The sequence below is a fragment of the Hypanus sabinus genome, chromosome 3, assembly GCF_030144855.1.
Source record: "Hypanus sabinus isolate sHypSab1 chromosome 3, sHypSab1.hap1, whole genome shotgun sequence".
In the NCBI taxonomy this organism is placed as follows: Eukaryota; Metazoa; Chordata; class Chondrichthyes; order Myliobatiformes; family Dasyatidae; genus Hypanus; species Hypanus sabinus.
Window position 1 is genome coordinate 65323667 of NC_082708.1, and position 576716 is coordinate 65900382.

Sequence of the window (576716 nt, forward strand, 5' to 3'; positions counted from 1 at the left end):
TAGTTAAAAATTCCTGGGTGTCATTATCTCTGAGGATCTATCATGGGCCCAACATATTGCTGCAGTTACAAAGAAGGCATAACAACTGCTATATTTTATTAGAAGTTTAAGGAGACTTGGTATATAATCAAAGATGTGTGCAAAGTTCTACAGATATACTGTGGAGAGCAGTCTAACTGGTTACATCACTGTCTGGTATGGAGAGACCACAGGATCAGAAAAAAAGTGTATGAAGTCTGAAAGTCAGCCAGCTCCAGCATAGGCACTAGTCTCCCCAACATCGAGGGTATGTTCAAAAGGCAATGCCTCCAAAATGTGGCATCTCCCATTAAGGACCCCCATCACTCTAGACATGCCTTTTGATTAATAAAAACAATCTTTGATTCATGAGGTGTTTGTTTATAACCTTTGCATCCCTAGGAATCTGGGATGGAATATAGGGAGTGCAAGCTATACATATATTTGAATACTGATCATTACCCATTGACCTCGGCTGGAAACAGTGGAGAAGTTATTTGTCTTCAAGATCAGAAATTCAATTAACGACTCATGTTCCAGATTCTGCACTGATTTTAATTACTGCCATCAATTTTCTATGCATAACTGAACCTGACTGGCTCTGAAAAAAAAATCTCAATGTGTACTTCATCTGAGAGTGTAGTCTGGCATTGATGACAAGGTCCTCCAAAATCCTCTGGAACAAGTGTTTCTTGAATCTTATAATTTTCTTAAGATTCTCAAAGCCATAAACATAGCACAGCAGTGTTCTATTTGGATGGATGTGGAAACAGCAAATGCATTGTCTCCAGCACCCACAAGCAAACTGTTGGGATGACAAATCACTGCAAAAGAAACAATTAATGGGAGAAATCCAGCAGCTAAGTAGCACAGGATTTGTTTGCTATCATTTATGTATGATATTCAATTAGAATCATCCAAGTGGATATTGATCAAATGAAATATGATTCATGTTAGTCCTTAGTGAACAACATCTACCTCTGTATACATTATAAAAAGTTGGGTGATATCACAACAATTCATGATTATTAGTAGTCCTTACCCTCGTTTCACCTTCGTGAAGTCAAAAGCAACCTGCCTATACGAAACTGCCTTTTCGTTCAGGTATCTACTATAGCGCCGGATGAATGTAGACATATCATAACCTTAAACACAAGAACACAATGTTATGAAATAAATAGCACCTAATGCAAAATCTTTACATTCTTGACTATCTATAAATAATTGCCAAATACTGATGTGCAAGTTCCCCCCCCCCAGCCCCCCAGTGCATAAAATAAATAGATCTGCAGTTGGAAATCAGACTACAGCCAGCAACACAAAATAAAGCAATAGAGGTAATGAATGGAACACTCTTTCTGAAATTAGCTTCAAAGAGACAAAAAAATGGAACTGAGTCTTTCATGAAGTATTTTAGCAAGCTTACCTAAAACTGCAAACAATACAATGCCTTATCATTTCCTCTGCATCCTCAGAGCACAACTGACATCATTCTCTTCCGATTGTTATTTAGCATTTTGTAAATCCCTCTGCACAGTTCCATTCTAGATGTTTCACCGCAGCCTAAAACTTTGCTTGCGATAAATTATGTTCCCTCCATGAACCAATTGCCTGCCTGTAGAATCCTAAAGAATCTGTCCTTTTCTTTCTCAAATAGTGTATCCTCTTGTTACAGAGGTGCAGGTGATTCATAAATCACCACCAAATAATTTGACATAGAAAATGCATGATTAAAACAAAAACAGAGGTCATTAAAAGAACTACTTCAGAAAGTGACAATACAGTTTCTTCTATTGATGCTTCTACAACTGTACTGTAATCAAACTATGTAACATTCGCTTCTACTTAATTAAAACTCTTCTTTCTCTTCTGCCTACCAAATTTCACTTCTACAATCAGAATTCCCTTGCCTATACACTACACAACCACAGCAGCATTATAGTTGAGAGAAAAGCTTGTGTCAGGTTGCACCTCCACATTCAATACGAGATTCAGTTGGAAAAATTGGTTTATATTATGGAAAATCATAATAAGGATAGTTTTCTAGGAATGCAACACCTCTATAAATATACATTTTGACACCAGAATGTAATACAACAAGTAGTTAATATAAGTTTGTGGGTGAGGGAGCGAGATAATGGTTGTTTAATTTACAGAGGATTAAATCTGTTGCATAAATGTGCATAACAAATTACATATTGAATCCTAAAACTTTGTACCTCAATAATACCAAAAAAATTCTTGTAGGCTTGTACAATTTGACAAAATTAGACAACTAATGAAAAATCAAATGTAACACTCAGCTAGCCACTTTAACTCACATGTTTTGGTCTTGCATAAAGTTGAAGAATTTTTGGAAAGTTTTTAAAACCTTATCAGAAGTGCTGGATCTAGATTTACAACCAAATTTATTTACAGCTATTTTTGGGATTATTCCATTCGAAGCAGGATATATTCCTGCTTCCGCTCAGCGGATGATAGCCTTTTCAACCTTATTGGCTAAGAAAGCCATTTTACTTAAATGGAAGGATCCTAACACTCCTACCGCTTTTTATTGGCTTTCCTCTATCATGTCCTGTTTAAATCTAGAGAAAATAAGTCGGACATTGGATACATCCTTTAAATTTGAAGGAATCTGGTGACCTTTTATTCAATATTTTCATATGATCTGATTTTTGTACCGATTCTCTTCCAGCTATTTTTTCAGAACCTTGGATTTGATCAGGGAGTCTCTCTTCTCTTGGTTTTTCTCTCAGGATGGACTGCCCAGTCCTTTTTTCCCTATTCAGAACAGTGGTTTTTTTTCTTCTTTTTTTATATAAAAATTTCTAATAGTCCTTCCTTTCTTCATAAATTGATGAGAATTATACATTCTATATCAAATTTATACTTTGTAGATCAACACTGTGTTATTCTGATATTGTTTATTTTACCTTCTGTACGTACTGATATTGACATAAGTACCAGGGATATTCTCCTCTTTATATACATTTTTTTAAATCAATAAAAAGATTGAAAAAAGAAAAAGAAAGAAGAATCAAATGTTCTTGCATAATAGCTTACCAGTTTAATTAAAACTGGAAAATCATCTTTAGACAGTTATTTCTTCACCGTGTTTAAAACAAATTCACCATTACGTATTCAAAGAGATACAAGAGACTAAAGGAGCAGGAATCTGGAGTAACATACAATCAGCTGGAGGAAGTAAGTCCTCAGTCCTAATGCAGTACAGGCAGTCCCCGGGTTACATACGAGTTCCATTCCCGAGTCTGTCTTTAAGTCAGATTTGAATGTAAATCAGAATAAGTACATCCGGTATTATTTAGCGTCAGTTAGTCAAACGTTTCTCTTAGTATATAGTATATATTTTACCTTTCTATGCATATAAAACACTTAAGAAACGTATGTATTCCAATCATTAAACCACTGCGTTGCTTAGTAATAATTGTAGCTTTCATCGGGGCAGGGTCTTTCACATGCTCCATTATTCTCACTTTATTCGTTATCCTTTAAAATTGTTCTGATCATTGATCGACTGTAGCCTCACACTTTTCCAATGACTGACTGTGTTTCACCTCTTTCCAAATGCTTTATTATTTCCACTTTATTGTCAATCACGATTGCTTCCCATCAATGAAGCAGAAACACAGCGGGCGGTGGGTCCTGAACTGTGCCGGCTCCCGAGGTCTGCTAGGTCTTAAGGACCACGCACTGAGATAGGTTAAATGGGACAAGTGGGGGCTGTGCTGGGGTTGGGTATTTGATCCTCCACAATATTCCGCATGGGAATTTAAATTGGTGGTGGCAGTGGGTTTTTTTACGATGTGGAGTTGCGAGCTTGATATCAACCCGGTACGGATGGTACGGGAGTCACTGGATCGACATCAATCCAGCACGAGAGCGGTCCGTCACTGTATCAAACTCGGAAACCACCGTTCTCGAGTCTGGCGCTGATCTCACTGTGCCACCAGCCGACCAGAACTGGGGGGGCGGGGTCAGGGTGAATCTTACTAAGAAAAATATAAGCCAAATACAAAGTTAAACACTCAACACAGTGTCAATGGCAACAACTTAAAATGGCAGACGGTGTCGCAATCCGACTTAAAATGGCGGATGGCGTCCTCCTTCTTCAGTTCTTAAGTATGAGTTGTCCGTAAGTCAGATGTTCGTAACTTGGGGACTGCCTGTATTTCGACTTGAATTATCAACAATTCTTCACCGCCCCTCTTCCTTCTTCCCTATAAGGATGCTACTTAAACTCCTTGTGTTCCTCCAGTAGATTATTTGTTGCAGCCGATTACTCAAATTCAGATCACTGAGTGACGTTAGACATGCTTTCTTTTCAGGGCCCCATGATCTTTCTGAAGCATACCTTGTTCATTTGAAAAGTTATTAAATTTAAAAATCAATTAAAAGCATTGTGATATTGATAGAAATTATAGAAAATCTGCCAATTCAACATTAGAGTCCAGAGTGTTGACAGATTATCAGGATTTAATTGCACATTTCTGTTTACAAATACAAAGAAAACAGGAAAAAAAAGAGAATTCTAAAGTGAAATTCACTCACCTTGCAATCCACTTTTATCTAAAAAATTGTTCAAGTTGAACAAGGTGTTTCTTGAAGCTAGGTACTGGATAAAACGCTAAACAAATAAAAAAAATACTGCATTAATAACTTTCTATAAAGAGGGACATGCATAAAAACTCTTCATATTGTTGCAAGTTTACAAGTTATGAAATTATTACACAATTTCCCTTAATGATTTTACAAACATCTATACTCAGGATTGGAACCCTTAACTATTCACAATCTACTTTAAAATCAAACTAGTGAATATTTTACACAAATTTGATGAAATGAAGCTAAGTAAAAAAGGCAAGTTGAGAGAAGTTGAAAAAGGATACAAATAAGCAGACTAAAATCTGGACAGAGAACAGAGAATGAGGATAAACTAACATTTACTTTGGAGAGAAGAACAGAAAAGCAAAGTATTAGTTAAACAGAGAAACTGTTTTGCTGTACACAGATCCAGGCAATGTAGAGAAAAAGCATATTGGCATAGATATAGTGGGTAACTTCATTCACCCCAACGCTGAACTGATTCCACAACCTATGGACTCACATTCAAGGACTTTACAACTCGCTTTCGATAATTTTTACTTATTATTTTGTTTTATTTTGAAGTTTGGTATTTGGTATCTTTTGTATATTGGTTGTGTGCTCATCTTTGAGTGTAGTAATTCATTGATTCTATTGTGTTTCTTCGTATTTACTGTAAATGCCCACAAGAAAATTAACTTCAGTGTAGTATATGGTGACAAATGTACTTTAATAAATTTACTTCGAACTTCAGTTACAAGCAACCCCATATCATGGCTCGAGGAGGGAGGCAAGAAACATTTAATCACTCTACATCACAATTTTCTGTGTCACTTGTGTTTGCATCAAGAAACACATGTTGAAAAAAAAGAGTGAAGTTTATCCTGTATCCCAACTTTTATTCTGTAGTGATTTGTGAATTCTGTAATTGCAAATTTCCATCATTTTAATGGCCAAAATACAGGGCAGGGCATCTGTATTACTTAGAAGGCAAGGTGATTGGAATGTACAGTAGGGAAAACTTGCCCACAATTGTACAATCTGGGGTGACAACACTTCTGCATATAATTTCAAGAGACAATATATTCACTTTGGAGGCATTTCATAAAAGGTTTGAGGTTGAATAGCTTCAGCAAAAATAAATCTCCCTCATTTAGGGCTAATGTGATTTCCACAAAAAGCAAAATCTTCAAATAAAATTAATGAGTTTGTCTACGCTTTGTATTACCTCAGACATGAAAGGCAATATACTTGATAGGATGTGAAATGTGCAAGAAATAAACATTTCCAGAGTATAATGCTTCTGATGTTTAATGAGTCAAAAATAGACTGAATTTTAAATACACAACATATATCTATTTTGCTTAATAACCACAGCATTTTCTAAAAACCTTGCCTCGTTTCCATAAACCATCATTTGATGGGTTGTGATGAGAGACTTGAATACCACCACCCAGCTGCTATTAGTAGTTCTTTCAAAAAGGCTATCCGCCAGCTGAGGTATGTTTACATTCATTTCATTTGTACACTGAATCAGATCTGTAAAAGAACAGAGCAGTTATTGAAGAGCATCTCAAAGCAAAATAATGTCATAACATTAATGCCAAGCAGTGGACACCCAAATGCATTTTCAATAGGTTTAAGATTAGAACAGTACACGAACCGGCTCTTTGGCCCATATTGCAGTACTGAACTAATTAAACATCTAACTACAATGTCCCTTCTGCCTATACAAAGTCAATATCCCTCCATTCTCTGCATATTGATGTGCCTATCTACAAACCTTTTAATGCCTCTTTTGTATTTGCTTCCAGTGCATTCAAAATACTTAGCACTTTGTGTAATTACAGTTGCCCCACACATCTCCTTTAAACTTACCCTATCTCACCTTAAATGCATGCCCTCCAGTATTAATCACTATAACCTTGGGGGGAAAAAATATACCAGCCGTATATTGATGCCTCTGATAATCTTATGAATTTCTATCAGGTCTCCACCTGGCTTCCATCACTTCATTGAGAAAATAACCGAAGTTTGTCCAACATCTCCACATAGCACATGCCACTTAATCCAGGCAGAATCAAGGTCAACCTCTTCTGCATCCTTTCCGAAATCTCCACATCCTTCCTATATAGAGCAAGCAGAACTGAACGTCATACTCCAGATGTGGCCTAACCAAAGTTGTATAAAGTTCCAACAAAATTTCCTGACTCTTGAACTCAATGCATCGCCTAATAAAGTCAAGCATGCTATCTTTTAGAACTGTGCAGCCACTTGAAGGGAGCTGTGGCCTTAGCAATCATATCACAATGCCACACTGAAATCAAATTCACAATTAAAGACTTACACCAGTCATTTTCAAGTTTAAAATAGAACTTGTTAAAATTTTGGTTATGATCCCAATAAAACAAAACACAATGTTTTTACCTTTAAGGAAAAAGCCACTCACTGCAAAATTCAAGGAGAGCACAAAATTTCAAATAGTTGTAGCTAACAAAAATTTTCAACTGTTACTGAAATCTGTGCTTTTTAACAAATGCTTATGCATCTAACTACAAAGTAACAACTTAAAATTGAGAATTCTAACTTTAAAACACGTAAGCACCAATGCTTGTGCATCAATAACTGAACGATGTTTCGAATATAAGCAACAGAACATTGATCATGTTTTTCAGCCCCACCATGTCTGCACTGACTATGATGCCAATTTAAACCAATTCTATATGTCTACACATGGTCCATATCCTCTATTCCTTGCCTGTCCCTGTGTCTATGTAAATGCTTTAACTATCACCATAACAGCTTCTACATCCATCCTTCAGTGGCAGCATATCCCAGGCACCAGTTATTCTATAAATATATATATTTGTTAAAACACAAAAATCTTATTAAATTGTTTTCCCTTTCACCTTAAAGCTATACTCTCCAATATTTAATTTTTACTTCCTTTGAGAAAGATCCTGGCTATTCACCCCATGTCTCTCATAATTTATACACGTGTCCTCTTAGCCTCTGACACTCCAGCCAAAACAATCCATCTTTTTTCAACCTCTCCTCAGAATTAGAATCAGGCTTATTATCTCCAGCATGTGACTTGAAATTTGTTAACTTAACAGTTCAATGCAATACATAATCTAGAAGAGGAAAACAAAATAAATCAATTGCGTATATTGAATAGACTTATTAAATTAATAAATTGATTAATTAATAATTAATTGATTTATTAATGTGCAAAAACAGAAACATTGTAAACGGAAAGAAAAAGTGAGGTAGTGTCCAAAGATTCAATGTCCATTTAGGAATCGAATGGCAGAGAGGAAGAGCTATTCCTGAATCACTGAGTGTGTACCTTCAGGCTTCTGTACCTCCTGCCTGATAGTAACAGTGAGAAAAGGGCATGCCCTGGGTGCTGGAGGTCCTTAATAATGGACGCTGCCTTTTTGAGACACCACCCCCTAAAGATGCCCTTACAGCTAATTAGCTCCTTATAACTCCAGTCCATGCAACATCCTAGTAAACTACTTTTGCACCATTGCCAAAGCCTCCATATATTTACTACTGTGGCAACCAGATTGGTATTCAATACTTCAAATGTGTCCAAAAAGTAGCAACATCATGACTTCTCAATTTTTACATTCAGTACTACAACTGATCAATGCAATCATACCACATGCCATTTTTAAACCACCTTATCATGTGTTGCCTTGTTTAGGGAACTATGGATTGCACAAGAACCCTCTGTTCAACAATGTTCCTATGGGCCTTGGCATTTACTATGTACTTTGTTCTTGGTTTAACCTCCAAAATCAAAAAATAAATCTGCAAATGCAAAAGGACTGCAAGGGACAAAATTGGTCCTCTGAAAAATAAAAATTTATGGGGGGGGGGGGGGGGTGCAGGGTCAGGGTGAACCTTACTAAGAAAAATTTAAGCCAAATACAAAGTTACACACTCAACAGTGTCAACAGCAACAACTTAAAATGGCAGACAGCGTCGCAATCCGACTTAAAATGGTGGACAACGTCACGATCTGACTTGAAATGGCGGACAGCGTTCTCCTTCCTCGGTTCGTAAGTACGAGTTGTCCGTAAGTCAGACGTTCGTAACTCGGGGACTACCTGCATTAACATATACACTTCCTTATCTCATCATCTATGCCTTTAATAAATGCCTATGCAAACTACTCAAAAGGAGTTTACCCACTTTCTCTGGTTCCATGCACAAACTCCCATCTTTGTCCTTCAGAAGTCCTGCCCTTCTCTTAGGTATCCTCTTGCTCCCTTTTGGGATTTCCTTAATTCTAGCTGCAAGTATATTTCATGGTTCCTTTAAAGCCTCCCAGTACCATTCAATTTCTTTCCTGCTTCCTTTATTTTCCCTAATGAGCCTTGCCCGATTTCAGCATCCTAAACCTCACAGATGCTTCCTTTTCCTTTTTGTCTGAACTTAGAGCATCTATCATCGAGGGTTACCGAAGTTTGTCATCCTCATCTTTCATTCTCACAGAAACACACTGGTCTCAAATTTTAACCAGCTGGCCTTCCACATCAGACATGGACTTGTCTCTAAAGATGTAGTTTTAATCTTCCCAACTTCTGCTTAATATTGTTGTAATTAGCCTTCCTCCAGTCTATAACTACCCTAACCCAAGCAAGGTTTAATCTTATTTTCATCTGTGACTATCTGAAAACTTATGACAACTCTTCTAAACATGCCTTCCCACTGAAACTTCAATCACCCAGCCAGGCTCATTCTCCAGGCCTACTTCAGAGTGATGTACCTTTCTATTCCCAAGTGAACCCTCCAAGATGTCCTCTCCGAGTGCAGCCATGATGTATTTTAAAATAACATTACACCAGTGACGGAGGATGAGAGGTGACCTGACAGAGCTATATAAGATGATGACAGGCATTAATCATGCGGATAGTCAGAGTTTTTTCCCAGGGCTGAAATGGCTAGCATGAGAAGGCACAGTTTTAAGGTGCTTGAAAATAGGTACAAAAGAGATGTCAGGGGTTAAGTTTTTTTTAATGCAGAGAGTAGTGAATGCGTGGAATGGGCTGCCGGGCAACAGTTGTGCAGGTGGATACAATAGGGTCTTTTAAGAGACTATTGGATAGGTGCATGGAGCTTAGAAAAATAGAGGGCTATGGGTAACCCTAGACAATTTCTAAAGTAACTACATGTTTGGCACAGCATCTGGGCCAAAGGGCTTGTATTGTGCTGTAGGTTTTCTATGTTTTTATCTCCACTGGCTCTTTGGAACCTTTACCCATGACTCAACATGATAAACATTCAGTCTGAGAATATAGACCAAAGAAGCCCTGAATGTGCAGTGGAAGTATCTATGACCTCACAAACCACACAGATGTCTGTTCTGTTAGACATTACCAGACCACATCTGTGAGGCAGTCTAGTTTCATTGGAGACTCAGGCACTAGAGATACTGGAATCAGGAGCAAAAAATCAAAATAGCTGGAAGATTCAGCAGATCAAGCAGCATCTGTGGAAGCAACGGGCTGGCTAACATTTTGAATAGAGATCTTGTATCAGAACAGATCATATGGAGATAATAGTATAAAGTTGAAATGAGAAGGGGGGGGCGACACAGAGGCTGGTTGGCAATAGGTGGAATCAGACAAGGGATGAAGAGCAAATGCCATGGTTCCAGAGGACTGGAAAATTGCAAATGTCACTCCACTCTTCAAGGGAGAGAAGCAAAAGAAGGGAAGTTATACACCAGTTAGTCTGACCTCAGTGGTTGAGAAAACGTTGAAGTTAATTGTAAAGGACGTGGTTTCAGGGTGCCTGGAACCAAGTGCATGGAGGGGAGAGGAGGGGAAAGGTAGAGATGGAGGCTGACAGGTGATAAATGGAAGCAAATCAAAGAGCAAAGAACACTGGTGCTTCTCCAACCTTATTTCTAGCTTCCCATTCCCTTCCAGGCCCTATATCTTCCCATCTTCGCCGCCATTGTTTTCACTTGTTACTCACCAGCCTCCGTCAATAAACTCCATCCTCCCATCCTCCACCTAGCCCTTCTCCCTATCTCTTTACACTGGCCATCTTCTCCCTACATTCTTAGATACAGTGCTGGGTCTCGGCTGAAATGCTAACTATCCTTTTGCCTCCATAGATGCTAATTGATATGCAATTTGAGCTTCTCTGAAATGTACTTTTTTGTTTCATTGGTCTCATTACCCAGCTCACAAGGCACAAAATTGCAAATCATGCTCACCTGAGACTGCTTCAAGAGAATTCCTAGTTCAGTAGAGAATTAAAGCAAGCCATTGAAAAGTCAGAGCAGGAGTATGAAATGGTGAGGAAGCAAAATACAAAGTAGTAAATACTGTTTTTGATAAATATGTTCTGAAATTTTCAGCTTTCCCCAATGACTTTTCCAATGGAATTTTTTCAAAACAATAAAATCTGTCCAGATGAAAATTTGTATTCAGTCAGTGAAACTCCAAATTCTGCTGCTCCATTAACCAATAGCAGGTTGAAGGTTAAGTAAGTTGGCAATGTTGAATGTTGAAGTGGTGTTCCATGAGGGTCTGTGTTAGAACCACTTCTTTTACATTGTATGTCAGTGATTTTGATGACGGAATTGATGGCTTTAAGGCCAAATTTGCGGATGATACGAAGCTTGGTAGTGTTGAGGAAGCAGAGAGTGTTGAAGAAGCAGGGAGGCTACAGAAGGATTTGGACAGATTAGGAGAATGGGCAAAAGAGTGGCAGATGGAATACAGTGTCAGGTATCAACAGTTGTGGTATCTGAAAGAAATAAAAATCACCACATACAGGGTAATGGGTAAATGAAACTTGAAACATTGTATTTTGAGAGACCTTGTGCTTCTTAAGAATGGTGTTTAAGGACTGCCAAGATAATATTAAAATAGTTAAACCGAAGTGGCAAACACAGAAATTGGAGTTTTATTTTAATGACAAACTAGGGTACAGTTAGAATTTATAATAAATTGGTAACCTTTGAAATAAATAAAGGCCAAAGTAACTGACAGAATGTAAGTAGTGTCGATGTCAAGATGATAGACCAGATTATCAAGACCAGATGGACTACACCCAAGGGTTATCAAAGAGGAGGCTAAAGAGATTGTGAAGGTATTAGTAATGATCTTTCAAGAATCAATAGATTCTGTCATGGTTTCAGAGGACTGGACAATTGCAAATGTCACTCCACTCTTCAAGGGAGAGAGGCAGAAGAAAGGAAGTTATAGGCCAGTTGGTCTGACCTCAGTGGTTGAGAAGACATTGAAGTTGATTGTGAAGGATGTGGTCTCAGGGTGCTTGGAAGCAAATAATAAAATAGGCCAAAGTCAGCATGGTTTTCTTAAGGGAAAATCTGTTGGGATTCTTTGAAGAAATAACAAGCAGGATAGACAAATGAAAATCAGTGGATGTTGTGTACTTGGATTTTCAGAAGTCCTTTAAAAAGGTGCCATACATGAAGCTGCTTAACAAGAACCTATGGTATTTCAGGAAAGATACCAGCATGAATAGAATATTATTTGATTAGCAGGATGCAAAGAGTAGGAATAAAAGGAGCCTTTTCTAATTGACTGCCAGTGACAAGTGGTGTTCCATGAGGGTCTGTGTTAGAACCACTTCTTTTACATTGTATGTCAGTGATTTTGATGACGGAATTGATGGCTTTAAGGCCAAATTTGCGGATGATACGAAGCTTGGTAGTGTTGAGGAAGCAGAGAGTGTTGAAGAAGCAGGGAGGCTACAGAAGGATTTGGACAGATTAGGAGAATGGGCAAAAGAGTGGCAGATGGAATACAGTGTCAGGAAATGTATAGTAGAAGAAATAAAAGCATACACTATTTTCTAAAAGGAGAGAAAAATTAAAAATCTGAGTTGCAAAGAGACTTGGGAGCCCTCGTGCAGGATTCCTTAAAGGCTAACTCATAGGTTGAGTCATTAGCAGGGACATAAATGCAATGTTAGTATTCATTTCAAGAGGACTCGAATATAAAAGGATAATGTTGAGGTTCTATAAGGATCTTGTGAGGCACTATTTGGAGTATTGTGAGCAATTTTGGCTCCTTATCCAAGAAGGGATATTAAATTATTCCAGGATAAAAAGGTTTGTCATTTGAGGAGAGTTTAATGATTCTGGGTCTCTACTCACTGGAATTCAGAAGAATAAGGTAGGAACTCGTTGAAACCTATCGAATATTGTAAGGCCTCAATCGAGTGAATGTGGAGATGTTTCCTATGATAGGTGAGTCTAGGACCAGAGGGCACAGTCTCAGAATAGAGGGATGTCCATTTTCTTTAGGCAGTTTTGTGAATCTGTGAAATTCATTGCCAGAGGTGACTGTACACCAAATCATTGAGTTTATTTAGGAAGAGGTTGACAGATTCTTGATTAGTTATGACATAAAGGGTAATGGGGGAAAGGCAGGAGATTGGGGATAAGAGGGAAATGGATCAGCCATGATCAAGTGGCAGAGCAAACTTGATAGGTCGAAGAGCCAAATCCTGCTCCTATATTTTATAATCTAATAACAAAGGTATGCCAAAATAGATGCAAATGATGATTATCAACTTGTGATCTTGAGTGGAAGTTTCAATGCCATTTTTAGTCTGAAAGGAAGAGACTGATTTTGTTTTGAGGAAGATGGTAAACTTCTGAAAGATCAGAAAAGGGGTAATTACTTACAATGATAAAACTGAACTTTTAGCTTTCTGACAGTGACAAAGAAAATAGTGATTGGGACTCAATATTCAACATTTTTGTGACCATAGGAATACAGACTATCCACTGCAAGTGTAACAGTATTAATAAAAATCTTCAAAATTCCACCAAACCACTCTAATCTTCCACATTAGTACTTTTAAATCTTGTACCAATCTTGTAAATAGATATTTTTAAAAAGAGAACATTTGGAATCTATGGAATCTTAATTCTTCTTCCTAATAAATTGTCATGGGGAAATTTATTGAGATAAAGTCAAGACAAACATTGCCACTTTTGTTTTCTTTAAGCAGAAACAGCTCTTCCAACAATCATAATCATGAGGAGCAGAGACAGGGTGAAAACTTACCCTTTCTCCTAGAGCTGGGGGAAATCAAGAACCAGACAGCATAGATTTAAGGTGTAAAGGGAGAGAGATTTAATGGGAACCCAAGAGGCAAACTTTTCAAGAGGATCCAAGAGGATGGTCTGTAGTTGAAATGAACTGCCAAAAGTGATCAGAGTATATTAACAATATTTAAAAGACAAATAAACAAGTACATGGATGGTAAAGGTTTGGAGGGATATGGCCAAATGTAGACCATAAGATATAGGAGCATAAATAGGTCATTCCGCCCCATCGAGTCTGCTTTGCCATTCAATCATGGGCTGATCCAATTCTTCCAGTCAACCCCACTCCCCTGCTTTCACCCCATATGCTTTGATGCCCTAATCAAGAACCTTTCTATCTCTGCCTTAAATACACCCAATGTCTTGGCCTCCACAGCTCCTTGTGGCAACAAATTCCACAGATTTACCACCCTCTGACTCAAGTAATTTCTCCACATCTCAGTTCTAAAAGAACATCCTTCAATCCCGAAGTCGTGCCCTCTTGTCCTAGAATCCCCTACCATATGAAATAGCTTTGCCATACCTAATCTGTTCAGGCCTTTTAGCATTCAGAATGCTTCTATGAGATCCCCCCTCATTCTCCTGAACTCCAGGGAATACAGCCCAAGAGCTGCCAGACGCTCCTCATACGGTAACTTTTCATTCCTGGAATCATTCTCGTGAATCTTCTCTGAACCCCCTCCAATGTTAGTATATCCTTTCTAAAATAAGGAGCCCAAAACTGCATAGAATACTCCAAATGTGGTCTCACAAGCGCCTTATAGAGCCTCAACATCACATCTTATATTCTATACCTCTGGAAGTGAATGCCAACATTGCATTTGCCTTCTTCACAACCGACTCAACCTGGAGGTTAACCTTTAGGGTATCTTGCACAACTCAACACAACCCGCTCCTCCACCTACATTCATATTGTCGGCAAATTTAGCCACAAATCCATTAATACCGTAATCCAAATTATTGACATGCATCGTAAAAAGCAGCGGTCCCAACACTGACCCCTGTGGGACTCCACTGGTAACCGGCAGCCAGCCAGAATAGGATCCCTTTATTCCCACTGTTTTCTGCCAACCAGGCAAATAGGACCATCTTAAATGGGAACTTTGGTTGGAATGGACCAGTTGGCCAAAGGGGCTGGTTCTGTACTGTGTGACTCCATGACAAGCATAGAAAGAAGTTCCCCCCCCCACCAAAATTTACACCTTTTTAAGTTTAGATTTTATATGTTTACATAATGATTTATCAACTTGTTATTCAGACTCGCACACAAATGTAGAAAATCTGACAGTGACCAAAGTACAAGAATTTTCCCAGATTATAAGGAGAAAGGCAACCCTAGGTACCCCAAAAGAAAAATATTTTTCAAGGTTCTTCCCCCCCCCCCCCCCATCAAAAGTCTGGCAACCCAAAGAAAACCTACAAAATTTGTAAGATACTCAGGATTTAAAAACCTCAATTTGAAAGCCAATGATGTACAGAACAAAATTGAATGGTTTGTATAACCGTGTTTTTTTTAGAAACAGCTTAAAGTCGGTACATAAAGGCACACAGTGTGTAATTTGTAACTCTGACAATATAACTGGAAAACAATACAACCTGCTTCTAGAAAAGCTTCACATCAAATTAAACTTTGTACCAAAGAATTCTGGAATGTATAAAGACCACAAACACAGCAAGAACACTTTCAGAACAGTTAAATGCATAAGATTAAGAGGATAATGAAAACTAAACAATCTAATTATAGCTTGGCTCTTTAAAGGTACAGAACCCAAGCTGAAGATCTCTTCAATTGACTGGCAAGACCAGCAAAGTTACATTAGCTAGAAAGCACATTTGCAAGGGGAATGAACCAAATCAGAAATCCTCAGTAAATGTCAAACTGATCAACCTTAGTGTTACCTCTCTTCTATTTAACTCTGTGGTTCAAGCTCACATACAAATAATATTCATTTAGACAAGTTAACTGAAGTCTACATACAGATGCCAAATTTTACATTTGCACAGTTCAACTCTTGCAACCGCATAAGTGGTCAGGAAGGGGATGTAATGGTAAAGAGAGAATGAGAAGCAATGAGAATATAAACTGAATCCAACAAGACAGTTACAGAAAAAAAAATCATTCTAGAAGGCAATAAACTTCAAAAGGTGTTTTGCCTAACAAATTTCTGCACTTTAACCGTTAAAATACTGGAGGCTCTCAAGAATAGACACTACCTCAGGACTTGGGAGGAAAGGGGCTATAGCCATCATCAAGAAGCAAGGGGGAAGGGTGAGGCAGGAGCTAGCAGGTAATAGGAATCAGGTAAGCAGAGATTATGATGGGCAGATGAAGCCCAGCAGGGAAGGAGAAGTAAAAAGGACCCCGTTTCAATCCCTTATCTGGTTTAATTAACACACACACAAAAAAAACAGCTATATACTTTACACTTCCCATCTCACCTTGTTCCACCTGTCATGGCTTCAGATTACAGACTAAACCACAGAAGGTAAAGGTTACGAAAGGTAAGGAAAGTAAATTTTGAAAAACTAAGGTGAAAAACACAGCCTGGTAAAAGTTAAAATCAAGAATTCTCAAGCAGCCAAATGCAGGCACATCTATACGTTAAGGGCTGCAGAGACAGTACTACCAACAATTTTTTGTAAAATATAATCACTATTAACAGCACATGAAAACCTAACTCATGTTGACTAAGGAGCATAATTTGCTCTCTAAGCTTTTTTCTTCAGAATGTTTAACAGACTTTCACACCATTACTGAAGGGATGCAAGGTGGATATTATCATACAACTGTGAATATCACAGCCTTCACTTAGTTAGAAAATTATAAACTTTTATAAATTTGAATCTTTATCTCTGTCTGCAAGGAAGCACACCAAATTTAGGCAATTTACACTTTTAAATAGGAAAAGTACTTCTAAAGAAATAAATCAAAGTAAATTTATTATTGGATAGCATTTTAAGCAAATAGCATTAAATTATGCTACATCTCCGTTCAAGTTTCAAGTGTGCTTTTGAGTTACATGAGAATTCCTAGACATATTAGACTTATAACTTAAATCTGTTCCCTACCTTTAACAGTCTGCAAGTACTTCAGAGTCAAAAAAGAAACGGGCAACTAAAATACAAAATGGATGTTTAAGACAGGTCATGAAAAAGAGGAAGCTGTTGATGAATTTTGGAATGAACTTCCTAAGCCTGCGGCTTAAGTGAGTAATAGTAGAACTGCCAATGTAAAGTGAAAGACAGAGGTGTGCATTCAAAGCTTAATGAGCTCTGGGTGATGGTAGAAATGGAAAAGACCTGGAAAAGAAAATACCAAAGCAAGTCCATGAGAAAGGAGGACAAAATTTTAAGAACACTGCTAGGCTTGACGGATCAAGAGTCAACCAAGATCTGCAAGGCAAATGATAACAGGGTTTGTAGAAGAATTACTTTTTAAAGCAGAATTTTCAGCAAACTGTGAATTAAGAGTATTGAACAAGTAGTCATCTAAGAAAGTAGTCAAGCATTTAAAAACTGAGATGAAAGAAAATTGCGCTAAGATAAGCAAGAGCCTGAACTAAGTAGCAAGAGACAGCCCTTTTGGATTGAGAGCTTAATTTTGTAGGATCCCAAAGTCTCAAACTATAGCAAAAGTTTGCTAGTCCATCAAGCTGAGGACTCTGGTAATGACAAATTGACTGATTTTCTGGACTTTCAGGGTATTAACAGGAATAACCAACATATTTTCCACCGCTGAAGAACAAAGTTTCCTACAAGCCCATTAAGTTTCAAGGGAGTACTGAAATCAGCAAGCAATGAGCCAAAACATTAGGATTACTATATAGGGTAGAAGAAAAGCTGAGCTTTTTTTTTACTGTAGTTCAACCCGAGACTGTGGGCATGAAGGTCAGTGGAGCTCTGCAGCAAGCACATAGAATTTACATTAAATTTTGTCTTTGCTCTTCCCAGTGATTAGCCAAAGGAAACTATTGTTCATGCCATATCAGATGCAGTACTTGTAGAAGCAACACCGAACATTAACATTCTCTCACCACAAATGCTTCCAGATCTGCTTAGTACCTAGTTTTTATTTTTGCTGCTTTTATTCTGATGTTCAACATCTGCAATTTTATGCTGTTCAAAAGAGAGAGGTAGAAATGGGTGTCACTGGTAACATACAAAAACTGATCCATGATTCAAAATGAAATTCTTGCCCTTGGAAACACATTGACAGAGATCAAGATACGAGTATGGCTCCAAAGGAGTTGGGCCACAGCAAGCCACTAGATTTGCTTTATTTGTCACAAGTTTTGTATACATGTCCAATGTATTCTGGAGACTGTACCGGGGGACAGCCTGCAAGTGTCACCAAGCTTCTGGCATCAACAGAGCACAGCCACAACTCTAACTGGAGCTACACACATTGGAATGTGAGAGGAAACCCACACTGTCAAAGAAGAACATACAGATTTCTTACAGACAACTGAACCCTGATCAGTGATCACTGGCACTATGAAGAGATTGCTATCCTACACTATGCTACTGTACCACCCTCACTAGTGCAGATATGGAAATCATGATGGATAGTACCAGTGCGACTAATTCCATTAAGCTGGGTCAAAGAGGTGCAAAGGCATGAGAAGAAACTATCAATTGTGTAAGGACTGTAGAAGGTCGGGAAAAAAAGAGGATGTATGTCTCCATCAGTAATTTTTGTCATTGTGATGCTGTAGGGAGGTAGAAACCAGGTTGAATAGATTGAAATAGCAATAGATATTGATGGTAGTGAGCCTATAACATACAACTGCAGGAAAAAAGTTTGTAAACCCCTTGCCTTTACCTGGTATTCTACGTTAATTACTCACAAAATGTAGTCTGATCAAGTCACAATAATAGACGAACACAAACTGCCTAAACTAATGACACACAATTGTACTTTTCAGGTCTTTAATGAACATACTATTTAATCATTCACAGACCAGGCTGGAAAAAGTATGTGAACCCTTGTACTTAATAACTGGAAGAACTTCCTTTAGCAGCAATAACCTCCACAAAACATTTCCTATGGCTGCTAGTCAGACTTGCACAACAGCAAGGAGGAATTTTAGACCATGCTTCCATACAAAACTGTTTCAGTTCATCAATATTTTTGGGATACCTTGCACAAACAGCCTTCAAGGTCATGTCACAGCATCTCAATTCAGTTAAGGCCTGCACTCTTAACTTGGCCATTGCAAAATACAACTTTTCTGTTGTTGATTTATTCTTGTCTTTCAGATCATTGTCTTGTTGCATTATCCAACTTCTGTTAAGCTTCAGGTGACAGACCACTACCCTGACATTCTCCTGTAAAATGTCTTTTTACAATTTTGAATTCTTTGTTCCCTCAGCGATCGCAAGCTGTCCAAGCCCAGGCAGAAAAACAGCCCCAAACCACGATGCTCCTTCCACCATGCTTCACAGCTGGGATGAGGTTTTCATGTTGGTGTGCAGTGCCTTTTCCTTAAAAAAAAGTGGTGAAAAGTTCAACTTTTGTCTCATCTGTCCACAGAACATTGTCCCAGAAGTATTATGGAACATCCAAGGTGGTCTCTTGAAACTTGAGGTGTGCAGAGTAGTGGTTTCCTCTGTGGTGTCCTTCCATGAACACCATTCTTTTCATTGTTTTTCTTATAGTGCACCAATCAACAGAGACTTTAGCAAGTTCTGGAGATTTCTGCAGATCTTTTGCTGTTACCCTTGGGCTTTTTTTTCACCTCCTTCAGCATTACATGTTGTGCTCTTGGTGTGATCTTTACAGGATACCTAATCCTAGAGAGAGTAGCAACAGTACTGCATTTCCTCCATTTGTAGACAATTTCTCTTACTGTGGACTGATGAACACTCAGATCTTTAGAAAAGCTTTAGTAGCCTTTTCCAGCTTCGTGCATCTCTACAATTCTTCTAAGGTCCTCTGAACATGGTTTTGATCAAGGCATGGTGCACGTAAACAAATCTTTCTTGGGAAGAGCAGGCTCTGTCCATAACCTGGCACTGCGCGTCTTTTTTTTAAAATAAGGCGGGGCACCTCTTCAACTCACAGCTTCAATCTCATCTCATTGATCGGAATATCTGACTCTAAATAGCTTCTGTAGAAGACATTACCCCACAGGTTCACATACTTTTTTTAAACAAAAACTCTGATTTGTTTAAATTGTGTACTCAGTTTTAATGAAAAGTAGTACAATTGATAGTGTGTTATTAGTTTAGGCAAATTGTTTGTCTATTATTGTGACCCAGATAAAGATCAGACCACATTTTATGAGAAAATAATGCAGAAAACCAGGTAATTGTAGAGGGTTCACAAACTTTTTCTTTTAACAGTATGTTAGGTACAGCTTTTTCATGAGAGTAATAAACCCGTGGTGGCAAACTGTCATTGCCCCTGCCTCATCTGCTGCATGGACGGTGATGGGCAGAATATCCTTCTCTTTGAAAAGTTGCTCAACAACCTAAACTATTGACTCATCTTTCATATCTATTTCTAGTCCCCTTGCGAATATAACCAAGAAGCGAAGATTCATTGCCTGCAAAGTTGACCCGTCCACCAGCAGAGCAAACTCTATTGTTCTAAATATGTTGCACAATGTGCCTTCCATATTCTCAGACATTTCAACCATTTGCCTTTGATCAGAGTTGTTGCTGAGCAGATTGCTTTAATTATTTGATATGGTAACTTGCACAAAACCATACTCAGAACCTCCTTTACTGTGACAAAAACAGTTCTCCGCCAACTGTAGGGGGTCTTCCAGGTTTAACAATGAAATGCTGTATGAAGCAGGCAAACAACAATCACTGTCTTGTTATGAAGTGCTAGAAAACATGTCTTGAAGTGTTTTCTGGTTCTGAAAGAGATGAGGTGATTACATGATCATTGTAATCAATTTTCAGGCACTGCAGACCAAACACTTATAAGTAATTAATTTCTTAAATTAAGTCAGTAACACCTCAGCTGCCTCCTTGATACCAAGCACTCCCATCACCTTTATGTTTATCACCCTTTAGTAATTCCTACTGCCCCCCCCCGGGGGGGGGGGGGTTACGATATTTCACAGCTACTTCTCTAAATGTTTTGTCAACAACATGCCTAGCATATGTGAAATGATGGGCAAATTTCCCTCCAAACGACCCCATCAAGCACTACCAAGTACAAATGGTTCAATTCAGGGAAAAACTCAATTTTAGCTGTTTCACCCAACCCTGCAACATGTTTTAGATGCAAAACAAAGCTTATTCTATGCTATCCAATTACACAGTACATTCACAGGGAATGGACTGCACAGATTAAACCCTGACCATACTCTCCTCTAAATAGTGATGAGATGAAATGTAGGGTGGGTGATTGTATGAAGTGGGAGAAAGAAACTAGCATTGGTCACAATTGGCCAAAATATTTTATTTGTCATATGTACTTGAATACATTGACTGGGATTCGACTAACATTAAAGCAGAAGTCAAGTGCTTTACAGAAGTGGTTCATGCTGTCTGCATGCCACACAGGCACAACTGAAGATTACAAATGTCACTTCACATTTCCATGCAAGGCCAAGATCCAGAAGGAACATTGAAGACTGCAACCCAAACCCATGATTTTACATCACCATTAATTTTTAATGAAAAACTAATTAGTGCACAAAAGTATGGCACTACTTAACCCAATTTCTTGCAAATGTAGGAAAATCAATTGCTAATTATGCATACTTATCCCACTTGTGAAAGCAGGCTAACCCTTCTAGGAAAGAATCCAGTTCAACTCTATACATCGCTTACTCCCAGTACAACTCTATATACAGCTTCTACATGCCATAGACAATCATTCTGAAAGATCACCAAAAAATTTAGGTCGTTTGATGGAGGATAATAACTGCATTCTCAAGAAACATTGGCAACAGCTTAATTCTATTGCATGGCTAGTTCAACCGAAGTGTTAATGACACTTCCCGGATTAACAAGTATGAACACCGATTACTTCTGTGATATCATCTGGACATAATGTGTTATTTTATGGTCTGAGATTACACTCTAGTAGTACAATATAAGCCAAAATTACTCTAAAATGTAAGTTTCTTCATCACATTTACTCAGGTTATAGCTTCCACGTAAAATAGGATACAAAAACAGAAGAAATGGCTATTCACCCACTCACACATAGTGAGCCATTTGTTAAGATCGTGAAACTGATCTTCTGTCTGTTTCACTTTCTAGTAAAATCCACATACCGTGATTTTCTGATCCAAAAATCTGTGATTCCATTTTGAATGTAAACATCTTCCTGCAATTAAAATCACGTATATTTTATCTTCCTAGTATTCTTGCAGTACCTGCATGTTAGAATTCAATGATTTGTGCACAAGGACAACTCAACTCTTAAAATCCTTCAGCTATTAAAGTATTCTGCTTTTTGCCATTTCCAAACAGATAATATTTGGCAGCTATGCCTATAGTTCTAGCTTTTGCCAAGACAGCCTACATAAATATGGAGGCCCATCCAACACCAGCTCCTAGGCCCCCATACAATGGCTTCCTCATCGTCATACTCTGCTCCATTAACCAACTTTGCATCGGTTTTATGTCAGATACACAAGGTCTTCTTGGAAGATAGTTTTGCGCAACTTCCCCTTCTTACCAATATCTTGTAATACCCAAACTTTTAAGATTCCAACTTGTTAACTCCAAGCCCAAGTTCACTAAGCTACTCACACTGTAGGCAAGGAGCTCAGTAGTATAAAATGCAACTCCAATACCCTGTAACTGAGGCATAGTGGTTAGCACAACACATTATAGCACAAACAAACCCAGTTCAATTCCAGCTGCTGTCTAAAAGGGGTTTGTATGTTCTTCCCATGGCCATGTGGGTTTCCTCTTGGCGCTCTGGTCTTCTTCCACACTCCAAACACTTTCTGGCTGGTAGGTTAATTGGTCATTGTACATTGTCCCGTGATTAGGCTAGGATTAAATTGGGGGATTGCTAGGTGGCATGGTTTGAAGGGCCAGAAAGACATGTTCTGTGCTATCTCTCAATAAATAAAAAGATAAAATCTGCAATACATCACAGTCCCATTTTTTTAAAAATCACTGTCTATTATACTTGTGAATTATAATTGCTTAGTTTCTAATATGGCATTAAGATACAAATTATAGTTAAACATTTGCAGCAGTTTACAGTGTACAGCATAAATAGATTATTAGTTTCCCAAAGTGAAAATTATACATTATGAACCATAAACAAGCCTAAGATAAAAGAATATTTAAGATCTCCTTGTCTAAAATATTATCCAATATTTAAGGATTATTCTAAACTAAGTCAACAAACTTTCCCGCAATTCAATGGAACACCGACTGTAATCACTACTTGAACAGAAAATGCAATAGCTCATTTGTGCTTATATCGGAATGTCAATGTTACAGGTATACCATAGGAAAGGAACTACCAGTTTAGCCAAGTTTCATGTGTGTCACTTGATAGGTCTAAAAATTTTAAGAAATTGGGAAACAAAAGGCAGAAACACAACTTCCCAGATTTTATATCAGCTAGAGCAAATCTTACGACAGGCCTGACCCACTTTCTCAAGGTATTACCGCTTACTTGCATCAGCATAATTCGTGAAATGATACTAACAATGAATAACATAAAACAAAGACATCTTTACATAAATATACTGACTGCGGAAAATATTGACCACCTTACCAAATTGAAAGATCCCTTGGCAATACCCAAAGAGAAGCAACATTAATGTAAAAGGAAATCTAATTATTTGGCCATTTATTTAATTGCAACTTGAGAGTCATGGTAATGGATAAACTAGTTACCTCACTTCACATATTGCAACTGCGAATAAAACTACTGTATTATTATCATGAAAGACAAGCCATTAGTTTATAATATTTACACATTATAAAGTCCAAGCAAACACAAGAATACTAAAATGGCTCTAATCAAATTCCTTGTAACGGTGACATCTGGGTTTTTAAAAAACAGGGATCAACACCCCATATTCCTCCCGCACCAAATTCCTCCAAAGCTTCACAAAGAAGTTGCTTGGCTCCATTCTTTCTTAACTCATTGCATCAAATAATCTAAACTGTTCAAAATATAACTGCTGTACTACTAACATCCTGGGATTATTCCTTAGAATTTCTAGTTGCTCACTTATGCAACATCCTTAGCGACATATAAAAACCTCTATGCTGATGACACAGTTCTTCTCCCACCTCACATTCTCCACCTGACCACTCACCTGACATTCTTTCAAAGATGGCCCAATTCAATTTTGAAAACATCACATGCAACATTTTCAGCTCCTGCCACAATCTACAAACCCTTGCCACCAGCTTCATTATCTCTTCACCCACAATATTAATAGAACCAGATGGATAAAATTTTGCATCCAATTTCATAAATGTGAAACTCTTCAGCATCATCTATGGCAGTGGTCCCCAACCACCAGGCCGCAAAGCATGTGCTACTGGCCCGCAAGGAAATGATATGATTTGGCGATATGAAACGTTATGTGTCAGTTGCACCTTTCCTCATTCCCTGTCACACCCACTGTTGAACTTGAATGCACGCAAGGTCATCAATCCCCTAATCGCAGTGATACCCTCGCACCAGGGATCACTGGTTGGCGTCGCGCAGCCGGCGGAAGAGCCGTTGCTACTAGCCTGGAGTGCGGACAGATGGACACCACCTCTAAACCTGTTTAGCACACCAAATGTTCATGGGGAACCCGGTGCTAAAATATTCACAGACAACCTAAGTTGGGCTCAGGGTTTCGTAAGTAGCAGAGCAGATACCTCACTGCAATCTACTGAAAATCATCCCTCGAGCCAAACTTTTGTCCACCGATAGATCCTACCTACCTACGGGGGGGGGGGGGGGGGGGCACGCGCCCTGTTGCACTCCTCACTTGGTTGGTCACTCTCTCAGGATTGTGACTGCCGCGGCCCTGGCACAGGGACCTCCAACCCTGACATTGTCCTCTCACCCCACCCATGACCAGCCGCACCTGGCCAAGGCATCTGGCAGCAGGACAGCAGGAAGCTGGAGTTCAGGCCTAGAGGCTCTCTAATGAGGCAATGAAGCCCTCAAAACTGCTTCGGTACCTTGAGTCCAAGCATCCTGCACTTGAAGACAAACCCGTTGAGTTTTTTGAGCGGAAAAAAACGTGAACAAGCGGGACAGAAGCAAGTGCTGATAGCCACATAAACTAAATTGCGGAATAGACTGGATATAAGGAACCACCTTATCGCTGTATTCCAGTCATCCTCAACACCCCGCCGCCGGCCAGTCCGCAAGAATATTGTCAATATTAAACCGGACAGCGGTGCAAAAAAGGTTGGTGACCCCTGATCTATGGAAAGCACCATTAAAAGATCATCGGTTCACAGTTTTATCTGAACACAAAAAATTTTTTTAAAGTAGCAGCAAATACAGAATAACAGAAAGTAGAGAGTGACAAAAAAAGCACCAACGGTATAGAACTTAGAGCAACAATACAAGGCAAAGTCAAAACAAAGGGAAAGTAAGACGAATAAACAAGAAATACATCTTATGATGAAGAACGGTATCGCAGAATCATGATTTACAACCAGTTTAGACAAACTTGGCAACTCTGGCGAGATAGATCTGACGAGACGAACAACATCAGATCGGAGGCTGCAAGATGCTAAACTAAAAAAGGAAAAAAGGCACATCTTCATTACAACTACAAGTAGATTATAGGAAGGAGAGTATGCTTAAACCAAGATGACAACCTGCTTAAGGGAACAATTTAGTATCAGGGAATTTGACAAATATTGCAAAAATTCATTGCAGCACACAAAAACTCAACAATTTAAAATGTAGAAACAATCTATGAACCAATTGCACCCATTTATCAATAAATGCACATACATAGGAATGCAAAGTTGATTCAGAGCAGGTTCAGGCAGATGAAATCTCATCCCAGCCCTCTGTGTATGGTGATCTATTTCTGCAGTTGAAAAAAGCAATTGCAAAACAAGAACTATTTGATAAACCTAGCTAACCTCCTTGATGACTCTACTCCTCAGTAATTCATTGTATGTTAAGTGGTTTGCATGACCTTGCACTTACAATAAAGCACTCAAAATTTGCAAGCTTTTTCCTTGCTAAAGATAGACGCATCTCACAGACCAAGTCACTGCACAACAGTCAGACTATTAATAGTCAAAAAGCTAGCAACTAGTCAAAAAGCAGTGGCCACTTTATTAGGTACGTGTGCTAGTTACATGCAAACATCTTATTAGCCAATCATGTAGCAGCAACTCAATGCATAAAAGCATATAGACACGGTCAAGAATTATTGTTCAGTCCTGTGGGAGGATTCAGAGGCTATGCTATGCAGATCTAGCAGCTGAAGCTCAGCAACGGGACTGGAAAATCAATGTTTCCACTGTGGAAGTAGGTTGTAGGGGACTGAGAGCCACATGCACCATCAAATTGCTGAAGGACTAGGGATCCAAAGTCAGGCTCTACGGCAAACCATCAGAGGCTGTGGAAAGAAGCAGTCATCGGCTTTGGATCAAGCAAAGAGACCTCTCCTGGGCTCCAAGACAGCATTAAGAGAGTGAGAAAACACATCGGGAGGGGGATGACTCTGGGACACCAGAATCAGATGTACTGGGCTAATCGATGAAACTTCGAGGAAAGAGGGTGCCTGTTTGAAAACCCCTGCATGTTAACTTTGTGACACTCCCAACATCAAGGCAATCTCGAGTAAGTGCTCATGACCCATTAGCATAAAGGATATTAATATCTTATCCTATGTTTTTTGATTTTGATTTAGAATGGGGGAAGAAATGTGATCCAAGTGACTTTTACCATGGAGTAATTACTCGATAAAGAGTCAGTGGTGATCTTGAGGCTTCAATCAGAAAAGGCAGGAAAAAAATGCACAAGGTTAAATTTCTTTTTCTCCTTTCTTCCTTTATATCTGCTTAATTACAGCAGCAAAGATGCCAGGCAGAATAGTGGAATGCGGGAAGGAAAGCAGACCTCTAGTGTCCCAGATGACTGAAAATGCAAGAAGTGCATCCAGCTGCAACTTTCAACACTCTGTGGGGGTGATAGATGGGAGAAATTGAGAGGTAGTTGCAGGACCCAAGACTGGGTAACAGTCAAGAGAAGGAAAGGGGTTAAGGAGCCAGTTGGTCAGGTCTCTGGCACTGAGCCTGGCTCTGTGACTCAGAAGGAGTGGGGGGGGCAGGAAGAAAGAGGCATGACATGGTGTTAGGGGATCTGTTAATTAGAGGAACAGACAGAATGTTCTGTGGGCAAGAACGAGATTCCGATAGTATGTTGCCTCCTGGGTGCTGGGTCCAGGATACCTTGGATCAAGTCCTCAGCATTCTTAAGTGGTACCATGTAGGCACCAAAGACATGGGTATGACAGGTGATGAGGTTCTACAGAGAGAGCTCAGTGAGTTAGGTGCTAAGTTAAAGGGCAGGACCTCCAGGGTTGTATCTCAGGATTGCTACTTGATGCACGTACTAGTGAACCTAGAGCTAGAAAGGTTATTCAGTTTAATAGGTGGCTATGGAGTTGGTGTAGGAGAGAGGGCATATGACTTTTGGATCACTGGGGAATTAATATACTAATGGGAAGGGAATAATATCCTAGCATGAAGGTCTGCCAATGCTGCATGATGGGGTTTAAACTAGAGTTATAAGGGAATGGTAACCTGAGTGTCAGAGCAGTTAGTGGAGAGGTTGAGGAGGCAGATGTTGGTAAGACCTCAGATAAAGTCAGGAATCAAAAGGGACAGCATGGTGCGACGTGTCCTAAGCTGCATATTTTTCAATGTAAGAAGTATCGCAGGAAGGGCTGATGATTGTGCTGAAAATGAGGTGGTTGGTTTACAAACAGAGGCCATGGGTGGTGAGGAGGGGCTGATGATGGGGCATAATTGCAGTCAGTAGGATGAGTTTCAATGTAAATGGCAGACAAAATCAAAAACAGTGAATACAGAACTGAAGGTGTATTATTTGAATGTGCACAGTACATGAAATAAGGTAGATGGACTTGTAGTACAGTTGCAGTTTGGCATGTATGATGACGTAGGCATCACTGAATCATGACTGAAAGAAGATTGCAGCTGGGAGCTTAATGTCCAGAGATATACATTGTATTGAGAAGACAGGCAGAAATTCAAGAGGGGGTGGCGTTGCTCTGTTGGTAAAACATGAAATCAAATCATCTGAAAGAGTGACCTAGAGTTTGGAGATGAATCATTGCAGATGGAGCAAAAGAATTGCAAGGGCAAAAAGACCCTGATGGGAGTTGTAGACAGACCCAAAACAGGAGTAAGGATGTGATCTACAAATTACAATGGGAAATTTAAAAACACATCAAAAGAGCAATGTTGCAATAGTCATGGGACATTTCAATATGAAGGTAATTTGGGAAAATCAGATTAGTGCTGGATTCCAGGATGGGATGCCTATGACTTGGCTTTTTAGAGCAGCTTGCGTTTGAGCCTACTAGGAGATCAGCTATTCCGGATTGGATGTTGTGCAATGAACCAGAACTTATTAGAGAGCTTAAGGTAAAAGAACCCATAGGAGCAAGTAATCATATGATCAAATTCACTCCGAAGTCTGAGAAGCTAAAGTCAGATGTATCAGTATTACAGTGGAATAAAAGGGAATTACAGAGGCATGAGAGAGGAGTTGCCCAGAATTGATTGGAAAAGAACACTGGCAGGGATGACAGCAGAGCAACAATGACTGGAATTTCTGGAAGCAATTCAGAAGGCACAGGATATATACCTCCCAAAGAGGAAGTATTCGAAGGGTAAGATGACATAACAGAGGATAACAAGAGAAGTCAAGGCCAACGTAAAAGCCAAACAAGGCAAAAATTAGTGGGAAGTTAGAGGACTGGGAAGCTTTTAAAATCCAATGGAAGGCAACTAAAAAGTCATTAAGGTAAAGATGGAATAATAAAGTAAGCCAGACAGTAATCTTGGAGGATGTGAAAAGTTCCTTCAGAAACCTAGTGTAAAAGAGACGAGATTAGATATCAGCTGCTGGAAAAACAATGCTGGAGAGGTAGAAATAGGGGACAAGGAAATAGTAGACAAAATGAATGAGTATTTTGCATCAGTCTTCTATGTGGATGACACTAATGGTATGGTGGAAGTTTCAGTTGGCAGGGGACATGAAGTGTATAATTACCATAACTAGAATGAAGGGTCTTGGGAAACTGAATGGTCTGAAGGTAGGCAAGTCAACTGGACCAGATGGTGTACGAGTTCTGAAAGTGGTGGCTAAAGAGACCACAGAGGCACTAGTCATGTTGATTCAAGAATTACTACATTCTGGAATGATTCCAGAAGACTGGAAAATTGTAAACGTTACTCCACTCTTCAAGAAGGGAGAAAGGAAGAAAGGGAACTATAGACCAGTTAGCCTGACCTCAGTGGTTGGGAAGAATTGAGTCCATTATTAAGGATTAGCTCTCAGGATACTTGGAAGTACATAATAAAATAGGATATATCCAGCATGGTTTCCTCAAGGGAAAATCTTGCCTAATAAATCTGTTGGAATTCTTTGGATAGTATTTTTATATTTTATATTTTTATATTAAATATTTTATATTTATTTCAAGCATTACCAATTTTTATTCCCAAATCTTTTTTGATATTATTGACTTCAAAATAACCTTGTATGTGTGGCAGAATAAAAATCCGAGACTAAGTAAAAAATATTTACAGAAGCCTAAGAAGGAGGGTGGTTTGACTTTGCCAAACCTGAGATTTTACTATTGGGCAGTTAATATATTCGATATTTAATATTTTGGACACAAGAATCGATTATAGCATCTTGCCCACAATGGATAAATTTAGAATATAAATCTGTACAAAACTTTTCATTATTTTCTATTTTAGGATCTTTGCTTCCTTTTGCTTTATCTAAATTAAATAAACAAATAACTAATCCCATAGTTAAACATACATTACGAATATGGTTTCAATTTTGTAAATTCTTTGGCTTGAATAAGTTTATCTTATCAAGCTCTATTATATCTAACTTTTTTTTATAATGGCCTTCTTTTATGGATCAAGCCTTTGTATAATGGAAAATAAAAGGTACAACATGTTTTCGTGATCTATTTTTAGATAACAGTTTTATGTTCTTTGAACAGCTATCTAATAAATATAATTTGCCTAAAACTCATTTTTTTAGATACTCCATTTTTCATAACTACTATGAGTTTGGGAGGTTATTATATATGGATTATCATCTATTTGTATTTATACTTTAAACTATTAATTATGTACTCTCAAACTCTGTGTTCATGTTTCATTTATGTTTGTTTAAAAATTAATAAAAAGATTTAAAAAGAAAGGAATTCTTTGAAGTAGTAACAAGCAGGATAGACAAAGAAGAATTGGTTGATGTGTACTTGGATTTTCAGAAGGCCTTTGACAAGATGCCACATGAGGCTACTTAAGATGCTACCAAAGTAGATGGCATTACAGGAAAGATTCTAGCATGGATAAAGCAGTGGCTGATTAGCAGGAGGTAAAGTGTGGGAATAAAGGGAGCCTTTTCTGACTGGCTGCGGGCAACTAGTGGTCTTCTGTAGGGGTCAGTGTTGGGACCAATTCTTTTTACATTATATGTCAATGATTTGGATGATGGAATTGATGGAATTGATTTTGTTACAAAGTCTGCAGACAATATGAAGATAGGTGGAGGGGCAGGTAGTTTTGAGGAAGTAGAGAGGCTACGGAAGGACTTAGATTAGTAGAAGGAGCAAAGAAGTGGCTGATCGAACACTGTTGGAAAGTGCATGGTCATGCACTGTGGTAGAGGAAATGAAAGGGTTGACTATTTTCTAAATGTAGAGAAAATACAAAAACTGATGGGCAAAGGGACTTGGAAATCCTTGTGCAGGATTCCCTAAAGGTTAATTTGCTGAGTCTGTGGTGAGGAAGGCAAATGTAATATTAGCATTAATTTCAAGAGGACTAGAATATAAAAGCAAGGATGTAATATTGAAGCTTTCTAAAGCTGGTGAGGCCTCACTTAGAGTACTGAGAGCAGTTTTGGGACCCTTAGCTGAGAAAGGATGTGCTGAAACTAGAGAGGATTCAAAGGATGTTCATGAAAATAAATTCCATGACTGAATGCCTTGTCATCTGAAGAGTATTTGATGGCTCTAAGCATATATTCAACAGAATTCAGAAGGATGAGGGGTAACCTCATTGAAATCTATCAAATGGTGAAGGCCTTGATAGAGTGGATGTGGAGAGGAGGTTTCCTCTGATGGGAGAGTCCAAGACCAGAGGACACAGCCTCAGAATAGAAGGGTGTCATTTAAGAACAAAGGCGAGGAGGAATTTCTTTGGCCAGAGAGTGGTGAATCTGTGGAATTCTTTGCCACAGACAGCTGTGGAGTCAAAGTCTTTTAGTAAATATAAGGCAAAGGTTGATATATTCTTTATCGGTCATGGCATGAAGGGATACAGGGAGAACACAGAATATTGGGGCTGAGTAAAAAATTGGATCAAACATGTTAAAATGGCAGAACAAACTCAATGGGCCAAATGGCCTAATTCTGCTCCTGCATTTATTGTCTTATGATTAGGTTTTGATATCTCAAACTGATCTCCTGAGATTTTTGTGCACAAGTCTCCAGAGAATGGTGCAAAAAAACAATAAATCCAGTGAGAATCAGTGCTATAAATGAGTATCACTTTGTTAATGAGGTCAGAAGAGAATGGCCAGACTGGTTCAAGCCAACAAAAAGGCATCAGTAACTCATAACCATGTGTTACAACAGTGATGTACAGAAGAAAATCTCTGAACAGACATGTTGAACTGTGAAGTGGATGGCCTACAACAGCAGAAGACCATGTTGGGTTCCACTCCTGTACCTAATAAAATGGCCACGGATTGTTTATTATGGATTTCCATCCACAAGCAAAATATATTAATTTCCTTCTTTCAGGTCTCTTTAAAATTATAAAGGTAAACAGTGGTCAGATAATTAAAAATAAACTATACAGTCATCTGCTGGCAGTGCACAAGGTTTATTTTGTTACCTAGCCAATTAATTAATTAATTCACAATTCTTGGTCTGAGACACCAACTGCTAATGAACTAGAAAACAATTGCCATGAGCAACTTACAGCAGCAACTGCAGCACGTGTTGGGCTTCACACTTCATTCCTTGCAAGTTAATAGTCATACTCCAAATCAATGAAGTCTATTATCACTGTCTTATATGATGTGAAATTTGTTGTTTTGTAGTAGCAGCACATTTGGTTCCCTAAGGTTGCTTATAGCTGGGGTTGGTAGTGGGTATAAGCTCACACTTTGCCATTGCTTCCAATTGCATATGCCTCAAATAGCCTCTGACAACCAATCCAGCTCCTGGTCTTCACATGTGGCTTAGCTACTAAGCTCCATGGAAATGTTTCTACTGACAGAGCAAGGTGTAAAGGCAAGCTACTGACAGCTTAACCAGTCGTTTTAGGCAGAAGGCCGGGACTGGCAGCTCACCCGAAAGAAAAACTTTGATCTCAAACCTTTGCTGCCTTGCAGCTATACCTACTCATGGAGAAGGTTTCAGGAGTAAACCTTGAGGGAAAAATCCGGACCTGCAGTCCCTAAGGCAGTCCTACATTGAGTTCCACACTGACTGGCAATTCCTGTGATGCTGTTGGTACCAAACTGTATCGGACTCTGATGTTCCTTTGGGCTCATCAGATGCATGGAGAGGGGGAATTTGCAACATGGGCAACTGCTTTTTCTCCATATCATAGTGTCCTTGCTTGTGTATCTAAATAGCTCGGATGCAACATCCATGGTTGACCCTGACCAACAGGGACCTTATCAACATCACAATCCAAAGAAATAAGTAACTAGTGCAACAAAAAGGGATAATGAGGTAGTGTTCATAGATTCATGGCTCACTCAGAAACCTGACAGAGGTAGAAGCTGTTCCTGAATCACTGAATATTGCTCCTCAATGCTGCTTCCCTGACTGTAACAACGAGAAGAGGTTGGGTCTTGGATAGCAAGGGTTCTTAATGATGGATGTTGACTTTCTGAGGAGGAGAGTTGTGGCCATGATTCCCAGTCTACAGCCCTCTGCAGCCTCTCCCAATCGTAGGCATAGGAGCCTCCGTACAGGCTGTGATGCAACTAGCCTAAAAGCTCTCCACTGTACAATTGTAGAAATATGCAAGAGTCTTTGGTGATATGCCAGTTTTCCTCTGTGATTGCATCAACGTGTTAGGCTCAGGATAGATCACAAGAGATTTCGACATCCAAGAACTTGAAGCTGCTCATTCTTTCTACCACCGATCCCTCAACAAAGACTGGTGTGTGTTCTCCCAACTTCCCCTTTCTGAAGTCCACAATCATTTTCTTGCTCTTGATGACATTTAGTGCTAGGCTGTTGCAGCAATACCACTCAATTAGCTGTTCTATCTCAGTCCTGTATGCCTCGTGTCTTCTGTGAATTTATAAATAACTGACTATGGATGCTTTGTGACTGGTTATCAAATCTATCCACACTATCCTTTGGCTTTAACAGTCACATACTTACAAATACTGATTGCAACATTTCAACAGTAAAGACCAGTCCTCTGGAGACACCTCTTGAGTGATCAGGGCATGGGCAGGGATTAATGCTCAATCTTGATTGGCTGGATCTGAATTGCCCATTCCTGATTGGTTAATTTGAATTGGCCTTGTTCTGATTGGTCTTTTTTTAAGGGCCATACTCTCTTTTGGAATGTGTAGTCCCAGACTGGAGCTATCTCTCCAATCTTGTAACTTACATTTAGGTCCCCCACATGCTCCATTTCTTGTGGTTCCCTGATCTTTCTTTTGTAGGCATTCTCTTCCTTGCCAAGGATATCGGCCTCATCAAACCTTGGTTGACATGAGCACAATAGGTACTGTTCAGCAATTCTACTTACGTTCTGCTATCCTGGTCTTCAATGGCCTTCCAGTCTCACCATTATGTATTTCTTGGCATGGTGATAGAAATATGGAGTATAGTACATAATTCCCTGACAGTTTTTTTTTTAAAAAGGTCTTCCGGGTGGCACTTTGATTAGCCTTTTTCTAATTGTGTCCTCACTTTTTGCTATTAACTGGACACCATATTTTCAGCAAATTCGTCTCAGCTTTTCAGTTAAGCTGCCACTCTTTGGCACAATAACCATTTTTATCTGGAGGTTTTTTGTTGTGGTGTTGTGTTGCACCCCATTCCTTTTGCAGTATGTGCATTTGGGTAGCCATTTTTCTTGAATGCTTTTCTGATCTTCTTGTACGCTTCCTCCTTTGCAGCTCTAGTTGTGCACAAGGTTCTTAGTGCCATGCCTCACACAATGCCAAGCAATATCTTCTTTGGATGATTTAACTGGAAATTCAGGTACGGGTCTGTGCAAATCTTCCTGTAACATTTAACTCACGCTTGTCTACCATCTGTTTTATCATAACATCTGAAAATGGTGAAGTACCCTCACTTTCTACTTCCACGGTAAACTGTATGGGCTTGTTCTGATTGTTTAAATGTGTTAAAAATGCCTCTGATTTTTCCTGACCATGTTTGCACAGGATAAATGCCTACAAGAGATAGATTAGGAAATCACTTGTGATGGAGCACGTGGGGGACCTAACTGTAGTTCCTAAGAGCTGTGCTGTAATGTTCTATGATTCTATTGTAAAGATAGCTCCAGACTGGGACCACACATTCCCAAAGAGGGTTTGGCCTTAAAAATTAGCAATTCATTCAAACAAACCAATCAGGAACAGGCAATTCAGATCCAGCCAATCAGGACTGAGCATTAAGCTCTGCCCATTCCCTGCTCACTTGAGAGGGTATATAAAGAGATGTCAAGAGGGGACACGTCATTGACTAACTTGTGCCTGAGGAAGACGATCAGGTTTACAAACAGTACTTGTAAATATGTGACTATTAAGGCCAAGGGATAGTATGGATAAATTCATAAATGTTTGAGTTGTGCTTAGCCACAAAGACCAGAGGCATTATTGAAACATTTCTCAAGTAAATGTCAAACCTAATTACAAGATGGTATATAAATTTTGTTGCAAGTTAGTACATAAATAGTTACGATAACTTCAGATACACAAGAGGCAAAACACCGAGAAACAGTAATCCATTGAAATTGTCAAGCCTAGAAATAATAAGACAGATGAGGGCACCAGCAGCAGACAGAGGTCTTAAGGTCAGACAGTATACAGCATTACAAAGATTAAAATAATCTGATTTGACAAGGAGGAAACATGGTCTGAAGTTTGTTGTGGGGTCAAGAAATTACTGCAAGGTAAGAAAATGTCCCATTCAGTGCCTGGCAGAAGAACAGAATGGGTAGTCAAGGAAAGAAGCTTGAAGCCAATATTATGGCTTTGGCCTTTCTGACATTTTTGGAAAGTTATTCCCCTGTTCTTCCAGTATTGGATGTCAGATGCATTTCAGTAGCCAGAATGGAATGTGAAAAGAAAAGTGAAGAAATACTAGGTAGAATCAGCAGATACATTTGTTTCATGACATTCCTGATGGGCCAACTCATGGAAATTAGGACAGCCAAGCTTAGTTCTTTGCAGGACTCCAAACATAACATTAACATTGGATGTAGTCCCACCAGCCAGACATCAAGGAAGGGACATTGGCAGGGTTAACTATGTAAGGCCTAAGACAATTTAAGGGTGAATAAGGCAATTTCTATTTTTCATAATTACGTGGTAACAATGGTGGTTTTAATGAGAATTATTTTGGTATTATAGCTAAGGAAGGAACTGGAGAGAAGTGTCTGGGAGCTGGATTGGAAGGATTCTGAAGGGTTTTGTGATACATGAAACAAATTTAATATGCAACAAACATTCACAGTCAAGAGAAAAGCAAATCTGAAGTTTGGACAATAGTTAGAAAAGATGGCGTGGAGGAACAGAACAGTAATCAAAGTTAATCTCAGTTGACATCAGACCCTGGAAGAAAATCTGGGGGACAGTCAGTAGTTTAGTATGGTATTCTTTAATATACAAAAAACATTAATGAATTTTCACCACAGAATGATTCCATAGAATACATGCTTCAATTTAAGGAACTATTTTTCACTATGATGAATAGCACACAACTCTCTGCCCACAGGAACACTATGTTCAAAATCCATTTTGCCCAGTCTTTGCTATTTACAAGATTCAGCTTAAAACTGCATTTGGAAAAAAAATTAAATACTTTCATAAAATCAAGAAATTCCAGTGTACAGCCAAAAAAAAAGACAGTTTGGGCTGTGCAGACGTGCAGAGATGGGAGAAAAATTAGAGAAATATTCAACTTTAGAACAAGAATGCAAGTTGGTGGTCATGGTGAAGGAGTAGAACATGATCTTATTCTTATTGTCCATCATGGATTCTTCACAGTTGTTTCTAGAAAGTGGAAAGGGCACAGACAATGGGATTAAGATAGTATGTTGTGGAGAAAACTAGCTAGGATAACATTCATATTCCAGAAGAAACTGGAAAAATGGGACAGTCTGACACTTTGTGAAATAAGAGTAGGGCTGAATAGCTCCAAACAATTCTGGTAACAAATTGTATGTCTGCTTAAATGCCAAGAGATGAAGGGAATAATTAATGTAAAATTTTAGTGGGGATTTATTAATAGAGACAATTGCACAAATAAGAGAGGTCAGGGGCATATTTACTTTGATGAAAGTATGACAAGAGACTAACCAAATGAGACAAGCACCACAGATACAAGAGATTTGGAGCTGAGAGTATATGAAAGTGCTTCAGTTACGTTGCCATGACATTCACTTTGAAGATCAATGGCCAAGGAAGAAACTATCAATATTCAAGATAGATTTGTAATGTGGATCAATGAGGAAGTAATAAAGACAAATGAGAAAACGATTACAAATTTTCTCATGTGGAATGCAAATACTACATGGATTGTTTGGGCTGTCATGTGTTCATCCAATTAACCCCACCCAAATCATTACAACTTCCTTATCAAGTTAAACCTGACTTTTTTCACAATAATTGTCAAGGATACAAATAACATATGAGTGGAAAACATGTGTAACTATTAGTAAAATATGCTTCACAATCTGAAATTAACCCCCCCCCCCCACACCTTCTTTCTTACCAGAAGGAATCCACCATGGCCAAAGTTCAATCAGCATTTCTAAATATGAGTAGGATGGGTTTAGAGTGAAATCTTGAGTCTTCAGAAAATTTCCTTCATCTTTTATGAAATCAATCATCAAGGTACAAGCATTATTGTAGTTTGTGAAATTAGTTATCTGCCGGGGGTCACTTGCAGAAGACAGGAATATGTGCATGCAATTGCTAATGATTATAAAATCAACAGCAAATTAGACACTATACATTCTGAAAGCTGATTTTAAAATGTTTCAATGAATTAAATATTAATACATTAAGACATTTCACATAGCAACATCTTGTGCTCAAAGAAAATATTACATTTTATGAAATCACAATCACTTAATTGCAGCAACAAAAAAGGAGAAAGACGCATTCATTGAAGAACAAGCAAGCATTTATAAAACTAAAGACGGCAATCCTAGTCAAGAGGCTGTACAATCTTCAATTGCTTTCTTCCATACAAAAAAAACTTTTGACAGATGACAAAAAGAGGATACAGTGACTATTTAATCCTGATCCCGCAGTATTCTTCACAGCAGTATCTGCATTCAGTTTACATTGCGACTTAAACAACTTCTGCTGTGAAGGCACTGTTGGCAGATAAACAACTAGCAATTCTACTCTTTTGCACCTGTTCTATACATTGGAAGACCCATGAAATGGTGCATTGAAACTGTATACTTAAACCAATGTTAGATTTGGATCAACTCTATCCCCATCAAGAAAAAAGCCTGTCCTGTTAATGGGAAATGAATGATCTCTACAGAGTAAAAGTAAATAGCTGTCAGTGCTAACGACATGAATAACTGGCACATTTTCTCACATTAAAAAGCTGCTACGTCATTTTGTTAACTGGCACACTTTCCAGTTGAGATACTGTTGTTTGGGTTCACAAGGCCATTTTTAGATAAGTCAAACAATGTCTATCTGTACTGTTGCTGGCATTTGAGTTGGCAGCTGGGGCACTTGTATCAATTGGTTGATTGTTGATCTGGCATCATACCCTAAAAAAATACAGCCAACAAAATTTGCTTTCAAATTGAATTGAAGGAGTCACTGAATGTGACTAAAGGTTAACTCCAGAGGTCAACTTCACAGGTCCGATAATTTTATTACCAGTAAGATTAATCTTTGTATCTGCACATTAAAAAAATGTTTATCAAGTCTTAGTAACTGCAGGTCAAAGGTTCAATTATTTTAAGGACTATTTTAAGATGAAGCAGAAATCAATTAAATAGCATATTAAAAATTCTAGCCCTAATTTCCAACTCCAAAACAAAAAAAAAAATCACATTCCCACCCCAGCCCCCAAGCTGAAGCCCCTCCAAGATGGAACAAAAACTTTTCATTCTTTTTCCCCACATTTAATTTACTGTCTACTAAACTGCAAACAATTGGCATGGCATTATATAATTAAGAGAATTTTACAGGCCCTTTTATTTGGATGCATAAAGGCAAACATATACACATGCAAACGCACAACTGTCTCAAAGTTCAGGCATCAAGGTTAATGCCACAGTCAAATCTAATAGAATGAGAATTTATGCATTACCTCACTATTGTTAAAGCACTTCAATACCAAAATACATCATACATTACTTTAGTTATGCCATGTAGTTACAGCATTTCCTATAAATGCTTTCCAATCATTAGATTATTCTTAATTACTCAAATGAAATAGAAATGACAATTCAGCAATTTTACCAAATCCAACTATAATGGACTTTTTATCCTACAAATTTTATTGGACAGAGAACGTTGAGGTCCCACACTGACACATCAACTCAGTTAATTTATTTTTCTTGACAACAGCATTCAAAGAAAATTATTATGTTCCATCTCAAGATGAATAGCTAGCAATATTTTATTTTGTTAATCACAGGCTTTAAATAGTTCAATAACACAATGATTTCCATCATAGAGGGGGAAAGTTTCTGCCAATGGAAAGGAAAGAAAAATTCTTAATAACATCCCTAGGTCTGACCTTTTACGATGAAGATTGGTCTTCAGCAGCTGTAGTTTCAGTTTCTGGGTATCCCAAACTTCCTCTGAATCATTAAAGAGTTTTAGAATCTGAATTTTGTTTACTGAGGCAGACACCACAATTTGCTTTAAGTCTTATCCTTCAGGCTACTGTATCAATTGAGAATCATATGCCAATGTATTTGTTCCGAAAACTAAGATATTGATTTTGAAGAATGTTATGAATATAATAAATTGGAAAATAACAAGAATTTTTTTTTACCATTGGGGTGTTTAGAACAGGCACTTACTACAAGAACAAACATGAAAGGAAGTCACAGACATGAAGGAGAAAGTTGTATGGGGAGGGGGCTAGAAGAAAATATGATTGTGTAGTGCATACACAGTAGAAAGGACCAATGGTGCAATTACTTTGCACAACCACATGGTAATGTACAAATTGCAGATTTACTGTTGGCTCCAATACCTTTAAGTTTGTTTTATTTTTATTTGTCATCAATAGATCCTTGCCCATCTCTAGGGCCATTTTGTACACTTCAGAACCACCGTTCTAATATACTTCTTTTCAAATGTACAATGTACAACAAAGATTTATTGTAAAAGATTTGTGGCTACTTTCTAAAAAAAAGGTCTCAAACAAAGGATCAGGTCTCTCATGACATCTCTTTAGGACTTCACACATTTGGAGGGAAAGATGCCAATGCTGGTGTGTATATCAAGGTTTCAAACAGCAATGAGATAAATGAACAGATAACCTGAATTAAGCTATCAATCTTAGCCACGACATTATGCCAGTTATCTTTTTCTACTCTTCAAATATTGCCATAAGGTCTTTTGCATTCAGAAACAACAGGCAAGACCCCATTGGATCATTTCTTTAAGATGGGTATAGCATTACATTGCTATACCCATCCTAGATCATAGGTTCCAGTATACTTACCACTGAGCAAATTCTTAAACTGATATCTGTCGCTTTTCATATTGAACGTTCATGACATTTGGCTGGAACTTATGACTTCTTACACTCAAATGTGTGTAGTGCAAGAATAGATTGGATAAACATAGGAAAGAGAAACAGAAAATAAACGAAAAAAAGCACGTTCAACTGTATTCAATATTTCAGTTCCCATATCAGTCAATGGTGTATCTGTAGACAAAGCGCAAAATAGCGTTTATTGCAAGGAGAAATTAACAATAAATTAGGAAGGCAATTTTCAGTACATAGGACAATGATGAAATAACGTCTGGCAAAACACTACCAGACAGTACAATCGAAAACACTTCACACGTTCTACCAGACTAGTACCTGGAAGGAACACATTTTATGAAAACGTTAGATAACCTAGGCTGTATCCACTGGATTCGGAAGAGTTAGGAAGGTCTTAATTGATACATACCAACAGCCAGGGTTCTTTACAAGATGAATTATAAACAGAACTGTACAGCATGAGAAAAAGCTCCTCCGCCCACTATGTTGTTTTGAACTAATCAAGATAATGACATCTAATTAAACTAATCCCGCCTGCTCTACACGGTCCAAACCCTTCCGTTCTCTCCATGTGCATGCATCAAAGAGCCTATTAAATGTTATTTTATATCTGCTTCCACCATCACTCATGGCAGCACATTCCAGGTGCCACCATTCGGTGTTAAAAAAAATTGCTTTGCATATCTTCATTGAATGACTCCATTCCCCTAAAATGTCTAATCTCTGGGAAAAAGATTACACCTGTCTCTTCTTTCAATGCTTCACATAATTTTATGAAATTTATGTCAAATAACCAGTTGGCCTCTGCCATTGCAGAGAAAACAACCCAACTTTATTCACCCTCTCCTTTTAGCAAATGCTCTCTAATCCAGGCAGCAATCTGGTATACATATTCCGCACTCTCTCCAAAGCATCCACATCCCTTCTTATTGGCCAGAAGTAAATGCAATACTTCAAATATGGCCGATCTAGAATTTTATAAAACTGCAATGTAATTTCCTGGCTCATGAACAAAATGCATCAAATAATAAAGGGAAGCATGCCATATAATAATATTTAAAGAGCACTTTTCATAAGCTATGTAGTTCAAAGTGCTTCACAGCAGGATAAACTGAAAAAGTATAAATAAAAGACCAAAAGACGTTAGTTAAAAGCAAAGTTAAATAAATCGTTTTTGAGCTCATGTTCGAAAGTGTCAACTGAGTCTGTGTCCCATATAGGTATGCATTTCCCAAGTTTCAGAGCAAAGTTCAGAAAAAATGCTGACCTGCTATGATCTTATTGAATGGTAGGGCGGGCTCGATGGGCCGGATGGCCTACTGCTGCTCCTATTTCTTATGTTCTTATGCCAATGATCTTTTAAGAGATTGTTTAAATTTGAGAGACCAGGAGGAGTAGCAGCAGCTTAGGAGAGTCAATGGCACCTAATGGTGACTCTTTTACTGGCATCTTCGGAAATAGCTTTATTTCGATCTTTAATATCTCTATTTTTCCCTTTCAGGGTTCTTTTGAAGACCCTAACCTGGATTTAGAAGCTGACTTTGGTTCTTTGCGGGAATAGGACCCATACTCGGGGTTTCACAACTGGCCATTATTCGGTATGCCAGGCCAAGGAGATTAACTTGCCTCCAGAGTTCCAGGATCTCGTGGCTCTGGAGATAGGAGGACCGAAGGTCAGTGCCTCTGCAGGAATCTGGTGTTGTGGGAGACAGAAGATCAAAAGCAGTGAGCTGCCTGCTAGTTGTGGGCCCAGAAACTAGAGTTCATTGGGCACAGAGCTCGGAAAAAAGCAACGCAATGGACTTTTAACATCATGAATCAGCGTGCTGTTTCTTATGTCTCCCCTCTTGCTATGAAATGGAGACATCTTTCTCCCTTATTAGGGAGACAGAGAGCCTGTGGTTTGTTGAATATCAGGTGAACAAGTACTGTTCTTTGCTGTTGCTTTGCTGCACACTTGAGTGCTCGGTGGTATGTGATGATACTTTTTTTTTGCTGGTGGGGAGGGAGGGATCTTTGCTTTGCTGATGCTTACACGTAGGAGAGGGGAACTGGGGGGGGCTTTAGGATTCTAACATTTAACTGTCATTCCTTCTTTGAGAGCACTCCTCTGTTTTGTAGATGGTTGCAAAGAAAAAGTATTTCAGGATGTATATTGTATACATTTCTCTGACATTAAATGCACCTTTAGAAATCTTTGAAGACTACCTGAGTGTTCAAGCAGGATTGTAAAATGAACATGATTCTGCGTTGTACTCCACTTCCAGACTACTAAGAGCTTAAAAACAAGCCAGACAACTTTAAAATCAATTCTAAAAGATAAAGGAAGCCAAAGCAGAGTTATTTGATAGGAGTGATGTGCTTTAGTTAAAAGTCTATCAGTGGCATTCTGAATGAGTTGAAGTTGGTCAATAGGTCACTTTGGAAGGCCAGTAAAAAGAGCATTATAGTAATCTAGTCTATTCAATATGAAGATGTTGACTAGGTTTTCAGCATTATTTGACAGAAACAGACACATCTTTGCAATATTTGTGTGTCGAAAAGCTGCTTTGATCATTTTCTGTATGTGGCAATTAAAATTCAAATCTGAATCAAGGATAACATCCAGGCTTGATACTTTTGATTTTACAACAGGAGCCAAGTTCCCAAGTTTATAAAGAAGTTTATTTTCTTGACTTGGGGACCAACCAGAAGTATTAGTTTTATTTTTATTTAGTTTTAGGAAATTATTGCTCATCTATTTGTTTATTGCAGCCATACTAGAAGTCAAAGATGGGGTGTTTTCATCAGCAGGCTCAACCGAGATGAAACAATTGTGTATCATATACATTAGCAAGGAAATCAAGTTTATGTCTCCCTAGGGGAGCATGCATAAAGAGTAGGGATCCAAGACAGCTTCCCTAAGCAACATCAAATGGTACATCATATCTCTTAGAAAATTGGTCTCCAAAACAGACAAAAGATTTTCTTTCCAAGATATATGAAAGAAACCAATTAAAGACACTACCAGAGAAGCCAACCCAGGTCCCAAGGCAATCTAGGAGAGTGTTGTGGTCAATTGTGTCAAAGGCAGCACTTAGATCATGGAGAATTAGAAATGAATCCTGTTGGCATCAGTGTTGAGCCCAAAGTCGCTGACAATTTTAGTAAAGGTAGTCTCCGTGCTGTGGTTTGCTCTAAAACCTCACTGAAGCCTTTCTTGAATATTGGGGAGTTGGTTGAAAATGATGTTCTCAAGAGTTCTGCCTAGGAAGGGAAGATTTGATATAGGCCTATAGTTAGTACCCCAATATCAAAGTTTGGCTTTTTAAATAGGGATGTGACAACTGTAATCTTGAAGGCATCTGGAAAAACTCAATTTTCAAAGTATATGTTAACAACTTTTTCTAACAGAATTGAAAAGACTATTAAAGAGTTCTTCAAGTATGGTAGGGACTGGGTCAAGACCAGTAAACGGTTTACTTTCTGTTACCATCTAAGACTTCTGAATCAGAAATATGAATAAATTTTGATGTTTGCTGTCTTTTTCGGAGATTGCTAAAGAGGTTACCAGTAACTAGCTATACTATTCCCAATTGAAGTAATTTTGTTCATTAAAAAAACTGAATTCCTCACATTTTGTGGCAGGTGCTTGGCTGAGGACATTCATTATAGGTTAGGGCAGGGTTCAACAAATGGTTTATTGTTGAGAGCAATATTCTTCAATTGCCACTATTCTCTGTAATAACTGGGGGGGGGGGTGAGAAATCAGCTCTTCTTGCAGAAGTTTTAGCAGCATTAAAGGAGACTTATGGCAGACTTCTAGTCCTGTCTTCCTCTATTTTCTCTCAACACTCTGCAAGATCACTCGATCACACAGATGGAATTGTTTAACTATGTGATTTCTTTTTAACCTTGAGTGTTTAATAAATGTCTAGTTATTGTTGAAAAAATTCAACCAATTCCATTCACTGAGCAGTTTAAGTCACATTGATTTGATAAACTAGCCAACTCAGAATTTAAGCTGCATTGCGGTATCAAAAAAAAATTTTTTTTAGCTGTAATTCATTTTGTGGTTACAGGCAGGAAGGCATCAAGAAGTACACAAAAATTATGAGGGGTAGTGGTATCAGACAGAGGTATTAATAATAAATAACATAATTTCTCAAACTTCCACTCCCCCTTCACCATTTCCAATCCCTTTGTCCCTCTCTCATGTTATCTCCTTGCCCATCCACTCGCTTCCCTCTAGTGCTCCCTCCCCCTTTCTTTCTTTCTTCCATGGCCTTCTGTCTCTTTCACCAATCAACTTCCTAGCTCTTTGCTTCAACCCTCCCCACTCCAAGTTTCACGTTTCACTTAGCATTTCTCTCTCCCATTCCCCCCCCCCCACCTTTCAAATCTACTCCTCAGCTTTTTTTCTCCAGTCCTGCCAAAGGGTGTCCATCCGAAACGTCGACTGTACTCTTTTCCATAGGTGCTGCCTGGCCTGCTGAGTTCCTCCAGCATTTAGTGTATGTTGCTTGGATTTCCAGCAACTGCAGATTTTCTCTTGGTTATACTAATAATATTTAATGTTTTTGTCATTACTAAGTCAAGTGTAGTTCCAAGTCAATGGGTGGGCTCAGGACATGCTGAACAAGATCTAGGCTGTCTGGCAAGTGCATGAATTCAGCTACATTACAGTTCACATACGAGAGGTCATTAATAAGAATAATGAAATCAGCAAAGATGACAATCCTGTCATAGTTCAATATAATAGAAGATAGAATGAAAAGTAGAAACTTGGGTAGAAAGCTAAAAAGCAGGATCTACAAGGTAGTAACCTTGCAATGGCCAGTGATGATCAAGAACAGGACGATTTTACAGATGAATGTATGGCTGAGGAATTAGTACAGGGGGCAGGATTTCAGATTACCGGATGACTGCAATCTCTTTTGGGAAAGGTATGACCTATACAAAAAGGACAGGTTATAGCTGAACCTGAGGGGGATCAATGTCCTTGCTATCAGGCTTGCTAGAGCTGTTGAAGGGGAGGGGTTAAAACTAATTTGGCTGGGGATGGGAACGGGAGTGATAGTGTTGAGGATGGGGCAATTGGTATACAAATAAATGCAGTGTGTAGTGAGATTGTGAAGGAAGACAGGCAGATGACATCAAAATTGCAGTCTGTGTGATTTAAAATGGGGGTAGCCAGCTTAAGCACAACTGATTTTTGAGCATGCGTTATTCATTAATTTGAAGCAAAACATAACTAGATGAACTTAAATGGATAATTCCCATATTTCAAGTTTTTTTATGGCATTTATCTGGCCCACCGTCCACTCAATAATATGCAATCCGGCCCACAGAGGCAAAAAAGTTGCCGACCCTTGATTTAAAGTGTTACATGGGGGAGAAAATCAAAGGGTGATGAATACAGGACTGAAGGTATTATGTTTGTACGCACACGGTATACAGAACAAGGTAGATGATCTTGTAGCACAGTTGGAGATTGACAAGTATGATGTTGTGGGCATTCACTAAGTCATGGCTGAAAGATCATAGTTGGGAGCTTAACATCCAAGGATACACCTTGTATCAAAAGGACATACAAGTGGACAGAGGGGATGGGGTGGCTCTGTCGGTTTAAAAAAAAAGGAAATAAAATCCTTAGAAAAAGGTGACATAGGTTTGGAAGATGTATAACTCTTGTGAGTAGAATTAAACTGCAATGGTAAAAGACGCTGATGGGAGTTATACACAGGCCCCTGAACGGTCAGAATATGGGATACAAATTATTACAGGAGATAGAAAAGGCATGTCACAAGGGCAATGCTACAGTAGTGATGAGCAATTTCAAAATGCAGGTAGATTGGGAAATTAGGTTGGTGCTGAAGAGGGAATGACTACGAGATAACTTTTTAAGAGCAGCTTGTGGGTTGAGCCCACTATTTTATGCATTTATGTAAAAATGGACTCTCATCCTAATGGTACATAAGAATGCAGATTTGAAGTTTTAATTGGGCAGCTTTGATTGTATTAAGTGTTGGAACAGACTTGCGGTGCTAAATTCATTATTAATTGAATGGAACTCTTCAGTCTCAAATTTCTGAAGAGATAAATTTACACTTTTGTCCACTGTAAAATGAAAACTTATTACGTTCTCTCAGAAAACATAAAAGCTAAGAAAACAGCACACATGCCTCTTACAGCTAAATACACACATTAAAAGTATTAAAGTATAAAATGATTGTACAGGAAAGCCAATTCATTTACATTACACACAATATCCTATAAATTAAGTCATCGACTGTGGAGAATTTAACCTGGTCAAAAGTCGCTGCAAGACCATGCTGAAAATAAGTTTAGTGGGAAAAAATGTTTCAACACTGAAAATATCTACTTCAGTCCTTGAAGCTCAGTACAGTTAGCCTGCATAGAGCATGTTCTAATTACGAAGACCAGTACCTATCATCAGTTCCTGTACCATCATTGTAAACAGAATGTGCTTTTCAGAGGTTGGATAGATCACAACTCTGAGCAAAGTCCAAAAGATAAATGACAAAACAAATTCCACATTTAGATCTTGCATTTTTGCACTAATAACCTACAAAATGGAAAAAGTATAAATACTGATAATACACAGCAGGTTTATCAGGATCTGAAGAGAAAGGACAAGCATCACTTTCTACTGGGAATGTACACAATATTTTTGTTTAAAATAAAAACTGCTTTGTTTTCAGAATACATAAAGTGGTGTTTGTGTATGTGGGTCTTTCTGATTATTGGCCTTCCAATGGCAGTTATGGTTAGTCCAAGTCCAGTTCAACTGGGACCAAACAGTACTCCAGGTTCAGACACCACATTGATAATAGACCGGGTTCCCTCAATTTTCTGGTTGTCATAATTTTCTGATTTAAGGTTGATTAAAATAGTTTTGCTTTCTGATTTTTATACCAAGATGACAAGCGGGACTTTGAGCCAATTGCTTGGCTAGAATATGAACAGGTTGGTCTCGAGATCACTCTCTACTATTTGGGCAAGAAGATTTAGTTAGATAAATTTTTAATTTACATATCAATTTAAGTAATTTACAGAACAATAGTAAATCTTATGCACAAAATCAAATTGCTTTTAAATAAATTTTCTAATTTGCAGTAATCATCCTACAAATTCAAGAATTTCAAACATTTTAAAACATGCAAAATAAACAATTTCCAGATTAAGATATCCAAACTCCTAGAAGTCATGTACAATGATTGACAACTATGTTTTAATCTGCCTTCCATAATTACTAGTGCAGTAACCTAAAGATTCCAAGCCTTGCTAGAAGGTAAAGGTAACAATTTAATAGCAACATCACATTCCATATTTGCGATAGATAAATCAATTCTATTGTGACAGAATGAGATTCACACAATGAAATTTTCAATTAAGGAACAGATAAAATCCAGCAAAAGTGGAAAAATCAATATTCCTTGCAAAAAAAAAGAATGAGCTTGAACAGGATTTTTAATGTTGGTTAAATGATCCAATGCCTTCAAGGGAGAGTTGTTAAGGAAAAAAAAATCACCAAAGCAAAGGAGATGTGAAGGTTACTTAAAAACCAGGTCAATGCTGATCATTTCAGGTACAAAAGGTCGAAGTATAACTGAGAAAAAGAGGTAAACGTCAAGCAAGTGATTTGGATTAGTTTACAGAATGCAGATGGCAAAAGAAAGTAGTTAATTTCATAGTTTGTAGGGCCTGGTGCCAGACTTCTGTATACCAAAGATATTGGAGCAGTATTTTCTAAAAAAAAGTTAGATGCCACCAAGAGTAAAAGCCATGTAGTTTACATTGCAGAACTCAGATGACGATGACAAAAAGTCCAAGTACTATTTTAGCAGCAGTTGGCATGTGATGCAAGATATGTTGGCAACACTGTACTAACATTAGTGATCATTCTACGTGCAAGACAATGAAATTTACAGTTCTTTTAAGGAAGATGAGACTGCACACTCAGGTTTAGCCTGAAAGAGTGGTAAGCGTGCAAGGGAATAGGCAACTCCCAGATCTCATGTCACAAACATCAGACATCATAATGAGGAACATTCAGTCAACACCAGTTAATGAAATGTGTCTCCTGTGCTCCATATGGTGAAATGGATAAACACCAGATCAAAAACAGAGTTTAAGTCCTACAAGTAGCTTATTTACCAAAGAACAATTTCCATTTATAAACATAAGAGAGCATTCCTGGAGCTCGCTAACTAGCTGCTATTAAAGAACTTCAGATAGGAAGGGTGGGGACAGCTTAAAAGCAAACAAGCAACTAGATACAGATTGCTCTTCCCTCCACTTAAAACAAAACAGGCAGCTTGCTTTCTGTTTTAAGGATATGGTCATAAGGAAGGCATTTCCTGTAAATTCTAGAGATCAACTCACCCTGGCTGAGGATTTCAAAGTATAATTAGTAAATACTGAAGGACTGAGAGAAAAAGGATTTTTTTCTGACCCAGCTGTGATTATCTATGACTTGCACGAAGATCTTGCTTATTAATGATATTGCCAATCAGAGACTTCAATCAAGAGTCATGCTTCTTCACACTATTACAATATACAAGCCAGGAAACAGTTAATCAAAGCAAAATCTGACCATAGGAATAAAAAATACACATGCCAACAGTAAAACAAGTAAAACCAAATCCTAAAATACATATTGAATCCTTGATTCAGTTGAACACAAAAGCAAGTCAGAGAAGAATAGACAAAAGAACACATGGACACCAATAGTCAAATAAAAAGCAGAAGCCTTTTTGAATCTCAATTCCAATTCATGTTCTAAGATAAATCATTCACCCACTCTCTTTCAGAATTATTAACACTTACTTAGGTTGTTACTCCTTTCTGCGCCCTGTGGCACAATGGGGGCACCTTGCTATTTCTTTAGTATTTTGTCTGGTGTGTGTTTTTTTTTTACAAGGCCAAGTTGCTTGCTCAATACTCAACCCAGCACAGATGGAAAGCATGCAAAGAGCCAGCCGGTTATGAACCCAGGACCACTCGCCTTTAAATCTGTTGTTGATGCCACAATACCATTGGCTAGTTTAAGGATTTACCCGTATCCCATGAAATTTGTGGTTTTGCAGGAGCAACACGAAGTTATATTAAGCATGTTTATAAATAGCAAAAACTTTAACAATCATACCTAGAAACCATCCTGCAGTTTCCGAGACATACTTCTCGTATAATGTTGTTTCTGTATCAAGGTGGGAAATTTAGAACAACCTGCCAAATTCCCATCTTGAAAGTTTTAATGACATCAGAAGTATTGTCATTTCGGTTAACCTGATTGCTCATCTCTGGTAGCACTAAATACACAGACAAGAAATCAAAAGGGAGACCAATGCTTAATCTTGCTAAACTGGTACCTGCATGTTAAATAGTAACTGAAATGGTTAAAAAAAAATACTGTAAAGGCAAATTGCAGCTTGCTATCTCATCACATGCAAATTATGAGAGACATCTCAACACAAGACCAGTTAAGGAGCTCTTGCAAAGGGGCATCAAATTGCTGAAAGTGACACTTCTCCAAATATAACATTGTATCTAAAAGACAAAAGTGTACTGGATGAAGAAGAGGATTTAGTGCTTTCCCAGCATATATGATAAATAAACTCTTATAAGGCTTTCAGCCAGGTACAGGTATCAACTTTAACCAACATTTCGATGACGAACTCTTGCCATCTTCATCCCTGATATGTGTACCCAACTGTAAGCCCAGTAAGAATTTATTTGCATTGGATGAAGTCTGATCAATGTTCTGCACAAAATTTAACCTTGGATATCAGCACTCATGTTCAGAGCAAAGGCAGCTACCAGAAGTTACATTGCAATGATTTTAATTTCTTATATACAGTATACAAATTAATTCCTATTGATTCTGATGCTCTATTAATGCAGTAGTTTCCAATATGACTTTTACTGCAAATCACATTGTCATTTATATACTCAATTGGGTGAATACATAACGTTTGAAAGAACTGGCAAAAAACTAGTAAAAATTGGTGAGAAAAATTGAAGCACTTAAACAGAGGAGTGGCAGAATAGGAATGAAGACAACTACTGGAACCATTACGGTGACTGCAGTAGTCCACTGTGAAGGAAGAGAACATGTGGATGAAAGGAATGGGATAAAGTGGAAAACATCCTCAGTTTTTTTCCAATGAGGACGCTTTCCAATTTGGAAGAATGCATTTGCAAAAGTTAAATAATATTTTAGCTTTATACACAATGATACTTGTAAAAACAAAAATACTGATTTTGAGGTAGGAATTAGAAGACTTGCCATTGGTTCTCTGTACTTCCCTCTGCAATTAGATGTTATACATCCTAACCGGAAGACTGCAATCTGCATGTATTGGTAATAATACCTCCTTCTCATTGACAATCAACACGAGCGCACCTCAGGAATGCGTGCTTAGCCCACTGCTCTACCCATGACTGTGTCTCTAGGTATAAGTCAAATGCCATCTATAAACTTGCTGATGATACAACCATTGTTGGCAGAATCACAGAGAAAATAGGGTGTACAGGAACGAGATTTACCAGCTAGTTGAGTGGTTTTGCAGCAACAACCATGCACTCATCATCAACAATAGGCTGATTGTGGACTTCAAGAAGGATAAGACATGAGAACATGAACCAATCCTCAGAGAGATCAGAAGTGGAATGAGTCAGCAGCAAGTTCAAGTTCCTGGGTGTTCAAAATCTTTGAAGATCTGACCTCATCCCAACATATTGATGCAGCAATAAAGGAGGAAAAATCAGTGGCTATATTTCAGAGATTTAGTCTGTCACCTAAAACACTCAAACTTCTACAGATCTACCATGGAGGGCATTCTGAAAGGTTGCATTACTGTCTGGTAAGGGGTGAGGGGAGCCACTGCACAGAATTGAAAGAAACTTCAGCAAGTTGTAAAATTAATCAACTCTATCTTGGGTACTAGCCTCCATATTATCCAAGACATCCTTAGGGAGCAGTGCTTCAGAAAGGCAGCATTCATTATTAAGGACCCCTGTCACCCAAGACATGCCCTTTTCTCATTATTACCATTAGGAAGGATGTACAGAAGCCTGAAGGCACACACTCAGAGATCCAGGAAGAGCTTCTTCCCCTCTGTCATCCAATTCCTAAATAGACATTGAACCCATGAACACTACCTCACTTTTTTTTAAAAAATACACTTATTTGTTTTTGCACTATTTTCCAATTTAACTGTTTAATTTATACGTATAGAGTAATTTATTTACTTATTTTTTTAATATTATCATGTATTGCATTGTACTGTTGCCACTAAGTTAACAAATTTCATGACATCTGCCGGTAATATTAAGCTCAATTCTGAAAGAACTTCACAATTCACGTCTTCAACATCTCCAGAAGTGTCAAAATCTTATGCTAACATATCAGATTTGCACAAAGCAAATTCAATCAATGATCAGTAAAACAATTTTGTTGTTGTTGGCTGAAGAAATACTCCACAGTCCATCCAGAATTATTAAAGTTTTTGACTGTAAGGATTGAGGACATTGGTTTTATATGTAATTTGAAAAAGAAATTGATAATTGCAGTGAGACAGTCTTCTCTTAGTTCTGCAACAGCGTCACCCTGAAATGTGCACTTGAGGAATGGAGAAAGAATTTAGATCTCAATCTCTAAAGTCACAAGTACACCACTAGAAGATCCAAGATATGATTTATATCTCAAACCTATTTAAAAATGTCAAGTTTCACACCATTTTTTCTATTTTCTCTTCTATACACACTACTTCACTTTTTTTTTGCTCTTTGTGCACTCCTGATTTAATTTGTAGTTTAGGTATTGGAATGTACTGCTGCCAACAAATGTCATGATGTATGCCAGTGACATTGAACCTGACTCTAATTCTGATTCTACAATGGTCAAAGAATCGTTGCTTGATTTAATACAATTTAAATTCACTTTTACAAAACTAGTTATTATTTCATATTGTGCTTTCATATGAAAGCATGAGCCCATTCAACCAGCTCTCAGGAGTACCATGGTTTAAAAGATCTCTATTGACACATTAATATTTATAAAATAGTAACATTCAGTTTCCCCATGGTAAAAAGTACCACATAACCACGTTTATTTGGTTGTGGCACAGTGGTGTATTTTCCCATAAAAAAGAAAATAAGCAATTTTTTACTGTACTGTGTAAATAATCAAAGCTCATTAAACATTTAATAATTACAACTTTGTGAATTAGAATATATTACTCCCTTAATCATAAATACTACATCCAGCGCTGCGCGTGAACCCATCACAAATTCCAGAACCGTGAATTGGTACAGGGTCCAGAAGACTGAACACTGACTCAGAACACGGGAGTCAGATTTTCTAAATCGGAAGGAATTAATCTGAGAAACTTTTGTTCTCCGTTCCACTCATTAAACGATAACAAATTACATATAATTAAAAATATTTAAGCAGTTATCGGTTTAGTCCTCGAGATCCCACGCCTTTAATCAAAAATAATTCATTGTCTCTGACAATAGAAAAAAATCAGTGTCATGCAAGAGTATAGAATATTGCTGATTCACTATAACGTGTCTTTGAGGTGAGTTACAAGTTCCATTCTCAATGGTAGCTTTCAGAAATGTAACCACAACTACCACATCACATGAAACCACAGAAATGTATTGAGTCTTAAACATCTCCCCCACCCCTGAAATACACACCAACTCCCCACACAAGTTCGCAGCGAATCTTACTGCACTACACACACAAAAACGAGTTACTATACAACAAAGACAAAAGACTATCAAACTCTACATCAAAATGCCGTGCATCCACGGAACAAAATCAAGGCCAAGGGCGTTATCAGGGGCCTGTTGCCGCAAAAAAACACGGAAACATTCCCCCGACAACGCACAGGCCCCGGCAGGCGGCTGGTGTTAACATCAAACCGAATTTTTTAAAAAGCAGCCGCGGCTTCATGCTGCATAGTGCCAAAGTGAAAGGAAGCGCTTACAGTCCAGATGTTTCTTCTTAGGGCCCATGATCTCGTGTGTTGTGGCTTTGCAGACGGTTTTGGAAACAGCAGAGCCGGTGACACTGTGCTGAGCGGCGGCGATACGGTCCGTGATACTCTGGCCCGACATCTTATCGTCAGCAGTACCCCAACAGCAGATTCCCTGTCCCTTTTTTCCTTTCTTTCTGTCTTTCCCCTCCCTCTCTCTCACACACACACACTCTCTCTCTCTCCCTCTCAGCCTCTCACACAAACACACTCACAGAGGAAGGGCTTTAAATCCCTCTCACTGATCAATCCGGCCAGGCAGATGAAGAAAAACAAACACCACCCTCCCTAACCCTCCCCCCCCCACCCACCCCCCGACCAACAAAAAGTAAACTGAAAACCCCGGAAGGAGGAACGAGAAGAGACGCCTGCCTCAGGCTTTTCTAAAACAACATGCAAGGCAGCGTTTGGGCAGCTGTCGCTACCCAGGGTTCAAATCCTCTTCCTTTCTTTCCCTCCGCTGAAAGGGAACAGGAGTTGCAGGAAAATGGCGGGTTTGAACCAGGCTCCTGCCCACTGGATTGTTATCATGTGATCATCCACCAACCCTCGTACCAGCTGGAGCCCATCAGCCAGCCCAGACTTCCCCTCTGCAATCGAGACTGGCTGCTGCTTCTACTTTCCCGAACAGGTTCTTTTATTTTACCTGCTGATACAACTGCGTGTTTGCAATATCTACATATAATACACCGAGTCAGGAAGCTTTGTTGAACAAGTGCAACTGCCGGCGTGTTGAGACGAGACTAAAAGATATTTTATATCAAGATTGGTCATTGCGGACAAAGTTTGTCATTCACCCTGCAGATTAATTCCTTACCTATGGAGATTTTGTTGGAGGTAAGATTAAATATTGAGAATGTTGATGCAGGGATACAGCCTTACTTGATCTCAGACAACACTGGCACTGGGTCTTTTGTAGATGGGTTGGTTAGGACCATCATGTCACACATGTTGGATGGTAATTACTTTGAAGACAACCAAATTGAAGAAGGATTCTCCATAATCTGTCTTGGTTGAATGAGTTAAAGGTGCTTGTGAATTCACTAAAGACCTGTATTCGCTTGGTTTTATTGTGCTGTGAAGATCAGCTCAGTTCAGCCTCTTGATCAATGGAAGAACCTTCAACCCCAGCCCTTTACCTTTCCCCCTCACCTGGCTTCTCCCATCACCTTCTAGCTTGACCTCCTTCCCCTCTCCCCACTTTTTTATTCTGGCATCTTCCCCTTTCCTTTCCAGTCCTGATGAAGGGTCTCGGCTCGAGAATTCAACTGTTTATTTATTTCTGTAGATGCTGCTAGATGTCCTGAGTTCCTCCCAACATTTAGTGTGTGTTTCAATGGAAGAACCTCGTTGGCTCATAATAGAAAGCAGATGAGGAGGATTCATGCTACAACTGTTCCTGTAACAGACAAGAAGAAAACTCCCTCTACAATCATCATCACAGTCAGATGCCGTCTTTCTTCAAAATGAGCATGATTAAAGCATCTAAGTTCCCCTGCAAGATATTCTCTTTCCAAATGATGGAATTGAAATCATGAATTCAGATCAGAAGTATTTCTCTGCTCCAGAAGTAAGATCACCCCAACTTCAAATTACAGCACATGGATTAGCATGTACATGCTTACATTAGGAGACCAAGCTCCACATCACAACTAATTCCACCATTGAATCTTATGAAAATGCTAGTTCTAACAGTAAAGATCCGAAAAGGACACATTGTCTATCATTTTGTCTCTACCACACTGTGTCTCCTACCAATTAACATCAAAAGCAGGAGCTAGTTATTTTTCTGAAGCAAGAACTCAACCTGAAACCTCTATAGACGCTGCCTGACCCACTAAGTTCCTCTAGCAGTTTCTTTTTACTCCAAATTGCAGTATCTGCAGTCTCTCTGGTCAAGATTTATCAGATTCAAAATTGGAATCAAGATAATATTTAATATTACTAGCATATGTGTTGTTTTATGGTAGCAGTACATTGAAATACATAACAAAAAAGATAAATTACAATAAGAATATACCCATTATCAAAAAAATAAGCAATGCAAAAAGAGAACTAAAATACTGAGTTCATGTTCATAAGTTTTTCGTCCATTCAGAAATCTGACAGCAGTGGGGGAGAAAGCTGTTCATGAAATGCTGGGCATGTGCCTTCAAGCTCCTGTACCACCTCCTTGATGGTAGCAATGAGAAAAAGGCATATCCTGGGCGATGGGAGCCCTTAATAATAGATGCCACCTTTTTGAGGTGTCGCCTTTTGATGGTGTCCTAAATGCTGGGGAGGCATGATTGAGCTGGTTGAGTTTACAATTTCTAAAGCTTTTTCCAATCATGCGCCGCAGCCTTTCCATACCAGACAGTAAAGCAGCCAGATAGAATGCTCTCCATGGTACATCTGTAGAAATTTGCAAGTCTTTGATGACATACCAAGTCTCCTCAAACCTCTAATGAAATATAGGCACTGTCATGCCTTCGTTGTAATTGCATTAATATGTTATCCGCAGGATAGATCTTCAGAGATGTTGATACCCAGGAACATTGAACTGCTTACCCTTTCCACTGCTGATCCCTTGATGAAAACTGCTGTGTGTTCCCTCAACTTCCCCATTATTTCTTAACGCTAAAGGGATCAAATTATGGGGAGAATAAGAAAATAAATCAGATGAACAGCCATAACAATATTGAATGATAGGACGAGCCCACAGGTACAGATTGCCTGCTCCTGCTTCTGCTTCTATTTTCTATGGCTTTGTTTCTAGCTGTAGCCACAGTAACACTCATAAAACATATACATCTACCTTCTTTTTAAATATATTTAACAACATCATCCCAGTGTCATCACACTCCTGCCTTGATTTTATAATTAAGAAATATTCAAATTTATCCATTAAATCCTATCCTTTCATATCTCATAACCTCTACAAGCTGAACAATCCTCCAAAATAACAGTGTTCATCCAATTACGCCTCCTCTGCATTCAGAATTTTAATAGCTCTGTCATTCACCTGTTTAGGCTCTAAGTTCTATAATTACATCCTAAACTTCTTAGTGTCTAACTATATTATTTGATGACATTCCATCTGAGTACATGAGCAAAGTGTGGCAAGATTTATCGTCCACCCCTCCCACTATTTTTGCAACATATTAGTTTTATAGGATTCAGGTTACTTTGACAAGCAAACCCTGTCTACACCCCTTCCAGTAAAATAGAACAATATCTTCGTTGACACTTTAAAATTCTCCTCCAAGTATTAGATAATTTTAATGCAGAATGTATGTTGGCATTCCTTCAAATTCATTTGATCAATAGCTTGGCTGTCCCTGCTAAACAGCAATGGGAGTGACATCACTACAAAGGTCTAAGTGGTTCCATCACGACATCTTCTCTGAGCAAATTGAAATCGGCAATAAGTTATGTCCTGACATATTTACTGTAATCTGAGGATAAGAAGAAATTTAATTTTGTTCAATGATTAATTTTAAGGATTTTTACATCCTTTATTTGAAATTTCAAATGCTTCTTCTAATTAAGTTCCAAGATATTTAGGTAAAAATATAACAAGAAATTCTGCAGATGCTGGAAATCTTGAGCAACACACACAGAATGCTGGAGGAATTCATCAAGTCAGGCAGCATCTATGGAGGGGAATAAACAGTCAATATTTCAGGCCAAGATCCTTCATCAGGAGTGCCAGGCACCACTATTGTATCCAATGCTTCTGGTACAGCCTTCTCTATATTGTTGAGAACCGATGCAGTTTTGCAGACCTCTACATCAAGAACCTTTATGTTGTCTGCTGCAAAAAGCAGACTTCCCAGTGGCTACCCATTTCAATTTGCCTTCCCATTCCCATTCTGACATGTCTGACCATGGTCTCCTCTATTGCCATGATGAGGCCATATTCAAGTTGGAAGAACAATACCTCATATTCCGTATAGGTAGCCTACAAACTGATAGCATGAACATCAATTTCTTTACCTTCTGGTAAGTATGCATCCCCTCCTTTCTTCTCTCTTTTTCCATTCCCATTCTGATTACCTTCTCTGTCCATTTCTTCTCTCTTGTCCCTTTGGTTACAGAGTTATATAAAAGTACAGCACAGAAATAGGCCCTTCAGCCAATCTAGTCCATGCCAAAACCATTTAAACTGCCTGCATCCGTCAACCTGCACCGGGACCATAGCCCTCCATACTCCTACTATCCATGTACGTACCTATCTAAACTTCTCTTAAACATTTGAATTATGCTGGTAGCTCATTCCACACTCTCACGTCCCTCTGATTGAAGAAGTTTCCCTTCAAGTTCCCCTTAACCTTCTCACTTTTCACCCTTAACCCATGATCACTGGTTGTGGTCCCAGCCAAACTCAGTGGAAAAAGCATGCTTGCATTTACCCTATCTCTACCCCTCATAATTTTGAATACCTCTATCAAATCTCCTTTCATTCTTCTACTTTCTAAAGAATACAGTCCTACTCTATTCAATCTTCCCTTATAAGTCAAGTCCTCCAGACCCGGCAACATCTTCTGTACTCTTTCAACCTTGTTTACATCTCTTCCGTAGATAGGTGACCAAAGCTGCATATGGTAATCCAAATTAGGTCTCAGCAAGATCTTATGTATTCAACATAACATCCCATCTCCTGTACTCAATACATTGATTTATGAAAGACAATGCTCTAAAAGCTTTCTTTATGACACGATCTACCTGTGACACCACTTTCAATGAACTTTGGAATCAGAATCAGGTTTATTATCACTGGCATGTGTCATGAAATTTATTAACTTTGGGATCTATATTCCCAAATCCCTTGGTTCTACCACAGAACTCAGTGCCCTACCATTCACTGTGTAAGATCTACCCTGGTTAGTTCTACCAAAATGCAAAACCTCATACTTGTCTGCATTAAATTCCATCTGCTATTTTTCAGCCTCTTTTTCCAGCTGATGCCAAAAGCAGCACCTCACTGACATCCACAAATTTGCTAATCCAGTTAACCACATTATCATCCAGATCATTGAACAACAATGGACCCAGCACCAGTCCCTGTGGCACACCACTAGTCACAGGCCTCCAGTCAGAGAGGCAACCCTCTACTACCACTCTCTGGCTTCGCCCACAAAGCCAATGTCTAGTCCAATTTTCTACCTCATCCTGAATGCCGAGCGAATGAACCTTCTTGACAAGCCTCCCATGTAGGACCTGGTCAAATGCCTCGCTAAAGTCCATGTGGATAACATCAACTGATTTGCCTTCAACCACTTCCCTAGTAACTTCCTTGAAAAGCTGTACAAGATTGGTTAAACATGACCTACCACAAATGAAGCCATGCTGACTATCCTTAATCAGTCCATGTTTATCCAAAAAATTATATATTTGGTCCCTTAGAATACTTCCAATCACTTTCCCACAACTGATATGACTCACTGGCCTATAATTTCCTGGTTTATGTTTAGAGCCCTTTTTTAAACAGCAGAACAACATTGGCTATCCTGCAGTTCTCAGCACCTCTCCTGTCACCAAGGATGATTTCAATATCTCTTTTAGGACCCCAGCAGTTTCAGCATTTGTCTCCCTTCAAGTCCGAGGGAACTGCTTGTCATGCCCTGGGGATTTATCTACTCTGATTTGCCTCAGAGTAGCATACACCTCCTCCTCTGTAATCTGTACAGGGTCATGAAGTTGATGCAACTTTGCCTCACTTCTATAGACTCTGTATCCTTCTCCTGAGTAAATACAGATACAAAGAATTCATTTAAGATCTCCCCTATCTGCTTTGGCTTCACACATGGATTACCATTCTGGTCTTCCAGAGGACCAATTTTGTCGCTTACAATCCTTTTGCTCTTAACAAATCTGTAGAATCCTTTAGGATTCTCCTTTACCTTGTCTGCTAGAACAACTTCATGCCTTCTTTTAGCCTTCCTGATTTCTTTCTTAAGTGTTCTCTTGTATTTCATGTACTCTATAAGCACCTCATTTGTTCCTACTTTCCTACATGTGCTATGTGCCTCCTTTTTTCTCTTAACCAGTGTCTCAATATCTCATGAAAATCAAGGCTCCTACACTTGTTAACTCTACCTTTTATTCTGACAGGCACATAAAAGCATATATTTTGAAAATTAAATTCTCAAAATTCTATTTTTGAAGGTCTCCCATTGGCCAAGCACACATTTTCCAGAAAACAGCCTATCCCTTTCCACAACTGCCAGATCCTTTCTGATACCATCAAAATTGTCCTTTCCCCAATTTAGAATAACCACCCGCGGACCAGACCTATCTTCTTTGCATATTTACTTTATAATAAATGGCATTGTGTTCACTGGGTGCAAGTATTCCCCTACACAGACTTAAGTTGTCTGCCCTGTCTCATTCTCCAATAGCAGATCCAATATCACAAGCTCTCTCATTGGGACTTTGCACACACTGATGAAAGTTCCTGTCCTCCTTCCTTTTCTTCCATGGTCCACTGTCCTCTCCTAAGAGAGTTCTTCTTTTTCAGCTTTTTACCTCTTCCTATTATCACCTCCCAGCTTCTAACTTCATAACCCCTCACCCATCCACCCACCTTCCTGGTCTCACCTATTACCTGCCAGCTGTACTCGAACCCTCCCGCACTTCTTATTCTGGCTTCTGCCCCCTAGCTTTTCAGCTCTGATGAAGGGTCTTGGCCGGAAACATCAAATATTTATTCCCCTCCACAGATGCTGCCCGATTTGTTGAGTTCTTTGAGAATTCTTTGTAATAAAATTTAAATGGCCTCCTCTCCTGCCATGATGTGTTAAGTAAAACATTGAAAACTAACAAAAAATAATTTTTGATGTATGAACACAAGAAAATAGGAGTAAAATTTAAACCACCTGACCCTTCAGGCAAGCTGAACCATGCAATATCATTCATGGCTGTGTGCTAAAGATATCTTCTGTTCCATAGCACTGAATTCCCCAGTCTTTCAGAAGGAAAATATCTACCTCCTCTTTAAATGTCGTCAATGACCATGTCTCCATAACCATACAGGTTTGGGAATTGTAGCTATTCAGCATTCTCTGTGAGAAGAAATTCCTGTGCATCTCACTTTTAGATAACTACCCCTTTGTCTTGTAACAATGTCACCATGCTTGAGAAAATCCCACTCATGGAAACATCTCAATATCTACCTCGTCATGCCTCTTAGGATCTTACATGTTTCAATAAATCATTCACTCATTGTTCTTGTTGTGAATTAAATAATTTAGTAATATTTGAGTAATATTGTAAATATATTGTTTGATTAAACATTCTTTGTTATTTATATAATGCATTGCCGGTTATCTGTAAAAGTACGTAAATGGCATACATAATCACACCAATATGTGATACATGCCTGCATTGCTCAAAGTAAAAATGAAACAAAGATCCATTCTCTCAGACTCATGGTTTTTTTTGCAATTATGTTAATGTTTTGGAGTTTCAAATCGTAACAATGGTGATGCAACGTTTTTAAAATGAACCGAGATGACTGCTAACCTGTTGAAACACAGCGAGTCATTCGAGTTTTTAAAAAGTGCAGCAAAATGGATGAGTAAATCAAAGCAGCATGCATCTTTTCAGAAAAGAAGATAGGGATGACTGGGTTAAAAAAAAGTGGAAGAAAACAGAAAAATTCACAGGTTCATAAACGAGCACTGGGTGATAATACGTAATCATAAAAAAGAGCAGAAATAATTGGCTACACCAGAATGGTTGATATGTTTGATTGCATGTGAGATAACTGGATTTTGTGTACGGAGTGGATTGAGTAGTGCTTTAAAGTAAATGGAATATCCAATTCTACAAGAGGACCACGACCTTGTCGTGGTTTGGAAGCTTGTGTGGCTCAATGATCCAAAGAGCCATATTGGCTGGAGTCAGGGCTCTTGGTAGGTTTACCCATGCCAAACAGGTCAAAGGGTAGAGGCCAAACTTAGGATGGTCCACTGGTCCTCCAGGTTTGTGGGTTTAGCTCAGGGCCAACAATCCTGGCTGGTAAATCAAAATTGTTATGGAAACAGCAATGAAGAATTCTTCTACATCCGAGTGCAACAGTACTCCTGAGTCTACCCCCACCCCCCCAGGACTTGCATGACTGACAGTAGTGAAAACCGAGTGGAAGCTACTGACATGATGAAGGAAGCCCTGAACACCACCAGAGATGGAGGACCTTCATTGCTGCCCTACCAGCATAACAGGTAGTATGTAAGTAGGGATATACAATGAGAAACAAGTGCCAATTTTGCTGAATGCTTTGGATTTAAAGACATACAATTTGCTTATAAGTTTGACAAACCAGATGAAATGAGCTCCACTGATATTGTGAAAGTGATGCAGGAACATTTAGAACTGAAACCATTGCTGACTGCAGAACACTTTAGGTTTCATAAGTAGAGAGAAAAGGAAGGGGAGTCCATTTCAGTGGACATGGCTGAATTGAATTGATTGTGTGTTGTCAGCTCAGTGATGGGCTTAATAATGCATTGGGAGATCATTTAGTTTGTGTAATCTTACAAGAAAGAATTCAAAATGCCGCCTAACTGAAGCACAGCCTACATTTAAAAGAGCAGTTGAAATACCTGTCTCAATGGAAACAGCAGACAGAGAGCCAATAGATGATGCAGTCAGTAATGACAGTGATCATCAACAAAATTGCCAACATCTGAACAGAAACCGGCCTGGCCAAACAGATTGTGTTATCATTATGGCAGTTGTGACACCACACAAATGCAGATTTAAAGTTGAAAATTGCAAAATATGCAAAAAAAATAGGACATATACAAAGAGCATGTTGGGCAGACAGAAATAAATGGCCTGCACGGGGTAGAGTAAAAGATAAAATGTCAAAAAGAGCACTAATCTGCAGGCTGTTGATGAAAAGGACTGGGTAGCCTTGAGATTTTACAATATGAAAAGTAACAATGGACAAGCAATATGGGTAAATGAGAAGTGAATTGCAAATTAATTAAAATGCAATTGAACACCAGCTCAGTTGGTTCAGTCCTTCCCCAAAATGAGTTTGAACATCATTTCAAAGATACTAAACTGAAGCCTGCAGAAATTCAACTAAGAATTTATACTGGAGAAAAGATAACTCCTATGGGAATGACATTTGTAACAGTGAAATATGACAAACAACAAGCCATATTGGATTTGTATGTAGTAAAAGCAGGATGGTCAGCATTTCCGGGTCATGATTGACTGAGACAATTACAACTTGTTTAGAGATCAAGCCATCATTTACATGCCACATCCCCTGTGATAGCATCAACTGAAAGAAAATTAACAAAGGTATTGGATGATGCCACAGCAGAGTTCAAGGATGGCACTGGAAAACTCAAACATATCAAGGGTCAAATATTGTCAAATGAAAATGCCGCACCCAAGTTTTGCAAAGTCCACCTGGTTCCTTATACCATCCTTGATAATGTAGCCAGTGAACTGGATCATATGGAGGCTGAAGGAATTCTTTCCAAGATTGAAGCCCATGGGCAATACCAGTGGTCCCAACTGCTAAGAAGAAAGGGTCTGTCAAGATCGGTAGTGATTTTAAGGTCACCATCAACCCAGAACCTATAGTAGATCAATACCCCCTGCCCAGGATACACAATACCTTTGCAACCTTTCTATTGGGAAATGCTTCAGCAAAATGGATTTAGCTATGGCCTACTGACAGACGCCAATGGAAGAGGAGTCCTAAATGCATCTTAACGTAAACATGCACAAAAAGCTTTATCACTTTAATAGGCTTATTTTTGGAGTAGCATCTGCGACTGCACTCTGGCAGGAAGCCATAGCCCAGGTGCTGCAAGGCTGCCCAGGCACTCAGTGTTATCTGGATGACATCATTGTCACTGGTAAGGATGACAAGGAACATCTCCAAAATCTCAAGACTGTGTTAAAAAGATTAGAAGATTATGGGCTGAGAACAAAATGCATCCAGTGTGAATGTTTTACATCAAGTTTTACTGACTGTGGTCACATCATTCATGTCCAGGCACTACAAAAGCATGCTGAGAAAATTCAAACAGTGGTGGATGCCCTCAGGTCAAAGAATGTATCACAGTCATAATCCTTGTTAGGATTTGTCAATTATCATAACAGGTTCCAACCAAACCTGGCTACTGTGCTCCACCCCTTGAACTCATTACTGCAGATCGGGAAGAAATGGCAATGGAAAAAGCAGTGTGAAGTTTCTTTCAAAAAGGTAAAGTTAGTGATGGCGTTAGGTACTGCACCCACACATTATGATCCACATCTACCAGTGAAGCTTGCCTGTGACACTTTGCCTTATGGTAGAGGTGCAGTCATTTCACATGTTATGAGTGATGGAAGTGAAAGCCCCATAGCCTTCACATCATGTTCTCTTATAGCTGCAAAGAAAAAATGTGCACGGATTGACAGAGAGGACTTAATAAGGTGTAAAGTGTTTCAGCCAGAACTTGTATGGGAGACCGTTTTCATTCGTCATTAGTGTCCATTTTCAATCCACAGTAGTATGTTCCACTAACAGCAGCTGCACAAGTGCTGTGATGGGCTCTGTTTCTTGGAGGACACAATTACAAGTTTGAATTCAAGAGGACAACTAATCATGGAAATACTGATGGATTGTCCCATTTACCCTTGGAAGAGAAAATACATGAAAATTATACAAAAGAGGACACTCCTTTTGATGCACTCACCCTAATGCAAATTGGAAGTCTCCCTATAATAGAGATGATCCAGAGGTAAACTTGAAAAAGAAACACACTGTCTCAGGTCTATATAGCAACCCAAAATGGCTGGAACTAGCAGTAGAAATCCCAATTCCCCCATTGATGCCAGCGCCATGATTAACGTCCTTGACAGAGGTTGCCTTATGTGGGGATTGACAGTTGTTGCACCATCCAAGCTGAGAGTTAAAGTGTTGGGGAGTTATATGCCAGTCATCAGGGAATGGTCATAAAGAAAACATTAGTTAGAAGTTTTGTCTGGTGGCCTGGGATAAATCAACACATTGAACAGCTTGCCATGCACTGTTCAGAATGCCAGCACATCCAGAAGATGTCAAAAGCAGCACCTCTTCATTCCAAGGAATGGCCTGCATTGCCCTGACAGAGGACTCATGTTGATTTTGCTGAATCAGTCATGGGCACAAATTTCTTGGTAGCAGTGGATGCAGTTACAAAATAGCCAGAAGTGTTCCCAATGGTCTCTTCTGCAACCATTGATCTACACTGTTGATGTGTTGAGAAGCCTCTTCAAGGTCTGGTATTCCAGAACACTTGGTCAGTGACAATGGAGCACCGTTATGGAACCATTTCAATCATTCCTGAAATGGCATATGACATATTACATCTGCACTGTACCACACACCCACAATCACTCGGCAGAAATGTTTGGCCAGAGTCTAAAGAACGCACTGAGAGTAATGTCAGCAGAACACACTACACTGACACTGAATCAGAAGCTCACCAATTTACACCTTGCATATTGCAATACAATGCACTTCCACAACCAACAACAAGCCAGTCATGCTGTTCCTGGCTCATCCCTTGCATTTATGATTGGATTTCTTCAAACCCTATCTCAAAAAGAGTGTGCAGGACAAACAGCTGAGACAAATTGAGGGGTCCTTAAACAAGGAGGTTCAATGTTACAATCCTGGACAAGCAGTCCTGGTAAGGGACTGCAAAGGTTATCAAAAGTGGGCACTTGGAAAGATTAAGGACACTCACACACAGTGGAGATTGCTTCTGATACCATCTGGAGATGAGAAAGGTGGTCAGCGGTGGACAGTAGAGTCAACTTTCTTTTGGTCTACTGATGAATTGACACTTAATTGGGAATGGATAGAAAAGTGGGACCGAGGATCAATCACTGAGTGGAAGTCGGGGCTTGAGGGGTCAAGACGTTCTATTCCTTTTTATATTTCTGTATATTAAGTAATCTTAACATGATGCTTTCAATTGAAACTAGCAAATTACTGTATGTTCCTAAACAATCTTATACACCAGCTAATATCATCAAGTATATAAATATGAGGTGGACCAACATTTTTAGTATTTATTAGCTATTTTGTTTTTTACTGAGTGTGCTCCAACAAATTTGTGATACTTTGTTCAAAGCAGAGGTGAAAGTAAGTTGGTACAGGCCAGTATTGTGCATCAGTAAGAAAGTGGGTAACATAGTTGATGCAGTGGGTTAAGTTGCCTCTTACAGTGGCAAGAAATTCAGCTAATTTCATTCCTGGACAAGACAATTAATGCCGGCATGCATTACTAGCAGCATGATTTCTAAAATGAAGGGTAGGCTCAATATTAGCAAGAAACTGAGTTGAGTTTCTTATGATAAATATGTATGATAGGACCTTGTTAACCTTGAACTACATACTATTTGTTAAATACTCCTTAGTCATGTTTAAAGAAATTTACCCAACTACTTATTGACTTCAAGTATGGAGGCAAGGATCAATCTTTCATACAGTGAACGAAAAGAAACACCTGCTGACAGTTACATGTGGTGAGATAGCAGATAAAACAATCATGTTTCTATTCCCAGAATTACTGAAGAGAGTCTTTCTGAGGTCTTTCTGGAAAGGTGAAGTAATGTTGGGCTTCAACCAAAATTTCCTTTTGATGAATGTTCTCCTGTGCTTGGAAATTGGCAGGACAATAAAGGAAAATTTATTTGCAAAAGCTCCATTTGGAAGAATTTGGTTGTCATGTGAATGCAATTTATAAATAAAAATATGGAAAATATTTTGGGAATATCTTCTGCACCTCTGAGATTGCTAGTTACCTGTGCGTTGGGTCTTCTCCAACACATTGAAGGGTGCAATCATCATCTGAAATGCTGACTAACACCTCACTGCTGCAGCCCATGGTAGTTCTGCACTTCACACAGTGCAAGTGATTGGCTGGATAATGGCTTGGAAGCTGGTAAGGATCAACCCTAAACTTGGATGTTCATTCAAAAATCATTTAGGACCTGGATTTTAAAAAGTTAAAAAAACATGCTTTAAAGAGTTCTTAACATTTCAAAAAGTGCACACTTAAAATCATTTAAACCAACTTAATAGGTGAAAATAAAAGCATTAGTTATCTTTACTTCAGCAATCATTTTCTCCATTCATTTCAATGGGTGCTTTGTTCTTGCAGTGGCTTAACATGACATGAGATTCCACAAACACATTTTTCAAGCTGAGAATGGGAAATATGTGGACATTCATGCTGCTCATGAACTCTCTAACAAGTCCACCTGGACAAACACAAGTACGCTATGCCTGGCTTTTTGTGAAAGAATAACTCAATTACAGGTATAAATCACTAACAGGAGAAAATCTGCAGATGCAACTCACAAAATGCTAGAAGAACTCAGCAGGGCAGACAGCACCTATGAAAAAAAAGGATTGCTGAAGGGTCTCGACATGAAATGTCAACTATAATTTTTTCCATAGATTCTGCCTGGCCAGCTGAGTTCCTCCACCATTTTGTGTGTTGCCTGTAGTTACAGGTATGGTCTGTTTGTAGATTCATGTCGCCCTCAATGGACAGTGGTCGTTGATTTGGAAGCTTAATAAGAAACTTATGAATGTGTGTACTTCCTGACTTTCTGTGCATAGAAAATATGGTGAAAGGCATTTCCTATATACTACTGCTTCAAGGTCTGTCTTGGAGTTAGAGCACTGTGTGTGGGTAGGAGGGCGAAATGGGGCTTGTTTTACTATTGTTGTTTTGTTGCTTGTTATGCTGTGTTTTGTTATGTTTTGTGTTGTTCTGCCGGGCATTGTTCGCATGTCACGTTGGTGCCAGAATGCGTGGCAACACTTGCAAGCTGCACCCAGCATATGCCTGGGTGTTTTGTCTGTTAATGCAAATGATGCATTTCCCTGTATGTTTCCATGTAAATATGATAAACAAACTTGAATCTTGAATTTTAAGTTATGTTATTAAAATCTAGCAATGTTTTGATATGGTGAAATTCTTTGATGCCTCTATGTATAACAAAATATTTTAACTTATGCACATAAATAGGTTTTCATATTTTAGCTTTAATTATTTCACAAACACTATGAATAATATAATCTGAGTTTTAAAATGTTTTCCAATATTGCACTCAGTATCTGGAATTGCATTTGCACAAATTTGTTATCTCAATTTCTTTAATGTGATGCTTATTAGTACAAAATTAGCAAGACTGGACTAGAAACTAGCTTTTAAATTTCTGAAAGCTTAGATATGAACAGTTCATAATTGGCCCTGTTTTTGTGATTAATTTGTCATTTTAACAGAAAACCTTATAACAATATTCATCTTGAAGTGATTTCTAATGAACTTAATCTAGTTTTAATAGAGGGAAACAATTACAGAATCAAAATCAGAATCAGGTTTAATGTCACTGGCATATGTTGTGAAATTTGTTGTTTTGTGGCAGCAGTGCAGTGAAATACATAATAAAAAACTATAAATTACAGTAAGAAATATATATAATTAAGTAGTGCAAAAGGAAAGAGGGAACAGAGATCTCCACTGTATATACTGTTCATCCCAACAATCTAAATCAGATCATGCTTTCTGTCCATGAACTAGTTCTTCTCAATAAACCAAACATCCTCTCTGAAACAAGTCATGCAATACTAATTCAGAGAGATTTTAGTTTAGACTAATACTTCTGGAGTGCAGTAGCTGTATCTGAGCAGGAAGTGTGGAGAAAAAAAATTCAAGGTTGATTTATTTCTGACATCTGTAATGCTGCTTTATCTAACTGACCTCAGACTGATGCAAATAAAATGAGACTGTGTGACAGTGTTGAGGGTTTGTTCTAAAGTTGCAATACCCAGAGTAACAGGACATATATTCAGGTTCACAACTCAATGTAATTTACACAGTCATATTGTATGCGTGTGCCTATGTCAAAAGTAACTAAAATTAAAAGAAATCATTTCAAAAGAATCTTGTTCAGTGCAGTGAACTTTATGGCTTGTTAAAGACACAATATGTTTAAAGTTCCTTATTCTTTCTTTCTTGCCAATCTCTAACACAAATTTGTGCAGCCATTTCCTTCGTGTGATGCTCAGGTCACCTGTATACAGAAAAAGAAATTAAAATAACAAAAAAGTGATTAAAACCATGATATTAACATGCAAAGCAAAATACTGGAAAAATCTGGCCAATTCTGTTTTTTAGATTTTTTTTCACAGATAAAATGTGCATCATGAAAAGGTCCAGTTAAAAAGAACTTTATATGTCAAAGCTCTGGGAAATATATTAGTATAGAAAGCTAAGTAATTCTAGGCTTTTATATACATTAGCAATATAAAATGTTCCAGCGTATAGTTTATGTCAATCCCACATCATTATTGTACATATTCTGCCAACAGCACAATAGGAAGATAACACTGGACAACAAAGATTTTGCTTCCCGAATACTTTTGGGTATATCTTATAGATTATGGGTTACTGATTATGAAAATCACCAAAACATTTCCCTATCCTGCACCACTGTCTTTTAAAAAAAATATTTATATTTGTTATGTTACGTACCCCGTAACTGGGTGTCTGACCAGCAGAGAAAGAAGAATCCGTTGGGAGTCTGGTGGTACCAGACTAAAGGTGTTTATTAGTAAACTACGCAATACAATATCAAAAATGCAAATATACATATCAAACAAGTTAGCAGTAATAAACCTAAAAGTGTAGGAATAATAATAATCAATAATAAACAAGCTCTATCAATGTCTAGGGGTAAATGAATTGTCATAGGAAAGTATAGAGTTCAGTTCATAAATGCTGAGGTGGTTATGGTTGTTCTGTTGAAATCGTTGGAGAGAGAGAGAGATCGAGTGAGATATAACAGCAAGAGCTGCGGCAGGCAAACCTTTTGTGGCTTTCTTAATCCGTCGTGTCGTTGTGGTCTTTCAGTTATGACCCCTCTGGTCTTCAGCTAGACCTTCTGTGGTGGACTCATCACTCTGGCATGAGTGGACACACACACACACAAGTCCCCACCGGCCCTGCTGTAACACTGTGAGCTTTATTGCCCGATCTCCTGATTCGGTCTCCAAAGCCCCCACCTTTCTGTGGGTTCCCAACACTCAGTCAGTGTCCACTGGTGTGTCTGAAGGGTGTCTCTCCAGACCTGTCTTTTATCCCCACTCACGGGGTCTCAGCTATCCATCCACTCTGAATGACCGTGTCCATCAAATCAGGCCACTCCTGCTATCTCCTGAGGAATGTTAACGAGCAAAGTAAAGTCCTTGTAGTGGAAGGTAAATAATCCAGGAAGAGTCAAAATCTCTCCCCCTCTTATCTGTAGCAGATGTTCTTGCCTGTGTTGTATCTTTCTCTCTCATGAGCAGCATAGCAACAGCAATAGTTCGTAGTTCTCAGGAGGGGGGTTGGGAATGGTTAACTCTGCACCCCATTTCCATCAGGTCTGTCCATCACTCATAAGTTATTTCAATTTATAATTCAAGACAATTAAATTTTTGCCCACATGTAAGCTGAAAAGTTTTCTATCCTGTCCCGCATAACTAGGCATGCTTTGACAGGCAGATGCGACATGGCAGGACAGGTTTTAGAAAGGCTATAAATCTCCGTGAAGTGTTGCAATATTTGAGACAGATTTTTTCCAGAATAACTGATGCCAAGATTAAGGAAGGCGTTTTTTTATTGGTCCACAAATCAAACAATTCATAGAACTTCTAGTGGGATCAGAGAAAATCACATGGAAGGCATTCAAGGACGTTGTTGAAAATTTTCTTGGGAACGAAAGAGAACCAAGCTACATGCAGCTGGTTGACAACAGGCTTCTAGTAAATGAAACCATGAAATGCAACATGTCACTAAAGAATAAGTTTCCACATTCCCATTTAGACTTCTTCCCTGCAGTGTTGTCAGTGACGAGCATGATGAAAGGTTTCACCAGGACATTGCAATTATGGAGAAACAGTATCAGGACAACTGGAATTCATCAATGCTGGCTGATTATTTTTGGACACTTAAGTGAGAAGCCTCAGACTTTGAGTACAAACTAAAATCATCAAAACTACATTTTTAGCTTAGTTGAACTATTGCAAAGCATCACCACCATTACACAATTAAATGCATTATATGGAATAAAAGTTAATTACTTGTATCTACAAATTCCTATATGATACAAGTAGTCTGAAATTATACTTGTGTTCAACTTAAAGAAGTCTATCATAAAGAAAGTAATTTTTGAGGAAGCAACACTTCCGAAAAAATTTGTTGTAATCAGTCAATTTCACTTTATTCATCTAGATAGGAGATCTCGGAATGCTGGCCTTTTTCTACTTGTTTCTGGCTCTCAGAGGCAATGATAATGTTTATCATCAGACATACTTGTTCGTAAAGGATGATGGAAGAAACAGCAATTATTCTGATAAGACTTGGCCAACAGTGTATCTACTTTGAAGAGGTAGTAAATAATAATTGCAGTTTTCATGAAGTATACATATCTGATACATTGTAACTCTTTACAAATAATGCCTGACTACAGTGTATTTCCAGTATTTTCTGTTTTCTTGCCAAAATAATTTGAAATGGGATAAAAGCTCTGAGTACGTATAGCAAACAAAGGGATATCACATGAACGTGTTATGCAGAGACACAGTTTAATCAGGTAAATATCCTAATGAATAAAGATTGTTGACCCTTGTTCTAGTGATAAAATGTGCCTCTGGATGATGGTTTCCAGCATACTTTACCAATAAGGAGAAATAAAAACAGAAATGTTGGGTCAGGTAGGATTATTGGAGATTAGTTAAAAGAATGATGATGTGAATGATGGTGATAATGACAGCAGGAATGGAGAGAGGAAATACAACTTCTATAGTCATATTGAGACAATTTCTAATAATGGGAGAGCCAAAAAGCAGGTTATATATGGTCAACATTGAGGGTAACAAGTAATTAAAAATGTTATTGGTGACCTTTCTGCCAGAGATTTTATGAATCAGATTCGTTGGTTCCCTGCATGTAATGCATATGTCGTCTTCAAGGATCATGGTAAGATTTAATCCTGTGTGAAATGTATGTTGTATACATTTCAGTGACATTAAATGTACCTATTGAAACCTATTGAAATGCCTCTGGCAATTTTAGACATCAAAATTTGATCTGCACACCTCTCAATGTCATTGCATACTGTATGTCCAGCAGCTTCTATGTATATATAGCATGTGCTAGGGAAATTTGGAACACATTTAGCAAATTACGCTATCTATGAATAAAGGACCGAATCATGTTCAGTGATTGGGATTTTGACTAAATTCTTTCACTAACACACAAAAATCTGCTGAAGGAAGGTATGTTTCTTTTACACCAAAATCCTTAAATAATTTAAATAACAATTAAATTTCCTCTGTCTCCATCTATGGAGACAAAAAGTCTACCGATATCTTTTATAAACCTACCAACTCCCACAGCTATCTTGACTATACCTCCTCCCACTCTTTCTCCTGTAAAAATTAATTCTCTTTTCTTCATTCATTTGGCTCTGCTGCATCTATTCCCAGGATAAAGCTTTTCTTTTCAGGACATCAGAGATGCCCTCCTTCAAAGCATGGAGTTTCCCTTCCTTCACCATTGATACCTTCCTCATCTACATCTCCTCCATTTCCTGCACATCTGCCCTCACCCCATCTTTCCACAACCTTAACAGGAATAGAGTTCCTCTTGTCTTCACCTACTACCCCATGAGCCTCTGCATCCAGCACATCATTCTTCACAACTTCTGCCACCTTCAATGATACCCTACCACAAAACACATCTTTACCTTCCCCCTCCCACCTTTTCACTTACCGCAGGAATTTCCCACATCTGCAATTCCCTTATCTGTTTGTCCCTCCTCACTCATCTCCCTCTAGGCACTTATCCCTGCAAGCAGAAGAAGTGCTACACCTGGCCATTCATATCTTCCCTCACCTCCATTCAGGGCCCAAAACAGTCCTTCTGGATGAGGCAAAACTTCACCTGAAAATCTGTTGGGGTTGTCTCCTGTATCAGGTACTCAAGATGCAGCCTCCTCCACATTGGTGAAATCCAACGTAGATTGGGGCACTGCTGTGTTGAGCACCTTCATTCCATATGCAAAAACCAGGATTTCCTGTTGTCTATCCGTTTTAACTCTAATCCCTATTCCCATTCCAACATGTCGGTCGATGGCCTCCTCTACTGCCATGATGAGGCCACCCTCAGCAATACCTCATTTTCCATCTGTGTAGCTTCGACCCTGGTGGTTTGAACAGCAATGCATACAACCCAGTAATTTTCCCCCTTCCCTTTCTATCTTCTTCAATTCCACACACTCCCCCCTTACTTCTTCTCTTCTCCTCACCTACCTCTCACCTCAGCCCTGGTAAACTTCTTCCTTCCCTTTCACCCATGATCCACTCTCCTCTCCTATCAAATTTCTTCCTCTTCAGCTCCTTGCCCTGTCAATTCCCAGCTTATTACTTCATCGCCATCCACCCACCTGGCTTCAGCTATCACCTTCTAGCTTGTACTCCTTCCCTTCCCCCCACTTCCTTTTTCTGGATCTTCTACCTTCCCTTTAGGTTCTTTTTTTTTTGTAGTTTATTTTTATATTGAAGTTCATCATCAAACAAACAAACACCCCCACAAGATGTATTCCAGACACTGCACACATACATCACACAATCATACAATCACAAATCTCCACAAAGCATCCATCTGAGGCATACACCCACAGAAAAGAGCGGAAAGAAAAAACAAGCAAATGGAAAAAACCATGTAGAAGTAGGGAGCGATCCCCTTCCACAACATATTCATCGATCTGCGAGAACAAAATCAGGCCCACGAGGCACCACGCAGTCAAACCACCCCTCCCAGCATGAATCAAACCGTTCCAGCCCACGACCAACAGATGCCACCATCTTCTCCTTCCTTTCCAGTTCTGATGAAGAATCTCTGCCTAAAGCATCAATTGTTTATTAATTCTCATAGATACTGCCTGACCTGCTGAGTTATCCAGCATTTTGTGTGTATTGCCCTAAATTTCCTGCCTTTTTCTCCTCTAGGCTACCAATGTAATTGTAACTCTGAAATCATTCTCATAAATTTATTTTCTATCCTCTCCAAAGCCACAATATCTAAATGTTGTGGAGTTTATTATTCATTATGCAGCGTAAACACAGCCACACTCATGCCACATGATTGTTTTCTTGTATTTCAGTCTGATTTAATTTTAAGTAGTGGAATCTTACTAAAATCATTGAAATCTTGTATGTGTAAACAGTCAATGTGATTCAGAACTCATTTATAGCACCATAGGATAACTACCAATGATCTATGTAACAATGTATGAAATACTGTGGCTGCTGGAAATCTTAAAATAAAGCAGAAAAATTTGCAAATACTCAGTGGCTTAGCCAGCAGAATTAAAATAAGTAAAATGAATCCTCCAGAACAGAAAAGTTGGGGTGTAAACTTGTGATCTTCAGAAAGGTAACACAAACAGCCACTAGGCTGGAGGGTTTACAAATGTTCCAGGCTGTTTATGCATATTAAAAACATATATAGTATATATAGAGGCTGTTGACAAGCACATTAATGTGTTCAATAGCTTATTCACTTTTGTGCCTAACAGACAAATGTGCACAGAAGGGAGGTGTCTGCAGAGGGATGAGAGGAAGCTGAACAAGAGGGAGATGCACCAGAGTAAAGAAGACTCAGTCACAAGAGCCACTAGTGACATCATGGGGCTTGGACAGGTCTACTGATCTTCATCTCTTTTGTGAAGAGTGATATCATTCCAAATTTGGGGGTCAGGTTAGGCAATGACAAATTTTCACACTCCAACAGAGTCTTGTTCTGGCAGCCACCCAAATCCCTCATTATTTTAGTCTGCAATCTTTTGAGGTTGTTACTAGTCTCTTGCAATTAAATGCCTAATACACATACTCTTGCACCTTGTAATGTGCCAGTGTATAGCGTGTGCTTATGGACATCTCCTCACATCGAAAGATCAACAAACTTTGGGCAGACAAAGGTGCATCATTCACCAGTAGCTAATGTTTGACTCAGTATGTGTTCCTTGAATCACAGAGTGTTTTTTTGGAAAGCTATTTGGTGCGAATCTTGATAAGGACCATTGTATCCCTTTTCCAGACTTTCTTGGCAAATGTACAATTCTAGAGGAGGTGGGTGGTTGTCTCAATCACACTTCAGCCACCTTAAGGGCAGCTTTAGGTGAGAGTGATATCCAGCTATGTAGGAGCTAGAGACTCACTCCCCTTTCACTGCCAGCCAAGCAAGGTTTCAATGATTGCTTGTGCGTTTTGCTAAGGCATTCTGACAAAAATCTCTGACAAGTAGGCGTGGGAAACTATCCCATATTATTCATTATCTCCAACCATAGGGTCTCCAGAATGCTGTGTTTAGAATGTTTAAGCATTGAGTGCCAGTTATAGGTCATTAAAACAATATATATTATGCCCAGATATACAACACAATAAGTACATGTCTTTCATTCATTGTGTTATGAAATCAAAACATTCATTGTGCTATCAAACCAATACATTCTATTTACAATGCTACAATGCCGCTCATGTTTCCTCTTTAAACAACACACCCATGAAGTGTTTGAGAGGATAACAGCCCTAATCCAGCCCCTTTGTGTCCAGTAGTGGAAGGACAATAGACTGTGTCGGTCCCCACTAATTCTCTTTAGTGCCTTCAGAAAGCTTCAATGTGTCCCTTTATTATTAGACCTAATCCCTAGGATGAGCTAATTAGTTGCATTGGACCAGCAAGTTTTGGACAGACCAAAGATTGTCTTTCACCAACTTCCTTGGGGACAACCCTTAGATCAGACATTGCCCTGCTCAAAACAAACCTCAACAAGTACAATGCATGCTTTTCCCTTCCTTAATACCAATTCTACCTACAAGACTAAAATTGGAACTACTGTCTTTTGGATGAAGTGTTAACCAAATTTCACCTGATTATCTATTTATAATGTCATTGACATTTGTGGTTGCTACCTTTATGTATATTGGAGAATGTTTATTTTCCCAAAGCCATAACTACAATTATATAAAGAAGTGCTTCCTGGTTATAAAATATTTTTAGATTTCCCGAGCATTGAAAAGTACTTTTAAAAATGATTACATTTTGGCAGTGCAAACAGAATATGCAACAAATATTGACTGATGGAACAGCATCATAAAGGAAAATATCTTCTCCCGACTTTTAATGGCAGTTGGCAGTCCAACTTAAAGGTGCATTACTGCCACCAACTGGATTGGAGTGTGGTGTAGAGAATTGGGAAATAAACCCCTACTACGAGTTCTTTATCAAATGAAAAATTACCCCAAAAAGCCTATAGATTGTGAATAATGAAAGACAATATTGTGAATTAAAGCCACTTCTATAACTATAACTTTTTAAATGAAAACCATCAAATCCCAAAGATAGTAGTGCAGCCTGCATTTGCTTTCTTTCAACTTTATATGCTTCACATTGTGCAAGAATGTGTTCAACTTTTTCATGATGACAAAACCTATACAGCCCAGAGTGATATTTTCTAAACAAGATATAATGAATAATGTATGCCCAAGTTGAGTCAATATAATTTCTTCCCTTCTTGTTTTACTCCCTTCTCCCCCACTAACCTCTAAGCTTCTGATTAGCTAAGTGGAAGGTCTATACCCACAGCTAAACTTTTAACAGCTTTTTTGGCAAACAATCAACCCCGCTCATTCCCCTCAGCAACTCTACATGCAGAATCCCATAAAAAGCAGACACGTAAAAAGAAAAATATAGATGGAAGAACATAAATGGAAGGAAATACTCTGGATCTGGGGATATGTCAAATTGTCCAGAGGCTCTAACCATGTAATCACATCCCCGACTTCCTTAATGTTACGTATACAATATATATAAAATTTGCAATAATAAATCCCTGCTATGCTTATGGGATTGTCAAATTGAATGATGAGAGACTAATTTAAGATTACCCCTTCCACAACTGTGAGGGACTTCACGAATAAGAAGCAGGTATAATGAAGCCAGAGCTTCATTATCAGGTGTGTCAAAAGTGAAGAAAACACTTTTTAGCAACCAAGATGAGTCTAGAGTTGTCCTTTAGTTCATGTGAAGGAGAGTCTCCAAATCACAGTGTGCTTCATCATGCACAACATTGTTCAGCATAGAGATTTTCATTTGGAAGAACCTTATTCACCTTCATTTTAAAAAATGGAGGAAAGAAGAAAATTGAGCATCATTGATCAAATCAGCTCCTTACACTGTTAGTCAGAATATACGAAGTTTCCCCTCGCTAGTAGAAATATGCCTTCTACAAAACAGAACGATGAAATCCTGCTGTTTGTTTCAATCACCTCCCCTGAAAACCTCTTCACCTTTTTGCACTGAAAGCTACTTATTCCCCCAATGTATCATGATATGGCAATAGACAACAGGTGCAGGAGTAGGCCATTCAGCCCTTCTAGCCAGCACCACCATTCACTGTGATCATGGCTGATCACACAAAATCGGTACCCCGTTCCTGCCCACTCCCCATATCCCCTGACCCCGCTATCTATAAGAGCTCTATCTAACTCTCTCTTGAATGCATCCAGAGACTTGGGCCTCCACAGCCTTCTGGGACAGAGCATTCCACATATCCACCACTCTCTGGATGAAAAAGTTTTTCCGCATCTCTGTTCTAAATAGCCTACCCCTTATTCTTAATCTGTGGCCTCTAGTTCTGGACTCACCCATCAGCGGGGACATGCTTCCTGCCTCCAGCATGTCCAATCCCTTAATAATCTTATGTGTTTCAATCAGATCCCCTCTCATCTTTCTAAATTCCAGTGTATACAAGCCCAGTCACTCCAATCTTTCAACATAGTTCCACCATTCCGGGAATTAACCTTGTGAACCTACGCTGCACTCCCTCAATAGCAAGAATGTCCTTCCTCAAATTTGGAGACCAAAACGCACACAGTACTCCAGGTGGGGTCTCACCAGGGCCCTGTACAGCTGCAAAAGGACCTCTTTACTCCTATACTCAATTCCTCTTGTTATAAAGGCCAGCATGCCATTAGCTTTCTTCACTGCCTGCTGTACCTGCATGCTTGCTTTCATCGACTGATGTACACCTAGATCTTGTTGTACTTCCCCTTTTCCTAACTTGACTCCATTTAGTTAGTAATCTGCCTTCCTGTTCTTGCCACCAAAGTGGATAACCTCATATTTATCCACATTAAACTGCATCTGCCATACATTTGCCCACTCACCCAACCTGTCCAAGTCACCCTGCATTCTCATAACATCCTCCTGACATTTCACACTGCCACCCAGCTTTGTGTCATCAGCAAATTTGCTCATGTTACTTTTAATCCCTTCATCTAAATCATTAATGTATATTGTAAATAGCTGCGGTCCCAGCACCGAGCCTTGCGGTACCCCATTGGTCACAGCCTGCCATTCTAAAAGGGACCCGTTAATCGCTACTCTTTGTTTCCTGTCAGCCAGCCAATTTTCAATCCATGTCAGTACTCTGCCCCCAATACCATGTGCCCTAATTTTGCCCACTAATCTCCTATGTGGGACTTTATCAAAAGCTTTCTGGAAGTCCAGGTACATGACATCCAGTGGCTCTCCCTTGTCCATTTTCATAGTTACATCCTCAAAAAACTCCAGAAGATTAGTCGAGCATGATTTTCCCTTCATAATTCCATGCTGACTCGGACTGATCCTTCTAATGCTATCCAAATGTGTCGTAATTTCCTCTTTTATAACTGACTCCAACATCTTTCCCACCACTGACGTCAGGCTAACTGGTCCATAATTCCCTGTTTTCTCTCTCCCTCCGTTCTTGAAACAACATTAGCCACTCTCCAATCAGCAGGAACTGTTCCTGAATCTACAGAACATTGGAAAATGATTACCAATGCATCCACGATTTCTAGAGCCACCTCTTTAAGTACCCTGGGATGGAGACCATCAGGTCCCGGGGACTTATCAGCCTTCAGACTCAACAGTCTATCCAACACCATTTCTCGCCTAATTTAAATTTCCTTCAGTTTAATAATCCTAAAGGAAGAGGAAAAGTTCATAAGTGGGCAAAGTGGTGTGAAACACCCTGACTTCCTTGGCTGTGTAAGTCAATGGAAAACAACCTCCGGCCCACGAAACCCATGAGACTGAGGTGCACTCGATCTTACCCCAAACCCCAATTTGTGTGGATGTTGTGTAATTTGCTACCCTGTTACAAATTAATGCCACAAAATATCATACAGTACACTGCATACGATTAAAGGAACTATATTTATGAATCTTAACTAAAGGGTTAGTAAGAAATAAAAAAAAGAAAAGGGTCCATTCTAATTAAACAGTCAAATGTGCACAAGCTGAAGCTCATCTTGAACTTTTCTGTCAATCAAGCACTGGGCCCTCGGTCAACATGAAAGCACACAGCACCTTCCAAACGTTGTTCGCAATCTATCTCGAACAAACGGGTCTCCGACTGGATCGTACACTATGACTGGTTCTCCCCAGCATCTTCTCTCTTCATCTCCTCCTGAACAAAAGCCTAAGACAAACTTTATTGTCCCTCACTGTGGTAAGCTATGTATACCTGTCTGGACACGCCCCTCTGCTGACTGCTCCTGTGGCTCCTCCCACAGACCCCTGTATAAAGGCGATTGGGGCACCTCTCCTCCCTCAGTCTCCGAGATGTCGTGGTCCCTTTTGCTGCTAATAAAAGCCTATCATTCACTTCCCATCTCCGAGAGTTATTGATGGTGCATCAATTTTATTAGCAGCAATTTTAAAACATGGAGAGCATTTTACGACCTGACAGATTGGATCTCGACCCTCAATCCCAGGAAGCCGGCGACACCTTCGAACTCAGGCTAGCACGCTTCAATTTGTACCTGGAGGAGATTCATGTGACCGACCCTGCCACAATGCACAGGGTTCTCCTCTCCAGAGTCAGTGCAAAGATCTACTCCGTGATCAGGGACCAAATGGACTACCAGTGTGCGATGGATGCCCTCAAAAGACAATACCCGCAGCCGGTGAACACCACCTATGCAAGACATCGCTTAGCGACACAGCGGCAGCAGGCCAGAGAGTCGGGCGCTGAGTTTGTCCATGCCCTACAGACACCCTACAGCATGCGGAGCTGCTAGTACGAGACGCCTTCGTTACGGGGATCAGGTCAGTGTACGTGCGCCAGCGGCTGCTGGAACTCGCTGATCTTACCTTACATTTGGCGATCAAGCTGGCCGACATGCTGGAGGCCACTCTGCACAATGCTGATGCTGTCCAGGCGTGCTATCTCCTGCCGGCCTCATGGATGCTGCAGACCCTGCAACCCGCCAGTGAATCGACCTCGGCTGCTGCCAGTTGCAAGTCTGCGCAGTGTTACTTCTGCGGAGCTGAAAAGCACCCCCCAAAAACGCTGCCCGGTCCAAGGAGCTACCTGCTCCAGCTGCAGCAAGAAGGGCCATTTCACCAAGGCCTGTAAGTCCAAACCATGAGCAGGGTTGAGCAGTGCCACGTGCGAGGCATGGGGGTCGCCATCTTGGTCACCGCCATCTTTCCTGCATGCGAGGCATGGGGACAGCCATCTTTGTCGGCACCAACTCACTACACCTCTGACCCACGGATACTTAACTGGCACCAAGACGGCGATTCAACTCTGGCCTCCGTAACCCTCGACTAAAGCGCTCCACGCCAGCTCGCAAGGTCAATGATGGACATCCTGGTGGAGGAGCACAGGACTAGCTGCTTGTTTGACACGGGCAGCACTGAGAGTTTTATTCACCCGGACACGGTGCAACGCTGCAGACTCGTGACCCGGTCGGTAAGCCAGAGGGTCACCTTGGCTTCTGGATTGCATTCCACAGACATCTGGAGGGGTTGTGTAGTGACACTGGTGGTGCAGGGCATAGAATATCGGGACTTTGCGTTACTGATCATGCCTCAACTGTGTGCCTCTGTGCTATTGGGGCTCAACTTCCAGAGCCACCTGAAAAGTGTGACAATGGAGTATGACGGGACCCTCCCACCACTCACTGTTGGAAATCCTCAGTTCTGTGGGACTTCGTCATAAACCCCGCTACTGACCACACACACACACACACACACACACACACACACAACAACCCGCACAACCCACCCAACACCATGCCAACAGCAGCGCTACTGACACCACTTGCAGCCTCTCCACCCTCAAGATCCCTCCCCCACCGCTGTTCGCCAACCTGACCCCCGACTGTAAACCTGTGGCAACTAAAAGCAGGAGGTACAGCACGGGGGACAGGGCCTTCATTAAGTCGGAGGTGCAGCGGCTGCTCAGGGAGGGGATCATTGAGCCAAGCACAAGTCCTTGGAGGGCCCAGGTGGTCGTTGTTTGGACCGGGCAGAAAAATAGGATGGTCGTGGACTATAGCCAGACCATCAATAGGTTCACGCAGCTTGATGCGTAACCCCTAACCCACATCGTGGATATGGTCAACCAGATAGCTCAGTACAAGGTGTACTCAACCATAGACCTGAAATCCGCTTACCGTTAGCTCCCCATCCGTCCGGAGGACCGCCCCTACATTGCCTTCGAGGCGGGCTGCAGGTTCTATCACTTCCTGCACGTCCCCTTCGGTGTCACGAATGGTGTCTCTGTCTTCCAGAGAGAAATGGACCGGATGGTGGACCAGTGCCAACTGAAGGCCACGTTCCCATATTTGGATAACATCACCATCTGTGGTCACGACTGGCAGGATCATGACACTAACCTCCAACAATTTTGCCAAGCAGCCAAAGCTCTTAACCTTACCTATAACTGGGACAAGTGTGTGTTCGGAACCACCCGACTTACTATCCTTGGGTATGTCGTGGAGAACGGGGTCATTGGCTTGACCCCGACCGTATGTGCCCCCTGTTGGAACTCTCTCTTCCCACCACCCTCAGATCCCTCAAACGGTGCCTGGGCTTCTTTTCCTATTATGCCCAATGGGTCCCTCACTACGCAGACAAGGCCCGCCCCCTGGTCAAGTCCACCACATTTCCCCTCTCAGCCGAGGCCTGCACAGCCTTCATCCACATTAAAGGGGACATTGCCAAAGCAATGATGCATGCGGTGGATGAGACCATTCCCTTCCAAGTAGAGAGTGACGCCTCCGACTTCGCGCTGGCTGCTACCCTCAATCAGGCAGGAAGGCCGGTAGCATTCTTCTCTCGTGCCCTTCAAGGCCCTGAAATTTGGCACTCCGCAGTGGAGAAAGAAGCCCAGGCCATAGTGGAAGCTATTAAGCACTGGAGGCACTATCTCGCCGACAAAAGGTTCACCTTGCTGACCAACCAGCACTCAGTTGCATTCACGTTTAGCAACCAACAGTGGGGTAAAATCAAAAATGATAAAATTTTGAGGTGGAGAATAGAAATCTCCACCTACAACTATGACATCCTGTACTGGCCTGGACGGCTCAATGAGCCCCCTGATGCCTTATCCCGGGGAATATGTGCCAGCGTGCAGCTCGACCGGCTATATGCCCTCCATGCAGATCTTTGCCACCCAGGTTTACCATTTCGTGAAAGCCCGGAACCTGTCGTACTCCCTTGAGGAAATCAGGACGATGACCAGGGACTGCCAAGTCCGTGCTGAGTGCACACCGCACTTCTACAGACCTGAAAAGGCACAACTTATCAAGGCCACCCGCCCCTTTGAGCGACTGAGTGTCGACTTTAAGGGCCCCCTTCCCTCCACCGACCGCAATGTGTACTTTCTCAACATAATCGACGAGTACTCGTGGTTCCCCTTTGCCATCCCCTGCCCCAAACCACTGCCACATCCGTCATAAAAGCCCTGCGCTAGCTCTTCACTGTTCGGATATCCCTGCTATATCCACAGTGATAGAGGGTCCTCCTTTCTGAGTGACGAGCTGCGCCAGTACCTGCTGGCTAGGGGTATTGCTACTAGTAGGACCATGAGCTATAATCCCCGGGGGAATGGACAGGTGGAGAGGGAGAATGCCACGATGTGGAAGGCCACACTCTTAGCCCTTGGGTCAAAGGGATTGCCGGTCTCTCACTGGCAGGAGGTCCTCCCCGAGGCACTCCACTCCACCCGCTCCCTGTTATGCATGTCCACTAATGCCACCCCTCATGAGCGACTCTTTTCTTTTCCCAGGAAGTCTGCCACTGGGACCACCCTACCGGCTTGGCTGACGTCCCCAGGGCCAGTGCTGCTCCGGAAACATGCGAGGAACAGTAAGTACTCCCCGATGGTCGAGAGGGTTCACCTACTTCATGCGAACCCCCAGTATGCCTACGTGGTCTTACCTGATGGGCAGGAGGACACAGACTCCGTCCGCGACCTGGCGCCTGCAAGAGCACCAGACCCCTAGTCCAAACACTCCACGGTGACTATGAACGCCATACCCACAGATGTCTATACACGAGACACTGTGCACTCCAAGCCCTACACAGACTCCTCACGACACTCCCATACCGGGCACCGGGCATACCGGGCATGAGGGATTACTGATGCCTAAAGGGGTGGCACCTCAAGTCAGGCCGGAGCCAGCACAACCACTGTCACCGGTGCTATGTAGATCGCAGTGACAGACTCGACCGCCTGATAGACTTGACCTGTAAATATACTTGTAAGAAACTTCGCCCCGTGGGGACTCTCTTTTAAAACAAAGTGGGGGGGGGGGTGAATGTGGTAAACTATGTATACCTGTCTGGACACGCCCCCCCCACTGACTGCTCCTGTGGCTCCTCCCACAGACCCCTGTATAAAGGCGATTGGAGGCACTGCTCATCCCTCAGTCTCCGAGATGTCCTGCTCCCTTTTGCTGCTAATAAAAGCCTATCGTTCACTTCCCACCTCAGAGAGTTATTGATTGTGCATCACTCAGCAGGAAAACCTCCCACTAATTGGATGGCACACATTCCACATCATCCCTTATCTTCAACAATAACCTAAGCAGGCTGGAAGCAGAACAGACTGCTCTTACAGAACTGCTAAATGAAATACCTACAGCATAACAGTAAAGAAGTGAACCAAGGCATTACAGGTGTGTAACAATAAATTTAATATAACATTGAGATACAAGTAGCTTAACATAACTGATTGTCAAAAGTCCATGTGACCCCTTGTGTACAGTGTTAGTTTTTTCTAGCTAGACGTTCAGATGCTCTCCCATGGTGTACACCGTGTATTACCCACAGTGTTGAGAGAGGCTGCTCATCTGTGCAATCTGACTGCTGAAATACTTAGGCCTTCGTCCTCTGTGTTGTGGAGTCCTTGAGGATTTCTCCACTTGCACCTACCAGGAGTAGATAATAATTGGGGTATGAAGTAGCATGTTGAATATGGTTGAAAGGTGTGATGTGGACAGTATTTGAGTATAACCCCTTTGGTGTTCTCTCTTTCATGAACTAGCATCCCATCAATACAACCACTCTACCACTGACTGGATTGGTAAACATCAGTGTAAGCTCTCAGATATCCACCATTTCTTTTAGAGCAGCAAACAAGCTGAGACTAAAGATCTGCACAGCCATACAAGGAAGAAAACATGCAACTCCACAAGCCAGGTGCCTCTCACTGTGGCAGTTCACTGCTTCACTACTCTATGAGCAAATATGTTATGTCTTGCTGTGACGAAGGCCCATCACTGATTATGGATGGCACATGGCACATTCTGGAAACATACTACGTCACAGTTTAATTACCTCAGGCCAATTTATTCATATTCATCTTTCCAATAGGTGTTTTGCCAAAGTGTCATGATAATCTGACATTTCTCTCCTCCACAGTCACTGGGTTTGAAACAGAGCTGCTGTATAGAGCTGTCTAATATAGAAGCAGCAGGCAACCTGCACAGGTGTGCTGATGGTGAAGGATACCATCTTTAACTGGGCCAAGGGTTATGTTACCTAATTACTCATCTTGTGGTAAAGTTTTTGAGTTTATTTAAGTTATTTAACCGGGAAATGGTGACTCCTACAATGAGGTATATGTGTTTATTGTGAGAACTGGCAGTGGAGTTTCAGATTGTGTGAAATGGAAGATAATTGAGTTAATTAGCTTTTGGTTGGTCTAGGGCGGGGGTCGGCAACCCGCGGCTCCGGAGCCACATGTGGCTCTTTTACGTCTGTGCTGCGGCTCCCTGTTGCTTTGGGAAATAATTGGTCAGTATTTAATTAAAATGTATTTTATGTTGGTTTGTTAGTTTTTGAAATGTAATTCTAAATTTGAAGATTATGGTGATCTTGTACAATCTAAATAAGACGTTGTGGCGACCCATTACCTGACACATCCAAACCTGCTCACAATTAGCCAGCGTTCAGGCTAAGGGAGATAGCCTACGGGGGTTTGTGAGTACATGTCTTTTGCAGCATCCGCGCCCATGGGGGGGCGGGTTGAGGGAGGCTTAAAAGCAAGGCTGTTTAGTTCGAATAAAGCTATCTTTGACTGCAGTTTACTGACTGCGTGTAGCACACCGCTACAACGTGTTTTTAATCACTGGCTGTCCAGAGGGGAGGTGCTGAAACGCTTTGTCGCGTGTCTGGAAGAAGTGAAAACTTTCCTGGGCAGCAAAGGGCTCACCTTTCCTGAGCTGGAACAGCCTGAGTGGCTGGAAAAGCTACACTTCATGGTAGACATGACAGCGCACCTGAACACGCTGAACACAGCTCTTCAGGGGTAAGGACGTACAGCCCTGCACATGTTGGAGGATGTTTTGGCATTCGAGCACAAGTTGACAGTGCTTGCCAGAGATTTACAGAAAGGCACATTGTCTCACTTCCCCAATTTGAGAGAGTTCAAACAAGGTCACGACATGATAAATTCGGAGTATTTACATTCTGCAATCATCGCAATGCAAACATCATTTGGGAAACGCTTCTGTGAGTTCAGAGAGGAAAAAAATACATTATCCTTCCCGGTCACTCCCCTAAGCATCAATCCATCCCTACTGAATACGACTGCATTGTCAGGTGTGAGTCAACCTGACCAAGTATGATAAATATTTTAATTGCCTATTATTTTACATATATTCATATGTTTTCATTGTTCAGTGAAATAGTCCTTTTATTTTTCAGGTTGACAGCTGGCTGACGTTATTTTTGGTTTGCTGCTGGCGGCAAATTTAAGTTTAGCGTTTTTCATAAATACAAGAAGGACTCAAATAGACGTTGAGTATTTTACTTAAAAGTAACTTTCAACCCAACGTCTTATTTTCGGAGTTCAAAATATTTTTGTTGCATGCAGAAATGTAATTTCGTTTTCTCTGCAGGAGCTCATCAATTTCATAAATGCAACACATTATAGTTTGTTTATACATAGCATAAAGGCAAAACAAAACGTTGTATGCAGTGTTATTTCATTTTAAATGTCAAATGGGTTTTGCGGCTCCCAGTGTTTTCTTTTCTGTGGGAAACGGGTCCAAGTGGCTCTTTCAGTGGTAAAGGTTGCTGACCCCTGGTCTAGGGGGAGGGGCTTAGCAGTTATAAGCCTCGGGTTACCAAGGCTTTGGGGGTTTTTTTCTGTTTAATCTGAGGATGGCTGTTAACCAGACAGGTAACAATTGCAAGCTGTATATATATTGTATTTGTTTTCATTCTTTTTCTTGTTTTGATGTGGACGTCCAGGTTTTTGTTTTTCCACTATTTTGGTAAATAAAAGCACCTCAATCTATTTTTTGCGACTCAAGCCATCTGGTTATTCCTCCTAGACAGTTGACCCACAGTTATTTCTGACACTTCCCTGACTTGGATTGATATTTTATTTCTAATTACTAGATCTCACTGTTTACTTGGGGTTGATGATTGCTCATTATTGTATTGTTAATCAACTAGCTTTCATCATCAGGGTGACCCTTTTATATGGTTTGTCTATTTTATTCAGTTCGAAGCACTTGTTAGAAGTTGAAGGAATATTAATCAATATTTGAATCTGCCTTTTGTTAGAATGAGAAGTACTGTCTTTTTACCCTAGCTCCTTGAGTACTGTAACGCACTGGTGAATAATAAAATCACCTTCAACTAGAACTACGACAGGAATGGAGTTATCAATCTGTCTAGCTTAAGAAAATAGGGAAAACTCGTGAGTGAGGGCAAAATAAACTGTTAGACTCCTCTATCTTTTCAGATGCCTTTTTTCAGAAACTTGGTAAGTTATTGGTGAATATATTGCAATCTCTTTTGTAGTAGTCCTCTACTGAGTATGACATTTGTAACTGCTAAGCATATTCATAGGGTATTGCCAGACCACACAATCTGATGCTGCCATCCCTGTCATCAGCAAATGCTTGTGCTCATTTCTGAGATGTCAGTGGCCAGATGAAAGATACTTTTATTTGGATCTGTCCAAGTATAACATCTTGTGTTCATGCACGAATGTAAATCCTGTGACAATGCATCCTCTTTTATTTAAAAAAAAAAGCACCCTCATGGACAGCCTGAGGTAAGCTGTACATTCATCATGGAATCAGAAGGGAGAAATTACAATCTTGATAATTAGTTTCCTGAAATTCAGTCATTGATGAAATGCTATCAGCAAGGAATATTTGAGATCTTCCCAATGAAAGTAGATAATCGGAATATACTAGCTGATACTCTAGGTTTGGCAACATCTTAACAATATTAAAGGTGATGGTATCAAATTTTGCACAATAAATGTGTTTAAGGCACTGCAGCAATAATGTAAGTTCAATCTTCATGTTTTAAGTAACACAATTGTATGCTTTAGAGTAAAAAAAACTGGTTTCAAGTCAGTGAATGTTCATTATAACTAGAAGTCAGAGATGCACGTCTAGAAATTAATCCAGTCCTATATAGCAGCAGTTCTACATTATATTCCACTTCTGGAAAAATATTTCACTGAGACTGTCTTGAAAGGAACCAAAGATTTTGCAGGAAAGTAGCCCTCTGAGACCAGGCACCACTGGAATAAAGGGAGATATGTGAATTTTATGCAATACTGTGGAAATATAATGAATTCATTGAGTTACCATAGGAGATAGGGTCTTCAGAGGTCTGGTATTTAAATTGCCTTCCCGGCTGAAATAGTCATCAAAGCAAAATAATTAGAAATTTCAGTGGACTGAATAAGGACTTTTGAATTCCAACCAAGTATAAAATCTGTGCTCATTATCCTGCCTTCACTTACCATATGAGCAGCAGCCACTAGCATCAAAATTATGTGGTTATGTTTGCAAGAAGTTCCGCTTCCAGCTGTTGACAATCTAAAACCTGACTTAAGGCAGCATTTCCATTAGATTTTGATGCCATTAACAGTAGCATTCAACTTTATTTTCCTGAAACAAAGTAACAAAAGTTATTTAAAATGTAAATGATTTGAATTTCAATATTGAAATTATAACTTAAAATAGATACAAACCCACATGCCCAATCTGTTTTTTGCTTCCATGTTATCTAAGAACATTTTCTGTTTTTTCCTCAATGATGTTATTTGTTTCTCCTCCTTCCTCTCTCTCATAATGATGCCAATAAGATCAGCAGCTTCTATTAATATGGCACCTTAAATATAGAAAAAATATCAAAGGCAATTTAAAGGAGCATCATGTAAGATTTGTTACTCACATGCTGAGAGGTTTTGTTAAGGAATTCTAGCACTTGGGTCTGGACAGTGGAAGGCAAAGTGATTTAAAATGGGGCTGCACAAGAAGTTAGACATAGAGTACTTCAGAGTGTAGACAAATCTAGAGGAAGTTACGAAGGCTGTGGGCAAGGGAGGAAAACAGTGAGGATATCACTGGCATGCGGTAAGTCCAGCTCTATCGCTATCAATAAACTCGCTGACGGGATAATCCTGCAGTACTTGATGTTCTTAGTATCCCACTGTGACTGGTGATCATATAAAAGACATATGATATACACCTTTGATTGGATCAAAGGTGTACTTGATATTTGAAATGGAGTGGCTGCTGCCCCACCGTTTACTTCAAGAGACGCTGGGAAATAACTCCAGGGTTGTCAAAATAATGGCATGGTGTAGCGGTCGTCCCGCCAGCAACGCCACCGCTACGACCCATTTCCTGGCACATCCGAACCGGCTCACAATTAGATAGCCTACGGGGGTTTGCGAGCGCAGAGCTCGCAAACCCCCGTAGGCTATCTAATTGTGAGCCGGTTCGGATGTGCCAGGAAATGGGTCGCCACAATGGCATCATTTACATCCATGTGAAAAATAGATCAAGCCTCAGTTTAAAGTCTCATTCAAAACTAAAACATCCCCATCTTAAGTGTCAACCTAATGCTCAAGTCTCTGGAGTCAAAAGTTGGATTCAAAACATTGCAATTTGGATATGATTACATGACTAACGGCACCAAGTTAGTCACAGGATCTTAGCTTTTTTTTTGTGTGATCACATTGTTTTTTTATAGACGAATATTATTGTTAGGCTAAGATCACATGATAAGCACTGAATGCCTCACTCACTGGAATATGGAGATTTGTTACATTTAATAAGAAAAGTATTAGAGTAAGAGTGCGAGAGCAGGCTATGTTGAAACATTTCAGATCCTAACGGTCTTGATGAGGAGGATGCAGAGGGCGTTTCCTTTTGCAGGAAATTGCCTCTTATCGACTATCTATTGGTCTCTTCACCATAGTCCTTTGACTTAAGACACACAATACCCCGAAACAAAATATTTTGATTCATGTGCCTTACGCAAGTGCCTCTTTTAAAGAGACAATTATCATTGGAGGACATGAAGATGATTTCGACGTTACAATCCCACTAAATGGCAGTGTAGACTGGATCGATCCAGTAACCTAGGCCTGGCTCCTAGTCCTGCCCAAGGGTCTCGGCATGAAACGTCGACTGTACTTTTTTTTCCATAGATGCTGTCTGACCTGCTGAGTTCCTTCAGCAATTTGTGTGTGTTGCCTGGCTCTTAATTCCTCGGTCCCTACGTAACCAACAGTAGTTGGGCTACAGCGTTGAAGAAGGTAGTTCGCCACCACTACCTCACTCTTGACACAGCTTACAGTAAAAAATTTTTGAAATGCTACCGCCCGATCTACGGAATAGACGAACAACCACAACCTGCACCCTTTCGAGACCACAGCCACACTTCACGACAGCCGCTCTTCTTTTGCGACTTGGTGACGTCGCGGCTGTGTGGAGTGACGTCGACCCTTTGTGTGCATCATGTCGGAAAGCGCGGCACGGGGAGACATGCCGGCCAAGAGGCAGAAACTGAGCGATGAGAACAGCAATCCTGACATGTCGCCAGACGAAAATGTAAATGAAATTAACGGGGATAGGGGCGGGGAAGGGAAGCGCTTTACCACCAACTTTCCAAGAATGAGACTTTGGTTTAAAATGTATGACACCCGGACTTAGTCCCGGGGAGGCCTTGTGTGTGTGTGTGTGGTAGTTGGGGTGTAGGCGGGCAAAGAACGAGCAACCTCCAACTTACCCACCGATGATGCTCTCTGCTCTCCCTCGGATCTTCACTGTGAGTTTGATCTGGAGAAAAGAGTGGGTGGTAGAAGGGAGGGATTTTAAATCCATGACCCTGCCGTTATACATGGGAAGGGGATCTTCCAATAATGAAAATAAATTACCTATTTGAAAAAAAATCTCACCCAGTTCATGATCTGGGCTTCATTTCATTTAATTGTACAGCATGTTATTAACTGATAAGTACCGTGGTGTGGTGGCATCTTTTGCACAAATCTTGGTGTTGCTTCCATCTACTGTGCACACACTGAGACTACAAGCTATCATTCTTCAATTTGGTCCAAATAAAACCTAATCGTTTGACTTGGGTACGTCGTCATCAGACCAAGTCCGTTTGTTTCTGTGCGAAGAGGAACTTAAGAGAACTGCTAGTATGTTCGGCCCTGCACTGTTTGGCTCTAGCTAAATACGGTGGTAAAATGTCGATCAGGAACATACTATTTGCACGGCTTCTGTCATGGTGCCCTTTCTACTTGTTTTTGTCGGTTATGTGTCATTTACACGGATCCATTGTTTTCTGCGCTTTTAAGATGTCAAACAAGTGTACTCTGCCCAATAGAATCTATTACAATTCCTAAAGAATTGATGAATTGTACTTTTATACAAAGGAACCGAGGCTGCTGACAACGTACCCGTGTAAAAACTAAACAGCAAAACAGCCAGCTTCATTCATTATGATGATGTGGATCTTCATAAATTGCCAATAATATAGAGGACTATAGGTATTTCATGCCTTTTATCGTTCCTTTAGGAGCTTTTTGCAATATGCCAATACACATTTTTTTAGACTTGGGTTTTTAATGATTTTTTTTATTGGTTTATAAGTACGATTTCTAAGTTTATACATAGCAATACTGATGGCTTGTTATTCAAGTACAAATTCTTCTGTATTCCTATGGCTAATGTTGAGCAACAGTAAAAAATTAATTCTTAATTCTTAAGTGCACATCTTGTGCTAACAAGATGTGACTTGCTTTAGTATCTGTTTTATTTTCGAATTGGAAGCTAACTATTCTGTAGTCTTGTTTGGATGTTACAGTTAGTCATTGTAGAACCTTGAATTTTGCATTAGTGCTTTTAAGTATTTCTCTGCTATATACTATGCTATGTATTTACAGTCTTGGTGAGTTTCACTACATGATGACACAATGCAATTATAGAGAAACAAAAGTAAGTCTTTTTATAAATTACTGAAGCTTGGATCTGTAAGTTTATTTGTCACTGCTGTGAAGCATTCAGGTGCTGGGGTGGAGATATGTCTACCAAAGGAGGTGTAAGGGGCTTCCTCCATCTGCTAGCCTGCAGATCACCCATGGGCATGGTGTACTTGGCCACCTACCATGAATCAGGATCACATGAAGCCATGGGAGCAAGTGGTGCATATCACAAGTCCTGGTTATGCGACCGCTGGCACTAGGCAAACAATTATTGATAATGGCTTGCGTCACCCCTCTTGTAAAGACATTGTCCAGAAGAAGGCAAAGATGGCAAGTCACTTCTGTTAAAAAATTTGTCAAGAACAATCATGGTCTAAAGACTATAATCACCCAATGTCATAGAACACAGCATATGATGATGATGATGAAATATTGATCACCTAACATAGCGTTTCACTATTTAGGAAACCAAATCCACCTTAAGTTGTATGGTCAGATGGAATGTTCATTATAAATTTTCTTTGGATTTATGGGTTTTGTTTTTGCCTATTGATTTAGTAGCAATTATCAAGTTCAGATATTATTGAAGGTTTTATTATGTGCTTCTACTTTGATGTAATGGGCTGACACTCCTGTGATGATTTCTTTCTTTTAAGCTAACTTATGAAAGGCAGTTAAATATAACTGATGAAATAAGAAAACAATATAATGTATCTAGCTAGAAATATATCTTAACTATCCTTGGGGATCATTGGAATTCCTAATCATAGTCAAAGCATAGAAACAAGCCCTTTGGTTTACTGTCGTGCTGATTATCACCTTCCTGAATGGAAAATTCTCAATAAATAGTCATGTTATTTGTTTGATTTTAAAAAGAATGTTTATTACAAGTGTGAGGTTTTTGCACTTTGGCAGGACAAACCAGAGTGGGAAGGGAACTGAAGTGTGGTAGCACAAAGGGATCAGGGAATAACTATCCATACAGTCAACCTTCACTAATCTGACTACCTGTAATCCAGTTCCTTCGATAATCCAGCATTGATTTCAAATTTTCCGTGCAACTGTAATTTAAAATTTCCTGGGCCGCCATACCTATCTGCTGCGCATTGTTTTGGTTGCACTAGATCTGTTCACATGTTGGCACACTCTTGTAAGCACAGATAGGTGATTCCTGCATTTATTAATATCATTTGTGTGAGGCGCGGCAGCCCGGCACCCGCCAGTGGCGGGGGAGCTAGTGCGCTGGGTAGGTCCACCTTCTCGCCCACCCAGCCAGTGCTCCATTCTCTTCTGCCTACAACCTCAGATCAGACAAGGCGACCTGCTGAATTTAAGCATATTACTAAGTGGAGGAAAATAAACTAACGAGGATTCCCTCAGTAACTGCGAGTGAAGAGGGAAGAGCCTAGTGGCGAATCCCCGGCTTCCTGGCGGTCGCGTGAAATGTGGCATATACAAGACCTCCTTTCTCCCGACTTCTGCTCACCTAGATGTGCTGCCACCAACATCAACAGTTTATGAAGAAACTGTTGTGCCATTTTCAGCACCAAGTTCCTGATGCTTCACTCATTTTTCAAAATGAAGATGTTGATGATCCTGGACAACTTCACACTTGCAGACATGTAACTTTGCCTGAAGGTATATTAAACGTCTCACTTTAGAAGTGGAAGTGCTCAACTGTTCTGTATAAGTTAATTCCTGTACATTTACCTGTACTCTTTATTTTATCTGTGCCTGTACAGGATATTACTTTATTAAAATTTCACTTGCTACTCATTTAATATTTCTGTTTCATTATTATCTGACTTGTACTGATTTACATGATATTTTAAAGGCATGATGAGGCGGTTAGCTATTGCGTAATGTGATCCTTCTGTAATTTGGTATTTTCACTAATCTGGCACTCCTCAGCTCCCAATGGTGCCGGATTATAGAAGGTCGACCTGTAATTCCTTGGAAGTGGTGTTGCAGGTTCATTCCGATCATAATGTTGCTGGGACTTAAAGACTTCAGTTTTAGGAAAAGGTTGAATAAATTAGGACTTTATTCCATGAAGCACAGGAGAAATAGGGAAATGCTGCAAAGTCAACCCTTTCACAACATATGCCGGTGTTACTAAATCTGATTCTGATCTTATAGAGGCATATAATGTTATGAAGGCTATAGATAGGGTAAATATATGCAGGTTTTTCCCCTTCCGGTTGGGTGAGACTAAACTAGAGGTCATAGGTTTAGAGTAAAAGATGAAATACTTGAGGGGAATCTCGGGAGGACATTCTTCACTCAGAGCATGATGTGAGTGGATTTGGGTTTGAATGCAACACTAAAGACAAATTTGGATAGGTGCATGGATAAGAGGGGTATGGAGGGCTATGAGTGGGTAGTTGGGACTGGACAGAAAGTTAACTGGCACAGACTAGATTGTCTGACTGGTCTGTTTATGTGATGTAGTGCTTTAAGGCTTAATGACTCTTGGTTGACCATAATGATTAAACAGAGCTTGCGCATGATGCTGAGTAAATATAGAAACTCAATGAAAAGCGTAACCTTGCATTTGTAAGATTATTTTTGTTTTGGTGTATGTGTTTTATTTTGTTCTTGTTCTGTAGGATGATGCTGCCAGTATAGAGAGTGGTACAAATACAGAGAGACCGGACACGCCTACAAACACACCAAATGTACCTGGAAGGAAGAGCTGGGGCAAAGGAAAATGGAAATCCAAGAAATGCAAATATTCCTTTAAATGTGTCAACAGTCTTAAGGTTTGTGAGAACAAAAATGTCAATGTCTGATATTATAACTGGAATCATACAGGTCCAAATGCCCAATGATACTTTTGCAATTGTATTCATTGTTTTCCTGTTATTTTTTAGTACACACATTTTCCTCCAGGTCAAAATGCTGGAACAAATCATTGCTTTGCATTATAGTACTAAGAAGGGTAGTGGTGTACAGTTGTCCCTCCTTATCCGCAAATTCAACCAACAACGAATCACGAAAACCCAGAAGTGCTCTTCCAGCACTTGTTGTTTGAGCATTTACAGACTTTTTCTCTTGTCGTTATTCCCTAAACAATGCAGTATAACAACTATTTTACATTGTATTAGGTATTATAGGTAATCTAGAGATGATTTAGAGTATACGGGAGGATGTGCGTGGGTTATGGATCGGGATCGAAAAAATCGGAAGTTCTCTTTCTAAGTAAGTCAGAACAGGTACATCTGGTATTATTTAGCGTCAGTTAGTCAAACGTTTGCATTCATATATAGTATATATTTTACCTTTCTATGCATATAAAACACTTAAGAACGCATTTTTCAGTGCTGGGCTCAGGAATTTCCTGAGTTCGATCTAGTGGCAGATTGCTATCAAGTGCGCTCTCCACTGTGCCGGGTTGATGTGCAGGATCAAAAACCCAAAACCCAATAATTAAACCACTGCATTGCTTAGTAATAATTGTAGCTTTCATCGGGGCACAGCCTTTCTCACTTTATCCTTTAAAATTGTTCCAATCGTTGACCGACATAGCCTAATGCTTTTCCAGTGACCGATGGCATTTCACCTCTTTCCTTTCGCTTTATTTCCACTTTATTTTCAATTGTTATTGGTGATTATTTTCATGAACAGAAGCATTGCTGATTCAGATCTCTACTGCTGGGTCCTAATGTCCACCGCACTGAGACAGGTTAAATAAGGTCTTGGGTTCTGCTGGGTCCTAAGGTCCACCGTATTGAGAGAGGTTGAATAAGGGACTTGAGCATCCGCGAGGGGTCCCGGAACCAATCCCTCGCGGATAAGGAGGGCTGACTGTACATAAAATATTGTGGACAGAATTTGATACATCACCTAACTAGTGATTATTAACTATGTAGCGCAGATTCCTTTTTACACCCCATGCTAGTACTTAATACTTATTTAAGAGCCTTCTCAAATCTATTCAGATTTGAAGATCTTTTGATGTGGTCCCCCTCAGAATAATAAGTACTCTGCCCCTATGATACAGGTCATACTTTCTATTTCTAGGTAAGAGCTACAAGGGGGGGTGTTTAAAAGCTAAGGTGCAGTAGGCAAGCAACTGGGATGACTTAGGAGATGGAAAGTGAATGGGCAGATGTCACAGAGTACCCCTATGGCTGTTCCTCTCAATAACAAGGATCCTGCTTTGGATGATTTTGGGGGTGGATGGTGGGGGGGAGAAACAACCTACCACGAAATGCTGAAGCAGCTGGATCTCTGGCTGTTTGGCTCAGAAGGGAAGGAGGAAGAAGAGGAGAGGAGTGGTGATAAGGAACTCAGTAGTGGTGGAACAGATGTGATAATCTGTAGATGTGAAAAAGATTTACTGGACAATTTTCCCTCTAATTTGTAATGACCAGTGTGCACAAAAAATTTTTGCCCAGTGACAACAACATGTGCATACTGATTTTTTTATATAGTGATAGTTATTTTAACTACTAGCAAAACACTGTTAATAAGAACTCCATTCTCCTCTGGGTTTGATTGCTCTCATCCATCTGCATCTCTCAAAACATACATAGCAGGCTTTTAGCAGGAAAAGGAGGATATTCTTGCTGGAGTTTTTGTGCACCATTTTGTATGTGATTTGCTTGCTAAATGACACTTTTAAAAAGTCAAGTTTCCAAATATCACTCCACTTCTTTCCACGTGCAAATTCACCAGCAGCAGGTAACATCATTTTCTGTATTGTATATAAATGTTTCCCGTAGTTGCACATTCTGGACCTCATGGGCTATTGGTGTAGCAGTTTTTACTGTTTCATTAAGTAATTTTGCTTTAAAGGAACTCATTACTTTGCGCTTTATGTCCTTTTCTTTGGAATTTGGCATAGTGAATCAATAAAAACGGTACAAATAAGCCAGTTCCAAAATCTGCAGACAAATCATTGCAAACTCCACATTGTCAACACCATCTGCATCAGAAACAGGAAAAGGAAATGTGATTGTGTACGATCGTGAAATATACTTAACATGCCAGCGAATTTGAGGGTGACAACATTTTATGTGCAGTTTAAGTTCCTTTGTGCACTAGTAGCAAAAGAAGTGTGCGCGCACACACCTTAGCAGGAACGTTGTTCTTGGATGGTATTTGTCTCTCAGGTGCTAGGGTCAGGGAAGTCTCAGATGAGGTCCGCTGCATTCTTAAAGGGGAGTGTGAACAGCTAGAGTTGTGATGAATATTTGCACTAATGGCATTGGTAGCAAAAGGGATGAGGTCTTGAAGAGAGAATATAGGGAGTTAGGTAGAAAGCTGAAAAGAAGGACCTCAAGGGTTGTTATCTCTGGATTGCTGCATGTACCATGCACCAGTGATAGTGAAATGGTGAAATTAGTGTAGGGGTCAGAGTTTCAGATTTGTGCATAATTGGGATCTCTTCTGGAGAAGGTATAATCTGTACAAAATTGATGGTTTATACTTTAACCTGACAGGGACCAATATCCTAACAGCCAGAGCTGTTGGGGAAGGCTTTAACTGGCTTGGTGGGGGAGGGGGGTGGTAGGAGCCAGAATGATAGGTTAGAGGATGAGGAAATGGGTGTAAAGGTGGATGCAGTGTGTAGAAAGACTGTAAGGAAGGCTAGTCAGAAATGTGTTTATTTTAACACAAGAAGTACCAGGAACGAGGGTAATGGGGTGATGAACTTGTGGTGAAGATTAGCGCAGTCAGCCCTCCTTTTCTGTGGATTCTGCATGCGCGGATTCAACCAACTGAGGATTGGGAAAACCTGGAAGTTCTCTCTCCAGTACTCGTTGCTTGAGCATGTGCAGACTATTTTTTCTTGTCATTATTCTCTAAACAATACAGCATAACAGCTATTTATACAGCATTTACATTGTATTAGGCATTATAAGTAATCTAGAAATGACTTAAAAGTACAGGCAGTCCCCGGGTTATGAATGAGTTCCATTCCTGAGTCCGTCTTTAAGTTGAACTTGAAGTTGGAACAGGTACATCTGGTATTATTTAGAGTCAGTTAGTCAAATGTTTTTCTTAGTATATAGTACATATTTTACCTTTCTATGCATATAAAGCACTTAAGAAACATATGTATTTAAATAATTTAACCACTGCATTGCTTAGTAATAATTGTAGCTTTCATCGGGGAACAGCCTTTCACATTCTCCATTAAAATTGTTCCAGTTGTTGACTGACTGTAGCCTAACGCTTTTTCAGTGACCGATGGCGTTTCACCTCCTTCCGATTGCTTTATTACTTCCACCTTATTTTCAATCGTGATCGTGATTATTTTCATGAACAGAAACACTGCGGATTCAGAGCTGCGCCGCCAGGTCCTGATATCCACCATATGGAGACATGTTAAATAAAGTCTGGGGTTCCGCTGGGTCCTAAAGACCACCTCATTGATACATGTTAAATAAGGGACTTGAGCCTCTGCAAATTTTGGTATCCATGGGGAGTCCCAGAACCAATCCCCCGCAGATAAGGAGGGCCAATTGTACTTGGAACTATAATGTTATAGCCATTACAGAGACTTGGCTGTCACAAGGGCAGGAGTGGGTGCTGGATGTATCAGAGTTCAGGTGTTTCAAAAGTGACAGAGAGGCAGTTAATAAGGATGGGGAGAGTGGCATTGCTAATCGGCGATAGTATTACAGCTGGAGAAGGGGAGGATGTTGTGGAGGGATTGTCTGCTGAGTTGGTATGGGTGGAAGTTAGAAACTGAATGGAGCAATCACTTTATTGTAAATATGCTATAGACCCCGCTCCCACTACCCCAATAGCAACAGGGACACTGGGGTGCAGATCGGAAGGCATGTTTTGGAAAGATGCAAAAATAACAGGGTTGTTGTCACAGGTGACTTCAACTTCCTTAATATTGATTGGCACCACCTTAGTGCAAGAAGTTTAAATGGAGTGGAATTTATAATTGTACCCATGAAGGATTCCTGACACTATATGGACAAGCTGACTGGAAGAGTGGCCATACTGGATCTTGTACTAGGCAAAGAATCTGGTCAGGTGTTTAAATCTCTCGGTGGGTGAACATTTCAGAGGCAGTGACCACATCTCCTTGGCCTTTACCGTAGCCTTGGGTAGGGATAAGAATAATGGTAAGGGGAAGTATTTAAGTGGGGGAGGGCAAATTTGATGTTATTATGATGAACTTGGGAGTGTAATTTGGGAACGGATATACTCAGAGAAATGCACAATGGAGATGTGGATGTTTAGGAAGCATTTGCATGGGGTTTCTGGATAGATTCTATTGAGACAGGAAAGGATGGTAAGATGAAGGTACCATGGTTGACAGGAGATGTGGAACATCTAGTTAAGAGGGAGAAAAGCATATTTAAGGTTTAGGAAGCAAAAATCAGACAGTGTTCTAGAGAGTTATAAGGTAGCCAGGAACGAGCTTAAGAATGGACTTGGGAGAGCTAGAAGGCAGCATGAAAAGGCCTTGGTGAGTAGGATTAAGGAAAACCTCAAGGTATTCTACATGCACTTGGAAGTACAGAATGACGAGAGTGAGGGTAGTACCAATCAAGAATATAAGAGGAAATGTGTCTGGAATCAGATGAGGTAGGGGAGGTCTTTAATGAATATTTTGCTTCAGTATTCACCAATGAGAGGGACCTTAATGAATGTGAGGCTGGCACAGAATAGGCTAAAATGATGGAACGTATCAATATTAAGACAGAGGATGTGCTTGAACTTTTGAAAAGCATTTGGATAGATAAGTCCTCAGAAACAGATGTGATACACCCCAGGTTGCCCTGGGTAAGCAAGGAAAGAGATTGCTGCACCTTTGGTGATGATCTTTGAGTCCTCATTGGCCATAGGTGTAGTAACAGAAGATTAGAGGGCAGCAAATGTTATTCCATTGTTCAAGAAAGGTAAAGGGGTAACATGGGATTATAGACTAGTGAGTCTTCTGTCATTGGGGGGGGGCAAACATTTGGAAAGGATTCTTAGAGAAAGAATTTATGAACATTTGGAGAAGGATAGTCAACATGCCTTTGTGAGGGGCAGGTCGTGTCTCACAAGACCAATTGAATTCTTTGAAGAAGTTACAAAATAAGTTGATGGTTTGAGTACAGCAGTGCATATGTTATATATAGATTTGACAAGATTCCCATGGTAGGCTCATACAGAATGTCAAGAGGCATGGAATTCAGGGAGATGATTGTGTGGATTTAGAATTGCTTTTGCACAGAAGGCAGGGGGTGCTAGTAGATGGAATATATTCTGCCTGGAAGTTGGTGATCTGTGGTGTTTTGCAGGGATCTTGCTCATTATGACTTTTATAAATGATTTGGATGAGGAAGTGGAACGGTAGGTTAGCAAGTTTGCAAGCAACACAAAGATTAATGACAGGTGGAGCTCAATCTAGAAAAGTGTGAAGTGGTTCTCATTGGAATGTTGAACTGAAGGCAAAATGTAGGGTTAATGGTGGGATTCTTAACAGTGTAGTGGAACAGAGGGATCTTGGACACTATGTCCATGGATCCCTCAAAGTTGATGGGGTTGATTAAAAAGCCATATGGTGTGTTGGCCTTCATTAGTTGGGATATGCTGTGTTTAGGTGCCACGAGGTAATGTTGCAGCTCTATAAAACTGGTTACACCATACTTGAAGTATTGCATTCAGTTCTGGTCATCTCATGAAGAATGCAGAAGCTTTATCAAGGGTGCAGAGGAGATTTACCAGGACGCTGCCTGGATTGGGGGGCATGTCTTGTGAGCATAGGTTGAGCGAGCTGGGGCTTTTCTTTTTGGAGTGCAGAAGGATGAGAGATGATTTTTTAGAGATATATAAGATCATAAGAGGCATGGATAGAGTGGATAGCCGAGACTTCCCCAGGGTGGCAATGACTAATACAAGGGGACGTTTCTTGAAGGTGATTAGAGGGAAGTATAGGGAGGATGTCAAAGGTAGGTATTTCACACATAGCGGTAGGTGATGGAACATTAAGATATATACATTGGGACATTTAAGAGACTGTTAGACAGCCGCTTGGATAAAAAGAAAAATGGAGGGCTGTGTGAGAGGGAAGGGATCTTTGAGTAGGTTAAAGAGCTGAAGGGCCTGTGCTGTTCTATGATCTGTGTCTTCTGTTGCAGTAGATGCGGAGAAAATCTTAGGAGTATTCATCTTAGAATCATAAATACAAGTTAATGATCAAAAGTAGTTGGAACTGTCCACACTATAGCAGTTTTCTACTCCTTTAAAATGAAGAGTTCTTGTATTTTCACACAGAACTGCTGTGAACTGCAGTTAGTTGGAGTTCTGCCTTTGGACTCCATGGTCTGACCAGCATTGTAGAACAGTGAGGACTTTTAAGGAAGTTAAAGACATTGATGTGCTCTGAATTGTTAATCTGGCTCCCCATGTATAAACAAAATTGATTTAAATGGAGGCTTGATAAAGGTGGAAGAGAAAATGGTGCGGAATAAACAAAAAGGGCAGGATAAATTACTTGTCATTATGTCATAAAATTTTATTTAATTCTTACATCTCTCAGAGGTCTGACACAATCTTCCACCATAAGCCGGTTTTCATTAGGAGCAGAAAAAAGCTTTACTGTACTCTATCCTTATTGTGCAGACTAATGTAACTGTTTAGCATTGCTCATATGACAGCCTTATTCACTGTGAAATCCCTTTCCCCAACTGAACTTTTTGATGAAAGTGATTTTTGTACTGTTAATTTAGAAAAGCCTTCCACATAATGGTTAAACATTCTTCTGAACCCCTGTTTAAATTTTCTCATGGCATTTGCATCCCCTCGACAATTATTTTTGAGATGTTTCTCAGATTGTTGATCTGCCAAGGATTTCAAGTGATGATATAAACCAAAATTATTTGTATGTCATGGGTTGCTTTGTAACCTGAAATTGGAATGAATTAAGGTGTATATTTTTATTAAACAATATTCATTCTTGACTTTGTGCAGACTATTGCATTTATCTGGCCTCTTAAGAGCATTGTTTGATGCTAAGATATTTTGAAAGACTCCGAAGTAACTTTTATGGAAGAAGATTATTTTTTGTATTGTTTTGTAGGAGGATCATGGTCAACCACTTTTTGGAGTACAGTTTAACTGGCACAGTAAGGAGGGAGATCCTTTGGTATTTGCTACTGTTGGCAGCAATCGGGTCAGTATTGCAAATTATGTAATTTAACAAAAAATGTAATACCAGAAATTTATTAAGGTTTTGCTCAGGCAGTGTAAATTTGAACCCAAACAAGTGGGCTGAATAGTCTTTCTTTTGCCACTGAAATTGTGCAAGAGTGCAGTGGTGGGGAATTGTCTTATGATTTTAGCACAAGATCTTGTCTCCTTTTATTTCAATGGGTTATTGAAAATCAATGGATTTGGAGGCATCAGGGAAACTTATGTGCTTTTAAAACAACCTTAGTTAAGTTTAAGCTCATTAAGTTAACTTAATTTAATTTTTAAAATGTTCTTTAGTTCAGTTCTAATAGCATGGAAATGTTGATTTAAAAAAAACATTGGACTCCAGTCAATTGGCTCACAATCAGGACCAGTGCATTTTGGCCCAATTAACCAAAGTTTCATGGAAATAGTTAAAAAGGTATAAAAATGATGAACTGAATAACGTTATGTATTTAAATGAAATAAAGAGCAAATCAAAACACTACCAATGTTACAGTACTACAAAACTGTTTATTAGTTATCGATGGAGAAGTTCATCTGCATCACATTCTTTTGAGTATAAATGAAGAAAATCAGTGCAGACACCTATTGCAGATAATGAACTGCTTTCATACAATGCTGTCGATGATTGCATCCTCCAGATCTTCTTTTTATTTGTAATTTTCAAGATATTCAAATACTTCATAATTTCTAACCTGTTGAGTAATGAATTGTTTCAGTTTCATTCCTGTTCCTGGTATCTCCAAGCCTGAATGCTTGAAACTGTAATGAGCAAAACAGTTCTGAATTGTCCTGCTGCTTATCTCTCGCCAACTGTCAAAGACAAAGATTGCTGCTTCTTGAAGATAAACACATGCAACTGACGTTATCTTAAAAATTATTTGCCGGAAGCACGGTGTAGTTACTAATGGGCTTACTTGTGCACACAACTGGTGCTAGTTAGAAACTGTTCAACAGTTTCTTGCCCCAATTAAATGGCATAGTGACCCAAATAAACATGATACCATTACGCCTGGTGTAGAGTTAGGCCATTCCACTCATCAAGTCTGTTCTACCATTCCATCATAGCTGATTTATTGTCCCCCTTAACCTCATTCTCCTGAATTTTCTCCATAACCTTTCACGCCCTGAATATTTGAAAACCTATTAACCACTACCTTAAGTATACCCAATCATTTGTCTGTGGTGAAGAATTCCACAGAATCATCACATTCTGGCTAAAGGATTTTTTCTTTATGTCTGTTCAATGGACATCCCTTTCATCTCTTTTATATTATTGGCTAGCTTACCTTCCTATTTCTTCTTTTTTCTATTTTTTTTGGTTGCCTTCTGTTGATTGTTTAAAAACTTCCCAATAATTTTTGCTATATTATGTGCCCTCTCTTTTGCTTTTATGCTGTCTTTGACTTCCCTTGTCAGCCATGGTTGCCTCATCCTCCCTTTAGAATCCTTCTTCAGTTTCAGGGTGTATCATTTCTGTGCCTTCCAAATTCCACCCAGAAACACCAGCCATTGCTGTTCTGCCATTATCCTTGATAGTGTCCCCTTACAGTCAACTTTGGCCAGCTCCTCTCTCATGCCTCTGTAATTCCCTTTACTCCACTGTAATACTGATACATCTGATGTTAGCTGTTCTTTCTTTAACCGTAGAGTGAATTCTATCATGATCACTACCTCCTTAGGGTTTCTTTACCTTAAGCTTCCTAAATCAATCTGGGGCATTACATAACACGATCCAGAATTGCCATTCCCATAGTGGGAGTTCAACTATAAACTGCTCTAAAAAGCTATCTCAGCATTCTACAAATTCTCTCTCTTGGGATCCAGCACCAACTGGATTTTCCCAATCTACCTGCATATTGAAATCCCCCATGATTATCACAACACTGCCCGTTTTGCATGCCTTTTCGATCTTCTCTTGTAATCTATAGCCCATGAGCTGGCTACAGTTCAGAGGTTTGTATATAACTCCCATTAGGGTATTTTTACCCTTGCAGTTTTTAAACTCTACCCACAAGGATTCTACATCTTACGATCTTATGTCACCTTTTTCTAAGTATTTGATTTCGTGTTTCTTTTTCCCAATAGAGCCATCCCACCCCCTCTGCCTATCTGCTTGTATTTTCAATGCAATAGGTATCCTTGGATATTAAGTTCCCAACTATGATCTTCTTTCAGTCGTGAATTGGGGATGCCCACAACACCATACCTGCTAATCTCTACAAGATCATCTACCTTATTCCCATGTACTGCTTGCATTCAAATATCACATCTTCAGTACAGTGTTCATCACCCTTTTGATTTTGGCCCCTATTACACTTTAATTCATCCGACTGACTGCAATTTTGCCCTATCAACTGCCCGTCCTTCCCCACAGGCTCACTACACACTGTTTCTACTTGTGTACCAACTGCCCCATCCTCAGCCCAATCACTGCAGTTCCCATGCCCCTGCTAAATTAGTTTAAACCCTTCCAAAAAAACTCTAGCAAACCTCCCTGGAAGGATATTGCTGCCCCTCGGGTTTAGGTGTAACTGATTCTTTTTGTGCAAGTCATACCTTCCCTAGATGAGATCCCAAAGATCCAGAGATCTGAAACCTTAACCCCATACCAATTCTTCAGCCATGCATTCATCTGCAGTATCATCCTTTTCTTACCCTCCCTGGCATGTGGCACAGGCAGCAATTCAGAGATTACTACCCCGTACGTCCAGCTTTTGAATTTTCTGCCTAACTCCCAATATTCTCTTTTCAGGACCTTCTCCCTTTTTCTACCTATGTTGTTGGTAGTAATATGTTCACCCTGCCCCTTTAGAATCCTGTGGACCTGATCCAAGATATCCCTGACCCTGGCACCTGGGAGGCCACATACCATCCAGATGTCTCTTTCATGTCTACAGAATCTGCTTTCTGCTCCTCTTGTTATGGAATTCCCAATCAATGCTGTGCTCCTCTTCTCTTCCCCCTTCCACCAAGCCACACAGCTAGACTTATTGACAGAGACCTGTTCATTGCAACTTCCCCATGGTAAGTCATTCCCCACAACTATATCCAAAGCTGTATGTTTAGTATGGAAGGGAATAGCCACAGGGATACTCTGCACTGGCTCTGTATTCCCTTTCCCTCTCCTATCAGTAATGCAGGGACCTATGTCCTTCAACTTAGGGGTGACTATCTCCCTGTAGCTCCTGTCTATCACCACCTCATTCTCCCATACAAGCTGCAGCTCCACTTCCTCAACACCATTTCTAAGAGCTTCAGCTCGATGGACTTCATGCAGATGTAGTTATCAGGGAGACTGGAGATCTCCGAAATCTCCCACAAGGAACATGCCACTAACTCCGGATCCATTCTCAGCACACAAGCTATGTACTAACATTTAACCAAAATTTGAAACTTTCTTACTTACCTGTGCTTGCCCAAGCCTGTTAAGCCAAAGCTGAACCACCCTAACCATGCTCTGCTTACACCTCTTTTTTTTTGCCCTATGGCGGTTGCTGCCTACTGAAATAGAAAAAATGAAATGGATCCGAATTCTTTTTAAACCTCTCTTTGCATCACCAATGAATGACCTCTTGCGTTGGTGGCCATTCGCTAAGATAAAAGCCAGAAAGCACTTGAGCTTTTTTAAAACTTCATGCTGCATCACCAACAAACAACCTTTTGCGCTGATTGCTGAGAAAAAATCTCAGCTATTTTCTGGATTATTTTATTCTTTTAAGAGTTGTCTCAAATAAGCTTCTGCCCTGATTAACCAATTGATTCAATTAACCACAATCCACTGAATTAAAAATCGTTCAAAGGTTTTGAGTTGGCATATCCTGTACTTCCCATTGTGTTGGTTGTTGAATGCTTTGGGAATGAGCCTCTGCGCTGCACCATCCTTAGTGCATAGACTGCCAAGTGAGATAGTCACTTCATTTCTGACCCAGGTAATTGAAGATGTGGATGAACAGCCAGTGGCAATTCCACGTAACTGACCTACTGCAATGTTGTTTGATCTATATGTTCTAATTCTTTCTTTTTTGTTGGACTAGGTCACACTTTATGAATGTCACTCTCAAGGGGAAATACGATTATTGCAGTCTTATGTGGACGCTGATGTATCCTTCAATACAATCACATAAAAATGGGTGTGCAGTTGACAACTTATGAGAAACAAATTTAGTTAGTATGTAACATTCAATGTCTGCAATTTTATAGAACCATTTTCAGCTGGTTGGTCAGCTTTTTGGGAGAAGGGAGTAAAGTCCAAGGGTAGTTAGCAATAGAATCCTAATAAATAACTGTTCCAAAGTTAAATATTCTTGTACTTTTCAGGTAAAAAGCCAGCACTGGGTAAAATGCTTTTAAATGATTTGAACGACTAAAATTTTCATGAGCAGGTAACCAGAGTTCGTAAAAGCTACAGTATAAAGAGAGGTAAACTTGAATGTAACCACACATTAATTAATGACACCTCTACCATTAGGATGTATACCTCTGGAGAGATTTAAACAAAATTATGCTAATTAAAATTGTTTTGGATAAATCTCATTCTGGATAAGATTGTTTCCTAGTGCAGTTTGGAGACAATTGGAAAGAGTAAAGGGGCAAAGGTATACTTTGAATTAGATTTCTTTCAGTATTGATATTAACTCTGGAGATGAACAGACAGATGAAAACTTTTACACATGTGCTTGGACATATGACAGTAATACAAGCCATCCACTCCTGGCTGTGGCAGGATCAAGGGGCATTATCAGAATTATTAATCCTATCTCCATGCAATGCATTAAGGTGAGTAAATAGTTGGATAATGTTTCGTAGGTTAGATTTTATAATGGTTGCACTTGTCTGTAAAACCAAATAATGTAGACGGACTATTCTACTTGGTTAAATGTTAATGATCATTTTATCCCACTGAATATCTGTGCTAGTGCAGTAAAATTTGTGCTTTTTACTTTTTTTAAATTGCTTTAATTAAATATGAGTTTTTGTTTTCAAGGACAGCAGGTTTAAAATCAAACAGGATTGTTTGATGTTTCAAATAATAGTGATGCCTTTTTAAGAGAGATTTCATAATTTTCTTAGTTACAGGTATATCTTTAAGTTAGAGCCTTATTGATGTTACAGTGATAAATCTGGCTATCAAATGTTGGCCATAAGATGATGGAATATTTATGGTAACTCCTGGGGACAATTCTACAATCTCTAGGGACTTGAATGATCTGAGGGAGATGATAGTGGAGACAACAAAGGGCTGCAGGTTATGGAGTTCTGATATCTGATGGCGGTGAGCGGAACCTGATAAGGTTATAAATTACATATTGCTCTCTGTAACCCCTTCCACCTTCACTTGGCTCCATCGGACTTGAAATCTCTTGGTATCTGGATTCACCAGTTGCTTCCCTGTTCCTGCCATACCCTTTCCTCACCTGTTTATACTGGTTACTTCCCGTTTTCGATGTCAGCCTGATGCAAACATCAGCCATTCCTTTCCCTCCAAAGATGTTACGTTCTTCCAGCTTATTTTTGGCTCCAGATGCCAACACCTGTAGTCTCTTATGCCTTTTGCAGCAGCCTTGATCTGCTGAAGTCATTCGGCTTTCTGTGAAATGTTGTGATTTATGTAAAGTATAGGGATTAACAAATTAATGAGGGAAAGGTGTATAACTGCTTATCCATAATCCAGGAAGATTAAATGTTGTAACAAAAACATTTTCAAAGTACCTTTCCCTGATCAGATGTCATTTATTCCTTCACTAACTTACAAACAAATTTAATTTGAAATGCTAAAACTTGAATAAAATTTCTTCTGGAAGTTATAAAATCATTGGACATTTCACAATTTCAGGTTGATCAGAACATTTGTAATTTTGAAGGGAATGAATAAATGGGTCACAGCATGGCTTTCAGTAATGCTGTTTTTGATGTTGGATGAAGAGACAATTGTGATGCCTGATATTTCATTTGGAAAGTCAATTTTATTTGCAGAAAGCCTTAGAAATCAATTTGTAAACTTTTTGATGCACATGCAAACAGTTTATTTTTAGTTTAGTAAGTTGCTGTTTTAAAAAGTAATAAAAGCCTTTAAAAAGGCTATTATTACTTTAAAGGTTTCAAAGCACCTTTAATGTCAGAGAAATGTATACACTATACATCTTGAAATGCTTTTTCTTCGCAACCATCTACGAAAACAGAGAAGTGCCCCAAAGAATGAATGACAGTTAAATGTTAGAACCTCAGAGTCCCCCCCAGCTGCCCCTCCCCTGCATAAGCAGCAGCAAAGCAATGATCCCACCTCCCCCAGCAAAAAGAGCATCTGCGCCCCACACTGAGCACTCAAGCGTGTAGCAAAACACAGACTTGTAGTACTCCAAAGACTGCTCGTTCACCCAGTAATTCGCCATACCACTGGCTGGCTCCCTCTCCCTCCCCCCTCCCTCCCCCTCCTCTCCCCCTCCTCTGTCCCCCTCTCTTCCTAATAAGGGAAAAAGAGGTGTGTCTGTTTCACAGCAAGAGGGGAGAAATAACAAGCAACTTGCTGATTTACAATGTTAAAAGTTCGTTGTGTCGCTTTTTCTGTGCTCAAAGAACTTGAGTCTCTGGGCACACAGCCAGCAGCCAGGTTGCTGCTTTCGATCTTCGTCTCCCACAGATTCCCTGCAGAGGCACCAGCCACGCATCCACCCACCTCCAGAGCCACGAAATCCAGGAACTCCGAAGGCGAGCTAGTCTTCTCGGCTGTGTCCTTGGTATATCGAGTAACACCCAGTGATGAAACCTTAAGAGCGGGTCCCATTCCTGTAAAGAACCAAACTCAGCGTGTAACTCCACGTCAGGTTCTTCAAAAGAAAGGGAAGGATAGAGATATTAAAGATAGAAATAGAGCTGTTTCCAAAGATGCAAGCGAAGGAACCATTGTCTCCTTAGCTCCACCCTTTTTACTTTTTTTACTTTTAAGGTTTTTACTTTTAAGAAGTAATTATTATTCATGTAAATGAAATTGACATGGCTGCCTTCCCTCTTTATTGATTATAGCATTATGTTGGACATGGTAATGCCATCAATGAGCTGAAATTCCACCCAAGAGAGCCAAATCTTCTTCTTTCTGTAAGCAAAGGTAACTGGCAGATAGCTAGCTTATAAACTAGCTCTGTTTTAAATTTTCTTGTGCCCTGTACAATGGTGGAATTAATATTATATCTGAAATTTATTTTGATTGCTATTTGCAGTTTCAGCAATGCTACTGAATCTGGATAGAGACTTGAATATTAAGCCAGGAATTGGATATTATATCTACTTGTACTGAATTGTTCCTGCAGTAATGTGCCTGTTGATAGCTGTAGAAGGTCGGAAATGTTGGTGTAATTGTGGCAAGGGGAAGGGAAAGAGTAAGTTGATTTGGGGAAGAATAAATTGAAAATAGTTTTTATGTGAATGGTTTCTAAAATTATATTGAAGAAGTAATGTTTTCAATCTTGTGTGTTTCCATCTTTAGTATAAACTTACAGTAAGTAAACTATATTTTGTAAAGGAGAGTTTAGTTATTTAAAAAAACTAGAGTACGCTTCTCAATGATTCAGGGCACTTGTATTAGGTCCTGTATGTTTTCCTCTATTCCATCCTATTTTCTGCTACCATATTGTTGAAATAATTTCTTCTGCATCAGTTCTTGCATTTAGCCTCCTTTGTCTCTTATCTTAATTTGAAGGCCTTGTAGTTTTACATTCACAAATGCATAGAAATCATGTTATCTGATGCAAAGCTAAATATGCTTCACAATTGTAGATTACAATAACATTGGGAAATGTTTGCATGTTTTGTTAAGACATGATTGCTTGAGCCTTTGGCTTATCAAACTGATAAAACTGCAGTTTCTATGAAAATCCGTCTGAAGCTAAATGGAATCTGTTTCACATTAGATCATGCTCTAAGGTTTTGGAACATCCAGACTGATACTTTAGTTGCAATATTTGGAGGTGTGGAAGGACACAGAGATGAAGTCCTGAGTGCAGTAAGTGACCAATGATGTTTTATGCCATTGTAATTTTTAGCTTTTGTTGCTAACTTAAAAGTTCATTAAGGATTTGTCTAAATATGTATTTGTATATCTATGTAGAAAAGACGTGAGTTTTTGGCACAACTTAGACTCCTATGGAAACACAAAACATAAACTGTATTGAATGATAAAGAAATGTTCTGGAGTTTGCAGTTGTTAATGATTGGATCATCTTGAGATCACTGTTTTGTCTGATTTCTAAATGCTACTTATTGCAAGGTGTTCTGTTTTTTTTAAACATGTGTTTTCCCTTGCCACGGCATTTTGGTAAGGCATTTAAATGGGGCATGACTAAAAAGTGTGGAACATTGAAATACTGTATGCTTGTTGGAGTTGTAGAGGTGCAATTAAAAGATGTTGCTTAGAGGTTTGTTTATGTCTGAAGGAATGTTGCTTAGATGTAAGGAGGTAGGGCTAGGGTGGTGGAATGACATTCAAAATTAGCTAGAAATGTTTGTACAAAAAATGCTATAGAACAAAATCACCAAAATATAGCCTGGTTTGAGGATAAACAATGTATATTCTGAAACATATGGCAAGATATATTTAAGTGGGTTATTAGGAAAGCTGGTTCAAACAACTTCCCAATACAAAATAATAGTCATCGGGTAAGGTAGCAAGTTCGAGTGAAATTGTGTTCTAAAATGAATTGATAATCAAAGGTGGAAAATTCCTTCTCAGTGAGGAGGAGTGTGAAGTAAAAAAACACTTGCATTGAGGTTCATTGATTTTATATAGGGAACTATGGAACCATACAGCAAGATCCTGCAAGCAATAGTTCAAAGTAAATTTGTTATCAAAGTACAAAATGTCATCATATACAAGACTGTGATTCATTTTCTTGTGGGCATACTGAATAAATCCATAATAGAATAATAACCATGATAGAATCAATGAAAACCCCCACCAACTTGGGCATTCAGCTAGTGTGCAGAAACAAAAACTGTGCAAATACAAAAGAAAAAAATCATAAATTAATAAGCATTAAATATTGAGAACATGAGATGAAGCGTCTTTGAAAGTGAGTCCATGGGATGTGGGGACATTTCAATGATGAAGTGAAGTTAAACCCTTTGGTTTAAGAGCCTGATGGTTGACAGGTAAGATTAATTCCTGAACCTGGTGTGGGTCCTGAGGCTCCTGCACCTTCTTTCTGATGGTAGCAGCGAGAAGAAAGCATATCCTAGGTGGTGGGGCACTCCAGTGATGGATGCTGCTTTCCTACAACAATGCTTCATGTAAATGTTTTCAGTGGTGGGGAGGGCTTTATCCATGATGGACTGGACCATATCCACTACTCTTTGTTGCGTTTTTCATTGAAGGGCATTGGTGTTTCCCTATCAAGCTCCGATGCAGTCAGTCAATATACTCTCCACTACACATATATAGAAGTTTGTCAAAGTTTTAGAGGTCATACTGAAACTCCTAAGGAAGTAGTGGCACTACCATGCTTTCTTCAGAATGGTACTTGTGTGCTGGGCCAGAGCAAGTCCTCTGAAATAATAACACTAAGGACTAACCCTCCATCTCTGATCCTCCGATGAGGACTAGCTCTTGGACCTCTGGTTTTCTCTTCTTGTAGTCAATAATCAACTCCTTGGTCTTGCTGACATTCAGCAAAATGTTGTTATGGCACCAGTCCACTGATTCATTGCCACCTTTGAATTGGCCTATGACAATGGCCAAACTAGAATATAATATTGGAGCTGTGCTTAGCCACAGTCATAAGTGTAAAGTGAATAGACCAGGGGGCTACGTACACAGCCTTATGGTGCATTTGTGCTGATGGAGACAATGGAGATGTTGTTGCCAATCTGAACTGACTGGAGTCTGCAAGGGAGGAAATCAAGGATCCAATTGCATAAGGAGATATTGAGACCAAGGTCTTGGAAGTTTATTGATTAGTTTTGAGGAGATGATGATATTGAATACTGAGCTGTAGTCAATAAAGAGCATCCTGAGGTATGCACCTTTGCGGTCTACATGTTTCAGGAATGAGCCAGTGAGATAGCATCTCCTGTGGACCTGTTGCTCTGGTAGGCAAATTGGAGCGGATTTAAGTTGCTTCTCAGGCTTCATCACCAACCTCTTAAAACACTCGATCACTGTGGAGTCAGAGTCCTGCTGAAGGATCTCAGCCCAAAACATTGACTGTACTCTTTTCTGTAGATGCTACCTGGTCTGCTGAGTTCCTCCAGCATCTTGCGTGTGTAGTTCATCACTGGATGTTAGTGCAATTGGATGACAGTCATTGAGGCAGGTTACCATGTTTTTCTTGGGCTCTGGTATAGTTGAAGCCAGCTTGAAGCAGGTGGGTACTTCAGACTGCTAAAGCGTGAAGACCTCAGTGAATATTCCAGAATAGGTTTTACTTGGCCAGGTACCCCATCTGATGCTTTTCATGGGTTTATCCTCCTGAAGGCTGTTCGCGTGTTGGCCTCAGGATTATCGGTGGCTGTGGGAGTTCATGATGGTTCCTCTATGTTTTGACAGTCAAAACGAGCATAAAAGGTATTGAGCTCATCTGGAAGCGAAAATTTCGCTTTGTTTAACTTTATAAGATGTAATAGTATTCAATTCCTTCAACGGTCAAACATCCTTCATTGTTTCAAATTTAGTCTGGAATTGCCAATTCACCCATGAGATGGCCTTCCAGAGATCGTACCTGGACCTCTTGTAACATAGTTGGTCACTAGACTGGAATGCCTCTGATCTGGTCCTCAGCAGATTGCAGAACTCATGGTACATCCAGGGGAAAACCGAATGATTTTGTGGGAATACACTCATCTACAACTGTTAGTGAAGTCCATGACAACCATAGTGTATTCACTCAGATCCACAAATGAATCCTTGAATGTAATGCAGACCACTGACTCAAAGCAATTCCATAGCTGCTCTTTGCCTTCCACAACAACCTCTTTGTTTGTCCTAATCACTGGGCCTTTGCTCTTTGGTCTCTGCCTGTAGGCAGGTAGGAGAAGGACAGCCAAATGATCAAATTTACCAAAATGGGGTCTGGGAATGGAACAATAGGCATTCCTTATCTTAGTATAATAGCGTTCATTTGTTTTTGGACCTCTGGTGCTATAGGTTATATACTGACCATAATTGAGCAGGGTTTTTTCAAGCAAGCCTGGTTGAAGTCCCTGACTGTGATTTGAAATGTGTCGGGATAAACTGTTTCTTATTTGGAGACGGCATCATGAGTGCTTGATTATCATCGGCCCTTGGTGATATGTAAGTTGCAGTCAAGATTACAGAGGAGAATTCTCCAGGTAAATGGAATAGACAGCATTTGACAGTTATGTGTTCAAAGGTTGGGGAACACGAGTTCGACAAAGCTACCAGATCAGAACACATCAAGGATTTATCATGAAACACAGCCTCCATCTTTTGCCTTTTCCAAGTCAGTAGTTCAATCTATTCTGTAAACTTGAGAAACCTTCTGGTCTGTTCACTGTATTTGGTGTGCTATCATGTTCAGACATAGAACACAACAATCCCTCATTTCTCTTTGATACAGCAGTCTTGCCCTCAGTTCTTCAATTTTGTTTTCCAATTGTAAGCAAATTAGCTCAAGTATTTACTAGAACTTTGGAAGAACCTCTCTCACATTGCCGTGAGTTGTACCATGAGGTGTTTCGGTACTTGAATAAAAGGATTTGAGATCTATGTTTAATGGCTCATCTGATATATTCCATTTGTGATTATATTGAGATATTAGTTATGATTATGTGCTCAAGATTTGGAGGGAAATGTGAATCCATGGCTTTTATATATCAGTGCTTTCAGTAAGTTAAATTCAGTCTTGGAAATCTGGTATAAAAGGCTTGTCTTTTGGTAGACAAGATTCTGCTCTTCCATTTAATGTCTTGTATAATAAATAGAAATTGAACATTTATTTTGAAATGTAATAAATTTTGCAGGTGCCTAATGGCAAACAAAATGTTCTCCATTAGAAATATTCAATAAAATATGTTATGTGATCCACTGAATGTTTTCATCCTGTTTACCTTCATTTGTAGGATTTTGATCTTCTTGGTGAGAAAATAATGTCCTGTGGTATGGATCATTCCCTTAAATTGTGGCGAATCAATTCTGAAAGAATGTTAAAGGCAATTAAAGCATCAAATGAATATAATCCAAGTAAAACAAACAGGTAACATATTTCAACCTTTTGTTCTGTTCATAACATGACTTCCAGATTTTGTGACGACAAATTTATCTAAAATGAAACTGCTTGGTGTGTTTCTGCTGCTTTGTCAGTTAGGAAAGCTAATCTTCAAAAACATGCAGCGCAAGTTAGTCTGTGTGTATCTTTAAAAAAATACAGCTCCGCTCCAATTTAATTTCTAGTATCTTTGGTTTGAATTTACAGTTCGGTATATTATAAAGATTGCAATCTCTGTGTCAAATTTCCCATTCAACTGATGTCATAAGAAGATTTTTCTCTTGCATCTGCCTATTCAGAACGTTGTTTCAATTGAAGTATTTATTCAATTTTATCAATAACACCTTCATGTATCTTGAAAATGAAATTGCAATGCTACTTAATTCTCATTGAAATGAGCTAACTCACAATGCCAGTTATCAGCCCTGGGACTTCTAACAAGCACGTTGTTCAGTTTCTAATTACCTTTAAAATATTTGATTGAACCATACTTGATCTGAAAAAAAGTTAGACGTTTATCTGTAATTTTTTATTTTATAACTATGTCTACTTCTGTGCTGTACATTTTGTTTAAATATTTGGATTAACGACAGGTACAGTCGTTCATGATGTTCTTATAAACAACTCTTCGTATTTTAGTTCCATTTTGGAAGACCTGTACAGTGTAGGAAAGAGATTTAAGACTATACATGATTTGACATAATTTTTAAAATTTGTAACTGAGCTATTTGCTTTTTAAAAGTAATTTGTTTGATCCCTGGATTGTGATGTGTGGGCTGATTTCAACTTGAATCATGTTAGGGGAATTACAGTTGGCCTTGCTATGCCCTATTGAAAAACCATTAAATCAACTTCTTATTATCATATGTACAGGTGCAATGAAAAACTTAGTTGCAGTGGCCTCACTTGCATTCACAAAAATAACACAAATTTGACATAAGTTATACACAATTTTTACAAGAAAGAACATAAAACAAAAAACATCCAGTTTAGTGCAAAGTGGTCTATTGATAGGCAAAGGAATAGTGTTTGTGGAAACAAAAGGAGATACTATCCAGCCTCAATTGTGGTCTGTATCAGTAATAAGGGTGTTAACAATAACTGGACTTCTCCAATCCACCATTTTCTTCCTTCACTCCAAACCAGCCTTGGAAAAACAAAGCACCATAGTCTATTTGAGACTTTTGTAATTACCTCAGGTAACACTTGATTTCATTATCTTTAGCTATAGAGAAAATGGTTTATGAAACATATTTCAAACATATGGTCTTTGAACAATTTGACAATAGCCCTTGTTACTATCTGTTGATTAGGGTCAACCATGGATGCTGTGTCCCAGCTGTCTTAAGTGATAAGCTAGGGTAGTACAATATGGAGAGCAAGCTGTTGCCCATGTAGCTGGCTCCCCCTCTCCATGCATTTGATGGATCCAGAGACTAGTACAGATTGTTACCAGCAGTGTCACAGGAGTTGCCAGACAAAGTTGAACTCAGTGGAGGACTGCCTTAGAGACTCCAGCTCTGGACTTTTCCTCAGTGTTTATTCTGGAAGCGTTCTCCATGACTGGGTATAGCCACAAAGCAGCAGAAGTTTGAGATCAGAGTTCCCCTTCTAGTTGAGCTGCTGACTACAGCTGATGAGCCCCATCTGCCCGAAACAACTGGGTTTAAGGTGTCATTAACCCACCTTTGCCTCTTCTATCAGTAGGAATGGTTCTGTTGGGCTGAATAGCTAAGTCACTTGTGAAGGCCAGGAGCTGGACTTGGTTGTCAGAGGTTGTTGAGATGCTAATCATTGAGCAAATGAGGGAGAAATTTATTATCATTAGCAAAATAGTTTGAAGCAAGTTAAGGAGTCTAATGATTGATGGCCTTCATTGGGCTTTATAAGAAATAATTGCAGAGATGACGGATTCATTGCTTGTGATCTTATAAGATTATGAAAAAGTACTGATGACTTGGAGAATATCTTTAAGTAACACCTCTTTAACAAAGGAGCGAGGCACAATTCCTGAAAACTGTAAGCCATTTATATTAACATTTATCATCAGAGAAAATTATCTTATTATTTAAGTTGTAACAATGTTTAGAAACTGGATACAAATAAGCTGAGTGTGGCTTCATGGAAGGGAAATCATTGTTATAAATTTGATAGACTTTTAAGATTTAAGGTTAGGAGAGATAAGAGAAAGTAGATACAATAGATGTAGATTTCCAGATAATATTCCATAAAATGCTATGCAAGATATCAATTTGTGGGAGTTAGGCAATATATAAAATCAGTGGAAAACAGTTGAGCTAACTGAATCATTTTCAGGCTGATGAGTTTGAACTGGCAATATTTCACAGGGATCATTGCTAGGACCTTAACTATATCTAATCTGCATTAATAACTTGGATGAAGGAGTTGACTTCATTAGCCAAATATGCACAAGTTACATTTTTGGATAGGAAAGAAAATCGTAATGAGGAAGCGGTGCTTGAAAACAAAAGGCAAATTGACTAGATTTTGGTTAATGGAGTATATTTTGGGAAAATAACCGGTGAGAAAAAATAGTATTTATTTTAAAGTGAGTGAGACTGCTGTACAGAGAAATCTGTTCTCTGTTGTAGTCAAACAGCACAGAAATGGTACCAAAACTGCACACAGTTTTCCAAATTAGGCCACACTAATGTCTTAAACAGCTTCAGCATAATATCCCATCTCCTGAACACAATACTTTGATTTTTGATGGCCAATGTGCCTTAAGCTTTCATTGTGACCCTGCCCAACTGTGATGCCAATTTCAACAAATTATGGACCTTTATTCCCAGGTCCCTCTGTTATATCGTACTCCTCAGTCCCCTACTGTTCACTGTGTAGGAGCTACCCTTGTTGGTCCTAGTGTTGTGCAACACCTCGCACTTGTCGGCATTAAGTCCCGTCTGCCATTTTCAGCCTGTTTTTCCAGCTGGTCCTAATCCCACTGCAAGCCATGATAACCTTCATCACTGCCCACTATACCGCCAATCTTGGTATCATCTACAAATTTGCTGATCCAGTTGAGTAGATTATCATCCAGATTGTTGATATTAATGACAAACAACAATGGAGCCAGCACTGATCCCTGCAGCACTCCACTAGACATGGGCCTCTAAACATCTCTAGATAATATTTTTATTGTAAATGTTTACCCTCCAAATACTGATATGTACACCAGGCTTGAGAGGTTTTCATTCAACATCACGTATTGTTCAATTGTCTATCTGACATTAGCTCTAAGATGTTGGAGTCTCAGTAACAGTAATGCTATTGAATATGAATGAAATATGGTTCAACTTTGATATGTATGAAGTGGTAATGGATTGCATTTGTGTGGCATGAATTTTGCTTTTGACAAAACAGAATATTGTCCAGATCTTGCTGTGTGCATGCATGGATTGCTGCTGCTTTTGTGTTACAAAGCACACAATGGCAGATTCAAAGAAGGTAGAACAATATAGCACACTGCAAGCCCTTTTGTCTATGGTGTTGTGCTGATTTACGTAAATCTACTTCATGATCATTCTAAGCTGTCTCTCCTAAACAGACGATAAACCTCCATTTTTCTTATATCCAAGTGTCTATCTAAGAGTCTGTTAAATGTTATTGTATCAGACTCTACCATTATTCACAGCAGTATATTCTAAATTTCCACTACCTTCTGTGTTTCTAAAAAAAAACTATCTTAAACCTGTAAAGAAGTGGTTCCCAACCTGGGGCCCATGGACTTCTCGTTTAATTGTACATATCCGTGGCATTAAAAAAAAAGGTTGGGAAGCCCTGATCTAAAGTTTCCTCCAATCACCTTAAATGGATATCCTCTGCTATTGGTCAGTACTTCCTTGGGAGGAAAAGTGCTGACTGTCCACTATCTGTGCTTCTCATGATCTTATACAGCTCTATCAAGTCACCTCTCATTCTCCATCAATCCAAACAGAAAATCCGTACTTTCCTCATAAGATGTATTCCCTAATCTGTCATTAATGTCGCAATTGGCCAGATTTTGTGAATAGAATGTATCTGGGTGTTTTTCTACATCATAAATGTACCAGTGCAATAGCTCAGTGAGGGCATGTTTTTGGTGCTGTGGCCATAATATTAGGAGCCATAAACTTTGAAGATCAAAAATTGCAGGTGCTGGAAATTGAAGTGAAAATGGAAAATACTGGAAATGCTCTTCACGTCAGGTAGTATCTGTGGGAATGTTCTGGTCAAAGCTAATTCATCAAAATTGTTTTGTCATGTCTGAAGCCCTTGGGTATTTCTTGCCATTGAGGGTTGGTAGAATTAGTTAAGGATTGGTTTTGTCTGAAGTGAGATGGATTGCGCACATGGCACTTTTGACTGAAGGTGCTTGCACATGCTTTAACATTTTGCATTAGTTCTAGGTTGTTGTTATTATTGAAGATTCAGATATTTAGGCTCTGACCTCGATACCAAAAACAAGTTTAAGAAAAAATATAAATTTTCAAGTTACTGAGGTCATTGGGATTCTCAAATCCAAATGACAGTGACAGTGACAATAATCATTAGGCTATCATATTCCTTAGCATTATTAAACAAGTTAATACTTGCTTGCCAAAATCCCTTTCTTGGCTTCTTTAGATCAGAGATGGACCTTTTATTTAAATAAAAACGATCTCTTTGTATTGTAGGCCATTTGTGTCACAGAAAATCCATTTTCCTGATTTTTCCACGAGGGATATACATAGGAATTATGTGGACTGTGTGCGATGGCTTGGAGATTTGATATTGTCAAAGGTAAACATTCTGTTCCAGTTTTGTCTCTGTGATAGGTAATTCCTGAACTAAAAGTAGACTTTGTTAGATTGCTGTTGCTCCAGGTCAGAAATTGATACAATAGTGGAATGGGTCTACAAAAGGAGGTGCAGAAGTCCCTTTTGGGGAAAAATAAACCTGGTTTCAGCGATGCAGAACTTGGAGGTTTCTGTAATGCATTAGATGTTTACTGCTGCTTGAAAGCCATACTTTAAAATTAATATTATGTGTGTGGAATTCTAAGACCTTAACCATTTTGTTTTAGACAAGGGTTGAATGTTTAAACAATTCAGCAATATGAATGAGATCCACAAACTAATTATAGTTGTGTTCACTGTTTTAGTCATGTGAAAATGCCATTGTGTGTTGGAAACCGAGCAAAATGGAAGATGACATTGATAGAATAAAACCAAATGAATCAAATGTGACAATACTGGGAAGATTCGATTACAGTCAGTGTGACATCTGGTACATGAGATTCTCAATGGATTTCTGGCAGAAGGTAAGAATAAAGTCTACAGAAAGGTGGTGTATTCCTTTAACTACTTTCACTCTCAGTAAATAGCTGGCTGGCTGTAACCCTCTCAAGGGTTTTTGACCTTTTTGAAATTATTTCAATGTTTATAGTAGACAAAAGTGTGAATAGTATGGTGGAGAAGATAATTAATATGCAAGTATGTCTGTCCCTTTGTACTAAATTTGCAATATTAGCAGATGATTGGCCTTTTGTATCATTTACTTTTACTGTTCTTAGCATGCATTGCTGCCATTAATTACTGAATATTGAAGTTTTGATTTCAAGCTAACCATGAAGTAATATTTGTATTATCAATTATGTAGTTTATTGTTTAAAAACTTTTTAAACCTTAAACTATTGAATTATTGAAATATAAATTTCTTTTTAAAGATGTTAGCATTGGGTAATCAAGTTGGAAAACTCTATGTGTGGGACCTCGAAGTGGAAGATCCTCATAAGGCTAAGTAGGGATTATTTCATTATTTTATAAAAGACACACCAAAATCATGTCAATGTATAAGGCTCTTCATTTATTTTGAAATTATGACTTGTTTTCTGTGGGTCTGCTTTCAATTGTCATTTTGGTTAGACTTGTTTGACTCATAAAAACAGAGCCTGTTTAAAACAAACAACACACACAAAATGCTGGAGGAACTCAGCAGGCCACGCAGCATCTACAGAAAAAAGTACGGACAACAAATGCACTTTTTTCTATGGATGCTGCCTGGCTTGCTGAGTTCCTCCAGCATTTTGTATGTGTTGCTTGGATTTCTAGATTTTTCTAGAAAATCTGTAGATTTTCTCTTGTCTGTTTAAAACAAATTTCATTTCCTCCATTTTACACAGATTTGTAATTTATCCTTATCAATGGCACAGCATACTGGCTAACACCCTTCGAAAGACTTTTCTAGTGCTTCACATATTTGCTTTTATATAGTTAAAATATAGTTTTATATTGTTAACTTTTAAGTAGTTAAGTCAAGCACTAGTACATACTTTGGATGACTGAAGCTCAGATTTTCAGTGTTTACCTCTGATTTATACAATTGGCTTTGGAACATGCAAAGAGGGGAAAGATTAAACAATTATGCAAATCATTTATAAATTCTACTGTGACAAACTGCTATACTTGATATGCCAGTTAAGTTTTCAACTGCTTTCTGATCTTACTGTGTTTTGTTTTAGATGCACTACACTGGCTTATCCAAAATGCACTGCGGCTATACGGCAAACCAGTTTCAGCAGAGATAGCAGTATACTCATCGCTGTTTGTGATGATGCCACGATTTGGCGCTGGGACAGACTTCGATAAAAAGAAATAAATTAAATGTTCTAATTCATGTACCAAAATACAAAAAGGAATTTTCTCAGCTTGTTTTGAAGAGTTTTTCACTTTCTTTATTGAATCTTCTGTCTTTGCAGATCTGCTCATGCAAACAGTGCAGTTACTTGACTTATTCCTTTGTGCTGCTTGTGCTTTTATTCTGTCAATAAATATATATTTTTATATATTGTCTGCCTGTATGAAAATACTCTTGTTAAATCTTGGATGATTTCACCTGCAATTACAATAAAACTGGTGTAATTACATTCAAAGCCTAGACCACTTGAAGAGTTGACTTTGCAGCAGTTAATGTTGAAAATATTTTTTCTTCCGTGATGCCTTTGCAATGGGCAAATGATGTGTTGAAACCAACAAAATACAGACCAAATGTTGGGATTTGACTGGGCAGCATTGGGGGTGATAAAGATTGAAGTTGTTAAAAAGGTTAGCTTTTTGTCAAATGTATATTAAAACCTAATGAAATGTAATTTTGCATCAAATCAAATCAGTGAGGATTGTACTGGGCATGCCACAAGTGTCACCATGTTTCCAGAGCCAACATGGCATGACCACAACTCACTGACTAACTAAGCAGCTTTTGGAATGAGGGAGGAAACTGGAGGAATCCCACCATCACAGGGAGAATGTACAAATTTCTTACAATAGTGGAAATTGAACCCCAATCTTACAGCTGACGCTGTGATGCAATTACGCTAATCTCTATGCTACCATGCCAATAGACTGATATCTCTGCCATAAATTTCTTTGATTCTGATAAATCCATCTGAATTTGTATCCTTCCCTGCTCATTACTAATTCTTCTATCCGCTTAGTTACAAAAATGGCCAGATGATTTGCAAACACAAAAGAATCTGCAGATACTGGAAACCCAGAGGAACTCAGCAGGTCAGGCAACATCAATGGAGAGAAATAAACAGCCGTTGTTTCGAGCTGAGACCCTTCATCGGGACTCCGGAGGAGGAGGATTTGCACCTCACTTGGCAAATGGCTTCTTGACTTCCTAATCAGGAGACTACAGGCAGTAGGAATTGATGATAACATCTTGTTGACAATCAACTCAAGTGCATCTGAGGGATGTGTGGTTAGCTCATTGCTCTGCTCTCCACACAGACAACTGTGTGGCTAAGTACACGTCCAATTCCATCTATAAATTTGCAGATGACACCACTGGTTGGTAAAATCTAATGATGATGTGGGTCTCCTTGATTGTCTGGTTGGGTGGTGTTGCAATAACAACCTTGCACTTGATGTAAGCAAAATCAAGGAACTGATTGTAGACTTAAGGAAGGGGATATCAGGAGAACACGCATCAATCCTCTTTGAGGCCTCAGTAGTGGAAAGGGTGAGCCACCACAAATTCCTTGGTGCAACATCTCAGAGGATCTATCTTAGGCCCAACATAATGATGCAATCACAATGAAGGCAAGCCAGTGACTGTACTTTGGAGTTTGAGATCTGGTATGTCACCAAATTTCTACAGATGTACCATGAAGAACATTCCGACTGGTTGCTCCACCATTCGGTATGGTCACACCAATGCAAGGAATCATAAAAGGCTTCAGAGGATTATAGACTCAGTCAGGGCTTTACCATTGGCACTAGTGTTCCCCCCCCCCCCCCCCCATCAAGGACATTTTCAAAAGGCAGCATCCATTATGAAGGACCCTCACCATCCAGGATAGGCCCTTTTCTCTTCACTACCATTGACAAGGTACACGGGCCTTAAGACCAACACTCAATATTTTCCGAAGTTTCTTCTGGTCTACCATCAGATTCCTGAATGGTCCGTGAACAGTTAACTACCTCGTGATCCCCTTTTGCACTACTTATTTTCTGTTTTTGTAATTTTCAGTAATCTGTTAGCCTACATCAGAGCTAAGGCCCTCCTTTGGTCAGGGTCAAATATGGTTATTGCATCCTAGTTGTATATGTGATACGCAAACCAAGGCAGTACAATATGGAGAACAAGCTATTGCCCACACAGCAAGTTACCCCTCTCCATGCAGCTGATGAATCTAAAGGAATGACAGAGGCTGATACAGTTGGGTACCATCAGCGTCACAGGCTGCTTTAGGGCCTCCCAACTCCTGAATTTTCCTCTGGGTTTACTCCCAAAACCTTCCCTGTGAGTGATATAGTGGCATGGTAGCGGAGGTTTGAGATTATAGTTTTCCTTCTAGAGCTGCCAACCATGGCTGTTGAGCCCCCTCTGCCCAAAATGACTGGTTTTAAAGTGCCAGTAATTTGCTTTTGCCCCTTCTAATAGTAGAAATGGTTCTGCTGGGCTTATTAGCTAATGAAGGCCAGGAGCTGAACTTGGTTTTCAGAGGCTATTTTAGACACACACCATTGGGAACATTTGATAGGTAGTGAGAGCTTATCCCCACTACCTCCCCTGGCTAGGACAACTAAAGATACTGCTGGAAAGCAACAAATTTCCCAACTGTCAGTACAATAAATCCACTTCCGATTAAAAAGCAAAATGACAAGTGCTGGAAACTTGCAAGATAATGAAATGCTGGAATTATTCAGAAAATTGGCATCTGTGGAAGAGTTAACATTTTTGATTAATGACCTTCAATTGGCCTGAAGATACTTCTATTTAAATTTGTCCTGTTCTCATTGAAATCCATTTTAAACTCCATTCATAAAACGGTTGATAGGCAGATATTGTTTGAGCTACCTTGGACCATCAATGCACTTTTCATTTCACTAAATACACTTGTATCATTTAGTCAAGCATGTGGCATGAAGCCCATAATAAATGCATATTGAACCACTCATCTTGGAGTGGGATGTGTGCCAGTGGGATTGAAGCTGAGCCCAAAGTATTGAGTTCTAAAGATAGAATGTTCCAAGCAAATTTATTATCAAAGTACATATATGTCACTATATACAACCCTGAGATTTATTTTCTTGCAGGCACAATCAGTAAATCCATAATAGAATAAAAATGAAAGACCACACAAACTTGAGAGTTCAACCTGTTTATGGAAGACTCCAAACTGCAAAAAAAAGAAGAAAAAAGCAATAAATATTGAGATGATGAGTCCATAGGTTGTGGGAACATTTTGGTGACGGGACAAGTGAAGTTATCCCCTTTGGTTCAAGAGCCTGATGGTTGAGGGGTGGTAACTGTTCCTGAACTTGGTCGTGTGAGTCCTGAGGCTTCTATACCTTCTTCCTGATGGCATCAATGAAAAGAGAGCATGCCGTGGGTGGTGTGGGTCTCTGATGATGGATGCTGCTTTCCTGCAACAACACTGTGTAGATTTCTCAAAGGTGGGGAGGGCTTTACCTGTGATGGACTAGGCCATATTCACTACTTTGTATAGGATTTTCTGTTCAAGGGCATAAGTGTTTCTGTACCAGTCTATGATGCAGCCAGTACAGTAATATACTTTCCACCACACACCTCTAGAAGTTTGTCAGAATTTTATATGTCATACCAAATCTTTGCAAAATAAGAAAGTAGAGGGAATGTCGTGCTTTCTTTGTAATTGTACTTGCATTCTGGGCCTAGGACAGGTCCTACAAAACAATAATACCAAGAACGTTTAAGTTGCTGAACCTCTCCACCTATGATCCTCCAATGAGGACTGGCTCTTGGACCCCTGGTTTCCTCCCCCTGAAGTCAATACTCGGCTCCTTGATTTTGTTGACATTAAGAGGTTGTTGTTATGATACCACTTAAGACAACAACATCTGCAAACTTGAATATGGCATTGGAGCTGTGCTTAGTCACTCAGTCATGTGTAAAATGAGTAGAGCAGGGGACTAAGCACACAGCCTTGTGGAGATCATGGGGATGTTGTTGTAAATCCAAACTGGGGTCTAAGTGAGGAAATTGAGGATCCAATTGCACACAGAGGTATTGAGGCCGAGGTCTTGAAACTTATTGGTTAGTTTTGAGGGGATGCTGAGCTGTTTCAATAAAGAGCATTCTGATGTATGCATCTTTGTTGTCTAGATGTTCCAGAGTTGAGTGAAGAGCCAATGAGATGGCATCTACTGCGAATCTGTCACTCCTGTCGGAAAATTACAGCAGATCCAAATCACCAACCTCTCAACACTTCATCACTGGATTTAAGTGCTACTGGATGACAGTCACTAAGGCTGGTTATCACATTCTTCTGAGGCACTGGTGTAATTGAAGCCTGCTTGAAGCAGGTGTGTACCTCAGAATGATGCAGGGAGAGGCTAAAGATATTGTTGAGCAGTCCAGCCAGTTGATCAGGACAGATCTTTAGTACTTGGCCAGGTATTCTGTCAGGGCCAGATGTTTCTCATGGGTTCTGTTCACACATTGGCCTCAGAGACTGAAATCACAGGATCATGGATTTCATGATGGTTCCTTCATGTTTTGATGGTCAAAGTGAGCATAGAAAGCATTGAGGTCTAGATGAAGCGAAGCTCTGTTGTTGCCTATATTGTTTGATATAACTCTATAGGAGTTGATAGTATTCAAGCGCTATGATAACTGTTGGGAATCCTGCATTCATTCAAATTTAGTCCAGAATTATTACTTCGCCTGTGAGACGGCTTTCCGGAGATCGTACCTGGACCTCTTGTAACATTGTTTGTCACCTGACTTAAATTCCTCAGGCTCTCAGCAGATTGCGGATCTCATGGTTCATCTAGGGCTTCTGAAAATCCATAATAGGGCATCTGGGAAAATCTCTGAATGACACTTGTCAACAGCTATAAGTCTGTGACAACCATCATGTATTCATACAGATCCACAGACGAGTCCTTGAACACAGCCTAGTCCACCAACTCGAAGCAATCCTATAGTTGCTCCTCTGCGTCCCATGCCCACTTCTTTGTTGTCCTGATCTCTAGAGCTTCGTTCTTTAGCCTCTGCCTACGGTATATGCAGGTAGGAGAAGGACAGCCAAGTGATCAGGTTCACTGAAATGCATTCTGGGCATAGAGCATTCCAACTAGGCATTCCTTACCTAGTTCCTTGCCTAGTGTTTTGGGACCTTCGGTGCTACAGGTTATATGCTAATAGTAAATGGGCAGGTTTTTCTTCAAGCAAGCCTGGTTGAACTCTGATTATGATTTGAAATGCTTCTGGATAGATTTCCTTGTTTGGTGATGGCATCATATCTCAAGTGCTCGAGAACTCCCTAGGTAAATAGAACAGATGGCATTAGGTGTTCAAGATCAGAGGAACACATGTTCAACAAAACTGGCACATTGGCACACAACCAAGAGTTTATCATGAAACACACCTCCACCTTTTGCCTTTCTGAATCAGCAGTTCAATTCATACTGTGAATCAAGAAGCCTTCAGGCTGTTTCTGTACAAGTTGTACAAGATATTGATGAGACCTAATTTGCAGTATTGCATCCAATTCTGATTACCTACCTACAAGAAAGTTATCAATAAGATTGAAATAGTACAGAGGAAAATTACAAGGATATAGCTGGGAATTGAAGACCCAAGTTATAGTGAAAGTTTGAATAGGTTAGGAATTTCTTTCCACAGTGAAGGAGAATGAGAGGAGTTTTGATAGAGGTGTAAAAGTTATGTGGTGTATCAAAAGGGAAAATGCAGGAAGGCTTTTTCCACTGAGATTAGGTGAGACTAAATCTAGAAGTCATAGATTAAGGGTGAAAAGTGAGAACTTTAAGGGGAACATGGGGAACTTCTTCACTCAGAGGTGATGGGAATGTAAAGTGAGCTGGCAGTGGAGTGGTTGTTGCTGGTTCGATTTAAACATTACTGTAAAGTTTGGAGAAGTACGTGGATGGGAGAGGTATGGGGGCTATGGTCCAGATACAGGTTGATGGGACTAGGCTGAATAATAGTTCAGCATAGTCTAGATTGGCTGAAGGGTCAGTTTCTGTACTATAGTGTTCTATAACTATTATATTTACATTTTCAGAAAATCAGCTTTTTTCAGCCTTGTATCTTAAATTTCTCGTATCTGTTTTTGTGTCTCTCTTCCAGATTTTATGGTCTCCATCTTTATATATCTCCTCTGGACATATCTTTTGTTATTCAGTAGCCTTTGAAGCCTCTTGTAGCCATCATGTAATCTCCTTTGGTCTTCACCCTATCATGGATCCTTTGGCCATTTCTAAATGGCCATTGAACACTACCTCATCATTCCTTTTGTCTGCACAGTACTGCTGCCACCCACAACAAATTTCACATTTATCAGTAATTTTGCGGCCCTCCGTTGGTTGGGATAGACCATGGATATTGCATCCTAGCTGTCTACATGATACACAAACCAGGGTAGTATAATATGGAGAGCAATTTGTTGCCCATGCATCAGCCTTCCCCTCTCCATGCAGCTGATGAATTCAAAGGAACAGCAGAGGCCAATACAATTTGCATCGCAGGAGTTGCCAGTCAAAGTTGAACCCAACGTAAGACTGCTTTAGGGACTCCTGCTCCCGATTTTTCCTGGGGGTTGTGGTGAACTACATATACCTGTCTGGACATGCCCCTCTGCTGACTGCTCCTGTGGCTCCTCCCACAGACCCCTGTATAAAGGCGATTGGATCCACTGCTCCTCCCTCAGTCTCCAGGATGTTGTGTGGTGGCCTCTTGCTGCTAATCGTGGTCTCTTGCAGCTAATAAAAGCCTATCGTTCGCCTCCCATCTCCAAGAGTTATTGATGGTGCATCAGGGGTTTACTCCTGAATCCTTCCCCATGACTGGCTATAGCTGCAAGGCAGTGGAGGTTTGGGATCAAAGCTTTCCTTTGCCTAGGCGCACTGTCAACCACGGCTGACAGGCTCCATCTGCCTAAGAAGTCTGATTTTAAGGTGTATCTAACCCACATTTGCCTCTTCTCCTGTCAGTAGAACAGTTCTGTCATGCTTAGTAGCTAAGCTATATGTGAAGGCCAGGAGCTGAAGTTGCTTGTCAGAGACTATTTGAGACGCACACCACTGAGAACATTTAATAGGTAGTGGACCATATCCCCACTACCTCCCCTGGTTATAACAATCTTAAGGAACCTTGTCAGTAATAATGTAATAGAGTGCTGTAGATTCCTCTGAGTGAGGAACACACATTCAGGATTCCTGGAAGCAGAACCTCTTTGTATGTTTGTACAAATTTTCTAAGTTTTGAAGCAATGTTCTTTCATGCTTCTCGAGTAATGATTTCATGCCAGGTCTGTCTAATCCCCCTCAAAAGACAGTTCCACCATCCAAAAATCAGGTGAACCTTCCAGAATAACACACTAAATACTGGAGGAACTCAGCAGGTCAAGCAGCATTAATGGGGCGGAATAAGCAGTAGACATTTCAAGCAGAGACCCTTCACCAGGACTGGCTGGTGAAACTTTCAAGATTAAAGAGAAAAAAGATGAAAAGGATGTTATATTGTTAGAATAAGAAATTCGAACTTATGTTAATTTCTATGCGTACTGCAAATTCATTCCACACCATACACTATGAAAGCAATACACAATGTTTAGTTAAACTCATGATAAAAGGTTTAAGAGTTTGAACAGAAAATCTTTAACTAAAATCTTATGTGTCAAACTGGGGCCTGGAAAATAAATCAGGATTCACTGAAGTTACAATAATTTGATGTGATGCTGCAATAGGAAGCGATGCATCAGTGCCCTTGAGTTCTATGGAAAGCAACCTCTCATTGCTTCAGGAACCTTTCCAATGCATCGGGTTCAAGTCCGTAAGAAACAACAGCGAAAAAATGGCAAAACCGATCAAGCTTCAGCAATCGGACTGAGGAAGTGTGAGAAAGGCTGCACACCTGCATTTTAGACAGAGGTTCCTTTATTGAAGCAAGAACTTTCACTAAACTGTAAGTGGAGACGACAGTTTAATCAATCTTCTTTGCAAAGAGATTTCAGAAAGACCGATCATTCAATTTCAGAGGACCAGGTTCTGAAGCTTGTTGATTAGTACTGATGAGACAACGGTGTTGCTTAATGTTTACTTGGAGCCGAACTTTCCGCTGACACCAGGGACTTTCAAAACGCAAGGAATTGAAGCAAATACAGCATTCTCTGATGATATTTATTGACGAAAGCCGGTAATAAAATCTATCTGCAGCAAAAGTCAGGTGCCAACCAAATAATTTATGCAATTAATTTTCAGTGAAGTAAGTGCAGACTGCCTGGGAAAGACGCTTGGGAGAGCGGTTACCACGGGAACAGTGGTTTGGGGAGCGCTTCCGGTGTGAAAGGTCGGAGGGCGGTGGCCGTGTTGCGGGTTCGAGAAGATTCTGCGTTTGCTAGTGAGAGAAGGGGGAAAGGAGCATTAACATGTCAGAGATTGTCTGGAGTTGTGTCCGAGACACTGAGTGACAGCGCATCTGTTGGGACACCATGTTCGGGTGCCTGGTTGCAGGTCGATTGGTAAGTTTATTTTGGAATTTCTTCCGTGCACTATGTACATTTTGGCGTTAAAATATTATTTTTCAAACCAAATAGTTTGACTCTGGAAAGCAACATGACATTTTCAGTTGGTGAGAAGTAATGCGGGGAATAAAAGGACCGATTGGTTTAAGTTCAGTTTCTGTGCCCTGCATTATTGTGGGAACGGCTTGGCTTGTGTGGTCAGGGGATTTTGTTTGCCTTTTATGTCCTTGGTTTGAAGTCATCAATCAAATCCTCGGTCTTGCTGATGATGAGTGGGCAATGTTGTTGCAACACCACTTGACCGGCCTTCTTGTCGCCGTCTGACAATGACAGGAGTATCGGTGAATTTATAGCTGGCGTTCGAGCTGTGAACATAAGCGCAGCGAGGGTAGAGCAATGGGCTAAGCACGCATTCTTGGTACATGGGCCCAGGTTTTTGAAGCTTGTCCACTAGTACTGGTGAGACGATGGTGTTGGTTAATGTTTACCTGGAGCAAAGTTCTGCTTTTCCAGTGCTGTATGTGCGGAAGTAACTTGTCAATAAGACAGTAACTAGGTGGGAAAGGTGGGGTGATAGTTGTGGGGTTGACGGTGAGAGTGAGTTTCATAAGAGGTGTTTAGAGACTAATATTTCTTTTCTGAGGCATGCTGCCTAAGTTTAGTGCAGTATTCAGGATCTGAGCAAAAGAGTGAAGGTAATTTCCTCACTTTCCTATTCCATGCTTAATGTCAAAAGTGGCTTTCTTTTCAAATTACTTTTAGCAATAAGTTATGTAAACAACATTGTTCCTTTACTGTTTAAGAAAATGGTTCATCTGGATGCAAAATAGGAAACCTTATATGTTGCCATTTAGAACTCCTTAATAGTTGAGGTGAATAGGGAAAGCATTTAAGAGAAAGGAGGATGCAACACAGAAAAGAAAAAGACTATTTATTTATCTATGTATCTATTGATGTTATCAAGCTTAACCATCTAGCAATACAGAATGGAGTAGACCCTTCAAGCCAAGCTGCTCTGGCAACCCCTATTAACCCTAACCTAATCCTGGGACAATTTACAACGACTAATTAACCTACCTAATATGTCTTTGGACTGTGGGAGGAAGCTGATGCACCCAGGGAAATGTCATGCATTCCACGGAGATTATGTACCATCTGCAGATGGTGTCAGAATTGAACTCAGAACTCAGATTCCCTGGACTGTAATGGTGTTGTGCTAGCATAAAAACCTTACATAATGGGGTGATAAAATAAGATTTAACGGTTCATTGTGAAAAAAAAAGTGCTCTTGTCTCTGTTATAACTTGGCCATAGTGAAAATATTATAATGTATCTTGGGCTTCTGTTTTTTTGATGCTATTTATCCATTAATAGTGTTTCTCCTCAATAATCAGGTGCAGACAGATGCACAGCAAGTTGCAGAGGGGAAATTTGTATTTAATCTTCCTGATTATGAGAGCGTCAATCATGTCGTGATCTTTATGCTGGGGACAACACCGTTTCCTGTAGGAGCAGGAGGATCTGTCTATTTTTCTTACCCAGACAAGTGTGGGATGCCAGTGTGGCAATTACTAGGATTCATAACTAATGAAAAACCCAGTGCAATATTCAAAATATCACGTTTAAAGACACGTAAGTAAAAGTTGGCTTTCAAAATAGTCTCTTTTATTATTGAGTATGAGGGAAAAGACAGATTCAAATATTGAAACAAATCTCAGTAACTATGGAAGTATTTTAATTATTTAGATTTTAAATTAAACTTTAAATATTAACTGCAAATGCAGCAGTCAATTTACACACAAGGTTCTACTTGCAGTGATGAAATAAATATTTGATCTTTGTTGCTGAACTGTGTTGGGACTGACATCTTTCATGTCCTCCTGAAATTCGGGCATGCCTTAATGTAATAGTTTATCATAAAACGATCTGCCTTAGCAAAACTGCTACTGACTCTTTGTACTGCTATGATGGTTCAAGTATCAAGTACTCAGAATGTGGCGTTTCAAGTCAGAGTCGCTAGGTTCTGTGATAACGCAGCCATTGACTTTTGAGTTACAATATCACTACTCAAACTAGTGTGCTGAATTGGGCTGCTGCCAGAATCTCCACCATGGTTTGAAGGTGCCACCATTCACCTGACATAATCTCTCTTTCTGACTTTCATCTTTGAGACTAATTGTGAGGTTGAACAATGACTGTACCATGGGCAGTGAAGTCTGAAGGTCCTTCATCAGAAAGCCCTTGACAGAAAGCAAATCTAGAGTAGACTCGTCTTTGACAAAGCTTCCATTGGCTATCTTTTGGTATTCTAAGACAACATAGAATAGTACAGCTTAATATTGGCCCATTGGCTGACAATATTGTGGCTACCCTTTAACATCCCCAAGATCAATCTAACTCCTACCACATAATCCTCTATTTTTCCTACAACTATATGCCTATCTTAAAATTTCTGAAATGTTCCTAATGTATTTGGCTTTACCACCACCCTGGCTGTGCATTCCAAGCACTTGCACTTCATGTGTTTAAAAACAAATTCTTACATTTCCCACACCCCCCACTTGCCTCCAATCACTTTAAAAGTATGTTCTCTTACGTTAGCCATTGCCATCCTGGGAAAAAGGTCTAAAGAAGAAATCCCTAGCTTGCTCAACCTTTCCATATAACACGTGTAAAATTTAAAAAAAACTATTAAGATCAAAATAAATAATTGAAAATCATTTCAAAATTTTAACAAAATAGGAACATTGAGTTAAAGCAAAATCATGCAAAACCCTAAGCTTCCTCTCTGCCTTTTAACCTTCAAGTTCAAATTCCCCAGTGAAATCATTGGGGATTCTAATCCTACACCAGGTATATCATGGTATCAGATCTTAATGTAATTCCTCCAGCGTTACTCATCTTTGGTATAAACCTGTAGTCAAACATAGTACTATAATGGATTCTACCTGCAGGCTTTGCTGTGTAATTTGTTAAATTTATAGTCTAACTATATTGTGCTTAGAAATAATGTTTAAACACAATAATTATTGAATACAATTGTACTAGTGTGCAATTTTTGCATGTGTGGTTTAATAACAATGTGCTAATAACTTCATTGGAAAAGAGTTTGTTGTATGCTAGAGTGTTTTATTTGTGCATATCACCATGCAGAAGAAGGGAGCCAACATCCTTTTGGGACAATGAATATTGCCCAGACACAGTCAATTGCCCAAATTGGGATCTCTGTAGAGCCCATGGAACTGTTAACACAGCAGACTCCAGAAGCAAGTGCATCTGTATCGACAGTTGATTCATTTACACAGGTATGTGCAGAAACAAGAGTGTTCAGAGTTTAGAAAAGTACTGTAAGTAAAAGAGTGGATTTAGAGGAAGAAAATGAGCTGAATATGTATCAGAACATTTCAAATTCGAAAAGTCACTGCAAAATGACTATCTATACTTCTAACTGCTCATATTCTAGATGAGAGAGAACCACAGACATATTAATAAAAGCAATAATATTAATAATACAATAACAAATATAATAGTATTAACCTATTAAATGCTAGAAAACATGAATTTTTGTGCTGAGCTTAAAAGGCAGATGCAACAGCCATGTGGATTATGCCATGTTTTGTTCATTTTTTTTTAAGTTACTTTGGTAAATTCAGTCTTGCATTTATATCAGCTGGGGCAGTAAATTGCATAATATTTTACTTCCTGTTTTTAAAACAAAATTTAGTCTCAAAATTGATTTAACTTTTTTGTTTGGCTGAAGTTTTACTTTTGCGCTGGAGCAAACAATAGCTATTATACCAATGACATTTTTTTTGGCGTTTCTTCAGTATAAAAGTACTTTGAATTCCAAAAAATGCTTTTGATAATTTGAGAGATGAGGAAGATAATTGTTTATAGTTGTATTGATTTAATCTGTAATAGATTTGTGATTACAGTTATAACTTGTATCACTGTAGATTTCTTCTTGGGTACAATAGACTTTCCCTTAAGCATTTTGGTTGACTCTGATTTAATCGTTAGACTTCTGTCCTGGCCCTCCAGAAGTCAAACAAACAGGGTAATTGTGTAAAATGACCTTAAAATTGTGAATATGTGTGTATGGCTCATGAATCTTTATTTTTGTTAAAAGAGCCAGTAATGTTCTTGTCTCCCTCCTAGTCCAAAATCTAGAATAGAGTAATTTTGGGGAACTTAGTTCCATTTTGGGTTAACGGATTTTTTTTAAAAAAGATTGTCTTGATGTAATTTATGTGTAAGTTAATTGGTGAAAGAATCGTAAACTGTTAGCACATATTTTGTACTAATTTGTATCATTCATGCTTCTGAGTATTTTGTAGCTCGAATTCAGTAGTGTCTGTTCCCTCCCTAAAATTATAAATTGAAAAAGAACCAAGTTTGAAAATGTCTCTTGAATACTGCTGGTAGTATTTTAATTGTAATAATTTTTGAATTTTGTGTTGAATACTGAATTTCAGAGTCTAACTGTCCTTTAATTTATGTTTTCAGTTTACGCAGAAGATGCTAGACAATTTCTATAATTTTTCATCCTCTTTTGCACTGACCCAAGATCGGATGATTCCAAACCCTACTGAGATGTTTATCCCTGCGAGTGTTGTCATGAAATGGTAAATATACATGTCTGTGGTTAACTACTTCCAATGACAATTATTGGATGTAGTGCTGGGTTGAGAAATGGCAGATGGTGTTCAGTTTGCAAAAGTAAAGTGTGAAGTGATTCTCTTTCAATTTCTCTATCAGCTCCTTCCACTTTTTCCAAACTCAAGGTGTAGCCATGGGCACAAGCACAGGCCCCAGCTATGCCTGCCTTTTTCTTGGCTACATGGAACTGTCTATTTACCAACACTGGTAACGCTCTTCATCTCTTTCTGTGCTCCGTTGATTGCATTGGTGCTGCTTCCTGCACCCATGTTGAGCTCATCAAGTTTATCAACTGTACCTCCAACTTCTGTGCTGCGCTCAAAATTTAATTGGTCATCTCTGACACTTCTCTCCCCTTTTTCAATTTATATCCATATCTGGATACAGATTGTCTACTGATGTCTTTTATAAATCTAACTCTCCCAGCTCTCTTGACTGTACCTCTTCTCACTCTATCACATAAAAATGCTATTCCTTTTTCTCAGTTCTTCTGTCTTTTCTGCATCTATTCATCTATTCTCAGAATGAGGCTTTCCATTCCAGAACATGTGAGATGTCCACCTTCTTTAAAGACCAGTTTTTCCCTTCCTCTGCCATTGATGCTGTTGTAACCCCCTGCCTCAGGCTCGCTCAGCTCATTTCGTCTAGGGGGAGCAGCCTTCGGCCCTGCCAAACTGGGTAATCAGCTGGTGTGGATGCTGTGTGATGTCCCCGCCTCACCCAAAAACAGACAGTACACCATATGCGATTAAATGAGTACAATTTATAAAGGTTACTATAACTAAGTGATTAATAACGATACAGTATATATGAAGAGAAAATTAAAGAAAAGGCGCCAAACTTATCAAAGTCCAAACCACTTCGTGCACAGCCGTTGGAGCTCAATTTCTGAAGTCTTCTGGCCACCATTCGATCCCCTCCGAACTCCTCGACTCGCAGCTCAGGACCCTCCGAACTCCTCGACTCTCCAAACAGCTCAGGACCCTCTGAGTGGTCAACCAAGCACATCTAGCTTCATCCCCCCCCCCTCGGAGAATCTCCCGGCCTCGGACCCCCCTTTGGGGTCCGATCCTCGCCCAGCTTAGAGCATTGCGTCCTCTCTCTCGACCCCTCGCGCCGATCTGCCCAAAAGCCCGTCAACAAAAGCTTACAGACTCAGAAGAAAGAACATTAATCCCCATTTGGTTTACAAAGGAATACCATTCTCGGGATCAGTAAATTAGCATTCCTGCTAGTTAACAAAAAGAAACCCTTTCCCAACAGTAACAAAGAAAAAAGAAGAAACCCCCTTTACACTGTTAACCCCTCCCAACTGATAACCCACACCTCCATTTCCCAGACATTCACTGTACCACCATAAAAAGGGTAGGAATTGTCCTTGGAGCCCTTACCTAAGAATGGATGTGATGGCATTTGAGAGTGTACAGAAGAGGTTCAGGAGAATAATCCTGGAAATTAAAGGGTTAATTTTTAAGGAGCATTTGATGGCTGTGGACCCGTATTCAATGGGGTTTAGAAGAATGAAGGGAAACCTCATTCAAACCTATAGAATATTGAAAGGCCTATAAAGAGTGAATGTGGAGAGGATGTTTGCAATACTGGGAACATCTAGGACAGGGGTACAGCTTCAGACTACAAGGACACCCCTTTAGAACAGAGAATGGGAGGAATTTCTTTAGTCAGTGAATCTGTATAGTTCATTGCCACAGATGGATGTGGAAGCCTAGTCATTGGGTATATTTTAAGTAGATATTGAGAAATTCTTAGTTAAGTTCTTGGTATCAAAGGTTACAGGGAGAAGACAGGAAAATGAGGTTAAGAGGGAAAAGAATTGAGCTGTAATTGAATAACTGCAGACTCAAAGGGCCAAATGGCCTAATTTTGGTCCTATGTATTATGGTCTTATTAGTCAGGAGATTAAATTCAAGCCATGAGGTAATGTTGCAACTGTAAAACCCTGGTTAGACCACACATGGAATAATGTGTTCAGTTCTGTTCACCTCATGAAGGATGCGGAAGCTTTAGAGAGGGTGCAGAGGAGATGTAACAAGATACTGCCTTGTGCATGTCTTATGAGAATGAGTTGATTGAGCTCAAGCATTTCTCTTTGGAATGAAGGACTTGATCTAGCTGTACAAGATGATAGGAGGCAGAAATTTTTTTTTCCCAAGGTGGGAAAGGCTAATATGAGTGGGCGTAATTTTAATGTAATTGTAGGAAAGTGTAGGGGGAATGTCACAGTTAAGTTTTTTTTCCACAGAATGGTGGGTGCATGAAACGTGTTACCAAGGGTGGTGATAGAGGCATATATGTTAGGGACATTTAAGAGGCTCTTAGATGGTCACATGCATGATCAAAATATGGGAAGGAAGGATTAGATTGATCTTAGAATAGGTTAAAGCAGTGGTGCCCAACCTTTTTACATTCCATGTGTCAATTTTTTCACGCACGAGTTCAGATGCACCATACAACTCTTGTACCCCCATTCAAATCTTGTAAAAATATGTTAATATAGACATATTTAGCATTTTTATATGATATATTGATTTAATATAAAACAAGATAAACATTACCTTAATGAGGCTTTTAACAAATATAATTTTGTCTTCTTTTGATTTTTTTCCTTTTTCTTAATCACATATTCTTTCCGTAACTCAGACCCAAGCACTAGCTTCAGTTTTCCTTCTATTTCAGTCTGATGTTGTGTTTTATAGTGCCTATTAAGATCATGTCTCCTATTATGTGAGAAAGTGTTTTCACAAATAATGCACAATGGTTTTCCTGACAGACCCGCTATAAATAAGAACTCACTTTCCCACTGTTCATTACTGTCACGCTTACTATCACTTTCTGCTTTTCTTTTGCTCACTTTCTTCTGCTGTGATGGGTAACGGAATGTAAAAACAAGGCTTAATTTTTGAAAAAGTACAAAACTGCAGATGTTCACAAAGGATGAACAAAGCGCAACTCCGTAGCACATGAGTGTCGATTGTAAACTGACTGGCAAAACACTGTGATGTACTGCTGGTGCAGACGCCTGGTGCCTCAGGATCAAACAAGTATCAAACGTGTATTGAACAGATACGGAATGACTGCAGAACAAAAGCCCTTCTTTCCTAGTTTGACTCATTGAACATTTTTTTTAAAATTGAAAGCAGATTAATGTGAACGAAGATAACATTCACCAAAAAATGTACTTGAAATAATAGAATCGCTAAAAATAATTGCTAAGTTTTAGATTTATTCTCAGTAAAACCCATTTCTAGCTCTTAGCTACTTGAATTCCTGTTACAGATTTTTTTTCTACAAATCAGTTTTTGGTTAATACTTTTGCATGAGTAGGCTTACTTTTTTTATTATTATCACTGGGTGCAATGCGCCACTTCTAATCATCCAGTGTGTCGCTTTTGGTGCATGCGCCATAGGTTGGCCATCCATGGGTTAAAGGTTGGCACAACATTGTGTGCTGAAAGACCTTATACTGTGCTGTAATGTTCTATGTTGAATTGTTATATTCTTCTTCTATGGCATTTTGATCAAATTGCTAGTTTTGAAAAAAAATTTCCATCCCTTGATCCAGTCAGTGTACATCAAAAGAATCAAATATTTCATTTTAAAACATTTTAAAGTTCTGTACCATGATAAGATATAAAAGCAAGAGTAGGCATACGTGCACCCCTCAAAATCTATCTCTATTCAATAAGCTTATCTTTCTCAAGTTTTACATTATTTATCATGGCACTTCATTCCCTTGGTGGTCAGGAATTTATTGACCTCAGCCATGAATACACTCATTCCAAGTAGTCACAGCTGCCTGAGTAGAGATTTTCACAGTTTCACAGCCTCCAGAATTGTTTCAATTCTAAATGATCACTGCTCACCTCAAGACAACAGACAAAATATTAAGAAGCATACAATAATAATTTGACTTGTGAACTGATCTTTTTAACTTTAAATCTCTTCTGATTTTGATTGTAAGACTGTTGTGGAATAAGTGTCCAGTAACAGTAACTAATTGAAGATATGTATCAAGCTTAACTAGGTTCAACAAATCTTTTTGTTACTTCAGTTAGTGGCAGCTTTATTATCCACACTGTATTTGAGGATTCTCCCTTTGGGGCTTTGAGCTAGAGATTTCTGCAGCCTTGTGGAGCTCACTGATGATGATGGCTGGTTCCTTGCTTGTGAAGATCAGGAGGGAAGAAGAGTCCTCAGAAGCAACGGCACGATCATGGTGACTGTAAAGGCCACTCCTGGATCTGCAGACTCTGGAGCACTAGGGACACTGAACAGATGGGGTGCTGGCGCTTGGGTAGGAGGATCCTTCCTGCGTCTCCTCTTCTCTTCAGCAGTCGTTCTTCTGGATTGTTCAAAATTCTTGGCTGCCCCAGAGCAGCGGTTTCTGTCGCTAGCCAGCTGCTGCCACTCATTGACCTCAATGTTTGCCTGAGAGCGCTGCTGCTGAAGTTGGTCTTTGTACCTCTTGCATGGGGTACCATGATCTCTCTTGCCCTGAAAGAGTTCTCCGTAGAGTATTGCTTGCGTTATGCTGGAGTTGTCCATGTCAGATGTGGCATGACCAGCAAAGTGGCTTCAATACTTGGAAGTTGAGCCTTCTCCAGTGAAAGCTCGGTAATGCCTTGATATTGTAGCTGGTTCAATACTGTAAATGTCTGATATTCCTGTTTATGATCTGTATTTTAACCTCCATGTGCCATTCACATATCTTTCTGTCCTCTAGAACATAGGGAACATCAGACTGCTTGGTGATTCTGCTCATGGCCCTGGGTTAATCTTCCACTCACAATCTTAACATTAATGGATTTGATCAGCAGTTATTTCCAATAACTTAAGGATCTTTTTAGAAACCTAAGTGATAGTGGAATGTGTCCATGAGGTTGTTCCTAAATGGAGATAAATTGGAAGATTGTATTAATTGATTGGTGTGTGATAATTATTGTATTACTTTCATATTGACTTTGGCAGGTTGACATATATTTAAGATGTCTTGCTGAATACCATATCTTTGTTGGTACTAGCTACTTTACTAAGTAGATGGTTTGATTGCTATTTTACAAGAAATTTATTTCTTGTGGGGGTGGGTTGGGGGGAGGAAGAAAATTACACATTATCCATCTCAATAACACTTTATCTGTTCTATAAAAACAAATGTGGATTGTAATGAGCACTTACTTGGACCTGTTAAGGTATTGCAAGTAGACAGCTGATTTGAAGTCTGATTTCTGTATTGACAGTGAAATACTTATTACTTTTTGTCAACCAGCGATTAATTGATTTTAATTGTGTGCTTTGTACAGAAAAACAAGAATTCCTGGCAAATACTTCTCTTACTCTGTTATTCCAAAAACATATCAGATAATATTTGCAGTATTTGAAAGATACTACAGGAAGAGCGAATTATAAAAGCCAAAAACGACTGACTTAATCTCAGCAGTTACGCCAGGAAAACCGATGTAATCTTTGATCCTTATTTTGCTTAGTTAATTATGTTATTAATCCCTGTGTTTTCTTTTTTTTCCATTTATCAGGTATGAGAATTTTCAAAGAAGATTGTCCCAAAACCCAAATTTTTGGAAATCATAAACTGTATGCTGCAGAGATGAATTGTAACTATCAATGTTGTTCATCTGTTTAAACCATTTTTTAACAAATCTTCCCCAAAATGTCACTCTGAATACAAATTTGCATAGTAATCAAGTTGGTTTGTAATTTATTTTGGAATACCTGTCATGTATATATTATAATTAGTAAGAAACTTCTAAAATTGTGTTTGAACTACAACTTCTATTTAATGAATTTACTCTGAATTGGAATTCAGCAGCTGAAAATGCTTAGAAGCTCAATCACAATAGTGGCATGAATGGGTTGTTAGTCATCTGGAATGAAATTCAGAAATATAACTCTCAAAGCAACTATGATTTTTTAAAATATTGTAGTATCTAAAATGCTTTCTGATTTTTTGCTAAAGTCAATGGTGTGTATAACTTATGAAGACTTGGCTGTGTTTCAATGAACACTGCTTTTTTAGTTTAAATTTTATGCTCTATACTGATAACCTCCATTCTAGCATTCTAGTCAGTTATTTACATGAAATACCACTTTTTTCCTCTATTTTCAACTTATAGTTACCAAGGTAAAGAAAAACTGAAAAATTGGATTGCAAGATATTCCAGTGCTTAAAGTGCATTGAGGGACATTCATATGTTTCCATGAATCAAGGCCAAACATCTCAAATTTCAACATCAATCAAACCTCAAAATTCTGAAGCAGAAAGTTCCATTATGATAAACTTTTGTGAAATTTTGGTTGTAACTTGCTGGGTGGTATTTTGTGACAGTTGGAAGTCATGAGTTGAATATGGTTCAGTATGCTTTTGTAGAATAGTGTCAGTTGTATATGGAGTAATATGCTTTTCCTTACATTGATAGGAGTAGATGGAGTAACGCAAGTAGAAGATGATCTGTCTGTCTCTGTACTTGCATACCCAGGTCCTCTTCAAAACAAAGTGTATTGCAAGAAATGCTGAAGAACATTGTGAAGAGACTTGTGGATGGGAAAGGGGCAGGTTGTTGGAGAAAAGGCAGAAATTTGATGGTAAAGCTAACCACAGAATCAGTTATGTAGAATTCATGAAAGATTTGTGGCAATGGAAACTCATCAATGTAATGAACACCGTAATGCAGCCCATTGAGAAATGAACAACATATATAGTCTTTAAAATTGATGGATGGTACTTAATGTAGTGTTGACTGACTGGTACTTAATATAGTATTTACCCTAAGATAACTAAATTTTTGCCTCGAAGAGACTGTAATCATCTGTATAAGTTGAAAAGCTACCAATACAGCTGTTAGTGGGGCAACAAGAAAGCTTCTTTTGCAAATTCTTCAAGTACAAATCGACAACTGGATGGAGGATCTGAGTTGCATGAATAGAAAATTATTCCAAATATAACTGGGATACAAGAACTATTTGCTACTCTAATCAGTTGAAATGGAGGCTTTTTGTGCAAAAGAATCTTCATTTCAGCAGGTCATTTCTGAAACTGGAAGAGAATGACAAATGGTGATCCTTCTCAAGATCTTCATAATTTTAATCAAAAATAGTAAGTGATGCTGGAAAATAGTTTATAACTAAGCATTTATTTGGATGCACCATTAATTATTCAATTTGGTTAAAGCATTGCTTTTAATATTATGTTTTTTTATTGAGTTCATCGTCTACTAATGGGTTGTATGGGGGAGAAAAGATATTTTTTACCACTAGGTGTATTTTTCAGCTAATTAGAGTGTAAATATTTGCCTCCACTTTGAAATCTGGCACACACTACAAGATGATGAGAGCCAGTGATCGTGTGAATAGTCAGAGGCTTTTTCCCAGGGCTGAATGGTTGCCACAAGAGGACACAGGTTTAAGGTGCTGGGGAGTAGGTACAGAGGAGATGTCAGCGGTAAGTATTTTAGTCAGAGAGTGGTGAGTGCATGGAATTGGCTGTGGGTAACAGTAGTGGAAGCAGATACGATAGGGTCTTTTAAGAGGCTTTTAATTAGGTACATGGAGCTTAGTAAAATAGAGGGCTGTAGGTAAGCCTAGTAATTTCTAAGGTGGGGACGTGTTTGACATAACTTTGTGGGCCAAAGAGCCTGTATTGTGCTGTAGGTTTTCTATGTTTCACTTCAGCAAACAGTTGTTGATACCAACTAGTTTGTTGAAGTGTGTGCCAGATTTCTACCGCCCATAATATCTCGCATTGTTCCTCAATCAAAAGTTCATCTGAAAAGGACTAGCTTTATTATTTAGATGATAACCCCTCATTTTAGACAGCTCAAGCAGCCAGAATAATAATTTTCTCCATTGATCAGTTCCCTTAATATTTTGGAAGATAATTTCAAAAACAACTCATCCTTAAAATTTAGGAGCTACCTCTTGTGTATATAAAAAATCTCAAACTTTATCTCTTAGTTTCCTTGTGTCATCAGGGTTAATCTATGAAAAGAGAAGTGAAAAAAATCAATTGCTTTAATTTTCTATTAACTTGCAATTATATAAACATAATCCTCCTTTCACAACTTTATTTTCATGTGACACATGAAATGCTGGAGGAATTCAGCAGGCCAGGCAGCATCTATGGAAAAAGGTACAGTTGAAGGGTTGTCGACTGTACTTTTTTTCTAAAGGCGCTGCAAGTCCTGATGAAGGGTTTCAGCCCAAAATATGGACTGTGCTTTTTTCCCCATAAATGCTGTCTGGCCTGCTGAATTCCTCTAGCATTTTGTGTGTGTGTTGCTTGAATTTTGAGCATCTGCAGATTTTCTCTTGTTTATTTTCATGTGAGTTTTGATTATCAACTAATATCTGATGTAAGGTGCCTGGTTCTTCCTCCTGCTTCCTGTACTTTTTTTTGTTTCTGTTGAATCTATTCAGATAATGCCACCTTATATACAAGTGCTACTGAAATATATTTTTTTAATCTTAAGTGGTGGATTTCTTCCTATATAGTTCACAGTAGCTTCAATTGTTCCTCCCTCTTTACTGTAGTTATGACCTTAACCATTTTTTCCTCTCTTCAGTTTGGAATTATAATAAGGTATATATTTGGGGACGGACCACTGATGGAAGCCTGAGTACTGATATCTACGTAACCGGAAGATGTAATTGGGATGAATGTGCTGCAGGGACAATCAGTGCAGACTAAGTTGGAAAAATTCACATTTGGCATCTTAGTGGGATTTGCGAAGTGGTAACTTCATGAAATACCGCCACCTAGTGCAGTGGTTTGTGTGAAGCAGTACAGAATCACAGGAGGAGATTCAAGTTTCAGATACCATCGAGGGGTTGCTAAAACAAGGTGTGATCAGGCATGCAACCTCACGGTATAACAGTCCTGTTCAGCCATTAAAGGGATCAGGCAGCTCCAGTCACTGATAAGCTGAAGTCCAGGGGTGCAGAGCAGTTGCCCTGAACCCAGTCACAGAACAGTTCTGCAGCAGCAGGGAGGGTGTGCTTCCAGCCAGCTAGCTGAAATCGTGGCACGAGTTGCCTCTGCCACCTGAAATGGATCAGCTGCACATACAGTATATTCAGTCTCTTGGGCAGTGGCAAGTGGGAAGGATGTGTGGATGATAGGGTAGCTGATACAGGAGAAACCCCTGTGTTAGCAGCCACTCTCACAACAGATCTGGGAAGCAGCCCAATGATTGGAGATTATTGCTTTCCATGTAGACACCCAACAGAAAGACTCCTTGCTGTCTATCACTTTTAATAATAAAGTGGACCAGTTAGAGTGAGTAGATCTCTAGCATTCTGGAATCCCATGTGGTGGGACAATGGGCATATAACATATTAATGCCACCTTTGTATGTGGTTGCATCAGGTTGTGCATTGGAACCTAAATATGTGGGCACTAAATACCAGTATGTGCCGAGATTCTATCTATCCCTGATGGGGCCTAGGTGTGCAACAAGAATTAGCTGGAGCGAGCTGGGGAGGTAAAATAGAAATTGGGACTGTAGGGAGGGTGCCCCTAACAGTAACCAGGAAGAGCCTAGTCATCAGATGTGAGGTGCTCTCAGGACTGCTGTACTTGGTGCAGGTGTGACCCGTCCCTGACTCCTCCAGTTTGGCAATCACCCAAGCTGTCTTCAGATTCATCTGGGGATCTAAGAGGGGATCAGATTGGTCACAATGCAAAACTTCCTGGATAAAGGGGCAAAAACATACCCAATATTGCCCTCACCCTGATGACCACTTTCCTGTGTGGCTTCATCAGGCTGTTCATGGAACCTAAATACATGGGCACCAAGTACTACACCATGCCGAGTTTCTATCTGTCCCCTGTGTTGAGAAGGATGGGTCTGGGTAGGGAGCCACACCACATCCCATCAGATAGTTGAGGCCGCACTACCTGTCCTTGGTGGAAAAATTCTTCTAGACCAGTGTTTCCCAAGCTTTTTCACTCAACCCCCCCCCCCCCCCCAAAGCACCTTCATACTTGCCAACTACTCTCTTAGGTACAATATACTTTCCGGAACCCCCACAGTGTAAAAACGTGTACCATATGCTTTCATGAGAAAAAAGATTCCCCTTTAAATTTTTATTTGTCTTTAAACCTAGCTTACATAGTACCTGTGTGCTGTACAGCAGCTTCAATATCAATGTGATCCTTGAGCTTGATGGTTTTAGTAAGAGTTGAAGTTGTGACAGCAAAAGCCTTAAGACCCCACGCATAACAATGTCCAAGCAGTTTCTGTCTTTGTGAGAATGTGGTTCACTGCACTGAAGCCTCTTTCAACTGGGTAGAAGGATGGAAATGCAATGAAGGGCAGTTTGGTTCTTCTCCAAAGACCAGGAAATTTTGTATGACAGTATAGCCACATACCCCAAAGGCTAACATTTTTGAAAAGCATTTTTTTTACTTCATCATTTTGAATTTTGATATTTATTTTCTTGCAAGCTCTCTTCCTGTTGCACACCTTGTAATGCAAGGGGTTTATTATCCATTCCAGGATTTCCAGATCATTCAGATCCTTGAATTGATTCTAAAGTCCTTCAGTGACTAGGTGTAAGCAGTATTCTTGCAAATCACCATCTCTGAAAGAGGGTGCTATACTTTCCATGCAGGGAAACTGTGAAAACATTGTTCTCCCAATGTTTTGCTTGCATATTTCCAATTTTCCAATAAAAGTGGACAACTCACTTTTTGCCTGGATTAAATTGAAATTCTCACCCTGCAGTTTCATATTTAGAATGTGCATTTTGTCATACAGATCGGCTGAGTGTGCCACATCTGCACATCGAAGTTCAATCTTCTTTCCCATGCTTTTGTCGACATTAAGCAAAGATTCAATCAATATTTTAAAAAATCAAAGAAATTTTTAAGGAGCAGCCTTTTGACAGCCATCACACTTCATTGTGAAGTAGTTATCTTGGAATAACTGGTGAAATATTCTGCTATTTAATGGATGAACTTCAATTTTGTTGCTAGCAGATATTACAAGAGTCTTGCTTGACGAAAGTCACTAGCTTAGGTTTTTGACTGCAAAATGTTGACAATGAATTCCACAATGGATTGCAAACAGACTTGGAATTTCTTTTTCATTAATGCCACTAAACCAGCAAGGTGAACTGTCATATATGGTGCTCCATTTGTTGCACAGGAGATTACATTCCTAATTGGAATACTTTTATCCTCAATATACATTGTGAGCTCAACATAGATTGATTCTCCATTGATTTATTTTTAACTTTTTACATTTTTGATAAATCGTACATATGCCATTAGCAATGCCTTGTTGTCTTACACAGTTGACTCATCCAGTTGTATCCCAAATTCTGTTTTTGTAGCTCTGTGCATAGTTGATGATCAATATCTTCACTCATTTCATGAGTACAATGAGCTACAATGTTATTACTCAGGAGTAGTAATACAAACTGGGAATGCCTATCGGATGTTGACGATGACAGCAAGTTGACACGAATGGGATGATGGTAGTGGCATGCAAAGGAATGGCAAGGTAAAAATGAAGACAATCACATCAGCACAAATTATGTTTATGAAGATTCAGATTGGAATCTGAATGTCGGGATAGAGCTAGTGTTCGGCAAGCTACCTTTATACTATTCCAGTTAGCACGATTAACCAATCATGTATGGTCTCATGATCCCCAAAGATATCCCTTGCATATGAAGCTAAGGTCACTTTGAACACCTCAAGAGGAATCCTCGAGGTTGGCAGGTTCACTGGCTCTGTTTCACCATTTGGTTTTTGTGGAGAAAGTTGAGACTGTAGAAAAAGTTGAGAGGGTGTACTTGACTTACCAACTGTTAAATTGCATTAATTTATTCTGTGCCATGAGTCTATGGGAAGTTTTGGGCATCCCGAGTAATGTCTGGTTGGTAAGATTGGATGAGACTGCTGAGTTTCAGATGTGTTGTGATGATAAATGCTCACTCTCTGCAGAACTATGGTTCTTCCTGTGTTCCAGTGCCTCATCATTTTTTTTTTGGGAAGTGCTTGCTCAGGTCTCATGCCTCAAGTTAGGTTGCTGCTTTCCCTCCCCCCCCCCCCCCCAAGAATCTTGAATGTTCCACCCCCCCAATTTCTGTTTTCCCCTAATGCCCCTTAGGACACATAACCACCCTCTTTGGAATCATTGTTCTAGCCCAACACCTTTGACCGCTAGTCCATCAGGCAGTGGTCAGCATGAAATGTCCTGCAGACACTACAGCAGAAGGACTCGAAGGACACCGTGGAGTGGTTTGCTGAGCAGAATATCTAGGTAATCTGACAAAATGCCTCACCAGGTCTCACCAACACACATCAAGACCTTGCCTGTGAGGGCCCCCAGTCAGCTCCTTCCTGCATATCCAGAACATCACTCCTACAATATGTTGTAATGACTGTAGTGGGGGAGAGACAGCAGCTCACCTCATTGTGGACTGTAGGTTTGCGAAGTGGGTGTGGAGAAAGAAGAAAGGGCTTATGTCACAGTTCATTCCAGACAGCTGTGTGACAGGACTCTGAACTATGGGCCATTCTCAGGAACATGCACAGCAACAAACATCAAGTGCTGTTGGTAGATTATCAACTCGGTGAAAAGCACTCTTTGGTCTGCTTGTCACTTGTTGGTTTACCAACACATCGAGATTTATGTGGAGGAATATTGCTGACAGGCATGTTCTAGGCTGCAGGAGTAAGTACTGAGCGACACACTGAAGCTTGCTGCAACCACCACAGGAGCTCAGTGGGGAAGGACCACAGTTGTATGGTTTTTCTCCTGGAGATGGAGGGGTCAGGGATAGTGAGAAAGCCACTCTATTAGTACTGTAGTGGTGTACCACCCTAGAGTGCCGCATGAGTGGTAGCAGTGCTAAAGATGTACATGAATGCAATAGAACAGGACGGAAAGCATTGACTATGAATGAAAAGGCATTGAACAGGTTATTCTGTAAATATTATAATAATTTTGATTTTAAAATATCTGTCATCTGTTGTGAAGGATGAGTCTAACCCTGTTACCACACAATGTCCCAGTTAGCTGGACGTTGTCATACTACCTGTGTATTGTGGAAAAGTTTTTCTGGACCAACACCTTTGATCACAAGTGCATGGAATGTCCTGCAGACACTGCAAGAGAAGTACTCAATAGATACAGTGGAGTGGTTTCTTGAACTGACTGACCAGACCATCTGGTAGAATGTGTCACTAACAGGGAGACACTAAGATCTTGCCTGGCTGGCAGTGAGATGGGCCTCCAAGACAGATCCCTCCTGCATGCACGAAGCATCATTCCTACAGCATGCTGCCTGCAGGATTACGAGTGAGGAAGAGGCTGTAGCTCACCTCTTTGTGGACTGTGGGTTTGCAAAGAGGGTATTGAGAAAGATGAAAGAGCCTGTGTGTGTCATGATTCATCCTGAGCAGCTGCATGGCAGGGAACTCTGGTCTACAGCTGTTCCTATGGACACACATGGATACAAACCTCAAGTGCTGTTGGCAGATTATCAACTGAGGGAAAGATTCTGCTTGCTCTGCTGTCACATTGAGATGTCCGTGGAGGAATGTCGCTGACTGGCACATTCTGAGCTGCAAGAGTATTTGCTAAGGGACACTCAAAGGCTTGGTGGGGAAGAATCACAGTTAGTGCACTTACCCCACTGGAGAGGTTGGGGGAGGAACCCCTCAAATATTATTATTATTATATTCCCCCCCAGAGTTCCACACAATGCCAATATGTACCAAGACTTCTGCCTGTTTACCCTCCCACTTTAGAATTATATGGACCCAATCCAAGAAGTCCCTGACCCTGGCACCTAGGAGTCAATATATGACTTATCTGTGTATCTCTATCATGCAATATAATCACCCAGTGTGAGAGATTTCATTAAGAATTAATGAAGAGTTGGGAAAGTAGAATGTAGGCATAAAGATAGGCCATTTGTCCTTTGAGCCTGCTCCACCTTTCAATATAATCAGTTTCGGCTTACTCTACGTATTCTTTGATCTCTCTACCTCTAAAATAAATAAATAACTCCTCATTGAATACATTTAATGATTTGGCTTCAACTGCATTGCAGTGGTCGTGATGCCACAGGTTCATAAAATACATTTATTTCTTCTTATTCATAACTGGCTTATCCCTAATCCTTACTGCCATTAGAAACTTACTCTTCCATCTAATCTTCCAGTCCAGTTAGAATATTATAGGTTTCCCCGCTCATTTTTGTATCCTGTTAGTTTACTGAGAGTCTAATTAATCAAACCTCCGTACATGTATGTCAGTCCTACCATCTGAGGAATCTTCACTGAACTTGCTCCACAACCAGACCCTAACAAAGGTTGTCTTTTCAAGTCTCTACAATTGCAGCAAAATTCCCTGCTTTGACACTCTCACTGAAGATATAATCAAATGTTTACCTTCAGAAATACGTACAAGACAACCTGGTCCAGTTGCAGCTCCTTTCCCAATCTATTCCAATTCAGATGTGATTTTTCTGTTATTGCTACTAAAGTTGCAGAGATCTTACAATACTAATGTAAGATCACTCTTCTAGAGAATCAATCTGCTAAAAGCACCTGGAGTGGATGGTGATCCTGGCTGTGTCTCTAGATCCTGTATAGATCAAGTGACGGAGGCATTTGCAGACATTTTAACCTCTCCCTGCTTCAAGGAGATCCCCACCTGCTCTAAGAAGACCACTATCATCCCAGTTCCGAAGAAAACAAGTCATTGTGCCTTAATGACTACAACCTGGGAGCTCTTGACTTCCAGCAGCATGAACACAGGAGATTCTCGAGATGCTGGAAATCCAGAACAACACACAAAATACTGCAGGAGTTAAGCAAGTTAGGTAGTTGATGATCATTGATGAAGGGTAATTTCCAAAGATGCTGCCAGACGTGCTGAGTTGCTCTAGCATTTTGTGTGTTGTCCACCATCATGAAATACTTCGAGAGACTAGTCATGGCACCCATTAACTCTTGCCTCACAGACAACTTTGACGCATTACACTTTGTTTACTGCTGAAGCAGGTCTATGACAGATACCATCTTCCTGGCCCTTCAACTAATCTTTGCAGCATCAGGACAGTAAAGGCACTAATGAAAACTATTATTTATTGATTACAGATCCACTTTCAATGCAGAGTCATCGCTGGAGTCCTAAACCTGGGTCTCAACACCTCCTTTTGCAACCTGATTGTCTTTATTAACAGGCCACAGCAAGGATATGCAACAATACTTTCAATATGATTATCCTTAACACTGGTGCCCAACATGGCTATATCCAAGGCTGTGTGTCCAGTTTCTGCTCGAATGATACCACCATTGTGAGTGGAATTCCAAGTGATTTGAGTTGGGGAACAGGAAGGTGATAGCCTAGTGACATAGTGTCATGACAAGAACCTTCCTCTCAATATCAAAACAAAAGATCTAGTCATTGACTTCAGGAAGGGGATGGAGCTGTGCACATTCTCCTGCTTATATCAACACTGCTGAGTAAGATTGGTGAGAGCTTACATTTCTTCGGAGTGAACAGCAATAGCCTGTCCCGTAGACATCATGATGAGACAAATAAAATTTGTCATGTCCCTTGTTGATGCATCAGAGGAAACATCCTATTGGGTAAAGATCCTACCCAACCTGGACATTCCTCTCCCCTCCAATCGGGTAGAAAATATGAAAGCACGTATATTGAGGCTCAGTGTCAGCTTCTAACCCACTGTTAGTAAGCTATGGAACAGTTCAATCAGTATAAAATTGACTGGAACTCACAATTTGCCTTATTGCAGCCTTCCATTGTATTTTCTATCCGCATACACTTTCCGTGTATCTGCAACATTCTGCATTCTATTATTTACCTTGGGCTACTTAAATACGCTATTTGTAATTAAATGATCTTTATGAATAGCATGCAAGACAAGTTTTTCTCTGGGCCCCAGTACCTGTGACAATAATAAATTTACTGAAGTAGATAACCTCACATTTATCCACTTTATTTCCTATATATCATTACCTCTTCCCTCAACCTGTCCTCGGCATTTTTCAAAATGCATCAGTCAACCACGCATATGCAATTATTAAATTTAATTCTCTGATCCAAATAATATACACTTGGTGGCCACTTTACTAGGTACACCTGTTCACCTTGTTAATGAAAACATCTAATCAGCCAGTCATGTAGCAGCAACTCAATGCATAAAATCTTGCAGACAGGTCAAGAGGTTTAGCTGTTCAGATCAAATATCAGAATGGAGAAGAGATGAGATCTAAGTTATTTTGACTGGAATGATTGTTGGTGTTGGACAGGGTGGTCTGACTATCTCAGATACTGCTGATCTGGGATTTTCATGTACAACAGTCTCTATAGAGTTTACAGAGAATGGTGCGATAAACAAAATCCAGTGAGCGGCAGTTCTTTAGGCGAAAACGCCTTGTTAATGACAAGTCAGAGGATAATGGTCAGACTGATTCAAACTGATATGACAGTAACTCAAACAACCACGTGTTACAACAGTGGTGTGCAGAAGAGCGCCTCTGAATGTATAATACATCAAACTGAAGTGGATGGGCTACAGGAGCAGAAGACCACACTGCGTTCCACACTTGTACATAATGGTGGCCACTCTGTCTATCGTAAATTACGTCGGAGCAGTGGCGACAGACAAATGACTGATTCAATAGCTGCTGGCTGCAACTGCAAGAGGGACCCGTTTATTCCTACAACAAACCAGTCGAGCAGCGTCTATGGGAGAAAGGAAATGTCCGTATCCAACATCAAGACGAGCTGTTGCAGATTCCCGTCGTCTATCGATTCTCATCCGTTCTTTAATACACGTATTGCTCACTAATCTGACTGCATTTTGCATCGGAACAGTGGAGAAAAGCAAATAACTGATCTATTATCTATTACATCTACCCGGTTCCTCTTCTTTCCTTACCGCTTTCCATCAGTCTGTAGTGAAAATAGTTGGACGATGATTTGTTTTGTATTCGCCACATAAAATAACCACACAGATTAATGTTAATCCACAAGAAAAAGAGACTAATTTGTGGATGTTGACATTTATTACTGGAGTTGCAGGTAAAAAATATCCTCTGACGGTGGTCCGGTAGACCTTATCGACAAAGTATCATAACTACTGCCTGCAATAACAGAGCATGCATTAAAAGTAATACATTTTAATAGTGCCATGTTTACTGGAGTTTCTTGAGCTTATTACGGGACTTTATCAACGCTGAACAGAGGCGAGATGTTTCAGCTGCGAACAGTCGGCTTGAAACCTACGTGAAATTTTGGGGACCCACAGCACAGGCATTGTTGTAGAGTTTCCGGGTAAAGTGTGTGTGGTGGTGGTGGTGGTGGTGGGGGGGGGGGGGGGAAGAGACACGCATTTTTGCAGGTGAAAATTCTTGCCTCTAATAGCGACTTCCTACTAAATTGTTTTTTTTTACAATTTTCAAGACCAGCAGTTTATGGGTTAGTAGGTTAATTAGTCATATGCGTGTAATTGTGGACAGCGCGGGCTCCTTGGGCCGAAAAAGCCTGTTAACGTGCGGTATCCATAAATAACTCCGGCTGTCGTGAATATGAAAGGGGAAAACGTGGGAGAGTGAAAATGAATTAATATTATTTCAGGTTGAATATATTTCTTCAGAATTGGGGAAGAGAGAAAACAAGTGAGTTTAAATTGCAGAGAAGATGTGAGAAGGATGAATAAGAAAATATGAATAACTAACCTGGACGATGTCATGGTTCCTTTGCAGATAAGCTATAGTTAGTTATTATTTAGTTATAGCTTGAGGGCAATTTGAAGGAAAACAGAATCAAAACGTTGTGAAGTTAGAACGGTTTTTTTTTTTGCCAGGCCTTTCTCCCGCCCAGATTGGGACCCAGCCAGTTTCGAGTTTAGGACCACGCCCTCAAAATCCGGTGCTGATGCCACTACATCACCGGCCAGCATTATTAATATTACAGGTCGATAATCCTTTGTCGCAAGTGGGAAAACGGTATAGTCTGAAGTTATTAGAGAAAAGCTAGAAATGTAAAGGAATACCCGCTAATAGGACAGTGACTAAGATAAAACACGGGTCATATTGGTGTAATCGAAGTGAGTAAATACGGAAAATGAATGAAACCGGACGTAAGCAAAACTGCTGAGACTAAAATATGTATAAGAGAATTATTTGCCTGTAAAAGGCAATTGCTAGTTAGCGGTTTAACGGACAGCAACCTAGTGATTCTCTATTCTGTTCTGGAGATCCCGGACAGCGTAGAGGATCCGGGATTTTCAATGCCAAGTGCCTGTCCACTTCGATAGTTTCGCCACTTGGCTTCATGAGAGCACGTGTCGTCAGCGACGTCACACTAGGTAACCGAGTTGGGGTGATAGGTTGCCTGTCGCGTCTTAGCAACGGCGCTGCCGGCTGGTTGATGTCGGAAGCAGCGCGGAGAGAAAGGATCTTCGAGCCAGAAGCTCAGGAAAGCGCAAAACTTTAGGCAATGCTTGAGACCATACAGTGTGCGATCTTAGAGATTGGTAGAAGTTTCTTCCTAACTCTCTCCAACCTTTCGGCTGACGGTAAAGATTTGTTCAAGAATTTTTTATTGAACTGATTATTCTGATACTAATAGTTTAGGTCTGAGACAATTTTTTTTTTCTCACTGGCAAATTCTTTTTTTTTCTCAATCGCAGCGCGTGAGGTAGTGATTTTATGGGTCCAAAGCTAAACGCTTCAGCTTTATTTGTTTTGCGAGTTACTTAACTTCAGTTTGTTTTCTCATCAGATATTGTGAACATATGGGCAAATGTTTCTGCTTTTGTGGATCGCCACATGTCCCTACAGAAGGTAAGAGTTAACTGTGTCTCGGAAGTTGCTCACCGTTGTCGATAAGTAAAGTTCTGAATAAAAGGTGATATAAACTCGACAGCGCAATTGCATTTCTGAAATGAGATAATTCTAGATTTTGCTGAATACGAATGAATAAGGAAATATTAATATTTAATAAACAAAAGAAATTCTTCAGATGCTGGAAATCCAAAACAACTCGGCCCGAAACATCGACTGTTTATTCCCACGGATGCTGCCTGAACTGAGTTCCTGCAGCATTTTGTGTATGTTGATTAGCATTTAATACTTAAATTAGTATTTCCTCTAGCATATGAATTGTACACTTGGACGTTAAATTTTGCGAGTATGAACGACGAGACATGAATAAGTGGGGTAACATTCAAAATCAACAAAATATCAGCAAAGGACTAATATTTACAATTTGAAGTACTGTATTATGTTAACGATTAATGATAATATGGTGCGTAAATGTTCTTTTTTGCGAAATCTTGTATTTCAGGGAGTACGTATTTCGGGACTGGGGACTTTTACTTTCTCACAGCAAAGACTGGATGTTGGACATAGATTCATATTAATTCAGAGGCCAGTATTTGTGATGTCTGAAAAACTCCTGCAGAACCATGGATTATCGCGCGCAAAACAGCACGTATCTGGTAATAAGTCATCTAACGACATCAATAATCAAATATATTACAAGTAATATATATATATATATAATAGACATAAAATTACGAGTTAGCTGTAATTAATTGCATACGATGAAGAAATTTTAAAAGGTTTAGCAAGGCATTCGTCAGTTGAACAAAAGTAGAAAGATCACGTCCTCTTGATTTATTATTAAATTAGTTCTCATTCAAAAAAGATTAAATTCGACCAAAATTCATATAGTATATCAACACATGATAATACACCAATATTAATTTGCTGTGGTGAGTAGCATAAAGTATTTGGAAAGGACTTGGATGTTTCAAACAAGCCGCCCTTCGCATAAAAACACTCACTAAATGCTGGAAGAGGCATCAACCACAGTCGACGTTCGGACCGAAACCCTTCAGGAGTGGAAAGGAAAGTGGAAGGCGCCCGAAAAAAAAGGTGGGGAGAGGGGGAGGTCACCTAGAAGATGTTAGATGAAGCCAGATGGGTGGGAACAGTAAAGGGCTGGAGTGGAAGGAATGTGATAGGAGCGAGGAGTGGAGAAAGGGAAGGAGGAGCTGGAAGCGATAGGCAGGTTAGAAGAGGAAAGAGACCAGAGTTGGAAATGGAAGAAGAGGAAGCGGAGTCTTTTTTTTTAACCGGAAGGAGAAATCGATATTCCTGCCATCAGGTTGGAGGCTACCTAGACGGAATATAAAGTGTTGTTCCTCCACCTTGAGGGTGGGTGGCCTCATCGTGACACAAGAGGAGGTCGTGGACCGACATGTCGGAACGAAAATGGCAATGTTAGGCCACCGGGAATTACCACTTTTGGCAGATGGAGCAGAGATGCTCGACGAAAGGGTCCCCCAATTTACGACGGGTCTCACCTATGTAGAGGAGGCGGCATCGGGAGCACTGGTTACACTAGCAAACCTTGTAGTTAAGTATTGCCTCACCTGGAAGTTCTGGGGCTCTGAACGGAGATAAGGGAGGAGGTGAATGCGCAAGTGTGGCATTTTAAGTGCCGGGAGGGACGCATGAATCATGCAGAGGGCGATCCCTGCGGAAAATGGAGAGTGGGTGGGGGGGGGGGGGGGAAGGTGGTCGGAGGAGGTAAATATGTGTCTGGTGGTAGGATTCCTTTGGAGAAAGGGGAATTTAGGGTGAATATTTTGGATGCTGAGGCTCATGGGGTGGTAGGTGAGTCGGGCCTCCGTCTATCAGGGTCAACCATGGTCCTAGCTGTCTAGATATGTCGAGCAAGCTGCTGCTAATATTGCAAGTTCCCCCCTCTCCACGCATCCGATGAACACAAAGGAACAGCTGAAGGGTCTCGGCCTGAAACGTTGACTGTATTTTTTTCCCTTAAGTGCTGCCTAGCCTGCTGAGTTACTCCAGCATTTTGTGTGTGTTGCAAGGAACGGCAGAGACTGAGTTTGGTACCAGCAGCATCACAGGAGTTGTCAGTCAGCGCTGAACTCAAGACTGCCTTAGGTCTCCAGCTCCGGATTTTTCCCTTGGGGGTTTACTCCCAAAGCCTTCCCCATGAAGCCGCAAGGATGCGGAGGTTTGAGATCAGAGTTTTCCTTCTCTTAGATGAGCTACCAACCGCGGCTGACGAGCCCTTTCTGTCCGAAGCGACCGGTTTTAAGACGCCATTAATCCGCCTTTGCCCTTTCTCCTGTTAGTAGAAACGGTTCCGCCGGGCTTAGTAGCTGAGGCACACGTGAAGATGGGGAGGCTGTACTTGGTTGTCAGAGACTAGCTGAGGCGCATGTCAAAGGGAGCATTTAATGGGTAGTGGGAGCTTGTCCCTATTCCTCACCACCCCCAGCTATAACAACCGTAAGGAACCGGGGGTGGAAGGTAAGGACAAGAAAACTCTTGTTATTGTTGAGAAGGCCAGAAGATGGGATGAGCACGGGTGACCGGGAAATGGAGGAGATGCATGCAGCATCAATAGTGGAGAAAAGGAAAACCTGCTCTTTGAAGAAGGAAGACATCTCTGATGTCCTGGAAAGGGAAACCTTATCCTGGGAATAGATGTTAAGGAGATGAAGAAACTAAGAAAATGGAATAGCAATTTTACAAGAGGCAGGGTGGGAAGAAGTACACTATAGTTAAGATATCTGTGGGAATTGATAGGTTTATAAAAGATGTGGGTCGGCAGTTTGTCTCCAGAGATGGAGACAGATATCATGAAAGGGGAGTGAAGTGTCGGAAATGGGCCAAATGAACTTAAGAGCAGAATGGGTGCTTGATGTAGCACCAAAGCAGTCATCAGCAATGCAGTCTTGGGAAGAACGGAAACATTACCAGGGAAGGATTGGAACATGGACTGTTCTACCTAGCCAACAAAATATCTGGCATAGCTTGGGTCCATGTAGGTGCCTTGACTACCCCTTGAGTTTGGAGAAAGTGGGAGGAGCCAAAGGAGTGATTTTGAAAGTGCGGCCAGTTTCTCAGATGGAATAGGGTGGTGGTGGAGGGGGACTGGTTGGTTTTTTCACTGAGAAAGACCTGAGGCCTTCATGGAGAATAGACTGGGCATCCATGGTGAAAATGAGGCTTTTGGGGCTAGGAAATGAAAAGTTAACGAGGAAATTGAGAGCATGGCATGAGAAGTATCACGAATATAGGTGGGAATGGACTGACCAAGGGGGACAGCAATGGAGTCAAGGTATGAGGACGTGAGTTCAGACGGTCAGAGTAGACAGAAACAATGGGCCTACCCAGACAGTTAAGTTTGTGGATCTTGGGTTGGAGTTAGAAACGAGCAGTGCCCGGTAAGGGAGCCGAGTTTGGTGGCAGTGGATGGGAGTTCTCCAGAGTTGATGAGGTCAGTGATGGTTTTGGAAACAGATTTCTGATGGTCTGCAGTGAGGTCCTCTTCAAAGAGTAGGTAAGAAGAGGTATCTGAGTGTTACTACCTGGCTTCAGCAAGGTAGAGGTCAGTCTGTCACACTAAACTAGCACCCCCCCCCCCCCACACCGTGGATTTGATGGTAGGGTTGGGATTGGGTTGGAGAGAGGGCAGTACATTCAGAGGGGGTGATACCCCTTGAATCAGGCCGCTATAGGATAGAATTTTCCTTGTCGTCAATTCTATGTATCAGAGACTACATTTTAAAAACTATGAAGTAGTTTATACTTTATGATCCTGATTTTGTGAATAAGGAATTATTAGGCACATTAGGCTAAAGGTAGAAGCCATAAATCTGATATTTATAAAACTGGAAGACAAATCAAGAAAATCTTTGCACAGAGAATCTGGAAATCACAGCTATAAAAAGCAATTGAGGGAAATACTGTAGGAAAGTTATTGACGGAAATAAAAGAGAATAGAATAGAGCATTATGTTGATTGAGTTAGAAGATTGGTGAGTAAAGGTTTGCTTGATGATTGAATGTTAGCATGGACTAGTTGCATCAAAAAACCTGATTTGGAGCTGTGCTTTCTTTGTCGAGTATAATGTGTTTTATTATCATTTCAGAATGAAAGAGGAATTTTACTTCAGTAGTAACATGTTTTATTAGAATGGCAATATAAACTTAACATAAGAGACATGCATGCTATAACTTTGGTTTCCCTTTAGCTTCCCATTTCATGCTGGCTGCATCTGTAGGGTATTTTCATACAGTAATGGTATCAATTATGTTTTCTGTGTTCAAAATTTGAAAGGAATTCTAATTTAACTATGAAAAAAGTATGTACTGTATACATTTTTTGAAAATCAAAAATATTTGGATTTTATCTTAAGTAGATTCCTGATTTTTTTAAAAACAAATTGTGAAAGGGAGCAACAGTTTTTATGTTATATTTGATAGTTACTTTTCTCTGTAACATGAAGTTTCCTTTGTAACATGAAGCCTTCCTTCCCTTACTTTTGCTGTACCTCACCATAAGGACCATTTTTGAATTGCAGTTCTCAACAGTATAAGACCATAAGACATGGAGCAAAAGTAGGCCATTTGGCCTATTGAGTCTACTCCACCAGTCCATCAAGCATGATTTATTATTTCTCAACCCCATTTTTCTGCCTTCTCCCCATAACTTTTAACACTCGTACTAGTCTGGAACCTATCAACCTAATACTTGACCTCTGGCTAAGTAAATTACTCTTTATCTCCGTTCTAAAAGGATGCCTTTCTAATCTGAGGCAGGCCCTCTGGTCCTAGACTCCTCCCACTATAGGGAACAAGCTCTCCACATCCACTTTATCTAGACCTTTCAATATTCTATAGGTTTAAATGAGATGCCCCCTTGTTCTTCTAAACTCCAGTGAGTATAGGCCCAAAGCTATCAAATGCTCCCCAAATGTTATTCCCAGAATCATTGTCGTGAACCTCTTTTGGGCACTCTCCAATGCCAGCACATCCTTTCTTAGATAAGGGGCCCAGAGCTGCTCACAATACTCCCAAGTGTGGCCTGACTAATGCTTTACAATGCTTGAGCAATGCATTCTTGCTTTTATATTCTAATCCTCTCAAAATGAATCCTAACATTGCACTTACCTTCCTTACCACTGACTCAGCCTGCAAGTTAACACTAGGAAATCCTGCATGAGGACTCCCAAGACTCTAGGCATCTCTAATTTCTGAATTTTCTCCCTATTTAGAGAATAGTCTACACTGCATTCCTTCTACCAAAGTGCATGACCATACACTTCCCAACATGTATTTGATTTGCCACTTTGTCTGTTCTCCTAATCTATCTAAGTCGTAATGCAGATTCCCTGTTTCCTCAGTACTACCTGCCTCTTGACCTATCTTTGTATCATCTGCAAATCTGGCCATAAAGCCATCAATTCCATCATCCAGATCATTGACATAACCTGATAAGAACTGATCCCTGTGGAACACCACTAGTCTTTGGCAGCTACCCAGCAAAGGCCCCTTTACTCCCACTCTTTGCCTCCTGCCAGTCAGCCAATCACCTATCCATGCTATCTTTCCTGTAATAACATGGGCTCTAATTTTGTTCAGCAGCCCCACATGTGGCACCTTGTCAAAGGCCTTTTGAAAATCCAAGTAAACAACATCCACTGATTCTCCTTTGTCTATCCTGCCTGTTACTTCCTCAAAGGATTCCAACAGGTTTGTTAGGCAAGTTTTCCCCTTCAAGAAATCATGCTGACTTCAACCTATTTTTATCATGTGCCTCCAAGTACCCCAAAATTTCATCTTTAACAATAGACTCCAACATCTTCCCAACCACTGAAGTGAGGCTAACTGGCTTATAATTTCCTGCCTTTTGCCTCTCTATCCTTTAAGAGTGGAACAGCATTTGGAATTTTCCAGTCTTCGAGAAGGTTTACAGAGTCTAGTGTTTATTGAAAGATCGCTACTAATGCCTCCACAATCCCTTCAGCTGTCTCCTTCAGAACCCAGGGATGCAGTTCATCTGGCCCATGTATCTTATCTATCTTTAGACCTTTCAACCTCTCAGGCACCTTCTCATTAGAAGGTTCCAACTACACTCAATTTTGCTCCTGAGACTGTTGATTCTCTGGTATACTGCTAGTATCTTCCACAGTGAAGACCGATGCAAAATACTTAAGTTTGTCCACCATTTCTTTGTTCTGTATCACTGTCTTTCCAGTGCATTTTCCAGTGGACCAACATCTACTCTCATCTCTGTTTTACTCTTTATTTATCTGAAAAAAACTTTTGGTAATTTTATATTATTGGCTTCCTTACTGTTATATTTCATCTTTTTTCTCATTGCTGCTTTAGTTTCCTTCTGTTGGTTTTTAAAATCTTCCTAATCCTCTAATTTTCCATTAATTTTTGTTACATCATATGCCCTTTATTTTCCTTTTATGCTGTCTTTGACTTTCCTCGTCCATGGTGGTTGCCTCATCCTCACTTTAGAATACTATTTTATCTTTGATAACATTGCCCTTTTATATCTCTTGTTGTAACTTGATGTTATCCTGCACCTTCCGTTTGCCCACGGAAACTCCAGCCATTGCTCTTCTGCTGTCATCCCCACTAGTGTCCCTTTCCAATCAACTTTGGGCAGCTCCTCTCTCATGTCTCTGTAATTCCCTTTCCTCCACTGATACATTCGATTTTAGCTTGTCCTTTTCAAACTCTAGGGTGAATTCTATAGTATTATGATCACTACCTTTTAAAGATTCCTTTACCTTATGCTCCTTAATCAAATCTGCTTCATTACACAGCACAAAATCTAGAATTGCCTTTCCCCTAGTGGGCTCAACCACAAGCTACTCTAAAAAGCTATCCTGTAGGCTTTCTACAAATTCCCTCTCTTGCTATCCAGCATTAATTTGATTTTCCCAATCTACCTGTACAGTGAAATCATTCATGACTATTGTAACATTGCCCTTTTATATCTCTTGTTGTAACTTGTTTCCCACATCCTGACTTCTGTTTGGAGGCCTATTTATAACCCACATTAAGTTCTCTTTAATCTTGCAGGTATCTACAAAGGATTCTACATCTTCTGATTCTATGACAGCTCCTCCTTGGGATTTGATTTCAGTTTTAACTAACAGAGCCACCCTACTCCCTCTGCCTATCTGCTGGTCCTTTCAATGTAATGTGGTTCCTTGGATGTTAAGCTCCCAAGTGTGATCTTCTTTCAGCCATGACTCATGATGCTTTCAGCGAGACCCACAACAATAGAGACTATGATTGTTGGACATGATGAAGTCCAGTTAAGTCAAGTCATTCAGCACGTACGCAGATGCAAATTCTAAAGATGTTACTAAGTAACAAGAAAGGCTAGAAAACCACTCAGACGTGGTGGAATATCTCCACTGCAAATACGAGAGGTGATTGATATGTTCATGGCCTAAGATAGAAGGAGTCAATTTTAGAAAACCTAGCACATTTATTTTTCAACATAGTCCCCTTCTACATTTACACACTTAGTCCAGTGGTTGTGGAGCATACGGATCTTGGACCTCCAGGAAGTGTCCACAGATGGGTGATTGATAAGTTTGTGGCCTAAGGTAGAAGGAGATGAGTTGTACAGTTCTTATTAGATGCACATGAAAGTCAACTCTTTGATTGATTATTCAGAAAGTTTGAAGTTAATAACTCATCTACCTTAGGCCATGAACTTATCAATCACCCCAATGAGTTATTAACTTCAAATTTTCTGCATAATCACTCAAAGAGTTGAACTGCATGTGCATGTAAAGAGAGCTGTATAACATCTTCTACCTGAGGCCACAAACTTATCAATCACCCCTGCTGTAGACACTTCCTGGAGGTCCAATATCCATATGCTCCACAACCGCTGGACTAAGTGTGTAAGTGTAGGAGGGGACTATGTTGAAAAATAAATGCGCTAGGTTTTCTAAAATTGATTCATTCTACCTTAGGCCACAAACATATCAATCGCTCCTGGTACTCTAGTAACTATGTGTTACAGTTTTAGGCCATCCCTTGAGAACTTTGATTTTCTTTGACCTGGTAAAATTGTGAGCGGAGGCAAAAGGCTGTCAGAAATGATGTTTTGTTATTTGTTTTTCTCTAGATGATATACCCATTGTTGAACTCAATTTTACATTCCTTGCTCTGGAGAGTCCTTATGATCGAGATACAGTTGAAGGATGTGTCAAAGAGACTTTGCTGATCATGAATCGTTATATTGCCTTTAACCGTGATGTTAATTTCACATTCAAAGACATTGGTGTGCTAACTATACGAAATAACAAAGTCAAAATGAAGTTTTATAGAGAATTTCTAAATGCAATGGATGGAAGTGGAAATTTAGTGAACGCCCTTTCAAATGTAAGTCAAATAAATATTTTGAAAAGCAAAATAGAATTTAAAAAAACAATCGATTGTTTGAACAAATAGTTTCTCAGTAGTGAAGAATAAAAATCAAATTGAATATATAATGAGAGAATCTTAAAGCTATAATGCTGATCAAGTGGTTAACAGATTTATTTTTATCACTGATGTATGACTCAAATTTAAAGTTAAATTTCTAGCCGGTCATTGAATTGGCTGTTTACGCATATGCTCAGTGTCCAATCTGATCTTGAATGGAAGGAAGTTTATTGAGGCAGCTGAAGATGATTGTATCTAGAACTCTGCCCTGAACGTTTCTGCAGGGATGTTCTAGGACTGCAGTGAGTGAACTCCACTATTCAAAACTATCTTCCTTTCCACAAGGCAAATTCCAATTGATAGAGTACTTTATTTCCTTGGAATCTGGAAATGAAATTGTTTTATTATTACCACTTGTACTGAGGTAGAGTGAAAAGCTTGTATACTGCTTGTCTAGAGCAGTGTTTCCCAAACTTCTTTTAGCCCAACATCCCCCTAAAATATTTTCATACTAAGGCACAATATACTTTCTGGTGCCCCCTTGGTGTAAAATCATGTCTACCATATGCTAAAAAGAAAAAAAAAGATTCTCTTTTAAATTTTTGTCTAAACCTAGCTTACACAGTACCTGTGTGCTGTACAGCAACTTCGATATCAATGTGATCCTTGAGTTTGGTTTGTAGCAAGAGTTGAAATATCTGGTTCAAGTTGTGACAGCAAATGCCTTAAGTCCGCATGCATAACAATGTCCTAGTGGTTTCTGTTTTTTTGTGAGTATGTGGTTTGCTGCACTGAAGCCTCCTTCAATAAGGTAGGATGGAAATACAATGAAGAGCATTTTGGTTTATCTACAAAGACCAGGAAACTTCATATGGCAGTGTAGCCACCTACCACAAAAGCCAACATTTTTGAAAAGCATTTTTGCTTCTTCATCATTTTGAATTTTGATAATTTCTTCTTGTAAGCTCTCTTCCTGCTCTTCCACCTTACAAAGAAATAGGTTAATTACCCAGTCCAGATTTTCCAGATCGTTCAAATTCGTGAATTCATTCTGAAAATCCTTCTTGAATGACCACAGGTGTAAGGAGTATTCTTGCAAATTACCATCTGAGAAAGAGAATGCTGTACTTTCCATATAGGAAAACTGTGAAAGCATTCTTCTCCAAATGTTTTGCTAATGTAGTGGTGAATCTGTGGAACTCTCTGCCCAATGAAGCAGTGGAGGATACCTCAGTAAATATATTTAAGACAAGGTTGGATAGATTTTTGCATAGTGGAGGAATTAAGGGTTATGGGAAAAGGCAGGTAGGTGAAGATGAGTCAGTGGTCGGATCAGCCATGATCTTATTGAATGGCGGAGCTGGCTCGACAGGCCAGATGGCCTACTCCTGGTAGGTTCTTGTGTTCTTATTTTCAATTTTTTGATAAAAGTGGACACTGCTGTTTTTGCTTGGATTAATTTGAAATTCCCACCCTGCAGCTTCATATGTTCATTTTGTCATACAGATCAGCTAGGTATGCCATAGCTGCATATAGAAGTTCAATCTTGTTTCCCATTTTACCATACTAGGGAACCATTCAATAGTCATAACAATGGGCTATAAGCTGTCTTTGAACTTAGTGGTATATGCTTTCAGGCTTTAGTATTTTCTATCAATGGGAGAGGAAAGCAGAGAGAATGTATGGGCTGGGTGTTTTGCTGAGGCAGTGAGATAGGTAGGGTGTAAAGCTTATCTTCATTTTTAAACTGTTCCATCTCTGCAATGACACACTAGAAACAAGATTACTTAAACATCTATAGCAATAATACTTGCACTTGATTAGAAGTCGAGTTTCAAGCCATTGTTGATGTTTTCCTTGAAATATATGAGAGATTATGTCTTATGGTAAACATCTGTAAGACAGAAGTCTTCCACTAACCTGTCCATGCTGCATCATACTGACTTCTAACAATAAAAATTCATGGAAAGCATAGGCAAATGTGACTGACTGAAGACCAAGCCCTCAAACCAACTCATTACTTACTGGGCAGCTGTGATTTTTGTCTTCCTTTATGCTTCTGGCCTCCAGATTACTTGCTGCAGGTATCACAAGACACTGGAATAAAAGTACCATCAATACATGCTCCACAAATCTGAATTCACTGGAAAGATAAGCAAGCCAGCAATCAAGTGTGCTTTCTTGGGTTACCATCTGTATTATTGAGGCTGTAATTACACTATATCAGCTATGTTGGGTAGACTATTACATTTAAATGCTTGACAGCACCCTTCTGAAATGGATACTGTATTCCAAATTCTGTCATGGGAAAAGATGTCCAAGTAAATAGAGGACCAATTTTAAGGATATGCTCAATGCAGCAAACATAATGACTCCTGGGAATCTCTTCCCTGTACAAAGTGGAGAACAAGGATTGGGGAATAATCACGATCCAGGATTACATAGAGCTCCCAAACAAGTGCTGGAAGGAGCAAACTACCTCTCAAAGTTCTCACCTTTCTGCTCTATTGGGCTCTGTGGTTCCCATATTGACTTCATTGGCTACCTCAGAACCCACAAAGCTTGTTGATTATCCTTGATGCTAACAAGAAAAATGAAGTTAACTGCACTCTATGTACTTTTGATTCATGAGGTTTTTCACTGTGTACCTTTATTATGGCACTATTTACTTGTCAGTTTGTTTATTGAGCAACATGTTGCCACGCTGTCTGTTTCTCTGAGATGCAAAACACCGCTTCCTTAAATGAGCATGAAAAATGTAGTACTGAGGTTGCTCTGGAAGTAAGGATTTTCACAGTGCCGCCTTATTGTAAGCTGTTATCACGTTCAGATTTGGAGGCAGAGGAAACATTTACATATTTGGTGGACAATTATACGATCACAACAATTTTATAAACTTGGTTGTAAGGTCCTGCATGCTCAGTAGTTGATTGAATCTGATTATTGGGCAGTCCATGGACAAGCTGTCTCTGCAAATTCACTAATTACAATCCTTTAATAACTCTTTCCGACCACTAACAATTGTTCCAAGTACTTTGCTTTCTTGTACCAGAATTATAATTCAACAATTTCATAAGTTTGGGCATCAAACTTCTGAATTATTTCAAAGAGGAGAGCATATCCAGCCTTTTGCAGTGAAGTGAGATATGTGAATGTGTGAGGGTTGTGTGAATAAAATTGTGATTTTTTTTCTGCATACCTGAACTCTATCTCCCTTGGTTCAGTCCCTTCCCAGCTCCATCAATGACACTTAGTATGGTCTCTATCTCCTCAACAACATTTAATTTCCCTGGCCCTGACTGCCTCAGTTTCACCATGGATGTCTAGTCCCTATATGCTTCTATTCCCCATCAAGGCCTTAGATCCTCTCAAAAAAAAAAACCCAAAACATTCCCCTGCACCACCACCACTCTTCATCTGAGAGCCCAGTCCTCGCCCTCAACATTTCTCCTTTGCCTTCTCCCACTTTCTCCAAACTCGAGGGGTAGTCAAGGAACTTGCATGGACCCCAGCTGTGCCTGCCTTTTTGCTAAGTAGTCCATGTTCCAAGCCTTCCCTGGTATTACCCCCCTACTCTTCCTGTATTGGTGCTGCTGCATGCACCCATGCTGAGCTTCTCAATTTCATCAACTTTGCTTTCAACTTCTACCCTGCCCTTAAATTCACTTGATCCATTTCTGATATCTCTCTTCCCTTTCTTAATCTCCCTGTTTCCATCTATGAAGACAAACTGCCTATCGACATCATTTATAAACTTACTGATTCCTGTGGCTATCTTAACTATACTCTTCCCACCCTGTCTCTTGTAAAAAATGCTATTCCTTTCTCTTAGTTTCTTTATCTCCACTGCAACTGTTCCAGGACAAGTTTTTCCTTTCCAGGACATCGGAAATGTCCTCCTTCAAAGTACAGGGTTTCCATTCCTTCACCATTGATGCTGCCCTCACTTGTATCTCCTCCATTTTCTGAACGTACACACTCACCCCTTCTCCCCACTGTCTTAAAGCAATATACTTCCACTTAGCTTCATCTACAACCCCATGAGTCTGATTCCAACACACCATTCTCCACAACACCACCATCTTCGATGGGATCCTACCACCAAGCACACTTTTACCCTAACCCCCCTTCCCATCTCTCTGATTTCCTCAGGGATTGCTCCCTCTGTGATTCCCTCTTCCATTTATCCCTGCAAGCAACAGAAATGCTACACCTGCCTATTCACCTCCTATGTTATTTACTTTCAGGGTCCCAAACAGTTCCTCCAGGTGAGGCAGTACTTCACCTGCAAATCAGTTGGGTTTGTCTGTTGTATCTGGTGCTCCTAATGCAGAGTCCTCTACATTGGTGAGTCCCAATGTAAATTGGGGAACCGCTTTGTCAAGCACCTCTGCTCCATCCACCAAAAGTGGAATTTCCTGGTGGCCAGCTATTTTAATTCTTATCCCTATTCCCGTTCTAACATGTCAGTCCTTGCCCTCTTCTATTGCCTTGATAAGGCCACTCCCAGTGTGGAGGAGCAACACCTCATTTCACCTGGGTAGCCTCCAACCTGATAGCATGAACATTAATTTCTCTTTCCAGTACTGTAATTATTTCCCCTCCCCCTTCTCTCTTCTATTTCCTACTCTGGCCTCTTACCTCTTCTCTTCACCTGCTTATCACTTCCTCCAGTGCCCCTCCTTCTTCCCTTTCTCCTGTAATTCACTCTACTCTCCCATCAGATTACTTCTTCTGTAGCCCTTCACCTTTCCCAATCACTTGGCTTCACCTACCACCTTAATGCTAGTCCTCTTCCCCCTCCCCCCACCTTTTGATTCTGGCATCTTCCTCCTCCTAGTCCTGAAGAAGGGTCTCGGCCTGAAATTTCAACTGTTCAATCATTTTCCTAGATGCTGCCTGAGCTACTGAGTTCCTCCAGTTTTTTGTGTGTGTTGCACTGGATTTCCAGCATCTGCAGAGTCTCTTGTGATTTTGTTCCTTTTTCTTGAACCTTTTGTTTAAGTGCTGTGCAATTTTACCTTTTTAACTTCTGTAGTAGTTGCTTTAAGAATACTGAATACGTGGTTTTTTGTCCTGAAGCCCAATTAAAAGGACTTGGGCTTCCAATATAATCATTTGGCTTTAGTGTGGTTTCCTAAAAAAAAATCATTCTGGAACATTTAGAATTGTGTCATGTCAGTAACAAAAAAAATCCTCAATTTATTTTCAGCTCACTGTTTTAGGTCAAATAGCCTTGCCTTGCTTACAGTCTGAATGACTTCTGCCACTCCAATACAGTTCCCACACTTCTTATTAATACAGCTGTATCCTTCCTCTTATTCTCTCTCTCCTATGCCCAGTCCAGTCACTGCAGCAGCTTCCTTTGACTAACTGCCCCAATGTCAGAGCTACAAGGTCCCACAAAAATGCAGAAGAGCAAAGAATAGGAGCAATATTAGGTCAGTTGTCCCTTGAGCTTGAGTTGCAATTCAGTGAGATGTTAGCTTACATCATTTCAATCCCCCTGAGAAGCATATATGTTTCAATAGAGTCATAGAACACTACAGGCCCTTTGGCCCATCTGGTCTGTGCCGAACTGTTATTCTGCTTGGTCCCATCGACCTACACCTGAACCATAGCTCTCTGTATGTCTCCCATCCATGTACTACATCATGAATAGCTGTAATGCTTCACTCCCAGTGGAACTCAGCTGCTTTCATGTGCACTTTGAAAAGGAGAATAAAACAACAGCTGTGTGAATCCCTGCAGCATCTGTTGACCCTGTGATCTCTGTCTTGAGGCTGACATCAGAACATCTTTCAAGAGGGTGAACCATCGAAAGGTGTCAGGCCCTGATGCTGTACCTGATAGGGCACTGAAGAACTGTGCCAACTAACTGGCAGCTGTGTTCAGAGATATCTTCAATCTCTCATTGCTGCAGTTGGAGGTTCCCACCTGCTTAAAAAGGGAGGCAATCATACCAGTGCCTAAGAAGAACAGGGTGAGCTGCCTCAATGACTATCAGCTAGTTTCTCTCACATCTACTGTGATGAAATACTTTGTAAGGTTTGTCATGGCTAGGATCAACACCTGCCTGAGCAAGGACATGGACTGCTACGATTTGCCTATTGCCACAATAAGCTAAAGCAACTGCAATTTTATTGGATTACCTGGACAATAGCAATCCCTACATCAGGCTGTTGTTTATTGATTACAGCTTAGCAGTCAACACAATCATACACAAAGTTCTAATCAACAAGCACCAAACCCTAGGTCTCCGTACCTCACTCTTCAACTGGATCCTTGACTTCCCAACTGGGATACTATAGTCAGTGTGGATTGTAAGTAACATCTCACCGACAATCAACACTTGTGCACCTTAAGCATGCAACTTAGCCCACTGCTGTACTCTCCTTATACCCACTTTGAGCTAGGTACAGCTCAAATGTAATCTATAAATTTGCTGATGACGCAGCGATTGTTGGCAAAATTTTGGATGGTGCCGAGGAAGCAAGCGGGAGCAAGATAGATCAGGTGTTTGAGTGGTGTTGTAACAACCTGCGCTTAATGTCAGTAAGACCAAGGAATTGTTGTGAACTTCAGGAAGGAGAAGTCAGGGGAACATCCACTAGTCCTTACTGAGACATCAGCAGTGGAAAGGGTGAGCAGTTTCAAGTTCCTGGGTATCAACACCTCTGAAGATCTATCCTGGGCTCAACATATTGATGCAATTCTGAAGAAAGCACAACAAGAGCTATATTTCTTAAGAAGTCTGAGGAGACTTGGTATGTCATTAAAGCCTCTCACAAATTTTTATAGATGTACTGTGGAGAGCATCGTAACTGGTTGCATCATCATCTGGTATGGAGGAGCCACTGCATAGGATTGGAAACTCTGCAGGAAGTTGTAAACTCAGCTAATCCATAATGAGCACTAGCCTCTCCATCATCAAGGACACTTTCAAAAGGCGATACCTCAGAAAGACGCATCCATCATTAAGGACCCCTATCATCTAGGCCATGCCCTCTTCATATCGCTATCGTCGAGGAGGTACAGGAGCCTGAAGGCATAACATTTCAGGAACAGCTTCTTCCCCTCTGCCGTCAGATTTCTGAATGGACAATGAACCTATGAACACTACCTCACTAATTTTTTGCTGTCATTTTCCACTGCTTGTTTAATTTATCTTTTTAAACACATATATACTGCTTATTATTTTTTAAATACATTTTTATTATTGCAATGACCTGCTGCAGCAAGACAACATATTTCATGCCTGTGCTATTAAACCTGATTTTAATTCTGATTCTAGTGAACCTTCTCTGTAATTCCTCTAATACAAGCACAATCTTTCTAAAATATGGCAACTAAACTACATAGCATTCCAGGTGTGGTCTCACCATTGCCCCAAGTCCCTTGAATCTTTAGCACTACAACTTTCGGTTGTCTGATTCCATTTAAATTATTTGCTTTTCATTCTTCCTTTCACAGTAGATAATTGCACATTACCCTTTTTTTATACAGCATTTACCAATTTCCTGCTTGCTCACTTAACCTGTTTGTATTACTTTGCAGGCTCTTTAGTTCCTGCTCACCACTGGCTAACTCACCCATCTTGGTATTAACATAAGATAGGGTTGCATTGCACTTAGTTCCTTCAGGTCATCAATATAGAGAACTAATAGTTGAAGCCACACAGCTGATCCGTGTGGTGTCCACGATTTACAGAATGCAATGTGAAAATGATTCTTTTACCTGAACTCGCTGTTTTCTATTAACTGGCTAATTCCCTTTTTATGTACACCCATCCAACACCACTGTTCATTTTTACCCTTGTGAAGTAACCTTTTATGTTGCACCTTAACAGATAGCTTGTGCTACATATCTGGTTCTTGCTTATCAACTCTGTTTGTTATATCCTCAGATTTATCAAATAAGATTTCGCTTTCATAAAACCATTTTGATCATGCTTGTTTGTCTTCTAAATTTTCTAGATGTTCTAATGTTGCCACCTTAATATTAAAATTACCCCTTCAATAGATGTTAGGTTCACTGTTCTTTAGACTCTTGTATTCATTTTTCCCCCTTTCTTGACTAGTGGCACCATACATTATTTGTAGCTCCTCTAGCAGCTGCCCGCATATACCCAGTACCCTCTGTGTGGGAAAAATTCGCCCCTCTGGTTCTTTTTCTAATATTTTCCCTGGTTGTTGAGTGCTGAGTATCATCATGGATGCAATATTCCCAGTCCGTGGCACCACACACTACATAATAAACCTTACCAAAAAGATGGGCACATACACAGTCTTTACCATTCTCCAATGTCCTTGGTCCTCATTTACTCCATTTCATTTGGGAATTTATTTCATTGAATGGAACTCCATTTCATTGTAGTATCTGCACCAGATCTTTTGTTTTCTCAATTATTTGCAACCAATTCTTTTGAGAATTGCTGACTACCTTTAAATGGAAAGGAATGTGAAGAACTCAAGCTCATGAGGCAGTAATGAAAAGCAGATTACTTTAACTATCAAGAGGGTTCCTGATGCTCTATCTATCTTTTCCCATCCATGTGATCAGACTTGCACTGCCAGCACAGAACACAATGTCTGGTTAGAATTGCAGCTGTGCAAGTTTCTTCCTTGCACTGAGTCAGATCAAAAAGAAGCATAATAGTGTCTGAAAATTCTAAGCAGTCTGTGCCTGACTTTTTCCCCATGATTGATAAGACTCCTGGTAAACAAGTTTGAAGTTATTTCAATTTTTTTCCATGAAACAAAATTGTAATTATTTGAAGGTTGTTTCTATCATCAAAATCAGAGTTTATTGGAAATTGCCATAGAACTGAGAATGAAAAAATTCATGTAATTGAAATGCTCTATTCATGTAAGTTTGGTAAGGAATGCATATTTTGTTTTGTCAGTGGAATATGTTTCATTGTTCCATTTTTGAACTTAAAAAGAATAGTGTTTACTCCTATTAATGTGAATTTCCTCCGTTTAATATATTGGATAATGTGACTGTTTTGCCAAAAGTTAAAAAAAAAGTAAAATGAAAGAAAAGGTGAATAAATAACACCTGACAGTTGAACTGAGGTAACATTACTTTTAAGAATCTATACAATTATTTCTCTTATAACAGCGACCTGGAACTGCGGACTCAGTAAAATCAATCAAAGATGTATGCTCAGTTCGGCCTGCTACAGCTAGTTCTGTTCTGTTTCCCAGGTGAGAGTCCTTACGCACATTGTAAAGGTAATTCTTGAGAAGAAAAGAATTATTGAGTGCTTTATCAATTTTATTAAAGAATGTTTGAAAGCATTTGGTTCAATATAAACAACAATGAAATAGACAATAGGTGCAGAAGTAGACCATTCGGCCCCTCGAGTCTGCACCGCTATTCTGAGATCATGGCTGATCATTCACTATCAAAATACCCAGTCCCTGCCTTGTCCCCATATCCCTTGATTCCCCTATCCATCAGATATCTATCTAGCTCCTTCTTGAAAGCATCCAGAGAATTGGCCTCCACCGTCTTCCGAGGCAGTGCATTCCACACCTCCACAGCTCTCTGGGAGAAGAAGTTTTTCCTCAACTCTGTTTTAAATAACTGACCTCTTATTCTCAATCCATGCCCTCTGGTACTGGACTCTCCCAACATCTGGAACATATTTCCTGCCTCAATTCTATCAAATCCTTTAATTATCTTAAACGTTTCAATCAGATCCCCTCTCAATCTCCTCAATTCCAGTGTGTACAAGCCCAATCTCTCCAATCTCTCTGCGTAAGACAGCCCTGCCATCCCAGGAATCAACCTAGTGAATCTACGCTGCACTTCCTCAATTGCTAGAATGTCCTTCCTTAAACCTGGAGACCAAAACTGTACACAATATTTCAGGTGTGGTCTCACCAGGGCCCTGTACAAATGCAAAAGGACATCCTTGCTCTTGTACTCAATTCCCCTTGTAATAATTCCATTTGCCCTCTTCACTGCCTGTTGCACTTGCTCATTTACCTTCATTGACTGATGAACTAGGACTCCTAGGTCTCTTTGCATTTCTCCCTTACCTAACTCTACACCATTCAGACAATACCCTGCCCTCTTGTTCCTGCTTCCAAAGTGGATAACTTCACATTTATTCACATTGAATGACATCTGCCAAGTATCTGCCCACTCACCCAGCCTATCCAAGTCTCCCTGTATTCTCCTAACGTCCTCTTCGCATGTCACACTGCCACCCAGTTTAGTATCGTCAGCAAACTTGCTGATATATTTTCAATGCCCTCATCTAAATCGTTGACATAAATCGTAAAGAGCTGTGGTCCCAATACAGAGCCCTGTGGTACCCCACTAGTCACCTCTAGCCAGTCCGAGAAACACCCATTCACTGCTACCCTTTGCTTTCTATTTGCCAACCAGTTTTCTATCCATGTTGAAACCCTGCCCCCAATGCCATGAGCTCTGATTTTACTCACCAACCTCCTATGTGGCACCTTATCGAATGCCTTCTGAAAATCTAGGTACACTACATCCACTGGCTTATCCTCGTCTAACATCCTTGTTACACCCACAAAAAACTCCAACAGATTAGTCAAGCATGATTTGCCCTTGGTAAATCCATGCTGGCTCGGCCTAATCCTATTACTGCCATCAAGATATGCCACTATTTCGTCCTTAATAATGGACTCAAACATCTTCCCCACGACTGACGTTAGGCTAACAGGGCGATAGTTCTCCGTTTTCTCCTTCCCTCCCTTCTTGAAAAGTGGGATAACATTAGCCACTCTCCAATCTTCAGGAACTGATCCTGAATCTAAGGAACATTGGAAAATGATTACCTGAGCCACCTCTTTTAGAACCTTCGGATGCAGACCATCTGGACCTGGGGATTTATTAGCCTTCAGTCCTATCAGTCTACTCATCACAGTTTCTTTCCTAATGTCAATCTGTTTCAATTCCTCTGATATCTTATGACCCTGGCCCATCCATACATCTGGGAGATTGCTTGTGTCCTTCCTGGTGAAGATAGATCTAAAGTACGCATTAAATTCTGTTGCCATTTCCCTGTTTCCCATAACAATTTCTACCAATTCATTCTTCAAGGGGCCAACATTGTTCTTAACTATCTTCTTTCTCTTCACATAGCTAAAAAAGCTTTTGCTATCCCCTTTTATATTCCTGGCTAGACTGAGCTCATACCTGATTTTTTCTCTCCGTATTGCTTTTTTAGTTAAGATCTGCTGTTCCTTAAAACTTTCCCAATCATCTGTATTCCCACTCATCTTAGCCCTGTCATACTTCTTTTTCTTTAATGCTATACAATCTCTGACTTCCTTTGTCAACCACTGTGGCCCCTTCCCCCTCTTTGAATCCTTCCTTCTCATTGGAATGAACTGCTTTTGCATCCTTTGTATTATCCCCAAGAATATCTGCCACTGCTGATCCACTGTCTTTTCTGCCAGGGCATCCGTCCATTTAACTTTGGCCAGCTCTTCCCTCATGGCTCCGTAGTCTCCTTTATTTAATTGCAACACTGACACCTCTGATCTGCCCTTATCCCTCTCAAATTGTAGATAAAAACTTATCATGTTATGATCACTACTTCCTAATGGCTCCTTTACTTCAAGATCACTTATCAATTCCTGCTCATTACACATCACCAAGTCCAAAATAGCCTCGTTCCTGGTTGGCTCAAGCACAAGCTGTTCCAAAAATACATCCCTCAGACACTCCACAAACTCCCTATCCTGGGGTCCAGCACCTACCTGATTCTCCCAGTTCACCTGCATGTTGAAATCTCCCATAACGACTGCATTACCTTTAGCACATGCCAATGTTAACTCCCTAATCAACTTGTACCCAATATCCACGCTACTGTTTGGGGGCCTGTACACAACACCCATTAGGGTCTTTTTACCCTTACTGTTCCTCAGCTCAATCCACACAGACTCTACTTCCCCTGTTCCTAAGTCACCCCTTGCTAAGGACTGAATCTCATTCCTCACCAACAGGGCCACCCCACCCCCTCTTCCCATATTTCTGTCTCTACGATAGCACGTATACCCTGGTACACTCAATTCCCAGGCCTGATCCCCTTGCAGCCATGTCTCCGTTATCCCAACAATATCGTAGTTCCCCATTTTCATCTGAGCTTCAAGCTCATCTGTCTTATTTCTGACGCTACTCGCATTCAAGTATAGAATTCTTAGTCCATTCCTCCTCTCTTTGCTTAAAACACTGTCTATTGTACCTAACCCAGCTCCTTGAACTTCCATCGGGCTAATTGCACCTTGAATTTTGATGACCTTCTCAAGATCACCCAAACCTTCTACACATTTAACCCCATGCTCCTTCTGACCAACCCTCTGTACATGTAACTTTTCCAACACATGTTCTGTCTCACCTTTCTCCTTTACACAATTAATATTTGGGAAACGTGTATTCCCCACCTTATCCCTTATCCTTCATCATATCATCTTCTCTCGTATTCTGGATCCCTGCCCCCTGCACATCTAGTTTAAACCCCCCCGAGCAGCACTGGCAAACATTCCTGCAAGAATGTTAGTACCCCTCCAGTTCAGATGTAGACCGTCCCTTCAAAACAGATCCCAACGTCCCTGGAACAAAGACCAATTATCCAAAAACCTGAACCCTTCCTTCCTGCACCATGCTCTCAGCCTCGTATTAATGTGCATAATCATTCTATTCTTCGCCTCACTCGCAGGTGATTATAAAAATTTAATTAAATGTTATCAACAGAATTATATTTAAACATTTTTCTTACAGTTAATTACTATACTTAAGATGTGAGGATATGTTCTACACTGATAACTTGAGTTCAATATTAAAGAATACTTCTGTTAAAGAAGATAGTGTTGTTTAAATGAACTATTAGACTGGGTTGCTATCTGTCAGTTTCAGGAGATTTAGTGTATTCTACAATAGACAAAATGAGCCAATTGTTTTGTTTAGAGTGTTTTAAAAAAGATGATCATGCAGAAGGTTAATAATAATATGTCACCTACAACCCAATGTGTTCATGTTGGCTTTTGATCAGAATAACTTATTAGCTCAACAATGCACCTTCCCCCATTCCTCGTGAGGGAGAAATTCTATCATTCACAAGGTTAACCAGAAAATCCAGAGAAAGGCAGGAAGCTAATCACTCAGTTAGGCTCCAATCAAGGAGCGATGCTCTCTGTTTTGTGTTATATAGTCCACTGGATCCCCATTTGAGCTGATGAACACTGAGGCAATTCAAGATGCTTTCATTTCATTCATGCGAAATATAAATAACATATAGTTATTGGTACTTGTGGATTCTTTGTTATCTTTAGACATGTATATACCTACAGTATCTCTGTTCCTAACTTCACTATAGGATTCAATCAGTTGATATTAATGAACGGAAATCAGTGATTCCAACAATTAAAGAAGAAAATGAACCAGAAAATGATGAAAACCCATGTAACATTCAAAACCCTGAGTTAAGCAAAGAAAATGAACAAACTGAAAAACTGAAGGAAAGTGAGAAAAGTAGAGAGACAACAGGTATGCTGAAGTAAACTACTTGTGACAATTCTATTGTCTTAAATTGAAAGGAAACCTAAGAGAATGTGACTCATTTAATTTGCTTTTAATTGCTAAATATCAGGTAGTATATATTTTCATGCATGTTCAAAGGCTCCCATATCCCTAAATCAGCTTTTAATGGTTTTGTTTAAAATTAATCTCTTAAAGTACTTCAATTTATTTTTCTCAAATGTGACTTGATATACGTATCGCATCCTTTGACTATTCGTGCGTAGTTAATATTTCATTTTATTGCTAATTTTTCTATGATCGTTATACTAAATAGCATTTATTATGGTGGCCCTGGGACAAAGATCATGACTTAAAGACTGGGATGGTGGGTGGAAGAGTATCTGTAAAGGGTGATGCTGAAAGGATAGGAGTACCTGCATGGGTTGACTTATCAATTCTTTTGGAACAAGTTCAATTTATTTTCAGCCTTTATAGAAATTCAGAATCAGGTTCAATATAACTGACATAGGTCATGAAACTTATTGTTTTGTGGCAGCTGTATAGTGGAAGACATAAAAATTATGGAAGTTTCAAAAAAAAGCACAAAAAAAGACATAGTGCAGTAGTGTTTATGAGTTCAAGATCCATTCAGATATCTGATGGTGGAGGGGATGAAGCTGCTTGTAAAGTGTTAAGTGTGGGTCTTCAGGCTCTTGTACCACCCTTCCTAATGGTAGTAATGTTGGCAGCAGCTCAGTGCATTTGAAATAACTGATCTCAATCATAGTGTGTGACTGTAATTGCTCGTTATTTTATTATTATTATTTTTAATTGACTACTTTGTCCAAGAATATTTGTGGTTATGTTCTGCCTAAGTTAACAAACCTATTCTCCTTTTTGTATGTGATATGCATATCTGTTGACCTGCATCTGTAAATGTGACCAAAATCTGTGTCAGTTTTACCAGTGGTACTCACATTAAGGAATAAATTTAAAAACATAGCATGGGAAATGATCACATCAATCATGATACATTTCCTCATGCTACAGAGGAATTTCTTACCAAGAGGAGAAGGCACAATTCTAATTAAATATGTGTGCAATTGAAATTGGCTTAATCTAGTGCAGGAATTCCCAAACTGGAGTCTGTGGACACTTTGGTTAATAGTAGGAGTCCAGAGTATAAAAAAGTTTGGGAACCCTTGACCTAGTGGGATGTCCAGGGTTCAGTGAGGAAGTTTAACTTCTAACTTTTTGACAGGATCTTTGTTTGTCCTAATACATCACAGCAGATTATGTCAACTGTGGTACAGCATAATACTCATCTGTACTACCTCAGTCCTAATGGTCTGGAAAGCATTTCCTTTTATTTACTCACAGAACAATCCAATTTTATTAACCCCAGTTTCATTGTAACCATGCTATCAAAAGGGCCAGTATGAAAGCTGCATTTCTAATATTCGTTGAGACCTGTGACCAGCTGCAAACTCAAACACCACTGAACATATTTGTCTTTAATGCTTTGCAGAATTAAAGTCATTCTTTGCTTTTGAGTCCTGGAATATTTTTCAGCTGCTGCAGCTGCTCCCTGCCACACTTCATATTTTGATACTCCTGGCCATCTTTGAAAGATCATCTCACACTGCACTGAAGGAAGAAGATTCCATCTACTTTTTCTTTAGTCCACAGAAGCTACTGATGTGCAAAAGCATTTTCTGAGATTGTTGCCTTCTCTGAAATGCAGGCAACCATAAATTGTCCAGATTTGAGCTACCAGGAGATAAGCTGACATTTGGATCTCACCATTGAACTATTAGTTCAGACTCCCTGGTAATGCAGCATCATTCTGTACTATAAATTTAAATGTTTGCAGGGGAACTGCTAGTTCTTGTTTCTGCAGGGAATACTGACATATTTGGCTTAAGAAGAGATTTTAAGGTTTACCATCTTACACAGAGAGACCCACCTTCTCTCCTTCTGATTTAGTTACCTCAGGTTGAAACTATTATACATATTTTACTACCAAAAAAAACAAGCTCCTGGAGGAAATCAGAGGGCCAGACAACATCTGTGGAGGCAGTGATAGTCATTTCCCTCTGCTTCCAATATGTATTTTTTGACTAGTCATACTCTTACTCATTCAACTTATCCTGCAACAGATTTTGCCTTCCCATCATAGTTTATGCAGGGATATATGTATGCACAGATGCAATGAAAATCTTGCTGCAGTAACATCAGAAGGATAGTGTACTGGTTACACAATACTTTACAGTACAAAGGACCCGGGTTCAATTCCCACTGCTGTCTCTAAGCAATTTGTATATTCTCCCTGTAACCGGTTTCCTCCCTCAGTCCAAGACATACTAGTTGGTAGGTTAATTACTCATTGTAAATTGTCTCTTAATTAGGCTAGGATTAATTGGAGAATTGCTGGGCAGCATGGCTTGAAGGACCGAAAGGGCCTTTTCTTCGTTGTATCTCAATAAGTAAGAAGACATTAATCATATAAGCTAGTTTCAAAAGAACATAAAGTAAACAAATTAGATATAATTTTACAAGAGCGCAATTAGAACAAAAAATAACAAACTCATAATTTTAAAATTCTTACCCTTGTGTTCAAATTCCTTCATGATCTGCTGATCTCTGACTTTGCAAATTACTCCAATCATATGCCCACAACCCGGTCCTAACAGGCATAACTTTACCAATCAAAGCATGAATTCTCCCCTCAATCTGCTCCAGTTTCTTGATTTCCTTTAGTTCTTTTGGTAGAACCAATTTGCGCGCGTGTGTGTGTGTGTTCTTATCATGTCTTTCTTTTACTTATGATATGTATTTGCTCTATTAGAGTTAAATGCAATTGACTGAAGTCTTTCCTGCAGATTATTTTGGCTGAGCATCTCTCCAGCTAAACTTTGCTCTTCCAATTTTCTTAAATACTCTCTCCATCTTTCTCTATTTGAAAATAATTTCCTCATCATCTCACTATTGCAACATCTGGTCTTTCACTCTTTAGCTAAACTCACCCTCTACTACTTGTATGTTACAAAAAATGTATTAGATCAGTATCGGGTCAGTTTTAATAGAGATAAGACTAGGATAGAAGTTATGCAATTTACAATCACATTGCCGTTTTCTTCAATACAATCAGTAAAATGACTTGGGCAGTTAGCTTAGTAGCCCACTATAAACATGCAAATTAGTGTCCTATGTTGATTGTAGGATCACAGTGCAATTGTGACATGGCAATAGGCAGAACATGTCCTGTCCATTATTAGCTCATTGGTATTCATTACTAAAATCAGAATAATGTGCATTTTAGGACACCATTACTCCCAAAATAGGTAGGTTACTAATAATTCAGTGATTTTAGTGGAGCTAAGTGAAGGGTGATAATTCCTTTGGCCTTCAGTAAACATCTAGCTTTTTGTTGTGTGAAATGATCATTGACCTCAGGAATATTTACCCTAATATGTCTGTGCCTTACTGTATCCCTGTAGTTCTCCTGAACTTACTATGATTCAGAGACTTCACTTTGTTGTTCCCACCTTTCCCACTTTTACCCCATTGAATCCACCTTGTGTATGCCACTCCATCTGCCAACAACCATCCACCTTGTCTTCATTCCACTGCCAAAGAGGTGGAAGACTAACATTAATCTTGTTCAAATAGGTGAGCTCTCTGTGAAGGTGAGTACTTCTCTCAGTTTATATTAATGGAATTTGATGTTCAGTTTCTCAGCCTCTCAGCCTGGGCATGCGTTAGGCCCCTTTTCTGCCTTTCTATTCCTAATATCTTTTTCTTTTAACAGAAATGCCCCTTGTCAAGCAACCTACTATCAGGCAACCATTGGTTCCCACTAAAATCTCTTCTGTAGGCACAAAGGAAGATTTTCAAAAAAATGTTGAACCCAAAGATTTATCAGAAAGGTAATGTCTGATTTGGAGGCATCCAATTTATTATTTGTTTAATTTGTTATAAATTACTGCATTTGTGAAATATAAGTGGCGAAGGTTCAATTTTTGTGAATATTCGATTTATCATCACTTCTGGGATGTGATCCTAAGCATTTCTAAGTAAGTGAACTTTTCACCATTGTTCTTGCAATGAAGGTGACTAACTAATTTACAAAACATAGCATTCTGATTTACAATTTAATTTTGCTGCTACCATCAGTCGATAACTTGTGCCTTTTATCATGATGCATCATAAAGCAACCTGTGAGCTTTCATAAGGCAATTGGTAGTTGTACCTGCTCTTTATTGTGTGATACATTTGTTTTATCTTTCAATATTTCTGCAGGTCTTTCCCTTGTTTTACACCATACTGTATAAAAACAATATTAGACTGGAGGAAATGGACTGAAAGTGTATAGTTTGGCCGTGTAGAATCAGGAATAAAAATAAGTGTATATTAAAAAAGTATTGTAATGCAGTTAGATTTGTATCTCATAAGCAGTCCAAGCTAAGGAGAATGGTCTCATAATTACTACATTACCATATAGTAAGCATATGAAAAGGTAATACTTACTTTGCTATAATTGCAGCACAGTTATAGTATTAAATGATGAATCTGCAGAAAATTGTGAGATTAATTTAAGACTATAGAATCTTCTGTGCACACTTCTTGCAGGTGGAGGAGATAGTCCTTGAATCGAATGAGTGACAAAAAGGACTAGCAATTCCAGAATTGGAACAAGTGACAAAATCAGTTTTGGGAAAAATAAATCTGCCTAAGTTAGAACTAATATAATGGAGAAAAGTTCTATCACATAACTTATGCAAAAGATAGTGGAAGTTTTGTAAATAAAAGTTTGTGCTACATGCTTGTAGTTGCTAGCAGAAAGTTGTGGTCCTTGTAAATTATTGTGGTTATTTTAAGATGCATTTCAAGCTTTCATTGTGTGCTGAGTTGGGTGGCGCCATGGAAGTCCATAGTGGGGTATTCCCTTCTGCTGCTGGCGTGGAATGGCGGGTCTATCGGGACCCTCAGGACTTGTGGAAACTGGTGGTTTCTTTCGAACTTATAGTCTTTTAACATCTTTGGACTATTTTTACCGTGCCCATGGTTTGTTTTTTTAAAATCAAATTATGCTATTGTTTGCACTGTTGTAACTATGTGGTTTTGTGCAGGTCTTGTAGCTTTAGTTTTTGGTCTTGTTTGTCTGGTGGGTTTGGAGCTCCTTTCCAGGGAACACGCTAAGATGGTAGTGCGATATTAATACGCAGCAGCCTGTCCGGACTCTGGATTGGGGATTGCCAAACGTTATGTGGATTTTCTGGTGTAGTCTATTTAGCCATGTGCTTTGTTGATATCATTCTGGAGGAACATTGTCTTATTTTTTAACTGCATTGCATTTGTGGTTTTTAAATGACAGTAAACTGAATCTGAATTGTACGGAGGCAGCTAGGTGGCATAATAATGCTTATATATATATTGATGAATTTCCAGATTAATATGGAAAACAAATATTTAAGACAAAATAATTACACAATAATTATATGAGTTGCCTATGAGTCCACACCTTTTCACAACTTGTGCTGCATTAAGTGCATATCTGCTTCAGCTTTATTTCAGAAATATTCATCAGGCAGTTCATCTAAGATTTTTGTGTGGTTAACTTGTCTACTGCAAGTTATTCTGTAGCTTCAGACAAACTGCTTAGAAGGAGCTTAGATGTGGGTGTAAGCATCCCAATTCTCCTAATCTGCAATCAACATGCTCATGGAAGATGTGGATATATGGACAAGAGCGCAACATTTCTGACCTAGGAAACCTTTTATATCAGAAATAAAGATAGAATGGGAGGGAGTGTCTCAGGAGTTAAATGAACATAGTAATGCTTGTAGGTAGCATGGTTTCAGTGCCACAAGAAATCTGTTTGGATATTAAGATACACTAAAATCACATTCACTAAAATCTGCAAAACTGCATTTGTACACTGCTCTATTCAAAGCACCCATATAGTCAATGAGCAACAATCTTTACCAGTCAACCTTTCAACTTAATAGGTCCCACACAAATCTGCACACTTACCTAAAACCATTCTCAGATATCAAGCTACTCACATATGGCAGGTACATTGCAACATACTCAATAAAGCTTTCCTCTCTCTGCTGCAGTGGTGGGCTATGATTTCAGTTTTGCAAGATTGTGGCTATTAGCTGTATTCTCCACAAATTGTGACACCCACTCTGTGGAAGAAACTGTAGAGTATCTTAAGACAAACACAAGCAATGTGTTGAGTTCCTACGGGAGTCTTCATTGTGTTCCTTGGCTGGGGTTGTAATTCTGCTCTTCAGCATTACCAGGAATCCCACAGAAATTAAAGGTCTTGTGTGCAAGTGATGGCCCTCAAGTCCCAAGAACCATGGCTTCAATGCAAATTACCAAGGAAAGAAAGGATTATGCTGTCTTCTTAGGTGGCTGTCAGGATATTTTGATATTTTGGGGACTGGTATGTTTTATAATGATAAATAGAGTTCACATTAGCTTTGTTACCTTTGTGTAATTCATCACTTATTGAACCATCAAGAATGTTAAGGAGAAAATGAGTTCCTCTTTCCTTGAGCAGGAAACCTTACCAGTCATATGCTACAGTATTCCTGAAATGATGTGAAAAAGCTCATGGCTACTGTTATCTTCACCTCCAAAGGCAGAAATGTCTAGACTTTGATAACACACACAGGCAGACGCAGACATGCACGCAGACACAGACAGACACACAATGCTGAGAAACTCAGCAAGTCAGGCAGCATCTGTGGATGAGAATAAACAATTGATGTTTCAGGCCTAATGAAATGGAAATGGCTTAACAGAAATTCTAATAATATAAGAAAGAAAGCATGAGGAAAGTGAGAAGGTCACTCATGAATTTATTCAGGCAAAGGTGCCTATGGAGATTGTATTAAGTCAAGTGTATGGATATAGAACACTACAGTACAGGCCCTTAGGCCTACAATATTGCACAACTCTTTAACCTATAAGATCAAGCTAACCTTTCCCTCCTATATAATCCTTCATTTTTCTGTCATCCATGTGCCTATCAAAGAGCTTCTTAGATGTAGTTGCCTCTATATCATCCCTAATAGGGTGTTTCAAGCACCAACCACTCTCTGTTTAAAATAAACAGTACTTAACTATGACACCCCCACTTATACTTTCCTCTAATCACCTTAAAATTATGGCATCTCATATTAACCATTTCCATCTTGGGATAGTCTCTGGCTATCCACCCGATCTATGCCTTTTATCATCTTGTACCTCTTTGACAAGTTACCGCCGAGAGAAAAACTCTAGCTCATCCTATCCTGATAAGGGATGCTCATTGACCCATTCAGCATCTGGTAAATCGCCTTTGTGTCCTCTCTAAAACTTTAACATTCTTCCTAGAATGAAATGACCAGAACTGAACACAATATTCCAAGTGTGGTCTAACCAGGGTTTTATTGTGCTGCAGCATTACCTTGTGGCCCTTGAATTCAATCTCCAAATTAAGCCCAACACATTATTGTTGGCTTAACCACTGTATCAATGTGCTTTGAATGACCTATGGACGTGGACCCCACGATCCTTCTATTCCTCCACACAGCTAAGAATCCTGCTATTAACCATGTATTCTGGTTTCAAGTTTGACCTTCCAAAGTGCATCATTTCACACTTTTCTGGATTGAACTCCATCTTCCATTTCTCTGCCCAGCTCTGTCACTGCCCCATTGTAACTTACAACCTTCTGCACTTTTAACAACACCAACTATCTGCATGTCATCTGCAAACATATTATCTCATCCTTCCAGTTCAACATCTAAGTGATCACAAAGAGCATGGTTCTCAAAACAGATCCTTGCAGAACACCACAGATCATAGACCTTCCACTCACAAAGCCATGTTGACTATGCCTGATCAGATTATACTTCTCCGAATGTTCGTAAATCTCGTCTCTAAGAATCCTCTCCAATAGTTTGCCCACAACTGACATAAGGCTCACTGGTCTATATCAAAATCAGAAAATTTAGGTAATCAACCTGAAAAGTTATGTATTTTTTTTCTCTTAGCAGGTGCTGCTTAATTGGCTGTGCATTTCTACCATCTTCTATTTTTACTCCTTAGTGAACTGGTTTGCAAAAGGGCACTTGAAGACATAACAAACACTAGCTTAAAACAAGAATTTCCCAGAGATCTTTGAAAATAAATTGAACAGTGTAAGCATGATGGAAGGACGCAATCAGATTAATTGCCTCTAAATTATGTTTAACAGTTTGAATCTTTCAGGGAACACAAAGCACTAGTGAAGAAATGAAACCTCCTCCTGGTTTGATTAAAAAACAGAACCTGAATATCCCAGCCCTTGTATATCTAGCTTACAACCTTCTGAACTTTATGGGATAAACAGCAACTCTGTAATTAGCAAAACAGGTGTTGAACTTACCTTGACTATCACCTTTGTTCATAAATCTTGCAGAGTATTTGCATTATTTATTTATTCTCTTTGAGGTTAATGTTTAATATGTTTAATTAATTATGAAGAAGTTTAAAGCCATTAGCTTACATGATGGTCAAAGGTTTCAATTATCTCTTTCAATTTATTTAAGGATAACAATGGTCTGAGAAATGTGTTGAAAGGAAAACAAATACGATCTGACACAAAACTTACAAAGTATAACAGGTTCCTTATTAGTGAAATGTATGATGGATGACTGAGAAATGCTGGTAAACATTGAGTGCCAAATAAAGATACTAAATTGTTTTTAATAGACTTTTTTTATTTTGCATTCATTTTTAGAAAAGTGTTTTTGTTTGCCACACTTTTCCACTTTTACATTTAGATAGAAGACTATTCAAAATAGGTAAGATGAGTTGAATTTTATATGGAACAGCAGGACAGGCAACATCTATGGAAAAGAGTAAACTGTCGATATTTTGGGCCAACACTTCATCAGGATTGGAAAGAAAGATGAGAAGTCAGAGCAAGAATGTGGGGGGGGGGGAGGTGGTGGTGGGGAGGAAGAAGTACAAGGTGGTAGGTGAAACTGGGAGAAAGGGAGGGGGGGAAGTAAAGAGCTGGGAAGTTGGTTGGTGAAAGAGATAAGGGACTGGAGGAGGGGGAATCCTTGACTGGAGAGGTCAGAAGACCATAGAAGAAAGGGAAGAGGGAGGAACACCAGAGGGAATTGATGGGCAGGTTAGGAGTTAAAGTGAGAGGGAAATGGTGAAGAGGGCAATTCCGATGATTAGTTTATGGCAATTCATTTCCATAGATGATACCTGACCTGCTGAGTTCCTCAATCATTTTGTGCGTGTTGCTTGGATTTCCAGCATCTGCAGATTTTCTCATGTTTGGATTTTATATGAAGGTTCTCTGAGAACAAATGCATTTAAATAAGTAAAGTTTACCTACATTTTAAAAGAAAGATTTGGTTCATCATGGACAGAAGGCTAAGTGACAGTGAATGTGCCTAAGTGAAATGAAACCTAGCTCCCCTGTGTTGACTATACTCTTACACGAAGACAGTGCATTTAGCTACATTATATTCTGATGCACCATCAATAACTCTCTGAGACGTGAGGCGAGATATCAGCTTTTATTGACTGGAAGAAAGAACAAGCAGTAATTGACCACCATGCTACATCCTGGAGACTGAGGGCAGGGCTCAGGCCTCAATCGCCTTTATACCGGGGTCTGTGGGAGGAGCCACGGTCAGTGGGAGGAGCCATAGGAGCAGTCAGCGGGGGGGCATGTCCATGTAGTTCACCACATTCACCCCCCCCCCCTTTGTTTTAAGAGAGTCCCTTTTGACTTAAGGGCTAAAAGTGTGGCCTTCCACACTGGCATTCTCCCTCTCCACCTGTCCATTTCCCCGGGGATTATAGCTCATGGTCCTACTAGTAGCAATGCCCCTAGCCAGCAGGTACTGGCGCAGCTCATCACTCATAAAGGAGGACCCTCTATCACTGTGGATATAGCAGGGGTATCCGAGCAGAGTGAAGAGCTGGCGCAGGGCTTTTATGACTGACGTGGTAGTGGTGTCGGGGCAGGGGATGGCAAAGGGGAACCGCAAGTACTCGTCAATAATGTTGAGAAAGTAGACATTGCGGTCGGTGAAGGGAAGGGGGCCCTTAAAGTTAACACTCAGTTGCTCAAAGGGGCGGGTGGCCTTGATAAGTTGCGCCTTTTCAGGATGGTAGAAGTGCGGTTTGCACTCAGCACAGACTTGGCAGTCCCTGGTCATCGTCCTGATGTCCTCAAGGGAGTACGGCAGGTTCTGGGCTTTCACGAAATGGTAAAATTGGGTGACCCCCGGGTGGCAAAGATGTGCGTGGAGGGCGTATAGCTGGTCAAGCTGTGCGCTGGCACACGCTCCCCGAGATAGGGCATCAGGGGGCTCATTGAGTCTCCCAGGCCAGTACAGGATATCATAGTTGTAGGTGGAGAGTTCTATTCTCCACTGCAAAATTTTATCATTTTTGATTTTGCCCTGCTGTTGGTTGCTGAACATGAATGCAACTGAGTGCTGGTGGGTCAGCAAGGTGAACCTTTTGCTGGCGAGATAGTGCCTCCAGTGCCTAATCGCTTCCATTATGGCCTGGGCTTCTTTCTCCACCGCAGAGTGCCGAATTTCAGAGCCTTGAAGGGTACGATAAAAGAATGCTACTAGCCTGCCTGCCCGATTGAGGTTAGCAGCCAGTGCGAAATCGGAGGCGTCACTCTCTACTTGGAAGGGAATGGTCTTGTCCACTGCATGCATCGTTGCTTTGGCAATGTCCCCTTTAATGCAGCTGAAAGCCGCGCAGGCCTCGGCAGAGAGGGGAAATGTGGTAGACTTGACCAGGGGGCGGGCCTTGTCTGCGTAATGGGGGACCCATTGGGCATAATAGGAAAAGAAGCCTAGGCACTGTCTGAGGGCTTTGAGGGTGGTGGGAAGAGGGAGTTCTAACAGGGGCGCATACGGTCGGGATCAGGGCCAATGACCCCGTTCTCCACGACATACCCAAGGATAGCGAGTTGGGTGGTTCCGAACACACACTTGTCCCTGTTATAAGTAAGTTTCAGGGCTTTGGCCACTTGGAAAAATCGTTGGAGGTTGGCGTTGTGATCCGACCAGTCGTGACCACAGATGGTGATATTATCCAGATAGGGAAGTGTGGCCTTCAGTTGGCACTGGTCCACCATCTGGTCCATTTCCCTCTGGAAGACAGAGACACCATTTGTGACACCGAAGGGGACGCGCAGGAAGTGATAGAGCCTGCCGCCCGCCTCTAAGGCAGTGTAGGGGCGGTCCTCTGGGCAGATGGGGAGCTGGTGATAAGCAGATTTCAGATCTATTGTCGAGTACACGTACTGAGCTATCTGGCCCGCTGTCCAGCCCATGCGGGGTAGGGGTACGCGTCAAGCTGCGCGAACCTATTGATGGTCTGGCCATCGTCCACAACCATCCTATTTTCCTGCCCGGTCTGAACAACAACCACCTGGGCCCTCCAAGGACTTGTGCTTGGCTCAGTGATCCCCTCCCTGAGCAGCCGCTGAACCTCTGACTGAATGAAGGCCCTGTCCCCCGTGCTGTACCTCCTGCTTTTAGTTGCCACAGGTTTTACAGTCAGGGGTCAGGTTGGTGAACAGCGGTGGGGGAGGGATCTTTAGGGTGGAGAGGCTGCAAGTGGTGTCAGTAGCGCAGCTGTCGGCATGGTGCTGGGTGGGATGTGTGGGTTGGTGTGTGTGTGTGGTCAGTAGCGGGGTATATGACGAAGTCCCACAAAACTGAGAATTCCTGACAGTGAATGGTAGGAGGGGCCCGTCATATGCCATAGTCACACTTTCGAGGTGGCTCTGGAAGTCCAGCCCCAATAACACAGGCGCGCACAGTTGAGGCATGACCAGTAGCGCAAAGTTCTGATATTCTGTGCCCTGCACCACCAATGTCGCTACACAACCCACCCGGATGTCTGTGGAATACGACCCAGAAGCCATGGTGACCCTCTGGCTTACTGGCCGTGTCACGAGTCCACAGCATTGCACCGTGTCTGGGTCAATAAAACTCTCAGTGCTGCCCATGTCAAACAGGCAGCTAGTCCTGTGCCCCTCCACTAGGATGTCCATCATTGACCTTGCAAGCTGGTGTGGGGCGCTTTTGTCGAGGGTTACGGAGGCCAGAGTTGAACTGCCGTCTTGGTGCCCGGTAAGCACCAGTGGGTCGGGGGCGGGATGAGGTGGCGCCGACAAAGATGGCCGCTCCCATCCAGGCAGGCAAGATGGCGGCCCCCATGCCTCGCACGAGGCAGGCAGGCAAAATGGCGGCACCCATGTCTCACACGCAGCGCTGCCCGACCCTGCTCATGGTTCAGACTTACAGACCTTGGCGAAATGGCCCTTCTTCCTGCAGCTGGAGCAGGTTGCTTCTTGGGCCGGGCAGCATTTTTGGGGGTGCTTTTCAAGTCCACAGAAGTAACACTGCGTGGACTTGCGACTGGCAGCAGCTGTGGTCAGGGTCGGGGAGTTTGTGGAGCCACGACTGGCAGCAGCGTTGGCGAATTCGCTTGCGGGAACCAGTGGCGGCGGGGTCTGAGGTGTCCACGGGACCGGCGGGGGATCGCGCGGCTGGACAGCGTCAGCATTGTGCAGAGCAGCCTCCAGCGTGTCGGCCATCTTGATCGCCAAGCGTAAGGTAAGATCGGCATTTTCCAGCAGCCGCTGCCGCATGTACACTGACCTGATCCCCGTAACAAAGGCGTCTCTTACCAGGAGCTCCGAATGCTGCTCTGCTGTCAGAGCTTTGCAGTCGCAAGTTCGCACGAGTGTCTGTAGGGCTCGGAGAAACACGGCGCTCGACTCTCCAGCCCGCTGTCGCTAAGCGAAGTCTTGCGTAGACGGTGTTCATCGGCCGCAGGTACTGTCTTTTGAGGGCGTCCAGTGCCTCTTGGTAGGTCAGCAGGTTCCTGATAAGTGAGTAAACTTTTGGGGTGACCCTCGAGAGGAGAATTCTGTGCATAATAGCGGGCCCAGTCACACGAACCTCCTCCAAGTATGATTGGAAGCATGCAAGCCAGAGTTCAAAGGCAAGAGCTGCTTCTGGAGATTGGGGGTCCAAATCTAATTTTTCTAGACGTAAAATACTTTCCATGTTTTAAAACTTCCAGTCAATAAAATTGATGCACCATCAATAACTCTCTGAGACAGGAGGTGAGATATCAGCTTTTATTGACTGGAAGAAAGAACAAGCAGTAATTGACCACCATGCTACATCCTGGAGTCTGAGGGCCGGGCTCAGGGCCTCAATTGCCTTTATACTGGGGTCTGTGGGAGGAGCCACAGGAGCAGTCAGCGGGGGGGGGGGGGGGTGTGTCCAGTCCAGTATATGTAGTTCACCACATGTTCTATCCCCTTTGCCAGTTTAAATGTGTGACACTGGACTCTTTGAGGATTCTAGCAATGCAACAAAAACTTTCTGCTATTTTTCTACAGTCATGCTGGGATATCTGGCTGTAGAACCTCTACCAGCTTAGCAGGTTCAGTGGCTCCAATCATATCAGAGTGTGAGAGACAGAGAGAGAGTGAAGACTGACTGACTTTGTAATTTACATTTGTTTAATTCAATTGAGTTGATTAGTTTGGTTGAATGACTTAATTATCTCATCTGTTCTTAAGTTTTCTCACTTAAAATTGCCCCTTAAAACTTTGAATTAATTTTAATTCTGAATTGTTCTTGAAATTTCTGGATGCTCTTTGATAATTTGACAATTTTGACTGTTGGTTCATTGTAGGACAGTGGATTATTCACTGTCAAAGCAGTTTTGTGGGATTTTTGACTGGAAGGCCCTTTGCTATGTTAGGGCTTACTGGTCATGTTTGAGCTGGCTTTATTCAGGAAGACCACATCAGGGGATTTTGTCAAGAGTAGATTTAACATTTAGACAAGCAGAGAGAACAGATGGTTTACAGCTCTGGATAATTATAATAAATGTGCATAGAAACAAGCCCTCTTAATACGGCAGGCAGATAGGTGTTTCTGAACAAGTAGGGAGCATTCTACAAATATAAGGTCGAGTTTTGTAGAGGATTGCACTTCCCTGTATTGTGCCAAGTTCTAGATTTCCACACGTGTCAACCTGTCAGCTGTTCATCTGTAATTCAACAACTTTCATAGATTCAGCACATAAATGGATCCTTAGTATCACAATGTCCATTTCAACCTTTATGTCCATCTATACTTATACCATTTCTTCACAAAAGGACTGTATCCTTTTATGCCTTGCCTATATAAGTGAGTGTCTAAACCCGTCTTAAACCTATAAAAATATTCACCCCCCCCAGAAATTTTCATGTTTTATTGTTTTACAACATTGAATCACAGTAGATTTAATTAGGCTTTTTTGACACTGATCAACAGAAAAGTCTTTTTCATGTTAAAGTGAAAACAAATTTCTACAAATTGGTCTAAATTTATTACAATTATTAAGCACAAAGTACTTGATTGCATAATTACTCATCCCTTTCAAGTCAGTATTTATTAGACACACCTTTGGCAGCAATTACAGTCTTGAGTCTGTGTGGATAAGTCTCTATGAGCTTTGCACATCTGGACACTGCAATTTTTCCCCACTCTTCTTTACAAAACTGCTCAAGCTCTGTCAGATTGCGTGGGGATTGTGAGTGTGCAGCCCTTTTCAAATCAAGCCACAAATTCTCAATTGGTTTGAGGTCTGGACTCTGACTTGGCCACTCCAGGACTTTAACTTTGTTTTTTAAGCCATTTCTGTGTAGCTTTTGCTTTATGATTGGGGTCATTGTCTTGCTGGAAAACAAATCTTCTCCCAATTCACAGTTCTGTTGCAGACTGCATCAGGATTTCACTGTATTTTGCTGCGTTCAGTTTACCCTCTACCTTCACAGGCTTTCCAGGGCTTGCTGCAGTGCAGCATCCCGACAGCATGATGTAGCCACCATCATATTTCATGGTAGGGATGGTGAGTTTTTGATGATGTGTGGTGTTAGGCTTACAACAAACATAGCATTTAGTCTGATACCCAAAAAGCTCAATTTTGGTTTCATCAGACCACTGAACCTTCTTCCAGCTGACTTCAGAGCCTCCCACATGCCTGCTGGCAAACTCTCGCCAAGATTTCATGTGAATTTTTTTTCAACAATGGTTTTTTCTTCACTACTCTCCTATGAAGCTGCAATTGGTGAAGCACCCGGGCAGCAGTTGTCGTATGCGTGGTTTCTCCCATCTCAGCCACTGAAGCTGTAACTCCTCCAGAATTGTCATAGGTTTCTTAGTAGCCTCCGTCACTAGTCCCCTTCTTGCATGGGTCACTCAGTTTTTGAGGACAGCCTGTTTAGGCAGATTTACAGCTGTGTCATATTCTTTCCATTTCTTGATAATAGACTTAACTGTACTCCCAAGGAATATTCAGTGACTTGGAAATTTTCTTGTATCCATCTCCTGACTTGTGATTTTTCACTAATTTTTACACAGGGTTGCTTGGAGTGTTTTTTTTTTGTCTTCATGGTGTAGTTTTTGCCAGGATACTGACTCACCTGCAGTTGGACCATCCAGATACAGGTGTATTTTTACTACAATGAATTTAAACACCTTGATTACACAGAGGTGATCTCCATTTAACTAATTATGTGACTTCTAAGACCAATTGGCAACACTGTAATGATTTGGTGTGTCATATTAAATGGGGTGAATACTTATGCAATCAATTATTTTGTGTTATATGTTTGTAATTAATTTAGATCATTTTGTAGAGATCTGTTTTCCACTTTGACATGAAAGAGTCTTTTCCTATTGATCAGTGTAAAAAAAATTAAATCCACTGTGACTTAATGTTGTGGAACAGTTAAACATAAAAACTTTCGGGTGGTGGGGGTGGGGTGAGTGAATACTTTTTATAGGCACTGTAGTTATGTTTTGTAGCTTCAAAACATTAAACTAATTTAAAGGAAGACACGGAAGTCCAGAATGTGAGTCCAACTTAAGCAAGGTGTGTACGTACCATGTGATATTGTGATGATGTATAAAATTCATATATTTTGGCATACAAGACCATAGATATAGGAGCAGAATTAGGACATTTGGCCCCATCAAGTCTACTCCACCATTTCATCATGGCTGATCCAATTTTCCTCTCAGCCCCGATCTCCTATCTTCTCCCTATATCCCTTCATGTCCAGACCAATCTATCAACTCCTCTCTTTAATATACGTAACGATTCAGCTTCCACAGCTGCCAGTGACAAAGAATTCATCACGCTCTAGCTAAAGAAGTTCCTTCTTAGCTCCCTTCTAAAAGGATGCCCCTCTATTCTGAGGCTGTGTCCTCTGGTCTTAGACTATGCCACCATAAGAAACATTCTCTCCTCATCCACTCAATCAAGACCTTTCACCATTTGATTGGTTTCAATTCTTCCAAATTCCAGTGAGCACAGGCCCAGAGCTATTAACCGCTCTTCATATAATAGGTATCCGTTAGTCTCTTGAGACCATGGATTTGCACCTTGGAAGGTTTCCAGGGCGCAGGCCTGGGCAGGGTTGTATGGGAGGCCGGCAGTTGCCCAAGCTGCAAGCCTTCCCCTCTCCACGCCACCGATGTTGTCCAAGGGAAGGGCACTAGGACCTAAGCAGCTTGGCACCGGTGTCATCGCAGAGCAATGTGTTGTTAAGTGCGTGCTCAAGAACACAACACGCTGCCTCAGCTGAGGCTTGAACCAGTGACCTTCAGATCACCAGACCGATGCCTTATCCACTAGGCCACGCGCCAACACAATATAACATATAACAAGCCATTCAATCCTATAATCATTTTCGTGAACCTCCTTTAAACCCTCTCCAGTTTCAGCACATCTTTTCTAAGGTAAGGGGCCCAAAACTGCACACAGTACTGCCTCAGTTTTTTGTATTTTCTCTTCAGTTAGAAAATAGTCTACCCTTTTATTTCTTCTACCAAAGTACATGACCATACACTTCCAGACACTTTATTGCATCTGCCATTTCTTTGACCATTCTCTAATCTGTCTAAGTCCTTCTGTAACCTCTCTACTTCCTCAAGACTACCTGCCCCTCCACTCCAATGACTTATTTAAACAAACAAGAATGTTTAATCAAACAACATACTGTATGTACAAGATTACTCAAATATTACTGAAATAATAAATACACAATAGTGATTGCAGCTAATTCCATAACCTCCTCTGGAATATAGGGTTTATTGCCACCCTGTTAACTACGAATTCTGTACCTGATCTGAGGTCTTAATATTTAATGTTTTCCTTAAATGTCCAAAGCTGTGCAGGCATACTTAAGGCAAAGGTGAATTTAATTTTTAGCATTTGTCTTCTGAGAGGTATCTTCTGAGACAATATGGATGGTCCATATTTTCAGAGTCTAACTATGAACCTTTATTTGTGGAATGTTACAAAGCAAGGCCAGGCTTTCAGGTAGTTAGTGTAAGGCATGCAGAGCCCTAAAAAAGTATTTAGCCCCCAAACCTTTATTCACATAAATCAGTGGTCCCTAACCTCCGGGCCGCGGACCGATACCGGGCCGTGAAGTGTGCAGGGATGCAGTGGTAGCCGGAACACACCCAGCACATCTTTAAGAAAAAAGCTGAAATAAACAAGCCAATTAATTAGGTGCCGCCTGGCACATAAATGTCGGCCCAGATCAGAGGCGATTGCCAATTGCGTGAAATAATTAGTTAGCTTGTTTATTTCAGCTTTTCTCTTAAATATGTGCTAGGTGTGTTCCACCTGCCGCTGCACCCCTGCATGCTCCGCGGCCCGGAGGTTGGGGACCACTGACATAAATGAATATTACAACCAGGGATTTTGATCAATTTAACTAAGAATTTTTATTTGTGAAGCACTTGCTTCTCTTTCACAGTAGAGACCAAAATAAAACAAGAAAAATTGTAAAGCATGAAAAATAAAAAATTTAAAAACTGAAATGTCAGCAATTCAAAAGTAATCATCTATCTCTTGCAACTATTACAGCTGGTAGTCTTATGGATAGGTCTCTCTTTGCTTTGCAAAACAAAAGGAAAGAAGATTTGCCCATTCCTCCTTGTAAAATTGCTCAAGTTATGCCAGGTTAGATGGGGATCAGCAGTGGACAGCAAACCTGAGGTCATGCCAGAGATGTTCGATCTGGTTAAGGTCAGGACTCTGACTGAGGCACTCGAAGACTTCAAATTTCTTCATTTGAATCCATTCTAAAGTTGCTCTGGCAATGTGCTTTATGTTTTTGTCCTGTTGAAAGATAAACTTCCTCCCCAGTTCAAGCTTTCTTGCAGAACCTAGCAGGTTTTTATCCAGGATTTATCTGTACTTAGCAGCATTCATCTTCCCATTAATCCTGACTTGATTTCCAGACCCTGCTGCTGAAAACGTCTCCATAGCATGATACACAAAATGCTGGTGGAACGCAGCAGGCCAGGCAGCATCTATAGGGAGAAACAATGTTGACGTTTTGGGCCGAGATCCTTTGTCAGGACTCAATTTCTTAATTGATCAAATAGGAGCTTTTGTGGGGTCAGAAATACCATGTACAGTGATTGATACTGCTCCCTGCATTTCTCTTGGGAGTTTTTGTATGGTGAATCATATGTATGGTTCCTGTAGATAGATGAAGTCCACACTGTGATTCAGAGAGGAGCTTATTAGCGACAGGGAAGAGGAGGTGAGGAGAATTCTTGTGATAACCCGTCCTGCAACAGATAGTAGTGAGATCCATCTATAGTTTCCATGATCAGATCTTTCATTTTTAAGATGGTTGCAAGCTTTGAGATTCTCTGACATGTCCTCTGCATTTGGTTCCACCAAGTGTTGGAACTTCACTATGAATTCTGTTCACCTTTGAAGCTTTGTAACTTTTCAGTTGGCATATGGTCTTGTCATATTCTCTTCAGTCACTGGCATTAGTGAAATTGGGCCAAATTGCTTGATGTGGGATGGAATCTAAAGGAGTTAAATTTTAAAAAAATGTTACAGTTCGAGGAGTTCTTTTAAGTACTTCTTTCAAGGTTACTGACTCCATCCTTCTCCTTGATAAGTTCTCCTCAGCTCTTAGATGAACAGTGAGGTGTACCCTTGATGTTTGAACCCTGACAGGTCCAAAGAATCCGTGCATGTTGTGGTTATCATTGAGTTCTAGATGTCATGCATCGTCATTTCTTTAGGTTGTAGCTTTCCTTTTGAACCTTAACAGTCAGGTGTCTGTAGCATTGTTTCTGTTCTCTTGAGGCATAGTGGTGTTTCAAATTCAGGAATGCCTTGTATTAGCAATTAATTAGTTCCAGGATGTCCTGGTCATTCTCATCAAAGCAGTTTTGGTGTTTTCTGCTAGATAAGATTTTAATACTTCTACCACTACTTATGAAGTACCATAAGCCAGGCTAGGTGCAGAGCACACTCTGAGGCCCCTGTTGGTTGAGGGTCATCTGGTTGCCTGTGAAGTGCTGATATCGTGGGATCCTTGAAACTATTAATATTTATTTTTTAAATGCAGTTCTGTGGGCAAAATGCTTTGTTAATGAGAGAGCTCAGATAGATACACTCAGAGGCAACTTTATTAATTACCTTCTGTATTAGGATTGAGATAGTACAGGTGAGTTTTCCACTACACATCAACGCTCAGTGGCCACTTTATTAGGTAACTCCTGTACCTATTAACAAGGCCGCTAAGTGTATGTTTGTGGTTTTTTTTTACTGCTGTAGCCCATCCACTTCAAGGTTTGACGTGTTGTGCATTCAGAGGTGTTCCTCTGCACACCACCATATGATTATTTGAGTTACCATCATCTTTCTGTCAGCTTGAACCAGTCTGCCATTCTCCAAGGCTTTTATCCCCCCACAGAACTGCTGCTCACTGGAAGCTTTTTGTTTCTCGCACCATTCTCTGTAAACTAGAGACTGTTATGTGTGAAAATGCCAATCAGCAATTTCTGAGATGTGTTGTTTTGTGGCAACAGTACAGTGCAAGACATAAAAATTGCTATAGGTTATAATCAATCAATCAATCAATAAATAAATAGTACTGAAGAGGAATAATGAGATAGTGTTCATGGACCATTCAGAAATCTGATGGTAGAGGGAAAAAAGCTGTTCTGAAAGCACTGAGTATGAGTTTTAAAATATTTATTTAAGTTTTATAGACAGTTGATTTTTAATGCATGGGTATTATTTTCTATTAATGTAAAAAGGAAAAGTAATATTTTAATTTTTTATGTGGCTTGAGTGTAATTGAAATATAAACGTCATTGACGTTAACTAATATTCAGTGGTAACACTTACATTTCACAGCATGTGAGCCTGGGATAAGATTCTCATCAATTGTCAGTGAGATTCTGAGTCCAGCCAGCTGTCAGTGTTGATATAGTCTGGGGGTGATATGAGATATGAGGATGTGTTGGGAACCAAGCTCTCAATGAAGGACTGAGCCCTGGGCCACACTGGAGTAAACAACATGGCACAGGGCCAGGCAGACCATAAGTTTAGACCTACCTCCATTACTTTGAAGATGTTAAATACAGTGATTTAATTCAGTAATTTTAAATCATGTATTTTTTTTCTCAAGCTTCAGGTGGGCTTCTCCACATCGTTCTTTATCCTGTCAGTCTGCCATTCAAAGTACAAATGTGCAAACAGTGAAGATCAAAACACCACCTGCCACTGCCTGCTCTGATCATTGCAGGGCAGGACAGGTATGTAATCTGTATAGGATTTTTTTTCTCTTAAGTAACCTTTGTGTTGTAAGCATTAGAGACAACATCCATATGAAGGTAAGAGGACTAACACTTGATCTTCATGGATGCAATTTCTTGAAGGCACTGGGCAATTTTTTAGCTTCTAATTGTCTGTGCCATTTGTTTAAGTTCATAGTGTAACTTGCACGAGGAGAAGAGAGAACTCTAATGCTGTTTCCAATCCTTTTACATATAAATGCAATACTTAAAACTTGAAATAGCAAGAGCCTCATTGTAAAGTGTAGACAATTTATATATAGCATCCATGTTACTGAGTGTCTAGAGTTACTGGACATAATCACATTCTAAAATTTTAATCTTCCAGACTTTGTGCTTCTCTACTATGATACAACCCTTTTGTTTTTAACTCTTTACCACCAGTTTTAATGAGAGCAAGAACCAAACAAGCACTTAACTCTTATGACATTTACATCATTTTAATTCTGAGCCTTATTTTCTATGCTCTCATTCTCCTTTTCTCCTGTGTTTGGTAATTCAAAGACATGATAGATGAAATTTCACATGGTACTTAAAAGGTGCCTCAACTGAGCCTTATTTAACTTGTGTTACATCTCATTTGGCAAAGCTATATCCATTGTTTGCTGTTTGATTTGCCAGTTCTGAAGCCTTTTTTTGGCTATGCAAATTGGTTGAAAACTTGCTTTCCCACTTTTTTGATGCCTACCCAGAGGTCCTGGTGGACAAAGTGAAGACACAAGGTGAGCAATATTTCTCCAGAAACATCCTTAATGAAAGAATTAAATTCTTCTGGATGGCGGTGCAAAATTACATCATGCTAAAAGAAACTAGATGGAAAGAATATGCTCTAGCACAACCTATTGCAAACCCTTCATGCCTGGTCTCACTAGATGATACCTTACTTTCAGTAACAATAATGTAATCAGGCAGGGCTCTGCAGCCAATCCTAATGGGTTAGATTTTGCTGACCTAGATCCAGAATCACTGTACTTCCCTCCCAAATCCTTTTCTTACTTGGCTTGATGTGGAGAACCAATCTTGCTTATCCAAAGCATGCAAGGCTACATTGGCATGTGAGATATTCCTGTGGGGAGAAATCCTCTGAGTCTCTTACCCAGGAGTAGAGATTAACCAATTACGATAACTCTAAATCTTTTGTAGTAGTTTTTACATATCCTTATATGTTATTAGTAAAAGAAAATAATTTAAGTAAAGTTATACCCTCTGCTTTGAATCCAAATTGTAAGATCTATAATCCCAATTAAAAATACTTAAAATCAAATTCGATTTAATGCTAGAGAATTTCAACAAGACTGGGCTCCACTGTTGCACGCAAGGGGGGGGGGCTCCAGTGGTAGAAGTAACAATATATTTTTCATTATTTTTAAAACATGGGAATTTGAAATTATTATCTGAGGGAATGATAATGCATAAATACTAAATTAGCTATTTTAGAGTCTAGAACAGTGGATCGCAAAGTGGGCATCATCATTCACTTGAGGGTGGTGGGAGTTTCTAAGGGGGCGATAAAGATAAAGGGGATGGTGGGAAGGGCACTTGGTAGCAAGGGGGCAGCTGAGGGATTATAGGCTTAATTTAAGAAATAAATTACTTATTATAATCATTTGATCCTCAGTTCCTCATAAATGTTTACAATGATCATATAATCACCTAATCTCTTGCTAACCCACCATTCTCTTAGACTTGCTCAATGCATGTTATAGTTGTTGAAAAGCAATGAGACACTTCAGTATTTGGCATATCATGAGAAATCTGGACTGTACTAGCTAGCTAGAATGACTCCCATACTCTAATCATGCAGTGATGGATTTTCCTGCTGGTTGTTGATGGAGTAACAGCTTTTTGAAGTTGCTCCTATTTTACTTACTGTTTCCAACCTGTTTTGAAATCTTATTTTTAAACGTGATATTGCTTCATTATGATTACAAGGGGTGCCAAAGGTATTTAGAAAAGAAGAGGGTCCTCCTGCATCGTTAGAATCTATTATGGATTTGCTTTGAAGACACAGAAAAGAATCCTCTGAGGAGTTCCAGCAGTTTAGCTCTGAAATTAAATGAATGGATGCAAAACTGGATTCTATTCAAAAAACCTTAGCTGAACATGATAAACAAACTGAAGATAATGAAGCAACTCTGACAATTTTGGATACGAAAATTGATGACATACAAAAGCAATGAAAGTCTAATGAAAAATTAATGCAGAAGATTATCGACTTAGAAAACAGAAACAACGTAAGAAATCTGGGCCTTGAAGAGTTAACTGAATGTGATCAGCCTACGAAATTTTTTGCAAGTTTTTTGGCATAATTATTTCCTGACATTTTACCACCTTTGGCTATGGTTGATTGAGCGCATAGATCATTGGTTCCTAAGCCTGCTTCAGGAGAAAGACCCAGATAGGTCATAGTCTGTTTACATGAATGTCAAACTAAGGAGCTTTTAATTCGTGAATCCCGTCGAAGAGGAATGATTGATTATAAAGTCGAAAAGATTAGAATTGTCAAGGATTTTTCACCTGAGGACATGAATGAGCGTGCTAAGTTTAAAAAGGTTATGTCGGAACTTTTTAATAAAGGTTTCAAGCCTTCTCTTCGTTATCTTGCACAGCTCAGAATTATACTGAGGGATGGCTCGAAGAAGTGGTTTTGTTTGGTTGAAGATGCTCAAGACATCTTGGAATCAGAAGATTAATTGCTCAGTATCTTTCTGCATGAATATCTGCCTCTCTTACTCTTGGCAACTCTTTGTAGCTAACTTTTTTTTAAACCTTTTAGTATTTTATTACTAAGAGAATAAGGTTTTAATGAGCTAATACCTTGACTGTTCATGTATTTTGATTTTAGTTTTTTTTTATATTATACATATTTTTGAGGTTTTATCTCTATAAATAAGGTTTAGAATGGATATTTATTTTATCATTTTGAAATTGCAATAACTAATCTGTGTTTTTGGTATGAAGTTTGTTTTTTTTTCTCTGTTGTTTTGGCTAGGTTGGAATGCAGCTAATCTTGATATAGATTGGAGCTAAAGCAGCAGACTTTTTTTTGGGGAGATGACATTATTAGTAGTAGATGCTTGCTATCTACTGGTTGGCTTTCTGGCTTTGGGAGAGGGAGAGGGGAAGGGCTCCTTTTCTGGAAGCTGTATTGGGTTCTCAGCCAAATCTGTTGCTTGGTTACCTTATCTCAAGGTACGATGTCTGGTTTTAATATACATTGCAGTATGGTCATTATCTTAACCTTTCTTTTAAATAGTATTAAAATTGGATCAAACTATTAATTTACTTAGTCTTAACATGAAAGCGTTAGATAACCCTGTGAAATGGAATAAGATTTTTGCCTATATTAAAAAAGTTAAGGTCCCAATTATTATTTTTTACAAGAAACTCATGTACGTAAATGTGACAATCCATCCTTTTTTAGCAGATGGAAAGGGCTGCACTTTCATTCCTCTTTTCAAGCTAAATCTAGGGGAGTTTCAATCTTTATAGATAATACTGTTCCCTTTGTCCAACATAAAGTAGTGTCTGCTATTAATGGGCATTTTGTCATAGTGTCAGGAAAATTGGACAATAAATTAATGGTATTCGCTAATCTGTATACACCGAATATAGATGACCTAGGATTCTTCAAGCAATGTTTTTTAACTCTTGCCAGATTTGAGTGTCTATTTATTAGAGTTGGGAGGAGACTTTAATTGCTGGTTAGATCCAGTTTTAAGCTGGTCATCTTCTAAACCAGCTACCCTAACAAAACAGCTTTATTTATTCAATCTTTCCTACTGAAATGTGGTATTGTTGATGTTTGGCGGTTTTTTTTTGACATCCAGAAGATAGGGAGGAGTCCTTTTTTTTTCTCATGTTCACCATACGTATTCCAGGATAGATTTTTTTTATTGATAGCCAAATGATTCCATTAGTTCGATCCTGTGAATAGAAAAAGATTGCTGTTTCAGACCATGCTCCTGTATTTTTATCTTTAAACCTTCCCGGTCTCCCTCAAATAAATAGATTTTGGCATTTTATTCTAACTTTGCTATCTGATAAGGATTTTTTAAAGTTTCTGGAGAAATAAATTATTTTTTTTTTTGAAGAGAATATGCTAGAAGAGACTTCTAGTCTTATTATATAGGATGCTTTCAAGGCCTATATTAGAGGACAAATTATTTCTTATAATGAACGTGTTAAAAAAGCTAATAAAGAGAGAATTGATTTAGCTAATCAGTTGGAACAATTAGACCAAAAATATGCTTTGGCTCCAGATCCTGCTGCAAAGATGCATTGAAATTAAAACAAAATATGATCTTCTTTTAGCATATCCAATTGAAAGTCAATTTCTAAAACATAAAAGCCAATTCTATATTCATGAAGACAAAGCATGTAAATTATTGGCTAATCAATTAAAAATTTTTATAGCTAAATGGCAAATTAAAGAAATTTGTAAAGCTAATGGTGATAGGGCAACTGACCATTTAGAACTAAATATCTTTAGAGAATTTTATTCTAAACTTTATAGTTCTGACTCTCCTAAAGATAATACTGTAATGAATAATTTTTTAGACCAATTAAGCATCCTTGTACTTTCTGTTGATAATTGAAAGCAGTTGGATCAACCTATTTCTTATGAGGAAATTGCTGAGGCTGTACGTTCATTGCATTTTGGGAAGACTCCGGGTCCTGATAGATTTTCTAGAGAATTTTGCAAGGCTTTTTCCTCATTGCTTATACCTCATTTATGTTGTGTCTTTTTGAATTCCTTTAAGTTGGGTCGGCTGCCACAATCTTTTTATGAAGCTTCCATTTCGCTTATTCTTAATAAAAATAAGAACCCAACTGAATGCTCTTCATATAGACCAATTTCTTTACTTAGTGTTGATACTAAAATTCTATCCAAAGTTTTGGCTCGTAGGCTTGAAAATATTTTACCATCTATCATATCTGATGATCAGACTGGATTTATTAAAAATCGCTATTCCTATTTTAATATTTGTCATTTACTGAATGTAATGTATTCTCCTTCTAAGGAGATATCGGAATGCATGATATCGAGGTGCTGAGAAGGCTTTTGATCGGGTTGAATGGAATTATTTATTTAAAACCTTAGAAAAATTTAACTTTGGGCCCGATTTCATTCAATGGATTAAATTACTTTATCTTTCTCTGCTCAGGTTCTTCCTAATTTTAGAATTCTAAACCTTTAAAACTCCAATGTGCAACCAGACAAGGATGTCCTTTGAGCCCTTTGCTCTTTGATCTGGCTTTAGAACCCTTAGCTATTACTTTTCGAAAATCTAGTGATATCACTGGTATTTTAAGGAGAGGTACTACCCACAAAGTTTCACTCTGTTGATCTATTGCTTTTTATTTCTAATATTCAGACCTCGTTACCTTCTATGCTTTCTTTACTCTCCTGTTTCAGCCAGTTTTCAGGATATAAATTGAATTTACATAAGAGTGAACTTTTCCCCTTGAATAATCTGGTATCAATTAGTACTAACCTTTTAAAATTGTAAGTTATAAAAACCTACTTAAAGAAAATTTTCTTACCCTATTATGTGAAAAGGGCACTATCAAACTGGTCACCCATCTCTCTATCATTGATTGGTCGAATTAACTGTATTAAAATAAATATCCTGCCTAAATTTATATACCTTTTTCAGACCTTACCTGTTTTTATTCCTCAGTCCTTTTTTGATTCTCTTTATTCAATTCTATCTTTGTATATGTGGAAAAACAAACATTCTTGATTAAATAAAGTTCACTTTCAAAAAGTTAAAAAGAATGGAGGTTTAGCTTTACCAAATTTTAGGTTTTATTACTGGGCAGTTAATATACGAAATCTTAAGGTTTGGTCATATTACATTAACCATGAGGACTGTCCAGTATGGGTCTCTTTAAAAGCTAACTCTGTTAAAACATTTTCTATTATTTCTCTTCTTGGATCCTCACTTCCTTTATCTTTAAATAAACTAATTGACAATTTGGTAGTTAAACATACTTTGAGGATCTGGTTACAATTTACAAAATGCTTTGGTTTATTGAGATTTTCTCTTTCTAGTCCCATTTTTTTTCTAATTTTTTTTAAACCTTGTATGACCGATGTAGTTTTTACAGAATGGGATAGATTGGGTATTAAATGATCCCAGGAATGTTTGTTGGAGGAAGTCCCCTTTCGTTTGAGCAACTGTCAGCTAAATATAGCTTACCAAAAACCCACTTTTTTTGATATCTACAAGTTAGAGACTTTCTGCTATCTCAATTACATACATTTCCTATGCGTCCTGATACGAACTTATTCGATGTAATTTCTAATTTGAAACCTTTTCATAATGGCCTAATATCCAATATTTATAGTATGTTCTTGGAATTAAGAGAGGCTCCTTTAGTCAAAATTAAAAATGCCTGGGAGCAAGTTTTACAGGTTTCAGTTTCTGAGGAGATTTGGAATGAAGTTTTTAAATTGGTTAACACTTCATCATTATGTGCTTGCCACACCCTCCTACAATTTAAAGTGGTCACAGGGCCCACATGTCCTAAGACAAGCTATCTCATTTTTATCCAGACTTATCTCCCTATTGTGATAGATGTAACAACAGAGAGGCTTCATTAATCCTTATGTTTTGGACATGTCTGAGTCTTGAAAAATACTGGAAGGAAGAATTCCAAACTTTTTCTGTACTTTTTGAAGTAAATTTTAAGCCTAACCCTTTGACTGCCTTGTTTGGTTTTGTTGGAGAAAAAGGCATAACTTTGGAGACATCTGATTAACATTTATTGGCTTTTATTTCTCTTATAGCTAGGAGGGTGGTGTTGCTTACGTGGAAGGAGGTTGCTCCGCCGACTCACGCTCAATGGTTATGTGATGTTATGTCATGCTTAAATTTAGAGAGGATCCGTTGTTCAATTTCTTATTCTAACTAACACTTCTAAACATTGTGGGGACCATTCTTGAACTATTTTCATAACCTTTGATTTGGTGTTATAGTACAGATGTTGGCTAATAACATAAATCACTATGTGATAAGGATTTTTTCCCATCTTTCTTTCTTTACCAAACAGCTTTGATCTTGGTAATCAGTTTAGATTCTTTATTTATATAATATAACTATTACAATTAAAATTACAATATAATTAATCTACATGTTTGATTATAAGTATAGGGTACTGTGATTGCAAGTGTGATTTAAATATAATGTATTCAGTACTATTCTATTTTTTTGATTCATAATATATATCCTCATGTACTCTGTATTCTTCTGTGTGGAAATTAAAATTAATAAAAATATTGAAAAAGAATCGTGTAGTGATGCAATTCCTGTGAATTAGGTTAGGCATTCAATGGGGTAAAGTTCAGAATCTACCCTTTTAAATGTGCTTGATCACATTGGCCTAACTGAGATATTGCTGCCTCACTTTATGTACCTTCAGGCAGAGAGTCATATTTTGCCTGAGCAATGATGACATTATACTTTTCCCTTTTATTCGTTACAGAAGTTGAGGATGGATTTAAACAATAGGCGATGGGCTATGAGCATTCATCCATAATGAAAATGGCAACAACAGACCAAATGAAAAAGAACTAGTTGGTATAGTGTGGAGTATCTGAAATATAAATTTATACCAGCACCAAGCAACTAAAAGCAGCCAATGTATCTGTAGTGTGGAAAAAGTCTTTTACAGATGAAGCTTTGAATCTGGCCAGGCTCCTCAAACATTTGAAGAGAATACTTTTGGATGAAGCAAAAAGAACTTGCTTACTTTCAGTCACTTCGTGAAAAGTTTCAGAAATGGAAAACACTGCAAAACATATTTGCCAGCACTTCACAACAAAACAGTGACGGTTTGCACTTCATACAGAATTCCATTGTTCATTGCTAAATTTAGAATGCCCCATACAATTGGAGAAGAACTGTTAAAGCCAACAGAAAGGGATGTTCTGTGTGTGGTTTTGCATAAGACAGTAGACAAAATAATTAAAATGATTCTGCTCAGCGATGACTCATTTTAAAAATGAATAAATGAAGTGTCTGAAAATGTGGAAGACACATTGTGCAACATGCTTAGGACAACAGAATTTGCTCTGTAGTTGGATGAGACAACTTAGCCAGGCTTGGTTATGTTAGTTCCTTAAAAGATGAAAGCTTGGTTCAAAAGCTGTTATTTGCAAGGGGACTAGAATGCAACCCTTTGCTCACAAAAATGAGTATTACAACCAGGTATTTTGATCAACTTAATTGAATTTTTACTTGTGAATCGCATGCTTCTGCTTGCACAGTAAAGCCCAAAAACAGAGAAAATTGCAAAATATGAAAATCTAAAAATTCAAAAATTAAAATGTCAGCAGTTCAAAGGTATTCATCCCCCTTTGCTCAGTACTTAGATGAACCACCTCTTATAGCTATTAGCTTTGCATAATGTGATGCAGCAAGATTTGCTCAAACTGTGTCATGTTAGTTGGGGAGCAGTGGTGAATAGAAATCTTGAAGTCTTGCCAGAGATGTTCGATTGGGAGAAGGTCAAGTCTCTGACTGGGCCACTCAACCTTTAGCAGGCTATTTTGGGTTGCTGTCCTGCTGAAGAATGAACTTCCTTCCCAGTTTAAGCAGTATTCATCTTCTCATCAATCCTGACCAGATTTCTCGTCCTTGTAGCTAAAATGCATTCCCATAGCATGATGCTACCTTTACAATAAAGTTGGTGTTATGATAATGTCACTGTTGAAATGAAATGAAATATCTTTACTGTCATTGTATAGTACAATTTTCATGCACCAATACCGCGAAAATGAGTTTGCAACTCAATATGCACAGTACTGAATAATGAAGCACAGTATTAGATTTATGCCACACATGCTGCTTAGTGCTGAAGCCAATAGGTTCCAGTTTAGTCTCATCTGAACACAAGACCTTCTTCCACATCTTTACAATATCTTATAAGTGATGTTTGCAAAGTCTTTACAGGCAAGGATAGGCTATTTTTTAGTACCTGTGACTTAAATCTAATACAGTGCTTCAGTTTATTATGATATTGCTTATTTGTCAGAACTATTCACAAAATTTAATGAAATCAGTCTTCAATTGCAAGGAAATGATATGAATCTTATTGAAGTGAAATCAGTCATCTCCACATTTCTGTCCAAGTTACCTCAATTTAAGTGCAATTTCTGACCTCTCTGAGTTGGAAGAGAAAGAAAGAATACCAGACGATGATGTACAAGTATACTATGTCCATGTGGACGAGCTGCATAAAATATATCAGATATTTCAAGATCTTTTCTTAATCTAAATTCCACATTGGGTAATAAATCCATTCTTGAACACTTGCAATGAGGAAGCAGGTAGGATGGAGGAAGAACCGACCTTGCTACCAATTGACTTTGAGCTGAAGCTAAGGTTCAGAAAAACATCAAGACTTCTGGTTGCAGAAAGAAATCTCTGAACCTATCCTTCACTGTGGAAAAAGGTTAAGATGTTCATTATTATCTTTCCAACATCATATTTAATGGAGTGCAGTTTCAATAAAATTGTCCAACTTTAAAGCAATGAAACAAACTGCCAATTACTCAACATGGGATACTGAGATTCCGTCTGAGTGACATTCAGCCTGATGCTGGGAAGCTGATATCATGGCATCATCTCATTGAAAGGTGAAAAAGCAATGAAGTAGTGAATAGTTGGATGACTAATGTATGCTCTAAAATTGTTGATGATTACTGTTGTTAAAGAAGTAGTTTTATTTATAGCTTTAAATAGATATGAATAATTTTTTCAATTATTTTTCTCTGCTTTGAATTTGCAGTTATGATTTTCTATCACTGCATTGTAAACCAGAACTCTTTATATTTTTAATGTAATGGCTGGAAAGGGAGAAGGGGGTGCTTGGGAAGTGGTCTGAGAACTGAGGGAGCAGAAACCCAGAAAAGTTCAGGAACCACTGGTCTTGAAGTTCTGCAACAATTAACCATGGATTTGTAAGCCATCACAAACAATGTTAAATTTCTTCCAGTAAAGCACAATGTTTTCAAGGTTTTGTTTCACATACATAGTTTCCAAAGTTCTCATCAGTTCACTTATTCAGCAGACTATGCTGTAGAATACTGAAAACTGCGATCCCTATGAAGGGGTCGGTATTCCACATTTAACTGCATATGCATATTATTCCAGAAGTTGCTGTCATATTTTCCCCGATTGAAATAGTGAGAGCTGATGGCATACTGTTACTTTTCACTACAAATCCGTACGTTTATTGTGTGTATCAGATTATGTTTTAGAAAGTGGAACTATAAGCAAGGATGAAAATATAATAAAAAGAGATCTTTAGTCATAAAATGATTTTCAAAGCATGCAGTCATACAGTGTAATTTGAAGCTTTGGAATGTGCCTCAAACAGGCGAGTGACCTGAACTTGCTGTTTGTTCTATGATATTACAGGAGCTATGTTACCTTTGCATGCAACGAGCTCTGAAAAATTTCCCTATTGACATTTCGGAGAGCAGAAGAAGAAAAGAACTGGAGGAGGAGCAATTACTGCAGCAGTATCAACAAATGAAAAACCAGGAGGCCATCTTCCACGAACAGGTATATTAAAAACATCGTGAATGGAGAATTTTATTGGAATATGGAACCTGCACTCTATAATGAATAATTGTTTAGTGCTTTGCAGAGCAATTGATAAAGGAATTCTATAAAAAGCTAAGGCTCTGTTATGTGGAAAATTACACAGGCAAGCTGCATGACTTATTTCTTTCAAATAAAAATCAATTCTATGCTTTATTTTGTCTATTTATAGTAATCACCCTCTATCAGACGGATAGCAGTAAAAAATACAATAATTTGGCTATAAAATGTAAATTGAATAGTGGATGATTAGGAGAACAGTTAAAAAGAATTTGGTATTTATATTTTCAAGTTCTTCTGTGCATTTATTTATTTATGAATAAGTACTTCCTTTATTTAAGTAGTACCATTAACATGGTCATTGTAAAATTGTCCCATGATTAGGCTTGGATTGAATCGGGATTGCTGGGCAGTGTGGCTCGGGGGGCCAGAAGGGCCTATTACGCGCTCTATCTCAATAAGTGAAGAATAAGTAAAATAAGTAAGTAAACATGGTACAGTATCGCAGGACCATTATCAAACAAAATTTGACATCAGGTTACAAAGTGAGATATTAGAGTAAATGAGCAAAAGTTTAGTCAAGTAGATTTGCATTATGATAATTCTTATAAAAGAGGAAAGAGAGGAAGAGAGGCTTAATAGTTAAGAGAGAGAATTTCTGAGAGTAGGATTTTGCAAGCCAATGGTATAATTAAGGTGGGAGTTGAGTTTGGGAATGTTCAAGAGGGCAGAATTGGAGGACTGGAGAACTCTTGGAAGATTATAAGGCTGAAATAAATTGTAGGGGAAGGAAAGGACAGGAACGTTGAACATGAGATTCTGCAGATGATGGAAATCCAGAGCATCATAAACAAAATGCTGGTAGAACTCAGCGGGTCAGGTAGCGTCTATGGAGAGAAATAAACAGTTGATGTTTTGGAATGAGACCCTTGTTTAAATAGACTTGATGAAAGTTAGTAAATGAGTTGTGGATTTTAAATGCTCCAAAGCTTATGAAGGGTAGAATGAGTTTGACTGGTTAGGTACGTGTTATAATAGTCAAATCTAAGACTAGACGTGAGACTAAGAAGAGCTCCAATGCCTTATTTAAGTTTGCTGACAACATTACTGTTGTTGTCCAAATTTAAAGGAATGACATATCAGCATATAGGAGGGGGACCGAAAGTCTAGTTGAATGGTGGCATAACAATAAAATGTCAACAAAACCAAAGAGCTGATTATTGACTGCAGGAGGAAGAAACCGGAGTCCTCATCGGGGATTGGAAGTGTGAGGATCAGCTGTAGTGTATTTAATATATCAGTAATTTTGTAAGTATATTATTTGATTAAGCATTCTTTGTTTAAATAATTCATTATAGTTATATTTGCACTTCAACAGGTACAGTACTGTGCAAAAGTCTCAGGCACATATGGTGTGTTTATATATATATATATATATCTTGACTGCCTAGGACTTCAGCACACTACTGTACGCATTTTCTGTATTGCACTGTACTACTGCCTGAAAAAAAGCAAATTTCTTGACATTTGTGAGTGATTATAAACCTTATTCTGGTATGTGGCTCTATGGTGGACTGAGAGTGGGAAAGGAGTGGGGAGAGGGGGATCATAGTTGGGAAAAGAGGAAGGGAGAGGGGAAGGAACAGAAAGCACTGGAGTGACATTCCATAATGATCAATAAACAATTTTTTGTAATTAAATGACCTTGCCTGGTGTCTCAGGGCTGGGTATGTCTGCATTTGTGCCAGTCCCAACCCTGGCACCCCTTCTCTGTCACCTGTTCCTCACCTCTCCTGCAGTGTTCCACCCTCACCATTCCCAGTATCCTTTTTTTCCTGTCGGAGTTACAAACTTTTTCTCCACTACGTGTTGACAAATACAAAAGTTTTGGACGTATATATAGCTAGGGTGCCTAAGACTTTTGTAGAGTACTGTACTTGCTGAAGGACAATGAGGTGTAATAGTAAAACAAGGTGCAGTGAGAAACAGTTGAGTAAAAAAAAAAATCAGCGCTGTATGTGCTCTTCAGAAAAGGAGACAGACGCAACCAAGATTTTTTTCTTTAAAAAGCTAGAAACAGAAAAACTCACAGTTTCATAAACAGAGTACTTGATGATGATAATCATAAAAGAAGAGCAAAAATGGTTGGCTACATTGGAACGATTGAAGCATTCAGATATTGCTCCTAACTAAAGCACAGCACACATTTTAAAGAGCAGTTGAAATAGCTATATCAGAAAATACAACAAGAGTAACATTAAATTACACTGCATATTTCAGTGGTATTCAAGACAAAACTGAAATACGCTGTAGCAGTAAATAGCAAGTAGCAATATTTCCATCTACATTCTACCTTGTCACAGAAGAACAGAATAAATGTTTTAAGGATGTTCCCAAAATCTTTCTAATATGGCCATAACTTTATATGACTCTCCATTGCCCATTATAGCTGAAGCTGGAGGAGAAATATATGTAAAGCCATTAGTGGAAGCAGTAGAAGGAAGCGTGCAGTAATTCAATCACCCATTCATATCTCAAGCACTATAAGATGATGAGATGGCAAAGAGGAGGTAAATGGGAGTGAGAGATTAGCTGGTTGAGTGGTATTGCAACAACAACTTCATACTCAACATCAACGTGGATCATGGAATTGATTGTGGAATTTAGGAAGGGGAAGTCAGAGAACACACGAGTCCTCATTGTAGGATCAGTGGTGCAAAGGGTGAGCAGCTTCAAATTCATGCATGTCAACATCTCCAAGGATCTATCCTGATGCCAACATATTGATGCAATCACAAAATGCCACACCAGTGGCGCTATTTCAATAATGACATTTGATGTATTGCTAAAGACTTACAAATTCCAACAGATGTACGATGGAGAGCATTATGGCTGGTTGCATGACAACCTGGTAAAGAGGCTGCAATACACAGGAAATAACTTTGCCATGTCTAATCTGCTCAGGCCTTTTAACATTCTGAATCTTTCTATGAGATCCCCACTCATTCTCCTGAACTCCAGGGAATACAGCCCAAGAGTTGCCAGGCATTTCTCATACAGTAACCCTTTTATTCCTGAATCATTCAAATGAATCTCCTCTGAACCCTCTCCAATGTTCGTATATCCTTTCTAAAATAAGGAGCCCAAAACTATACACAATACTCCAAGTGTGGTCTCACGAATACCTTATATTCTATACCTCTAGAAATGAAGGCCAACATTGCATTCACCTTCTTCACAACTGATTCAATCTGGAGGTTAACCTTTAGGATATCTTGCATAAGGACTCGTAAGTCCCTTTGCATTTCTGCATTTTGAATTCTCTCCCCATCTAAATAATAGTCTGCCTGTTTATTTCTTCCACCAAAGTGGATGACCATACACTTTCCAACATTGTATTTTGTTTGCTACTTCTTTACCCATTCCCTTAATCTATCTAAGTCTCTCTGCAGGCTCTCTTGTTTTCTCAACACTACCCACTCCTCCGCCTATCTTTGTGTCATTGGCAAATTTAGCCACAAATCCATTAATACCATAGTCCAAATCATTGCCATACATTCCCTCTTCTCATTATTACCATTGGGGAGAAGGTACAGGAGGCTGAAGATGCACACTCAGTGATATTGGAACAGCTTCTTTCCCTCTGCTATCAGATTTCTGGGCCGTCCAAGAACCCACAAACACCACTTCATCATTTCCTCTTTTAGCACTATATATTTATTCTGTAACTGACAGTAATTCTTATGTCTTTGCATTGTACTGCTGCCATAAGACAACAAATATTATGACATCTCTCGGTTGTCCGCTGTATTCAATGATGATAATGAGACCTATGTGGGAGAGTTTCTGAAGTGGAAAAGCCATTGCACTGAGGCGGCTCCACTCGCTTATCCTCGGAAGTCAGAATCCAATGGTACAAATAGTCTGGGGTCTTCCTTGGTTGCAGTGGATGACCATGATGATTTTTGTGCCTTCAATCTCCATAAAGCATTGTAGAACCATCTTCCTGGCCGTTGGATCTCACTGTTGATCTCATCTGCCCAGTCTGCTGGAGCTAACTTCACGTATTAGGACAGGCATGTTCCTATCTCACCAAGTTATGAGGCCTGCCGGCTACCCTCACCTGGTTTTGCCTGCCTGCCGAAGTGGTGTAATGGGTGTGGCTGCTCTTGCATGAAAACAGCTATCTAGAACCACAGGTGAGAGCTGAGTGTCCAGTGGGACCCAGCGGTGAGTGATCTGCTCCAGAATGGACATAACAAGCTCCTTCACCAGAGGTAGTACTCGTCCCTGGACACCCCATACATGATTTATAAGTGAAAATAAATCTGATTCTGATTTTGATTTGCCCCTCCTGAGGTATATCTATAATCTTACATTGGACACATCATCCACTTCACATTTATATGTGCATATGAAAATAGCAAGAGCAGGCCACTCAATTTCTCACGCCTTTTTTGACTTCAACATGATCATGGCCGGTTTGCTCTATGCCTCATCTCTTCTTTGGTGCCATTTTTCCATAACCCTCAATTTTCAAAAACACTTGACTACTTCCTCTTTAAAATACCTCAATGATACGGCTTCACCAAGATAGACTATTCTACACATTCTGCACTCTGTACATCTCCTATGCATCTCTGGTTTAAATGAGCATCTCATTTTCATACAGACTTCAAGGACTCACCCTTGACCTTGGGGACCTACCAAAGACTTGTCCTGTATGCCAACTGTGGTGCTTTTCTTCATGATCCTCTCCACACCTTGTGGCTTATCGGACACCAACTTTGCTGTTTCTTTAGCGTTTTTGACAAGGCTGAGTTGCTAGCTCAATGCTCAACCCAGCACGGATAGAAAGTGTGCAAGGAGCCAGCCAGATTTGAACCCAGGACCACTTGCCTTGAAGTCCAGTGCGGATGTTACTACATCACCAGCTGGCATGCAGCAGTGCTCTTACTAAGCCGATTTTTTTATTCACAACTTGGCTGTGAGTCAGCCAAGGTGTAGTTTGTGTGAACTACTGGATCTGATTCAGTCAGGATTTACTGATTCCGTTCACAGGCACAGTTATTGTGTAGTCTGAGCATAACTCCACTGTCGAGTAACCTTCCCCTCCTTTGTCGGTTTTCTTTCTCCTAATCTACCCAATTCCATGCACATTCACCCAACAAACCCCTTTCACCCTGTTTGTTTTCCCTCCTCCATCCACTCTACCTGCCTTCAGTCCTTGCACTCCTTCCCTTGTTGTTCCTAGTCTATCAGATTTCATCATCTGTAGCCTTTGCTACCTTTGTCTGTCACCTCCCAGCCTCTGTTGCTATTTACAGCCTTTTGTCCTCCGTCTGTCAATCACACTACCTCACTTTTAGAACCATAGAAAATCTGCAGCAAATTACAAGCCCTTCAGCCCACAGTGTTGTGCCGACCATGTATCCTACTCTAGAAGTTGCCTAGAATTTCCCTACCACATAGCCCTCTATTTTTCTATGCTCCATGTACCTTTCTAAGAGTCTTTTAAAAGACCCCTTGTACCCGCCTCTACCACCTTTGCTGACAGTCCATTCCATGCACTCACCAGTCTGTGTGAAAAACATATCTCTGACAACCCCTTGTACCTATTTCCAAGAAAACTATGCCCCCTCATGTTAGCCATTTCAGCCCTAGGAAAAAGCTTTTGGCTATCCACACAATCAATGTCTCTGCTCATCTTATACACCAAATACTGGAATGACATTCTGAAAAAGAATCCAGTGTCATCTTCACTTTGTGCCATTGTTTCCCAGGGAATAGTGTTCCCTGGAAGCTAGAGTCCAGCCAATCCATCTTGAAAGGACAGTAATTCATAATAGTCCCCAGGAGATCCTCAGTACGTCTTGAGGTAGTCATCTGTCAGCAACAGCTTCTGAGATTTCAACATGAACTGCTCACAGCTCCCGTTGCTGTACTTTTGTTCTACTCCATTTCCTCATCTCTTTATGCTGGCTATATACCTCCTATCTTTAAGTCCAGATGAAGTGACTCGACATATAGCTTGTTTTTTTGCTCCAGATTCCAGCATCTGTTGTCTCTTCCATCCCCAATGAGGCCTCATGCCCTGATGGCAGAAAAGAACATCTGTTTTTTGGTAAATACATGTGTGGTCTCTTTTTTCCAAGCTTCAATATAGTTGTGTCTAAACCCTTTGTTCTTGTTGCCTACTCCTAATTATGCACAAGTTGCTTAGTTCCATCTCAATAATAATATCCATTCTACTCTGGCTTCACTGTATCTCCTGTTAGAAAACTGATTCATAGAGATTTGAAAGCTTCAATGCACTGCTGATGGAACATTTACCTTGCATTTTTTTTCATAAACATGAACGATGCTGTTATCCTTTCTTGCACTGATTTTAAATCTGCATGCTTTGGACGTCAGGAGGCAAGACTTGTTTTAAAGGGTGACCTAAATTTGAGGTCTCAAATTCAGTGTCATCTTTAAAAAAGAAACAAAAACACGGGTTGAACTGGTTGAATGAATTCTTGGAAAGATGAGCTGAGATTTGGGAGGCGAGTTGTCGGCCGTGCACAGACAGACAGACACACACACACCTCTGTTTAATGTCAATAATTGCAGATCTCATTGTGCACTGTCAAAGCCTAGCGGTGCAGAAGTTGATCTGATCTTTTGGTAAGTAAAACTCTGTATACTGTAGGTTAATGATTTGTTGATGACATGTGTCCAACCGTGTTTTAGGATTTTTTTGACTGCAGAATTGTTGATGCCATGCTGAAAAATGGAAGGTCATGGATTTAATTTTCCAGCAGGTACTAAGCCATCAGAAAAGGGGCTCAACATTGCACTTTTCTAAGTTAATCTTATATTCAGCTGTACAGCACCTTTTGTTTTACCTTTTTGAAAAATGAATGTCTAGATCAATGAAATCATTGTGAAACTGTCTTGAAGAAGAATTGGTTATGCTTGTTCTCTTTTTTCTGGTAAAAGATAATCGCCTGTTCATACCTTTTGCATAATTTCTGGTAATCTAAATCTAGTTCATTCCCAAGGCTCCTTTGCTCATGACGCATTTTACTTCTTCAAAGAACTGCAATAATGTGGTCAAGAATTATTTTCTTTCACAATGCCATGTTGATTTTGATTACTGCAATTTTGTTTTAAAAAGAGCTTTGCTCTTACAAGGATTGATGTTGGAGATGACTATTTAAAGATCTCTGCTATAACTCTACTTAGTATTTGCTTCTAACATTTCCTTTACAGCACAAGTCTATTGTGCTTTAGAAAATGTTGATTTGTTAGTTGCTTTCCATTTAACTGGTGAAGACCTGTGGATCCTGACACTGATTAAACTGTTGTGTGATGAGCTAGAACATGCCCTGGCTACAAAATAGCTGAAAGACGTTTTGAGAGCCAACTAATCTACGACCTTCATCTTTACTGCATGTCAGATTTGTCAAGAGTATTGAATACTTCTATATGTCACTAAAATAGCACAAGCACTAATAATTGTTTATTTTATTTGCTTAAGTAGTTGCTTAATTATTTGATGGCATTTTGTTTTAATGGCATTTAATGTGCTTCCACCATCAGTGTGAAATGTTGGCTGGCAGAGAATATAACCAAAAGATTTCAGCATTCAACATAGGAGTTGCTGAAGCCAAAAAGCGACGGAAGAATTCAAAATGCAAAGATGTCAATGTAAGATAGAAGCAGCATACCAGAAATTGTTTTATTTATACATTTTTACTTTGATGATCTGCATTATTTAGAAATTAAATCCCATATACTTGAAACTATGAGAGCTATAATTAGAATATGTAAGGTTATGTTAATTTATTATAGTTCATTGGTACTAGAGTGAATAGTACAGAAATTTTGTATGCCATCCCCCAATTAAACCCCTTTCCCACCCCATATATCATACACCCATTTTGACTCAAGTGTTTGTTCGGCGAGCCTAATCAGTTGTCATAATCAAAACTACTGAAGACTAAAACAAAGCCATAAATTTTTATATTTAAACACATGGAGCTGTGAGGGGCAGTATTTGTCAGTTCCTACTTTTATGTTCTCCTTCCTCACTGATGTATCTGAAGACTTGTGGAGATGAGGCAAATAATCTAAATTACAAACAACTTCAGGAGTCACAATAGATAAGGGTTGATCATTCTGATTGTTAGAGAGTCAAAGACTAACTTACTGCAATCCTTGTGCTTTGATCTTTTGGTTTAGACGTGTGCCATCTAAAAATAGCTGAGGATAAATTTAGTCACTAGAAGTGATCTTGGCCAGTCTTATAATAGACTGATTTGTCAGTACTTTGAACGTGTTCTTTTCTAGGCTGCAATAGAAGCATTAGTACCTGAAAATATTAAAAGATCTTCCTTTTGACTTCTGAAATTAGGTATATGTTGTCATCAATATTTTTTTTTCTATTGAGTTCTGGATGCCAATTGAGCATTGGGATGTTGGTTACAAGTTTCAGGGTCACAAATAACAGTGACCTTTAAAAAGATACTATGGAGCACGTAGAAGGATATGAATGCACTGGAGAAAGTACAGAAGAGAGTTACGAGGATGAATATTCAACACAGCTGTTCACAATATACATTAATGATTTGGAAAAGGGGAATGAATAAAGCAGAGCAGTTTGTTTTTGACACTAAACTGAGTGGAATAGCAAATGGTGCTGAGTTTATGGAGTATCTGCAGAAAGATATAGGTAGGTTGAATGAGTGGGCAAGGGTCTGACAGATGGAATACATGTTGGTAAATGCAAGGCCATCCTCTTTGGAAGGAAAATCAAAATAAAAGATTAGGTTAATATTCAGTTAGTGATGGAATGTGGCACACCATTGCGTAAAGATATTTGGGAGTTCTTACATGAATCATAAAAGATTGGTTTGCAAGTGCAACAGGTTATGAATAAGACAAACTGAATGCTGGTCTTCATTGTCAGAGGGATTGAATTTAAGTGTAGGGAGGTTATTTTGAAACTGTACAGGCTGTTGGTGATGTCGCACCTAGAGTACTGCATGCAGTTCAGGTCTGTTTATTGGAGAACCATAGAGGCAGGAAAATTATTTCCACTGGTAGGTGAGAATAAAACTCAGGGATGTAGCCTCAAGATTTGGGAAAGTAGATTTAAGATGGAGATGAGGAGAAACTGTTTCTCCCAGAGAGTAGTGAATCTGTAGAATTCTGTTTCCTGGGTAGCAGTAGAGGCTTGCCACATTAATTATATTTAAGACACAGTTAGATATATTTTTGCATAGCAAGGGAATTAAGTGTTATGGGAAAAAGGCAGGTAGATGGAGCTGAGTACATGGCCAGGATCATTCAAGGTCTTAATGAATGGTGGAGCAGGCTCAATGGTCCAATTGACTTATTCCTGCTCGTATTTCTTAAGTTCTTTTGTTGTCAAAATTAGAGGACTTTAGTTATGTGAAGAGATTGAATAAGACTGGGTTTGTTTTTCCTGGAGTGAAGGAGGCTGAGGGGTGACTTGAAAAAAGTATACAAGATTATATAAGTATAGATAGGTTGATCATCAATTATTTTCCCCAATAGTAGGCATATCAGAACAAATGAGCTTAATTTTAAAGAGAAACATAGGAGTTTTAAAAGTGATCTTGGGGTAGGTCTTCTACACAGAGAGTGGTTGTTATGTGGAATACATTGCCTTGCAGCGAACTTAGAACATACAGCATTAGAACAGGTCTTTTGGTCCATGATGTCTGAGCTGAGCATGATGCCAATTTAAACTAAATCTCCTGCCTCTGTGTGGTCTATATCTATCCGTTCTCTGCATGCTCATGTGCCTCACTAAATCCTCTTAAACATTGCATCATATCTGCTTCCACCAATCTGAGTAAAAAAGAAGTCTCATAAATCTTTAAGTTTACCCTTCCTCACCATAAAGGATTTGACATTTTTATCTTGAATAAAAGACTGACTACCTACCCTTTCTATGCCTCTCATAATTTTATATAGCTTTATCAGGTCTGTCCTCAGACTCCTTAAGTTCAGGGAAAACACTCCGATCCTATCCAATCCCCCATCATTCTCCAATCCAGACCATAATCTAGTGAATTTCCTTGGCACTCTCCAGCGTAATCCCATCTCTCTACTTGCTCCATCGTACAAGTCTAAGTGCTGTCAGCCTACATTCCCCGCTCCCCGCTCCCCACTCCTCCAGAATGTAGTAGAATCAGATGCAATTACTATACTTACCAGACTTCTAGACACATGTTTAAATAGTGAGGCATAGAAGGACAGTGTCCTAATGTGGGCAAACGGAATTAGTGCAGGTGAGCATAAAGGTCAGCATGGATGAGGTGGGTCAAAGGACCAGTTTTGGTGATGTATGACTATGTAGATACATTAGAGTGAGGTGCAATTTAAAAACATAATTTTCTGTTTGACCCCATCAGAAATCTATTTAACAATTGCTGGTTAGTTTGCACAACCCTATAGATTTTTTTTACTGGAGTTGTGAAGACCTAGAGAACTCTATACATTGCCCCCATTCATATTGAAAGCACTTAAGGCATTCTCAGCATGTGGAACATATCCTTGTGAAATTGACAAATGAATTCAAAAGCTGCAGGTTCACATTATAATGCTATAAGTACAGATTACTTTACAAACTGAGCTTTAACTGTATATATATTTTAGTAAATGCTTGTTCTGTGAATAAAATCTTGCACAACCAGAAGTCTTTAAAACAGATAAAAATATTAATAGTTTTTTTGAATGTTGATTTTATACAAGGGAGACAAAGAACAAAAATAGAACTTAAAAAGGCAGCCTGTGACATAGTTTCCTAGGATAAAGCCCCAGACCAACTTCCCACAATCATGCTGAGTGATCATGTGTGGTCCCAGCCTCTGTGACTTCAGAACCACAGATTTGTGAACTCCATTTAATACATCAAATTTAAACTCCATTTCATACATGGTTTCCCTATGGGACTTTGCTGTTGCTTGCATGGTAGGTAGGTTGTGGTAATGCTTATGCTTTCTGCTAGAATAAGTGGGAAGGGTTAATGTTGCTTGCTGATGCTTGTGTGTGAGAGAGGGGGGAGGGGGCTTTAGGGTTCTTGTGTTTTTTCCTGTCATTCATTCTTTGGGGCTTTTCTTCTATCTAGGATGTCTGTGAAGAGTAAGAATTCCAGGTTGTATATTGTATACATTCTCTGGTATTAATTGGAACCATTCAATCATTAAACATCTGCCTCAAATCAGTACACAGGGGATAAGGACAGCAACAATTTATTAAAAAATAAAAATTACTGGGGATGCTTTTTTACATGGAAGAACCATGTTCTGGGGATCACATTAGTTCATGCATTATTAATTACTTTCAATAAGATGTACTATTTTATTTATTATGAGTTAATTATATGTTATAAATTATAATGCTCGGATCAAATTTTGCCATTAGGTAACAAATCAGATTTATATGATTATGTAACCATATGCATTAAATGTGGTGGGGGTGACTTGCATGGTACAATTTCCTAATGAAAGTTTGAGAATTTTATGCATATCTGTCTTGACGTAATGTTTGTGATTTCCTTTTAGAATGGATATATATTCCAAAGGAGACTCTTGACACCACCAGTCATTCTGAAGCAACAGCAGTATGCACAGTGCTTGATGAAACAGATGGAAGAGAAACAACAAAGACAGAACAGAAAAAAACAAGATGAAGATTTTCTGGATCGATTAGAGCAAGTACAGTTAGCTGAAGAGTATGTGTTTTCAATTCATTCTTGGAATACTGGAATAAAGGCAGTATTTATAACGTATATAAAATAATCCTAAAGGCATTAGGAGACAAGCATATTTTATTTATTGATGTAGCAAGATCAAATTTTGATGCTCATAACTGAATGTTCTTCAAAAGATTGTGGTGAACTGTCTCCTTTGACCACTTCAGTCCTTTTAGTGGGGAGACTCCCATAGTTGAATTAGAGTGTCAAGGTGTTGACTTGAGGAAAGCGTGGAAGGATATTTCTAATTCAGAATGATTTTCTACCTTGAGGGAAAATTACAAATAGTGAAATTCCAATTATTTTTACATTCTTTGGACTGATGCATTTGAGAACTGACAAAGCCTTGGTGAGTTGCACTTCGCAGATTATACAGGCTGCAAAGCGGGGCTGGTAGAGGAAACAATGAAAACATAGAGAGTCAGAAAGCATGTGGATGACTTTTATTCTGATAGAATGTACTTTCCCTGATTAGGTCAGTGGCTTGCCCAGATCAATTCCTTGTCAACAATGACTCTCAGGGTGTTAATTGAGTGGATTGAGTGATGGGAATACCATTGTAAATCAAAGCACAGTGATTAGTTTCTGTCCATTGGAAATGGTCATTGCCAACAGCCTGTGTGATGCTATATTAATACACTGGCTAAATGTAGTACCTCAGACGTGAAATGGTTCATCTCCAGAGAGAGTGACAACGGAGTAGAATATGTGCTATGGAATCATAAATGAGCATTCCCACTCTTGAACTTATAAGAGAGGGAGAGTCATTGAGAAAACATCTGATAGTGGTTATATACCACAGAATTATCAGTTGAAGTCCTGTGATTGGTGAATGGACTCCAACAACCACAAGTCTTTTATGCAGTGTCTATGACTCCAGTCAGTGGAGTACTTTCCATTAGACCATTTTTATCATGCAGTCTGGATGACAGCAGCCATGTAATGCTGTCCTGAGATAAATTGAAAAACAGCATCAGCAAACAGGCTCAAGGTAAGAACAAGTGACTTGATGACATTGTTGGTGCCATTTTTCAGCACTGCTGTTGACTAAGCACATATTAGCAAAGCTCAGATTAGTTGGGTTGGCTTTGATTTGTTATTTGCAAGAAGCAGATTCTTGGGCAATTTTTCACATTTTGGGTATATTGTAAAGTTATGACTATATTTAAATAGCTTGGTTGAAGATTTGGCAGATTCTGGAATGAATAAACACAATGACTCAGTGGTCATGAGTCCTACCAACAGTTCAAGGACAGATGCCGATTGTTCGGGGTGCTGTAAAATTCATTTTTGTCTCTTGTTAGCTCTCTTGCACTTAGCAGTCTTGAAGCTACATCCTTCAAATATCAGACAACTGGTCAGTGGTGATGCTTCCCAATCCACTTGTAGTGAAGAACATTAGACAGCCTCCACCCAGTCCATATCGACTTTTTATCTTTGCTCTTCAACTTGTGTTGAATATTGAGTCCTGATCTATCATATGTGTGATGAGGGGAATAGATTGTATCAGCAGAATGTCTTCTTGCTGGATATAATTTGAAACAATGTTAATGTTGAGGACACCCAAAGACCTGGCATCACAAATGAGAATTCACATTTTAAATGACCGTCTTTTTTCAATCAGTCTTTTATTTTGGGCAATAGGCTCTCAAAGTTAGTTTTCAAAGTGTTATTATTTATTTTCTTTTGTCTCTTACATGAACCAACTCTATGGCTCAGTTGGCTTGGCTCTTAAATCAGAATATGTTGGGTTCACATCCCACTGCAGAGGCTTGAGTACAAAGATCAGGCCTGAGTGTTACCCATTCTGAGGAAGGGTGGCACTGTGAAATTGCTGCTTTTATATTTGACATTGCATCAAGATGCTGCATTTGCTTACATGTGTGGATATTTCAAAAAGTACCATGAAACTAAATTGTAAAATATTTTTCTGTTACTCAACAGTGCTAGAAGCAGATTATTTGGACATTGCTGTTTGTGGGAGCCTTGCCGTCAGCAGATTTGCTCCTGCATTTACCACAAAGTGACCAAGCTACAAAAGTAGTCCTTTGTGTTTAATTTGCTTGGAGATATCTTGAAAGGGATATATTTAGATAAATGCCCATTCTCTTTTCCTTTCTTTGAAACATTAAATGTCATTTTCAATAAAAGAATTGTAGTGGATCAAACAAGCATTTCACCATCACTTTTCAGGGCAAGTAGGGATGGGCAATAAATGTTGACAATGCTCACATCCCAAAAATGAATATAGAGAAAAGATATAATCTAGAAATACTCTACGAGATGTTTAGATGATAACCCTGGAAAAAGTTTGAAGAAACAAAAAGTGAGACAAAAATAAAGAAATGATTAAAAATGTAATTTCAAAATATTTTATACAGTGGTGACAATTACTGAGACCCCCAGGTAAAATGTTGACTTCACTTATTTATTTCTGCTCTAAAACCAACCGCAATGTTTTGACAGATAATGTATCTCTCTTTAGATTTTACAAAGGTCATGTCACTTAACATTTCTATTCTTTACTGGCCCCTGCACCCAAAATATTGATCTGAAAATTCACATTCATAATCTCCTCTGCAAACCCCTATGTAATCTTGCCTTGTTCTCCTTTTTGTGCTCTCCACTAGCTATTGTCTTTATCCAGCTTGCACATCCATCTAGCTACAACCATCCCTTCTTCACCAGGGCTTTTATTCATTATATTCAAACCCTCCTGAATTTTACTCCTAAAACTTCTCCATTCTTCATCTCCCCCTACCTCTACCTAATTAAACTTGCATCTCTATTCATTTTTCATAAATTTTCTCAAGTTGTGTGTGATGGTTGTTCTTTTGTAAAACATCTGGAAATATTTTATTGCTTCAAGGTACTCAGTAATGCTATCTTATTGTTATGTAAACTATCCTGCAAATATAGAAAAGCTATTATTGTCTTCATTAAAAATGCCCAAGTATGTTTTCCAAGGAATAGCTTTTGTTTTACAGTCTTGCTATCCAGAGAGAGATGTATCTAAAAGAGAAGCAGGAACAAAAAGAAGCCTACAAAACTGCATTGGATATACAGGTAAAGAAATGTGCATTCAAATGTAGGGCAACTGTAAAAACTGCTGTTTATGTACAAAAAGATAGAGGAAGTAATACAGCAACTTCTGTGGATTAGTTCTTTGAAAATTATACCACCCCTCTTAAGAATGTTGTTGCTGCAGGATTTCTTGAACTGTTTTGAAAGCTTTTTTCACAATAATTTTATTTGTCCTGGTAAGACAATATATAAAAGTAAAATCATGATCAGGATGTAAATTTTACAATATTGATGTTCCTCCAATAAGTAAAGTTATTATCAGCATTATTGCAAAAATATAAACCATCTTGACAAACATATTTGCTGGGTCATGTGATACCTCAATTAGACTATTTGATTCTATTATTAACACGTACAAACAAGCTGGATGAACTCAGCAGGTCGGGCAGCATTCGTAGAAATGAGCAGTCAACGTTTCGGGCCGAGACCTTTCATCAGGACTGAAGAAGGAGGGGGAAGGGGCCCTGTAAAGAAGGTGGGGGAGGGTGGAAAGTGCCAGGTGAAAAACCAATCAGAGGAAAGATCAAGGGATGGTGGAGGGGAGCAAGGATGGGATAGGCCGGTGAAGTGAAGAAGGAATGTAAGGGGAAAGCACTATTGGTAGCAGAAGAAGGCAGAATCATGAGAGAGATGATAGGCAGCATGAAGAGGAGATAGAGTGAAAGTGGGATGGTGGAAGGGAGAGGGAGGGAATTACTGGAAGTTGGAGAATTCGATGTTCATACCAAGGAGCTGGAGACTATCCAGACGGTATATGAGATGTTGCTGCTCCAACCTGAGTTTGGCCTCATCATGGCAGTAGAGGAGACCATGTATGGACATATCCGAATGGGAATGTGAAGCAAAGTTGAAGTGGGTGGCAACCAGGAGATACTGTCTGTTGAGGCGGATGGAGCGGAGGTGCTCAACAAAGTGGTCCCCCAATCTGCGTCAGGTCTTGCCAATGTAGAGGAGGCCACACCAGGAGCACCGGATGCAATAGATTACCCCAACAGACTCTCACAAGTGAAGTGTTGCCTCACCTGGAAGGACTGTTTGGGGCCCTGAATGGTGGTAAGGGAGGAGGTGTAGGGACAGTGTAGCACTTAAACTTGCAGGGATAAGCACCAGGTGGGAGATCTGTGGGGAGAGACGTGTGGACCAGACAGTCGTGGAGGGAACGATCCCTGCGAAAAGCAGAGAGGGGTAGAGAGGGAAAGATGTGCTTAGTGGTGGGGTCCTGTTGAAGGTGGCGGAAGTTGTGGAGGATAATATACTGGATCCGGAGGCTGGTGAGGTGGTAGGTGAGGACAAGGGGAACAGGGTCCCTGTTGTTGTGACAGGAGGATGGGGTGAGGGCTGAAGTGCGGGAAATATTTTGATTCTATTATTGATTACCAAAAGCTGAAGTGTTCTTTTGCCAAGTTGACTATTGTTCTTGATAAATGTGAATGAAGCCTCCATCAATCAGGGTCAACTATAGAATTTGCGTCCTAGCTGTCTTTGTGATACACAAGTCTTGAGCAGTACAATACAGAGAACAAGTTGTTGCCCATGTAGCAAGCTCCCCCCTCCACACATCTGATGAATCTAAAGGAATGACAGAGATTGATATATCTTGGCAGCAGCTTCACGGGAGTTGCAAGTTATCATTGAACTCAACCTAGGACTACCCCAAGAACTCAAGCTCTGGCATTTGCCCTCTGGGTTTACTCCTCAACACCCCCTCCCCGAACCCCCCCCCCCATGAGAGGGTATAGCTGAAAGGCATAGAAGGTTTGAGATCGAGTTTTCCCTCTTCTAGATGAGCTAACAAGCCCCATCTGCCTGAAGCGACTGGTTTTAAGGCACCAGTAACTTGCCTTTGCCCCTGCTCCTGTCAGTAGAAACTATTTTACCAGTCTTAGTAGCCAAGCCACACATGAAGGCCAGGAACTAGACAGTTGTCAGAGGCTATCTGAGATGTACACCTTTGGGAGCTTGTACCCATTACTACCCACTGCTATAAGAACCCTAAGGAATTTGATAAAGGTAAAACATAATCAAAATGTACATTTTATAAAAAGCTTAACATAACAGAAGAAATATGAAATGGTAGAAGTCAATTTTACCTGATAATTCCTTATGTTATTTTAATAATTACAGCCAATTCACTTACCTTAAAGAAGTTGCTTTAAACCCCATGATGCCTAGGAGGTATCCTGATTAAAGTTAGATTTATGAATTTTTATTCACATTGTGTCCTTTTGCACCAATGGAGGATTTTCTATTTTAAAAACATATTTTACACATGGGGTGAAAAAAAAGGGGACAAAAAGTAAAAAATTTTAGTCCACAGGACTTGAAAAAAGTAATGTGAATGGAGAAGAAGGATTACTTTTTCTCCCAAATTAGTATAAAATGTCATCATTCTATGAAGTTTGGAATGCATTTATTAGCCATGAACAACAGCGATCAAACAAGTCTGTCAAAAATATGCAGGAAACAGAGTATTCAAATGTTGTTTAATAATGCTGCAAAAACTTTCTGCTCTTGTCCATGAGTAGTTGGATAGCTTCAGAAAATTTTCCAGGAATAGTGAACAATTAATGACAGTTTTAATGCATTAGAGCCATCCATGTCTCTCCATGTGCAAGTTACCAAGCTCAATAAGGACTCCTCTCCTGAGGCTAGGCTAGGCACAGGGACATTTGAGCTGATGATCTGGATGAGCACTAGAATTGAGCCATTGGCTAGTTGCCTCGGAGATGTAGCCAGCTGTTGAGAGTAGAAGGTCAATGGAGGCTAGTCATTGGCATTAAGGAAAAGGAGGCACCATATTGAGGTCAGAGGAAGAAGACTGCTTATGGAAGTGGAGGAAGAGACTCCAAATGTAGGTATATCTGCTCATGCTATACCCATAAAGATAGAGGCAAGGAAGCTACCCACTCAGATGTGGGCATCAGCAGAGGGGCACCCAACAGCATTGGTGGATAAGCACCAACTGATTGGTGAAAGCACATTAGCCAGTTGGAAGGGCACTGGCAGGGCATTGGTCTGCAGCAGTGATAGAGGGGCACCAGGCTGCAGAATTGCTGGTGAGGACCAACCAGCAATATTAGTGGAGTCATCCAATCAGCTTCATGTTGTATGGACAGCTTGATCTGAAACCTGCCTGTCATTATACATCAAATAAAATAGCAAAAATAAACTCATTCACAAATATATGATGTTGACAAGACTTGAGTGCTTGAGTAATAGCAGGATTGGGCAGGGTAGGACTTTATTTCTTGGAACGTGGGAGATTGGGGGGTGAATGTACAGAAGTGTAGAATCAGGTTTATCTTCACTCACACATGTCATTAAATTTGTTGCTTCTTGTGCCAGCAATACAGCGCAATACGTAAAATGACTACAACACTGTGCAGAAGTCTTAGGCACCCTAGTTATATATACTGTAAGTGTATAAGACTTTTGCACAGTACTGTACATAGTCATTTCTCTAGGAAAGGGAAACTAAAAATGAGAGTCCATAGATTTATATCAAGAGATGAGAATTTTTAAAAGGAATCTGAGAAGCAACTTCCTCATGCAGAGAGTAGCAGGGATATGGAATGAAACTGTCCGAGGAAGTGGTTGATGGAGGTCCAATAATAACATTTAAAAGACATTTGGATAGGTCCATGAAAAGGAGGGGTCTAGATGGATATGGGCCAAACGTGTCAAGTTGGCTAGCTTGGCAAGGACGTTGGGCTAAAGGGCCTGCTTCCATGTTGTTTTACTCTGTCTCTATGTAATTTCTAATCTATCTATAGAGAAAAGAGAAACCACGTCAGTTGCCAGCATTTGTCCCAGATTCTTCTGGGCCAATCTTTGGTTGTTCTGAGTTACCTGGGAAGTCAGAAGAACAAAAACAAGCAGCACGTAAACTTTGTAAGGAGCAGATTCAGGCTGCAGCTGATCGTAAGAGAGATGCTATTCTGAATCAAATCTATGAGCAGAAAACTGAGTTGGAAATGCTGGAGAGAAGCAAAAAAGGGTAAGTGAAGGCATACTTCTCAGACTGAACTTTTGCTGTTTTGTGACCTGCTCCTTGAAGATGTACTAGGTGCTTTGTAGGCTAGTACCCAAGATGGAGCTGACTAAATTTTCAACCCTCTGCAGCTTCTTTTGGTCCTGTGAAACAGCCCCTCCCCCCCCCCCCATTCCAGACAGTCAGAATGCTCTCCATGGTACATCTATAGAAGTGTTTGAGTGTATTTGCTGACATACCAAATCTCTTCAAATTCCTAATGAAGTATAGTCACTGTCTTGCCTTCTTTATAACTGTATTGATATGTTGGGATCAGGTTAGGCCCTCAGAGATCTTGACACCCAGGAACTTGAAACTGCTCACTCTCTTCACTTCGGATCCCTCTATGAGGATTGGTATCTGTTCCTTTGTCTTACCCTTCCTGAAGTTCATAATCAGTTCTTTTGTCTTGTTGTTGAGTGCCAGGTTGTTGCTGTGGCACCACTCCACTAGTTGGCATATCTCGTTCCTGTATGCCCTCTCATCTCTACCTGAGATTCTACCAACAATGGTTGTATCACCAGTAAATTTATAGATGGTATTTGAGCTATGCCTAGCCTCACAGGCATACCATCTTATCTGGAACATTATCATGTTCATGTTTTTTTTTAGTGCAGGACAAAATATTGAAAACTACTTATAATAGTGATCAGAAACAGCATTAATGGGGGATGTAAAAATGTAATTAACTAATGTAAAATTTGGTCAAAATGAGGAGATAAAATCATAATATTAGCATTTGCTTTAAACACAGCTAATAACAATGAGGACATGGTTAATGCTTATTAGGAAATATCCTCACAAACTATCTGTGATTACAGGTGAAAATGGGCATTTCTTTTGGGTATTTGTATCTTTTGGGGGAAGAAATGAAATAAAAATTTCAGTATTCCTTCAGTTGTTCAATTGATGGTTGAGCTAAGGTTATGAAATTGTCTCAAACTTAAATCACTCTCAAACACTGCATTTTTGTTTGCAACTGTAAGATCTAAAGTAGTTGAGTACCAAAGGCTTTAAAAAGGATGAGGTGGGGAAGAGTGGATTAGAATATTACTTTAAAATCATGTAACATGATGAACTTCTATTTTACATGAACTCTCATTTTACTGATTGGAATTACTTGAACATTACGACAGCTCTATATTGCTCACATGTCATCACTTCACGACAATGACTTTTAGATTGATCAAATAAACATTTGTGTACGAGTCACAAATATGCAATCTAAATTTCAAAGAATTGGATCCTCGATTTCCTCACTGGCAGACCCCCGACAGTTCAGACTGGCAACAACATCTCCTCCATAATCTCCAACAGCACATGTACACCACAAGGTTGTGTGCTCTGCTCACTTTGCTATACTATATTCTTATAGTATACTCTGTATTGTGGGGTTAAGCACAGCTCCAATGTCATATTTAACTCTGCCAATCACACTACTGTCATTGGCTGAATCAAATGTGGTGATGAATCGGCATATAGGACAGAGATGGAAAATCTGGCTAAGTGGTGCCACCACAGCAACCTCTCGCTCAATGACAGCAAGATCAAGGAGCTGATTATTGACTTCAGGAGGAGGAAACAGGAGGTTCCTGAACCAGTCCTCATCAGGGGATCAGAAGTGGAAAGAATCAGCAACTTTAGATTCCTCAGTGTTATCATTTCAGAACTGCTCTGAGCCCAGATTATAAGAAAGCATGACACACCTCTACTTCCTTAGAAGTTTGTGAAGATTCAGCATAACATTGTGGCTTGGTATGGAAACACCAATGCTCTTGAATAGAAAATCCTACAAAAAGTACTGGATTCGGCCCAGTCCATCATGGGTAAAGTCAGCCCACCATTGAGTGCATCTACACAGAGTGCTGTCATGGGAAAGCAGCATCCATCATCAAGTACCCCAAGGCCATGCTCTTTTCTCACTGCTGTCATCATAAAGAAGGTACAGGAGCTGTGGGACCCACACCACCAGGTTCAGGAACAGTTATTACCCATCAGGCTTTGAACCAGAGGGGATAACATCACTCAACCTTTCACTAAGCTGTTCGCACAACCTATGGATTTGCTTTCAAGGACTCTTCATCTCATTTATTGTGTATTTATTTATTTGTTTGTTTATTGATTTAGTTAAGTATTTGCACAGTTTGTTATCATTTGCAGTTTATTTGTTTATTCATCCTGTTAGGTACGGTCTTTTATTGATTCTATTGAGTTTCTTGGATTTACTGTGTATGCGTGCAAGAAAACAAATCTCAAGGCTGTATATGATGACATAAACTGTATGTACTCTGAACTTTTGTTGTCCGTCTGAGGTATACTATTGGACAGGTTAGACAGGATTTCAGGATGTTCCAAATTAATTTGTAACAATGAAGTACTTTTGAATATGCTTAGCATAGTGGTTAGCACATGCTATTACATTCGAGATGTCAGAGTTTGGAATTCAATTCTGGCGTCCTCTTTAAGAAAGTTTGTATGTCTTTTCCATAAAGCACAAGGGTTTTCTCTGGGTACTCTGGTTTCCTCCTACAATCCACTGGTTAGTTGGTTATTCTAAATTGTCCTTTGATTAGGCTAGTTTTAATCTGTGGGTTGCTGGGCAGCATCTGGGTAGGCCGAAAGGACCAGTTCCATGCTGTATCTATAAATCAACAATTCAAAATGACTGAAAACAGGTTGTTTAATCACTATTGGAACATGTACAGGTCCTCCTCAGCTTTCAGACACCCATATTCTGTACAGCCCGTACACACAAATAAGTAGTTGGAAGACCAGTGGTATGGATCTGCAGGGCTGAAGAGATCTTCTGCCACCTGGCAACTCAGTTCACAGTCACATTTCTGACCACATATCAAGCAATTCACAGGAATGGAAACCTACCATAAACTGGGGACAACATGTACAAGATACGTTAATTATGTTCCTTTTGATAAATATCTAAACTGTGAAAACATGAATTGTCACTCTGTTATTAATCATATTTGAATGTTTTTCACAGCTTAATAGAGGAACATAAAAAGCGATATGAAAATTTACAGAGAATGCGTAGAACTTTAGAGGAAGCCTGGGATGAAAATGTAACTATGAAACGACTGAAAGAATATGAACAAAAACAACATACAAAGTAAGATGATGAAACTAGCATAATCATAAAATTATGTTGTAATTCAGTTTTATTAGTGTTGATAATCATTCCAATATCTGTAGAATTAATATAGTGATTACTTTAAATAAGTGTTTAATGCTTCAACCAAAGCCTGCGCTTCCTAATAGTAAGTAGGATTAAGACTCAAAATTTTGAAGAATAACATGGAAAAACATCAAAAGAATTCAACTGCATGAGCAAAGCTTGAGGTTGTAGTTTTCATTTGTTCTGGCCTTCACTTTAATACACTTAAAGTTTTGATTAAATGATGAACACACCATGCTCTTGCTTGCCGCTTAATTTTCAGTGCTAGAGAGGTTATTGAACAATAACCAGGCCTTAAAATGACATAAGACATTTACAACTAGAATTAATAAGTTGCAACTGAAAGTGGATATTTAATATACATATACAGTATATTCATGCTGTTTCTGTGTATTACATTGCTGAATATCATGGCTTTTAGAGGAATTTTTAATAGGTACTTCCTCATCTCTGTGAAGGACGCCACTTAAACTGCATATTTTGCCTGATAAAGCCATAAAATCAGAGAGATTTACATGTCAATGAATCTTAATTTGTATGCTCAAAGTGCCTATTCTATCCATTGTATGCCGACCTTCTTCTTGAAAGTCTTTCAGGAATGACAATGACATCAGTGATGCCTCTGATGAGAGCGAAGCCTGAACTGGGAAATGCAGGTGCACTTGCAGATCGGACAGGATATGGCCATTGAAGGGTTGGGTCATCTCTGCTTGCAGTCCTGGTGCTTTTGATCAGAGTCCTTCAGCCCCTGCTCGTCGAATGTGCTGGTGTCTTTGTAGACTGCCAGGTGCCAGGCAATGCGGTCTTTGGCCAAGACCTCCCAACCAGTCACAGGGATATTGTGTGCCTTCAAGGACATTTTCACACATTCTTTATAGCGCTTTGTGGGGCCTCTCTGCTTTCTGATGCCATGTGCCAGCTCGGAGAAGAATACCCTCTTTGGAAGGCAGTTGGCTTCCATCTGGATCACATGTCCAACCCACTAAAGTTGAGTCTTCATGATCAGTATCTCAGTGCCAGAGCTCCTGGCCCTTTGTAGCACTTTTGTGGTGAGGACTCTGTCTTGTCACGAGATGCCAATGCCATCTTTCGAAGGCATTGCAGGTAGAACTGGTCAAGCATCTTGATGTGCCTGCTGTATGGGGTCCATGTCTCACAGCCATACAGCAAAGAAGTCAGGATGACTGCTCTGTAGACTACCATCTTCGTCTTAAGCCGGATGCCAAGTTCTCCCCACACATGTCCATAGCCTGCTAAAGGATGCCCCAGCTTCAGCAAGTCCATTTGAGACCTCTCTCTCTAGACTGCAGGAGGTGGTGGCAGCTTCCCAGGTAGGTGAAGGCATCAACATTGTTGAGCAGTGTGCCTTTAATCTCAATTCGTGGTCCACAGGGTTGGTATGGGGTGCAGGCTGAAGTAGAACTTCTGTCTTCTGCAGGCTGATGGTCAGGCGGAATTTTCTTGCTGCCACAGCGAGGCAGTCAGTGAGCTCCTGCAGGTCCCTTTCACTGTGTGCTGCAAGAGTGCAGTCATCTGCAAAAAGGAAGACTCATACTATTGCTTCCACCATTTTGGTCTTGGCCTTCGCAAATCAAAGAAGCTTCCATCAGTCATGTAGCGAATTGTCAGTCTGTGAGAGAGCAGAGAACAGCATCATGGCAAACAGCAGGCTGAACAGAGTAGGTGTGAGGACACAGCCCTGCTTGACACCATTAGTTACTTGGAAGGGGTCAGAGGCAGCTAATTTCAATGACCCTGGTTTTGTGGAATGACCTGACAATGCTAACTTGGTAGGATGCGCCAAAGGCCTGTGTGACTTGATGGTATCAAATGTCTTCGTCAGGTCCATGAAGAAGATGTAGAGATTGTGGTTCTGTTCCTGGCATTTCTCCTGGATCCGTCTGACAGCAAAGATCATGTCCACTGTCCCTCTGTTAAATCCCACACTAGCTCTCTGAGACAAATCATCAAGGAGGTGAGAGGTAATCCTGTTAAGTATGATACGGGCCATGATTGAGCTGCTGTACCAGCAGTACATGGTCGAAATGACAATAAAATTGACTTGACTTGATCATCTTCCCAGCAATGCTCAGGAGAGATATGCCTCTGTTGTAGTCACAGGATGCCCTGCCTCCCCCCCCCCCGCCCTTGTTCTTGTACAAGAGGATGTTGTTTACTTCCCTAAAGTCCTGTGGTACACAGACTTCTCCCAGAACTGCCGAATGAGCTCTGTCAGCCTCTGAAGAAGACTTCCGGTGGGATCCCATCCGGGCCAGGGGCCTTACAGCTAGTTAACCACCTTCCCAGCTTCTATCAATGTGGGGTATCATCAAGGGCCTCCAAGACTGAGCTCTAGGGCATATCTTCTGTGGCCTGGTCATCTATCTGGGATGGCTTATTCAGCAGCTGGTTGAAATAGTATGCCCAGTGTTGGACAATGTCACCTTTGTCAGTAAGGAGCGCTCCATCCAAGGAGCATACAGGTGCCATGATATTGGAGGAAGTTCTGTATACTGCCTTTCGACCATCAAAAAACTTATTTGCATGTTCTGTTCAGTGTAGTGCTGAAGCTCTGCCACCTTGGCCTCCCACCACTGATCTTTCATCTTCTGCAGCTCAGCCTGGACCTTGCTATGGAGGTGCTTCAAGCGGTCATGTTTGGAGGTTGATTACTTGTTACTGAACCAGCTTGCAAAGGGTGACAATGTCAGAGATGTTCTCATCGAACCAATCCTGATGCTTCCTCTTGGGGTACCCGAGAACGGCACTTGCAGCCCTGTACAGGGTGCCTCTGAAGACAGCCCATGCTGTTTCTGGGTCTGTTTCCTCAGGCAGTTGCTCAAGGTGTTCCTCCAGTTTGCTGATCAGCTCTTCTTTGATGCTGGGGTCAGCGAGCCATTGAACGTCCAGCTTCCACTTAGTGGCAGCCTGCTGGCGCCTGTGTGCCCTGGCGATCTGAAATGACAGCTTGCTTCTCAGTGGGATGTGGTCAGTCCAGCAGTCTGCACCCCTCATCACTCTGGTGATAATTCCAGTAATTCCTGATGTCCCAGTGCCTTGTGATCACATAATCAATCTATGAGTGTGGGTGCATCCAGGTTGCCTGGAAGTCTGGAAGCTGAAAAAGGGTGTCGGTGGTTGTCAGCCCTTTTGCTGCACAGAAGGTGAGTAGTAGCTGCCCATTTGAATTCTCCTTTCCAAGGTCATGCTTGCCAGTGACTTCCAGCCAAGACTGATTGTCACTGCCTACTCGGGCATTAACGTCGCCTAGTAGCAGGATCTTGCTACCAAAGAGGACAAAGGCTACAAGAACATCGGAACACCACTATTTGCATATTCCCCACCAAATCACACACCATCCTGTCTTAGAAGCAAATTATCATTTACTATCATCATTGATGGGTCTAAATTCTGAAAAATATCTTCCCAGTAGCATCACAGGATGGTAATGGCTCAAGAAAGCATCTTGCCATCACTATATGATGTATAGTTGACTTGAAGATCTTCACTATTTAATAAACTGGTAGTTTGTTAACTCAAGTTAAACTCAATGTGCTAACAATTTTGAATTTACTTCACAGAGCGGGAAGCATTTTTCTACTTGATCAATCTAAGAACTACCGTCGTTGTTTTCAGTGTAAGCGGCGTTTATCAAACTGTGGGGAGACAAACGTTTGGAACAATTCATTCATTACAACTAGAACATAAAGAATCATCATATTATTAATGAGTATGAACAGTCAACTCAAATGAAAAATAATGAAAATTCCCATATTTTTAGTAATTAATGTTTCCATACATTTCTTTCAGATTAATGTGGATTTATTGTTTTCATGGGTATATATGTTGCATTGTTAATCATTTTTCTTATGAAAATGTTTTTCTACCATTAGATAACATTCATATTGCAACAGGGATGTTTGAAATAATTTCTAACCTTGAATACATAGAGGTAAAACAAACAAAAATGATACTGCTTTGGGACCTTCAGTTATGAAATTTGGATTTGGATACCTTTAACCTTTTATAAATAATCCCCAATAGTTTATTTGCTGAAAAAGCTCAGAGCTGTATATATTTAAACACTGAAATCTGAACAGCAGCTGTTTGGGCTAATTAGCATTCGATCAATTTTTATTCTAATGTTGATCAATCTGATCTTCATCTGGAGATTTTTAAAAAAAATCAAATTTAGCAGTTTTACAACATATTTTCTATAATAAATCACAAGTTTGGGCAGAAACTTTGAATTAGCAGTTTGGTCAGTCAATGGATAGATGCCTTTGTTCCTTATTTGTTTTCCATACATGAGAGACATGACCAGCGATTGGTGTTCTATAATGTTCTATAGCCACTTGTGCTATATTCATGTGAATTAGCTGAAATAAATAATTTCATGAAACAATCAGGCCAACATATATAAGCAGTATGGAAGTCGTACATGTGAGTTGTAAACTGAGTATGCAAAATTAAACAGTTTTTACACAATATTTGTTTTTGTTTTTTTTATCATGATCCATAACTTCACACAGTAAGTAAGTGAAGAGATTTTTTTCATAGCCAGCTATGACGGAGTAATGGGGAGTTGGGAAATTAAAATCACCATGTCAGAGTCCAATGATTTTGAGAGATCATTACTAATGCATCTACAATCTCTAAAGGTACCTCTTTTAGAACACTAGAGTACACTCACTTCTCCTCCTTCACATACCACAACATCTGGCACACTATTTTTGTCTTCCACAGTGAAGACTAGTGCAAAATACTTACTTAGTTCATCTGCCATCTCCTTGTCCCCTGTTATTATTTCTCCAGATTTATTTTCTAATGGTCCTCTATCCACTCTCATCTCTCTCTTGTTTTTTTGTTTACATACTTGAAAAAGCTTTTACTATCCTGTTTGATATTGTTTGCTAGCTTGCTTTGATATTTCATCTTTTCTCTTCTAACAATTCTTTTACTTGCTCTCTGTAAGTTTTTAAAAGCTTCCCAATCCTCTATCTTCCTGCTAATTTTTGCTTTGTTGTATGCCCTCTCTTATGTTTTTACATTAGCTTTGACTTCCCTTCTTGGGTACAGTTGTACTATTTTGCCATTTGAGTATTTCTTCATTTTTGGAATACATCTGTCCTGCAGCTCCTTCCAATTTACAGCTCCTCTCTCACACTACTGTAATTCCCTTTACTTCATTGTAATACTGCTAAGTCAGACTTTACTTTCTCCTTATCAAATTTCAAATTGAACTCAATCATATTGTGATCACTGGCTCCTAAGGGCTCTTTTGCCTTAAGCTCCCTAATTGCCTCCAGTTCATATATAACACCCAATCCAGTGTAGCTGATCCCCTAGCTCAAAGAAAAACTGCTCTAAAAAGCCATCTCATAGGGATTCAACAAACTCATTCTCTTGAGATCCATTACCAATCTGATTTTCCCAATTGGCCTGCATGTTAAAATCTCCCACAACTATCATGTTGCCCTTTTGATACACCTTTTCTATTTACTGTTGTAATCTGTGGTCCACATGCCAGCTACTGTTGGGAGGCCTGTATATAATTGTCATCAAGGTCCTTTTACCCTTGCAGTTTCTTAACTCAACCCACGAGGATTCAACATCATGGTCCTGGCATACTTCCCCTGTACTTGTCATTGAACCTCATGGGAACTATGAGAAACAGTTTGCATTGGAACATAGTGGGCAAAAAGATCCCAGGAATTCCCAGTTAGTAAGTTATTGAAAGGTATGTCTGGTCAGATAGGATGAAGGTCATGCCGGAGAGAGCATGCCTTTGTTTTGCAGTTTTTACCTGGGCCAAAGCTGGAAGTCTGTCCTGTTTTACTCTGTTTGAGTTTTTGGTGCTTATCTATGATATTCTCCAACAAGAGTGAATTTAACTACCATGAATTGCCATTGCCAAGTCGTCCTATCAATAACTGATGGTTATCACTGATCACAAACTCAACTGAAAAAACCACTTAAGTACTGTGGCAAAAAAGGCAGGTTAGAAGCTGAGTATTCTGTGGCCAAGGACTCCCCCTCTAACACTGCAATACCTTTCCATCATCAGGATGGAATGTACAGGATTGCAAAGAAATGTACAGCCTTAAGTAGAAATTACTACAAGCACAAGTTTTTTTCTTTGTAATGATTGCATTTTTGAAATATGGCAGAAAATAAATATTTTGGCTGCATTGTATTTTTAAATAACTTTCTGATTTTTTAATTTTGTTTATAAAAAGTTAATAGAACTTCCAATTACAAAATCAAAATGTGACTTCAGTCAATTTTGGGTATAAATTTCATTTCTGCAGCAGTTAAAAGGAGCAGCGAATTGAAGGAATTATCAGATTCCATAGGTAGATTTTGAGAGAGCAGATTCATGGGGTGAGAATTGAATAGAATTAATCCATCCACTGTTCAGTGAAACCAATTGAAGGTAGTGAACCAGTTGTGGATTTACCTCTCCTTGTCCAGGTACTATGCTTTCTCCAGAATTAGACGATGGAGTCTATGAATCAAGGATGGAGAGAAACAGGAGTAAGCTGGAAACTGGTGATGGCATAGGCTGGGGATATTTTTGAGTGATGATGGGCATGGTGGTGAAGCGTACATAGGAGAAGGTTAATATTTACTTGTGGGTCTCCCAGTTTAGGTCTGTAATTTTAAGACTGTGTTGCCTTTCAGTGATTCTTAAATGGACATTGAAGCTTTGCATACTAACTCACTTTTTTAAAAAATATACAGTATTTGTTTTTGCATGTTTTAAAAAAAACTATTCAATATATGTAATTGATTTACTTGTTTATTTATTATTCTTTCTCTCTACTAGATTATGTATTGCATTGAAGTACTGCAAAGTTAACAAATTTCACGTCACATGCCGGTGATAATAAACCTGATTCTGATTGAGATAAAAACACAAAATGCTGGCAGAACTCAGCAGGCCAAACCGCACTATAGGAGGAGATAGTGATGATGTTTCAGGCCGAAACCCTTCACACGTCATCACTACCTCCTCCCATAGATGCTGTCTGGCCTGCTGAGTTCTGCCAGCATTTTGTGTTTTTATTTATTTCCAGCATCTGCAGATTCACTCGTGTTGCCTCTGATTTTTAGAGTCTGATTTCATGTGTCTATGTTCCCTTGCATTGTTGAAAAGTCTGAAAATGGTCACAAATGTAATTTTTTTGTTCAAGTTATGATTCATTTGCATTAATACTTGTATATCAGCTGTAGACTCTCTTGTATCTACAGTAATCATGCAGCAGGCTTGTTTTCTGGAGTATCCATAGTTAAATCCATCTTCCAGATTCTCCACTTGGTGGAGCTGAAGGATTCTGAATTGAAGTCATGGAATAGAAATGGCTGTTCAATTCAATTCCTCTTGTAATTGTATGTAAATCAGAACTGCACAATTTCATTCAAAATTATCATCAGGGTGCCTTGCTGTTCATCTGGAGAACTCAAAGGAAATGTTCAAGGGTTCATTTTATTGTCAAAGTATGCATGTACAATACAACTTTGATACTTGTCTACTCAAGACAGCCATTAAAGACAGAAAGATCAAGGCTGTTGATGAAAGAAAAGACTAACTCCTCCCCAACCAGCATGAAAAAGAAAAGAAACAAACCTTGCAGACCCAAAATCCCCCTCGTCCACAGCAACAAACAGCCGCAAAAACATTCAACGTACCCGACCCCCCCACTCGCAGAAAAGAACAGTGACAGTAGCACCAAATCCCCAACCCACCCATACACACAAAAAATTAACAGATCATCCACCCATCAATCGACCACAAGAAATAAAACACCAAATAACTGAAGGAAACCTATGAAAAGTCCAGTCCAATAATCACATCAATTGCAGAATATGGGAAATGTATTTTTGCCTCATACGAGGAGAGCAGCCACATGAACTCAGTCCTTCCATAAAGAGTGACTGTTGACCTGGGTCCTACCACTACCAATCTGGACCAACGCACCGAACTGAATCCAAACTCTGAACCGGGGCTGAACACGCCAATCCGACCAGCGACAGACTCACGCCGAGCCATCGCTGACCCCTCCATGTTCACCTCAATGCTTCAATCAACTTTGCTGCACAAATGATTTCAAGGGAGCTGCAGAAAGAGTCACTTGTAACCCATTGCACATTAGTCATCACACTATGGCAGTTTATAGCTGATAATCTAGTTGTAATGCACTTACGGTGTGAGCACAGGTTGTTGACATGCAGTGAACTTTCTGAAAGGATATGAGCAGCATCATTCCTGATGATGAATATAAAATATACAACAGATCAGAATCAGGTTTATTATCACCAGCATGTGACGTGGAATTTGTTAACTTAGCAACAGCAGTTCAATGCAATTCATAATCTAGCAGAGAGAGAAAATAATATATAAAATAAAACAATAAATAAACAGGTAAATTAATTACATATGTTGAATAGATTTCAAAAAATGTGCAAAAACAGAAATACAGTATATTAAAAAAAGCTTCAATGTCCATTTAGGAATTGAATGGCAGGGGGAAAGAAACTGTTCCTGAATATCTGAGTGTGTGCCTTCAGGCTTCTGTATCTCCTACCTGACGGTAACAGTGAGAATAGGACATGACCTGGGTGTTGGAGGTCCTTCATAATGGACGCTGCCTTTCTAAGACACTGATCCTTGAAGATGTCCTGGGTACTTTGTAGACTAGTACCCAAGATGGAGCTGACAAGATTTACAACCTTCTGCAGCTTCTTTTGGTCCTGTGCGGTAGCCTCTCCATACCAGACAGTGATGCAGCCTGTCAGAATGCTCTCCACAGTACAACTATAGAAGTTTTTGAGTGTATTTGTTGACGTACTGTTGTGATGGAAATAACTGGTTCTTTGAGTCTCAACAGTTGAGGCCTGGACACACACAGTTTTAATAATAAGGAATTTATTATTAAAGGGGAAGTCGGGTCAACACAAGCAACTACAATACACGGGAAGCGGTGTGGGGACAGGGTATGGTTACATATATAAAGAACAAGGGAAAAGCACTACAACAGCTATCCCCCTTGACCTTGGATAGCTGTGGCTCCCTTACCAGGACAAACGATAGACCTTCCCAAACATAAATCAATGCACTTACCTTCAATGGGGTGGTCTATAAGAGAGACCGAGCCAGGGACAAGTCTCACCTTTTATATCATGGGGCTGGGCGAGATAATCCAATTAAGGTGACCAATAATTTAGGACCAATGATTAGTTGGGAGGGACCAAATGTTGATTGACATGTGGTGTGTCCTCCGACCAGCCAGGTGGCAGTGCATCTGTCACGTGGCTGGTATCTCTGGATACACATGCCAAATCCTAATAAAGTATAGCCGCTATCTTGCCTTCTTTATCATTACATTGATATGTTGGGACCAGGTTAGACCCTCAGAGATCTTGACACCGAGGAATTTGAAACTGCTCACTCTCTCCACTTCTGATCCCTCTATGAGGATTGGTATGTGCTCCTTCGTCTTGTCCTTCCTGAAGTCCACAATCGGCTCTTTCAGCTTACTGACATTGAGTGCCAGGTTGTTGTTGCGTCACCACCCCACTAGTTGGCATATCTCACTTTTGTACGCCCTCTCATCACCACCTGAGATTCTACTAACAATGGTTGTATCATCAGCAAATTTATAGATGGTATTTGAGCTCTGCCTAGTCACACAGTCACGTGTATATATAGAGTAGAGCAGTGGGCTAAGAACACACCCGAGATACACCAGTGTTGATCGTCAGCGAGGAGCATATGTTATCACCAATCTGCACAGACTGTGGTCTTCCAGTTAGGAAGTCAAGGATCCAATTGAGGAGGGAGGTAGAGGCCCAGGTTCTGCAATTGTGGGAATGATGATACTAAATGCTGAGCTATAGTTGATGAACAGCATCCTGATATAGGTACTTGTGTTGTCTTGGTGGTCTAAAGCTGTGTGGAGGGTCATTGTTTTAACCTCCAGGCCCGCAGCAGGGCAGGCTCACTGACCCTGAATCACTGGTATCTGATTCTGTGGTCCTGGCTCTTACTGTTCAGTTCTCTACACAACATAAGCACGACCCCGCTCACAATAAATGGTCTTCTTGTAGAAAAGAGAGTTTCACGTGTCCCAGATCTCTGCCCACGTGTCAGTTATCTGATCAAGCTTGCCACCCTTTCCTCTTTCAGGAGAGAAATCCGCTAAAATAAACCATCTATTTCTTCAGGACAGCTTGTCATACTTAGCCTCTGTCTCGTGACTTCTACAGAACAGAGCTGTTCATAGGTTGTATACCTGTGTCCATCATGCTGCTCTCTGGTGCAAGTCACTGTTCCTGGCACAAGGATGCTTGCTGCTGGGCCAACCCTAATCCTAAATGTTCATGAGCTGTTTGGGTGCAAGAAAGGAACAGCCGGATCTTGAGAATTTTAAATTAACCTGGTGAAATTGTGATTTCTATGGATTTGCATTTGCTGGCAGCATGTCCTATGTTTCTCATGATTGGAAATCACAAGGCTTCCTGAAATACACTTCCTTGAAGATGACTCCCACAGGGCCTCCGGAATTACAGAAGTAATACCTTGATTGGAAGGTAATTCTGGAATCGATAATTTTGTGTTACATAGTTTACTAGTTAACTCTCCCGCTACACCCCCACCCCATCCAGCCTCTCTGGTTTCCTCAACTTTGTGTGTCGTAACATTCTAACAGGCCACATTATCACCTGGTACGGAGGGGCCACTGCACACAATCAGAAAAAGCTGCAGGTGGTTGTAAACTCTGCCAGCTCCATCATAGATACTACTCCCCAGCACCTCGGACACCTTCAAAAGGCAATGCCTCAAAAAGACTCACATTGCTTGGGGCATGCCCTCTTTTCATTGGTTTCATCAAGGCAGTGGTACAGGATCCTGAAGACACACACTCAACATCTCAGGAACAACTTCTTCCCCTCCGGCATCAGATTTCTGAATGGACAATGAATCCATGAACACTATCTCACTATTTTTTCTCTTCTCTTATTTGATATATTTTTTAATATACCTCATTGAAATTTATAGCTTTTATTAAATGTTGCAAGGTACTGCTGCTGCTGCAAAACAGCAAATGTCATGACATATGTCAGTGATATTAAACCTGATTCTGATTCTGGGTCAGAACTTTTCCTCATCTACAACTGGAATTACTGATGACACTGTTCAGGATCAGCCAAATGCTCCTTTAAAAAGCAGGAATTTAAAAGAACAAGATGAGTTTGTTTAATATAGTTGTATTTGGATGATTCTTGTTGGTACTATGGCCAGCGATGCACCAGAGGGATCAGTGTAGTGGGGAGACTCTTGTTGTTTGCCATATTGGATATGAATGTAAGAGGTGTGACTAGCAAGAAGGTGTTGTGAATCACAAGTAAGGTTATCCAGGCCACAGTAGGGTATCGATCATATGGAAAGTTGGGCTGAGGATTGGCATATGGAATTTAATTCCAGCAAATGCAAGGTGATGCATTTCGGGAAAGCAAATAGGAATAGGACAAACAAAAGGACGTTCGTGAACAGAGGGACTTTGGTGCTTGTCCATAGTTACCTGAAGAGTGGCAATAGTAGTAGATATGGTGAAAAAACAAGCATATAATGTTTGTTGCCTTCATAGGCGAGGGAAAGAATAGAAAAATTAAGATATGGCAACTTTACAAAAACTGGTCAGACTGCAGATGGAGTATCGTGTGCAGTTCTGATCTCCACGCTACTGTGGTTGTGCTGGAGAGATTCAACAGGATGCTGCCTGGATTGCAGGATTTTCATTATGGAGAGAAATCGGATAAACTGGGTTTGTTTTTCTTGAAGCAAAGCAGGCTGGGGGGCAACCTGATGTAAGTACAAGGTTTTAAGAGGCATATACAAAGCATACAACCAAAAAACCTTTTCCATATATACATATGCACACACAAATATATATACACATATACACATTATATATATATATATATATATACACACACAACACATTTATTTTAAAAAGGCATTTAGACTGTTAAATAGACAAAGCATAAAATGATATGGTTCAAATTTTTAAAAATTGGCATGAACATTGTGGGCTGACGGACCTATTTTCTGGCTGTACAACTTGAATAGTAGATCTTCAGACTGTTGTCACTCCGGATGATGAGTTTCCAAGCTGGGGTCCCATGGACCCCTTGCTCAGTCCATGGCATGAAAAAGGTTGGAAACCCCTACTCTAGAATAACGGCTGTATATTATAGTCAACAATATTACAGAAGTGCAATGGATATACAGACCTCTGTTTATTAGGTATTTTTTAAAAAAAAACTACAAAGTACATCCTCTACAGTTTTCCAATTTTACTTTCAGTACAATGTCTTACATTCCAGCAGGCATGTCTTAACTGCAGTAAATATACCATAACTGACAAGACTTCAAAAATATATATAATTTACTATGCAGAAAATAAAATCTTTCAGGGTACTGGTGTTTTAGCTACTATCCACAAGTAATACATGGATTTGATCAGGTAAGTGTGACACACCCAACAAGCAGAAAATGGCAATAGCTATTCCTCAACAGAATGTAAACACCCACACTTACAACTTGAGATTCTTTTTGGTTTTATCAGGATTTCTGCACTGGGAAAAAGAACGCATTTTCTCAGTTTTTCGGAGATCAACAGCTTGTATCATCAGCTTGCATGCTGCACAGAACTGGACACTGGAGTTTATTCCACCTCCTTTTGGACCCAGTTTCTAAAGTTTCCAGTTGTATTCATTGCATTTAGAATTTTTGTATTGAAGGCATCCTCTTGGCATGATGAAAATTCTCAATTTAATGCTAACTCCAACTCTGAACTGCTTTGATCTTTCCAAAAATATTTTTACAAGGGAAATATTAATCTACCATGGTTGGTTGACTTTAGGTCATCCAAAATAACTTGAATAGATACAGTGTCTGCTATCTTATCTAGTTTTCTTCTACAGAATTGAGAGACCGGTATTTCTGGACAACTTACATTGGCGAACTGGAATCTCATTCCAGACAATAGCCTTAAGAAAATCCTATAACCCAAACCGAAATAGTATGAGAAATAGAAGGATCATTAATCATGTTCAGAAAATGAAATTAGCTAACATTTTGTGCAAAAATACTTTTAATGCCATAGTTATTTGTCTTTGTCAAGCTATACAGTTCAGTGAACCCATGATTTCTAGGCAACCGATGCCTTTTCAATGCCTGTATTTTGTTCTTTGTAATTGTAATTTTATGGAAAGATAACATGTTCAAATGGCAAGCAAAGTTTGCTTAAAGTCAACATTGATTACAAAAATGAAATGATATAAAATTCCTGAAAAATAAAAGCAATATGAAAAGTGCAATAAACAGATTACTGTAGTGCATCTGTTCATGAAGAATTGTATTTGTTACTTTGAAACTAATGAGAGCAGAGTGATTTATACAAGAATTGTACTTCCCCCCCCCCCCCCCCCAGACAGCAATGCAATTGTCATACCCAAAGAAAACATACTTGATGTGCTTAGTTACCAGGCTTTGATAAGCAATGTTTGAGCCAGTAAAGAGAGAGAGGCCTTCCAAAATCTTGACAGATTAGAGGGGACTTGAACAACACAAGTACCGTAATTACACTTTCTGGATTTCCATTGCATCTTTTGGCCATTCATATTTATCAAATACAAAGGAGTCATAATTGGGGTTGTACATGTGAGCACGAACAAATGCTTCTTTGTCTTCTGGCTCGGGGTACCAGGCAGCAAGGTTATTTTTATAGGCATAGTCCACGATCTATAAAGGGAGGGAAAAAAAGAGAGAATTTTTCAGGGATCCAAAGTGGTGTGACAAAATTTTGCTTCAGGCTAAAGGTTTGCAGATATAAACCGGCCACAATATCATACTCTGTGATGAGAATTCAAGTGTTTGGCATTAGAGGTATTTAAACCATTGGGGCATTAAGATGATTATTACTGCATTCCACTAAACTCAGTAAAATATCAATACCTATTCTGATGCAGGTCATTTCATTCACACAAGCTCAGCCTGAAAAAGCTTTTGGGAAAGGGATAATCACTTTGGTTGACATGCCTGCTGTAAGTACTTGAGTAAGATAGAGGCACCTCTGTCTTCAGTCACCACCCCCTCCCTTTACCTGTCTCCTCCATTGCCCACTTCCTGAATGCAGGAGAAGCAATGAGACATGCAAGACAGAATAGAGAGTAGGCATAAACCACACTTTTTAAATCCAGAAAGCAGAAAACCAGTTGCTTGGAAAGAGAGACAATGCCATAATGAGGACAAGGTTACTTATTCACAGTGTTTACAACATAAAATTTCCTTTTTATAAAGTAATGCCTCACCGCAGTGTGGAGAGGTTACTACAGGGCAGTGAAGATAAACAGTAGCCTGTTACATATTGTTAGAAGGGAATGTTAAACTATCATATGGTTATCACTGAGAAATGCACATTCTCTCCTGAAATGGAAATCAAAGAAACATCAGAAAAATTTGCAGATGCTTCAAATCCAAAGCAAAACACACACACAAGAAATGCCAGTTCCTCCAGTATTTTGTATGTGTTGTTTTGGAAATCAGAGTTGGCTGCAACTGGCAAAATTATTATAGCAATCTCAGAATCTGCATCTGTCACATATGAAAACCAAAGATATCAAATTAATGTGCTATAATGAAATATTTTAACACAAACTTTGGCTCATTGATGTATATACTGTACACAATGCAGAGAATCGATCGTCAAAAATTGATTAAGCTTTTTTAAGCTATTCAAATTTTGATTATCTGGAGTTGAAACATTATCATCTGTGAAATCATGTCAATTACAAAATTAGATAAAGCAAATCCATAATCAACCATGTACTTAATGGTGTCACTAATTGTTTGCTTCATTTTTTCTGTCACTAAATATGAAACAGCTCAAATATTGCACACTATGGTCATTGTAGGACAGTCTCAACGCTTCAGGAACAACTCCTTCCCCTTCGCCATCAGAATTTTGAATGACCCATGAATGCTACCTCGCTCTCATGTTCTCTTTTTGCACTATTCATTTTTAAATTCTTATTGTAATTTACAGTAATTTTTATGTATTGTACTGAACTGCAGCCACAAAACATCAGATTTCACAACACACATCAGTGAAAATAAACCTGATTCTGAGTCGAACTGGAGGTAAGTTGTTCTAGTTGCACTATTTTCTTGTTATTTGCAGGGGTAGACTGGTGATAGGAGATCTGAGTTGCAGGCTGCTCGTATATTTTCTAAATTCTGTTGAACATAGAACAGTACAGGCCCTTCAGCCCCAATGTTATGCCAACCCTACTCTAACTTCAATCTAACCTTCCTTTCTAGATAGCCCTCCATTTTTCTTTCATCCATGTGGCCACCTGAAAGTCTCATAAACGTCCCCAATGTATCTGCCTCCAGATACATTATCTAGAGTTCACCAAGACCTGCATGGATGAGTGTGTGCCTTTGAGAACGTCCCAACCATGTCAAACAAGATTAATCAGGTGGGCTAGATCTGTGACATTTAAAGCTTATGATCCAGAATCCTATGATTAGGGAAGGCTGCTTTGACAGTGAAAAGACAATTCTAACTTTCAATTCCAAAGGCAGAGAGGCAATCAGATGCATTAGCTTTGGCAGGGTTTGCATGCCATTACTCCTATAAGGTGATATCTAACAACGTAACTGGCAATGATGCTTCACTCTCTGATCAGCTCAATGGCTTTTATGCAGGCTTTGAAAGGACAAATAGCACTACAACTGTGCAAACATCCCAGTATCTGGTAACCTCGTGATTTCTGTCTTGGAGGTTGATGTCAGAACATCCTACAAGAAGCTGAACTCTTGCAAAGTGTCGAGCCCCAACGGTGTTGCCAACAGGGCACTGAAAACCTGTGCTGACCAACTGGCTGGAGTGTTCAAGGACATCTTCAACCTCTCACTCCTGCAGCTGGAGGTTCCCATCTACTTCACAGGGGCATCGATCATACCGGTGCAAAAGAGGAGCAAGATGAATTGCCTCAAAGAGTATTGCCCAGTAGCACTCACATCTACTGTGACAGAGTGCTTTGAAAGCTTGATCACGGCCAGAATTAACTCCTGCCTCAGCAGAGGATCTGGATCCGCTGATGTTTACTGACAGGTATATTGCACAGCTGATGCAATACCACGGAATCACCTCTGGGCTATGGACCATCTGGACAACAGCAATATCTATGCCAGGTTTCTGTTTATCTATTATAGCTTGATGTTAAACAGCATCATTCCCTCAGTAATAACTAACAATCTTCAAGACCTGGGCCTCTGTACCTCCTTCTGCAACTGGATTCTTGACTTTCTCAAGTTAGTATGTTAGTAACTGGATTATTGACTTCCTCAAGTTAGTATGGATTGGTGATAATACCTCCTCCTCATTGACAATCAACACAAGTGCACCTCAAGGATGCATTTTTAGCCCACTGCTCTACTCTCTCTACATTCATGGCTACGTGCCTAGGCACAGTCCAAATGCCATCTACAAATTTGCTGATGACAGCACCATCTGAGAATTTGCCAAGAACAGAGATGAGTAGTAGTAAAGGGATGAAATAGATCAGTTGGTCGAATGGTGTTGCAACAACTACCTTGCACTCAATGTCAGCATGACCAAGGAATTGATTGTGGACTTTAGGAAGGGGTTTTTTGTAGAATATATACCAATCATCAGAGGGATCAGCATTGGAAAGGTTCAAGTTCCCGGCCATCACCATCTCAGAGAATCCATCCTGGGTCCAACATATTTATACAATCATGATGAAGGCACTCCAATGGCTATACTTCATCAGGAGTTTGAGGAGATTTTGTAGCAAATCTCTACAAATGTACCATGGACAGCATCATAGTCTGATATGGAAGCACCAATGCACATGAGTGTAAGAGGCTTCAGTGGGTTGTAGATTCTGCCATCTCCATTAGGGGCAGCAGCCCACCCACTAATGACATCTTCCAAGGTGATGCCTCCAGAAGACAGCACCAAGCATTAGGGACCTCCACCATCCAGGACATGCTCTCTTCTCATTACCTCCAACAAGGAGGAAGTGCAAGAATCTGAAGACTAACACAATGTCTTAGGGCAGCTTCTTCCCCTCTGCCAGACATGGTCCATGAAACACTACCTTACTATTCATCCTTTGCTCTATTTATTTATTTTATTGTAACGTATCAGTAACTTGTTGTGCCTGCACTGCACTGTCACAAAACAACAAACATCATGTCTTGCGTGACTGACAAGAAACCTAATTCTGATTTAGGTCCACCACCCACTTTCCACAGGTGCATTCTTAAAACCCATTAGCTTTGAAAGGTTTTGACCAAAGACCTTAATATTTCTGCAGTCATTCCTTTTGAAACAGTTAACAGTTTGGGCTGAGACGCTTCTGATTGGTCCTGATGGAATATCAGTGGTCCATTTCCTTCCTCAGATGCTGTCTGACCTACCGAGTTCTTCCCATTTATTTTATACCCAGGGATAGAGATTGTCAAAAGTTCTTCCGCAGTACTTGAAACAAGCCCGTCAATTATTTTTGGAATGTTTTCATTGTCCTCTATACAAAAACTGATGGTTCAGTATTGGTTCAGTTCTCTGCCATTTCCTGTTATTAAATCGTTCTCTCCCCCCACCCAGGATCTCATACATCTTAGCTACCATCTTATTTGTTATTTATTTATAGAAGCTCTTGCTGATTGTTTTCAAATTACTTGCCAGTTTTCTCTCAATCAATATTCTCTCCTCTTGTAGGCGTTTTTAACCTTACGCTGCTGGGTCATGAGAATTCCCAGTACTCTGATCAAACACTAGTTTCAGACATCTGAGATTATTTGCATTGGATTTTAATTTAAATATTTTTCTTGACCTCCTTTTATGAATCACAGATGTTTCATCTTGTTCATCAGATTCATCTTTCAAATTGAGATGAACGTCTTCTGAGCATTATGAATTGTCTAATTAAATATCTACCACTACTATCTCCTGATCTTTTTCTTAGCTCATTTTCCTGGTTCACTTCGGACAACTCTCCTTCAGATCTTCTGTAATTTCCTTTATTTACACTGGTTTCGGTGCTGAGCACTGGATCTCAACCTCTTCTTGGAATTCTACCATGTTATGATTACTATATAATTGAAGATCCATAGCTGCAAGACCTCTTATTAACTTCAACTCATTATATGGGACCAAGTCTTATCATCTGAAATAACCCTTTCCCAGGTAAGTTTTATAATGTTTGTTCTGAGAAACAATCCCTAATTAACTGTACAAGTTTCACTTCCACTATATCCTTGCAAGTTTGATTTATCCAATGAAATGACATATTAAAGTCAACCATGAAAACTGCAGACAGGCTTCTGCCCCCTTCCTTGCTAGTCTTGATGAAAGGTCTCACCCTGAAATGCTGACTGTTTATTCCCCTCTCAGATGCGGCCTAACTTGCTGAGTTATAGAGTCGTCGAGCACTAAGCACAGAAACAGGCCCTTCAGCCCATCTAGTCTGTGCCAAACTATTTTTCTGCCTAGTCCCATTTACCTGCTCCTGAACCATTGCCCTCCATACCGCTCCCATCCATATATTTATCTAAAATTTCTCCTAAGTGCTGAAATTGACCTTGTACCTACCATTTCTGCTGACAGCTTATTCCACACTCTCACCACCATCTAAGTGAAGTGCCCCCTGATGTTTCCCTCAATTATTTCACCTTTCATCCTTAACCCATTACTTCCAGTTTTCGCCTCACCCAACCTCAAAGGAAAAAGCTTCTTTGTATTTCCCCCAGCTGTATCCCTCTTAATTTTGAATACCTCCATTATATCTCACCTCATTCTCCATGTTCCCGAGAATAAAGTTCTAATCTATTCAACCTTTCCTCAAGTTCTGGCAACGTCCTTGTACATTTTCTTTCATCTTATTGATATCTTTCCCAAAGGTAGGTGACCAGAACTGCACACAATTCTCCATGAGAGCCAATGTTTTATACAACCTCACCATAACATCCCAACTCCTATACTCAATATTTTGATTTATGAAGGCAAATGTGGCGAAAGCTCCCTTTATGACTATCTGTGATGCTACTTTTATGGAATTATAGATCCGTATTCAGAGATCCCCCTGTTCTTCTGCACTCTGCAGCGCCCTACCGTTTGCCATGCAAGTCCTAACCCCGATTTATCCTTCCAAAAGCACAACACCTCACACTTGTCTGCATTAAACTCCGTCAGCTATTTTCGGCCCATTTTCCAACCACTCTACGGCTTCTGCCATGAAGCCAATGTTGAATCCAGATCAGTACCTTATCCTGAATGCCAAGTGACTGAATCTTCTTGACCAGCCTCCCATGTGGGAACTTGTCAAAGGCCTTGCTGAAGTCCATGTAGACAACATCCACTACCATGCCTGGTAACTGGCTGGAAAAACTCTAAGATTCATTAGACATGACCTACCACATACAAAGCCAGTTTGACAATCCCGAATCAGGCCCTGTTTACCCAAATACTTATATGGCAGGTCTGTTAGAATACCTTCCAACAATTTACCCACTGCTGATGTCAAGCTCACTGGCCTATAATTTCCTGGCTTATCCTTATAGCCTTTCTTAAAGAGTGAAACAACATCAGCTATCCTCCAATCCTCTGGCACCTCACTTGTGGCTAAGGACATTTAAGTACTTCTGCTAGGGACCAGGCAACTTATATACTAGCCTCCTGCAAGGTCTATGGGGACACCTTGTAAGGTCCTGGGGATTTATCCACACTAATGTGCCTCAAGACAGCAAGCACCTCTTCCTCTGTAATCTCATACATAATGAGTTCTTCCAACATTTTGCGTTTGTTGTTCTACATTTCCAACATCTGAAAAATCTCATGTTTATAAAAACTATAGTTTTGCTTGTCACACAGCTTCCATATTTCCAAATGTATACTTTGTCCTACTTAGTGGCATCACTTTGAGTAAATATTTTTTCCCTGCAATGCTATTCATGTATAATCTATTTTTACCTCCACCATCACACACTGCCTTCCCTTTTCAACCACCACCTTTTGCTTTTTGCCTAATTTTTGGGGCCATCAACAATTTGGAATATTGAGTTCCCAGTCCTGATCACCCTGCAACTTCATCTCAGTATTCGCCATGAAATCAAAGTAATTAATTTCTATTTAAGGGTCATCTCACATATCTTGTTACAAATACAGTGTGCATTCAGATCGAGACGCACAAGTTTTAAACATTTTACAATGGTTGCTTACTGAGGTTTTGCTTTCTGCCCCATCCTGGCATGACTTTTGCTTTCATTCATTATCCTGTGTCACTGCTCACTCACCACTTTCTGATTTATTAAAACTTCAAACCTTATCCCCATTATTTTAAAAGCCTAATCTATAGCCCTATTTATGCTACTTGTGTGATTCACCAAGTTAGAAGTCCCAGCATGGTTCAAGTACCTCTCCCAGTGGAACTGCGTTCTTCCCCAGTGGCTGTGACAATACCATACAAATCAGAACATATTTCTCCCAGTCTCTGAGCTTGCTTTCCCGACTTATTTTTTATGTAGAGATACAACATGGTAATAGGCCATCCAGCCAACAAGTCCACACCACCCAATTACACCCAGGTGACCAATTAACCTGATTACCCATACACCTTTGCAATGTGGGAGGACACTGGAACATCTGGAGGAAATCCATACCATCACGGGGAGAATGTACAAAATCCTTACAAATAATTCCTCAACAAGACACCCTTTTCTAGTCCAACTCCACCTTTACTACTTATATGTACAGTGGTACCCACCTTTCCAATCCAGATTCCTCTCCATTCCAAAAGGAATGCCCTTAGCTTTGGCAGCAGTCAGGCAACAAATCCTTTGGGATTCTGATTCTGTTACAGAGGGCAGTGTCTGTTCCCTTAAGTATGCTATTCCAAATGACTAAGTTTCTCATTTCTCCCCTCAGTTAAATGGCCACTTGTCTATGGTGCCACAGACAGTTAGCATAACTTGTCAGTCCCTATCCTTGATAAATCAGGAGCAGGAATTTTCTGCTTGTTCAACAAGAGCAAGTGCTGAGGCAGCAAGTTATCTTCTCACTCTCTCTACCTGCCTCTTTTGCAGTAATGTCCTCCTGCCCTTGACCGCTGATGAAATCTGTGATAATTAATCTCAGGGGTATTACTAGAATTGTGTCTGGGTAACACCTGCTGTATCTGGAGTTGGACTGCAGCTCATTGACAGAGACCTGTGGTTTCACAAGCAGACAATATTGCTGCCAATACAATCACTGTGCAATCACCTGCTGCAGCTATAACACATTTCCTGCTCAACATTACCACTACTAATTAATTCATTTAAATCTAAGTACTTTAGATCATGAAATATAGGAGCAGAATTAGGCCATTTGGCCCATCAAGTGTGCTCTGTCATTTGATCATGACTGATTCATTTCCCTCTCAACTCCACTCTTCTGTCTTCTCCCTGTAACCTTTCACTTATCAACAATTTATCAACCTCCACTTAAACACAGTCAATGACTTGGCCTCCATAACTTCCTGTGACAATGAATTCCACAGATCTACCACCCAGTGGCTGAAGAAATTCCCCCTATTTCCATTTTAAATGGATGACCTTCTATTCTGAGGTTGTGCCCTTTAGTCCTAGACTCCACCACTACAGGAAACATCCTCTCCACATCTACTGTCTAGGCCTTTTAACATTTAACAGATTTCACTGAGACCCTCCCCCCATTCTTCTAAATACCAGCGACTACAGGCCCAGAGCCATCACTTTTCATATAAATCTTTCATTCCCAGAATTAATTTTGTGAACATCCTTTGAATCCTCTCCAATGTCAGAACATCATTTCTTAGATTAAGAGCCCAAAACTGCTCACAATACTCCAAGCGAAGTCTCACTAGGTCCTTATAAAGCCTCAGCATACATCCTTGTTTTTATATTTTAGTCCTCTCAAAATGAGTCTGCCTTACATTGCATTTGCCTTCCTTGCCACCAACTCAACCTGTAAGTTGACTCTATGTCCCTTTGCAAATCTGATTTTTGAATGTTCTCCCCACTTAGGAAATAGTTTATGCTTTTATTCCTTCTATAAAAGAGCATGACCATACACTTCCCCAACACTTTATTCCATCTGTCACTTCTCTGCCCATTCTCCTAACCTGTCTAAGTCCTTCTGCAGCCTCCCTGCGTCTCAACACAGCCTGCTGCTCCACCCATCTTTGTATCATCTGCAAACTTGGCCGTTAAGCCGTCAATTCTGTCATCCAAATCATTGACATACCACATAAAAAACAGACCCAAAATTGACCCCTGTGGAAGACCACTTGTCACCAGCAGCCAGTCAGAGGAGGCTCCCTTATTCCTACTCTTGTCTCCTGCCAATCTGCCAATGCTATATCCTTGCTAGCATCTTTCCTGTACTACCATGGAGTCTTATCATGCTAAGCAACCTCATGTGTGGCACCTTGTCAAAGTCTTCTGAAAATCCAAGTACACAACATCTACTGATTCTTCTTGCTTGTCCATCTTGCTTGCTGTTACCGCCAAGAATTCCAACTGATTTGTCAGGCAAGATTTCTCCTTAAGGAAACTATAGAACCTTTGGTCTATTTTATCATATTCCCCCAAGTACCCCAAAACATCATCCTTAACAAACAACTCCAGCAGCCCAGCTATCGAAGGCCTACAATTTCCTTTCTTCCGCTCACTCCCTTCTTTAAGGATGGCATGTCATTTTCAATTTTCCAGTCCTCTGGAACCATGCCAGAATCTACTGATTCTTTAAAGATCGCTACTAATGCTGCCACAATCTCTTCAGCCACCTCTTTCAGAACCCTGGGGAATACAGCACATGGTCCAGGTGATTTACCTACCTTCAGTCCTTTCAGTTTTCCAAGCACCTTCTCTCTAGTAAAAGCAACTACACTCACTTCGGCCCCCAACACTCTCAAATATCCAGCATACTGCTAGTGTTTTCCACAATGAAGATCGATGCTAAACACTTATTGAGTTTATCCACCATTTCCTTGTCTCCCATTACTATCTCTCCAGCATCTTTTTTCATCTGTACAAATTCTACTCTTGCCTCTCTATTACTCTTTGTATATCTGAAAAAAACATAGTATCCTCTTCGATATTACTTGCTAGATGAACTTAATATTTAATCTTGCCCTTCCTTGTGGGTTTTTTTTTTAAAGTTGCCTTCTGTTGGTTCTTAAGCTTCCCAGTCCTCTAAATTCCTACTAATTTGTTTGCTCTATTACATGCTCTGCCTTTTGCTTTTATGTTGGCTTTGAATTCCCTTGGCAGCCATGGTTGTGTCATCTTGCCTTCATAAGCTGGAACAATTTGATTCATACTGGAAAAAACGGTTTAACTACATAATGCCTCATAGGCCTGATTTTATTCTTACAAATCAATGAATATGTTGTAAGAAAAGATCACTCCCTACTTGTACATAGTTTTTTCCTTTTGCTTGTTTTTTTCTTTCCACTCTTTTCTATAAGTGTATACCTCAGATAAATACTATGTGGAGATTTGTGACATATATGATTATATGATATATATGTACAATGTCTGAAATACATCTTATGGAAATGTTTGTTTGATGATGAACTTCAATAAAAGAAAAAATAAATGACAAAAAAAGACTACTACTACTTTTAGACGTATCTATCCTGAGCCTTCCGAATTTCTCTCAGGAACTCCAGCCATTGCTGCTCTGATGTCATCCCTGATAGTGTCCCCTTCCAATCAACTTTGGTCAGGCCCTCCCTCTCCTATGTAATTCCCTTTCCTCCAGAGAAATCCTGAAACATGTGACTCTTAACTTCTCCTTCTCAAATGATCACATTATGATCACTGCAATCTAAGGGTTCCTTTATCTTAAGGTCCCTAATCTGATTCATTACACAACATCCAACCCAGAATAGCCGATTGCTTAGTACGGTCAATCACAAGCTGTTCTAAAATGCCATCTTGTAGGCATTCCACAAAATTCTCTCTCTTGGAATCCAAAATCAGCACGAACCTAATTTTCCTAATCACCTGAATATTGAAATCTCTTGTGATTATCATAACATTGCCCTTCTGACGTGCATTTTCCATCTCCTGTTGCAATTTGTAGCCCACCTCCTGGCTATTGTTCAGAGGCCTGTATGTAGCTCTCACAAGACTCTTTTTTACCCTTGCAGTTCCTTAGCTCTAGTCATAATGATTCTATGTCTTTAAATCCTATGTCACCTCTAAGGATTTGATTACATTTTTTACCAACAGAGCTACACCTCTCCCTCTGCCTACTTAACAGTCCTTTCGATACAATGTGTATCCTTGGATGTTAAACTTCCAACTATAACCTTCTTTCAGCTACAACTCAGTGATGCCCACAACATCATACCTGCAAATCGTTACCTGCGCTACAAGATATCTACCTTGTTCCGCATACTAAGTGCATCCAAATATAACACCTTCAGTCCTCTATTTGTCTCCCTTTTCTATCTTGTCCTCTTGTGAGTCTGCAACCCATCCCACAGACTGCAATCTTTCCTAATCATCTGCCTGTCCTTCCTGTCAGTCTCACTACACACAGCCGCTGCTTGTAAACCAACTGCCCCATCCCTAGCCCTATCACTCAGTTTCCCACCTCCCTGCCAAGTTAGCAGTTCTGGGGAGGTTCACAAGGATATTGGTCCCTCGAGTTCAGATGTAACCTGTCTCTTTTATACAGGTCATACCTTCCCCAGGAGAGATCCCAATGATCCAAAAACCTGAAACCCTGTGGCCTGTATCAACTCCTCAGCCACACATTCATCAGGCAAATCATCCTGTTCTTACCCTTACTGGCATGTGGAACAGGCAGTAACCCAAAGACTACTACCTTGGAGGTCCTGCTTTTCAACTTTCTACCAAGCTCCACCAAAGTTTCCCTTCACCCTCCCTTTTCCTACGTACCTCATTGGTGCCAATGTGCACCAAGACTTCCGGCTACTCATTCCCTCCCTTTAGATTGCAGAGGGCCAATCTGGGGCATCCTTGACCCTGGCACCTGGGAGGCAATATGCCCATCCAGGTGTTGCTGTCACACCCACAGAACCCATGCCTACTCCTCTAACTATGAAATCCCCATCACTACTGCACTGCTCTTCTTCCCCCTCCGCCCCCCCCCGCACCACACTCAGTGCCAGAGACACCGTTGCTGAAGTAGGTTATCTTTCCCCCTCCCCCAACAGAATCCAGAGTGGAATACATATTACTGAGGGATACCACAGGCGTACACGGCACTGGCTGCCCCTGCCAATTCCTCTCCTGACAGTCACTCAGGTACCTGCCTCCTGCAGCTTAAGGGTGACTACCTCCCTGTAGCTCCTATCAATCATCTCCTCATTCTCCCATATGAGCCGTAAGTAATTTTATACAAGGTTTCCTCAGCTATATCACAGTATCCTGATTTTTAAATCTCTTGGCCAGTCAGAAGATCTGAAGACAAAAACACTGGGAAGAATTACCCACCAATCTATCAGGTACCTTGTGAAATCACAGTGCAGCACTGAGAGCAAGGAACAGGTTGTAACTGAGCTTCACATCCTTTGAATTAAAAGTTTCATTTGATTAGGTTTTCTGTCAGTATCTGATCCAGAGTTACAGCAATTCAGTTCAAAGTTTTGATCAGAAGCTTGAAATAAAGGAACAAATTAGAAAATAAAAAACCCAGGGTATTTTTTTTCCTGGAATTCAGCTATGTTTTAGTTCCCCTTCTTTACATGTGCAGAATTTAATTGTTTTATCGAATGAAAATATTTCCATACCTTCGTAGCAATCTTGAATGAAACATCCCTTATGGTGCTAAGTGGAGGATACATACGTCCTTCTGCAAGATGTTTTTCTGTCACTATTTCAGCAATAATCTGAGTAAGAAAAAACCTCAAATCAGCCAAACTGTAAGCACACAGTGCAGAAAGTCTGCCTGGACATCACTAATATATTGGTCATCTTGTTGGTATATTAGCACTAATAGTTCACTCACCATTCTTTTGTTAAATACAATTAATTATAGCTCTTTTCAAAAGGGTTACTTCTGTGTTGGATTTATCTATTTTTTGTGTAATTAATCTATTTGAATGAGGCCATGTTACAATTTGAAGAAAAATTGGATTTTGGTAAAAGTATGGCCAGACACTTGTGGGGTGGGTGGTTGCAAATGTTCAGCAGTCCTTCCTCTGCAAATAGTCTTGATTTGAGTGTCCAGTAAGAAGACATTGACATTGGTTCACCTATTCTGCAATCAAGTGAGGATTTTGCAGAGACGGCACTGGCGCCAATGAATTTAGTGTCAGATTTGTTGCTTTAAGTCTTTGGCCCTTTTAGTCTTTAAGTCCACATTCCACAATGAGGCTTTAAGTCCTTTTCCTCAGTGAGTTGTTACACTGTAGCTGATGGTGAATTTTGTATTTCATGGCTGTGTTGGAAGGCCATTCAGCTACATTGTTGGGTCAATTTTAATGCCAATTTATACTTTATCTCATCCTCCTCCTGTGTATAATCCATATCCCCTCATTGTCTTCACATTCAAGTGAATACCCAAAGGTCTCCTAACCTACTACTCCTGGTAACCTGTTCCAGACACCTACCATTCTTGCTAAAAAAAAACCTTGACTCTCAAGTCACCTTTAAATTTCCCTCCTCTAACATTAAAAACATGTCCTCTGGAGTTTGATATTTCTATTCTGGGGAAAGGATTCTGTCTACCACATCTATGCTTCTCATAATTAAAAAAAAACCTCTATCAGGTCTTCCCTCAGCCTCCAACATTCTGGGGCAAGGGTTTCTAACCTAGGGTCCATGGTTAATGGTAAGGCTCCATGCGTAAAAAAGTGTTGGGAACCCCTGCTCTAGGGAGGGCAACTCAAGTTTGTCCAAACTTTCCTTACAGTTTATACCCTCTAATCCAGGTAGTATTCTGGTAAACCTCTTCTGCAGTCTCCACCTCCTTCCTATAATGAAAACTATACTATTACAATGGAGGTGATGGTGGATTTTGGGGTGACCAGAACCATATAAAGGGTTCCAAGACCATATGACTGAAACTTTTTTTTATATATATACAGCTGCAGCATGACTTCTTATTGTTATACTCAACACCAATGATGACACCTTCCTTATCATATCATCTACTCGTGCAGCCACTTTGTGAACTGTGAACCTGGACTCCAAGATCCCTCTGTACCTCAATGCTTCTACCAGTAAATGTATACTTACTCTGTTCATTTGCCTCCCAAAGTGCAACACCTCACACTTGTCTGGATTAAATTCCATCTTCCCCTTCTCTGTCCATACCTGATACAGATCTAATCCCACTCTACCAATCTTGGTGTCATCTGCAATCTTGTTAATCCACTCATTTACATTTCCATCCAAATTATTTATATTCATAATGTAATATATCCAAAAATGCAATTCACCCTGGCTCCCATGCATCTTTATCTTCTGGATCTATGTTCCACATGGGACCTTATTAAACGCCTTACTGAAGTCCATGTAGAAAACATCCACTGCCTTAAGTTCATCATGCCCCTTTGTCACCTCCTCAAAATAACTCAATCAACTTGTACGGCATGACCTATCCTGCACAAAGCCATATTGACTGTCTCAAGACGTACAAAAACGCTGGATGAACTCAGCAGGTCAGGCTGCATCCATGGAAAGGAGCAGTCAATGTTTCAGGTCGAGACCCTTCGTCAGGACTGAAGGAGGAGGGGGCAGAGGCCCTATAAAGAAGGTGGGGGAGGGGAAGCAGGGAGGGGATAGGCAGGAGAGGTGAAGGAGGAATCTAAGGGGAAAAGCACTATGGGTAGTAGAAGAAGGCAGAATCATGAGAGAGGTGATAGGCAGCTAGAAGAGGAGACAGAGTGTAAGTGGGATGGGGGAAGGGAGAGGGAGGGAATTACCGGAAGTTGGAGAATTCGATGTTCATACCAAGGGGCTGGTAGATGAGATGTTGTTCCTCCAACTGAAGTTTGGCCTCATCGTGGCAGTAGAGGAGGCCATGTATGGACATATCCGAATGGGAATGTGAAGGAGAGTTGAAGTGAGTGGCAACCGGGAGATCCTGTCTGTTGTAGGTGCTTGACAAAGCAGTCCCCCAATCTGCATCAGGTCTCGCTGATGTAGAGGAGGCCACACCAGGAGCGCCGTATGTAATAGATGACCCCAACAGACTCACAAGTGTTACCTCACCTGGAAGGACTGTTTGGGGCCCCGAATGGTGGTAAGAGAGAAGGTGTAGGGACAGGTGTATCACTTACGTTTTCAGGGATAAGTGCCAGGTAGGAGATATGTGGGGACGTGTGGACCAGGCAGTCGTGGAGGGAACGATCCCTGCGAAAAGCAGAGAGGGGTAGAGAGGGAAAGATGTCCTTAGTGGTGGGGTCCTGTTGAAGGTGGCGGAAGTTGCAGAGGATAATTTGCTGGATCCGGAGGCTGGTGGGGTGATAGGTGAGGACAAGGGGGCACGGTCCTCTAAGGAGATCAAATGCTCTTACACTCTATCCCTCAGAATTCTTTTCGATTGCTTCTCCACTGCTGACTTGAGACTCCCTGGTCTACAATCACCCAAATTATCCCATGTCTTTTCTTAAACAATGACACATTTGCTGCTCTCCAGTTCTCTGGCACCTCACCTGTTGCTAGTGAGAACACAAGGATCTTCTTCAAAACCCCAGAGATCTTCTCAATATTCTATGATACACGCCATTAGGTCCTGGGAATTTAACCATGTTAATACGGAACCAGCGCGACCTCCTCAATCTCAAAATGTCCCAGCATGCCCTACTCTGTCTTCACTATCCGCCAAATCCTTGCCCTTGGTAAATATCGACACAAAGTACCCATTTAGTACATTAGCCACATGCTCCAACTCCAAGTGCAAATTCCCTCTTTTATCTTTGAGTGAACCTACCCTCTCCATAGTTATCTTTTTTGTTCATATCAGTATAAATTGCCTAGGGAGTTCCCTTGAGTCTGCTCAGCAAGGACACTTAAGGTTCTTTCAGCCTTCCTAGTCACCTGTTTCCCAGGTTGTTAATTCCAATCTTCATTGTTTGTCGGTGGTGTGCCAGGGAAAGGATGGCAGAGAATTTTTACTTTGAATGAGGTAACCACGATTTGGAAATCAGATTCTAAAAATGTACATATTCAAGCATCATTCATATTTTGTAATTCAGTAACTGAAATTGGATAACCTTGGTTCTGGTATATGATAGAAGCTAGAAAGACTAACAGACTTTGAGAAATGATAGATCCTTTCTTGACCACAGTTGGCTCTGAGTTTGGGTTTGAGTTGAACCTATTGGCTGGATCAAGACTTTATGTAGCAAGCAAAGGCATGTGTTGAATTCATGAGAACAAACAAATATTTCTCAGTTGATGGAATGAAAGGATATTATTATGTCTTGGTCTTTGAACATTTTTCTTGGAATTGTCAAGTGATAAAGATATTAACCATTAATTGGCAGATACTACATAGCTCTTCACTGTCTGGGAGGAGGCAGCTGAGGAAACCTAAACGATGACCTTTCCTGTGGTGGTTGGAATGGAGACCACATTAATTACTTTAATCTTATTGGTATCCTTTGTAAAGATTAGCATGATTAGAGTGTTTCCTGGCATGGTTTCTATTCCCAAGTGAGATAAAGAACTCCCTTAACTGTCAGCTTTGATGAAGAATTGACTGCTATGCTGTAGGTATTTCATTTTAGCAGTTCTGTAAGAGTGGTCTGTTCTACTTTCAGACTGCTTGGGTTTGAGCTGAGATAAGAGGCTTTGTTGTTCAATTTAGGAACGTGGTGTCAGCTAATCAGGATGGTAGAACAGGGAGAAGGTTCTGAAGAATGTGAGGGACACTGGTGTGGGTCGAGGTCTTCTTTGGCAGGGGGTAGGAGAAGACAGAAGGGAAGATTGCTGAGGGTGTTGTGCCTGTTGCACAAGGTGCTTTGTGCAGATGAATTGCTTCAAGAGTCAAATTCAAGATGCTCTCCAACTTAAGCACACATTTGATTGTTTAAGAAAAATGGGCCCTTTTTGTTGATTTTCTTTCTTTTCTTTAATAACTGCTTCAATAGGTTAACATTCTTAAATACATTTCTTCATAACTGTATGCAGTGTACAATGTTATTTCTTGCCAACGGGCAACTGCCGGGGGCATTAAATCACACAGCATTCACACAAAGGGTTTGGGTATATGAGATATCCCAACCTCACGGGTTTGGCAGGACCAAAGTTGTATACACCCTAGAGGTATGAAAGCTGAGAAAGCCGGGTTTCCGTGCTGTAGAGTCCAGTAGGCTGCTAGCAAGGGACTGACAAGCCATATTTCCAGATTCACCCAATAAAAAGTGGTTTCAAAACTAACATGGTGTACCTCTTTGTTCTCCCTTCTAGAAGATGTACATGACATCTTACTCCTGGAGCTGGCCACCTCCAGCATGCTTTGTCTTGGTCAGCCAGCCAATGTCATTGTTAGCAACTCCAAACCCCTGGCCTAATAGAGCTACGTTCAGTCTGTTGCTGTTGGATTTGTCCTGAAGTTCTTGAAAGCACTGAATTTCAAAAATTTCAAACTACAGAGGGTAAGTTGCTTATGCATGCATCTTTTTAAAATAGACTTGTTCCAAGAGTGATGTACAATTGTCACTCCTTGGATTAATGTGAACTAATTCTTTGAACAATGTTTCACAGGAATGGCTGTCATGAAAAGGCACAAGTATGATTGGTGACTGGAAGTGTCCAACTGAATTTCTAGAGTTAAGTGGTTTGAGCCAGAAACATTGCAGAAATTCCAAAAATAAATTATTTGCACATGCATAGCACTGAAAAACAACTACACAAGACTGAATTTCCAAGCCCATGTATTTTAACATATAGTTGCATATTTGTATTTGCAAAGGAACATGTTCATTTTTATAGACTTGAATATTAAACATGGCACTGTGATATAAAAAAAAACTGGGAACCCATTCATTGACACAAACCTCGGCTGCAATTAGGAAGATGTCATCATCTATATGCCGCAATCCACATGTGATAGCTCCAAGTGCAACACCAGGGAAAACATAAGCATTGTTACCCTGACCTGGGACAAAGGTACGGCCATCAGCAAGGGTTACAGGATTGAATGGACTGCCACTAGCAAATATTCCACGGCCCTGCAAATAGATTACATTTATTACTGATAATCAACATATCAAAAAGCATATAACCATGTCCTACTATTAAGTATTTAGTCAATTATTTTACTGCCATGAAAAAAATGATTACTTTAGAACAAATTCACAGTTTGATAACTCTATGTAATCTCAGGATCTAATATAAATATCCTCCCAATCCTGCTTCAATTATCTACTGTTACTATATTATAAAAATATAAGGCTAGGTAAAAAAATGGCTGGAAGGAGTGAGGTTAAGAAACTCTATTTCATCAAATTAGACCATGTAATTCAAGTGTCCAACAAATTAGCCTTATTAGATGATCATTCATTTGCAACAGATAGGATTAGCAACAATGAAGATGAAGACTGAAGAAACAGGGATGGTGCCGGAGGATTGGCGTATTGCTCATGTGGTTCCATTGTTTAAAAAGGGTCCTAAGAGTAAACCTAGCAATTATAGGCCTGTCAGTTTGAAGAGTTTATGAGGGTAAAGCAGTGGATGTTGTCTATGGACTTCAGTAAGGCCTTTGACAAGGTTCCTCACGGAAGATTAGTTAGGAAGGTTCGATTGTTAGGTATTAATATTGAAGTAGTAAAATGGATTCAACAGTGTCTGGATGGGAGATGCCAGAGAGTAGTGGTGGATAACTGTTTGTCAGGTTGGAGGCCAGTGACTCAGGGATCTGTACTGGGTCCAATGTTGTTTGTCATATACATTAATGATCTGGATGATGGGGTGGTAAATTGGATTAGTAAGTATGCAGATGATACTAAGGTAGGTGGTGTTGTGGATAATGAAGTAGGTTTTCAAAGCTTGAAGAGAGATTTAGGCTAGTTAGAAGAGTGGGCTGAACGATGGCAGATGGAGTTTAATGCTGATAAGTGTGAGGTGCTACATTTTGGTAGGAATAATCCAAATAGGACATACATGGTAAATGGTAGGGCATTGAAGAATGCAGTAGAACAGAGTGATCTAGGAATAATGGTGCATAGTTCCCTGTATGTGGAATCTCATGTGGATAGGGTGGTAAAGAAAGCTTTTGGTATGTTGGCCTTTATAAATCAGAACATTGAGTATAGGAGTTGGGATGTAATATTAAAATTGTACAAGGCATTGGTAAGGCTGAATTTGGAGTATTGTGTACAGTTCTGGTCACCGAATTATCGGAAAGATGTCAACAAAATAGAGAAAGTACAGAGAAGATTTACTAGAATGCTACCTGGGTTTCAGCACCTAAGTTACAGGGAAAGGTTGAACAAGTTAGGTCTTTATTCCTTGGAGCGTAGAAGGTTGAGGGGGGACTTGATAGAGGTATTTAAAATTATGAGGGGGATAGATAGAGTTGACGTGGATAGGCTTTTTCCATTGAGAGTAGGGGAGATTCAAACAAGAGGACTTGAGTTGAGAGTTAGGGGGCAAAAGTTTAAGGGTAACATGAGGGGGAATTTCTTTACTCAGAGAGCAGTAGCTGTGTGAAACGAGCTTCCAGAAGAAGTGGTAGAGGCAGGTTCGGTATTGTCATTTAAAGTAAAATTGGATATGTATATGGGCAGGAAAGGAATGGAGGGCTATGGGCTGAATGTGGGCCACTGGGACTAGGTAAGAGCAAGTGTTTGGCATGGACTAGAAGGGCCGAGATGGCCTGTTTCCGTGCTGTAGTTTTTTTTTGTTTTTTTTTAAAAATTTTTTTATTAGTTTTTCAAAACATTTTACAAATTAAAAACCCCAAATCCCAATGAGGAACATTAAAACAGTGCAAAATTAAGCATACAATAACAATATGCTACAAAGGAAGAGAATTTAGCAAAAAAAAAGCACCTAAATTAAAGACAAGTAAGCTTAGTGTCCTCCCCAAGCCCCACAACACAAGAAAAAACAACAGCAACTCCAGACCAACCACAACACAATATAGAGAGTATAAGTCAGGACAGCCAAACTCCCAGACTGTGAATACACTCAGCAACAGAGGATAATAATGCCTTCTACCAGAATAAAAAAAGGAGCTGAAAGCAAGGGACCGAAAAGAAAAAAAAAACCCTAGTCAGGAGGAAGGTTATGAAAGTACTCGATAAAAGGTCCCCAGACCTTATGGAATTTTAGATCCGAATTGAGAACTGAATAATGAATTTTTTCGAGGTCCAAACAGGCCATGATGTCGTTAAGCCATTGAGCATGAGTGGGTGGGGCAACATCTCTCCATCTGAGGAGGATCAAGCGTCTAGCCAGGAGAGAGGCAAAGGATAATATTCGGCATTTGGTCGGACCCAGACATAAATCTGTCTCGCCCCAAAAACCAAACAGAGCAATTAAGGGGTTTGGTTCTAGGTGCTGATTCAGAATACACGATAACGTAGTGAAGACATCTTTCCAGAATTTCTCCAAGCTAGGACAGAACCAGTACATATGGATGAGAGAGGCCACGCCCCTCTTGCATTTATCACAGAGCGGACTAACGCTAGGGTAGAATCAAGATAGTTTAGATTTAGACATATGGGCTCTATGAACAATCTTAAACTGTAGAAGGCAGTGGCGAGCACAAAGAGAGGTTGAGTTAACCGATTTGAGAACTGAATCCCAGCTCTCCTCAGAAAAGGAGATATTTAAATCCTGCTCCCAGGCCATTTTGATTTTATCCATGGGGGCCCGTCGTAAGGCCGCTAGTTTATCTCAGATGATTGATATTAAGCCTTTACCTAGTGGATTCATGGAAAGAAATAGGTCCATAGCATTTTTCGCAGGCATTTCAGGGAAGTTAGGAATTAAAGGAGCAATAAAGTGTCGAATTTGGAGATATCTAAAAAAATGAGCATTGGACAGATCGAACTTAACAGAGAGCTGCTGAAAAGAAGCGAAGCGATTATCAATGAAAAGATCTTCAAAGTGTTTAATGCCCTTCCTATATCAAACCTGGAATACTGAATCGTATGTAGTAGGTAAAAAAAAGGTGATTATGAGCAATAGGGCTGGAAACGGAAAACCCCTGGAAACCATAGCATTTCCTGATCTGAGCCCATATACGCAAATTATGTCTAACAAGAGGATTAGCTATTGATCTGGGCAGACTACTAGGGAGTGCAGAGCCAAGAAGTGCAGGGATAGATAATTCTTTGGTGGAGCTCAGCTCCATCGCCACCCAGTTAGGGCACTCGGGTTGGCCATGGAAGAAAGACCAGAAGGTAGCACAACGTATATTAGCTGCCCAATAATATAAATGAAAGTTAGGTAAAGCCATGCCACCCTCTTTTTTAGATTTTTAGGGATGGATTTTATTAATTCTAGAGCGCTTATTCTGCCACAGATATGACAAAATAATAGAGTCTAAGGAATCAAAAAAAGATTTAGGAATAAAAACTGTAGTTGTTATATGGTTTATTACATTATAATGTTTAAAGTATTCTAAAAAAAAATCTAACTTTTACTCTGGGATATTTTATTTGGAAGCAATCTGGACTTAATGCATCCCGCAAATACATGTTTCTCATCAACTCCTCTACTTCAAAATAGAGAACTTAACCAAATACCAGGTAGAATCTTACATCTGTCAGGCGATAGCATTCCTCTGCTGTGCACTCTGACTTGCTAGTTGGGTTACTTAATGCAAAAATAATTGGATGTTTATTGAATGAAGCCATGTCCTTTATTATCTGCTCGGTAAATGCTCCTCCAATAGCGGCAACTCCTTGAAAAAAAACAAATAATTATTTGCCTCAATTGCTGTTGTATTAAAGTATTTGTAGACAAGAACACATATTTATTATCCCAGGAACTGGAATTCCCCCAGTGTTCAATATAGTTAACATGATGTCCTCCCTTTCAAGTGTGGCCTGCACGACTCACAAACTTTGCCATTGGCGTTGACCGATGGGAACTGGATCAGCAGTGAGAAGGCAGTTTCTCCAGGGCATTGAAGATGAGGTCAAAGATTAGATGGGGAGGATGCAAAAGAGATGACGTGCATAGGGGGGGGAAGGGGAGAGAGAGAGGGGGAGAGGAGAGAGAAAGAGGGAGGGAAGGGGAGGAGAGAGAGAGGGAGGGGGAGAGAGAGAGGGAGGGGAGGAGAGAGGGGGAGGGAGGGGAGGAGGGAGGGGGTGGAGAGGGAGAGAGGGGAGAGGGGGAGGGGAGAGGGGGGAGGGGGAGAGAGGGGGCGGTGGAGAGAGGGGGCGGTGGAGAGAGGGGGCGGTGGAGAGAGGGGGCGGTGGAGAGAGGGGGCGGTGGAGAGAGGGGGCGGTGGAGAGAGGGGGCGGTGGAGAGAGGGGGCGGTGGAGGAGGAGAGAGGAGGTGGAGAGAGACAGGCTAATGATGCGAGCAGACAATTCCTCAATCATACCTGTAAGATTACAGGTATGGTCCCATGTTTCTGTTGTTAGCTGCTTTACATATCTGTCAATCTCAATCTAGGGGCAATCAAGTTTTGTGCAAATATATTTATAGTGGATAATTTTAAAACACATATCCTGGGATGGATGCTGTGAACTACATGTTGCTCATTGCTTTCACAGTTGAAATATTTCATGTATTTTCACATTGTAAGTCAAGACATCTTGACTGAAGTTTCTGTTGGTGAACAACTGACATTGTTATTATATTACTAAGCAAATTATAATTAGGACTATTTCCAATGTTGCAGTGGGCAAAACCCCAAAGGAAAAAATGTGCAAACAATACAACAGATGCCCAGTGTCGTATGCACTCCACATACATAAAAACCTGCTGTATTTTTGTTTTAATCCCATCTCTAAGGATTTGCATCATTGCAATTATCTGGCACCTTTCCCTGAGAAGAAATGGCTTTTTGACTCACAATCAGGAGATGGAGATTTCGAGCCTTCCTTTTTAATTACAAATGAAATTGTTAAACCAGTGTAGAATTTTATAATTTAGCAAGTTTGACCAAATAGGATGTATGCCATTTAAAAGTTAGTTCAAAATTTGCTTCAAATGAAATAATACATTGACTGTTTGATACACAAGGTAGAAAAGGAAGAGATAAAAAGAAAACAGCTCTATGCCCAATTTATTAAGCCCAGGCATAACTTACCTTGTTGCATTTAATTTGTTTGATTTGGCAAGAATTATCTACTTCTTCCTATATACTAATCAAATTCTACATTATCAAAGCTTTAATTATGAGGCGTGGGCACAACATGAGATTTTGTTAATTCTCATATTTCCTACAACAGTTGAAACCATTCAGCCTATCAAATATATAATGGCTGTCACAACAATCCCGTTCTCACACTTAATTCACTGTAACTCTACCCAGAGAGAATAAAGTTATTTATCATTATACAGTTCACAAAATGCCCTACTGTCTCTGTTAAACCTGCTAGAATGAATGATAATGAAACTCTTTGGGGTAGAATTTAGCAATTATATTGCCAGTGTGGACCATACTCTAGTCACATATTAATGGACAAATCCGTGCAAACTCTTTCAGTTACATTGCCACTGGTGGAAACTTGCATACCCATTCAGTCACCCATGCAGTAGAGGAAGTACAGAGGGAACTGGGTGGAGAAAGTACGGCAAATGTTCCCTTTTTGGGTACTATTTCTTCAGCTGCATTGTGAAAATTCTGGGATTTCATACTTTCTCTGAAGCACCTGGTGTCATGGTCCAGCCTGTGAAATCCACATTCCGGTTCACAGTCTGGTCCGAGGACTCCAGGTCTTCCAGCTGTCCCTTGTTTCTGTTGGGCTTAATCATAGGCACCTGATGCTTGTCTTCGGGCTGGGAATATAAGTGGCCCTGGGGTCGAGTGTGGGTGCTGGTTCGTCTCATCAGTATCCCCTTGGAGCAACCCACTGGTGGAAGGCTAGAGCTGCTCTTCCTGATCTCTAGGCCTGGTTGGAGGACCACCACTTCATGGAGCTTGTTGTCTCTAGTCGGAGACAAGGGTATGGATTCCGCCGTTTCCGGGGCCAGCTGATTGGCCGTCTGCCACTCCGATCTAGATATGGATTTGGCTGTTTCCGTAGCCAGCCAAGGTTGCTGGCTACTCTGAGACTCGGAACCACCCCGGATTGAGCTCTCTTCCTGTCCTCGCCTCCGTGGGGTAAGTCAGGCCGTCCTTGCCATTACCCTGTGGTTGGATCTGTCCCTTCCCATCCTCGCCTCCGTTGGGTAAAACAGGCTGTCTTTGCCGTTACCGTGAGGCTGGTCTGTTCCCTTCCCCTCTCCATCTGAATCCCTGAGTTTCCTCGGCAGTTTACCTCAACAGTCATCCTGGTCCCGCATCCTAGTAAGCATCCTGGCCTGGCGTCCTAGGAAGGGTCCCGGCCCTGTGCTCTAAGAAGGAGTACCTCGTCCTGCCCAGTAAAGCCTCGAAGAACCCTTGCCTTGTCACATCCTCGCCTAGTTTCGGGGTTTGAGTCTGAGTCAAGACCCAGGTTCTGGAAACCTTGTCCAGTCTCTGGCTCAGAGTCCAAGCCCAGGCTCCAAGTTCCCAGTTCCTCGTCCATGTTCAGCTCTTTCATGTACATTTCCTCTGTAAATTGGAACTACCTTGTCTTTCTTTCTCACCACTGAATATAATGCACTCAGGGATCAGAATGTGACAGACTGACTCTTTAGAAGCCTGTTGAAGCTACCGAGAGTCAAGTTCTGATACACAGGCCATTTTCCTTCAAAAAGTGGTCACCAATAAATCCAGAATTTATTTCTGCTTTTAACAAAGACGTGCATTATTGTAATTTAATGCCCCTTGTTGCATGCGCCAATAACTGTCAATATCAATCAGACTCAATGGTGTCTGATTGCTGAAGATCTCAATTTGATGCTTCTTTCTAAATTTTCTACTGCGAAGACGGATCAAAATTGCAGGATGAGGAATAAAGGGAGGGAACGTGCATCAATCTTGGTAGATCCTAGCTTTGATTAAATAAAATCAATGACAAAGGGTAATTCAGTAAAATGAAGAATACTGGAACACAGTCACATCTATCATTTAATCAATTCATCATTAGATAAATCTTTACATATGATTTTTAAAATTAATAAAGTCAGCTGACTGAGCAACATTTGACAGGAGAAACAAATGAATCGCACCCTTTACTTCAATGATATTGATCTCGATCTCAAAAGGAATTAAGAGGATTGGCATAATATTGCCAGAGCTCCCGTTTCTGAGATCAGAAAACAAAAACAGAACCTGTGGTCCACTTGTACAGTGTGTCTTTGGCAATAAATTTCAGCATTTATCATTTGCATAAAGTCTCAGTGAAAATTCAGTAAGTTTTCAGCACTGCGGCATTAGAATATTAAAAGTATCACTTGTACTTTTAAAGAACATAGTACTTTAATGAGCTAAATTATATGAAGACTTTTTGAATAGATCTACAGCAGATGATGATGATGACATCACTGGAGACATCAGCAGGTGGTAATGAAGTGAAAAAACACCAATTGATTTCCTCAGTTAATACAAGTATGTCACCAATTTATCCAATAAAGAAAATTACAGGAAACAATTTTATTAACATATGTGACTGTGATTAAAACCATACACACACTTCGACATACATAGTTAGGCCCAGGTCTGATTTTACAGGAACAACTGAATGAACTGGGATTCTGGAAGACACATCTAGTCACAAGTGAATAACTTAGAAGATCTATCAAGTTCTTTTGTTTAAAAAATATGAAGTCCTCATATTATGGTTCATTACTATTTCCCAAAATTTGTAAACCTGCTTTTTAAATTAAGATTGTCTGATATTGAATTCTGATATTTAAGCATGAAATAAACCAAATACAGCGATAGAATTTTAAACGTACCTATTAAAGCGGTTGGTTTGACTTTCTGAACAACCTCTTCCAGACTTTTTACTGGTGTATGATCCTGAGCAAACATCTGCTTTTCATGAGTCAGATGGCTTCTTCCCTGCACAAGGACACAATATCGCTATACACGTTAAATGTCCAGCCCAACAAAATCCATAGGGCAAGGATAGGATCGTCATTCACACAAAAGGACACTGAGATTATGATAATGGAGGCGGTAGGATGTGAAAGATTGATAGTGGAGCAGTGTAGATGTTGGTATGAATTAGTTTTAGAGTCAGCATGGAAATTCTAAAAACGATAAGACCAGATGAAAATTATAAAAAAAAAGATCAAGAGGAGATAATGAAAGAGAATCAGAATCAGGTCTATTATCACTGACATACAGGATGTCATGAATTTAGCGGTTTTGCAGCAGCAGTACAATACATAAAACATTACAAATACAATAAGAAATATAAAAAAGGTTGTGCAAAAAAAAGCAAAATAATGAGGTAGTGTTCATGGACTATTCAGAAATTTGATAATGGTGGGGAAGAGGCTGTTTGTAAAGTGTGCATTCAGGCTCCTGTGAAGCAGAGAAAAGAACTGGAAAAGCAACAGAAAGGATGGAGGAGAGGTTTTCAATGGAAGATGTACTATCTAGTATGAACATAGTCTGTTGTATTGACTATTTTATGCTATTTTATATATACTGCTTACCGGGGCGGTGGGGGGGGAGGGGTTGGTTGAAAAACAATTCAACATATTTCAGTCATTTTATTTAAGCTTATTGGTCAATAAGAGCACTGAAATCAAACATGTAATGATTAAAGAGTGATCAATTTCTATACTATCACTTATTCTGATCCTTCAATGGTTTTGCTAACAATTTAGTATCTGTGCCAAACCTGGATGAGTTTTGACACTAACAGTCATCCAGAATTGCATCAAACCATTACAATCCTAGAGCCCATCCTGTCCAAGTGCACAAGGAATGAAAATAGATGTCCTCCATACCAGCAGGAGCTGCTGACATCAGAAGAAACATATTCAAAGACATTACTTGCTGGTTATGTCATTTGCTCGCCATTAGCTAAGAATTAACTCTGCTCTATGTTGAATACCACTTGGAAGAAGTCCTGAGAATAGCCAAGGCACAAATATAACTTGTGAAGGAATTTTTATGTCAACCTCAAACAGAGGACCAGCAGCATCACACTGACTAATTTTTGAACAATACAGCTTTTTAAGAGGACTTCCAGGTTTGTCATTTTCCTCACCCAAGGAATAAACATATTCAAATAATTCTCAAAATCTTCTGTCACATATCAATCATTTAATGATGGTACCAATTTCACAGAGATTTGTGGAGAAGTTATCTGATAATAACCTTGCATATTTAAACATATTTGCAGCTCCTCAGGTATTGAAACAGTCTGCAGCTTCATCCAACAATCTCAAACATGTTCGTTGGACTAACAACATTCATGTCATGAAAAATGACAAGAGATAATTTTACAATTTTAATCAAAATGACTCCACCTACCAGCATTGCAACTGCTATATCTTACACAACGTGAACAACATGAGTATCTTCTCTGAACTGATGGATCAGCTACATAGATATTGCAGCCATGAGAGGGCAGATGGAGTGAATAAATAATGATAACTGATTCATTTCCTTGTTTGCAAAATTCTTTCCTTCTTCAAATCAGGATTGTTATTCCTTTATTTTTGCACTATTTAGTTTAGTAACTTACAGCACTTTTATGTCTTTGCACTGCACCGCTACCGCATAGCAACAAATTTCACATCATGCAAGTCGGTAATAATAAATCAGATTCTTATTCTGAGAAAGAATAGTCTCTACTAATCTGGCTGACTGAATTTTCAGTAGCATTCACGTACTATGGAATCATCTACAATAAGCAGTATCATCACTGCCAGCACAACCATCTTAAGCACGTTCAAAGGCTTGACAGCACCTCCCATCCTGAAACTTTTAATATCCAGAAAGTCAAGGACAGCAAAAGCAATTTTGTTCTGGGATTAGATAATCAGTGATTGTTTAAACATAGTGTTATTTTTTTTTGCTATGTGGCTTTACTCATCCTTAGCCACAGTTATCTTTAATACATAACAAATGTAGTAATAATAAAAATATTATTACCTTAACAATAAGGCCCTTTGAGTCCACCATCCAAATCTTTTTCAGAGCTTCTTGCCTTGGGGTTCCATCTTTTTCCATTGCCATCATGATGAGCTGTGCAATTCCCATGGCTGCCTGTGATACATCAACAATAATAACAAGTGATGTAAATTTCACATTTATTGCCAAATTAAGCGTACTATTTGACCATTCAAGCTTTACCTTCAAATGAGAGGACTAAAAACATGGACAATTTCACATAAATCAATTAACAAAATTGATAACTTTTGCACACATTAGCATACTGATTATGGGCCAATGAGACATTTTCAAAACTGGTTTTTTTGGTGCACTAGAATTTTACATGGAAGTATAGGAATTTCAGATGTGTTCAAACAAATTTCCATTTACAAAGTGCAAAGTGATGCACTTTGGGGGATGAAACAATGCACAATGAAAAGTGGGACCCTGAGGGATAGTGAGGAAAAGAGAGAGCTGGGTGTACTGTACAAGACCAAAATTCCCTGAAGGGAGCAACACTGGCAAACAGGGCAGTACAAAAAGCTAAATGGGATGCTAATCTTCATTAGCTGGGCCACAGAGCATACAAACAGGGAAAATCATGAACAGCTTTACAAAACATTGGCATGGTTGTATACTGTGTGCAGTTTTTATCTTCACATCAACATTGAAAGGATGCGTTTGTTCTAGAGAGAGTGCAGAGGAGACTCACCAGGGTATTGACTGGGATGGAGAGTCTCGGTTATCTGAGGACAGACTGGATAGGCTGGCTTTGTTTTCCTTGAGGTGGAAATTAAGGGTGGGATCTGACAGAGATGTACACAAATATGAGAAGCATAGGTAAGGTAGATGGTAGTAAATTTTTCACTATTCCAATGTTGTCTGTAAACAGAGGGCACCAAATTTAAGAGGTTTAAAGGGGCTAGTGCTTGGAACACACTGCCTGAGAAGATGGTGGAGGAAGAGACTGTCACAACATTTTGGCATCTAGATAACCACTTTAATTTGCCAAAAGTGTAGAAGGCTATCAACTGAGTGTTGGTAAATAGGATTAGTCTCGATGGGTACTTGATGGTCAGCATAAAAATGATGGGTCAAAGGGCCATTTCTGTGCCAGATGAAACTATATTGCAAATCCTGAGAGATGTGAATGCTACAAGTAACACTACAGCAGGTCAAGATATACCCAGCAAATTAACATCAGAATATAGGAAAGCAAAGGGTTATAATTATATAAAAAAAACAAGAACAAGTAATACAACCTCCCCAGCTCCTTGGAAGACAAATGTATGATCAGAAAGTTTGTTCTTGGTTACTCTCAGTGCAGCCAGTATGCCAGCTACTGCCACTGATGCAGTGCCTGTGAACAAAATGCAGTTTTATGAGAAATCAGAAACTTATTATTGCAAGAAAACTTCAGTACATACAGTACTAACCAAATGCTCTTTAAATATTAATGTAATGCTTATTATTTCTATATTATTATTATTATAAGAAGAACAGGATATAGATTGGAGTCTGGATGACGAAGGATCTAAAGTAGTGTATCGCAGTCCCCACTGAAGTCATGAGTTCAAATCCCATCCTTGAATTTTTGTGTTTTTTTTATAAATGACATATGAGGAAGTGGAAGGGTAGGTTAGTATGTTTGCAGATGCTATGAAAGTAGGTGCTGTTGTAGATAGTGTAGAAGGTTGTGATAGGTTATAACAGGAATGAAGAGCTGGGCTGAGAAGTGGCAGATGGAGTTCAATCCAGAAAAGTACGAAGTGATACTCTATAAAAGCTCAAACTTGAAGGAAGAATATAGAGTGAATGGCAGGATTCTTAGCAGTGTGGAGGTACAGAAGGATCTTGGTGTCCACACCCATAGATTAGATTAGATTCAACTTTATTGTCATTGTGCCCAGTACAGAAAGAAAGTCAATGAAATGCAGTTAGCATCTAACCAGAAATGCAAAGAATAGTGTTATTTACTAAATAACTGTGAATAAGAAGTGCTACAGCACACAAATATAAAAGTACTGAGACAATACAATATGGGTGCAATACTGCAGGGGAATGAGCTAATACTAAGCTGGCAAAGTTTGGCGATCAGTTTGGAGGGGATCACAGTATTGAATGCCGAACTAAAGTCAATGAACAACATTCTGATGTAAGAATTGGGGCTGTCCAGGTGGATCAGGGCAGAGTGAAGTGCCGTGGAGATGGCGTCCTCTGTTGACCTGATAGGCAAATTGATGGGAGTCCAGGGTAGTGGGCAGACAGGATTTCAGATGTGATAGAACCAGTCTCTCATCCCTCAAAGTTCCCACACAAGATGATAGGCTGGTTAAAAAGGCATATGGTCTGTGGGCTTTCATTAATTGGAGGACCGAGTTCAAGAGTCACGAGGTAATGGAACAGCTCTGTAAAACTCTAGTTAGATCACACTTGGAGTATTGTGTTTAGTTCTGGTCACCTTATTATAGGAAGGATTTGGAAGGTTTAGAGAAGCAGCTTATGAGATTTACTGGATGCTGCCTGGATTAGAGAAGATGTCTCATGAGAATAGGTTACACTACCAACAAGAATGCCTACCATTCCATCCCTTGACTGCACTACAGAAATCTGACCAGTGGCTGTCATCCCCCACATACATAGAGGCAGAGACTAAAGAGCAAGGCATCAGAGGTAAGGACAACAAAGAGGTGGGCATGAGAGACAAAGGAATAGTTACAGGACTGCTTCAACTGGGCCACATTCAAGGATGTGAATGAACTGATTGTCACAAATTTTATAAGGGTACATATGGACGAGTGTGCCCCAAAAAATCATTCAGAATTGTCCCCAACCAGAAGCCCAAGATGACAAAGAGATTTGTGGATGAGTGTGTGCCTACAAAGACTTACTGTACATTCCCAAACCAAAAGCCGTAGATGAACCAGGAGGTACGTCGTCTGCTGAAGGCTAGATCTGTGGCGTTCAAGTCTGGCAACCCAGGCCTATACCAGAAAATATCAGGTATGATTTTCGGAGGGCTATTTAAAGGGCGAAGGGACAATATCGAACGAGGTTTGAGGCAATATCAGATGCATGGCAACTCTGGCAGGGACTGCAAAACATTACTTTCTGCAAAGTGAAACCCAATAGCATGAATGGCAGCAATGCCTCACTACCAGATGAACTCAACGTCTTCTCTGCACGCTTTGAAAGGGAGAACACACTCCCTGCTGCACCTGATCACCCTGTGATCTCCGTCTCAGAGGGCGACATTAGACTGTCTTTAAAGGGAGTGAACCCTCACAAGGCAAAAGGTCCGGATGAAGTACCTGGTATGGCTTTGAAAGCCTGTGCCAGCCAACTAGCGGGAGCATTCATGGACATTTTCAACCTCTTACTGCTATGGGCAGAAGTTTCCACTTGCTTTAAAAGGGCAACAATTATACCAGTGCCAAAGAAGAGTAACGTGGGCTGCGTTAACGACTATCGCCTGGTAGCACTCACATCCACAGTGATGAAATGCTTTGAGAGGTTGGTCATGACTAGACTGAACTCCTGCCTCAGCAAGGACCTGGACCCATTGCAATTTGCCTATCATCACAATAGGTCAACAGCAGATGCAATCTCCTTGGCTCTTCACATGGCTTTAGGCCACCGAGACAACACAAACAGGATGCTGTTCATCAACTATAGCTCAGCATTTAATACCATCATTCCCACAATCCTGACTGAGAAGTTGCAGAACCTGGGCCTCTGTACCTCCCTCTGTAACTGGATCCTTGACTTCCTAACCAGAAACCACAGTCTGTGCAGATTAGTGATAACATATCCTCCTCGCTGACGATTAACACTGGCGCACCTCAGGGGTGTGTGCTTAGCCCACTGCTCTGCTCTCTGTCTATACGATTATGTGGCTAGGCATAGCTCAAACACCATCTACAAATTTGCTGACAATACAACCATTGTTGGTCGAATCTCAGGTGGTGATGAGACTGCAAGTAGTGGAATGGTGCCACAGCAACAACCTGGCACTCAATGTCAATAAGCTGAAAGAGCTGATTGTGGACTTCAGAAAGGGTAAGACGAAGGAACACGTACCAATCCTCATAGAGGGATCAGAAGTAGAGAGAGTAAGCAGCTTCAAGTTCCTGGGTGTCAAGATTTCTGAGGATCTAACCTGGTCCCAGCATATTGATGTAGTCATAAAGAAGGCAACGTCTTACTGACATTGAGTGCCAGGTTGTTGCTGTGACACCATTCGACTAGTTGGCATATCTCACTCCTGTATGCCCTCTCTTCACTGAAAGAAGTTGCAGAAGGTTGTAAATCTAGTCAGCTCCATCTTGGGTACTAGCCTACAAAGTACCCAGGACATCTTTAGGAAGCAGTGTCTCAGAAAGGCAGTGTCCATTATTAAGGACCTTCAGCTCCCAGGGCATGCACTTTTCTCACTGTTACCATCAGGTAGGAGATACAGAAGTCTGAAGGCACACACTCGGCGACTCAGGAACAGTTTTTTCCCCCTACCATGCGATTCCTAAATGCACTTTGAAGCTTTGGACACTATCTCACTTTTTTTAAATACACAGTACTTCTGTTTTTGTACATTTTTGAAAATAATCTATTCAATATACATGATTGATTTGCTTGTTTATTATTATTTTTTTCTCTCTCTCTCTGTGCTAGATTATGTATTGCATTGAAATGCTGCTGCTAAGTTAACAAATTTCACGTTACATGCCGGTGATAATAAACCTGACTCTGATTCTGCAATCTGCTGAGTTATAGATTAGTGGCCTTCAGAACTGGTGATCCAGGAAAGTACAAGAGGCCCAGGTATGACCTCTGGAAGGCCATCTCACACGGAGTATGGCAATTCCAGACTACCCTTGAATCAAGGTGGGATGCTCGATAGTTGTGGCAGGCCTTCAATGCCATTACCTCCTACAAAGTAATACCAAGCAACATAGATGACAATAATGATCTTGACCGAAAGAACACAGAGGCACCTTCACGAACCTCCACAGCTCCTGACGACCCTGTGATTTCAGCCTTGGAGGCCAATGTGAGGCATCGTGCAGGAGAGTTTATCCGTACAAAGCATCCAGCTCAGACAGCAGACCTAGCCAAGAACTGAAATCTGTGCTAATCAGCTGGCTGGATTGTTTACGGACATCTTCAACCCCTCAGTTTGGCAGACTGAGGTACCTACTTCCTTTACTCAGGCATCAATTACACAGGTCCCTGTGAAGAACATGGTGACCTGCATCAGTGCCCATTATCCAGCAGCACAGTGATGAAGTGCTTCAAGAGGTTAGTCATGAAGCGTATTAACTCCTGCCTGAGGAGTGACTTGGATCCACTCCAATTTGCCCACTACCACAACAGGTCAACAGCAGATGCCATTTCACTAGCTCTTCACTCAGCTCTGGAACACCCGGACAATGAGGATGCATACATAAAGATGCTCCTCATTGAAAGCTGTGCTGTAGCCAACACTTCCATCCACTCGAAACTCATCACTAAGCTCTAAGACCTGGTCCTCGATACCTCCCCGTGCAACTGGGAATTCTCAAGTTCCTCACTGGCAGACCCCAGTTAATACAGACTAACAACACTTCACCATCAGCACAGGTGCGCCAGAGGGCTGTGGGGACTATTCTCCTTATATCTATACTTATTGTGGCTAAGTATAGCTCCAATGTTGTATTTGTTTGCTGACAACACTATTGTTGATGTCGAGTTCAAAAGTGGTGATGAATCGGTATACGGGAGGGAGACTAAAAATTTGGTTGAATGGTGCCACCAAAACAAACTCTCACCTGACATCAGCAAAACTAAAGAGCTGATTATTCACTACAGAAGGAAGGAGTCAGAAGTCCATAAGACAGTGTCATTAGGGGATTGAAGGTGGAAAGGGTCAGTAGCTTTAATTCTTTGGCCTCAACATATCAAAGGATACATGCCTGGGAAAAGCACGTACTGTAAATGCCATCACAAAGAAGACATGGCAGCATCCCTATTTCTTAGAAGTTTGCATAGATTCAGCATGTCACCAAAACTTTGACCAACTTGTACAGGTACACAGTGCCCAGAAACAGAAAATACCATGGACAGTGGGGGATACATCCCAGTCCCTCACAGGCAAAGCTCTCCCTATCACGGAGTGCATTTACATGGAGTTCTGCCACAAGAAAGCAGTACCCATCAACGATCCCTACCATCCAGGCCATGCTCTCTTCTCTCTACTTACTACCATTGGGCAGGAGGTACAGAGCTTTAGAACCCACACCACCAGGTTCAGGAACAGTTATTATTCTACAACCACCAGGCTCCTGAACTGATGTGGATAACTTCACTGAACACACCTCAGAACTGATTCTATGACCTACAGACTCACATTTATGTTCTCAGTATTACTTTTGTCTCATTTGCACTGTTGTCTTCTTTTACACATTGGTTGTATGTCAATCTTTGTTTACACAATAGAATCTACAAAAATATCTATTTATCTTTCCTGTAAATGTCTGGAAGAAAATGAACTTCAAGTTAGTATATAGTAACCTGTATGTACTTAGTTAATAAAATTACTTTGAACTCTTGAATGAGTTAGGGAGTTTCTCTTTGAAGCAAAGGAGGATGAGAGGTAACTCGATAGAGATGTACAGAATTATATATATAGAGTAGACAGACAGCTATTTATTCACAAGGCTGTAAGGGCTATTTGGAGGGGGCAGAATTTTACAGTGATTGGAGGAAAATATAGTGTGAACGTCAGATGTAGTAATTACTTTTTACATACAGTGACTATAGAAAGCATTCAACTTGGAAGTTTTCATATTTTATTGTTTTACAACATTGAATCACAGTGAATTTGATACTGATCAACAGGAAAGACTCTGTGTCAAAGTGAAAACATATTTGTCTAAATTTTTTTACAATTACTAAACACAAAATAACTGATTGCATAATCACTCACTCCCTTTAATTCAGTGTTTAGTAGATGCACCTTTGGCACCAATTACAGCATTGAATCTGTGTGGCCAGGTCTCTTATCAGCTTTGCACAACTGGACACTGCAGCTTTTCCTCCATTTTTCTTTACAAAACTGCTCAAGCTCTGACAGATTGCAGGGGGATTGTAAGTGAACAGCCCTTTACAAGTCCAGCAACATATTCTTAATGGGATTGAGGTCTGGACTCTGACTAGGCCTCTCCAGGATATTAACTTTGCTGTTAGCTCAATTTTGGTTTCATCAGACTGCAGAACTTTCTTCTAGCTGACTTCAGAGTCTTCCATATACCTTCTGGCAAGCTCTAGCCGAGATTTCATCTGAGTTTTCTCCCCCCATCCCCCAACTGCGATTAATGAATTTGTAATTAATTTAGATCACTTTGTAGAGATCTGTTTTCGCTTTGACACAAGTCTTTTTCTGTTGATCAGTGTCAAAAAAGCCAAATTAAATCCACTGTGATTCAATGTTGTAGAACAATAAAACATGAAAATTTCCAAGCGAGTGAATACTTTTTATAGGCACTGTAGAGAGTGATAGGTGCATGGAATATGCTGCCATGGTGGTGGCAGAAACAGATACATTAAGAACATGTCAGACTCTTCCAGATAAACTCATGGATGAAAGAAAAATATAGGGCTATGTGGGAGGGAAGGGTAGGTTAAAGGGTGGGTACAACATCACAACATGACTGTGCTGTACTGTTTCATGTTCTATATTCTATAACAACTGGGCAACACAATGGTGCAAGCATTGAAGCCATTGCCTCAGAGCGCAGGAGTACAGAGTTTGCACATTCTCCCTGTGACAACATGGGCTTCCTGTAGCTGCTTCGTTTATTCCCAAAACCCAAAGGCGTGCAGATTGCTAGGTTAATTGATCACAGTAAAATGCACTGGTGTGTAGGCGACTGGTAGAATCAGGGAGAAGGAGACGAGAATATGGGGGAAAGCTAAAATGGGATTGACATCGGGTGATGAGTAGTTGATGGTTGGCAAGAACTCAGTGGGCTTTTATGCACTGGATCTCTCTCTGACTATGAATCTAAGGCTCAGAATCTGAATAAATGGTACTTGGAACTATCACCTTGCTTAGAAAGTTGGTGAGGATATCTGGAGTTTTAAGGAGAATGTTAGCACCCAAATCTAACTCAATTTACTGGTCAAACAGACAAAAAAGGTCAACAATATTTTACATCTAATCTTTGATGAAAATGGTGAAATTTCTCATTAGTATGTTAACCAAGTCATATATTTTAAATTAGCTGACAAATCTGGGGTTTGATGTTCTTGTTGTGTTTTTGTTTGTTTGTGCAGGGAGAGAGGTACTGGGGGGGATGGGGTTGTTGTTCTGGAGTTTTGTGTGGGGGATGGGATTTGGGGGGGTTGATAATTGTGTTGTCTTTCTTTTTTTTCTTGGTTTCATAGCTACCTGGAGAAGAATCTCAGAATTGTATACTTCCATAATAAATTAATGTTTGAATCCTTTGAATAAATTACTCTCAATTTTGCAACCCCTCAATCCCACCTACATCATACACATTGAATATATAGTAGATTCCAGTTTGTTGTGCCACAGCAGGACCAGTACATTTTGGTCCGTTACATGCTCACAGTTTGAACGCGGGAGTGGGGTGATGTTATGTCATGTGATGGCATGTTCCAAAAGGTATTTAAACCAAGCCATGGTCTGGAAAGCAGTTCTCATTTTTATTTTTGTTTAACGTTGTTGTTGCCGGTCGGAGGTGTGGAGGCTCCACCTGTTTTGTTTGTTGCACATTTATTTTTCCCTTACAGTCCAATATCAGAGAGTGAAGGTATTATCGGAGTGCAAAGGATTGGATAAAGTCAATGTCGTTCAGTGTCTTGGGGAATGATAGACCTTTGTGACTTCGTTCAGGAATTGTGGCATGCACATTTGAGCTGAACCCCTGCACGGTTGGGAAGGTTTGTGCAGTGACCACCCTCCAGCCAAAAGGTCAGTTCCTTTTACTTCCTCGAAATTTCTTCGAACAAGGCATCTCTTGGCTGTGCAATTGGCAGATTCATCATTACTTCGAAGGAATCGTTGTTTCGGGGAAGTCTCTCCTTACTGACTGTATAAATCACATGGACTTCTGAATTTATCACTTTAAGTTTGTGCTTGAATGAGAACTCGTTAAGAACAGTTTCTAAGCTTGACTGCTTGTTAGATATTGCCACCTAACTGTTAACTTCTGGTTGTTAGTCATTTGTTTACTTTAAGTTTTGAGCAGAGGTCAATAACTCTCGGGATTTGTTTTAAACCCTGTCTCAGTTTCATATTCATTGCTGCTGCATTTGTAACAGGTCCAATTAGCTGAAGTTTCCTGGAAATATTTAAAGTATAAAACAGACAAAACTACCATTTAAATAAGTAATAATTTATGTATTTAAACAAAATACAGAACAAATTAGAACACTACCAATACCTCTACAGTATCATAAAACTGTATTTGGTCCTAATAATTATCAATTGGGGAATTCATCCGGTGTATGCAGCACAGCCACCTAGTGCCAATAATGGACTGAATACATACAATGTTTTCGACGATTGCATCCTACAAGTCTTCGTTTTCATTGTAACATTCAATGATTGTCAATATATCTTCAAGTTCTTCATAGTCCCTAAATTGATGAACTAGTGAAATCATTTCATTTTCACTCCCACCCATTTCTGGCATCTCCAAGCCTGAATACTTGAAATTGTGGTGAACAAAACACTTCTGAATTGAATTACTGATTATTTCTCGCCAACTTTCAGAGATCACTCTAGGTACAATGTAGTGTCTAATGGCCACACAAGTGTGTGCGACTGAGGTTAGTATAAAACTATTTGGCAAGTCGCCTGTTCCAAGTAAGTGGCAATTAACCAGAATCCACCATAGTTTTGAACTTGGTCTTGTATATTACAACCTTTAAATATGATTTCAAGTTTCAATGAAATCTTTTTAGGGTCATTCCTTATAGAGTTTCTTATTTCTCTTTCAAAATCATCTGTAATTAATTACAGTTTGAATAAAGAGTAATCTAACTTCTTTCTCATATTCAGAGAGGGTGGAGAACATGACAAAGAAAGATGCAAATTCCAAAATGTTTGTTAAACATTGCCATCATGTATATTGCAATCATTCCAAGTTTAGTTAGGCTAATATTTTACGTAAATTCTCCCCACTTCTAACACCACCAATATTATTGAATTTAATGAGTCATATTGTTCTATAATATACAGGGAATAGAAAGAACGGTAAACTTGCATGGCTTTATGACTCAGATGCTCCAGGCTTTTCAAAACTTATGCTTTATTAGCTCATTTCATATTGGATTCTGCTTCATGGCAGTTTGCCCAGTGTGGCAGAGTCTTGTAAGGGTTAATGTTTCATGAAAGGGCCATGAAATTCTGAAAACTTGTGGTTCTCATCATTCAGCAATAAGTACCTCAATCAACTGCCCTAAAGGGCCCAACTAAACTGATATTTTGTGGAAACTGCAGATTCCTCAATATTGAGTCACCAACTGCAAAGTTTTGGCCAAGGCCGCCAGTGCTGAATGCGCTCTCTGTCCGACACAGACCCAGGCATATGCACACTTTCAAATGCTTGACTTGGAAGGGAGAAAAAGAAAGTGGTGGTATCATGGGAGCACACATGGGGCTGAAGCAGTGAAATGTCTGGTGTCTACATAGGTTTCAGGGAGTAAACCCATCCTGTTAGTGAGAGGCAGTCAGTGAAAAGTGCACACAGGATTGCACCAAACTGACATATTGGGGTTGAGTTTCCCCTTGTATGGATGTGCAGAAAAGCAAAACGGCCCCCGCTTCCACGCGTCTCCACCAGGTGCCAACCTACTTGACTGAAGAATGGTGGCTGGTGACTTAGGAAGAAGAGCAGCTAGATCATAACAGGAGCCATAATGCAATAAGGTACAAAATGCTCTTACAAAGTACAAAGGCGGCTCACATAGCTTAAGCTGATTTCATCCCCTCCTAGAAATTTAGATGCCTGGTGAACTTGGCAGACAAGATATCAACATTATTTTTTCCTGCAGTCTTGCTCATCTTGTCTGGAATTTAGCAACAATGTTTTGAAGTCTATCCTAAAACTAATACAGGTTCTTACACAAGTTAAAGTAATAGTTGTTGACAACAGGAATGGAGATAAGCTACTCCTAATCTATCCACACTCAGCTCACACTGGGTGCAATGGGATGGAGTGGAGGATACAAGTTGGGGTTGAAGTTTTCCCACTGATGAATGCAACAACCTGGAGGTCATAGTCACGTCTACACACAAATGTAAGTGTACTAACATCTTACCTTACTAATGCAACAGATTATTGTTGAAACAAGATAACCCATGTATTAAATTCTGGGTCATTAATAGAAAGACAACCGAAGCATTTCTAGTACTGATGAGAGATGACTCATTCAACTTGAAGAGTCTTTGTCATAACTGTAACAATAGTTAATATTATTATGTTACTAAAGGCCAATTAGAAATAAATAATGAAACAGCAACATATACAATGAAATGTGTACTCAATTTATGGTGTCTGATATACACATAATGAGAGAGCATGCCTATTGCAGATGATTACATTTTGTCATCTGTTCCTCTCATGCAATGTTTATCCAGCTGACTTATTTATTACCATACTCTTTGCTGATCACATAATGTCAACACAAATGGAAGAATTTGGCAGAAATGCTGGTGGACAGGAACTAAACTAATAGGTTAGTGTGGGAGGATAACAGTATACAAGAAAGGGAAATACATAATGCCGATGATCCTTTGAGAACAGAAAGAACAGATGAGTGATGCAGAGAGCACCTTAGGCTGCACTGAAGGCTTTGACTGCTAGGGAATTATCAGGCATGAGAGGACATAGTCCTTCTTCCTTTACAATTTAACGAACAGTCCTCAACAGCCTTCAGCTGTCAGGTTTCCTGACACTATACAATCCCAGCTGGCCATTGTCAAGTCTGGGAGAAATTATAATCAGGCACACGTCTCAATGAAATATCTAAAACAGAAAGAGGTAACTTTGAAGTCAGTGGATTCAGATCAGCTATTTCAAAAATGCTTTACTTCCAATTCGACTTGTTCTTCGAATTAAAATACCCTCCCAAGTCTCATTAGCTTGGCTATTTCAAGGAATTTACTTTCCTAAGGTTTCCCAAAGCCTTAACATAGGAAAGCGAGAGTAGACAGGAAATGAAGATTGGTTTCTATCTATCCTGTCACCTCGGGAGTAAAGGAAATAGTTGTGGTAGAAAGTGAAACCTACTGCATGTACATGGGCTCCATTCAAAACCCTGCCCCTTATCTAAATTTCTAACACCTCCACAATATTCATTAATTCTATTCCTACCATTGGCCTACTGTACATCTCTTCACTCTCCAATTTCTGAAGTCCTGACTAAATATCCTTGCTTTCATTCTCTCCTTACCTTCAGAAGCTCAACAACATCTTGATCAATTCTTTAATCCTTGCTATCAATATAGCAATTCTTACTAGCTCAATTTCTGATAAGTTTTCATTCCAATGAAATGATATGGGCTCATTCATCTTGCTATATGCTTGGGAATAATTTGCAAATTTGGTTCTCTTGATGTATTCTCCTGAATGCAAATTGAGAGTTTTCCTATTATGGCAGGGAAGAATCCAAAGGGGAACCAGAAAAGATTCCACAATGTCTCAGGTTTGCATGGCCACCTAAAATGTGTGAAATATGCAGCAGAAATCCCAGTTTCCCCATTTTTTAAAATCAGTGCCAGGATGAAGTTGCCCTTGATGGGGAGATTGAGAGTTGTTGTACCATTCAAGCTGAGAGCTTGAAGGAGCTACACATCAGCCATCTAGGCGTGGTCAAAGTGAAAGTGTTGGTTCAAAGTTTTGTCTGGTGGCCTGGGACAGATCAAATAGCATGCCATGCACCATTCAGGATGCCAAAACATCCAAAAGATGCCAAAAGCAGCACCCCTCCATCCCTGAGGGTGGCCTGCATTGTCCTGGGAGAGGATTCATGTGGATTTTACCAGACCATTCATTTGCACAAATTTCTCGGATGCAACTACAAAGTGGCCAGAAGTGTTCCCAATAGTCTTTACTACAGCCTCGAACACTGCTGATGTGTTGGAGAAGCTTCTTCTCAAGGACTGGTGTTGCAGAACACTTACTCAGTGACAATGGAACTGAGTTTATTGTGGAACAGTTCCAGTCATTCCTGAAAATGAATAAGACATATAACATCTGCACTGTACCACCCAGCTACAAATAGCTTGATGGAAAGGTTTGTCCAGAGTGTAAAGAGTACACTGCAAGTAATGTCAGCAGAACACACTGACAATGAATCAGAAGCTCATCAATTTCCTCCTTGCATATGGCAATTCAGCGCACTCCACAATCAACAACTCACCAGCTATACCGATCCTGGATTGACCATTGCGCTCATGCTTGGATCTCCTCAAACAAAGGGCCCTTACTCCTGGGCAAGCAGTTCTGGCAAGGGATCACAGAAGTGATCAAAGGTATGTAATTGGACAGATTAAGGACAGAACCGAGCTCGTCTTCTACACAGTGATTACGTCTGGTATCATCTGGAGATGACACATCGATCAGTTGAGGACAGCAGAGTTAACTGTTGGAAAAAGGTGGCTAGAACTGTCAAAATCACTTCCTGCAGTCTCAGAGTTAACTCCTACAACCACTACGGGGGAAGTCCCAAAACCTGAGATTGTTTCAAGCCACAAGTCTCACTTGCCAAGCAGAGTGACTTCCCTTTTCAAGAATGTTATTATCCCACAAGAGTAAGAAATCCTCCACATTGATTAAAGTTTTAGGCTTGAATGGGACAATTTTAGATTTACTATGGTAGTTGCATGATACACAGTAGTGTGAAAAATTCTATTGTGGATTGAGAATGGGAAGGGGTCAGGGAGAGGGGAATCATGGTTGGAAAAAGGGAAGGGAGAGGGGAGGGAGCAGGAAGCACCAGAGAGACATTCTGTAATGATCAATGAACTAATTGTTTGGAATTAAATGACCTAGTCTGATGTCTCAGGGCTAGGCTTGTCTGCACCCATGCCACCTCCCTCCCCACACCCACACCTTGCATTCCTTCTCTGCCAGCTGTCCCATATCCCTCCCACAGAACCCCACCCTCACTATTCCCAAAATACATTGCTCCCACCAGATTTTCAAATTCGCTCTCCGCTCCACGTTGACATTTTCCTTCTGCAGTACTGTGCACTATTAGGCATTCTAGCTGCAGAAAGAAAATGTTTTCGACCACCAGGGTGTGTGTTCAATTCTTTTAAAAAAAATTAAATGATTGAACAACTTAAGTAAATGTTTAACAAAAACATATACAACTGGTTACAGAGAAGGTTCAGCAGCTTTATCTGATTCCACAGCTTCATTCAATAGAATGAATGGAAACAGATTTTTGGTGATTTTATTTTAGTATCAAATGCCAAAATACCACATGTGAATTACCAACAATTCTAACCTATTGCATTGGAACAGTGAACTAAAATCTTGAAAAATATTTTCCTTATCTTAGGTCAAAATATTTGCTGTCATTCAAAAGAAAAGTACTGCACATGCTAGAAATTTTAATACAAGTCAAAACATCGGAAATATGCAGCAGTCATACAGTAGAGATGGAGAGAGAGAGAGAGAGAGAGATAGTTAATGTTTTAAATACTGATGAAAGGTCATCGATCTGAAACATTATCACTGCTTCTCTTTTCATGGATCCTGCTTCAGTAATTTAAGTATTCTTTTTCTTTAAAAAAAAGTCTTTTAATATTTAATTTCTTTTAAGTTCCTATCATTAGATCTTGTTTCATTACAGTTCTCCAAAATGAGTTGGGTATGTCTTAGTTGTGTTCTTCAACAACTTCCACTAAGAAAGAACCACCATTTTTTCCAATAGTTAGCAAAATGCCTATGATGCCACTGTGAAGTAGGAATAAGCCACTTCTGGGTATCGATTGAAGTATTTCAGAAAGGAAGATTTGCTACTAACTTACTTGGCTGGTTGCAAAGTGCACACATGCTCATGTGTCGGAAGTATCCAAACATAAAATGCCCTATGTAAATTCTTTCCAAAACATGGAAATCTGCACAGACACTATGGTTCCAGAGTGGTGGGTTCTTTTTTGACTGTATTTGGTGGTATTTTGGCACTAGGATTTGACAGAGTTATATCAACAAACACATCCACATGATTTACATCAACAAATTAGATTTGAAGTATTAACTAGTTCATTGCTGCTCAACTATTTGAAGGGATATTTCCTTAACTGCCAGTTTATAAAATTGCCAATTTCACCCGGCACCACACACCTTGTATGTCATCATTGAAAGTGAGGTACTTCTTGCGATACTTGTTGAGAAGGCGAAAAGCATTGGAGTTTGCAAAATCTTCAAACTGAACGAGACAGTTCATTCCATACCTTAAATACAATGAAATAGATCAATACCCTACATAAACTATAACAGCTAAACAAAACCAAACGGCAACAGAACATCACATTCACTCGAGACAAGACACTAGGTGCATGGCCTCCATGTATTTATGTTATTCTTTGATAAATCTGGCATAAATGAAAAAACTCAGTATTTCATTCAGGATATGCCAGGGATCTGATGGGAAACTAATTGTTGAATATATCTTTATATATAGGCTCTAAGAATAGGCTGAAAACCTACAGTCCAGTGAGCCTGATGTCAATTGTGGGTAAATTATTGGATGCCACTTTAAGGGACAGGATATACAAGTATTAGGAATAATCAACATGGCCTTGTGCATGGTAGGTCATATCTAACCATATTTATAGTGATATCGAAGGAGGCTATGAGGAAGGTTGATAAAAAAAAAGGTGGTGGACATTGTTCAAAGGGGCTTTAGCAAAAGTCTCACATGGGAGGCTGGTTGAGAAGGCTAAGTTACTTGGCATTCAGGATGACGTAGAGAATTGGACTTAACATTGGCTTAGTGGGAGAAGACAGACAATGGTAGTAGCTGGTTGTCTCTCTGACTGGAGGCATGTGACTACTGTGCCACAGTGATTGGTGTAGGATCCGTCACTGTTTATAACCTATAGTAATGATTTAGATGATAAAGTGGTAAGCTGGATCAGCAAATTTGCAGATAATACCAAGATTAGGGGTGCAGTGGACACAGAGAAAGGCTATCAAAGCTTCCAGTGTGATCTAGACCAGCTGGAAAAATAGCAGATGATATTTAATGCAGACAAGTGTGAGGTGTTTCATTTGGCAGAACAAACCAGGGTAGGACTTACACAATGAATGTTGCAAGGACACATAGACCTGAGTTATAGGGAAAGGTTGAATAGTAACCTATTCAACTACTTTATTCCCTGGAGCATAGGAGAATGTCGGGAAACCTTATGGAGGTATAGAAAATAACAAGGTGTGTAGATTGGTTTTCCCCCTGAAGTTTGATGAGCCTACAGTAGGCTTGTGGTAAAGGGTGAAAAATTTAAGTGGAACCTGAGGGGTAACTTCTTCACTCAGACTGATGCGAGTGTGGAACAATCAGCCAGGGACAGTAGTGGATGTAGGTTCAGTTGCAACATTTAAGTGAAGTTAAAGGGCTATGGTCCTCATGAAGGCAGAAGGGACTAGGCAGAAGCAGGTACTCATTGACTAGATGGGCCCAAGGGCAGTAACATTTAGCAATAGGATAAATTAATTGTGAGAAATTGCCAAATGATAACATTGTTGAAAACATGCCCTGTCAATAATAGTGGTTTTTAATGCAAGACCACTAGAAGTCAAATAGAATAGATTGAATCAATTAAACAGATGGATTCACCAGGCTTTCTAATGATAGATCCCATCTGAGCAATTTTCCACACTAGATATATAGCCTAAAAAGAAAATAAAGTGGTCAGTACTACAGTAAGGAGTTTGGTTCATAACCTTTGGTGCGACTTGTATACTCAGAATTTTCATGATGTACCCTGAAACAAACTGAACTGGAACAAAAACAGAATTCTGTGATGGAAGAGACATCCAATATTCCCTAGATGTGCAGACAGTATGAAGTTCATTTTCTCACTGCACCTCAGTACTTAGGACAACACAAAAAAAAATGATTCCAAGCCAATGTGGAACTTTGATTTGAATGGGTCTTTTGGCTCAGGTTACAGCATCTGTTGTTTGTCTTATACATTCTGGCACAGTACTTGTATATATGACAATAAATTTAACTTTGACTTTGTTGCACTTAACACTGTACTGCAGCTTCTGCATGCTGGCCAATCGTTTAAAGAAAATATGCTGATGTGACAGCATTACTTACAGGGGCAATGTAAAATAAAACAATTCCCTCATACTGATGTTCTCAAAACCTAGCATGGATGACAGCAATATCTTTCTGGACTCTGTCAATTTGGTCAGTAGAAATGTTTCTCAGTGAATCCCATCCTGCACCATTTCTTCTCCACATTTCTTCCAAATGGTGTTCGAGCAAACTCATCAGTTTAGAGTTAACTGCCAGTGGTAATGTACAGAAGATTTCCTTGCCCAATCAGGTGCCACAAGCTCGAGGAATGCCGAGTTAGTATTAAAGACTCCAAAGATCACTGCTCCAGAATACATAACACTGCATTGCTATCCTTGATGAGTTTATCTGGCTAATTGGGCATAATCTAAGCAAGGATATTCTGAAGGAGTATGGGACACAAGGTACAATTCTTCAAGTAAAACAGTATTGTTATTATTTAACTGGCTTGAACTGAAGCCATCCCAACTTAGGCACAAAAAACCCAGATAGTCTTTTATAAGAATTTATAGTCAGCTCTACTGAATATGACCTTTGCTATGTCCCAATTGAATGTGCAGCTCAATAATGACTGGTTTATCCAGTTTTAAACAGCAACTTTGACCAAACAAATGTATCACAGACAATTTTCTCCAAGGAGAAAATTCAGCCTACAACATCCTACCTGTCTGTAACTGCTTGCATGAACTCATCAATCAATTCATCATACGCCTGCCCACGAACACGCTTGTGTTTCAATCCAATATAAAGTGGGTCATTGAGGAGTGTCTGGAAAAGATTGTACTGTTATTTTTATCCATGCTCACCGCTTACCCCCTTTGCATTCTTCCATTTTTTTTCTGTTGTAAACAATTACTCCTTGTATTCTTATACTTCCAAGATAATAAAGAGGGGAACAGTTCTCAATTTTAAAGAAAGACATCAAGGTTTCCAGACTTAGATTTGTCATCATGCCAACATTTATATCTGATTACATTGTCAACATACAAAAATTGGAAACTTCTCCAAGTTTCAATTTTGGTATTACCAATGTTTGAATGAAGACTTCAGAGGAAAGATGAAATATAAGGTATTTGCAGTCTCTAATATTTCTTCAGTGGAGTTGAATGTAAGAGTGATTTGCAGAATGGTGTGGTTGGCATAGGTTTTCTTTCCATAAGACAGTCCAGATTTTGGAGTCTGTCATATTATGTATTACAAAAAATAATTAGCCAAGTGGATTTAATTACAATAATTTTCAAATATGAATGAAAGAAACTTCAGAGATTAGGGAAATTATCCATTTAAAATTCTTCCTGTAGTCATGCACCCTAGATCTTCACACTATACATTAGCAAGTTCGCAAATCACTTCCCAGTTATTTGCTGCTTCCATGTTCCAGAGAACCCTGAAGCTGTGACTATGTGTGGTTTCTTGGAATGAAGTTGGCATGTTCTATTTCTGACTCTAGTCCCTCTACTTACAAAACTGTACTGGATGGTACACTGATTGAAAAGAAGACATTAGCAGCATGTTGTGAAGTTCTAAAATCAACAATCCACTTAACAACAGCAGATCAACCCATTTACTCAAAGCCAATTCAGAACAGAGGGCTGCTGCTTATTACAGCTATACATTGTACTGGTCATTTCTTAACATTGTATTGGTCATTTCTTAATAATAATAGGAAGAAGCCTATTGAAGTTACCAATAGCCTCTACTAATCAAAAGACTTACTAACATGAAAGAGCATGTGCAAGAGAAACAGAAACTGCTTTTAGGCCTCATATATAATGGCCCTAAAATTGACTCCTGCATTACAAGCTGGAGAATGTTTAAAAATTAAAAATGACAAAACATATCCTCCATTGTCTGTGTGGACACTTGACTATTTCTATGCCAGTGGGTTCAACGCATGAAAGCATCCAGCACGGAGGGAGGAAGGAGGCAGTTACTATCTTGACATTGGGTTCCCAAGGCCTCAGTGGATTTCATATAATTAACTGTTAGTGAAGTGGAGGTCTGAGGCGCTGAGGCCCTTTTAAGAATCCCCTCTGATCTGAAGGGTAGGAGGGTTTCCTCAATCTCTCACAAAAAACCTTTTCTATTTATCATTGATTTTTTTTTAAACTTATGTACCACAATTGATATCCATTCCTATCCCCACCACCTTGCCCATTTATCACACTGACACATAGCTTCTCACTGGGCTCTCATTATTAGAGTGGATACAAGTGTGAAAGGAAAGAAGATGTAAGCAATTTCATGTCCTGAGGTGTGCTATGTTTTCACTGGGGTATTGTGCTTCCAAAATACTCTCTCACCACTGGGCCAGAGCTTTTCTTCAAAGGTTCCTCAACTCACACATTCTTCAATGCATTTAAGCCACAATGCTTTTTTTAAAGAATGTTGTGAACAACAAAAAGTAACAAACTATAAGTCTGCATTTTCTCTGAATTTTCTCCTTTGATTACTCTCTCCAATAATCCAACTTGGTAGGGTTCTCCAAGTACTTGAAGCACATTTCAAGCAAATAATTTTCCAAATAACCAACACACAAGGAGTTCTGCAATTACCATAGACACAAGCTTTGCCCCCTTTTATTTTCACAGCCCATACAAATGAAAACACGCCATCACTTTCTGCATGTACAGGAAGTTTCCCTGATATTAAGTTAAAGACAAGCAAAAATATCTTTCAATACAAGATAAAATAAAATTGAGAAGTTGCCTTACTCTTATTTGCATTAGCATCACTCTAACAGTGTTTATGAATTCCTAACCCCATTTCGGCATGTTGGTCCACGGCCTCCTCTACCACCACAAGGCTACTCTCAGGTTGGAGGAGCAACACCTCATATTCCGTTTAGGTAGCCTCCAACCTGATGGCATGAACATTGGTTCCTCCTTTTGGTATTTTTCCCCTCCCCCTTCCCTCTTCTTCCATTCTCCACCCTGGCCTCTTACCTCTTCTCCTTGATCCCCTCTGCCTTTCCTTTCTCCCATATTCCACTCTCCTCTCCTAACAGATCTTTTCCTCTCCAGCCCTTCACCTTTTCCACCTAACATCTCCCAGATTCTTACGTCATCACCCACTCCTCCACTCAACTGGCTTCATCTATCACCTTCCAGCTTGTCCTTCTTCACCTTCCCTTTTTTTATTCTGACACATTCCCTCTTCCTTTCCAGTCCTGATGAAGGGTCTCAGCCCAAAACATTGACTGTTCATCCATTTCCACAGATGATGCCTGACCCTCAGCATTTTGTGTGTGTTGCTTTGGATTTCCAGCATCTGCAGGAACTTGTGTTAATGTTTGTGAGGGCTCAATAAAAAAAATCAAGAGTATTGTTGCCAGGTAAGTAAATTCTGCAATGACAGGAGAGTCACAGAAGTGTGCTTCAGACAGACAGACATACTTTATTGACCCTGAGGGAAACTGGGTTTCGTTACAGTCGCACCAACCAAGAATAGTGTAGAAATATAGCAATATAAAACCATAAATAATTAAATAATAATAAGTTAATCGTGCCAAGTGGAAATAAGTCCAGGAACAGCCTATTGGCTCAGGGTGTCTGACACTCCAAGGGAGGAGCTGTAAAATCTGATGGCCACAGGTAGGAATGACTTCCTATGAAGCTCAGTGTTACATCTCGGTGGAATGAGTCTCTGGCTGAATGTATTCCTGTGCCTAACCAGTACACTAATGAGTGGATGGGAGTCATTGTCCAAGATGGCATGCAACTTGGACAGAATCCTCTTTTCAGACACCACCGTCAGAGAGTCCAGTTCCACCCCCACAACATCACTGGCCTTACAAATGAGTTTGTTGATGCTGTCGGTGTCTGCTACCCTCAGCCTGCTGCCCCAGCACACAACAGCAAACATGATAGCACTGGCCACCACAGACTCGTAGAACATCCTTAGCATCGTCCAGCAGATGTTAAAGGACCTCACTCTCCTCAGGAAATAGAGACGGCTCTGACCCTTCTTATAGACAGCCTCAGTGTTCCTTGACCAGTCCAGTTTATTGTCAATTCGTATCCCCAGGTATTTGTAATCCTCCACCATGTCCACACTGACCCCTTGGATGGAAACAGGGGTCACTGGTGCCTTAGCCCTCCTCAGGTCCACCACCAGCTCCTTAGTCTTTTTCACATTAAGCTGCAGATGATTCTGCTCGCACCATGTGATAAAGTTTCCCACCGTAGCCCTGTACTCAGCCTCATCTCCCTTGCTGATGCATCCAACTATGGCAGAGTCATCAGAAAACTTCTGAAGATGGCAAGACTCTGTGCAGTAGTTGAAGTCCGAGGTGTAGATGGTGAAGAGAAAGGGAGACAGGACAGTCCCCTGTGGAGCTCAAGTGCTGCTGACCACTCTGTCTGACACACAGTGTTGCAAGCGCACGTACTGTGGTCTGCCAGTCAGGTAATCAATAATCCATGACATCAGGGAGGCATCCACCTGCATCACTGTCAGCTTCTCACCCAGCAGAGCAGGGCGGATGGTGTTGAACACACTGGAGAAGTCAAAAAACATGACCCTCACAGTGCTTGCTGGCTTGTCCAGGTGGGCGTGGACACGGTTCAGCAGGTAGACGATGGCATCCTCAACTCCTAGTCAGAGCTGATAGGCGAACTGGAGGGGGTCTAAGTGTGGCCTAACCATAGGCCGGAGCTGCTCGAGAACAAGTCTCTCCAGGGTCTTCATGATGTGGGAGGTCAATGCCACCGGACTGTAGTCATTGGAGCCACTGGGGCGCAGCGCCTTTGGTACAGGGATGAGGCAGGACGTCTTCCACAGCACAGGAACCCTCTGGAGACTCAAGCTCACATTAAAGTCATGGTGAACTACTCCACATAGCTGGGGGGCACAGGATTTGAGCACCCTGGAGCTGACACCATCCACCCCTGCAGCCTTGCTTGGGTGGAGACGTTTCAGCTGTCTTCTCACCTGTTCAACTGTGAAGCCCACCGTGGTGGTTTCAGGTGAGGGAGGGGTGTAGTCATGAGAGCAGGGTGAGGGGCTGTGAGGAGGGGTAGGAGGGGAGAGTGGAGTATGTGTTGGTTGGGGGCCGACAACAGATGAATCATGTGGGGGATGGGCAGGGGCCACAGTGTCAAATCTGTTGAAGAACAGGTTAAGTTTGTTGGCCCTGTCCACACTGCCTTCAGCTCCTCTGTTGCTAGTTTACCGGAACCCAGTGATGGTCCTCATCCCACTCCAGACCTCTCTCATGTTGTCCCACTGGAGTTTCCACTCACGTTTCCTCCTAGACCCGTCTTTAGCCTCCCTGATCTTGGCTTTCAGGTCCCTCTGTATTGTCCTCAGCAGTGTGGTGAGAGGGACCCAGCAAATTCTGGAGTAATATCAAAAATGGTTTCTTAGCACTAAGAAAGACCAGTTTCTGGAAACTATCAGTTCAGTAGGACTCAAGGCACATAACCTATAATCATAATAGAAATAAGAGAAAAGACTAGTGAAAAGGTGAGGCTACAAAATGCACATTTATTGTGCAAAGAGCCACAGAAAACCTCAGGGCTGAGCAACATGCACCTGGCCCGAGTTTGCCAGGGATACTTCATGAGCAACAATACTTTATTATTTCAGTCTAGGAATACCTGTTCTCAAACAATTACCTCTCTGTTTTTGGGTAGTTCTTTGTTTCATGGTGCTGCATTGTTCAAGAATTTAGAACTGGATAAGAGCAATTGACCTGAAACATTAACTCTGTATCTCTCTCCACAAATAACACCCGACTCGCTGAGTGTTCACAGAATCATTGTATCAACATTTGGTTAACACCATGAATTTTAAACTAATTTTGGGCAGTTCCTTTTGATCTTCATTGGACCTTCATTTTTATTGAAGTTAAAACAAATCTAACACTTGTAGTAATACTTCCTTCCGTTTAGTTCTATTTTTCTTTGTCAGTTCTACAGAGCACAGCCCACCTCCATTTTCACATTTTGTTTCTGTACCTTTAAAAGGCTTAACAATGCATCCTCAGTGAGCACATCTGGAGTTTTAAGGAGAAACCCTTATGACCTCTGATGCTGAAAGTTGCAGCTAATTGGTCCTTGAACAAAGTCATCCTCCCCTCCACAGACTTGACTTTCTGAGGGTGAAATCTGGTCCAAATTGATATCACCTATGAATAACTATTGGTCTCTGAAAATAATGACCTGGAAGGCCAGGTAACTCCCAGCTGTGCTGTACTTATCTAAGATACATCGCTTTCATTTGTGCCTCAGTCTTGTAAAAGCCAAAGTTAATTTAATTATTTTCTGTTGATTGACTTACCGGGAAAATACTTGTGTCTAATTGAACCTCAAGACTGTGCTTCCTCTGCAAGAAAGCTCTTCGTTTCACTGGTCTCTTATAGATGTTACTATACAGAGCTTTCAACAAGATAGTAAAGTGTCTATAGAGTACATCAAATAGCATTGTAAGAGGCCAGAAATGTGATCAATTCTGCACCCAACATGGAAGAAACTGAAACTGCTTATGATGATATCAGGTGATGCTTAAAACACTGGCATATACCATATACAAAGCTAAAAGAAATCAAATAATTTAAGAAAGAACTTTTAAGCTAGCAAGTTACATTTGAAGAGATAGTCATGAAGTCCACAAGTCTTTGCAGCACGTGTAATTACACTAATTCTAAGACTATAAACTATACACATTTGAGCAGAATCATTCTTACCCAGATTTAATGAACAACTTGATTTAAAAGAATGTATTACCTATCTATTTCAGTTATGAAGTTACCTTATGATAATGTTTCTATTTTGTTTCCTTCCATCAAATACTAGCTCATTTACCTGATTACCAAATGCAAAATTTGCCATAAACTAGCATTTTTATACACTATTTTCAAAATTGCAATTATACAAAACTCTATTTTCAAAAACAAAAAAATTACATACACATATGCATACCCAAAATTTGAAACTTGGTAGGTTTATTAAGGCAACTTTAAGAATTTTTTCAAAAAACCAACCGGCTTTAAAATCTTCAGATTTTAACTAACTGAAATATATCAGTAATAATACATATGATTCACTTCTAAAGAATGCATAAACTATTCTCCAATTATATCAGAATATATTAGTCAGTTTCTTAGTAATTAAAACAAAAGTCAAAATGCTCCAATTCAAATTTTAAGTGAAGTTTGGCCAAGGGTGGCTAGCAATGTTATGTTTTAAAACTAGCACCAAACACAAGCTGCACTTAAAATGCTACAACAGTTTTGTCTTGGTTATGCCGATTTCTGCTGAATTATATCAAAAGCAACAGGATGAAGAGAAGGCTGAATGAAGACTCCAGGCCACTATTTCCATATTGCTTTAATTTCACTTTTGAGACGAAAGGTCTCTTTGCAGATTCTCAATTTACAATTGTTCAGACAGCAAACTGCTATTACAAAGCTGGAAATGACTGGTCACAAAAGGAGCACATATGGAATTTAATGACGAACTGACATTACCACAAATCTATTGTTGTTAGAGTGTGAATTTACTTCCCACTATCAAAAACTGGTGCTTCATTATGCCATGACAGACATAATTCATATCATGCCCCCCCCATAAGTTTCAGCACTCTGCTATATTGAAAACAGTGAACTGACAGCTAAAAAATGCATAAAACCTTTGTGACACCACAAGTTATCCACTCTCTAATCTTATTTTTCAGTACATAGAGGGGGTTATCACCTAACACCATTAATGAATTCTGTGCAGACTACACTACAAAGTTGGCAATTGGGCAGATTGTGGAGAAACTGATCTATTTTCTGATGCCAGAAGTTAACTGACAAGGACGTGAATGCCGGGGTTAATATCACTAAGTTTTGACAATTTTGTACAATATCCCATGCTGTACAGTTTATTGGAGGCATTCATGTTGTCATATTCATTAAAATCACATTGTATATGCATGAACGTACTTAAACTTTCCAGCAAGACCTCATTTAAGTTAATATGACCATTACCACCGTCACAGTTCTGTTAAAGTAAATAATTCTCCCTTTGTTTAAGTACTACACCAATTGACACCGATTTCAGTGTTTGCATGCTGGGGTACTTTATCATCAGAAAGAACAAATTTGTATCAGTATGTGAAATCAATACAAATTCATACAAATTAAAAACAGCTGTGCAGGGAACTGGCAATAATTTTATCATGGTCGTATTACAGTATTTTCCATTGTACTTGATAACAGATGGGAATAATAGATCATGATTTCAATGACCTTTGCCAGAAAAATACAATCCAACTCCCTGGAAGCTATCAACTCTCCATGTGTTAAGGAAAGAATATGACCCTGAAAGGTTCCAATAACTTAAGCTGTGTTTAGTCCAAAAAAATGTCAGAACCATGATGTGGGTAATAAAGTTAATTATTAAAATGAAATCTAACATCATCCTTAATTATCAAAAACTTAACTCAAATATTACTAATTTTATATTTCTTAATAAAGTAATAGGGCAGAATCCCACAAAAAAACACACCGCATTTTCCACAGAAAATGCACAGACAACACACACAAAACGCTGGAGGAACTCAGCAGGCCAGGCAGCATCTATGGAAAAGAGTACAGTTGACGTTTCCGGCTGAGACCCTTCAGTAGTTCTGCCAAAGGGTCTTGACCTGAAAAGTCGACTGTACTCTTTTCCATAGATACTGCCTGGTCTGCTCAGTTCCTCCAGTGTTGTATGTGTGTTGCTTGGATTTCCAGCATCTGTAAATGTTCTCGTTTGTTTCTGGAAAATGAAGATATTGTGTTCGTGGCAACTACTGCTAATTCAGCCAACTACTGCACTCAGTGCAAGAAACCAAATGAAATATTCCAATATTATCCAAAAGCTTTGGAATTTGCTCATAGCCCTGCCCAAGCTTTCTCTGGAGAACATCTTTATGTTTATTATTTTCCTTTTAGTAGATGCCATTACACCCCTACTCACCTTTGTTTTACACTAGCAACTCAGCAACACTAGCAGCAAAGTGTCAAGGCAGATTGAAATCAACGTGGTTGAAAGCAGAAGGCGAGTGGGTGTTCAGCGCCATCTACCTGCATGTGACCAGTCTTTCTGCCCCTCTCCTCCCGTAGGAAGGTGCCCGCACACATGAACAGACTCTCTCACCAGTTCTCTTAATGCTGCTGGAGTTCTGGGCCTTGGGCAAGGATTAATTGATGCAGTTTGTGGATTGGACTCTGTAGTTCACATTGTGATTGTTTCTGGCTTTTGGTTACACCCTTTTTTCTTGCTATTTTGATTGAAGCAGACCAGCTCTGCAGCCTGCCAGGTTGAATGGAACTGAATATGCCTGGACTCTTGCGATGACTTGGAGCTTTCGTATTTTATATTCCGTGTTTTACGCTAGTTTTTTTTTGCTGTTTGCACGATTCGTTCTTTTTTTTGCGCTTTGATGTTTTTCTTTGAATGGTTTCCATGATTTTATTTGTTTCGCAGATGTCTGTAGGAGGATGCATCTTAGGGTTGTGTACTGCATACATACTTTGATAATAAATGTACATTGAAACTTTTTGTCACTGTGGCAGGTTGTATCCTGAACTTTAATTGCCAAATCCATACTTCAAATTAAAACATAAAAACTCTTTTACTCCCATCAGGAGATCTAAAGGGCAGTGCTTGCTTGTATGTCTTTCCCATGGATCTTAGAATTCTCAAGCAGAGAGCAGACAAACAAATTTCTTTTGTTGGAAGAAGTTTCAAGGGAGAATAATTAAAAAGGAAAGCAGGAAGCAGAAATCTGAAAAATAATCCTTTGTACTGATACTGTATCTGTGTGACTGAAAAGTACAGACCCAGCAATCCCACTGTGTAATACCTCTGCATGCTTATTCATGTTTTTGAAATCACTCTGGTCCATCACTGTCCACAAACATCAGATTTAAAAGGCTGAACTTCCAAAACGATAAAGATTCATGAAATAAACTTGTTTAATTTCTGTTCATCTTGCACGCATTGACTTTTTCCTTAACTATAAATCTGCTGATATGTCCACATAGTAAACCCATTACTTGCTTGATAGGTCTCACAGGCAAAAAAAAAAGACAAGATGTTCAAAATTTATTTTCTTTACTGTTTATTTCTATGAATAAACCAGAAGCAAATTTTATTCTTCAAGAAGAAATGAAAGAGCATACCTCATTGTCTGTACCAACATCCAGAAGCACAGGAAGGCAATGCTGTGGATTCACACCTCCACAGGCTGTGTAGAGAGCAAGTTTTCCCACTGGAATTCCCATTCCATAGCTTCCAAGATCCCCAAGACCAAGGATACGTTCACCATCTGTTACAACAATAGCCTTAGAAAAATGGGAGAAAGGAACAAAGTAAGGTTTGATTTCATTAAAGCATTGTCTTCAAAAACAGCTGATGATCTTCATGAAGAACACTGACTAGCTAGCAGAGAAATAATAGTCACTATTTTAACAACTGGTGTGTAATATTTTACTACTCATCGATAATATAAATTTCATAACAGATGTGACATGAAGTGAAAGCTATTCTGTTTAAGTATCAAATGTCTGTCAAAGGTGGTGTTTAGGAATAACCTTTCATGGATATAGTTGATTAAAGAATTGTCTAACAATTGAATTAAAAGATAGATAAAGCCAAGGAAGCTGGGTGAACTGACTGACTTGTTTCTTTTTATTCATTGATTAGAGGCAAAAGTATAAGTGCTACAATTGACCAAGGACTTTGATCATTGATTACGCATCAGAAAATTATAAGTACATCATCAATGAATCATAATGAACAAGAAAATCCAGTTTACGGAGGAGGGTGAGGGCTGAGGTGCCTGCTTTTTTGGCTGATTCTATCTGGGCATGAATCAGTCACATGACCTTCCGTGCACACAAATCAATTGGAAGCTCAGCATGGTTGCAGAGATTTGATCAGTGCTGCATATTGTGCTAACGCTGCTAAGAACCTGGTGAAGAACATGTTAGATAAGCCAGCCAATTACTTACAGTATAAAAAATAAAGTTAGTAAATTGCAGCATACAATTTTGAACACAACATTCATTCAGTAAATTATTTCTTACAGATAACTTTTAAATTTACTACCATTGCATACCTAAATATTGATAACATTGAGCTATTACAGTCTGTATGTCAGCTTTATAATCAATGTAGCCCATTTCTAATCTAGTGTTCAACATTTCACCTGTAAGGACTTTAGTCTTTTTCAAATGTTTCTCTCAACATTTCTATCTAAGTGCCATTCATTTCAATGGAATTAGAAATTTGATAGCCTCCTGCAGCTTTGGGCACCCAAAGGAAGAGAAAATTGATGTAACACAAAATAAATTCATTTTAATGATCAGTTCCAGGTAAATTTATACCAATCCATCAAATGATTTCTGTGCCAAGGACATATTTTTAATGTCACCATTCCCATGCAACATCCTTCTGTGAAACTAGGATATTTTCCTGTGGGTATCTATAAAGGACACTAGTTTTTATTCCTGCAGTACAGAAGTTGTAAATAAAATACTTAGTCGTATTATATTATTATTGTATGTTTATTTTTGCACTGTATTAATACTCTTCATTTCGATCTGGGTTTTTTTTTATCTGTAGTGATGTAGAAAATGTATTAAAAAACTAATAAATACTTAGTCAAACCTTACGGATACCTGCAACTCCGTCACTAGTTCCCTTTAAGCTTCTGGGGGCATGGTTGCACAATAATTTAAATGTTCCCACACACAGAGCCACTGTTGCAGCTGGAATTTTTTAAATACATTTCTTTCCTAAATTTTGAAACTATGCTAATTTTAAAATCTGTGATAATATAATTGTGAAATATCCTGTAATTATGTGTTAATGAATATAATCCATAAATGCTCTAAATAAAGGTATAGCCTTTACTTTGAAAGATTTTAGAGCTTCAATGCATTTACATTGTCAGCATCTTAAATTACAACACTATTATGAATTCTAACAATAAACACAGAATGGAAGCTCATTTAAATAAACTGCCAGACCACTGAAACACTGATGCTTAACATTGTTCACTTGTGTTGAGTTGTGGCTTGTTTCTTTGATGTGGACAATTCTATATTCCTACTTTTTGGTTAAAAAAAATTATGATCTAATAAGAATTTTAGAATTAAAAAAAATTGTTAGGACAAGGTAAAAATCCACTTCTATAAAATTGTTTACATGACTGTGGTTATTTTATTATAATTATACAATCTTTCAACTTAACTTGTTAAATTTTTCAAATAATAATTATTATTTTTCATAGCCCAAGGACGTCAAAATGAAAAACAGAAGAAACTTGTACAAAATTTAAAGTAGAATAGCTTTTGCAACTCAGATACTGACCTACCATCTTCATAGCAAAAACAAAAAATAGAAATAAATTGGCAATGTTTTTACATATCAAGATACTGGTAATGTTGTTATGTATCATTTGTGTGGAAGTGAAAGTTAGGGGCAAGTTCAGTAGTGGAAAAAAATGGGAAGAATGGAAGTTAGATTACTTAAAACTACATCTTAATCAGAGAATTTATATAGATGCAGTTAGCAAATTGCACAACCAGAAATGTAGAGTTTTGCACATGTAAACTGAAAAAAAAATCAAACTCTGAACCAGTCAAAGTGGTAATTGATAACATTATCTTGGCAATTAAAATGACTGCTTCTACGCATTCCATGCAAGAAATTCATGCCCATGTGACCAAATATGTAAATATACCAGAGAGGTGGTGCTGCAAGAACTACACGTTTGAATTTGTTGAGTGCATCAACTTTGTGCTTAAGAAACAGGTAATGGAAGAATTGCACAAATATGCATACACTAATCGCTGACAGAAGTACAGATACTTCTGTACAGAAATGTTAAATTGATAGTTTAAGTTTTGGCCAAAAAATGAAACTTACTATAATGTTAATTTGTGGGTAATTTGAAACTAACTACATGTGACATGTTGTGTAGTTAATATTCCAATAATATTTAAGTAATCTTGTACTTATATTGGTTGATTAAGCATTCTCATTTGTTTAAAATAATTATGGGATATATGTAAAATACATATATTGTATACGTCATCATATTATACATGCGCACCTCACTCAAAAGTCAAAGATGAAGCTACATCCGAATTTTGGATTCCCCACCTTTTCTTTTGAAATAGTTTAATGTGTTGAAATGACAAAACATAACATTGGCAAAGAAGTACTTTTAAAATGAACCTTACATGACTACCAACCTGTTAAAACAAGTGAGATGTTCGAATTAAAAAAAAAACAGAGCTGGAGCACCAGTGAGTAGAAACGGCACCCCAACACATGGAGAAACAGTCGGGTGTAAAATTAAAGCAGTCAAGACATGTTCTTTGGAAAGGAAAACACGATTGAGTTTTTTTTTTAAAAGGCAGGAAACAGATGAATTCAGGGTTCAAAAAGAGTGAGTGCCGGATGATAATAATCACTCAAAATAAAATCAGAAATGGCCAGCTACATCAGAAAGATTGACGAGTTTGATTACACAATGGGTAAATGGCTCATGAATATTGAACTATTGGAACAGGATTTTGAAACAAATGAAATAGCCAATGAGAAATGAGAGCCAATTTTGGCAAGTCCATGAGGTTTAAAGGCATACAGTTTACTTCAAAGTTTGACTGCTCCAATCAAACCATCAGAAATGAGTTTTGCTGCTATTGTAAAAGTAGTTCAGGTGCATTTAGAAACAAAGCCCTTGTTGATTGCAGAATGCCTTCGTTTTCCTAAGCACAATCAAAAAGCAGAGTCATTTCAGCGTACATTACTGAATTGAAGAGATTGTCCAGAGCATTGTCAGTTTGGTATTGTAATGACACACTATGAATTTGTTTAGTTTGTGGAATGTTAAAAGAAAGTACTCAAAAACTGTCCATAACTGAAGCACAGCTTATATTCAAACAAGCAGTGGAACTTGCCATTTCAATGGAAACCACAGACAGAGATGCAATTGAGCTGTAGTCAGGAATGAAAGTGAGCATAAACAAAATTGCATCACCTGAACAAAAACCAACCTGGCCAAACAGACTGAGTTACTGTTGTGGCAGGGGCTCACATACATGAGACCAACTTGCAGAAAATGCAACAAAGTAGGACACGTACAAAAAGCATGTCCAGGAGACTAAACTAAATGGTCTACACAGGGAAGGGACAAAGTTAAAAAAATCAAGTTGCAGTTTCAAAAAGAGCACTAATCTGTTGATGAAAAATCTGATAATGATGAGCTCGACACAGACTTGTGTAGCCTTGCGATTTATAGTTTGGAAATTAATAACAGACAAGCAACGTGGCTTATGCCTGAAGTGGATGGCAAATTAATTAAAATAAAATTGGACTCTGGTTCAGCTAGTCCACAAAATGAGTTTAAATGACATTTCAAAGATCCTAAACTGAAGCTTGCAGATATCCAACTAAGAACTTACACCGGAGAAAAGATAACTCCAGTGGGAATGACATCCATAACCATAAAACACAACAACCAGCAAGCCACACTGAGTTTGCATGTGGTAAAAACAGGAGGACCAGCGTTGTGGGGATGTGATTGACTGAGACAAATACAACTTGATTAGGGATCCATGTCACATCCCCTGAAATTAAGCCAACGAAAAGTGAATTAAGAAAGGTACTGGATGATGCCACATCTGTCTCCATACCAAACACCATGAATTGTTGACCAACAAGGGCAAACAGGTTTTGTGCCAACCTCTGTGCCTCTGGTTGGAAAGCACACTGGACCTAGGAAAGACCATGCTGCTCAGAGGAATCGCATAGTCTTGATAGGCAACATTAATGAGAATGCTTCTGATGTTAATCAGGCAGTTCCTTGTGAAATGTGGCTCAGTTTTAAGCTGGAAGAGAGTTCAAGGAGCTTCAGGAAAGTTGCAAGCATGAGGTTTTTGTGATTTAAAGAACCAGAATCTACTTTGCGTGCATTAAGGTTATTGCATGAACTTCAGCTGGGAGACAGAAAGAAAGTTGCAAATGGCAATACAGAAACAGAGGATTTGTCAGATGATGTTGTGGATGAGGAAACCAAGAGGAGAGATCAGATCGTAAAGGGAGCAATAGAAGGATGAATAAGAGAATACTCCAGTGAAATAAATGCACCTCCCCAAGATCAAGATGCACAAACTAGAAGAAGAAAAAGGTAGAAGAAAGGAGTCTAGAGCTGTCAGAACTGCTTCCTGCAATCAACTCTGACAAAGATCATGGAGGGCCCAGAAGCTGATATTGTTTCATTGCCAAGCCGTCTCACTCGCCAATCAGGGTGATTCCCCTCGTCAGGAAAGATGTTATCCCACAAGAGTAAGAAATCCTCCACAGCAATTAAATCTTTAAGCCTGAATGGGACTAGTTAAAATTTACTATGTTGCATATATAGTATAGTGATTGTATTATATACTGTGTATATAGTTGAGATGCATTCACTGTGGAGTTGGGGTATATCGCTAACAAGGGAGGACTGTTGTGTAGTTAATATTTTGATAATACTTGATTAATCTTATACATACGTAACACCCTAGTTCATTTTTTAAAAAATGTTATTCTGTGTGTATTTCACTTTGTGCTGTTCTATGCGAACTGCCTGTTTTCCACTTATGTTTGGGTTATTCTTGGAGATAGATGAGAAGATATGTCTGCCATCCAATTAGGATAGTCGAATCGAAAGGGAGGTTTCTCTGGTGAGGGACACTAAGGTTGGGCTTGGGGTTTTTTTTGGTGTGGTTCGGGAGAGATAGAGAGAGGCCGGAGAGAAGAGGTTGTAGGATTTGACCCAGAGCAGGACTGTGGTTTGACAAAGCATGGGGTAAGACTGGTTGAGGATCAGTGACTTGGGGAAACTGTGAGCTCCAACTTGTGCACTGTTTCATTAAACTGGGCCCTTTTTTTGTTATTTTCTTTACTAACCCCTTAGTCAAATTAAAAATTATAAAGCTAAGAAAATCTTTTAATTGTATGTGGTGTACTGTCTGTTATTTTGTGGCACTCATTTGTAACAGGGTAACAAATTACTCAACATCCACACAAACAGGGGGTTTCGGGTGGGCTTGTGCCTCAATCTCACACATTTGGCAGGGCTGAAGATTGTCTTCCATAGACTGAGGAAACCAGAGTATTTCCCATATATTGGTTGATTAACCATTCTTGCTCATTTAAAATAATTCATTATGGGTAAGAAGTAAAATATATTTATTGCATATGTCATTGTTATCACGTGATACGTGTGCCACTTAAAGCAAGCACAAAGTTTGACCCGTACTTCAGACAACCCATGTCTTCCTTTGAATTAGTTTAATGTTTTGAAGTTACTAAATGTAACATGACAGCATCACTGTTGTAAAACAATAAACACTTATGTCAACAATCTTAATATTCAAAATATGGTGATGTTTACATCAGATGGGACTAATGTTATGCTTGGTAAGAATAATGGTGTGGCAGCAATTCTTTGAGGAATAAAGCATCTGTTTGAGCAACATTGTGTTGCTCACAGAGAAGACTTTGGATTAGACCACGCATGGAAACAAATATCAATTATGTAGGATATAGAAACTCCGCTATGAACAGTGCACCCAATGTGCAGCAATTCGTTGGTTAAAAAAGGAAAGCTAGAAGAGTTAGCTGATGTCATAGAATGTCAAGTTGTGCAATTTAGACCACTAAATGAAGTAAGATGGCTGTCAAGATATTTCGCCTTTAACTACTTTAATGAGGAATTATGAAGTTTTGAACCAGTATTGCAAAGGGCAAGTAATGATTGTAACAATCCAATCAGCAACTACTGGCTGAAGGTTTTGACCGATGCACAGTAACAAGTAGCATTAGCTTTCCTTAATGATGTTTTAGAAGATCTGGCATCCCTTTGTAAATTCCTTCAGGAAAAAGCTGTTTGATTACAAATGAAGCAGTGCAGTATGCAAAAACAAAAATTAACAAGTTACAATCACAGTATCTTGGCAATGCCATTTATTAGAGTGATAAAGTGAAAGATCTGCTGGCATTTATGAGCTCTGATGTCAATACTGTGCCTATTATTCGATTCATTCAATGTGTGTGTAATCACTTAGGTAATAGATTTCTTGATGATGACTTAAGAGCTTTTGACCCTGTTCCTATTACAAATACAAACAATTTTGAATTTGGAAAAGAGAATGTTGTAAGACTGACAAAAAACTCAGCTACTGTTACAAACTATGACAAAAAGCATTGCCTCAAAAAAAAATCAAGCAATACTGTGATTTCAAATCTGTCATTTCTGAGAAAGTTAAGACTGATTCAATTAAAACACTCACTGATATGTTGAACTAAGTGAGAAACAAAAAAAAAATGAACTGTCAATTCTTGTTGATATCATTGGAATTTTGCAAGCTTCCAATCCTGACCGTGAACTGAGATTCATTTTTATGAATTTATTCAAAAGTAAATCCAGAAACCGACTAGAAAAGGAACATTTGGATGATCTAATGATGATTAAGACACATTTTTCATCTGAATATGAAATCAATCTGAATAGTGTGATTGACTATGAATTTATAATAAAGACAGATGAGAAGAAGCTTACAAAATGTGAAAGATTTTCTTTTTGTACTGTATTTTATTATACCCTTCAATTATCAAATAAAATCAAAAGTATGGGATTTTTCAATTTTGATTCTAAATATTCATAGCACGCATATTACAAAAAAAAACATTTAAAGTACCAAGCAGTTGTCAGGCCCTGTAAACATTTTCTGCTCAAAATAATGGTTGATTCAAGCTGCTGTAAAAAATATTAGAGGGAACATTGCCCATCACCAGACCCAACCACATCCCCCTATGTCCCCAACTGTGTGGTCACATCCCAATTGCATCTCCCCCTGATATTGTAATCACCCCATAACCTTTGCTGTTGCCAACCTAATCTACCCAAATCTCTTCTCCAGCCCCATCTAACCTCACATATTCTTACCATCTTCCTGATCCATGCCAATTTCACTGGACTGTGCTGGTTTCTCTAATGTCCACTTACTTAAGAACTTGCTGCTCTCTAACTATCCCCTCCATGGCCCCATGTGTACTCTCACCACAACCCTGGAAGTATCAGATGGCAGCTTTGAGAGTATGAAGATGTGCTATGGCTATGGAATTGTAACCCAGTCCTTGGTTGGATTAATACTGTGATGTTTCATGAATTTCAGCTGTATTAAATATCTGTCATGTAGTTTTATTTAAAGGTTAATCAAACCCTATTATGCAAAACCAGAATCCCCAAGGCTACAAGAACAGGTATGAGTTTGTCTATCTTGTGATAAGTAACTCAAAACCACGAAAGTTTATGCACCATCAGCAAGGCAGAAGTCAGGAGCACGTTGGGTTGCTCTCCATTTGCACTGATAGGAGCAGCTCCAACAACGAGCAGGAAGTTCAAACCTTTCAGGACAAAAGCATAAACCAAGAGATTGTGCAGATGCTGGAAATCTTAAGCAATACACAAAATACTGGAAAAACTCAGCAAGCCAGGCCACACCTTTGGAGGGAAATAAATAGTCAATGTTTTGGGTCGAGACCCATCATCAGGATTGTCACAGTGCATGGTAGATGACTGGGGTAGCAGTAGATGGAGGTAGTTTGGTGGAGTTTAAAAGACACATGAATAGGAAGGGAATGGAGGGATGTGGATACAAGAGGTACTGAGGATGCTGGAAATGAGAACAATACACACACACAGTGTGCTGAAGGAGCTCAGCAGGTCAGGCAGCATTTATGAATGGGAATAAACAGTCGCCGTTTCGGGCCAAGGGATATGGATGATACATAGGGGAGCATTTAGTATAAATCGGTATCAGGATCGGCACAGAATCAGAGGCCAAATGGTGTGTACAGTGCTGTACTGCACCATGTCTAAGTGATTGTGGGAATACATTCATTGGCAGGACCGAAGCGGTTTAAGATGGTATGTCAGTTCTGGTCACCTTGCTACAGGAAGGATGTGGATACTATAGAGAGAGTGCAGAGGAGATTTACAAGGGTGTTGCCTGGATTGGAGGGCATACCTTAAGAGAATAGAACATTAGAAATTTTTTGACAGGAACAGGCCATTCAGCCCAACAAAGCTCGCCAAATTCCTATTCACATCGTGTGTTGAAATAACTATCAAGTAGGTTGAGTGAATTTGTCCTTTTCTCCTTGGAGTGACAAAGGATGAGGGGTAACCTGATAGAGGTGTATAAGATGATGAGGGGTGGATAGCCAGAGGCTTTTCCCCAGGGCTGAGATGGCTAACATGAGGGGGCATAGTTTTAAGGTGCTTGGAAATAGGTACTGAGAGGATGTCAGGGATAAGCTTTTCCCCCCACAGAGAGTGGTGGGTGCATGGAATGCACTGCTAACAATGGTGGTGGAAACAGATACAATAGGGTCTTTTAAGAATCTTTTAGACAGTTACATGGAGCTTAGAAAAATAGAGGGCCATGCACTAGGGAAATCCCAGGCAGTTTCTAGAGTAGGTTACATAGTCGGCACAGCATTGTGGTCTTAAGGGCCTGTAATGTGCTGTAGATTTCTACGTTCTACGTCATCATCACCACCACCTTCTCAAGAGCAAATGGGGAGAGGCAATAAATGCTTGATTTACTACTGAAACTTCTCTCAGTGAAATGAAGAAAGCAAACATTAAACTCTGTGCAGACAATGTTCTTTTCCAGCCTGACCTTCTAACCATCATGCTTCAACATCACGCATAGAGTCACAATCAACATAGATTTGTAGATGCTGAAAATAAGCCTACCTTTATAACATCTTCAGGCCAAGAGTTTAACATTGTAGCAATGTGGCCCTTGTCATGAATAGTAATGAACAGTCCTCTGGAAGAAAAGGAATAAGAATGTTTGCTGTATGCAACAATAAAAGCAAATGAAAGATTTTGGGATTAAGCCTTGAGTGCTATTCACAACTGGTTTAATGGAATTGTCATAATAGGAGCTTGCAGATGAGCGCCAGTTGTAAAACAGACTAGTTCTACTCCTGATCGCAACTATATTCTAAAAGGGAATAAAGAGCTAGCTTTCTTTCTTTCGTTCCAGTTAATTAAAAGAAACAATTAAATTGCAAGTGGCCTGACCTACGAAGTCACAATTAGTTGGGCTTTGGTTGGCATTTGCTCTTCTATCCTTGTTTATGTACCAACTAAAAATCAGTATCATTTAGAGAATAATAGCAAACTTTAACAATAAAAAAAACACAAGTAAGTTAATGCACTATATTGGAAAGCCATACTTTGATCCTATTTTTCAATGCTAATGCTTCACGTGTGGTTCTCTACCTACTGACAGACTCTCCCACACACTTTGAAACTTAAATACTGCTTTGAATATTGCTTGTTGAAGCTAAGTTACAAGAATATGCATTCACAGGTTAAGTTCTTCTGTGCCCCGAACCAGAGTGAAATCTGTTGCCCAATGTCTCCAATCACTCATTCTTATGGCTTCTGATACTGAAAATCTGAGGCTTAGCAGTATTTTGCATATGAAATAGAGTCAGGACAGCCACTAAAAGTAATTATTCAGAGGAAGGCAGTATCCATCATTTAGGCTCCTCACCATCTGGGACGCGCACTCTTCTCATTGAGATCATCCCAGGGGAGATACAGGAGCCTTAGACCCACATTCAATGATTTAGAAACAGCTTCTTCCCCTCTGTCAATAGATTTCTGAATGGTCCATGAACACTTCTAATTTTCTTGTTTTGTTTACACTATGTTTATAGTTTATTGATTGCTGTCTTTACACTGTATTGCTACCTCAGAACACATTTCACAACCTCTGTCAGTAATAAATCTGATTCTCAAAAGTACCAAATAACAGTTGTTTTTGCTGACTTAACATTGCAAGTGTGTAAAATGTTTGTCTCAAATGTTTTGTTATTTTAATTACAGAACTACAGACCAGTTTTTTGCTAATACATGTAGCAATCTAACCATAAGTGCCTTTCTGTTGAAAGCAATGATCCAGAGACTCAAGGGAATTTCCAATAGTGGGAGAATCTAAGACCAGAGGACACAGCCTGAAACTCCAAGGACACCCCTTCAGAACAGAGAAGTGGAGGAATTTCTTTAGCTAGATCGTGGTGACTGTGGAATTCAATGCCACAGATGGCTGTGGAGGTCAAATAATCGAGTATATTTAAAACAGAGTTTGATAGGTTACTAATTAGTAAGAGCATCAAAGGTGAGAGGGAAATTCAATCAGCCATGATTGGGACTTGATGGACTGAGTAGCCTAAATCTGCTCTTATGTCTTTTGGGAAGAAATCACAACTTCCTACAATAATTCAATTACATTTTATAATTCATTTTAATCAACATAACAGTGCTATGTGGGATTTTAAAAGAAGTTTTTATTGTCAAAGATTAAGTTTATTTTGAAGACCTTTGTCAGTTTTGAGATTACCTATGATCATTCTTGGCATGTATCCACCAACTAAAGTGGGTATTTAATCTAAGGTCCTTCAGTAGATCTGACCTGGTAAAGGGAGACTTTCCTCATTGATTTGAATGGTGGAGAAGAAATTCAAGGAAACAAAATTTTCTAAAAGGTTAATGTCACTGTATTTGACAGTTTTTCCATTAAGTGTTTCATTTATTTTTTTTCCTCTCCTTTTTTTGTGCATTGCATACATGATGCTTCCTTTTAGATGGGCAAATTGTCAATTTTTCCTCTGACATAAGAATAAGATGCCAACTTTCCATTAAGGGTAGTAGAGGTTGCAGGGGCTGGGTCAGACATTCAAAACAATCAGTGATATTATCACTCAGTTTATCATGACAATCGGGTGGAGCACTGTCGAGACTGCAGCAGAAGAGACAAGATGCAGACTTGAGTCAACTGCTGCCTTCCCCATGCCCAGGCCCCAAGTGAAATAGTGACCGGACACCAGACAACATCCTAGGCACAGACATCAGCCCAAGTACAAACACTTGGGAGGATCACACAAGAGGACACAGGAGCAGAGTAGGTCACCTGGACCCTAAAGTCTGACTGCCAGGCATCAAGATTCAACTCCTCTTCTCTGCCTGATCCTCAATTCTCTGAACATATAACAAACCTTTAAATATTTCCAATGATGCTTAATCTTCCATGGGAGCAGGGGTTCCCAACCTTTTTTGTGTCATACATCACTAACATAAACCAAGGGGTGAATGGACTCCCGGTTGGGAACCTCTGCATTAGAGCATCAACCTTGGTGCCAGGAATGGGCAGATATTGCTATATCAACAAAATAAAACCTTAGAATTATAGATTGTGACTGTTAAAGGTACATTATCCTTTCTAGATGGCATCACTGGAGTTCTCCATTTTAAAAAGAGGAAACATTTAAATGAATCATTCTGCATGCTGGCATTGTACTTCTATAAATTAAGTATTGAATAATAAAAAGGCCAAAGTGAGTGCTGAAGACAGGCCCTTTGCATTTCTACAGTGCAATATAAATGTGGGCCCACAGAAACTCTAACAACTTGCATTATTGGTGCTCTACTTTGTTTCCAAGCATCAAGGAGCTCATTGTTGTACTCAAATCTGTCACTGGAACATTTAAACCCACGCTTCACAGTGTGTGCAAGATATTCAGATAAAACCTTGAGTAATTTAAAAGCTGATAGAATTAAGCAATGCAGTCCGTACACAGTAGGCCAATTGTAGGGGATGACTACACAACGTAAATGACTGAACAAAAGCCTGCCCTTGTTCAAAAGAGCAAAAGAAATCATAGATAAGTGACCCAATATTTGCTGAAATGGGCCATTCCAGGATACTGGTGCATTTCCTTCGCCAATGAAATATGAGGGAAGGAAGTAATGACATTGGAAAGAAAATGCCCCATCACACCCAGAAAGAAAAGCAAAAAGGAAATATTTCAAAAAAAAGGAATAAAGAAATGGCAGAAAGGTTTTTTTTTAATTTGTAATTTTTATTGTCTACCAGAATAAGATACAGGTTTCCCCCACTATCCGAAAGTAGAGTGTTACTATGAAACATTTTGTAAGTTGAAATGGCATAAAGTGAAGAAGCAATTAGCATTAATTTATATGGGAAAATTTTTTGGGTGTTCCCAGACCCCAAAAAAAAAACTACCAAATCATACCAAATAACACATAAAACCTAAAATAACACTAACATATAGTAAAAGCAGGAATGATGCCGACTAAGAGACCACTTTGCTACTAGCAGAACCAATAGTAACATCGGCAGCTTTCAAGATTCTTTATCTGTGCGTGTCAATAGTATGAATGGTGGATGCAGGCAAGTTCAACGCACGCACAATGTCTTTATTTCGTTCACCACAATCGAAACACTTAATTACATCCAGTTTTATGCTAAGCATACCACCTTTACGAGCTCTCTTAGGCTTTTCTGTTACCTTAGGACACATCCTGCTAATGGATGCACAAAATAAATCGAGGTAAAGCACAGATGCTCACAGGCACAGTTCACAGCTCTGGCGGCTTGATGCTGAGTGTAGTTCCCGAGGTGCGCGCTGCCTCAATACAGTAATAGCTCGCTGCAAAACAAACGCTGAACACTATTTTTGCTTTTCGCCTTTTTTCTTAAAAGCGAAAATCCTCTTTGGATTTCTTTCAGTTAGCGAAAACAGGCACTAATGTAGGTCTTTCCTAAAAGCGAAGTGGCATAAAGTGAACTTTCGAAAAGCAGGGGACACCTGTACTATATTTCCACCTGTTTTCGGTTGTTCCTACCTGAAATGGAAACCACGACCCAGGTGTGGTTCCATGAGCGAGTTGGAACTTGGAGAACCCCCAACACCAGTGACAATCAAGTGGTGACTAAGAATCGGGATCCCTGAAATCTCTGTGACTTGCTACGCAGTATTTTGTGTGGTTTGTTTATGCTTTCTATTTTATGATAATAAATTAAGCCCAAATTATTTTGTTGTGCTCGTTCAGTTATTACCACATATCCGGAACACTTGAATTGTTTGGGTCTGATCAAATCAGCCCAATATGTTTCTTTCAAGAGAGGCTGAGTGGAATTTTACAACATAGATCTTGCCGTTAGGTTATTCACTTTGTACATTAATAGTCCTAACAGGTTACACAAGCTTAGTGCCTTTATGTGACTGCTGAAGATAACACACTTGACCATTGTTATACCACCGTCAAGAATGCTTATTGTGCCACCCCATGCCCACACTTTGGAAAGTCTGATCATCTGGCTGTACATCTACTCCCAGCATATGGCAGAGACTAAAGACCACAGCACCAGTGGTGAGAACCAAGAAGGCATGGTCAAGGGAGGCAGAGCAGTGCTTACAGGGCTGCCTTGAGTCAGTGGATTGGGCAATATTCAGAGACTCACTTTCAAATCTGAATGAAAATGCCACAGTCGTCACCAACTTCATCAAGATCTGGATTGAATAATGTGTGCCTTTGAGAACATACTGGGCACACCCAAACCAAAAGCTGTAGATGAACCAGGAGATTAGTCGTTTGCAGAGGACTATATCTGTGGCATTCAAGACCGGTGATCTGGAACTGTACAAGAAGTCAAGGTACAACCTACAGAAAGCTATTTTAAAGGCAAGAAAACAATTCCGATTGAAGTTAGAGATGGAAATAGATACACATCAGCTCTGGGAGGGTTTGCATGCCATTACTTCTTACAAGGCGAAACCTAACAACATGAATAGCTATGATGCTTCACTCCCAGATGAGCTCAATGTCTTTTATACATGCTTTGAAAGGAAGAATAAAACTACACCTGTGTGAATCCCTGCAACATCTGGTGACCCTGTGATCTCGGTCTCAGAGGTTGACTGCACAACATCTTTCAAGAGGGTGAACCTTCTCAAGGTGTCAGGCCCTGATGGTATACCTGGCAGGGCACTGAAAACCCATGCTGACTCACTGGCAAAGTGCTCAAGGATATCTTCAATCTCTCACTGCTGTAGATAGAAGTTCTCACCTGCTTCAAATGGGCAACAATCATATAAGTGCCCAAGAAGAGCAGGGTGAATTACCTCAACAACTATAACCCAGTTGCACTCATCTGTGAGGTTAGAGTCAACCCATGCCTAAGCAAGGAGCTGGACCTGCTGCAATTTGTCTACCATCACCATAGGCATACAACAGATGCAATCTCACTGGCTCTCCACTCAGCCTTGGATCACCTGGACAATAGCAGTATCTACATCAGGCTGTAGTTTATTCATTACACCTCAATTTTCAACACAATCATACCCTCAGTTCTAATTAACAAGCTCCAAAACCTGGACCTCCACACCTCCCTGTGCAACTGGATCTTTAACCTCCTCATCAGCAGACCATAGTCGGTGTGGATCAAAAATAATATCTCCTCGCTGACCGTCAACACCAGCATACCTCAAGGATGTGTGCTTAGCCCACTACTCTACTCTCTCTAGACCAGGGCCGGTGTGGCTAGGCACAGCTCAAGCACCATCTATAGATATACTGATGACACATCTATTGTTGATGACAAGGAGTTGTACAGGAGTGAGACAGAACAGCTGGTTGAGTGGTGTTACAACATTCAATGTCAGTAAGCCCAAAGAATTGATTGTGGACTTCAGGAAGGGGAATTCAAAGGAACGCACATCAGTTCTCATTGAGGGATCAGCAATGCAAAGCTTGAGCAGTTTCAAGTTCCTGGGTGTCATCGTCTCTGAAGATCTATCCTGGGTCCAAAATATTGCTGCAATTACAAAGAAGGCACAACAGTAGCTATATTTCATTAGGTGTTTGAAGCGACTTGGTATGTCACCAAACCCACTCTCACATTTCGACATGTGCACCGTGGAGAGCATTCTAACTTGTTGCATCATAATCTGGTATAGAAGGGCCACTACACAGGGTTGGAAAAGGCTGCAGAAAGTTGTAAACTCAGCCAGCTACATCATGGGCACTAGCCTCCACAGCACTGAAGACACCTTCAAAAGACAATGCCCTAAAATGTGGGTGCCCAGCATTAAGGAACTCATCACCCAAGACCTGCCCTCTTCTCACTGCTACAGTGAAGGAAGTAGTACAGGAGCCTGAAGACACACTCAACATTTCAGGAATTGCTTCTTCCCCACTGCCATCAGATTTTTGAATGGACAATGAACCCACAAGCACTAACTTTTTTTTTGCTCTTTGCACTACTGACTAAAGTTAAATATTTCTTATTGCAATTTGTAGTTTTTTTAAAAAATTATGTATTGCAACATGCTGCTGTCCCAAAACAACAAATTTAATTACATATGCCAGTGATATTAAACCCAACTCTGATTATGTGTACAATTTATTGGAACTGTCCAAACTTCCCACCTCTCCCAGAACTTCCGGGAGTCTCTCGCATATTGATAGCGGCTCCCTGATGCCCACGAATTATATACAATTTCCCGGAAATAGATTTTGAGGGAGGGGAGCACCCAGACTGGTCTCTCTGTGCTAAGTAGACCTATCAGTTTTCTCTGTGGGCGGGCTTTACAGTCAATCTCTCTCTCTCCTTCTTTCATTGTCCATCAGCTCAGTTTAGTGTCCTGCAGCGCCATGGCAGAGTGTTCCAAAAAAAAGAAAATATTAAACGTACTTCACCCCAGACTACACTAAAGTGTACCTCTGCCTAATAAGGGTCAAAAATAATGAGTGTTGCTCACTGCACTGCTTGCAACAGTGACTTTTCTATTGCCCTTGGTGGGTTAAAATGTAAAAGACATGTTGAGGTGAGTTTAACAGGTGTCATTCATTCATTAGCATAGCTAACGTTATTTAAACTAGTTGGCTAGCTGCAAAGGACTATTATTGATGTCCTACATGATGAGGCCAAACCCCCTTTAGCTTAAAGTTGTAATGGAATTAAAAAACGACTCCATGATAATGTAAGTACATATTTTAGTGTCACATTTTCTGCATAAGACAATATAAAAGGATACATCTTATGCTTTTATTTCTTTTAGGGACCACAACATATTAGGGAGGCTAAGTGCAGGGAAGGCTGCTCAATTATTTCATCAACCAAGACAGCAGCTACGTCACACAAAACACTTGTGAATCTGCTGTCTTGCAAAATTCACAAATTCATTGATGCAGACTGCTATGAGGTTGAGACTTCCGGCAAAATGCTCAAATCTGCCAAGCAAGCCACGTCACAGTACAAGGAAAGTTTGCAAAAGAAATAGAAAAGCTATTTGCATTAGCATTTAACTATTAGCCTTGAGACTGCCAAAAAAAACTCTGACCTCCACATTCTGTAGCTCATGGTTTAACCCTTCTTCATAATACAATTTAAGAAGAAAATTATTTCTCAACTTGGGAAGAAAATTACTAATGCAAGAAGTTGCAGAGGGTAGTGTACTCTGCCCAGTACATCACAGGCAGATCCCTCCCCCTCATTGGTAATAGCTACAGAAGGCAAAATCTATAATCAAAGATCCCATCACTCAGGTCATGCCATTATTTCATGCAAGAGGTATAGAAACCTGAAGTCACACAACACTAGGGTCAGGAGTAGTTCCTTCCCTTCAACTATTCTATTCTTGAACCAACCATCACAACCCTAATTTCTACAGATAAGCAGCATTTTAACTACTTTGCATTAAAATGGATTTATTTTGCCCTTGTATTTTATTGTAAAAATGTGTATAATTAATTTAGTTGGAGATAAAGCATGGTAATAGGTCCTTCCAGCCCGGTTTATGTTTTTCTGTGAATGCTGCTTATACAATGCCATGGGCCTGTGATACTGTTGCAAGTCAGTTTTTCATTGCACCTGTGAAAACATGTAATTTGCATATTACAATAAACTTAGATGTTTGCATTAAACTTTTCATTATTACTACTACATATGCTCAGATACCTTATTCTTAACTGGCCACTGAGACTTTGTGGTTAACTGCAATTAAGAAAATTTTTCCAGATTATTAGAAAAGGTTAAAACTCCATCTAGGATACCAGTTTCAATGGATTTACATTTAAGATAGTTGTTCCAGTCCAACATGAACCAAGGTAACTACCTTAGACGAAAATCAGTAGGACTGACCCACTTGGCTATAAAACCAAAAGTACAGTTGGGAATGGACAACACATCAAACCAGAGAAGGGGCAGCTTTGGAATTACCTGCAGCGGCCTTTACAATGAAACAGCTTTTTATTTCAGCAATCAGTTTCCAAGCTGGATAGAGGAATAGTTAATTAGTCAAGGTTCTAGAGGGGTAGTTGCGCTTGAAAGTAATGAGGGCATTGAAAGCAAATTAATATTAAAAATTCTGCAATTTCGTTCTTACACTAACTGTTAAGTGAAATACTTTGAAAAATGAATTTAGTTGGTTACAATTAAATTTGCTGTATTTCCCATTACAAATCTTTTGGAGGATGAACTTAGTGAAACATAAATATCAACTCACCTCGGCCTTCTGAAGGCAAGGCCGTACTGCTGACACGCCAGGCCCACAGTGGGGGTATAGATAATCGGCATAAATCTTTCAATATTGGAAGTAAGTACTCTATAGAAAAGCTTCTCATTCCGATCCTGGAGAGTCATGAGGATAATATACCTGTATAGGTGAGCAAATTAAAAGTTTTCACAAATTAAAAAGGTAGTGCTGAAAATTTTCTGATCAGAAACAACCAAGATTCATTCTATGAATCTGACTTTGTTTCATCTTCTAGAGTGCGTTACTACTTTTAAAAATTTAAACACACAATTCCGTTGAACAGTACTTGTCTCCTAAATCATCTTTTAAAGGTTTTCACTTAGAGAACATCTGTTTTGCTAAGATTTTAGTCACCTACTCTGGAATCTCCACTTGAATTCAAGGTTTACTCTGTGAAATACTTTTGGGACATTTTTCAGGATTAAAGAGTCCAACAAGGATAATGGCAGATTTGCCTAATAAGGGAACACAATGGACTCTAGTTAATTGGGACACATCAAGACCATATTGACCCAATTAAGTAGTTGCCTCAATTAACATAGTTAAGGTGGTATATTAAAAAAAAGACTAACAAATTAAGTAATTAAATTTAAAGTTAGTTAAAGTCTGTCCCGAGCCTTATAGGCTCATCAGGCCAGTGCTTATGCCGGTTTCTGTGGCGTGAAGCAACTGAGAGTAAAAGACTCCCCCACCCCGGTTAGGACACCAGTTTATCGAGAGATTAACCTCCAGTATTTTGCCAGTACCCATTTTCATCTGGGTGGACTGGAGCAATGTGTGGTTAAGTGCCTTGCTCAAGGAGACAACACACTACTTCGGCTGGGGCTCAAACTCATGGCCTTCAGACCTCTAGTCCAACACCTTAACCACTTGGCCACACACCACACCTACTTAAATTTAATATAGAACAAATTAGAATATTACCAATACTACTGCAGTACTATAAAGCTGTGTAATTGTTCCTAATATTTAATCGAAGGAGGAATTTATGCGCGTCACTTTCCTATGACTGTAAATGAACAAAATCAGCATAGACACCTAATGCAGATAATGGACTGCGTTCATACAATGCGGTCGATGAATGCAAGTCTCCTGCCTCAATTAATTGGCATAGTGTCCTAAATGAATGAAAGGAACCCAGCTATTTTCTTGATAAGATTTTGTTCTTCAGGAGTAGTTCTATATAATCTGATGCCTGATTAACTGATGGCACAATTAACCAGAATTCACTGTATTTTATTATTTCCCAGGTTAATCTCCGCATTCTCAAACTAAAGTAAAACAAAATGATCTGAAAATTTGTTCTCTCAAATCCCCAGCTCCCACTGAATGTACCACTATGCTAGCTGGCTGATTTTTTTCCCCCTTCAGTCCTGGCTCCAAGGAAGAAGCTGGCCAATTAGACTGTGAGTTGAGGAGTTCCTGTATTCAAATCTGTTCTTTGAAAAGAAAAAGCAAATGAAAACTAAGATCACCCCAGTTGTACATCTGTCACATGTCTGTTACACTAGAAGATTTTTTTAAAAACATACTTGTCAAGATCATTGGTTTTGGTCTCATAGCTTTTAAGGACACGGAGAACCTGTACTTCTGGAGTTAAAAAGCATGGTGGGATCAGGCCATGAATTCCAAGCTGCAGCCGTTCTTCAAGAGTAAATGCCATACCCTGCAAAAACAGAGAAAACAAAATCCTCAAGTCAAATGTCAATGCTGCAAAACCCTGCTGCAGCCTGGTGGAAATATATTTAACAACAAACAATGACCTTTATTAAGTTTTTTTTCAACTCACGAACATATTTTATTGGGATTACAGAGTGAAATGGATTACACTCACATAGAAATTCCAAGGTGTGAGTTTATCATGAAAGTCGTGATATTCCTGTCAATAACTATGCATACTTCAACTGGTTGCAATTTTACAGCCTTCATCTGACTAAGGGAAACCAATGAACTGATGATTTTTCAGTAACCAGACTGGCTGTAAAATTATCTGTAAGTTGTTCATTTAACTTGCATGACCAAGAGTACATTATGGATAAAAAAAGTAATGTTTAGAAAGTCCACAAGAATTAGAAATTGTATTGTACATGGCACACTGAGTTATAAATTGGATCGGCAACTCCAGGCCTTGCTCTATCAGCTGTTCACTTCATCTGTAATAATGAGCTCCTCTGCTTAGAAATCTCAGGCTTAATATTCTGTCTCATTACCAAAATAGATACAGAATAGATTGAAAATAACTTCACATAGGTCCACCTAGTACATAGGGTCAGATTTTCCACTGGAGACCATTTTCCATTTCAAAAGTTACTGTTCTAACTTAAGAGAACAATTAGCTTTCCATCATTCCTGTTCCCTTGAAATAGCACTATTTAAACCAGGTCTCAGCTTATCCTTTGTCCTCTTGCAGCCTCAGATATAGTCCCTACACATACCTGGATGAAGTCAGGGACAGAACCACTCAGATTCCTAGGCTTAGGATCACTCCAGGATGCTGGTGCTATCCTCCATCAAATCTCGCTGCTTACTGACCCCTGCCTCCCGTGGGTATTATTTTTACTAATAATAGATAAAAACAGAAGTGCTAGCTGCAACTGTAGAAGGATAAACATGCGTTAATATTACAGATCAACGACCTTTTGCTTCACCCACTAAGTGTTTCCAGCATTCTCAGACCTTCCAGCACTGGTACTGTTCAACTCACCAGTTCAATACTAATAATGAAAGCAACGGTAACTGGAAGTGTACAGTTTGTATTCTGACAGCTGCTGAGATCTCAGATACGAGGCTAAGCATGGTCATTTGTAATGACTTCCAGCAAATTGCTGCAATAGCAAATACTGAACCATGAGTACAGATGCACAGGGAATTCTAACCATGCTGACCTATATAGATCTCAAGATTGAAAATTATGTTGCTCATGGGACTTTAAAAAAATGTTAGTATTACCCGACAATGCTTTTAGGTTATAAATACAGTAAAGCAATTTCAAGGTTTTGGTCTAAATCGGCAGCTTGCTTTTAGCATTCCAATTTTCCAGCCAGTCCTCTATCAGTCACTTACAAACCATTCTGCCATTGCCATCCTTTCCCAAGACTTTTACCCTCACTATCCCCGTACTATCCCTCCAATTGGCCAATCCTTGAAATGGTTAGCACAACAGTATTACAGCTCAGGGCGATCCAGAGTTCAGAGTTCAATTCTGGCGTTGGTTGTAAGCAGCTTCTATGTTTCCCCCATGAGTGTGTGCATTTCCTCTGAGTGCTCCGATTTCCTCCCACAATCCAGAGACATACCAGCTAGAAGGTTAATTGGTCATTGTAAATTGCTCTGTGATTAAGAGAGTGTTAAATAGGTGGGTTGCCAGGTGGTGTGTCTCACTGGGTTGGAAGAGTCTGTTCCATGCTGTACCTCTAAATAAATGAGAAAGATCAGGCGAAAAAAAAATATTAAAAAAAACTATAATACTGAAAAAAAAAAGTCTATAGTCCACGTCTATATCGAAAATGCAGAAAACCTGGGTAACATTCTCTGGCCACAGTGACAGGCCTTTTCCTCTCCAGCAGTAGAGCGATCCCCCAGCGATCAAAGGCAGTCTCCCCTCTCCATCAGTGAGCGATCCCCCAGCGATCAAAGGCAGTCTCCCCTCTCCATCAGTGAGCGATCCCCCAGCGATCAAAGGCAGTCTCCCCTCTCCATCAGTAGAGTGATCCCCCAGCGATCAAAGGCAGTCTCCCCTCTCCATCAGTGAGCGATCCCCCAGCGATCAAAGGCAGTCTCCCCTCTCCATCAGTGAGCGATCCCCCAGCGATCAAAGGCAGTCTCCCCTCTCCATCAGTGAGCGATCCCCCAACGATCAAAGGCAGTCTCCCCTCTCCATCAGTGAGCGATCCCCCAGCGATCAAAGGCAGTCTCCCCTCTCCATCAGTGAGCGATCCCCCAGCGATCAAAGGCAGTCTCCCCTCTCCATCAGTGAGCGATCCCCCAGCGATCAAAGCCAGTCTCCCCTCTCCATCAGTGAGCGATCCCCCAGCGATCAAAGGCAGTCTCCCCTCTCCATCAGTGAGCGATCCCCCAGCGATCAAAGGCAGTCTCCCCTCTCCATCAGTGAGCGATCCCCCAGCGATCAAAGGCAGTCTCCCCTCTCCATCAGTGAGCGATCCCCCAGCGATCAAAGGCAGTCTCCCCTCTCCATCAGTGAGCGATCCCCCAGCGATCAAAGGCAGTCTCCCCTCTCCATCAGTGAGCGATCCCCCAGCGATCAAAGGCAGTCTCCCCTCTCCATCAGTGAGCGATCCCCCAGCGATCAAAGGCAGTCTCCCCTCTCCATCAGTGAGCGATCCCCCAGCGATCAAAGGCAGTCTCCCCTCTCCATCAGTGAGCGATCCCCCAGCGATCAAAGGCAGTCTCCCCTCTCCATCAGTGAGCGATCCCCCAGCGATCAAAGGCAGTCTCCCCTCTCCATCAGTGAGCGATCCCCCAGCAATCAAAGGCAGTCTCCCCTCTCCAGCAGTAGAGTGATCCCCCAGCGATCAAAGGCAGTCTCCCCTCTCCATCAGTGAGCGATCCCCCAGCGATCAAAGGCAGTCTCCCCTCTCCATAGCAGAGTGATCCCACCACTCTGGCAGTCTCCCCTCTCCATCAGTGAGCGATCCCCCAGCAATCAAAGGCAGTCTCCCCTCTCCATCAGTGAGTGATCCCCCAGCGATCAAAGGCAGTCTCCCCTCTCCATCAGTGAGCGATCCCCCAGCGATCAAAGGCAGTCTCCCCTCTCCATAGCAGAGTGATCCCACCACTCTGGCAGTCTCCCCTCTCCATCAGTGAGCGATCCCCCAGCGATCAAAGGCAGTCTCCCCTCTCCATCAGTGAGCGATCCCCCAGCGATCAAAGGCAGTCTCCCCTCTCCAGCAGTAGAGTGATCCCCCAGCAATCAAAGGCAGTCTCCCCTCTCCATCAGTGAGCGATCCCCCAGCGATCAAAGGCAGTCTCCCCTCTCCATCAGTGAGCGATCCCCCAGCGATCAAAGGCAGTCTCCCCTCTCCATCAGTGAGCGATCCCCCAGCGATCAAAGGCAGTCTCCCCTCTCCAGCAGTGAGCGATCCCCCAGCGATCAAAGGCAGTCTCCCCTCTCCATAGCAGAGTGATCCCACCACTCTGGCAGTCTCCCCTCACCAGGGATCAAAAGGCAGGCAGCCACATTTGCTTCGATGTTTCAATCTCCCTCGAAATTTTAATCCATGAAATGGAGTTGAACATTGGCTCGCAGACTTCTGGCCATAAGGTTCATGCACGCTGCCTTGCAGAGACTGCAGAGTGCTGAAGTACCTAAATAATCTCCAAACTGCAAATCACAGGCTCCAACAGTTCCTGAATCACATTCAAGATGAAAAACAAATGTAAAAGACACAAAAGGAATGAAATATATGGTTTCATGATCTAATCAAATGCTGGCCGAAGGAGCAGTGTATGCAAGTGCCATCTTGACCGGTTCATATATTTGTGTGTTTTTTCAAACACAAGAGAGAGTTGTGAACTTTTGGAATTAGATACCCCCAAAGCAACTGTGGATGTTCAATTCCAACCTTATTCATGGCAGAGACACGTAGATTTTTGAAGGCAAACAATGTGGGGTTCAACAAGAATGAAACTGAATCCCAGGCTGAAGATCAGCCATATTCTCACCTAGTGGCAAGGAATGTTGACAGACCACATCACCAACCTCTGATTCTATTTGTCTCTTTAAGTTTGCGAAATGTCACTTGTGCAGTCCCTACCCAAGTCAATAGAACAATGAAAAAGTAAGCACTCCCAGCATTAGACATGTTCCATTATAAAAAGCAATACACAGCAAAGTAAAATAAACAACTAACATTTCCCCAACCATTAATAAGAGAATGACTCTATAATGTAAAGGAGGGAAAGGAAACATTTTTGTTAGGTGTCGTATCATCCTGTGCAATTCTGAATGAACTGGGAATTCTCAGTGAGAAATGTTCTATTACCACTTGACATTCCAGACTGTTCACAATTAAATTTAAGGCACATCATCAGCACCATTCACAGAAGACAACTAAAGCATAAACCACATATAACACATTTTGTTTGACAGCAGCAAACAGAAACATCCTGAAGATTTAAAATCTTTCTAAATTCAGTAACTCCAAAGACAATTTTGACATGAATTGTCCAAGTAAGCAGTTGAACTTAAACTATTTTATGACTGCATATATTTCATTAAAGTACAAATAAATTCACCTAGCAGCTCAAAGAGCCTGGTATTTGAGCATTTTGCACAGAATGCAACAACCCCTTCAATTAATCAGGGCACAGCAATTTTCCCCCCATTCTTCTTTACAAAACTGCTCAAGCTCTGTTAGATTGCATGGGAATTGTGAGTCAACAGCCCTTTTCAAGTCCTGCTACAAATTCTCAATTAGATTGAGTTCTGGACCCTGCCTTTGCCATTCCAGGACATTATTTTTTTTCTTGTTTTTAAGCCATTCCTGTGTAGCTTTGGCTTTATGCTTGGTGTCATTGTCTTGCTAGAAAACAGATCTTCTCCCAAGTTGCAATTCTCTTGCAGGCTGAATCAGGTCTTCCTCCAGGATTTCCCTTAATTTGCTGCATTCGTTTTACCCTCTACCTTCACAAACCTTCCAGAGCCTGCTGCAGGGAAGTATCCCCACAACATGATGCAGCCACCATCATGCTTCATGGTAGGGATGGTGTGTTTTTGATTATGTGTGGTGTTTGGCTTATGGCAAACACGGTGTTTAGTCTGATGGCCAAAAAGCTCAATTTTGGTTTCATCAGACCACTGAACCTTCTTCCAGCTGACTTCAGAGTCTCCCACATGCCTGCTGGCAAACTCCAGCTGAGATTTCATAGGAGTTTTTTTTCCCCAGAAGTGCCTTTCTCTCTGCCACCTTCCTATAACGCTGCGACTGGTGAAGTACCCAAATGATAGCTGATGTACGCGTAGTCTGTCCCATCTCAGACAATGAAGCTTGCAATTCCTCCAGATTTGTCATACGTCTCTTGGGGACACTCGTCCCCTTTTGCATGGTCATTCAATTTTTGAGGACAGCCTACTCCAGGCAGATTTACAGCTGTGCCATATTCTTTCCATTTCTTGTCGATTGACTTAACTGTACTCCAAGGGATATTCAGTGACTTGGAGATCCTTCTTTTATCGATCTCCTGCCTTGTGCTTTTCAATAACCTTCTAGTGGAGTTGCTTGGAGTGTTCTTTTGTCTTCATGGTGTAGTTTTTGCCAGGATACTGACTCACCAGCAGTTGGACCTTCCAGATACGGGTGTATATTTATCATAGTTAATTGAAACAATGCACACTGGTCTACAAAAATCAGATCTCCATTTAATGAATTGCGTGTCTTCTAAAACCAATTGGCTGAAACAGTGATGATTTTGTATGTCATATTAAAGGGTTGGGGTGAATACTTATGCAATCAATTATTTTGTTTTATTTTTGTAATTATTACAGATCACTTTGTCAAGATTTTCACTTTTTCACAGAAGAGACTTTTTCTGTTGATCAGTGTTAAAAAAGCCAAATTAAATCCACTGTGATTCAATGTTGTAAAACGATAAAACATGAAAACTTCCAAGCAGGTGAATACTTTTTATAGGCACTGTATATGTGCCCAAGATATTTGCAGAGTGATCTTTTCCCACCCAACATAGATTTGATTTAAAACAAAAAGTCTGGAAAAAATAATAAACTGAACAGAATTGTGCCAAAAAAATGTTGGATGAAAACTTCCTCTTGCTTTTTAGAATATGCTCTTTGGGAAAACAAAGAATGCTTCTTGACTTCTGAAACGAATTTCTGACAAGGTTTTTTCCCTCTCCCTCTGCATTAGTTTGACTAAATGCATTTCCTCTCCTTAATGATGGAAATAATGATCAAAGCTTCCAGCAGCACGTGCATCTTATTCCAATCTGTGTAACAGATCTTTCTGTGAACAATGCTGATTGCTAAAGTCCTTTTGATCATTTTTCCACAGGAGAAATTTTCAAAATAATCCATTGCAAATATTTTGTTCCTAAATTTAGAAAATTTAAGAATAGGCAAAGAGTTGAGATAATAGATGGCTTAAATGCAAATTAGCTAGATCACTTTATTTTTAAAAAAAGAGGAAGTATATTGTTTTTGAAAGATCATGGAAGTGAGGGCTATAGAGGACTGGCACAGAAGGGGATGTGCCGTGGGGCAGATTAGGTACATTTATATTAAAATGGCAGGACAAACCTAAGCAGCTTTGATCAAGTGGCCTACACCTGCTCCTTTGTTCACATCCACTTCATGTTCACTCTGACGCTGATGAATCAATCCACTGTTTCAATACAAGATCTTCATTTTTCACTTTATGGAATGTTTTTCTATTTTTCCATTAACTTCTGTTCATTACCTACATGAAATCACTCGTCAGAACTGTGTAGAGACCTTCCCACCACCTTGAGGAATTTTCCATTTGTGATACCATGTCGGCACCCAAAAAATCTGATTTTGAAGGTTTTTAATTTTTTAGACAAGGGATACTCAACCTGTCGTACAAAATACATAGCCTCTATGACAGTATTATTATCTTTTAACAGATCTATGATGTGATCAGTTTTCAAATTCCACTCCCAACTGTAGAAAGATACACTGGTTCTCCAGACACATAAAATGGCCTGTATTCAGGATATTATATCCAATAATTAAAACTGTCAATAGTTTTTTTTTTAAAGTGGGCAAAGTAGCAGAAAAAGAGCAAATTATAGATTTTTAAAAACCTTTGTAACATTTCCATGAAGTGACAAACAAATGTCAATTTATAAAAGCTTTGAAGGACTAGAATGGACACTTGAAGATGCAGACAATGACAATGCAAGGAAATGATGATTCCTCCGCCATTGCTGGATTATTAATACCTCTTAGATAAATAAATAGAACAAGTCAGGCTTCACCCAAACCTGAATAAACATTATAATGACAAAACCACACTTATGATTATGATGTCTAGTTCTCAGCAACAAACTGAAAAAGAGTATGCAATTTTTGCCAATGTGCACACATCAACAAGATTGATTTCAAGTTTAAGAAGCATGACCTGTAAAGTATAAACAAACACAGCTGAGTAGAAAACTGGTTTAAAGATGAAGCAACCCAAAGAAAATAAAATATTAGAAAGTAATTTTCTATAGTCTAATATCGAACAGAAAACCATGCCCATGATTAGAAATAGGCAAAAATACACTTTCAGAGATCAGTAAGGATTTCGTATAAGGTGTTATGAATATCTGGAAAAAACTGTATAAAAGCAGGGCCAGAAAACAGGATTTTTCCACTGAGGTTGGGTGAAACTGGGTCAGGTCATAGGCCAAGTGTGAAAGGTGAAATATTTAAGGGGTAACTTCTTCACTCAGAGAATGGTGCAAATGTGGAATGAGCTGCCAGCAGAAGTGGTGAATGTGGATTCAAATGCAACATTTAAGAGAGGTTTGGATCAGTACATGGATGGGAGGGTAATGGAGGGTTATGATCCAGGTGTTGGTCAATGGGCCTAGGCAGAATAACAGTTCAGCAAGGACTGGATGGGCCAAAGGGTCTGTTTTTATGCTGTAAAGTTCTAGGACTATGAATCTGTTGAAGACAGATCATGTTAGACAAATAAACATCAGGAAAATAATAACTGTTGATTAGGGGAACTCTTTGAAAAATATTGCATGCAGTTCAGAAGCATTGGAGATGACGGAGCGATGGAGAAATTTGTTGACTGATGAAGCTGTGTGGTTCATCACTGATAGACATCCAGAATCTGCCAATATTTCAATTTCAAGCTGAACTGATCATTCTGACAAAGCTCAGCTCTGCCTTTAACTTCTCTACCCAGATTTTTATCACCCCATAGTGATAACCAGCTAAAGGACTCCCTTCATATTGTGTTGCCAATCTTCAGTAAGGCCACTGCGTTGCAGTCAAACTCCAGGAATCTCCCCCACCCCAACATCTTTTTTTCCTGTTTCCATGCTGTAATTGTTATTTGGCTATATCATTGATCATTCCTCAATTCAAACAGATGCTCCCAGATTAGAAAATGCAAGGACAACTTTTCCTGTAGAGAGTAAAACCTACTTCTTACCTAGAGCTACCAGGACATGGAAGTTTCTACAGAAAGTGGATCTACAGGTCTTCATCAGCTCAGAAGCTGGTCTCAAATACAGAGTGGGCGATGGGTGGGTGGAGTGAAGTTGTGGCAACGGCAGGGAGTAGGCCAAGCTGAATGGGGCAGCTCAAGTTTTTGCTTCTCCTCGCTTTCCCTTACTACCATATATAACACCGACTCTTTCCCAGGACAGAAAGGATGTTCAAAGGTGGTACTCAAAGAATGGATATATAACAGTCCCAGTTGGCACCTACCACCATGATTCAAAGTTGCTTCTAAAAGCTATTTCTACCGACAAGGTGATTTCTTGAATTAACCTTGTAATCCCTCAGCTGCCCCCATTGTGACGGAGTGGCCCCTCACCGCACCCTTAATTTTTATCACCTCCTAAGAAACACCCCAGAGGGAATGGGGGGGGGAGGGGAAATGACGATATCACCTACTTTGGGAACCACTGATTCAGAACAAGATTAATAAAGGGGAAAAATAAATAAAGGATCCCAGCACTCCTACTAGCGATGCCAAAGATGTGCCAGTTAAAACATCAAATATGCTACAAGACTTTGCACATACCACACAAAGGAAAAACAAAATAATCTTTTGTAGTATCTTTGACCTTAGAGCTTTTTGATAGCGCATTTTTTGAAATTGATTAACTACCACATTGGGTAAAAGGCAGTAAATCTAGGTTTGATTCTTGCTAACTTTTCCCCTTTCCCTCATTCCCCCAGAAAATAAAAGTCAGCCCTCAGGACTCCTGTGAAACTATGATAATGCCCAGGTCTTCTCAGCTGTGCACTGATGATGAAATTCACAGAATCCAGTGATGGAACACGAACCAGGCCTCAGCTTCGCTTTCCCATTTACCCTCAACTCCTCCAAATACCAAAAACATGTTTCATCATGGCTTGGCTTTGCGAACAAAGATTTAGGAAGGGGGCTGCCCACATCTGCTGCAGGCTCGCTGATGGCTGACAAGGCCCATACAGGACAGGCAGACCCGGCCGCAGTGGCAGCAACGGGAAATCTTTTCTGGGTTTGGTGCTGCTGTGTCACAGTTCTTCCTCTTCAAATATGCCCTTTTGCCCTCAAGGCCAGCCCTACGTGCATTCTCAAAGGAGGAGACAGACTGGTGATAGCCAAACCTCGCGATCGGAGGCTAGAGTAGACCACTGGCAATGGTCAATGTGACAGGCACCAAGGGATTTCTTCAGAGAGTCCTTGTACCTCTTCATCGGTGCCCCCGTCACGGTGGCCAGTGGAGAGTTCACCATACAGCACAATCTTGGGCAGGCCATGATCCTCCATCCTGGAGATGTGCCCTGCCCAGCGCAGCTGCGTCTTCAACAGCATTGCCTCGAAGCTGGTGACCTCCGCCTGTTCGAGGACGAAGTCACTCCAGTGGATGTTGAGGATAATGCGGAGGCAGCACTGATAAAAACGTTCAAGGAGTCGTAGGTGGTGACGGTAGGTGACCCACGACTCTGAGCCGTACAGGAGGGTGGTCAGTACAACAGCTCTGTACACACTGATCTTAGTGCCTTTCTTCAGATGCTTGTTGTTCCAGACTCTTTTGCACAGCCTGCCAAATGCGCCGTTTGCCTTTGCCAGTCTGTTGTCAGTCTCTTTGTCGATCTTGGCATCTGATGAGATGGTGCACCCCAGGTAGCTGAATTGGTGCACTGTGGTAAACTCTGCCTTGCCGATGGTGATGCAGTGAGGGTGGTAATCCTCCTGAGGTGTGGGCTGATGGAGAACTTCTGTCTTCCTCAAGCCGACTTCCAGTCCGAAGAGCTCGGCAGCCTCTGCAAAGCAGGATGTCTCTGTGTGGGGAACAAGGGCAGCGTCGTTGGCAAAGAGTAGCTTTCGGATAAGTTGCTCCATTGTCTTGGTATGTGTCTGTAGTCGCCTCAGGTTGAACAGGCTGCCATCAGTGTGGTATCAGATGTGAACATCGTCCTCATCATACTGAGGTCTTCTGTGGCTCTTTCGAGATAGTGAACAGAGATGATGTGAGGACGTAGCCTTGCTTTATACCATTGTCGATTGGAAAGGGCTCTGAGAGGTCAATGTTGTATCTGACTTGGCCACGCTGATCTTCATGTAGCTGGATGACCATGCTGAGGAACTTTGGGGGGCATCCCATTCCTTCCCTGCTTAGTGTCGAACTCTTTGGTAATGTCGACAAACGTCACATACAGTCCCTTGTTCTGTTCCCTACATTTCTCTCGGAGCTGCCTGAGAACAAATACCATGTCGGTGGTGCTCCTGGTGGCTCTGAAGTCTCACAGGCTCTCTGGGAGATGTTCTTCTGCAATGATGGGCACCAGTCTGTTCAGGAGTACTCTTGCGAGGATTTTTCCTACGATGGAGAGCAGAGTTATTCCCCGATAGTTGGAGCAGTCGGACTTTTTCCCCTTTTTCTTATACAGGACGATAATGGAGGTCACAGAGGTCCTGTGATAGTTTGCTTGTTCCCAGCAGCAGACAAAGAACTCATTGAGTTTGGTGTGTAACGCTCGGCCTCTATGTTTCCAAATCTCTGGTGGGATTCCATCAACTCCTGCTGCCTTACCGCTTTTCAGCTGCTCTGTGGCCTTGACAGTCTCTTCTAGGGTTGGAATCTTGTCCAGTTCTGTTTTCTCTGGCTGTTGTGGGATGTGATGAATTGCTGAGGCTTGGACCATGCGGTTGGCGCTGAAGAGAGTCCACCGGTTCAGGATGGACACCTTGTCTGCAAAGTGCACCTGGCTGTCTGCACTGCACAAAGGGCTCTGGATCTGGTGTGTAGGGTCATACACCGCTTTCAGGGCTTCATAAAACCCTCTGTAGTCAGCGGCGTCTGCGCAAAGCTGAGTTCTCTTTGAAAGGTTAGTCCATCACATGTTCTGAATCTCTCGAAACTTGCATTTATATAACCCAAACAGATGGGCGCAGAACACTGCATTCGCGATGGCCATAAGATCGACTTCGACGTCACAAAACTACTGTGCCACATCAATGGTTTTTGGGACCGCCTAGTAAATGAAGCCATTGAAATAGAGGAAGTGAATTTTAACAAAGTCAAAAGACAAAGGTCTCATTCCAAGTAAGAACTGGAATTCAACTGCAAACAAGGTGGGAGAGCAGAAACCTAATTGGATGAGAACTAACCAATCAGGATGGATGGACTGCAGGGGTATAAGTACCACTGGACTAGACAACTAGACATGCCCAGGCATCATCCCTGATGAAGATGCCAGAGTCTGTTATTGAAACGTCAGTTATAATTGACATTTGTATGAGAAGAGTTTATTCAAGAATGAAATGATTATTACTCCACATCTAATGCAGCATTTAAAGCACAAACATAAAAAACACAATAAAACACAAAAAATGCAATAAATGTAAATATAAAAGCAATCCTATAAAACACAACGTACAATGTTATATACGTAGACTGATTGTAAGTACATAAAGAGACACGCTGATGTAGTGGCGGTGGGGGGGGTGTTGATAGAGGTAGAGGTGTTGATTAGCCTGATGGCTTGGGGGAAGTACCTGATTTTAAGTCTAATGATTCTGGTGTGGATGCTGCATAGTCTCCTCCCAGATGGGAGTGGGACAAACAGTCCATAAGCACAGTGGGTGGGATCCTTCATATTGCTGGCACCTTTCTGTTGTTATGAATGTACCACAGCTCTGAGGGGCCGAAGGGTGCAGGGTAGTCCCCTCCTTTGTGAAAATCACAAGATCAGTATTGATTTGGGTCAGGAGACCCAGGAAATGAGAGAGAGACGTGCGGAATGTCTTGTCTCCACCCCCCCCCCCCCCCCCCCCCCGGCGATATAAAAGCTACAGGAAACGGCCATTGTCTCTTGGAGATGGACTTGTGTATTGCAATACTGTGCTATGTGGAAGCCCTCAGGCAAAGTGGGCTGGTTGAGGGAGGGATTGCCTCACCCCAACCTGATTGACATCTGAGACCCTGTGAGTCAGGATAAAAGAGGGTCTGTGGGAACAGCCCCTTCAGACGCACCAGAAGAAACACTAGCGATCCCGTAATAGTGGAAGCCGGTGGGGAAGCCACGTGCGCTCAGTTCCATTTGCCCCAGAACCGGTGCCCTTCACCACGGAAAAACGGCTTTTAGCTAACAATGGGGAAACCAACTCCCAACGACTCGAAGGATTAACATTGTAAAAGGACTGGGCAAGTTTTAAACCCATCTTTCTCTCAAACCAAAACGCTGCAGCTTAAACGAACTAACAGTGACTTTTATATTTCCATCGGACAATACATTATCCCCTAGACAATGATAGAGCTATTTCTTATTGATTATTATACCTGGGCTGTTAGATTTAGTATTGACGATGTATATTATCTGTATGTTTTCATTGATATTATTTTGTGTATTTTTGTCAATAAATACTGTTAAAATAGTACCATTAGACTTCAACGGACCTCTCTATCTTTGCTGGTAAGTGACCCAGTTACGGGGTACGTAACACTGTATACAATTGGCCCTCCTTATCCGCAAGGGATTGGTTCCGGGACCCCTCGCGGATACCAAAAAGCGCGGATGCTCAAGTCCCTTATTTAACCTGTCTCAAAGCGATGGACCTTAGGACCCAGTGGAACCCCAGACCTTATTTAACCTGTCTCTGTGCTGTGAACATTAGGACCCGGCAGCAGATCTCTGAATCCACAGTGTTTCTGTTCATGAAAATAAAGTGGAAAGAATAAAGCGACCAGAAAGATGTGAAATGCCATCTGTCATTGGAAAAGCATTAGGCTACAGTTGGTCAACGATCAGAACAATTTTAAAGGATAAAGCGAGAAAGACTGTGCCCTGTTGAAAGCTACAATTATTACTAAGCAACGCAGTGGTTTAATTATTGGGTTTTGGAGTTTTGGGTTTTTGATCCTCCACATCAACCAGGCACGGATGGAGAATGCGCTCGGAAGTGGTCTGTCACTGGATCGAACTCAGGAACTTCTGTTCCCAAGCCCAGCGCTGAAATATACATTCTTAAGGTGTTTTATATGCATAGAAAGGTAAAATATATACTACATATTAAGACAAACATTTGACTAACTGATGCTAAATAATACCAGATGTAGCCATTCCGACTTACTTGTAAGAGAACTTCCGATTTTTTTTCGATCTTGAACCATGGTAACTACGCACATCCTACCGTATACTTTAAATCATCTCTAGATACTTAAAATACCTAATACAATGTAAATGCTATGTAAAGTAGTTGCTATACTGCATTGTTTAGAGAATAAGGACAAGAAAAAATAGTCTGTACATGTTCAAACAACAAGCGCTGGAAGAGCACTTCCAGGTTTTCTCGATTCGCGGTTGGTTGAATTCGCGCATGCAGATAAGGAAGGCCGACTGTACACTGTTTGTCTTTGATAGTTGGTAGAATGGTGCTGGTGATGCACTTGGGAGTTTCAATTAGAGCCCTCTTGTCTGCTGCAGTGCATCTTCTGTACCATACAGTGATACAGCATGCTAGTATGTTCTCAAATGCACAGTTCGTGAGTGTTGATGTGCATTGATGAGGCATTGCGCACTTTCTTGACTGTGGAGGATGTTTTCTGGGACAACGAGAGGTTGTGCGAGATGTACATGCCCAGGAGATTCAAACTGCTTGCAGTTTCCACTCCGATACCGTCGATGTGAAAAGGACGCAACATATATGGGTCTTCCTGAAGTTGACCGCCATCTCCTTCATCTTGTTGACAGAGGAAGAGGTTATTTTCCTGGCAACAGGCCTTGAGCTCTTTCAACTCCTCACTGTAAGCTATTTCATTGTTGTTGGTGATGGTCCCCCACCACTGTCCTGTCATCAGCAAGCTTGACAATGTGGCCGTACAATCATGTGTGAGCACAGTGTACAACGATGGACTCAGCACCCACATTGAAGATGACGGGGAGGAAGGAGCAGCTGTGCATTCTGTCTGACTGAGATCTGCTGGATAGGAAAACCAACACCTCCCAAGTAGGAAGTTGCATGACAAGTACTGTAAGCATCATGCAAGTTCTGTGGAATAAGAGAATTCCACAACAATTTACCAATCTCCTCATTTAATAGCACACCTAGAATCAAAAGGAAGCTGCTGTCTGATTTACACTCGCATAATCATATGCTCTGCAAGCCTCTTTTGCCATTTCTTCAGCCCTGTACAGAACTGGTTCTAATTCAAAGCAGTTGACAAATTATTTTTCAAATTATAGCTTGTTGAGTACAAAGAGGGAAGTTGAAAATATTGGACTCAATAACACCTTGATATATTTTTTCCAATGAAATATTATTTATGGCATTCAGGGTTAAACAAACAAGTTTTGTCAGGCAAAGATCTTTGACCTTTTATGTTATTCAATTCAGCACTTTGACAGATGGTTCAAAAATTTGCTATTAATATTCATTAGATCAAGTTAACTATGTTGTTCATTACTTTTGTTACAAATTTATAGGAACACACCACAATGCTTTTCCTTCTTAGCATATGAAATTAACTTATTTCTGTAGTTTAATCAGAAAGATAAGGGCTCAAATCAATACAATTTTTCAGCTAATGATGCAATTAATGGGTAAATTGGCCAAATTTTTATTCATGGCCTATATTACGCTTACTATTAAGAAATTTCATTACCTGAACTAATTCTGCTCATATAACTTCAGTTCTAGACAGCCAAGTCATCCATACTTACATAAAAATAGAAGTTTAACAACAGTCCAGTACCTAACTTTTGCAAGGTACTGTGTCAGTCTCTTGCTCATGTCTTGGGCTTTCAGTAAGTGGCTGAGAGATCAATTTCCACTGAGGATGAAAAGCTAAGCTAAACAGTACAGTGCAGGTCCACGACTGTATGCTACTGAGGAGCTAATTGCATTGTTAGTGGTCTAAACTTTTAGTTCAGAGATCCAGTCATTTTCACCTTCAAGTGGGCATAACTGAATCCATGGTGCTACTCTGAAGACAGACAAATATTTAGCCCTCAATCAACATGAATATCTGGATTATCACAACAGAAACTCAATTATTGTTGAAGGTTTGAGCAAGCAAATTCGTACTTTTGGAAAAACAACCATAGTTTAATGTCAGAGAAATGTATACAATATACATCCTTAAATTATATTTCTTCACAAACATACACAGAAACAGAAGAGTGCCCCAAAGATTGAATGGCAGTTAGATGTTGGAACCCCATAGCCGCTCCCTAGCTCCCCCCCTCCCACACACAAGCAGCAGCAAAGCGGCCCCCACAAGCAAAAAGCCTCCCCCACCACCGAGCACTCAAGTGTGCAGCAAAGCATCAATAAAGACATAGACTTGCAGTACTCCAAAGACTACTCGGTCACCTGGTATACCACAGGCTCTCTCTCCCCCTAATAGGGGACAGAGGAGTGTCCCCATTTCACAGCGAGAGGGGAGACATAACAAAAACAATGCCAATTTATGGTCTTAAAAGTCTGTTGCCTCACTTTTTCGGAGCTCTGTGCCCAAAGAACTCGGGTTCTGAGCACACAGCCAGCTCACGGCTTCTGAAATTCCGTGCACTCCCACGACACATCAGGCGGCGGCAGCACCGAGCTCGAATCTGCCAGAGCCACAATTTAGCCTAATGTGTTTGGGCTAGTCAGAAGATCATCTCAGGCACCAAACAGCAAGTACCTTTTCTGCATATTTAAGAGTTTTTCTGTTACCTACATAACCATAATTTATGTAGTCCACATAAACAGTGGACTACATAAATTAATTTGGCCCATCGTTCCAATGCAACAAGCCACTAAATTGTCAATGCATATTAAATCCTCCAAAAGCTTTGTGGTGAAGATGTTTTTGTGAATAATAGACCAATATATCCACCAAACAACTGGTCAAATTTGTGGACACTACAAAGATAGGTGAAAGGGCGGCTAGTATTACGGAAGCAGGGAGTCTGCAGAAGGACAGACTCTGATGAAGCTGCTGATGCAATATAGTGCAGGAAAGTGTACTGTCATGCACTTTGGTTGAAGGAATAAAGGTATAAACTATTTTCTAAATGGGGAGAAAATTCAGAAATCAGAGGTGCAAAGGGACTTGGCAGTCCTTGTGCAGGATTTCCTAAAGGTTAGCTTGCAGATTGAGTTGCCGGTAAGGAAGGTAAATGAAATGCAAGCAATCATTTCGAGAAGACTAGAATATAAAAGCAAGAATGCAATACTGAGATTTTATAAGGCAATGGTCAGTCCACACTTGTAATATGGTGAGCAATTCAGGGGCCCTTATCCAAGAAAAGATGTGCTGGCATTGGACAGGGTCCAGCGAAGGTCCTTGTTAATAATGAATGTTCTGCATTAAATTTTGCAAAATATCTGATCAATGCAAAGCAACTTGATATGCCCAGAGGCCAGTAACTAATAGTGAAATACAAGATCTGGCAATACTATTTGTCATTTAACCAGAAAAATCTGTTTGAGGAGATTCACTGTCCCAAATGGCTGTTTATTTTATTTCACTTAAGAAAACAATTCAGCTCAGACAAATGACTCATATCCACAAACTGAATAGCTGATTATTAGATAAAGGATAAAAGTAAACAGTCCTAGCTGTTTCAATAAAACAATATAAAAATAAGCATCTGGTCACCCACACTGAAATAAATTTAAAGACAAATCCAAGTCATACTCAATTTTCTGTTCTCAGAAAAGTTTAAGAACCTTAATCTTTACTGATGGATTTTAAGATTGATTGAAGGACCTCCAAACATGCAAGCAGGATCCCCTCAACAGCTTCCCTTACTGATCGCATTATTTAAAAAAAAGTTCAAACCATGAATCCTAGTATTCACGAAAGTCCGCTTCATGGTTATAAATGCATTTCCTGATTGAAGTGGTTTCATGAAAAAGAACCTTAAGGAATTCCTTTAAAATTCCTGGTAATGACCCAAGCTTTGATGTGAGCCCAGGACAAATGGCACAGAATTGTTAAAGTGGAGGAAGGAAGAAGCAGAAAATGAACAGAAAGGATATTTCAAATACGCCATAATGTTTGTGGGAGATAAAGATCCTGATTGGCCTCAGCAATTTATCAGCAGTTGATAACTTACTTACCACGCCATGAGTGGGAACAACCAAAAGCTTGATTAACAGAGGAAAAAGTCTTTTTAACCTATGACACATGCAACAGATTTTTTTTTAATTGCAAGCTGCATGAACACAGTGCTGTGAATCTGTCCGTCAACTGATGTCTTCCTTCTAATTCTTTGACTCAGAATCACTCATCTGAAGAGTTGGTTGTAGATACTGCACCATGCTGGGTTACTGTAGGAAGGATGTACCTCATAAGCAACAGTAAAAGAGGAACCCAACTGTGACAAAAAAATGAGGGTCTGTAGAAACTGACACCTAGTCCACACTAAACAGGATCAGAGGATGACAATGACTGTTCAGCACATTTCCGACCACCTCACATTGGAGTATTAAAGTTCTAGAAGGCAGAGGAAAAAAAACATTGCATTGGTTGACAAATGAATAATCATAGGGACAGATAACAGCTTCTGAGAGCAAGATTTGGTGCCCTATGTGATATGCTGACAATCTTGTGTTAAAGGGACAGGCTTATCAAACTAACTTGAAATTGTATTGGGAGAAGAGATGAGTCGAATCACTGCCATACACACCGAGTGGCAAACAACACACAACCAAAAGTAGACAGATAGAAATCTACAGCACATTACTGGCTCTTCAGCCCACAATGTTGTGCCGACCATGTAACCTATTCCAGGAACTGGCTAGAATTATCCTACTGCATAGCCCTCTATTTTTCTAAGTTCCATGTACCTATTTAAGAGTCTCTTAAAAGACCCTATTGTATCTGCCTCCACTTCCGTCGCTAGCAGTGCACTCCACATACCCCCCACTGAAAACTTACCCCCGACATCCCCCTTGTACCTACTTCCAAGCATCTTAAAACTAGGCCCTCTCGTGTTAGCCATTTTGGCCTTGGGAAAAAAGCCTCTGGTCTGCCACACGATCAATGCCTCTCATCATCTTTGCACCTCTATCAGGTCACCTACACAAAATTTACACACAAACCAAAGTAGGTAAGCAGATTTTATTTTGGTGAATTCCTTTTGCTAAATCAAAGAAAAAGACTTCAGTGCTTATCATCTGTATACTTTGACCCGAGCTGTATACAAATTGATGAATGAAGTAGTAAGTTAGGGGAGGTGAACAACTGGCTGAAAAGCAAGTTCTATTTCATTGGACATTGAAGTAGTACACGAGGACAGGATGGATCTACACCATTGGCTATGTAAAAATACAAATAAAGGAGGCTGCAAATTAATTATGAAATATACTTCCGGCAGTTAAATGCAAAGAAACAGGTCATTAAGCAAAGGACAGTAAAACAGAGAACTATGCAAGCATAAGCTATAAGGAATAGAGGTATGAGGATGAAATTGGCCCTTCATGCTTGACCAGCCATTCAACAGGATCACTGCCAATCTTTTTATTTCAGCACTTTCCTGAATTAATCATTTATCCTTTGATCCCTTTTTCATCTAAAAACCTACCAATCTCTGCCTTGACAATACTCAGTAACTGAACCTCCATTCCCCTAAGTGCAGGGAATTCGAATGATTCACTACTTTGTGGCTGAAAATAATCTTTCCTGGGTGGTTGATCCTTTTTTCTTTAAAAAAAACCATGTCCCCCAATTCCCCAATTCCAGCATGTCTCAAGCCTATCAAAGATTCTCTGTGTTTCAAATAGATCACATTTTGCTCTTCAACACCGGATAGTTAAGCAGACGGATGCTACACCTTTCCTCATATAACAAAAGCATCATTCGAGGGATCAAACTGGCAAATCTTCCCATTATTCACTGTTGCAGTTGTCTCTCTAGCAATGGTCCAATTCAAAGTGGAGACTCAGAAGGGAATTCTAAAACAAAGTACAGTAACTAATTTAAACGAGTTGTAGACTCCAATTTTGTTTTGTCACAGGAACATTACTGAGGACTATCAGGCTATGGAATTAAATATGAATTATAAACTAAAAGAAGAAACGGGTAGTGTGGCAGAGGTTTAGAGGACAAGCCCCAATGGTTAATGCTAATATCGAATAACTATTGAAATAAGACATGAAGTGGTTAACTAGTGAGGAGGAAGATTTTAAACTGTCATGCAGATCAGATGTAACCTCCTTGTAGAATCTGTAATACAAAGGGCATAAATACCACGCCAAAGAAAAGCAGCACAGCAGCTGCTTTCAAAAAGTGGAATACAAACTGAATGAAGCTACACCCGAGGCCACGTGCAAGCTGAACAGAACAGAATGTTGCTCAGACTGAACAATCCTAGAACTAACAGAGGCCCCCTGTTGGTTGGGGTCAACTGTGGATGTTGCATCTTAGCTATCAATACACCAGCCGGTATGCAAGCTAGGGCCGTGTGATACTGACAGCAAGCTGTTGCCCTCAGCGCGCAGCTGATGATTCCAAAGGGACGACAGATACTGATACAGTCTGGCACCAGCAGCTTTGCAGGAGTTAAAAGTCAGTGTTGAACCAAATGTAGGACTCTTAGGGGCTCCAGCTTTGGATTTCCCCCCCTTGGGGTTTACTCCCTAAGCCTTCCCCATAATAAGTGGATATAGCAAAAAGGCAGTGGAGGTTTGAGATCGGAGTTTTCCTTCTCTTACATGAGCTGCAACCATGGCTGATGAGCCCCATCTGCCTGAATCTACTGGTTTTAAGATGCCAGTAACCTGACATTGCCTCTTCTCCTGTCAGTAGAATTGGCTCTGCCAGGCTTAGTAGCTAAGCCACAGGTGAAGGCCAGGAGATGGACCGAGTTGAGAGGGGCAATTTGCCACACACTCCATTGGGGGCACTTAATCCCCACTACACCTCCCTCCCACCACCTACTGACTATGACAACCGTAATGGACCTGGGAATTAACAGACCAGATCTAAACATTACACATGCCAATTAAATGACTAATGGAAAAGGGCTTCACAAATATTCCACCCACTGCTCAGTGATGGCAGAGTTCAACATGTGAGATCCATTTGTAATTATTCTCTGGCACATATGCTGAATGGGTGAGTCACCTCAGCCTAGACCTGCATTCTCTACTTTAACAGATCTCCAAGCAACTGAATTTACTTTGTCCTTCATCAGGAAACAGCTGCTTACACCAGATATAACAAAAGCCAAGGGCAGCTATAATGTTTCAACTGTAGTGTTAAAGACTCAAGTCAACTAAGTCTGAAGGCAGGCAGCTTCAGTACAGCTGAATGTTTCTTGGTGCAGTCCACATGAAACGTTACAATTTTGTTGTTGAAAACACATTCTACTTTCAATTATCAACCAAAAAAAAGTTAAGCTGGTTGGCTTTCAAGCCATGTTTAATTTTTCCTCCCTGTTATATGAAAAAAACAAACAGGATCTAAACATGGACAAATTTGCAGAGGCAACGCCAGAACGATCATCTGTGGCAGCAAACAGAATTTTACTGTTACCATCAAGAAGGCACAGTGAAAGTGAAATAATTGAAATTAGCTTACAATGGCCATACTTCTCACAACTGAGGGTGGTTGAAGTCATTAAAAACCATTCATCTCAACTCTAGGGCATTGCCACATGTTCTTTAGAACAGTGACTAAAGCTGCCCTTTCAATGACCATCTCCACCGCCAAGTCAAATGTAGATCTGTTAATTGATGCTTGTACATCATTCACTTCCTCTCTCTGATAATGAAACAATGTCTACATGCAAGAAGGTTTGAGCAGCATTTCCTCCAATCCACAATCTCGCCTGAACAAAAATAGATCATGAATTTTTACAATGACAGAGTCAAGTGTCTGACCCAACATCACAGCACCAGTTAATTCACCACAAAAAGTGCTGCTACAAGGCAGCAGCTTAATGGTTTCAGGGGCAATTAGGATAGGTATTAAATGATGATCTTGCCAACAAGGACAAAATGTCAAGTAACTGAGATGGTAACATTAAATTTCAAATTAAGTTATAACTTAATTGAATAGACAAAACTGATAGATAATGGACTTCAGTTAAGGCAAATGCACTTTGGTCCAAACAAAATGTTTAAAAATGGTGGAGAGTCAGAAACAGAAGTATTCCAGGAAGACTGGGGAGTGCATGGAACATTAAAGTCTCAAGGATCGATACAGATAACAAAAAGAACTGAATGGCTGGAGGACTAGATCACAAAGGGTAGGAGGGATAAATGGTCTGGTTTGCCTTGTTTTGTTTCAGTGAGATGTAGGTTAGTCCAGACACAGTTCTTCAAGTATTTGCAGGTTTGTCCTGTTGTGCAAAATAGAAACAGTAATGGGTTAAGCCTCTGACCATCCTGATTTTGTAATCATAGTTGACCCAGCTAACTTGTTAAACCTATTGGTTATCCAAATTCTTGCAGCTGAAATTAACAAGTGACCAAGCACCAACTTGCCATTTGCGAAATCAAAAAAAAAAATTCTAACACCTCTACCAAACTCTACATGCTCTGGCTCTACTTTTCACACAATGTTCTTTAGTCCCATATATTCCAAAGAGCAGGAAATATTTCAGAATCAATATCGGCAAGAAAAAGCCTGGATGAGTCAAACATGGGAGAATTGCAAGCAGTTTTGGAAATCATACTCAAAGAAAGACATTCTGCTCATGATGGATGTGCTGCACTGATTTACTGAAATGCCACCAAATAAAAGGATAGAAAAATAACCTAACTTCACATGAGACCAAACTTAAAACTCAAAACAAGCATTCCAAAAGCAAGCAAGCCTTCCAATGTAATTTAGTACAAGTTCTTAAGTGACTTGTATTTTCTCAAAATTTGTTAACATTTCACTGTTTACAATTCTGCTGCAGTCTTTAAAATGGTAATACTAGGAACTGCTCTGAAGAAATCTCAAACTTAGTGCAACAGTAAGTCCCAGGCATGCTCCATGGTTTACCATGTAATGTAGTACACCTGCTTCTCCTGCTAGTGGAGCATTTCAGGCAGCTGTTAGCTGAATTTGAGATTGAAGCACAAGACCTAGAAATGCATCTAATGTTTGGAGCATTAATGTGACTGATAACATTTCATTGTGCAAACAGCAAGTACTGAGACGACTACCAAATCAACGAGAGTTGAATATCTCAGCAAGAGCAGACTTTTTTTTCCCATGGGGGATCCAACTGCTGGTGAGTCAGTAGCCTGGCAAAAACCACATCATGAAATCAAAAGAACACTCCAAGCAACTCTGCGAAAAGATTATTGAAAAGCACAAATCCAGAGATGGATACAAGAAAATCTCCAAGTCACTGAATATCCCTTTAAGTACAGTTGTTAATCATCAAATTATAAGAATATGACACAGCTGTAAGTCTGCCTAGAGCAGGCTGTCCTCGAAATCTGAGTGATTGTGCAAGAAGGGAACTAGTGAGGGAGGCCACCAAGAGACCTATGACAACTCTGGAGAAGTTACAAGTTTCAGTGCTGAGATGGGAGAGACTGTGCATACAACTGTTGCCCAAGTGCTTCACCAGTTGCAGCTTTATGGGACAGTGGCAAAAGGAAAGCCATTGTTGAATAGAACTCACATGACATCTCAGCTAGAGTTTTCCATAAGGCACATGGGAGACTTTGAAGTCAGCTGGAAGAAGGTTCTATGGTCTGATGAAACCAAAATTGAGCTTTTTGCCCATCAGACTAAATGTATTTTGGTGTAAGCCAAACACCGCACATCATCAAAAACACACCATCCCTATCGTGAAACATGGTGGTGGCTGCATCATGCTATGGGGATGCTTCACTACAGTAGGCCAATAAAGGCTTGTGAAGGTAGAGGGTAAAATGAATGCAGTAAAATACAGGGAAATCCTAGAGGAAAACCTGATGCAGTCTGCAAGAGAACCGCGACCTGGGAGGAGATTTGTTTTCCAGCAAGACAATGACCCCCAAGCATAAAGTCAAAGCTACACAGGAATGGCTTAAAAACAACAGTTAATGTCTCGGAGTGGCCAAGTCAGAGTCCAGACCTCAATGCAACTGAGAATTTGCAGCTGGATTTGAAAAAGGCTATTCACTCACAATCCCCATGCAATCTGACAGAGCTTGAGCAGTTTTGTAAAGAAGAATTGCAGTGTCCAGATGTGTAAAGCTGATAGAGACTTATCCTCAGTCTCAAGGCTGTAATTGCTGTCAAAGGTGCATCTACTAAATGCTGACTTAAAGGGGGTGAGTAATTACACAATCAATTATTTAATAATTGCAATAAATTTAGACCAATTTGTAGAAAATTGTTTTCTCTTTGCTATGAAGTGTCTTTTTCTGTTGATCAGTCAAAAAAGCCAAATTAAATCCACTGCAATTCAATGTTGTAAAAGAATAAAACATAAAAACTTCCAAGGGGTTTGAGTACTTTTTATAGGCACTGTATCAAAGAAAAACAGTCATGTTTGCATTGGTGAAAGGTGATTATTGCGTAACACGGGAGGTCCTGATGTTAATTATCATGGTATCCTAAAGCTAGGTGCTTCCATGTTCCATTCACTAAAGTTTAGACTGCTATTTTTTTTTGAAGAATGAACATTGCTGATAACGAGTGCTTTGAGTGGTTGATCTAGGCTAGATCAACTCCTGCCTCATCAGTTTCCGGTAAGATGGTGGCATACACAGTTGCAGCAGCTTCTCTGGGTCCAACCAAAGGTGCAATTGTTCGCCCTTTGTGTATTTTTTTTTATGATCGCAAGACACTGATAGATGTTAAGAAATCAAATACTGCATGTCTATCCCATCATTAGTTGCTCAATAACGATTGAACTGCATATCATGTTGTCACCTGTTGTGTACCTTTGTTGTATGGAGGCAGCGCTCAGTCCAACAAACAGTGCAAACGATCATCTTGGATGTCTTTATTATGATCGCAAGACCATGTAATGCAGAACATTGCAATCTGATTCACTGTTTTTTTGCCAATACTGGCAGTGGGGGAACTGCATTGCTTTGGTTGTGGTGTCGTCTGTTGCAGCCGCCCAGGAAAAGACACACCGAAGCAATGTGGGAGAGACCAGAGGTCTCTGTGAGTGCTGGAATCTGTACTAGATTAGGTGTTGGTCCCTCCAGTATTCGCATCATAGAAGACAAGCTGGACCAGGACAACATCTCATACACCATCAATCAGCAGGCCAAGCCATTCAAGAACTAGGGCTATTTTTTGTGTGACTATGTTTTTCTGCTAATGTAACCAACGTATATGTGCTATGGGTTCTGTGTTTTGCAACTGGGCCCCGTGGAACACTTTAGTTTAGCTGTATTCATGTACAGTTACAATTAAACTTGAATTCAAGGACCTGGACCTGCTACAATAGGTCTACAGCACAGGCTAGCTCTCCACTTGGCCTTGGGCCAACTGGGCAACAGCAATACTTATAACAGGCTGCTGTTTATTGATTACAGTTCAGTGTTTAACACAATCATCCCACCAGTGCTAACCAATAAGCTTCAAAACTTGAGCCTCTGTTCCTCCCTCTGTAACTGGACCCTTGACTTCTTCATTGGGAGACTAGTCAGTGCAGATTGGACATAACATCTCCTCACTGACACCTTTGTTCCTCAAGGATACGTGCTTAGCCCACTGCTCTACACTCTCCACATTCATGACTGTGTGGCTAGGCACAGCACAAACACCATCTAAAATTTGCTGGTGCCAGTGGTTATATTTTATTAGGGGTTTGAAGAGATTTGGCTTTGTCACCTAGTTTTCGACACATGTATTGTGGAGAACATTCTAATGAATTGCATCACTGTCTGGTATGGGTGGGCCACTGCACAGGATTGAAAAGAGCTGCAGAGGGTTTTAAACTCAACCAGATCCATCACAGGTCCTAGCCCCTCCATTATTGGGGCATCTTCAAAAGGCAATGTCTCAAAAAGGTTGGATCCATCATTAATGATACCCCCACCCAGGACATATGCTCTTCTCATTACCATCTCCAGAGAGGAGATACAGGGGCCTGAAGAACATACCCAATGTTTTAGGAACAGCTTCTTCCCCTCTGCCATCAGATTTCTGAACAGACAATGAATCCATGAACATGACCTCACTAGTTGTGCATTACTTATTTGACATGCGTTTTTTAAAACAATTTATTTTGTATTGTACCGTACTGCTGCCAGAAAACAACAAATTTCACAACATCTTTCAGTGATAATAAATCTGATTCTGACACAAGGGTTCAGTACTTCCAACCTACGTTCATGACACTTCACATACTCTTGATCTTTTCAATGATTCAGTTCCCTGGCCCCCATCATATTTTCACCGTGGATGTCCAGTCCCTATACACCTCCATCAGGAAGGCCTCAATGCTGTGCTTCTTTCTGGACACCAGACCCAACCAGTTCCCTTTATCACCACTCTCCTCTGCCTAGCAGAACTTATCTTCACTCTCAATAATTTCTCCTTTGGCTCCTCCCATTTAAATAAAAGGTGTAGCCATGGGTACTTCCATGGGTCCCAGCTATGCCTACTTGCTGTCTTCCACGTGGAACAGTCTATGTTCTAAACCTACACTGGTGTCACTCTCTCACTTTTCCTACGCTACATCAATCATTGTATTGGTTCCGCTGGTGATGTGGAACTCATCAACTTTGCTCCAACTTCCACCCTGCTCTCAAATTTATCTGGTCCATTTTGGACACCTTTCTTAATCTCTGCCTCTGTCTCTGGAGACAGCATATCTACTGACATCTATTATAAACCTATGGACTCCCACAACTGTTTGGACTATACCCCTTCCCACACTGTTATTTTAAATATGGCATCCCCTTCTCTCAATTCCACATCTGCTCCCTTGATATGGCTTTTCATTCCAGAATGAAGGAAATATCCTCCCTCTTCAAAGGGACTTCCATTCCTCCACCATCAACATTACCCTCACCCATATCTTTTCCATTTCATGTATATAGGCCTTCACCCCATTCTCCTACCACCCCACCAGGGAGGGATAGGGTTCTTCTTGTCCTCACCTAACACCCCGCCAGCCTCCGCATCCAGCTCATTATTTTCCATAACTTCTGCCATTTCCAACGGGATTCCATCAGCAAGCACATCTTTCCCTTCCCCCCCCCCCCAGCACTTTCTGCTTTCCGCGACTCCCTTGTCCATTCATCCCTCTCGACACTGATCCTTGCTAGCAGTACAAGTGCTTCACCTTCTCCAACACCTCCTCCTCTCACTACCATTCAGGGCCCTCAAACAGTCCTTGCAGGTGAGGCAACACTTCACCTGTGAGTCTGTTAGGTTCATCTACTGTATCTGGTATTCCCAGTGTGGCCTCTTGTATATCAGTGAGACCCAACCTAGATTGAGAAACTGCTTCACCGAGCACCCAAGCTCTGTCCACCAGAAAAAGCAGGATCTCTCAGTGCCCACCCATTTAAATTCAACTTCCCATTCCAACGTGTCCATCCATTACCTCCTCTACTGTTGCAATGAGGCCACACTCAGGTTGGAGCAGCAACAACTTGTATTCCGTCTGGGTAGACTCCAACCTGATGGCATGAACATGAATTTCTCAAACATCTGGTAATGGCTCCTCCACACCCAATCCCCTTTTCTGTCTCACCTTATCCCCTTACCTGCCCATAGCCTCCCTCTGGTGCTCTTTTTCTCTCTTCCATGGCCTTCTGCCCTGCTCTTAGATTCCCCCTGTATCCCTTTCACCAATTAACTTCCCAGCTCTTTACTTCACCCCACCCTGATCCAGCTTCACCTATCACCTTGTTTCTTCCTCCTCCCCCCACTTCTAACTCTGACACCTCATCTTTTGTTTCTCCAGTTCTGCTGAAGGGTCTCGATGCTAACCTTCAAAATTCAAAGGTTCAAATGTCCATGCAGGACTGAAATAGAATGCTGGGTAAAAGAACTATGGAGATTGATCCACTGGAAAGAAAAAAGTTGTGGTGTCCACTGCTCAGAATCATGCCCAAATGTTCTCTTTCACCCCACATTTACTGAGTAGAGTTCATGTCACTGCTGCATACCAACATCTCTCTGTAAACAAAGATCTGAAGAAGTTCCGAGTTTTAACAATAGTCAATGTGTGAAATAGGACTGCTGCAAGTTTCCCCATCAAAGAAGCTTGTGTTGTCACAACTCTAAAGAACTCATTAAAAGATGCAAATATTATTTTCATGGGTGGCAGAAAATCTTACATACTGTATAGTTCACTATTTGCATTGCACCAAGTAACAGAACAGTACAGCACAAGAACAGGCCATTCAGCCCACAATGTCATGGCAAACCAAATGAATTAGTAATCAATTGTTCAACATAACATCCGTATCTTTCCATTTTCCTCACATTCATGTATCTCTAATGTACCTGCCTCTGCCACCACCCCAAGAAGTGCTGTTGTGCGAAAAAAACTTGTTCCTCACATCTCCTTTGAAATTAACCCCCCCCCCCCCCCCACACACACTAAATGCATGCTCTTTGTTTTTCGACACTTCAATGCTGGGAAAAAGATACTGTCTATTTACATCTCTCATAATCTTATAAAACTAACAGATCTCCCCTCAGCTCCTCCACTCCAGAGAAAACAACCCAGGTAAGTCTAACCACTTGTTTTTGCACATGCCCTCTAATCCAGAGAGCGTTCTGGTAAACCTCTTCTGCATCCTCTCCAAAGCCTCGACAACGTTCTTGTAATGGGCTGACTGGAACTGCATGCAATACTCTAGATACAGCCTAACTAGAGTTTTATAAAGCTGCAACATAACTTCCTGACTTTTGAACTCAATGCCTCGGCTAATATAAACATATATACATCCGGAAGCAAGAGCCCTTTTTCATCTTGATTAAATAAAGGACATTCAGTTCTTCCAAAGGTTTCAATCCAAGAATCAGCAAAAGGAAGTCTAGCGATGCAAGAAAATAAATTCAAAGATTTTCCTTTGAGTTTATTTTATGGAATATTGCACATGAACAGAGAGAATAAAATATTATGTTTGCTGTGACAGAGGAAAAGGGGTAAAAGAACTTAGTTGCAGTGCAGAATGGTACAGTTGCTTCGTGTGGTAAGCAATAACTTGTAGCAGTTGGCATGACACTATTACAGCTTGGGGCGTCTGAGTCCAATTCCAATGTCATCCATAACGAATTTGTACGCCCTCCCCGTGGAATGTGTGGGTTTTCTCCAGGTGCTCCATTTTCTTCCCACAGTCCAAAGATGTATCGGTCAGGAGGTTAAACAGTCATTGTAAATTGTCTCGTGATTAGGCTAGGGTTAAATCTGGGGTTGCTGGGCAGCTTGAAGGGCCAGAAGTGCTTATTCCACACTAAACCTCAATAAACAAAAGAATTTCATCAGTGTAAATAATATACAAATTAGATGTTCATTGGTTCTTAAGGAGATTCATTTTACTGCTTGGAACCAATATTCTCAGAGGGAATTTTTGCTTTTACGTCTTTGAAGAAAGAAATCATATATTTTCTTTAAATCAACAATAAATTTCAACTGAAATATGAGCTTATTTTTGACTCCAAGAAAAAGCAATCAGATAATAAAGCGGGAACTCTAGAAGCCCACAGAAGAGGTCTTCAGCACCCAGTAGTGGTCAAATGTGAATATTGTCATAAACTGCTTAAGGAGTCCAACAAACTGACTGAGACTCACATTCATTGAGAATACAGTACAAGGAAGAAACTCCTTCACATTTTTTTCCTGTGAGGAGTCTATAGTATTTGGGAGAGACTGTTAACATACACTGGCATTGTCATTTCCAATTAGTCATTCTCTTTTATTAAACTGAACCATTTAACCACTTCCAAGCAATCTTACAAAAATTCTGATTCAAATAAGGAACCTAGCCAATGAATTTTTTTTTAGGTTCACAAATTCTTCCATCAGGTTGTACTTAATCTTTTATGTAATGGTAGTCTTCTGACAGTTTCCCAACCTGGTTTGAATACAGGACAGCGATTCATAGAATTGACTGAACTGCACAATATTTACTTGATAACATTCTTTCAAAAGGAATTTCTGGTTATTAACAAAGACCTTCTTCTCTCCTGTCAACTTTTTAAGTTTGTTTTTTTAATAGATTTGTTCTTTCTTTTGACACTGTGAATCACACAATATTCTATATGTAACTACTTTCTCCCCCGTTTTTGCACGACTTCATTTTATACTTGTTACTGTAATTACAGCTTTTATGTATGCAATGTACTGCTGCTACAAAGCAACAAATGTCAAGACAGATGCCAATGATACTAAACCTGATTTTGTTTCTGTTAATGGTCATTGCAAATATTTGTGATCATTACTATTCACTAAAACAATGCAATTATGGTGAGGCTCAATGTACCCAAGGCTTCTTGGATGGAGAGGGAAAATTGTTCATTTATTATTCAGCTAAGTGGTTACACAGTGCAAGAGGTGGAGAAGGAAAAATTACAAATATCAATTCACATTATTAAAAATTAAACCATGGACCCTTTGTCAGATACCCAAATTTTTTTTAAAAACTAATTTTCACCTTATTTACCTCAAATATATTACATATAAATCACAGCACCAAAAATGGCCATTCAGCCCAAGTGTTAGCTGATATTATTCATATTCTGTTGTCGTTCTTCCCACACCTGAATGTATTCTTCCAACTTTGCCATCACATCCCCTTACTTCCTGCTCTTATGAAAACTCCCTTTAAATACATCAGTGGAACAAACCAAGCCAAGCCACATGGCAGAAAATTCCACATTCCCACTGAGTGATATATAAATAATTTTGTTTTAAACTGCATGCATATCTTGACCTGATGTTCTCGTATTCCCCACCACCATTAGGGTGTTTTTTGGGTTAGCACATATAGCAAATAACTTCAGCAATTGACATCAGCCAATCTTCAAATATGAATATAGACTGTAGATTAAATTTAACATGCAGCTCTGAACAATGGGTTGCTAAAAGCCATGAACCACAGTTAATGAGAAGACTAGACAATGCAGATTATGATGTACTTAGACAAGTGTGGTGTGGGTGTGAAGTGGGAGATGTGAAGTTTGTGTGTAGTTCAAAGGTTGCATTGTAAATATGGAATTGTCCTTTGATCTTTAGCACATAAAATGCTGTGTAGCATAGGGTCAAGCAGGTCTTTTTCCTCTGAGATGTCCATTATTAGTGATTTGACCAGAAATAAAAACTATTTTCATACTATGAAACCCCATATAAAACTTTAAAGATAGTGAGCAGGCTTTTTTCAATTACCCAGGAAAAGAATCCCAACCTACTCAGTAGATCATTGTCAAGGTATCTTTTAAAATCTTATAGCACCTTTGCAAATCTTTCTGTCATTCTCTATTCCAAGCTCAGTTCTGTAGAATGCAAATTGTTATTGCACACAGTAATCCAAATGTGGTCTCTGCAAAGTTCACATATGCAAAAAGTATTGTACGAAAGGCTAATGAGCTCCTGGCATGATATTATGATTCCTGGAATTATGATATTGTAGCCATTAGTGAGACTTGGTTGCAGGAGGGGCAGGACTGGCAGCTCAATTCTGGGTTTCCATTGTTTTAGTCCTGATAGAGTGGGTGGGATTAAAGGGGAAGAGTGGTGTCACTAGTCAGGGAAAAGGTCATGGAGGTGCTCAGTCAGGAAAGACTGGAGAACTCACCTAGTAAGACTTTATGGGTGGAACTGAGGAATAAGCAAGGCATGACCTCATTAATGTAGCTATATTATATACCACCCAATAGTCCACAGGATTTACAAGAACAAATTTGTACAGATCGCAGGCTGTTGGAAGAAAGACAAGTTTGTGATAGCAGGTGATTTTTAACTTTCCACAGATTGACTGGGGCTTCCTTGAAGTAAAAGGGCTGGATGGGATAGAGTTTGTCCAATGTGCTCTGGAAAGCTTTCTTAATCAGTTCATAAAGCCCCAATGTGACAGTGTGCAATACTTGAGCTCCTATTATTCTGTCACAGGGCAGGTGACAGAAGTTGTGTAAGGGAACAAATCATGCCATTGGTTTCAAGGTAATTATGGAAAAGCCCTTGGGTTGAGATTCTGAACTGGAGGAAGGCCAATTTTGATGATATCAGAAAGGATCTGGCAAGTGTGGATGGGACAAGCTGTTTTCCGGCAAAGGTGTACTTGGTAAGTGGGAGTCCATCAAAAGTGATATTTTGGAAGTACAGAGGTTGTACGTGACAATAAGAATAAAAGGCAAGGCCAACGGGTTTAGGGAACCTTTGTTTTTGAGAGAAACTGTGGCCCTCGTTAAGAAAGAAGTGCATAGCAGGTATAGGCAGCAACGAACAAATGAAGTTCTTGAGTACAAGAAACGGACGAGAAGACTTAAAGGAAATCATAGGTGATAAAAGAAGGATGGGGTTGTTCTGGCAGACAAGGTGAAGGAGAATCCCAAGGGCTTCTACAGACATACTAAGAGCAAAAGGACTGTAATGGACAAAATCAGTCCACTGGAAGATCAGAATGGTAATCCATGTATGGAGCCAGAAGAGATGAGGGAGATCTTAAATGGATTTTTTGCATCTGTATTTATTTGGGAGACAGACACAGAGTTTATAGAAGTGAGGTAAAGCAGCTGTGAGATCATGGACCCTGTACAAATTACAGAGGAGGAGGTGTTTATTATCTTGAGGCAAATCAGGGTGGATAAATCCCCAGGGCCTGACAAGGTGTTCCACTGGACCCTGTGTAAGGCTAATGTAAAAATTGCAGGGGCTTTTGCAGAGATATTTAAATCATCCTTAGCAACAGGTGAGGTACCAAAGGGTTGGACGATAGATAACGTTGTTCTCCTGTTAAAGAAAGGCTCGAAGAATAAACCAGGATGGTGAGCCTGACATTAGTAGTGGGAAAATTATTGGAAGGTACTTTAGAGACCAATATGAATATTTGGATAGACAGGGATTGATTAGGGATAGTCAGCATGGTAGGTCATATCTTACCAGAGTTTTTCAAGGATGTTACCAGTAAAGTTGATGAAGGCAAGGTAGTGAATGTTGTCTACATGGACTTCAGCAAGGCAACTGACAAGGTCCCACATGGGAGGTTGGTCAAGTTGGTTCAGTCGCTTGGCATTCAAGATGAGGTAGTAAATTTGCTTTGTGGGAGAAGTCAGAGAGCAGTAGTAGATGGTTGCCTCTGACTGGAGGCCTGTGACTAGTGAAGTGTGTAGGGGTGTTTGCTGGTGAAGTGTGCAGGGGTGTTTGTCATCTATAAACAACAATCCAGATAATAATGTAGATAACCGAATCAGCAAATTTGGGAGTGCAATGGGCAGTGAGAAAGACTATCCAAGCTTGCAGCAGAATCTAGACCAGCTGGAAAAATGGGCTGATAAATGACAGATGGAATTTAACACAGAAAAGTGTGAGTGTTGTACTATGGGAGGACCAACCAGGCTCGGTCTTACACAGTGAGTGGCAGGGCACTGAGGAGTGCAGATGAACAAAAGCATCTGGGAATACAGGTCTGTAATTCATTGAAAGTGGCACAACAGGTAGATAAAGTGATAGAGAAGCTTTCACCGCATTAGCCTTCAGAGATCAAAATATACGGTACAGAAGATGGGATGTTATATTGGAGTTACGTAAGAAATTGCTGAGGGCTAATGTTGGAGTACTGCGTGCAGTTTTGGTCACCTCCCTACAGGAAAGATACAGAGAAGTTTGAAAGAGTTCAGAGAAAATTTACAAGGATGCTGCTGGGAATGGAGGACCTGGGTTATAAGTAAAGATCAAATAATGTAGTTTCTTACTCTTTGAAATGTAGAAGATTAAGGGGAGATTTGACAGAGGCATACAAACTTTGAGGGGGGTTAATACAAACAGGTTTTTTCCCCCACTGAGGTTGGGCAGACAACAACCAGAGGTCATAGGTTAAGGGAAGAAAGGTGAAAAGTTTAAGGGGAACACGAGGGGAAACTTTTTCACTCAGAGGGTCGTGAGAGTGTGGAACGAGCTGCTAGTGCAATTGTGATTTGAACTTCAACATTTAAGTTTGGATAGTTACATGGATTGGGGCGGGGGTATGGAGGGCTATGGTCCTGGTGCAAATCGAAAAGTCTAGGCAGATTAAATGGTTCAGCATGGACTAGATGGGCTGAAAGGCCTGATTCTTTGCTGAAGTTTTCTCTCTTTCTAATAATTCCTATTGTGCATTGAAAATAAATTGAATCTTCATCAAAATGGAAGTGTATCCCTTTTCTTTGTGACCTAGGCAAGCTTAACATAAATGCTGGTTCATGTTTCCAGCTGAAGTATTCCATCAGTTAAAATATCTTTTGCTTAAAACATAAAGTTAATAAATATTACCAAAGGAAAGCTGATAATGGATTATAAAACCAATCAATGCTGTTCACATCACAGAAAACTTGAATGTGCCTTTATCTAAGCTTAAGGAATGGAAAGTAAATTAAATCACAAAATTGAGATAAAGAGGTCTGTGCTATTGACAACAAGATGCCAACAATGCTTAAACAAACTCAGTCAATGACGACAAGGAACACGAGACGGGAAGATGTTAGAGACTGAAGCAATAAACAATCTGTTAGAGGAACTAAATAGGTGGAGCAGCATTTGTTGGGGAGAAGGTTGTAAGGAATTGTTGACATTGGCCCACTGACAAAATAAATATTTTCCCTACTTAATTGCTAAGTCCCTTCATTCAAAGCAGGTGTTGTTTTATTCTTCACTTCATGGGGGCAAAACAAAGATCAAACTGTGTAGACACTGGACATACATTTCAACAAAGCCACACTTTGCTAATCCACATAGTACGATCTATACGTACAGATAGAATCGAAAACTGGAGGATGAGCCACCTTCAATGAATTCATTCTCTCACTCACTCCCTCTCAGGCCAAACAGTATGGTAGATTTTCAAAACACCAAACCAAAAGGAAGACAGTCATTCAAGACAAATCAGAGAAATGATAATAGGGAAGCACATATCTGGGGAAGGGTACAAGACCATCTCAAAGGCACTGAACATACCTCAGAGCTCAGTGCAGGCCATTGTGGAAAAAGTGAAAAATTATGAAATCACAACCTAGGTCAGGACATTCCTCTAAAGGTAGTCACCAGAGAAGAATGCACTTGTTTGAGAGGCTACTGTGAGAGGCTACAGTCATTTAAGTGAGCTGCAAATGGAGATGAAGTTCATGGCTCCACAACCTCCAAGACTTTGCACAAAAAAGGTATTTATGGAAGTGGCATGGAAGAAGCCCTGGCTAAAAAATAAAAATCATACTCTTGCCCGTAAAGATTTTACAAAGCACCACTTAGAAGAAATTGTAAAGACATGGAAGGTCTTGCGGTCAGATGAGACTAAATTGGAACATTTTGGCCACAACATAAGAGGTATGTGTGGCATAAATCTAATACTGTGCATCATCCAGGTAACATCATCCCTACTATAATCTATGGTGGAGGAGCATCATGCTATGGGGATGCTTTTCAGCAGCAGGGTCTAAAAAATTGGTCAAGATTGACAGGAAGATGAATGCTACTAAATAAGGAAAGATCCCAGATAAAAACCAGCTAGCCTCTGTCAGAAAGCTTAAACCGGGGAGGAATTTAATCTTTCAATAGACAATAGGTGCAGAAGTAGACCATTCGGCCCCTCGAGTCTGCACCGCCCTTTCAAAAGGGCAGCAACCCAAAGCACACTGCCAGAGCAACCTTGAAGTGGCTTCAAATGAGAAAATTGATGTCTTTGAGTGCTCCATCCAAAGTCTTGACCTTAACTCAATCGAACATCTCTGGCAAGACGTCCAGACTACTGTCCACCGCCACTCCCAAATTAATCTGGCACAGCTTGAGCAATTTTGCTCAGGGGAAACTGGCAAATCTTTCTCCACCACATTGTGCAAAGCTAACAGAGACATCTCCAAAAACACTACTGGCTGCAAGAGCAAAAAGTGATGGTTCAACCAAATACTGAGCAAAGGAAGATGAATACTTTTGAACTGCTGACGTTTCAGTTCTTGAATTTTTAGGTTTTCCCTGTTTTTTTGGGTTCTACTGGGGGGCAGAAAAAGGAGTATGCGATGCACAAATAAAAATTCTCAGTTTAAGTTGATCAAAATCCCTCATTGTTAAACTCATTTATGTGAACAAAAGGCTAGTGGGCTGAATACTTTTACAAGGCACTATAAATTGGAATAGAATTATGGAAACTCCACTGGATCATAACTACTATATCATTGTTATTAAAATACATATTATTTAAGGATAATGCTACCATATAACGCTACTAGAATTATATCTAAACCACCACTTTATGCACAGACAGAATTTTTTTTTGAAAAATCAAGAGATCTATGCATAAAATAATCTGTTCTGCTGCAGGGACATAACATTGTGAAGAAATTGTTAATAGAAACAGTGTGGGGAGAAAAGAAATCATTTTATTAACTTGCCTATCCAACTGTAAAATTCTTGGCCCCAGTTTCGGCAAATACAATACAATCTAAGGAAAATTTGTTTCACACTTGGAGAGTCAGTGGAATGAGACTCCATTTGTTGACACAAACAAAATATTTGCACAGACTGAATAATTCTAACCAAATTAAGAAGAATCTATGATGTTATGGCTTGTTAAATAATTCGCAGGATAAACAGGAGGCCATTCAGTTGATCATGTATATCTTGGCTAATTCCATTTCTTGTCCAAAAACTTTTAGTTTATGAAAATGCATCTGCTCAGCTGATACTTCTAAAATACAATGAGTTTCTACTCCCACGTTTAAGTTGTTCAAACCTCACAACCAGAGGTCATAGATGGTAGTGCCATCTTAAACTGCAGATTTTTTGATGATTACTTCTTTGGTTGTAAAAAGAACCTCTCAATTCAATTTTAGTCCTGATATCTTAAACCATTGATCTTTACTTGTAATTTCTGCTAAAGAAAATAGATCCTTCCGATTGCCTTATAAAAACATTACTATGCATCTCAAGTCAAATCTCCCTTCTGCCTCCTTTGCTTCAAACAGCCTCAGGAACTAAAAGAAACATTACAGCTATGACAAAAGCTTTATTATCCCGTCTGCATCTTCTCTACAGGAGCAGGAATAAGCCAAAAAGCCCATTTAACAACATCATGACTAATCAAATCCAAATTTCTGGTATCCCTCAATTTTCGACTATTTCCACCTTCACACTTCCAGCTTAGCCTTCCTCCTCAGACAGTAAGGCACAGCCCAGGTGATGATTTCTGAACTTCAGGTGCCTGGAACTTCAGCAAATGTACAAACTGCCCTCAAGGTTGTTATAGAGCAAGAGGTGTGCACCATCTCCTGACGGAATGCTCTTTGCAACTCTTTTCCTCCAGATTTTATACGGTTTTCAGCTAGAAATTAAGTGTAACATTGGCTTTAATTTGTGACAGCTCAGTTTTGTGAATATGCAAACATTTTTCAGAAGACATGTTTAAATTGGGAAATAAAGATCGCTTCTGCTTCAGCAGATAAAGACAAGTAGCCTCTATATGTTCTGAGTGAACTTCTCCACTTAATGGACCTGCAATTACTTGGTCTGTTTCAATCTCTCTCTAAAACAGTTTTTCATCCCACCATAATCAGTAAAGTTGCTAATATTTATCCCTTTGAATTGTCTAACAGCCTATGGTATGCTTTATCCAGATTAAAGATCTTAATCTACTTTCAAAGAAGTTAGGCTACTAAGTATTTTGTCCTTCACTATATTTTATTCTATGCAGTATTTCATATACGTCAGCAGCCTGCTAAAGAAAATTGCGAACTATTCTGCTGACGAGACATTCTGCACTCCCAATGGGCATTACCCTTTTCCTAAGTCTGCGATATAGGAGCAGAATTTTTCCTCTCAGCCCCAATCTCCTGCCTTCTCCCCATTCCCCTTCATGCCCTGACAACCAAGAATCCATCAAACTCTGCCTCAAATATACATAAAAACAGCCTCCGCTACTGCCCGTGGCAAAGAATTCTACAGGTCTACCACTCTCTGGCTAAGGAAATTCCTCCTCATCTCCATTCTAAAAGGACACCCCTCTAATCTGAAGCTGCGTCCTCTGGCCCCAGACTCTACCACCATAGGAAATATCCTGTCGACATCCACTTTATCAAGGTCTTTCACCATTTGATAGGTTTCAATGAGGTCACCCTTCATTTTTCTGAATTCCAGTGAAAACAGGCCCAGAGCCATCAAATGCTTATCACGTGACAAGCCATTCAATCCTGGAATCATTTTCGTGAACCTCCTTTGAGGCCTCTCCAGTTTCAACACATCCTTTCTAAGATAAGTTGCCCAAAACTGCTCACAATACTCCAAGTGAGGCCTCACCAGTGCTTTATAAAGCCTCAACATTACATCCTTGGTTTTATATTCTAGTCCTCTTGTAATGAATGCTAACATCGCACTCCCTTCCTCACCACAGACTTGCCTGCACATTACCCTTTAAGGAATCCTGCACAAGAACTCCCAAGTCCCTTTCTGCCTTAGACTTTTGTATTTTCTCTCCATTTAGAAAGTAGTCAGCCCTTTAATTTCTTCTACCAAAGTGCATGACCATACACTTCTCAACAATGCATTCTATCTGCCACTCCTTTGTTCATTCTCCTAATCCAAGTCCTTTTGTAGCCTCTCTGCTTCCTCAAAACTACATGCCCCTCCACCTACCTTCATATTTTCTACAAGCAATTCAACAAAGCCATCAATTCCATCATCCAAATCATTGACATATAACATAAAAAGAATTGGTCAAGCACAGACCCCTGTGGATCACAACTAGTTTTCCTTCTGCTGGGCTCCTGTCACAGCATCCTCCACTTTTCCCAATTTTGCTTTGCCATCTCAAGACTAAAAAAAAATTATACCAAAGTATGGTAGAAGTTGGTGAAAATTCTCTGCTGAGAGGCAGCATATATAAAGTGGGAACAAATTTAATATTTCAGATTAATCAGGGTTCACCCATCTGGAACATTAACTCCGATTCTCTCCATACATGCTGCCTGAACTACTTACTTCATTTCTTTAAAAGTTTTGTTTTTATTTTACCTTTCCAGGATTCTGTTTACTTTTACAAAATGAAACCATTCAGTCCACCAAGTTAGTATTAACTTGCTTTCGAAGAGACCATCAGCCGTAATCTTGGTTTAGATTCAGATTCATTTATTTATCACATGTATAAGGAAACCAAAAGTGAAATGCAATTTTTTGCACCTCCCTCCCTTTTCTCCATCGTTGGAAACAAACCGTTGACCAACATCTTTTATAAACCTACTGATTCCCATGGCTCTCTTGACTACACCTCTTCACACACTGTCTCCTATAAAAAATGCCATTCCTTTTTCTCAGTTCCTTTGCCTCCACCACATCTGTTCCCAGGATGCAGTTTCCTTTCCCGGACACCACTAATGTCCTCCTGGAAAGAACAGGGGATCTCTTCCTCCATTGCTGACACTGTCCTTACTCGCATCTCCTTCATTTCCCGGGCATCACAGTCACCTGATCTTCCTGCCGCCTTAACACGGATAATAGTTCCTCTTGTCCTTACCTACAACTCCATGAGCCTCCAAGTTCAAAACATCATTCACCACAATTTCCACCATCTCCAAATAGATCCTAAAATCAAACCCATCCACCACTCACCCCCACTTTCAGCTTTCCACAGGGATTTCTCGGTCCAAGATTCTCTTATCCATTCGTCCCTCCCCACTCATCTCCCTACCAGCATTTATCACTGCAAGCGATCCAAGTGCTACTCTTGCCCATTTACCTCCTCCCTCAGCTCAACTCAGGCCCTTAAACAGACCTTCCAGCAGAGGCAACACTTCACCTGCAAATCTGCTGGGGCCGTCTATTGTGTCCAGTGCAATGGATGCGGCCTCCTCTGCATTGGTGAGACCCGGCGTAAATTGGGGAACCACTTCGTCGAGCACCTCTGCTCCATCTGCCAAAAATCGGAACTTCCCTGTAGCCAAACATTTTAATGCTGATTCCCATTCCTGTTCCGACACGTCAGTCCATGGCTTCCTCTTGGGCCAAGATGAGGCCACCCTCAGGATGGAAGAGCAATACCTTATATTCTGTCTGAGCAGCCTCCAACCTGGTGGCATGAATACCGATTTCTCCTTCCAGTAAGAAAATCCCCTCCTTTCCTCTTCGGTTTACTAGTTGTTTGAAATACGGTTATTGTGAGAGGAATGAAGTTAGTTCACAGAAGAGTCCACTTTTAAAAATGCAATTTGTTACTTTGGTTAATATTTTAACTTTTAATGGAATTATAGACTGGTTCTGAAATATTTTACTTGATCTATTTTGGTATGTCAAATTTGAAGACAGAATACAAGATGAACTGTAAGACTCTTGGTAGTGTGGAATATCAGAAAGATGTTGGGGTCCGTGTCCATAGGACACTCAAAGCTGCTGTGCAGATTGACAGTGTTGTTAAAAAGGCATTTGGTGTGATTGAGTTAAAGAACCGTGAGGTAACGTTACAGCTATACAAGACCTTGGTCAGACCCCACTTGGAGTACTGGGTTTGGTTCTGGTCACCTCACTACAGGAAGGATGTGGATTCTATAGAAAGAGTGCAAAGGAGATTTACAAGAATATTGCCTGGATTGGAAAGTGTGTCTAACGAGAATAGGTTAAGTGAACTTGGCCTTTTCTTCCTGGAGCGATGGAGGACGAGAGGTGACCTGAGAGAGGTGTATAAGATGAGAGGCATTGATCATGTGGATAGCCAGGGGCTTTTTCCCAGGGCTGAAATGGCTAACATGAGGGGCACAGTTTTAAAGTGCTTGGAAGTCAGGGACAAGTTCTTCCACACAGAGTGGTGGGTGCATGGAATACACTGTTGGTAAACAATAGGGTCTTTTAAAAGCCTCTTAGATAGGTACATGGAGCTTAGAAAAATAAAGGACTATGCAGTAGGGTAATTCGAGGCAGCTTCTAGTGTAGGTTACATGGTCAGCACAAAATTGTGGCCAAAGGGTCTGTAATGTGCTGTAGATTTCTATGTTCTTCTATTCCCCACTCTGGCCTCTTACCTCTTCTCACCTGCCTATCACCTTCCTCTGGCACTGATCTTCCTTCCCGTTCTCTTATGATCCTCTCTGCTCTGCTATTGGATTCCTCTCTCCAGGCCTTTAGCTTTCCTATCCACCTGGCTTCACCTATCACCTTCCAGTTACCTTCCTTCCCCTCCCTCACCTTTTTATATTGGTGTCTTACATAAGAACATAAGAGATAGGAGCAGGAGTAGGCCAATCGGCCCCTCAAGCCTGGTCTGCCATTCAACAAGATCATGGCTGATCCAATCTTAACTCTAGTTTTCACCGAATCCCACAAGGCAAGAGTGCCAACCAACAGGGCACCATGCCGCCCATTTTATTTTATTATTCATCCCACCCAAACCCATGTGATCACCCGGGGAAAAAAAAACGATTTGCCAATTGAGGAGAAAAAATCTGGAAAATTCCTCTCCGACCCATCCAGGCTATCGAAAACTGGTCCAGGAGATCACATGGCTGATCTAAACCTAGCCTCATGTCCACTTACCTGCTCGCTCACCGTATCCTCTAATGCCATTTTTATCCAGGAAAATGCCTATCTCAGTTTTGAATTTATTGAGTGTAGTAGCTTCCACAGCTCTCTGGGGCAGTAAATTCCACAGCCCCAGAGTGAAGAAATTTCTCCTCATCTCAGTCCTAGAACGGCATCCCCTTATTTTAAGATTATGCCCCCTAGTCCTAGTTTCACCCATCATTGGGAACATTCTCCCCGCATCCACCCGATCAAGCCCCTTCACAATCTTATATGTTTCAATAAGATCGCCTCTCATTCTTCAGAACTCCAATGAGTAGAGTCCCAATCTACTCAACCTCTCATCATACAGCAACCCACCCATCCCCGGAATTAACCTAGTGAACCTTCTCTGCACTGCCTCGAGAGCCAGTATGTCCTTTCTTAAATATGGACACCAGAACTGCACGCAGTACTCCAGGTGTGGTCTCACCAATACCCGGTACAACTGCAGTAAGACCTCCCTGTTCTTATACTCCATCCCCCTAGCAATAAAAGCCAGCATTCCATTGGCCTTCTTGACCACCTGCTGCACTTGCATACTAACTTCTGGTGTTTCCTGCACCAGGACCCCCAGATCCCTTTGCACAGAAGCACTTTACAGTTTCTCTCCATTTAGATAATAACTTGCTCTATTATTTTTCCTGCCAAAGTGCAAGACCTCACACTTGTCAGTATTATATTTCATCTGCCAAATGTCTGCCCAATCACTCAGCCTATCTATGTCCCCCTGCAGGGTTTCAATGTCCTCCGCACTCATTACACTCCCTCCCATCTTTGTGTCATCAGAAAACTTCGATATGTTGCACTTAGTCCCTTTCTCCAAATCATTAATATAGATTGTAAAGAGTTGGGGTCCCAACACCAACCCCTGCGGAACACCATTAGTCACCAACTGCCAGTCTGAGAATAAACCATTTATCCCAACTCTCTGTTTTCTGTTAGAAAGCCAATCCTCCACCCATGCCAGAATATTATCCCCAATCCCATGATTTTTTACTTTAAGTAATAATCTTTGGTGTGGCACCTTGTCAAATGCCTTTTGGAAGTCCAAATACACCACATCCACTGGTTGCCCTTTATCTACCCTGTATGTTATGTCCTCAAAGAACTCCAACAAATTTGTCAAACATGACTTCCCTTTTGTAAAGCCATGCTGACTTTGTCCTTTTAAGCTATGTTTATCCAAATGCCCTGTTACTGTTTCCTTAATTATCGATTCCAACATTTTGCCAACCACAGATGCTAGGCTAACTGGCCTATAATTCCCAGCCTTCTGTCTATTGCCTTTTTTAAATAAAGGGGTTACATTAGCATTTTTCCAATCTGCCGGGACCATTGCAGAGTCCAGCGAGTTTTGAAAAATTATCACTAATGCATCCACAATCCCGACCGCCACTTCCCTTAAGACCCTAGGATGCAAGCCATCTGGTCCAGGGGATTTATCCACCTTCAGTCCAATTAATTTATCAAGTACCATTTCCTTGGTGATTTTAATCATAGGTAGCTTCTCTCCCCTAGAGCCCCCTGTTTATCCAGTTTTGGGATATTTTGAGTGTCCTCTACTGTAAAACCTGATACAAAATATTTGTTCAGCGTTTCCACCATCTCCATGTCCCCTACCATTAATTTCCCAGTCTCATCTTCTAGGGGACCAACATTTACTTTAGCCACCCTTTTTCTTTTTATGTAACTATAAAAATTCTTACTATCTGCTTTTATGTTTTTCGCCTATTTACTTTCATAATCTATCTTCCCCTTCTTAATCAATCTTTTTGTTATTTGCTGCTAATCTTTAAAAGCTTCTCGATCTTCAATCTTCCCACTAGATTTAGCTACCTTATATAACTTTCTTTTTAGTTGTATACTTTGCTTTATTTCTTTACTTAGCCACGGATAACTATTTTTTCTTTTACACCCTTTTTTCTTCAGTGGAATATATTTTTCTTGATAGTTGTAAAATAACTCCTTAAATATACACCACTGATCAAATACCGATCTACCCTTTAATCTATTTTCCCAATCCATCTTAAGCAATTCCGCTCTCATACCATCATAGTCTGCTTTATTTAAGTCAGTACGCTTGTTTGAGATCCAACCCTCTCATCCTCTAATTGAATATGGAATTCGACCATGTTATGGTCACTCATTCCAAGGGGATCCTTTACTAGGACATTTTTTATTAGTCCTGTCTCATTACACAGGACCAGATCGAAGACTGCTTGCCCCCTTGTCAGCTCAGTAACGTATTGTTCAAGGAACCCATCCCGAATACACTCAATAAACTCTTCTTCAATGCTGCCGTGTCCGACTTGATTAGTCCAGTCAATATCAAAGTTAAAATCCCCCATAATTATAGCTGTTCCCTTATTACAAGCCCCATTTCCTGATTTATGCTCCGACCAACTGAGTTACAGCTGTTTGGAGGCCTATAGAATACTCCCACCACTGCTTTTTTCCCCCTTTACTATTTCTTATTTCTACCCAAATTGTTTCGTTATCCTGATCCTTTGAGCCAATATCATTTTGCTTTATTGCAGTGATTTCTTGCTTTATTAACATAGCCACCCCACCTCCTTTTCCTTCTTGCCTGTCTCTCCTAATTGTCGAATACCCTTGTATGTTTAATTCCCAGTCCTGGTCACCCTGCAGCCATGTTTCCGTAATTGCCACAATATCATAAACATACGTAATTATTTGTACCGTCAACTCATCAATTTTATTCTTAATACTATGTGCATTCAAATAAAGGACTTTCAAATATGTTTGACACTTATTTCCTACCTTTTCCTTTTGTACAACTTTACGCTTATCTCCGTACATTCTTTCCCCTTCTGACACACTCTGTCTTTTTATTCCTCCACTTTTACCTACATCCATTACCTTCTCCATTGTCTTTTTAATTATTTGCTCTCTAGAATCCTCCCCCCCCCCCCACTAGTTAGTTTAAAGACCTCTCTGCAGCCCTAGTTATATGATTCGCCAGGACACTAACCCCAGCCCGGTTCAGGTGAAGCCCGTCCCTCCGGAAGAGTTCTCTCCTGTCCCAGTACTGGTACCAGTGTCCCAAGAAGCAAAACCCACTTCTCCCACACCAGTCTTTGAGCCACACGTTTAACTCCCTAATTTTATTAAACCTAGCCAAATTTGCTCGTGGCTCAGGTAATAATCCAGAGATTATTACCCTTGAGGTTCTGTTTTTTAATTTGACCCCTAGCTGCTCATATTCCTGTAACAGAACCTTCTTCCTTGTCCTATCTATGTCATTAGTACCGACATGTACTAAGACAACTGGATCCTCGCCCTCCCACTGCAAGTTTCTCTCCAGCCCAGAAGAGATGTCCTTAACCCTGGCACCAGGCAGGCAACATAGCCTTCCGGACTCTCGCTTTCGGTTGCAGAGAACCCTATCTATCCCCCTGATGATACAGTCCCTGATTATTACAACATTTCTATTGACTCCCCCCTCTGGAATGGCCCCCCACTCCATGGTCCTATGGGCAGGTTGCTCATCCTCCCCACAGTCCCCGCTCCTGCCCTCACAGGGAGTTAAAGCCTTGAATCTGTTGGACAAGAGCAAGGCCTGCATCTCCTTCAGCCCTACCTCCTGGATTCCCCTACTTTTCTCACTCATAGCCACACCATTCTGTGCTTGACTGCAATCTACATTAGTTAATCTATTAGGTGTGGCTATCTCCTGGTACACAGAGTCCAGGTAACTCTCCCCCTCCCTGATGTGTTGCAGTGTCTGAAGCTCGGACTACAGCTCATCAATATGAAGCTGGAGTTCCTCGAGCAACAAACACTTGCTACAAATGTAGTCGCCGTGTCCCTCAATGGGGTCTACCGGTTCCCACATCTCGCAGCAGTAACACATCACCTGTTCCATGCTATATAGTTAATTTAATGTACTAGTATTAGTTATGCAAGAACCCTTTGCCCCAATACAGCTAACTATCACACTATTTAACAATACTTTTAAAGTTATAAGTGTAAAAGGAAGCAGGACTACTTACCAATACTTACCAAGCAACTAGCTGTGAGAGCTCTGCAGCTCCGGTCTTCCTCGCCTCACCTGGTTCCGCTGAAGCCCGTTGAGCCAAAGCCCTTAGGTCTCCACTCTACTCCCGGCTCACTCCACTGCCCGCAACAACGCTGCCCGCTATATCGGGCTGTGTTTCTTTTAAGTCTCCCGCACTTCACTGCCCGACGTCACACGCCTGCGCAGTCCTGCCTCTCTCAACTCCAATGAAAACCGGTAAAATTCAAAATGGCTTCCACCTCACTCTTGCTCCGATTCTCAGAAGCTCTTCTCCGAAGTCTTCCCACTACCTTTCCAGTCCTGAAGAGGGGTCTTGACCCAAAACATCGATTATTTGTTCATTTTCATTGATGCCGTCTGACCTGCTGAGTTCCTACAGCATTTTCTGTGTGTTGCTTTGGATTTCCAGCATCTGCAGTATTTGTGTTTATTGTGAAGAGTGTCATTTAAGTTAACAGCCAACACAATCCACGAACGTGATAAGGGCGAGTATTTCCAATATAGCATGCCCACAATGTTCAGCAGAACAACATGCAGCCAACGTGCAACAAGCAACAACAGTTGTTTTATACACATACGCGCACACACGCAACCCCAGGACAGGCTATTTCTGGACCTCCATCACCAGGCCTTGCCGATTGACCTCAGACTTCTGACCCCATAGATCACTGGCCCTCACTTTCAGGGTCTGCAGACCTTGAAAATCACTGGCCTCTGGCTTCTTCCTGTAACTCTTTATTAAGTACCCCGACCTTTTATTTCCCTCGACCCCGAAGCTGACCCCTAAAATGCCATGCTGTCCCCAGAATGCCATTCCTAGGAACTTTAAAAAAAACTAAATCTGAACCATGAACCTGACAGCCATCATAGAGACAACGTCTAACAAGTTCACTGGATAATGTCAAAAATTTGCAGTTCATTCTAAGAGATTAAAAAATACAAAATTAGTTGCAAATCCTTAGCTGACCTTTGTGCGCGTACACACACACACACACACACACACACACACACACACACACACACACACACACACACACACACAATAAAGCAAAAAATCCGGTTACAATCTAATGATTCAGATACAAGTATCAACTCAGCCCATTTGCAAATATCCTCACAAAAAAAACTTTCAGTCACGAGTTTCACACCACAAATACCAAAAGAAGAACTGCCTGTCCTATATACAATGGTTTCTTTTCTAAATACTTGCAGTTATAAAGATTTGATTAATTATTTCTAAATGCAAATTAGTGATAAATGTCAGTCTGATCAAAGTTCTACAATAACATCTAATTCAAAATGAAGTGCAAAAAATAACTTCCAAATCCTTTTCAGAACAGTTCTTCACAGAACAGTAAATATCTGAGGAGTAGTCACAACTATAATCCAGGAAAACAAGTCAATTTTGCACAGAACAAAGTTCCCAAAAAAAAACCCAATGTGATTATGATCCCATCCATCACATTACTTAAGAACATTACAGCACAGGAAGAGGCCTTTGCCCCCAGTGACCATGTCAAACATGAATGCCAAACTGAGGTAATTCTTTTTTGACTAAGCATGATCCACAATCCTTCCATCTGGCGTATTAATGAGTCTATTCACAAGGAAAAGTTGAGTGAGCTAGGTCTTTTCTCTTTGGAGTGAAGGATGAGAGGAGACTTGATAGAAAAAGATGATAAGATGCTTAGATAGAGTTAGAAAAAGATGTGAAATGATTCAGGGTAGGCTGTTTCTTATTTGATACTCCTCACCTTATATGATGTTGTCTGGTAATTAATATTTCTATCTGGGGCAGGGCCGAGATCTTGACAGTCTACCATATCAATGCCTCTCAATCTTAACAACTGCCAACAGGTCTCACCTCCACCGCTTCAGAGAAAACAACCCAGGTTTGTCCAACCTCTTCTTATGGCTCTCCAGGCAGCACCCCAATAAGCATTTTCTCTACCTTTCCAAAGCTGCAATATCCTTTGTGTAATAGGACAACCAGAATTACACACAGTACTCTATGTGCAGCCTAGCCAAAGTTTTAGACAAGTGCACTACAACTTCCTGACTCTTACATTCAATGTTTTGACCAATGAAGGCAAGATGTCATATGCCTTCCTTACCATCCTATTTAACTGTGTCCAACGTCCAAGAGCTTTGAGTTTGGATCGCAAAGTTCCTCTGTATATTAATGCTGTTAAGGGTCCTGTTGTAAAACTGCCTACTTTCCTCTAAACTTGGCTCTTGTAGTATGTGACAAACTTTGGATGGCCATAAATTAATTATAGGGCTATTTTAAACTATAGTTCAAAGATTTAGATTAATCAGAGAACACTGTAAATAGATATACTGCATACAGTCTACTTTCAGCTGCCACCAACGTTACTGGAAATGTACCTAATACTCAATTTTAACATATTAAATAGTCTGTGCCCCAAGCTCATGTGTAAAAATAAATCAAGTTCTTTAAATTATCCAAATTCATGATCCAGTTAATGTTGAAAAAGCTTTTTTTTTCTCTTAGGCTCCAAAAGTGTTTCCATATACAGTGGATTCCTGTTAATTGGGCAATCAGTTAATTGGGGCAGTTGCTCATTTGGGACAACTCTTAAAAGAACAAAAACTAATCGAGAAAATAATCGGGAATTTCTTCATTTATTTGGGACAGAGGACTGTTGCTGAACAATTTCTAACCTGCACTTGTGTGGCCATTAGACAATACACCATGCTTAGAATGAATAGTTTTTAAATAGCGTCAGCTGCATGTTTATGTTGAAAACCAATGATTTTTGTCACTGATACTTAGTGAAAAATAAGCAGCAAGATCATTCTGAGCTGTTTAGGATCACTGCGATTTCAAGCACTTAGGCTGGGAGATGCCAGAAACAACGGGGATTGAAAATTAAACTACTTCACTACTGCAACAATTTAGGGACTACAAAGAATTTGAAGGTATCAAAAATCACCTTGAATGTTATTTTTGGTCCCCACCGGACACTCAGCTGTCACGTATGGTTACTAGTAGCTGATTGCATGTATACCAGTGAGACAGGTGGGCTGAAACAGTTGAGGTTAGCTAGTGTGTCTCATGCCCTAGTGAGATGGGGTCATGCCTGTCCTCGTATATGACGTCAGCTTTGATGGACTGGACAGATAAGATCTACAGTGAGATACAACAGCCCAGAAGGCAGTTCTTCAATGCTCCATGCAGAACAAAGGGCATGATGAGGCACAGAAATAGTCACGGTCATCCACTGCACCCAAGGAAGAGCCCAGTTGTGATGACTACTCCTACCGCTGGACCTGGCCTTCCAAGGTAGAGTATGTAACTGCCCCAAAAAAAAAAGCTTTTCCACTTCAAAAAATTTCCCAACAGGTTCCTTGTCATTGTCCGAAACGACAGACAACCACCAGTGGTATTGGTAATATTCTGATTTGTTCTGCACTTCATTTGAATGCATGATATATTACTCAGTCCTGACGAAGGGTCTTGGCCCGAAACGTTTACAAGTGCTTCTCCTATAGATGCTGCCTGGCCTGTTGTATTCCACCAGCATTTTGTGTGTGTTGTTGTTTGAATTTCCAGCATCTGCAGATTTCCTTGTGTTTCCTCGTGTTTTTAAAATATCTTTTTAACTATTTATTTTCATGAAACTTTGGCTAATTTGGACAGTTGCTTAATTGGGTCAAAATGTACAGATCCTAATGTGTCCTGATTAAACAAGAATCCATTCCAAGACCCCAATTTAACTAGAATCCACTCTAATACCACAAAAGGGTGGATTAAACAAATGTGGTGAATTTTTACAAAGCTAGAAATTTAGCCTCATTGTTCCAACTAAAATCTGGAACATAAAGAATGGGCAAGGAAAAGATAAGTTATACTGGTCTTAAAGCTGAAGAAATACGGTACATTCTCATGGAAGAAGGAAAAACAGCAAAAAAAAATCTTGTACGTTAAGGAAAAACCACAACAATCTAACTGATTGTAACAATTGTAACAATCTAACTGATACAGTTTAGTGAACTCAGCATTTTTTCACAAAGGATATAATGTTTTTTTATATATAGTCATAAACCTGTTTCTCCAGATCAGCAACCTTTGAGCTCAAATTATCATAATCCTATGAAACATCAGTGGAAATTCGTTGCACTGCTTTGCCAGGTTTTTTTCCTGGTGGGTGAACAACAAGAATGAAATAAGAATAGCAAGAATAATAATCAATGCATCAGTTAAGTATAGCTGACCTACATTGCCAATGTATGCAGGCAACCTCAATCTGGACTTTTAATTTTTAAGCAGTTGTTAGGAACTTGGGTAACAAGGCTTTGACCTCAATACTCAATCCCATGTGCACAGGTTGAGTGGAACTGCCCTGTTCCCACTGGAGAAGATACACAAGATTCAGAGTAGGGCTAACAGGATAGACTGCCTATTTTATTCTTTAGGCAGGTGTGTTTAAAACTAGAGAGCACTTGGGTCTTGTAAAAATGCAACATGAAAACAATGAATTCAACCATTTCATACAAGTAGCTTTCCTAGTCTGTATCAAAATTGCTTAGCTCTGATGAAAGGACAATCTTTTAGCACTGTTCTGGTCCAACCTTATGAATATTTGGGCTGGAAGAATGCTTACTCACGGCACCAATATATAAATATCAAATTTATAAAAAAAGCCTAAAATATGGAAATAATCACCAATCTGTTCTCAGGTTAATTTCCTTAAAACAATCAACAGTCTCCACAAGGGTAAGAGATCACAGGGAGAACTCTATCTTACAGCACATAATATTTTGGGTCGCATGTTGTAAACAGTCAAAGCCTTCAGAAAGCAACAACAAGATTTGCCGCAGTCCAGATTTCAGGACGAGACCCTTCTTCAGGATGAAATGGAAGGGGGAAAGATACCAGAATAATAAAATGGAGGGGAGGGGAAGGAGGCTAGCTAGAAGGTGATAGGTGAAGCCAAGTTGGTGGTAAAGGGCTGGAGAAGGAGGAATCTGATAGGAGAGGTGAGTGGACCAGCAGGATAAGGGAAGGAGAGGAGCCAGAATGAAGTGATAGGTAGGTGAGAAGAGGTAACGGACCAGAGTGGGCAACAGAAGAAGAGGGGAACAGAGGTGAAAAGTTTTTTTTTTAAAACTGTGAGGAGAAACTGATATTCATGCCATCAAGTTGGAGGCTACCCAGAAGGAATACAAGGCATTACTCCTCCACCCTGAGGGTGGCTTCATCTTGGCACAAGAGAACACCATGAAACAACACGCTGGAACAGAAATGGAAATCGGAAGTAAAATGTTTAGCCACCGGGAAGTTCTGCTTTTGGTGGATGGAGTGAAGGTGCCTGATAAAGCAGTCCCCCAATTTATTATGGGTACACTCGAGGCACCGACCACTCTGTGCAAAAAAAAATTTGCTTCATAAATCTACTTTAAACTTTCCCCCCTCACTTTAAAACTATGCCATCTATCATTTCACGTTTCCATCCTGTACGAAATATTAAAGAATACCCTATCTACACCTCTCCTAATTTATCAACCATTCCTCAGTTTCAGAGAAAACAGTCAAAGTTTGCCCAATCTCTCCTCGCATGCCTTTTTTACTACCTTATCTGTGTCACACTTACAGGGAGTGATAACCTTTCAACCCAAGATCCCTCCTTATATCAATTCTCATCACAGTACTGTAACTTACTCTATTTTCTCTGGTATTGGACTTCCTAAAGTACAACACCTCATACTTGTCTGGATTAACCTCCACATTTCCAACTGATCTGGACCTTGCTGTATCCTTTGACAATCTTCCCCACTGTCCACAATTCCATCAATTTTTGTGCTGTCTGAAAACTTACTAGTCAACCCAGTCATTTATCTATATTAGGACAGCAGTCCCAGCGCATACCCCTGTAAAACAGTACCAGTCACAGGCCTCCATTCAGAATTACATTCCTTCATGACAACTATCTTTTATGGCCTGGCCAGGCCAAAATTTCTGTCAAGTTACTCTTGTAGGTTGAGCTTCTGGATCGCCCTATCAATGTAAATATATGTCATCTACCCTGAGATTAATTTTCTTGCATACATTCACAATAAATACAAAGAAACAATAGAATCAATGAAAAAAAACACACGATGATAGGCAAACAAATGTGCAGAAGACAATAAACTATGCAGATAGAACAATATTAAATAAATAAACAAATATCAAGAACATGAGATGATGAGTCCTTGAAAGCGAGTCCATAGGTCATGTTCAGGTCACTGTTGGGATGAGCAAAGCTGAGTGAAATTATCCACCAGGTTCTTAAAGCAGAGGGGATGAGAGGTAATAACTGTTCCAGAACCAAGTGCTGTGGGTCCCGATTCTTCTGTACCTCCTTCCTGATGGCAGCAACAAGAGCATGGCCTTGACAGTGGGGGTGCTTGATGATGAATGCTGCTTCCTTGCAACAGAGCTCCTTGTAGATATGTTCAATGGTGGGAAGGGTGTTACCTGTGATGGATGGGGCTGTATCTACTGCCTATTGTGGACCCTTCTGTTCCAAGGACATTGATGTTTTCATACCAGGCCATGATACAACCAGTCAAAATACAACTAAAGACATATGTCAACGTTTTAAATAACATGCTGAATCTTGCAAACTTCCGAGAAAGTTTAGGTGCTGCCATGCGTTGATTGAAAAGCCACTTGCATGTTGGACCCAAGACAGATCCTCTGAAATATCACTGAGGAATTTGAACTTGCTGTCCCTCTCCAGCTCTGATTGGCTGATGAGGACTGGCTCATGGACATCTGGCTTCCTCATGCTGTAGTCAAAATTCAGCTCTTTGGCTTTGCTGACATTGAGAGAGAGTTTGTTCTTGGGGCACCATTCAGTCAGATTTTCAATTTCCCTCCTATGTATTGATTCATCATCAGCTTTGATTTGGTGTATGACAGTGGTGTCATCAGCAAACATGAATATGGCATTAGAGCTGTACTTAACCTCACAGTCGGAAGTATAAAGCAAGTGGCGCAGGGAGCTAAGCACAGCCTCCCGGTGCACCTATGCTGATGGTAATTGTGGAAGAGATGTCGTCAATCCGACTGACTGGAGTCAGCAAGAGAACAAATCGAGGATCCAGTCTTGGTCTTGGAGCTTGCCGATTAGTTTCGAAGGGATGATAATAGTGTTGAATGCCGAGCTGTAGCCAATGAAGAGCATTCTGATGTGTGTACTTTCACTGTCCAGCGTTGAGTGAAGAACCAATGAAATGTCATCTACTCTCCACCGATTGTGATATGAGGCACATTGAAGCTGATCCAATTCGCTCCTCCAGCTGAGGTTTTGATGTTTCATCACCAACTTCTCATTGCACTTCATCACTGTGGATGTAAGTGCTACTGGACGATAGTCACTGATGTCAGTTACCAGGATAATTGAAGGCAGCTTTAAGCAGGTGGATACCTCAAACTGTCAATGTGAGAGTTTAAAAATACTAGTGAACACTCCAAATGAGAAAATCTGCAGATGCCGGAAATCCAGGCAACACACACACACTGCTGGAGGAACTCAGCAGGCCAGGCAGCATCTATGGAAAAGAGTACAGCCAATGTTTTGGGTCATGACCCTTCATTAGGACTGAGGGAAAAAAAAGTGAGGAGCCAGAGTAAGAAAGTACCACAAGGTGACAGGTAAAACTGGGAAAGGGGGCAGAATGAAGTAAAGAGCTGGGAAGTTGATTGGTGAAAGATGCAGGTAATAGAAGAGGGAATCTAATAGGAGAGGGTAGAAGACTATGGAAGAAAGAAAAGGAGAGGAACACTAGAGGGAGGTGATGGGCAGATAAGGAGATAAGGTGAGAGAGGGAAACGGGAATGGGGAATGGTGAAGTTGGGCGGGGGGGTGGGGGGGCATTACCAGAAGTTCGAGGAATCAACTTTCATGCCACCAGGTTGGAGGCTACCCAGACGGAATACAAGTTGGTGCTTCTCCACCCTGACTGTGGCCTCATCGGGACAGTAGAGGCGGCCATGGCCTGACATGTCGGAATGGGAATGGGAAGGGGAAGTGGAATTAAAATGGGTGGCCGCTGGGAGATCTCGCTTTTTCTGGCGGACAGTCCTTAGGAGCTCAGCGATGCGGTTCCCAATTTGTGTCGGGTCTCACCGATATACAGGAGGCCACACCAGGAGCACTGGACACAGTAGATGACCCCAACAGACTCACAGGTTAAGTGTCGCCTCACCTGGCAGACTGTTTTGGGTCTTGAATGGTAGTGAGGGATGAGATGTAAGGGCAGGTGTAGCACTTGTTCCGCTTGCAAGGCTAAGCGCCTGGACGGAGGGACAAATGGACAAGAGAGTCATATACAGAGATGGTAGAAGTTACAGAGCATTGTGTGCCGGACGCAGAGGCTGGTGGGGTGGTAGGTGAAGACTAGAGGAACCCTATCCCTGGTGAGGTGGCAGGAGGATGGTGTGAGAACAGACATGCATGAAATGGAAGAAATGCGGTTGAGGAACTCCAGCCAATTGATCAGCACAGGTCTTTAGTACGCAGTCAGGAATCTAAAGGGAAGTGGGGTGGGGGGGGGGGAAGGAATTAAAAACTGGATTAGGAGGGCTAATAGCAGACAGAAAATGACACTACACTACTTAATTGGGACAGGAGAATGTTGCTGAAGTTTCTAACTAGCGCTAATTATGTGAATGTGGCTGGTAGATACAACATTGTTCTTAGAGCAAACAGCTTTTCGAGAGCATCACTTTCATGTGATTTTGTTATTTTATTCATTTGGGCCAATGGGTGCCAAATTAAATAGCAGTGATTTTTAACACTACTTCATGCAGGAAGACAATCCATTATCTGTCGATAACTATTAAGAACTAATACAGTTTTATAGTACTGTAGTAGCATTGGTAGCATTCTAATTTGTTCTGTATTTCATTCAAATACATAATTTGTTACTCAGTTAAATGCTAGTTTGGCTTATTATACTTTTTTAAAAAAACTATATCGATAAAGTTTTGGTTAACTAAGACAGCCACTTAAGTGGGCCAAAATGGATTGGTCCCAATGTGCCCCGACTAAACCCCTGTACATAAAACAGTTTGTATACACAGATTGCTTGCATGTTCATAACATAATGCAAGGCTCAGGGAAGTCTGTACATAAGGACTCTAACAGGAAATGAAGTATTGGTGGTGGGGTGTATGTGGGATGGGTTAGTCTGTGAAGGTGTTGATTAGCCTTACTGCTTGGGGAAATAACTGTTTTTGAGTTTAGTGGTCCTGGTGTAGATGGGACATAGTTTACTCATTGATGGGAGTGGGACAAACAGTCCATGAGCAGGGTGCGTGGGATCCTTCATGATGCTACCAGCCCTTTCTGTGTACGTGTCCTTGAGGGCAGGTACACTGGTGCCAGCGATGCACTTGGCAGTTTTGACTACCTGTTGTAGAGCCTTCCTGTCCGCTACAGTGTAGTTTCCATACCATGCAGTGATGCAGCCTGTTAGGATGCTCTGTACTGTGCATCTGTGGAATGATACAAGTATGGATAAGCAAAATCCAGCTCTCTTCACTGTCCTCAGAAAGCAGAGGTGCTGATGAGCATTCCCGATGGTGCAGGATGTCTTCTGGGACCGTAAGAGGTTGTGTGAGGTGAGCATTCCAACGAGTTTGAAATTATTTCCACTGCTGTACCACCAACTGTACAAGGGTGTGAGTGGTGCAAGTTATCCTGAAGTTGATAACCATCTCCTTGGTCTTGTTGACATTGAGGAAGAGGTTATTTGCCCGGCACCAAGTCTTTAGCTCTTCCACCTCCTCTCTGAAGGCAGACTCATCATTGTTGATGATGAGCCCCACCACTGTCGTGTCATCGCAAACTCGATGACATGATTACTAGGGTGTTTGGCCGTGCAGTCACGTGAGCAGAGTAAAGCAGCAATGGGCCCAGCACACACCCCTTGGGAGGACCCATGCTGAGGATGAGGGGAATCAAGGAATACTCTTGGGTGCAGGTAACAAATTCTGTCCCACCTGAGCTTCCTTCAATAAGGAAATTCTAATCAATATTGGGAAAATTAAAATCACACAGTACACCAACCCTCTTCAAAATATATCTTTCGTTTATTTAAGTTATAAGGATCTAACAGCTCTACATATGTCTAAATTCAACAGGATTATTTAAGACAAATACTTCCTTCTTTGGCAGTTCCTTAGAACTGAAGATAAATTGTTTCTACTGAGGAGTGAGAGGGGGCGCATGCGATTTCTTTTAAGATAGGAAACTTGTTGCACTCGAGCCACCACCAGGTGCTGACAAACTGAGGGTTTGTCCAATTATTCTAACTCATAACTAACACATGAAAAGCGAAGATCCGTACCTGCTGCACACTCACAATTCAAGTACACACTGATGAAATCTTACTAAGAACATTAACCTTGGCACAAACTCCCTTCCTTTCTCTCACCACTTTCCCACCCACACTCATACCTTCAGCTGAGCGCTCCCCCCTACCCCAACAGTCCTAAGTCCTTTTTGTTCACCCCTTTCTGATTTACCCATTCCTACCTCTTTGCCACACATGAACTCTGCCCCACCCTCAGCAGGCCCCAGCTGGTCACTTCCACAAAGAACGAGACCACCCACCAAATGCTGAGGCTCAACAATTTCCAACTGCCATCCAGAACCACCACCCCCTGCCCCAACCAACTCATCCAGTCCCATAAGCCTTGCTCCAGGGCCCAGCCCACACTACCTGGACTATTCCCAGAAAGCCAGAGAAGAATCTTCACCTGTCCCTCAGTGCTGTTTGATGTCAGTAGTATAGTTTCCTGCTGGGTCTCAGACTGGCTTTCCAGCAGATCCAGACAGGCTCACCTTGTTGTACAGAGAGCATCCTGCTTGGCAGAATTACCTGCCTGAATTCAAGGCACCACTTACACACTCTGGGCTTCTCTCCCATATTCTCACTGTGAATACCGGCATGCCTCAAGGCTGTGTGCTGAGCCCTCTTCTGTACTCCCTTTTCACCTATGACTGCGTTCCTGTACATGATTTAACTCCATAAACAAGTTCACAGAGGACACCATGGTGGTTGACCTGATCAGAGGGGATGATGAGACGGCCTATAGCGACGAGGTCCAGCACCTGGGAGCGTGGTGTGCCGACACCAACCTGGCCCTTAACACCCAGAAGACCAAGGAGATCATTGTGGACTTCAGGCATGCTAGGAGCCACACTCACGTCCCCATCTACATCAACAGAGCTGCAGTGGACCGTGTATCAAGCTTCAAATTCCTTGGTGTCCTCATTTCGGAGGATCTCATCTGGTCCCTGAACTCCTCCATCCTGATCAAAAAGGTGCAACAGTGCCTTTATTTCCTGTGGAGCATCCTCACCTCTGTCCCAGGATACTGACAGACTTTTACCATTGTACCATTGAGAGCATACTCACCAATTGCATCTCAGTGTGGTATGGCAATTGTCCCGTATCGGACCACAAAGCACTCCAGCGTGTGGTGAAAACTGCCCAGCGGATTATCGGCACTCAATTGCCCACCATTGAGAATATCTACCATAAACGCTGCCTGTACAGGGCAAAAAGCATTATCGAGGATGCATTTCACCCTAACCATGGACTTTTTACTCTCCTCCCATCCGGTAGTTGCTACAGGAGCCTCCGCTCCTGCACCAGCAGGCACAGGAAGAGCTTCTTCCCTGAGGCTGTGACCCTGCTGAACCTCACATCACAGCCCTAAGCAGTATTGCACCCATATTGTACTGTCTCAGTATTTTTATATCTGTATGCTGTAGTACTTACTTTTTATTCACAGTTATTTTGTAAATAACACTATTCTTTTGCCCTTGGCTCACTGCATTTCATTGTGCCAAGTACAGATTCAAAGTTAATGACAATAAAGTTGAATCTAATCTAATCTAATATTCCTTTCTAGCCTCCCCAGCCCCTTTGTGCTATGTTCCCTTTTTTAAGTAGGGCACCAAATACAATTTACTGTTGACTGGCAGTTGTGAGACAAAGGCAGATAGGATCTGCTTCTGGAATGTGCTCACCCTCCTTCCTGTGACGAACAAAGAGGAAGCCAAAGTCTACAATCAGTACAAAGTAAAATGGTAAACATCTTTGCAACCATTTGCCTTCAGAATTGAAAATGAATGGGCTTGTATGGGTTTGCCTTCCTCAAAAACAAATCATCCTACTCAAATCACTTGAGGAAGAAGATTATCAAAGCTTATTATCCAAAAACATCTGAAATCAATGTAAAAAAAACACACTAAAGAAAACTGCATAATTTCAGGTATTCTGCAAAGTAATAACTTGAACTTTGATCAAGACAAACATTCAACTGAACACATGAAAGTAGCATTAAAACAAATAACAGTTTGCATTATGCCGCAGTTGGATGGCTGGTCCAATTTTGCCAAGAACACACTGAAGTTTAAGAGGAGGAATAAGCAAAATTTAACAGAACATGCAGTAGGTTTTCACCTCTCGAGGCTGGATGGAAAGGCACTCTAGAATAATGAAAAATTGACTTTTAGCAACTGTAAAAAAAAAATGGCAGTCCTTGCTATTAAAAAAGTCACATACTTTTATGTGCCAAAAATGTGTTAAAATATAGCTATTTGCATTACATTTTTAAGATTTATACAATGGCAGAAAGAGGAAGACTGGTCTATCATTAGCATGGATTATATCACCAGATTAAATTATGAACTAAGAAGTGTGTTATGCTTCATTGCAAGATTTAAACTGCCATTTTTGTTAATATGCACACAAACTCAAGTCACATTATTGTATTCATTAAGAGGTATTTTAACCTCTGTTCACCGTACCATTTACATGATAGAAGAAACAGAAACGTGTCAGCTCCTTGAATTATGCATGTTTTTATGTTCATGTTGTTCAAATGACAGGGAAATCAATTTACAAAAAAATCTTTAATGTTTATGACGCATTTAGTTATAAACTTCAACTGAAAAAGAGAAAAACAAATCTGAAAGTCATAAATGACAAATTGATAGAAAGGTTAATGGGATACAAATAATCTTTTCTAAGGAAATAGTCAAAAGTTTTCTCAGCAAGTTTTTTTTTAATATAATTTCACATTTCGCTAATTTGTAACCTTTCCCAAGGCAGAGAGTAAACTGCATTATTTCCTCAAATCAATGAGTAGTTCTTTGTACCACTGTAGCCATGGCATTGCTTTACAATCTTTTACTGAAATAAAAGTGCTGGTGGAAGTCATGTGTAGATCAAGATCTTCCATTGTGAACTTCACAAAAGAGCATTGTCAAGTTTCTCTGTGTAACACCACACAACTATGCCAGTTTTGACATTTCAGGACTCTATTGAGCTAACTGCAAACATGATCTTCGTGACCAGCTCTTAAGGAGTTACAACACAAACAATACTTGCAGCTATAGAAGAAAGTGGTGTTGAATGAATGGGAGCTGCAATGATGAGAGGTGAGATTGAATATGTTGTCAACAAGTCAGGGGAACCTTGGCCAGGCAAAGAACATGGCCTGCACGAAGCAGTTACTTTGTGCAACTGTGCCCAAGAGATCCCAGAGGATTAGAGACAGGTCCCATGGCAGGAGAGTACAAGGAGCTATCAATGAAGAGTAATACAACATTAATTCAGTCTTTTACTGCCTGCACCAGAATAAATCTGCAATGCTAGCAAATTCACCAGCTTGTTCTTATCAGCTGAAGCAAAAGATAATGAAGTTTGCTCTGCTTAAATACCATTTGGTCGCCGCATTGAAGGAAAGACGTCATTAGACTGGAAAGAGTCCAAAGATTTATGAGAATGTAGCTGGGACAAGAAGGCCTGAATTAGAGAGAGAAGTTGGGCAGATGGGGACCATTTTCCCCGGAATGTGGGACACTGAAGGATGATGTTATAAAGAGGTGAATCATGAGGACTATAGAAAGGGCAAATGCAGAGCATTTTTGCCAGGGAAAAGGATCAAAATCTAAAAGTGCATATGTTTAAAATGAGAAGGAATAGATTTAAAACTGATCCAAAGTGGCAATTTCTTCACACGGAGGACGCTGAACACATGGAGCGAACTGACAGGAAGTAATTGAGACAGCTACAACAACAGCATTTAAGAGACATTTGGATAGGAAAGGAGAAGGACCAAATGTGATTAAATGGGATCAGCTCTGGTGGGCATAGGTGAGCAAGATCAAAGGTCCAGTTTCCGTGCTCTGCTCTATTACTCTATGACTTTAATTAAGGAATTTGGGTGACCTTCCTAATGTAGCAGTGATTTCCAAAAAGAGCTATGGCAGAGATTGGCTGCAGTAGCCTGAAATGATCCCAAAGCCAAGAAGTTGAGAGTAATTATTGCCTTAACCTCCAGAAGAAACCAATCTGGGGATTTTCAAGACTACATTGGAGGTCTCACCTCAGAAAAGAAAGAATATCATTTGAATGATAGCCCTTTAAACAGCACAGCTTCCGAGGAAAATGGATTAGTAACACCTCTGCCATGATTATTCTAAACATTGATGTTCCACAAGGTTGCGTCCTCACCCTCCTACTCTACTCCCTGTACACTGATGTCCCTGTACTGATTCTGTCCCTGTATTCCCTGTACCTGATTCTGTACTAACTCCATCTACAGGTTTGTAGATGATACCACCATGGTGGGTTGTACCTCAAATAATGAGTTAAAATACAGGAAGGATATAGAGAACTTAATTACATGGCGACATGACAACAACCTTTCCCTCAATGTCAATGAATTTTGTCTTGCTGACTTCAGAAAGAGAACAGTGTACATACTGCTGTTTTCACCAACAATGCTGAGGTTGAGAGCTTCATGTTCCAGGGCAACATCATCAATAACCTCTCCTGGTCAAAACAACTAGATGCCAAGAAAGCTCACCAGCATCTCAAACTCCTCGGAGGCCAAAGAGATTTGACAAGTCTCACTGGTGCACATTGGAAGAGACAAGGTCCCCTGCATCTTTATCTTCTGGATGAGCTAACCATGAGGGGCCATACAGAAAGAATTCCTAGACCTATTTTTATTGACATTCTACCAACTAATTATGTTTATTCTTCCAAATAGATATCTACGAAATGGCTCAAATATTACATGCCGATGATAAGTACTTTTATACAAGTACAATGTTTGAAAGATTCAGATTTCACATTAACAAAAAAAATCCTAAAATATTTTCTGCTTGGAGGAATAAGAATAAAACACAACTTGTCACAATGCCACACTTTGACATATTTTGTTCATGAACAAATAAAGACTAGCCCTGTTCGGGAAGGCTTGGAGAGTGTATAAATTGCCTTAAGACAGACATTAGAAATGCAAACAAAGGCAGTTGGCCATGATCCAAAAGTGACAATTATAACCCAATTTGGACAAAATTATGATTTGATTTTTAAGTGAGGCAAAGGAATCAGTCATGACTGCAACACGTAGAATGTAAAAATTTGCAAACAAAATGCTGTCACTTTGGAGCATTGTTTGTCCCAGTATGTTTGTTACAGGTAAGGACTCAGGAATGAGCAGAGCAACAAACTGGAGTATTTTGACATTCAAAAAACACCAAACATCATTAAAAATGTATATTATTTCTACATTAAAAAGTAAAAATGATACTTGAATACTAGAAGACATTTAGAACTGTAGAAACTGTAGAACATTTAGAAATGTAATTACCCAAGTTAAATCAACAAATACATAACATAGAAATTACCCTAGCTCATGCTTTCATCCTTATGTAACTTTCTAAATGAATGATTCACAGCAGATTTGTTTAGATCAAACCAGCACAGATCCAGCAGGCAAATTTCCTGCATAAATCTGTAGAGGTTTGTGCATATTCATGTGTGCAGGAGTCCCAAACAGTTCTGGAGACAATGTTTCTGCAGAAGATTTGGGCTAACCATCCTCTGCAGTGCAGCTCAACCCCTCCAAGAAGCTACTCAGTATCAGAACATCATTAATTTGTGTCATTGAGTAAGAATACTTGCAGCTGTTAAAGTTGCTATATGTTCTAAAACACCTCACAAGAGTAACATTAAACATGAAATTTGAGATTGAACCACAACAGGATATTAGGGCTTGGTTTTAAGGAGCTTTTTAAATTTCAGGAACAGTTTACAAAGTTTGGGCATTTCAAAGTTGGCTATCAGCAATCACACAATTACATTTGGAGGTATTAAATAAAGCACCATTGGAGAACAAATATCTTGGAAGTCTAATAGGCCTGAAGGTAAGCAAGGATAGACAAAGTCAAAGAATGCTTGAACAATTTAAAATATAAGTAAAAGGCAGCACCCTCACTAAGACTGCATGGAATGGTCAAACTGAGAAGCATAAAAGCAGTTGAGAGAATTTCAGCAGGGGATAAACTGCAACATTATGGAGGCAAATAAAGACTGTTGCTGAACATGCCAGGAATGTGAAATCTGAAGTACATCTCAGGGATAAATACAATGGCAGAGTTTGTTCATTTTATAGTCGTCAAGGAAAGGATGGAATTGATACCCAAGGAAAAAGTAGTTTGAAATGTGGAAATAAAGATAATAGCTTCAGTCTTTCTGACATTTAACTGGAAGTCTTCTGGACATTCCAATACCGGATGTAGTGTGAATTGACAATGTCAAGGCAGGTGGTAAAATTGAGCTAATGTACTTGTTAAGCCAAATCTAAGTGCTCAAATGTTAACCTAGGACATCATAGAGGGGCAAATGTTGCCAAAAATAGCTAATTGTGAAACTACAGGCCATTATGCAGCCCACATATCAAACTACTTTATTATCTGGACTAAGCTTAATCGATTAAAAGGTCAATTGTGCCTGAAAAATACTTTGTTATTCTTATGAAAAACATTGCACCTATTAAGAACATCACTGCTATGGTAATTTCAGAATCATTAACAGCAGCAAACACATTTACTGCATTTATCAATACCAAGTTAATGTCTCCCACAATATGATTTGAATATACGCTAAAAGCAAAGTCAACACATGCTTTCCGAATAAGGTTGTTTGTACATGCTGCCATAACTAACATACTCCAGACCAAAGCAAGTGAAAGGAAAAAGTCTAAAACTCTACAATGATATGGGGCAAGAGATAACCAGGAAAAGCACGCTGCAGTTAGGGAGAAGCTTCTTCATGACCACACAGATCACCACCTGCACAGAAGTGTGACAGGCAAGATTATCGAACATAGGCAGTAAGATCCTCAGGGTGTTACAGTAACCTGAGCCGCTCTCTGAAAGACAGAAGAGAAATGAACCATATGAAAGGTCCTAAACTGCCTCTGTACAAAGTCAGCCAATGAAAAGCTAACAAAGTGAAATCAGAGTCCTGCAGTTACTACAGGTTGCAGCAATACCGCATCATTCGTTCGGCCCATGGTTTGGCAAGAACCTGTACTTGGCTCAGGACTCAATCAAGGACAAGTCATTTACATTGTCTCACATCCACCAACAGATCAATTCATCAATAGCAGAAAGCCAGTGTGTTTCCATGGTAGGACATCCAAACTATAGGCTGTAGGCTTTAGCTTAGAGGGAGAAAGTTTTTCACATGAGTAGTTGGCCTTTGATAATGTGCTACCATAGAAAATAATGGAGGCAGGACCAGCAACAACACAAGAAGCACCTTGATAGGTAATTGAATGAGCAAGGTATTGAGGAATATAGAATTCATTCAGGCAAGTTGGGGTGGTATACAAAGGCATGAAAATCCACATAGAAACAGTGGGCCTAGAGGCCTATGGCAGTCCTGTACAAGTTTACAACTACATAATGGGAATTAAGACTTTCCTCAATTTAAAGAATATTTAACACGTATCCTCACTTAAGTCTTCTTGGGATTTATAACTCGCTGTTAGAAAATTCCTAGTTGCTTCTACCCAGTCTAAAAGCTCAGAGTCCAAAGTATTGGGATCATTCTGTAGCCCTACTCTGGACTTTCTGTAGAAGTTCCCATGCATTCCACTGCTTTAGTGGACAAAATGGAATATACTTCAACATATTTTGTACACCTCTATTTTTGTTCTTCAATTTATGTTGTGCTAAAATTATCTGCTAGTCCCATGGCCTCAAAATAATGATTGCAATCTTCAAATTTCATTAGTTACAATTAAGATCTCTCACTTGCACATCATTTAAACAGGTACTGGGCATAATCACAATGACCTTACCTCAGGAATATCACTCTAGTTTACTGTCTTCCATGCATAGAAATGTCAAGCTTTATTATGTCCTGATCAACCTTTTTTTTTTGGCTCAGATTTCATTCTACGTTTATTAGAAAACTCAGAAGTTGCAGAGCCACTTACAGTATTAAAAAAGTATGATTTTAATCTACAAATAGGTACTGCCCTAAAATTTCCACTTAGCTGAAATTAATAGATCTAATTAACACTACTTCATAAAAATTAAAAGCTACAAAAAACTACAATGAAATAAAGGGAGCAAATCATTAATAAAACCACAAGATGCTTATTCATCGAAAAGCACAGGTTATAATATTTACTGTCAATACAAGTACTGTTCTAAACAGTCAAAACTTGTGGCACAAACTTTCCATCAGATATGCACCAAAGCCTTATCTTAAATAAGCCAATTATTGCATCATTCCTTATTTGTTTTTGGTCAATCTTGTTTGCAGTGTGAAGGATATCCCTAGCAATACTCCTGTAAATAATTAGAGAAAAGGAATAGCTTTAATCATTATTGCTTAAGGCAAGATACAGAAAGCAAATGAAATTGCAACTTAAAAAGAACCAGGTTTTGCTGCCTGGCACCTGAAATTGGTAAATTACGCAAAGAAAAAGAATCCCAACTGTTTTCAATGCTGTCATTTTCAATTTTGTCTATAAAGTGATCAGTGTATCGTGCTGCCATTCCACAACCACTGTGTACTCAAAGTTCTACAATACAATGCAATAGAGAGCAAAGAAACAACAAGAATGGATATCAGACTGCTGGAAAATGATGCTGGAGAGGTACTAATGGGGGACAAGGAAATGGCAGACCAACTGAATAAATATTTTGCAGTGTGGTGGAAGTTCCAAGTGTCAGGGGTCATGAAGTGTGTGAAGTTACAACTACAAGGGAGAAGGTTCTTGGGAAACTGAAAGGTCTGCAGGTAGACAACACCTGGACCAGATAGTATACACCCCAGAGTTTTGAAAGGGGTGACTGAAGTGATGGTAGAGGCACTAGTAATGATCTTTCATGGATCACTAGATTCTGGAATGACTCCAGAAGACTGGGAAATTGCAAATGTCACTCTGCTCTTCAAGAAGAGAGAAAGAAAGAAGAAAGTACATTATAGGCCAGTTAGTCTGCTCTCAGTGGTTGGGAAGATGTTGGGAGTCAACTGTTAAGGATGTGGTTTTGACGAACTTGGAGGCACATGATAAAACAGGTTGTAGTCAGCATGGTCTCCTCAAGGGAAAATCTTGCCTGACAAATCTGTTGGAATTCTTCGAAGAAATAACGAAGAGTACAGACAAAGGAGAATTGATTGATGTTGTGTACTTGGATCTTCAGAAGGCATTTGACAAGAAGTCACACATGACAAACTACAATCCCATGGTATTACAGGAAAGATTCGAGCATGGATAAAGCAGTGGATGACTGGCAGGAGGCAAAGAGAGGGAATAAAGGAAGCAGACTTTGGTTGGCTGCCAGTGTTTAGTGGTGTTCCACAAGGGTCTGCATTGGGACCAATTCTTTTTGCGTTATATGTTAATGATTCGTCTAATGGAATTGATGGCTTTCTTGCAAAGTTTGCATATGATATGAAGACAGATGGAGGGCAGGTAGTTTTGAGGAAGTAGAGAGGCTACAGAAAGACTTAGATTAGGAGAATGGGCAAAGAAGTGACAGATGGAATATAATGTCAAGAAGTGTATGGTCATGCACTTAGGCAGAAGAAATGAAAGCAGCATCTATGGAAGTGAATAAGCAGCCGGCGTTTCAAGTAGAGACCTTTTATTAGGAATAAGAGTCTTTATTGAAGGGCAGCTGAATCTAACACTAGAGGGCATGGAGCTGAGATGAGAGGGCAGAAATTTAAAGAAAATCTGAGAGCAAGTCTTGCACAAAATGTAGAGGTTATCTGAGGAAGTGATAAAGGCAGATAGATTTATGATGCTTAAAAGGAATTTGTACAGGTACTTGGGTAGGAAAAGACTAGAAAGAAATAGGATCCATGTAAGTAAATGGGAATGGTGTAGATAGACTTCATGGTTAACAGGAATGAATTGGGCCAAAGTACCTGTTTCTGTGCTTTACAAATGGATGACTCTGTAAATTCTGTCCTGTTAAGGCCTGTGATGCAATATCTGAAGAACCTTATGAATACTTCCAATTTGTATCCAGATTTCTGGAACAGGGTTTATTCATGGACTATAGCTTTACTTTAGTCTGAGTAACTTTTATTAAAATACTAAAAATATGATTTTAAGACCATAAGATATAGGAACAGAATTAGGCCACTTTGCCCATCGAGTCCACTCTGCCATTTCATCATGGCTGATCCAATTTTCCCCTCAGCCCCAATCTCCTCCCTATTCCTTGGTGCCATGACCAACCAAGAATCTATCAACCTCTGCCTTTAACATACAGACTTGGTCTCCACAGCTACCTGTGGCAACAGATTCCACAGATTCACCACTTTTTGGCTAAAGGAATTCCTCCCCATCTCTGTTCTAAAAGGCTGCCTCTCTACTCTGAGGCTGTGTCCTCTGGTCTTGGACTCTCCTACTATAGGAAACATCCTCACCACATCCACTCTATCAAGGTTTTAATTCGTCTGAATTCCAGTGGAATTACAGGCCCAGAGCCATCAAATGCTCACCATATGGCAAACCGTTCAACCTTGGAATCATTTTTGTGAACCTCCTTTGAGCCCTCTCCAGTTTCAGCACATCCCTCCGAAGACAAGGGCCTAAACTATTCACAATACTCCAAGTGAGGTCTTACCAGTGTTTTACAAAGGCTCAACATTACATCCCTGCTTTTATATTCTAGTCCACTTGAAACGAATGCTAACATTGCATGATCAAAGTGCAACACCTCACATTTATCCGGGTTAAACTCCATCTGCCATTTCTCTGCTCTATTCTGCAACTGATCAATATTACACTACATTCTTTGTCAGCCTTCTACTCTATCCACAACTCCACCAAGCTTGGCATCATCTGAAAACTTACTCAACTATCTACATTTTCATCCAGGTCATCGCAGACAGCAGAGGTCCCAGTACAGATCCCCGAGGAACACCACTGATCACACACCTCCAGATCCAATAAGTCCCTTCAACCACTACTTTCTGTTTTCTATGCACAAGCCAGTTCTGAATTTAAATAGCAAATTTGCTGCAGACCCCATGCATCTTAGTCTTCTGGATTTATTCTTCCATGAGGGACTTGGTCAAATGTCTTAATAAAATACATGTTGAACAGGATCTAGTGCCCTACCCTCATCAATCACTCTCATCATTTTGTTAAAAAAAAACTCAATTAAGTTGGTAAGACACGACCTACCCTGCACAAAAGCACACTGGCTCTCCCTAATTAGGCCATGGGTTTCCAAATGCTCATATATCCTGTCCCTAAGAATCGTCTCCAGTAATTTCCTTTCAACTGATATGAGACTGATGTAGATGATCATGTATATCCGGTAAGGATGGAGAAACACTGCAAATAAGAACAATTCTCCCAAGTGACAAAGGCTGTCCCAGGACAAGCCAAACCTGCAAAACAACTTGATCTTGATTTGCATTCTAAAGCATTGCTGTTACTCCAGTAAATTTATTAGTTATGTTACAGTACTTGTCCCAGTCTGGACAGACAGATCATCGTTACAGTGACATAGGCTTTGAATCTTGCAAAGATTGAGGTTAGAGTTCTGTAATCATTTGAGAGCACAAAGTATACCAACTAAGAGGATTTAAAGTCCTTGATGTTAAACTGGGGATTGCCCCTGGAATGCCAGATTTGAAACAGATTTACTTGCTCTTTCTTTCCACTGATGCTGCCTACGTCTACCGAATGTTTCCACAATTGTATTTTTTCCTTCAGAACACCATCATTTACAATTTTCTATCTGAAAGTCGTTTATCATCTTGTTTAGATCTTTATGTCAAATAAAGGACAGAATATATTTTACCACTCGAATTAATGAGAGCCTGGACTGAGGTACTGACTTCAAATGATTTTCTTTCTAACAATCTACAAACTGGACTAAAATTTGATGTCATTACACTTTTGCATTAGCCCAGAAGACATTTAACAAAGCAAAATGCCAGGGTAGCTGCTTAATTTCTTCATCCTTAAAAAATAATCAGAACAACAACCCCACATTATTTTTTTTGTTAAATAATATTTTGGTGTTCTTGAGAGACAATAAGACCCCTTGAAAACATTTCACTCTGCAGAATCAAATGGCAAGGCAGCCTTTCTGTTGCTCCGGGTGCCACCATGATGAATCACTCAGTAAGAGGCAGCTCCCAGATTGACTGTGAGTCTGGCACTGATCCGATTCCGGGTAGAGGCTGTTACTCCTTGCTGGCAGCCCCGACTCACCTTGTTGAGGTGGGGGTTGCGAGTGATCTCGTAGCCCCGTTTCTTGGTGTGAAATTGGGGAGCGGGGCCTCGGCCACTGCTGCTCACTCTGGCCCAGCTCCGAGCCGCGTTCCCCGTGGCGAGGAGAGACAGCGGGCCGTTGACAGCTCTCGGCAAGCTGGTAAGCCGCTTGGAGAAGGCCAGTGCGGTCATGGTGCTCGCCGTGTCAGTCTGCGGTAGAAGCGACCGGGGGAAAGCGAAGGGCGACAATAATAACTGCTCGGCACAGCCTGCGCGCAAGCATCCACTTAATTGCACTTTTGTGATCCGCGGCAGCCACGGGGATTGGCAGCGTTCAGGTACTGATGACAACCCACGGGTTAAAGGTTCGCTTTTAATTGGTCGTGGTTCCGCGTTGCCGTGCCCCGAGACAGCCGGTGCAGTGCCTCTTCTCTCTCTGTCCTTCAAGGGTTCCGTGGTGCCCGGCGCTCACTCACTGGCCTGTCTATTCCCCCTCCCATCCAACCACCGTGATAGGCCTCGGCATCCCTGCAAACTAACTGTTCTTTAGCATTCTGATTCAAAAATGGAATGCAGTAACAAACCCCAGAAGGCGCAGAAGTGTTTTAACTGTAGCTGGCATCCATTTTCATTTAAATTCATGTCTGATGCCAAATCTAGGATATATTTACTGAGACGGCATTAGCTTGATAACATCAACACAGTGATGCTGTAAGGTAAAATGTTATGTAGCTTATTCAAGTATAATTTATTTGTGTTATTTTAATATGTTATGCATTCAGGTATCACCTGCCAATCCAACATTATATGATTAATTGGCAGATTAGGGATCAAATTCTAACTTCAGCAGAATGTCCAAAGATTAGCTCAAACAGCCCCTAAAGCATATTTAACTGATAATATAGCTTCCTCCTTCCTTCTCAGACCTGAAGAAGGGTCTCGATACAAGGTCTCGGCCCAAAATCGCAACTGTTTACTCTTTTCCATAGTGGCTGCCAGACCTGCGGATTTCCTCGAGCAATCTGTGTGTGTTGCTTTTATTTTCACCCTTTTCCTCGGACTAATGTGTGAGATTCAGGGTTAAGAAAGTCTGAATTGGATAAAAAGTACAAATCGCATCCTTGCTGCGTTCAGAATCACAATCAGGTCTAATATCACCAGTTATTCTGTGAAATTTGTTGTTTTGTGGCAGTAGTACTTTACAATACATAATATAAATAAATACAGTATCGTAAACAGTAATAAAGTTACAATAAGTATATATTTAAAAATAATTCATGCAAAAAAGGGAAAAATATTGAAGTGTTCATAGCTCCATTCAGAAATCTGGTGACATTGAGGAAGAAGCTGTTCATGAAATGTTGAGTGTGTGTCTTCCGTCTCCAGTACCTCCTTGATGGTAGCAATGAGAAGTGTGCATGTCCTGGGTGATGGGGGTTGTTAATGATGGATGCCGCCTTTTTGAGGCATCACCTTTTGGAGGTGTCCTGAATGCTGGGGAGGCTGGTACCCATGATGGAACTGACTGAGTTTACCACTTTCTGCAGGTGCCCTTCCATACCAGGTGGTAATACAACCAGTTCGAATGCTCTCCATGGTTCATCTGCCGAAATCTTTGGTGTCATACCAAACCTCCACATACTCATGATGAAATGTAGCTGCTGTCATGCCTTCTTTGTGAATGGTTTCATGCCGTTTTCTCAGTGGTGAGTTTGTGGTATAGGTCATAAAACAATAAATTAATTGTCCAATTAATTTTGCTCCTCTCTTGCAAAAGCCTGGCCTCGCAGCTGCACCTCTCAAAGCCAGAACATTGGAGTCTCTCCCAGCACACCCAGAAAAGGTTTCATCTTCTTGAAGGTCCATTTATTGTTCTTCCATCAAGTTCTTTGGGCCCGTCTGTTGCTCCTTTTATATTTTGATTTTGGGCCTTAGCTTTGACTTAATGTGCCATCTCTCAAGTGTTTTAACCATGGACATCTTCTGCAGAAGTACCTCACTATCAGTGTCCTGTGGGGCGACATGGTAGCACAGTGATTAGTATAACGTTTTACAGTACAGGTGATCCAGGTTCAATTGCTGCCGCTACCTGTAAGGAGTTTGTACCTTCTCCCTGTGACTGTGTGGGTTTCCTCCCACAATCCAAAGATATACTGGTTGATAGGTTAATTGGTCGTTGTAAGTTGCCCAGTGATTAGGCTAGGATTAAATAGGGCAATTGCCGGGCAGTGTGGCTTGAATGGCCAGAAGGGCCTATTCCGTGCTATATGTCTGTAAGTAAATATAGTTCACCTGTTGCTATTGGCGAAGTAAAACACCTCTGTAGCTCTTGCTGATGGACATTGTGTTGGTGTTAAATCAAAAAGATCAGAAGTTTTAATGCATGTCCGAAGATGGTCTCTTCTTTGTCACTGGGGAATGAGGGAGCCGTTCCCTTTGGGATAGGCTTCCTGTGTATCAGCTAGGCCTAGATTTTGATGCCAGTAGTTGGGGTTTTGGGAGGGGGAATAAAGAGAAAGGAAAAGGTGATACTGCAGATTAACAAAATGAACAATGAATACTGGAGTTTGTCAGAAAGGGACAGACCATGAAAACGTAAAGCATATGCCGAATGAGTATAAGAGACAAAAGTGATAGAAGAGTAAATTGAAGACTCTTTATCTGGATCCATGCAGTCTCAACAAGATTTGGTGCAAGCAGAAATAAATGTGCACAAATTAGCAGCCATTACAGAGACCATACAGTGGTGCAAGAAAGTTTGTGAGCCCTGTAGAATTTTCTCTTTTTCGGCATAAATGACCTAAAATGTGATCAGATCTTCATGAAAGGTCCTAAAACTAGATACAGGGAACCTAATTAAATAAACACAAAAACATTATACTGTATTTATGGAGAAAAATAATCCAATTTATACATGTATTTGTTGAAAAATGTATGTGAACCTTTGCGTTCAGTAACTGGTATGACTCCCTTGTGCAGCAATAACTTCAAATGTTTCCAGTAACACATCAGCTTGAAAGAATTTTAGGCCATTTCTCTTTACAAAACTGCTTCAACTCTGAGATGTTGGTAGGCTTCCTTGCATAAACTGCTTGCGTTAGCTCCTTCCATGACATTTCTATACGATTAAGTTCAGGACTTTGACTTGGCTATTCCAAAACATAAATTTTCTTCTTTTTAAACCATTCTGATGATTTACTCTTGTCTTTCGGACTATTGTTTTGTTGCATTATCCAACTTCTATTAAGCTTCAGATGACGGACTGCTACTCTGACATTCTTCTGAAAAATTTCTTGATACAATTTTGAATTCATTGTTCCCTCAAAGACGACAAGCTCTCCAGGTTTGAGGTAGCAAAGCAGCCCCAATCCATAATGCTCTTTCAACCATGCTTCACAATTGGGATGAGGTTTTGGTGTTGGTGTGCAGTGCCCTTTTTCCTTCAAACATAGCAATGTGCATTTCTGCCAAAAAGTTCAACTTTTGTCTCATCTGTCCACGGAACATTGTTCCTCGAAGTGTTCTACAACATTCAGGTGGTCTTTTGCAAACTTGAGACATGCAGCAATGTTTTTTTTGGAGAGCAGTGTTTCCTCCACAGTGTCCTTCCATGAACACCATTATTGTTCAGTGCTTTGCTTATAGTGAACACATAAACAGAGACTTTAGCAAGTTCTAGAAATTTCTGCGGGTCTTTTGCTGTTACCCTTGGGTTCTTTTTCATCTCTTTTAACATTGCTTGCTGTGCTCTGGGAATGATCTTTGCAGGATGCCCACTCTTAGGGAGGGTAGCAACGGTACTGAATTTCTTCCACTTGTACACAACTTCTCTTACTGTGGACTGATGAAAATCAGGTCTTTAGAAATGGTTTTGTAGCCTTTTCCAGCTCCATGCATCTCTACAATTCTTCTTCTAAGGTCCTCTGAAAGTTGTTTTGTTTGAGGCATGGTGCACATAAATAGATCTTTCTCGAGAAGAGCAGGTTCCGTCAGTAATTTGACTTTGAGTGTCAACCCACACCTCCAATGTTATCTCATTGATTGGAACACCTGACTCCCGAACAGCTTTTATAGAAGGCATTACCCAGAGGTACACATACTTCTTACAACAAATACATGTAATATTGGATCATTTTATTCAATAAAATAACAAGTATTATGTTTTGTGTAATTTATTTAATTGGGTTCTCTATCTAGTTGAAGACTTGAAGATCTGATCACATTTTAGGTTGTACTTACGCAGAAATAGAGAAAATCTACAACACTCACAAACTTTCTAGCACCACTGTAGTTGCAAGGTGACCTGGGTTGGGAAATAAATATTCTAGTATATTTAACTTATAGAAGAAAGAAAAGGAGGAAAACTACCTCTGATAATGAAGGATTGGATACTGGCAGCCGAGGGAAAAGATCTTTACTAAAAACTCTAGAAGCAAATTTATTTGAGTGGAGCTAAGGAAACCTAAGAGTCAGAAACATTGGTAGTCATTACTTGGAGACATTCTGAACAGTAGTGATAATGTATTTCATGGTATAAATCCAGAAAATAGGAGACAAATATAAAACAATACCCAAGGGTGACAAACCATCATCTAGACTTGCAAACAAAGTTAGTGGTCATAGTATGAAATGTATAAGACATGTTTTTCTAATTTTTGATAAAATATTGTTTAACGAGAACATGCGAGTTAATCTGGTAGTTAAAGGGCTTTTATGGTAGAGTAATTTTATATAATACATTTTATATCAATATTGAAGATTATTTAATTCATTTTGAAATTCATGCCTCATAATTTCAGTTTTTTTGTTCAAATTTAAGACCTAAATTTAAATTGAACAAAGAAAACTGAAATTATGAGGTATAAGTTAAAAATTAAAATAAGCAAACAACAAACATTCAAACAATTAATACTTAATTTTAAAACAATTCATATCCTTTTAAAGCACAGGAAAAATAGTCCAACTGTAGTTATGCAGAGAAGTTAAGAGGTATTATTAGATCAAAGAAGAAGGCTAGTTGCCAAGTCATAAACACAAGAGATTCTCAAGGAGGGAAGGAATACAAACAGGGGGATTTGTACAGGAACAATCCAGCAGCCAGAGGCTGAATCCTGAAGCTATTTATGAAGCCAGTCCAAACGAGAATCAGCTGCTTCAACAGAAACTGGGGAGAACCGGAAAACCTGGAATAAGGAGCATGGACCGGACCGGGAACTGGAATGTGGATTTCATGGACCGGACTGTGACAGCTGGTCAGACAGCATCTATGGAAATGAATAACCAGTCAGCATTTCAGACCAATGCCCTTTATCAGGACCGAAAAAGAAGGGGCAAAATGCCAAAATAAGAAGATGAGGGGAAGAAGAAGAGGGTAAGCTAGAAGGTGATAGGTGAAGCCAGGTGGGTGGGGGAAAGGGGATGAAATATGAAGCTGAGAGGTAACAAGTGAAAAAGGTGAAGGGCTGGAGAAGAGAGAATCTGATAGGTGAGGAGAGTGGATCATGGAAGAAAAGGAAAAAGGAAGGGCACTGGGGGAGGTGATAGGCAGATGAGGAGAAGAGGTAAGAGGCCAGAGTGGGGAAATGAAGAAGGAAGAGGCAGGGGAAAAAATACTGGAAATTGGAGAAATAAATGTTCATGCCATCAGGTTGGAGGCTATGTAGACAGAATATGAGTGTTGCCCCTCCAACTGGAGAGTGGCTTCATCATGGCAGAAGAGGAGACCGTGGACTGACATGTTGGAATAGGAATTAAAATGGTTGGCTACCGGGAAATTCCACTTTTTGTGGAAGTTACTGAGGTGCACAATAAAGTGTTTCCCCAATCTATGTTGGGTCTCACCAATGCAGAGGGGGCCTCACCATATACAGTAGATGATCCCAGCGGATTTGCAGGTGAAGTGTTCCCTCACCTGGAAGGACTGTTTGGGGTCCTAAATGGAAGTATGGGAAAGGTGAAATGGCAGGTGTAGCATTTCTGCCACTTATGGGGATCAGTACCAGGAGAAAGATTAGTGTGAAGCGATGAATGGACAAGGGACGGTGGAGGGTGAGGGGGACGTGAGCCAATGAAAAGACAGTCATAGCTGTGACCCATGCATGTGTTGTCAAGAAATAATTGGAGAGCTTTAAGGCCTTCTTAATGGGAATAGATGTGTATAGGCACTGGACATTCATGGTGAAAATGAAATGATCAGGGCCAGGAAATTGAAAGGTGTGAAGGAGATTGAGGGTATGTGAAGTGTCGAGGATACAGGTGGGAAACATCTGAATCAAGGAGGATAAATGAAGTCAAGGGATGTGGTCATGGGTGCAGTAGGGCTGAAGTAGGCAGAAACTATGGGCCTACCCAGACAGTGAAATATGTGGATCTTGGATAGACCCAAACAGTCCCCACCCCCCACCATCACGCTCCTCCTGTGGCAGAACTTTTCCTCACCCTCAACAATTTCTCTTTCAGTTCCTCCCACTTTCTCCAAATTCACTCTCAGGTTGGAGGAGCAACATCTCATATTCCATCTAGGTAACTTCCAACTTGATGGCATGACATTGATTTCTCCAACATTTGGTAATTTTTTTCTCCTTCTCCTTCCTTCTTCTTCATTTCCCCACTCTGTCCTATGACCTCTTCTCCTCAATGCCTATCACCTCCCCCGGTCCACTTCTCCTTCGCTTTTCCCAATGATCCACTCTCCTCTCCTATCAGATTCCTCTTCTCCAACCCTTTGCCTATTCTACTTATCATCTCCTCGCTTCTTACTTCAACCCCCTCCTCCATCCACCTGGCTTCACCCATCACCTTCAAACTTGTCCTTCTCGCCCTCCCCCAACCTTCTTACTCTGGCTTCTTCCCCTTTCCTTTCCTGTCCTGATGAAGGGTCTCGGCCCGAAAAGTTGACTGTTTATTCATTTCCATAGATGCTGCCTGAACTGCCGAGTTCCTCCAGCATTTTGTGTTTGTTGCTCATGTTGCCAAAAGCAGCTACAAGCCTGAGGACTGGGAAAATTTCTGAATTCAGCGAAGAATAAAGAAATGTAAAGAATAAAGAATAAAGAATAAAAAAATAAAGAAATGTAAAGGGGAAGAGAATAGAAACCAAATGAAAAACATAAAAGCAGGCTGTAAAAGCTTCAAATAGTATATAAAAAGAAAAGGATTAGGAGGCTTTAATGTAGATCCTTTACAGACTGGGACAAGAGGGAAAAAACATTGTTGAAAAAGGAAATAGCAGGAGTTAAGCAAACATTTTATGTTCATATTAACAGAAGAAGATGTGAAAATAGTGGTGAACAAGTCTAGAGTGGATGCGATGCTGAATGAATTCAGCATCGGTGGAAAAACAATATTGAATAAATGAATGAAACTGGAAGTTAAGAAATTCCCTACATTCCATGATCTGCAAGGCTCTGAATGAACAACTTTGAGGATAGTAGACACATTGATTGTCATTATCTCAAGTACCATACATCTTCATAGTTCCCTTAACAATAGAAGCATCAAATGGAAGAATATCATCATCGTTGTATGTATTGTATGATGTGGGTGACCCTGGCCTCCATCTGTCTTTAATCTGGGAAGTTCTAATAAACTCTTCAAAACTTTTGTCTGTCCATTGCTTGTTGTAACTCATGGATGTCATGTGCTGTCAACTGCGACTTTTTCTTCCATTAATTTTGCCCGGCACTGCAAGATGTTCAAGCTTCTCTTTCCTCAGTACATGTTCCAGAAATTCCGGTTGCTGTCTCTTGATTGGTGATATCAGTTCTCTTCTTATTCCGGCTTTTCAAAATGCTTTCTCATTTGTTGCTCTGCCCTTCCATGATATTTTCATCATTCTTCTGAAAAAGCACTTATGGAGCTTTGAGTCATAAGAACATGAGAAACAGAAGTATGAGTAGGCCATCTGGCCCGTAGAGCCTGATCCGTTATTCAATAAGATCATGGCTGATCTGGCCATAGATTCATCTCCACTTACCAGCCCCCTCCCATAACCCTTAATTCCCCTACTGTGTAAAAATCTATCCAACCTTGTCTCAAATATATTTACCGAGGTAGCTTCCACTGGGCAGAGAATTCCACAGATTCACCACCCTCTAGGAAAAGTAGTTACTCCTCATCTTCATCCTAAATCTACTCCCCCAAATCTTGAGGCAATATCCCTCATTCTAGTCAGTGGAAATAACTTTCCTCCTTCGATCTTATCTATCCCTTTCATAATTTTATATGTTTCTATAATACCTCCTCTCTTCTGAATTCCAGCGACTCAATCTCTCCTCATTGTCTAAAGCCCTCATCTCTGGAATCAACCTAGTGAACCTCCTCCAAAGACAGTATATCCTTCTTCAAGTAAGGAGACCAGACTGCACACAGTACTCCAGATGCGACCTCACCAATACCCTGTACAGTTGCAGCAAAACCTCCCTGCTCTTAAGTTCAATCCCTTGAGCAATGAAGGCCAACATCCCATTTTCCTTCTTGATATTCTGCTTCACCTGCAAACCAACCTTTTGTGATTCATGCTCAAGCACTCGCAAATCCCTCTGCACAGCAGCATGCTGTAATATTTTACATCCGCTCTTCTATTTTTCCTTCCAAAGTGGATGACCTTGCATTTACCAACATTCTACTCCATCTGCCAGGCCCTTGCCCACTCACTTAACCTATCTATATATCTCTGCAGACTTTTTGTATCTTCTGCACAATTTGCTTTTCCACTCAATTTGGTATCATCAGCAAGCTTAGATACATTACACTCAGTCTCGCTGCCAGATCGTTAACGTATATCGTGAATGGTTGCGGGCCCAGCATTGACCCCTGTGGCACACGACTCACCACTGATTGCCAACCAGAGTAACACCCATGTATCCCAACTCTCTGCTTTCTAATAGTTAACCGATCTTCTATCCCTGCTACTACATCAACCTGTCTATTAAAGACAGGTAAGTCTTTAATGTGGCTCCTTATTGAATGCCTTCTGCAATTCCAAGTAAATAACATCCATTTGTTCCCCTCTATCCACTGCGCTCGTTATATCCTCAAAGAGCTCCAGTAAGCTTGTCAAACAGGACCTGCCTTTGCTGAATCCATGCTGCATTTGCCTGATGGATCCACTTCTTTCCAGATGCTTCACTATTTCTTCTTTAATGATAGCTTCAAGCATTTTCCCAACTGAAGATGTTAAACTATCTTGCTTAGTCATCCCTCATTTTGACTTGATATTGTCCAACATTTGGTACCATATGTCAGTGTGGAATGAACGTAGCATTGCAACACTGGGTTTCACACCCATAGCAACTATGTTATTCTTTAGTATCGTGGTCAAACACTCGAACATGCATTTAGCGATCTAAATTCTTCTTCTAATTTCATCATCAGCCCTACTGCCAGATGTTATCTTCCTCCCCAAGTAACTAAACTTTCCTGTTTGTTTGATTGTTTCATTGCCTACTTGCAATTTGCTTTTCTGTATTTCTTTCTTCCTTGTGACAACCATACATTTGGTCTCCTTGCAGGTGATGGTCACTCCTCTCTTTGCACTTTCTTTGACAACTATCTAGCATTTATTGAAGCTTCTGTTTTGAAGTAGCTCTCATCACTGTGTCATAGACTGTTCAAATTGTATCCACCAAATGGAACAGAATTATGTAAGAAATGAGAAAGAAACACAAGGTCAGGTTAGATTGACATCAGTCATCAGGAAGATACTGGAGTCCATTACAGAAGTGATAGGGCACTCTGAAAATAATAATAAGAATAGATGGAGTCAGCATAGCTTTGAGGAAGGGAAATTATGTTTGACAAATCTGCTGGAGCTTTTTTGAGTTAGTTATTAGTAGAGAATTTGTGGAAAGAGTGAAGATTATAATTCCTAGAAAGAAAAGTCTAATGGAACCATTGTCATATTATAAATAGAGAGATCCATTATAGTACTGCTGTGCCAGGAATCTGACATAAATCCAGCAATGAACGGCCCCATGAATGAGTGTGGTGAGGCTGCCTTTGACTGGGGGAATGTTGCAGTCACTCAGCATTTACATGCTACTCATTCCTGGGACTGGCAGCCCTTGCTGTGTGTGTTTGACTGGTCATCCAGACACTACAATCTCTCCCATCACCTCCTTTTGGATATAATAGAAGCTGCTGTCTCCTTCATTCTTTGTTTGGCTGCATAACTCTCTAGTCCACAAAGATTTCTCTGTGGTAAAAGCTGAGTCACCTGTGGTTGCCAGTCCTCAGTAATTGCCCACACAGACTGTCCTGGCCATAGTGGGTACTTGAAACCCTTATCTCAATTGAGCAATCATGACACTTGCTTCAGCAGCAGTATCACAAACTGTTGTTGTACAGTAACAATATAGACTGTCCCTGGGTAATGAATAGATTCTCTTTCAACCGGTGTTGATATTGCCTGCAGTTGAGGAATATGTAGAAGTCACTTGGTATAGTGACCATACTTCTATAGTACAGTATCAAAAGCACACAATGCAAAAGGTGACAAAATTTTATTACTAGAAGTGGAGAGAGGGGAAACTAGATTTGCTTCTCACAGGAACAGACATATATGTGTATGTTGGACTTTTAATTTTAATAGTATTTTGCGAGATCATTCATATGAAGGGATGTCCATAAGGTGGGGTTCTGTAACCAAAGGATGACCTATATAGAATCTTTAAACAAACCTCTTGTACAATCAGCTGACACAAAGACTGATGCAACATTGTGTCAAGTGTATCATAGTTCTTAAATGTATATTCGCATATAATCTGCTGCAACATGAGATTACACTTCACTAACATATTTAAAACAGGACCCAGCACCACAGACACAGTTGAGAACCTGTTTTCAATTTAACAGTTGCTTTATTGATTTCGTAGGAATCCAGGAAATGGGATAAGTTTCCTCTGCACCTGTACTGCTATTCAATAAGCCAAAATCTATTTGCTCATCATTTCCATATTTTTGTAAAACAAACATTTTCAACTTTGGAGAATAATTGACATTCTTTATTTGCTCTTTGTGTGAGAGAATTACAAATTTCTAACACCTTTTTCATGTTTCATAGCCTCTGGCTTTGTGCAATCTTTCCATATAATTTAACTCTTGGAGACCAGGTATAATTTTGTTAAATCTATGATGCATATTCACTTAGATCAATATAACCCTTCTTAAAGAACGGCTGGGTATTTAACCAGGATCATCCATTGCTGTAAGATACTTTCTATATTGTGATATGCAATTCCTCTTGAATAAAGGCCATCATCACATCGGATTTTTTAATTATTTTCTGCAACTGTTCCTGACAATTATCAGTCAATGTGCATTAGACCGAAATCTTTTTGGTAGTTATACATACCTTTTTGAACCTCACATTTGTCTATGTTGAAGTACATTTGCCAGAGTTTTGCCCCATTTGCTTAAACTATTAATCTTTGCAATTTAATAGCTTCTATATTGCTTACAATGCCAGCTCTCACTGTATCAACAGCAAATCTAGATGATGAAAAAGAAATCAATGTGTCCAACCTATAAATAAATAGGATAAATAGTTGTAGTACAAATATTGATTCTGTGAGATACATTATGCTAGTCTGAGTAGTCATCCATTAGCTCAGCCTTATGTGTCTTGATCCTCAGCCAATTTCCTAGCCAGTCAATAACTTGCCTTCAATTTTATGAGTTTCAGCTGTAACAAGCTGTTTGTTTTTTCAAGTCCTTTCTCTTTGATATAAATAGCATTCACAGAGATTCCCATATCCACTTCTTTGCTCACCTGCTGAAAAAAAAATCGTGTTTATCAGGCTTGACCTGCCTCATCATCAACTGTATATATTCAAGGTATTTGGTCTCTGCATTTGTGGTTTTATAGAACATCAGACAGCATAGCACAGTACAGACCCTTTGGCCACAGTGTTATGTCGATCTTTTAACCTGCTCCAAGATCAATCTAATGCTTCTCTTCCTTCATCCATGTGCCTCTCTAAGAATTTCTTATCTGTTCCTGATATATCTGCCTCTACCACAACCCTTGGCAGTGCATTCTATGCAACCATTACGTTCTAAGTAAGAAAATACTACCTCTGACATCCCTCCCTATACCTCTCTCTAATCACCTTGTGATTGTATTGTATTAGCCATTTCCGCCCTGGGGAGAAAGCACTGGCTGTCAACTCTATCCATGCCTCTATCACCTTAAACACCTCTTTCATGTTGCCTCTTTATCCTCCTAAGAGAAAAGCCTTAGCTCACTCAACCTTTCCACATAAGACATGCTCTCAGCATCCTGGTAATATTCCTCTGCACCCTCCCTAAAGCCTCCACATCCTTCCTATAATGAAATGACCAGAACTGAACACAATACTCCAAGTGTGGTCTAAGCAGCTTTATAGAGTTGCAACATTATCTCGAAGCTCCTGAACTCAATAACCTGACTAACGAAGGTGAACACATCTTCTTAGCCATCCTATCAAATTCTGTGGCACCTTTGAGGGATCTATGGATGGGAAACTTAAGAAACCACTTTCCATCCGCACTGCAAAGAATCTTGCCATTAACCTTGTACTCTGCTTTCAGGCTTGATATTCCAAAGTGTATCACTTCACACTTTTCTGAATTAAACTGTATTTGCCACTTCTCAGCCCAGCTCTGCATCCGATCAGTCCCATTGTAACCTCCGACAGTCTTCAACACTATCCACAACACCACCAACCTTTATGTCATCTGCAATCATTATTAACCCATCCTTCCACTTTCTCATCTATGTCTTTTATATATATATAAAAACAAAGAGAAGGGAACCTAGAACAGATCCCTGTGGAACTCCACTGGTTATGAAAGTTGTATTGGTTCACACAGGTATTCATGGATGCCTTGAGCATTTTCTCTGCTTAATGTGGCTTCTCTCAATCCTCATTGCTATAATCATGGCCTGCTTTTAACCCCAACTCTTATTGCCCTCTCCAGCCTCCTTTTCTTTCAAGTGCCAGAGACCACCTCCAAGAGTTATTTAATTTATGGTTGGGTAACACAATATTTATCTATTTAACCATGTGTTAAGAAACCATTTTCTGACCTTCTGTGCTCAGTTTTATATATCCATGACATTAATTTGCTTAACAATAGAAAGTTGAGCACTTAGTTTTATTTATTTCAATGACTAGAAAATTGTGTGTAGTGTATAAGCTCTGGTCTACTCAGGAGGTTCTCTAGTCCAGAGGGTGTTTTCAATTGATTCATTTATTCTCTTAACCTTTTGAATTCTTTCAGAACCCTTTCTGGTTTAACTGCACTTTACTAACTCATTCAGTGCTTATTTTCACCCATTTGGAATGGGTCCTTCACATAGTTTTTTAAAATTTTACAATTTGCCTAATAAAATGGGACTTAACCATTTTTATTTTGCAAAGCATTAATATGTAACATTTCAGCTAATAAACTGTAACAAATGCATCTGGTAACTTCTAAAGTTCAGGACATTTATTATCTTGTTTTTCAGTGGCTACATTATTATTTGCTGTAATTTCAGTTGACGTTTTGTATTTTTGATTGAAAAATGCTGATAGGTTAACAATTTACATAACTTCAAAAAGTCATACAAAGTGATTTTTTAAGCAATGAAGAATCTTTGAAACATAATTACTGGTGTATAAGAACTGGAATGGTAAATTTGTGCAAGAAGTGATTATGACAATAGTTGCTTAGTAATATTGATTGCAGGATAATTATTTGACAGAAGATTGGGAGAATTGCAGTATTCATCTTACATAGTTTAGATGCCTAAAGCATCATTGAACTCAAATGTATTTCCTCAAGACTCCTGAACAGAGTAGAAAAGTAACCATGTAGTTAATTAAAGACAATATACGAGGGGTGATTGATAAGTTTGAAGGAGTCAATTTTAGAAAACCTAGCACATTTATTTTTCAACATAGTCCCCTCCTACATTGACACACTTAGTCCAGCGGTTGTGGAGCATATGGATTCTTCTTTGTAGAAGTTGGTGTCTTGGACCTCCAGAACTGGTGATTGATAAGTTCATGGCCTAAGGTAGAAGGAAATGAGTTATTAACTTCAAACTTTCTGCATAATCATTTAAAGAGTTGAACAGCATGTGCATGTAACAAGAGTTATATAACTCATCTCCTTCTACCTTAGGCCACAAACTTATCAATCACCCCACTGTCAACCACTTCTGGAGATCCAAGACACTGACTTCTACAAAGAAGGGATCCATATGCTCCCGACTGCTGGGCTAAGTGTGTAAATGTAGGAGGGGACTATGTTGAAAAATAAATGTGCTAGATTTTCTAAAATTGACTCCTTCTTCCTTAGGCCATGAACTTATCAATCACCCCTTGTATCCCTCGTATATCAAGAGTTAGCAAGTTTGTGTCAAGAAAGTTGAATGACAATTGACAACAAGAGTACCCAGGAAATTAAGGATTCCGTAGGAAAATTCAATTATTTAATTCTGTTGCTATCAATCCCAAAGGACAAATAAATATATCCATGGTCATATCACGAAGAGATAATTTTATGGTTCAAACCCAACAGTCTTATCAACAAAGTACTAATTCCAAATCATAAACACAACCTTGCTAAATTAACTTGTTACCTTGAACATTGAACATCATTTTATTAGCTGTAATCAGAGAAAATATTCTAATATTAAGGTTCTGTGATATATATATTACAGTTTCTCCTGTAATACATTGTGTATTGTAGTTTTTAACTTTTTGTTAACTATGTAAATAAAGATGCATTAATAAATACCATTGCTTTATGCACTTAAGTATCTGACTGTCTTTAACTCTGAAAATTGATAAGTAATCATTTCAGATCAGTAATAAAGCTATTCATTTTTGAAGTAATTTTATGTCATGGGAATCCAATATATATTGGATTGATTAAAGTAATGCGGTTTGACCTGTACCTCGATATATAATGTAATGTTGCATTTTGATAACAGCAATTTTAACAGCAGTTTTGATAAGGCATTCAAAAAGTGTTCACTGAATATTCTTTTAGTGAAAAGGGTTAGATAACTGCTGAATTAATTATTCACACAATCATTAGACTATGTACCTATTTCACATCAATGCAAAGGATTTTAGCTGAATAAAGGCTGTCTGTAGATTATTTGTTATGTGTTAAATGTTGTACTTATCAAAAGGAGACTACGCCAAACTATTCTGAGCTCTCATTCTAGACTGAATGAAAACTATGATTCATAAAATTGTACACTACCATCATGTCTATATTCACAGAAGAACGTGTCGAATAGGTGACAGTGCCTGCAGAGTTGCAGTTTCTCTTTTCATCTCGGTAATTATGTGCACGTATCATTTCTCACTCATATCCTCATATGCCCTGCTTGTATTTTCCAGGGGGGGGGGGGGGAACCGGGGCGTTTTAGTTTCTCGTGACGTTCAATCTCCATGTATTATTTTTGCTCCAGGTTAAGTTGTCCCTCTTTCTCCATGATGTTGTCAAAGAAACAATGCACAGGTAATAAGCCCAAAGCATCAGAGCACCAGAGACTGTGTAGAGTGCTAACTTCAAATGCTTTTGTGTGGAGCGTGCATGCTCTTCCTTAGTCTATGTGGGTTTCCTCCCTGTGCCTTGGTTATTCATATGTCCCAAAATTGTGTGGGTTGTTAGGTGGATGTTCAGTCCCTATGCACTTTCACCCCTCATCAAGAAGGCCTCAAAGCTCTCAGCTTCTTTCTTGACAAAAGACCAAACCAATCCCCCTCTAACACAACCCTTCTTCATCTGGCAGAACTGGTCCTTGCCTTGAACAACTTTTCCTTTGGCTCTTCCCATTTGCTCCAAACTCAAGGAGTAGCCATTGGCACTTGCGTGGGCCCCATCTAGACTCGCTTCTTCATTGGCTACGTAGAACAGTCTATATCTGAAGCCTTTCCCAGTTACACTCTGCAAATCTTCCTCCATTACATTGACAACTGCATTGGTTCTGCTTCATGTACCCATGCTGAGCTCGTCAATGATATCAACTTTGTCTCTAGATTCCACCCTGCCCTTAAATTCACTTGCTCCATTCCTGACACCTCCCTTCCCTTTCTTGATCTCTGTCTCCATCTCTGGAGACAAACTATCAACTGACATCTTTTACAAGGCTACTGATTTCCATGGTTTTCTCGTGTATAACTTTTCCCACCCTGTCTCCGGTAAAAATGCTATTCCCTTTTTTCAGTTTCTTCACCTTTGCCACATCTGTTCCCAGGACGCGGCTTTCTGTTCCAGGACATCAGAGATGTACTCCTTCTTTAAAGAACGGGGTTTCCTTCCCTCTACTATTGATATTGCCCTCACCCACATCTCCTCCATTTCTAGAACATCCACGCTCACTCCATCTTCCTGCCACCTTAACAGTGATTGAGTCCCTCATCCTTACCTACCACCCTATCAGCCTCCGTATCCAATGCGTTATCTTCCACAAACTCCGTCATCTCCAAAGGGATCCTACCACTAAACATACCTTTACCTCACCCACCCCTCCGCTTTCCATAGGTGTCATTCTCTTGTCCATTCATCCTTCCCCACTAATCTCCCTCCAGGCACTTATCCCTGCAAGCGGCCTAAGTGCTACTCATTCACCTCCTCCCTCACCTCCATTCAGGGCCCTAAGCAGTCCTTCCAGGTGAGGCAGCATTTCACTTCTGATTCTGCTGGGGTTGTCTACTCCCAATATGGCCTCCTCTACAATGGTGAGATCCGCTGTAAACTGGGGGGCCACTTCGTCATGCACCTCTGCTACAAGCAGGGCTTCCCAGTGACCAAACATTTTAATTCCAATTCCCATTCCCATTCCAACATGTGGATCCATGTCTTCCTCATACCAAGATGAAGCCACCCTCAAGGTGGAGGAGCAACACCTTATATTCCATCTGGGTACCTTCCAACCTGATCACATGAATATCAATTTCTCCTTCCGGTAAAGAAATTCCACCCTCCTCTCTTCCTCTATTCCCCACTCTGACCTTTTTACTTCTTCTCACCTTGCAATTCCTTTCCCCTGGGTCCCATTCTCCTTCTCTTTCTCCAATGGTCCACTCTACTCTCCCATCAGATTCTTCTCCAGACCTTGACTTTTCCCAAGCTCCTGGCTTCACCTATCACCTGATAGCTGCCTCCTCCTCCCCCCTCACCTTTTTTTCTGGTGTCTTCCCCCTGTTCAACCCTGAAGACGGGTCTTGGCATGAAACATCAGCTCTTTATTCATTTCCAAAGATGCTGAGTTCCTCCAGTATTTTGTGTGTAATGCTTTGGATTTCCAGCATCTGCACTTCCTTGTATTTGAGGTTGTTAGGTCAATTGGCCACAATTAATTGCCCATGTTATGTAATGAGTGAGATAATCTGGGGGAATTGAAAACGATGTGTAGAGTGTAAAATAAATGGCTAATAGTCGGTGAGGACTTGAGTAAAGGGCCTGTTTCCTTGCAACATCGTTTTATGATTCTATGTGAAAGGAAAAACACGGGGAATACCCCATCAACTCAAGAAGTCTTTATCTAAATATTTAATACACCTTGGTCTGAACACAAAAGATTCTACAAATGCTGGAAATCCAGAGGAACTAACACACACACACACACACACACACACACACACACACACACACACACACACACACACACACACACACACACACACACACACACACACACACACACACACACACACACACACAAACACACCCCCTCCGCAAATGCTGGAGGAAATCCAGAATAACACACACAAAAATGCTGCAGGTCAGGTAGCATCTATAAAAATTTCAGGCCAAGACCTTTCATCAGGACTGGAAAGAAAGGGGAAGAAGTCAGAGTTTCAAGATGTGTTTTGTATACATTTCTCTGACATTAAATGCACCTATTGAATAAGAAAGTGGGGGGAGGACTTTAGCCTTCCAGACATCTCTCTCTCTTCTGGCTCACTCTAGCTGAAATGCCACCACTGTTTCTCTTTCTAATGATGCTGAGTGTTTCCAGTTTTTTCTGCTTTTATTTTAGATCATCAGCATCTACAGATTGTTCATTATCACAAACTTAATTCAATGTGTTGAAAAGAAGCATTTATTTTTAATAAGCCACTGACTGGATTGCAATGTATGAGTTTCCTCATTGTCCTTAGTGAAGCATCGTTCTGTCATTCTGCAGCAAGCAGTATCTGGGTAACATGGAGCACTTAGGAGCATCTTTCAGCAAAGGTCCCACTGCAGAGATTCACTGTTGTCCTCAGTTTGGCAGTGTTGCCTTTGGTTATCCAAGGTAAAAGACCTTTGAAGATCAGGACCTCAAACCCAAAGCAAGACTCACAGTCTAATGGGCAATGGTGGCAGGAATCAAACTGCATCAAAGAGAACAAATCTTCAAAGTCTATCTTTATTGCCTTTGCTATTAAACCAAGGGCCAAAGAAAGAGATACTTCATCCTGTGCCAGTCAGTGCTGATATACCGTACATAAAAACAAAAGGCAAATGTTGCAAATCTTGGAAACAGAAAGAAAGATTAAAAAAAGTGTTGGAATACTCATCAAATAAGTCAATGTGTGGAGTGAATGCAGAAGTTAAAATTACAGCATAATGAGAAAATTAACTATTCACAGATGATTCTATTGCCTACTATGAAGCTCGTAAAACTAGAAAGGTAGAAATCAAAACCTAATGTGGAACAGTTAAAACTTCAGAACACAGACACATTAAGATTTTAAGATAATTTGTGGAAAATGTACTGAATTACTGATATAAAAAGGACAGCAATCACATATTAAATTGGTAACTCCTTTGACAAAACTCATGGATAAAATAACAAATAAAGGCTCATTGATTGTTATGGTTCCTGTACTAGATGCTCACTTCAATGATATTAATACATTAATAAATGTAGCGTAGAGCAACACCCACTGGTTATATACATGAGGGCCCAGTTTTATTTTAACAAGAAAACCTGTGCTAGGAATTAAACTGACTAATCACCGCTTTGTTAGCATATGTCCTGCACCGATCCCTGACACATGAAGAAGTCAGAATACTGTTTCTGAATTTCAGTTCAGCATTCAACACTGTTATCCCTAAGACCTTGTTGAACAACCTCCTATTTCTCGGTATAATAACACATCTGTGCAACGGTGTGTTGGACTTTCTAAACAACAGACCTCAGATGGTCAGGATGCACAAATGCCCCTCCCTCGCATCGTCCTCAACATGGGTGCTCCCCAGGGCAAGGTGGATTGAACTCACTGCTATATGGTCTGCTCATTGGGGCTCATCACCAATGATGGTGAGATGGCCCACAGAAAGGAGATGGAAGGGCTCAAGGTCTGGTGCCAGGCAAATAATCTCTTCCTTGGTATCAACAAGACGAAAGAGATGGTTATCAACTTCAGAAGAACTCACACCACTCACACCCCTCTTTACATTGACAGCACAGCAGTGAAAACTGCTATCAGTTCAAATTCCTGGTAGAGCACATCTCGCCCAACTTCTCATGGTCCCAGAACACATCCTACACAATCTAGAAAGCTCACCAACACCTCTGCTTTCTGAGGAGGCTGAAGAGAGCAGAACTGTACGCATCAATACTCGTGACCTTCTACAGATGTTGCTTTGCTGCATGGTACAGAAACTGCACTGTGGTAGACAGAAAGACTCTACAAGGTGCAGTCAAAACTGCCCAATACAACACCAGCACCAGCCTACCCGCCATCGAGGGCATATATGCAGAAAGGTGCTGGAAAAAGGGCAGCAACATCATGAAGGATCCCACCACCCGGTTTATGGATTATATGTCCCACTCCCATCGGGGAGGAGCACATAGGTGTAATTACAAAGAAAGAATGGCACGCCTCTGCTGAGGAGTTTGCGAAAATTCGGCAAAATATCTACAACTTTGACTAGCTTCTATAGATGGAAAGAGTGTATTGACTAGCTGCAGTGTGGAGGATCAGAGGGATCTTTGGGTCCGAGTCCATAGGACACTCAAAGCAGCTGTACAGGTTGACTCTGTGGTTAAGAAGGCATATGGCCTTCATCAATAGTGGGATTGAGTTTAAGAGCAGAGAGGTAATGTTGCAGCTATATAGGACCCTGATCAGATCCCAATTGGAATATGTGCTCAGTTCTGGTCGTCTCACTACAGGAAGGATGTGGAAGCCATAGAAAGGGTGCAGAGGAGATTTACAAGGATGTTGCCTGGATTGGGGAGCATGCTTTATGAAAACAGGTTGAGCGAACTCAGCCTTTTCTCCTTGGAGCGACAGAGGATGAGAGGTGACCTGATAGAGGCATTGACCATGTGGATAGTCAGAGGCTTTTTCCCAGGGCTGAAATGGTTGCCACAAGAGGACACGGGTTTAAGGGGTTGGGGAGTAGGTACAGAGGAGATGTCAGGGATAAGTTTTTTACTCAGAGAGTGGTGAGTGCATGGAATGGGCTGCCAGCAACAGTGGTGGAGACGGACACGATAGGGTCTTTTAAAAGACTTTTGGATTGGTACATGGAACTTAAAAAAACAGAGGGCTATAGGTAAGCCTAGTAATTTCTAAGGTAGGTACATGTTTGGCACAACTTTGTTGGCCGAAGGGCCTATATTGTGCTGTAGATAGATATGTTTCTATCACAACCTGGTATGGAAACACCAATCCCGTTGAACAGAAAATCCAACAAAAAGTAGTGGATACACCCCAGTCCATCACAGCTAAAGCCCTCCTCACCACTGAGGTCTTCTCACAAGTGTTGTTGCAGGAAAGCAACATCCATCATCACAGACCCTCACCACCCAGGTCTCTTCTTGCTGCTGTCATCAAGAAGAAGGTAGAGGAGCCTCAGGAGTCACACCTCCAGGTTCAGGAACAGATATTAATCCTCAACCATTAGGCCCTTGAACCAGTGGGGTAACTTTATTCAACTTCACTTGCCCCATCACTGAGTTCTTCCCACAACCTATGGACACAATTTCAAGGACTCTTCATCTTGTGTTTTGCTATTTATTGCTTATTTATTTATTATTATTATTATTATTATTATTATTATTATTATTATTATTATTACTTTCTTCTTTGCACAGTTTGTTGGCTTTTGCACACTGATTGTGTGCCCTGTTGGTGCAGTCTTTCATTGATTCTATTACGGTTATTGAATTATTGAGTATGCCCGCAGGAAAATGTACCTCAGGGTTGTATATGGTGAAATTTATGTACTTTAATAATTGCTTTGAACTTTGAAGGTAACATCCATGCCAGGACCATCAGACTCAAAAACAATTACTTTCCCCAAGCAGTAAGACGCATCAGCAGCTCCACCCACTAACCCACCAGACCATCGCTATATTCTCATTTCCTGTAAGAGCCACCCTATGTACAGACGCTCCTGTGCCTAGCATCACTCTATGGACATACAGTATAATCAGTCTGGAAGTTCGTTTGATCGCCAAGCTTGGCAAAATGTTTGTAGATGTTTCAGCTCCAATCAAGAAGCCATCAAAAGTGTGCAATAGAGGGTGTTGTCTCCTCAGAATACCGGCTTGTGTACATCCCCGGGGTCTGAATGGATATTGATTAGGCATCGTGTAAGCCAACTCAGCAATCAACCAAGCTTCAAAGCTGCCAACCCGAGCTACTAATATTCTGGAATATAATCAATCTATGTACAGTACGTAAACTATCATATATTTATATTTATGTGCTTTTTTATTGTGTTCTTTATCTCATTGTGTGTGTTTTTTTGTGCTGCATCTGATCTAGAGTAACAAATATTTCTTTCTCCTTTACGCTTGTGTACTGGAGAGATGACATTAAATAACCTTGAATTTCAAATCTTGAATTTTTTGTCTTCAAGGAGCAGCCATGCAATTTCAACTCAGTATCAGGAGACTGCCTCATAAGCAGAAGTAAAATATCAGAAATAAAAACAGAGAATAATGGAAAATCTCATTAAATCAGCTCGCATCTGCAGAGGGAGAAGCAGGGTTCATATTTCAGGTTGATTGCCTGAAAAAATATCTGGTAGTTTTCAAACACTTGAGAAAATCAGTCATTTAAAAGGAAATAATTTATTAGGACATATAATGTCAGTGTTTTAATGCTCATAGTTGATTTTGTCCATCGGGTAATAAAGAAGACCTAGACAAGACATCTGCTAGGAGGTGGCAGCCAAACACAATAGTCAGTAGACTGGATGGGCATTTGCCATCTGTAAAATAAATGCACTGAAGCTATTCTGCGGGAGTAATGAATGCATTGCCCATTGAAACAGGCTTGAAGTACTGTTAAAAAACAACATAATGATTGACTTGCTATAGGTTAACATTCCTTTGTGTAAGTATTTCCTGGTTTTAAGTTTAGTGGAGTATTTAATTTCATATCCATGTTCCTGTGGTACATGTTAACAACCTAGTCTCTAGAGAGTTATAAACTGTATCCTAATATCCTTCATGACACAAGTGCTGAAGGCAGGATTTTCCTGAGGTATCATTTAAATATTACCTGGGGTAATAATGCCTATTATAGCGCATTGATGGTGCTTACCTGACATTGTTCTGCCTTCATATATTTAGCGGTCTTACATGCCTAAATTGTAAAACTTTTGTAGTAAGGAGTTTTAATCATTGCAAATTTAAATGTGAAGAGCTGAAACAATGCTACAGGAAAATAGTGGGGGGGGGGGGGGGGAACCAGTGGAAAATATATCTCCCCAATGTGTCATATTAAATTTTGTAAAACATTAAATGAATGTCTGAAAAATTCAAAATGACAATTTAATTCTTTCTGAACTCTTAGCATGTAGGTGATGTCTGTAAGTGTCTGTTAATGCTTGTGGTATGTTTGCTGATACCAGCTGGATTCTTTCTTAGTCTCAGGCACCATTAAAATGCAAACGTCTGTCAAGTTGGCTTGGTGGGTTCTTTTTTAGATTGCAACTTATCGCTTATATGTAAAATTGGTGTACTTTTGTAAGTCTAAAGGAATGATGTGTCCAAAACATTTGTGAACTAATGGAAGAAGAGCAGCCATTAAAGTGTCTAATTGATTTATGAAGACAGTGCTAATTGACACAGGATGTATTTGAAACCAGACAGACAGTGTTGAGACAAAAATATCAAATAATTTGTATGTCTCTGTGTGTCTCTCTGCGCTTGTGAAACTCGTATTTATTGGGGAGCCTCTCCTGGTTTCATCAGATTTCAACCAATGTTTTGAGTGAGTTGGAATTTGCAGTTTCCTTGACAACAGCAACAATCAGGTAGTGACTAAGAATCACGAGCCCTGAAGTCTTTGTGGAAATCTCTGTGACTTGCTATGTTTTGTGAGGTTTATTTGTGCTTTCTATTTTATGATAATAAATTAGGCTTAAGTTACTTTGTTGTGGTTGTACACTTACCACCACATCTCCTGGACACTCAAACAGTTTGGATCTGATCAACCCAGCCCATTACGCCCAACAGTCACAGAAATTGATGTATTTGGCAAAATATGGCCATTCAGCACATCCAACGAAATAAAATTCAACTTGCAATTAGGTTTGCATGAGTTTATTTATAGTATTGGATTTGAATTGTTCACCAGTGTTTTCTTCATCTATTACATATGTGTCCTCTTCCCAAACAATGCGACTACTTGTGGTTGTGTGTAGGTGATAGAAGTGTATAAGTGATGCGAGGCATTGACCGTGTGGAGAGCCAGAGGCTTTTTCCCAGGGCTGAAATGGCTAACACAAGAGGGCATAGTTTTAAGGTGCCTGGAAGTAGGCACAAGGGGGATGTCAGGGGTTAGTTTTACACACACGGAGTGGTGGGTACGTGGAATGCACTGCCAGCAACAGGGGTGGAGACAGATACAATAGGGTCTTTTCAGGGATTCTTGGAGTACATGGAGCTTAGAAAAATAGAGGACTATACAGTAGGATAATTCTAGCCAGTTTCCAGAGTAGGTTACATGGTCAGCACAACATTGTGGGCTGAAGGGCCTGTAATGTGCTGTAGATTTCTATCTACTATGTTCCATGATGTAGCTCAGGTGTCATTCTACTGTTAATGTAAAGATGAGACTATGAGTAGATCAGGTCAATATATTTTGAATGTTAGAGAACATAAAGGAGAAATCATTAAAATGTGTAAATATCTCCAAATACTTAACAGAATAAATGTTGAGAAGCCAATTCCTATCATAAAGGATTATGGAAGTAAAGTTTCAGATTAAGGACACATTTACTTTGGATGGATATGGATATTATGAATCTTTGAAGTTCTTGGTTCTAAAAAAGTGTGAGTACAAGGTTGGTGACTATATTCAAGGTTATCCTTGATAGCTTTTTGGGTAGTAAAGAAATCAAAGACACTTGGAATAAAAGTTTGAAAATGATGGAGTTAATTGTAGAAGTTCAACTGTAATCCACCTGATTGCTAGATCAATAAACACAATATATTTTGGTGATTTTACCAAAACACTGTACTATGGAGAGCATTCTAACTGGCTGCATCATCATCTGTTATTGGTGGGGGTGGGGGGGGGGGGGGGCTACTGCACCAGACCAAAGTAAGCTGCAGAGAGTTGTAAACTTAGCCAGTTCCATCATGGACACTAGTCTTAATAGTATCCAGGACATCTTCAAGGAACGATGCCTCAGAAAGGCAGTGTCCATCAGAAGGACCACCATCGCCCAGGACATGTCCTCTTCTCATTGCTACCATTAGGAAAGAGGTACAGAAGCCTGAAAGCACGCACTCAATTATTCGAGAACAGATTCTTCCCCTCTGCTATCCAATTTCTGAATGGACGTTGAACCCATGAACAGCCACTACTTTATCTTTATTTCTATTTTTTGAACTACTTATTTGATTTAACTATTTAATATACATACTTACTGTAATTCACAGTTTTTTCTATTATTATGTATAGCATTGTACTGCTGCTGCAAAGTCAACAAATTTATCAACGTATATCGGTGATATTAAACCCAATTCTAATTCTGAATACTGCTCTCAACTCCACCCCTCCCCTTCCCCCAAGCTGGCTCCTTCTGCCCATCATCCCTCACCCTTCCTTGGTCCACCTCTTACCTACCAATCCCTGTTTCATCTTCCCCTTTTCTTCAAATGACTATCTTAAAGATCGTTACCTTACTCTGATACAAAACCTTGATTATTTTAGGATGTAACTCCACTCTGGTGGAATAGGAACTGAAGAAATTAGTTAACAGAGTGAGCATTGGCCCTGCAGAGAGCGAGTCTGGGAATTAATAATTGAAAATAAAGCATGGCAGATGAATTTAACATGTACTCTGCATCATTACTCACAATAGAGAATAAAAATAATAGAATGTAATAGCTTATTACCAGGAGAACTGAATACAAATGTTATATAGGGCATTGGTGAGACTACAACCAGAGGACAGCATTGGTCTCCTTACTTAAGGAAGCAATCCTAAAAGGTTTTTACAAAGAGGATATGGAAAGAAACCTAGAAACAAGGGTCACTACATAAAAATAAAGATACACCAATGAAAGACAAAGAACAGGTGACATTTTCTCTTGAGGGGGTCATGATGATCCCTCTTCAAAAGGCAATGAAAACATCTGCTAATACTTTTAAGGCAGAGGTGGATAAGCAAAAGTGTAAAAGCCTAGGCAGTCATGGTGCGGTTACAATCAGCCATAGTCTCATTAAAATACCCTTACCTGTTCCTACTTCATGTTTGCATATGGAATATGCTCATGTCCTGATTATCTTCCATCATATTAGTGGCTATACTTGAACACCTTAGCTAGAAGTTAGTTAAATCTTGGGCAAAGGTCTTCAGTAATGCAAGACACCATCACAGCCTATGTACTTTGTTGTGTCCCAAATCTTCAACCACTTTTTAATAGTTTCTAGTGAATGAAACTAGTTGGATAACACCGGCCATTATAATGGACACCTGGGAGAATTTTGAACAAAACTTGTCCATAGTTAATGCTTTCCTGAAATTGCTTAAACTTTTTAACCAATCTTATCAGTTTTTCTGCTGGGCTGTACCTTATTAAGGTTAAGATAGTCCATTAGAATTTAATTTTGAAATAGCAATTCCAATTGGATGACTTCAGATGTGCTCTGGAGCATTAGAGATGGAATTAATTAGCTCTGTAACCTGTCAGTTTCTAAGTTAAAATTATGGAATAATTTAATTCCTGAACATATATGCTGTTTCTATTCAATGAAAACTTTTAATCTAGCTAACTTTACCAATGTCAGCACTGACTGGATGAATCATTGTGGTTATTTTGAATCCTTTGTATTGCTGTATCATAGTCAATTCACAATTAAAGTACATCCACATAAATTGTTTATGTTAGCTTAAATAGAGCATAGACTGCCAGACAAAGGTAGGGAACTGAACATCTTCAAACAAAGGCAAATTATGGTGCAGTTTATATTAGCAGAAAGCAATCAAACAAATACCACTTTGGAGAACACATTAATTATCTAAAAGCTATCCACCTGGATAAAGATCACTGCTCATTTGTGCAGGAGAGAGGAAACTTAAAAGGACTGAATTTCATTTTTTGGAATTATGTCATCACAATATCAGTGTAAAATATTAATGTAATATAATTGATGAAAGCTTTTTCTGTCCTCTTACTCCTTAGTAATAATTATATAATTAATGATAGCTAATTCTTCCTATTTTATAAAATTATAAATATTATTGTAAAACAATAATATAATAATTATTTGTAAAATACCTAGAATTTAATTATTGCAATGCTTCCTTGTTGCACCACCTGTACAGATCACTCCATGCTTCTATCTTATATCACAAAAAAATTCTTCCATAAATGTACACAAGGCTCCAGTGTTAATAAATCCCACAAATGAGCCTTTGTTTTACTTTCATTGTAGTCTGCACTCTATTCAATTTGAACTCTGGCAGAGTTGACACTATAAGTATTGGCAGCAGTGCCATAGCAGTGGCATTCCATTACATCACAATAATTTGGAAATATGTGACCTATTCAAATGGTCACACGCTTTTGAAATAATTTAGTTCACTTTTCCTATGATGAAGTCATTAAACTATTTCCGGAATCAATGACCTTGGATAAGATAAAACAGATACACTGGTGTGTGTTCAAAGTGAGGATATCTGCAGAGTAGTTATTTATAATTCTTGCAGAAACACCCATTGTAATTATCCTATTTATAATTACAGGTATATCTATAATGAAATGAATGTATACAGAACAGATTGCCCCTATGTGCATGAGTCTCAAAGGAGCCTCACGCACCAAGGGCACTTATTACAGGAAAGAGTTTTGCATGCCAGCCAGGATTTTCCTCTATTTTATGTTGCCTTGCAATGGATAATGGCCAGGCTAATAATGTAGAATGCAGAGATAAGGAAAGAAAAAGATGTAGGAATATATGATTTGGTCTATAGAGAGAAACTAGTGAATTCCAAATTTTGCTAGATAAGTGAGAACAGGAGGTGAGTTAGAGGAAGTCTTTCAAAGACAACTGTCCCTCAAGTTTCTTCAGAACAGCATTAAGTATCTGTCAGGCAGTTTTGAGAGTTATTTCACGAATTATCCATATATACGCAGTGGCCACTTTATTAGGTACACCTGTATGCCTGCTTGCTTATGCAAATATGTAATCAACCAATTAAGTGACAGTAACTCAAGGCATAAAACCATGCAGATATGGTCGTTCAAAAGTTTCAGTTGTTCATAAGAAACATCAGAATGGGAAAGAAATTTGATCTAAGTGACTTCGACTGTGGAATAATTGTTGGTGCCAGAGAGGGTGGTCTCAGTATTTGAGAAACAGCTGATCTCCTGAGATTTTTACACACAACAGCCTCTAAAGTTTACGGAGAATGGTGTGAAAAACAAAAAAAATCCGGTGACTAACAGTTTTGTGGGCAGAAATGCCTCATTTACTAGAGAGCAGAGGAAAATAGCCAGACTGGTTCCAGCTTACAGGAAGGCTAGAGCAACTCAATCATGTGTTACAACAATGGGGTGCAGCTGAGCACCTCTGAATGCACAAAATGATTAGGCTACTGCAGTAGAATACAGAAACCACTCAGAGGCCACTTATTAGGTACCTCCTGTACCTAGTAAAGTGGCCGCTGAGTGTACCTAGGAAAAATTGAACAATGCAAAAAGGATCATGAAAAACTGCATGACTAGAAAAGCAATGACACTGCAAGATTGACTGTTGTTTTCTCTAGCTGGTATTTTCTCAGTACCAGAAGCATAGAGATCTCATGACCTGGAAAAACTGAATAACTAACTTTATGTTCTTCATGTCCGTTCCAAATCGCCAATAAAGTAGTTAACAAAGTTTTCAGTGCATTTGTTTGTTGATTCTTTTACTCTGTAAAGATCCTAAGATATTTGAAATGGTATGTTTAACCTTCCTAGTTTAAAATTATCTATAACTTTAATTCCTGTTTTTACATTCTTTCAGAAAACTTGAAGCAGGTGGTCACAATATAACTGACCGGGTTGACGAGGCACTGAGCATAAGAAGGCCAAATATCATTAGCTGTTAGAGCAGTGCCAGAGACACAGGTGGAGGACATGTTGCAAGCCTAGAGAGGTGTGGTATAGAGGTTTTGCTGGCTGCTTGCTCTGCAGAACCTAGTCTCTGCTTGGCATAACAAGGGCTGCAAAAAGAAGAGCCATCAGGTCTGTCACAGAGGCTGCTGAGCAAGCCTCCAGGTGGCTATGGTTCAAGAGGTATGACCCAAGGACCATCGCTGCTGGGACACAAGCCGGAGCTTCATTAACCCTGGCTGGGTCGCCTGGGAGAAGATGTCTGATGTTGAAAGACCCAAAACACCCAATGACCCCAGGTTACATCACTGATAATGTGTCCCAGCTCATCCTAGGATGTATTTCAACTTCAAGCTTACATTCTCCAGCTCTGAACTGATAGTCTGAGCTAAAGATCTGCCAGCAGTATGTATGACGGATAGCATTTCAACAATGTTCATTCCATATCATTATTTTTTGAAAATGCTTGAGTATGTTGGTTCATTGAAAGAATCCACCAAAATGCAGACAGATTTCCAACATTGCGTGTTTAGTGACTTCTAGAAAGCAGATTCTCGCCACCATCTCAACCCTGACTTCTGACCATCCCATTGAAACCCCGAAATCAGAGAAGCTGCACTTGTACCACTGACAGACTAGTACTACTGAATGCTGCTGCACTAATATTTTGCACTCAACCCATTACTTTTATAGTATTTAGCTTAATCTTACTCATTTCAATGGAGTTAGTAATTGAAATGAAAAGTTGGGTGGCTTGAGGTGTCTTAAAGTTTTATAGCACAGAAACAGACCTTTTGGCCCAAATTGTACAGAACATGCCGACCAATATGGCTTTCTAAGATAGTTCCATTTTGCCCATATCCCCCTAAAACTTTCCCATCCATGAAGCTGTGCAACTGTCTTTGGTATTGTAATTGTACCTGTCTCTACCACTTCTCTATTAGCTCATTCCACTCTCTTCATGAAAAATTCATCCCCTTAATTCCTTTAAGTATTTACCCACTCACCTTTGTCCCCTTATTTTAGTCTCCTTTACCAGGGGAAAAAGACTGTGAGTAACTGCTCTGTCTACATCCCTCATGATTGACATTCCTAAAGGATCACCCCTCTGCCTCTTCCTCTCCAGGGAAAACAGTTGCAGCCTATCCAGTTTCTCCATATCACTCAAGCCCTCCTTGTGAATCTTTTCTGCATCATCTCCTGCTTAATCACATCACTCCTATAGTTCAGGATAACCAGAACTGCAGACAATGTTCTAAGTGTAGTCTAATCAAGATATTGTACCAAGGTAAAATGATGTTCCAATTCTGTACTCAATGCCACAGCCAAAGGAGGCAAACATCCCATACAGTTTTCTCAACACCCTGTCTATCTGAGTTGCCACTTCAGGGTACTATGTATTTTTATATCAAATCAAGTCACCTTTTATTGTAATTTCAACCATAACTGCTGGTACAGTACACAGTAAAAATTAGATGTTTTTCAGGATCATGGTGCTACATGAAACAATACAAAAACTACACTGAACTATTTAAAACAACACAAAAACTACACCGGACTACAGACCTACCCAGGACTGCATGAAGTGCACAAAACAGTTCAGGCATGACAATAAATAATAAGACAATAGGCATAGTAGAGGGCAGTAAGTTGGTGTCAGTCTAGGCTCTGGGTATTGAGGAGTCTGATGGCTTGGGGAAAGAAACTGTTACATAGTCTGGTCGTGAGAGCCGGAATGCTTCAGTGCCTTTTCCCAGATGGCAGGAGGGAGAAGAGTTTGTATGAGGGGTGCATGGGGTCCTTCATAATGCTGTTTGCTTTGCGGATGCAGCGTGTAGTGTAAATGTCTGTAATGGAGGGAAAAGAGACCACAATGATCTTCTCAGCTGACCTCACTGTCTGCTGCAGGGTCTTGCGATCCGAGATGGTGCAATTTCTGAATCAGGCAGTGATGCAGCTGCTCAGGATGCTCTCAATACAACCCCTGTAGAATGTGATGAGGATGGGGGGGGGCGGTGGGAGATAGACTTTCCTCAGCCTTCACAGAAAGTAGAGACACTGTTGGGCTTTCTTTGCTATGGAGCTGGTGTTGAGGGACCAGGTGAGATTCTCCGCCAGGTGAACACCAAGAAATTTGGTGCTCTTAATGATCTGTACCAAAGAGCCGTCGATGTTCAGCGGGGTGTGGTCACTCTGTGCTCTCCTAAAGTCAACAACCATCTCTTTTGTTTTGTTCACATTCAGAGACAGGTTGTTGGCTCTGCACCAGTCCGTTAGCCTCTGCACCTTCTCTCTGTAAGCTGACTCGTCGTTCTTGCTGATGAGACCCACCACAGTCGTATCATCGGCAAACTTGATGATGTGGTTCGAGCTGTGTGTTGCAGTACAGTCATGGGTCAGCAGTGTGAACAGCAGTGGAATGAGCACGCAGTCCTGAGGAGCCCATGTGCTCAGTGCAATGCCCAAGACCCTCTATTAACAATGAAATGCTTTGGTCATGACTAGACTGAATTCCTGCCTCAGCAAAGACCTGGACCCATGGCAGTTTGCCCATCGCCGCAATAGGTCAATGGCAAACACAATCTCAATGGCTCTTAACGTGACTTTAGACCATCTGGACAACACAAGCACCTATATCAGGATGTTTGTTGTATGTTTGTCCAACGTACAACCAATTTTGATGTAATAGAAACATAGAAAGCCTACAACACAATACAGGCCCCTCGGCCCACAAAGTTGTGCCAAACATGTCCCTACCTTAGAAATTACTAGGCTTACCTATTGCCCTCTATTTTTCTAAGCTCCACGTACCTGTCTAAAAGTCTCTTAAAAGACTCGATCATATCCACCTCCACCACTACTGCCGGCAGCCCATTCCATGCACTCACCACTCGCTGAATAAAAAACTTTCCCCTGACATCTCCTCTGTACCTACTCCCCAACACCTTAAACCTGTGTCCTCTTGTGGCAACCATTTCAGCTCTGGGAAAAAGCCTCTGACTATCCACACGATCAATGCCTCTCATCATCTTATACTCCACTATCAGGTCACCTCTTATCCTTCGTCACTCCAAGGAGAAAAGGACGAGTCACTCAACCTATTCTCAAAAGGCATGCTCCCCAGTCCAGGGAACATCTTTGTAAATCTCCTCTGCACCCTTTCTATGGCTTCCACATCCCTCCTGTAGTGAGGTGACCAGAACTGAGCACAGTACTCCAAGTGGGGTCTGACCAGGTTCCTATATAGCTGCAACATTACCTCTTGCCTCCTAAATTCAACTGCATAATTGATGAAGGCCAATACACTGTACGCCTTCTTAACCACAGAGTCGACCTGCACAGCTGCTTTGAGCGTCCTATGGACTCGGACCCCAAAATCGGATGCCTCCTAAATTCTTATCTAAATTATTAATATATACGCAAACTGCAGAGAACTGAGCACTGATACCTGTGGTACACCACTGGTCACAGGCCTCCAATCTGAAAAGTAACCCACTACCACCACCCTTTGCTTTCTTCCACCAAGCCGACTTTATATCCAGCTGGTTAGCTCACCCAACATCCCATAAGTTCTAAACTTCTGGACCAGACACCATGGACACTTTGTCAAAGTCTTCGCTAAATTCCGAAGTAGACAGCAGCCTTGTCCTCATCAAACCTCTTGGTCACTTCTTCAAAAACTGCAGCCAGATTCTTTGAGACATGATTTCCAATGGACAAAGCCATGCGGACTACCCCTTGTAGTTGCTGCCTTTCCAAATGCAAATAAATCCTGACTTTGAATATCCCCTCCAGTAACTTTCCCACACTGATGTTGGGCTCATGGGCTGTAATTTACTGGCTTCTCCTTGCAAACCTTGTTAAAAAAAAAGCACAACATTAGCCATCCTCTATTCCTCTATTACCTCAGCCATGGCTAACAACGTTACAGAAATTTTTATCAGGGACCCAGCAATTTGGTTCCTTGCTTCTTAGGATACACTTGGTCAAGCCATGGGAACTGGTCCACCTTTATGCACTTCAAGTCTGTGAACACCTTCTCTTTCATAATGTCAATGTGCAACATGATAACACTGCTCTGTTCCCCGAAATCCCTGAGCTCCATGTCTGTCTCTGCGGTTAATACAGATGAGGGGGTATTCATTTGACACCCTGCCATGTCCATGGCTCCACATATAGATCCCCACACTGATCCTTAAGGGGACATGCTCTCTCCCTAGTTACCAATTTGCTCTTAACATACTTATAGAAACTGTTTGTATTTTCCTGCACCTCATCTGCCAAGGATATTTCTCATCTCCTTATTGCCCATCTAATTTCTTTCTAAATATATTACTACATCCTCAGGGACTCACGTTCCCAGCTGCCTGTATCTGACAGACCATATGCCTCCTTGTTTCTCCTAACTAGTGTGTTAATATCCTTGATCAACCAAAGTTCCATAGTCCTGCTGCCTTTGTCCTTCGTTCTAACAGAAGCATTATGGCCCTGAACTCTCTCTCCCTCTTTTAATAGCCTCCCACTTGCCAGATGCTGTTTTACCTGCTAACAGCCTCTCCCAAACAGTCTACGCAAGTTCTTGTCCAAAGCCATCAAAATTAGCCTTGCTCTAATTTAAGACATTATCTTGTACTAGTCCTATCTTTTTCCGTAAATAATTGAAAGCTAATAGAATTATGATCACTTCCCCAAGCGGCTCCCCTGACTGATGTATTAACTACTCACTCGGACTCATTTCTGAAGAGAGGTTCTCTCGAGAAGGGCCATATGGATATTACTGCAGAAAACTTTCCTGGACACACTTAACTAATGGCTCATCTAATCTCTTAACACCAATTAAATCCCTGTCGATATTAGGGAAGTTAAAGTCGATTACTATTCCAATCCTATTATCTTCACGCATATCAGTGAGTTATCCACAGATTTGCTTCTTGAATTGCGCTGATTTAAATTATATAATCCCATCAAAATAATCACCCTTTCTTATTTTGTATGCAGCCTAACTGAACATTCCCCCAGAATATCCTCTCTGAGATATTCTCCGTAATTGATATAAAAGCTTCCCCTTCCTCTCTTATCTCCATTTTTATCACTCTGGCTTGTTTTGTTTTGATTTAATCTCATTATTTTTAAATTCATTTTGAGCATATACTGTTTTTAAATTATTTTATTTAAGTTATTTAGATAATTGTCAATTAAAAAAATAAGTACTTTTGTTCATTAATTTAAAATCAGTGCATTGTCAAAGGGCAATCAGGACAATTTGGATTGGGGCCTTTGGATCTTCTACCTAGAGCCTGGTTGCCACTTGCTTTAAATTATGAAAAAACCATGGCAACAAAGCCTCCAGGACAACTGGACCCCACAAAGTTACAAAAATAATGGTAACAACATGCATCAAATATGTATCTGCTGCTGGACGAACTCAGTGGGCCAAGCAGCAACTTGGGGGGTGGTGGGTTCGGGGAAGAAACATGATCTTTTAGGTCAAAACCCTAGACTCCAGCAAACGGCAGTCTCTGTGCAACCACATGCACATTGTGGAGGGGAGTAAGTGAGTGTTGCTGAAGATTCTTGACCCGAAATGTCAACTGCTCTCTTTTCCATTGGTGCTGCCTGGCCTGCTGAGTTCCTCCAGCATTTTGAGTGTGTTACTCAAATTTTCTCTTGATGGTGAATGGAGGTGATTTCTGCACACACTGGATCTTTAACTTTCCATGAGGTACCACCAGGATGCTATCTAATATCTTACCAACGATGCAGTTAATAGTTTTCCATTACTGGATTATTTTAGTGAACTCATCAATCAAATGTGTTGTTGAATCAAGTTCTCTTATAAAGGCATTAAATTCCCATGACAATATTCAAAGAAGAACAGTGGAGTTTGCCTTGGTTTCCTAAGGAACATTTCTTCCTTTATTTACATAGTGAAAATAGCTGGTGCTTGTTGACATTTGTAGGATTGGTGCATAAATAGGCATGCCTACTGCCTGCATTACAGTTGTGGTTGGATTTCAAAAGCGCAATGTACATAAGCATGCAAGTTCTTCCTTTGGGTCAATAATCAGATTACTTTGTTTTTGCACTCTGCTTGATAATGTTTGATTGGGGTATTATGGAACATGCCATAGAACTAAATACATGCTATTGAGACGCAGATCAGTGACGACTAAATGGAAAAGCAATAAAGCAGATGCAAGCGGTTTTGAAAAATGGTCTTCAGTCTGAAACTTTGAACCTGTTTCTCTTCACAGATGGTGGCAAAACTGCTATCTGTTTCTACCACTTTCCGTTTTACGATAAAGTGTGTTGTGTTTAAAGGTATGTCATGGATGCTTCTTTTTAACCCTCAGACATTTGATACTTTTCAATCATTGCAGGAATGGAAGAACAGCCTGCCAACACTAGCACAGGCCCAAAAAAGCACAGCAGCCCTGCTGATAACTTTGGCAACCACAGCACAACCGAATGCCTTTTGGAGTTGCAGTTAATGATGACGAACAAGTGGTGCACTGTAATTAACCACATGTAGCTTACCAATTCATAACAACATCTTCACCTACTGGATCATTTTCCCTTCAACTCCAAGTTAGTCTTCAGGGTGACCAGACCAAGTATAGATATGGCTGACTTTGAAATACAATTTACAAGCTGTTAAAAGGAAAGTGGAGAAAGAAGTTTATCTGATTTCTTTACAAAGAGTGCAGTTGAGTCAAACAACAGTAGAAAATGTGGTAAACTATGTATATCTGTCTGGACATGCCCCTCTGCTGACTGCTCCTGTGGCTCCTCCCACAGACCCCTGTATAAAGACGATTGGGGCATTACTCCTCCCTCTGTCTTCGACATGTCGTGCTCCCTTCCAGTCTCCGAGAATTATTGATGGTGCATCAGAGAGTGCTACAGATTCCAGACACAAGAGATTAGGTATTTGCTGGAAATCCAGAGCAATACACACACAACATGTTGAAGGAACTTGGCAGGCCAGGTAGCATCTATGGAAAAGGATAAACATTCAATGTTTTGGGCTGAGACCCTTCATCAGGACTGGAAAGGAAGAGGGAAGAAGCCAGAATATGAAGCTGGGGAAGGGAGGAGAAGGAGCAAAGCTGGCAGGTGATAGGAGAAACCTGGCGAGTTGGAAGGGGGTGGGGGCATTAAGTGAGAAGCTAGGAGGTGATAGGTGGAAGACGTAAAGGGCTGAAGAAGAAGGAATCTGATAGGAGAGAAGAGTGGACCATTGAAGAAAGAGGAGGAGGAGTGAAATGATGGTCAGGTGAGGAGAAGAGAAGGGGGTAAGAGGGATGCCAGAATGGGGAATGAGAAAAGAGAGAATAGAGTGGTGGAGAAATTACTGAAGGTTATATCAATTGATAAAAAGTTAGAGATTTCCCAGACAGAATATGAATGTAAGGTATTGGTCCTCTAACTGAAGTGTGGCTTCATTCTGGTAGTAGAAGAGGCCATGGACCAATATGTTGAAATGGGAATGGAAATTTGAATTGAAATGAGTGGACACCGGGAAATCTTGCCTTTTGTGGCAGACAAGAAAAAGGTTCTTAATTAGGCAGCCCACAAGTTAAATAGGGTCTCACCAATGTAGAGCAGGCCATACCAGGAGCACCAGATACTGTAGGTGACTTTGTCAGACTGGCAGGTGAAGTGTCACCTCACCTGGAAGGACTGTTTGAGAGCCCGAGTGGTGGTGAGGGTGAGAGGCAGATGTAGCAACTGTCCTGCTTGCATGAATAAGTGCCAGGGGGGAGATCAGTGAAGAAGGATGTTGACCAGGGAGTCATATAAAGAAAGATCCCTGCAGAAAGTGCTGAGTGGGGTGGGGTGTGAGGGAAAAATGTACGTGCTTAGTGGTAAGGTCCCAGCGTAGATGACAGTAGTCATGAATAATGATATTTACACATTACCTAGTTAAATAGTTACAACATGATGGTGTAGTGTTTTTGGAACCATATAACCATATAACAATCACAGCACGGAAACAGGCCATCTTGGCCCTCCTAGTCCGTGCCGAACCCTTAATCTCACCTAGTCCCACCTACCCGCACTCAGCCCATAACCCTCCACTCCTTTCCTGTCCATATACCTATCCAATTTTACCTTAAATGACACAACTGAACTGGCCTCTACTACTTCTACAGGAAGCTCATTCCACACAGCTATCACTCTTTGAGTTAAGAAATACCCCCTCGTGTTTCCCTTAAATTTCTGCCCCCTAACTCTCAAATCATGTCCTCTAGTTTGAATCTCCCCTACTCTCAATGGAAACAGCCTGTTCACGTCAACTCTATCTATCCCTCTCAAAATTTTAAATACCTCGATCAAATCCCCCCTCAACCTTCTACGCTCCAATGAATAGAGACCTAACTTGTTCAAACTTTCTCTGTAACTTAATTGCTGAAACCCAGGTAACAAACCACCAGGGAATCTCAAACATGTAGATGTTGCACTCGTGTATATGTTTTGAAGTTGTTATAATGCAAGTTTGTTCCAGTAACAAAGGGCTTCTCCATCATGGCCTTTTTGGGAAATAATAGACCATGGTGCCTCTGGCATACTCTGTAGCTCACAGCTGGAGTCTTGTTTCCCACAACAGTCTTCTCTCAGCCTGGCATGTGTTTATACCCTAAAGATTTAGCAGCATTTAATGCCTTTGTTCATTTCTTTTCTGATGTATTTGCATTGGTGCTATATATCTGATACTTTTCCCAATAGACAATTATTTATGTAGTAGTCTTCAAGTCTGCTTTAATTGGCACTTACTCATATTGAGAAATATCCAATTTACCTTCTTAACCCAGAAAGACTACAGATGGTCGTTTTTGCTTCATCTTAAACAACCTAGCTTGTACTTTACTTTCTACTTTTATTTCTAACTGCCTGAAGAATATGCAGTTAAACACTATCCTGCAAGTGAAAATAAAATTACCCATATCATTAATCTTGTCCAAACAGTATCATTTACTGTATTCATGGCAAATCTCCATTAACTTTTACTATAAAAATTAGTAGACCAAATGGACTGAACTAGATAGATTGTTAAAGACTAAAGATTTTGATAAGCTCATCTATGTGGTTCAGGTTTATGTGGATGAGAAACTAGCATTAGGACAAGGTTGTAGGCTTTTGGATTTGGAGCATGTTTTATCGTCTATTTTTCAGTTTGGAGGGCCTGCAGTTTTCTGCCTAAAATGACCACTTATACTAGTCGTAATGGTATGAATTGTCCCCACTAACTTTATATGTAGACAAGAACAATATTTCAGTTCTACATTAATTTTGATAAGGTTCTGTGTCGCACCATAGCCTTGTACAATATAATAAAAACATTAAAAAACAGGAGCAAGAGTAACCCCTTGAGCTAGATCTGCCATTAACAATTTCTAGGCTGGACACGTTTCCTGTTCTCTCCCCACATTCTTTAATTCCCTTGTCGTTTAAATGTTTGTCACTTAAAACATCCGTAAAATGGCTGAGAAACCCCTTGAGAGGTGGCATGATCACTTCAATGAGTCTGTGCTCCTCCAGTGTCCAATGGCAGAGCAAAGTAACAAATTCACTGGCAAAGGCCCATGAGTAAATCTGAGACCTCTGCATTCAGATACAGATGCGCTTCAGTCCCAGAGTATTGGTGTTTACTTACAGGACTGCAAGTTTATCAACAAGCTCCAAGCCAAGGTTTATCTGCAGGCAATGTGCTCACTGCCATAGTAACTACTGCTATGATTGGTCTGAAAAATACATCAATTCCTGTCATTTCAATATTTGATTAAGTGACCAAAAGAGATTGGCTTGTCGACCTGTTAACAATAATTGACATGGATGATTTTTAATGGCTGTGCACCACTATGTAGGAAATTATCCTGAATATAGATTTAGAAGCTATACAATTCTTCCCATAAATGGCATTCTTCCTTGTGGTATTTGATCATAAATATAGCTTTATTTTGCTTAACAATTTACATAGTGCATAAACATATTCAAAGCTTTCCCCGCAGAATTGAAAAAATTCTAGCAATTTCTTAATACTGGGACAAGAGCTGCACATGTTGATTTTGTCATTCTGTTGGTAGCAGTATAGCAAATCATATATAATTGCTTCATAACAGCAAGGTCAAAGGTTAACATGCAATCATTCTTTAAGTCCTGAAAGTCATATATAATTGCACACCCTCGGAAAGTTCACACTTTACCTTGGACTAACATCAATGGTGAATTGCTAGTTTCTAAAGCCACCATTTTGGTTACTAAGGGTATCTCGCTACAATTCTAGTTTCACAATGTTTAATTGTTGTCAGACATTTGAAAATATATTTTTGTACACAACTGCCTTAAATTCCTCTCAAATGCATTGCCTTTTCAATAATGCATTAATTTCATACAGTACCTTCTTTCTAAAACTGAGGTAGATGAGCAGTATTTGAACAGTGTGTCTGAGCACTTATAAAAATATCAGGTATTTACACTTGTCTCTAGTACTTTGTAAATAGATCATGCATACCAGTAACATTAGTAAGTGCATCAAGGAGCCAAATTATGTCACTAGATTCGTATTTGAATTTCAGTATATCATGCTATTGGGTTCACATGATGTTGCCATGCCATGATATATATGGCAGCACAGTTCTCAGAAATTAGACCTGCTGAAATAGTTGAATAGTGTTTGGCTGATTTACTTGAGCAGAAAGGCAACATGGAAGTAAAAACTGACTGGTGAAATAACAGCTTTAAAGACTTACACTCCACAAGGCCATTTTTGGAGATTGTATTAACAGACTAGAGAAGGCTGGCTTGGCTCACCAGGTTAACTGTTAGAAAAGCATGATGTATATCCTATCATAATTTTTGTCCGAGTTTTCAAGTATATTTCCACTACCAGAAATGGGATAAAGTGTGGCAAATTATTTAAAAGATTCAAGTGTACAGAATTTGAAAAAGGGGGATCTGTGAAGTTTACTAAAGGAGGATTAACAAAGGAATTTGACAAACCAATGAATTCGGCCAAAGAAACAACAAAAAGACTGGCCCAACAAACCTTGCACTTAACTAGCTATTATTTAATGTCATTAAAACAGAATTTGTCATGATCTCTGTAAAAGAAAGTTGTTCAAGCAAAGAACTTTAATTGCAGTAACTGGAATGTTCTTCTCTTACACCCTGGCAAAGTGAACTTTTCCAAAAGAGACCATATCTTTAGTGATTTCATTGAAACCATGTTGCCTGTAAATTTATTTTGGTTGGTGGGTATAAACTTTGAAGGGCACTTCAAATGTTGCTTCACTTTTCTTTCCTGCTCATCCTCTTATAAGATGATGTCACTGACGAGATTGCTCATCAGGAATCAGCTCAGCATGTCAAGCTGTTCCACGGGGAGAAGCAATTCCAAAGCAGTTTCTGCACAAAGTGAAAAGAACAAGCTCAAAAAAATACAGTCACTGCCAAGGTGGTCACAAGTCAAGGCCTTTTCCTTCAAAAAAACATTGAATTAATCCCGTCATTTCACGTTCACTCAGCTCTGGTTTAGTGCATGTGTCAATTCCATAGAGTGGGTCCGAAGTGAAGTACCATTACGCATTTAACTCTGTGTAAATTGGATGCAAGGGGACTTGGTATGGATCCTGGAGTAGAAGTGAGAAATCTCCAGATTTGACCAACAGTTTTCGGTCATTTTTTGAAAATTATGGGGTCACTCAGGTCATTAGGTTGGGCTCCAGGTTTTTAAAGATGGAAAAGCCCATGCGTCAGAACCACACATGGATGGATACCTTAAGGTGCACTTAGATTCTGTGGCAGTGTCTCAGTTAACTAACAGCAAAAATTTGCCAGGGTGACAACCAGTCAAGGAGTGGATGGGACAAGGCATAATAGCGCAATAGGGGGTTTCAAATTTGTGGATTGCCTAGATTATTCGTTTAGTATCCAGAGCAACATTAATACTTGTCCTGGATTCATAAATTGTCCTGGATCAAATTTGCCTTGTTTGGACCCATATTCCATCATCAGTTATGTAAATAAGTGGTATGGTCCAATCTGAAGTGGGGTTTTAGAATTTTAACCTACATTTAGATCTAAGACTGCCATCTTAAACAGGCCCTTTGGGAACAGTAGACCACACCTTACCAAATGTTGCTGGCCAAGTTGTCCAGGTTATTAGGGCTGTAAGCAGACTGCTGTAAATGTGCATGTATATTTAACCTATGGATGTGCACAGAGTAATAGGGGGGAGCAGAATATGCAAGATGTAAGTATTTTAGTATTTCTCTGGGTTTCTTAGTGAGTCACAGTATTCCTGCTGCTAAGAATGTGTATTTTACAAATTTAAAGAGGATTTAAAGAATCAGAATCAGGTTTATTGACACTGCCAATTGTCATGAAATTTGATAACTTAGTAGCACCAGTTCAAAGCAATGCACGATAATAAAGGAAGAAAGAATCAGTGATTCAGAAACAACTTCTTCCCCTCTGCCATCCGATTCCTAAATGGACATTGAATCTTTGAACACTACCTCACCTTTTCTTTAATATACAGTATTATTGTTTTTCACAGTTTTTTAATCTATTCAATATATGTAATTGATTTACTTGCTTATTTATTATTATTACTTTATTTATTATTTTTCTCTCTGCTAGATTATGCCTTGCATTGAACTGCTGCTGCTAAGTTAACAATTTTCACGTCACATGCCAGTGATAATAAACCTGATTCTGATTCTGATAGAAGTCCTGCATTTTAGCTCTCTATATTTGCTCTTCAGTTTATCCCTTTTCCTTTCTTTGTCAGTACCTATTTGGATGAACAGGTGGATGTGGTATACTTGGAATTTCAAAAGGCTTCTGATAAAGTACCACTTGATATTTGAGTAAAATTAGAGTGCATGACACCGTGAGTAATATACTGGCATGAATTTTGGATTGGCTAATGTGCAAAAAACAGAGATTAGGAATAAATAGGTCATTTTTGGGTCGGAAGTCAACACCCTGTGGGGTGTTGCAGAGAGAAACACAGCTTTTTGTTATCTATATCAAAGATTTGGATGAAGAAATGAAATATCGTATTTCCAATTTTGCTGATCATATTAAGTTAGGTAGCATTGTGAGGTTCAGAGAGATAAACACAGGCCAAGAGAATGACCTGGATGAGGAAGTAGAAGGGTGGGTTAGTAAGTTTACTGATGATACAAAAGTTGAGAGTGTTGTGGATAGTCTGGAGGGTTGTCAGAGCTTACAGCGGGACATTGATAGGATGCAGAACTGGACTGAGCAGTGGCAGATGGAGTTCAACTCAGATAAGTGTGAAGTGGTTCAAATTTGAAAGCAGAAAATAATATTAATGGTGAGACTCTTGGCAGTGTAGAGGATCAGCAAGATCTTGGGGTCCAAGTCCATAGGACACTCAAAGCTGCTGCATAGTTGATAGTGTTGTTAAGAAGGCATATGGTGTGTCGCCCTTCATCAACCGTGGGATTGAGTTCAAGAGCCATGAGGTAATGTTACAGCCATATAAGACCTTAGTTAGACCCCACTGATGCACCATCAATAATTCTCTGAGATGTGAGGCGAGATATCGGCTTTTATTGACTGGAAGAAAGAACAAGCAGTAGTTGACCACCATACTACATCCTGGAGACTGAGGGCAGGGCTCAGGCCTTGATCACCTTTATACCGGGGTCTGTGGGAGGAGCCACGGTCAGTGGGAGGGGCCACAGGAGCAGTCGGCGGTGGGGGGAGTGTCCAGACAGGTATATGTAGTTCACCACACCCACTTGGAGTACTGTGTTCACTTCTGGTCACCTCATTATAGGAAGGATGTGTGTATTATAGAGGAAGTGCAAAAGAGATTTTCAAGGATGTTACCTGGGTTGGAAAGCATACCTTATGAGAATAGGTTGAGTGAACTTGGCCTTTTCTCCTTGGAGTGAGGGAGGATGAGAGGTGACCACCAGAGGTGAGAAGTGTATAAGATGCTGAGAGGCATTGATCATGGGGATACCCAGAGGTTTTTTCCTAGGGCTGAAATAGCTAACATGAGGAGGCATAGTTTTAAGGTGCTTGGAAGTAGTTACAGGAGAGATATCAGAGGTATGTTTTTCCCTCAGAGAACGGTGAGTGCGTGGAATGCACTGCCAGCAACAGTGGTAGAGGCAGATACAATAGGGTCTTTTCAGAGACTCTTAGGTAGGTACATGGAGCTTAGAAAAATAGAAGGCTATGAAGATGGGAAATTCTAGGCAGTTTCTAGAGTAGCTTATATGATCAGCACAGCATTGTGGGATGAAGGGCCTGTAAAGTACTGTAGATTTTCTATGTTCTACTTTCTGACTGACAAGGACATGGGAAATGAAACATAACTTTAATATCAAGACGTACAAAAAAGTTGGATGAACTCAGCAGGTCGGGCAGCATCCGTTGAAAGAAGCATTCAAGCAGAAAGCAGAAAGAAGCAGTGTTGGCTGTTCATCCAGCTTTTTTGTACGTCTTGATTTGACCACAGCATCTGCAGTGTACTTTGTGATAACTTTAATATCAGTTGTTGAATATATTCAAGGCAGAGACTGATAACCTTTTAGCTTTTAATGAAATCAAAGGATATGGGGTTGTTGCAAGAAATAGTGCAGAAGTAAAATATCGCCTATAATCATGATACATTTCTTATATTCTTACAAATGATAAATTAGGTACTTAACGCTATGGAATGTGGATGACATGAAATCAGGAGGTGTTACTGACAGTGAAGATGGTTATCGTAGATTCCAAGGGGATCTTGATCAGTTAGGGAAGTGTACCGAGGAGGGACAAAAGGATTTTAACAGCGGAATTGTGAGGTCATCACTTTGGAAAATGAGATCTGTATAGGATGTTTACTATTGCATTGGACACAGAGTGCATAGTGTTTTGAAAGCAGTACCACATGCAGACAGTATTGTGAAAAAAGGATATAGCATACTGGCCTTCATCAGCCATGGTATTGAGTACAGGGGTTGGGAGATTGTGGTGTAATTGAATAGGTCATTGGTGAGGCTACAATTGGAGTACTATATATTGTTATAGGAAAGTTTTGGTTAAACTGGAAAAGAATACATAAAAAACTTATGAGGGTTTTGCCAGGACTAGAGTTATAAGGAGAGTTTGAACAAGTGTCTTGGAGACTGGCAGGATGGATTTGCCATCTGCTGTGGGTCTACGGGCAATTTTCCTAACCTGGACCCACCATCAAAAAGCACAGCAGCGTCAACACTCTCTGAGGAGGCTGAGCTGTGCAAGTATTCACGCGGCCATTCTAACAACTTTCTACAGGAACACGATCAAGAATATCCGATCTGGCTGCACGGTTGTCTGGTATGGAAGGTGCAAAGCATTGGACTGCAGACCCCACAGTGGACAGTAGAAACTGTCGAGAGGATCCCTCCCCCACTTGTGATATTTACCAAGAGCATTGTAGACAAAAGGCTCGAAGAGTTGTTGAGAATCCATATCAGCCATCCTACAATCACTTTGACCCACTGCCATCAGGACGGAGGAACAGAGGCATCAGGACTAGGAATGCCAGACTGAGTAACGGCTTCTTTCCCCAGGCTGTGACACTAATGAATACCCTGCCACCACCGAGGTCTCGTCACTAGGGCAGTGAGCTGTTTACCATTTATTGTTTACTTGTGCCGCACACTTCACTTAGACTTTGATTTTATAAATGTATGTGTGGTAATATTTTGTTTGATGTACTGTATTTACTGTGGGTGCACCATGGTCCAGAGGAGTGTTTTTTATTTGGTTGTATATATGTACAATCAAATGAAAATAAACTTGAACTTCAACTTCCTTGACACTAACTGGAATTTTGCAACATCAAACCCAAGAAAAATACATTAACATGTTGACGCACATTTTGTGAATCCTATCTAGAGCCAAGCCATCTGGGCCAGCAGCAATGTTCTTGTTAAAATCATCCTTGGCATTTAAAATCTCATCAGCAGTAAAATCTTTTAAAGGAATATCATTATCATTATCACTATTACCAAGACTGACTCAGGCTAAGTTAGTTAATATCAGCTTTGTTATGAAGAATGACAAAACTAGATTTAAAATGTTTCTCCAGACTATCTGTTCCTGTGGGACAACTCACTTCTGCAGGCAACTTCTTCCACTTGGGAACTCAGTACACAGACATGTTTTTGATTTGGGAACAATTTGGGTTACAGACACTCTGGGGAACAGAATCCTGTCAAAGTCTGGAAAGGACCTTTACAGCATGTAATATCAACAATTGGTGGCAATGATGACAATAAAGGACTTATTATGAAACATGGAAATATTGTCCAAGTGGACAAAACATACAGTATATTTCAGATTGAAACAGAATTAAAGGAAAGCAAATGACAATGTTTAGGGACTGTGTATGAATGAGTATGCATAAAATATGAATGTTACTTAACTTTAAATGTAAAATGTTTCCAGTTAGAGATACAAAATTCAAAATGCACATGTTCAAAACATTCTTTGGAAGTTCAATTTTTAACCAATTTCTTAAAAGGCTGATTTTCTAAATTGTGAAAGGATGCTTTCCCTTCCATAATCAAATAGATTTATATTATCTCAGAATCTGAGATTATAGGATCTGAAATAGTCCTATAAAAATCTAAATGTGTTTGTACACAAAGTTTCATCATGACAGGTAGATGAATATTTTATTGATCCCAAATGAAATTACAGTCACAGTAGCATTACAAGTGCACAGATATACAAACATACACATGTTAGAACAGAAGTAAGAAAGGATAAAACATGTTACCTCAAACAGTCTAACAGGAAGGAGTCTTCACTTCCCCAGCTAAAGGTTGACTCATTATAGAGCCTAATGGCCTCATATGGTACTCTTTGGAGCAGCACAGTTGCCTTAGTCTACTACTAAACATGTTCCTCTGTTTAGCCAAGGTAGCATGCAGAGGCTGAGAAACATTGCCTGGAATTCCCAGGATTTTCCATAGGGTCCTTTGTTCTACCACATTCTCCAGTCTGTCCACTGTGACTCCTATAACAAAGCCAGTCTTTCTAATCAGTTTATTGAGCCTGTTGGCATCAGCCATGTTGATGTCATTGTCCCAGCACACCACTGCATAGAAGTCTGGTGACAACAGACTGGTAGAACATGTGAAGGAAAGGACTGCATACTCCAAAGGACCTCAGTCTCCTCAGAAAGTAATGGTGACTCTCACCCTTCTTGTACACATCCTCTGTGTTGATGGTTCACTCAAGTTTGTCATCCATGTGCACACCCAGTTACTTGTAGGTCCTCACCATATCATATCTTCATTATCAATAGTAACAGGGAGCAGTGCAGGCTTAGTCTTCCTGATGTTGAGCTGCAGATGATTCAGCTTGCACATTTGGCAAAGTCCTTCACCAAGGCCCTGTATTCATCCTCCTATCCTCCCTTTATACATCCAACTATTGCTGAGTCGTCAAAGAATTTCTGCAGATGACATGGCTCAGAGTTGTATCTAAATTCTGAGGTATGCAGGGTTAACAGGAAAGGAGACAATACTGTTAAAACTAGTTAGAAGCACATATAGAATTTTGATCATTATTTATAACTAGAGGCAAAGCATATAAAGGCAAGGTTGCCAGTATTAAATGCTAGCTCAATCTTGTTTGATATTGGGCATATCACTTTAAGAATATAAAGGCTTTGGAGAGGGTATAGAAAATATTTACAAGAATAATTCTAGAGATGAGAGATTTCAGATAGATTGGATAGGCCAGAGTTCTTGTTAAGAACAGAGAAGGCTTTGGATAATGAACAACCGTTTCTTCCCTCTAGAGCAGTGGTTCCCAACCTTTTTTTGGCCATGTCCCACCTAATCACCTCTAAAATCCTGATGCCCCCTGTGGTGATATATAATTCCTATTATTCAAAAAGTGAACTCCTATTCACCTGGAGGAAGTCTAAAAGACCATTAACTTGGTTTAAACAAGCTTCCAAAGAATGTGGCATTCATGAAAGAGAAAAATAAAAGAAGCAAAGGACTGTTAAAGTTCTGAAGAAAAAATCACTAAGAAATTGTAAAAAAAAAGAACATTAAGTGATATTAAAATAATAATAATAATAAATAAATAAAACAATGCCGATTTGTTTCTACAGCATACAAAGACAAATACACCGTTTAAAAGAGATGATGCAATGTACACACCTTCACACCACCAAGAACCGAAAGCTACCGCAAAAAGCAGCATTGGCGCGACCTCGTACGAGTTTCTTACGCGTTTGGACTTGTTCATTCGTTCCTTCCTACATCAGTCAATTCATTAATTTAATTATGAAAGCCATTTGATGGTTGTAATGATGGTGATACACTACATATACAGTACATATGCAATTACACATGTACATACACACAAGTATTTTTATGTATGCATACTGTATATACACATATGTATTAACTTGCACACACACTCATACTCACACAGACTTACTAGAAAAAATTCACTGTTAATAACTCATTCTCGAATTGCCCCCCTTAAAAATCAAATTACCCCCCTGTGGGGCGTATGCCCCACGTTGGGAACCACTGCTCTAGAGGGTCAAAAATCAGAAGACAGAGATTTGAGGTGGTTGCCAAAAGAGCATCACCTTTTGTATAAGAGTTAATACAAAAGGTAGAAGCACATGTTTTGAATAGCTATATTACTGGAATTTAGAATACAGTGGATTAATAGATTAGAGAATGTAAATTCAACAATGACTTGAAAATAGAATTCGGATATATACTGTACATATAAACAATTGCAGAGAATAAATCTTGTGATGGAACACCTCGCTACAGATGCTGCCCAAGCTGCTTAGTAGCTTTCTCATGCCCTACTTAAATCCATACAGCTGAACTTCTTGAACAGAATCATCGTTTTTGTTTCACATATAATCCTTACTTTATTCGTCTTTCATATCCTTGCAAAAAAAAATCAACTTGGATTTTTTTCCTACTTCCTTTGCCTTTGATTCCAGCTTATCATTAAATTTATTGTAGTGTAATTTGAAAAATGTTGTCTTCCAAAATTATTTTTGGCTACGTCTCAGTAAATGAAGATGGAATATCAGGGTTGTATGCTTTGGAGCTTGTTTGAAGCACAGCATGTTGGGAGGTGATGTTTTAAGATTTCCAGTTCCCAGAATCGTTATTGATATACGGAAAGGTCATTTACTACAGATCAAGGATACTAAATTTACAAGTGGAATGTAAATTATGTTAGTTGAAAAGGGAACAGCGGCCTAGAGAACTCTATTTTTCTTTGATGTGTCCATGGAATCTGAAACTATGTGGATAGTCAGTCAGGATTTCAATTCACTGTTTAATTTGAAATGTAACGTTAAGCTCATGCAACAGAAAGGATCCATCATCAAAGATCCCCACCATCTGGGCCATGCCATCTTCTCACAGCTCCCATCAGGCAGGAGGTACACAAGCTTGCTGTCCCAAATCTCCAAGTTATTTCCCATCAACCATTCAGTTTTTGAACCATTAGGACCATTTTGGTCACTTTCCATTGAAATAGACTTTTTTTGCTCTAATGTGTTCTTTCTTGGAAAAATTGTGTATATTATAGTTTATGTCTAGATATGTATAAAATGATAAGAAGCATAGACAGAGTGCAGAACCAGTGCCTTTTTTCATGGTGACAATGGCTAAAATGAAAGGGCATAATTTGAAGGTGATTGGAGAAAGGCATAGTGGGGAGGTCAAAAACAGGTTTCTTATCCAGGGAGTGGTGAATGCTTGGAACACACTGCCAGAAGTGATGATAGAGCCAGATACATCAGGGACATTTAAGAGACTCTTTGGTAGGCATATGGAGAAAAGAAAAATGGAGAACTATGCAGGAGGGAAGGATTAAATTGATCTTGGAGTAGGTCAAAAGGTTGACACAACATTGTGAGCCAAAGGGCCTGTACTGGTCTGTACTGTTCTATGGCCCGTTTTATGTTTAGTGTATGGTCTTCTTGTGAATGCAGCTGATATGATGCTATATGCCTGAGATGCTGCTGCAAGTAAGCTTTTAATTGAACCTGTTGCATATGACAATAAATCGACTTTGACTTTTAATAAACTGAGACGTTAAAATGGGCAGTGATCAGCTCAGTTTCAAATTCTGGAAGGTAGTAAATGTGACCTTGGTATTTAAAAAATAAGGGAAAGACCTACAAGAAACTACTATCTACTGGAAAGCATGAAGCTTGTAGGTGGGAAAGTGCTGTAATCTTTATTAATAATATGCAGAACAGAATATCATCAATGTGGATTTATGACTAATCCTTTGGAGTATGGAATAGATGAGGGGGAGATTTTGATTTTCAGAAAGGTTTTGAACAGTTCCAAATCAGCAGAATGGTGAATAACTTTAGGGTACTGACTGTATAATTTGGCTACTATACCAATGTGGATTAGGACCGGTTAACAGGCAGGAAACGAAAAATAGGAATAAACAGACTCTTCTTGAGTTGGCAGGCTGTGAATAATAGGGAAGACTGGGATCGGTGCTTGAACCCCAACTATTCACAATCTTAATTAATGAATGGCAGAAGGAATCAAATGTAACAATTCTAAGTTTCCTAGAGACCTGAAAATAAGTAGTAATGTAAGTTCTTTGAGAGGGCATACCATTTAATTGGGACACAGAGCAGTGAGTGAACAATAACATGGCAGATAGAGCATAGCATGGAAAAATGAAAGGCAAATGGCAAGCTTTTTTATGCTGGAGCATAGGGAATGTTGACGTTCAAAGTGACCTGACTGTCCTACGTTAGTCATTGAAAGCAGGTGTAACAAGCAATCAGAAAAGTAAATATTGAAAAGACTCTGGGGAGCTCAGTAAAGGTGTTTGCCTGGAATACGACAAGGTCTTGCTGAGACCACAGTTGTAAATTTGTATACAATATTAGTGTATTTAATTAAAGAATGATATTAAAGTGCAGTGAAGAATAACCAGATTGGTTCCTGAGATAAAGGGTCTGTCATACAAGTGGACACTGAGGAGTTTTAACCTCCATTTTCTAGAAATTAAAGAATGAAAATAAATTTTCATTGTGATATACGAAATACTTTAAGAGGTAATTGCATGGAGTTGTACAGAACAGAAACCGACCCTTCAGCCTGCCAATTTTTAATGGCTATAGAGCCTGGAACTATAAGTCAGAATCTCAAAAGTGGTTAGGACTGAAGATACAAAACTTATTTTTTACAGATACTGATGAATCTTTGCTTTATCCCAAGAAGAAGAGGAGGCCTCATCATTGATAGCAGTCAAAACAGAAGTTAATGTCTGAAATTAGAAAATCAAGGGAAATGGGTATAAGGCAGGACAATGGTGTTGAAGATGACGGTGAGTCATCATCCTGATGAAATAGCAGAGCAGTCTGAATGAGATATTCTTGTTCCTAATTTCTTAGTTCTTTAGTTCTTGTGTGAAATTTGCCTATTCAGCATAGCACTGACATATAGCACAGACACAGGAGGAAGTGACAAAAGCCTTTGCCAAAAGTGGCTGGAGCTTCCTCAAAGTATTTGGATGTATTCTACACAATCTCCTGACATTTCACTGTTGAGAGAAAAAAATAATTATTCTGTTTTGTCAGGAACTGGAAAATTAGGAGACAATTGATCTGAAAGGCTAACTTTATTTCTCTCCACAGATGCTACCTGACTGCTGAGTATTTTTACTTTGTATGTCTAGATCAGTCATTTATATTTTGCTATATGATTGCCAATTGGATTACCAGGTGCTTATTCCAAATTCTGGGCGCTTGTATTCATTATTTCTTTCGGGTTTAAAATTGCAGTTGTCTTTTTGAAAACCACGTTTTACATACATTATCCCGCCTTTCCCTCTAGTCCTATTGCTGATTTTAGTGGTGAGATCTACATTAGAAATAATGCCTGCAAACTGCATCAAAAACACATTTTTTCTGACAAAGAGCTTTTATTTTTTTGTATTTTCCTCCCCTGTGGGTGTTGACCCATTGATATGTTCTAATGATTTCACATGCTCTCCCTTGTCCTGGTCTCTTATCACACAAAATGATCACTGTAGTGCAGGTAAAGGTCACCTAAGTCACAGCTACAGCAGGAACACATAAAAGCTATTTATTGAAAGCTTGGTGCAGTGTACTTCCACTGTGGTGTTGGATTCAACTCTTAGTCCAGGCTTTGAGGCTATGAAAGTAAAAATGTGATCTGTCTCCTGCCCATTACCAGGTTGTCCAATACACCAGGTGGTCAAGGGAGCAAAATCTGCCATCCTTCAACTGGGAAGCTAACAGATCTTAGTCTGCGCTGCCTATGGAAAGCTTGGAGAGCTGAAGAAAGTGCTTGGTTCCTGTGCTCCTTTAGTGGTTAGGCTTTTCAGGCACGAGTCCCTATTCTACTCTTCCTTTGGTACCTTCTCACTTCTCCCAGTGACCCTGCAGCACCTGGTGACCCTGTGACCCCTGTCTCAGAGGCTTTCATCAAGCTGCCCTTCAAGAGGGTGAAAGAGGATGTAGTCCATCTACATTCATAACCTAGCAAGGTGACAGACCATGACGGAGTCCCTGATAAGGCTCTGAAAAACTGCAACAACCAACTGGCGGGGGTGTTCAAAGACATTTTCAGTCTCTCATTACTACAGTCAGAAATTCCCTCCAGCTTCAAAAGGGCAACAATCATACCTGTGCCCAATAAGAGAAGGGTGAGCTACCTTAATGACTTCCCTCCAGTACCATTCACATCTTCAGTGATGAAGTGCTTGGAGAGGTTGGTTATGGCTAGAATTAACTCCTGACTCAGTAAGGACCTGGACCAACTGCAACTTACCTATCAACACAATACGTCTATGGCGAATGCAATCTCATTGACTCTTCATGTGACCTCAGATCTCCTGGTCAATACAAGCACCTATGTCAGGACGCTGTTTATTGATTACAGCTCAGCATTTAACACAATCAATCCTACCGTTCTGATCAAAAAATTCCAGAACCTGGGCCTCTACCTCCCTCTGCAACTGGATCCTTGACTTCCTAAACATAAGACCTCTCTCTGTGCGGATCGGAAACACCTCCACCTCGCTGACAATCAACACTGGTGCACCTCAGGGAGGTGTGCCTAGCCCAATGCTCTACTCTCTCTACGTCCATGAGGCTAGGCACAGCTCAAATGCTATCTATAAGTTTGCTGCTGATGTAAACATTGTTAACAGAATATCAGATGGTGATAAGAGGGTGTAAAGGAGTGAGATATATCAGCTAGTTGAGTGGTGTCGCAGCAACAACCTTGTACTCAATGTCAGTAAAGCCAGAGGACTGATCATGGATTTCAGAAAGTGTAAGACGAAGGAGCACATACCAGTTTTCATAGAGGGATCAGAAGTGGAGAGAGTAAGCAGTTTCAAATTCCTCGGTGTCAACATCTCTGAGGATCTAACCTGGACCCAACATATCAATGCAGCTACAATGAAGACACAACAGTGGCTATATTTTATTTGAAGTTTGAGGCGATTTGGCATATCACCAAAAACATCTGAAAATGTCTACAGATATACCATGGAGAGCATTCTAACTGGCTATGTCACTGTCTGGTCAGAGAGTGGGGGTGGGGGGGATTCTACGGCAAAGGATTGAAGTAAGCTGCAGAGAGTTGCAAATTTAGACAGGTCCATCATGAGCACTAGCTTCCATAGTATCCAAGACATCTTCAAGGAGCGATGGCTCAAAAAGCCGGCGTCCATAATTAAGGGCCCCATCACCCACTTCATGCCTTGTTCTCATCAGGAAAGAGTTCGAAAAGTGTGAAGGCACACACTCAATGATTCAGGAACATCTTTTTCCCTCTGCTATCTGATTTTTCAATGGACATTAACCCCATGAACATTACCTCTCTACTTATTAATTTCTATTTTTGCATGACTTATTTACTATAATATAATTCACAGGTTTTTCTCTATTATTATTGCATTGTACTGCTGCCGCAAAGTCAACAAATTTCATGACATATGCCAGTGATATTAAACCTGATTCTGATTCCTCAAACCTTCACCCTTTGCTGCTGGTTGTCCTGTGGAAACATCACTAAAGCAGCCATATAAAGCAGTAATAAATGTAAAATCACACTCTGTGTTCAACAGGGCACCAAAGAATATTTGCCGCAACACTTAGAGCTCTCATGACATTTGGAGCTGATCTAAACCCAACCCTCTGACCAACTGCTTCATTAGTCATTTAAACATCACAGGTTTTGCACTGTTGACACATCATTTCCTATGTAAGGTCCAGGCTTAGCATAATCAGGAAAGCATGGAGGAATCACAACGTAGTGTGGGAGAGCCAAATGAGGTCTGCAGAGAGATTTGCACTGTGAATGCTCTTTATGTTTGTGCTAACATGTCTTGTGGAAGGGATGGCAGAATTTTTCATGAAGATAAATGCAAGCTGTTTTACAGCATACTAGTAATGAGAATGCTTCAACTTTTTTACTTGAGTTTGTTTTTTTAAATAAGCACAATAATTGAAAATCAATGCTAATCTGGATAGGTTTCAATCTGTTCACTCTGAGAAAACAGTAACTAGCAAATGTTTCAAGTAGCAGAGGACTTAAAGCCCTTCTCCGAAATGCAATCAAACAATATTTGACAGATTAGAAGATAACAGAATGAAATGACCTTGCAGGTGGGTTTTAACAGAATCTCAAAAGGGAAAATGAAGATAGAGAGGCAAGGACTTTAAAAGATATACAGTAAGTGATATGATTCCATAGTTTAGAGTCTTGGCAGGTGACAGCATAGTCATCAAGATTAAAGTCATTGCATTTCGAGATGGTTAAGTATCCAGATTGGAGTGCAGATATTGTACGTATTGTAGGGAGAGAGAAGACTGTAGAGGGAGGGGGAACTGGGGCCTCAGAGGGGGTTTGCAAACAAAGATGGGAATTCTTTTTAAAAATGTAGTGTAGTTTAACTGGAAATCAATAAAGGCTAATGAGAATTTGAGAATAGGTGTGATGACAGAATAGAATTTGATGTGTGTAATTAAACGGGTCAAAGCTTTGGATGGATTCAAGGTACTTGAGCAGAGAATAGAGGTGCCTGGCCTGGCCTGGTACAAATTGTCAGGTTCAGAGGTAATACCAATCAAAGGTGGTGACTAGAGTGAAGATTGAGTCATCAATTTGTTGAATATGATGGAATCATACACTCAGTGGCCACTTTATTAGGTACATCCTAAAAAAGAGGCCTCTGAATGTATATCCATGGTCTTTTGCTGCTATAGCCAATCTACTTCGAAGTTTGATATGTTCAGAGATGCTCTTCTGCACACTGCTGTTGTAATGTGTGGTTATTTGAGTTACTGTTGTCTTACTGTTGTAAGCTTGAACCAGTCTGGCCATTCTGCTCTGACCTCTGTCAGAGTGAGAGGAAACTGATGCTCATTTAATTGTTTTCGTTTTTGTTTCTTGCACCAGCCTCTGCAAACTCTAGAGAGTGTCATGCACGAAAATCCCAGACCATTAATTTCTGAGGTACTCAAACCACTCCATCTGGCAACAAATTCAAAGTCAAATCTCTTAGATCATATTTCTTCCCCATTCTGATGTTTGGTCTGAACAATAACTGTACTTCTTGAAACCCCCCCCCCCCATGTCTGCATGCTTTTATGCATTGAGTTCCAGTCACATGATTAGCTGATTAGACCATGAGACCATAAGACATAAAAGCAGAATTAGGCCATTCAGCCCATCAAGTCTTCACTGTCATTCCATCATGGCTGATTCATTATCCCTCTCAACCCCATTCTCTTGCATTCTCCCATAATCTTTAACAACTTTATTAACCAAGAACCTATCAACCTCTGCTTTAAATATACCCAATAACTTGACCTCCACAGCCATCTGTGGCAAGGAATCGCACAGATTAGTTATTTTCTTTAACGAGCAGGTTACAGTTGACCTAATAAAGTGATCTCTTAGTGTAAAATCTACAGCTTCCAGAAATCAGAAAAGGCTGCAAATGCTCGACAGATCAGGCAGCATCTATGGGAAGAGAAACAGTTAATAGCTTGGGTCAATAATTCTTGTTACACAAATAGCCGAACTACACAGCAATAAAACAGCAATTACGATTAGCTTATCTGAGCTCCTAGCTGGAGTCGAGATGTGCAAACAAACTTTGTCTCTAGATATGAAATCACCAAGAGTCGACCAGGAGACACAGAAACACAGTACTGCTCTATAGTCCTTGGGGTACTCATGCAAATTGTGGAAGGGAAATTAATAAAATTAGATGAGAAAGGAGCAAGCTCAGTCATTCCAAATTACACTGTGAAAGAGAAACCTTAGAGATAGAATTCATGGTTGTGCCAAAAATTGCAGGGAAGGTAAAATAGGTGAAGGACAACATTGCTTCATGCTGATTATCACAGAAGATGTCACTCTTAACTTTGGATGGTCAGCTTCATAAGGGGGGAATGTTATGGAATTGTTGTAGACTAGGCAGCACAAATTCAGACTGAGTGTTGTGGCAGAAATGAGCATAGACTTTGCATACGTCATGGAACATTACAACACCAGAACAGTCCTTTGGTCCATGATGTCTCTGCTATGATTCCAAACTCATCCTATCTGCCTGCCTGTGGTCTATATCCCTTAGTTCCCAGTTTGTTCAAATGCCTCTTAAGCACTGTAATTGAACCTGCTTCCACCATCTTGCACATTCCAGAAACCAACCACTCTTTGAGTTAAAAAAAAACGTGCCTCCTAAACCTTTAAACTTTTTTCCCTCTCTTCTTAAGCTATGCTCCCTAATATTTGAAAAATATTCTATCTTTCCTATCCATAACTCATATGATTTTGTATACTTTTTATCAGATTCTAACATTCCAGGGAAAGCAACCTAAGTTTGTCTAACCTCTCCTTATAGCTAATACTCTACAATCCAAGTAACATGAACCTCTTCTGCATCCTCTCCAAAACCTTTGTATCCTTCTGTGATACATTGACTAGAAATGCTCATTAACTTCCAAATGTGACCTACCAAAGTATTTTGCAAAGCCACAAAGTGACTTCCTTTCATACCCAACATCCCAGCCAATGAAGGCAAATATGTCACACAACATCTTTACAGCTCTATCAATTTGTGTTGCCATTTCCAAGAAGCTACAGGTTTGCACCCCAAGATCCCTATGCACTTCAATGTTCTTAAGGGTCCTGGCTTTTACTCTCCACTTTTCTCTTACATTTTACCTTCCAAAATGACCTCAAACCTGTCAGGATTAAACTCTATCTGCCATTTCTCTGCCCACATTTCCATCTGATCTACATCCTGCTACATTCTGTGACAACCTTCTTCATCACCCACTACTCCACTAAAGTTTGGGTTATCTGCAGAAATGATAATGACCTCACCTACATTTTCATCCAAGTATTGCAATCAACATTGATTGCCACAGAGCTCCCGAGTCACAAATCTCCAAACAGAATAATAGCATTTCACCTCTACCCTGTTTTCTATAGCCAGGCCAGTTTTCAATCCTATCTACCAAGTACAATGGATCCCATATGACTAAATTTTCAGGATCTGCCAATAAAGTATCAATCAGAAAGGGCATTGTTGAATTCTTTACTAAAATCCACATAAACAATACCCATTGGTACCTACATGGACCATGAGCTCTGGCTATTCACTTTTGCACCTAAGAATGCAGAAGACTTGATCCAGGATATGCTGGACCCTGGCATCCAGGAGGCAACATAGCATCTGAGAATCTCATTCTCTTCCACAGAACCTCCTTTCTGGTCCTCTAACTAATGAATCCCCTATCACTACAGCTCACCTCTTCTCCTTCCTTCCCTCCTGAGTCACAGAGCCAGATTCAATGTCAAGAGAACTGACCGTTATGTCTTTCTTCTTTTAGGTCATTCCCCCCACCCCCCACCTCAACAGTATCCAAAGTGATATACCTGGTGTTGAAGGGATGGCCACAGGGGTACACTGCCCTGTCACCCAATTTCCTGTGTCCTGCAGTTTGGGTGCAACAACCTCTCTATATGTCCTATCTATCACGCCCTCAGCCTCCAGCATGATCTAGAGTTCATCCAGTTCCAGCTCCAACTTTTTAACATGGAGTTTAGAATCTGCAGCTGGACACATTTCTCACAAGTGTAGTCATCAGGGACACTGGACTCTGTCTTCCCTCATCCTGCAAGAGAAGCATTCCACTATATTATGAGTGATGATCAGACCTGATGGTCAATGGGGTACAGAGTTAACCATTCCCAACCCCCCTCCTGAGAACTATGAACTATTGCTGTTGTTATGCTGCTATCGAGAGAGAAGGATAAAGTCCAGGCAAGATCATTTGCTACAGATAAGAGGGGGAGAGAAACGGTTGAGTTACTGTATTTTGACTCTTCCTGGATTATTCACCTTCCACTACAAGGACTTTACTTTGCTCGTTAACATTCCTCAGGGGATAGCAGGAGTGGCCTGATTTGTTGGACACGGTCATTCAGAGTTGATGGATAGCTGAGACGCCATGAGTGGAGATAAAAAAACAAGTCTGGAGAGACACCCTTCAGACACACCAGTGGACACTGACTGAGTGTTGTGAACCCACAAGAAAGGTGGGGGTTTTGGAGACCGAACCAGGAGATCAGTCAGTAAAACTCACAGTGGTACAGCAGGGCCAGTGGGGATTTGTGTGTGCGTCCACTCACGCCAGAGTGACGAGTCCACCACAGAAGAACGGTCTAGCTGAAGACCAGAGGGGTCATAACTGAATGGCCACAATGACATGACGGATTAAGAAAGCCACAAAAGGCTTGCCTGCTGCAGCAGCTGTTGCTGTTACATCTCACTTGCTCTCTCTCTCTCTCTCCAACAATTTCAATACAACAACCATTACTACATCAGCATTTATGAACTGAACTCTGTACTTTCCTATGCCAATTCATTTACCCCGAGTCATCGATAGAGCTTGTTTATTATTGATTATTATTATTCCTACACTTTTAGGTTTATTACTGCTAACTTGTTTTATATGTATATTTGTATTTTTGATATTGTATTGTGTAGTTTACTAATAAACACCTTTAGCTTGGTGCCACCAGACTCCAATAGATTCTTCTTTCTCTGCTGGTCAGACACCCAGTTATGGGGTACATAACAAATGGGGGGCTCATCTGGGATTTGATTACCAAATTGAGGGGCCAGTAAATCGGGATAAAAGACCCTTATCTGATCTGGTTGTGTGGATAACCAGATGGGAAATCAGCAGAAATGGAAATTGACACATTTTTAAAAGACCCGACTTCAGGGGCATTAGAGGATGCCAAGAAGGCGGAATTGGTGAGCGTTGCAAAACGATTAAATCTCTTGGCGGTGAAATCGTCGATGAGCAAGTTGGATATACAGAGAGCAATAGCTGTGCATTACGTATCCGAGGGTGTGTTCATGTGAGATGTATTGGACCTGTTCCCTGAGAAAAAAACAGTTGAGGGTGAGAAAGGGTGAGCTTCAGATACAGATAGAAAGATTAAGGTTGGCTGCAGAGAAGGAGGAAAGGGAGCATGAGCTCCGGATAAAGGAGATAGAAGCTGCAAGGCAGAGAGAAGAAGCTGATAGGCAGAGGGAGGATACAGAGAAAGAGAGGCAGTTTGCGCTGGAAATGGAGAGGTTAAAGGCATCACAGGGAAGAGACGGAGTTGCAAACCCAAATGAAGGGTTCAAGATTGGTCAGGAGATCCAGTTAGTACCTCCATTCGAGGAGATGGATGTTGATAGGTTCTTCCTTCATTTTGAGAAAGTGGCTGTGAATCAGAACAAGCATAAGGGGAAATGGGCTGTTCTGTTACAGAGTGTACTTATGGGGAAGGCTCAACAAGTGTATTCGGCGTTGTCTATGGATGAGTCTAAGGATTATGAGGAAGTAAAAAGGGCTGTACTGAGGAGTTACAAGTTGGTGCCAGAGGCATACCGGCAGAAGTTCCGGAACTTGAGAAAGCCGTGGAACCACAAGTATTTAGAGTTTGCCCGTGAGATGCAAATGAATTGTGAGTGTCGGTGCTCCTCAAAAGGGGTTGTTGGAGATTATGATAAACTGTTACAGTTAATACTGATGGAGCAGTTCAAAGGTTGTATCCCTGAGAATATGAAGACGTACTTGGATGAGAAGGAGACAGTGACTCTGCGACTGCCAAATTAGCAGACGTGTATGCCTTAACCCACAAAACAAAGTTTTCCCTAAATAAGAGCTACCAGAAAGGCAGTAGGGATGGCAGAGAAAGCCTACCGGTTAAGGCAGAGAATAAGCCGGGAGCTAGTGGAAAAGGTAAGGAGGTGGAAAAACAGGCTGGCAGGAAGTTTCCCAACTTTACATGTTATAATTGTGGGAAAGCTGGTCATATAACATCTAAGTGTTTTGCTCCAAAGACGGAGACAGGAAAAGGGAAAACGGCAATCCCGACTGGTTGCACTGAGTCGGTCAGCAGATCGATGAGGAAGGCAAAGTTAGATAGAGCACAAGAGCGGCATGAGAACTTTTTCTCGGAAGGGACAGTGTCTGTGAAGGAGGTTGAAACCCCAGTTCCAGTGCGGATCTGGAGAGATACTAGGGATGTGTATTCAGCAGTGAAATTACCCGCCCACAGATTCCAAGATTTATCCCGCATGTGCAATCACTCGCAGCATGTCTAGAAAGGAGACAGTTTACATGAGTCCAGGGTTGATATAGCGGAGACATTTTTGCGACCTTGTATGAAAAGGGGTTACCAGAGGAGAAGGAAAAGGATAGTGGAGCTAATGAAAGTGAGGGAGACGAAGCAGATTTAGTGTTGTCAAGGAACAGAATTTTGAACCTGGTTCATAAAATACCCCTAGGTGGACACTTAGGAATGAGGAAGGAGGCTATGGAGGCACAGAGTAAAGATGAGAAACAGATGAGGCAGTTAGAAGGTCCAGGGTTAGACACGGATGATCTGTCTGGTTTGACAGAGCTGTTTTCAGTTGAGGAATTTAAGAGTGTTCCCGATGATATAAGGATAGTCCTAGATGAAAAGGATGCTGCTACCTTGAGGGAGTCTGCTGGGTTAGCAGACGAAGTTGTCTTAACCTGCAAGGTTGAGTTTACTCTGAAGGGGAGTTGCCCAGAGAATAACTGGGAGGATCAGGGGAACTTAGAATTTGGAAAAGGGACTGGTATTGAAAGCCGAGGAGAGAGGCAGATGTCCCGTTGGCCTGTGTTCAGGTTGTTGAAATACCTGCGGAGTCACAGGATACTGAACCTTGTGTTGAAGCTCAGGAAAAGTCTGAGGTATCTGATTTAGTTGAAAAGGAATGCAATCCTTTTGGGTCAGATAGACTTGGTTCAATGAAGAAAAGGCTAACCGTGGCACCGGGAGAAAGTGAGAATTCTCAGTCACTTGTGTTAAAAGTGTTATGAATGAGGAACAACTCTGATGGGCCGAAGGGTGAAAAGTCGCCCCCTCCTTTTGGAGAATCGCAAATTGCTACTATTCTGATGCTGTTATCAAGGGAGATGAGAGAGACACAGGATAACAGCAAAAGGCAGTTGTTATAGACAACGCAGAATACACAAGGTGGAATGTCTCCTATTGACAAAGAGAGAGATTACTGCTAATGTCTCTTGAAGGAGGAATTGTTTATTGAGTACTGTACATTGAAACCCCTCAGGGGGCAACCAGAGTGGTCTGGTTGAGGGATTGCATCATCCCAACCTGATTGACATGAGACCCTGTGAGTGAGGATAAAAGTAGGGTCTGGGGAACACCCCTCAGACGCACCAGGAAAGACGCTACAAGACTGGTGGGGGCTTGTGTGTGCGTCCACCCTTGCCTGGGTGATAAGTCCTCCACGGAACGGTCTAGCTAAAGGATGGATACTGATCAAGATCGTAACAAGGAAAGTTGGCAAGTTTCTCTCTCTCTCTCTCTCTCTCTCTCTCTCTCTCTCTCTCTCTCTCTCCAGCAACATGGTGATCAGCAACGACTGCAGCCTGTATGAACTGAACTGAACTTCATATTTCCATCGGACAATTCATTATCCCCTAGACAATGATAGAGCTTATTTCTTATTGATGATTATTATACTCACACTCTTAGGTTTAGTATTGATGATGTATATTATCTGTATATTTGCATTGATATTATTTTTGTGTATTTTTACTAATAAATACTGTTAAAAATAGTATCATCAGACTTCAACGGCTACTCCTATCTTTGCTGGTAAGACACCTAGTTATGGGGTTCATAACAAAAGTTAGTAATGAGATGAAAGCTGGTGATGTTAATATTATTGAAGGGAAAGGGGACAGTATTATTCCTAAACTTTTGAATAAAGAAAATTTAAAGTTGAGTTTGATTTCAGAACTGTTGACAAAAGTGAAGGGACCATTAACTAAACACTGGCTTGTTAACAAGGTGCCTGTGAATCAATTACATTTTGTTTTGGAATTTAACGTTAAACAACTTGGTGATGTTGTTCAAGGATGTGATTTGGAGAGACAGAACTTAAAGTGTTGTTTTGACCAAGAGGGATCACCTGCAGATGTTAAACAAGAAACTAACAGAATTAAAGATCCTGAAGATAAAATTAATGACCTGCTTAAAATTAATGAGTGGTTTGGAAGTTCAGCAAATGGGTATAGTTTGGAAAACATTGGTGATAAGATAGCTCCTGTGAAAGGAGTCTGTGAAGGCCTATTCCAAGCTGGTGAGCCAGCTAACCACGTGAGAGTTAAGTGGAAAAGAGGCAAGGGTTGACCAAATGCCACTTTGAATAACAGGATCTGTTTTTACAGGAATTTGATTTTTTTTGAACAAAGCATGTGAATAAGAAAGACAACATCATGGAAGATTGAATGTTAAGTTTGAAAGTGAAATATAGATTAGTATTTGCACAAACTTCTGTAATGTACCACAGTATCACAGTATAATCACACATGTATTGGTTCACACTTTGTAATATACACCTAAGCTAAGAACACAATCCCTTGGTATTTTTGGCTAACATGAAAAATAAAAATAGGAGGTTATTAAGTTGGAGTCTGTTGTTACAGGAATTCGATATTAAAATACAACATGTAAAGGGGAGTGACAATGTAATTGCTGATTGTTTATCTAGATGTTAATTTGAAAGTGTACTTGTATTATTCTTGTAGTTAAGACCACTTCTGTATTTAGTTAATTTCTGTAATATGCTTTATTAGTTAATTTTCACCCTAGTGAAAATTTCCAGAAGGATGGGGGTGTTATGAGTGATGGACAAACCTGATGGAAATGGGGTGCAGAGTTAACGATTCCCAACCCCCTCTTCTGAGAACTGCGAACTATTGCTGGTGTTATGCTGCTATTGGGAGAGAGAGATAAAGCCCAGGCAAGATCATTTGCTACAGATAACAGGGGGAGAGAGACTGTTGATTTACTGTATTATGACTCTTCCTGGATTATTCACCTTCCACTACAAGGACTTTACTTGGCTCGTTAACATTCCTCAGGAGATAGAAGGAGTGGCCTGATAACTGAATGGCCACAACGACACCATGGATTAAGAAAGCCACAAAAGGTTTGCCTGCCACAGCAGCTGTTGCTGTTACATCTCACTCTCTCTCTCTCCAACGATTTCAATACAACAACCATAACTACATCAGCATTTATGAACTGAACTCTATACTTTCCTATGACAGTTCATTTACCCCTAGACATCGATAGAGCTTGTTTATTATTGATTATTATTACTCCTACACTTTTAGGTTTGTTACTGCTAGCCTGTTTTATATGTAAATTTGCATTTTTGATGTTGTATTGTGTAGTTTACTAATAAACACCTTTAGTTTGGTACCACCAGACTCCAACGGATTCTTCTTTCTCTGCTGGTCAGACACCCAGTTACGGGGTTTGTAACAACTATCCTGCCTGGCATCCCCACTGTTCCTAACTGAGCAACTATAAGGAAGGAGAAACAATAAACGGTGGGGGTGAAAAAAAACTCTACCTACAACTTATTTTGCTTTCTCTGACTGAAGCGTCCCCTCGCTGAAGCCTTGAAGAGCTAAAGCCTCAAAATCTCCAATCTAACTCTGTCCACTCCAACAATTGTCGCTCCATTCACCCCGCCCATTCTTTAATTTATTCATGTTAATCAATCCTGATCTCCGACAGGCTGCTGCTCAAAGCTTCAAACTGCTACAAGTTGCTGCCTTTTCTACTCATTCAGCGAACCCGAGTGAATCACGTCTTCCCAGGCTTCTGGTCTCCGACTGGGCGTTGTTCAATGCCTTTCATGATCTAAAGCTATCTGAAACTATTTTACAGTCAATGAATTATAGTCATCAGTATGTCAGTGACACAATAGTTAATATAGTTGCAATTGTTTTATGAAAAGCTTCTTTAAAGAGTACATCTTATAAATTAAAGTTGTGACCTAAACTTATACCATGGAATAATATTACATCAATACAAATCAGATCTATACCTTGCGTCTCTCCTAATTAATTTAGGACATCAAAGTTGCAGCTCAACAAGACCTAGTTAACTGGAACTACAGCAGCTTCATCTGGATGAAGTCCATGTCCTTTTTGAGGAGACAATTGGATCAAGTCTTTCTGCTATCAATAGTGAAGTGCATTTTGTGTCAGGGCAAATATTCATGTCTGGACTATTTAGCACGATACCAAACAGTTCATGGACTAATGATTGGTAGGGCGGACTTTATGAAAAGATTAAGTACAGAAAATGTAATTAATGTTAAAACACAGATGCCCTATTACTGCCTGCTTTTATTTATTTGCATTTAATCTGATTTGTTTGCATCATTTTTGACATCACTGAGTTGCTAAATTACACAATGTTTCATCTTTCAATGTCTTCAGCCTGGGTAGTTTAAATGCCAGAACTGATTTTTGGTTGCCAATGTGTGACTATACACATTTAGTCATGTAAGTTATGTAAATGAGTCATATTTATACTCCACCTAGAGCAGGGGCCTTTTTCCTGGAAACTCAATTAAACAGACAGCTCCCTTCCCAATCATGAAAAACTATATCTTGAACCAGCAGGTCTGCAATTCCACCAGCATGCTTTGTCTCCTCCCGCCTTTTTAGCCAGCTCACACTAGATTTATGGAAAACAAGCTGATTTTATTGTCCATCCTGTATTATATAATCATGCCAAGAAACCTGGACATGTCAATACATTGTTTCCAACAAAACCAGATAAAGAAGTGTAAATTAACTTAACAAAATGTAAAAGTGATTTTACTTTCTTGAGAATCCAATTTAGTATCGGACCATTGCTCTACAAAATAATGAAAGAAGTTCTTAGTGACCATTGATGTGCTGAAACACAAGACATTCATTTCATCTTTACTTACTTAGCAGTGTCTGCAATAGAGACTAAATTTGGTATTTCAGCTTATATTTATTTCTTTTTAATTAAGTTTCATCTTTCATAATTTTTAAAAAAGGGTCTTTTAAGAGCCTCAGATAGGTACATGGAGCTTAGAAAAATAGAGGGCTTTGCGCTAGGGAAATTCTAGGCAGTTTTCTAGAGTAGGTAACATTGTTGGATCAACATTTGGGCCGAAGGGCCTGTAATGTGCTGTAGATTTCTATGTTCTATTAATGAGATCAATGCTGCAATTGCATTAATTGCAATTAATGTGGCTCCAAACAATCCAACACAAACTTACTTAACTCTGTTTGAAACATGTAAACTATGTTAATGTACACAGTGTATGTCTTATCCTTTTTTCATCTAATTCCTTGTTTAGCTGACCGATAATCAAATCCTGTTTGTAACATACAACAAGACTCTGCATGGGTGGCATCATAGTGATGTAACCCTTCAGCTCCAGGAACCTGGGTTCAATCCTTACCTCGGGTATTGTGTGACTCCGGATTGCTTCCAGTTTCCTCCCACACCCAAAGACATGCAGATGGATGAACTGCTGTAAATTAACCCTTGGTGTAGGAAAGTGAAAAAACGGGGAGTTGATGGCCGTGTGAGTGAATACAAGTTGAAGGACAATACGGGAATAAGGAACTTGCTCTTGCCTAGGTAGAAAAAACATGGACTGTTAGAAATAGGATGTTGTGCTGGAGAGCTAGTGTATAGTGAGCCAATAGGTATATATAAGGTTATTAAAATTTACCTACTGCTTTAAAAAATTTATACCACCTCCAAGATATTGAATTCATGAATTCTTTTAAAACAGATAGAGATCTGCTTTTTCAAGTTGAAGCAGTGAGTCAATATGTTCCTTAATCAGTATGAAAAAGATCTCAGAAATCCAACCCTATCACATTAAACAAAATGGTCAACCAAAAGAAAGGAAGCAAATTCTGATTGCATGGAGATTCTTGGCATGCTATGCATTTCCTAGCTCGAAAGGAACATGTCCCATATGTAACATTGTTCATATTTTGGAAATAATCACTTCATTCAGGAAAGCCTTTACTTCTAATTCATGACAGGAAAAGCTAAGTTGCACCTACATTGTGCAAAAGGGGAATTGTAAAAATAAAGCAGACATGTGCAAGGAAAGAAGGGTGTAACAAAGAAAAGTTGAGTTTTTCAGATATGCTTACAGCTCAATTCCTTGTTGCATTTTCAAAATTAAACTTGAGATTTTGATGACAATGCTGAGTGCCAAATGCTTTTTCTTCCGGAGATGACATTGGGAGTTCTGTACATTATGTCTGAAATCTGGCACTGCACATACTGCCTTTTCACAGACTGAACCCCAAAACAGATGACTCCTTTGATGCCATCAGTCCCACATGCAGTAACATTACTGAAATAATGGAATTGCCCTGATTATTTAAAATTAAGCCAAGTATATGTTGACAGCTGTACTTCTCTCAAATATAAATGACAGATATTGCATTTTTTTTAAATCTCTGGTGAGTCACCATAGCTTGCCACAAAGATCCCTTTCAAAATTAAGAAATATTTTGTTAATATTTTGTAGAATTTGTTTCTCCCTTTGTGCTTGACTCATGCACACATACTAATTGAATGCCTCAGTGATCACAGATGGAGTTTGTGATTGTTCTCATTGCCATGTTGAAACACTACAGAATACACAATGCAAAATGTATTAACCAATGCAGTAATGAAACAGAACCAACGACAAAAGTCACAGGCAGCAAAGTACAGTTTCCTCTTGGATTTAAAAGTAAGGAATGGGGAATGAACAATCTATCCACTTTCAGAAGATGAAAACGTTATTTAAATATTGTAAGAACTTCTCAAAGACAGCTTCTATTCCACTGTTATCAGACTTTTGAATAGAATTCTCAAGAGCTAAAAGATGATATCTTGATCTCCCAATCTACAGTATTTCACCGTAGCCCATGCACTTTTCTTCTTGACCTGCACCTCACACTCCTGCTACACCAGATTCTGCATTTTGTTTTCTTATGTATAACATGGTCTGCTGGGTGGTACACAAACAAATTTTTCATTGTATAATGGTACGTGTGACAAAATAAACCAATATGATGGATTGCCAGGCCTACAAGAGGATGGAGCCAGGAAATTAATCATGAGGTAAATGCCATTCTTCCAATGTTTGTAAGCAAATTGACCATGATGGCATCTGTGTACAACTCTCCTTCAGTCGACATCTGGATAGATCATGAAACCATTTTTTCCCACTTCTTTTATGTCTTTTACGTTTGTTTTTCATGTTGAATGTGATGCTGGAACTGTCAGAGCCCCTGTTTTGTTGTTTGGAGATCATTTGGGTGCTTCAGTGGTCTGCAGTCTCCGACATTCTGGGAGGCAGAGAAACCTCATGATGAGCAGGTTGCAGGATGGGTCGCGGGCCCATGTTTGACCCAATTTTGCTGATTATACCTTCCATTGTTTGCCAATTAAAGCAACGAGGGTGATTGAAACATCAAGGCGGGTACTGATGTTTGGAGATCGTTTATGGATTAGGAGTATCTTTTATAAAATGGATTAAAACCTTAAATACTAACCCCAAAGCTAAACTGGTGACAAATGGGCAAATTTCAACATCATTTCAGTTAACAAGGTCAACTAGACGAGGTTGTCCATTATCACCTGCTTTATTTGCATTGGCGATAGAACCATTAGCTGAATTAATTAGAACTGACTCAGATATTATGGGTTTCAGAGTTAATCAGGAGGAATATAAGATTAACTTATTTGCTGATGATGTTCTAATTTATCTAACTAACCCATTGTATTCGTTGCGTAAATTATCTTCTAGATTGGAAGAATATGGGAAAATATCAGGGTATAAAATAACTTGGGATAAAAATGAAATTCTACCCCTTACTAAAGAAGATTATAGTCAACGTCGATTAATAACTCAATTTAGATGGCCGATAAATGATATAAAGTATTTAGGTATAAGAGTTGAAAATGATATAAAGAATTTATATAAATTAAATTATTTGCCATTATTGAAAAAAATTCAAGAGGATCATGATAAATGGATGATGTTACCAATAATATTAATAGGTAGAGTCAATGCTGTAAAAATGAATATATTCCCTAGATTACAATATTTATTCCAAAAACTACCAATACAATTACTGCAGAAGTTTTTTCAGGAGTTAAATAAATGTGTGAGGAAATTCCTTTGGAAAGGTAAGATGTCAAGAATATCGTTGGAAATATTGACATGGAAATTTGACCTAGGAGGGTTACAATTACCAAATTTTAAGAATTATTACAAAGCAAATCAACTTAGATTTATTGCATCTTTTTTTGATGAAGATAAGCCGGCATGGATTAGAATAGAATTAGATAAAAGTGGAGAAAATATACCAGAAGATTTTATATATAAATGGGAATCTAAATGGATTCGGGAAAAGAAAGAATCTCCTATACTAAAACATTTGATTGATTTATGGAATAAGATAAATGTTGATGATGAGATAAAGAAATCTTTATTAGCAAAGAGACCTTTAATTCAAAATAAACTTATCCCTTTTACAATGGATAATCAACTTTTATATAACTGGTTTCACAAAGGGATTAGATATATAGGAGACTGTTTTGAAGGAGGTATATTATTGTCATTTGACCAATTAAAGAATAAATATAAAACATCAAATAACACTCTTTTCTGTTATTTCCAATTAAGGGCTTATTTAAGACATAAACTGGGTCAACAATGTTATTGCTGAAACCTAATGAAATAGAAACTTTAATTCATAAAGGAAAAATTTAAATAATTATTTCTGGTATGTATAATTTGATTCAAAAACAGGCAATTAAACAAGGAATTCTTAAGTCAAGACAAAAATGGGAAACTGATTTGAATATTAAAAATTGATGAAACAAGTTGGTCAAGATTATGTTTTGACAGTATGACAAATACAATAAATGTTCGACTAGGATTAGTACAACATAACTTTTTACATCAAATATATATTACACCACAAAAAATAAATAGATTAAACTCAAATTTATCTGATCAATGTTTTCGATGTAATCAAGAAATTGGTACTTTTTAACACTCTATTTGGTCTTGTTTTAAAATTCAACATTTTTGGACAAATTTAAGAGTTTTACTGGAACAAATTATTGGAATACAACTTACACATAATCCAACATTATTTTTACATGGCCTGGAGAATATTGTATGGGTTTTTTATGTGTTTTGGATTTGGACTATAGACTCGTATTTTTCAGTCTTATAATTTTCATATTCTGTGTTTTTTTGCCTGGTCTTCTCATTATATTTGTGGGGTGGGGGTTTGGGGGGTAGTTGATGTGCCTGACACATTTTGTTCATTTGTTTGGGCAGCAAGGAGGATTTGAGGTTTGATGCGCCTGTTCTGTTATTTTGTTTGTTTTTTTATGCAGGAGCAGGGATTTGGGGGGGTCAATATGCTCGATCTGTTTTGCTTGGTTATTGTGCAGGAGGAGGGATCTGAGGATTCATATGCCTGTTTCATTTTTGTTCACTTTTTATGCTGGAGGAGAAACTTGGTGGTCAATGTTCCTGACCCGTTTTGCCTGGTTTTTGTGCGGGAGGGGCAATTTGGGGGTTGATGTGACTGTTCTGTTTTTGTTAGTCTTTTTTGCGCGGAGGTGGGATTTGGGGGTTGATGATCAAGCTGCCTTTCTTGGTTTTGTGGCTACCTGGAGAATTGAAGAATTTCAGTGTTGTGTACTTTAGTAATAAACAAACCTTGAACCTTTGAATGGTTTTTGCAAATTTAGTTAGTTTCAAAGCAACAACAATCTCCAACATGATCTGGAGCAAAATAAACTACAGGGGGAATTCAGCAAATCTAACAGTGTCAACGGACATAAGGAGATATTTAATGTTTTGGATTGTGACTCTGCATCAGGACTGAAAGTGTAGAACGTAACCAGTCATTTTAAAATGTGAAAATGTGAAAGGGCGCAGTGAATTGGGGGCTGGAAGATGACAGGTGAAACCTGGTGAATCAAACTGATCTGTCTATTGGTTTACCACCAGCAACTGGATATGACCTTCTCACCAATGATTTGGAGATCAGAACAACAAACCAGCACCTTTGTTCAACGTGACTACCATTTGGACTCTCCAGACACCCCAAGTATATGTTCTGTTCTCACCATCCATTAACAGTTTCCCAGTGTTTCTGCATGGTGTCCCCAGCCACTTTGTGCCTTTTCCCCAACAGTATTACCCTCCACCCTGACGGACTTGCAGCTCAGCTGTAGTCTTGTTTTACAACCATTCACACCCTCTTCAGATGAGTCTCCACCTCACCAACCATTGAGGCCCGTAGCTAAAATGTAAGCAAGTTAAAACTGGTGGCTATTCGGGAGACTATATTGCTTGCTGTCTCTACCAATACTATCCCCACCTACTGAAAACAAACATGTAAGATTAGTTAAGATCTGTATATTAAAATACTGGTATGATTTCATAGTAATCTTTGAATATTGGTGTGAATGCATATAGTAATCCTTGGTTTTGGACTGCTGAAAATATGCTCCCAGTTTGGACTCAAACTGGGGTTGGAGGATTTCTGGTTCACAGGCCTGCTGCAAAAACAATTATCTCAGATAAGCACATCCTTAACATTAGAAAAGCTTGACTTTAGGTGATGAATTTTACACGCCAGAGAGTGCAGGTCATAAAGCATTTAGGATTCTGAGTTTCATTAATAGATTCATTGAACACAAAATGCCAATATTCAAACGAATATAAACCTCATGAGGTTGTATAAATAGTGAAAGTTAAACTAACCCCTGCTGAAAAATGAAGCCATGCTGACATGTCTTTTACAACGGCAGTATAAAGTATACAGTGTCCTTTAAATGTAACAGAAAATTCCAATGTACTTCATGGAATGTTATAAAATAAACTTTGAGGACAAACTAAGTAAGAATATTGCCTGTGAGAACAATTGTTGATTTAATGGGCAGATAAGTTGACTTCAGTGATAGTTTGCCTCCATTAGCTGCTTTGCATCATGGTCTGATAAGTGTTCAGTCGTCTGTGCTACAGAGCAGTATCTCATGGAAAAGACAATTCAAAACTTTTTGACAAACCTCATGTCTATTCCATAGTGGGATTGCTTTATCAATTTCACTGGTGCTCAGAGGCAACTTGGCACTCCTATCAACAATGATATTTCTTTTGCATAACAGACCATCAAAACAAGGAAAATTTTACTGCCTCTAAAATCGTGCACTACCCAGATGTGTGATTACTTTCACAGATCTGACCAGGTTAAATTAATGTATGATAGCAAACTACAGCATAGAAATTGTGGTGCTTTGGTCAACTACAAACTAGCAGTGTACTTTTCCCTTAATTCACTGCAGAGCATGGAAAACGTGGTGGGTTGTCAGGGCAAAACCTTTTTCAAGAGGTGGCTGGAAGATGTTGGGGGGGGGGCTTGGGAAGAAAGTGTCGATAGTGGTTGTAATGTTGAGATTATGGTGCTAAAGAATAGATATGTGGAATTATATATGGTTCAAATCAATGAACACAGGATTGGGCCACAGCAAAGGCATGTGAACAAATAGTTCAGAGTGTTGGAGGGTTGAGCAACTGGGACCATCAGGGAGTTGATGTTGCTGATTTAATTGGCTGAGATTATCAGTTGTGGGATGTGTAACAGATGGTAAATATCAGGCTTATAAAACAACCTGGAAATGATCAAGAAATTATTTTACTTTGATCAGACTTATGCTTTACTCTGTCCAAAGTGCATCTTCAATGAGATAATGCTTTTACAACCAAAACCAAGCAATATTATTTCTAACTGCACATTCTTTTCTTATTATTTTCTACTCCACTGCAGTTCATAGTGAGTCTTACTTACTTTAAATCTGAAGCTATAATTCTATGTTGTAAAGTGTGGACCACATAATGTCTAATGCACACCAGACACTGGCCAAAACATTAATGAGAAATGTTAGCAGTTCCATGTGGATTTGATAGGATTTCTCTTCACAAAAGTGGCCATGAATACAGAAATCCCTGAGGAGTGCTCATCAAGGTTTCACCAACTGTATTTGACTATTAGACACTTCATAACTTCCAACTACAGGATGCCAACTTCTTACATTTTCTCTTGCCACACTGGGGAGGATGCCCACTGAACCACTACCAGGTTCAACCTGACACAAGTTTACTAATCTAATTAATTCCAACAATGAACAACTGTAAGAGATCTGCTTTATCAGTTTTAAAATTAATTTCTATGTTTTAATTTCTGTACTTAAGTGTTACATTTTTAAAATTTCCATAGAACTTTAACTTTTTAATGGTATAAGCATAAGTTAGTTGTTTTTGAATGCTTCCGATACTTTTAAATATTGGAGAAGGCCTTTGAGAAAAGCTGACATTCAGCCTCTCAGCCTTAAGTTTTCTGTGCAAATCTGTAAATTCTGATCTGACTGGGTTTTTTCAGCATGATGCTGGTGAGGGAAATTGGTACTATATCATTCCCTATCTCTAGAGAGAATCTAAAAAACACATTGCCTCCTATATACAATGCAGTGCAGCACACTGAATGATGCCAAATAATCAAATTCTATTTGTTACAATCTTACAAGAATATAATTAGGGACAAATGGTTAAAGCTACACAGATGCTCCTGTGCTGTGAACTGATTGCATCTTTGGATTTGATTTCTACAGAAGCATACATCAGTGATCATTTCTTCCTCAGGCATTGCATGCTGAGATGTTGTTTGCTTCTGATTTATAGCCAGGGAAGGCCAGAACCAAAGCTCTAGCAACTTCATAAGTATACCATATTCCTCTTATTCAAAGCCAATGCATTGGTGTCCTGCACTGCTTTGATGAATATTTGTACTCCAGTGAAGCTAACTGACCCATGAATGAAGTGACCAATCATTGACTTTATTTCAGAGCTGGAAGCATGAAACAAGCCCTTTTGGTCCATTGGGTCCTTGCTGATTTCCGCTAATTCTATTCTGTCCATATTCATCTCAGTTCCTCCAGGATCACCACTCACCTAATCAATAACTTACAACTGCAAACAGGTTCAATAACACTGATGTTTATTTACAGATACAGCACAGAACGAACTACACTGCCCAGCAACTCACCTATTTAACACTGGTCTAATCACAGGACAATTTACAACGACTAATTAACCTACTAAACAGTACTTCTTCAGACTGTGAGAAGAAGCAGGAGCACCCGGAGGAAACCCACACAGTCACAGGGAGAACGTACAAATTCCCTATAGATTGTGCCAGAATTGACCAAAGGCAATGTTAAGCTAAATAAATAAATAGTGTAAAAGAGGAATAACTAAGTAATGTTCCTGGGTTCATAGAATATTCAGAATTCTAAAGGGGGGGGGGAGAAGCTGTTCTTAAAAAGCTGAGTGTGGTCTTCACGTTCCTGCACCTCTTCCCAGTGGTAGTAATGAGAACGGAACGAGCAGGACGGTGGAGATAATGAGAACGGCCCTGGATGATGGATGTCACTTTCTTGGGCCACCACATCTTGAAGATGTCCCCAATGGTGGGCAGGATTGTTCCTGTACTGGAGCTGGACGAGTCCATCACTCTTTGCAGCCTTGCACAGGCATTGTGCGATTTGTGTGAACGCTGGCTATCTTTGACATATCGCAGCCTGCTGCCGCGGTTCATCGCGCATCGCTTTGCCTCTCCACTTGTTGCTGTGCACAATTTGGATACGAAATAATATCTGGTCACCTGGGGGGTCTAGTGCATGGAGCATGACTGCCGACAATTCTAAAGCGCCCAGGGTTTTAACAATTATTAAAACGCATTCCATTATTCTTCAACCAAATCGTGGTAGTCAAAGAGCTGGAAAATATTAATAAATGTGTCTGGAAAGCCCGCCTACACTGCATTGCCATTGTAATTACATGGGGGACGATCTTAGCAAGCGGCTCCTCTGTAGATTACGCTTGGATGCTGCCGGCGGTTGGTGAGTTGGGGGGGAAGGGTATCGAGTTGGCTTGATGGAAATATTGGGCGTCGCCTGGACCCACGTGATGATGAACACAGTCCAGAGAAAACCCAGAGAAAGTTAAGGGGGAAAAACTTTCCCAGGAACTTGCGCTGAACGTTTAGTGAGGAGAGGCGTCAGCAGCTGTTCTCACAGCTCTATGAAAAAAATAAACCATCTGGCAGGAAGCATTTTAATTCACATAGGTAGGAAAATAGCCAACCGGAATCACCTACGCCTGCAAAGTGTTGAGCATCCTGCCAGTGCGTTTTTATATCGGCACCAGAATGACAGATAGTTCGCCTGCTAGAGTATAAGATAGATGCATCGCTGAGAAAAGCAAAATCTACGTGGGGAAAGCCTTTTAAAAACAGGTAATGAATTTCGTACTAGTTTTGTTGTACTCGGTTCTTTTTATTGATAACTTTCAGCGGGAAGCGGGTGTTGTAGCTCTGCGTGGGAATGCCATGAAATAACGTTACGGGAGCAGCAATGGTTTAAACGCTTAATTAAGCTGACATATCTTGGTGAACTTAGTCCCGTCCAGCACCCAGTTAACTGAAATCAGGAGCATGGATTTCAAGGAAATCATAATAAACTTCAGACTTAAAGCAAACAGAGCAGCACGCGGCCAGACTGACGTGTTGCTTTCATTAGGTGGTTCTACCTGAAACATTAACTCTGTCTTCTCTTTCCACAGGTGCTGCCGGACCTGCTGAGCAGTTCTGGCATTTATGTTCCTTTTTCAGATTTTAGGTCTCTGCAGTTTTCTTTTGGTTTTATTTGTGCATTCATGTCAGTTACTCGGATTTAAATAGTTTTAAAATTTTGAAGTAATAGCTAAGACGTTGGCTTTCCGCTGACGAAATCCAGTAGTAATGTATCTTGTGGTGAAGCAAAGGAAGGGTGAGAAGATGCCCTGAGGTGTTGTTCCATAATTGTTCATGCATCTTTTATGGTCAAGATGACCTTCAGCCTTTCCCCCTGAACAATTGACCATAAGAGCTTCGGCGAACCGTATTTAGACACCACGTTGTCCGGTTTATCAGGCCGCTGACCGCTGTCGTGAATCTCTTTCTGCATTGGGTGTGGCGCCAGGAGACGGACGGTCAGACTCATGGTCATTTGAATACAGGTGGGGATGTCGTTGCATCTCCCGGTCCTTATCCCTCTGACAAGGGCTCGTCGTTATGCCAAACCTGACTAATAACAGTAATTAGTTCATTTTCTTCCCCCCTCTGCACCCCCGACCCATTGAAGCCTGTTCGGCGCCCACTGAGAGGCTGGAGATCAGTGACCCACCCCGCTCAAGGCTTTCAGCCGATTCGCACGGGGCGTGCCCGGGGCGTCGATTTAGTGCAGGACCGCCAGGAATGACTAAGCAGTCATCCGCATTTCTTTTATTTCCAAGTGATTATCGAACGGTTAATTTGATCATCTGAATCTCTTTTTGGTATTGCTGAGCATTTTGTATTGCATTAAGGGGTTAAATGGTTAAAATCGCAGGCTATCAAAATGTGTAGGTTGAGTTGTTACTCTGGCTGGTCCATTTTCAAATCCTGAGAGATCAACAGTGACTTGGAGTTTAAGTTTGTTGTAGTTACGCTTGCTTCCCAGAGTTGAATCATATCACCAACGGGATATTAGCACAGCCAAAAGTGTATTCAGTTATATTAACTGTAAACTGTCATCAACAATTCCAGACTGATTGTTCTCATTAGATTAAAGAATTTCATGGAGATGTTCAGACTTGAGAATAGTTAAGCAGAAACTGTTTTCACTGACTACAGGATCAGTGACTAGATGGCACTTGCCATATGTCATAGTTGGCAAAAAGATGCAGAAAATTCTTTTTAGTATGGCCTGAAATCGATTGGATGAGATGTGCCATTGAAAGTCACCAATGAGTCAGAAGGGAATTGGCTAAATGCTTTCAAAGTTAGGAGAAAGAAGAGTGGAATTTCCCTTGAACAATTCCTTAGATTTTCAGAGATGCCCCCTTCTCTTTCAATGTTCTGACATTTATACCCCCAACCGCCCTCCCATCCTCCAATCATCAATTGTGGTAAATTTTCCAGTCCCCTGTGGAGATGAAGTCACAAGCTCACTTTACTTACTGGTGGTTATTTTGTGCCACATCTTCCATCCCAATGTAAAAGCCCATCAGTCAATATCTTACTCCAAAAATGAATTTAAGATCTTGACCCTATCCTTTCCATTTCTATTGATATCAAGCCCCTTTCCATTGCTAAGTTCTCTGTGTCCATTCCTATCTTGACCTTTGGTTTTCTCCCACAGTTCTTCTGTTGTCTGCACTGAGGAGTGCATTGCCATTGCAGTAGGTTAGTCCTGCGACCTTGCACTCTGTAGTGCAGTTGCTTAAAAATTTGTACATCCTTGTTTTCAAACCTGGATGCAGACCTCAGTTTGATGTGGGGTGGTGGGGGAAGGGATCATAGGAAGTGGGTGGTTGGGCAGGTTGTAGTTGTACAAGTGATGTTTATTCATTGATCATAATTAATGATGGGACAAAAAAACCCTTCGCAGTGCAGTGTGACAAATGTCTTGAAATTTCTACTATTGAAGAGAGCACTTGTCCACATGATCCTAACATAAATTTAATATCAAAACACCTGAGCATTGGTGATGATAGAGTGCAAGAAAGCAATAGTGCTCTTATTCAAGGACTTTGAAGTCAGGGAATTGCCTCATCTACTGCTCTCATAAACACACTGAAAAAGAACAGAATTGCACTAATCTGAATAGTATATGATTGTTAACCTTCTAATTTAATCTTCAAATATGTTGCTTGTCTTTTTTTTGGCAGCCACATGATTCATTTACTGTAAAAGATTTTAAAGGGCAAATTTGAAACAAGATAATTTCTTACTTCTCCAGGTAGATCTAGCGCTTTGAAAATGCTTTAATTATCATCTTAATGGTGTCACTTTGGAGACTGTGTTTAATTTTCTAGGCCATCTCAGACATATATGAAGCAGTGTGTGTTTCAATGTCAGAGATGATTCTTCCCCAACTGCTATTGCCCTGATGTTTTAGTGCAACACTTGTCCATTCATTCCACCTTTGCTAGTTTATCCTGTAGAATCATTCATACATTTTACACATTATAGAACAACAAAGCAATCTCTCTGTGATTATATTTTGGAAATAAAAACTCATGCTTTTGGTACGCTTAGGAAATGCTGAAGGAATTCAGCAAGACAGGCAGCATCTTATGGAAAAGAGTAAACAGTCGATGTTTTGGCCAAGACCCTTCATCGAAATTGATGAAGCATCTTGGCCTGAAACGGCAACTGCATAATGCTTGGCCTGCTGAGTTCCTCCAGCATTTTCTGTGCGTTACTTTGATTTCCAGCATCAGCGGATTTTCTTGTGTTTACGTATGTTGTTCATTCTTGTAAATATGCCTGTATTAGGGTGATTATATTTGGATGGGATTGTGTACCCAAGGATGGTGCATTGGGATCTAATCAAGAGTAACTGTTCAGAACTACATAATTCAAATTCCCTTGTTTTTTGACATATAAATTATAGCTGGTAAATTAATTATGTAATATCAATTTTCTTTTATGCAAGTGGTCAATGCACCTTATCAAAGCAGTGCTCATTTTGGCAGAGATTGAAATTGATGATTGAGATGGGTGGCAAGTCACTGGCATAGGTCAAGTGCACACTTAAAGTTGCACTGTCAGTGGTGATTTTGGTTGTGTCCAATGACTGAAGACTGTAATACTGTACAAAGATTTGGATAATTCTGCAAACATTATTAACCTTTCGGCTGTGCATTGCTGAAACATCTGTAGCAAAAGCCAAGGTTTTGGTGATGTCAGGGTAGGATAGGTTTAACCCTGACCGGTGACTTGAGTGGAGGGGGAGGTAGTGCAGTGGTTTTTGTAGAATTTGCTGGAGGATCAGGGCCAAGCAATGGGGAACTTTGTCCATCGGAGAATTGGAGTCCTATGAGGAGAGGTGTGGTAAAGTGGGTTTGGCTACCAGAACAGTTATTGCCTTTTGGGTAATGCTGGTGGAGATGCAGGGGGTGGGTGTGTTGGGTAGTTGGAGCCACTCCTCAGTTGGGTTTGAGTTCTACAACTTGGAAGAGTGGGGAAGTGCAGGGGCAAATGGAGGGCTGAGGCTGGTGCCACCAGGGTAGCAGTGAAAGAGAAAGGAAAATAATGACTTCATCGAAGGAGTCCCAGTCTGGTGTGGTCCTGTTACAACCTCATTGTTTGGAAATGACCAACGGCAGCTGTCTAGAACACTGTAATCTCTGCAGTGGTTTGAAATCAATATTGAATACCTTGGCTTCAGATAACTCAGTTTCTGTATTTATCAAAACTGGCCAGTTTTAGTGTGTCATCTATGTGTAGTACTGGCTCAGATTTCTTATCTTCATTAGCGCAGTCTGGCCTGCTAGGAAATTACACATTTATAGATTCATAGATTATACATTGATACACAGACATCTCATTGACTTTGTGTGTCCCTGTCTCTGCCATCATTAACTTACCAATTGTATGACTGTACTTACAGCTTATCCTGGTGGCAATTTTGACCTCATCCTATCAGAGATGTTCACTTTCTATTATTCATTCCTCATCCCTCTTGTGGCTGCAGCTTAAAGCTAACTTTTCTCTATCAGTGTCAATGGCCTGAAATGTTAACTCTATTTCCCTCTCCACAGATGCTCCCTGACCTGGTGAGTCTTTCTCGCATTTTATGGTTGTAGTTCAGATTTTGTCAGATGTCTTGGTATTTCAAAACGTCATCCTCAGGTGACGTTGTGCATGTTCAGCAACAGCAGAAATGCACAACGCCACAAGATGTAACCTCACACCTACCATATCCCTGATCCTATTGTTACAGTTAAGCCTGGTTCAATGAGGAATGCAGAAGAGCATGTCAGAGGTAGAGCCAAGTATATCTAAGGTGTCATCCTGATTAACTTCTAGCGCAGGACTATGTGCAAGCTAGGCAGCTTACAATAAACAGAGCTCAAATATCTTGCAACAAATGGATTAGATAGAGCTAAGTTCCGCAATGTTACCACCAGGGAGAGTGGGCAAATAAATGGCAGATGGAATTCAACTGAGTGAAGTGATGCATTTTGGGAAGATCAGTCAGGGTAAGGTGAATGACAGGATGCCAGGAAGTGTTGTAGAACAGAGAGACAGCTGAGTATAAGTCCATTGTTCTCTGCAAATGGCAACATGTGGATAAAGTGGTGTGAAAGCCTTATGGCAAGCATGGCCTCATTGGGTGGAGCATTGAGTATGAGACATTTCTGAAACTGCTCTTGGAGTTCTGGTTGCCAGATGATAGGAAGGATGTGATTAAGTTAGAAAGTATGCAGAGGGGGTTCATAAGGATGTTAAAGGATCTGGAATGTTTGAGCAATATGGAGAAACTGCATAGGTTGGGACTATCTCCCTGGAGTCAAAAGGTGGGGGGCAGTGAGAATACACTTTTAAAGGCTTAAAATCATGAGAGGTATATATAAGGTGGATGGTTGCAGTCTCTCTCCCAGTGTAGACAATTCTAAAACTATAGGCCAGTGTTTCCCAACCTTTTTAGCCCAACGCCCCCCTAAAGCACCTTTGTACTTGCTAATGCCCCTCTTAGACACAGTATACTTACTGGCACCCCCATCCGTAAAACCATGTCTACCATAAGCTAACATGAGAAAAATGATTCTGCATTAAGTTTTTATTTATCATTAAACCTAGTTTACACTGTACCTGTGCGCTGTACAGCAGCTTCAATATCGATGTGATCCTTGGGCTTGATGGTTTTTAGCAAGAGTTGAAATATCTGGTTCAAGTTTTGATAGCAAAAGCCTTAAGTCCCCATGTGTAACAATGTCCAAGAGATTTCTGTGTTCTGTGAGTATGTGGCTCTCTGCACTGAAGCTTCTTTCAACAAGGTAGGAGGATGGAGATACAATGAAGAGCAGTTTGGCTCATCTCCAAAGACCAGGAAACTTCATATGACATGCCTCAAAAGCTGATATTTTTGAAAAGCATTTTTGCTTCTTCATTATTCTGAACTTTGATAATTTCTTCTTGCAAGCTCTCATCCTGTTCTTCCACCTTGTAAAGAAATGGGTTAATTCCCCAGTCCAGTGTTTCCAAATTGTTCAAATCCTTGAATCGATTCTGAAAATCTTTCTTCAGTGACTGTAGGTGCAAGCAGACTCTCGCAAATCACTATCTGTGAAATGCCATACTTTCCATGCAGGGAAACTGTGAAAACATTCTCCTAATGTTCTTATATATTTCCAATTTTGTGATCAAAGTGGCCACTGCACTTTTTGCCTGGATTAAATTGAAATTCTCACCCTGCAGCTTCAAATTTAGAATGTGCATTTTGTCATGCAGGTCAGTTAGGTATGCCACATCTTCATATAAAAGTTCAATCTTATTTCCCAAGCTCTTGTCGACATTGAGCAAAAATTCAACCACATTGTCAAAAAGATCAAAGAAATGTTTTAAGGAGCAGACTTTTGACAGCCAACATACCTCTGTGTGAAAAAGCAAGAGTTCAAACTCTTCATTGTTATCTTGGAGTAACTGGCAAAATATTGCTATTTAATGAATGACCTTAAATTTTGTTGATAGCAGATATTACAAGAGACATGCTTGAAAAAAGTCGCTGGCTGAGGCTTTTGGCTGCGAGATATTGATGATGAATTACACAATAGATTGCAAACAGACTTGGAATTACTTTTCTCTAAATGCTTCTAAACCAGCATAGAAACCTGTCACATTTGATGCTCCATCTGTTGGACAAGAAATCATGTTCCTAATCAGAATACTTTTATCCTCAATATACATTTTGAGCTGGTGATTGATTTGTCGTTGATATTTGTGTTTAATTTTTTACAAAAGAGATTCTCTTTGTAAACTTAGAAACACACACAAACTGCTGGAGGAACTCAGCAGACCAGGCAGCATCTATGGAAAAAAGCACAGCTGATGTTTCATTGTTTGGATTTCTAGCATCTGCACATTTTCTCTTGTCTGTGATTGGACCTCTTCATAAACTTTTCCATTTTTGATGAACCATACAAATGCTGTTAGCTATGTCTCATTGTCTCATACAGTTAACTCATCCAGTTGTATCCCAAATCTGTTTTTTGTAACTTTGTGAATAGTTGATCCTCAGTATCTTCACTCGTTTTGTCAATATGACAAGTTCCAGAGATATTACTGAGAGGGATTGCTTTTAAAATACTGGCATCCATTTTGAAAACAGTGATGAACATGTCTGATACAGCAGGCATTATTAATCTTTCACCAATTGTATGAGATTTTTCACACTTTACTGTAATTTTGGAAATGTTTAAAGAAGCAATGAGACCACTATCAAGGTAATTTTTTGCTTTTTTGGCAAATGGCTTGAGTGTGTAACCATTTTCAAATGCTTCTTTCAACTTCTGGAACTGAGTAATATAAGTAGCCTTTTCAGGGTGTCTTACAGAAGTGTTTCTGCAATTTTGATGGTTTCATGGCTTCGTTAGTACAGTATTACAAATACGATACATGGGGTATCACTGATCTGATGGAAACAAAATAAAACCATACTCTAGGTATGTAACATTGTATTGACACACTTTCTGTAATTTCTGTTTCTTTAGAATTCAAGGCTTCACTGCCTTCATTCTCCTAGAGTTTGCACTGTATGTATCCATCATTAACAGGACTAAATTGAAATAAAAAATTAACACAAACTGTGGATGCCTATCAGATGTTGGCGATGGTAGTGAGTTGACATGGACGAAACGATGCTAGCGGCACGCAAAGGCGAGGCAAAGTTGGCGATCACAACAGTCAAAATTACATTGACCAGGTTTCAGATTGGAATCTGAATGTCAGTCAGGATAGAGCTGGTGTTCAGCAAGCTACCTTTATACAGGTTTCCCCCACTATCCAAAAGTAAAGCGTTCCTGTGAAACCTTTTGTAAGCCGAAATGGTGTAAAGCAAAGAAGCAATTACCATTAATTTATATGGGAAAATTTTTTGAGCGTTCCCAGACACAAAAAATAATCTACCAAGTCATACCAAGTAGCACATAAAGCCTAAAATAACACTAACATATAGCAAAAGCAGGAATGATATGATAAATACACAGCCTATATAAAGTAGAAATAATGTGTGTGCAGTGTAGTTTCACTTACCAGAATCAGGAAGATTTAGCCAAAACCGATTTGTAGAAAAAATATCGGCACATACATGCATGCGCACACACCTGCCCGCACAAGGCTTCACAGTCATAGTAGTCTTTCTCGGGGTAAACACAAGTTTAAAGTGGGCGACAACACACACAAAATGCTGGTGGAACGCAGCAGGCCAGGCAGCATCTATAGGGAGAAGCGATGTCGATGTTTCGGCCCGAAACCCTTCATCAGGACTTTTAAAGCGGGCACCTTTTCTCGTAAAAGCGAAAATCCTCTTCAGATTTCTTTCGGTTAGCGAAAGCAGGTACTAATGTAAGTCTTTCGTAAAAGCAAAGTGGCATAAAGCAAACTTTCATAACACGGGGGACACCTGTACTATTCCAGTTAGCGCGATTGACCTCAAAGATGGTTCTTGACCACAATATGAAGCTGAGGTTACTTTGAGCGCCTCAAGAGGAATCTGCAGGGTTGGAAGGCTCACTGACTGGCTCTATTTCACTATTTGGTTCCAGCCAGCACTGTACCATTGCCCAACCTGTTTTCCGTAGATCTGTAGAGAAAGTTGAGAGGGTGTACTTAACTTACCAACTATTAAATTGCATGAACTTGCTCCGTGCTGTGAGTCCAGGGAACTGTTGGGCACCCTGGTTGCTAATTTATACATCCCCAATAATGCCTGTTTGGTTGGATTGCTGAGTTGCAGATGTGTTGTGACGACGAGTGCTCACCACATGCAGAGCTGTGGTTCTTCCTGTGATCTGGTGCCTCATCCTTTTTCTTTGAAGTGCCTGCTCTACTAACAGCTCGTAGGGTGCCATGCTTCAAATTAGGGTGCCACTTACCTTCTGCCCCCAAAAATCTTGAACCCTGACAACTCTTCTATTTCCCTTAATGCCCCCAATTGGGAATCACTGCGATAGGCCATAGGTTTAAGGTGTTGTGGGAAAGCTTAAATGAGACTTGGTGAGCATGTTTCTCCACAAAGAGTTGGTAGATAAAGATCTGTCAGGGGAAGTGGTAGTTAAAATGTTTAAAAGACATTTGTATGTATTCATGCATAATCGAATACGGGCCATAGGCAGGCAAATGGACGAGCTATAAAAGGCACCTTAGTCGTCTTGGATGAATTGGGCTAAGGACCTGTTTCTGAGCTGTAAAGCTTTTTATAACTCTGTCTCTTTATGAATGATAAAAACTAAACAGCTGCTAAGAGCAGGAAGCCTCAGGAACACTCCCAAGTTCAATGATTGTGGCCGCAGCCATACGTAGCCCGATAATCCATCTTAGTTTCGTGCTGAATTGCCCACCATCACAAAAGCCAGTTTTCAGCCAATTCACTACTCTCCACCTGATACCAAGAAATAGCTAGTAGGACTGGATACAGCAATGGCAGTGTGACCCAACATCCCAACCGTAACAGTGAAGAAACTTACAGCCAAACTGTACATGGCAGTAGTGGCATTTATATAATGATCTCTGCTTCAGAAAGCAGAACAGAACTGATCTAATCCAGTATTTATACAGTGGACAAAGAACAGATTTTTGACTAGCGGCTAGTGTGTGCTAGATAAGAGGTTGTTTTTGTAATGCGCAAAAGGTAACTTAAATTCTACAGTAAGCAAAATTAATATTACAACATAAGAAATAATGTATTTCAATGTATTGGGACAATGTTGCCAATTAATAGAGATGATGTTTTACAACAGATGTCACAGTACTTTTACAATGATATTGTTATTCCATTCTCCAAACCTGACAAGAACAAAGTTTTTGCCCTCATCAAGAGAGGAGGAGGCTGTGCCTACTGCTAAGCATCTTCAGGGTGCTTGGTGACAATTTTTCACAGATTACAGGCCGAACCTTACTGTTTGCTGATGCGTATGGAGGATCTGTTCATTAGGCTAAGGTAAATGGGCAGGTTTGCCTTGGCATGCTGAGAGTCCAGCCATTTGGCTATTCCCAGCACAATTTTCCCCCAATGATAATTGCAACATGGCAGAAGACTGATCAGAGTTTACAGCATTGAATTTCACAAATGCAGCAAGACTAGTGGCCTGTGTTTTAGTGGAATGATATTGTGATGGAGAAATAATTAGTGTCCTGACGATTTAACTTTGGAATCTGTATATTTAGTTGAAATTTCATGGGCAGTGCTTGTTTCATCCCACCTTATGATTGCTGCCACACTTGAGGGTGTTGTGTGTAAATTGCTACAAGCTATTTGAAGAACCACGATTCCAGCTCAGATTTGCATCTTGTACCTTGGACCTCCAGGAATAAGGTAAAGAATGAGGCACTGGATTGGTAAGGCAATCGGCAGACCTGAGGGATGCCAGGGAAAACAGCGCTGAGAGATTGAAAAGCAAATGGAAAGGTGTAAATAGGAGTCCCCAAAGGAGGAGCTGAAAATATGTCAGAATGATTTTAGCAGGCTGATAGTAAAGGTAGGGGAATGCATCAAGGTTGGAAAGAGCAAAAAGCCGCTGTGTGAGCGGGGAAAGAAGACCTCCGACCGCAGCACAAACACGACCTGCATGACGGGAGGGTCCAAGGAGAGGGAGAAAGCATTTGTATGAAAAGGAACATAAAACTCAGTTGGATCAATGATAGAGCCAGCTGCCCTTTTCATCTCTAGCACTAATGTTTAAACAATTAAGATATTGGGCTATCACACAATTATACTTGTGATTACGGGCTATGCCGCAGCCTTCACCGGAACCCTGATTTTCACTTCTGCGTCGCTCTATTCCGTAGTGAGCATGTGTTGGTGTGCGCCAAAACGCTAGTTGGCGGTGGGGTTTCTATGCCACCATGTTAAATTTCTTCATGAGAGACGTGGACGAGGAAATGCATTTCAAACATCTTCACATGTCGGCAGGTAGATTTGACAATTTGGTTCATCTATTTCATATCGGTGTACATACAGCCTTCAAACATGGCGGAAAAGAAGCAACCGGAAATGCATAGGAGGAAATGCGATGCTACCAATCACAGTTGTTGCAGTCTGCGTTGCCGCGACACGTGAGTAACTTTTCTGGAGAGACGTACGTCACCGTACGGCGTAGGTACAGTGTAGGTACGGCGTAGGGTGCACGATACCTACAGTGTAGATCTGATGCACAAGTGTAGATCACCACTTAGAATAGTCCATGTAATCTCTCTAAAAGAAGACAACTTACAATTTGCATCAAATATCTAATATACAAGTGATTAAGTTTGGAATGTCTCAATCCCCAGTTAATGCCTTTCCTGTGTTTCCAATGTAGCTACACACATGGACTTGCATTCAGAGCTGTATTTTGGAAGCTGTTGTGCTAATTTGTGTCTCTGCTGATTGAAGGAACTCCATGTCCAATTCTGCTTCACTTCATTACAATGTGTAGGCCTCTGTTAGTCTCGATAGACCATGGATTTGCACCTTGGAAAGTTTCCGGGGCGCAAGGGTTTTTTTATGGAAGACCGGCAGTTGCCCAAGCTGCAGATCTCCCCTCTCCACGCCACCAATGTTGTCCAAGGGAAGGGCATTACAATACTGGTGTTGGTAAAAAATATAATTGTTTGTGATCAGTTGGAAATTCCTGTATGCAGAGCAATATCTTAGCATGAAATGGGGTTGAACCACAGAGGGATGAGGCCTCCTCCGGCTGGCATCTTGGGCAAAAGTGCATTCACTGGAGAATAACATTGAGGATCTGAGGGCAAGACTGCTGTATCAGAGGCCGATGAGAAACATCTCAATGTTTTTGCTGCATCGGAACTTGGTTATCTACGGACACGCTGGATGCAGCAGTCAGAAGGATTTATGATTTACAGAATGGACCAAACTGCAGACTCAGGTAAGGCAAAGGGAGGAGGTGTGTGTTTTATGGTCAATACTCATTGGTGCTCCGGCGCGGCGGTTCTGTCAAACTGATGTTCCCCCAACATGGGGCACGTAACAATCAAATGCAGACCATTCCATTTGCCTGGGGATCCTGACAGCAAAGGGAGGAGTCGTGGGTCTGACAGCAGCTTGTATACCACCTGTGGCCAACTATAGTTGAACACTGCATGATGTCGTCTGCAGACAAGAAACAGCCCATCCTGATGCAGTTCAAACTAAAGTCAGAGGCTTCGACTAGTCTTGTTTGAAGAAAACCCTGCCCAATTATCACCAGTATATAACCTATAGTATCAGAGGTCCCAACTCAATAGACCATTGCTAAACTAAGATAAGTAATGCCTACCGTTCCTTGCCCAGACCACGTTTTAGTAAATCAGATCACTTGGATGCCCTCCTGAAGACAAAATACATTCTGGGAGCACGAAAGAAAACAAAACACCAAAGGAGCTCAGCAACACATCAATTTGCAATTTTTGCTTCCTCGGATACTGCTTTTCACTTAACTGGGTGGTTTGGGCTCCCTTTGTAACACCGCGTTTAGAAAGCTCCATCTGACAATTTCTTGCCACTGTTGGCATCTAAGACACACAGTTGAGAGCTCAGCAAGACCCCACTGACACACACTCCACCGTTGTCCATGTTATCTTTGTATTCTTGTTGTGGTGATAGCCCTGTTGACACTTGTGGCTGGGAAGTGTCATGCCCATGCTGTCCATAAAGTGGACTGATACGTCCAGATGAATGAGCATTGGTACTTTCAGAAGTGACCAGCAATGTGTTTGAGTGTGCAAGGAAGGGCCAGTCTTCAGCTTGAGCGAGAAGTGTGCCAAGTGAACAGTGTGCAGAGTAACCCGTTGTTGTGTAGAATACAGGATCCTGCCTGTGAATACAAGCTTTGTCTGATTGGCCCTTTAACGTTATTTAAGAGCTTTTAGCATTTGTAAAAGGCACTTTTTTTCTGAGTTCACTGAGTCATTTTGTAGACCATGTCATTTTAAAACACTAATGAAGAATTTTGAGTCATACTTTTGTTGATGTCTTTTGGGCAGTATTGACACCAATAGCATTGTGTTAATGTTCATGAAATTCTTGCTGGAAGTTGAACATGTGATGGGAATGGCTGACTGCAAGGCACTAGACAAAATGCACAAAATTGCTTGACCCTATATTAGTATACTTTTCAACTATGATGTTTTTCTTGCCATTTCATCGATACCTCCAAACAACTAATTTGGGTTAGTAAATTTGCTGATGACACAAAGGTTGAGGGAGTTGTGGATTGTGTGGAGGGTTGTCAGAGGTTATAATGGGACGTTGATAGGATGCAAAACTGGGCTGAGAAGTGGCAGGTGAGTTCAACCCAGATAAGTGTGAGGTGGTTCATTTTGTAGGTCAAATATGATGGCAGAGTATAGTATTAATGGTAAGACTTGGCAGTGTGGAGGATCAGAAGGATCTTGGGGTCCGATTCCAAAGGACTCTCAAAGCTGCTACGCAGGTTGACTCTGTGTTTAAGAAGGCTTGCAGTGCATTGACCTTCCTCAATCATGGGATTGAGTTTAAAAGCTGAGAAGTAATGTTGCAGCTGTATAGGACCCTGGTCAGACCCCACTTGGAGTACTGTGCTCAATTCTGGTCACCTCACTACAGGAAGGATGTGGAAACCATAGAAAGAGTGCAGAGGAGATTGATAAGGATGTTGCCTGGATTGGGGAGCATGCCTTATGAGAATAGGTTGAACGAAACTGGCCTTTTCTCCCTGGAGTGAAGGAGGATGAGAGGTGACTTGATACAGGTGTACAAAATAATGAGAGACATTGATTGTGTGGATAGTCGGAGGCTTTTTCCCAGGGCTGAAATGACTAGCACGAGAGGGTATAATTTTAAGCTGCTTGGAAGTAGGTACAGAAGAGATGTCGGGTAAGTTTTTTACACAGAGAATGGTGAGTGTGTGGAATGGGCTGCCGGCAGTCGTGGTGGAGGCAGAAATGATAGTCTTTTAAGAGACTCCTGGATGGCTACATGGAGCTTAGAAAAATAGAGGGCATTGTGTAAAGCCTGTGTAGTTCTAAGGTAGGGACATATTCGGCGTAGCTTTGTGGGCCGAAGGGCCTGTATTGTGTTGTAGGTTTCCTATGTTTCTCCAACTTGCATTATAATTATAATTTGAGGAGAGCTGGGTAGCAAAGGGTGGAAGGGAGGATTGAAGAATAGGAAGTAGGTGGGTTGTTTTCAATGGTGAGTGCCAGCTGTAGGTCAAGAATGCCAGGAGGCTGTTTTGCTTCTAAATGCGCAGGCACTGGGAGAGTACAAACTCCCTTGTGAAAGAACAAGCAGTTCTTAATAAGATTAATACTTGCATTTCTGGGATTTTTATTGGCCTACATGGGAATGAGCTGATCTGTTAAAGTAAAAAAGTAGACAAAAGAATTATTTTTGCTTATTTCCACTCACTAGAGAAATAACTGATACTTGATGTTAATTAGTTGAGTAACACAATGCTGAGTACAGTACTGGTGCTGAGCTGCAGTGATCATCAACGTCATGGCTTGGCCTTGTTTGTTTTTAGGTTCATAGGAATGGTTTTGGGGGCAGCATGAAGAGTTAGGGGTTAGGGACTGGGATGAGGGGGTGTCGAAGGTCAGGAGCGGTAAATGAAGAGTCTGGACAGGAACTCGTGTCTAGTTTGGAGCACTCTGTGGTCGAAGTTCAGTGATCACAGAAGTCAGGTTGACAGGCCCTGAGAAGACCGACAATCCCCAGGTTGGCAAGTCTCAATCTGGGGTCGGAGGCCCATATGGGAGGTGAGTCCTGGGTATGGGTGGGAGTCACAAGGGCTGGTAACCCCCCCCCCCCCCCCCACCCACTGAGGCCAAGAATGTCTGAGAATCTGGGGCCAAGGACTGGAGGCCCAGCCCTGGGGTTGGAGGCCTGCCCATTTGTGCGAATAGATGGGTGGGAAAATAAGAAAGGGGCTTTTTTTTTTTGCTGCTGTCTTGTTGCTGCTTATATAGTTCCGCTGAACATTGTGGTCATGCTTTATGCTTTTTTGGCACTGCAGGCTGTCCCTGGCACATCATTAGAGTAGGTGTGTTGGTTGTGAACACAAAGGACGTACTTCAGTGTATGTTTTGAAGTACAGGTGATAAATCAGAATCTGAGTAAACTCTGCAAACTCATCTTACAATTTGGCCAGTAAGTGTACAGCATAATTTTTAATAAAGATCTACAGTAGCAGGACATTTTAAAATGAACACAATCTAGTGCCATATGGATTAATTTAAGATTAAACTCTTTAGTGTTCGTGGGAATGCCGTGGAGCTGTTTAGGGAAAGTGACTTCATGTAGTGCCGAATTGCAGTTGAGTTAAGTAGCCTGGAGTATTGTTCAGGTTATTTATAGGATTGTGAATTATTCATATTAAACTAGACTCAGCGTTAAACTAAAATTCATTTGTGTTTGTAAAATTCTGTAAAATTAAGAAATAACGAAGAGCAATAGAGTTCCCTTGTATCTGCCAGTGAAGCCAGCACTTGGTGGGATTTGTCAGAGGAGAACCCGTTTTGTCCATAGAGGGGATACTACTGTTGGTGGCTGTTGTAGCTATACTGAAAAGATAAATGAATGAAAAGATCATTGACAGAAGAGTCTGCACATAGGTCAGTGTGAGTACTTTTAAGAAGGAGCATTCATGGGCTTTCGGCTTTTTTTAGCAGCCCAATCAAATCCACACAGGACAGGACAAGTGATTTTAAAAAAAGTATTCACAGCCTTTTGTTTTTTAATGGCAGCCCAATCAAATTGAGATTCATAAGCAAGGGCAAATGAAAATAAGGTAGGGAAAAGCAGAGTGTGAATGGGCCAGTGATAAGGTGGGAAGGTTTGGGCGAGATAAGTTTCTTCTTCATTCTCCATCTGTCAGTGCATAGTTAGAGCTCTGACAGTGGCTCCAGGGGCTGTGTTGTGTCCTTCGTGTGAGATGTGGGAATTCTGAGAGACCTCCAGCCTCTCGGATAACCACGTCTGCTCCAGGTGTAGGGAGTTGCAGCTCCTCAGAGAACGTGTTAAGGAACTGGATCAGCAGGTCAGTAGCCTTTGGCTCATACGGGGAACTGAGGAGGTGATAGATAGGAGGTAGTCACCCCTAAGTTCCAGGACGCAGGTACCTGAGTGACCATCAGGAAAGAGAAAGAAAATGGGCAGAAATTACTGAGTACCCCTGTGGCCATGCCCCTCATTAATAAGTATATCATTTTCAAAACTGTTGGGGGGGGGCAAACTACAGGGTGGGGGGCGGCTGCAGTGACTGAGTCTGGTGCTGTGGCTCATAAGGGAAGGAGGGAGAAGAGGAGTGCAGTAGTGAGAGGGGATTCCATAGTCGGAGAAGAAGACAAGTGACAAAGCAGGACTCCAGGGTAGTAATCGTTGGATTGGTCTTTGTGCTTGTGTTGGTGAGGGTAAGAATAGGACGATTTGGCAGATGAATGTGTGGCTGAGGAACTGGTGCAGGGGACAGGGCTTCAGATTTCTGGGCCATTGGGATCTCATCTGGGGAAGATAAGACCTGCACAAAAGGGATGGGTTACACCTTAATCCAAGGGGGACTGATATCCTTGTGGGCAGGATTGCTTCTCTCTTCAAGAAGGGAGAGGGGCAGAAGAAAGGAAACTATAGGCCAGTTAGCCTGACCTCAATGGTTGGGAAGGTGTTGGAATCAATTGTTAAAGATGTGATTTTGGGGTACTTACAGACACATGATAAAATAGGACAAAGTCAGCATGGTTTCTTTAAGGTAAAATCTTGCCTGATGAATCTGTTGGAGTCCTTTGAGGAAATAACAAGCAGGATAGTGAAAGGGGGTGGACATAGTGTACTTGAAATTTCAGAAGGTCTTTGACATGAGTCTGCTTAACAAGGTAAGAGCCCATGGTATTACAGGAAAGATACCAGCATGGTGTGAGGATTGACTGATAAGGAGGAGACGAGGTGGGAATAAAGGGAGCCTTTTCTGGCCAGCTGCCAGTGACTAATCGTGTTCTGCAGCAACTGGTGTTGGGATAGATTCTTTTTATGTTATATGTCAATGTCCATGGCTTTGTGGTCATTTTTGCGAACGATACAAAGATACAATAGGTAGATGGGCAAGTAGTGTTGAGGAAGCAGAGAGGCTGCAGAATGAGTTAGACAAGATTAGAAGAATGGGCAAAGAAGTGGCAGATGGAATACTGTGTTAGGAGGTTTATGGCCATGCACTTTGGTAGAAGGAATAAAAGCATAGACTATTTTCTAAATGGGGAGAAAATTCAAAAATACAACTCAACTTGAAAGTTAACCTTCAGGGGATCCTGCACAACGACTCCCAAGTTGAGTCGGTGGTAATGAAGGCAAATGTGATGTTAGCAGGAATGTTACGTGATGTTATATGGACAGGAAAGGAATGGATGGTTATGGGCTGAGTGCAGGTTGGTGGGACTAGGTGAGAGTAAGCGTTCGGCACAGACTAGAAGGGCTGAGATGGCCTGTTTCCATGCTGTAATAGTTATATGGTTATATATCATTCAGTTTGAGAGCACTAGGATATAATAGTAATGATGTAATGTTGAGCCTTTATAGGGCATTGGGCAGACCACACTTAGAGTAGAGGTGGCACCCCGTTTTTTGAACGTTCGCTTTGCGACAGCTCGCTGTTCCGAAAGACCTACATGTTGTCGCTAACCAAAGAGGATTTTCGCTTTTACGAAAAAAAGAAGCCCACTTTTTACGTGTGTTTACCCTGAGAAAGACTACCATGACCGTGAAGCCTTGCGCAGGTAATTGTGTGCGCATGCGTAGGCATGTACGTGCTGATTTTTTTCTCCAAATCGACTTGAGCTCACTGCCTTCCTGATTTTGATAAGTAAAACTACACCGTACATACAATATTTCTACTTTATATAGGCTGTATATTTATCATATCATTATAGCTTTTACTATATGCTAGAGTTATTTTAGGTTTTATGTGTTATTTGGTATGATTTGGTAGGTTTTTTTTTTGGGGGTCTGGGAATGTTCAAAATTTTTTCCCATATAAATTAATGGTAATTGCTTCTTCGCTTTACGGCATTTCGGCTTACAGACGGTTTCATAGGAATGCTTTACGTTTGGATAGTGGGGGGGGGAACCTGTATTGTGAGCTTATCTAAGAAAGGATTCCTAACATTGGGGAACATTCAGAGGAGGTTTACAAGAATGATTCTGGAAATGAATTGGTTTTCATATGAGGGCCATTTGATGCTCTGGACCTGTACTCACTGGAATTTAAAAGAATGGTGGGGGGGGGGGGGGAATCTCGTTGAAACCTATTGGATGTTGATAAGCCCAGATAGGAGAGGGGAAGCCTAGGACCAGAGGCATAACCACAGAATAGAGGGATGTCCACTTAGAAAAGAGATGAGGAATTTCTCTAGCCAGAGATGTGGAATTTGTTGCCACAGGTAGCTGTGGAGGCCAGGTCATTATTTAAGGTGCAGGTTGATAGGTTCTTGATTATTCAGGATATGAAAGGTTATAGGGAGAAGGCAGGAGAATAGGGTTGAGAAGGAAGTGGATCAGCCATGACGAAATGGCGGAGCACTTAATGGTGCAAATGGCCTGATTCTCTCCTTATAGTCTTATGGAATGATAAGTCGGATAATAATGTCAAAGAATTAGAGTGTTCTGACGGACTGTGAGTGTGTGATGATCTGTTTTCATGTTGATAAATTTAAAATGCTGTTTATTTGACTTAATGATTTACATACATTGTATTATGGAATTTTGACCTTAGTCAGATGAAAAGAATACTTGACTCCTGAGTCTCATTTCGGGATCTTTATTTTACTTGGTGCTAAGGAGGGAGAGAAAGCTGGTCTCCACCAGCTCCCAGCTCTGCTCTCCTGTTAAAATAGCGTCCTTTTATACAGTTCAGCGTTGTAATAGTAATCCAATCATTGTTTAGAAATATTACCACATGAACAATATGTTACCGTTCATTAAAAAACTTGGAGTGAAAGGAGCAGTTACAAGATAACCCATCTTGCGGAGCTCAGCACATTAGCTTCTGTTTCTGTGGTTGCAGCATATTAGACTCATACCTTATCTCGTAAGAATTAGCATGTACTGTTCCCAGTTTGCACGCAAGGGTCTTTGCAGTGTATTAACTTATACTCGTAGCTTATTAACCCTTTTCCTCCACACATTGACTTAACCAAAATGTTATTTTTAAGGTTTGATATTTTATGGGATTTGACAATGTAATGTGGAAAAAAAAGAGAAGTTAATTGTATTGGTAGAGCATAGCAGAATAGTTTTAAATCCCTAGTATTGTTGCATGTGAATCTTAAAGGTATCAAATTGTAGGAGACAATTATCAAAGCATGTGGTGTATTTCGCTTTAGTACGTACTGAAATCCGAGTGGAAAAGGGGTTCTTTCATATCGATCCTTGATGATACAGAATGGATCACTGTGCACTGAGTTGGTCTTTTTGCTTAAAAACAAATACACTTGTCTCAGTAGATGCTCGCTAAACAAATAAATGCTGAATAAATTAGTCATCACCTCTTTAAAATTCTCCTTAAAGCTTCTCTTGTGAATACTAGTTATATGATGCTCTGTGTCTATGTTTCTGCCACAAGTAAGCATGCAGTTACACCAGTGTGTGCATGTTCTTGTGCATATGACAATAAGCTTGGCTTTTTTTGGCTTTGACCAAGCTTACAGATGGGGCACAGTCTCAAAATAAGGATTCAGCATTTAGAACTGAGATGTTCTTTACACTGTAAGTGTTATGAATCTCTCCAGTCATCAGATTCCAGATGCTGTGCCACCGAATGCATATGAGATGGGAACGCTTTATAAATTGAGCAATTGTGTGGATTTTGCAGGAAGTGGAATGAGGATCAGTCATTCTCTCAGTGAAAGGTGCAATCAGTTTGATCGGCCAGATAGCCTACTCCTGTCTCTGTTCCTGTGTTCTTTTGAAACAGTTTGCCCTTTCACCAAATGAGATGGCACAGAGTATAATAGGGTGAGATGGGACGTGGCACAGGATTTTGCAGGAAACTTAAGTATAAATTTAAATCTTCTGCCTACACATTTGCTGGATCTCAGCCCATTTACAACAATTTGGAAACAGAGAATCCATAGAAACACATTGCTTTCACGAACATTAAACCAGGGTTGGGCAGCCGTCGAGTTCAGAAATGTCAAGACACCCGAAGGAGGAGGAGGAGTGGAATCTGTGAATAGTAAACAATAATACATGATAAACACAAGAGGCTGGAAATCCAGAGCAACGCACGCAAAATGCTGGAGGGCCTCAGTGGTCGGGCAGCAGCAGGAGAAAAGATTATATTTTGTAACTCCAGAAACGAATCGAAAGAAAGTATTGGAACCAGGAAATGGGTTTACTTCATTTTTACTTTAGTGAAGTACTCACATACGATGAGGCATGATGACACATGCTGTTCACATACATGTTATCCATATGAATTATGTAAACAATGTTTAATTGAATAATATATTTACAATATTACTCAAATATTAAATACTCCAGTGTCCTCCCTGCTTAGCAATAAACTCCAAATCAATATAGAATGTATTTCAAATCAAATATACGAAGGGTGATTGATAAGTTTGTGGCCTAAGGTAGAAGGAGTCAATTTTAGAAAACCTAGCACATTTATTTTTCAGCATAGTCCCCTCCTACATTCACACACTTAGTCCAGTGGTCGTGGAGCATACAGATTCCTTCTTTGTAGAAGTGGTCCACAGCGGGGTGATTGATAAGTTCGTGTCCTAAGGTAGAAGGAGATGAGTTATACAGCTCTTGTTACATGCACATGTAGTTCAACTCTTTGAATGATTATGCAGAAAGTTTGTAGTTAATAACTCATCTCCTTCCACCTTAGTCCACAAACTTATCAATCACCCCATGCTGTGGACCACTTCTGGAGGTCCAAAATGCCGACTTCTACAAAGAAGGGATCCATATGCTCCACGACCACTGAACTAAATGTGTGAATCTAGGAAAAATAAATATGCTAGGCTTTCTAAAATTGACTCCTTCTACCTTAGGCCACAAACTTATCAATCACCCCTCGTATGATGTGTTGCTCTCTAGTCCTATACACACATACAGACACACAGTGTACTATATAATAGAACTACTCTATAAACATCCACAGCAGAGTAAATTTCAGATTGTCCCATTCAGGCCTAAAAATGTAATTGCTGTGGAGGATTTCTTTCATTTGTGGGATAATATCTTTCTTTACAAGGGGATTGCTCTGCTTGCCAGGTGAGATATGGCTGTGAAATGATCTCAAGTTCTTGTGCCACCTTCACGGTGGTTGTCGGATTTGACTCAGGGACCGCAAAAAGTGGTTCTGATGGCTCTGCACACCTTTTCTTCTGGATGTGTTAGCATGCCGAAAAGTGCTTAGCAACCTGCTCAATCTGCTGATCTATCGCAAGCCGCCAGACAAAGCTTTGAGTCAACACTTCAGCAGTCAGTTTGGATGGTACAACAACTCTGAATCCTCACATACGCCAACCCCCCCCTAAAAAGGTAAGTTAATCTTGGTGCTGTTAAAAATGGGGGAACTGGAACTTCTGCTGCACATTCTAGTCATTTTTGGTTGCCATGTAGATCTGAGTCTGTGTGGGGTCTTTTCTGGTTTTCCTGTGGATCATCTCTGCCATTATAGGGAGATTTTCGATATACATTTGGGAGAATACTTAAAGAGGAGAAAAATCCTCTTTTGTGGATCTTTCAGATATTTTTCCTGGGGTAAACGGGACAATCCAGCAGCATTTCCATGATTAGTTGTCTTCTTGAATTCTTTCTTTTAGTTGTGCCTTTCAAGAAACAGAGCTCATCTCTGCACTCGTGCTGCTGCTGTTAGTGAGACACCCATGTGTGGAATTAAAAATGGACACTAGTGGTTGATGATCAGTAGTGAAGGTAAACTTTTCACATACAGTTACTGGTTGCTGTGTTTTAGACTGCAAACCAGATTCAAGGCCTCTTTGTCGATCTGTGTGTAATTTTGCTGTGTGGCAGTTGCAAAGGCTATGGCACGTTCACTTCCATCACTCATAACATGTGACATGGGCACATCCAGAATGTAACACGTGGCTTCCCAGGCAAGCTTTTGGGGGCAGTGTGGACCACAATGTGTGAGTATGGTGACTGATGTCACCACTTCCCTTGCCTTTTGGAAAGCCACCTCACACTGCTTTGTCCATTGCCATGTCTCCCCGATCTGTAGTAATGGGTTCGAGGGGTGAAGCAGAGTAGCCAGGTTACTCTGTGGGACCTGTTATGATAATTGACGAATCCTAAAAAAGACCGCAAAAATACTGTGGCCTTGTTGCATGCACCACTGCTTCAGTTTTCTCTGCATCTTGTGCAATCCTTCTGCATTAATAATGTGACCACAGTAAATGATGCTTGGTTTAAAAAATTCAGACTTGTCACATTGTGCTCTCAGCCCATAATCTTCCAATCTTTTTAGCACTGTCTTGAAGTCTTGGAGATGTTCCTTGTCATCCTCACTGATAACAACTTAAGTCATCCAGGTAACACTGAGTGGCTGGGCAGCCTTGCAGCAGCTGGCCCATAGCTTTCTGCCAGAGTGCAGGTGCTCTCCAGAAATAAGCCTATTATAGTGATAAAGCCCTTTGCAAGTGTTTATGGTGAGAAACATGCTGGGCACTTTCTTTCACCTCCATCTTTAGTTAGGCTTCAGCTAAGTTGACTTTGCTGAAGTGCTTTTCTCCAGAAAGGTTTGCAAAGATATCCTCTACACTGGGTAGAGGGTATTGATCCACTTTCAGTGCTAGGTTAATGGTGACCTTAAGAATCATCACAGTTCCCAGCTTTGTTCCATCTAGGCTACTGGGACCACTGGCATTGTCCATGGACTTCACACAACCTTAGAAAGAATTCCTTCAGCCTCCAGGCTGTCTAGCTCACTAGCGACTTTATCATGAATGGTATAAGGCAGGGGTCGGCAACGTTTACCACTGAAAGAGCCAATATGGACCCATTTCCCACAGAAAAGAAAACACTGGGAGCCACAAAACCCGTTTGACATTTAAAATGAAATAACACTGCATACAACGGGGTTTTTTTTGCCTTTATGCTATGTATAAACAAACTATAATGTGTTGCATTTATGAAATTGATGAACTCCTGCAGAGAAAACGAAATTACATTTCTGCATACAACAAAAACATTTTGAACTCCGAAAAAAAGACGTTGGGTTGAAGGTTACTCCATAGTGAGCCTACCTTGGATCGAAGAATTAAAAGAAAGCACGCACTGGCGGGTGTCAGGCATTGGCAGTGGTGATGTATATTAATAGCGATAAAAAACACGTTGTAGCGGTGTGCTACACGCAGCGCTAAAATAAAGACACTGCAGTCAAAGGTAGCTTTATTCGAACTAAACAGCCTTGCTTTAAAGCCTCCCTCAACCCGTCCCCGTGGGCGCGGATGCTCCAAAAGACACATACTCACAAACCCCCGTAGGCTATCTCCCTTAGCCGGAATGGTGGCTAATTGTGAGCCGGTTCGGATGTGCCAGGAAATGGGGTCTCCACAAAGTTTTTAGATTGTACAAGATCACCATAATCTTCAAATTTCGAATTACATTTCAAAAACTAACAAACCATGGGGAGCCGCATCACAGAGATGAAAGAGCCGCGGGTTGCCGACCTCTTGTATAAGGAATTGGACGGGCTTCACAAAACATGGGAGCGGCATTTTCATTTAACACTATTTTGTCCAATGATATGTTTGAGTTTTCCAGTGCCATCCTTGAACACTGCTGTGGCATCACCCAGAATCTTTCTTAATTCCCTTTCAGTTGACTTTATTGTAGGAGATGTGGCATGCAAATGGTGCATGGATCCCCAATTAAGTTGTAGTTGCCTCAACCAATCACAACCCCACAATGTTGGCCGTCGTGTTTTTACCACATACAAGCCCAATGTGGCTTGTTGGTTGCTGGATTTCACTATTACAAATATCATTCCCACTGGAGTTATCTTTGCTCCAGTGTGAGTTCGCAGATGGATATCTGCCGGCTTCAGTTCAGAATCTTTGAAATGCCTGAAATGGAATTATACGTCACTTTGTGGGATGTCTGAAACAGCCGAGCCAATGTCCAATTCCACTTTAATTAATTTGCCGTTCTCTTGTGACATAGGCATATTGCTTGTCTATTGATAGTTTTCACACTGTAAATCAGGCCTACCCAATCTGGAATATGCACCCCCTGCAGGTCTTTGAACTGAGCTTCCACAATAGTGTGCAGTCGTTTCAATGTATACAATCAGATCATCATTTTGCAATTTTAAGAGTGGCCAGTGAAGGAAAAGGCATAACCTCGCAACGTCCAATACTGCTGCTGTAAAGGTAGCAAGGAAATTGGTAATAGATCTTCTACATGGTATGAGATCGTAGTTTTTTTTCCCCTTATAACTGTTTGCTTTCAAATTACCTGCCAGGTAAAATGTGTCAGACTAGGTGGTCCCTGTAGACAATTTGTTCATCAAGCTTTTTATCACATAGAAATGCTGCAGTACCTTGTGCAACGAAGTGATGCAGACAGTTACCTTTCAATAATTAGTATCTGCATGCATTAGTAGCCATTCAAAATCTTCTTCCTTTTCCTCACTAAGTTGTCAAAAAGATTATCCTGAGTGCATTTGATTTGATGAAATTGACAGCCATTATGACAGTAGCAAGGGTATCGTGCAGATGTCCTCCCAGTTTTTTTGTAACCAGATGCTGATGGTGGAGGATGGTGTATACAAAAAAAATGTCAGGCACAGCATATTTTTAAATGAGCAATAAATGCTCTGCCTTCCTACCATCAAAGCAGCACTATTGCTCCAGCATTATATTATTCAGTGGAATACAGTTTTCCAAGAAATCGTTCTTGACTTCTTCAAAGATAGTTTCACCTTTGGTATCTGTCTCAAGCCTTTGGGGAAAGAGCATTTCTTCACTGGCCCGATCATCATTCAAAAATCATTCAGTTGGAACTAAGTGCAGATAGTTCCCTATTAGCATGTAATTACCTATAAGGTAGTAATCATAATCACCAGCTGGTGGAGCACGTTGCAGGTTATCCTGCTGGCTCACGCCCTCCTCATAGTGTAATCAGTGATTTGGGGGGGGGGGGGGGGTGATTGTGCAACAGGTAGGCTGTCGGCTGTGGATTGTGCAACGGGTAGGAGGCTCAGTAGGCTGCCTGGCAGAATCTGAACAGTGATTTGTGCATGGTTAAGCAGGAGCAGAGATAATTATTGATCTCCCCCCCCCCTCGGTTAAGTGGTTTTGCTGCCTCATTTGCATCATCTAGTATATTTTTCCATTCATTTCATTCAGGGTTCCAATTAAACTGCATGTATTCATTTCTCTTTATGTGTTTTAGTAATATTTCATTAAAATTGTAAACTTATTGTGGCTCATTCAGAAACCACTGTGGCTCACAGTTTCTTTTTTCACTTGCGGCCCCCTACTAAATCTAGCATGGCTGTCAGCGGGGGTGGTGGGGGGTATATGGCCCACATTGAGTACCACTGGTGTAAATAAGGGCCATTCCCACTATTTACAAGGAACTGTAAAAATAAATTGTTCATTATAGAGCTTTTAAAATAAATTAGAAGTAAAAAACAAGTACGAGTTTTTACCTTTTGTCAGATTTTTGCATTAGTCAATTATTCCTCAAGAACCTTGAACAAGGTGCAATACACTGACCTATTTCAGTGGTATACTTGTGATAAAGTTCGAACCAATTACCAATGTTAGTTGTTTACAGCAACACACATAAAATGCTGGTGGAATGCAGCAGGCCAGGCACTGTACGGAGAAGCACAGTCAACGTTTCGGGCCGAGACCCTTTGTCAGGAAATGTTTACATTTAGGTTAGAGCTTAATGGGATACATTTCTTCTAGGCTGTGATGTCTTTTAAGATCTGTCTGGCACTGTGGTCAGATACTAAGGAAATATTAATCTTCAATATTGAATATGACAGAATCTACCATGATCAACTCTAAAGTTCCTGTGGACTCTTGGAATCTACAGTTCTGTGGACGTTGACATGGATGAAGAGGTCTATGCATACTCTCCCACAGTTGAGGTAACTGTTGCTTAATTGATTGGGTGGGTTGTTAGGTTGCTAGTCTTGAAGTACTACCAGTTACAGCTCTACTATTTTGATGAATCTTGGTCCAAAATCCTAAAGTTGGGAAGAAGGCTTTGCAAATATTCTAGCATCATTTTCAATATTCTCTTGGATATTTCTTGGCATGAGGGAGCTCCGGGTAGGGTGCTTGTTTCAGGAGTTTAGTGTCAGCCATTTGGACTATGTAATCTGCCATTGGGAACTGCTTGAGTATAACCAAAACCTTGCTGCTGGAGTGGCTGTTCATTTTCTCTGGGGAAGGTTGATTCTCATGTGACTGAAGGATCCTTTGAAAATTCCACTTTGTATGCAGCAGTTGTTCCAAACATCAAATCTGAAAGAGGATTATGGACGTCCTTCAATGATAACCCAAAATAATTTGTAAAGTTAATACTTTGGTTTAAGTTAGCCCAGACATAAGTGGCATTCATAACTGCTGTATATGGGAAGTAAGTTAGTAAATTAATTTATTATTGTCATATATCCTGAGGTACAGTGAAAAACTTAGTGTTGTTTGCTACCCGTACAGATCATGTCACCATGTCAGCACATTGAGGTAAGACATGGGAAAATAAGACCCATTGAGTCTGCTCCGCCATTCAATCATGGGCTGAACCAATTTTTCCCCTCATCCCCACTCCACTGCCTTCTCCCCATACTCTTTGATGCCCTAGCTAATCAAGAACCTTATCTATCTCTGCCTTAAATACACACAGTGACTTGCCCTCCACAGCCGCTCGTAGTAACAAATTCCACAGATTTACCACCCTCTGACTAATATAATTGTTATATGGTTATATAGTGCGGGTAGGTGGGACTAGGTGAGAGTAAGTGTTCGGCATGGACTGGAAGGGCCGAGATGGCCCGCTTCCGTGCTGTAATTGTTATATGGTTAAAGTAATTTCTCTGCATCTCTGTTCTAAATGTCCCACTTGGTGGCGCAATAATATCAGCACCGGACTCCGAAGCGAAGGTTCCCGAGTTCGAATCCAAGTCGGGTTGAGTGTCGAGCTAGCAACTCGGCCTCGTAAAAACAAGTATAGCTTGCTACGGAAACACCGTCATGACGGTGCCCCAATAACTCCACTGCCGAGTTAAGGGTTGTTGTTGTTCTTCTTCTTCTGTTCTAAATGGGCATCCTTCAATCCTGAAGTCATGCCCTCTTGTCCTAGACTCCCCTACCATGGGAAATAACTAATCTGCTCAGGCCTTTAGGCAATAACAGAATGCAGAATAATAAAGTATTACAGAAAAGTGCACTGCATATGGACAATAAGGTGCAGGGCCATGGTGAGGTAGATTGTGAGATCAAGAATCCATCTTATCATGCAAGTACATTCAATAGTCTTAGACAGCAGGATAGAAGCTATCTTTGGGCCTGATGGTACATTCCTTTAGGCTTTATCCAGATTTATAAAGAAAGTTGATTTGAGGTGGGTAGAATTCTTCATTTGTATATTTTGTTAACTTTGTGAGATATTGATGTGCTTCTGGTCTGATAATTTTTCTACTAGTTTGGCTTATTTCATTAACTGGATTACAATACAGTAGACTGTTGAATATTTCATTCAATTTCAATTAGTCATTCCAACTAAATTGCCTCAGTGCATTCTCTCCCAATTTCTCAGATGTCTCCTGGTGAGTAGTTATGGAGTCATCGAACCCTGTAATGTGTGAACAGTCCTTGAGACTCACCAAGCTGATGCTTGCTGATAACAAGCACTGATGTACAAACGTAGATCAACCTCATTTTATTCTCCCACACTTCTATCAACTCACCTCAGACTCTACCCCTTGCCGCCACAGAAGGGGTGATTTACGGTAGCCAATCGACATTCATGTATTTGGGATGTAGGACGCCAGAGGAGATCCACATGGTCAAAGGAAGACTGCACTAGCTAGGCTGCAACTACCCCTTGAATTTGAGCCAGCTTGCTGGAATTATGAGGCGTACAGCCCTACTGCACAGCCCAATAACTGCTTTTTTAAAAAAATTCTAGTAAAGAAAGGACTGCTGGAGCAGTAAACACTTGCTTTTAAAATTTGTTCCCTGGGTATTCATGACTTCCAAATCAAGAGCTCTGAGGTGGATGATAATGCAGAACTCACCGTCACTTACTGAGGCCCAAAGCTCCTGATCTTCCTATTACCCTCTAATCCAGCATTTAGTCACCTGACTTGGCATTACCATCATGGAGGCTGGTGTCAATTTTTGTTTGACATTGCCTCTGTGAAATGCCTTTTGATGTCTTGCTATCTTAGGTCATAATACAGATTATAGTAGCAATATCTTGCATTCCTGCTGCTTTGTATCTTATCAAACTTTGCATTGTATTGTACTAATTTGTTGCCTTATTTCAAAAGTATCTTCTTTGTGAAACAATAATTAACTGCAACCAAAAAGAGTTTAAATTACTTCAGTGAGCTAGAATCAAGTATATAATCTCAAATTTTTTGTGAATTACTGCAGTGGACAAGAGGTTTCTCCAATGGCTGGTTAAAAGATACCAAAACTTCACTGGCACCAGCCTACCCAGCACCAACGACATACAATAGACAATAGGTGCAGAAGTAGACCATTCAGCCCTTCGAGCCTGCACCGCCATTCTGAGATCATGGCTGATCATCTACTATCAATACCCAGTTCCTGCTTTGTCCCCATATCCCTTGATTCCCCTATCCTTAAGATACCTATCTAGCTCCTTCTTGAAAGCATCCAGAGAATTGGCCTCCACTGCCTTCCGAGGCAGTGCATTCCAGACTCCCACAACTCTCTGGGAGAAGAAGTTTTTCCTTAACTCTGTCCTAAATGACCTACCCCTTATTCTCAAACCATGCCCTCTGGTACTGGGCTCTCCCAGCATCTGGAACATATTTCCTGCCTCTATCTTGTCCAATCCCTTAATAATCTTATACGTTGCAATCAGATCCCCTCAATCTCCTTAATTCCAGCGTGTACAAGCCCAGTCTCTCTAACCTGTCTGCATAAGACAGTCCTGACATCCCAGGAATTAACCTCGTGAATTTATGCTGCACTTCCTCCACAGCCAGGATGTCCTTCCTTAACCCTGGAGACCAAAACTGTACACAATACTCCAGGTGTGGTCTCACCAGGGCCCTGTACAAATGCAAGAGGATTTCCTTGCTCTTGTACTCAATTCCCTTTGTAATAAAGGCCAACATTCCATTAGCCTTCTTCACTGCCTGCTGCACTTGCTCATTCACCTTCAGTGACTGATGAACAAGGACTCCTAGATACGTATATATACAGAAAGGAAAATTGCAAAGGATCACACCCATCCTATTTATAGACCATTTGTCCCACTTCCATCAGGGAAGAGGCTACACAGCTTCCACGCCAGGATCACTAGACTCAAAACCAGTCATTTCCCTCAGCTGTCAGACTGATCAATACTTCCACCCATTAACTCAGCTGTCCACCCCCACACTACCAGTATACAGGCCAGCCACTCATCTCCACAGGCCCTCAACACACTTCATCCCCATCCCTTGCACTGCTCCTTTACGCTTACACGCCACACCTCTTAGCTGCACTGACACAATCACTGTGCTTCTGTGTTTTCATACGTCCTGCTGCTACCCAGAAGGTTTTCTCTTGCCAAGAGTCACTTTGTTGCTATTATTTCCTATCAGCCACTTTATGTACAGATACTTCTGCACCTAGTGTTATTCTACATATGTTATTACTAGTCTGTGTAAGCTAATCCTATGACTATACATCCACACTCGGAGAGTTGCTTGCACATTCTTTTTGTGTGTTTATTGTGATTTTTGTCTTTTATTGTCTTTATGCTTGTGTTTTCTTTTAATGCTGCACTGGATCTGGAGGAACAACAATTTTGCTCCCCTTGACACTCGTGTACTGAAGAACGACATTAAATAATCCTGGATCTCCGATCTTCAGCAAGAGCTCAATGTCAAGGGGTGTCTTTGCTAACATATTAAGCATGTTGGCTATGATGTATATTAGTATGGCGGGGTCAGCGTCCGATTGTGGTGCCATCCAAAACTGGGCAAAACCTGGACATCTGGTGATGAGATATTGTTTTGAATATCATGGAGAACATGTAAATTTTACAAGATGAAGAGATCTTTCAACCACTGCCATGTTTAGAGGGTAGTTTGAGGACTTCTAGCCTTTGTGGGATTAGCCATAGGAAACAGGTTTATTCATGGAGACAGGTGAGCTCTGATGCAGGAGATACATCCATTAGCTCTTACACCGACTGCCAATTTATTGGTCTGGAATATCTTGTTTTCAAAATGAACGTCTGACTTTTGAGTAAGTGTATCTAAGTATTTATAGAGAAGGATGGGCTTTTGGATATTGGTAAGATGGAGGCAGAGGCTGTCATGTAATGTTCAGTTACAACCTTTTTAAGTAGAAATAGACATCTTACTATTAAGTAACTAGCTCCCAAAGCTTTGTAAATCTTGGTCTCCACCCTGTCACAGACATTCCTGTTACAGATGTATAATGGGGAGAAGAGCAAACTGTCATGGCTGCTGCAATACGTCTTCTTGCCTACCTCCTGAAAGGAATCCAATACGTTCTCTTGGCCTTAAGCATTTGTTTTCATAACAAGATGTTCTACATCAATCCTTTGGAATGATTTCCTCTTGCCTTCAACTGCAGTGGAGTGTGGGCCATGGCTGACAGGACTTTCAGTTCCTTTCTTGATCTTGTCAACTCCTCCTCTCAGCAAGGACTGAGTTTGCTTCTGGAACAGCGTGTCATCCACCTGAGTGTGTTGGAAACGCTGGGACTCGACTGAATTCAGTTGGTTCAGATAACGGTCCTTATCTGTGTGTCAAAGTTGTCCCAGTTCTGTTGTGTTAAAGGTGGATTACATTAAAAGCAGTTTATACCTCCTCCCTTTGCCCCAACACACTGCTGTCCCGTCACCCCGACAACCCCTCTCCATGCCTCTACACATCTCATTCTTTTTCCCATGCCCACCTCTGTTCCACCTCTTCCCGACACCACCCCCCCCCACTTGCTTTCTGACAACATCCCTGTTTTCTTCATCCCGCATCATGGCAGCCCCCCTCCTCTCTGATTCCACCTCCCTTCCCCCTTCTCTTCCTCTCTCCACACTTCTCTTTCTCAGAAAGTATGGTCTTTACTTTCAGAATTCCATCAGCTGCTCTGTTCCTCATCATACAGTTTCAGAACGTTCTTGTGTTTTTCCTGTCTAAATGCCTTGGTGCATCTATTAATTTTGAAAGGTATCACCAAAAGCACTGTGCTTCAGTCTTCCTGTGGTCATGATATGCAACACAACTCCGGTCATGAAAGCTAAACCCCTCCCAGGTGAGCAGTCCCCATTTGTAAGAAATGCTCACGTGAGAAGGACTCTGCAGCCGAGCCAGACAACATCCTGGGCCGAATACTCGGGGAGTATGCACACTAGCTTACTTAAATCAACACTTCACTCATCCAGACTGCTATGCCCACATGCATCAAATCAGCCACCATCATCCCTGCAGCACGGAACTCCATATTTTTAGAAATGAGTGACTACCAGGCGAAGGCACTGTTGTGTTTTGAACGGCTGGTTATGGCACGTGTCAAAAACTGCATTCCTGCCACATTGGACCCACACTAATATCCTTACCGACAGAACCGCTCAACAACAGATGCCATAGAATCTGTCATTCACCCGGCCCTAAGGCACCTAGAAAACAAGGGTCATTTATGTCAGAATGCTGTTTCTGGATTTCAATTCAGCATTCAACACTGTCGTCCCACAGAACAAACTCTTAGTCCTCGGTCTAAATACACCACTGTGCAACTGGATGTTGGACTTGCTGACAGGCGTCGGATAGTCAGGATGCACGACCGTTCCTCCCTCCCCACCATCCTCAACATGGGTGAGCCCATTGCTGTACACCCTGCTCACACATGACTGCACGGCCAAACACCCCAGTCATCACATTGTCAGGTTCACCAAGGACACGACAGGTGGGGCTCATCATCAACACCCACACACCACTTTATGTCAGTGACACAGCAGTGGAGATCGCAAACAGTTGCCAACTCCTGGCAGTTCATGTCACACACAACTTCACGCTCCCAGAACACATCCTACACAGTCAAGAAAGCTCACCAATGCCTCTACTTTCTGAGAAGGCTTAAAAGAGCTGGACTTTGCACAATTTACACATCTATACTCCCGTCATTGTACAGGTGCACAGTAGAGAGTGCTCTAACAAGGTGCATCTGTACTAAAACTGCATTGTGGTAGACACGGGTGATCAAAACTGCCCAACGTTTCACTGGCACCAGCTTATCTGCTGTCAAGGATATATATACAGGAAAAGAGCCAGTGACGTCATGAAAGATCCCGCACACTCTTCTCATGAACAATTTATTCCACTCCCACTCTTCTGGGAGGCTATGTAGCATCAACGCCAGGACTACCAAATTCAAAAACAGTTAATGCTCCCCAGACAGTAAGACTGATCAACACCTCCTCCCACTAACTCCACCACTACTTTATTATTTTCTGTCAGTCACCTTGTGTACAGACTAGTGTCACTTACTGTATAAGCTACCTGGTATATTTATTGTGTGTGTCTTTATTATTATAACTATGTTCATTATCTTCTGTTGGTTTTTTCATGCTTCATCGGACCTGGAGTGACAACTATTTTGTTCTCCTTACACTTGTGTACAGAAAAGGACATTAAACAATCTTGAATCTTTTCCACTCCTCCATTCTGTTAGTTTAAACACTTTTAAATCATTTTTCCAGTTTGAATGAAATCTTTGTCCTGGAATATTAATTTCCTTTCTCCATGCACCAGTGCTGCCTAATCTGTTGAGTTTTTCCAGTACTGTCTTTATTTTAGGTTTTCTGCAATTGAAATGTTAGTTCTTCAAGAACTTATGAAGTATTTCGTCCAGAGTTGTGGCCATTAAGGTCACACAAATTGATACTTAAACCCATTTTAGATATTTAGAATAGTTACAGTCACTTTCATATAAAGTGATTTGAACAATAGAAAAAAGTGAGAGATCATATGACACAGGAGCATACTTGGGCCATTCAACTCACTGATTCTTGGCCCAACCATCATGACTGATTTACTATCCCTCTCAACCCCATTCTCCTGGCTTCTTTCCGTTATCTCTGACACCATTACTAATCAAGAACCTAGCAAGTCAGCGTTAGTTTTTTTTAAGATGGTGAGAATTTACTATTTTCAATACTGTGTGTCTGTTTTCTCATCTGTTGAATTGTAATGACAGTACACATTTTGCTTACCTATTAATCAAATTTCGGGTGCCTGAAGCCCCCACGTGCAAACTGGCTAATATTAAGCATTCAGACCTGTGCTTATTAGAACAAATGAAAAATAACAGCTACACGTTCAGCTTGTGCAAGACGTAATGAAAGTTTTTTTATGGATTGTTTCTCTTTCATTTTCTAGCCCCACATAAGGGAAACAGTTCTTGTTGAAAAGCCTGTTACCTTAGAAAAACATATTGCAAGGAACTTACACAAGGAATTCTCATTCATTTTTGTGATTTGCAAGAATTAAATGGGGTTTAGTTAAGAGTAAAAACTTGCTAATGGTTCTGTGCCTTGCCAATGTAGTCTGGACTTGTGGGTTAGACAGTTGGCATCAGTTAAATAAAAGGCAGGTTATGCGGCTGCTCCAGGTTTTCTGCTGCATTCCTTAATTCTTTCTATAAAATAACTTTGTAAAAACCTTTGCAATTTATAGCTGAATCTGATGGCATTTTTATGACCCAATTTCCTAACAACTTGATGGAAAAGGCTTTAAAAATGAATCATTAACCACATTCACTAGATTTTTTGGCCCATTCCAATTTCTCATGGTTGAGTAATAAGGTGGTAGACTGGGTGTTTCTCTGAGAAAGAAGTTGATGCTACAATTGGAATCAGTCCATAGAAAGCTGGGGCTAGGCCAGTTACTGGCTTAATAATTTTTATGCGTTGTTCTGTTAATGTGTGTGAGTATGGAATTAATCATGTCACTAACAGAAGTATGTTCTTTCACTCAGCCAATCATCATGGTGGCCAGACCAGCTCTTCTCATTTTGCTTTGTTCCATTAAACATGTGGTGATGCGCAAGGCGGAATGGCAGAAATCTTACGTACCTGCGATTTACCCCAAGGCCACTGTTACACTGGAGAGTGCGCATTTTGAAGGTAAAGCCAAGCTGAAGGTAACTTCGCAGTGTGGGTTAGATTGTCACAAAAGAGCACCCCTGCCAACCTATGAAAATCTGAGAGAATATTTGTCTTATGAAACTTTGTACCTAAATGGAAGCAGAACTCTCACAGATGTGGATATCCATGGCTTCATTGCTGCTGGTTTCGGACATGAACAGAAGCACGGAAACAGCGTAAGAACAAAAAGACAGATCTTTGGCTTGGACTCTCGATTCAGCATCTTGTCAAAAAATTTGCTGTTCAATTATCCATTTTCAACTTCGGTGAAAATCTCTACGGGTTGCACCGGGACCTTGGTATCTGCTAAACATGTTTTGACTGCTGCTCATTGTGTTCATGATGGCAAGAACTATGTGAAAAATGCACAAAAGATGAAAGTTGGATTCTTTAAAACCAAACAGGTAGAGAAGGGACGAGTCATAAACCAGATCAACCCACTTCTTCCAGAGAAGCCTCGATTCCATTGGATTAGGGTGAAGCGGACATACATTCCAAAGGGGTGGATCAAAGGTTCGGCAAATGATGTTGGCATGGATTATGACTACGCAATTCTGGAACTGAAGAGAGCTCACAAGAAACGCTTCATGAAAATAGGAGTTGCTCCTCCTCGGGAGAAGCTGCCCGGTGGCCGGATTCACTTTTCCGGGTTTGATAATGATCGTCCCGGGGATCTTGTGTATCGTTTCTGCTTGGTTAAAGATGAAACCTATGACCTCCTGTATCAGCACTGTGATGCTCAGCCCGGGGCCAGTGGCTCAGGTGTTTACGTCCGAATGTGGAACAGGCAAATTCGGAAGTGGGAGCGAAAAGTGGTTGGGATATTTTCAGGTCACCAGTGGGTGGATAAGAACGGCATGAAGCAAGATTACAATGTAGCTGTCCGCATCACTCCTCTGAAGTATGCCCAGATTTGTTTCTGGATTAAGGGAAATTATATTGACTGTAGGGATGGATGAGATCTTCATTTTTGCTCTGCTTTTTAAACCATGTGCTTTGCAAGCTAGTATACACTTGTACCACAAATATTCAATTCCAGAGCCTCATTTTACTGTAGGCACAGTTCTTCTGTTAAACCTAAAAGTGGTGATCAATAAGGATAAGAGGAAAGCAGATGTGTGAATAGCAGGGAGTAGTGGGATGTAGAGCACGTACGGGCAGATAGGATGCATTCTGCTTGGCACCATGGATGGTGCAGGCATGCAGGTTGTACTGATGTACTCGGTCTTCTCCTGAGTAGGAGAATCGGAGTTCTTCTGGGTACTGAAAAGCGGCTTTTCTCTGACTAGAACCGGTGCTGCAACCATGTGTTAGAGACAAGCAACTGCATCATAAATGCACTGTTATTGATTGCAGATTGACCATGATCTATGGTTGTGAAAGCAAGTCTATAATCTGTCATATTATCTGTTTGATATGACAAGCAGATCCATTTAAGGTTATTTGAAGATTGGAAGAAAATCTGGAATACGATGGAAAATGCTGGAAACACTCAGCGGGTCTAGAATTACCTGCAAAAGGGAATAGAATTTCTGTGGAATATTTCGGGTCTAGGGCCCTTCATTAGAACTGAATGTTTCCAGCAATTTCGTTTTTTTTTCTTATTATTTCAAGCAGACGTTGACTTGAATAGAACTGCTGGTAATTGGCCAAGAATGATAGAAAGAGTAGCTCTGATTATCAGCTATTCATCTGTACCTTAAGCATCACAACCTCTTTTGGAAACCTTTGATGTAAAATGTTGTGCTGTTAAGGACAATAAGCAGAAAAGAGATCATTCACTGATTTTAATTTGAACTGTGAGGCATACTTAGTTACATAAAGTGAATGGCTATTCAAAATAAATATGCAGTTAGTGATGACAAAATGATTCGGCCACAAAATGGGAGCATGGGAAATTAACGGTATTTGAATACTGTACTAAAAATTGAATCAGTCAATATCAAATTCAAATGCTTATTTCAATCCTTTTGCACAGCACTTGCAAGCCATTGGAAAAAATGTCTGAAGCTTTAGTTTATTCAACAAAAAGTTAAGAAATTCATAAACTTTTTGCATTTTTCAGTCCCAGCAAGATGAACTTGGATAATGGGGCAATACTTGTTTTCTATAAAGCTGGTGTGTATGAAAATTTACCAGAACTTATTATAAAAAGATGTCTACAGAAGAATTTATATCTTTCACATCTACCAAATGTAATACTGCTCTGCTCTAAGAATTGTTTTTAATATGTTGCTAATGAGCCATGGGCTTTGAATGTGGACAATCTAATGCAATCTATGTCAATATTTTAATCAATAAAAAAGCAAGTGGTCCATTTTAATTTGTATTTGTAGCAATTCCTTTATCGCTGCCTTTTATTAAAGTTTTATCATTTCTGGCCTAGCAACCTTGACCACATTTAGAGAATGATAAAAGAAACTGGGCCCGAGTGTGGTCACTCTAGTGAAGTTACCCTACACTTGCAAAAATATCAGCGGTATGAACAGGGTAAATGCAAGCAGGCTGTTTCCACTGAGCTAGGGTGAAACTGGAATCAGAGGTCATGAGTTAAGGGTGAAAGGTGAAATGTTTAAGAGGAACATGAGGGGGGCCTTCACTCAGAGGGTGGTGAAAGTGTGGAATGGGCTGCCATGGAAGTGGTGGATGTGGGTTGATTTTTTATATTTAAGAGAAATTTGGACAGTTGCGTGGACGGGAGGTATGTGGAGGGCTATGGTCCAGGTGGAGGTCGATGGGACTAGGTAGATTAATAGATTGGCACAGATTAGGTGGGCAAAAGGGCCTCTTTCCGTCACTCTATGATTTCTCCCGTCCCACCCTGCCTCACCCATTCAACTTCCATGCACTTTCATTAGCCATGCTTAATTCTACAGTTTTATATAATCTTCCTAGTGATCAGGCCAGTCCCATGAGGTGAAGCAATCCATAAGTGGTAACTGTGCATTAGTTGGTAGTTCTCCAAATTCCAAGACGATGTCCCTAATATCTTGGTTTTTTTATAGCTTGTGGCTCAAAAAAAAGACCTTTGAACATACATTTTAAAAAAGATCGATAAGTAACTGAAGAAAATTACTCAATATTTAAAATGTTCTTAAATACCTTTGTGCTAGAAATTAATTAAAACAAATAAAATGGTAAAACGATACTGAGGTTATGTTTCTAAATAAATGTCAGTGACTCCATCCCAATGAATACAGTACTGCTACTCTTACCAGCAGTTCTTGCCAAAAGGATACGTTTCTGCTCAGCCCACAGACCTTGTGCTGGGCTCAGCAGCAAGAAGAGGTCTGGAAGCATTAAACCCTGGAGGGCAATCAGAAATGACCTGAACTGAGTTCAGCAGTTAACCAGAGTGTTCTCTACCAGCACTGGCTGAACATCAGAATCAGCTTTATTATCGTCGGCATGTGTCATGAAATCTGTTAAATTAACTGCAGCAATACGGTGCAATACATAATATAGAAGAAAAAAACAATAATAATAATAGATAAATAAATCAATTACAGAATATGTTTATTGAATAGATTAAAATCATGCGAGAAACAGAAATATATTTAAAAAGTGAGGTAGTGTTCAAGGGTTCAAAGTCCATTTAGGAATCGGTTGGCAGAGGGGAAGAAGCTGTTCCTGAATCACTGAGTGCGTGCCTTCAGGCTTCTGTACCTCCTTCCTGATGCTAACAGTGAGAAAAGAGCATGCCTTGGGTGCTGGAGGTCCTTAATAATGGACACTGCCTTTCTGAGACGCCGTTCCCTAAAGCTGTCCTGGGTACTTTGTAGGCTAGTGGCCAAGATGGAGCCAGCTAAACTGATAACCCTCTGCAGCTTCTTTCGGTCCTGTGCAGCAGCCCCTCCATACCAGACAGTGGTGCAGCCCATCAGAATGCTCTCCACGGTACATCTATAGTGTATTTGTTGACATACCAAATCTCTTCAAACTTCTAATAAGGTATAGTCACTGTCTTGCCTTCTGTATAACTGCACCGATATGTTGGTACCAGGATAGGTCCTCAGAGATCTTGACACCTAGGAAATTGAAACTGCACAGTCTCTCCACTTCGGACCCCACTATGAGGATTGGTACGTGTTCCTTAGACTTGCTCCTCCTGAAGTCCACAATCAGCTCTTTCGTCTTACTGATGTTGAGTGCTAAGTTGTTGTTGCAACACCACTCCATTGGTTGCCATATCTCTCTCCTGTACGCCCTCTCGTCACCAACTGAGATTCTACCAACAATGGTTGTATCATCAGCAAATTTACAGATGGTATTTGAGCTATGCCTAGCCACACAGTCATGGGTATAGAGAGGGTAGAGCAGTGGGCTAAGCACACACCCATGAGATGCACCAGCATTGATCGTCAGAGAGGAGAAGATGTTATCATAATCCACACAGATTGTGGTTTTCCGGTTAGGAAGTTGAGGATCTAATTGCAGAGGGAGGCACAGAGGCCCAGGTTCTGTAAATTCTCAATCAGGATTGTGGGAATGATGGTATTAAATGCTCAGCTATAGTCAATGAACAGCATCCTGACGTAGGTATATGTGTTGTCCAGGTGGTCTAAAGCCGTGTGAAGAGCCATTGAGATTGCCTCTGCCATTGACCTATTGTGGCGATAAGCAAATTGCAATGGGTCCAGGTCCTTGCTGAGGCAGGAGTTCAGTCTAGTCACGACCAACTTCTCAAAGCACTTTATCACTTTCGATGTGAGTGCTACTGGGCGATAGTTGTTAAGGCAGCTCACATTAATTTGATCCACCCTTAAATATGTAGGTTCCAGGTGGGATTAGATACACCTGGCTATTCACCACACTTTCATATTTCATCCTTGTGCACAGAACTAACTATTAATTTGATTTACAAATTATTTCAATGTACCTTTAACATATAATAAAAAAATTAAAATATTGTTCAGTGCTTTAAAATGTTATGAAATGGCTAGGTTTCAGAATTGATGTCCAAGTTATACAAAGTCATCTTTAACAACATCAGGGACATGTTTCATGACATTTGATTTTAAGATCAAATCTAAACTCTGAAATAATATAATGACCATTGTAAATAACCACTGAGTTGTATAATTCTGCACGAAGGGTATCTGTACATTAATAGCCACAGATGATCACAAAACAAATTTTCAAATGGTGAAATTTGTAGTGACAGGTAGGAGAAGGGATTGAATTTTTGAAGTGTGGGACTCAGAGGGCTGAAGTTATCATCTTCCTGTAATCAAAGAACCTCTGTCCCTTATTTACTTGTAAAGTTTGATTCCCACTAAGTCTTTGTCAAGTAGCACTATGTGACAATATTCTAAAAAAAGTAATCAGTAGATCTTCAATTTGCAGAGCCAGATTCACAAAATCAACACTGTTTGCTTTAGAACATCTCCTCTATTAAGTTGTTTAAATTTGCCCTGACTCTAATCTCTTTTTATCCTTTTGTGTTTGAAGTCTTTAACCTTCTTCATGTTCAATTAATAACTTCCACATCTTGCACATCGCCTGACATGTGCAGGCTGGACTCTGAAATATGTCAGTACCCTGGACATGATTATAGAAAAATTTCCTAACCAAAAAAATTATATTAGTAATATCTAGAGCATTTTTTCAAAACATTGTTTACTCAGCTGTAAAATCAGATGTTGCTTATGTGTAATAGTTTGTGATGCACAGGGTATAGTTATCCATGCACAGTGTAAACTTGTCATTAGCTCTGCTTCTTAAACCTGATCTAAACATGAATTGAAATTATTTATTTCCAGCATCTGCAGATTCACTAATGTTGCCTATGAATTGAAATTGACTGCTGACACTTCAACTTATTCTCTTTCTATCTTTAAAATCAACTAGATTTCAAGTTGCATAATAAAAGCAGTAAGTGAAATCGGGACTACCAGAAAACAAAAGGAATATAAATTTAACCTACAATGAAGTTTTCAGTGACATGCTGTCTAGTTAAAATGATCAGATTTATCAGATAAAATGTACCATCCAAAATAATGAGAATTAAATGTATTTAAAACATGATTTCCTCATTCTGGGATTTGATATAAATGCAAATTTTCTGCTCCCCAAACAAATTAAGTAGGCCAAATCAAGAGCATGTGAAATCAACTTAAGTTGTGCAAATTTGTAAGTAACTTAAATTCCACACATTTGTGAGGATACCGAAAAGTTTTAACTGTTTGACACACTGCAGATTTAGAGAGAAGATGGGTGACTGCAGACCGGAATCAAATATAGTCTATCTACGTGGCATGGGAGACTATGATGCTGCAAGCAGCATCCGTGGAGGGAGAGGAATTTTGGGTTGTGACCCACTATTAGGAGTCAGAATGCAAACTTGGAAGATTGCTTCTCCTCTGACCTCCCTGTGTTTGGCTTTTACACTCAAGGAGCAGCACGGCATCTTCCATTTAGGCACGTTAATGCTTTCTGATATAAGTATTCCCAGAAACAGCTTTTATTTCAGATTTCCAGCAACTGATATCAAAATTCAAAGTACATTTATTATCAAAATATGTATACCTTACACAACCTTGAGATCCGTCTCCTTACAGGCAGCGACAAGAGACCCACAGAAAAAGGACCAACTAACACCCAATGTGCAGAAAGAAACAGAAAAAAAAATTGTGCAAACAATAAAAGTAAGTAAATAGAACTTGGAGCGAAAGTGAGTCAGTCCAGAGCAGCTGGAGCAGGGCACAGCCTCAGCCTCAGTGTAACAAAGAGTGGAACAAGTGTCGCGGAGCCATGAGCAGAACCGGCTTGACCATTGCCTCTAATCCCAACTCCCTGCCTTTTCAATCTATCTGGCCCAGCATTTAAATCCTTCAAACACCAGGTATTTGCTCGCTCTAAAACCCCCAACCTTACCCAATTTTGCAAATCAGCCCGGCATTTAGATGGGCCCAACCTCGCATGCAGTTCGGGTGGACGGACCCTCAATCTGCCTCTCTTCCACTCTGACTTTGCTCTGCTCTGCTCGTCCTGGCTTCACCTCAAATATGCCTCAACTTTGCCCTGACTTGGCCTTGCACTCAGCTCACCTTCGCTTGCCTCATCTTTGTTCGCGGTGATCATTTACCATAATTTTTTAAAGAAAAAGTGTTATTGAAGCCTCTGGTGGAACAGGAGATTTGCTGATAGTATTGTGGTTACACTGTTGTAATGTGAACAAAATCACTGGAGAGACACAGCTGGTAGATATAAAACAGTGTTTTATTTGAGAGAGACACTCTTATTAGAGAGAGAGATCTCATGCCAAGATTACTGGCATGCAGCTCCTCTACTATTTCCAGCTCCCATAAGGCAGGCCTTTTCACTACCGGGTTGATTGTGACTTTAAAATCACCACAGATCCATCCTTCCTGGCTTCGTTACTGTATTTTCTTCAAGTTCCACCTTTAAACCTCTATTGGTCCAGTGTATGTGAGCCCTGCCACAACAGTAGTGTAACTGCCTTGGCCAGGCAGGTTTCTGATTACGCTCACGTTCACTCCTGACTGCAACTCAATTGTGTCTCTGACTGCGTTTCCATTGATACAGTGATTTCAACCGCTCTTTTAAATGTGAGTTGTTCTTCAGTTAGGAGCCATTTTTGAATATGTAAGGTTACACATACTAAATGATCTCTCCATGCATCATTACGCCCATCACTAAACAGACAATGCTCATATAATTTCTTCAATTACTGAAATAAACTCCTTTTCCTCTTGATTCTGAAAACTGAACCCTAAAGCACTCTGCCATCAACAGTGGTTTTGATTCTAAATGTTCCTGCTTTGCATTCATGATATCAGCAAAGATCATCTCGACTAGTTTGGTTGGAACAATTAAACTTCTAAGCAAACTATGCTTTTCCACCAATTGCACTCAACAGCACTGCCACTCATTTATATTGGCTATTTCATATGCTTCAAAATATTGCTGAACTCATTCAGTACACAGCTTCCAGTTATCTGTTGTGCACATACAATGCGGTGTTGTGATGATATCTGCCATTCATGTTCTTCTTACATATGATCCACTATGAATTGTGTAAACAAACAAGGCTTAATAATACAATCAGACCATAAAACATGGGAGCAGAATTAGGCTATTTGACCGATCGAGTCTGCTCAGCCATTTCACCACGTCTGATCCATTTCCCTCTCAACCCTCTTCTCATGCCTTCTCCCTGTAACCTTTCACACTTGAACTAATCAAGAGCCCAACAAGCTCAGCCTCAAATACACCCAGTGACCAGGCCTCCACAACCACCTCTGGCAGTGAGTCCCACAGATTCACCATGCTCTGGCTAAATAAATTCCTCATGATCTCTCTGCTACAATCAGACAATATAATTACAATATTCTCCGGGTGCTCCAGCTTCCTCACTGACGGAGGCCCACTGGCATATAATTGGGCAGCACTGCAGCATAGTGGTTATCACAACACTTTACAGTACAAGTGACCTGGGTTCAATTCCCGCCACTGTCTACAAGGAGTTTGTGTGTTCTCCCTGTGACCGCATGGATTTGCTCCGGGTGCTGAGCTTTCCTCCCACAGTCCAAAAACCTACCGATTAAATTGTCCTGTAATCAGGCTAGGGTTAAATTGGGGCATGGCTCGAAGGGCCAGAAGGGCCTATTCCACAATGTATCTCAATAAATAACAAAATTAGTCAAATATTACCGTAATATTAAATACACTAAAAGTGCCAGCAGCTTGCCAGGAAGCATGGAATAATGTCCGGGCTGTTCTTGTTTGATAGACAGCATTGGCTAAATCCTTGAAAGGATCACAGTGGAGGAATTGTGGGCTGGAGCTATGATTGCGATATTTTTGGGTGTGAGGCACTCCTACTGCTTTTGACTTTGAGTCAAGACCGTAGGTTAAATCAAACACACTTTCAACATGCCTTATACCAGCAACTGTGGAATCCCAAGGGAGTGGACCTGGCTATTTTTAACACTGAGTGTTAGGTTACCTAAAATACAGCCCAAAATTTTAGTAGAGAGAACAATATCGGAGTAGATTGGGGGTAAGCTGACTGACTTGTTCTTGTCCTTTGTAGTTGACATACCAATGTTTAAACATCCCATGCATGCTTCTTCCTATTGGAAGTGACTGTTCTCTTAATGTGCTCCCTCTGCTTGTTCTTGATAAAGAAACTAAAATTAGAAAAATGCTTTGTGTAGATGTCTGTCCACAAAATTTGACTTCCTAAGTAGTAGGAGCAATCAGTATTTACCTGTTGCATCATGCGTTTCCTATTGCCTGAGTGTTTAAAGGGCACCTGCTGGTATTGTGCAGACACCACATAAATGTGTCAAGTGTTAGTTAGAATGCGAATAAATGGCCAAGTAGATTAGGTTCATGCTAACACTGCTACTCAGTATCTTTGGTCACCAGGGATGACTGGCTGCAGATGTCAGTTAGTGGTGTAAAGGGAGTGGGAAAGTCTTGTTTCTGGAACGTGGGGGGTAGTTGTAAGCAATCTTATTGACTCCTAAGGCTGAACAGGGTATAGCCCAAATCGCATGCTAATAGCACCATCTGGTGGCAGAGTTCAGCATCTGCTGAATTCCACAGTCAAGCCTCCCAAAATATGAAGATTAAATACTCTATTTTGTATTTTTTAACATAGCACTGCATCGTTACATGATAGCTGTTGCATTTATTGTTAAATTTGTCCCATTCTTCTATGATTACTCCTGTGCTTCTCTTTCTTTCAGTAAATTGAAATGATACCATTGAACTGGAAAGAGTGCACAGAAGATTCACAAGCATATTGCCAGAGACTGACTCATAGGAAGAGATTATATTTTATTTGTCAGAGCTGAGAGGTGATCTTATAGAAATGTATCAAGTCATGATGGGCATAGAAAGGGTAACTGCACACTGGCTGGGGAACCAAGAACTAGAGGGCATTTCAGAAGTCGCATTTCATTTCGGCATTCAACACTATTGGCCCACAGACCTTTGTGAGCAAACTCTGACTCCTCATTCTAAGCACATCACTGCCCAACTGGGCAACAGATACATCCTCCCATTGGAATGTGTGAGTTTTCCCCAAGTGCTCCGGTTGCCTCGCACAGTCCAAAGCTGTACCAGATCGGTTCTTCGGCCATGATTAGGTTATGCCATGGACCCTTACCATTAACCAAGAGGTCCATGGACCCCAGGTTCGGAACACCTGCACTAAATTAAAAATGAAGCAACCTCTGCCTCAACGTCAACAAGACAAAAGAGAGGGTCATTGACTTCTAGCACTCACACCCCACCGGTGGCACAGCAGTGGGAAGCGTGAGCAGTTTTAAACTCCAGGGAAGCACATCTTGTACAACCTCTCATGGTCCCAGACCCATCCTACACAATCGAGAAAGCTCACCAATACCCCTACTTTCTGAGTGTCTGGAGAGAGGTGGACTATACACACCAAAACTCTGCCAATGTGCAGTAGACAGCAGCCTAACGTGCTGCATCACTGTATGGTACAGAAACTGCACTGTGGTGGACAGAAAGGTTCGACAACAGGAGGTCAAAACTGCCTAATACATCACCAGTACCAGCCCACCTACCATCAAGGACATACTGTATGTATAAACAGAAAAGTGCTGGAAAAAGGCCAGCAGTATGATGAAGGATCCCACAAACATTGCTCATGATCTGTTTGGCCCACTCTCATCAGGGAGGAAGCTAGGTGGTGTCAATGCCAGGACCACCAGACTCAAAACCAGTTACTTTTCATAAACAGTAAGGCTGATCAATACTTTCACCCACTGACCCTCACAACCACTCACCCACCAGCACTGCTTTATAATTTCCTGTCAGAGTCACCTTACGTACAGACACTCCTGTAACTAGCATCACTTTATGGACGTACAATTGACGTACAAAAGCCTTCTTAGGTATTCAGACATCCCACCTTTCCCGGAAGTTCCAGGGGTCTCCCACAAATTGATAACGGCTCCCTGACACCCACAAATGATGTACAATATCCCGGAAATTGATTTTTGGGAGAGTGAGAGTGGGAGAGGGAGAGATGAACTTAACAGGCGTCATTCGTTCATTAGCATAACTGATGTTATTTAAACTAGCTGGCTAGCTGCTAAGGAGCGACTCCATTGCGAACATACCACCTCTCCCGGGAGACTCCTGCAAATTCATGGAGCTACCTCATGAAATGAGTTTTGGCAGGATGGGATGTCTGTGTATTTATATTTATATGTTTTTGTTATTGTGTTCTTAACCTTTTTACGTATTTTTGGAAGGGTTTCGGCCCAAAACATTGACTGTATTTTTTCTATTGATGCTGCCTGTCCTGCTGAGTTCCTCCAGCATCTTGTGCGTGTTGCTCAGATTTCCAGCATCTGCAGATTTTCTCTTGTTTGTGTTTTTTTGTGCTGTATTAGATCCGGAGTAACAATTAATTTGTTCTCCTTTACATTTGTATTCTGGAAATAACATTAAGCAGCTTTGAATCTTGAATCGTGAATCCATGTTTAAGGTGAGAGAGAAAAGATTTAATAGGAACTTGAGAGGCAACGTTTCTTTTAAGACAAAATGTGGTGTGTATGTGGAATGTGTTGCCAGAGGAAGTGCTTTCAAATGACAATTGGACAGGGAAATGGGTTGGAAAGGTTTGAAGGTTATGGGCCAAACATGGGATCGGCTTGGCTGAGCTATCTTAGTTAGTATGGACCATGTTGGACAAAGAGCCTGCTTCCATGCTGAATAATTCAATGAAATGTACTTATGATGCTTAATAGTTATAATTTTAACTCCTACTTCAGATTAGATTGGCTGTCCAATGAACACAAAACCCATTTTCATTTCTAAATAGATTATAGAACTACACATGCTCCATCTCTGAGCTACTGAAGTGAGATTAAATTGACCTGTGACTCAGAGTTGCGAATGTTACTATAGCCACATAAATTGCTGCATAGTGAAAAAATAGCCAAAATATTCTCATATCTATTACTAAGAATGGGGTGATGAGGTAATGCCCTCCTTCTTCTCTATCCCCCATCCCCCTTTCCTCTTTCACCTTATCTCCTTAACTTTTTATCGCCTCCCTCTGGTGCTCCTCCCCCTTTTATTTCTTCCTCTGCCTTCTGTCCTCTCCTATTAGACTCCCTCTTCTCCAGCTCAGTCTTTCTCTCACCAGTCAACTTCCCAGCTCTTTACTTCACCCCTCCCTCCCCCAGTTGCACCTATCACCTTGTTCTTCTTCCTCCCCTCCCTTCCAACACTCTTTCCTCAACTTTTTTACTCCAGTCCTGCTGAAGGGTCTTGGCCCGAAACATTGACTGTACTCATTTCCATAGATGCTGCCTAGCCTGATGAGTTCCTCTAGGATTTTGTGTGAGTTGCTTGGATTTCCAATATCTGCAGATTTTCTCTTGTTTGTAACTAAGAATGAGGACACCATAAAACTCATTGGTCAAGGTTATGTTTTTAAGATGAGAAAATGTTTCATTCTTGACTTGTCTTATTGAGCAGTAATATAGATGAACTGAAGGAGACTGGGATCAGCAAATCTGTAAATAAGTGTGAGGTATAAGGGAATGGGGCTCCCTGGGGTTGGTGTTAATTGTAGACAGAAATTGCATCCATCACTAATTATCCTTGCTCAATTATTTCTTTAGTGACACTTAGAGTCTAGCTACTGTCCATTAATGCTACCAGCTTATAGTTAGAAATATAAATTTATTTTATTTTTCATTCACAAAAACAAATTTTTTTATTTTAATTTATTATCTTTTAGGTAGGTGATGCTTTTGAGAGATAAGGAGTAGAATTAGCAGCATTATGGCCATTTAATTTGCCTACATATTTTTGCCGAAAACCTACTGGGAATTAGTTACATATTCATCTAAATGTCCAAAGCAGTTTACACTTACTCTTTAATAAACACTGTGCATGGAATTGAATCAGTAACACAGATCAACTGGATGTTTCTGATGCTATTTGGGGCTTAAAAATGCCGATAAAAATGTGCAAAAAACTTTTGGGGCAAGTTGCTGGTGGTCTATTAGCTTGCAGCTAACACCTGCCACATCTACAGAAGTGCATAGATTGTATACATCAGTCTTTGTTCAACATAGGAGAGACATCAGCCACTGCAGTCAGGGAAATCATTCTCTAGCCTTTGATCTCCATAACCTTTCTCAGGAGGAAAGGATGATTTCACCACCATTCAGGTCTAATTGAAGCTACATTTTATTTCCTACAGGTAAGGTAGTAGTTGATTTCTTCTGTTCGTTAGTATAACTATACAAATGTTGAAAGGTATTCATTGCTGTTTTATGTTAGTAAAATGCATACTGAGTAAAGTTAAATTACATTTTTGGTGCCACTCTGATTACTGAAAAAGTTGGTGGCATCATTGGGTATTCCTTTCAGAATGTAACACTCTTGGAGGAACAAAGTAACTCCAATGTGCTTAATCACTCCTCATTCAGCCCAGGTCCATCTCCTGATTTGCTTGTGATGTGTCATCGAGAATTACATGTAATATATACTTGAATTGTTACTTCCGGATTAATTCGTAAAGAGAAAAAGGATGATTCGGAAAGCATCATTTTTAAAGTAAAATGTAACCAAATGACAACTTTATAAAGTTAAAAATTACTTTATTAAGGAAATATGTGTATCTATTGAATCTATTGAATTCACAGACCACAATATCTAGGAAAGCAACACTACAGAATATAATTTTTCACGGATGCTTATTGCCAACATATGGATTTTAAATGTATAGTTTGTTTTATCTGATTAATATGTTTGAGTTTTATGTGATTCTTCCAGTTCTGTGATACTTTCACTATCTTCTCCAATGTTTACATTTTTCCAGATTTCACAGCTATGCAGATTTTGAACATGTTTTTGACTCCACTGCGAATTCTCTAAGAACAACACTGTATTCTAATGCTCCATTCAAAAATGCAGCCACTCACCACAACCTTTGACCTTCTAATAGCTGGAATGAAAAAAGTACAAAGTAAATGTATTTCATATTAATTATATTATTATTAAATATATGTTGCCATAAATTTTATTGCTAGCATACTCAATAAATCCAATAACCACAATAGAATCAATGAATGAAAAACTGCACCAATAGCGTGGACAACCAGTGTGCAAAAGACGACAAACTGTGCAAATATAAAAAGTTAGAAAAATAATAAAAATAAAGTCAAATTTGGGTTCAATCCCCTTTGGTTCAAGAGCCTGATGGTTGAGGGGTAATAGTTGTTCCTGAACCTGGTGGCTCCTGTACCACCTTCCTGATGGCAGCAATGGTAAGAGATCATGGCCCAGGTGGGGTGGGTTCTGATGATGGAGGCTGCTTCCCTGTGACATCACTCTGAGTAGGTGTGTTCAGTGGATGGGAGGGCTTTACCCATGATGGACGATGGACTGGCCCATATCCACTACAGTTTTGTAGGATTTTTCAGAATTGTTTCAATCACTCCTCTTAGAATCCAAGTTTGCAGCTTTTCTACATCCTTTGTAGTTTCAGAAGATCATGACTTTAAAGGACTGTAAGGATTGTAAGGGACAAAATTGGTCCTCTGGAAGATCATAATAGTAATCCGTGTGTGGAGTCAATACAGACGGGGAAGGTCTTAAATACATTTTTTACATCTGTATTTATTCTGGAGAGGGATACAGAATCTATAGAAACGAGGCATAAGATAAGGAAGACGAATGCTATGTTGGCATCCATTTCAAGAGGAATAGTGTATAAGAGTAAGGAGGTGTTGATGAGGCTCTATGGGGCACTGGTGAGACCCCATTTGGAATACTGTGTGCAGCTTTGGGCCCCCGATCTTAGAAAGGATATGCTGATGTTGGAGAGAGTTCAGAGAAGATTCACTAGGATGATTCCTGGAATGCAGGGACTAACATATGAGGAGCGTTTGACGGACAGCTCTTGGATTGTATTCATCAGAGTATAGAAGAATGAGAGGGGATCTCATAGAAGTATTTCAAATGTTGAAAGGGTTGGACAGAGTAGATGTGGAAAGGCTGTTTCCCTTGGTGGGTGAGTCCAGGACAAGAGGTCACAGTCTTAGAATTAGAGGGTACCCATTTAAAACAGAGATGAGGAGAAATGTTTTTAGCCAGAGGTCCTGGATTTGTGGAATTCATTGTGTTACGTCCGTAGCCCCCTCCTTTGTGAGAATCGCCAGATCACTGTTGGGTTGAGTCAAAAGGGGGGGGACCAAGTCACGAGGGGGAGATGTGCAGGTCACGTTTCTCCCCCTCATAGCAATGTAAAGCTACGGGACATGGCCATTGTCTCTTGGAGACAGATTTGTGGATTGAGATGCTCTGCTACATGAATGGCCTCAGGCAAGGTAGGCTGGTTGAGGGAGAGATTGCATCACCCCCAACCTGATTGACATCTACGACCCTGCGAGTCAGAATAAAAGAGGGGCTGTAGGAACAACCCCTCAGATGCACCAGAAGAAACGTTAAGCGACCACGTAACAACAGACGGTCATCAGAAACCAAGCCACGTGCGTTCAATTCTGTGGCTGGAATTGGTGGCTGAAACCACGGAAAACGGCTTTTTAGCTAACAACAGGGAAACACGCTCCCCTGACTCAACGGATTGACATCATAAAAGACTTGGGCAAGTTTAAACGCCTCCCTCTCTTAAACCCAAAACACTGCAGCCTGAACGAGCTAATGACTTTTATATTTTCATCGGACAATACATTATCCCCTAGACAACGATAGTTACGTTTTATTAGTTATGATCATACCTGCGTTTTAGATGTAGTATTGAGACGTATATTATCTGTATGCTTGCATTAATCTTAATTTTGTGCCCCTTTATCAATAAATACTTTTAAAAAATAGTACCATCAGACTTCAACGGACCGCTCTATCTTTGCTGGTAAGTGATCCAGTTACGGGAATTTGTAACAGTTGCCACATACAGCTGTGGAGGCCCAATCATTGAGGGTGTTTAAGGAGGAGATTGATAGGTATCTGATTACTCAGGGTATCAAGGGATGTGGGGAAAAAGCTGGAAATTGGAACTAGATGAGAGAATAGTTTAGCTCATGGTGGAGTGGCGGAGCAGACTTGATGGGCTGAATGGCCTACTTCTGCTCCTTTGTCTTGTGATCTTGTGAGGCAAAGCAGCATCCACTTAATGGACCCTATACAGATTGCAGAGGAGGAGGTGTTTGCTGTCCTGAGGCAAATCAGGGTGGATAAGTCCCCAGAGCCTGACAAGGTGTTCTCTCTGACCCTAAGGGAGGCAAGTGCAGAAATTGCAGCGACCCTGGCCAAAATATTTAAATCATTTTTAGCAACATGAAAGGTATCAAAGGATTGGAGGATAGCCAATGTTGTTTCATGTTCAAGAAAGGCCCTGAACATAAATCAGGAAATTATAGGCCAATGAGTCTGACATCAGTAGTTGGAAAATTATTGGAAGGTATTCTGAGGGACTGAATATGTAAGTATTTGGATAGATATGGACTGATTAAGGGTAGTCCGCAGGGCCTCATATATAGTAGGTAATATCTAACCATCCTATTGAGTTTTTCAAGGAAGTTACCAGGAAAGTTGATGAAGGCAAGGCATTGGATATTGTCTACATGGATTTTAGCAAGACCTTTTATAAGTTCCTGCAGAGAGATTGGTCAAGAATGATTCAGTCATTCATCATTCAAGATGAGATGGTAAATTGGATTAGACATTAACTTTGTGGGAGAATCTGAAGTGTGGTAGTAGATGGTTGACTTCTCACCTTTCATTCTTATCCCGTGATCTTTGGTTGTAGTCCCACCCAACCCCAGTAGAAAAATCCTGCTTGCATTTACCCTATCTATACCCCTCATAAATTTGTACACTTGGAGACCTGTGACTAGTAGAGTGCCGCAGGGATTGGTGCTGGGTCCAGTATTGTTTGTCATCTATATCAACGATCTGGATGATAATATGTTAAACTAGATCAGCAAATTTGTGGATGACACCGAGATTGGGCATGTAGTGGGCAGTGAGGATGGCTATCATGGCTTGCAGAGGGATCTGGATAAGCTGGAAAATGGCAGATGGAATTACACACTGAACGACAGGGCACTGAAGAGTGTGGAAGGATAAAGGGATCTGGGAATACAGGTCCATAATTTGTTGAAAGTGGTGTCACAGGTAGATAGGGTTATAAAGAAAGCTTTTGGCACATTGCCCTTCATAAATCAAAGTGTCGAGTACTGGAAATGGGATGTAGTGTTGAAGTTCTGTAAGATATTGGTGAGGCCTTATCAGGAATATTCAATGCAGTTTTGGCCACCTACCTACATGAAAGATGTAAGCAAGGTTGAAAGAGTACAGAGAAAATTTACAATGACGTTACTGGGTCTGGAGGACCAGAGTTATAAGGAAATATTGAATAGGTTAAAACTTTATTCCTTAGAATGTAGAAGGTTGAGAGGAAACTTGATAGAAATATACTAAATTATGAGGGGTATAGATAATGTAAATACAAGCAGGATTCTTCCACTGAGGTTGGGTGGGACTACAATCAGAGGTTTTGGGTTAAGGGTGAAAGATGAGAAGTTTTACAGGCAACATGAGGGAAAACTTTTTCACTCAGATCCTTTTGAGAGTGTGGAATGAGCTGCCAGCACAAGTGGTGCATCTGAGCTTGATTTCAAAGTTTAAGAGGAGTTTGGATAGGTAGAGATGGTATGGGTATGGAGGGCTGTGGTCCCGATGCAGGTCGATGGGAGTAGGCAGTTGAAATGGTTCAGCACAGAGTAGATGGGCTGAAGGGCCTGTTTCTGTGCTGTACTTTTCTGTGCCTGTATGACTGTAAATGCTTGAAACTTTAATGTTGACAAACCAATACATAGGTTTGAAGATAGGCAATTTCTGATATTAACTTTGCACACAAGGAAGAAAATATTAGGTGTATATTGAAGTAGAGTATATTAGTGTGTAGGGTCCTGAGGGGCAGAGTTCTGTGGTTGCATTCAAAGTTCAGTTAACATTCCAATGTGGCTTCAGGAAATTTTCCAATGCATTGATACAGACAGAAAAAACAAAAATAAGCTCTCAAATGGTTTTATTTGATAAAAGGACACTTAGAAAATATTTGAGTGTCATTGAATGGATGTGAATAAATCAACCGAGAATGCTGTTGTCATCTACACTGATGACAAATACCCCTTGTTGTGCAAAGTATAATTCTCCCCATTCTTTAGTGCCAATGCTTGACTGATGGATAGTTACTGGTGAAACATACCAAGCTGAAGGTTGCAGCATACTCCATCAGACATTTAAGTTGCATTAAATAACACAAAACAAAATCAGATTCCCGGACTTGTCTAAATCTCATCTCTTGCCTCATTTTAACAAGTTTGCTAAGCTAATAGCATTGACACTGAAACCTTTAAAGATAAAAACTCCAAGAGTAACTTAGCACTGGTTTATTTACGTCATGTGAAATTGTTTTCAATTCCTCTTTGAAAAATAAGCATAACAATAACTAAGTTCTATGACTAATTTCTCTCAGTTTTTTAAATGGTACACAAACATTTTTAAATCTTGTGTTATGTATTTTAAAATTACATTTATCATGCTCTTAATGAAATAGGAGAATGTATGACAAAAGAATACAAAAAGAAGACCTCTACAGGAAAATAATAAATAACAACATGATAAGGTGGCAGTGAAGACGAAGCAGTTAAAAAGTCAGCATAACATTTTGCTACAAAAATTTAAGTGTTCATATTCTGTTAATTGAAATGGGTGCAGAAAGAAACCCCTTTAAGCATTGACTATCCCTCAATGATGCAAAATGTCCAGACTAAAATAGAACCACTTCTTTACTGGATTAGCATGTTTCCCCAAAAATCTTTGCAATCTTTCCCAAATTGCAAAAATGCAAATGATTACTAGTGCAACACACACAAAATGCTGGTGGAACTCTGCAAATCGGGCAGCATCTATGGAAGGAAATAAACAGTCGATGCTTCGGACCAAAAATCTCTGATTGCCCTTTAGGATTGAAGAAATTACCTCTTATGTAAGTGCTGTAGCGGTGTGCTACACGCAGCGCTAAAATTACGACACCGAGTCGGTAACTACAGTCGAAGGAAAAACTTTATTCGAAATCCCCAGCCTCACTTTTAAGCCTCCCTCAACCTGTCCCCCAATGGCGCAGAGGCTCCAAAGCTCTGTGCTCGCAAATCCCCGCAGGCTATCTCCCTTAGCCGGAACGCTGGCTAATTGTGAGCCGGTTCGGATGTGCCAGGAAATGGGTAACTACAGTGCATTCTTAAATGCATAAACTATTCAAAACTTCTAAAAATCAATTAAAAAATGAACCAAGGAATGTGAATGTAAAGCAATTGAGTAAAGAACTATGGTAGAAAATCGGAGACATTATTTAAGGAGGAACTGGATCAGATTGAAGGAAACAATGAAGCAGATTCAGCTGTCAGTTTCAATAAGCAATTGGAGAACACTTGTTTGCAGGGATATGTGGGTAAAGTTAGTTTGTCACAATTCTGTGCTGACAGAAGAGGCAGTATATAATTCATTTCACAGATTACCTATATTTGAGGGAACTATAATGGTCATATCCGTATTTGTTTAATTGTTGTTCCATCTTGATATAAAGGGAGCTGTTGTTTCCTCAGAGCCTTAGCTGAACACACAATGCATGCTGATCTAGTTTGTACTTGGGTTACCAGCTCTTCCCAAGTTGAACATTTCCATTTGGCTTCCTGAATCCAAAAACTAGAAACTATGTGATTTCTATACCTTCTTCCTCACACCTGTATATAAGAGCTTTGTTTCTCAAGTCCAAAATAATACTGATAACCTTGTGTTCCAGACAGCATGGCATGAAATGAAGTTTTAATGTGGCTTAATTTACTTTGTACTCTAGCCTTTGCAACAGCTTATTAAATAGCTATTTTTCCCTCTTGCATGAAATAGTTACACTTGCTCCTCAGATTTGCTTAGGTCTTGTCTTGCTATGGGGTTAACCTGTGAGTACCTGCAGCATCCTGAGCAGACGTACTTCAAGAACCACAGATAAGCAGTTCCTGACAACAGAGCTGTTATAATGATGATAACTGATGCCCCAAATGCAGGAGATGTTGTATCTTCAAAAACATCATTAAATCCTTTAGTTGGCAAACGGGTTGTTGATTTAATGCTCTGTCCTATGAATAAAAACAGGTAAATGATGATTATTCATAATATAATAAGTAATTTGAAGTTATACAGAAACTGAGCTCTGACCATTTCATTCATGTGATTTTCTTTACTTAACAATAAAAGAAAGAACAGTCATGTTCTGCCCTTTCATTTCCAGCCGATGATGATATGATTTGTTTCTAGTGACGACGTCTTTTTTCACATGGCCGGACTATTAATCTGATGCAAAAGGGTCAGCTAGTAGCCTGGCAGGAGGTGGGTATTTCACAAGGGGTCAATGCAGTTTACTAAGATTAGAACTTGTTTCTGAGCTCATTGTAACTGTCCGGAGTGGGGCTAAAAGCTAAATCTGACAACTCAGAAGCAAATATCTGGAAATACTCGATATTAATTTTGGAAATGTTAGACAAATTGTATCCGCATATCCTGTTATTTATGGATAGTTATTTTGTGAATAATATCCTTTTTACATACCAGTAGACGGGTGAACACCACCAATGAAAGTGAAGGTATTACAGCAATCTTGGCACCTATTGTAAGCCCAGGGACAGACTTTTTCCCACAAGCAAGTTGATAATTAACATTTGTTGTTACATGTACTAAGATCCAGTGGGAAGTTTTGTTTTGCATGCCAGCAATCTATTCAGAACATTTCCAACAGACATAAGTATGTGAAGATATCACAAAGGTAACAACAATAACAAAATGCAGAATGTAATGTTGCAGTTGCAGGGAAAACACCAGGGGCCACTGTGCAGTACATTGTGAGATCAGAAGTTCATCTTTATCTTAGAAGCGATCCTTTCAAGAGTCTTATACTAACGGGATAGACGCTGCCTTTGAGCCTGATGGTACATGTTTTCAAGATTTGTAACTTCCTGCCCTATGAACGAAGGGCGAAGAGCGAATCATGGGGTGAGAGGGACTTTTGATTATGCTGGCTGCTCTTCGAAGGAAGCTGAAAGTATAGATGAAGTATGACAATGAAGAAGGTGGTTTTTGAGATAGAGTGGGCTGTATCCACATCTTTTTGCAATTTTTTGTGGACTTGGGCAGAGCAGTTGCCATACCAAGCTGAGGTGTATTTGGATAGAATGCTTTCAATGGTGCATCAGTAAAAGCTGCTGAAGATCTACTGGAACATGTCGGCTAGGAGCACTCAAGCTATTACTGATATTTATGTAACACGCTGTAAGGTTTCACTGCTACGGCTAATGTAATGGCTTCTATGTAATGTTCCACTGTTGAGGTAATAGTTTCTCTGTAGCAGCAATGTTTGCGTTATGACTAGAGATAACGGGACTTTGGAATGCAGGGGTTGTCCAATGGGAGAATTGTTCTTTCTTGTGTGTCTGGGAGCTGGGTTTTTCACGGTCTTTCATTGGGGAGTGATGGAGAGAGTTGGGAAACCACCGGACGGAGTGGACTGAGGAGCGAGGGTCCGAGGGCTGGCTACACTTGGCAGTCGGCGGGAACAAATGAACCAACAGTGAGCTCCAAAGATGCACAATAGACTTTTTCCTTAAAATGGGCCCTTATACTTATTTTCTTTACTAACCCTCTATCCAGATTAAGATTTATAAAGTTCAATCACTTAATTGTATCTGGTGTACTGTTGGATATTTTACGGTTTGGATTTGTAACCGGGCAACACATCATGCATCATTCACACAAACATGATTTCTCAGTTTGGTGGAGCCAGAAGTTGTTTACCCCTAGACCAACATCTGCAGGCCAAGCCTGAGGGTTACATTTACAACTACTAACCTAAAGCTCTCAACCATGTCCGCTTCAACACCATTGACACATATGGAGACATACACTCCACTCCCCTTCCCAAAGTCAATGACCAGCTCTTCTGTTTTACTAATGTCGAGGGAGAGATAATCCTCACACCATGCCACTAGGCTCCCCATCTCTTCTTGTACTCCATCATGTTGTTATTTAAGATTCTGTCCACTATGGTGGCGTTACCTGCAAACTTGTAGAACAAGTTGAAGCAAATTACTTGGTAGATGGATGCGTGGCTGAGAAATTGGTGCAGGACGCAGGGTTTCAGAATTCTGGATCATTGGGATCTCTTCTGGGAAAGGTATGACCTGTACAAAAAGGTCAGGTGACACCTAAATCTGAAGGGGTCCAATATCCTTGCTGTGGGGGGGGGGGGGGAGGGAGGGAGGGTTAAACTAATTTGACAGGGGGATGGGAACCGGAGTGATGGGGCTCAGGATGGAGCATTTGGTATAAAAGTGCGTAGTGAGATGATAAGGAAGAAAAGGCAAAAGATAGGGCAGATTTCCAGCAGTGAGATGAGTTAAATTGTAACTGGGAACAAAATCAAAAAGGATAATGAGCACTGGACAGAAGGTGTTATATTTGAATACACACAGTATACAGAATAATATAGATGGTCTTTTGGCGCAATTAGAGATTGACAGGTAGGATGTTGTGGGAATCTCTGAGTCATGGCTGAAAGAAGATTATAGTTGGGAATTCAACATCCAAGGATACACTTTGTATCAAAAGGACTGGCAGGTAGGGAAAGGGGGTGGGATGGCTCTGTTGGTAAAAAATGATATTGAATCCTTAGAAAGAGGTGATATAGGATTGGAAAATGTAGAATCCTAGTGGGCAGGGTTAAGAAACTGCAAGAGTAAAATGACTCTGATGGCCTCTGAAGAGTTGCCGGGATGTGAGCTACAAATTACAACAGGAGATAGAAAATGTTTGTCAAAAGGGCAATGCTGCAAAGATCATGGGGGATTTCAAAATGCAGGCAGATTGGGAAAATTCAGTTGGTGCGGGATCCCAAGACAGGGAATTTGTAGAATGCTTATGAAATGGCTATTTAGAGCAGCTTGTGGTTGAGCCGAGTAGGGGAATGGCAATTCTGGATTAGGTGTTATGTAATGACCCAGATTTATTTAGGGAGCTTAAGGTAAAGGAACCCTATGGAGACAGTGATCATAATATGATAGAATTCACCCTCCAGTTTGAGAAGAAAATGTTAAAACCAGGTGTACTAGAATTACAGTGGAGTAACGGGAATTACAGAGGCACAAGAGAGGATCTGGACAAAGTTGATTGGAAGGGGCACTATCAAGGATGATGACAGAAAAGCAATGGTTGGAGTTTCTGGGAGCAATTCAGAAGATGCTGGATAGATACATCCCAAAAAAGAAATAGTATTCTGAAAGGAATATGAAACAACCATTACTACATGGGAAGTCAAAGACAGCATGAAAGTGCAAGAGAAAGCATATAATATAGCAAAAATTAGTGGAAGAGTAGAGGGTTGGGAAGCTTTTAAAAACTTTTAAAAGCTTTTAAAAGGCAACTAAAAAAAGCCATTAAGAGAGAAAAGATTAACTATGAAGGGAAGCTAGCCATAACATAAAACATGATACAAAAAGATTTTTCAGATATATGAAGAGTAAAAGAGAGATGAGAGTAGACATCAGACTGCTGGAAAATGACAATGTAGTAATGGGGGAGAAAGAAATGGCAGATGAACTTAGTATCAGTACTCTGTATCAGTGTCCACTATGAAAGACACTAGCTGAATGCCAGAATTGCAAGAGTGTCAGGGGGCAGAAGTGAATGCTGTTGCTATTGCTAAGGAGCAGGTCCTTCAGAAGTTGAAAACCCAAAGTTAGATAAGTAACCTGAACCAGGTTGACTCTAACCCAGGATTCTGAAAGAGGTAAAGATTGTGGTGGTATTAATAATTATCTTTCATGAAACACTAGATTCTGGAATGGTTCCTGATACTGGAAATTGCAAATGTCACGCAACTCTTTAAGGAGGGAGAGAGGCAGAAAAAGGAAATTATAGGCCAGTTAGCCTGACTTCCATGGTTGGAAAGACATTGGAGTCTATTTTTAGAGATGAGGTTTTGGGATACCTGGAGGCACATGATAAAAAAGGCCAAGGTTAACATGGTTTCCTTGATGGGAAATTGTATCTGACAAATCTGTTGGAATTATTTGACAAAATGACAAGCAAGATAGACAAAGGAGAGTCAATGGATGTTGTTATTTAGAATTTAAGAAAGTCTTTGAGAAGGTGCTACACATGGGGCTTCTTAACAAAATTAGAACCCATGGTAATACAAGTAAGGTACTCGCATAGATAGACGATTGGTTGACTGGCAAAGAGTGGGAATAACGATGGCTTTTCTGGTTGGCTGCTGGTGTGCAGCAGGGGCCAGTGTTGAAACCACTTCTTTTCATGTTGTATGTCAATCATTTGGATGAAGGGATTGATGGTTTTATGGCCAAGTTTGCAGCTGATACAAAGATAGCTAGAGGGGCAGACAGTGTTGAGGAAGCAGGGTGCCTGCAGAAGAACTTACACAGATGGTGTGTAGATGTGGTAGATGGAATATTGTGTAGGGAAGTATAGGTCATGCACTTTGGCAGAAGGAAGAAGGGCATGGACTATCTTCTAAATGGGGAGGAAAGTCAAAACTCAGGGGTGCAGAGGGACTTGGGAGTTATGGTGCAGGATTTTCTAAAGGTTAACTTGCAAGTTAAGTCAACGGTAAGGAAGGCAAATGTAAGGTTAGCATTCACTGAGAGGACTAAAATACAAAAGCAAGGGTATAATGCATAGGTTTTATAAGGCATCAGTTGGGCCACACTTGGAAGATTGTGAGCAGTTTTGGGCCCCTAACTCCAAAAAACTGTGCTGGCATTGGAGAAGGTCCTAAGGAGGTTCTTGAGAATGATCCCAGGAATGTATGAGGAGCATTTTATGGCTGTGGGTTTGTATTTGCTGGAGTTTAGAAGAATGAGGGTGGATTTCATTGAAACCTATCCATATTGAAAGGTTGAGATAGAGTGGATGTGAAGAGGATGTTTCCTGTACTGAGGAAGTCTAGAACCAGAGGGCACAGCCTTAGAATTGAGAGACATCAATTTAGAACAGATGGAAAAAAATTCTTTAGCCAGAGAGTGATGAATCTGTGGAATTCACTTCCACAGATGGCTGTGCAGGCTAAGTCATTGGGTATACTTAAGGCAGAGTGGGGTTGAGAGTGATGATGGATTGACATGATGAAATGACAGAGCGGACTAGATGGCAGAATGACATAATTTTGCTCCTATACTTTTGGTCAAAATCTGGCTACACAGTCATGAGTGTTTGAGGAGTAAAGTGAGATGCTAATGGACACAGCCCTGTGGAGCACCAATGTTGAGCGTGGAGGTATTGCTGTCTACCCTCACTGATGTGGCCTATTGGTCAGGAAATCAAGGATCCAGTTGCAGAGGGAGGCTTGAGTTCTGGGTCTAGGAATTCGCAGATGACTTTGTTTGGAATTATGGTATTGAAGCCAGAGGCAGTCAATAAATAGGGAGTCTGATGTAGCTATCTTTGTTACAGTACATGGCCAAGTACTGAGTATAGGGTCAGGGAGATGTCAGTTGCTGTGGTATTGTTAAGGAGGTAGGTGACTTGCAGTGGATTGGGTTTCTGTTGGAGGCTGGAGTTGATATATGCCATAACCAATCTATTGAAGTATTTCATGGTGGTCCTGATGAAGGGTCTCAGCCCAAAATGTCGGCTGTTTGTTCCTTTCCATGGATCCTGTCTGAGCTGCTGGTTTCCTCTAGCATCTTGTGCATGTTACTTCATAACTACTGCTTTTAGACAATAGACAATAGGTGCAGAAGTAGACCATTCGGCCCTTCAAGCCTGCACCGCCATTCTGAGATCATGGCTGATCATCTACTATCAATACCTGGTTCCTGCCTTGTCCCCATATCCCTTGATTCCCCTATCCATAAGATACCTATCTAGCTCCTTCTTGAAAGCATCCAGAGAATTGGCCACCACTGCCTTCTGAGGCAGTGCATTCCAGACCCCCACAACTCTCTGGGAGAAGAAGATTTTCCTTAACTCTGTCCTAAATGACCTACCCATTATTCTCAAACCATGCCCTCTGGTACTGGACTCTCCCAGCATCTGGAACATATTTCCTGCCTCTATCTTGTCCAATCCCTTAATAATCTTATATGTTGCAATCAGATTCCCTCTCAATCTCCTTAATTCCAGCATGTAAAAGCCCAGTCTCTCTAACCTCTCTGCGTAAGACAGTCCTGACATCCCAGGAATTAACCTTGTGAATTTACGCTGCACTTCCTCCACAGCCAGGATGTCCTTCCTTAACCCTGGAGACCAAAACTGTACACAATACTCCAGGTGTGGTCTCACCAGGGCCCTGTACAAATGCGAGAGGATTTCCTTGCTCTTGTACTCAATTCCCTTTGTAATAAAGGCCAACATTCCATTATCCTTCTTCACTGCCTGCTGTACTTGCTCATTCACCTTCAGTGACTGATGAACAAGGACTCCTAGATCTCTTTGTATTTCTCCCTTATCTAACTCTACACCGTTCAGATAATAATCTGCCTTCCTGTACAGCACAGAATAGGGACCAACTTGGGGGGAGGTGTCAGAGTCACTGTCTGAGGTATGGTAAAGGCAGATGTCCTCGTGTTTATAAAGTGCTTAGATTTATACTTGAAGAGACATGGCATTGGATTGCATAGGGCTTCTTTAAACTGCTGATATGATTACACCAACATAGACCATGTCTTCACTACATTTTTTATCACATTAATTTTTTAAACCTTATTCAAGATAAATCATGTTAGAATGCAGAGACGGTTGATTTTAATTACAATTTGACCTGAAAATAGAAATTCGGTTCCATTGCAATCAACACATTTCTCCTCGTTGTTTTATGGTGGATTTGTACATATTGAACTGAACAGGGGAAGCACTCTCAAGAAATATTTTTGCATTACAGTACAACTGCAGTCTGCAAGTTAGATCTTTCTTGCAGCAAGGTTTTACAAAATTAGGTTACAGAATTTTTAGCATTGCCAACTTATTCCATTATCAGGTCCTCTTTCAAAGTTTAAAGTAAATTTATTACCAAAGTACATAATGTCACCATATACTGCCTTGAGATTCATTTCTTGCAGACATTTACAGGAAAATGAAGAAGTACAATAGAACCTATGAAAAATTATAATTAACCAATACCTGCAAACAGCCAATGTGCAAAAGAAGACAAATCATGCAAATAATCAAAAATAAGTAAATAATACAGAGATCATGAGTTGTAGAAAGTGAGTCTATAGGTTGTGGAGTTTGTTCAGCATTGAGGTGGATGTGTGAAGTTCCAGATGGCCAATTAATGCTCTGTTGTTTGAATGACTCAGGGGATGAAATAACAAATATAACCCAGTGGGGACTGGAGGCATAGAATTGCTGTGGAGTTCAGAACAGCATGGCTGATCTACTTCTGCTCAAAAAAATAGAAGATGAAATTGATTCTTAGATATTTTCTTAGCATCTCCAATAGACTCTCTGTTGGCCAGGACAAATAGGGAAGGTGTAAAGCTCTGCAAATTACTCTCATTTGCACCACAAATTTGTAAATGGAATCCTATGCACATATTAAGATTTGAGTTATTATAGATGGCCGTAACATTAGCAACCTATTGCAAATTGGTTCCTCTACAATGGTGATAGCTGCAAAGGCCAGCACAATGCTAAGTGACCCTATGTTGTCTTGTATGCTGACTTAAAATGGAACAGATTTTGACATCATGTCCTTCAACAGATGTGAATAATGCAGGGAATTGAATCATGCATTATCCTGCAAGCCCTTCTAATGCAACCCTAATGCACAGTTTTGATAAGTAGTGCCATAACCAATGTGCTTCATGGTAGTACTTATTAATCTGATTGAAAAGCAAATAAGTCTACATGCCAAGTGTTTTGTGGTCTCCTTAAGCTTCCATGCCTAATATAATGTTTGAATTTCTCTTCCATGAAGGATTTTCTGTAGTATTCTTTGCAGAATATTGCCAATCATTGCACTGCAGAAAGTTCCCTGTTCTAACAAAGGAAGGAATAGCTCCAAGCAATGTGAATTTGCAAAGAAGGTAACACAGAAGAGCAGACATTGATTGCAAGGCTTAGAAAATTGGAAAGTAAAACAAACTTGCTCACCAGAAAAGGAAAAGCACACTAAACCTTTCATTTCGTCATCAAAAGGGCACTTCGCAGTCACTGGAAAGCATCCTTTCGTGTAGCAAATGTTTGCAATATTTTTTGTAATATTATTACTTCTTTGTGCTATACTAACATATGTTGGAATTAAAAACATTTTTATTGTAATTCAAGCGAAGTTGCCTCAACCTAGAAAATTTATTTAAAGTAACAATTTAAGCAATTTTTTCAATTTGTCGGGCTTCATGAATTCTGTCAAAGCTATGTAAAAGCGTGAAATCTCTGAATGTTTTCCAGGAGTGCTGCACCCTAACTTTCTGAATCATTCTTCATACTTGAACAGAACATTTTATTTCATTTCTCTCCCTGCTTCTACAATGATTTGAGCTGTGGTTTGGAGTGGGTGGGTTCTGAGCAAAAATGTACTTTGATTTCCTAAACACAAAGTACACTGCAGATGCTGGGGTCAAAGCAACATGTACAACAAGCTAGAGGAACTCAGCAGGTCGGGCAGCATCCATGGAAACAAGCAATTGAATTCTCCAATTTCTGGTAATTCCCTCCTTCTCCCTTCCCCCATCCCAGTTTCACTCTGCCTCCTCCTCCAGCTGCCTATCACCTCTCTCATGATTCTGCCTTCTTCTACTACCCATAGTGCTTTCCCCTTACATTCCTTCTTCACCTTACCTGCCTATCCGTTCCCCCACCCCTTGATCTTTCCTCTTACTGGTTTTTCACGTGGCATCGACCAGCCTTCTCCTTCCCACCTTCTTTATAGGGCCCCTGCCCCTCCCTCTTCAGTCCTGATGAAGGGTCTCGACCCGAAACGTTGACTGCTTATTTCCACGGATACTGCCTGAGCTGCTGAGTTCCTCCAGCTTGTTGTACATGTAATTTGATTTCATGTAATAAGATCAGTCAAATGTTAAACTCACCATCTCTGACAACCAAGAAACTGCAGGCAAGGTAATTTTGACAGATTCAATTACCTAACCTATAAGCATTACCTGCCATGACCAGTTTGACCTATGCATTTTTGACAAAGTCTTGTGCAGGAATGGGATTTCATGAAAAAGCCTAAGGTTAGCTTCTGGACTACTTTAGACTACCCAAAAATTAAAGAAAAACTGATCTTAACTATGATCAAATCTCATTGGCTGTATTGAAATTGAGTTCAAAGTTCAGAAGTTCAAAGTAAATTTATTATCAACATATGCAAAAGTTGCCATATACTACCTTGAGATTCATCATCTTGCAGGCATTCACAGTAGAACAAAGAAATGCAATAAAATCGGAGGAAAACTGCACTCAAAGATGGACAAACAACCAATGTGCTAAAGAAGGTAGGGTGCAACTACAACAAATAAACAAATATTACTGAGAGTATGAGTTGTAGAGAACTTGAAAGTGAATCATTAGGTTATGTTCAGTGATCAGCTCAGTGTTGAGGTGAGTGAAGTTATCCACACTGGTTCAGGAGCCTAATCGTCAAATAATAATAACTGTTCTTAAACCTAGAGGTGTGGGACCTAAGGCTCCTGTTCTGCCACCATCTAATTTATCATCATCAATACAAAAAAGACATCCGAATTTATATTGAGACTTGGCTTATTTTCACATTTGTCTTTCACCTGGCATAAGTGTTCATATTTCAGTGCTTCATTGTCTCAGTAACCAGAAAGAAAAGGTCCTATAAACAGGCTGGAGTCTGAAACAGAGATCATACCGGAACTGTAGACAAGGATAATGACCACAAATAATATATTATTATTTTCAAAATAATCGGTCGTTCTCTGCATCAGCACCTTTTGTCAATCTGCAGAAGAAAGAAGGGTTTAACCATAAGACCATAAGATATAGGAGCAGAATTGGGCTATTTGGCCCATCGAGTCTGTACTGACATTTCATTCAGGCTGATCCATGATCCCACTCAGCCCCAATCTCCAGCCTTCTCCGTGTCCATTCGTGCCCTGACTAATCAAGAATCTATCAACCTCTGACTTAAATATACCCAATAATGTGGCCTCCGCAGCCACCTGTCACAACGAATTCCACAGATTCACCACTACCTGGCAAAAGACATTCCTCCTCATCTCCATTCTAAAATGATGCCCCTCCGTTCTGAAGCTGTGTCCTCTCGACTTAGACTCCCCTACCATAGGAAACACCCTCTCCACATCAAGGCCCTTCAATATTCGATAGGTTTCAATGAGGTCACTCCTCATTCTTCTGAAAACCAGTGATTAGAGGCCTAGAGCCATCAAACACTCCTCATAAGACAAGCCTTTCAATCCCAGGATAATTTCTGTGAATCTCCTTTGAACCCTCTCCAATGTCAGCAGACCCTTTCTTAGACAAGTGGCCCAACACTGCTCACAATACTTTGTGAGGCCTCACCAGTTCTTTATAAAGCATCAACATTACATTGTTGCTTTTATTTTAGTCCTCTCAAAACCAATGCTAGCATTACATTTGCCTTCTCACCACCGATTCAACCTGCAAATTAACTGTTAGGGAATCCTGCACAAGGACTCCCAACTCACTTTGCACCTCTGATTTTTTAATTTTCTCTCCATTTAAAAAATACTCTACCCTTTTATTTCTCCTAGCAATGTGCATGACCAGACACATCCAGACACTGTATTCCATCTGCCACTTCCTTGCCCACTCTCCTATTCTGTCTAAGTCTTTCTGTAGCCTCTCTATTTTGTCCGACCTTCACTGGAATGTTGAAAATCATGAACATAATCTCCAGATCTCTTCAAAATAACTTCATCTGTCAGCCTGTACACATGTCTGCTTTGACGACTTCTGTCACTGAGTATGCTTGCAAACCTATTCTCATTTTGGTTCCATGTGGGAGAATGAGGAGGAGACTCATTCCATGAGGAGGGTGTACAAAACCTGCTCCCCAGTGTCCTTTCAACATCAAACCATCTGCACACATTAGCCCTATACTTGCTAACTCAGAGTGGCTATTGGCTAAGCAATGCTTCAAATTAAAACTGTTAAAGATTTCTCTGAAACCCCACCATAGCCCCACCCCTCACTATCATTGTCCTCCTCCCTCAGCCTGAGATTCCTCAAATTTAATTGCTGCCAAGTGTTTACACAATCAGCTTCACTGGTCTGTCCACCTTTAACATCATCCTTAAAGACTACCTTTTTGACCAAGGTACTGGTCATCAGTCTAATAACTCACTATGTGACTAAAATATTTTTGGTTTGACGGCTCCCTTACGAGGACATATGAATATCTGTCACCAGACAAGACTCATTATAATGCGAACTGTTTCTGTTGCCAGCCAGCGTTTCTCCAGCTCCACAAGCCCCTGCCCGGCTTCTCCATCTTCTCCCTTCCTCCTCATCTCCCCTATCGCGTGCATTCATTCTAACCTCGCTCTTTCAAAGGTCAATATAAATCGTAGTCCGGTGGCATTCATTGAAACAAAACGGATGAAAGCAACTATTTAGACGGCGTCCGGTGAAGCTAAGCAACGTGCTCAATTTTAGTAGTTTCAACCTTCGTCCCATGTCTTTCCCGGATCCCCTATAAGTTGTCTGGAGGTACACGTAAGTCATTTCATTCCAGCCCCGCTTTTCTGTGCTTTCGCCTTGTTCTAACCCGCATGAAATCCGGGTGTTCGTCTCTTCGGGTATGCCAGCTAATTCTCTGATCTCTCCTCCTGTCCAGTGCAGTTTACTGTGATGACTCACTCCCTCTCCCTCTGGGAGAGCCCCGCGTTCGGCAGCGTGTCAGGAGTCCCTGTATCTCCCTTCACTTACCAGCTTCCTTCTGGCGTTTCCGTGGAATCGGGAGTACTCACGGCACAGACTGAAATCTTCCCGCAACCGTGACGCTCACCTAAAGGAGCATCAGTTCGTGCTGTTTGCTTTTTTCTCTCTCCCCTTTTACACGTTCCATTATCTTGAATATTTGTTTGCGTCCTTTCCAGTGACGTGCTGGTTGGGAGATCGGTGTTCTAAAAATTAAAGCTTCAGAATAAGTCCATAATTTATTCCTCAGTTCTTTTAGTGAATGTTCCGTGTTCAACCTGCTAAACACCTCCTAATTCTGAACACTGCCTCCATCTACTTCCACCGTCAAAAAAGACTCCGGGCTGAGATTCCACCATTGGAGGACTTCACCAAATGCAACTTCAACATTAACTTGCTGAACTTCCCAACCCCGGTGCTAGTTATCTTTGAGAGAATTTAAGCCGCAGTGATGGGGTCAGAAGAGGAGCAGAAACTGACCTGCGTCCAATAAAGTCATGCCGGACTCTCTGGTTTCTCCCGAGGTTTACACCGCCGAGAGGCAGGGGCCTGTGCTGCCCTTTCAGGGGTAACTAACACTTAACGAATTCTCGAGCAGTTAGAAACTACAAATTTATTACGTACCTTCTAAACCTAATAAGGTGCCCACTGTGTGTATGTTTATTGCCTTCTGAGGCTGTAGCCCATCCACTTCAAGTTTGGATGTATTGAGCTCTTCCGCACATCGCTGCTGTAAGGTGTGGTTATTTGAGTTACTGTCTCCTTGTCGCTTGAACCAGTCTGGCCATTCTCCTCTGACCTCTGTCATTAACAAAACACTTTCACGCAGAGAACTGCCACTCACTGGATTTTGTTTTTGCATTTTGCACCATTCTCTGTAAACTCTAGAGACTGCTTTGTATGAAAATCCAGGGAGATCAGCAGTTTCTGAGATAGTCAAACCACCATGTCTGGCACCAACAATCATTCCACGGTCAAAGTCACTTAGATCACCTTTCTTCCCCATTCTGATTTTGCTCTGAACCACAGATGAATCTCCTGACCATGTCTGCATGCTTTGATGCATTGAGTTGCTGCCTCATGATTGGCTGATTTGATATTTGCATTTATGAGCAAGTATACAAGCATACCTAATAAAGTGGCCACGGAGTGTATGTTCTTAATAACCGTGTAGGAACACTTTGCATCCTTCCATTTTCTCCCACATCCTGAAGACATGTGGGTTGTCCACTGTAAGTTGCCTCTGGTGTCTAGATGAGTAGTGTAGTCTGAGGGGACTCGTTGGGAAAGTGGGGATTTAGAGTAGTAGCATTAATGTAAGTGGATGCTTGATAGTGGTGTTCTTGTGGCATTTTGTGTGGGGGAGGGTGGTCTGGAGGTTAATGTTCCCGTTAAACTTTTGTTAGTTTTATTGTGTGGAGAGAGGGTGATTTAGACACCAATGTTCTTGTTGCATTTCAAGTTGGGGGAGGAAGGTTTGGAGTCCGATGTTCTTGTTGCGTTTTGTGCAGGGGGAGAGGGGTTTGGAGGGGGTTGATGATTGTGTTGCCATTCTTTTTTGTGTGTGGGGGGGTAGGTTTGCTGTTTCTCTCTAAACTGATTTCCATGGGTTTTCTTTGTTTCGAGGCTATCTGGGCAAGGAGAATCTCAGAGTTGTACACTGCATACATGGTTTAATAACAAATGAACCTTTGAACCTTTGATTCAGTGGACTAAAGGGTCCTTGTTGTGCTCTTTGACTCTGACTCCATGACACAGTTGAAACTGCAACAGGTACAGGAAGAGGTCAGCGATCACAGACGGGGTGTCAAAATGAGACGTGGTCACGTCATGTTCTGATTCACTTATACAGTATTTACTTGTCCTCCGCTCTCCTGGCTCTTAGGGAATATACTAAGGCAAAAATTATGGCAACTTCTGAAAATGTCTAGTCACATTTCAGTACACAGCTAGTTAATGGACTGTAGCAGGAGCTTTTACAAGGGACTTCATTTAAAAGCACAGTTTGCTTCCACCTCTTAATTCTGAATGTTTGGGCTTGTAGAAACAATAGGTCTCCATATCCTTTGCATTCCTATAAAACTTGTCTCCACAAGGAAATGTGAAGTACAAAGAACAAATAACAGCAGTGTGTTCTCAATGATGAACCTTAATCCCACAGGATTAACAACTAATAAAGACACTAGAAGAAGTTTTATGCTCACTTAGAAAACGCAAATAAAACTACAGCTATGTGGATCCCTTCAGCACCCAGTGACCCTGTGATCTCGGTCTCAGAGGCCAACATCCAGCTGTCTTCCCAGAGGGTGAACTATCACAAGGTGATAGGTCCCGATAGTACCTGGTAGGGTTCTGAAAGCCTGTGCCAACCAACTGGCGGGTGTGTTCAAAGACATTTTCAGTCTCTCATTGCTTCGGTCAGAAGTTCCCACCTGCTTCAAAAGGGCAACAATTATACTAGTACCCAAGAAGATCAGGGTGAGCCCACTTAATGACTGTCATCCAGTGGCACATCTACGGTGATGGAAGTGCTTTGAGAGGTTGATTACAGCTAGAATTAACTCTTGACTCAGCAAGGACGTGGACCCACTGCAATTTGTCTATCACCACAATAGGTTTATGGTGGATGTGGTCTCATTGGCTCTTCACGTGACCTCAGATCACCTGGACAATACAAGCATCTATGTCAGGATTATGTTAGTTGACTACAGCTCAGCATTTAACACAACCAATCCTACAATTCTGATCAAATGCCATCTATAAATTTGCTGATGATACAACTATTTTTGGCAGAATTTAAAACAGTGATGAGAAAACGTATAGAAGTATTTTAGTTATTTTAGTGGTGACATAGCAACAACCTTGCCCTCAACAGTATTTAAACCGAAGGGCTGATTGTAGACTTGAGAAAGAATTAGACGGGGAACAGACATCAGTCCTCATAGAGGTATCAGAAGTGGAAAAGAGTGAGCAATTTCAAATTCCTGGGTGTCAATATCTCTGAGGATCAAACCTAGGCCAAACATATCATGCAGCCAAAAGGAAGGCACAACAGTGGCTATATTTCATTAGGAGTTTGGAAGATTTGATATGCCCTCAGAAACACTCAAAAAATTCTAACTGGCTTCATCACCGTCTGGTATGAGGGTGGGTGGGCTACTGCATGGAATCAAAATACATTTCAGAGAGTTGTAAACTCAATCAGTTCCATCATGCGCACTAACCTCTGGACGTATCCAGGACGTCTTCAAGGAGCAATGCCTTGAAAAGGCAATGTTCATCATTAAGAACCATCATCACCCTGTCATTGCTACCATCAGGAAGGAGGTACAGCACCTTGAAGGCACACACTCAGCAATCCAGGAACAGCTTCTCCCCCTCTGCCATCTGATTTCTGAAGGAACGTTGAACCCATGAATACCTCATTACTTTTTTTTATTTCTGTTTTTGCACAACTTATTTAATTTAACTATTAAATATATATACTTACTGTAATTCACAGTATTTTCTCTATAATTATGTACTGCATCGCACTGCTGTTACAAAGTCAATACGTTTCACAACATGTGCCGGTGATATTAAACTTGATTCTGAGAATTCACACAGCGTCACCATGATGATGTGTCAGTGGGCTGCCTGTACATCCTGGATAATCCTGTACAGGGAGTAGAGTAGGGGGCTGAGGATGCAGCCAGTGTTGAGGGTAATCGAGGCAGAGGGTGTTGCTACCTATCTTAACTAATTGCAGCAAGTCAACGATCCAGTTGCAAAGCTGAGTCCCAGGTCAAAGACTTCAGACATGAGTTTGCTTGCAATTATAGTATTGAAGGTGGTGCTGTAGTCAATAAACAATATTCTAGCACAAATGCCTTTACTGTTCAGATGCTCCAAAGCTGAGTGTAGGAGCAGGGAGATGGAATCTGCCATAGACCTGTTTCTGCAACAGGTGAATTGCAGTTGGCTGGGGTTATCTGAGTTAATGTATTCTGTGACCAGCCTTTCAAAGCATTTGTGGTAGTGGATGTCAGAGTCACTACCCAGTAATCATTAAGGCACAATATCTTATTTACCTTGATAGTGGTCTTCTTAAAGCAGATGGGAATTTCAGAATGAAGCAAGAAGAGGTTAAAGTGACTGCAATTAACCACACCAGCTGATGTGTGCAGGTTCTAAGGACATGGCCAGGGACACCGTTTGGGCCAGATGCTTTCCGTGGGTTCACTCTCCCAAGGACAGATCTTACAGTATGTCCACAACTGTGACTATGGGTTCAGGTACACTGTTAGGATGGCTGCTGACTTTTCAATCCCCTTCTGTTTTAATCATGCATAGAGTGTACGAAGCTCATCAGGAGGGGATGTGCTGCTGTTGGCGATGCTGCCTGGTATCTTGCAGCCTGTTACAAAAGACTGGTCTGAGACTCAACTTTCAACTGGCATTGCCTCTTGGCTTCCATTATGGAGACTGCATTTCTACTTCTTGTAAAGCTTAAGGTCACCTAATTTGATTGCCACCATCATTAACTCTAGTGGGGAGTGGATCTCCTGGTTCATCTATTGTTTCCAGTTGGGGACACCCAGATTGTCCTCTTTCATGTACAATCCTCAAAATGCTTGCTGATAAAGCCCATAAGTGATAGTGATGTTACTCTTCTAAGATGGCTATTGAGTCTTTGAACATGGACCAGTCTACCAACTTAAATCAGTCGTGTAGAAGCTCATCTCTTTCTTCAGACGAGGACTGTACAACTTTCTGTTCTGGATCCTTATGTCTCAGCTTCTGTTTGTATGCAGGAAGAAGGAGCACAGTCTGGCGGTCTGATTTACTGAAATATGGGAAGGGAGGTTGGTTTGGCTTAGACATCATCATCATGTGCTGTACTCTGCCAGAGTCTCCACGATCACTTTCTTCCACTGAGATCTGTTGGCAGTCAAACCTCTTGCATCTCTGGCGGTGAGGCCGGTCCACTTCTTGATGTTGTTGATCCAGGTTGTCCTTTGTCTGCCTCAGGAGTGGCTTCCTTCTACTCTGCCTTCAAGCACAGTGCATTCCAGTGTGTCATCAGTCCTTGAGATGTGTCCAAAATAACAAAGTTTCCTTTGGATAACGGTTTCCAGAAGTATTGGTTTTGTGCCAATCTTTTCTTGGCTCGGTAGGCATTTTAAATTGTCCTATAGCAGTAGTCAGGACGTTTGGGCTCTTGGTGGGTCAGGAGATGTGCTGGTGGTATTATGGTAACACATTCTTGAAGTTGGCCGGGTTGATGTCACTGGCATTGATGAAGAGGACCTCAGGGTATCCTGTTTCAGGGCTGCTGACGCAGAGTATAGTTCATTGAATGGGGGCTTCAAGTCTGCCTGAGATAGGATGTAGACTGTTGTCAGGATGGCTGAAGTGAAATTCTGTGTTAGGTAGTATGAGTGTCACTTCATTGTTAGCTATTCCAGTCTTAGTGAGCAGGATCTCACTACCAATATAATTAAGTCAGACAATCCCTACCTATGCAAAAATATCATACATTTTCTGGTGCTGATTTCAACCTGCTGCCACAAAAAATAATCATACTGATAATTATTTTAGATATGGTAAAGAAATAAAATGTTTTTGCTTACACTTGTGAGGAAAAAATATCACACATTGCAGAATAAGGAAAAATTATTTTTAACTTGTATAAAAATAAAATTGCATGAATATCACACTGGTAGCTAGCCATTTGTAGAAAGAAAAGAACAAGTTTAAATTTTAATTATGGTGAATCAATGAACCTGTAATCCCTCAGAATGTGTAAGAATATATTAGCAATGCCAGGATTTTATCAAGATGAATTAAAGTGTGCCTGGAAAATTTTATGCTATTTTCTGAAAAAATAAATTCTTAAACTTGAAAACTGGTTTAGAATTTACCTTGATATGTAAAATCTGTAAGTTTTCTAAATAAGCTCCCATGAAACGGAATTTTGAACATAGTTCAGAACACACTGTTACTTTACATGGAGTGTTTACCATTACAAATTGGGAATACTGTATTAGATTCGAGTGCAGAATTGTTATTTTCCTTGTATTTTTCTTGTAGTTTAACTTTTTAATGCTTGCTTGCTCATATTTTTATATAATCATTCATAAACACTGATGTAATTGTTCAGTGAATTTTCCAGTAATTACAGTACAATTGCTTCTATATTTTTTTAGAAACCTCTTAGTTTTCTGTAGCAGGTTTCACATCACTTGAATCTGGCAATTTTTTCGGTTAATTGTTATCATTGAAATTTGTGTTTAGCTTTAGTCTGAGTGTGAGACTGGTTTTTTTCCTTTGCTTTGTTCTTTCAGCTCCTCTCTCTTGTTCATTTTCCACTCATGTAACACTTAATAAATTTATTGTAAGCCATAAGTTTTATGCCTCATTCTTGACTTCTGAAGATCCTTTGGATCACAAAAGCATCAGGATCCAACAGGGATGAATTTCAATGCACCAGTCTTTTATTGGGCATCATTCAGATACTTTTTTCTATCTCTCTCCATAATTGAGATTACAATTAATTAATAAGTACTATTGTTTCATCAGTTTGCCCCACCCACATCCCTGGTGACCCATTCCATTTGAAATTAAGTAGAACATATTCTATATTTAATGCCATTCCTATTGAGGCAGAAATAATGTTGGCTTGGGACAATTTGATGTTTGTTGGTGTACAGTTCAAAGTTCACATGGGTGTAGTTTATCCCTCCCTTGGCTTCCAGGAAGTCCTCTAGACCAGAGCCCTCCTTGCCATCCATCATCTGGCCAGGGGACCTTGACTTGCTTTCCTCCTGCTCCAGGTAATGCTGGAAGTTTAGCAGGTCACCAATGAAACTCTCAATTCTAACCAGGAATACGGTGGCCTCCACCTCAGTAATATAACCCAAACCTTATGATCCTGACAACTCCAGAGGCCTTTGTATGGGTTTAAACAGCCCAATCTAGATACTTCCTGTTTCTTGTGCTCTGTTTATGTGGGTATTTGTGTGTGTGTTTGATGCATATGTGTTTGGATGTCTGTGCACATCAGTGCTTGTGCAATATATGCGTATTGATATGTGCAAATGCATTGTGTATTTATGCACATACATATATGTGTGCATGTGCCCGTGTGCTTGTGTGAATCTTAATTATCATTGTGTTTTCCTTTTAAGAAAAAATCATCTTTGCCTCTATAATTGCTTCTGGTTCTTCCAACTCTCATGCCAGTTCACTTTGTGTCCATATCCAAGTCATCACTCTTGTGATTTATGTGTGCATTCAAACACTATTATATATTTTCCACTCAGTGCCTACTTACAAGGCTGATAAGGTACCTTAGACAATAATATGAGGTGACACATTGAGAGATATTGTTAAATTAGGTCTACATGCCTTGAACTTAAGTCAATATTTGAGCATTAGCCATTGCTATAGTGTTGGCACATCCATCAAACTGTTGAGAGCACTAAATTAACTAATTCTTGTGTTACCAAGTATTCAATATTATAAAATGGATTACTGTCTTATAAATGTTATTTGCTGTGGGTATTCGAAATCTTTGCAAACAATGCCACCTTCTGTTTAATGGATGAATACAAAGCAAGTGATTGCAGAAATCAAGAGGGTTAAACTTGGATATCCCCCCCCCCCAATGAGAGCAGGCACACAGTGCATGATACAAGCAGCAAGCTCATTTTCAGGAATGTTTCAGCAGTCAGGGATAACGGTGCTGTTTGTCCATTAATTGGCTCACTAATGGGTCCAAGATCCTACCTGACAGAGATTGTGAAATCTAGCCTGATACCCCTAAAGTCAGCCTCCGCTTCTCAAAAAGGAGGGACAATGATGGCGCACCAGGGCGAAGGCGGGTGATTTGGAGCTCACTCAGGCTTGGCCGGTATGCAGGATGAGCACATCATGGGCAGGAACACAGGCCATGGCCTTCTGATATTACATTGGAGGTTTGGGGGCATGGAAATAAAACTGGGCTATAACAATCAGGGCCAGGATGCAATCTCTGAGGACCTGGATTGTTTTAAAATAAAAAGTTCAATGACCTTATAAACATGGGGGGAGGTGTCAAGTCAATTAAAAGTTTCTTGAAATGTCATATCCCACTAATTGATTCAGGAGCACTGGACACTGCTAAATGCAGTATTTAGTCAGTCACCTACAGGAGATCCAAATCAATTCAGGTACATATTAAACATTCATGTACTCCACAGGACTCTCATAGATCTTCAGTACTGCTTTTCACACTTGCATCTCACAGACTGCCAGCTAGTCCATAGATGCATCACATCATTGTTTGATTCACTAAACCTCCCTTGTTCTTGATGAAAGAAGTGGCATGCTGCCACGTGTAAAGGCAGCTAACCAGCGACAGGCTGGTGTGACTGAATCACTTATGGTGGAGACATTAGTCACCATAATTAGTAGAGTTGTTACTGAGTCAGCATCAAGCAGAGAAGCATAAAAGATTATTGTATCCTTGTACTAATCCTCCTGCACACATTCCATCTTTCCCTCATATGAAAATACACTCTGCACTGAGTGTAAGCCCACACATACTTACTTGACTCAGGTCTCCTCTCAGCTCCTACATTTTCATTCTCTTCTAACACAAAGGCACACTTTAACTTGATCTAATACTTGTAGTTGCCAGCTCTGTTATTACTGCTGCACATAGCTGAGAGGTCAGGCTGGGACGTACTGACAGGCAGGGGGTGAAGACTGCTCAGTTACTCATCTTACAGAGGGTGAGATCATCTTAGGTAATGCTGCAGAGGATTAGATGAGGACTTCGGCTATTCAGCTTCCTGAAGATGGCTATATACAGTGAAAAATATTATGGTTAGGAAGGTCTGACTGCATGCAAAGTCAACAGATATGAATTAATATGGCTTCATATTTGCATAGTCTTTGCCTAGAACTTGGGCCCTACCTTGGACATGGTGGATTCCATTAGCACTGTTGTGGACACATTCATGATGGTCCTGATCTGATCTGATGGTCAGAGTCTCAGAAATGACAACAAGACAAATAGAAGTCACCAGATGTCTGGGCATTTCTGGAGAGGATCATGATTCTGAAATATAAGCTAAGAATACTATCACGATACCTAAGTCAAGACCAAAGTGTTTGAAGTCCCATGATGTCAATAGAACTAATGACCTTATAGCCCAGTGTTCAAATGAGCTTGCTGGGATTCATATAGTTGAACTATCTGCCTTTCAGTAAACTGCTGAATTTGCAGCAACATGAGTTCTTCATGTCCAACCTGATTAGAAAAGAACTGGCTAGTTGTTTCTCCCCTTCTCATTATTCCTTATTCCTTATGCTCTGAATCTGCTTTCTCTATAGATGATGACTTGGACTGATCATTTACAAGGTTCTACTGTCTACATCGGACCACCATGAGTCATTTTGCCTTTCTGCCCATTATTGGGGAACTCTTCAGGGTAGTAGAAGTTTTTTTTTATCCTCCTCAGGATTCTACAAGTCTGCTCTATCACCTTTTGTGTGATTCTATGAATTTTGCCTATGTACTGGAATTATGAAACAAGGGATATTTGCTATTGCTTTATTGTGCTGGCCTAAATGGAGCTGGGAGTGGAAATAGCACTAGTCATTGGCCTGACTGAAATCTTCCATTAGATCATCCTGCAACTTTACACAAATTATAGGCTAATTTTCCATAGATCCATGGGCAAGCCTTTCCTGGGACCAGACAAAATTTTGGCCTCAAAATACTGTCATGTTATCATGAGGTTAAGGTGTACTACATGATAGAAATTGAGAAAGAAGGTATTTATCACATGCTTATTACAAATTTGCTTCTGAGTCTTCTGTGCATATGATGCACTAATATGTACTAAATTCAGACAATAATGCACTAGTATTATAATTCAGATATGAATGTGGTAAAGCCTAGTAGTGCAAGGACATGTGTACCTCTGCAAAATACATTATCTGGATCAATATGTACAACTAATTGCCTTTGCTGCAAATGTTAAACCTGCCTTGGCAATACTTAAAGTCTGGCCTTATTCTTCATTACAGTCTTAGTCTGAACATGGAGAAAGAATTCCTGGGATGATCAGAGAGCGACAGGCTTTGAAATTAAGGCGGCATTTTACTAAGACATGATCAAAGAACACCGGTGAAAATGAAGTTAGCAAGAAACAAGGGGCTGACTTTCTGCTGGCTGGTGTCATACCTTGCATTTGTTAGACGTCTATAATTTCATCACTAAGGCTTTGTTGCAAGAGACCCTCAGGGCAGAGAAAAACTGAGAAGAACTACATTTGAAGGCAAATTCTGTTCAAATCTTAATGACATCTTGTGCCTTGCAAAATTATTTGTCTGTGGAAAGCGGTCAGTGAGTGAGTGGGCCAGTGAAGGAGTGGAGATTTGAGGCTTTGACGAGAAGAGGTGGAGGACAAGCTTCACTCCAAGTGAGGTAAGCCGGGTAAGTTTCGTTCAAAGGAGAAAGTTTCAAAAGTTGAGGCAAGTATTGGGTAGGTCATGGCAGCTGAGATCAGCCCCGTGGTTTGTTCATCCTGCAGCATGTGGGAAATCAGGGTTACTTCCAGTGTCCCTGACGACTACATGTGCAGGAAGTGTGTCCAACTGCAGCTTCTGGTAGACCGCATTGAGCATCTGGAGCTGCGATTGGATTCATACTGGAGCATCCGCGATGCTGAGGAAGTTGTGGATAGCATGTTCAGTGAGTTGGCCACACCGCAGGTAAAGGCTAACCAGGCAGAAAGGGAAGGGGTGGCCACTGGACAGAGTAGCAGTAGGCAGGTAGTGCAGAAGTCCCCTGAGGTCATCTCCCTCCTATACTGTTTTGGATACTGTTGGGGGAGATGTCTCATCATGGGAAGGCAGCAGCAGCCGAGTTCATTGCACCATGGGTGGCTCTGCAGTACAGGAGGGAAGGAAAAGGAGTGGGAGAGCTGTAGTGATAGGGGATTCGATTGTAAGGGGAATAGATAGGCGTTTCTGCGGCCGCAAAAGAGACTCCAGGATGGTATGTTGCCTCCCTGGTGCAAAGGTCAAGGATGTCTCTGAGCAGCTGCAGGACATTCTGGAATGGGAGGGTGAACAGCCAGTGGTCGTGGTGCACATAGGTACCAATGATATAGGTAAAAAACAGGATGAGGTCCTACAAGGTGAATTTAGGGAGTTAGGAGATAAACTAAAAAGTAGAACCACAAAGGTAATAATCTCTGGATTACTACCAGTGCCACGTGCTAGTCAGAGTAGAAATAGGGGGATATTTCAGATGAATACGTGGCTTGAAAAATTGTGCAAGGGGGAGGGATTCTAATTTCTGGGGCATTGGAACCAGTTCTGGGGGAGGTGGGACCGATATAAACAGGACGGTCTGCACCTGGGCTGGACTGGAAGCAATGTCCTCGGGGGAGCGTTTGCTACTGCTGTTCAGGAGGCTTTAAACTAATGTGGCAGGGGAATGGGAACATGTGCAGAGAGACAGAGGGGTGTAAAATGAGGGTAGAAGCAAAAAGTAGTAAGATGAAAAGTAAAAGTGGCAGGCAGGCAAATCCAGGGCAAAAAGCAAAAAGAGCCACTTTTCAACATAATTGTATAAGGGCTAAGAGTGTTGTAAAAACAAGCCTGAAGACTTTGTGTGTCAATGCGAGGACCATTCATAACAAGATGGATGAATTGAATGTGCATATAGTTATTAATGAATATGATATAGTTGGGATCACAAAGACATGGCTCCAGGGTGACCAAGGATGAGAGCTCAACATCCAGGGATATTCAATATTCAGGAGGGATAGACAGGAAAGAAAAGGAGGTGGGGTAGTGTTGCTGGTTAGAAAGGAGATTAATGCAATAGAAAGGAAGGACATTAGCCTAGAGGATATAGAATTGATATGGGTAGAGCTGCATAACACTAAGGGGCAGAAAACACTGGTGGGAGTTGTGTACAGGCCACCTAACAGTAGTAGTGAGGTTGGGGATGGCATGAAACAGGAAATTAGAAATGTGTGCAATAAAGGAACAGTAGATATAATGAGTGACTTCAATCTACATATAGATTGGGTGAACCAAATTGGTAAGGGTGCTGAGGAAGAGGATTTCTTGGAATGTATGCAGGATGGTTTTCTGAACCAACATGTCGAGGAACCAAGTAGAGAGCAGGCCATTCTAGATTGGGTATTGAGCAATGCGGAAGGGTTAGTTAGCAATCTTGTCGTGCAAGGTCCTTTGGGTAAGAGTGACCATAACATGGTGGAATTCTTCATTAAGATGGAAAGTGACATAGTTAATTCAGAAACAAAGGTTCTGAACTTAAAGAAGGGTAACTTTGAAGGTATGAGACGTGAATTAGCTAAGATAGACTGGCAAATGATACTTAAAGGGTTGACTGTGGATATGCAATGGCAAGCATTTAAATATCGCATAGATGAACTACAACAATTGTTCATCCCAGTTTGGCAAAAGAATAAACCAGGGAAGGTACTGCACCCATGGCTGACAAGGGAAATTAGGGATAGTATCAAGTCCAAAGAAGAAACATATAAATTAGCAAAAAAAAGTGGCACAGCTGAAGACTGGGAGAAATTCAGAGACCAGCAGAGGAGGACAAAGGGCTTCATTAGGAAAGGGAAAAAAGATTATGAGAGAAAGCTGGCAGGGAACATAACAACTGACTGTAAAAGCTTTTGTAGGTATGTGAAAAGAAAAAGATTGGTCAAGACAAATGTAGGTCCTTTACAGTCAAAAACAGGTGAATTGATCATAGGGAACAAAGACATGGCAGACCAATTGAATAACTACTTTGGTTCTGTCTTCACTAAGGAAGACATAAATAATCTTCCGGAAATAGTAAAGGACCGAGGGTCTAGTGAGATGGAGGAACTGAGGGAAATCCATGTTAGTAGGGAAGTGGTGTTAGGTAAATTAAAGGCAGATAAATCCCCAGGGCTGGATGGTCTGCATCCCAGAGTGCTTAAGGAAGTAGCCCAAGAAATAATGGATGCATTAGTGATAATTTTTCAAAACTCCTTAGATTCTGGATTAGTTCCTGAGGATTGGAGGGTGGCTAATGTAACCCCATTTTTAAAAAAGGAGGGGGAGAGAAACTGGGGAATTATAGACCGGTTAGTCTGACATCAGTGGTGGGGAAAATGCTAGAGTCGGTTATCAAAGATGTGATAACAGCAGATTTGGAAAGAGGTGAAATCATTGGACAAAGTCAGCATGGATTTGTGAAAGGAAAATCATGTCTGTCGAATCTTATAGAATTTTTTGAAGATGTAACTAGTAGAGTGGATAGGGGAGAGCCAGTAGATGTGGTATATTTAGATTTTCAAAAGACTTTTGATAAGGTCCCACACGGGAGATTAGTGTGCAAACTTAAAGCACACGGTATTGGGGGTATGGTATTGATGTGGATAGAGAATTGGTTGGCAGACAGGAAGCAAAAACTGGGAGTAAACAGGACCTTTTCAGAATGGCAGGCAGTGACTAGTGGGGTACCGCAAGGCTCAGTGATGGGACCCCAGTTGTTTACAATATATATTAATGATTTAGATGAGGGAATTAAATGCAGCATCTCCAAGTTTGCGGATGACACGAAGCTGGGTGGCAGTGTTAGCTGTGAGGAGGATGCTAAGAGGATGCAGAGTGACTTGGATAGGTTAGGTGAGTGGGCAAATTCATGGCAGATGCAATTTAACGTGGATAAATGTGAGGTTATCCACTTTGGTTGCAAGAACAGAGAAACAGATTATTATCTGAACAGTGGCCGATTAGGAAAAGGGGAGATACAACAAGACCTGGGTACAGGGTTCTGAGTTGGATGATCAGCCATGATCATGCTGAATGGCGGTGCAGGCTTGAAGGGCCGAATGGCCTACTCCTGCACCTATTTTCTATGTCTCTATGTTTCTACAAGGAGTAATGGTTGTGCATTTGACACTAATAAAATGTCTGATTTGCTTCTAATTTGCAGCCAGCATGGCTATTACCAAACTTGGTTTAAGTCCAGTTTAACTGTAATGACAAAGAACATTTATTTGTTGCATAGAGAAACACAAAACCTGAGAAGGTTAAAAACAGTACATTGTTGTCTTACACAGACTTTAGGTATCATGCCAACGGCCTCTTTAATGAGTTCAGCTTCAATTACTATGCTGCGGTAAGATGAAATTGATGTGTTTATTTAAGCACCCACTGAAATAAAATTGCAGAGTTGAAAAGATTCAAAAGAACCCACAAGCACAATTTAGCCTTTTGCCTACTAAAGTACATCAAACAAAAATTATCACCATCTATTCTATGCTTTCTTAGTAGTTCTCTTGAGATATGCCTTGTTAAAGTGACTCACATGCGTTTGAAGTCAATATTCATTGTCAACTTACTGTTTGCTAAATCTGTTGTGTTTTTACAGTTTCAAGCATGAATAAGTACTTCAAAGTAGAACTGAAGCATGTCTAGAGGGAATCTGAAAAGGAGGGCTCCATCAGGATAATACTGCTACTGCACAAATTTCTTTGAAGCCTACCACAGGTAACAGTTCCTCAGTTACAAAATTTACTTTTGGGATGTAACTTTACAAACTTTACAAAACTTAGAATGCAACTTTACAAAAGATAAAACAGATAGATATTTTGGTGAAAAGGCTTAAGAATATACTCAAGCCCTTCGTACTACTCTTAAGAATACAGGCAAGCAGTAATTAGTCATCCTCAAGCTCAGAATAACAAAGTGGACCTTGTAATTTTTTTTCCAAGTGTTTCTCCACTGCCAAAGTTCAATACTTTGTCTAGCTTACATTAAAATTTGTAAGATTTTTTTTTCTCAGCAATGTTTCATCTGGTGGACTGATCTCTCTTTATCCTGTTATCCTGTTGAAATTTGACATTTCAGGACTTATGTGAACGTACACAAAACCTGTCAGGATGACGATCAGAGAGGATTTAAGAACATCGCCTATGAGGTATGGTGGGAATGATGACCAAGAAAAATTCTTGAAAGAATTTAACTGGATAGAAGAGGCAGATCTCAGATCACTGGTGATGCACCATCAATAACTCTCTGAGACGGGACGCAAACGATAGGCTTTTATTAGCTGCAAGAGACCATGATTAGCAGCAAGAGACCACCACACAACATCCTGGAGACTGAGGGAGGAGCAGTGCCTCCAGTCGCCTTTATACAGGGGTCTGTGGGAGGAGCCACAGGAGCAGTCAGCAGAGGGGTGTGTCCAGACAGGTATATGTAGTTCACCACAACTGGTGAGAGCCTAAGTCAGGGGTCGGCAACGTTTACCACTGAAAGAGCCAATATGGACCCATTTCCCACAGAAAAGAAAACACTGGGAGCCACAAAATGAAATAACACTGCATACAACGGGTTTTTTTTTGCCTTTATGCTATGTATAAACAAACTATAATGTGTTGCATTTATGAAATTGATGAACTCCTGCAGAGAAAACGAAATTACATTTCTGCATGCAACAAAAACATTTTGAACTCCGAAAAAAAGACGTTGGGTTGAAGGTTACTCCGTAGGTAGCCTACCTTGGATCGAAGAATTAAAAGAATGCGCGCACTGGCGGGTGTCAGGCATTGGCAGTGGTGATGTATATTAATAGCGATAAAAAACACGTTGTAGCGGTGTGCTACACGCAGCGCTAAAATAAAGACTGCAGTCAAAGGTAACTTTATTCGAACTAAACAGCCTTGCTTTAAAGCCTCCCTCAACCCGTCCCCGTGGGCGCGGATGCTCCAAAAGGCACGTACTCACAAACCCCCGTAGGCTATCTCCCTTAGCCGGAACGGTAGCTAATTGTGAGCCGGTTCGGATGTGCCAGGAAACGGTGTCTCCGCAAAGTTTTCATATTGTACAAGATCACCATAATCTTCAAATTTCGAATTACATTTCAAAAGCTAACAAACCACGGGGAGCCGCATCACAGAGATCAAAGAGCCGCATGTGGCTCTGGAGCCGCAGGTTGCCGACCTCTGGGCCTAAGTAATGTTGAGGTCTGCTTCACTCTGCATGTGTCCAATAACCTCTGAATTTGCAGGGACTACGCAGAGCAAAAACAGTTAAAAAAAATGTGAAGCCCTTATACTGCATACAAGAAGTTGCTATTATACATTCTGTTTTACATTGACAATGACCCTCAGAAATTCTACAATTTCATGATAATTTAATCAGGTGAAATAATTTAATGTCTCAATCTGAATCTGCTAGATTTCTTCTAATTTCTACAATTAATTTTCAAAACATGTTAAGTTCTACATTATATTGATGCCTATATTTTATTATTACAGAATATTTGATAAACATTTTTTTAAAAACCAAGCATTATTTTCTTGTTTGGTCCTTTGCCCAGTTAACACTCTATATAAATTTAAATACAGAATCCTTAAACATTGTTTGCCAGGGAAGTCATTAAACATCCAGCAAGTGTTGACCAGTGCATGTTTTCTGCAAAGATAAGTATCTGTTGCAAAATTATCTTAAACATAGAAACATAGAAAATAGGTGCAGGAGTAGGCCATTCGGCCCTTTGAGCCTGCACTGCCATTCAGTATGATCATGGCTGATCATCCAACTCAGAACCCTGTACCTGCTTTCTCTCCCTGATCCCTTTAGCCACAAGGGCCATATCTAACTTCCTCTTAAGTATAGCCAATGAACCAAACTCAACTGTTTCCTGTGGCAGAGAATTCCACAGATGCACCACTCTCTGTGTGAAGAAGTTTTTCCTCATCTTGGTCCTAAAAGGCTTCCCCTTTATCCTTAAACTGTGACCCCTTGTTCTGGACTTCCCCAACATCGGAAACAATCTTCCTGCATCTAGCCTGTCCAATCCTTTTAGAATTTTATACGTTTCAATAAGATCCCCCCTCAATCTTCTAAATTCCAGTGAGTATAAGCCTAGTCGATTCAGTCTTCCTTCATATGAAAGTCCTGCCATCCCAGGAATCAATCCTGGTGTACCTTCTCTGTACTCCCTCTATGGCAAGAATGTCTTTCCTCAGATTAGGGGATCAAAACTGCACACAATATTCTAGGTGTGGTCTCACCAAGGCCTTGTACAACTGTAGTAGAACCTCCCTGCTCCTGTACTCAAATCCTTTTGCTATGAATACCAACATCCCATTTGCCTGTTTCACCGCCTGCTGTACCTGCAGGTCCACCTTCAATGACTGGTGTACAATGACACCCAGGTCTCGTTGCATCTCCCCTTTTCCTAATTGGCCACTGTTCAGATAGTAATCTGTTCCCCCGTTCTTGCAACCAAAGTGGATAACCTCACATTTATCCACATTAAATTGCATCTGCCATGAACTTGCCCACTCACCTAACCTATCCAAGTCACCCTGCATCCTCTTAGCATCCTCCTCACAGCTAACACCGCCGCCCAGCTTCATGTCATCCGCAAACTTGGAGATGCTGCATTTAATTCCCTTGTCTAAATCATTAATATATATTGTAAACAACTGTGGTCCCAGCACTGAGCCTTGCGGTACCCCACTAGTCACTGCCTGCCATTCTGAAAAGGTCCTGTTTACTCCCACTCTTTGCTTCAAAATTGTAATTCAGAAGTTTCTGAGATAGTTTGAGGAATTTATTTGGCTAATTTAATTCACTTTCAGCACACGTGCTTGGCATTTAGAAAAGAGACCAGCAAGCTATCAGCAGACCTCTCACCTCTCTTTATCTGACTAAGCCAGGATATTCTCCTGGTCCTTCCTATGTGTCTTGCAGTTGCTTTCTGCATTCTTCCTCTCTGTTTGCCACATCCCTTTCTTATCATCTTATCACATAGTTAGAATGACATAGAAGAAGGCCATTTGGTCCATCGGATTCATTTCAGTTCCCAGGGGAAGCTTCCTATTTGACCTATTCCCACGCTCATTTCCCTACATTCCTGCAACTCATTCTCGATTACTATTCCCCTTGGATTCACTTTGCCATTAACCTACACTAAGGGGTATTTAATCTAGACAGTTCAGTTACCAGCATTTCTTTGGGATGTGATGGTGTGCTGTGTTCTGTTCAGAGTAATGATGGAATGTGCAATATGCTCACCAGGGTAATCGTGATAGAGAATATGTCCTGTCGCACTAGGATAATCATGAATAATGAAAGCACCCTGTTCTCACCAGGGTAACTGTAGGAAGTGAATGGGCTTATTTCTCTACAGTATAATAATGCATAGTGAGCGAATTCAGTTCTCTCCCAAGAAGCTGCGTTTTTGAAGAATCTGTCCCATATTGCCAAAACAGTAATGGACGATGAATGACATTCAGATTCAGAATTACTTATCACATGTATCTTGAAACATACAGTATAACGTGTCATTTGCATTAATGATCAACACAACAGAAGGAAGTGCCAGGGACGGCACACACGTTCCAGCACCAAGACAGCGTGCACACAATGCTCAGCAAAACAACACAATGACAACAACAAAACAAGCCCTTTTCCTCCCTCCCACTAATCTACCCATCCGCTCACACACACAGTCAGCTCTGTTCTCTCCAAGGCAATGGGGTGACATTTTGCTATTTTCTCTGCAGGATAATAAATGGGTCGTGAATGTGCTCTATTTTCACCAGAGCAATTGTGAATAGTGAATATACTCTGTTTTCTAAATGGTAATCATGAACAGTAAATGCATGCTATTATCCACAGAGTAATTGTGGGTAAAGAATCTACTGTCTAAATGTCCTCCGATAGAGAATGGGATATTTTCTCTGTGGGGTACAAGGGGGTCATGAATGTGATTCCTGTAAGTTAATGGCTGAGTATGAAAGTGTTTGCTTGTATAATGTATAACTGTTGTTACAGAGTGCAGTGTCTGCCCTCCTGTGTAATCAGGGAAGTCAGTGTCCTATATTCTCTCCTCGATCAGATTAGATACCAAATGCCCTCCTGTTCTCTCCCAGGTATCAAGAAGGGAATTGAGGTACTGTAGAGTATGGAACTTGCAAATGAGTATTATATCTAAGTTTTGCCTGAATTTCATGCAAAGCGATTCAAAATCAAGTTTATTGTCAGAGGAATGCATACAAAGGGCAACAATGTCTTGAAATTTATTTTTTTGCCTCACAGTACATTACAAACAAGATTAACTCTCCAAAATTAATATACCAGGTCCCACCTGCAGGTGATCACATATCCTCGCTGACAGTATGTGGGACTAGACAAGCACATCTCCACATCTTGCTCAGTCAGCATTGGTGCACAACAGGAGCGTGATCGCACCCTCTCCTGTTTTCTCTGCATCTGCTAAACTGATAAAGTTTGTGGATGACACCACTCTCATTGTGCTAATCACCAGAGGTGACGAATCGAAGTACCGAGCTCAACTGGAAGGCTTGTGTGGGGCCCCGAATGGAGGTGAGGGAGGAGATGAATGGCCAGGTACAGCACTCACGCTGCTTGCTGAGATAAGTACTGGAACGGAGATTAGTGGGGAGGGATAAATGGACGAGGGAATGATGGAGGCAGCAATCCCTGCGGAAAGCAGAGGTGGGGGGGAGGTAAAGGTATGTTTGGAGGTGGCATCTCTTTAGAAATGGTGGAAGTTGCAGAGGATGAGGTGTTGCATGCGGAGGCTGAGAGGGTTGTAGGTAAGGACAAGGCAGACTATATCACTGTTAAGGCAGCAGGAAGATGGGGTGAGCGTGATGTACGGGAAATGAAAGATATGTAGTGAGGACAGTATCAGTAGGGGAGGAGGGGTAACACTGTCTTTGAAGAAAGAGGTTCTATCTGGTGTCCTGGAAAGCCACATCCTGGGGGCATACGTGGTGGAGATGAAGAATCTGAGTGAAGGGAATAGCAACTTTATAGGAAATAGGGTGGGAAGAGGTATAATTAAGATAACTGTTGGAATCAGTAGGTTTATAAAAGATGTTGGTTGACGTTTTGTCTCCAGGGATGGAGAGAGAGAGACCGAGAAAGGGGAAGGAGGTTCATTGATTGACAATTTGTCTCCAGAGACGGAGGCAGAGAGTGTGTCTCCTCTCCACACACTCATCATTAACAACTCTACAGTTAGCATCGTTTCAACATTCATATTCCTGGGCATCATTATATTGCAGGACCTCATGTAGGAGAACCATAGCTCCTTCATTAAAAGAAGGCTTGGCAGTGGATATACATATTACAGCAATTGGTAAAATTCTATCCTCACCAGAATATACAGCTGCAATTCTACAATGCTACCACAGAGAGCATCCTCACATCAGCCATTACCGAGTTCTAGTTTGATGCAGTGTCCTCTCACAATACATGAAAACTATAGTGAACTGTGAGGTCAGCTGGAAAGTTCATTGGCTGCAATCTACCATCACTGCAGGACTTGTATGTGTCCAGGACAAAGAAGCAAGCACAAAACTCATTATGAGCATGACACACCCAACAAAGTGCCGTTTGCAAAGGTTCCCTTCTAGAAAATGCCAAAGGGCCCTTAAAAATAAAATTCATACCATCTTAACAGTTTATTCCCCCAAACAGTTATTCGGATCTACCATTCTAGTTAACCACCACACCACCCACTGTCTATTATCTCAGACACTGCATTGCACTGTAAACACTTTAAATCATTTTCATACTGCCCCTCCCATTGTAAGTACATGATGATATTTGTGTATTGATACACATTTTATTCCATACCTGTAATTTGATCTTTAAGTTTGTTTTTATATAATTTTTTAATCTTTAATTATTGAATATTGTTTTTGTTGCTTGTTGCACCAACACACCACAGTAAATTTGGAATACCTATAAATGTTTGTAGAATGCCTACAAGAGATGACTTTTTAGAGCAGCTTTTGGTTGAGCCCACTAGGGGTCAGCTTCTCTGGATTAGGTGTTGTGTAATGAACTGGATTTGATTAGGGAACTTAAGGTAAAGGAACCCTTAAGAGACATTGATCATAGTATGATAGAATTCGCCCTGCTATTTGAGAGGGATCCCAGTATTTACTTGCTGGAATTCAGAAGAATAAGGGGAGATCTCATTGAAACCTATTGAAGGCTGAAAGGCCTAGACAGAGTGGATGTGGAGAGGATGTCTCCTGTGGTCGAGGAGTCTAGGATCAGAGGGCACAGCCTCAGAATAGAGAGATGGAATTTTATAATGGAGAGGAGGAATTTCTTTAGTTGGAGGATGGTGAATCTGTGGAATTCATTGCCATGGGTGGCTGTGGAGGCCAGATCATTGGGTGTATTTAAGGTAAAAATTGATAGGATCTTGATTAGTCAAGGTGTGAAAAGTTATGGGGAAAAGGCAGGAGACTGGGGTTGAGAAAGAAATAGATCACCCATGAGGAAATGGTGAAGTATGGGGTGAAGTATGCGCCTATGTCAAGTAAAGTTGATACTTGAATAAGTCAACATAAAATGAAATTAATAAATTATATTGTACAGGAGGTTCAGTGGGCGAGAATGAGATTCCCGGATGTTATGTTGCCTCCCAGGCGTCAGGGTCTGGGGTACCTTGGATCAAATCCTCAGCATTCTTAAGTGGTATGGTGAACAGCCAGAAGTCCTGATCTATGTATGTATCAATGACATGAGTAGGATGAGTAACGAGGTTCTGCATAGGGAGTTCAGGGAGTTAGGTGCTAAGTTAAAGGGCAGGACTTTGAGGATTGTGATCTCAGGATTGCTACCCATGCCATGTTCTAATGAGGCCAGAACTAGGAAGATTATATGGGGTTTAATATGTGGCTAAGGAGTTGGTGTAGGAGGGAGATTTTTGGATCATTGGGCTCTCTTCCAGGGAAGGTGGGACCTGTGCAAATGGAATGGTTTGCACCTGAACTGGAGGGGAACTAATTTCCTAGCAGGAAGGTGTGTTAATGCTGCATGGTGGGGTTTAAGCTAGAGTTGCAGGGGGATGGGAACCAAAGTGCCAGAACAGATGATGGTGAGGTTGTGGAGGCAGATGTAGATAAGACCTCAGACAAAGTTAGGAATCAAAAGGTTGAGAATGGCACAACTAGTGTCCAGAGCTGTGTATATTTCAATACAAGTGTGAAAGGAAAGGTGGATAATAGTGCTGAAGATCAGGTAACTGGTTTACAGACAGGTGATGTGTAGTGAGGAGAGGCTGTTGATCGGGCAAAATTGCAGTCAACAGGATGAGTTGCAGTGTAAAAGGTGCATAAAATTGATAGGGGTGAATACAGGACTGAAGGTGTTATATTTGAATTCACACAGTATACATAATAAGGTAGATGAACTTGCAACACAGTTGCAAATGGGCAGTTATGATGTTGTAGGTATCACTGAACCATGGCTGAAAGAAAACTATAGCTGAGAGCTTAAGGCCCAAGAATACACATTGTATCACAAGGACAGGCAGAAAGGCAGAGGGGGGTGGCGTGGCTCTGCTGGTAAAAAGTGAAATCAAATCATTAGAAAGAGGTGACATAGGGTTGGAAAGTGTTGAACCATTGTGGGTAGAGCTAAGGAACTGAAAGGGAAAAAAAAGACACTTATGGGAATTGTACACAGACCCCCCAAACAGTAGTAACAATGTGGCCTACAAATTACATTGAGAGATAGAAAATGCATGTTGAAAGGGCAATGTTACAGTCATCATGGGGACTTCAACGTGCAGGTAGATTGGAAAAATTAGGTTGGTGCTGGATTCCAGGAGGGAGAGTTTCTAGAGTGCCTATGAGATGGCTTTTTAGAGCAGCTCATGGTTGAGCCCACTAGGGGATCAGCTATTCTGGATTGGGTGTTGTGCACGAACAAGAATTGATTGGAGAGCTTAAGGTAAGAGAACCCTTAGGGGAAAAATGATTGTAATATGATCAACGTCACCCTGAAATTGGAAGAGGAGAAGCTAAAGTCGGGTGTATCAGTATTACAGTGAAGTAAAGGGAATTACAGAGACATAAGAGAGGATTAGGTCAGAATTGATTGGAAAAGAACACTGGCAGGGAAGACAGCAGAACAATAATGGCTGGAATTTCTGGAAGCAATTCAGAAGGCACAGAATATATACATCCCAAAGAGAAAGAAGTATTCTAAAGGAAAGATGACACAATAATGACTAACAAGAGAAATCAAAGCCAACATAAAAGCCAAAGAGAGGGCATATAATAAAGCAAAAATAATGGGAAGTTAGTGGATTGGGAAGCTTTTAAAGAGCAACAGAAGGCAACTAAAAATGTCATGAAGGAGGTAAAGGTGGAATACAAAAGTAAGCTAGCCAATAATATTAAAGAGGATTGCAGAAGTTTCTTCAGATGCATATAGTATAAAAAAGAAGAGAAAGTGGATTTCAGAGCGCTGAAAAGCAATGCTGGAGAGGTCATAATGGGGGACAAGGAAATGGTGGACAAATTGAATAAGTATTTTGAGTCAGTCTTCACTGTGGGAAGACGCTAGCAGTATGGTGGTTGTTCCAGTTGTCAGGGGTCATGAAGTGTGTTCAGTTGCCATTACTAGAAGGAAAGTTCTTGGGAAAATGAAAGGCCTGAAAGGTCACCTGAACCAGACGATGTACACCCCAGGGTTCTGAAAGAGGAGGCTGAAGAGATTGAGGAGGCATTAATAATGACCTCTATAGAATCAATAGATTCTGGAATGGTTCCAGAAAACTGGAAAATTGCAAATGTCACTCCAATTTACAAGAAGGGAGAGAGACAGAAGAAAGGAAACTATAGGCCAGTTAGTCTGACCTCAGTGGTTGGGAGGATGTTGGAGTCGATTATTAAGGATGAGGTCTCAGAGTACTTGGAAGTACATGATAAAATAGGCCATAGTCAGCATGGTTTCCTTAAGAGAAAATATTACCTGACAAATCTGTTTGAATTCTTTGAAGAAGTTACGTGCAGGATAGTCAAAGGAGAATTAGTATATGTTATGTACTTTGATTTTCAGAAGGACTTTGACAGGGAACTGCACATGAGGCTGATTAAGAAGCTATGAGTCCATGGTATTATCGGAAAGATTTTAGTATGGATAAAGCACTGGCTGATTGGCAGGAGGCAAAGAGTAGGAATAAAAGAAGCCTTTTCTGGTTAGCTGTTGGTGACGAGTGGTGTTCCACAGGAGTCCGAGATGGGACAAATTATTTTTACCTAATATGAGAATGATTTGGATAATGGAATTGATAGCTTTGTTGCAAAGGTTGCAGAGAATATGAAGCTAGATGGAGGGGCAGGTAGTTTTGAGGAAGGAGGTGACAGACAGATTAGAAGAGTGGGGAAAGAAACGGCAGATGGAATACAGTGTTGGGATGTGTGGTCATGCACTTTGGTATAAGAAATGAAAGGGTCGAATGAAAATCAAGAGAAAACACAAAAAACTGAGAGGCAAAAGGACTTTGGAAATCTTGTACAGGATTCTATAAAAGCTAATTTACTGGTTGAGTCGGTGGTGAGGAAGGCAAATGCAACGTTAGCATGAGGACTAGAAAATAAAAGCAAGGATGTAATGTTTATAAAGCACTGGTGGGGCCTCACTTGGAGTATTGTGAGCAGTTTTGGGCCCCTTATTTTAGAAAGGATGTGCTGAAACTGGAGAGGGTTCCAAACAGGTTCATGAAAGTTATTTCAGGATTGAATGGCTTGTCACATGAAGAACGTTTGATGGCTTTGGGCCTGCATTCACTAGAATTCAGAAGAATGAGGCGTGAACTCATCAAAATCTATTGAATAGTTAAAGGCCTTGATAGAGTGGACGTAGAGTGGATGTTTCCTGTGTGTGAGATTCGAAGAGCAGGGGATACAGCCTCAGAATAGAAAGGCATCTTTTTAGCATAGAGATGAGGAGGAATTCCTTTAGCCAGAGAGTGGTGAATTTGTGGAATTCTTTGCCACAAGCAGCTGTGGAGGCCAAGTCTTTATGTACATTTAAGGCAGAGATTGATAGATTCTTGACTGGTTAGGGCATGAAGGGATACAGAGAGAAGGAAGGAAACCAGGGCAAAGAGAAAAATTGGAGCAGACTTGATGGGCCGAATGGCTTAACACTGCTCCTATATCTTATAGTTTTATGGTCTTATAAGTTGCACAGCAAAATAGACATAAGCATGGACTCCAGCAAGTTATGGCTGGAAAAAAATAAATGTGTCCAAAATAATGTTGGGGTTTTTCAAGTTGGCAAACTGATTCAAGAACCTAATGGCAGTTCCAAAGAAGCTCCCCTTGTATGGTGAAGCATGGCTCTTTCAGGCTGCTGAACCTCCTGTCTGACGGCAGCACTGAGATGAAAACAAGACCCAGATGATGAGGCTTCCTAAGATATCACATCTTGCAGTTGTCCTCAGTGGTGGGGAAGAGTTATATCCATGTCCCAGAATGTTACCAGAGTTGAAATGTGTGAAGAGTGAATAGGCTAAAGGAATTAGAGCCACTTGTAATGTGACTAAAAAGCAAAATCTAAAAGGCAAGATAGAATGGATGATTATGTCTCAGCATGTGTCTCATTCTGCTCACAACCTGAATTGCAACAAGGAAAGAAACATGGCTGACCAGGCCTTCCAGACCGTGAAAAATGCTTTCATACATCACTATTTTGGCCAAAAGACGTATGAGATTAATCAAAGTCATCTGTTGATCAAGGAAACTCTGAAATGAAGTAAGGAAAAGAAGAATAATACATTGCTACTGATGTTGCATAGGTGATGCCTGAGACCTGCCCATTATACTCTGCATACCTGTTACTAAGGCAGTTCAGCGTGTTTACACTCCACGTACCTGTTACTAAGGCAGTTCAGTATGGTTACACTCCACGTACCTGTTACTAAGGCAGTTCAGCATGGTTACACTCCATGTATCTGTTACTAAGGCAGTTCAGCGTGTTTACACTCCATGTACCTGTTACTAAGGCAATTCAGCATGGTTACACTCCACGTACCTGTTACTAAGGCAGTTCAGCATGGTTACACTCCACGTACCTGTTACTAAGGCAATTCAGCATGGTTACACTCCACGTACCTGTTACTAAGGCAATTCAGCATGGTTACACTCCACGTACCTGTTACTAAGGCAGTTCAGCATGGTTACACTCCACCTACCTGTTACTAAGGCAATTCAGCATGGTTACACTCCACGTACCTGTTACTAAGGCAGTTCAACATGGTTACACTCCATGTCCCTGTTACTAAGGCAGTTCAGCGTGTTTACACTCCACGTACCTGTTACTAAGGCAATACAGTATGTTTACACTCCACGTACCTGTTACTAAGGCAGTTCAGCGTGTTTACACTCTACGTACCTGTTACTAAGGCAGTTCAGCATTGTTACACTCCATGTACCTGTTACTAAGGCAGTTCAGCGTGTTTACACTCCACGTACCTGTTACTAAGGCAGTACAGTATGGTTACACTCCACGTACCTGTTACTAAGGCAGTTCAGCATTGTTACACTCCATGTACCTGTTACTAAGGCAGTTCAGCATGGTTACACTCCACGTACCTGTTACTAAGGCAGTTCAGCATGGTTACACTCCACGTACCTGTTACTAAGGCAGTTCAGCGTGTTTACACTCCACGTACCTGTTACTAAGGCAGTTCAGCGTGTTTACACTCCACGTACCTGTTACTAAGGCAGTTCAGCATGGTTACACTCCACGTACCTGTTACTAAGGCAGTTCAGCGTGTTTACACTCCACGTACCTGTTACTAAGGCAGTTCAGCTTGTTTACACTCCATGTACCTGTTACTAAGGCAGTTCAGCATGGTTACACTCCACGTACCTGTTACTAAGGCAGTTCAGCATGGTTACACTCCACGTACCTGTTACTAAGGCAGTTCAGCATGGTTACACTCCACGTACCTGTTACTAAGGCAGTTCAGCATGGTTACACTCCACGTACCTGTTACTAAGGCAGTTCAGTATGGTTACACTCCATGTACCTGTTACTAAGGCAGTTCAGCTTGTTTACACTCCATGTACCTGTTACTAAGGCAGTTCAGCATTGTTACACTCCATGTACCTGTTACTAAGGCAGTTCAGCATGTTTACACTCCACGTACCTGTTACTAAGGCAGCTCAGCATGGTTACACTCCACGTACCTGTTACTAAGGCAGCTCAGCATGGTTACACTCCATGTACCTGTTACTAAGGCAGCTCAGCATGGTTACACTCCACGTACTTGTTACTAAGGCAGTTCAGCGTGTTTACACTCCACGTACCTGTTACTAAGGCAGTTCAGCATGTTTACACTCCATGTACCTGTTACTAAGGCAGTTCAGCATGTTTACACTCCATGTACCTGTTACTAAGGCAGTTCAGCATGTTTACACTCCACGTACCTGTTACTAAGGCAGTTCAGCATGTTTACACTCCACGTACCTGTTACTAAGGCAGTTCAGCGTGTTTACACTCCATGTACCTGTTACTAAGGCAGTTCAGCATGGTTACACTCCACGTACCTGTTACTAAGGCAGTTCAGCATGTTTACACTCCATGTACCTGTTACTAAGGCAGTTCAGCGTGTTTACACTCCATGTACCTGTTACTAAGGCAGTTCAGCGTGTTTACACTCCATGTACCTGTTACTAAGGCAGTTCTGTATGGTTACACTCCAGATACCTGTTACTAAGGCAGTTCAGTGTGTTTACACTCCACGTACCTGTTACTAAGGCAGTTCAGCGTGTTTACACTCCATGTACCTGTTACTAAGGCAGTTCTGTATGGTTACACTCCACGTACCTGTTACTAAGGCAGTTCAGCGTGTTTACACTCCATGTATCTGTTACTAAGGCAGTTCAGTGTGTTTACACTCCACGTACCTGTTACTAAGGCAGTTCTGTATGGTCACACTCCACGTACTTGTTACTAAGGCAGTTCAGTGTGGTTACACTCCATGTACCTGTTACTAAGGCAGTTCAGTGTGTTTACACTCCACGTACCTGTTACTAAGGCAGTTCAGCATGGTTACACTCCACGTACCTGTTACTAAGGCAGTTCAGCATGGTTACACTCCATGTACCTGTTACTAAGGCAGTTCAACGTGGTTACACTCCATGTACCTGTTACTAAGGCAGTTCAGCATGTTTACACTCCATGTACCTGTTACTAAGGCAGTTCAGCATGTTTACACTCCACGTACCTGTTACTAAGGCAGTTCAGTATGGTTACACTCCATGTACCTGTTACTAAGGCAGTTCAGTGTGTTTACACTCCACGTACCTGTTACTAAGGCAGTTCAGCATGGTTACACTCCACGTACCTGTTACTAAGGCAGTTCAGCATGGTTACACTCCATGTACCTGTTACTAAGGCAGTTCAACGTGGTTACACTCCATGTACCTGTTACTAAGGCAGTTCAGCATGTTTACACTCCATGTACCTGTTACTAAGGCAGCTCAGCATGGTAACACTCCATGTACCTGTTACTAAGGCAGTTCAGCGTGTTTACACTCCACGTACCTGTTACTAAGGCAGTTCAACGTGGTTACACTCCATGTACCTGTTACTAAGGCAGTTCAGCATGTTTACACTCCATGTACCTGTTACTAAGGCAGTTCAGCGTGGTTACACTCCACGTACCTGTTACTAAGGCAGCTCAGCATGGTTACACTCCACGTACCTGTTACTAAGGCAGCTCAGCATGGTTACACTCCATGTACCTGTTACTAAGGCAGTTCAGTATGTTTACACTCCATGTACCTGTTACTAAGGCAGTTCAGCGTGGTTACACTCCACGTACCTGTTACTAAGGCAGTTCAACGTGGTTACACTCCATGTACCTGTTACTAAGGCAGTTCAGCATGTTTACACTCCATGTACCTGTTACTAAGGCAGTTCAGCATGTTTACACTCCATGTACCTGTTACTAAGGCAGCTCAGCATGGTTACACTCCACGTACCTGTTACTAAGGCAGCTCAGCATGGTTACACTCCATGTACCTGTTACTAAGGCAGCTCAGCATGGTTACACTCCACGTACTTGTTACTAAGGCAGTTCAGCGTGTTTACACTCCATGTACCTGTTACTAAGGCAGTTCAGCGTGTTTACACTCCATGTACCTGTTACTAAGGCAGTTCAGCGTGTTTACACTCCATGTACCTGTTACTAAGGCAGTTCAACGTGGTTACACTCCATGTACCTGTTACTAAGGCAGTTCAGCGTGGTTACACTCCATGTACCTGTAACTAAGGCAGTTCAGCATTGTTACACTCCATGTACCTGTTACTAAGGCAGTTCAACATGGTTACACTCCACGTACCTGTTACTAAGGCAGTTCAGCATGGTTACACTCCATGTACCTGTTACTAAGGCAGTTCAGCGTGTTTACACTCCATGTACCTGTTACTAAGGCAGTACAGTATGGTTACACTCCATGTACCTGTTACTAAGGCAGTTCAGCATGGTTATACTCCATGTACCTGTTATTAAGGCAGTACAGCATGGTTACACTCCATGTACCTGTTACTGAGGCAGTTCAGCGTGTTTACACTCCATGTACCTGTTACTAAGGCAGTTCTGTATGGTTACACTCCATATACCTGTTACTAAGGCAGTTCAGTGTGTTTACACTCCATGTACCTGTTACTAAGGCAGTTCAGCTTGTTTACTCTCCACGTACCTGTTACTAAGGCAGTTCAGCATGGTTACACTCCATGTACCTGTTACTAAGGCAGTTCAGCATGGTTATACTCCATGTACCTGTTATTAAGGCAGTACAGCATGGTTACACTCCATGTACCTGTTACTGAGGCAGTTCAACGTGGTTACACTCCATGTACCTGTTACTAAGGCAGTTCAGCATGTTTACACTCCATGTACCTGTTACTAAGGCAGTTCAGCATGTTTACACTCCATGTACCTGTTACTAAGGCAGCTCAGCATGGTTACACTCCACGTAGCTGTTACTAAGGCAGCTCAGCATGGTTACACTCCATGTACCTGTTACTAAGGCAGCTCAGCATGGTTACACTCCACGTACTTGTTACTAAGGCAGTTCAGCGTGTTTACACTCCACGTACCTGTTACTAAGGCAGTTCAGCATGGTTACACTCCACGTACCTGTTACTAAGGCAGTTCAGCATGGTTACACTCCATGTACCTGTTACTAAGGCAGTTCAACGTGGTTACACTCCATGTACCTGTTACTAAGGCAGTTCAGCATGTTTACACTCCATGTACCTGTTACTAAGGCAGTTCAGCATGTTTACACTCCACGTACCTGTTACTAAGGCAGTTCAGTATGGTTACACTCCATGTACCTGTTACTAAGGCAGTTCAGTGTGTTTACACTCCACGTACCTGTTACTAAGGCAGTTCAGCATGGTTACACTCCACGTACCTGTTACTAAGGCAGTTCAGCATGGTTACACTCCATGTACCTGTTACTAAGGCAGTTCAACGTGGTTACACTCCATGTACCTGTTACTAAGGCAGTTCAGCATGTTTACACTCCATGTACCTGTTACTAAGGCAGCTCAGCATGGTTACACTCCATGTACCTGTTACTAAGGCAGTTCAGCGTGTTTACACTCCACGTACCTGTTACTAAGGCAGTTCAACGTGGTTACACTCCATGTACCTGTTACTAAGGCAGTTCAGCATGTTTACACTCCATGTACCTGTTACTAAGGCAGTTCAGCGTGGTTACACTCCACGTACCTGTTACTAAGGCAGCTCAGCATGGTTACACTCCACGTACCTGTTACTAAGGCAGCTCAGCATGGTTACACTCCATGTACCTGTTACTAAGGCAGTTCAGTATGTTTACACTCCATGTACCTGTTACTAAGGCAGTTCAGCGTGGTTACACTCCACGTACCTGTTACTAAGGCAGTTCAACGTGGTTACACTCCATGTACCTGTTACTAAGGCAGTTCAGCATGTTTACACTCCATGTACCTGTTACTAAGGCAGTTCAGCATGTTTACACTCCATGTACCTGTTACTAAGGCAGCTCAGCATGGTTACACTCCACGTACCTGTTACTAAGGCAGCTCAGCATGGTTACACTCCATGTACCTGTTACTAAGGCAGCTCAGCATGGTTACACTCCACGTACTTGTTACTAAGGCAGTTCAGCGTGTTTACACTCCATGTACCTGTTACTAAGGCAGTTCAGCGTGTTTACACTCCATGTACCTGTTACTAAGGCAGTTCAGCGTGTTTACACTCCATGTACCTGTTACTAAGGCAGTTCAACGTGGTTACACTCCATGTACCTGTTACTAAGGCAGTTCAGCGTGGTTACACTCCATGTACCTGTAACTAAGGCAGTTCAGCATTGTTACACTCCATGTACCTGTTACTAAGGCAGTTCAACATGGTTACACTCCACGTACCTGTTACTAAGGCAGTTCAGCATGGTTACACTCCATGTACCTGTTACTAAGGCAGTTCAGCGTGTTTACACTCCATGTACCTGTTACTAAGGCAGTACAGTATGGTTACACTCCATGTACCTGTTACTAAGGCAGTTCAGCATGGTTATACTCCATGTACCTGTTATTAAGGCAGTACAGCATGGTTACACTCCATGTACCTGTTACTGAGGCAGTTCAGCGTGTTTACACTCCATGTACCTGTTACTAAGGCAGTTCTGTATGGTTACACTCCATATACCTGTTACTAAGGCAGTTCAGTGTGTTTACACTCCATGTACCTGTTACTAAGGCAGTTCAGCTTGTTTACTCTCCACGTACCTGTTACTAAGGCAGTTCAGCATGGTTACACTCCATGTACCTGTTACTAAGGCAGTTCAGCATGGTTATACTCCATGTACCTGTTATTAAGGCAGTACAGCATGGTTACACTCCATGTACCTGTTACTGAGGCAGTTCAACGTGGTTACACTCCATGTACCTGTTACTAAGGCAGTTCAGCATGTTTACACTCCATGTACCTGTTACTAAGGCAGTTCAGCATGTTTACACTCCATGTACCTGTTACTAAGGCAGCTCAGCATGTTTACACTCCATGTACCTGTTACTAAGGCAGTTCAGCATGTTTACACTCCATGTACCTGTTACTAAGGCAGTTCAGCATGTTTACACTCCACGTACCTGTTACTAAGGCAGTTCAGCATGTTTACACTCCACGTACCTGTTACTAAGGCAGTTCAGCGTGTTTACACTCCATGTACCTGTTACTAAGGCAGTTCAGCATGGTTACACTCCACGTACCTGTTACTAAGGCAGTTCAGCATGTTTACACTCCATGTACCTGTTACTAAGGCAGTTCAGCGTGTTTACACTCCATGTACCTGTTACTAAGGCAGTTCAGCGTGTTTACACTCCATGTACCTGTTACTAAGGCAGTTCTGTATGGTTACACTCCAGATACCTGTTACTAAGGCAGTTCAGTGTGTTTACACTCCACGTACCTGTTACTAAGGCAGTTCAGCGTGTTTACACTCCATGTATCTGTTACTAAGGCAGTTCAGTATGGTTACACTCCATGTACCTGTTACTAAGGCAGTTCAGTGTGTTTACACTCCACGTACCTGTTACTAAGGCAGTTCTGTATGGTTACACTCCACGTACTTGTTACTAAGGCAGTTCAACGTGGTTACACTCCATGTACCTGTTACTAAGGCAGTTCAGCATGTTTACACTCCATGTACCTGTTACTAAGGCAGTTCAGCATGTTTACACTCCATGTACCTGTTACTAAGGCAGCTCAGCATGGTTACACTCCACGTACCTGTTACTAAGGCAGCTCAGCATGGTTACACTCCATGTACCTGTTACTAAGGCAGCTCAGCATGGTTACACTCCATGTACCTGTTACTAAGGCAGCTCAGCATGGTTACACTCCACGTACTTGTTACTAAGGCAGTTCAGCGTGTTTACACTCCATGTACCTGTTACTAAGGCAGTTCAGCGTGTTTACACTCCATGTACCTGTTACTAAGGCAGTTCAGCGTGTTTACACTCCATGTACCTGTTACTAAGGCAGTTCAACGTGGTTACACTCCATGTACCTGTTACTAAGGCAGTTCAGCGTGGTTACACTCCATGTACCTGTAACTAAGGCAGTTCAGCATTGTTACACTCCATGTACCTGTTACTAAGGCAGTTCAACATGGTTACACTCCACGTACCTGTTACTAAGGCAGTTCAGCATGGTTACACTCCATGTACCTGTTACTAAGGCAGTTCAGCGTGTTTACACTCCATGTACCTGTTACTAAGGCAGTACAGTATGGTTACACTCCATGTACCTGTTACTAAGGCAGTTCAGCATGGTTATACTCCATGTACCTGTTATTAAGGCAGTACAGCATGGTTACACTCCATGTACCTGTTACTGAGGCAGTTCAGCGTGTTTACACTCCATGTACCTGTTACTAAGGCAGTTCTGTATGGTTACACTCCATATACCTGTTACTAAGGCAGTTCAGTGTGTTTACACTCCATGTACCTGTTACTAAGGCAGTTCAGCATGTTTACACTCCATGTACCTGTTACTAAGGCAGCTCAGCATGGTTACACTCCACGTACCTGTTACTGAGGCAGTTCAGCGTGTTTACACTCCATGTACCTGTTACTAAGGCAGTTCTGTATGGTTACACTCCATATACCTGTTACTAAGGCAGTTCAGTGTGTTTACACTCCATGTACCTGTTACTAAGGCAGTTCAGCTTGTTTACTCTCCACGTACCTGTTACTAAGGCAGTTCAGCATGGTTACACTCCATGTACCTGTTACTAAGGCAGTTCAGCATGGTTATACTCCATGTACCTGTTATTAAGGCAGTACAGCATGGTTACACTCCATGTACCTGTTACTGAGGCAGTTCAACGTGGTTACACTCCATGTACCTGTTACTAAGGCAGTTCAGCATGTTTACACTCCATGTACCTGTTACTAAGGCAGTTCAGCATGTTTACACTCCATGTACCTGTTACTAAGGCAGCTCAGCATGGTTACACTCCACGTAGCTGTTACTAAGGCAGCTCAGCATGGTTACACTCCATGTACCTGTTACTAAGGCAGCTCAGCATGGTTACACTCCACGTACTTGTTACTAAGGCAGTTCAGCGTGTTTACACTCCACGTACCTGTTACTAAGGCAGTTCAGCATGGTTACACTCCACGTACCTGTTACTAAGGCAGTTCAGCATGGTTACACTCCATGTACCTGTTACTAAGGCAGTTCAACGTGGTTACACTCCATGTACCTGTTACTAAGGCAGTTCAGCATGTTTACACTCCATGTACCTGTTACTAAGGCAGTTCAGCATGTTTACACTCCACGTACCTGTTACTAAGGCAGTTCAGTATGGTTACACTCCATGTACCTGTTACTAAGGCAGTTCAGTGTGTTTACACTCCACGTACCTGTTACTAAGGCAGTTCAGCATGGTTACACTCCACGTACCTGTTACTAAGGCAGTTCAGCATGGTTACACTCCATGTACCTGTTACTAAGGCAGTTCAACGTGGTTACACTCCATGTACCTGTTACTAAGGCAGTTCAGCATGTTTACACTCCATGTACCTGTTACTAAGGCAGCTCAGCATGGTTACACTCCATGTACCTGTTACTAAGGCAGTTCAGCGTGTTTACACTCCACGTACCTGTTACTAAGGCAGTTCAACGTGGTTACACTCCATGTACCTGTTACTAAGGCAGTTCAGCATGTTTACACTCCATGTACCTGTTACTAAGGCAGTTCAGCGTGGTTACACTCCACGTACCTGTTACTAAGGCAGCTCAGCATGGTTACACTCCACGTACCTGTTACTAAGGCAGCTCAGCATGGTTACACTCCATGTACCTGTTACTAAGGCAGTTCAGTATGTTTACACTCCATGTACCTGTTACTAAGGCAGTTCAGCGTGGTTACACTCCACGTACCTGTTACTAAGGCAGTTCAACGTGGTTACACTCCATGTACCTGTTACTAAGGCAGTTCAGCATGTTTACACTCCATGTACCTGTTACTAAGGCAGTTCAGCATGTTTACACTCCATGTACCTGTTACTAAGGCAGCTCAGCATGGTTACACTCCACGTACCTGTTACTAAGGCAGCTCAGCATGGTTACACTCCATGTACCTGTTACTAAGGCAGCTCAGCATGGTTACACTCCACGTACTTGTTACTAAGGCAGTTCAGCGTGTTTACACTCCATGTACCTGTTACTAAGGCAGTTCAGCGTGTTTACACTCCATGTACCTGTTACTAAGGCAGTTCAGCGTGTTTACACTCCATGTACCTGTTACTAAGGCAGTTCAACGTGGTTACACTCCATGTACCTGTTACTAAGGCAGTTCAGCGTGGTTACACTCCATGTACCTGTAACTAAGGCAGTTCAGCATTGTTACACTCCATGTACCTGTTACTAAGGCAGTTCAACATGGTTACACTCCACGTACCTGTTACTAAGGCAGTTCAGCATGGTTACACTCCATGTACCTGTTACTAAGGCAGTTCAGCGTGTTTACACTCCATGTACCTGTTACTAAGGCAGTACAGTATGGTTACACTCCATGTACCTGTTACTAAGGCAGTTCAGCATGGTTATACTCCATGTACCTGTTATTAAGGCAGTACAGCATGGTTACACTCCATGTACCTGTTACTGAGGCAGTTCAGCGTGTTTACACTCCATGTACCTGTTACTAAGGCAGTTCTGTATGGTTACACTCCATATACCTGTTACTAAGGCAGTTCAGTGTGTTTACACTCCATGTACCTGTTACTAAGGCAGTTCAGCTTGTTTACTCTCCACGTACCTGTTACTAAGGCAGTTCAGCATGGTTACACTCCATGTACCTGTTACTAAGGCAGTTCAGCATGGTTATACTCCATGTACCTGTTATTAAGGCAGTACAGCATGGTTACACTCCATGTACCTGTTACTGAGGCAGTTCAACGTGGTTACACTCCATGTACCTGTTACTAAGGCAGTTCAGCATGTTTACACTCCATGTACCTGTTACTAAGGCAGTTCAGCATGTTTACACTCCATGTACCTGTTACTAAGGCAGCTCAGCATGTTTACACTCCATGTACCTGTTACTAAGGCAGTTCAGCATGTTTACACTCCATGTACCTGTTACTAAGGCAGTTCAGCATGTTTACACTCCACGTACCTGTTACTAAGGCAGTTCAGCATGTTTACACTCCACGTACCTGTTACTAAGGCAGTTCAGCGTGTTTACACTCCATGTACCTGTTACTAAGGCAGTTCAGCATGGTTACACTCCACGTACCTGTTACTAAGGCAGTTCAGCATGTTTACACTCCATGTACCTGTTACTAAGGCAGTTCAGCGTGTTTACACTCCATGTACCTGTTACTAAGGCAGTTCAGCGTGTTTACACTCCATGTACCTGTTACTAAGGCAGTTCTGTATGGTTACACTCCAGATACCTGTTACTAAGGCAGTTCAGTGTGTTTACACTCCACGTACCTGTTACTAAGGCAGTTCAGCGTGTTTACACTCCATGTATCTGTTACTAAGGCAGTTCAGTATGGTTACACTCCATGTACCTGTTACTAAGGCAGTTCAGTGTGTTTACACTCCACGTACCTGTTACTAAGGCAGTTCTGTATGGTTACACTCCACGTACTTGTTACTAAGGCAGTTCAGTGTGGTTACACTCCATGTACCTGTTACTAAGGCAGTTCAGTGTGTTTACACTCCACGTACCTGTTACTAAGGCAGTTCAGCATGGTTACACTCCACGTACCTGTTACTAAGGCAGTTCAGCATGGTTACACTCCATGTACCTGTTACTAAGGCAGTTCAACGTGGTTACACTCCATGTACCTGTTACTAAGGCAGTTCAGCATGTTTACACTCCATGTACCTGTTACTAAGGCAGTTCAGCATGTTTACACTCCACGTACCTGTTACTAAGGCAGTTCAGTATGGTTACACTCCATGTACCTGTTACTAAGGCAGTTCAGTGTGTTTACACTCCACGTACCTGTTACTAAGGCAGTTCAGCATGGTTACACTCCACGTACCTGTTACTAAGGCAGTTCAGCATGGTTACACTCCATGTACCTGTTACTAAGGCAGTTCAACGTGGTTACACTCCATGTACCTGTTACTAAGGCAGTTCAGCATGTTTACACTCCATGTACCTGTTACTAAGGCAGCTCAGCATGGTAACACTCCATGTACCTGTTACTAAGGCAGTTCAGCGTGTTTACACTCCACGTACCTGTTACTAAGGCAGTTCAACGTGGTTACACTCCATGTACCTGTTACTAAGGCAGTTCAGCATGTTTACACTCCATGTACCTGTTACTAAGGCAGTTCAGCGTGGTTACACTCCACGTACCTGTTACTAAGGCAGCTCAGCATGGTTACACTCCACGTACCTGTTACTAAGGCAGCTCAGCATGGTTACACTCCATGTACCTGTTACTAAGGCAGTTCAGTATGTTTACACTCCATGTACCTGTTACTAAGGCAGTTCAGCGTGGTTACACTCCACGTACCTGTTACTAAGGCAGTTCAACGTGGTTACACTCCATGTACCTGTTACTAAGGCAGTTCAGCATGTTTACACTCCATGTACCTGTTACTAAGGCAGTTCAGCATGTTTACACTCCATGTACCTGTTACTAAGGCAGCTCAGCATGGTTACACTCCACGTACCTGTTACTAAGGCAGCTCAGCATGGTTACACTCCATGTACCTGTTACTAAGGCAGCTCAGCATGGTTACACTCCACGTACTTGTTACTAAGGCAGTTCAGCGTGTTTACACTCCATGTACCTGTTACTAAGGCAGTTCAGCGTGTTTACACTCCATGTACCTGTTACTAAGGCAGTTCAGCGTGTTTACACTCCATGTACCTGTTACTAAGGCAGTTCAACGTGGTTACACTCCATGTACCTGTTACTAAGGCAGTTCAGCGTGGTTACACTCCATGTACCTGTAACTAAGGCAGTTCAGCATTGTTACACTCCATGTACCTGTTACTAAGGCAGTTCAACATGGTTACACTCCACGTACCTGTTACTAAGGCAGTTCAGCATGGTTACACTCCATGTACCTGTTACTAAGGCAGTTCAGCGTGTTTACACTCCATGTACCTGTTACTAAGGCAGTACAGTATGGTTACACTCCATGTACCTGTTACTAAGGCAGTTCAGCATGGTTATACTCCATGTACCTGTTATTAAGGCAGTACAGCATGGTTACACTCCATGTACCTGTTACTGAGGCAGTTCAGCGTGTTTACACTCCATGTACCTGTTACTAAGGCAGTTCTGTATGGTTACACTCCATATACCTGTTACTAAGGCAGTTCAGTGTGTTTACACTCCATGTACCTGTTACTAAGGCAGTTCAGCTTGTTTACTCTCCACGTACCTGTTACTAAGGCAGTTCAGCATGGTTACACTCCATGTACCTGTTACTAAGGCAGTTCAGCATGGTTATACTCCATGTACCTGTTATTAAGGCAGTACAGCATGGTTACACTCCATGTACCTGTTACTGAGGCAGTTCAACGTGGTTACACTCCATGTACCTGTTACTAAGGCAGTTCAGCATGTTTACACTCCATGTACCTGTTACTAAGGCAGTTCAGCATGTTTACACTCCATGTACCTGTTACTAAGGCAGCTCAGCATGGTTACACTCCACGTACCTGTTACTAAGGCAGCTCAGCATGGTTACACTCCATGTACCTGTTACTAAGGCAGCTCAGCATGGTTACACTCCACGTACTTGTTACTAAGGCAGTTCAGCGTGTTTACACTCCATGTACCTGTTACTAAGGCAGTTCAGCGTGTTTACACTCCATGTACCTGTTACTAAGGCAGTTCAGCGTGTTTACACTCCATGTACCTGTTACTAAGGCAGTTCAGCGTGTTTACACTCCACGTACCTGTTACTAAGGCAGTTCAGCATGGTTACACTCCATGTACCTGTAACTAAGGCAGTTCAGCATTGTTACACTCCATGTACCTGTTACTAAGGCAGTTCAACATGGTTACACTCCATGTACCTGTTACTAAGGCAGTTCAGCATGGTTACACTCCACGTACCTGTTACTAAGGCAGTTCAGCATGTTTACACTCCATGTACCTGTTACTAAGGCAGTTCAGCGTGTTTACACTCCATGTACCTGTTACTAAGGCAGTACAGTATGGTTACACTCCATGTACCTGTTACTAAGGCAGTTCAGCATGGTTATACTCCATGTACCTGTTATTAAGGCAGTACAGCATGGTTACACTCCATGTACCTGTTACTGAGGCAGTTCAGCGTGTTTACACTCCATGTACCTGTTACTAAGGCAGTTCTGTATGGTTACACTCCATATACCTGTTACTAAGGCAGTTCAGTGTGTTTACACTCCATGTACCTGTTACTAAGGCAGTTCAGCTTGTTTACTCTCCACGTACCTGTTACTAAGGCAGTTCAGCATGGTTACACTCCATGTACCTGTTACTAAGGCAGTTCAGTATGGTTACACTCCACGTACCTGTTACTAAGGCAGTTCAGCATGGTTACACTCCACGTACCTGTTACTAAGGCAGTTCAGTGTGTTTACACTCCACGTACCTGTTACTAAGGCAGTTCAGTGTGCTTATACTCCACGTACCTGTTACTAAGGCAGTTCAGCATGTTTACACTCCACGTACCTGTTACTAAGGCAGTTCAGCATGGTTACACTCCACGTACCTGTTACTAAGGCAGTTCAGCATGGTTACACTCCACGTACCTGTTACTAAGGCAGTTCTGTATGGTTACACTCCACGTACCTGTTACTAAGGCAGTTCAGCGTGTTTACACTCCATGTATCTGTTACTAAGGCAGTTCAGTGTGGTTACACTCCACGTACCTGTTACTAAGGCAGTTCAGTGTGTTTACACTCCACGTACCTGTTACTAAGGCAGTTCAGCATGGTTACACTCCACGTACCTGTTACTAAGGCAGTTCAGCATGTTTACACTCCACGTACCTGTTACTAAGGCAGTTCAGCATGGTTACACTCCATGTACCTGTTACTAAGGCAGTTCAGCATGGTTACTCTCCACGTACCTGTTACTAAGGCAGTTCAGCATGTTTACACTCCACGTACCTGTTACTAAGGCAGTTCAGCATGGTTACACTCCACGTACCTGTTACTAAGGCAGTTCAGCATGGTTACACTCCATGTACCTGTTACTAAGGCAGTTCTGTATGGTTACACTCCACGTACCTGTTACTAAGGCAGTTCAGCGTGTTTACACTCCATGTATCTGTTACTAAGGCAGTTCAGTGTGGTTACACTCCACGTACCTGTTACTAAGGCAGTTCAGTGTGTTTACACTCCACGTACCTGTTACTAAGGCAGTTCAGCATGGTTACACTCCACGTACCTGTTACTAAGGCAGTTCAGCATGTTTACACTCCACGTACCTGTTACTAAGGCAGTTCAGCATGGTTACACTCCATGTACCTGTTACTAAGGCAGTTCAGCATGTTTACACTCCACGTACCTGTTACTAAGGCAGTTCAGCATGGTTATACGCTGTGTATCCATTACTAAGGCAGTTATGGGATTGAAAAACTGCTTCATCTAAGCATGAATATAGATTTCAATGTTCAGCAAATGATAAAACAAAAGATGCAAAAGGTAACGTATAGCAAGTTAGTACTAACATTAATCTATATTGAACGGAGAGATATACTGCAAGTTGTATGGGAAACCATTAAACTGTATTTTGATAATACACAATCAATATTCGTTCCTATTGAAAGGGGATGGAAGGAAATGAGGTTTTTTATGATATATGTATACCTTCTATGTAAAAGTGAAATAATTGCAGACTTTGTAATAATTAAAATAATAATTTCATGTGAAACACCACATTGGTCTTAATATAATTTTTCAACTAATTTTTTCAGGAAGAGGAAATAAATTTTCTTCCTGCTTAAATCTGGATAGCGAATGTCGCCTGTTCTCTCTGGGAACAACGTAACGTGAGTAGATGATGCTCTTCCAAGGGTACAATAGGAAATAGGTGTGCTCTGTTCTCACCAGGGTAATTGTGGATAGTGTTGCACTCTTGCTCACCAAAGTAATTCTTGGTAGCTAATGCACTCTGTGTTTACTGAGGTGAATGCATTCTGTTGTCAGCACTGGATTGATTAATTTCTTTTTGGATTTATCTTCTACCAACCTTCCTTCACTCAGCTGTCTGAACGTAAACTGGAACTGCTTCAACTACTTTTTATACTTGTGCCAAGTCAGAATTAGAATAAATAGTTTTGTGAAAAGTTATTAAGAAATGAGATTTCTCTTAAAAGCATATTATATTTAAAACAAGCACAAGTAAATACACAATAAGAAAATGAAACTGGTGGCTGGTATTAACCAGCTAGTTCATTGACCCTATTCCACCCATTCATGTTACAGCACATCCCTACTCCTCCACACCCCCATCCCAATGACCAGCTGTGGGATTTCTTAGAGATCTACCTAAGGTACAAGCTAATGGATGTTCCCCTGATCTAGGAAATCACTGGAGATCAGATTACCCAGAAGATATAAATTCCAACACCACATTTAATTGGTAAGTGCATGCCAGCTGCTGTATTTCATTAGGAATTTAAAGAGATTTTGTATGTCACCAAAGCCTCCAGAGCGTTCTGACTGTTTGCATTTTTGTTTAGTACTGATCGGAAAATGCTGCAGAGAGTTGTAAGCTCAGCCAGCAACATCATGAGCATTATGGAGGGCACCTGCAAAAGGTGATGCCTGAAGGAGGCAGTGTCCATCATGAAGGGCGTGCAGCATTCAGGACACACCCTGGTCTTATTACTGCCATCAGGAAGAGGCACGGGAGCCTGAAGACACACATTTAACATTTTAGGAACAGCTTCTTCTCCTCTGCTGTCAGATTTCTGAATGACCTATGAACCCATGAACACTACCTCACTATTTGCTCTCCTTTTACACTACCTATTGATTTTTAAATATTTCTTATTGTAACTTAAGGTATTTCTTTGTGTGCTGCTCTGTACTGCTGCCGCAAAACAACAAATTTCACAACATTGTCAATGATATATAACCCGATCTGATTCTGAAATGCCTTCAGGATTTTTGCAGGGAATTAATGTGAGCCACAAACTTGTTTCCTATGTTCCTTTCCAGAAAAAGAAGTATTTCCCGACATATAGCTTAGCCACTTTCTCGTTCACTTGTTTCTCCAATATTACCAAATTTTTAATTTTTATAGCCTACTAATGTTTAAAGACTACAGACCAACTAAATTGTACACTATGTAGAAGGAGAAATAAAAGATGCAATATAAATGCAAATTGTTTTTTAGAATCTGAGAAGCTCAAATATGTTAGTGGGTATTAGGGGATGGAGAAGATTACAATCTTCTCCAAAGAATATTGGTGGAAATTTAAAATCCATTGTGAGAACTTGAATACTGGCATAATAAATGCCAATATAACTCAGCGAATGAGAGGCAATGTTTCATCAGGACATGGAGGAAGGCACAATGGGTTAGGCTACAGGGTGCAGTGAATTAAATCAGCCAAGTTGAGATGTAGTAAGCCAAATATCCAGGCGTGCATCTGGTGAACCCATGACATGATTTTGAAGTACAGTTGGTTAACTAGATCAATGTCTTGGCCAATGTTTATCCTTTAGTCAATATCTCAAAACTGATTATCTGATTGCTATTACCTTATAATAAACTTTCTGGCTTAAGATGGCACTACCAAAGGTGTGGTAGATCGAAAGGCAATAGATCTGACTAAAAACATTACTTATAACATCTTTCAGCTAGTGGTGAACCTTTTCAATGGACAGTGAAGGAAGGCAGAGGTGAGGCTGGTACAAGGGATGAGCCGTGCTGGGGCATTGTGAGCCGTAATGTGTTGAGCCGGGGTAGCAGGCAGAGTTTGTATTGCTGCTGGAGATGGAGTGAGTGATTTGGAGAGGAGTCAGTGCAGAAGATTTTTGATACTCATCTGCCTAACCTGAGTGAGAGGCTGGATCACTGCAAGTGCTGAGCCACCTAGGTGAGATCGAGAATGGCTTTCGGCTGGGTGACCCAAGCATATCGTGAAATCGGGGTCTGGGTCCTAGAATGAGGCACTACCCAGTACAGATAGACTGGAAGCCAGAGCATCTGGCTGGTTTTACTCACTCTTCCACGGATGTTCATTCCTTTCTCCGCGGAACCAAGGCTGTGACCTCATCCAGCTGCTCTGCGTTTTTGCCCTGATAGTGCGATGATCTGGGACCGAGGTTGGGACCAGCTCGTGCTGCCCCAGGGGTGGGTCTGGCTCTGAATGCTGTTGGCTTGCTTTGATTGTTTGCTTAATTTGTGCTTTTTTCTCTTTCTCTGTGCAGTGGCTTTTGGTCTTTTTTTTAAATTGTGTTATTTAGGTTTCTTGCTTTGTGGCTGCTTGTTAGCAGACAAATTTCAAGGTGTATAATTCATAAATTCTTTGCTAACAAGTGCGTTTCTGAATTTTTGAATCTTGTTGTTTGTAAGAACCAGCTTTGTACTGAGTGGATTTCAGACATTTCTCATTTCAACAGTCGTTTAAGTTCAGAAGTATTTAGATTGTGACAATATCCCATGGAAAGGAAAATAGTCATGCTGTATAACAGCTTGTTCACTCTGTCTCCTCTTCTAGCTGCCTATCATCTCTCATGACTCTGCCTTCTTCTACTACCCATAGTGCTTTCCCCTTAGATTCCTTCTTCACCTCTCCTGCCTATCCCCTCCCTGCTTCCCCTCCCCCACCCCTTGATCTTTCCTCTGATTGGTTTTCCACCCTCCCCCCACCTTCTTTATAGGGCCCCTGTCCCCTCCTTCTCTAGTCCTGACAAAGGATCCCAACCCGAAACGCTGACTGCTTCTTTCAATGGATGCTGCCTGACCTGCTGAGTTTATCCAGCTTTTTCGTACGTCTTACATATTTACATGCCTGCTTTAGGCGATTTTGTACTTCTGGTCTATGTTTAATCAACTTGTCAATGCATCCTTACATTCTGTTTGCTCTATTACTTTTATAATGGCTGTTACTACCTTTATTTTACTAGCTCTTAAGCAGCATGTAAAGAAAGTTAACTGCCAGCCTTCAACCCCCAGGGGTCATACACTGGAACTGAACTGTAGCAGCTTCTTGTTAACCTCATAAAAAATTATATTGTCACGGAAGAGTATGAGAACATATTAATTGCCTGTACTTGTACAGTATGTTTTAGGGAATAAAGAACAGGGAATAGAATGTGACCTTTATTTATATCGTCATTCAACCAATAACAATGTTTTTAATGATTTAAATTTTATTGGATTCTTTTACAAATTTTCCCCGAAATATTGAGTCAATGTTGAAGTTATGTAAATCATAGCTTACAAAACATAAAATTATCCATAAAATTTTTAAAATGGCAGAAATAAATATCAATATAATAACTATGTGCGTCTATTTGGACCTCTAATAACATAAAAGACTGCCATTCAGCAATATGCTTCACCACTACCTTCACCACCATTTCCCCCCCAGGAAACCTAAATATTTGCCCCATTTTTGTGTATAGATGTCCACTCTATCAAACTGTTTGTAAGACATGCATTCAAAAGCTGCCACTTTGGCTATTTCTGTGGCCACTCCTGAAACGATGGTCCCCCCAAGTTCCTCCAACCTCTAAGTATAAGTCAAGTCAAGTCAAGTCACTTTTTATTGTCATTTCGACCATAACTGCTGGCACAGTACACAGTAAAAATGAGACAACGTTTTTTCAGGACCATGGTGTTACATGACACAGTACAAAAACTAGACTGAAATACATAAAGAACAACACAGAAAAAAACTACACTGAACTACAGACCTACCCAGGACTGCATAAAGTGCACAAAACAATGCAGGCATTATAATAAATAATAGACAAGACAATAGGGCAGTAAGTTGGTGTCAGTCCAGGCTCTGGGTATTGAGGAGTCTAATAGCTTCGGGGAAGAAACTGTTACATATTCTGGTCATGAGAGCCTGAATGCTTCGGTGCCTTTTCCCAGACAACAGGAGGGAGAAGAATTTGTATGAGGGGTGCGTGGGGTCCTTCATAATGCTGTTTGCTTTGTGGATACAGCGTGTGGTGTACATGTCTGACCCCGATATCTTCTCAGCTGACCTCACTATCCGCTGCAGGGTCTTGCGATCCGAGATGGTGCAATTTCCGAACCAGGCAGTGATGCAGCTGCTCAGGATGCTCTTAATACAACCCCTGTAGAATGTGATGAGGATGGGGAGTGGGAGATGGACTTTCCTCAGCCTTCACAGAAAGTAGAGACGCTGCTGGGCTTTCTTTGCTATGAAGCTGGTGTTGAGGGATCAGGTGAGATTCTCCATCAGGTGAACACCAAGAAATTTGGTGCTGTTAACGATCTCTACCGAGGACCTGTCGATGTTCAGTGGGGAGTGGTCGCTCCATGCCCTCCTGAAGTCAACAACCATCTCTTTTGTTTTGTTTACATTCAGAGACAGGTTGTTGGCTCTGTACCAGTCCGTCAGCTGCTGCACCTCCTCTCTTGCTGATGTGACCCACCATGGTCGTGCCATCAGCAAACTCAATGATGTGGTTCGAACTGTGTGTTGCAGCACAGTCGTGGGTCAGCAGTGTGAACAGCAGTGGACTGAGCAAACAGCCCTGGGGGGCCCCTGTGCTCAGTGTGATGGTGTTGGAGATGCTGCTCCCAATCCAGACTGACTGAGGTCTCCCAGCCAGGAAGTCTAGGATCCAGTTGCACATGGTGTCCAAAGCAGCTGGGGGTTGGAGACCAAGCGGCGACTACCGCAGACTGAACGAGGCTACAACTCCAGACCGCTACCCTGTGCCGCACATACAGGACTTTGCAGCAAACCTGCACAGGGCAAAAATCTTTTCCAAAGTAGATCTCATCCGGGGATACCATCAAATCCCGGTGCACCCTGAAGACATCCCCAAAACAGCACTCATCACCCTGTTCAGCCTGTTCCAGTTCCTCCAAATGCCGCTCGGCCTGAAGAATGCTGCACAGATGTTCCAGCGGCTAATGGATGCGATGGGACGTGACCTGGACTTTGCGTTCATCTATTAGGATGACATCCTTATAGCCAGCAGTAGTCGCCCGGAGCATCTGTCCCACCTCCACCAGCTCTACTCCTGCCTGAGTGATTTCGGCCTCACGATCAACCCGGCCAAATGCCAGTTCGGTCTCGATACCATCGACTTCCTGGGTCACAGGATTACCAAAGACGAGGCAACACCTCTGCCCGCCAAGGTAGACGCGATCCGCCACTTTGCCCGGCCCTACACGGTCAAAGGCCTACAGGAGTTCATTGGTATGGTGAACTTCTACCACTGTTTCCTCCCCTCAGCAGCCCGTATCATGCGCCTTTTATACACGCTGATGTCGGGTAAAGGCAAGGACATCACTTGGGACGAGGAGGTCGCTGCCACTTTCGTTAAAGCCAAGGAAGACTTGGCAGATGCTGCGATGCTGGTGCACCCCAGAACGGACATTCCGACCACCCTCACGGTGGACGCATCCGACACAGCAGTCAGTGGGGTGCTGGAGCAGCTCATCGAGGGGTGCTGGCAACCCTTGGCGTTCTTCAGCAAGCACCTACGACCACCTGAACTCAAATACAGTGCTTTCAACCGGGAGCTGTTGGCACTGTATCTGGCAATCCGGCATTTCAGGTACTTCTTAGAAGGCAGGCCGTTCACCGCGTTCACACCACAAACCGTTGACCTTCGCGTTTACAAAGGTGTCCGATCTCTGGTTGGCTCACCAGCAGCGACATCTGTCCTACATCTGCAAGTACAATATGGAGATCCAGCATGTCTCAGTAAAGGACAACGTCGTGGCGGACGCACTCTCCAGACCAGCTGTCCAGGCCCTGTCCATGGGGGTGGACAATGCAGCACTGGCGGAGGCGCAGCAGGCAGACGACGAGATGCCCAGCTACAGGACCGCAGTCTCGGGTTTGCAGCCGCAGGACTTTCTCGTAGGCCCAGGTGAGAGGACCCTCCTGTGCGACATGGCTACCGGCCAACCTTGCCCCATTGTTCCGGCAGCCTGGAGGCGGCGAGTTTTCGACTCCATACACGGTTTGGCGCACCCATCTATCAGGACAACTGAGGGGACCTAACTGGGTGGACGAGCTTCCCTGGGTTCAGCTTGGAATTCACACAGTGCCCAAAGAGGATCTGTATGCCTCGTCGGCCGAGTTGGTGTACGGCACACCCCTGGCTGTCCCAGGAGAGTTCATACCAGCCCCAAGGGGGCAAGAGGAAGAACCCGCAGCAGTCCTGGACAGACTACGTGAAAGACTCGGCAACCTGGCCCCCATACCGACTTCACAGCATGGACGGACCCCAACCCATGTACCCAAAGACCTGCAGAACTGTAAGTTTGTGTTTGTACGAAGGGGCAGACACCGGGCACCGCTACAGCGGCCGTACGAGGGGCCATTCAATGTGATCAACAAAAACGGGTCCACGTACGTTCTGGTCATTGGGGGGAAAGAGGAGGTTTTCACGGTGGACCAACTCAAACCAGCCCATGTGGACTTGGCACAGCCAGACGAGTTTCAGGCACCATGGTGCAGAGACAGACCTCCCAAACAGAGACTGATCCAGACTGTGGACATTGGGGGGTGCATCACCGATTTTGGGGGGGGGGGGTATGTGGTGACCCACTTTCTGCACAGGCGAACCTGCTCACAAATAGCCAGCGAGTGGGGAGAGACTTCGGTAATGCACCTCTGATGTCATTTCCGCCCGGAGAGGGCGGGCGCTAGGGATTAAATGCCAGCGCCGTGAAGTTTGAATAAACTAGTCTCGAAACAGCTTACCGACTGCATGTCGTTGTCTCTAGCTCTGTATGTAGTACATCGCTACACACGTCAGAATATATTGTAATGACATGGGATCTTTTCAACAGATAAGGGAAAACTGAGCAGGTGGATGTCCTTAAGGATTTTTTTTTTAACTGGCATAAAAGATATAGAGAAAGTGGCCTAAAATTAAGTGCGAATGAGGGGAAGGAACTCATTGAAACCTATTGAATATTGAAAGGCCTAGATAGAGTAGATATGGAGAGTATGTTACATATAGTGGGGCAGTTTAGGACCAGAAGGCACAGCATCAGAATAGATGGACATCTGCTTAGAGTGGAGATACGGAGAAATTTCTTTAGCTAGAGGGCAGTGCATCTAAGAAATACCTAGCCACAGACTGCTGTGGAGGCCAGGTAAATTGGTGCATTTAAAGTGGAGTTTGATAGGTTCTTGATTAGTAAGGGTGTCAAAGGTTACAGAGAGAAGGCAGGTGAATGGGGTTGCTAGATAATAAATCAGCCATGGTGGAATGGCAGAGCAGACACAATGGTCTGAGTGGCCCAATTCTCCTCCTATGTCTTATGATCTTGTTTGTGATCTAGGGCTATTCTGAAGCCTTCTCTCCATTTAATTTAATAAAGCAACCTAAACTTGCTAACTTAATGGAGATGAGACTTAAAAGTTTAACTGCTACCTTTATCCAAGAAGTTGAATATCTTACTGGATTATTGAATCACAAGGAACTGAGGGCACCCACCCCTCCCCCACAATCCCACATGAAATGAATCCAATTCTCTCTCTCCCTCTTCATCCCAAATACAACCTGCAGACTGATTCACTTACATACCCACACATCTGGTTTAACCTCAGATTTTCCACATTCCCAGCATCTGCCCAACTCCTGGCACAGATCATCAATATTGCTCCCCCGATGCACCTACCTTTCTTATCAGGTATCCCATTACTTTCACTTTGACAGATTCTGATCATTTTCTCAATCCTCTAAAACATAGTCAGGTTCCACTGATAGACAGGTGGCCAAGAGTGGAAATCAGTCAGCTAAAGCCCATAGCTCTGAACAGGGCTTCAGGGGTGGGTGGAGGAATTTTGATCATTATTTGAGACTCGGAGAAACCTCAAAGCAAGTGAGGCCTTCAACCACCAGAGATTAATATTAAATTGTGATGTCTCAAGACTCAATTGGGTTGAGGTGAGAACGGGAAGACAAGTCTCCACCCCTTTCTCCCTTCACTGTTTAGGCATTGCTAGCAAGTATTTCCTGCCCATCATTAACCACCCTTGAGAAGATGCTGATGAGTCATCTTCCTGAGTCCCTGCAGATTTCTGTAGGAAGTTCTAGTATTAAGAACCAGTGGTGATGAGGAAATAGCAATATATTTTAAAGTGACCATGGCAGGGAATTTGGAGATGTTGGCCAGAAAGAACTACAGTCTGCAAACCAGTAACCTTTCCCTTAAGGGTTTCTGCCTCATTCCTGCACTACCTTAGATTCTCACTGATATTCTGGCATTTCCTATTGTAATCTACCTCGCTTGGCAACAGCTTTTCGCCAATACCCTTTGAAATCCTCAGTGAGGCAGGCCACTGCTACAGGCTTCAGTAGCTGCTTAGGTTCCTTGCCTGACAATTTCCCTTTGACAATTTTAAAAAGAGCTTTGCTGCCTTCACTGCTGTTGTACTCCCCGCATTGTGGCCATTTCCCCAATGTGGACTTCAGGAGGAATTCCCTCCAATCAAAACAATCCAAGTCCTCCAGACTTTCAGGATTCTCTGCATTCTTCATCCTGGGTCTGTACTAACAAAAGAACCACCCCCCGAAATCTTCTGTTCCTCACCAATGTGGTCCGACTCGAGTCTCCTGCTGATGGAGAGATGTATTCTTGAGCCCACGACAGGGATGCCAATTCTGCTACAAGAACCATCCCTTGTAATAATGACCAGGGAGGCACAGAGAGAATCTGTATTTACCGACAGGTATCTTTATTGCCTCAATGGAAGAAAATGTGAACCTACACAACTGATAACTGTGTGTGCACCAACTAGGTTTTCCTGACCTTCCATGAACAGTCAAAGAACAGAAAATATAACAGCAGTTAAAAAGGAGTTTCTGCTGCTGGCCATATGTTCCCTGTACTGTAGTCCGTTTTGAATCTCCATGTGTCCATGGGCACCTCACATCCATGGTAGCTGATCTCCTACAGAATTACTGCTGTCCGCCCAATTGAAGCTTCTGCTTTTATATTCATTTCTTACGTTCAAATATTACATTCCAGTAGGTTATGTGTCCGACTTTCAACACCTTGTTATTGGCTCTGCTCCAGGCCAGCATCCATTTATTGCCCTCTTCTCAGCAAGGAACAAACAGTAATTTATGGTTCTTTGTTCTCAACCAGCAACCAGCTTGAATCATACAGATCCCAACATTCACAAACCTGCATGTTATGTCCAACCAAAGAAAACCTCACAAATAACTTCTTACTTGGAAATTACCTCTAGTTCTACAGATTATCTGGGGCACCATTGTGTCGACTTTAAAAACACTGACCAAGCCAAGTGACCAAATCACAAAATGGAGAACACAGACTCTTCGTAGAATGGCAACCTCCATCTCCTCCCTTATGGCAAGAACAGAGGCAATTGGTCTGTCTGCTTCCATCATCATTGATTCATTCAAAGTCGATGACTTGCAGACTCTAGTTCTTTCTATAGAATGATTATGCACATTAATACGAGGCTGAGAGCATGGTGCAGGAAGGAAGGGTTCAGGTTTTTGGATAATTGGTCTTTGTTCCAGGGACATTGGGATCTGTTTCGAAGGGACGGTCTACATCTGAACTGGAGGGATACTAACATTCTTGCAGGAATGTTTGCCAGTGCTGCTCGGGGGGGGGGGTTAAACTAGATGTGCAGGGGGCAGGGATCCAGATTACGAGAGAAGATGATATGATGAAGGATAAGGGACATGAGGGGAATACACGTTTCCCAAATATTAATTGTGTAAAGGAGAAAGGTGAGACAGAACATGTGTTGGAAAAGTTACATGTACAGAGGGTTGGTCAGAAGGAACATGGGGTTAAATGTGTAGAAGGTTTGGGTGATCTTGAGAAGGTCATCAAAATTCAAGGTGCAATTAGCCCGATGGAAGTTCAAGGAGCTGGGTTAGGTACAATAGACAGTGTTTTAAGCAAAGAGAGGAGGAATGGGCTAAGAATTCTATACTTGAATGTGCGTAGTTTCAGAAATAAGACAGATTAGCTTGAAGCTCAGATGAAAATGGGGAACTACGATATTGTTGGGATAACGGAGACATGGCTGCAAGGGGATCAGGCCTGGGAATTGAGTGTACCAGGGTATACGTGCTATCGTAGAGACAGAAATATGGGAAGAGGGGGTGGTGAGGAATGAGATTCAGTCCTTAGCAAGAGGTGACTTGGGAACAGGGGAAGTAGAGTCTGTGTGGTTTGAACTGAGGAACAGTAAGGGTAAAAAGACCCTAATGGGTTTTGTGTACAGGCCCCCAAACAGTAGCGTGGATATTGGGTACAAGTTGATTAGGGAGTTAACATTGGCATGTGCAGTCGTTATGGGAGATTTCAACATGCAGGTGAACTGGGAGAATCAGGTAGGTGCTGGACCCCAGGATAGGGAGTTTGTGGAGTGTCTAAGGGATGTATTTTTGGAACAGCTTGTGCTTGAGCCAAACAGGAACGAGGCTATTTTGGACTTGGTGATGTGTAATGAACAGGAATTGATAAGTGATCTTGAAGTAAAGGAACCATTAGGAAGTAGTGATCATAACATGATAAGTTTTTATCTACAATTTGAGAGGGATAGGGGCAGATCAGAGGTGTCAGTGTTGCAATTAAATAAAGGAGACTACGGAGCCATGAGGGAAGAGCTGGCCAAAGTTAAATGGGCGGATGCCCTGGCAGGAAAGACAGTGGATCAACAGTGGCAGATATTCTTGGGGATAATACAAAAGATGCAAAAGCAGTTCATTCCAATGAGAAGGAAGGATTCAAAGAGGGGAAAGGGGCCACAGTGGTTGACAAAGGGAGTCAGAGATTGTATAGCATTAAAGAAAAAGAAGTATGACAGGGCTAAGATGAGTGAGAATACAGATGATTGGGAAAGTTTTAAGGAACAGCAGATCTTAACTAAAAAAGCAATACGGAGAGAAAAAATCAGGTATGAGCTTAGTCTAGCCAGGAATATAAAAGGGGATAGCAAAAGCTTTTTTAGCTATGTGAAGAGAAAGAAGATAGTTAAGAACAATGTTGGCCCCTTGAAGAATGAATTGGGAGAAATTGTTATGGGAAACAGGGAAATGGCAACAGAATTTAATGCGTACTTTAGATCTGTCTTCACCAGGGAGGACACAAGCAATCTCCCAGATGTATGGATGGGCCAGGGTCATAAGATATCAGAGGAATTGAGACAGATTGACATTAGGAAAGAAACTGTGATGAGTAGACTGATAGGACTGAAGGCTAATAAATCCCCGGGTCCAGATGGTCTGCTTCTGAGGGTTCTAAAAGAGGTGGCTCAGGAAATTGCGGATGCATTGGTAATCATTTTCCGATGTTCCTTAGATTCAGGATCAGTTCCTGAAGATTGGAGAGTGGCTAATGTTATCCCACTTTTCAAGAAGGGAGGGAAGGAGAAAACGGAGAACTATCACCCTTTTAGCCTAACGTCAGTCGTGGGGAAGATGCTTGTCCATTATTAAGGACGAAATAGTGGCACATTTTGATGGCAGAAATAGGATTAGGCCAAGCCAGCATGGATTTACCAAGGGCAAATCATGCTTGAGTAATCTGTTGGAGTTTTTTGAGGGTGTAACAAGGATGTTAGACGAGGATAAGCCAGTGGATGTTGTGTACCTAGATTTTCAGAAGGCATTCAATAAGGTGCCACATAGGAGATTGGTGAGTAAAATCAGAGCTCATGGCATTGGGGGCAGGGTTTCAACATGGATAGAAAACTGGTTGGCAGATAGAAAGCAAAGGGTAGCAGTGAATGGGTGTTTCTCGGACTGGCTAGAGGTGACTAGTGGGGTACCACAGGGCTCTGTATTGGGACCACAGCTCTTTATGATTTATGTCAACGATTTAGATGAGGGCATTGAAAACTATATCAGCAAGTTTGCTGACAATACTAAACTGGGTGGCAGTGTGACATGCAAAGAGGACGTTAGGAGAATACAGGGAGACTTGGATAGGCTGGGTGAGTGGGCAGATACTTGGCAGATGTCATTTAATGTGAATAAATGTGAAGTTATCCACTTTGGAAGCAGGAACAAGAGGGCAGAGTATTGTCTGAACGGTGTAGAGTTAGGTAAGGGAGAAATGCAAAGAGACCTGGGAGTCCTAGTTCATCAGTCAATGAAGGTGAATGAGCAAGTGCAACAGGCAGTGAAGAGGGCAAATGGAATGTTGGCCTTTGTTACAAGGGGAATTGAGTACAAGAGCAAGGATGTCCTTTTGCATTTGTACAGGGCCCTGGTGAGACCACACCTGGAATATTGTGTACAGTTTTGGTCTCCAGGTTTAAGGAAGGACATTCTGGCAATTGAGGAAGTGCAGCGTAGATTCACTAGGTTGATTCCTGGGATGGCAGGGCTGTCTTACGCAGAGAGATTGGAGAGATTGGGCTTGTACACACTGGAGTTGAGGAGATTGAGAGGGGATCTGATTGAAACGTTTAAGATAATTAAAGGATTTGATAGGATTGAGACAGGAAATATGTTCCAGATGTTGGGAGAGTCCAGTACCAGAGGGCATGGATTGAGAATAAGAGGTCAGTTATTTAAAACAGAGTTGAGGAAGAACTTCTTCTCCCAGAGAGTTGTGGAGGTGTGGAATGCACTGCCTCGGAAGATGGTGGAGGCCAATTCTCTGGATGCTTTCAAGAAGGAGCTAGATAGATATCTGATAGATAGGGGAATCAAGGGATATGGGGACAAGGCAGGGACTGGGTATTGATAGTGAATGATCAGCCATGATCTCAGAATGGCGGTGCAGACTCGAGGGGCTGAATGGTCTACTTCTGCACCTATTG

The 576716-nt window shown here is 40.5% G+C and overlaps 6 protein-coding genes and 1 long non-coding RNA gene across 52 annotated transcripts in view; 4 read left to right on the forward strand and 3 right to left on the reverse strand.

Annotated features, from left to right (window-relative positions):
- Positions 1–53248, reverse strand: part of picalma (phosphatidylinositol binding clathrin assembly protein a) — a 136743-nt gene extending 83495 nt beyond the window's left edge. For 13 of the 35 annotated variants that reach the window (XM_059964551.1, XM_059964558.1, XM_059964554.1 and 10 more), the window contains exons 1-4: positions 52902–53247; positions 6017–6159; positions 4588–4663; positions 1061–1163 (exon numbers count right to left, since the gene is read on the reverse strand). In XM_059964551.1, coding sequence (XP_059820534.1) covers positions 1061–1163; positions 4588–4663; positions 6017–6159; positions 52902–53031 — 452 coding nt within the window. In that variant the 5' untranslated portion in view covers positions 53032–53247. Of the gene's footprint in view, positions 1–1060; positions 1164–3207; positions 3292–4587; positions 4664–6016; positions 6160–6617; positions 6748–21972; positions 22026–52901 lie in introns of those variants that run through there. The other 22 variants (XR_009511194.1, XR_009511193.1, XM_059964548.1 and 19 more) reach the window with 7 other exon arrangements.
- Positions 53249–83007: 29759 nt separating this feature from the next.
- On the reverse strand, positions 83008–89080 carry LOC132391406 (uncharacterized). Of its 4 annotated transcripts, XR_009511195.1 has the most exons (4): positions 88824–89043; positions 87349–87484; positions 87114–87261; positions 83008–87004 (listed from the first exon to the last, which is right to left on the reverse strand). It is a non-coding gene; the product is annotated as an uncharacterized LOC132391406 (long non-coding RNA). The 4 variants fall into 4 exon arrangements; XR_009511197.1 differs by having other exon boundaries at positions 83008–87261; positions 89017–89080; XR_009511196.1 differs by having other exon boundaries at positions 83008–87261; positions 88824–89048.
- Positions 89057–119876, forward strand: eed (embryonic ectoderm development). Its single transcript, XM_059964578.1, has 12 exons — positions 89057–89214; positions 93203–93355; positions 100633–100725; positions 104786–104851; positions 105402–105527; positions 107772–107853; positions 108656–108747; positions 112818–112951; positions 117640–117745; positions 118107–118265; positions 118671–118744; positions 119466–119876. Exons 1-12 carry the CDS (start codon positions 89122–89124, stop codon positions 119590–119592), a joined length of 1305 nt encoding a protein of 434 aa, XP_059820561.1. The 5' UTR covers positions 89057–89121; the 3' UTR covers positions 119593–119876.
- A 7914-nt stretch (positions 119877–127790) lies between these two features.
- On the forward strand, positions 127791–149776 carry hikeshi (heat shock protein nuclear import factor hikeshi). Of its 2 annotated transcripts, none has more exons than XM_059964583.1 (5): positions 127791–127976; positions 129374–129611; positions 131133–131284; positions 132486–132604; positions 147787–149776. In XM_059964583.1, coding segments are annotated over exons 1-5 (540 nt in total). In that variant the 5' UTR covers positions 127791–127946; the 3' UTR covers positions 147788–149776. The 2 variants fall into 2 exon arrangements, with proteins under 2 accessions (XP_059820566.1, XP_059820565.1); XM_059964582.1 differs by lacking the exon at positions 147787–149776 and adding an exon at positions 138188–141135.
- LOC132391407 (coiled-coil domain-containing protein 81-like) lies at positions 141285–231385 on the forward strand. 2 transcript variants are annotated; one of them, XM_059964581.1, is made up of 15 exons: positions 141285–144172; positions 151445–151506; positions 152009–152162; positions 159655–159911; positions 169077–169162; positions 173317–173486; positions 177271–177388; positions 194032–194158; positions 204628–204774; positions 212398–212505; positions 216393–216562; positions 219571–219649; positions 223441–223664; positions 226696–226821; positions 230469–231385. In XM_059964581.1, exons 2-15 carry the CDS (start codon positions 151492–151494, stop codon positions 230593–230595), a joined length of 1908 nt encoding a protein of 635 aa, XP_059820564.1. In that variant the 5' UTR covers positions 141285–144172; positions 151445–151491; the 3' UTR covers positions 230596–231385. The 2 variants fall into 2 exon arrangements, with proteins under 2 accessions (XP_059820564.1, XP_059820563.1); XM_059964580.1 differs by lacking the exon at positions 141285–144172 and adding an exon at positions 151092–151238.
- Positions 231386–239170: 7785 nt separating this feature from the next.
- On the reverse strand, positions 239171–383762 carry LOC132391409 (NADP-dependent malic enzyme-like). The gene is made up of 14 exons (XM_059964584.1): positions 383309–383762; positions 315424–315557; positions 313862–314011; positions 305232–305307; positions 295591–295752; positions 286099–286202; positions 283469–283578; positions 269369–269466; positions 268107–268220; positions 265949–266054; positions 261709–261851; positions 257995–258168; positions 252775–252873; positions 239171–240697 (listed from the first exon to the last, which is right to left on the reverse strand). Exons 1-14 carry the CDS (start codon positions 383498–383500, stop codon positions 240536–240538), a joined length of 1824 nt encoding a protein of 607 aa, XP_059820567.1. The 5' UTR covers positions 383501–383762; the 3' UTR covers positions 239171–240535.
- Positions 383763–456298: 72536 nt separating this feature from the next.
- Positions 456299–493196, forward strand: LOC132391410 (serine protease 23-like). Of its 7 annotated transcripts, XM_059964586.1 has the most exons (4): positions 456299–456720; positions 478300–478411; positions 482499–482603; positions 490705–493196. In XM_059964586.1, the coding sequence occupies exons 3-4, from the start codon at positions 482565–482567 to the stop codon at positions 491830–491832; spliced, it is 1167 nt and encodes a 388-aa protein (XP_059820569.1). In that variant the 5' UTR covers positions 456299–456720; positions 478300–478411; positions 482499–482564; the 3' UTR covers positions 491833–493196. The 7 variants fall into 7 exon arrangements, with proteins under 7 accessions (XP_059820569.1, XP_059820572.1, XP_059820568.1 ...); XM_059964589.1 differs by lacking the exon at positions 482499–482603; XM_059964585.1 differs by lacking the exon at positions 478300–478411.
- Positions 493197–576716: the final 83520 nt, after the last annotated feature.

Coding starts and splice junctions, on each gene's coding strand:
- LOC132391407 (XM_059964580.1), top strand. CDS start 151,160: ATGCTTGAGACCATACAGTGTGCGATCTTAGAGATTGGTAGAAGTTTC. Junction 151,239..151,444: donor CTCCAACCTTTCGGCTGACG/GTAAAGATTTGT, acceptor TTTTCTCATCAG/ATATTGTGAACATATGGGCA. Junction 194,159..204,627: donor ATCATTGCAGGGCAGGACAG/GTATGTAATCTG, acceptor ATGATATTACAG/GAGCTATGTTACCTTTGCAT.
- eed (XM_059964578.1), top strand. CDS start 89,122: ATGTCGGAAAGCGCGGCACGGGGAGACATGCCGGCCAAGAGGCAGAAA. Junction 89,215..93,202: donor ACATGTCGCCAGACGAAAAT/GTAAATGAAATT, acceptor CTTGTTCTGTAG/GATGATGCTGCCAGTATAGA. Junction 117,746..118,106: donor GAGATTTGATATTGTCAAAG/GTAAACATTCTG, acceptor TCACTGTTTTAG/TCATGTGAAAATGCCATTGT.
- LOC132391410 (XM_059964586.1), top strand. CDS start 482,565: ATGGATGAAGAGGTCTATGCATACTCTCCCACAGTTGAG. Junction 482,604..490,704: donor CATACTCTCCCACAGTTGAG/GTAACTGTTGCT, acceptor TCTTTCACTCAG/CCAATCATCATGGTGGCCAG.
- hikeshi (XM_059964582.1), top strand. CDS start 127,947: ATGTTCGGGTGCCTGGTTGCAGGTCGATTG. Junction 129,612..131,132: donor AATATCACGTTTAAAGACAC/GTAAGTAAAAGT, acceptor ATCACCATGCAG/AAGAAGGGAGCCAACATCCT. Junction 132,605..138,187: donor GCGAGTGTTGTCATGAAATG/GTAAATATACAT, acceptor TCCATTTATCAG/GTATGAGAATTTTCAAAGAA.
- LOC132391409 (XM_059964584.1), bottom strand. CDS start 383,500: ATGACCGCACTGGCCTTCTCCAAGCGGCTTACCAGCTTGCCGAGAGCT. Junction 314,012..315,423: donor AAAACCAATGATCTTGACAA/GTATGTTTTTAA, acceptor TCACCTATACAG/GTATATTATCCTCATGACTC. Junction 283,579..286,098: donor ATGCAAGCAGTTACAGACAG/GTAGGATGTTGT, acceptor ATTGTATTTAAG/GTATGGAATGAACTGTCTCG.